This window comes from Phasianus colchicus, chromosome 7 (assembly GCF_987193195.1).
Source record: "Phasianus colchicus chromosome 7, bPhaCol1.hap1.1, whole genome shotgun sequence".
NCBI classification, from domain to species: Eukaryota; Metazoa; Chordata; class Aves; order Galliformes; family Phasianidae; genus Phasianus; species Phasianus colchicus.
In genome coordinates, this window is record NC_143442.1 from 15,116,520 (window position 1) to 15,543,967 (window position 427,448).

Sequence of the window (427,448 nt, forward strand, 5' to 3'; positions counted from 1 at the left end):
GGTGCAGCCCACTGCTGGCTCAAACTTTCCCCTCCAGCGGACACACGGGTGCATGCTGGGAAGAGGAGGGCAGCAGAGGACAGTCCCTGCGGGTCAGTGTAGCTAGAGCATTAGTGTTAAGCAGGGAAAATTAATCTCTGGTCCCAGCATGCTGGATAATGGGTAACACAAATCTCATGTTTGCAGCTGGAGGAAGGAGCTGATGCTCAGACCCGTGAGTGCTGGGCAGCATGGAGCCAGTCCAGGGCAGGCTGTGCTTGCTATGTGCCCCCCAGGCTTGGAGTGAGCAGGGATGCTCTGCGATGGAGCCCCAGTGCTGGCATGAGCACTTCCCTACCTAAAAAACAGCATCAGGCCCTGAGGCCAGGAATAAACCCTCCCCTCCCCAGCAGGGAAGAAGGGAGCCTCCATTGGGATGTGTCCATGGCATCCCTAGAAGCTACCATGGGAAAGGGACAAAATGGTAGCAAAGCCACTGGGGATCATTTGAAGTCCTCTGGCATCAGCTCCAGCATGAGAAAAAACAATGGACAGGCTGTTCATACTTCAATCATTTTTTTCCTTTTGAGTTCAGCCTCTTGGGGTCCCTTCCCAAAATCCCTACTGACACAAAACAAAATCTCACTGAAAAGACTGAAAACTACTGCAGGCTTCCCCAAGGGAAACCATTCCCCTCTTCTGCCAGACCCTTTGGTTTCAGGTCCTGAACCTGGTGCTTCTCCCATCACATCATAAGAATTCCTCCAAATCCCTTTGGCTGGGGATGTAACCAGAGCAAGGTGTGCAACCTGTCCTCAGCCACAAGTGCAGGGCTCTTAGCTGCACGGGCAGCTGGAGCAGGAGCAGAGCACGCAGGGAGGAAGCATAGCAGCAGCAGCACTGAAGCACGCACCACACACCTGACCTGGCAAGAAACCAGTACAGCCGGGGGGTCACTGGGAGGTTCTCAAATGATTTATTGCAAAGGGTTTCTGCAGGTGACACAGAAAAAGCAGCACGGTCCTCCGCCAGGAGGCCGCTCTACTCCTCGCCCTCCTCTTCATCCTCGTAGGAGTCCAGGCCCACCTCCTCGTAATCCTTCTCCAGGGCGGCCATGTCCTCCCGCGCCTCGGAGAACTCCCCCTCCTCCATGCCCTCGCCCACGTACCAGTGCACGAAGGCGCGCTTGGCGTACATCAGGTCGAACTTGTGGTCCAGGCGCGCCCAGGCCTCGGCGATGGCCGTGGTGTTGCTCAGCATGCAGACGGCGCGCTGCACCTTGGCCAGGTCTCCCCCCGGCACCACCGTGGGCGGCTGGTAGTTGATGCCCACCTTGAAACCAGTTGGGCACCAGTCCACAAACTGGATGCTGCGCTTGGTCTTGATGGTGGCGATGGCGGCGTTGACGTCCTTGGGCACCACGTCCCCGCGGTACAGCAGGCAGCACGCCATGTACTTGCCGTGCCGAGGGTCGCACTTCACCATCTGGTTGGCCGGCTCAAAGCACGAGTTGGTGATCTCGGCCACCGACAGCTGCTCATGATAAGCCCTCTCGGCTGAAACAACCGGGGCGTAGGTAGCCAGGGGGAAGTGGATGCGAGGGTAGGGCACCAGGTTGGTCTGGAACTCAGTGAGGTCAACATTGAGTGCCCCATCGAACCTCAGAGAGGCAGTGATGGAGGAGACAACCTGACTGATGAGGCGGTTGAGGTTGGTGTAGGTTGGGCGCTCGATGTCCAGGTTCCTGCGGCAGATGTCGTAGATGGCCTCGTTGTCCACCATGAAGGCACAGTCCGAGTGCTCCAAGGTGCTATGTGTGGTGAGGATGGAGTTGTAGGGCTCCACCACGGCAGTGGAGACCTGTGGGGCTGGGTAGATGGAGAACTCAAGCTTGGACTTCTTGCCATAGTCAACGGAGAGTCGTTCCATCAGCAGGGAGGTAAATCCTGAGCCAGTGCCACCTCCAAAACTGCGGAACACAAGGAAGCCTTGGAGACCCGTGCACTGGTCAGCCTGCAGAGAGAGAGAGATAGGTACTTGAGAGTCCTCTGCACTCTGACAATTGCTGGAGGAAAGTTTTAGAGCTTTTCTGGAGCAGCTGCAAACCGCTCCCTGTGCACAGCAGGCTCGTTTCTTGTTCCCACCTCATGCACCATGCTGCAACTCAGTGCATGGGCACACATCCCCCATTGTGGTTACCCACCAGCTTCCGGATCCTGTCCAGCACTTGGTCGATGATCTCCTTGCCAATAGTGTAGTGCCCACGGGCATAGTTGTTGGCAGCATCTTCCTTGCCAGTGATCATCTGCTCAGGGTGGAAGAGTTGCCTGTAGACCCCTCCTCGAATCTCATCTAGGAGAGGTGAGCACAACATCAGCCATGACTGGCCATGGGGAGAGGTTTTAGAAGGCCCTGGGTTACTCTGTAGTTAGAGTGAGTGTGCAGAATGTGCCTGCAAGCAGCACCCCATGCTGTACCCCGTGCCATGCACCCCGAGCTCAGCACTCACCGATCACAGTGGGCTCCAGGTCCACAAAGATGGCCCGCGGGACGTGCTTCCCGGCACCGGTCTCACAGAAGAAGGTGGTGAAAGAGTCATCCCCTCCACCGATGGTCTTGTCGCTGGGCATCTGCCCGTCAGGCTGGATGCCATGCTCCAGGCAGTACAGCTCCCAGCAGGTGTTGCCCATCTGGACGCCGGCCTGGCCGACGTGGACGGAGATGCACTCACGCTGCGGAGGGGGAGGCAGGATCAGAGCTCAGTGGGGACCACAGGTGTAGCACATTCCCTGCTTTGCCACAGCCAACAACCCTGGGAGCATCTCCTTCATTTCACGAACGCACACAGTTGGAAGGCTGAGCCCCACAGCAGCTGGCATGGCCCCTGTCCATCTGCTACTTTCAGAGCAGGGCTGTGATGGCAGAGCAGTGCCCATGCCCTGGAAACTGTGGATGTGACGGCATTGAGAACAAGAGCCTGCCTAGGGACTAGTTTGCAGCACTGAATGGTTACCATGCTCGGAGGCTCCACTTCCCTAAATTAGCTCTGGAGTGGGAGGCATTCGCTGCACGCTGCAGCTGAACCAAAGGCTGATGATGCAAGAGAGTCCCCCAGCAACGGGCTGAGATCCTTCCTGCAGCCTCCCTCCCTCCAGGTGAGACACCCCACAGGCTGCAGCCCTTCTGACAAGCACCAAAATAACTCTGCCTTGGTCCTGCTGTTGCCAAGACGGGGATGTGTCATCGGGCAGAACATCCAAACCCAACCGGATTTCCAGCGCTCCGTGCCCCGCTGTGAGTCAGCGGGCAGGAAGGCGGTGGGGCCATTTTGTGCACTGGGTGCAGCACCGATAGCCACAAGAGCGGAGAACCCAGAGTGCTCTCAGCGCCACTCACAGGCAGAGGGGACAGGGATAGAGAAACAAGCCCTTGGCAGCTTTAGAGAGATGGACTTCTGGCTCTCACCATCTTTCCCAAAGCTGAGGAGCAAGGAGCAAAGTGACACTCTCTCATCCTCCCCCCCCCGCCCCCAGCAGCTCCATCAGCTTTCGTAACACGAAAGCCAGCGGTGAGCCCTAGGAAACTCCGCAGCAGAAGCACGCAGCCACCACCTCTGCTGCTATCAGAGCCTCGGGACGGCCACGGGAAGTACGGTGCTTCTGCGGGCGTTCTGTGGCCGTTAAAGGGTGCAGAAGGAGGAGCAGGGACGGGTTCAGCCTTAACGCAGTTTTCCCTGCGTCGATGCCCCCCTGCTTAGGGCACAGCAAACACAGCAGCCTGGTAAAGGCTGCAGCCCGGCACGGACAGGGAGCACACCGCGTGCGGGACCCCGGCTGCACGGACACCGCCCCGGTAGTCGCACCCGCCCCGGGGGGCCCCTCCCGTGTTGTCCGGGGGCCCGGAGGGGGGGGTCCGGCCGGGCACTCACCATGCTGCCGCTGTCGCACACCTCCTCTGCCCGAACCTCCGCAGCTCCGCTCGGCCGGCTCGGCCCCGCTGCTGCCTTATACCGGGGGAGGCACCCCCGCTCCGAGGCGGGCGGCCCCGCCCATTCAATTTGCATAAATTTGCATAGATCCGCATATATTTTGCGTGCGTTTGTTCAGATGAAGTTTTGCCTCGAAGGGGGCTCATTGGCTCTTTGCTGTGACTTCACCGATGCTTGGTCCATCCTAAAACACCCTGCGGCACCCACTGTGATGCGGAGCCAGCCCTGCCTCTGCCCCAGCCTCTGACCTAATGAGTTTTCATTGAAAGGTGCTGTCATCCCTCAGCTTGCTCTGAAAGCTGAACATAAATGACCTTCTCACAATGGCCCTTCTTTGTCCCTGAGTCACCTGGCCAGTGTCACCTTCACTAAAGGCAGTGGTACTGCTATGAAGGCTGTGCCAGAGCCTATCAGCATACCCAGAGCCCTCTGAGTTGCCTGGGCTAAATGAGCAAGGTGGGGCTCACTGAGCCAGTGGGAAAAGCTGCTGCTTCTACAGTGCAGCACATCCCCAGGTTGGGTGTGCTGCTGGACCACAGGGTGCCGTGATGGCTGTGTGACTCCAGAAATGCCTACATGACCCATGCTATAAATGTCCTTTGAGTGACCTCAGAGATCTGCAGATAGCACAGCCCATGCTGATGCACGCAGTTTGTGAGTGGGAGGCAGGCTGGGAGCACTGAGGCATCAAAAATTGAGCCTTGTAAGCTAATTTGTGTGAAACAGAGTGGTGGGATCCACTTTCCCCATGAAAATCTTTGCAGAGGTGCTGGCTGAAATACCTCCCAGATGCCAAGGGGTTGGTGCTGGGTGTCTCCTGTCTCCGTGCTGCCTTGTGCCAATCAATTCTGGGGCGTTTATAGCATGAGCAGTCTGCAGTGCAGGTTGGAGCATGAGCAGCAGAGCCAGGCAGCGAGCAGTGCCCCCGACTTTGCAGGATTTGTACGACAAGTTGCTGGCACCTCAAGGTGTGAAAGGATGTACAGCTTCTCCAGGAGGCGCCTGTGTCTGTTTGTACACCATTCTGCTAGAGACCTGTGGTGAAAAACTGAACTGTTGATGGAAGAAAGAGTACAACAGGTTGGAGACAGCACAGATGACAGAGCCCTGTGTACCGTGGGGATGCAGGGAGCAAAATGCTGCTCTGCCTGCTCCCCGCCCTCCTCCTGTAGTAGTGTCCTGGTGCTGGCTGTGCCCCTGCTCTGTGAGTTCTCTGCGCTGGAGCCGAGCTGAAGCCGTGTAATTGCTGGTTCAGATGAAATGAAGAGAATTGTGAAATGCCTGCTGCGTGCGGAACAATGAGGGTAATTCCAGACCTCGCTCCAGCCCTAAGCCCTGACTCACCGGGCAGGGAGGCGCTCCCAGGGATGAAGCTGTGCTCATCTCCAACGTGCCGGGCTACCAGGGGCGAGTCGGGACCGGCCCTCGGTGAGCAGCCGCCCTGGCTCAGGGGCCGGCAGGTGTCACCTCCCTTCTTCATTCACACCCTGAGAAAAGTGGCTGCACACCCACGGCGGTGAACAGACCGCGTCTGGCTGATGGTGATGACTTCATGTCGGGGCTCTGGGGTGAGGCAGCTGCCCCCAGGCAGCCGGCAGATGAACTGTGCCCACACTCCTGGTACTGGTGCCACTGAATTCTGATGGGCAGGTGATGATAGAGCTCATGGGAGGCTCTGGGGACAGGCTTTGGACCCGCAGCTGAATGCCCATTCCCAGGCCTGCAGGCCTTCCTGTGCCACAAGTGGTCGGGGGTTGCAACAGCGCTGCGGCCAGTTCTGATGCAATACTGAGGAGTGTGCCGGCGTGGGACAGCAGCGATGGGGCAAGAGTCAGAGCCGACTTCCCCATCCCCAGCAGCACAGCCCTGCACGTTCATCTGCTCCCCCGGTTTTGGGGAGAACCAGAGCCCTCGATGACTTGGCAGGTGTGTGTGAGGGCGATGTGCACGTGCAAGGGGGTTTGGAGAGACGTCAGGGGGCTGTGCGTAGTGCCAGCGGCTCGTCGGACAGAGGAACCAGCCTGGAGTCACGGGGCATTGCTGCAGCATTGTTAAAAGCGGAAAGGCGGTGCTGGTGGCTGGCCAAGTGCCGGTGGATTTCAGAGGGAAACAGTTACCGGGGAGGGAGATGCGGAGATGCCCGTCACCCGCCGGGGTGCCGGGGGCCCCGGACTCCTAAGGCACCTGGGCTCAGCGCTTTACGGGGCTGCCCCTTCCTCCACATTCCCAAATAAACTTGTAGCAATTTGTTGCTACAAAGCGCCCTTTGCGTCGGGCGGATCTAAAACATCCCCGCTCGTTAACAGTCCCGTCCAGCCTCCGCTGCTGGGTCCGAAGCAGAGCAGGGACCGGCCCCGCGTCGGGCACCGCTCTGCAGCGGCCGCGGTGCGCCGCAGCACCGGTTGCCGCGGACCTCCCGATGCGCGGGGCGGCCGGGTTGAAAACGCCCGTCGCCGTGCGGAGGGCTTCCCCGGCCCGGGGCTCCCCCTGGTGCCCGCGGCGGCGCGGTGCACGGGCCGTCCCCCGGCCGCAGGAAGAGCGACACCCGGCGCCCGCGTCCCGTCCCCCCCTCCCCCCCGCGGGAGCAGCAAAGCGCTGAGTCACCCCAGCTGTCCCCGCTGCCGTCGCCGCTCCGCATCGCGGCCTTTCCAGCAGGGCCGGGCAGCGCAGCTGACCGGGCGCGGAGCCACGGGCCGGCCCTCCGCGCGCCGCGCGCCGCAGCCCGGCCCCGGCCCCGCCGCGCTCTCCGCCACCCGGCCCCGAAACGGCCCGGCTCGTGACGTCACAGCGTAGCGGCGCCGCGATTGGCCGCGGCCGACGCCCGTCACCCCGCGGATCCCGCCTCCAGGCCCCGCGGCGGCCCGGGCTGGGGGACGCGGCTCGCCGGCCCGGTGCGGGCGGGGTGGGCTCGGCTGCGGCTGCGGCTGCCAGGTGGGCGCGGGGCGCGCGGGGCGGACCGGGGCGCGCGGGGCGATCGCGGGGCCGGGCCCCTTCCGCGAAGCGGCGTCCCGCCGCGTCCCCCTCCCGGCGGCCCGGTCCCGGCGGCGGGGGGGAGCTGCGGAAACTTCCAGCAGCCGCGCGGGCGCCGGAGCGCCGTATCGACGTCCCGGCGCGGGTCAGGGCGAGCCGCGGCCTCCGGTGCCGTCATCGGATGCGGCCCGGGCCGCGGGTCGGGGCCGCGGTGCGTGACGGCAGCGCCGGCCCCGAGCCGCTAATCCGCTAAGGCCGAGCGGGCGCTAAGCGCCTTATCGCGGGGCCGCGGCACTCGCGGGGCGGCTGCGGCTCGGGAGGGCTGCGCTGCGGGACCGGCGGCACCCGGCGGGGCACGGCCGAGCGCAGAGGTAACGCGGAGCGCCCGCGGAGCCGGCAGCGGGATGCTGCCCGCCGGTCTGGGTGCCGGGCAGGTCTGAGCGGCCGCGGGGGGAGCGATGGGCTCAGCGCGGCGCTGCTTCGCATCCCGTGCCGCCTGACACCGCCGTTCCTCCTCCAGCGACCCCGCGGGACGGCCGCGCGTCATGGTGGACTACTACGAAGCGCTGGGTGTGAGCCGCAACGCCACCGCAGACGACATCAAAAAGGCGTAAGTCGGTGCCCGCCGGCCGAGCCTCGGAGGGCGCGGGGGTGGCCGAGGATGGCGGGCGGGACCGGCTTCGGGAGCCGCGCCGCGACCCGGAGCGCCGACCCGGGTCGAGCAGGGAGCGGGAGGGAAGCGGTTGTGCGGCCGTGTGGCTGCGCGCCGGGCGGTGGCACGGCTCGCAGAGCCCGGGCGTGACCCCGACACTGCCGTGGCTGGGTGCCAGGTGTCCTGCGGCCAGCACAGCCCGGCACGGCCCCGGGATCTGTTAGTCCCTGGTGGCGGGAGCGCTGCCCAGGCCAGTGTGTGCCACGGATCTACTTGTCCTGCCTCGAGGGGGGAGCAGGGCTGGGGTGCATCTAAGGGAGGATCTGTAAGCAGGAGGACAGGAGTAGAAATGAGCTGCAGAGGCAGGGAAAGGAGTTCTTTTGCCCATTTGGTGGCCAGAGCTGCCAGACTGCATGCGAGGCGCTGCTGTGCGTGTGGGCATTGGTGTGCTGGTGGCAGTGCTGGCTGGCTTGTATTTCGGGGCTGGGAGCTCAGAGCTGCTGCCACCATGGCCAGAGCTGTGAGTGCTCAGTGAGGCTTGGCTGGCTGCGGTGCACCCATCATTGAATGTCCCTCTGTGCAGGTACAGGAAGGCAGCACTGAAATGGCACCCGGACAAAAACCCAGACAACAAGGAATACGCCGAGCAGAAGTTCAAGGAAATCGCTGAGGCCTATGAAGTGCTGTCAGACAGTAAGAGGCCACGGTGCTGTGTCACGGGAACCCCCCACCCTTGGGGCCGCTGACCCTGACACCCTCTCTTCTTCTTCCAGAGCAGAAGCGCGATGTCTATGACCGCTATGGCAAAGAGGGCCTCATGGGGGCAGGTGAGTGGGCGAACTGGGGCTATGGGATGGGGGGTCAGTGTGGCTCTGGGTACAACCTTGTGTGGAGACCCAGCTGTGGGGCTGCACACACTGGAACTCCTGCCCCCTCTCAACCCTGTGTCTCTTTCCTCCAGCAGGGCCGGGGGGCTCCAGAGCCGATGCTGGGGCTCCTGAATTCACCTTCACCTTCCGCAGCGCTCACGATGTTTTCCGGGAGTTCTTTGGTGGGCGAGATCCCTTTGCTGACTTCTTTGGTGCGTGTGGGGTGGGAGGGGGCCAGAGGCCAGTTATGGGGCACCGTTAGCCTGCTCAGGGGTTGATGCTGATGGGGGCTGCCTGCTTTTCCAGATGAGATGCTGCCCTTCTCTGAGTTGCGGGGAGCTGGCCCCCGGCACCACGGAGGGGGACACTTCTTCTCCAGCTTCCCCGGATCCTCAGGTAGGGAATATGGAGTACCTGGGCTTAGCATCCACGGCCCAGCATGGCACAGAGCCCTGGGCTCATCCCTGCCACCCTCCCATCCCACATGCCCGTGCCTCCCAGGTGCTTCTTTATTGTTCCCTCCTCCAGATTTCTTCGCCTCGTCCTTCAGCTCAGGGGCCGACGCAGGGCTGGGATTCCGCTCCGTCTCCACCTCCACCACCTTTGTTAATGGTCGACGTATCACCACAAAGCGGTGAGGACCTCTGCATCGGCTTGGGCTGCTTCTACCACAGTGCCTGGCTGTAGGCTAACATCTGCCTGTCTTTCTGCCCACCCGTTTGCCTACAGGATTATTGAGAACGGGCGGGAGCGGGTGGAAGTGGAGGAGGATGGGGAGCTGAAGTCGATCCACATCGATGGTGAGAAGCGGTGCCACCAAGCCATGCCATCTCCAGCATCCTCCCCTTTGGGGACCTCCTTGGTGGGAGCCGTGGGGGCTACCTCAGGCTTGGTTTTGGGGTTGGACACATGGAACCCTGTGCAACCTTTGTAGAACAGACACATAGACCCAGCTGGGCACCCAGCTCTGCATTATGCTGCACTGAGCAGGAGGGGGCACCAAGGCTGGGGGGGCTAGGATTCCTTGCCATTGACTCTGCTCTCTCTGCAGGTGTCCCCGACGACATGGCACTGGGGCTGGAGCTGAGCCGGCGGGAGCAGCAAGCCTTCCCCAGCCCACGCCCCCCTTCATCCCCACCACCTGCCCCACAGCGGCCTCCGAGCTCCTCGCCCATCTGCCTCTACACGGACAGCGAGGATGAGGACGAGGACTTGCAGCTGGCCATGGCCTACAGCCTCTCTGAGATGGAGGCCGCGGGGCACCACCAAGCAGGTGGGCACGGCCCCAGCGCCCCCCCGGCTCCAGGGGGCAGCCCTGGCCTCCGTGCCACCAGCGCAGCCCACGGGCCTCGGGAGGGGCCAGAGCGGGAGTCCCCCAGGGCTGGCAGCCCCACAACACCAGGGCGTAAACCTGCCTCTAAGGCGAAGCAGTGGCACTGCCGCCTGCTGTGAACATGGGGTTAAGGGGCTGTGCCCCCCAGGGGAAGGGCCCTCTGTAGGGCATTGCGAAGAGAATGATGTGCCAGAGCTGCAGCAAGGACCCATGATGTGGTGGCTGCCTGTGGCTTAGCTGTTTCCCACAGCAATGGAAGGGGGGTCAGTCCTGCCCTGCTTCCCTGCTCCTCCAAAGGTGGAGGGTGGCTGGGGGGAGCCCTGGTGCTGGGGGGGAGGGGGAGGAGGGGCAGCCAAGATTAGCCTGGTTGCTAAAAGAAAGGCCCTTGGTGGGGCTCTATAGGATGGGCAGCTCTGTGCCCAGAATTTGTGGAACGAGGGCAGGGGAGTTCCCCTCTCTCTGTCTTCTCCACATCCATGCAGAGGTTTTGGCCTCTCAGACTTGGAGGGTGTGGGGTGCTCCTCCTTGCAAGGAGAGGCGCGCGGACATTGCTTGGTGCCTTGTGTCTAGTGTCTAGCCTTTGCTCCTGCCTTTACCTCCTCCATCCCTCATGCTGCAGAACCCTGCCTGCTCTCTCCCACTCCTTGCACACCCCACAGGGGCACTTGCCTTGGCTGGGGGCATGATCCCCCTTGTTTCCCTTGGCTGTCACCCCCTTCCCGTGCAGAAGATGGGTGCAGCTCTGCTGTACAGTGCCTTGGCTTTCCTCCCAGGACCTTCCTCTTTCCTACATCCCAGCTGGCTGCCACGCTCTCCCAGCACCAGGTTTCACCAGTCATGTTGTGTCCCCCCCTCCGCTTGTCTCCCCAGGTGTGTTCTGAGGCTGCTGCGCCCAGGGACCGTGCACACCCGCTCGCCCACGGAGGCACAGAGGACTCCGCTTTGTCCCTGCACGGCCACCCCCTGCCACCTCCTTCCCCTAGCACCCTCCAGCTCCATGGGATATAGTGGGGGTGGGGGGAAGGGTGGGGGGGATGGATAGCGCGTGTGGCCAAGCAAGACCCATAGGATTAGAAAGGTGGACCCTGAGCATGCCCCATGCACCACATGCTGGGTGCTGGGGAGGGGGTGATGAGAGGGGGCTGGAGCAGGGATTGCTGTAGCTTAGCCTGAGCTGGCTGCTGGGGGGGGTGCAGGTCTTGCTCCCCTGAGGTGAGGTTCAGGGGCACAGGGGGCTGTGGCAGGCAGTGAGGAGCAGCCAGCCAGGACAAAGGTAATGGTGCCAGCCTCTGCCTCCATCCCCTCACCCACAGCCCCCCCCAAACCCCATCTGCCTACAGCAGTCAATAAACCTGTTTGCAGGAGCTGCCGCATGTAGGGTGTCTTTGGGATGGGGGCAGCCCCAAAAAGAGATGTGGGATCCCCCTGCCTGGGCTCTGCTGTGCTCCTTCTGCTTCCCCCAAGGCTCCACGGGATGCTGCCACCACCACGTCCCCCTTCCCGTGGACACAGAGAGAGGCCAGGCCCAGCTGCAGCTGCACAAACATGACACGAGAACTTTATTCACATCAAGATACAAAATTATATTTCTCTAGAAATTTCTCTTCTGCTTGAGTGACAAGGTGGGGGGGTGACACAGAGGAGACAGGGCAGGGCCAGGACCCCGCCCACTCCTGTCCCCGCTTGGGCACAGGGACAGGGGTGGGAGAGCGGCCGGGGGATCCCCACGGCCACTCTCCCAGCATCACTGCCCTCCCCCTCCGCCGCAGGGGACAAGAGCCCGCGCTCCACTGCAGTAGCGGGAGCAAAGGGGCTGCACGCCACGGGGCACGCAAAGGGCTGAGCCCTGCAGCCCAAGGAGAAGGGTGGGAAAAAAACAGAGCCAGCAGCACAGACAGCATTTACAGGGCCAGGAGCGCGCTCGAAGCCAGAGGGCGGGGGGACGGCAGGGAAACGAGAGGGAAGGGCGGGGGATCCTCGCCATCACTGCGGCAGAGCCTTCAGGATGGCGTTCACCTCCTCAGCCACGGCGGTCAGAGCGAACTCAAACTGGTCCTGGGGGAGCGAAACGGGGTGAGGCTGGAGCAGCTCCTGCTCGGGGAGGGGGCAGCAGGGCCAGCCAGCTGGGGGTACCTTGGTCTGCACCATGCCGGGCCGCTGGTCTCGGATGTGCTCCAGCGTCGCAGCGATGTCGATCTCCTTCACACCTAGGGCGGGGACACGAGGAAGGTGAGGGCCGAGCCCACCGCCGCATTCCCTGCGCGCGTGGTGCACGCCGTACCTTTGGCCATGCGGTTCAGGACCATGTCGACGAGGATGTAGGTCCCGGTCCTGCCTGCGCCGTCACTGGAAGACGCAGAGAAGCGTGACGGGGGTGCCGGCCCGGCCCTCGCCTCACAGCCCCCACCCGCGACCCCCCCGCTGCGGTACCTGCAGTGCACAATGATAGGGCAGGAGCGGCCCCGGTAGCACTTGTTCACCTTCCTGCAAGGACAAGAGGCACCGGGTCAGCGCCTGCTTGGGTCTGGCTGCGCTGGGAGGGGGCACCGGGGTCCGGTGCGGGGCTCCTGCCGCCTGCCAGCGTGGGCCGGGAGCGGGAGCCCCCGGGGGAGCGGCGCTGGCGGGGATGGCTGCGGTCCGGCCCCGGCTGGGCTCCCGGCACGCTCCGTGCGGCAGGCACGGCTGCCAACGATCACTTTTGTGACTATGCAACTGGAGCCAGATTACTAGCTGCAAATCACAAAAATGACGCCGGCAGCTGCGAGACGGGGACAGAGACAGAGCGCAGGAGCGGGGCGGATAGGAGGCCCGCCACCAGGGCCACCGCCGGCTCCCACCCCCCAAGTCGAGCCGTGCCCGGCCCGCTCAGAGCCCGCTGTGCCCCCTCCCGGGCTGGCACCCACCTGCGGAAGTCGAGGAGGGGCCGGGTGGTGGCGGGGATGCCCTCGGCCGGCCAGCTGAGGAAGTGGAACTGCGTCAGGGTGCGGGTCTCCTGAGACTGCACGTTCTTCAGGTAGAAGCTGCGCACCAGGAAGTCCTCGCACCAGATGTGCTCCGACACCAGGTTCACCTGCCCGGAGAAGGGTCGGCCCGCGGTGTCAGCACCGAGCAGCGGACCCTGCGCGGCCCCGCTGGAGCGGGGCGATGCTCGCGGTGCCACCGGCACAGGGGCTGCGGGGTGCTCCCTGTTGCCAGCCCACACTCGCCTCGTAGATGTGGTACAGCGAGGAGCCTTCGTCCGGCCAGTAGCGGTCGCACTGCTTGACGCTGTCCTCAGCCAGCGGGCTCAACATGACGATGACGGTGCAGCCGTGCTCCCACACCATCTGCACGCCAAACACCACCGCTGTCACTGCTGGGTGACAACCCAGGTGCGGTGGCCGAGCTGCCGTGACCCCTCTGGACCACAGCGAGCGTCACCGGGATGCAGGAGCTCCAGAGCTGCACGGGGCACGCCCCCGTCCCCAGATGCTGGCACAGCTGGGTGACGCTCACCTGCCAGAAGTCAGCAATGGTGTGGGACAATGGCCCCTGCGTGGCGATGTAAGCCGGCATCCGCGGGTCGTGCTCGATCTGGAGGGGGGAAGGGAGCGTCACGCTGCGTGTCATTGGGTCAGGGAGTGTGTGACAGCAGAAGGAACAGGGGATGGTCTGGGGGCAGTGGAGCTGAAAGGGAGCTCCTGCTGTCCCTGGAGCCAGGGGGGACCCCAGCGATCACTCACAATCGGGCTTGCATTGATGAAGTCGCTGCGGGACGGGTTGCTCTCAGCTTTCAGCTTGATCCTCACATGGTCATCTGGAGAAGAGGAGCGCAGGGGAGGCAGTGAACACCATACCACACCTCCAACATCCCCGTGCCCTGCACCACAGCCCTGGGATGCTCACAGGGCACGTAGTCTGGGTTGCGATTCTTCTTCAGATTGGCTTCGCTTTGGGCAACAGAGCAGATGCTGGGCTCAGCCTGGTAGGCACAGAGCGCCTGCCACTCCTTGGCCAGCCGATCCCTGTTGCGGAGGTGGTCCTCCATGTACGCCTGGGATGCAGAGAGGGGGGTCAGCCCGGCACTAGGGGGAACCTTGGGGGCCACAGCCTGCTAGGGGGGCTCACCAAGATCATGTGCCCAGTGGAGATGTCCATGTTGGACTGGACAGGCTCCTCGCACCAGGACGGCGTGCTGCTGTGTGAGCTGGGACTGGGCTGTGGGGCATCGCTGAACTGTGACGAGACGCTGCTCACTCGCGACGTATCTGCTGGTGCTGCAGGGGCCTCGGCACGGCCAAAGAGCGACTTGGTGGCCATGTGCTGGCGGCACAGCTCCTGGGGACAGTGACCAGAGCCCCAGTCCTCAGCCACAGGGCCCCCCCTGTACCCACAGCCGTGCGGATGCAGCATCCCGCATCCCTACCTGGTACTCCAAGGTGGTGTCGGCGGCCCCCTCGGGCCCCAGGGCGGCCAGGCGCTCCTTCTCCCTCTGCTTGGCGTGCTGCCGGAGGCAGAAGGCTGCAGCGGCTGCAATGGAGACACCAGCCACGCAGGCCAGAGCGATGAAGGTGAGCAGCACCGAGTGGAAGCCGTCCCCAAAGTGAGAGGGGCGTGGGTACACAGCCGCCTCGTTCCGCTGCAGGCAGAGCCAAGCAAGGGTTAGAGTGGGGCATCTGACGAGGAGGGGTGCAGGGACAGAACCCATCCCACACTGCGTTTGAGGATGTGGGGGCTAAAGCAGACGGAGGATGCTTGGAGCTGTGTCGCTCCTCAGTTCAGTGGGGGCAGAGCTGGTGTCCCTGCAAGGGGCACTTGTGCCTGCACTTAGCACAGCTCACAGCCCTGACCCCCAGGGGTGCGGGAGGTGCACAGCTTGGACAAGCCCAAGCAGCAGCCACCTGCTGCTCCCAGCACCAGGGACTGCCTCCCAGCCCTGCCAGGCTGCAGGGCAGGTGGGGGCCCTCAGAGCCTGGGCTCAGTGAGCTCCTGTCTGACCCAACCCAAGACCTTGAATCCCAGACCTTCCTCAGCCTTTCAGCCCCCATGCTGGGACAGGAGGGTGCTGAGTCCTCGCTGGATGAGACCGAGACCCCCAAGGCCGATCCCTCCAGGGTCCTTTCGCAGAGCCAGGGGTGGGCAGTATGCTAGGGCAGCCCCACCACCAAATACTCTGCATCCAATGAGATGCTAAAGCCCTACATTACCTCACTGCCTCGGCTTCCCATTGGCCATGGGCCTGATGAGGTTACCGAGGGAACGCTGCGTCATCGTTATCATCATCATCATCATCATTGCCTACGCTGCCTGGGGATGTCCCTGCTGTCTGCCCCCATTGCTGGGGCAGTGCCAGGCCCAGCGCTTGCTGTCCCCTGCCCTTGGGGGTGTTCAGCACAAGGAGCTCACCCCTCAGTGCAAACAACTCCCTTTCGGGGGTCCTGCTCATTAGAGAAGCACTCATTAGGGCTGCAGATTCCCTCCCTCCTGGCTCCTGCCACTTGTCACATCAAAAGGCACTGCCATCGTGACACTGTGCATGGGTCTGATGGAGATCAGTTGCCTTGGTGGCCTTCCCCCTTCCGGTGTCCCCAGGGCAGGAGCAGTAGAATATGGACCATAGCCCAGAGGTTTGCTGTGCCCTTCCCCAGCTGCTAACATAGGCTCCATTTCTATCTCTGTCCCCCATGGGATGGCTCCTGTGGCCCACAGGAGCAGGGGAGGGAGGCTATCTCCCAGCAGATGGCTGCTGCTCCATCCTGCCTCCAGCTGCCACGCTGCTCCCTGCAGGGATGATGGCATTTTCCCTGCCTAGTCCCCAGGGTGCTTAGCACAGGGCTGGCGTGCCCAGGCCACGAATAGAGACTGGAGGGAAGTGAGGCTGGGGATGAGCCAAGTCCTGGATGGAGGGGGCATCCTCCCAGAATGCCTTCAGACCCCGTGGGTTTGTGTTTTACTAAGAGATAAGTGCCCCAAACCCACAGGCAGCATCCTGCTGCGGGGTGTGACCAGAATGCTCCAAACGTAAAGCCCCCATCAGAGCCTTATGTGGGGCCATCAGTGGCCCCAGAACCACCTGCAGACCCCGCAGCTCCCAGTTCCCTGCAGCCCCATCCCAGCCTTAAGTCCCCATGCTATGGTCTTACCTCTCCCACTCCCGTCTGCACAATCTTCAGGCCCAGCTCAGCCTCCAGCTCTGCCTTCATTTGCTCTGCAGACAGGGACAGACAGTCAGGGGGTGCTTTCCCTTGGCCAAGAAAACTCCAGGAGTCCAATAACACCCCACCATGCCCCAGGTCCCCAGCTCAGCCAGCAGCACTGGGATGCATGGTGGGAGCCCTCTCCCCTCCTGACGCCCACACCCCCTCTCAGCCCCTGGAGAAGAGGGGAAAACAGATGTGTGTAGAAGGAGGGGTCCCCAGCCTGAGCACTCACCAGCCCGGCTGGCCACATCTGCCAGCGAGAGGTTCTGGGCGTTGTGCCGCACACGGAAGGTGAGCGCGGGCCCCACGACACTGGGGGGGACACAGGGTGAGAGCAGGGCACAGAGCCCATCCTATCCCATCCCCAGGCAGCACCGTGTTGCCCTCACCTGATGTTGATGAAGCTGGTGGTGGAGAGGTGCACACGCTTGGCCAGGAGCTCCAGCAGCCGCACGCCAGCAGCCAGCCCCAGCGGCCTGCGGGAACAAGGTGGGGTGAGGGGGGCACGCGGCTCCAGTGCTGGGGATGGGGTCTGTGCAGTGCCCTGGCCCACTCTCACTTCTGGTCCGTGATGATGTAGCCATACTCATCGGGTGGCCGTGTGCCCCGCTGCGTCCCACCACCGTCCTTCACCTCTGTGTAGCTCTTCTTCTCCACCGCCATCGTCTTGTCCCCTCCATGCCCCATCTGTGGCTGGGCTTGGGGGGCTGGTGAGGTGGCTGCCCGGCCCCCCAGCCCCTGTGCTGGGGCACTGCTGGCTGTGACCCTGGGAGATGGCACCGTGGAGGAGGGTGGCACTGGCTCCTCTCCATGCTGCATGTCCCCCTCTGACACCTATAGATGGGAGACAGGAAGGTGCTGGGACCCCCGAGGAGTCCCCTAGGGAGGCTATACCCTCCTCCCACACACACACACACACACAACCCACCTGTGGCCCAGCAGCTCCCTGCTGAGCACTGAGCTGCTTTGCTGTGGGTGCTTCAGGGCTGGCAGCACCTGGGAAAGAGAAGGATGGGGATCCCAAAGGAAGGCAAGCACCCCACACCCAGCACTGTTGGACCCTGTATTCCACTCACTGGAGCTCTGCAGCAGCTGCAGAAGGGCAGAGAGACTGCTGAGCTGCTGGGGACTGAGCTCAGGCAGCCCCAGCCCGTAGCTAGCCAGCAGGGAGGCCAGTCTCTTCAGGGAGGCATCTGCAAGGGAATGTGGCATTTGGTGAGAGCTCTGCACCCACGTAGGGCTGTGGGATTTCAGGGATGGAGGGCAAATGGGACGGAGAGCCCCAAGCTCAAGGGATGCATACCTGTCTGTGCAGGGGATGGCCGGGCAGCCACAGCTGATGCCTGATCCTGCTGCCCCACATCCCTGTAGTCACCTGGGAGCCGCACACTATGCAGGGGTCTGGTGGCCAGGTCCATGCGAGCAGCTTTCTCCCTGGGCAGTGCAAGCAGGCCCAGATCCTGGAAGAGGTGCCCACCTTCTGCCCCCGGCTGCCCGCTGTAAGAGGGCATGGGGCCAGCCCCATACAGGCCGCGGACCAGCAGTGAGGCAGCATCAGGGCCCTGCCTGGCCGAGCCACCTGGGAGCTGGTGTGTGGTATCCTGGTAGCCAAACTGCAACCAAACCACAGCCTCGGGTCAGCACCCACTGTACATCCCAACACAGGGAGAAGGGGTTGTGACAGGATCCTCGCCCTGCCACATACCTTGTGGTAGGAGTAGGGATGCAGCAGAGCCTCCTCGTAGCCCAGTTGGGGTGGTGGGGGCAGCAGCAGGTGTTCCAGGTAGCGCTGAGCCAGGCCTGAGGGCAGCAGCTGTGGGGGCTGCCCCAAATGCTGGGTTGCAGGCAGGCTGGGGGCCATGGGCAGTGAGGTGCGCCGGGGGGAGCTGCGCACAGGCAGGGACCTTGGGACAAACAGCGAGGGATGGCAGTTGGGTACAGCTCTCCAGCCCTGCTTTGTCCCCCATTCCACCCTGCCCTACCTGTCCCTGGGTGAGGGCTCCAGTGAGGATGGTGGGCGGAGGCGGGGGATGCGCTCCATCTCCTGTGAGATTACGTACTGTGTGATGCCATCCTGCCACGAGAGCCCTGCGGTGGAGGGAGGCCATGAGATGTTGGGGGGGGGGCTACCCTGTGCTCGAGGTCACCCCTGTTCCTCCCAGAGCCAGATGAATCCCTCCTCGCCTCAGTGCAGTTCCCAACCAGTGGGACCTCAAACGTCCCTGCTCCCCATGGTGCCTCTGTGTGATGCTGCCCAACCCATGGTTATGCCTCCCCAGCCCTTACCTTGTGCCATGAGGTGCCGCAGGACATCCTGTAGGCGCTGCAGCACAGGGGAGGTGACCTGAAAGTGGGGCCTGTCCTGCACCGAGCCCACCTGACACTGCCCGAACAGCCCATCTGCAAGAGAGCAGGGTGGTGGGGAGGAGGGATGAACACAGCTGAGGTGGAACAGCCCCACCTGCATTCTTCCCTGCTGCCCCCCACAAAGCACCACCTCAGATAGAGCAGGACCAGGGCTCTTCTGTAGGCACTCACCCTGCACACACACCTCCTGCGGGGAGCACAACCTCCGGTCAAACAGACAGCCTGGGGCAGACAGACAGACAGACAGAGCACAGTCAGCAAGGGAGGCTCAGAGGGGTTTGCTCATCACTAGCAGGGCAGCCACCTGCTTGGGGACCCTACTCTGCAGCGAAGTGCCAGGGGGGTGCAGCGTGGTGGCAGTGCGGAACCCCACAGCAGGGCCTCAGTGCAGCCTTCCTCATCCCCAGACCTGAGCAGCAGGCCCTGAGCACAGCCCGTTCCTGGTTCTGGGAAGGGGGGAGCCTGGAGCTTTGTGGGGTGCTGGCAGTGGGGTAGGGAGAGCTAGGGGAGCAGCGAGCAGCGGGATCGTCTCTCACCCTCCTACATGTGGCACTACCAGACGAGGGCACGGCCCTGCACCTTGCAGCATGGGGGGACCCGCTCTCCCAGCACGGGGGGCCCCAAGGCACACACGCAGCGGTGTGATGAGGTCCCCACTCCTTTTTGGGGGGCAGCATCCCCCTTCCTCCCCCCGCATCTCGGTCCAAGACCGTCAGCAGCGAGACGGCAGCAAGCGATGACTCAGCCCCGGATGGCGAGGAAGGAACGAGAAAACAACCGGGGGGAGGGGAGGGAGGGGCCCGCTGAGCCCGCGCCGGGGCAAGTGGGGAGGGGGTCCCCAAAACGCGGGTACCCGCAGGCTGCTCCCTGCCAGCTCCCCAGGGTGGGAGCGGAAGGAGGCGCGGAGCGCAGGGAAGCGCGGGTGGCGCTGGGGGGCCTCCGGGCCGCGGGCTCCGGGACCGGGCGGCGGGCCGGGCGCTGTCCGTGGTGCTGAACAGACGGAGCCGCGTCCCGCCAGGCAGTCCCGCTCCTCGCCGGGGGAGGAAACCTGGGCCGGGCAGGGCTCGGCCGCAGCCGCTCCCGGGGATGGCAGGACTGCGAGGGGAGCGGGTGACGGTCTTCCCCTCCTCAGCAGGGTGACTGCAGGGGTCCGCTGCCCGGGAACGAATGGACGGAGAGGCACATGCCCACCGGCAGTGAGTCAGCGGCCGCGGGGCCCGTGCGGGGGGCCGCAGCCCTGCTGCCGGTAAGGGCCCCCAGTACCCCCAGGGCTCCGGGAAGGGAGATGTGGGCAGAGCTGGAGCGTTCAGAGAGCATACCGGCTCGCTCCGGGTCCCGGGCCGCACCTGCCGGCGGAGGGCGGCTAAAGGGCAGCGGGGTCCCGCAAGAAGCCACCGCGCGGTGACGCTGCCCCAGTCCCCATTCTCGCGGCTGTACCCCAGAGCCGGGCCCCGCAGCGCCCGCCAGGCTAGGTGTCCGGAAGAGCATTGCCCCGCTCCCGTTCCGTCCTGCCGGGCGCTGCAACTCCGCAGTTAGCGGAACGCCCGGGGGCATCCCCTTCACGAGCTCAGCAGCCCGGGCAGAGGCGCCCCCGGTGCGGGTGACGCACGACGCCGTTCTCCCGTTACCGGTGCCGGGCCCGCCGCGTCGTGACGGCACCACAGCACCCATCCCCCCGCCCTACGGCATCCCGCCGCCCCACCCGATAGCCTCGGGAACGCCGGCCGGGCGGTGCCACCGCCCCTCCCGCAGCCCCACTCTCACCGTGCGCGGCGGTGGCGCCTCCGACCCGCAGCAGCCCGCGGCCGGCCACGAGGAGGAGGCAGAGGAGCGCCCGGAGCAGCCGCCGCCCCATGCTCCGCTCACGGCCGCACCATGGCGCACCCACCGGCCGCGCCCCCGCTGCCGCCAACCCGCGCCCCGCCGCGCCGCGCCGCGCGCCCCGCCCACCGCCGCCGCCCCTCCAATAGCGCCCGCCCCGCCGCCGCCGCGCCACGCCCACTTCGCACAGCAGCCAATTGGAGGCCGCAACTTATTTCCCCCCGTTTTATGCTGACGCCCCCCTCCGGTAGAACGAGGCCAATGACGTCGCGTTCCGGGGAGAGACGGCCGAGCAACGCGCCAATCACGGCCTCCCCCGAGACAAACTCCGCCCTTAGGGGGGTGTGTCGTCGCGCAGGCACGCAGCCGCCAATCAACGGCCGTCCCTTGCCCGCCCTGCGGCCCGACTGGCTCCTGCCTGGGCCTCGCCCCTGCACCCTAGTCAATGTGCAGCGAGCACCAGACACACCCTCACACCCTGCCCCGCCAAAGCCGGCCGTCGGGAAGCTAGGAGAGGCATCCCCAGCTCTGGGTCCAGCACTCCAAAGTGATTCCTCAGGGCCCTTCCTGGGGTAGGGGCACAGAGGGGCTGAGGGTAGCAAAGGTGCAAGGCAGGAACTCAGGGCTGGCCCCAGCCCACCTACAGCCCTGTCGGGGCCTTGGGGACAGCAACAGTTCTGAGGGCCATCCTTCACTCCAACTCCTCTGCTGGACAACATTCTCAGCAGTTTCAGGATCCACAGCTGTCCCTTCCCCTCCCCAGCCAGACACACAGACCACTCCCCGTTGAGACAGAGATGCTTTAATCAGGGATGAATCCCACAGCTGTTCTCCCACCGCACTCAGTCGACCACCAGGCTGCTGCTGACCACTGGCAGGAGCTCAAAGAACGCCTGAAAGGAGAAGGGCCATCAGGACACAGGTCAGGGGCACAGGCAGCAGCTCCCTGCTGGGTTATGTGCAGCCTCAGCGCAGCCAGCTGCTGCACAGAGCAGGACCGCGTCACCATAGTAACCCATCACTGACTCAAGGCTAGCGCTGGTTGCCATAGGAACCATTTGGGGATGGCAGTCACCAGGGAAGGCTGGGACGGATGGCGGAGAGGCAAGGAGCACCTCTGGAAGTTCTTGATATTGCTGCGTTGCCCCCATGCAGTGGGGAGCCCACCCAAAAGGTGGGGCTGAAGGGGATGCGGAGCACAGAGCAGTGGGGATTTGGGCCAGTAGGCAGAGACCCGGCTCACCTTGAAGAGAGTGATGCTCTGCAGCACCCCCGAGGTGCAGCACATCTCTCGGATGGAGTGCATGGCCAGCTGCGGGCAGCCGATGTCCAGCACGCGCAGCCCCAGGCGGGAGGCCAGAATGGGGCCGATGGTGGTGCCACATGGCGTGTCATTGCGTACCATGAACTCCTGCACGGACACATGAGGTTGGCAGCTGCTCCCAGTGCCCCACAGCCTCCCTCATGGCTTCCACCAGGCTTAGTCCTAATGGAAGACGTGCTGGGACAGGGAAGCTGCACAGTCTGTAAGCCAAGATGCCAAAGCCCCCAGAGAGCTTCAGGGAGGTCAGGCTAGACCTGCACTCCCTTCTAGCCCCTGAGCTTGCTTGCCAGGACACCCAGCACAGCAGGGCAGCACAGACACCAGCAGGCATAGGTACAGTAGTGGAGAGGTAAGTTCCTGATACTGGTCCTGCCCTCCAGCACATGGCCTCAGCAAGAACTGGTAATATTCACCAGGGAGCTGTGCTCACCCAGCTGTGCTCACCTGCAGAGGAACACCCACACGGGCCGCAATGTCCCGGATGACTGCCTCAGTGACAGCTGTGGAGGCGTAGCGCTGATTGCTGTTCACTTTGATGACAGGGCCCTATGAAAGAGAAGATGTGGGGTTTGGCACAGGGATATACTGTATTACTTACAGGATTCAAAGTGCCCAGTGCCCAAGACAGACCCACAGTCAGAAATGCTGTCCCACCCCCTGGATCCTAGGAGTGACATGCTTGCCCTGGGAACAGCCCCAGCTCTAAGCCAGGGAAGATCTTCACAGATAGGACTGTGGTTCCATGTAATTAACTCCAGCAATGTAGCACAACTGCACTGTGTGGTAGGACAAAGGTCTCCTGTAAAACTGCTGCCGAGTTGCACTCTGGACAGTGGCTGTGTGTTTCACGCTGCTGCTGAGCAGACAGATGGCACCAGGTCTGGCACAAAGCAGAAGGCTGTGCTCACCTTGTGGAAGGCTGGCCGATGATTCTCCTCATGCTTGTCCCTGCAAAAGAGAAGCAGAAGTTTCATGCTGCAATCCCGCCTCTCCCTTACAAGAACTGTCCTGCCACTACGCCAACAGGAGTGCAAAAGATGTGTCTCCAGATGCAACGTGGTAGGGTTCAGAATACTCACACATAGTTAGGGTGCACTGCATGGGCCATGTCAGCACTGATCATGTAGGACTTGGCCACTGCCTCCTCAAAGGCTGTCAAGTTTTGTGGTGATGCTGAGATTCGACGCAGCACCAGCTCTGTCAGAAGGGACTCAGCACCCTGCGCACTCTCTGACCCTACCTGCAAGGAGGACCCATCAGCACAACCCAGCCAGCACCACCCCAGCCACCTCCAGCACTCCAGGCCAGCTGAGTGACAGCAAGCTCCCCACACCCAGCAGAGAGGCTTCCAACTATATCAGAAGTTCCCACTCCCTGCCAGGCCCAGGCTATGTTTTGTGGTGGGGTGAGCAAACCCTATGGTGCTCCATGGGGGGCTGGGATGTAACTCCTTCTAGTCATTGGTGGAAGGAGCACAGAACACAGAGCCCCTCTGTGTGCCAGCCACCCCACGGCTATGCTCCTCACCTCCTCGTTGTCATAGAGTGCAATGAGGCGCACATTAGGCTCCTGGGAGAGGGAAGGAACTGTGCATGAGTCTATCAACGCCTGGAGAGAAAAAGGAGGAGAAAGGGCACCAGTCTGAGTGCCACCCTATCCAAGGAAGCTCAGCATTGAGCTGGCAGGAACGTCCCCAGGAAAGTCCAAGGCACCAAGGAAAGGAGCTGTGGGTACATTGCCCAATGAGAGCAGAATTCATCACCCTCAGGAGATGCTGGGAATACCACACACTCAGCACAAGGGGGCAGCAACTATCCAACCCCAGGCCCAAGAACCCCTGCCATAGGAACCAGCTAACAGACCAGCAAAGCTAAGTCGAGGCACAAGAGGGCCCTGACAAAGCCCCAAAGCTCCTTCCCTTCTCCTCTCACCTGCAGAGCACAGTAGCAGCTGTGCAAGTTGTCCAGGCGTGGGGAGAAGATGAACTCATCAAAGGCACCACCAAGAGTCTGCAGTCAGAGAACAAGGAGTAAGGCACAGAGTTTGAGACACCAAAGAGCAGGTGAGATGTGTTCCCAGCCCAGTCCACACCTTTGCCCCCTAGGAGCCATTTCCTCTCAGTCTGCACTCAGCTTTGTGTCCCCCAGGCAGAGGAATTGTCCTGCACATGGGACTGGGCAGTGCCAGCCTGCAGGCATGTTGCATACAGGTAAAAGGAGGCTCTGTTGTACTCACCGCTGGCTGCGTATCTGCCAGGCATAGTTCCAGCTCGACAATCTGCTCTGGTTTCACTCCCAGCTGTGAGCAGAGCAGGGAAAGCAGGACAGGGCTGTGCCGCTCTGTCTGGGAAAAAAGCAGAGCTGTGGGTAGTGCAAATGATGGATAGCAGAGAAACTTTCTCATTCCCTTCTCACAATGCAGTCCTAGGCTTCCTGCCTACTCACACACTCTGCATCAGAGCCCTCACTGAGCTGTGCTCACAGGGCATACTGAGGAGCTCCCTGCCCATTGCACAACCTCTCCTCCCTCCTCTGAGAGAAAAGGGAGCCTATATGTGACAGTTTGATGGGGGATTTTCCCTTTCCTTTAGGATGGCTGCAGGCTGAGGTGGGAATAGAGAACAGTGGAGCACATGTGCTGAATAAGTGGTTCTGGATTGGAACTGAGAGTGAGTAGCTGAGAATGGGAAGAAGGAGAACTTGCTGGCAGGGAGCCCTGAGGACTAGAGATCAAAAGATGGCACATGGGAGACTGTAGTGAGCCCCCCACTTGTCCTTGGCAACCTACTCACCTGGGCTGCAGCAACACCAGCTGTGTGCTCTGTGGCTGGCTCTTTTTCCAGCTCCTCCTGCACAGCAGTAGCCAGAATGGGAACCCTGTGGGGAGACAGTGTCAGCAGCTGCCAGGGCATTGCTCACCCTCCGGAGACTAACTGCCATGCTGAATGGAGCAAGGACACACTAAACTTTAAGCACAGACCTATTGTGCCACCTTAGGACACCCCAGTGCTCTTTCCCAAGCCCTTCACTATGAGTGAAGCCATTGTAACCCACCCCACTGCAATCAGCAGCTGCCACAGGGAGAGAACTGGGGCTGGGCACTGCTCCAGTTGGGAGGGCTGAGCCGGGCCTTACAGGTGGTGTTCAGTGTTGGGTCCGAAGTTCTCATTGATGCTGCGCTGCAGATGGATGGCCAGATGGGGGATGCGGAGAATGGGCCGTTCCACGCACACCAGTCGCTGCTCCAGGTGCCCCGTGTTCGGCTCCTGAAACAACAGCAGGACTGCTAAGCTGCCTCGCTGGGCCACGTCTGCAGGACTGGGAGGTCGCAGGAGTAGCAGCATGTCCTACTCCACAGCCAAGCCACTGTCCCTGCCCCGGGCTCACCTTTATGATCACCCTTCCTGCCACGGTGAGGTCACGGTCAAACCAGGTATTCCAGATGCCCCCTCCATAGGTCTCCACACCGACCTGCACCGTGCCCACTTGCCCCCGCTTCGAGCGTCGTTTCACCTGGATGACAGAGATGACACCAGGGTCCGGGACACCGGTGGGGACCGGGTAAAGCATGCCCAGAGCCCACCAGCGTGCCATGATGCGCTCTGTGGGGAGGGGAATGCAAAAGCGGGGCAGTGCGGGGACTCGGCACCCTGCGGGGGGCGGCAGGGAGATATCAGAGGGCACAAGGGCTCAGAGCAATTAGCCGTCGGGAAGCTCTCACCCTGAGGCAGGGGCTGTCGGTGTGTGCCCCGAGCAGGCTGAACCCATTCCCCGGCTGGAAGCGGCCCCCGACGGCGAAGGCGATGAGCGTGGAGTAGTTCCTGGTGACAAAGTACTGCGGGGAGGGGAGGTGCGGGGCAGGCCGTGAGGGCCGCGCTCCCCCCTCGGCCCCCAGCCCTCGGCCCCGGACCCACCTTGCAGGAGGGGCGGACGTCCCAGTGCTCCGTCTCCTTCAGCTCCTGGAAGCCGGCCTGCAGCAGGCGGCTTCGGCACTCGGCCACCACTGCGGGGAAGGCTCGGTCAGCCGGCGGTTGGTGCCGGCGGGGCGGCGGGGCGGCGGGGCGGCTCTTACCATGGTAGGGCGAGGGGCCGCGGTTGACGAACCTCACCAGCTCCTGCGCCGCCGCCTGCACGGCCTGCTTCGGGCCCACCGCCTGCGGGCACCGCCACCGCGGTCACGTCGGGAACCGCCCCGCTCCCCGAACCCCCGGGACCGGGCCGTGGAGTTCCCCCGCCCCTCCCGGTCCCGGGGGCGGCGCACGGCGGCACCGAACCCCCCCCGGCTCCGCCGCCGCCGCTTCCCGCCCGGTACCTGCATGGCCGCCGCCGCCGCCCCTCCTCGCGCCGCCCCGCGCCGCGCCGCGCGCCCCCTGCTGGCGGGGAGGACCGACAGCTCCGCGCCGAGGAAGGTCGTGGCGTAACGCAGCGCGGCGCTCCGTGTCCCCGTCCCCCAGCACCCCCCCGCCCCCCTCCCGCCAACGCTGGCGTGACCCCGGTAGCCCCGGATCTGTGCTCCCAACCCAGCACCTGCCTTACATCCCCCCCCCCAAAAAAAAAAATTGGAACGGGGCCCCCCTGCCTGGCACCCCGCCAGCGGACAGCTGGGGGGTTTCCATGCCAACCGCGGCCGCCGCAGCCAAACACGGGCCGTGCCGGATCCACCGCGCGCAGCCTCCTGCCGGGGGCGCGGGTGCGTGGGTCAGCTGCGGGCCCCCAGGTCAGGGGGTGCTCGCTGCACCGGCGGATGGATATGGGATCGGGGTGCCGGGGGTGCGGGTGAGTGGCGGGGCCGGGTGTGGCACCGCTGCAGTGGGCAAAGGGCAGCGCCTTGGCACGCTGCTGCTGATTCCCAGAGCTGCAGGGTCTTCCCGGAAAAGCTGCCAGTGGCTATTCCTGGGTGCTCCCTGACTCACCCTGCACCTGCTGCCCCGCGCCCCGTCGCTTCCCCACCCCGCAGCGCTCAGTGCGGCTGGGAGCCTCGCTGCAGGGCTCGTGGCCCGCCGCAGGGTTCCTGCGTGCGCCCATGGGTGTGCGGTGCCGAGGGGACCGGGGATTGCGGTGCCGTGCCCTTTCCCGTGGTTATAGGGCCGTGCGGCCGGAGCTGAGCCCCACTGGAAGGGGTTAAGGGCCAGGCAGCCAGGATGGATGTGCAAAGCTCCTGGAAGGGCCGCCCCCTTCTCTTGCAGCCTGCCTGCCCCCCCGGCACCCGCCCTGCCAGGATGAGCACGGGGATGGCAACCGTGCTGCTGCCGAGCCCCCAGCCCAGGCCACGTGTCCCTGCATGGGAAAGTGAAGTCAGCGCCCGGGCATTGCTGGAGGCTGAGCGCACAGCCGCCCTTACGCCAGCCGCCAGCCATGCGGTGGGATGGGGCGAGTGCTGCCTCATCTCACTGGTATGGGTGATGCCATGAAGGCCACAGAGATGGATGACCCAGCGTTCTCCTGGGCTGTGAGGGTGGCAAGTTATCCCACATCTATGTGGGCTGCCAGGTCAGCCGTGGGCATCCCCATGGCTTGTGGGACAGGTGAACATCACCAGCATCCCCATGGGTCACAACTAGATGTGGCTGATCAGTGCAGGCAGCACTGGATGTGGAGATGGAGGTGGTTGTCCCACAGCATCCACACTAGGCCCTAACAAGTGCCCCATAATGTCTCCCTGGACAAAGGTGAAAACATGTCCCACACACTCACATGGATCGAGGGGACCATGCCCTGTCTTCATACGGATTATGGGGTCAGCCAGCCACCCCAAGCATCTCCATGGCAATTGTGCCACACCCAGCATCCCCATGGCAATCAGGGACAAGCAGCCACCCCCAGCATCGCTAAACCTGGGGAGGGAGGAATGTGGACTGGGGCTGCTGTGTGTCCATGCTGGCAGCCTGGAGGGAGCAGCAAACAGTGGTCTGTGGCTTTTGGGGGCACCCAGGGCTCCATGGGACCCCAGCACACTGGCTGGGCTGCACTCCAGGCACAGAGGAAGAGTGATCTCCTATTTAGACAATAACACGCGCCGAAGAGAACAGGCGTCCGCTCCTTCCCTGTTAGGGTAAAGGCGCCTCAGAGGCTCGTGTCTGTAAAAGGAGCGGGACGGAGGGAGACGGCCGGGGGCCAGCGAAGTGGGGGGGACACCCTGGCTGCTCCTTTCTCATCCTCATCAGGAGGAGGCCAGGCAGGGCCCGAACCTGCCCGGCAGCACCGTGGTATGAGACTGAGTGGCAGCTGGTGCCCCATCCCTGCATCCCGCCTGGCTGCAGCCCCCAGTGCCCGCAGCCCCAGGGAGGCTGTGCCTGGATCCCCGCGTGCCTTAAATCCCGGGGGAGCAGCGGGGAGGGAGGGCCAGAGAGGAGGGCCGGCTGCGGGATGCAGCTGGCTTGGCTCACGGTGTTGTTTGACATTCTGGCTCCCGATGCCTTCATCCCGGGGCCCTGCGGGAGCTGGGGCCAAGCCAGCGCTGGGGATTGGGGCCCCGTTCCCAGGCTCCATCTGGGTCAGCATGGCCTGGGCTGGAGCCGAATGATGCTGAGCGTGGTGGGGGGTATTGTCTGGGGCATTGCCTCTGCTCTGGTCCACAACTGGAGGGACCATGCTAAGTTTGTCTCCAGTGCTGTGGAGTGGGACAAACCCAGCACGTGGCTGAGGACCCATCTGCCCACATCTCCACTTCTCGCTCCTCCCGCCTCCTTCCTGCACCATGGGGAAGGGAATTTCCTAAGAGGCGTCTGTCCCTCTGTCGGCCCCATGCCAAATGCAGGGCCTCTGCCCTGTGACGGTGTCCCGGAAGGCTGTAGGGCGGCCAAGGAAAGGCCACTTCAGAAAGTGCATTCCAGAGTGGGGTCAGCACCATACTGGGAGCCACTCCCCATGCACAGTGTCTTGACCCCAACCCTGACCCAGAGCAGTGGGATGGAGTCACAGGAAGGGACGACTGAGCAGTGGGGCTGTGCTGGTGTGGGGACCCATGTGTCCCTTCACATCTCAGCCACGGGCTGATGCATGGGGTCAGAGATGAGCTGGGCATGGTCAGAGCAGGGAAGGGGGGCAGAGGGAGGAAGGATGCTGTATGTTTTTCCATCTTCTCCTTCTCGTCCCTCAAGCCCTCCCTTACACAATGTCCCCCCCGCTGGGATGAAACAGCCCCATCTGGAAATACCTTCCCTTTTAAAGTCAGGCTCCGCCGGGCAGTGAGCACCGTCCAGGAAGCCACGGTGTTATTCTGCGTCTGGGCAGCCTGGAGGGACTCCAAACAGAGGGAGGGTCTGGGGGGCACAGTCCAGATGCGGGACCCTGACCACCTGCCCGCATTCACTGCTCCCAGCCCCTCACTGCCTCCAGGCTGTAGTGCTGAGCCCAGGCACCTCTTGTTGCATGCATGGGGCTGGGAGGTGCAGGGCTGAGCGTTGCTCCTGCTGCTGAGTCACCCTGTGCCCAGTGGCACAACAGTCCCCTGTGCAACAGTGTCCTGGGGACAGTGGTGCAAGGACCATGCCAGCTCCTGAAGCAGCCTGGTTTGGGTATGGCAGGGGGCATTGTGTGGGCAGTGGGGCCTGGGGAGCAGGGGGCCTCCCAGCGTGGCCACCCCAGAAGTGCAAGCAGCAGCAGCTGTCTTTTCCCAGGGCTCAGGCATGCTAACACCTGCATGGGGGGTGACAGTGACAAGGAGGAGGGCAGGGTCCCCATCCATGTACCTGGCACAGAAAGGGTTAAGAGGGTGCCTCCCCAGCTATAAATACCACTGATGTCCCACGCGGATGAGTATGAGGCTATTTTGGTTGGGTGCCTGCTGCTTCGGGAATGTGCCAGAGCCAGAACCCGGGAGTGACGTCACCATCACTGGGCTGCTCTGCACCCCAGCACCTGCTCTGGGTCACTCAGTACCCCCTCGAGGGTGCCCAGCCCCATCTTGGACCCCTGTGTGGGCTCAGGGTGGTGGTAATTCCAAGCACGCTCAAGTCAGGGGCCCCCACACTGCTCCCTTCCTGTGTCCCTTCCCTCTGAGGGCATGTCCCATGGTGGGGATGGCATCTGGCCCCACAGAGATCTGAGCCTGGTACTCTCGCCATGGGGCAAGTTGGGATGCTGCTGGGGTGCATAAGGCCAGTTTAGGGAATGTGCCCCACTAGGCTATGGGGTTTGGGCTCCAGAAGTGGAAATGTACTGAGTCCACTTCTTACTCTCTGGCATCAGCCCAGCTGTCCGTCTGACACTCCAATGGGGGCACTGTGCCCCAGCTGGGGTCAGGGCAGTGCTGGGGGGGATCCCCATCCACCTGCCCCCCATCCCTTCCCTTGATATCCACAGCAATATCGCCCAGGAAGGGGGAATGTGCTGAGAGGACTGTGGCACCCAGGGGGACCCTAGGGGGGCTGTGAGCCATCAGGGGACTATTGGGAGGCCACGGCCCAGCGGTGCCCACAGGTGAGTGCCGAGGGCGGGGGTTGGCAGCCGTCCCCTCCAGCAGCATCCCCCAGCTGTCCCGCAGCAGGAGGGGCCGGTGATGTCAGCAGGATACAAATAGCAGCGGCGCAGATCGACTCCCGACGCCTCGCCGAGCTCCGGCCGCTCGCCAGCCCTGCTGCCTGCTCCCTGCTCCCTGCCGCCGCCTCACCGCCACCATGAGCCAGTCGTACTCCTCCAGCCAGCGGGTCTCTTCCTACCGCCGCACCTTTGGTGGCGGCACCTCGCCGGTCTTCCCCCGTGCCTCGTTTGGGAGCAGGGGCAGCGGCAGCTCTGTCACCTCCCGTGTCTACCAGGTGTCGCGCACCTCGGCCGTGCCCACCCTGTCCACCTTCCGCACCACTCGTGTGACACCGCTGCGCACCTACCAGAGCGCCTACCAGGGGGCCGGCGAGCTGCTGGACTTCAGCCTGGCCGATGCCATGAACCAGGAGTTCCTCCAGACCCGCACCAATGAGAAAGTGGAGCTGCAGGAGCTCAACGACCGCTTCGCCAACTACATTGAGAAGGTGCGCTTCCTGGAGCAGCAGAATGCGCTGATGGTGGCCGAGGTGAACCGCCTGCGGGGCAAGGAGCCCACGCGCGTGGCCGAGATGTATGAAGAGGAGCTGCGGGAGCTGCGGCGCCAGGTGGACGCGCTCACCGGGCAGCGGGCGCGCGTGGAGGTGGAGCGTGACAACCTGCTAGATGACCTGCAGAAGCTCAAGCAGAGGTGAGGGGGCCCTTCCCTCTCCGATCCATCCTGGATGGCTCCAGCCCTGGGTAGACCCTTCTGGCATCCCCCTGGGTGCTCACCACCGTGGCCCTGCCGCTCCATCCCCTCACCCCTTCACTTCTCCCAGGGTGTCTCCAGCTGGGCACCCATCCGCAGGGCACACGGCAGGGCCAAAGCCTTGGCACTATGTCTGCAGGTCTCGGGAGGGCGTGGGGTTACTAAGCCATGACACAGAGAAGCCGCACACCAGCCCTTTGGAGGTGGTCAGGGAGCACCTAGTGGGAGGATGTCCCCAGCAGCAGGAGGTGTCCCTTGCACTCTTGTGCAGTGATGGCACAGGATCTCTGGAGCCGGGGATCAGGGGGCCCTGTTCTTCACAGCAAGAAGAGCTCATGGCTGATCTTAGCCCTGATGGACAGATAGACAGATGTACAGAAGCAGGGAGGGCTGTGGGGTGTGTGTGGGGATTCTGCTGGCTCCGGATGCGAGGGAGGGAGGGGAGGAAACGGCTGCACTTCCACAGGCCAGCAGTGCTCCCGGCCTGCTGTGGGTGCTATGGTGCAGCAGGAGCTGAAGAGGCTTCCAGGCTCTGTAGGGATGCCGTAGGATGGGGATGAGGCTGGGTCCAGGGGGAATGGCCACTGGAATGAGGGACACTGTGGTGCAACCAGCACGGGGCTATCAGGCAGCACCTCTGGTCCTGAGGTCCGGGTGTTGGCTGCTGTGACATCATGGGGATGTGTGCAGGGGAGGTTGGGGTCCTCATCACCAAGGGATGACCCAGCAAGAGCAGCAGCTTGGGCTGGAGCTACTGATGCTGTGAGGCTGATGGCGGTTGGCTGTCCTGCCACCCAGCTGCGCTGCTTCTGTAGGACGACCCTGAATGTCAGGGGAGGAGCAGGGCACAGGACAAACGGGTGTCAGGTTCCTGCACTGCTGTGCCAACACAGACAAGCACCTCTGTCCCCTTGAGGCTGTGAGCTGCAGCCTAGGGCATGCAGCCCCCTCCCTTGTCACAGTTCCTGGGCTGACCTCCATACCCACAGCATTGTGGAGACCCCAAAACCCACTGTCTCACTCTGGCTCCCCACATTCTGAGCCAGGTGCTCAGCCCGTCCTGCTGTCCCCATGAGTGACTCAGCCAGTGGCAGCCTCTCAGGACCCTGTCCCCCAGCTGCTGGCCACTCGTCCCTATAAGGGCTGGGGCAGTGAGCATGACACCGAGCTGACCTCATGCCTTTGTGCTCCCGTTGCCGTTGACTATAATAGGGAATGGGAGGAAGAACCCCTGGCCCCCAGCCAGCCCTCTCTCCGCCCGCTGGGAGTGCAGGACAATCTGCTGTGTTCCCACCAGCCACGCTGTGCTTGGGGACAGCAAGAAGAAACACCAATACTGGGGGACAGGGGTCTGTTCGGGTGTCCCCAAATGCCTCCTTCTCTGCTTCCAGGCTGCAAGAGGAGATCCAGCTGAAGGAGGAGGCTGAGAACAACCTGGCTGCTTTCAGAGCTGTGAGTAGACACATCCCCACGCTGCCTGGCCACCTCTCTCCTCCTTGCCCCCTCCTCAAGCAACCAGTGCCCATCACTAGAGCATGGCTGTGGGCACAGCTTTGCCATTTCCAGCCTTGGCTGGTAGTCCCTGTGCAACCCGAGGGTGCCTATCACCACCCCTAACCCCACTCTCTGTGTTCCAGGATGTGGACGCAGCTACGCTGGCACGCATTGACCTGGAGAGACGCATCGAGTCCCTGCAGGAGGAGATTGCCTTCCTCAAGAAGGTGCACGAAGAGGTAGGTATGGGGCGGTCCCATGGGCATGGCTGGGGCTGGGGAATGGAGCAGGGAATGGGGTCCTGACACGCCCCTTTGTGTCCCCAGGAAATCCGCGAGCTGCAGGCTCAGCTACAGGAGCAGCATATCCAGGTGGAGATGGACATCTCCAAGCCCGACCTGACAGCCGCGCTGCGGGACATCCGCGCACAGTACGAGAGCATCGCCGCCAAGAACATTGCCGAGGCTGAGGAGTGGTACAAATCCAAGGTGTGGGGCTGGGGACGGGCTGGGGATCGGTGGGTCCGTCCCCATGACAACATCTGCTCACCACATCCTCTCCACAGGTGTCTGACCTGACGCAGGCAGCCAACAAGAACAACGATGCCCTGCGGCAGGCCAAGCAGGAGATGCTGGAGTACCGCCACCAGATCCAGTCCTACACCTGTGAGATCGATGCCCTCAAGGGCACGGTGAGCCATAGCAGCACAGAACAAACCCCGGGCTCCCCAGGAAGGACTTTAGGGTGCCCCAGAAGCGCTCCATGTGCCACCCCTCTGCTGACGCACACCACTGTCCCCCCAGAATGACTCGCTGATGCGCCAGATGCGGGAAATGGAGGAGCGCTTTGCGGGGGAGGCCGGCGGGTACCAGGACACTATTGCGCGGCTGGAGGAGGAGATCCGGCACCTGAAGGATGAGATGGCCCGGCACCTGCGCGAATACCAGGACCTGCTCAATGTCAAGATGGCCCTGGATGTGGAGATCGCCACCTACCGCAAGCTGCTGGAGGGCGAGGAGAACCGGTGAGCGGCAGGGGAAGCAGGACAAGGTGGGGACGTGGTTTTGGGGTGATTGGCGCTGAGCTCTCCCCTCTGTGTCCGTTCAGGATCAGCATCCCCATGCACCAGACCTTTGCCTCTGCTCTCAATTTCCGAGGTGAGTTGGGCTGAACCCTCGGGGGTCCCGTTGCTAGGCTGGGGGAGGACGGGGGAGGGGCACACGAGGTGTTTGGGTGAGGTGGGGCCGGGGCTTCTGGAAACCCTCGGCCCCAGCCCCAGTGCCATCTTCCCATGCCACCTGTCTGTGTGGTCGCTGTCATCCTTGTGTCCCCCACCCTACAGAGACCAGCCCAGACCAGCGTGGCTCCGAGGTACACACCAAGAAGACAGTGATGATCAAAACCATCGAAACTCGTGATGGAGAGGTGAGCACCGCAGGGAGACAGATGGGCGGTGGGGATCGGGGACATGGCATCATCTCACGTTCCTTTCCCTCAGGTGGTGAGCGAGGCGACCCAGCAGCAGCACGAGGTGCTGTAGAAGACTCTGACCCGGTGCCCAGCCGCCCTTTTGCCCCCCCCCAAGACCTTACTCCCCCCCGACACGGCCGCCTCCGGGCACGGCCCGGGCTTCCCCCGCACCCCCGGGCTCTCTCCTTCGGCTTCGCAAGGCTTCGCAGCTAGCGCCAGGATCAGGGCCGGGCCGGGGGGCGGCAGAGAGGGACGGAGGGGACAGGCAGGAAGGGGTGGGGGGAGCAGGTGGTGGCCTCGGGTCCCAGCAGCGGGTTCTGCATCCCCCCCGCGCCCCGCAGCCCCCCCCCCCCTTCCGCTCGGGGGCGGTCCCGCAGGAGCAGGAGCCGTCTCCCCGCACGGCACCGCAGCCCGCCTCGGAGCTGGCGTTTCTCCTGGGTGGGGCTGCAGCGATGCCGGGGACGGGGAGAGGCTGGGGTGCTCCGGGGGCCGGGGCTGTCCGCTCCCCCCCACCGCTGCCCTAGAGGCAGCCCCGTCCGGGGGCGGGTGGGGGGAGAGGCTGCGCGGGGACGGGGCTGGCTGAGCCGAGAGGAAACCCGTAGGTGGACACAGGAAAGAGCAGGAGTGAGTGAGTGGGAGAGAGGGGGCAAAGAGAGAGAGGAGCCGGAGAGAGGCCCGGGGGCCAGGGCCGGCGACCCCACCCCTCGCCCCACCGCACCCCCACCCCACCGCGTGTACGTGACTGCCGGCGGCTGAAATAAACAGAGGAGCATCGCCCTGCCTCCAGTGCATCTATGGGGGGGGGGACGCGTGGGAGGGGAGGGGGACGCGTGGGAGGGGCAGGGGGTGGTGCACAGAGGGACATAGAGGGATATTCAGGTACCAGGACTGCAGCAGAGCCCGTCCCCGAGGTGAGCTGAGCCTTGAGCAGGCTCAGAGTGGCTCTGGGATCCCCATATTCTGCTGGGGCCCTCTGCCTGCAGAGAGGTGTCCACCATGCCAAAACCAGCCCCACTGGGCTGGCCCCCAGCACACGGAGGGACGCTCCGTGTTCCCCCATCAGGGTCACAACGTGTTGAGGTGGCTCTCAGCCGGTGCTGCCCCTCTCTGCCCTCACCGAGCCCAGTGGGATGTTTCAGCGACAACAACCAGGTGTTCTCAAGCTGCTGACACCGGCGGGGACAGGGCTGCCTCCAGAGAGGCAGCACAGCTTCCTGTCTTTGTGAGGACTCCCCTCTTTTGGCTGCAGGACCAAAGAGAGGACTGTAGGGCATTCAGACCTCAAGATCTGTGTCCAGCAGGTGGCCCTGTGACATCGAGGACTGCCCTGGGGACAGACGGCGCCACCAGCCACTTCCCTCCCTGCCTAGCTGGTGGAGCCAGGGCTCTGCCTTCTGCTCTGCCCCCACCTTACTCATCGCTGCCACCCTCTTGAAGCCCCCTGCACCGCAGCTGCCCCAACGGCTGCCCTGTAATAGTTGTTCCCTCTGCCACCCCTGAGGCTGGGGACAAAGTGGGGAAGGAGCAGCTCTAGGCACTGAGATGCAGCAGAAGAGGCCCCAGGGCTCTCATGGGCTTTTTTTTCTCTGGTTCTGCTGGGGTCTGCCCAGGTACTTTGCAGCCCCAGGTGTGGGTAGCGGGGTCCCCAACCCTAGCATGTCCCAGGGCATCGCAGCTGCTCCCCTACATGCAGAACGTCGGTGCTGGTGCTGTGCCACTAATGAGCTGCCTTTGTGCTGGTGGCCACTGGCTCTGCCAAAGCCAGCCAGGCTCATTCACAGCAGGCGAGCAGCGTGCCATATCGTTAACGTCCCGCTCACCCAGATTTACAGCCCCTGGAGAGGGCGGCTGGGGCCAGGTGATGAGATGTGTGCCATAAATCCAGAGCCAGGGAAGCCCTGCCTTGCCTGGGGGTGGCGAGGCGCTGTGTGGCACTGGTAGCCCTGTCTGCTGGCTCCGGAGATGCACCCCAAAGCCCATAGCCCTCATTGGGGATGGAGTGCAGAGCCCAGATCCTGTCCCAGTTCACCACAGGGTCTTGTGTTGCAGGAAGCATGACGGTGTCCTTTCCCTCTGCATGCCACCAGGGTCTCTGTGTCCCGATCCGGTGACATGCCTGGGAATGGGGAAGGTGGGGGGGAAGGCTGGTTCCCCTCTGGCCTCACTGCTAATATGGAAAGGTGCTGGCCCCTTTCTATCTTTGCAAGCGGAGCTGGGCTGCAGAGCTGCGTGGCGGGCGCGGAGAGGGGGAGCCTGGCCAAGGAATGTGACATATCAGAGGCAGCTGCCACTTCAGGAGAGGGGGCAGAGGGAACGCAGCTCTGTGGGGGCCGTGCGGGACGGGTGAGGGGGGGGACGTCAGGGCCCAGCGGCAGGGCAGCACCGGCACCGTGGGACCCGCACGGGGCAGCGGCGGAGCAGGTGCCAAGGTGTAGGGTGGGCAGGGGTTGTGGTGGAGCATGGTGCATGGGTGCTGCGCTGGGTGAGAAGCGATGCGGTGAGCGGCAATCTGAGCCCCCAGCCTAAAAATAGTACCCAGCTTGCCCACGGCACCACGACCTTCGGGGCTGTGGCCGGCCTGGGGGAGGCTGTGAACCAGACGGCACCTGGAGCAGGGGACCGCCTCGCTGCCGGCACCCCCTGGTGTGCACCAGGAAGGAAACCGGGGCGTGGGACTGTGGCACTGGGGAGGTGAGGAAAGGAAAGCAAGCAGCATGCACCGGGCACAGACACGTGGCGGCACCAGCGGGGCCAGTGGGGAGCCTGGGCGGGTGATGGGGAGAGCCCCTCCGAGCCCCGGCATCCCCCCAAAGCGCGCCAAGGTCACAGCGGAGCAGGGGACGGCTGAGGAGGGCCCCACTCGCCTGGCAGCACCGGCCTTCGTGCGGAAGCTGAAGAACGCAGCCATCGGCACTGGCTGTGACATCCGACTGCGGGTGGTGGTGGTGGGGAACCCCCGGCCCAACCTGCGCTGGTACCACAATGAGGAGCAGCTGGCCCCACGCGGGGAGGAGTACGGCACGCTGTGGATACGGGACAGCACGAAGGAGGATGCCGGTGTATATACGTGTGTTGCTGAGAATGAGCGAGGAGAGGCCATGACCAGTGCCGTGCTGGCCATCATCGACATGGAAGGTAAGGGCCACAAGGCCATCGGCACCGCTGCTCCACCACCACGGTTCCAGCATCCCCACCAGAACTGCTTCCCCATGATGAAGGCAGTGGCAGTGCTTCACAGGCTTTCCCCACACGGCGTGCCCAGGGCCTGGCTGAGCTTGAGCTGTGCCATGTCTGACTGCCATGGGCTGGGATCACCGGTACTGGCAGCACCAGGGCAGCTCTGCAGCTGGGGAGCGAGCATGTGGCTGCAGAAGCCTCTGCCAGGCAGGGTAGGATGCCAGGGCGTGGAGGTGTTGGAGCATGTGATGGTGAGCTTGCATGGGGCAGCAGGAGAGAGAGATTGGTCATGTTGTTTGGGTGTACGGCACCCCTGGTTTCCCTGCATCAGCCACCCCCGTGCACCAGTCCCCATGAGCACAAGTGGCTGTGATGCCACCGCTGCAGCTGTAGCAGTGGGGCTGCACTGGGGGCACCAGTGCTGCACGGAGGGAACTGAGACCCCCAAGTGTGGGGAAGCAGGGGGAGGAGCCTGAGGGATGAAGGAGGAACTTACGCATGTAAGTAGGCAGGGCCTGGTGGTTAATTAGCAAGAGAGAAGGGCCAGCATCAGCTTGATCTTCAAAGCACCATGGCTGCCTTATGCTCAGCATTATGTGGGGTGTGCATGGGGCATCTGGCTGCAGTGGGGGCCATATCCTGAACAGAAGGGGGTTTGTCACCTCAGGGCAGTGCCACCTCCCTGGAACACTGAGGTGCTACCAGGACTGCCTGGCTGGAGGTGTTGGGCAGCAGTGTCAACGTGTGAGGGTGGCTATGCCAAACACTGGGGTTGTGGGTGAGGAAAGCATCAGGGTTGTGCTGCACGGGGCAGCTGTGAAGAAGAAGCATTGCTCTGTGTGGGGCTGGGTTGCTGGGGAAGCACCACTTCCCCAGCATTCCTATTGGTGGTGAGCCTGGAGGTAGAGCACAAAAGTGTGCAGGAGCTGTCCTGCCCTGCAGTGGGGATGTGTGGTCACTATGCATCACACCTTTGGGGTCAGTGGCGCTGTGGATTGTGATGGGGGCACAGAGTGGTGCTTCATCTCTCTGTCACTCTGACCTGCAGTGTGTCTCTGCTCAGAGCTGCCTGATTTCCCCAGGTGCTCGTTCTCATTGTGCTGACACATGCCTCCCTGCTCCCGATTCCCAGCCCTCGCAGCCACGTTTCTGGAGCAGCCTCAGGAGGCACAGAGCAGCCAGGGCTGTGGGGTGAATGTCACCCTGCCCCAGGTGCTCTCATGTGCTGTGTTCAGCAAACAGCCACCCAAAGCCAGCCCTGGGGCAGGGTTGTGGCTCTGCCCTGCTTCGGGGCACAGCAATCTCTGCATGGTGCCATGTCCCTATCCTCTGCCTTTTCTCCGTAATGTGTGAACTGAGCTGCAGCTCTCCGTGGGGCTGACAGCTCTCTCAAGGTGGCTCAGGTCACTGCTGGGGGGGCTCCGTACTGCCCAGCTCTGTGCTCAGGTCCTCCTGCACTGGCTCTGCATTCCCCCCTGCTCGCATGAGCCCGATTTAGCTCCTCTAATCCCTTGCCCTGAATCTGTCGCTCCACCCCACTAATGATTTTCTGCTGCTCTTCTCCCAGGTCCCTTGAGTGCGTCGGTGCCTGGCACGGGGAGCAGGGAGTGTGCATGAGGCCAGGAAGGGCTCCAGGGGTCCCCACCATCGGCTCCTTGCCCACTAATGCCATATCACTTCCCAGTTGTACCTCCTGCCTTTTTCGCCATGAGCCAGCTTAAATCACCTCTTCCAAACCCCACTGATCTCCTGCTAGAGAGCCCAGCCTCCCTAGCTGTGCCAGCAATGAGCGATGCCGAGACTGCGTCTTATTTCAGGGTTGGATTTGTGCGTCTTCAGTGCCCAGCACAGGGTCCTGCTCCTCACTTCCACCTGCACTCAGCAATCAAAGCGCTGTGTAACCTTGCCTCTGTAGGACGGTCTGGGTGCAGGAACAGGGAGGTGGATGAAGCAGTCCATACGTAATGCTCTCTGCATGGTGCTCCCTGCGTGATAATCCTGCATGGTGATACCTGCCCTGTGCAGCCCCTTCTCCTTGGTGCAGTGGGATGAAGCCTGCTTGCAGCAGAGTGCAAGGCATGGGATGTGTCCTGGGGACTCAGCACATTTTGGCACCGCTGTGCAGCTCCATGGCAGTGGTCCCAACACCTCCGTGCCCTCCCTGATTCCCAGTTTCCCCACAGCTATGGTGTACGAGGCTATGGCTGGTGGTGCTGATGGCACTCTACTTGGGACAGCCATGCTGACAGTGTCTCTGGTGGCCCAGCACCTCACACCGTTTATCTCGGTGCCTAATTTTAGGCCCTTACTCTGCAGAGCTGTGCCTGTGCCCAGTGCCAGCTGCCCCTTTCTCCAGAGCCCCTGCCAGCCCTCCTGAGTGCTCTGCTCGCTCAAAGCCAGACACAGCCTGCAGCCTCCCCTTGCTGTCACCTTCTCTGGGCACTCTCTGGGGCTGCCTCAGTTTCCCCATGCTTTTGTGCCCACTCCAGCCCCTGGCATGCCATGGTGTGGGCAGTGTGCCTGGCTATGTCTCACCAGAGCCTGGCACAGCTGCAGTGTGTCCCCAGGTAGGGCTGTGCATGGGGACAAAGCCCTTTGGGATCTCCTGGCTCTGTCTCATGCCACCAGGGTGCAGGGTTTACTCTGAAGCTGTGCTGCTGGTCCCCTTTGGGGCTCTGGGAACAGGCAGGGGAGCAGCATGCAGCTGTCCAGTCAGTCACCTCCACCCCTGCCATCTCTCCTGCTGTCGGGGGGTTATTTTTGCTGAGGAATGTGCCATCCCCTCGGATTCTCGCAGGCTGTAGGGTTTGTGTTACACATGAGAAGCCGAGACCCGGGCCCGAGTGTGGGTAAATATAGCACAGCTTCTGGGGGCTGTGTGCAGGGCCGCGGCCCCTTCCTCCTCCTGGTGCGGCCCCCCAGTTCCCACTACTGCCTGCTCCCCTCCTGCTGGTGTGTGCCATGCCCTGGTGGCACTGGGAGGGCTTTGCCCCTCTCCCCACACCCTCTGTGCCCAGTGCCTCAGCAGCAGGGCTGGCACAGTGGGTAGGAAATGTCCCCTCCTGTCTCACTCTGTGCTCAAGCAACCCAGCCAAGGTCACACTGTGTCCCTGTGTCCTCAGCCTGCAGTGGGCACCGTGTGCTCAAGCATCTTTCTATCAGCAGCAAGGGGATGCTGGGGAACAAGGGTGGCTGTTCCCGCACACAGGCTGTGCCATGAGCAAGTGTCAGTGTTGCATGTGGCACGTGGCAGGGACAGGATCTGTGCCAGGGTGCATGGAGGACACCCAGCGAAGCACTTTTCTTTAGGGGTGGCACCAGGCTGAAAGGGACATTGGTGTCCCCAGGCTCCAGCAGGAGATCCCTTCTGTGCCAGCTCTGCCACTTGTGTGCTTCGCCTGACGCACGGGGTCTCCACGGAAACCCCACAGCATCCCTTGGATGGTGGGGTTGTCAGCAACGTCGTACGAGCAGCTCCCTTTGTACCCGCTAATTTGCAAGTTATTATGAAGCCATGACAAGCTCCACGCTGGGAGTCGTGGGCTGGGAGGGGGAGTGCAGAAAAGCAGCCGGTGCTGCCAGGCATCGTGGTGTGCATGCGGCAGTGCCACGCAGCGCCGGTGCTAAGCGTTGTGCTGTTGTCATCTGTGTTGGGGTGCGCCGAGGACCCCCGGCACTGAGCGGTGCTGAGCGCAGGAGTGGCGAGCAGCTCCGTGACTCTGGGCAGGGGGCTCGGAGCCCCGCATCCCGCATAGCCAAAGCCTTCAGGAGGGCAGAGGGGTGCGGGTTGTGTGCGTTCCCCATCCCGAGGTGCCTCCGCCACCTGTGCCCTGACCGTCCCCCGCCGCTGTCACTGCGTGCCAGGGCTGGCAGGAGGCGGAGGCGGAGGCAGGCGGGGGAAGGATGGAGGGAGGAGCACTCCAGTGATGCTTCATGCTCACAGCCCCAGCCCTCCCGAGAGCCCAACCTGGCGAGCCCCAGCCTCTCCCTCCGCCCTCCCCGGGAGGATGCTGGGGGCTCCACCGGGGCGCTGACAGCGGGGACACCCCCAGTTGCGGGCTGCCGCGCTGCCGGGCCTGAGCGGCAGTGGCCGCGCCGCCGGGGCTCTGCAGAAGCATGAAGAAGATCTGGGTGAAGAAGCGCTTCCAGGTAAGGGCTGCGCGCTGGTGAGCGCACGGAGGAACGGGGGTGAGGTGAGGGGCGGGGGAAATAGCGGGAAGCGGGTGCGCGTCCATCCTGGGTGGGGAGGGGACGAGTCCGGCCCTGCGCTTCTCCCCCCCCGGGCTTATCCCACCGCCAGCCCCGCCCGCAGAGCCGCCGGTTCCACGCAGCAGTGCCGGGCAGGTGTTCAGCATCGCCTTTGCCAGCACTGCTGCGAGCCCATGGTGGGGGTCCTGTCCCCTCCCTGTCCTCCGGAGCCAGTGGATGCGGCTGCATGGCTCCCCCCGGCCCCGCCGCCGGTGGTCACGGAGCTGGAGATGAGGCTTTGCATGCGTCATCCCCTCCGCGTCAGGAGCATGCCTGGCACAGCAGAGATCCTCCGCGGGCCTCTCCGCACGCTCCGCCGAGCGAGGAGCAAGGACGTCACCAGGCCTCGGTGGTGGGGGGAGGATGGGGGCATCCTGAAAAGAACCCCCTTGTAGGGCTCACAGCAGCACCCCACTGCTACACCCCACATGGGTGCATGGCCACCCTGCTGTCACCTTGCTGGGTGTCCCCACAGTCCCCACCCGGGGGTGCAGGATGGGGACATGGATCCCCCAGAATACTGTGGGGAGGTGACAGCTCTCCTCAGGTGTGGGGCATCATCTTCCCTGGGGACAGCACCTGGCTGCCCCATCTGCCCTTGGGAACAGCTTGTGTGCCAGGGCATGGTCCTGCTATGCTGGCTGAGTTCTGGGCACACCACACGGGCCGCCCACTGCCTCCCTGCTTCCCCTTGGCCCTACTCCCCGTTGGCTTCACAATCGGCAACACCAGTGCCATGTTGCTTGGCTCCATGTGCCAGGAGAGGGCTGTGCTCTATGGCCCCAGGAGCCCCACTTGCCCCATGGCCACAGCTATAGGGGTGGACAGCCTCCTGGCAGGACCCTGCATGAGGAGGGTGGGTCTATGTAGGCACTGGGGCAGTGAGGCAGGGCCAGGTCCTACCGCACCTCACTGTGTGGCAGGGCTGAGGCTGGATGCTCATCTCCACGGGCTTTTCTCCCCTTCTCTGTGGGGGCAGGGTGGGCTCCAGGGGCTCCCCTATACTGTTTCCTAGGCTGAAAATGAACCCCCAAGTAGGGTGCATCACTGCTGGTGGAATTGCCCAGATCTCAGCCCAGTGGGGTTTGTCCCAGGCTGCTCCTGTAACCTCCTGCCCCCTTTCTGTCCCCCTCTTTGAAAGCAGAGTCTGCTGCTTGGAGGTGACCCTGCATCACAGTGTCTGGGGGATGCTGCTTTCTGAGCCGTGGGTGGGTGCCATGCCCCAAGGGGTCCTGTTGTAGAGCAGAGGGCTGGGGCTCACCCCCCTCTGTAGCTGTGGGCCCTACCCTGCTGGGTGCAGTCACCAGATCTGGTGGGAGCTGATGGCGCCAGTCCCCGGGGAAGCCGTGAGCACACCCGATAATGGCACTCAATTGCATTTTCATTTTTTAATGGGGGAATTATCCGCCGATGGTGCAGTTAATCACTCATCTATCTTTCCCTGGCCTGGAAGGCGGGCTGCAAGCCAGAACCAGCACAGGCAGTCGGGGAAAAAAGGTGAAGCCTGGCTCAGCCTGGCTCAGCCTGAATACAAATGTGTCTCGTGCAGCCACTGCCCTCCGGCCAGCACCATATGCTGGGAGGAGGCAGTGGGAGCCCCCTTTGTGCTGCCCACTGGCACCATGGGGGCTGCAAAATGAGCATGTTGCTGTTGTAAAGACATCTGACTGCTGGCTGTGCTTGGCTGTCTGTCTGCCCCTGGGGCTGTCTGTCCCTGGGGACTGTCTGTCGTCCATCCCTGAGGGCTGTCTGTTCATGAGCTTGTCTAGAAGCTGCAGGATGGCTGAGAGGCTCTGGGAGAGTCCCACTAAGGCTCCACAATGGGCAGCAAGGGCACAGGCTGCTGTTGTCCCAGGAAGACTCTGCTACCCAGCTGGGCTGGGAGCAACATGGGGTGCTGGCAGCCCAGCCCTGCTGCCTGCCCACCACATCTCCTGTCCTACCTGCCTGCATCAGCATGGCAGCCAGGTGGCCCTTGGCAAGCAGATGCCCAACCCCGAGCTACAGTGCATAGGGGGACAAGGAGCTGGCAGGGTGCTGCTGGCACCTCTGCCCCACACTGCCATCCTGCCTGCCCAGACGGCGAGGCTCCCACGCCTCCCGCCCTGCAGGCTGGTCATCTCATGGCACTTATGCCAAGAAGCCTCTCTCACAGCTGGCACAGCCACCACCACGCTGGGGGTTGCTGTCCCCGCGCTGGGCCCATGCCCATGGCTGAGTCTGGGCCAGTGCCTGGAAGACGCTTGGCTGGCTCATTCCCTTTGCTGGCGTGGGCAGCATCTTCGAAGGGGCTGTGGAACATTTGGGCACCCGCCCGGGCGAAGCTGCTGGCTGCAGGCAGCGGGACTGGCGTGCACCATGTCACCCCTGGTTGCAGGAGGGGAGCAGCACCAAGAGGTGTGCGTGTGTGTGCGCTGGTGGGCATGCACTGCACGTGTCCACCTACACCCGTGCACGGCTGTGTGCGTGGGGTGTGTGCCTGTAGATACCTTGGGGGCGTGCAGCTGGGGGTGTGCGTGAGGCTGTGCTGTGGATAATGCTTTCTTCTCTTTTTCTTTGCAGAAAACCGGCCACTCGCGGCGCTTTGGTCGCTTCACGCATGGTGCGTTGAGTTACCAGGATTTGCCCTCCCTGCTGGGATGGGGTCTGGCCCCCCCGCAGTATCAGGGAGGGGATAGTGAGCAGGGGCTGCACAGGGCTGGGCACAGGGGTTAAGAGGCTCCTGGTGTGTCCTGTGAGCGTGCCTTTGTCCTTACAGCTCCAGGGGCAGGGGTGCTGCTGGGGAGCTGGGTACATGGTGGCAGGCAGTCTGCTTCAATGGCAGTGATGAGACAGTTGGCAGTCTGCTGGGCTGCACCAGCCCAGCTGGGGAGGGAATAGCACTGTGGGCCCCGACTGGGCTGTGGTGTGTGATGACAGGGCTGGAGGGCAGGGGATGTTTCCTTTGTCAAAGGGTTCTGCAGTAACAGCTTGTGATGGCTTGCATAGTGGTGAGGAGGAAATGGTGACCCTTGGTATCTATGCGGGTTTGCTTTCCTGGGAAGGAACAGTGCAGTGGCTCTGCACTGACTTGGCCACAACTGTGCCTGGGCACACAGTTCCCCACAGATTCCCTGAGAACAGCACTGATGCTCTCCCAGCCAGAACCACATTGTGGGGCACAGCAGCACCTCTGAATACTTGCTGTAGGGGAGACTGGGGATGCAAAGTGCACATCAGGTCTGATGCAGCATGTGTGCCCCCAGGCACACACATCCAAGTGTATCAGCACCTTTAGGAGTGCCCACCTGACACAGGGGACAGCTGGAGCAGCAGCAGGTACAGGAGCTGGCTGCTGTGCAGGCAGAATGTGACCATGGTGTGGGGAGGGGGACGATGCCATGTGCTTTACAGGAGGGATTCAGGGAAGGGGAGGCTGAATGTGGTGCTGATGATGTAGTGACTGTGTGTGTTAGTGAATTTGTGTAGGGAAGGCTGGGGGGTGCCAGACCCTTGGCCCCTGCCATATGGAAGGGTAAGGCACCAGGCCCTGAACCAGGCAATTGGCCAGCCCTAGCCCCATCCTTGGCCTCTAAGGCCAGCACATGGTGCGAGGCTCTCTGAACTGGCATGGCCTGCCCAGCTGCTGCCCTGGCAGGTCAGTGCCTCATGGTAGTGCAGGGACAAGCTGGGGACAAAGTCCTCCCCAGTGCCCCACGCGTCTCCGCAGGCCGGGCCGATAACCGGGTGTTGATGTCTCTCTCTCTCTTGCTGCCCCTATGGAAGCGAAGTTTTCCGCTCCTGCAGGAAGCAAAGCTACGGTAGGAAGATGCCTGCCTCATGCCAGCCCTGCTCCCAGATGGGGCTGTGTGCCCCCAGCGTGCCTCCCTGTTGCAATGCCACCACTGTCCCCCTGTCTCTATCACCTAGTTACATCCTCCTTCCCCTGCATTTCCACCACCACCACCATCCCTTCTCCTGCCTCTATCCTACATAGCATCATGCCACTCCTGTCCCATGGTCTTTCCAGCCTTCATCCTGCCTTTCCTGCCAGCAGCCTGTCTCTTCTGTGTCCCCCATGTTACAGTTATCCCTCTCCTACCCTTGCTCTTCTGCTGTCCAGAACTGCCTGTGCACTGTTCATCTGCCACTGGAGCTGGTGGGTCTGTGAGGAGCAGTGCCAGCCTGGTCCTCGTGTCCCCTCACCCTTTGCTCTTCCCCCACAGACTCGGAGACCGGCGAGGATGAGCCCAGTGACCCCCAGGTGACGCAGCGCAGCGAGCTGCAGGATGAGACAGCCTTCAGCACCCCTACGGGTGAGCTGTGGGGACACAGAGCTTTAGGGGTCCTCTTGGGGTAGCCAACCCAGGGGATGAGCTGGGTGGGATACCACTCGGAGATGCCCACCACTCTCCTTCCAGGTGGCTCCGACACCCTGGTGGACACCTCCATGAACACGACGCCAACCTCAGTGCTGGCCCTGTCTCAGGCAGAGGAGCGCTCCAGCTGGTCAGGCAGCCAGCAGACTGTGGTGGAGAAGGAGCCAGATGCCAACCTCCCCGTGCGGGGACCCTACCTCCGCCCTAGTGCCTGGCAGCCGCAGGGAACTCCAAGGCAAGCAAACGCGCCGTCACCACGTGGCACTGAGGTCCGGCACCTGGGCGTGGAGCCGCTGGTGCGGGCATCACGGGCTAATCTGGTGGGCACAAGCTGGGGGTCGGAGGATAGCCTTTCTGTGGCCAGCGACCCCTACGGCAGCGCCTTCAGCCTGTACCGAGGACGGGCGCTCTCGCTCCATGTGTAAGTAGCAGGGGGAAGTGCACGGAGGGGACATCGCTGGGGCCATCTCCTCCCCACAGCCATCTTCTCTCCTCCTCCTGGGCTTTCTTTGCCTTCTCCATGCCCGGATGAGGAACGGAGGCTCTGAGCAGTAGGCACCAGGCACCGGTGAGGAGGGAACGGCCCTGGGGTGGGGGGCCTGGAGCGGGGTCTCTATCTGCTACGGCCAGTTAAAGTTTGGGGGTAACCCCATCCAAACTGAACCTCTTCCTGGCCAGCTGTGAGGGCTCTGCATGGCCAGGGACATGGGGCGCAGAGGTGTGGCACCCACGGACAAGCTGTCCCCATCACCCAGGGGTGGCAGTGGGGAAGAGGGACATTCTTCCTCCCCAGGGCCTGCTGACATGCTCAGAGCCCCTGTCCCTCCCCAGCCCCGCAGGCCTTCTCTTTCGACCTCCATCCTCCTTTTCTGTTTGAGGCTGCTTGTTCCACCAGAACCTCATCTCCACTTTTTGATTTCTGCACTGCACATGCCAAGCCCTGGGCTGTGGGACCAGGGGGGTGGGCAGGGATTTTGGGAGTGGCAGGGCAGGGGGACATGTTGGCAGCACATGCACTGCGTGATGACTTGTGGCCTTGCAGAAGAGCTCTCTGCACTGCTCTGGCATGCTGAAATACCTCGGGGAGATTGGGGCACCCCTCTGTTCCTGTGCTCTCATCTTGCCTGCATGGCCGCTCTGGGAAGGGCACTTGTTGAGTGTCCCAGCATCACCACATTGCTGTCCTACATCGGTGTCCCTGGGCGATGAGACACCAGCAATAAGGCACCGCTGGGTCCTAAGTGTGGCCTAAGTGTGGCTGGATCCCCTCGCTGTGGCCCATTGAGGGTTCAGGGGCTGTCCCCTGCTGTGCCCTATTGGGTGGTTGGGTTGGGACTCATGATGCGGCCATAGGTGAGTGTGGGCTCTGACTTGCTCTCCCTTGTTCTCCCCTTGCAGCAGCATCCCCCAGGGGGGGTACAGGCGAGATGATCCCCACAGTGGTCCCGTCTCCCCGAAGCCCGGTGCTGAGCCTCCGCACTCACCCGCTGCCCTGCCGCTGACCTCCAAGCCGCCCATCATCCGCTCGCCGTCCCCAAGAGCCGGCCTGTGCCCCCCCACACCCCCCGGAGCCACCCCGCAGCCCTCTGCCCGCCTCCCCTCCTCCTCCTGCACGCCCGTGACTCCTCGCAGGACATCTTCAGTGCCGGCTGACTATCAGGACACGGTCCCTGAGGAGTACGAGGAGAAGATCAAGAAGCCCAAGTCGCAGTCGCAGGGCAGCACGCAGGACTCCCGGCCCGCCACGCCCATGAGCGACGCATCGGGCCGCATCTCGGTGCGGGCATCGCCCAAGCTGGTGCGCGCCGGCTCCAGGATCTTCGAGCGGCTGCAGTACTTCGAGGAGCGCCGCGGGAGCCTGGAGCAGGCGGACAGTCCCTTCCCCGCACGGCCGTGGCTGCCCCTGCGCAAGACGCGCTCCTTCGACCAGCCAGGCTGGGAGCGGCGGGCAGGCACGCCGGGGGGCTGGCGGGACGGGGAGGGCGGTGCGGCCAGCCGCCGCCAGGCCTTCCGCCAGAAGGCCGCCTCCTTCGACGAGCGGGGCAAGTTCGCCGGGCGCGTGCAGGACATCGAGCACAAGTTCTCGGAGGAGCTGAGCCGCATCAAGAGGACCGTGTCCAAGCAGCAGCTGCGGCGCTCGCAGGAGCTGGGCAAGGCTGAGCCACAGCCGCCTGCCGAGCCTCCCGCCGCCCGCACTCCACGCGGCTCAGCCTTGCCACGCAAGGTGCCACCAGCCAAGGCCTCGGCTCCGGCCGAGGGCACGCACGTCATCCAGCACCTGGCTCTCTCCAGCGTGGCGCTGGTGGGGCCCAATGGGGAGCCGGAGCCGGGGGGACAGCGGGCACGGAGAGGCCTGGCGCGGGGCGGCGCGGCGGAGGAGGTGAGGAAAGCTATGCAACAAGATGGTGGCGGGGAAGTGAGGAAGAAGGAGCAGTGGTTGTTGGCGCAGGCCACCCCGCGGGGCCGTGCTGCTGAAGGGACCCCGTGCCCGGATGGAGGTCCCGTGGCTGCAACCAGGGCCCCTGGGGTGGCGAGTGAAGGGCTGGCTGCCAGGCTGGCCGTGCCCCATGGGCTGTATCGGAGGCCAGAGGTGTCTACTGAGGTGCGGTTCCTGCCCTGGGCAAAGCCAGGCATGGAGCAGGAGGCCCGGCTGGAGAGGAGCTGGGCAGGGCAGCACGGCACAGGGAAGGAGGTGGAGAGAAGGCAGGCAAAAGTGGTGGAGAAGAAAGAGAACGTCCGGACGGCTCAGGAAGGCAGAGGCACGCGGAGCAAGGGGAAGGGGCGCCGGGCCCGGCCCACCTCTCCAGAGCTAGGTAGGGCACGGCTCTTGTCCCACGCACAGGGGGTACTGTGGTGCTGCCACACCTCACTGGACCCCCTGCTCGCCCTGCTCACGGCCTTGGGGCCATCTCTCTCTGTGCAGAGTCCTCCGATGACTCCTACGTCTCAGCGGGCGAAGATCCCCTGGAAGCGCCCATCTTTGAGATCCCCATCCAGGACACAGCGGTGGCTGTGGGGACAGAGGTGCTGCTCAAGTGCATTGTCACAGCCAACCCACAGCCAGAAGGTGAGTGGTCGTGGGGCACAAGAGCGCGATGGGCTCTGGCACGATCCCCCTGCCTGTCCCAGGCCCTTGGAGCCATCTGAGCTGTGTGGCAGAGCTGTGGCTCTTTGCTCCTCAGGGAGCAAAGTGCCGGGGTGCAGTGCAAAGGGCAGGGTGCAGGCAGAACCTCTGTGATCCTCCTGCACTGAGATAGCAGGAGGAGGCACCAGGCACAGAGCAGCTGGCAGAGGCTGGCAACGAGCAAAGAAACTCTGGTTCCCTCCTCCATCCTCCACTGGAGGGCAGGAGGATGCCAGTAACTTTAGAGGGGCCTCTCTATCAGAGGCCTTGGGGACCTGGGGCTGCTCCCGATGGCAAAACGGTCCCCAAGCCGAGCAGAGACCTTCGCTGACAACCGGGGGAGTGAGGACCCTCCTACCCCGGCATGGTCCCGTAGTGACCCTGCTTCTGCCCGCAGTGTCCTGGAGGAAGGACGGGGTGCCGCTGAGGAGCAGCACGGCACGGCCCATCAAGGCAGAGGGCGAGCGGCACACCTTGCTGGTCAGGAGCGCCCGGGTGGCCGACGCCGGTCTCTACACGGTGACGGCGGCCAACGAGGTGGGAGCCACCTGCTGCAGCGCCATCCTCAGCGTGCGGCCCGGTGAGTGCCGGCGGCCGGGATGCAGGCAGCGGGGGGTGGCGAGAGGGCCGGCGAGGCGACGGGCTGCCTGCCAGCTCTGCTGTCACTGCTAGGAAAGCGGCTTCCTTACCCTACAAGGCACTGTCTGAACCGAAGCAGCTGACTCGCTGCCGGGTTCTGCCGTGGGGGGAGCAGGGTCAGGCTCCGAGCATCCCCAACGAATTGGCAAGTCCCGTGCCTCGCGGGGTACCCCGGCTGCCCACTGACACGTAGCCTGCGCTGATGCCCAGCATGTCCTCCGCCATCCGGGGATCCCCATCCCACCGCAGCCCCGAGAGGTTCCCATCCCAAGACATCCCCTGGGGAGCGCAGAGCTCCGGGGAGCTGCAGAATCCCCGATCCCCGCTGCCCCGCGGCGACCCGGGGCGCTGAGCGCACTGCCAGGCAGCTGCCGCCCCTCGGGGCTGCTCTCCCCCGCGGCTGGAAGGGAAGGGAAGGGGTCGGCAGCCCCCAGCCCGCCGCTGGGCCCTCCCCCGATTCAGGCCCAGCCCCGGGGGCCGGGCGGCGGCGCGGGGCCGGGGCGGCGCTCGGCCGGGGAGGGCTCAGCGCTCCGGGCTGGATGTGCGCCCAGCGCCGCCGCATCGGCCCCGGCCCCGGCAACGACAGCGGCGCTCTCGCGGTTCGGTCCTGCTCGGGGAGGGGGCCGCGGCCCCTCCGGTGAGTGCGGGGGGCACCGGAGGGCTGCGGGCGGAGGGGCTGCGGGGAGCCCTGGGGAGCCGGCGGGAGTCGGGGGTTCGGACCCCCGCAGCTCTCCGCTCTGCTGCTGCTGCTGCACGGGGGCAACGGTGGGGGGCCGAGCCGTCACCGGGCAGCCCGCCCGCCTCCCCGCTTCGGCAGCTCCGTAAGGGGATCCGCTGGTGGGGAGGGCGGGGGGGGGAACGGCGGCGGCCACGGCCGGGCTGGAGCGAGGCCAGCCCCCCCCACTTCGGGCAGCGCTCTGCCGGCAGCTCGCCCCCGGCCCCGCACAGATCTCACCCCCATCCCGGCCCCACGCTCCCCGCTATGCCGGCTCCTCTGCCTACGCGTGCTCCCCGCTATGCCGAGCTCGGACCCCGGGAGCGGCCGTCCGGGCTGCGAGGGAAGCGCAGCTGCCAATGTCACCTTCAGCCTTCTGCCGGCTCGGGGCAGGGGCAGCCATTCCCGGAATCCGGGCGGCTTAAGGATGGGAGCACGGCCTGCTGCGTAAGAGCCACTTGAGCCCCGCTGTCGCCTTGCGGGATATCGCGTCCACTTATCGGCCCCGGGGAGTGTTTCGCACCCACCCCCTGCGCAGCCCAGCACCCCTTCGCTGCCAGCTACCGTGCTGCTCCTGATGGGATGCAGCATGGGGTGGGCATCCCCGGGCACCTCCAGGCACCGAATGGTGGGGAAGGGTCCCCAAGCCCCCTGCCCGTCTCTGCCTGCTGCCAGCTCCTTACCTACCCTCTCCTGCTAGCCCCCGCCGTGGAGCGGCATGGGAACCAGGCCCCCCCCCTGGGCCAGGTCAGCCCCATCACCTCAGACGAAGAGTACCTGAGCCCACTAGAAGAGTTCCCTGAATCCGGGACCCCGCAGCACCGACCAGCCATGAAGCTGCAGCCCAGAGCGGAGCATGGGGCTGCCCACAGCTCTTCGGAGAGCAGCTTCAAGGCTGCACCCACCTTTGAGGTGAGCTGAGAGCCCCCCTGGGACCTGGCAGAGAAGGAGCTGTGCCCTGTGGTGCTCTAGGGCTGCCCCTATGATGGGGGACAGGTGGTCCCCGGGGTGGTGACAGGGACATGTGGCCCCAGAGTGGTGGGTGCTGGCTGCTTCCTGATCTCCTCTTCCTCAGGTGGCCCTGTCGGACCAGTCGGTGCTGGAGGGGCAGGATGTCAGCATGAATGTCCGCGTCCGCGGAGAGCCCAAGCCCATCATTTACTGGTGAGTCCTGATGCTCACTGGGTCACAGTAGGGCAGGGAAGGGGGCAGGCATGGGGATGTCCCCATTTAGGGCCTGCCAGCTCAGAGCAGCACCAAGGAGAGGAGCTCTGGTCTTGGTCTTTGTTGAGATTGAGGAGAACGGGGCTTTCTATGGGGCCAGCTGAGACAATGCCTCTCTGCCCATGTCCCTGAGCAGGCTGCGGAACCGGCAGCCTGTGAAGTACGGCCGCCGTCACCATGCAGAGGAGGCGGAGGGGGCCCGGGGTCTGTACACACTGCACATCCTGGCAGCTGAGCGCACTGACACCGGCTTCTACACCTGCAAGGCTGTCAACGAATATGGCACCAAGCAGAGCGAGGCCAAGCTGGAGGTCAGAGGTAAAGCTCCGCGAGGGCGTCCCCATTTCCCCATGGGGCTGGCCAGTTCCGGCACCCTGCATGAGCTGTGTGGGAAAGGGGCTGTTGCAGACCCCTTCTCGGTGGTGCTGCTTCTTGCCCTTCCCTGCTGCAGAGCAGGTGGGCATGAGCCCAGTGCGGGAAGGGCAGTGCGTGGTGGGGTGGCAGGAAGGGGGCACAGAGTGGTCATACTGCTGCAGAGGCTGGCTTCACAGGAGGCAGGCTGCCTCGCTTCCCAATCCAAATGTGTGGTCCCACAATAGTGGGTCCCGCTGCCCAGCTGTCTCAATGTCCCCAGCCTGACCCAGAGGCTGCTGCTCCACCAGTATAGCTTTACCTTGAGTCCCCTTGTCCCCATGCTGGGGTTGGGCACTGTGCAGAGAGGGCTCATGCCCTTGGTAGCTCTGCAGGGGACACATCCCTCCACCATGCACACAGCTCCTTCCTTCCCTGCCTGCAAGCTGTGCCCAGGGGACAGCTCAGAGAGAGCTCTCTCACCTGCTTGCTCCCAGCTCAGAGCAAGTCCCACAGCCTGGGTACCTGGGTGCCTGGGGCTGAGCTGCCCCTCCCCAGCTCTGCCGTGGGCTCCAGCATCCTCCTAGGGCCCCTTATATGTGCGCGCAACTGGGGAGTGGCGTGGACCAAGGGACTTGAAGGAAGGGGATGAGTGATGCTGCCTTTCTCTTGCCCTTGGCTTTGTGTGCCCTGCTCCCCCCCAGCCCTCCCTGCTGACGGCTGCCTGAGTCCCTGGGCTTCCCAGTCCCACCCCAGCCTTCGCTGCACTGCTTCTGTCCTGCCAGGCCCCCGCTCCCGGCAAAGCGTGGTGGCACAGGAGTGGCCATAGGAGCCAGGCACACACCCAGCGAATGGATGGGTGATGGCTGAGGCACCAGTCCCCCTGCCGTGCTCCATGTCTGTGGCACACAGCGTTGCGTGTTGGCATGTGTGTGTGTGCCGGCCCCGTCTCCGCTGCACTAACCCTTCTGCTTGCTGACTGCGGTTTTTGTCTGTACGCAGGGGGAGTACGATAAGGGGGTTCATCTCTCAGAGCCACGGGGGCTCTTAGTTGGACACCTCTTAGGCAGTGGACCTCACCTTGCATTATTACCTTCTGCTCCATTCGCCGCCTCGTCCTGGACGCACTGCGGGGACGCGCGGGCCCTCGACGGCGGGTGTGGGGCATGTGGGGTGGCTGGGCACTGTGTCACCGGGGCTGAGCAATGGGTGGGGAGCGGTCGATAGTGCCAGGCACCCCCTGAGCCGGGCTAGGGCGGCTGCCCAATGCTGTCTGGTGTCTTGCTCCATCCGTGTGTCTGTGTCTGTGTGTCCTGCTGCTCCTCTCCTCACCGCTCAGGGGAAGGGAGCAGGGAACTTGGCCCCATGGCTGCTCTGTGCCGCCGGGGCTGTAGGAAAGGGAACATGATGCAATGGCTCACACCTCAGAGTGTGGGGGACAAGGGACTCGGGGACCCCCGTGCTGGGGCTGTAACCCTAGGGTCTGCTCAGTTCCAGCCACAGAAGCAGCGCCGGCTCTGGGTCTCTTCTCCCCAGGGTGGGGGGGCTTGGCGGGATGTGGGCAGCGAGGCCGTGACCCTTTTTGTAGCTCTAATAAAATCTGTTTGGTAAAGCGCTGTGTGGTGTGTTCCTGGCACGGACACTTCCCCTCACCCTCCCCATCGCCTTCCCTCCGCCCCCCACCCCGGCTCAGCTCCGCTTTCCACATCTCGCCCTCACTTCCTCCCCGCTGCACCCCTTTGCCTGCACCCCGCTCCCTGCCCATTGCACCGGGCCCCTTTCCTGCATGCCCCCGCCCTGCACGGCCCCTTCCTTGCCACCCCCCATGGTTGCTTTTCAGTTGCTGAGATGCGTCTCTCTTTCTCTCTCTCTCTCCCCCCTTCCCGGGCAGCTCGGCCCGAGTGCCAGTCCCTGGCCGTGGTGGTTCCCCTGCAGGACGTGGTGGTCGGGGCGGGGGAGCTGGCACTCTTTGAGTGCCTGGTGGCTGGCCCGCCAGACATGGATGTGGACTGGCTGTCACGGGGCCGGCTGCTCCAGCCCGCCCTGCTCAAATGCAAGATGCATTTTGACGGGCGCAAGTGCAAACTGCTGCTCACCTCCGTGCACGAGGACGACAGTGGCATCTACACCTGCAAGCTCAGCACAGCCAAAGGTAAGCTGTGGGCATGCAGCCCCCGGGGGTATCGCTCGGGATCCGGCCTCGGTGTGGTGCTGGGGGGACCGGCACACCTCCATCCCAAAGCATAGCTGAGTGCTGCAGGGGGTGGGGGGATAGAGAGCAATTTGTGCCCCACAACTTCATGGGCTCTAGTGCCCCGTGGAAGGGTACCTGTCAGTGAGCCTGAGCCTGAGCCTGCAGCACACCCTACTCAGCCCCCCTCCAGCAGCCGTGCAGCACCCAGGCATTGGGAGATGCTTGTGTCATGACTGTACCATGCATCAAGAACTGCATGCCTTCCCCTGAGCTGCTTGCAGCACAGCTGCACGCATCCCCAGGCTCCAGAGCCTCTGGGCTCCTGTTACTGACATGCCCCTGCTAGCCCAGCACAGGGATGTGGGCATTTGGCAGAGGGCCTGCCCTCTTCTCCAAAGGTCAGGAACCACTGCACACTGCTAGCTGCCCTATCCTATGCCCTCTGCACTTCCCCCTACACAAAACCCGTCTCTCCTTCACCAGCCAGGGACAAGTGTCTCTATCCCATTCCCCTCCTGGAGTGGACAGAGACCCCATCAGTGAGTCCCTGCTACAACCATCCCCATTGCATTGCACTTGCACCCCCAACTGTGACCCCCTGCCCCAGAAGGACAAGGCACCCTCCCACTACACCCAGCAGATGGCATCTCTATTGTTTGAGGGGTGGGAAGAGGCACTCAGCCAGCAGAGCCCAAGCGCTGTGCCTGGATGCCTTGCACATGCACTCTGAGCCCCACAGCCCCCATGGGGTGACACACTGTGCCCTGCCCCATGTGTTCAAATCTGCCTCTGGCCATGGGGAGTTCACCACCCCATGCCCTCCTTGCAGATGAGTTGACCTGCAGTGCCCGGCTGACGGTGAAGCCCTCCGTGCAGCCACTCTTCACCCGCAAACTGGAGGATGTGGACGTGGTGGAAGGACGGACAGCACGCTTTGACTGCATGGTCAGCGGGACCCCTGCGCCAACGGTCACCTGGAGCCATTTTGGTAACCCCTGTTCCATGGCCTCTATCCTATAGCCCTCATCCCTGGGGTCTGCACTCCTAGAGGAAACCCAGCCTTGGTTTTGAAGCATCAAAGGCACAGGGCCAGAGACACCAAGGGCTGTTCTGGGGCTGCTGATGTCATATGCATGTCTCCACACAGGCCAGATGGTGCAGGAAGGGGAGAACGTGCGTATCCAGCGGGATGGGGGGCTGCACTCATTGATCATTGTGCATGTGAGCAGTGAGGATGAAGGGCACTACACGGTGACTGCCAGGAACATCCATGGCCACGTGGAGTGCTCCGCTGAGCTCTATGTGGAGGAGCCACGGCCGTCTGCTGCCTCCCAGATGTAAGATGGTGTCCCCCTGCATGGTGCCCATGGGATGTGCCCCAGCTTTGCCAGGCAGCTCTGTGCTGCTGCGGCCGGGCTGGGCGCACTGTGCTCATCACAGGTGCCCACAGTTCCAAGCTGGAGAAGATGCCATCCATCCCAGAGGAACCAGAGCAGGCGGAAACTGAGGCAGAGTGCTTCACCATGCCCGACTTCCTGAAGCCACTGCACAATCTGGAGGTGGTGGAGTCCAAGGAGGCGGTGCTGGAATGCCAGGTGGCTGGGATGCCCTACCCATCCATCACCTGGTTTCACAACGGCTCACGCATCGACAGCACTGATGATCGCAAGATGATGCAATGTAGGGTTACCCATTGCTCTCCCCTTGGCTAGAGCCACCTCCTCCCGGGCACAACACTGCCCAGGAAGGAAGCTCTGCACCACGCTGATGGGCTCTTGCATCCATCCCTGCAGATAAGGACGTGCATCGCTTGGTGTTCAGAGCCGTCAGCCACACGCATGCTGGCGTCTATAAAAGCGTCATTGCCAACAAAGTAGGGAAGGCCACATGCTATGCACACCTCTATGTCACAGGTAAGTAGGGTCACCACTGGGGGCCGCTACTCCTGTGCCCCGGATCTGGAACTCAGTGTCCCTGTAGCAAGGTGACAGCCGATGGGACCAAAGGGTAGTGCAGCTTGTGAGGGAGTTGGTGCCGTTTGGGGGCTCCTGGAAGCTCACCCCACTCCCCACCTCTCTTATCCAGATGTGGTGCCAACCCCCCCAGATGGACCTCCCACAGTGGCCTCGGTGACCGGCAGAGCCATCACACTGACATGGAACAAGCCCAAGTGGCTGGACACGGCCATAGGTGAGGGACAGGGGGGTGGGCATTGCTGTGACACAGTAATGGGGGCTCTGCACTGACCCTGTCCCCATACAGACCCCAGCTCAGTGACATATGTGGTGCAAATGCAAGTGCTGGGCATGACACAGTGGATGGTGCTGGTGACTGGCGTGCGGGACACTACCTACACGGTGCACGGGCTCACCAAGGGGGCCCAGTACCTCTTCCGTGTCATTACTGCCACCCCCAAGACCAACAGCAAGCCCTCCCCACTGGTGGGGCCCGTGAAGCTCCTAGATCGGGGTGAGTGCACAGCAGGGTGCTGGGGTGGAAGGGCAGGATGGGCGGCTGCAAGCCCAGGGCTAGGTGTGGGATCTAGAGGAGTGGTGACAAAATATGTGGCAGGTCCCTACCTGGACGAGGCTCCAGTCATCCTGGACAAGCCTGATGTAGTATACGTGGTGGAGGGCCAACCAGCCTCCGTCACCATCACCATCAACCATGTGGAGGCTACTGTCACCTGGAAGAGGTAGGACGCACCTTGGGTTCTTCAGGGGCACGCACCCAAGGGTGACATGCAGAGCTGATGGTGTGTGCCCACAGGGGCGGGCAGGTGCTGGGGGAGCAGGAGGGCACGTGCGAGATGACAATGCCGGATGATGACCAGCACTGCCTGCGGCTGCTGCACGTGGGTCGGGGGGCTGCAGGGCTGCTGGCCTGCGAGGTGAGCAACCGCCATGGCACTGCCCGCTGCACCCTCCGCCTCCACCTCGCAGGTAGGTACCCCTGTGCTGGGGGGCTGTGCCCCTCTGCTGTGGGGTTGGCATCCTCCCATAGGGTAGCACTGCCTTTGTGGTGCACCATGGCTGTGTGCCATAGGGGGCACTGCCCCATTGCATGGCATTGCTCATCCGTGATCCATACTCATTCTCTGTGGGGATACTGTGCTATTGGGTGGTAGTGCCCCATGGGGCTGAAAGCCCATGAGCTATGCATGCATGTCTGGTGTCTTATCTGATTTGAGTAGAAGCGTCCCACATGCCCCATGATCATGTGCACAGGGTGGCACTGTGCCATGGGTGACGCTACTCCCATGGGTGGCACTGTGCCATGACCCATGGTGCCCCTTGGCCATGTGCTATGAATAGCACTGCTGCATGGTGCCCCTTACCCGTGTATGACACGCACTGCTCCATAGCAAAGAGCCATGAGGAAAGCTCCACAATACCCCACATCAGTGTCATGGCTGGTGCTGCCCTATAGTACCTCACACCCATCTATAAGTGGGAGATGCAGCCCCATTCTGCCTCATGTCCACGTCCATTGAGTGGCCACTGCCCTATGGTGCCCCGTTCTCAGTGTGTTGGTGTGGCTCTGCCCTATGGTGTCCCATGCCCCATCTCTTGGCAGAGGCACCGCGCTTTGAGTCCATCATGGAGGACATCGATGCCCAGGAAGGGGAGACGCCCCGCTTTGCCGTGGTGGTAGAGGGCAAGCCGCTGCCGGACATCATGTGGTACAAGGTGGGATGGGACCTCAGAACCTTGTCCTGACCCACAGCCCACCAGACACACAGCTGCTGCTCCCCTCTCTGGTTTGGGCTCCTTGTTCTGGGGCTTTGGGTTTGTGCTCTCCCCAGATGACACAGTGTGCTGCAGGTGCTGGCAGTGGGAGCTGGTGGGGGGTGGCATAGGTCCGTCCCCTGACATCTGCTATACCCCCAGGATGGGGAGCTGCTGGAGGAGAGCAGCCACCTGAGCTTCGTTTACGAGGACAATGAGTGCTCCCTGGTGGTGCTGGGTGCTGCTGAGCCCGACAGTGGGGTATACACTTGCACGGCCAGGAACCTGGCGGGAGAGGTCTCCTGCAAGGCTGAGCTGGTGGTGCGCACAGGTACAGCCAGCCAGGTCCCCACGGCCCTGCATTGTGGGTCTGCCTTCAGCCCCTTGCTCAACGCTGACAGCACTTCTTCCTGCAGCCCAGCCTGCAGCCGATGCCACCATGGAGGAAGATGCGCTGCACAAGGCACGACGTCTGACGGACTACTATGATGTGCATGAGGAGATCGGGAGGTACGGGGCCAGGAGATCCTCTGAGGACAGTCATCATCCTCCAGCAATGGTCCTGGGGCATCTCCCTGCGGGTACAAGTGCCTACCCCAGCTTCTCAGCGATGGGGAGGTCTTCCCTCCCCACCTCCTCATCCCACTGGCATGTTGCAGGGGGGCTTTCTCCTACCTGCGGAGAGTGACAGAGAAGAGCAGCCGTCTGGACTTTGCCGCCAAGTTCGTCCCTGGCAGGACTAAGGCCAAGCAGTCAGCACGCCGAGAGCTGCACATCCTCTCACAGCTCGATCATGAGCGCATTGTCTTCTTTCATGATGCCTTTGAGAAGAAGAATGCAGTCATCATGGTGATGGAACTGTATCCTCCGGGAGCGTGGTGTGGGGGCCAGGGGAGGGCTGAGGGGCAGAGTGAGTGCATGGGAGCAAGGTGGGAGGAGGGCATGGGCACAACATTCTCTGTGCTCCTTGACCATTCCCAGCTGTGCTGAGGATGAGCTGCTGGACAGGATGGCAAGGAAGCCCTCAGTGTGTGAGTCTGAGGTGGGTGAAGTAGGCAGGGAGACAATTGGTGGCTGGGATACCAGTGTCCGCCCCCTCCCACAGATGCATGATGCTCATTGCATCGTGCCAAAAGGAGGTGGCATCTGCCAACCTCATCAGGCCCCATGCTGCCTGGTGCCACCCCACCTCTGCTCCCTCGCAGGTCCGCTCCTACATGCGGCAGATCCTGGAGGGGATCTGCTACCTTCACCAGCACCAAGTCCTGCACCTGGACATCAAAGTGAGTGCACCCTGGGTCCCTGCAGAGGGGGCAGCCCCTGTGCCCCGCTGTGCCTCTCCCCAGTGGGAGCCTCCTGCCAAGCTCCAGCCTGCCCTGCACTCTCCTGTAGCCAGAAAACCTCCTGATGGCAGATTCAAGCAGTGAGCAGGTCCGGATCTGCGACTTTGGCAACGCGCAGGAGCTGACACCTGATGAGCCGCAGTACTGCAAGTATGGCACGCCTGAGTTCGTGGGGCCCGAGATTGTCAACCAGAGCCCTGTCTCCATTGTCACCGATGTCTGGTAAGGGCAGCTGGGTAGACATGGCATCCCACTGTGCTGAGGGACTGGCTGGTAACCCTGCTCTCCTCTCCACAGGCCTGTGGGGGTCATCGCCTACCTGTGGTAAGTGCCTCACTGCATCCCCAAAGAAGGGACCCCCATTCTGTTCCCTTTCTGTGCTCCTCACCTCCTCTCTGGCTGCTCCTGCCCATGGCACTGGGGCAGCCCTCAGTCCGCAGGACATGTCAAATTGTTTCCTGCATCCCAGTGACAGTGTCCCCTCCTCACAGCCTCACTGGGATCTCCCCCTTCGTGGGTGAGAACGACAAGACGACGCTGATGAACATCCGCAACTACAACGTGGCTTTTGAGGAAAGGATGTTCCAGGGGCTCACTCGGGAGGCCAAGGGCTTTGTCATCAAAGTGCTGGTCAATGACAGGCTGTAAGTGCTGCGGAGTCTATCCCCTCCTGGGGCATGGCCACGTGCCCCATTGGGATGGAGGAGCTGGGTGAGGGGTTGGCAGGATGCAGGCCTCACCTGGCTCTGCTGCTTCACAGGAGACCCAATGCGGAGCAGACTCTGGAGCACCCCTGGTTCAAGGTGAGTCCCAGCACGGAGCAGTACCCAGGGGCAGCAGTGTTGCTCAGGGCTTGCTGTAGGGTCTAAATGACTTCACTGTCCCCTCTCCCTGCAGACGCTGGCCAAGGGGAAGGTCATCAGCACTGACCACTTGAAGCTCTTCCTCTCCCGTCGGAAATGGCAGGTGGGGTTAGGAGCTGAGGTGGGAGGAGGGCAATGTGTACCGGCCTGGCTGAATGCCACGCATGGTGCTGTGGTGCCTGCCTGGGCCTGACCCAGCCCTGTCTGTGGGCTGCAGCGCTCACAGATCAGCTACAAGTGCAACATGGTGCTGCGGCCGATCCCGGAGCTGCTGGAGGACACCTCCAACCACCTCTCCATCGCTGTACCTCGCCACCTCAAGGAGTCTCCAGCCCTCTCATCCTCCTCAGATTCGGATGACCTGGATGAGTTGCCCTTCATCCCCATGCCACACCAGGTGGAGTTCTCTGGCTCCCGCATGTCGCTCAATGAGATCCCCACGGATGACGAGATGCCGGGGCCAGCTGAGGGCCTGCGGCAGGAGGTGGCCATGCCAGGGGATGGCTCTGCCATGGAGTGGCAGAGTGAGGCCAAGGGAAAGGCCGTAGTGGCCCTGGGGAAGAGGCCGAGGGCCCCAGGGCCGCGGCGGCAGTGTGCAGAGGTGGAGGCACCCAGCTCCTCTGATGAGGAGGCCCCCGAGGCCCAGAAGCGGCTCGAGTATCCCCGCAAAGCCATGAGGAAGGGCTCCAGCCTGGAGTCCCCGGAGAGCGTCCGCCGGGGCGAGCTGAAGCGGGGCGGCTCGGCCGACAGTGCCCTGCTGAGCCGGCCCCCAGGCCTTGAGGAAGGGGCTGAGGTGGGCCGGGAGCCTCGACGTGCCCTGGCCAAGGCGGCCTCCATGGAGCTGCCGCGGCGGCGGGGGGCCGAGGACGAGCACGCCCAGCGCCTGGAGCTGATGCGGCAGCGGCTGCTGCGGGGCGGCACCGCCGACGGCAAGGTCAGCGGCCTGCGGGGTCCGCTCCTGGAAACTCTTGGGGTTGGCCCCAACAAGAAGGGACAGTGGCCGCCCCGCATGGAGCAGCTGGCACCCTCAGTGCCGCGGTTGGTGCGGGCAGCGTCCAGCGAGGCAGCCACGCCCCACCTGCTGCCCCCGGAGCGCGTCCTGCAGAAGAGCAGCTCCTTCAGCCACGGTGATGCCGAGCCTGTCGTCCGGCACCGCCGCTCCGGCGCACCACTGGAGATCCCGATGGCCCACACTGAGGTCCAGCGGCTCAAGGAGTCCCCGTCACTGTCGGCGCTCTCCGAGGCACGGCCCCAGGTGCCGGAGACCATTGTACCGCAGCCCCCTGCGGCCAAGGCTGCCCAGGAGAGGAGATCCAGCACCGAGGAGCGGGCCCAGCTCCAGGCCAGAGCTGCCACCACCACTGTGGGGAAGAAGCCAACGGAGGAAAAGGTGCCCACCAAGGCTGAAGCCACCAGAGCCACAGGCACCCCTGGGGTGGGGGCTGCCAGGCCCAGAGCAGCCACCCCGCAGCAGTCTTCAGCCCCCGGTGCTCGCACCCCTAAGATGTCCTCCTACGCGGAGGTGATGCAGGCGATGGGAGCCATGTGGGAGGGGGAGCTGGCCACCAAGGAAGCCCCCCAGCCCGCTGCCCCTGCCGAGCCCCCTGCACCGGCACCAGCATCAGAGGAGAAGAAGGAGGCGCAGCCCACCGGCTCCTCCAGCTCCCTGCTCATCCAGGACATTGACTCTGAGGAGGTCTTCGAGGCCAAATTCAAGCGGAGCCGCGAGTCATCCCTCAGCCGTGGGCTGAAGCTCCTCACCCGCTCCCGCTCCGAGGACCGGCACTTGGCCAGCCCCTCAGCCCGCGACGACGGCATTTACCGGCCCACACCAGCCGGCGTGCCCCTGGAGCTGCGCCGGAGCCAGCCCGCCGGCTTGGAGAAGTCCAAGTCGGTGCAGGACCTGCACGAGGTGGAGAAGGACAGCAGCTTCCTCCGCAGGATGTCTGTGCTCCTCAAGCGCACTCCACCCCCCGAGAGGAGGAAGAGCAAAGGGGAGGATGGTGGCGGTGACACTCCGATCCGCGGGCGCCGCTTCTCCTGGAGCCTGGGCTTGGGCAGCTCCAAGGAGCGCAGGGACTCGGAGAGCCTCAAGTCGGAGCCGGGGGCTGGCGGGGAATCGCCGGTGGTAGCAGTGCGGCGGAAGATCAGCGCCACTATGGAGCGGGTGTCCTCGCGGCTGCGCAGCCTGTCAGACGAGCGGCCCGAGGACGAGGGGCCGGGGGAGCTGGGTCAGCGGCGGCCCTCCCTGCTGCGCCGCTCCATCTCGGAGGGGGACAGCCTGCGACGGGTGGGCGTCGTGGCGCAGGACCAGGTGGGACCACCCCCGGCACCCGCACCATCCTCCGAGTCCCTGCGCTCGGAGGGCAGCACCCGCTCCACCGCCTCTGCCAAAGGTGAGCTGGGAGCACCCTGGGGCCGAGCTGCCTCAGCGCGGCCACGCAGGCATCCCGGTTAGTCTCCAGGATTCAGTCTTAGCCACCCTCTCCCCCCGTGTCCCCACAGGCGAGGGGCAGAAGCGGTCACGCTGGGAGCGCTGGGGGCTCTCCCGGACAAAGAAGAAGGTGGCCTCACAGCCCAGCATCCCCTCCAGCCTGCTGCGGGAGGATGGCTCTGCAGCTGGGCGGCAGCATGCACCCAGCGAGTCAGGTAGGTATGACCGGGATATGAAGCACATGGGTCATCCCCTGACACCCCGTCCTCACCATGTCCTCTGCTCTCCAGATTTCCCCCCCATTTTTCACATCAAACTGAAGGACCAGGTGCTCCTGGAGGGCGATGCCCTGACCCTTTGCTGCCTGCCTGCTGGCTGTCCGACCCCCAGAATTATCTGGATGAAAGGTGGGGGCTGCGGCTGCCATGGCTGCCTGAGTGAGTGGGTGCCCAGGGAGCAGCTGTAACACTGCTTTCCTCTGCTTCCCTTTGCAGATAAGCGGTCACTGCAGGCAGACAATGTGCTGAACATCATCTCCTGCAAGGACGGCCGCCAGATGCTCACCATCTCCAAGGTCTCCAGGAAGGATGCGGGGCTATATGAGTGTGCAGCCGCCAACACCCTGGGCACAGCCATCAGCTCCTGCACGCTGGCTGTAGCACGTAAGGACACGGGGGTGGGGGGATCTCAGGGGACAGAGTTGCTGCCCCACAGGGACAGAACACATGCCAGATGCTGGGGATTGTTTGCTCGGGCTGCTTGGGGCTGGCTCTGACAGGAGGGATGCATGCTTAGGCACTGCTGCTAACACGGTGAAACAGCCATGGGGCTGGGGGCTCTCTGGGGCAGAGCACTGAATCCTTGCTCTGCACATCCCTACTTGGGGCTTCTGAGGCTTTTCAGGCTGCTGCTGCTGCACAGGCATCTCCCTGTGTGTCCAAGCCCACACACCCTTCTGCCAGCCAAGCACCCAGCTGCCTACTCTGTGTCCCCTGGCAGGGCTTCCCGGGCGGCCAGGCACCCCGGAGATCGCCCAGAAGTACAAGAACACGGTGCTAGTGCTGTGGAAGCCCGCAGAGAGCAAAGCCCCCTGCACCTACACGCTGGAGCACAGGCTGGAGGGTACGTGGCCAGTGAAACATGGCCGCCCCCACTCTGCTTGGGGGCACCTTTGGCTGGGCTACAATGCTCACCCTTGCATGGATGGGTGCTGGAGGCCTGGCAAAGTGGGACAGGGTGCAGCCGGAACCTCATCATGCCTCCATGCCGGCAGGGGAGCACGAGTGGAAGTTGGTCAGCACTGGCATCACTGACTGCTACTTCAACGTGACAGAGCTGCCCCCTGGCAGCGCTGCCAAGTTCCGGGTGGCCTGCGTCAATAAGGCTGGGCAGGGGCCTTACAGCACCCCATCAGGCAAAGTGCACTTGGAGGCAACAGGTAAGTCAGCTGTTCCCTAGGGCAGTGCCCAGTGTGAGCCCCGTGGCATGGGGCTGCAGCAGCACGGTGCTTTGGGGGCTCTTCCTCCAGGGATTTAGACAGTGGGATGCTGCTTGCACCCTGCTCCTGGATACACACACTACAACTCTGCTCATGGCTCTCCTTCCTCCCTGCAGACTCCCATGCTGTTCCAGCAAAGAACACTGCCATCCCTGTGCCTGACAAGGCAGCTTCCAGCCGGTCGACCCAAACACCCCAGGCACAGTTGGAGCCCCCGGCCCCAGGGCTGCCCCCAACCACGCCACCTCGCAAGCACAAGGCAGTGCTGCAGAAGCCTGAGCAGACACTGCAGCCAGGTGTCCCTGAGGGGGCGCAGCCAGACCCCAAGCTCCCACCCAACATCACTGTCTGTGAGCCTCCAGAGCTGGTGTTCACTGCCCCCCAGACTGCTGCCATGCCCCACACAGGCACCACTGCTGCTCCCACGGACACATCTGCTCCCACCTTGCCCACTCAGGTGTCCCACCAACCCCAGGCACCGTCTCTATCCAAACCCTCCCCTGCTCCCTCGGCGTCCACCACTCCCAACACTGCACCCACCAGGAAGATGCCCCCCTACATGGTCACGTCCTTCGTCTCTATGCCCCCCGCCTCACCCACCACCCAGGAGGCGCCTGCCTCCACCCTGTCTTCCAAGGAACCCTCAGGTGACAGCAGAGCCCCGGATGGCACGGCACTGCGGCAGGGTGTCCCCCAGAAGCCATACACCTTCCTAGATGAGAAAGCAAGGTGAGGAAGCAAGGGGTGGGGTGCTGTGCCAGGGTTCCCCTGGAGCATCCTGCACAGGGGGCTGAACATGATGCTGTGCCTCAGGGGCCGCTTTGGGGTAATTCGGCTGTGCAAGGAGAACGCCACAGGAAAGCTCTTCATGGCCAAGATTGTGCCCTATGAGGCAGAAAGAAAGCAGAGCGTGCTGCAGGAGTACGAAATCCTGAAGGCACTGCACCACGAGCGGATCATGGCCCTACACGAGGCATACATCACCCCTCGCTACCTGGTGCTCATCTGTGAGAACTGTGCTGGCAAGGAGATCCTCTACAGCATCGTGGACAGGTCCAGGGGGTGGGGGTGGCAGGGTTTGGGGGTCCAGTTCGGGAACCCTGCTCATGTCCCCTATCCCCAGGTTTCGCTACTCAGAGGACGACGTGGTGAGCTATGTCCTGCAGCTGCTGCAGGGCCTTGAGTACCTGCATGGCCGCCGCATTGTGCACCTTGACATCAAGCCTGACAACGTTGTGGTCTCGGGCACAAACGCTCTCAAGATCATTGATTTTGGCAGCGCCCAGACCTACAACCCCCTGGTGTTGCGGCAGCTGGGGCGACGTGTGGGCACACTGGAGTACATGTGTGAGTGGGGCACGCTGTGCCCATGCACGGAGCCTGGGGAGCTGAGAGATGCCTGGGGAAGCTAAGTAGTGGTTGGGATGCTGGGGGTATCTAGAGGGGACTGTTAGAGCTGTTTGGCTCAATGGGAGCATTTGGGTGTCTGTGGTGCCGTTGGGGTACCTGATGCTGGGTTGTGTTGGGGTGCCAGCAAGGGGTGCTGGGAGGGAAAAAAGGTGGGCTGTTGGTGGTGCTGTGTTGACTGTGGGTGTTGGGGGTGCTGTACGTACTAGGGGTGCTGGGTTTGGCTGCTGTGCATATGACAGAGCTGCTCACTCTGTCTGCAGCACCAGAAGTGGTGAAAGGCGACCCGGTGGGCTCCGCTGCGGATGTTTGGGGTGTTGGCGTCCTCACCTACATCATGTAAGAGAAGAGGGTATGGGGGTGAGCATCTGAGATGTAGCATTCCCCACGAAGGGCCCCCAGACTAGGGGGGGATGCTGTAGCCCTACAGACTGTTATCAGCTGGATGTTTGTCCCACACGGGGATCGGGTGGGTGCTCAGTGCCCTCTCATCGCTGTGCCCAGCCCGTGCCACTTCTTCCCTCCCAGGCTGAGTGGGCGGTCGCCATTCTTTGAACTGGACCCCATCGAGACAGAGAACCGCATTCTGGCAGGGCGCTTCGATGCCTTCAAGCTGTACCCCAACGTCTCACAGAGCGCTGCCCTCTTCATCCGCAAGGTCCTCACCGTCCACCCCTGGTGAGTGCCTCTTGAGCCCTATCCCTGCTTGGGAAGAACCAGGGGGACATCCAGGGGGTCTTGGAGGGAGGTGCTGGTGTTTAGTTTGGGGATGGTGTGGAGGTGGTGGGCACCTTGTGGTCTCTGACACTGAGCTGCTGCAGGAGCCGCCCCACCGTGAAGGACTGCTTTGCCAACACCTGGCTCCAGGATGCCTACCTGATGAAGCTGCGCCGCCAGACTCTCACCTTCACCACCAATCGCCTCAAGGAGTTCCTGGTGGAGCACCAGCGGCGCCGTGGTGAGGCTGTCACCAAGCACAAGGTCTTACTCCGCTCCTACCAGGGCGGCCAGCCACCAGGGCCGCAGTAGCCGTGAGGGGGTGAGGAGCCAGAGGAACATTCCAGGGGCCGCGGGACAGGGCGGCCAAGGAGCCAGGATGAGCCCACGGACCCCACCTGCCAGGGATGCCGGCAGGGCAGGACAGGGACAGAGACGAATGGCGTCTTTCGGTGGAGTCGAAGAAGAGTTTCCGGAAAATGGTGCCCCAGCTGGGGTCAGATGGCAATGCTGGAACGGATGGAGAATGTGGCAGAGGGTTGGGGGAAGAATGTGATGGGGACAGGATGGAGATGGGGGTCTGGAAGATCTGCCAGCATGCCGGCCAGCCTAGGCCACGTGGTCAGTGGGGGACTGGCCCCAAAATGTGGCTGCCCCTGCAGCGTCCAGCCCAGCCACGTGCCTTACCCGCAGCCCGTGGCTCCCACTGTCATGACACGGGGGGACAAGGGGCGGCCCCATCCCCTAACACAGACCGGGGATGCCCACGGTCAGCGTGCTTTGCACGGGAGTGCCGAAGACAGAGGCTGCTCCGCTGGGCTGCGCAGAGTGGCCAGCCGGCAGCACGGGCCCGCTCCTGCTCCAGAGGGCTGCAGCCCGGGCCCCACACCGGTGCCTTCCCTGGGCTACACATGCTCTGCACCTGCTCAGGCCCACGCTGCTCTTGCTTCAGGGGGCGCTCCGAGCAGGAAGAGACGCTTGCAGCCGCCTGTACCCAAAACGCCCCACGCAGCCCCTCCCGCCCCACGTGCAACCCCACATGTGCCTTGCTGAACCACACGCCCCATGCACACGCACGCCCTCGCACACACACGCTGCCCTGCGGGGCGCCCCATGCTGCGCGGACCCCATCGCCTCCCCTGGGTGCCCCCAGCTGGGGCAGCACGGGGCAGCTGCACTGCAGCGACTGGACTTGATTTATGGTCAGCGGGGAGAAGTTCTGCCCCTGCTCTGTGCCCCCACCTCTCTGCCAGGCCCCGGAGTCGCTGCCGTCCCTGCGGGCTGAAGCGAGCACCGTGCCAGAGCAGCAATAAAGGCCCTGAGCAGCCCGAGTCTGTCTGCGTGCCTCTGTGGGAGGGGGAGCGTGGCTGCGGGATGGGGACAGCCTGACGGAGAGCCTGGGGGGTCCACAGCCCAGGAGTGAACCGAGGCTGGGAGCAGCAGCGGCTCAGGCCGGCCGCGCGCATACGCAGGCCGCTCCCGCACACCCGCAGCGCCGCGCCTCCCTCGCACCCCGCCCCGCAACGGCCCCGCGCACCAGCGCACAGCCACGCTCTAAACTCGCACGCGCGGTCGCTCTAGCAGCGCTACGGCGCCCCCTCGCGGGTGGCGGGCGCGGCGCTGGGGAGCGGGGCGGCGCCGGCGGTGACGCGGCGACGCCGGCGGAGCGCGCTGATGTGTCCCGGAAGTGCCGCGCCGGGCCGGGCCGGGACAGCCGTGCCGTCATGCCGCTGAAGGCCGTGATCCTCATCGGGGGCCCGCAGAAGGGTAAGTGGCCGGGCTCCGCGGGGCGGCCGGTCCGCGCCCGGCCCCGCCGACCCGCTGTGCCCCGCAGGCACCCGCTTCCGGCCGCTCTCCTTCGAGGTGCCCAAGCCGCTGTTCCCCGTGGCCGGCGTGCCCATGGTGCAGCACCACATCGAGGCGTGCGCCAAGGTACGCGGGGGCCGCGCTGAGCCGGGCCGGGCCGGGCGCCGTGCAGGAGCTGCCCTCCCACTGTGCCCCCGCAGGTGCCCGGCCTGAAGGAGATCCTGCTGATGGGCTTCTACCAGCCCCACGAGGCCCTCGGCCGCTTCCTGGCGGCGGCCCAGCAGGAATTCAGAATTCCCATCAGGTGGGTGCTCTGCCGGGTGCCCCCCTTCGCCCTGCCTCCCCCTTCTCACCCGCCCCTGAGTGCCTGCGGCTAAGCACGCCTGTCCCTGAGCCCTCCCTCCCTCGCAGGTACCTCCAGGAGTACGCGGCCCTGGGCACGGCTGGGGGCATCTACCACTTCCGTGACCAGATCCTGGCAGGTGGTGCTGAGGCATTCTTCGTCCTCAACGCGGACGTGTGCTCCGAGTTCCCCTTGCAGGAGATGCTGGACTTTCGGCAGCAGCACGGGGACACGGACAGCTTCGTCATCCTGGGCACCACGGTGCGTGGCAGGGATGGGGAGCGGTGCAGCTGTGGCACGGGCTTGGCTGGAAGCTGTTGGATGAGGCCCAGGCTGTGAGCTCTGCTCTCACCCACCTGCTGCTTCCGTGGCACTGACACACCCCGCTCTGCAGGCCAACAGGACCCAGGCTCTGAATTATGGCTGCATTGTGGCCAACGCGGACACGCAGGAGGTAGAGGAAGACAAAGAATGAACGGTAAATGTGGTGCTGAGGCTCTGCCCTGGCCCTCACATCTCTCCTTCACTCAGGTTCAGCACTACGTTGAGAAGCCCAGCACGTTTGTCAGTGAGATCATCAACTGTGGCATCTATCTGTTCACACCAGCCATCTTCCAGCACATTGGCGAGGTCTTCCAAAGGAACCAGCAGGAGCTAGCGCTGTGAGAGCCCCTTTCTGCCCTGTGTCTCTCCTACCCCACTGCTTCCCAGGCCTGCAGCAGCACACTCATCCTCCATTCTTTCTCTATCTTCTTTCCTCCTCTGCCATCACTCACTTGTTTCCTGGTCCTGCACCAGCTGTCCTTACCTTGGGTAAGTCAGTCCTTCTGTGTCTGTGGTGGCTGCTCTGTGCTGGATTGCGCCTAGTGGTAATGCATGCTTTTCTCCCTGCAACAGCACTACAAGGCTGTCCTGTGCATCTCTTCCTGATGCCCTTTCCCTTCCTCTCCTCCCATTCCATTCTCATACAGCTCTGGACAAGGGGCTGAGCAAGCTTTTCAATTGGGAGTGCTCTGCTTCCCCTTTCAGCTCTCTGCACCAGCAGCCTGTCACCTCTGCCACCACCCAGCATCAATCCAGCTATGCAGGGCTCTGGGCTAGGGGACAGGATCTGCCACACCTACCCCAACCTGGGTTGGGTGGAACTCTTGCACCATCCACTTCTGGCACAGAACTTATTCCAGCTGGCAGAGTAACCGTAGGCTTGGCAGGGATGGCCCTGTCTCTGGGGAGAAGTGCACATCTAAGAAGGAGCCCCCCAGATTTGGAGAGGGTCTGCCAGGGTCCCCTGCTGGGGCAGGGATCTAAGAGACCTCTTGCTTGCAGCGAGGAGAGCTCCAATGGCTGGCAGCGTGCTGAAGTGATCCGGCTGGAGCAGGATGTGTTCACGGCCCTGGCTGGAAGCGGTAAACTCTACGTCTACAAAACTGATGGGTTCTGGAGCCAGATCAAATCAGCTGGGTAAGGGCTTTGGCTGGTGGAGCAGGAGCTCTGACTAAGTTGTGCCAGATGTGGGAGAGGCAGATGCCCAGACAGAGCTTGGTGGATGGGTGGGATAGCAGGTATTGAATTCAGACTCTCCTCTGTCCAGAAGGCACCAGAGAGACAATAACAATCTTCTACTTTTCCTCCACAGCTCTGCTATCTATGCCAGTCGCCTCTATCTGAACCAGTACAGCCAAGGTCACCCAGAGAGGCTGGCCCAAAACAAACCTGGAGGCCCCATCATCCGAGGTACCTCACTGACATCTCCCCAGAGCCTGGGAGCTGCTGCCTCGCGTAACCAGGACTCTCAGACAGCTCTTCCTATGCTCTCAGAGCCAGGTGCTCATCTGGGCTGCTTCCCTTGACATAGCTGCCTTGTGTTGCAGGGAATGTGTACATCCACCCTACAGCTTCTGTTGACAGCACAGCAGTGGTGAGTGCAGGGAGATCGCAGGGCTGAGGATACCACTGTCCGTGACCTTATCACAATCCTCTGTCTTCACAGCTAGGCCCCAACGTCTCCATTGGGGAAGGAGTGACAGTGGGAGCTGGTGTGCGCATACGTGAGTCCATCATCCTGCATGGGGCCTCACTGCACGTAAGTAGGGTTTCCCTTGGGCAGGGGTAGTCTCCTCTTCAGCCCCCTGCTGCACCGCTCATCCACCACTGTACTTCAGGACCACACCTGTGTCCTCAATACCATTGTGGGCTGGGACAGCACCATTGGGCGCTGGGCCCGGGTTGAAGGGACACCCAGCGACCCCAACCCCAACGATCCCTATGCCAAAATTGACAGCGAGACACTCTTCCGTGACGGCCGCCTCACGCCTTCCATCACAATCCTGGGTAAGTACATCCCCAGCCCTACACCAGGTCCTACAGTGTGAGTCCTCTCCCTCTTTTTAAACCCCTCATACTCTCCCTATAGGCTGCAGCGTCACCATCCCTGCTGAGGTTGTTATTCTCAATTCCATCGTCCTTCCTCACAAGGAGCTGAGCCGCAGCTACAAGAACCAGATCATCCTGTGAGTCAGCTGCTTGCTGGGGTGGGGTGGCCTCTGCCAGCCCCCAGATAGGGCTTCACCTCCTGGGGACTCCCAGCACCCCAGAGAGCCAGGCGTGGGAGCCTTGCAAGTGCCTGAAGCCAGCTCCAGATAGACATTAAAAGCTGGTGAGCCATCAGCCTCGCGTGCTGCTTCTCTTGCAGCCCAGGGGTCTGGGTGAGGCTTTGGGCCTACACAGGGCCCTTGGCTCCAGGCCAGCTGCTGGCTGAGCAGAACATCTGCTCCCTGCAGCATCTTAGGTCCTGAACTCTGGGTACTGCCATACCAAAGGGCACTACCAGCATGGCCTTGCCCTGGAAAACTTGGTACTCCAGCCCCAGCTCTTCAGCAGCTGCTCTAACTTCTCATAAGGTGTTGGCTCACCCCAGAGGAGCTCTGAATGTGCCTGTTCTGCCCAGACACCCCTCCCAGCATGAGCCTGGTGGGAGGATTCAGCAGTGTGATTGCAACAGCCTGAGCTGGGCTTCTGCCTACCATGGGGCAACACCAGCAGCATTGGGCTGGTCTGGCAGCTCTGGATGTGACAGCAAGCTCTGTCACATCACTGCTGGCCCTGGAGGTAGCTGTGAAAGTACCCACTCCCATAGAAGCACCTTCATACAAAGGCTCGGTGTGAGGCAGAGCTGGCAGCCTGTGCTCTCATCAGGCTGTAACCTGTACAGATTGCAGCAAGGCAATGGCTCCCTGCCTTCCTGAGGGCCAACATGGGGCCTCATTGCATGCCTGCCCTTGCACCAGTGATGGCCATAGGGCACAGGAGCAATCATCTCAGTTGTGTGTAGGGGGCAGAGATCTACCACCTTGCACCGCCTTGCTGTGGCTTGTAAAACCTGTTCTTATTGAAGGCAGCTCACTGCTGATCCTGGCACACAGTAGAAACCAGTGCTGCCCTTTATCCACTTATCTCCCTGCCTTCCCTCCATGTCATGCAGCTCTGCGCTAAAGCCCTGCGTGCTGCCGAGGGCACATCACGCCTCACTTCCCACCAGGCACTGCATTAGGGATTCTCCATCCATCCCATACCACCCCAGCTGGATGGATTTGCAGCAAATCCTTGCTCCCAGCTTTGTGCATTCCTTTGCCAGTTCTGCTGTGGTCCTGGGTGGGGATTAGCTGTTCCCTGACTTTAAGCACATTAAACTCTTTCAGTTTTGCCTCTGCCTTGGATGTGCTAATTTTCTTGCCCTCTGGTGAACACCCCTGCATTGAGGGGAGCTGAGCCAAAGTATTTGTCTCTTCTGACTTTTTTTCCTGTGTCCCATATCTGCCCTCGGTTTTAGTATGGACAGAGGTTTCTCAGCTGCTGGACATGGCTCTGGCAGTTTTTCCCCCTGTTGTGCAAGGCCCCTTTTTCCTTAAGTAACCCCTTTACTGCCTGTTCCTTGTGCTACATTATAGGTGTCAGCTGGGGGGGAAAAACAAACACTGCCTGGGCCATTGCCCATCCACCCGCTCTGCTGCAAGCAGAGCCTTGCGCACCTCTGCTGCATGTTGCAGCTCTGCTGAAGGGAAGGAAGGAGTTAAAAGGGGCCCTGAGTTAAAAGGAAGGTGGGAAGTCTTGGGGCTGTACTGCCTTTAGCAGCAGCTCTGATTACTGGAGGCCATCAGCATCTGGGCTGACAAGGGGCCCCTCAGTAGAGGAGCTGCAGGGGGCCCTGCCTTTCCTTCCCTGCCCACCCAGCCCAGGAGTGATGGCAGCTGCCTTGCCCCTATAGAAACAGGATGCTGGGGACTGCTGTGCACAGTGCTTTCAGTGCAGCTCTTGCCCACTGAGCCCTCAAGCCCAGCCCAATCCTGTCCACACACCCTGGAGCTCTCCTGCTGCAGATGCCACTCACACCCAGGCCAGTTTTGCTGCAAACATTTAATACAAACCAACCACCAAGCCCAGTGTGTGGCATCATCCCCGTACCACCCAAAGCTACAGGGAAGCTGAGCACCACAGGCCCACGCTGCCCTCCTCTTTCTCTTCCTTCTCGGTACTCTGGCGCCAACTCCATCCCTAGGGAGCTACAGCTACACTGGAGAGGGGAAGAACCGCCCCACTTTCCCAGGGGCTGCCCTCTGCCTGCGGGGGAACACAGATGAGTCAGGATGCGAGGCGGGCACCCCCCAACCCCCCCTCCAGCAGCACTCACGGTGCCTGGGTGGCTGTGCCCACACAGCTCCGCAGGGCACCAGGCAGGCAGCACGTCCTGGTAGGGCTCAGCTGCCCCACGTGTGGCTCTGGGGCGGCGATGGGACAGAACAGCGGCTCTGCAGGACACAGGGTGGGTCAGGGGCAAGGGGTCATGCCCCAGCTCTGCTGTGGCTACGAGTGTCCTACACACTCACCGTGTTTGTTGCTTGGATCTGGCGTTGGCACCGGGTTCTCTTCTGTCCCCACAAAGCCCTTCCAGAAGTCAGATGGCAGTGCCAGGAGTCGAGCCACCACCTGCAAAGAGGGAGGAATGGAGGCTGGAAGAGGGGTCGGCAGCACCTGTGGCAGCACCTGTGGCAGCCTGTGCTCCACTCACCTTGCACTGCCGCGGTGTGTCCTCCATGATGGTGAGTGGTGTGGGGTTGGCAGAGCTGTGCCCCACCAGCGTGGGGCCGAACACACGGGACAGATTGAGGACATCCATCTTGCAGTCAGGGCTGCGTGACACCCTGCAAGGGGGCAAGGTGGGCACAGGGCTTTGCTGTAGGGTGCCCACCTCTACGTGTGGGGTGGGACCTGGAGTCCTGCAGCCCTCACCTGAGCAGGTGCAGCATGAGGAAGGCCAGTGTGTCCCTGTTGGCGGCAGGCAGCTTGCTCACCACGTGCCGCAGGGCCGTGCCGCAGGCAGTCTCGTCGGGGATGTCTGTGGAGGCACTGGGTGTTACCGGAGAGGAGCGGCCCCCGCCCCATCCGAATCCCCACGGCCCCGCTCACCGGCAGCCCGCAGGAAGGCCGGGTGCAGACCGAAAGTGACCAGCGGCTCCTTGAGGCTCCGCAGGAAGTCCTTGAGCACGCCGCACACCACGTGGATGTCGGCCACGCCGCTCGGGGTCTCCCCGCCGTGAAGCAGTCGCCGCTTCCACTCCCGCACCAGCGGCTCAGCGCCCGGCACCCGGTACAGCCCAGCCTGCGGGGGCCGAACGGCTCAGCCTGCGGGGGGCACGGCCTCACCCCACGCCGCCACGTCCCCTACCTCGGCCAAGCCTCGCGTCTCCACCTCGGTCACGCACTGCACCACCAGCGCGGGGACCAGCGGGGCGGTCGGGGGGGCAAAGTCGGCCAGCACACCCTGGAGATTGGGCAACGAGAAGGGAGGGCAGCGCCGAGCCCGCTCAGCACCCAGCCGCGGTGCCCGGGGACGCGGCCACCCGCTCACCTCGCGGGGCCGGGGCTGTGGGCGAGGCCGGGCGGTGCACGGCCCGGGGCAGCGCTCCCGGCACTTGGGATGCAGCAGCAGCTGGCACTGGCGGCACCTGAGCGCAGCCCTCCCGAAGCACAGGCGGGAACTACAGGCACCGCAGGGCTCCGGGCGGATGACCTGGTGTGTGGAGGTGGGGTGAGGGCCCAGCACTGCTCTGGCCGTGCTGGCTCCCCTCACCATAGGGTCCAGTGAAATGAGAGGCGCTTGGCACGCACCATTTTGGAGGAGAAGTGGTGCCGGGGGGATGGGAGGTCGGGTGGAGGGGAGCGAGAGGGGCCCGGCGCCGGCTGCCCCACAGAGCTACCCTCAGCCTGGCTCTCCTGTGCCGACGCACAGCCGCCCCGATCGTCGCTGGTGCCCCACACTGTGGTCAGCTCTGCAGAGAGAAGGAGCAGTGCAGGGATCCCCAAAGCTAAGAGAATCCATCCATTCCTGGGAATCCATCAGCCCTCCAGTGGGGATGGAGGCACACAGCACATCCAGAGAACCTCAGTGCCACACAACCATTCCCCAGCTGATCTCCCCTGCAATGGAAGCACCCTAGTTCCAGTCTCCCTTCCCCCACACAAGCATCCTGTTTGCACCCAAGCCCCCCTCCCTCACCATGACCTGCATGTGTGGAGATGCGGTGTCCCTGGCGTGAGCAGCGGCGTGGCACCAGCACAGGAGGCGGGGGGCTGCGGGCAGACTCCAGGACCTCAGCAGGACGGGGTGCAGGGGGGATGCTCTCCTGTGAAGCGGGGACAGTGAGGAGGTGCCTGGCTGCAGCCACACAGGCTGTGCTCAGCGCGCTGCCCAGCCCAGGGGATCTCCACTCACAGTGCTGGAGGGTGCCACAGAAGAACGGTGCCGCTTCGCCACAACCACAGGGCCAACCTGAGGGGCCAGGGACAGGCGCTGGGGACAGAACAGAAGGATTGATGAAGAGGAGAGGGAACCTCTCCCTGACTGCCCACCAAACACCCAGATACAATGGTTTCGGCCCCCCAGAATGTGGCTGCATCCAGACCCCACAGCAGCCACACAGGAACCCAGACCAGGGCAGCAGGAGCCCAGGCCAGGGCTGCAATGCAGAGCAGCACGCGGGATGCCCACATGTGGGGATGAATTATTAAGAAGCCCAGCTGGGCCACAGCACAGGGTAATGGAGTTTCTATTGATTGCAGAGGTTTGCTGAGAGACGGTGCTCCCAGCCCAGCAGCAATACATTAACCCCCTGCCAGGTTCCTCACAACCCTCTGTGCAGGGATGGGAGATATCATGCCCCAGCATCCCTCCTGCATACCTGTCTCTCCTGGGCCTTCCGCTTCAGAGCCCGCACCACCATCACATCAATATCCTGAAAGACAGCAGAGGTGCTGGCGTTTGCCAGGCCAACAGCACCCCAGCACCTGAGTCCTGCCCATCACCATGGGCAGTTCCTGAAGTTCCCCCAGGTCACTCCTCACCACATCATCCTCAGTGCGGTCATAGCTGATATCTGAGTGGGACAGGAGGGACTGGCACGACTCATCCACCGCAGATGACCTGTAGAAAGAGCTTGGTGTCAGCACGGCTGGGGCACCCCCAACCCTGCCCAGTGCCCCCAGCCCCGCTCACCTCCTGCCTGCTGCCAGGGCCGTCCCCAGACGCCATCCAGCCAGGGTACTGAGAACAGAGCACTGCTCCTCATTGCCCCACGGCTCCTGCATCAGCAACTCAAGGACCAGCTGCAGCCTGCGCTCCTGTAACCCAAACGGTGACATGAGGCAAGCACTCCCAGCACCCCTGATGCGTGCCAGCTGCCAGCCCAGCATACCTGTTTCTCCAGCTCAGCCTCTGCACGGTGCCGCTTCTTCATCTCCACCTCCACCTGGTTACGGGCGTGCTTCAGCTTCACTTCCAGCGCCACCCGCTCAGCCTCAGCACGGGCCAGCTGCTCATGGGCACGCTGCCTGTCCTTCTCCAGCCAGCAGCACCGCTGGCGTGTCGCCTCAAAGCTGCGCACAACGCAGATGAAGTCTGCAGGTAACAGCAGACGGTGGCAGACCAAGCTGGAGGCCGCTCCCAGAGCCCCCACGAGCTCCATACAGAGATGCCCCACACACCGACCTTCCTCCAGGCGGCCGTCCAGCTCCAGCAGCTGCCGTGCCCGCTCCAGTTGGGCCAGCAGCCGACCGCAGCGCCGCCGTAGCATCGTGCCCCGATGGGCGGATAGACGGGACGCACCGCACACCCCCTACTCTCCTCCGCCACTGCAATCGTGCTCCGCCCCACGGCCCCGGGACAGCGCAGGCTCCGGGGGGCAAGGGGCCCTCTCTGCCGGCCTATGTGGGCCGGGGGCCGGGGTGGAGCCCGGCCCGGCTCCGCCTCCCGCAGCCCCGACGGCTCCCGGAGCGGGACCCGCGGCTCCCACGGTTTCGGGGCTCCCGGCGGGGCTGTGTCCTGCAGATGGAGCCACCTCCCTGCCGCAAAGCCCTGCTGCTGCCCGGGCCCGCTGAGATGCTGTTCCCCACAGGACCCCCGCCCTGTGCACCTTCCCTGACGAAGTTCCCAGTCCCTCTGTCCCTGAGCTCCCGCAGGGGCTCTGAGCGGATTGGTGGGGCCCTTGCTGAATGGCAGCCACCCCTCCTTGATGCCTGTCCCGACCTGCTGCAGATGCCGGGAATAGCAGTGGGGCTGGCAGCAGGGCTGGGCGTGCAGAGGGGCCCCGTGCAAACACACACACACATACACATTGGCTGGGTTTCACCTGCCCTCACACATCCTCGGCTGCCTCTTTGCACCCCTAGCACCCCAGTGCCTCCAGGCACTGAAAAGGAAGGGAGGGGGGGGACAGGGCAGGTAGCACCCCACATTGCAGGATGACTTAGGGGCACCAGCATAGGCTCATTTTGTAAAGTTCAAATGTGCAGGGCTTAGAGCAGAGCCCCAGGAGCAGGTGGTGTGGGACAGAGCTCCCCCATGGGCACAGAGCTGTGCCAGGGCAGCTCCAGCACGGCGCAGTGGGTGCTGAGCTGGCAGGTGGGGAGCAGAGAGTGCTTCTCCAAGGATCTCCTTCCTCCCAAGGTTGAATATGAGTCAGGGTTTGCAGCGACTTTAATTACTGCCAGATCAATAGGCTCAGCGTGGCCGAGCAAAATCCAATTGCAGCCCCAGGAGCCTCTCTGCTCAGCCCTAGCAGGGGACAGAGGGGTGTTCATTCCCTTGGGGATGCTTTGCCTCAGCCAACACATCCCCTGGGGCTGGGTGGCAGCCTGGGAAGCCTCCAGTCTGACACACTGGGGAGCTGGGACCTCCACTGCTAAGCCCCTTCCTCACCCACGTGCCACGGCCCAATGCATGGAACAGCAGGAACAGCCCCGAGGACACCCAAGCCCAATTACAAGGGACACAGCAGGGAGACCTTCTGATGCTTATGGCTGGGCAGGGTGCACCCGCCACCCACCCCTGCTGGCTCTGCGGCTTGGCCAGGCGCTGCATAAATAGCTGTTTGTGCCTCCGCTCGGCCCCTGCGTGGAAAATAATATCGGCTGATGGAACATAATGCCCTGCTTCACATGTTCAATTTTATCATTTTCCGAGGCAGGCAATCTTCGTTTAAAGCTGAATGGGCTGGGGAATGTTAATGAAGTGCCGGCGCTGCTCTGCACCGCGCTTTATCTCTTGGAGAATAATTTGGGTGAGCTCGGAAATAGAGTTCCCAGTCCCAATTCAAGCAGCGGCAGCACCGCGTGCCGATAAAAGTGTAATTCCTGGCCAGCGTGTGGCCCTGAATACATGACAGCTTAACCCTTGGGGCCCCACAGGGATGGCACAGCCTGCCTGCAGCCTCCAGCACAGCCACCAGCCCTGGCGCAAGGTGAGTTTGCAGGAGGTATCTGCTGATGCGGGTGTACCTGGGAAGTGCAACACTGCTGGGGTCTCTCTGAAGATAATGAGATCCTTTGGCTTGGCAGCCACCAACACAAGGGGTGAAAGGGCCCCCTTGCTGGGGCAGCAATGGGGTGCGGTGGATGGAGTCTTCCCCCATGGCTGAGTGGGGTGGGCAGGTTTCCAGCACCGTTAATCAGGGCTGTGAGAGCCAGGATTAATGTGCACTCCAAGCCTCTCCAGTCCCAGCTGTGATCCAGCCCTCTGCTCTCAGCCAGAGCCGCCTCCACGTGCTGAATTATCAGCCTGAGTAATTAAGTGGAGAGCTTTGTTTTAACGCAGACATCTGATGCCTTCACACTGAGGAGCACAACAACTGGTGCGGGTGTTTATGCTCCATGCAACACATCTGGCTCATGGGGAGAAAACCCATCACTGCCTCCATGGCACAAAGTTAGATGGACGGGGTGGCAATGAGCAGTGAGCTTCACTCCATGGCGTTGCCACTGCCCCTGACCCCTCCAGTGCGACACTGTGGTCCAGGGCCGCCTGCAAAACAGGAGCTCGCCCCACTGTGCCCTGCGCACAGCACAGCGTGTTGTGAGATGGGCGATAATTGCTGGCTTGGAGATAAAATGGAAATGGGACACAATAAAACATGGGTTTATCGGAGGTAGGTGGTGCCTGGCTCACCCGATACCTGCTGCTGATAAGGGAGCTGGTGTTCAGAAGGGGAGGAATGCAGATCTCAGCTGTCTGGGCCTGTGAGAAGCAGACACCGTGCCATGCAGGAAATTGTTGCTTTGCACAGATTAGGGGATTAGCACCAGTGGGAGGAGGGGGAAGAGCCTGGCGCTGGGAGAAACCAGGCTGCGAGGAGAGAGGAGATAGCAGGATGGGCAGATGCTGCTCCTGGCACTGCTGTGGAAGTGCCTCATTGAACAGCTTCCTCCACTCCCCCAAAACTGAGGGCTGCTCCAGCACAGGGAGAGAAACCTGCCCAGAGCATCCCAGGTGACAGCAGGGGCTGTGGCACATTCAGAAGTCGGTGCCATCACGCTCTCTATGCACCCGCATGGCGGGGCTGCCCCGTCCCCTCCTGCTCCTGTGAAGGAGGGTTGGCTGTCCCCGCCAACTGGAACTGATTCCATGAGATGCTACATCAAACGCTTTAATAAAAACCAGATATATCACACCTCTTGTCTCCTCTCCATCGATTCATTTAGCAATTTTACCCAAAAAAGGCAATCAAGTCAGACCGGGCAGATTTATTCTATGTGAGCTCTGAGAACATCTTTATTGCTCCCCATTCCCCTGCCCTCGAGGTCCTCAGAAGCATTTTTCTCTCAATATTTGTTCTACTCTTTTACTAGGGATGAAGCTCTGTTGATGGGCAGTAATTGCCTTGACTGCCCTGCCTTCCCATGATAAAGATTGGTACCTCCCCGGCTGCCACCTCCCCCTACCCTGCTCTCCCATCCTTCCTCGACAACATTATTGACTTGGAAAGTTCATTAACAACCCCCCTTAATGACTGCAGCCCAGCCCACGAGGCAAACCTCTCCTGTGGTTTCCCTTGGCAGCTGGCTGCAGGATGTGGTGCAAGATGCTTTCTGCATCTCTGGAGCTACCCAGATGCACAGCCTCTTCTAGAACCATTGTTGATATGTGCTGTCCCCATGCGGGCTCTCATTTTTGGGGACTGTTCTGCCTGCAGCATTGACCTCTCTGGCCAGGCTGGCTGGTCCATGCAGATGGGCAGACTTTGGGTTTTGGCACAAAGGATGCCGGAGTATCCTTCAGGCTGCCCGCCCCGGCACAGCTCCCAGGCTGCCGCGTGCCCGTGTCACTGCCATCCCTGCGCCCTCATGAGCTGGGCTGGATCTGAGCCAGGCGTGATGCCGGGATTAGGCACTGCCTCCTCCAAATGAGCTGTTAATTATCATAATCTGGTAATTGAGAAAAATCTAATTATGCAAAGCTAATGGATTTAGAGCTATGCAGGGGAGCACGGGCCATGGGAGCGCAGCCGGGCAGGGCCGGCACCACGGAGCCGTGGCTGAGCCACCACCAAACCCACCACTCACAGGGCTGTTCTGCTGCTGGGTGCCAGGCCAGGGCTGAGCTGCTGCAGGAGAGAGCCCAGCCTTGTGCCTGGGCATCCTGACCCCCATGGCCTCTGCCAGACTGTGGCTGAGCCTGAAGGTGCAGAAGATATGACAAGGGTGTCACTGGGTGATGCAGCCTGATGTCTTGGAGCTCTGCTCTGGTGAGGCTGGGGCAGAGCTGGGGCTCCTGAGGGCCACCTCCGTAGGGGACAGTGCACTCCCATGCATCTCTGCCCATGCCAGAGCTGATGCAGACCTGCCCAGGCACCTCTGTGCCTCCCTGCAGAGCCTGTGCTAAGTACCCGGAGATGGAGGAAGGAAGCAGGGCTAATTGCTGGGCTCTCAGGGGACGGATGAGAGTGCCCATGGTTTCCAGGGCTGCTTTAGTCTCTGGCTCCATCATTAAGTACGTCTGTGGTCTCAGCACTTAGAGAGCTTCCTGCTCTCCCCACTTTGTCAGGGCGCAGCATTACGCTGCCCAGCGCTCCAACTCCTTCATTGCACTCACAGCTCAGCATGTGGCTGGAGGAGACTCAGGGACCTCCTCTGCGCCCCTGGGCACATCCCTGGCCCTCAGCATCCCTTCACCCGGAGGGCTGCCCTGCTGGGCTCCCAGTACATCGTGTCCAGCTGAAGGATGATGCTGTGGTCCCACAGCAGCGCCCGTGGAGCCTGGAGGAGTTTTCCCGGCGCTCCACACTGCATGGCATCCAGCATATCTTCCAGCACCGCCGCTACACCACCCGCAACCTGCTGTGGCTTCTGGCCTTCCTCGGCTCACTCGCCCTCCTCATTCACGTCTACACCAAGTGTGTGGGCTTGTACTTCCAGTACCCACACAGCACCCAGTTGGAGGAGGAGATGGAACGCAACAAGACCTTCCCTGCTGTCACACTCTGCAACCTCAACCCTGCACGCTTCTCGCAGCTCTCCAGCCACGACCTGTACTGGGCAGGGGAGATGTTGGGGTTGCTGGATGGGGCGGGCCGGCCCCTGATGCAGGAGGGCATGGAGCAGGATGTGCTGGCGGCTCTGCGGGGCAAGCTGGACCTGAGCGAGGAGGAGAAGAGCCGCCCCTTCAACTTAGTGGAGTTCGTGGAGCGCGTGAGCCACCGGCTGGAGCTGGGCGAGATGCTGGTGCGCTGCACATTTGGAGGCAGGGACTGCTCCAGCAGTGATTTCCAGACCGTGAGTGCCATCTTGGGGGGCAGACTGGCACAGGCATGGGGCACCTCTGGGAGATGAAAGACCCTTGGTGAGCCAGAGCCAGGGTGGGGAGAGGGGATGGACTGGGGAGCACGGCTTGGGGTCACCCTGTGTGGATCCAAGCCCAGCAGGGATGGGATGAGACTTGCAGCTGTCCTTTGGCCACAGTGGCCACCACAGCCACTACGGCACACTCTCTGCTGTTGGCACAGCAGATGCATCACTGTGTGGCGGGTGGGTCTCTAATTTGCCGTGACGGCTCCGCTCGTCGCACTAATGAGAACAAAGTGGTGCTGCTGTGCAGGGCCAACCACCAGGTGCCAGGCAGCTGGTGAGCACCAGGAAGACTCTGCATGGCCCTGTGCACTTGTGCTGCAGTGGCCCCATCCATTCACACCGCTCCATCTCCAGTGCCCCAGTGGGTGCTGCAGAGCCTGAGGTGAGGCGGAGTGCAGGCAGGGCAGTGGTGATACCATCTCCTCCCCTTCTCCTCCTTGCTCCTGAGTCAACAGAGTAAGGATTACGGGGCTGTAAACAAAAGGATCAATGGTGCTGATGGGAACATTTCCCATTAATAGCTCTAGCCTGTAAAACACAGCAGTGAGGTAGCAGGGGGAGGCTCTGCTTTCAGAGCCATTAACCCTTCCCACTTGTGGTCATGACCTGGCATTTTGGTGGTGAGGCCAGGTTGCTTGGTGGTGCAACACTGAGTGTGGCACTGAGCTTCCAGCATGGGTGGGGGATGCTTTGCCATGGGGGATGCCAGCACAGGGCATCATCTCGCCATGCACGCTACTGCATGCCACACACTGTCCTTCTGCAGGCCATGTCCTATGTCACCTGGTCACCTGACCTTCACTCCAACCTTCCTGCCTCAGCCAGTGGAAGATATTTTAATGTTCTATTAATAGTTTTACTCCCTTAAATTATTGATTCAAATTTACAGCCGGTGCTGCTTGCTTAATAACAGGATCCCTCAGCAATCAATTGTAGGTCCTGCATGGGAGGTGGGGGGAAGGATGCAGGTGATGGTGAGTGCTGGCCGGGCTGGGAGCATGGCACAGGGCTGGGCGTGGGCATCCCTGCACCAAGTCCCACCTCTGCTGGTGCCTCTCCTGCAACCAGAGGTGCCATCAGGCAGCGGGCAGCCCGGGCATGATGCAGGGTGCTGGCAGGAACGAACCACTATCTCTGCCACCCAGGCGCTGCCTGGCTCTGCGCACCCGGTGCCTGCGGCAGCAGCTGTGCCGGAGCTCATGATGGTGAATTATTTAAAGCGTCCCCGGGTGCCATGATAAAGCCAGACGCAGGGATGGATGGGGAACTGGGGCTGATCCCTCTGTCCCTGGTGCCAAGCCCTGCAGAGGAGACAGTGTGGGGCACCTGGAGATGAGGGGATGAGACCAGCACCACAGAGAAGCGTGTTGTCCTCCCATGGGCACTCATGGGTGTCCATCCCCGAGGGTGCTGCCAGGCAAGGAGCAGGCTGGCGGAGGCTGGACAAGGTGCTTGGAGCAGGGCTGATGTGGGCGGTGGGGAGGCAGAGAGGGGGTGCACGTGGGGGAGCCCCGGGCACTCTGGCACTGATTACGGATCCGCCTGGCAGGGGATGCGGAACCTGCCGAAATAGCAGATTTAATTATCTCCGTGGAGCAGCAGGAAACCAGCATGCAGGGAGGGGGTGAAGGGAAAGGGGGGGCAAGGGCTTTATCTAGCAAGGCTGTGACTCCAAAACCTCCACTCTGGGGGTCCTCACAGCAGAAACCAATGCTAAGAATCCCTCTCCCACCTCCCCTCCAGGAGGGGCTCAGACCCATGCTGCAGAGCAGTCCTTCCCCCTTCAGGGTCCTTGTGCAGTGCAGAGGGGACCCTTTCACCGTGCACCCCGCTGTGCCTCCCCCCTCCCCAGCCCCAGCTCCTGCTCAGTATGCTGCTCGCTCCCTCTGGGCACTGGGCAGGAACTCTTCATTTCACACATCATTTCCTGCCGCTGCTGCAGAGGCACCCGCAGTCCCCATCCCCTCCCCAGCCCACAGAGCTGCCCCCATCCCCAGCCCCATAGCACCGGCCTGTCCACTGGCCCAGGGACTCCTCCGTGCTATCCCTATGCCCTTGGCTGCCCAAGGCCATCACACTCCGTCCCCTGATTTCATCCCTTTTTTACCACCTGCCATCCCTGTGTGCTCAGCATTGCTCCCGGTGCTGCACCAAGGAACTGTGTCCCATCCCCTCTGATCTGTCTCCTTATCATTGCCCACCGTTCCCATCCCCTTGGCACCACAGGCCACTCCATGCCCACAGCCCTGCCCCTGTGCCTCACTCCTTGCCAAGCGATGTCCTCACCCCCAGCCCCACCAACCTGCCCCTGCCCAGAGCCCAGGGTGGCCCCAGCCCCCAGGACAGGAAGAGTTAATGGCAGAGCTGAGGCAGGAGGGGGTGCGAGGTGAGGGAGCAGCGGGAGCAACCAGGAGTGATCAATACCGTGTGCTTGAGCCGCGCACAAATCGCAGCTTGGAGCCATAAATCTCCCTCCCGTCACACACAATGAGGATGAGAGGGGAGCTTATCTCCTGACTGCCGCTCTGCCAGCGCTCCTCCTACGCGTGCCTGCTGTGCTGCCAGTGGGGCCGTGCCAAGCTGCTCCCTGCGATGGGCACCCCTTGGTGAGCACCCCACAATGGGCACCCCACGTTGGACACCCTGCAATGAGCACTTCATTATGGATACCCCACGATGAGCACTTTATGATGAACACCCCATGATGGGCACTCTGCAATGGACACTCCATTGAGGGTACCCCATGATGAGCATCCCATGATGGTGTCCATCTGCAGGGCAAGGTGGAAAGCTCCTGGAATATGGGTGCTGCCAGGGTGTAGGGAGCAGGTTTTGGAGAGTAGGACTCAGCACATGTGGCTGGGCTGGGTAAGTGGGTGTCTCCAAGCAAGATGCCTGACTCTCTGCTGCTCTGTTGGCTGCCTGGGATGAAGGCTGAAGGCAGACTCGGACAGCCTAGTGCTGGCTGCTGGCCTGGGTGGGTGTCAGCTCTCCGGTGCTGGGGAGCACTGGTGCGTGGAGTAGCAGCAGGCACGCATGCTGGATCAGCGACCCTGTGCCATGTCCCTGGCCAGCCTCCAGCTCCCCCTGGTAAAGCATGCCTGGTTGCTCTGCTGAGTTGAGGTGAGGCCAGTGCTGTGCTGGGAGCACCCAAGCCCTGCTTGCAAGCTGTTGCCCAGAGCACCCTGGGATGCTGTGGGACAGCACTAAAGCAGTCTAGCACTGACCATATGCAGGAGCAGGGTGCTGTTCCTCCCTCAAATCTCCCAAACAAGCAGCAGGAGCACGGAGCTGTGCAGTCAGCAGCTGGGCAGGTCGATGGATCAATCCCGCATCAATACGGGGCGGGAGCAGGGAGGAGCGCTGCTTTGATCAGGCTGGCATCGATGGGCAGACAGCAGAGGCGGTGCATGGGCAGCGCTGGGACTCCCTGGGATGCAGGGGAACCCCACTGCTGTGCTGCTGGGAGGCAGGGGATGCCCAGGGACAGAGACTAAGCTCCAGGCTGGGTGTCCAGGAGGGTCAGCGACACAGGGCACAACCCTGGGCAGAGGGCTCTGCTCCAGGCAGGGGAGTGGGAGAGGTGCTGGGAGCCAGGCAGGTGTTAGCACAGCTGCTAAGCAGGGGTGACAGGTGGGATAAACGAGCCCGGGATCTCCAGGGGCCAGTAAATTAGAATCAATAGGAAGCAGGAATAATTTATTTGTTTGATACTGCGTGTTAATTAACTGGTCTGATGGGTGTGACAGGAATGGCACTGAGGGGTGCTACCTACCCCCCTCAAAGCTGGTGCCCCCTGTGGAGCTGGGATGGATGCTGGGAGCATCATCCACGCTATGGCCCTGGCTGTGGGCCCACGCTCTGCCTGGAGCTCATTGCTCACACACGTTCTGCCCACTTCTTCTACGTGTGCCCTTGACACAGCTGGCTGCAGATGTGTGCCACTGCCGTGGAGATGGAAGGTACACTGCCACCCCGTAACAATGCTGGGCTGCAGCAGGATCCTACACCCTGGCTTTGCCACCCCAGCTCAGCCCCCTGGCCCCAGGCAGCACCATCACCTCCCTCTGTTTTTTTTTAAAGAATAACATTTCTGCTAAATACTTTAATCAGATTAGTAGCAGTGTGTCTGCAGTGCTGTTAAATCAATGCTCCCCAACACATCTCGGCGGCTAGAAATCAATTACTGTTTAAGCCGTGCCTTGGTCCCTGGCCTGCGATCAATATGGGAGATGTATTACTCTCCCAGAGTCTTTCCCACTAAAAACCTTTCATTTGTATAACAGGAGCTGAGGCAAAGTGCTGCTGCCCTCCCCTCCGGATGCTCTGCGGGGACCACGCGGCCCCAACTTGGACTCCGTGCCTGCCCCATCCCCACTGCCCTGCATCCCAGTCCTGCATCCCCTACCAGAGCTCCACATGCCCAGATACCCCTGGCCACCACCATTGCCCAGGCCTCCATGATGGTATCTCTGCTCCCCATGTGCCCCTACACCACAGCTGTATCCCTCTACATTCCCCACTGTAGCCCCACTACATTCCCCCCCCCCCAACCTCCTCCATCCGTGTCCCATAATTTGGAGTCAGAGCTCCATTATTCACGATAAGGATCTTTAATTAGCTGTGAATATTAATGACTTACTCTGTAATTAATCACGCTTTGCTTGCTGGGGAGGGGGTAGCTCCCACCGATACCGCAGCTGAGCACAATGGGTGGGGGAACTGCTGGGCTGGGGGGGCTCTCCATAACGCAGGTGGAATGTGGGGCTGAATCCAGCGTGGAGCTGAGCCCCTGCCTGTGGGGTACCATATGCATTGGGGTCAGCAGCCACATGTCAGGGTAGGAGGAAGATGAGGGCAGCAGGAAGGAGAGCCCCGAGCCCCCCAGCCACTGGCACATGGCATCAAGCGCTCCCGCGAGGGCACAGTTTGCTTAAACAGAGACAGATTTAACTATTTCCATTACAGCTAAATGATGAGGCCCATAAACTTTATGGCTCCGTGCGCACAGGAGCGGCTCTAATGGCCTTCGCCATCTGGAGGAGACGGCTCCGTGGGGGCCGTGCTTCCCGCCCTCCGCCAGGCCCCGCACTCCCCGCCTGGCAGCCTGGCACCGGGCACGCAGCCCATCACCCCGTGCTTTGGCCAAGCAAGGGGCACGGCACAGCGCCTTGTGGCACCGGGTGTCATCTCGTGTCCTGAGCTGAGCCGTGTGGCCGCCGGCAGCACTCCCAGCCCAGCAAGGGCTGCTGGCAGGGTGCTGTGCGGAGGATTAGGTTTGGTGCAGATGCTTTGAAGTCTCATGAATATGAAGCAGCGGCTCAGGGCGGCTCTAATCTCTCCCTTGTCACGGTGACAGGTGTGACAAACACTGGGACACCAGGGCAGGGGGCAGATGGGGGACAACAGAGCACCTCGGGCTGTGGGCACGTGGCTGTTCCCACCCCAGCACCCGCAGTGCGTTGGAGCCCAGCACAGCTCCCATTGATCTGGCTGGGTGCCATCTGCTCAGTGGCACCATGTCCCTGCCTGCCGTACCCTGGGCTCCATGGAGATGTCATGTTTGGGGCTGCTCCTCCTGTGACAGCCTGAAGTCCCCAGAGCTCTCCTAGGAGACAGTAACTAGAGCGGACGCTTGCTCCTCATAGGACGTGACTGGGGCTTGCGGAAGAGTCTCAGCGATCAATTCAGAGGTTGTTTTGATGCTCTCCTGGATGAAGGTTGGTGGTGGCAGCTGCTCACTCAGCCCAGGGGGCTGCACATGGGCGAACAGTGGCTGGCGATGCATGGAGAGGACTGGAGGAACTGCCTGAGGTGTGAGCCCCAGGGCGAGCCATGGGCTCTGCAGCACGGCAAGGTGGGGCGAAGCTGCTGAGCCCAGGGAGCAAAGCGCAGGATGGCCTGCAGCACCCGTGGCCCTGCGGCTGGTGAGCAGGGGACAGTGAAGGGTGCGATGCTGCACACCCGTAGCTGGGATGGAGCGAGGCAGGCAGACAAATGCAGAACAGATGTTTAATTATCAGCCCAGTGTTCTCATATCCCTGGAAATCTCTGCTTCCAAATGTAGATATTTTACTACAGCATACGCTTCTGATGAAAGCTAGAGCAGTGGCACGGCACCCACCATCCGGTGCCCCCGCCTTCCCAATGTGCCATTTGTCTCCGGAGCTGGCACCACTCCAGGTGGGGGCACATGGCACACTGCAGCCCCAAAGGCACGCCGGGGTGCCAGTGCCTTTCCATCCACCCCTGGTGGCCTAGCACTGCGGTCACCACGTCCCTGAAGGCTGTGCACACAGTGGATTCCCTGCTCTGCCACTTTGCAGATTCAGGGCATGTTGCTGTCTTAAAACCTATCAGGTTTGCTGTCACCTCGCGGGGCCCATGAATCTCAGTGCTGGCTGGCGGAGCTGTTACTGAAATGACCCTGCGGGGAATGGCTGTGCATACCCCGACCAGGGAGCACCTCTATCTCACAGGCTGTCAGTCTATGGATTTCTCACCACCCTGAAACCATGGGGAGCAGCTCCAGCACTATGTAGGGAGGAGCCTCCAGAGAGCCGTGTGCCACCTCCGGGTGGCATTGCATGGACATGGGGAGGTGCAGAGCAAGGGCAGACTGAGCGTCTATCACACAATCTTCCCAAGGAGCCAGGATACAGAAGATGGGGTGCTTTTCTTGCTGCGATCACTCCAACCAGCACTTGGACACAGGGGCTGCTTCCACCCCGTGGAGAGCGATCGGTGCTGGAGCCACAGTTGTTGGTCAGTGGTGAATACCAGCAGCAGCTGACTGCCCAAACTCCTCATCAATCTCCCTCGCACGGCCCACGGATCACCTAAGTACATCTGATTTGTCAAATATTACAATTAATTTAGGATTGAGCGGTAGCCCCGTGTGCGTGCCGCGCTCTCCCGCCTCCCCCTGCTGCCACCTCTGCCCTTGCCCCATGCATCATCCCCGGGCCCCCGCTCTCGCCCGGGATAAATCACCGCACTGCCGCGCTGGGAGCCATGCCGATTGCTTGCTGTGCGTTATGGGATCACAGGGGAAATCACGGCACAGGGGCGGGGGAGACGCCGCGCTCCGGCAGAGATTTATTTATTTGATTTCACCGGGCTCAGGGACTTTTTTATTTTTTTTAATATTTTTTTTTTCATCTCTCAAACGCCCGCTGGGGAATTGCAGCCCATGGAATATTAATGCTGCGCAGGACGCCAGCTCGTTAAAATGTCACCTGGCTGTAATTCCTCCTGTGCTTATTATTCCCCAGGGAGCGCTGGCTCCCATCCCTCTCCACCTATGGGGCAGCCCCACACCCCCATACCGCAGTGCCAGCGCATCGTCACCCTGATGCTCCTCCATCACCATCTTTCATCACCATCTTCCATCACCGCTGCGGTGCGGTGGGACGCTTGGGCTCCAACACAGCCCTGCAGCACTGTGGGACACAAGGTTGGCCATTGGGCAGGGCTGGGGGTAGGGTGGCACCAGGAACAGCTGCCTTAAGGAAACTTTGGCTCAGTTCCTGCAAATTAATGTTTTTTTCCCAAACAGTTTCCCAGCACTAAGCGCGACGCGGGGAGCAATTATCTTTAGTGTCGATGTTATTACCATAAAAATTGCATTGAGGACTTTTCTCCTCCGATTAGAAAGTTAACGATCATCACTGCCTTCATTGTTCCCTGCACCGTGCTCGCTCTAATAAAGAGTCTGTGCACTTTACTTTTCACTTAGCATGAAAATTACCCAGCTGCTGCTGCGAGCGGCTGTGCAGCCCCCGCGCTCGGCTCCCGTCACGGGCCCTTGGCATCCACTGGCAGGGCGCAGCCGCAGGCGCACGGGGCATCCCAGGGCTTCCCCATGACCTGGCACTGGGCTAAGTGTGGGCTGAGTGACAATGATGCTTTTCCAGGGATGTGCCACCAACAGTCCCTGCTCCCCAGCATCCCTGGCTCCCCCTGGCTCTAAATTTGCCAGCATGGCCTCCTGAATGTGCCAGTGGCTCTCAGCTCTCCCCGTGCCCGGTGTGAGCCAGCAGCATGGCTCCCCACCACGCCGCTTCCCCCCCCAGGCACACACTGGGGTTCATGCCCTGCTCTTCACCTGGACACCCAGGCTGCAACTCTCACTGCTGGTACCATCGTGTGCAATTATCACATGGAGTGTTTGTATCATTTTGCTCGATACCAGCATAGCTCTTTAAATTCTCAAAGTGCTGTAAAAATCTTAGCTCATCTTCAGAGAGCGTTTTCTTTTTTTTTCCAAAGCTCTTCATTACTCCCTAATTGTTCAAACTTCTCTTCTTTTCCTTCTGATTAAAAGCAGATTTTAAAAGTGCAGCTCAGTTTCTCAGCTATTTTCAAGTCAAATGGATTCCATCCCCCTCTCCGTGTATTAATAACCTGTTCTCGTGCATCCCCCAGTGAGCCAGTAAAAGCCCTTCTGAGCAGAGACAAGGTGACAGCAGCACTCCGGAGGGAGCGATTGGAAGGGGGTTACAGCTTGGAGGGAGAGCGATCCATCCATCCAGCTATCTATCATCCACCCCGCTATCATCCATCTACCGGAGAAATAACATTTGCAATTCCGCTTTAGCTCTTTGTAATAATCATTAATATATTTTTTTTTACCTTCCCCAACTGGCAGCAGGAGGAGATGCGGCTGTTTGGGGCGCAGGCAGTGCCGCAGGGTGTGTGCAGAGGGGGAACGGGGCTGCATTGGCATTGTGCCTTTGTGCACGATGGCCCTGCTGAAGGGTGGCTGGGCAACATGGGAACAAGGGGACACGTGTTCTGTGGGGAAAGCAGCAGATCCATTTCAGGGAGGGGAATCCCAGACAACCCGGGTGCCTCCTCCGCCTCCTGGATGTGTATTCTCTATTTGGCATGCATGGCACAGCCCCTTGCTGCCCACACCTTCAACATAGGCCATCGGATGCCCCATGGTGGCAGAGCCAGGGCTTACCTATACTGGGCTCCCATGCCAGAAGACCCTTTGGGGATGCCCATGAGCTCATGGCCCGGGTATGGGGGGAGCTGCGAGGCACCATGGAGCCGGTGTCCCACCTCAGCAGATGGCAGCAGGGATGCACCACAGCCTGGCAGCGTGGGGACCTGCCTGGCGCCCTGACCTTGGAATAATCTTCAGTAGGATTAAGAGCTTAAACGTATCCATGTAATTGCCAGGCCCCTGCTGAGCTGGAGAGCGCGTGAGTGCCAGCGCAGCGGGAGGCAGCGCCCAGGCATGCTCCCCCTACTGCCACCACAGGCACTGGGCTTGCTGGGTCCTCGGTGCAAATTTCCAGCAGCCATCGGCACTCAGAAGATGCTTTGGGTGCTCAGCGTGCCCAGGGGTCTCAGGCACCCCAAGGTGAGCCTGGGCGCTGGGTTCAGGGCACCCATCTGCCAGCCATGAAGCCATGAAGTGCCAGGTCCCCAGGTGCTGGTGGCTGTATCCCATCGGAACTGTCCTGCTGGCTGTGCAGGGCTGGGCACTGAGTGGGGAGCTGCCATCCCAGCCCCCTCCCTGTCTGCCTAATGGTCCCTGACATTTAAATGAGATTTAGTGCTCAGCCCGATACTGAATATTCATGAGCCCATGCGGCCCTGACAGCCCGGCTGGGGCTGCTCTCATGATTAATAATTTGTTTTTCCCGTTACTGTAAACCTCACCTGCACTCACTGCTTGATCCAGCTCTGCCAGCACCATGGGGGCACCCATGTCCTCACAGCAGGACCAGCAGCTCAATCCCACCCTGAACACCCCCTGGCAGGGGTCCAGAACAGCAACCTCCAGCTTGGGAACCCCCGCCACCGTACATGGGGGGTGAATGTATGACTAGGCATGAGGAGAAGAAGGATGGGTGGGGAGATGTGAATCATGGATGCTTGCTGCTCACTGGGCACACAGTGGTTTGTTACCAAATGGTGCCTTTGTCCCACCCTGTCAAGCACCAGAAAACCAGTTTATTGCTCCAAATAGGTGCTGGAGGCTCCTGGAATGATTCCATGCATCCCAAAATACCAGTGCCATGGACAGATGCCATCAGGTCCTCCTGCTCCTTGCAGGCTGGGCTCCATCACTGCACCAGGCACGATGGCTCTGCACAAATTACATAAATATTCATGGCAAACACACAGAAATGTGCCTGTCCCAGCTGATTACATGCGCCCATCCTGAAGGCTGTGGCTGCTCCCTGAGTCCTGCTGGCCAAGCGCTTGCTGTAGGGCAAAGCATGGCAGGAACAGCCGCAGCGCCCACCCCAGTGCATCACAGGGGGAATAAGGAGGCCCTTCCACAAGCACAAGGTTGAGGCTTCTCCAGGGGAGGCCCCCAGACACTCAGTGCCACCCTGGGGTGTACTCTGGGGACCAACTTTGGGGTCCATGATGCTGCTCCTGGTGCTTTAGTGGAGGTGTGCATCAAGTCCTCAGGATGCCCATCAGTGTTCCCATTCGGATCCCTGCACGCTGCAGAGATTAATCCCCCGCAGACCTGACCAAGGTGCTGGGCTAATAGCCTGATTTATTCCTTCCCGTCTCTCTGGAGCACGCGAGGTTCCCCACTGTGTCCTGAACGACCTCATGCATAATACCATGCACAATCCTATTAACACCGCCCCGCCACGCGCTCCCTGCTTAGCGCCGCCACTCGCCGATGCAATTTCCCCATGATATATGGGAAAAATAATTGAACTATATTTGAAAATATATTGAGAGTTATGGCTCGCACCCAGTGGGATTTATAGGGGCCATATTTCACAAAACCACAGCCCTGCTCACTGAGGGGTGATCCCGAGGAGGCGAGGAGAGCCCTGTGGCCAGAACAGCAGAGGAATGAGCACCACTTCTTGGTGGACTTGGGGATGAATGGCACAGGGGCGCTGCCCCCGGGCCTGTCCCAATCACATCCTTCTCCCTGTTCCACGTGCTCTGTAATGGCTTCCAGACAAATCACCATGCCAGGCACATCAGGTACCATGGGGCTGTAAATGATGCCATGGCACAGGAGAGCATCCATCTTTCATTGCGTGGCTGTGATTTGGTGCTGCACGGGGAGACCCGACCTCCACTGCACATCACCACCCCTCAAGGGGTACAGGAGATGATGCACCAGATGTGCTCCAGATGTGCTCCCGGGGCTGGGGATGCTCCTCTCCATGCCTCAGCCGGAGCAAAGCATCCATCTGGCTGCAACCCAGAGAGAAGCCCTGAATGGGAACACGTGGGCACAGGGCAGCTGCAAGCACTTCCCGGGCACCCGGGGCAGCACAGCAATGCCAGGGTTGTGTCTGTCTGCAGGAAACTCCCGGCGTGCCCCGGGGAAGGGAGCTATAAATAACTGGCAGGGACTGTTTGGGAGCTGCTTTGTGATCAGGACAAAGAGAGGCGGCTTTGCGCTCGCTCTTCATTAGCTGCCTTCCTCTGGCTGGCCGGGCCGGGATGCGCTCGCATCGAGCGACAGCAGGATGTAGCTGCCGGTGTCAAGGACGTGAACAATAAGGGCTTTAAATAGCAGCGCTGCCTTTGAAACCCGCTTGCCTGCTCCAGAGATGGAGCTGGGGAAAATTCCATGGTGCAAGAAGGCTGGGAATGGCGCACCCCAGAAAGCGTCCCTATGGATGGGACCGTGGTAACATGGGGCAAGCAGGCAGAGCTGTGGATGGGACGCACAGAGCCCACGGGGCCATCCCATTGCCAACCTGGTGTCCTGTGGTGCAGGGCATTGCCCCAGCAGAAGGGGCTATTGGTCAGGGCAGTGGGCACGGGGCTGGGTGCTGGGTGCTGCCCGTCATGCTGATGGAGACAGATCGGTGCTGGAGGGACACGTGCGCCCGCATGCATGTGTGCGGGGGGGCCCGGCTGCGTGTATTAGCAGGCCCTTAAATCAACACAGCACTTCAGACAGGAAGGAAATAGGCTTTGCCGACGGCAGGAGCGGCACTTGCTTTGTGCACATTACAGAACATCAGGAAAATGTCAAATTTACATAAAAATGATACAAACTCATTGGAAGAAACATGCATCCAATTATCGGCCCCGGCGCTGGCACGGCTCCGCAGCCAGAGGCTGGCCGGCCGGCCGCTGAGAGGTGCCCAGCCTCAGGGCACACATTTCATCTCTGAGTGTTTAACATCAAAGCAGCGCACAGCCAGGGCTCTGCGGGATGTGAGCTGGGCATGGCTGGCGCCGATTCTGCTGTTTTGGGGTGCACTGGGGCCATGGCATGTGGATGGGGCTGTCCTCAGCTGCTGCCTGCCAGCTGTGCCCGCTCCCTGCTGCCCAGGACTGATGGCCCATCCTGACTCCCAGGCACAATGGATGCTCCGTTCCCACCCAAGCCGCCTGCTGGGATTGATGTCTCACTGTGTGCAGGCAGCGGCCGTAACTCACGTCCAGGAGCTGGGCTCCCAGCTCGTTACTCACTGGGCACCGACATGCCGTGAGTTACGGTTCTGCCTCACAGGGGCAGCAGCAAGGTGCCAGGCGACATAGTATGGAGACAGGGACATTCCCGTCCTGTGACCCTGCTGTGTCCATGTACCAACCTCCTGGCACTGGGGTGAGCATGGGGGTGACGCTGCCGCCTGGTGACCATCTGGGTGTGACACCTGCTGGGATTCCCTCTATTGCACCCACCGGAGGGTGCCCGGGCTGTGCTGCGTTGTGCCGGGGAGACTGACGAGCTGTTAATTACAGGTGCTGCTTGGCTGCTGCAGCGCGTCTCTGCAGCTCGGCTGGCAGAGCCGTGCGGCGGGTGACACACTCCATGATAAATTGATATCCCGTTTAGCATCAATTTTCCCTTCTCTGGTGGCAGACAGCTGTGCTAATGGGATGGGACAAGTGAAAATGAAATAACAGGCCCTGAGCGCACCAGCACGCGCCGCACCGGCAGCCCTGCTGCATGGCTGTCACTCCCATGGGGACAGGCAGGGACACACACCCAGGGGGCCAGCACCCCAAGCTGGCACACTGGACGATGTTTGCAGCACTCGGTGCCCTGCCCTGGCTGCGTGCAGGTTACCAGGCTCCTCTGCATCAAATTGGTGCCTGCAGCTTGTTTGTGGTCACGGTGTGTGCGATGCACAATGCCCAGGGATGGCTGGTAATTGCAGAGTGCTCAGCACTTACTACCTGTGGCATGTTTATTATTTGCACAGTGCTAACCCTGTGTCTAAAGCGCTGGGTGGCAGCTGCTGAAATGCCTTCAGCGGCAGTGCCAGCTGTGGTTTTCCTGTTTGCCGAGCGCTCAGCCATCTCCGCAGGCAACGCTATGTTCCAGGTGTGCCCAGCTCCTGTTCCATTTGGCATTTCATCATGACCGATCCTCCTGCTGCTGCTGTCTGCAGCGTGCTGGTGCTTCTGTTTGTGCCTCGTGCTCAGGACGCAGTGTAGCATGGCACACAGTGCCTGCAGCACACCCATGCTCAGTGCCCAGATTGCAGCACAGGGGAGCACGTGGGTGCCCATTCCCACAATGAGAGCTGGAGAGGGCTGTGTGCTGTGGGGTGCTGAGCCCACAGCCATCCCTCTGGGCAAGAAGAGATAAGGACACATGACTCCTGATGGCCTGTAGGACATGAGGGTGCCCTCACTGCGTTGGTGGGACCGTGGCACGGAGGTTGAGGCTTTAATCACACAGATGTCAGGGAATCAGGAGCAATGGTTCCCATGGTAACGCTAACTCTGCCCCTTGCCCGTGGCGCGGTGGCTGTGCACGCGCGGGGCCATAATGGGCACCATGTGGCTGAGCTACGGCTGCTCGGGGACCCATAACTTTGAATTCCTGACTTGGGTGCATTTAAAACCTCAGCCGTAATGCCGCGTCAAGGCAGTTTATAGCTCTGTTGTTTTAGGACAGATGAGCAGGAGGCAGGAGCTGCTGGGAGGGCAGTGGGCAGCACTCCAATGCTCCTCCTGCCCTCTGTCCAGGGGCGCTGCCCACTATCTCGATGACAGTGTGACGGTCCTGGTGGCTGTAGGGCACAGGGCAGGGCCCGCCGGCGCAGCCAAGCGCAAAGGAGCAGCTGAGCAATGTCTCACGGAGCATGAAGAGCCGCTCATCACGCTCCGCTGGCTGGGCATGCTCCCCCAGCTCCCCACGGCCCCGAGGTGGGGGTGAGCAGGAGGAGTGTGTCCTGCGGGTACCAGCCCTGCTGGGAGGCATCGCTCCGCAGACATGCCCAGGGAGCAGAGCAATGGTCTCCGCGCGGCTCCAGCCCCGCTGTGCCCACCGTTCTCCTGCTCCACCAGTAGGGACGGTCGTGCTGAACAGGAACGCTCAGGGTGGCACTGGGCTCTCCTTGTGCACAGCTGTGCTGTGCCCCTCTGCTGTCATACGGCTCCGGGGACGGCCCGTGGCTACAAGGTACCTCACAGCTGTGCCAGCTGTGCCTACGCAGCTGTGACGGAGCGGCAGCCGTGCCCAGGGGCTGGAGGACGAGGACGTACGCCCGGCACCGGGGGCTGCCCAGCGGCTCGTCCCAGGACAGCATCCCGGCGCTGAGCGGCACTGCTGTTGCACCTCCCAGCCCCGCTGCTACCCTCCGTGCGCAACTGCCGCAGATCCCGTAATGTATTCATCCCAGGGTGCCCCGGTGCAGCTGCAATATCATTATTGGCGTTTATTACACCATTAGCTTTAAAGTTTTATAAACCACAAGGCAGGTGACAAGTGGCTGGGGGGGACAGAGGGGCTGTGTGGGAACGGCAATGGGGCGGTCCCAGTTCAGTGCTGGCCCCAGCATTCTCACCGCGACGGAGCTTTCTCCAGCAAGCCTGTGGCACCCTGCACCGGGCACGAGCATGGCTGCAGAGCCACTGGCAGACATTTTCCTCCCGGTCCACCCAAATCAGGCCCTCAGTCCCTACAGAAGTCCCTCGGTGCGTCCCCACAGCCAGGACCCAAAAGCTGCAGCATCCCAGTGCTGCTTTGCAGGAGGCAGCAGAAGGTGTCCAGGGCACCTTGCGAGAACTCGTGCGCTCAGCTTACAAAAGAGATGTTGTAATTGAGGTTTTGCGCTTAATGAAGGAATAAATTGAATGGGAGTGTTGTCCTTAATTGGGGTGTTGCATTAATTAAGGTATTGCACTTTGTTGGGGTAAAGCATTTAATAAGGTATTGTGTTTAATAGGGTTTTTTTAATGCGGACGGGGTCAGTGCATTGATGGGGTGGTGCCTTATGGATGCATGTGCTGTCCCTGGCAGATGCCACCCGTGGTGGGAACAGGGGACTGATACCCAACATGTGGGGGGGCTTTGACCATGCCCAGTCCCACTCCTATAATGGGACCAGACACCCTGTCATCCCACATCTCCCCAGAGCTGAGGCACTCACTGCCCACTCTGACCCGCCAAGCAGGCACAGAAGCACAGGAAGGATCCAACTGGCACTGCGACTTCCAATTAGATCAAAATTAATGATTATCCTACAGCCGCTCCCTGTGGGCGCAGGGCCACATCCAGCTCCAGCTCCGGTCCCACTGCCTTCCATGGACAGGACTGGTGCTGGCAGCTGGGGAGGGGACAGGGGGACCCTCACTGGTGCCTTTGCGTCACAGTCTGTCCGGATGGAGGGGGCACAGCCAATAATCAATCTGTCGGCTGGGCAGCAAGGCAGGAAAATCACAAACAAATCTCTCCCAGATTGGCCTGAGAATAGAAAAGGACAACGGCTGTGTCTCAGAGGGGATGAATCATCACCACGGTGCTGGAGGGCAGCGGGCAGGATCGGTCCCACGCACACACTGCTGTGGGTCGGGGCCAGCCGAGGGGCACCCTGCTTAGCTCCAACTGCCCGATACCCTGCAAAGCTCCTCCTGCTGCGCTCACAGCATTCATATGGTCTGAGGCTGCAGTCTCCCTGCCTCCACTCTCGCCCAGACCCCGCTGCCTGCAGCCTCTGTCATTGCTCTACTATTGCCATCCTCTGTGCTCTTTCCAATTAGCGGGGATTTTTCCTGACGACTGATCCCGGACCGGGCATGGGGCAGCTGTGGTCAGCAGAGAGCTTCAGCTGCCTTGCAAGCAGCGCTGCTCCCACTTTCCACATCCAAACCAATGAGGCTTCTCCTCCCCTTCCCTACCTCCTGGCTGCTTTTCCCAACAGCTGCTTGCCTGCTGGGCATTTGGAATCCTGGCTTCTATGTGCACAGCCCCCTGCATGCCCTGTGTAGATTCAGCTATCACACTGTGTGCCCGGCCAGAGCTGCCTGGGCAATGAGCGTGGTGACACTGCCCACTGCCCATCCATTCGCCCTGCCCTCTGGCTGCTCACTGGGCGCTTCTGCTCCCCAAGCCAGCCCAGCTCTTCTTGCTTGTCCTTTTGAATCGGATCGGATTGTTTTCAGGCCATTTCTCCGATTTGTCAACATCATTTCGAATTCCAGTCCTGGCTTCTCCAGCCCTCGCAGCCTCCCCCTGTCATCAGAGCGCAGCGCGTGGGCTCTGTGCCAGGACCCTGCTGCTCACCCAGCCCAGCACAGCATGAGGGTTCAGGGTGAGCCAGGAGGGCTCCAATTTCCTGACCCACCAGTGAGTCCCTGGCTGGCTCCCCTGTCCTGCCTGCTCCTCGCCTCCTCCCACCAGCCCTGTGTGCATGTGCCACACTCAGCAAGTCGCAGGTGAAAGGCTCCTGTGCAGAACAGTGAGAAACCAGACATGCTGCCAAGCCCCAGCCAGGGCTGATCCCAACTGGTGCCTCACTGTGTCCCAGGAGAAAGCAGCCTCCAAGCACTGATCTCCCTGAGCCCTCCCAGCTGCCGGTCCTTGGAGCAATAGCTGCCTCTGCTGCCCCAGGAGCTGAGTTCCCAGCTGGACCCATCCCGTCTGGGCAGTGGGCATCTTTGCCAGCCTCTGCACCTGCCTACCAGCTCCATCCACAGCACATCGCCCATGGCCCTGCTCGCTGCCTTGCCCTGACCTACCCCTGCCACAGCTAGCACGGGGCTTGTGTCCCAGCGCCACCTATTTGGGCACACCTTGACCCAGATCCCAGCCCAACCCTCGCAGCTAGAGAAGGAGCGGAGGGAGGAGAGGGTGCACCTCTTTGGCCATAGAAGGCCATGGGAAAGTTTGGCAGCCACACAGCATGGCTTGCCCGAAGGATACGGGCCACAACCCCCACCCTGCGAGCATTCAGGAGTCCGTGCTCCCTGCTGCAGGCCTGGACAGGCACGTGTGCCCTGCAAACCCCAAGCAGAGTGATGCGGGCAGCTGGGCTGTGCGTGCTGCCTGCCGGAGGCAGCCCATCATGCCGTATTGACCTGCACGGAGGCAGGAACATGTGTGCCATGCACGGATCGATGGGAAGATTGAAGATGCGTGTGTGCTCGCTGGACGACCGGTGAAAGCTTTGCTGTTGGCATCGGCAGCACAGTGAAGGTCACGTTGACCTGCGACGGGCGCCCCGGGGGGATGCGAGGTCTCGCCGCCTGTACCCCTGCCAGGCACGTGCCTCCCGCGTCTCCCGGGGGCTGTCCGGAGCCGGGCTTGTGCCGGTGTTCCCCCTGCGGTGCCACCCGAGGGTTGCGCAGCTCGTAGGTCTGAATGGAGCGAACCCTCCGCCTCCAGCTGGGGAAACTGAGGCGGGGAGCCGGGGCGCATCGCGGCGGAGCCGCGCACGGGGAGCGGCAGGATCCAGGCAGCAGCGGGGGCCGCGAGCAGAGCCCGGAGCAGGGCGCGAGATGGGGCTGGGGCTTCCGAGCTGCCACGGGAGCTGCGTCCCGCGAGGGGTGGGTGCGGAGCGAGCAGAGCCGGGGGCTCGGGAGGAGGCACTGCCCGCAGTGCTGCCCGTCCGCGGTGACGAGCTCCCGGGACCGCACCGGCGGGGGTTTCCCGGCCGGTCTCTGTGCCTCCCGAGTCGGGGCGCGTCGGGCCGCGGCAGGGAGGCGGTTAACGGCCAGGGAGCCGCCGAGGCAGGAGGAGTCCGCGGGCGGGCGAGCAGGAGGGAGCCGCCGGGCGAGCTGCCCGCAGGCTGCCCGCCCCCACGCGCCGCGCCGAGCCGAGCCGCGCCGTGCCGCGCTGCCCCGGGGCGCACGGGCCGGGCCACGGCGGGGCGAGGCGGGGAGAGCGGCGGCGGTGGCGGCGGGGGGCAGGCTGCGTGCCCCGCCCGCCTCGGCACGGCACGGCTCGGCACAGCTCGGCACGGCTCGGCTCGGCGCGGCGCGGCACGGCGTGGTGCGTGCGGCTCAGTTCAGCACGGCGCGGTTCCGCTCGGCTCGGCTCGGCGCGGCTCCGGCGGGTCCCGGCCATTCAAACAAGTGGCTCCGGCGGCACTTCGGAGCCGGGGCTGGAGAGTGGGCGCAGCGCGTTCCCTGCCCCGGAGGCGCAGGGCCCTTCACACTGCCTCTTTCTCCGGCGCTCGCTCTTTATTTGACGATGAAATAATGTTGACATGTCTTGAATTATTAAGTATTCCCTGGATTTTATTAGCACATGATGCCTAAATGCTGCCTGTATCTGCCGGGGTCTTAACCAGAGAGGAGCGAAGGAGAGAGGCAGAGACACCGAGCGAGGGAGAGGAGAGAGAGGGGTTTTTGACAGCTGTATTCGTGCTGATAAGCGAAGGCACAAGGAGACGATCGACGAGTGAGACAAGAGGGGAGCGGCGGCTCGGAGCTGCGGAGCGGGGCCGCGCTCCCTCCCGACACGGCTCGGCCCTCCCGGCGCCGTGCTGGGCCGTGGGGGGGACCCGAGCCCCCTCCCAGCGCCTGGCCGGGCTCTCGGCCGCTGCCCGTGCCGGGGGGCAGCTCGCTGGCGGGGCAGATGCCGATTGAGATCGTGTGTAAAATCAAATTTGCCGAAGAGGATGAGAAGCAGAAGGAGAAAGAAGAAGGGGACAAGGAGAGCCTGATCGAAGAGCCGGCTCGGCCGCGCTCCCGGGACCTGGCCGCGTTCGCCAGCGCCAGCACGCTGCACGGCCTGGGGCACATCTGCGGCACAGGGCGGCCGGGCGTGCGGCAGACCCTTTGGGCACTCGCCTTCCTGGCCTCGCTCGCCTTCTTCCTCTACCAGGCGGCCAAGTCGGCACTGCTCTACCTGGAGCACCCCCACGTCGTGGCCCTGGACGAGGAAGCCATCCGTGAGATGGTCTTCCCCGCCATCACCATCTGCAACATCAACCGCTACCGCCACTCCGCACTCACCGACGCCGACATCTTCCATTTGGCCAACATGACCGGGCTGCCCCCCAAGGACCGCGACGGCCACAAGGCCACCGACCTGCTCTACCCCGACCCCGACATGGCCGACATCGTCAACCGCACCGGCCACCAGCTCGACGACATGCTCAAGAGCTGCAACTTCAGTGGCGAGAACTGCTCCTCCCGGGATTTCACGGTGGTGAGTGCGCAGCTGGGGCCCCCCCTGGGGACCTATCGGTGGAAGGGGTCTGACCCTGTTGTGCCACATCGGAGCACGGCTCCCTGGCTCGCTCCGGCTGCTGAAGTTTGCATCTCTCCGTGTTTGAGTTTCCCTCCAAGTTTCACACGGAGAGAGAGAGAGAGGATGCTTGCTCCTTCTGTGGGAGCACTCTGTGCTGCAGCACGGCACTGCCGCCGGCCTCAGGGCTGTAGGGGGGGATCGGGGGTGGCTGGGGAGCGGTCCCCAAGTGGGTGAGCAGCAGGAAGGGGGAATATGACCATGCGGAGCCTGTCTCCAGCCTCAACTCGCCACAAGTTGAGCTGCTCCATTGCAGGGTGTTCTGCACAGTGAGAGCAGAACAGGGGGGCAGAGACCCCTTGGTACCTAGCAGAGCCCCCCTGCCTGTGGGGCATGCACAGCGATGCGTGCAGATCGGGTAGGTGCATGCACGTGTGTGAGTGCAAACACACGTGCCCAGTACCCTGAGCGGGTTCTGCACTGGGCATGTCCACGTCCATGAACCCCGGGATTGCCCTTTGTATCCACGGGTCCCCAGCCAGCCCAGCACCCTGCTGTCACCTGCGAACACACTGCCAGGCACTGTGAGCTCATGGCTCTGCTAATATTGAGCCTGGAATCGCAAATCCCTGCTGTGGTTTGGGAAAATAAATGTGCTGAACGGGCTGAATACCTGATGGGACCCTTTTCAGACCATAATGACTCTGGAAATGAGCCGGCTCTTTCTCACGGCTGCCAGAGGCTGCTCGGCTCGCTGCGCTCCTGGAGCAGTGCTGCCAGCCGGAGCCGCTCAGTGCCGGGGAGCTGGATGCGATGCCGGGGGCTGTGGGGGGAGAGGAGGCTCCGTGGGGTTGGAAATGGCTGATGCAGCACGTCCTGCTTCACCACAAAGCCTGCTCTGTGATGCTGTCTTAGGCAAAGCAGCATCTCAGGGGGGTGCTTTGTGGGGGGGGGAGGGCTGTGCAGGGTGGAATAGTGCGGGGGAAGGAGGGGGCAGCAAGGATACCCTACAAATGCTGGGGCTCTGCAGGGCTCCCTGCCTGGGTTTGGTTGCTGGAGAGGAGTGAGGTTCAGCGAGGCGAGCACACAGAGCCCTGGTGTGGGATGTTTGGCATTAGGGGTTTGGCTAGTGGGAAAGCAGTGAGGCCACACTGTATTGGGTGGCAGCATGGTGTAGCAGTGGGGTTTGGACTGAGTATAAGTTTGCCAGTGTGCAGAGTGACCATTAGGACAGTCACCAGGACTGCCCCGTGTGCCATCTCTGTGCACCAGAGTAGACTTCAGGCAGGAGGGTGGTGGGTGCTGGCTGAGCACCAGCGCAGGAACCCTGAGCTCAAGGCATCGGGGGCTGCCAGCAGAAAGGGGGCATCCCTATCACCTCTCACTGGCTGCTTTCCTGACACACCTGAAGCAAAGGGAAAATCTTGGGGCAGAAGATGCAGGGCATGGGCTTGGGAGGTCCCTCTGCTGCATGCCACATCCCAAAGCCTTGCCAGGGGGACCTGCCGAGGCAGCACGCCATTTGCAGTGGGAGCTGCTGCTCCAGCTCCCTGAGCCAAACCCATCCCTTGTGCTTCTTCCTGGGGGTGACCGAAGCACAGCACCAGCAGCATACCAGCACCAATGGGTCCTGGCTGCTGCGTGTGAGTTAGGAGCTGCTGTGCCCACCAGCTGTGCCCTGGAACAGAGCACTCTCAGCCCAGCCCTGGGTCATCACATCCCTTTCAGAAGTCACCGATCTCTCTGTCCCCACTGCAGGGCATCCAGTGCCCAAAGCAGCAGCTGCAGCCCCAAGGAATGCAAGGAAGGGAAGTTTTCCTTGCAGCCCCCAGAGCTGCGTTCACAGGGTGTTGGTGGCCACCCTCCCTTCTGCACACAATGGCCACACGCATGACAGCCGTGGTGGCACTGGGCAGCCTACCCGCTGCGGTTGGAGCGTGCCCCCCGGCGCTGCCGCTTGCACGATAAATAACTCGTGCGGATCCTTTAAGTAAGAGCCGTGAGTGGTAAATGATCTTCCCCTATTTAACGTCACAAATCCTCGTTCTTTATGGGATAGCAAATTAAGAAACTATGGGGAGAAAAATCCCCAGCGTAAGCATCTTCCGTGCAATAAAGCCGGGCTGGGCTGTAAATCTCCCCGGGGCGGCGGGGACAGCACTGAGCCGCAGCGAGCTCCCCTGCAGCCTGCTGCCAGCTGGGCCCCATGCACAGGCTGTCAGCAGCCCTGGGAGAAGCCTTTTCCTGCACATCCCTCGCTTGGATGTGCCCCATTCCCCGTGCTGCATAGCGGACAGAGCCAGAACCACACTCCTTAAACATCACATTTTCAGCCAGTTTTTGCACTGGTTTCAGTCCTCTGCCCGATGTGGTGCTGCTCAGCCACCGGGGCACTTGCCCATCCCATTTTGCCCCAGCAGGCCGTGCTGTGCTGTGCTGTGCTGGTGCGTCCCCATTCCCATGTCTCTGTGGCTCCCCGTGCTGCTGTCCAGAGCAGCCCTGCTGCTGTTACACATGAGCCACCCAGGCACAGCTCGAGGCGCTGCTTGTGCCAGAAACCGGGGGACTTGAATGCAATTCGTTGCCATTTAATTTTACACAATTCCTGCTGCTTAATCCACTGAGAAATGCTAATTTATACAATTCACGTCTAAAAATAAATGTCAGTCCGGCAGCTCCCAGCAGTGGGTAGCTGCTCCCCCAAACCCCTGCCATGGCATTGTGTGAGAGACCCTAGCCTAGGGAGAACTCCTGGCCCACACGTACCCAGGCACGAGGCAACCATGTGCCCAGATACCCATGTGCCCGTGTGTCCAGGTCTCAGAGTGCAGCAATGGGGCTGGCAGATGTGGGGTGGTGGGGATGTGGGGTACTGTGGCATGACAGCAAGGAGCTCACAGGACATGGGGGTGTCACTGCAGCCCTCATCACAGCAGCACTTCAGGAACCGTGGGATGTTGGGTGCCCCTGCAGGGAACACGAGCAAGGTGGCTCCAGGCCTGGTGGCAGCGTGGGGATGGGGTGCTGGGGCGGTGGGACGGCAGCGAGGGCGGTGGGTGCCCATGGGACGGGGGGGAGTAGGGCGCGGGGGCAACACAGCGGGGGAGCGGAGATGCTGGAGGAGCCGGCGGCTTTCCCACCGTCTCCCTGATTGAGATCGGATCACCGGGAGCATAAAAAAGCTCTCTTCATAATTATATTTAATGAATTGACTTTAAAAGCTCTTACACTCTTATCTGGCTAATTTAATATCGCACACTTAATAAGCCTGTCTCCGATACGGGGGGAGCCAGCGGCCACGACGCCCGCACCTAGTGTGGCTCCCCGGGGATGTGCCACGTGGCCTGTCCCGTGTGCAGGGTTGGGAACACTGCTGTCCCCTGGGGCTGGGGCACGCGTGGAGTCCCGTGTGGCTGTGCTGGGGCTCCCTCGGAGGAGGGAACAGAAGGTTTACAGAGATGCGCTAAGTGATGCCAATGGTTTGGAGCCCATAAAGAGAGACGGTTTTATGTAAGACGACTATATAAAGCGCCGCTGTTCTGCCATTGATGAGATATAGGCCTTTATTTATAGAAGGCAATGTTTGCGGTGTGAGTGCTGAAAGCCAGCCAGGGACCCGCAGATAGGGCGTCGAGTCATTTCACATGCAGCTGCCGTCGACACTGTTCACACATTAAAGAAAAAAAATTAACAAGTTTGCAGCCAGTCAGGTGGAAAAAACAATAATTGTCGAAAACCGTATTTCCCCCTTTTTCCAATAACAAATAGCTGGAGCGCTGCTGAGGAGGCTTGGGCTTGCTCGGAGCCTGCAAAGAGTGTGCTGAGGCTGCGACACAGTTGGGTGGGAACAGGAGATGGGCACCGCAAGGGACCTGGGAGCAGGAGAAGGTGGAGGTGACAGCATTGTCACCGCTGCATGGAAAGGGGCCGCACAGCAGGAATATGGGGCTCCCCAGGGCACTGCATTTCCTCCCTGTGCACACTGTGGGGCTGAGGATGCTCCGTGCATGGCAGCTGCACAGAAGGGGATGGTGTGGGGTTATCTCTATGCCAGATGTGGCCGGGTTTTTCACCGGCGAGCAAGCAGCACGTCCCCGTGGTCAGAGCGCCCTGCCAAATTTCATTTCATGCACGAAAGGAAGGAAAACTTCTCATGATTAATTGTGCAATAGGGGAGAACATGCAGCTTTCGAACCTGCTCCATGCTGATCACTGCCCTTTTTTCCCTCGGTGGAAGTGCAGCCAGGGAGAAGGGGCAGCTCTCTCCCCAGCATCACCCGGCCATGCTCAGCCAGGACAGGAAGGTGTGAAACCCCACAAGGGCTGGGAAGGAGAGGAAAACCGACCAGGGTTCAAGCTGCTTTCTTGCAGCTCCCTGCACACTGCTGCGGGCTGATGTCCGAGGCCATCCCCTGCTTACACTGCAAAACCTTCCCTGTGTGCGTTGATCCGTGCCCCCAGTGTGCTGCGCCAGCAGTGGCTGCAGGCAGGGCACTGCCCAGCGCCTCCTCGTGCTGCTGCCTCGTGTAGCCGGCAGCAAGGAGAGGAGCAAGAGGCTGAGCGGATGCATCTGGGGTCTGCGTCCTGAGAGACGTTGCTGCCTACCTGGCCAGTCCTCAGGCTCTGGGCATGGGTGGGGAAGGTCCTTGCATGGGCACCTTGAGCTTGCCACTGCCCTGTCTGGGAGCAGATGCGTGCTGGGTGCTGAAGGGCCATTAAGTGCCGGTTCAGCTTAGATAGAGTCAACAGGTTTTACTCCAGCAGAACAAAAGGTTGCCTTCTTGATTGCAAAGCCAGGAGCACAAGCACAGAAGGAAAGGGGAGGGCAGCAAAGCAGAGGCTGTGAGCCCAGGGGATATATGGGGCCAGGGCTGTGGGGTGGGAGGGGAAAGTCAGCACCAAGCTCATCAGCCAGAGCCTCTGATTAATCACATGCTGCTGGCCCTCCAGCCTGCAGCTCATTAGCAGTTTAATTCCTGGTGCCCATCGCACTGGAGGGCTGAATGGCTCTGATTGCTGTCTGCTGCAATCAGACCATGTCCCCCCGCCCCACTTGCAGGCATGTGTGGTGCTGAGGTCTGCCATGCCCCCTAGGATGGGATGATGTGGGTGCTATGGGTGCTGTGGTCAGACATGGGTGCTGCACGTTGGTGACAGCCACTGCAGAGGGCTGGCAGCTGTCCCTGGGGCCAGGACGTGTCCATGTCCCCTCCCATGTCCAGCCAGACCCCACGGCCAAACCAGCCCCACAGTGACACTGAGCCAGGAGCGGCTGTCATGATGTCAGGCTCTGTGCTCTGCTGCACTCATTCCTCCTGACACTCCCACAGCATGGTAGCTTTGCACCCTGCACATCCCCATGCAGTGCCCTCGCCTCCTACATGCTGCCAACCCATCCCTTCCACCTGCTGCAGTTCAGCAGGGTCCTCTGGGACCCTTCCTGAGTTGGGTAATGGGCACGGAGTGGGGGGACATGCAAGAAGCCGTCCTGGGTGCACAGAGGTGGGCACTCCAGGGCTGCAATCTGTGCTATTTCATCACAGCCCGAGGAGGGAGGGGACCACACGGAGCCACAGCCCCAGAGGAGTGGGGAAGCGTCTCCATCTGCCTGCAATGCCTCAGTGCCAGGGGTGACCCCAGGCGTGGGGCTGTCCCCAGGCCACCTCTGTGCAGGAGGCATCTGCTGCAGCCCCCGGCAGGGCAGGGAGCAGCAGCCTCCAGGTCAGCATGGGGAGCGAGGATATATGCAAAGCTGAGATTGATGCAAGTAGTAATTATGTCCTGGCTGCTCAGCCACCACTGTGGCTGCAGAGGAAAGGGGCTGAGCCAGCAGAGTGTCCTCTGTGCCTGTCCCCATGTCCCCAGGCAGCTGTGGCCCTGCTATGCCCCCACTGCCCCGTGCTGCCCAGCTCCCTTTGCCCAGCCCACAGGAGGCGGATGGAGGAGGCAGGAGTGGTGAAGCCAGCATGCCCAGTGCTGAGGTCCTGCTCATCACAGAGCTCTGCAATTACATGTGTTAATTATGGGCAGAAGTTCGCAGGCATTTCCTGACCTGCCAGCACCATACTGCTGTGCAAGGATATGACAGGAAAACCAGGGCTGCTCAGCATCTCTCCCTTCTACACCAGCCTTGGCACAGTGTAGAACAGCCAAGCTCCTTGCAGCCCCACCCCATGCCATATCTTGCGATCCCATCCCACCCCATCCCATGCCATTCCATCCAGCCCCACCCCACTTCATCCTGCCCCATGCAGGTGAGCTTGCCCAAGCTGTCAGTGAATTATGGCATCCTTGGAGCCCCGCTGCTCATGGCAGTGATGGCTGCTCCATCCATGGTGCCTGGCAGATCTCAGTGCAGTTGCTTTTCAGGAGGAGTTTTTCAGGCTCTGACCCCCTGCACTGCTGCCGCTCTGACATCTTGTTTCCTTATCGTCTGACATGACCTTAATTAACTTCCCAGGCTGATAACACTCTGGGCTTCTCCTCCAGCAGGTGGATCTAAGCATCGCTCTGTGCCTCACCCATCAGGGGACAGCTGTGCACACACTGGGGCAGGCAGGAAAGGGACACCGAGTTGGCATGAGTGGGACAGGGCAGCATAGGCAGGGCACACTGGTGCTGCATGGCACTGCGTTCTGCCCAGCTGCCTTGCTGCCACCAGCCTGCATGGATGGAAATGCCAGTGCTACTAACTTCTGTGGCCACGTTATGTCCTCCACTAGCAAATATTAGCAGGGGGCAGATTATTCAATAGCAAAGTTTGTAGATGGGAATCACAGTGTGCCACAGTCCAGCAGAAGCCTGCACTCTGAGCGGTCAGACTCCACTTGCAGCCCCCTCCCCAGTTCCCAAAATCCTGGTCCTGTCCATCTCAGGCACTCCATGGTCCATGTCCATCTCAGCTTCCATCCCGGGGCTCCCAGCAGCTCAGCTTCCCCAGGTGGGCATCACTTGGAACATCCTTTGCAATGCTGGAGCCTGCAGCCAGGTTCCCTCCCTGTGCAGCTTCTCTGGGGGGGGGGGGGGGGCTGGTTGTCACCTGAGCTCCTGGCCCCAAGGAGGGGTGCCCCAACCAACCATCCCCACACCCAGGAGCACACAGGCTGGGGAGAGCCATCCCCTATCATGTTTGTTCCATTGATTTAGCGCCACGGAGAGGGTTTAATCAGCCTTTAGCCTGCACGCTCCAGCATTAAGAACAAATCCATTAGCCACGAGATAACCACAAAGGGTTGCGCTGAGACTGGATGAGGTCCCAGTGCCTTCAAGATGCAAATTGGCAATCAAAGATCAAAGCCGTGCAGCTCCCTAATCTCTACTAAAAGGGCTCAGCTATTAACGAGCCCTTTACTGCTGGGCTGTGATCACCCCACTTCACTCCTGTCCGGATGTGCTGGCAGTTGGCACTGGCCCCTGCTATCCCTTTGACCTCCGTGCTGGCTCTGGGGATGAGGGTGCAGCGGGGGCTCAGTCTGTTTGTTTATGCCTTGCTTCCTCCAACCCTGTCTGACTGTTGGTGCAGTGAGTGAAGCCCCAGGAGCAGGGAGTCAGTGGGGAGACAGGGGCTGGCGTGGAGTGGTGTAATCGGAGCCATACAGGACTCATGCGGTGACTCTGGGGACAGGGGAGATGGTTGCAGTTTGCTTCTCTCCTTCTGTTCATGGATTTATTTCGGTTCAGCCTCAGTACAGCCTCACCAGGTGGCTCAGGTCAATCCCTGCCAGCCCCAGGGAAATCAGTGCTGGGGAGCGTGGTGTGGGGGCAGGCGATGGGACTTGAGGGGGGCACTCTGGGGCTGTGTTCCCTTTTTTTGGATATCCTGCCCATGCATGAGGCATCAGCTCCGACACAGTGCTGAGGGCCAGCTGCAGGATGGGGGCTTCACCCCACTTTCCTCCTGCATATAGTCCCAGCACACCAGAGAGCTGCAAAGCCACCAGGCTGTGACAGGAGCTGAGCTGCCAGCCCCATCAGCACATCTCCAGCAGCACAGATGGGCTGCCAGTGTTGGGGCACGGCTCACCGGGACCCTGCTGGAGCAGCACGCGCCACTGCCCAGGAGCCAGCACAGCACTTCCAGCCGGGCAGGCTGACAGCCTGATGCATCTGGCCCAGTTTGGGGAGCAGCATCCTGCCTCGCCTGCTGGTGTGCTTGCTCTGGGCTGGGCTTGTCCTCAGGCCGGTGGTATAGCCATGCCATCACTCAGCAAGAGGAGCAGGCAGCGAGGCTCTGGCAGCGTCCCAGCTGGGTTGACAATAAATCTTATCAGTGTAAACCCATCCGCAGGCAACAGGATAACCCCCGTGACAGCCAGGCGAGCACGGAGGCTTCATCTGCGTGGCGGCAGTGCCGCGGATTCACAGAAAACTGCCATGGCTGGAGGGACCGTGCTTTTGCCAACACCTGCAGGGAGGCAGTGGGGCAGCAGTGGGGCGGCCCCACGATGCCAGCCACGGTATGCCCAGTGGGATGGGCAGATAGCGTGGAATCAGGGCTGCACGCACGTAGCTGAGGCTGTGCCATGCGCAGTGACAAAGAGCAAGGAATGTGTGGCGGTGTCAGCGCACCCCCTGCCCATGCCCTCCTCCGGCTGGGCAGGGGACAGTGCCAGCTGCGGTGCCATCCGCGGTGCCAGGCGGTGCGGGGACGGCGAGGCGGGCTGGCAGGAGCTGCTGCCCCGGGCTGTGCACGCCGGCTCAGCGCCCGCATTTACTGGCGGTGCGGCCGCGCAGCCGTGGGAACGGTAATGAGATGGAGCAGCAGAAGGACGGCGAGATAAGGCTGCCTGCGCTGCCCCAGCAGATTAAACGCTGGGATTAAGCAGGCGGTGCCAGCTCTGCTGCCTTTTTATCTCGCTGCTTCTCCCCTCTTATTCTCCCGCAGTCGATAGTGAACAGTCTCCGAGCTGTCAGCAAAGGAAATTGCTTGTTAACCCTTTGGGGACGGGCACAGCGCTGCTGCACATCTGCCTCCAAAGGGATGCAGTCCCTGGGGCTGCTGCTGCCAGCACCATGCTGGGCACTGATGTATTGCAGAGTGACAGCACGCAGAGAGCAGAGACCGATCTGTGTCTGGCCCCAGGGACTCTGCGTACCCCACCTCGGGGAATTCCTGATGTCCCTGCTTCTTACAGCATGCGGGATGGATGGGCTCAGCACTGCGTCTGGACACAAGACCACAAGGTGGGGACCATCCTCCGGTCCTTCAGCCAAGTGGCACAGCCGTGCTGCGCCTGCACCGCGCAGCACATGGCACTGTCTCCGCCATTTGGAGCCCAATACCCAAAACCACAGTTATTGCTCTGTGCGTGTGTTTTGTTCAGTCTGCAGCAGAGCGAGGCTGGGCTGCAGCCCATCACAGCGATTTTCTGGAGCATGATGTGCATTGCGTGCCTGGGGGCTGCATGCCCAGTGTGCGGGGGGGTCTGAGGATGCGGAGCTAGCAGGGGAGTTCTGGGGGGGTGTACAGAGGTGGCAGGAGCACTGCTTGGTACGGGCCAAACCCATGCCAAGAAGCACTCCCTCCTGCTGTTCACCTTTCCCAGTCCCTCTGGCTCCGTGGTGCCTCTGGCTCAGTCCACAGCAGCCTCCTGTACAGAGCCATGTGGCAGTGCCATGGGGCAGAACCTACAGCTCAGCACTCAACCATGTGCTCAGTGTCTTAGAGAGATTTACTGGCTGCCACCAGGATGAGCTGAGCCCCCCAGCTCATGTCCTTGCCCCTCTGCATCCCTGTTCTGCACTGGACACCATCCCCCATCATCTGTCAGCAGCCCCAGCTCTTCATCTTCAGCAATTCCCTTTGCATTGGATCCTTCAAACCACCCAGGTGACCCTCTCTGTGTCAGCTTTAAAGTGCTCAGTGCAAGCAAATGGCACGAATGCACAAGCAGCTGCAGAGCAGCTGGGAGATCTGCAGGGAGCAGCTTAGCTCCACCAGCTATTGCCTGCCCTGTGGCCAGGGCAGTGGTCCAGCCCCGGTGGGATGCTGCCCCACAGCTGCTGTGGGATGCAGAGGGCATGTTCAAGGTTCTGCATAGCCTTGCAGGAGAAGTGTGGCTGCTGGGCAGAGAGCTGCGGGAGCTGGAGCAGATGCTGTGCGGGGCAGCGGGCTGTGTAGGCAAGCACAGCCTGAATTAGGAGAGGAAATGGGAGCAATTGGCACGTGTGGGCTGGCAGGAGAAAGGCTGCGAGGGGATGGGATTGCTGTTTATAAATACATCAAGGGAGTAAACACAAGGGAGGGAAGAGAGCTATTTGAGCTGAGGGACAATGCTGGCGTGAGAACAAATGGTACAAACTGGCCATGAATAAATTTAGGTTGGAAATGAGGAGATCAGTGAGGAGCTGGGACTGACCGCTGAACCCCCCTACCCTCCTCCCCCCACACGAGGGGAAGGAGGGAAAGAACAACACTGAGATGGCACTCATTGCACTGATGAAGGCAGCTGTGTGCTGGCACTGAGGACCACAGGTCCCAGCCCCTAGCCTCAGTGTCGCATCCACCCTGGCACCGGTGGTGTGGCCCCTTGGGGCGGTGGTTTGTGGGAAGGGCTCCACACAAGTGCGGGTGCCCCAGCAGCTCTGCCAGCTGACAGCACAGCTGAGCACTTGGTATTCCGGCCACGAGCCCACTTGGCACCAGCGGGGCTGCACCAGCCCCAACTCCCACGTCTTTGCATTGGCTCAGCTGGCCCTGCGCAGAGCAGCACATCTGTGTGAGGAGGTAGCAGGAGGGGTCCCGGCCCCTCCAGGATGTGCCCTTGTTTCAGGGACATCTGATGCAATTTGGAATGCTGTGGAGGATGCTCCAGAGCATCCCTTTGCAGAGCCCAGCTTGGTGCTGGTGTACCCTGCTTGGAGCCAGTGCTACTCTGCTGTCCCAGCACTGTGTCTCAGAGCCCAATGGAGGTGTCAGTCCCTTCCCCAAGTAGGGCTGAATCCAGCAGGAGCCATCCCTGCTGCCAGCATCAGCCCTGCACGGGAAGGGGCACATTGCAGAGGGCTGCAAGTATAGGAGACAATTGCACCGGTGCTGAAGCTGGGATAAAGCCAAGTTGGCACTGGTCCCCATCCCTCCAGAGAGCGGGGAAGGGAAATGGTGCGACCATGCATGAGAGGGGACGTTTGCAAAGGCAAAAACATCCCACTGGCTCAGAAAATTGCTGCAGAATCGGGCTTGAAATGAGTTGAAATTGCTGAATCCAAGCAGATCTCATATCCTGGGCAGTTGCAATGCTGGCGTCAGCGCTACGGTTTCCCTCTCTGGGCACCCAGGCGGGAACTGTCAGCTCTGTGCAAGGGGTGGGATGCTGGGGACACAACTGAGGGCTCTGGGCAGTGGGGGGGGCTGGTGAGGGGCTCCAGTAGGGCTGGTGCTGCAGTGTTTCAGGGGGGCAATAGCAGAGTGGGAGGCAGCATCTAAGGAGATGGCATCACCCCAGCTCTGCCCACATCATCTAGAGGACACCCCTGGATGGCCAACCCCTGATCACCAACCCCTCCATTCCCAGGGCAGCAGCACTCCGGTCTTCTGTCCCCAACCCATGGTGCCCTGGTGATCTCTGGGTCCAGCGGGTGCCCGTGTCCTACAGCTATATGTTCCAGCAGGGACACAAGACAGGGCTGTATGTCCTGGGATGCAGGAGCAGGACCTGCCCGTACCACACATGCTGCAGCTCATTTTCCTCACATGCAAACATTTGGCTGGAAGCTTAGTGCGGCCTCTTGTCTCTGCAGAGCAATCAGGATTTGTCGCTGCTTGCAATGTTTAATGTCGTCTTCCAGAGGCTAAATACCATGGGGAGCCGTGTAAGCTGCAGAAATACCTGTGTGAGCTGGGATCAGCTGGAGGCAGACACAATGGGCTTGTCATGGCGGGGATAGGGGGGTTTGGGGATGTGTGGGGCCAACCCTTGTGCTCCCCTGTCAGAGGAAACTTCAGTGCTAGCAAGTGGGCTGGGGTGAGGATGTTGAGGGCCGGCATCCACAGGCTGCCCAGCACCAGGGGAGCAGGACAGGGAACTCTTTGGGGTGGGATGAGGATGTGGAGGTCCCAGCACTGCCTGGGGTGGGAGAAGGAAGCTTCAGCCCCTGAGTGGCAGCGATCTCTGGCTGGGATCTGCCTGCTGCGGCGCCAGCAGCTATTTCTGTCAAGGTCAAAGTGTCTCCACGGCAGAGAGCAGGGAAATGAGGAATCGTGTTGAGAAATTACCTCCCTAATGGGGTCTCCCCTACGTGGGGATGCCTGTGTGTGGCAGCTGAGCAGGCAGACCATGAGGTGATACGGGAGCCCTGCTCCCAGCCCTGAGGCCTGCAGCACCCATGGGTGCCCTCTGAGAGGAACAGGGTGGCCAGGGGGCCACGTCCCAGCAGAACACATGCGTTCCACCCCGCGAGGCACTTTTCTGGGTCAGCTGCGGGGAGAAAATCATCTTCCCTTCTCCTCTCTCCTTCCTCTCCTCCTCCTCCTTCTCCTCCTCTCGCACTCCCTGTTATCTAATTGGGTTTGTCATGCTGGAAAGCCAAAGCCCTTCAGGACTGTGCTGTGCTCTCGCCAGCGAGATTTCACAGCTGTCCTCAGCACCCCAGCAGCCGACAAGTGAGTAACTCAGCTGTGAGCTGTGGGCACCCCTGCCTGCCCTCCGCACCAGTGGCTGTGCCTGCCTGCCTGTGGCTGCAGTGGACGGGGGATGAAGCCACTGCCACGTCCAGGTCTTTTCTGCTCTGCCCAGCCCCGTCTGTGTCCCTGGGGTCACCTGTCCCCATGTGCCCTGCCTCTGCGTCCTGCCGCATCCCTCACCCTGCTGCAGGGTAATGGTGATGCTGTTCGCAGATGTCTGAGCTGACACGAGATGGAAGCACTCAGAGAAATGACATTTCCTCTAGCTGGGGAAGCTCATCCTCCGTTTAACGAAAACTAATATAAAAGCTGCCCTGGTGTGTGCAGGGCTGATGCTATCGGGCCGGCAGCCTCCAGCACTCAGAGCCGCAATCAATCTCAGCAAGGAGTCGAGCTCTGGCAGCCCCACACGGAGGCACTGGCACGAGTCCCAGGAGCGGGGGCACACGCGGGCAGCTCCCCTGGGCTGGGGTGAGGCTCCAGGCTGTCCCGAAGGTGCCAAGGGCAGGGAGCCTATAGCACAGAGGACCCAAGGCAGCGCTGCGCTTGGCAGAGGCCTCACGTGCCATGGGGCAGGCTGCTCTCCACTGCTGCCTGTGGGGCTGGGACAAGGTCCTTACTCCCGGCCCGGCGCGGCCCGGCCTCGGAGCTCGCCCAAAGCCTGGCCGAGGCCTGCCCCCGCCCTGCTCCGGGCCTGCTCCGGGCCGGGCCGTGCCCAGCCTTGAGCCGGCGGGGCCCGGCCTGGCGCGGCGCCCTGCTGCCCCCTGGCGGATCCCGGCCCCGCGGGCCCCGGTGCGGGCTGCCGGGAGAGCGGAGGCTGCGGGGAGCGCTTTGAAGCGGCCTGACGAGCTGTCGGGGCCCTGCCGACAGCCGGCGTGCCTCCCCCCGCCGCCACCGCGCTCTGATCACCGCCGCAGCCGTCACTTCAAAGCGCCCGCCGGGCTCGGGAGGGCTCCCACGCAGCACCGGGCCCACGACGCAGCCCCACGGGGACGGAGGGCGATGGGGCGCCGGGGGAGCCGGGGACCGCGGTGGGGAGTGGGGCCACACACGGTGATGGTCCCCTCAGGCCTGGCAGCGTGCAGCCAGCTCAGGGCAGGGGCTCCCAGCCCCACAGCCGCTTTGCCCCACATCGGCTGGGCGCCCCTGGCGGTGCGTGCAGGACCCTGGGCCAGAGAGCGGGGAGGGGTGCGCTGGGCTGCAGCTTCTCTGGGCGAGGAGCTGGACGTGGCATCCCCGTGCCCCTGTCCTGGGACACCCAGCCTGGGGTAGCACCGTGTTACCCCAACCCCCAGCCCGACTTGGGGAGGAATTTTCCATTCCCAAATCGAGGTTGGGGAAGGCGTGCGTCGGCACCAGCCCCCTCCTCTCCCTCCCCTCGCCCGTCACAGCTCAGGAAGGCGCCTGCCACATTCGGCTGTGGGAAGGTGCCGAGCAAAAGGCTCCCGAGAGAGAGACGGTGAGCGGGGCTGTAGGGTGGGCACGCAGGATCTGTCCTGACCACAGCCATGCCGCTGCCCCTATCCTGCTGCCCGGATGGAGAAGCCCTGGCACCGGCACAGGATGGCTTCCTGCGTGCCACCCGCATCCCAGGGCTGCACTACATGGGCACACGGCCACAGTCCCGCCTGCGCCGCCTGCTCTGGGGCCTGGCCTTCTTGGCCTCTGCAGGGCTGCTGGCCACTGGGGCCACCGACCGCCTGCACCACTTGCTCTCGCACCCCGTGCACACGCGGGCACGCCTGGCCAGAGTGCCCCAGCTCCGCTTCCCGGCTGTCACTCTCTGCAACCCGAACCGGGCACGCTTCCTGCATCTCACCAAGCCCGACCTGTACTCAGTGGGGCAGTGGTTGGGGCTCTCTCGGGAGGACCGCTCGCTGGTGCCTGAGCTGCTGGCCATGCTGGGGGATGAGCAGCGCCGCTGGCTCACACGCCTTGCCAACTACTCACGCTTCCTGCCACCCCGTCGCTCCGAGCGCACCATGCAGAGCTTTTTCCACCGCTTGAGCCATCAGATAGAAGACATGCTGGTGGAGTGTCGCTTCCAGGGCGAGCGCTGTGGCCCGCAGCACTTCACCCCTGTGAGTCCCTGCCTCACACCAGCCTGCATCCAAGGGACTGATGCATCCTATAAAGAGGGCAATGGATGTTACCCTGCTTGCAGAAGGCTCTTCACCATCCCTCTCCATCTCCATCTTCAGGTCTATACACGTTACGGCAAGTGCTACACCTTCAATGGGGACCGGAGGAACCCTCGAGTGACCCGCCAGGGTGGCATGGGCAACGGGCTGGAGATCATGCTGGACATCCAGCAGGAGGAATACCTGCCCATCTGGAGGGAGACCAGTGAGTGGGGCTGCGGGTGAGCCGGACACTGGGGGTGCTGGGTTGTACAGGGGTGCGGCTGAGGGTTGTGCTGTGGGCAGGCATGCAGCCCTGGGACAGGGCTGGCTGCCCGCTCTCCCTTTCCATCTCCCACAGATGAGACATCTTTCGAAGCTGGCATCCGTGTCCAGATCCACAGCCAGGATGAGCCGCCCTACATCCATCAGCTGGGCTTCGGTGTCTCGCCCGGCTTCCAGACGTTCGTGTCCTGCCAGGAACAGCGGGTAAGTATGGCTCAGAGGGCTGGTATGAGGCTGAGCTGGTGTGGAGCCAAGTGGGAGGGCAGCTGGGCAGTGCCATTCGTGGAGATGCCACTTCTCCCCATGAAACTCCAACTTCTGCTGGGTGGTGCATGATGCCCCACAGCCCCCAGGGAAGCCCCCCCAGCACCCAGCAGCATTTGTCGCTGCAATGGTATCCTTTCATCCTGGCAGCTCACCTACCTGCCGCAGCCATGGGGGAACTGCCGGGCCAGTGTGCAGGGAGAGCAGACACTGCCTGGCTACGATACCTACAGCATTGCTGCCTGCCGCCTGCAGTGTGAGAAGGAGGCTGTGGTGCGGAGCTGCCACTGCCGCATGGTCCACATGCCAGGTGAGGGGTGTGCCTGCTGGTGGGGAGCTCCCCAACACCCTCCTCCTCCTTCCCAGGGCTGCCTCTTCCAGCCTGCACCCAATGGCCACTGCAGCCAAGGGTCACTCCTTTCCCATCCTGCACCCAAGGCTCACCCCATCTCTCTGCAACCCTTAGCCCCTTCCCAGTCTGCCCCACATCTTTAGGGGAGTGAGCATAGAAGAGGGGGATCAGATTCCCAACCCCTGACCCGCTGCTTCTCCACAGGCAATGAGTCCATCTGCTCTCCCAATGTGTACATCGAGTGTGCTGACCACACGCTGGGTAGGTTTGGGGGTGGGCAGGAGATTAGGTGAGCCGGGGGAGATCAGGGGGTGCAGCTGTGCCCAGCATTGCACGCCTCCAGATGCAGCAGTGGAGGACAGCCAGGAGCGCTGCAGCTGCCCCACACCATGCAACCTGACCCGCTACGGCAAGGAGATCTCCATGGTGCGCATCCCCAACAAGGGCTCGGCACGCTACCTAGCCCGAAAGTACAACAAGAATGAGACCTACATTCGGTGAGCTGCTGCGGGCAGGAGGGGGACTGGGGTGACTCTCAGAGGCTTGTGGGGACAAGGGATTCTAGGAATCTGGGATACCCCCACCCTGCTCCTGGCAGTTTGTGTAGGCCAGGTCTTGGTACATGCAGTCCCCCACCTCTCTCCAAGGTGGTTGTGATGTCCTCCCTGGTGTCCTCCCTGCCTGCATGTCCCCACCCCACAGTCCCACCCAGTCCAGGACATGTCCCTTCCCCACCATAACCGGTGTCCTATAAATCCAGCCTAAATAACACACCAGGAAGCTCTAAGGGGTGGGTTGGAGAGGGGCCCAGGGGAGTCTGGGCTCAGTGGTGGTAGGTGGGCTGGTGACAGCCATGGTGTCCCCACAGGGAGAACTTCCTGGTGCTGGACATCTTCTTCGAGGCACTCAACTATGAGGCCATTGAGCAGAAGAAAGCCTACGACCTTGCTGGGCTTCTCGGTGACTCCCCAGCCTTTCCTCAGGACCCACTTCATGGCTGGCCATCCCTCATCCTGCACACACCTGCTCCCTCCATCCTGCAGTCCCTGATCCCATCACCATGCTGTCCCGTGCCATCCTGCAGCCCTGACACCATGCTGTCCCCCTCCATCCTGCTGCCCTGGCACTGCTGTCTGGCCTCAACCCCAATGGCTTTGCTCAGGCTGTGCAGCAGCTGCTGGTGACCAGTTCTCTCTCTTCCTCCCCAGGGGACATCGGGGGGCAGATGGGCCTGTTCATCGGCGCTAGCATCCTTACCATCCTGGAGATCCTGGACTACATTTATGAGGTGCTCTGAGTCCTCAGAGGAGCATGGTGCCAAGCAGGGGCGAGACTCTCTGGGGAGAAGTGCCATGCCACCCCAGAGGGCCGTCTACCTACAGCTCCCAAACTAGGGAACTCCCAGCAGGAGGCGGTGGGAGGAGGATGGGTCTCCTGGCATCCCTCAGATGGATGCAGGCAGAGATGCTGTACCCAGCATCACCTCATGTCCCTGGGCCAGCAGTGACCGTGAGGCAGGCCCATGCAGACTGGGTTGCTCCCATAGGGTCTGTGGGTGCCCCAAGGCTGACCCCCTTCTGCCCCCAGGTGATCCGCGACAGGGTGAGTCGTGTCCTGCGGCGCTCCAAGCCACCTCTGAAGAAGCCCTCGGGGAGCATTGCCACGCTGGGGCTGGAGGAGCTCAAAGACCAGGTACTGGGGACATGAGCAGCTTCATGGGAAAGGGACATCACTCCCAGGAGCCAGGGAGCTTGATGGCCTCAGGCTGCTGAGCCAGGCTGAAATGGGGGAATTAATGGGGACAGGCAGGATCCCCACTGACGCTGCCATCCCTGCAGAGCCCCTGTGAGACACTGGGCCGGCACGTGGAGGGCACCTACAATGCGGGCATCCTGCCCAACCACCACCACCGTCACCACTACCCTCACCAGGGCGTCTTCGAGGACTTCGCCTGCTAGGCCAGCTGGGGTCAGGGGGTTCCAGCTGGGGTTCCCCATCCCTTGCAGCCCCATCCTCATGGAGAGGGATTGTGGCCCTGGGACCGGCACTGTTGCTGCCCCCAGCCCCTTTGTCCAGCCCCTCCGCTTGCCCTGTCTCAAGCACACAGAGTTGGGGGGCTGCCCCACCAGCCAGCAGCAGAAGTGGCCTCACACCCTTGGCTGCCTGCAGAAGCAGACCAGCAAGGGGCAAGGACAGGCACACTAGGAGGGATTGGGGGAGCAGGGGGCCCCCCGCAAGGCAGCACGTGCAAGGGGTGAGCTGGATTTCCTGCAAACCCCTCCAAAACCCTTCCCACTGACCTCTCCTGAGGGGGGTCTCTGCCCTACACTGTCCCCCCAGGACCACTCATCCCCTCCCAGAGAATGTCGCCATCCTGCTGCAGGTTAGGCAGGGCTGGAGGACACCCACCTGCAGTTTCACCTGCATGGCACCACCCTGCCACCCATCTGGCCCCGGCACCACCACCACTGTGACACCCCCCAGACATCTCCCCACCTTGCCCCAGTCCCACATAGCCTGCCAGGGCTGAGGTTCCCTCCCCACTGCTACTCCCAGCTAGACCCCTGCACTGTGACTTCCCACACTCCTGTGTTAGCCCTGCAAAATGACTGTCTGCCCCAAATTCTCTCCTCCCATTCCCCCACATCCCATGTATTGCCCAAAGCAGATTGTCCCAGGTGCAGTTCCCTGGCATGCCCAGGCAGTGTTGAGGCACCTGTCCTTGCTACCCAACTGTTGCAGCTCTTCTGCACCATGCACGTATCCCTGCCACCTTCCTCCCCCCAGGTGCCAAGCACCCACTGTGCCTCCCCCAGACTGTATACAGATAGGAGGGTGCCCTGCACCCAGTCCTCCTGCTGCCAGGGGGTGGCAGGGCCTCAGCAGGACCCCTGGCACCTCAATTCCCATAGGACATTGCCTCCCCCTCCACTGTAGCAGACACCAGCGCAGGGCAAACAGCCCCAAAATATCTCAGGAGGGGGGGGGGCGGGCTAACAAAGCCCCCCTCAAGACGCACATGTGGCAGAGAATCCCCATGGCAGGAATTGGTGATCTCAGGGGGAGGCTGGCTGGGACTGGTCCCTGTCCCCAGTACCCGGAGACCTGAGTGGGCACAGCCATGCCGTGGCCAAAGCCATAGTTGCAGGAGGAGTCCTATGTGTGGGGCATGGGACATAGGGTACAGGGACCAGGGCATCTGCATGGCCCGGTGTCCCTGCAAATACACCCACACTTGGAACTGTTTTTTCCAATGGTGCAAACATTGTGGGTACCCAACATTCCTACACAGGGGCATGCAAAAACAGCCCCTAAGTAGGGCATGCACAGTGTGCACCTGGAGGGTCCTGGTGCCCATGGGGCTGTGGCATGTATGGTGTAGGTCCCCAGCCCCAGGGAGTGCCCCCATCCCCCATGCCCACCACCTCCTCCTGCACCATCATCTGGGCACAAGCAGCAGCATCTCCACGGTGCCACGTGGGCAGGAGGGCACCCAGTGCTGTGTGCAGGCTGTGGCCCCCTCCCTTCCAATAGGAGCAAGCCCTGGAAGGGGTGGGCATGGGCACCACGGTGGGAGGGGACCATTGGAGGTGTGCGTCATTGTTTTATAAATGTACAAAAGCTCCCTAATAAAGAGGCACAAGTAGGTCTAGAGCTGTCTGCATGACTGGGGGGTACAGAGGTGGGGGGAGGTCAATGTCGCTGCCCTGTCATCCCCAAAATGAGGAGTTGTGTGTGCCAGCACCCAAATTGTCTGGGCTGGGCTGGAGCACAGTGGGCAGGGCAGCACTCAGCTGGGCTCTATCGGCCTCATGCAGGCACCGCTGGGGGGAGGGCTGTGCTCTCCCTACCCCAGGAGCTGCCAAGAGCCCATAGGGGAACCAGAAAGGGCAGAACTGAGGGTTGGGGACTACAGCAAGTGCTCCCCATGCTATCACTGCACCCTCTACCCCAACGCATGGCCAGGGCTCCCCAATAGTCACTCGGTGTTGGGGTGCCCCAGCAGCAATGCTGATGACCACTGGATCCCAGGCGTCTTATCAGCACCAGACACAGTTCCTATCAGCGTGTCACTGCTGCCTGCTGTGCCACTGCCCTCACGCCACGCTGCTGGCCGCTGCTTCTCCACCAACCATCCCCCAGCTGGGGCACTGCACGGGTCAGGTTGGTGGGACTCCCGGGCATTGGTGGAACCTGGAGGTGGGAGGTGGAGGGTGAGGGCTGGAAGCTGAGAGCTGGGCTGGAGGGTGAGGGTAAAGGGGGAGTCTCCATGCTCCAGGCCATCTGCAGCACAGGGAGGTGCCCTGCCCCGCTGCCCCGCAGGATGTCCCAGCACAAAGCCACCCTGATCCACACCAAGGTGGTGACGGGCAGCTGGTGCTGTGTGCTGTCCCGCTGTGAGGACGTGTCAGAGGAGCTGAGCGAGGAGGAGTGCAGCATTGCCCGGCGGGCGCAGTGCGTGGCACTGGAGGTGCTGGAGGATGCACTACACAAGGACTGCCTGCTGATGAAGAACCTGAAGGATGTGGTGGTGCTGACGGGGGAGGGAGGAGAAGGCTGGGTGGAGCGTTATGCCATGCTGACCGAGCAGCTGCTGCAGAGACTCATTGCACAGCTCCAGCAGGCAGCCTTCCTCAAGAACCCACGCAAGGCCGGCTCCTATGCCTACGTCAAGAAGAATGCATGGGACCGCACCATCTACCTGTGCCCGCTCTTCTGGCAGGCGCCCAGTGAGCTGCAGAAGGACTCGCAGCCCGGCACGCTGATCCACGAGGCCTCGCACTTCCTGGGCCTGCACGACATCACTTATGCCACGGCCAGCTTCAGGGCGGGTGGCGGCGGCACGGCCATCTGCACAGACGGGCACATGCCCCTCTCCGAGACCCTGCGGAAGGCGCTGCTCAATGCCAACAGCATCGAGTATGAGTTCGAGATTGTGCTGAGGCACCGGCAGCCCTATCAGGGTGGCTGCTATGCCTGCTGCGGGGAGACGGCACGTAACTCAGTCTGCGAGAATGCACTGCCCTGGAATGGGCTGGCCTGCGGGCCCCAGAGGTGAGCGTGGCCCAGGATTGGGGCGGTGGGTGGGAAAGGCTTCACAGCCACATCCCCAGAGCTAACAGCCCCCTGTCCTGCTCAGCACGGCTACCAGCACCATCGGGGACGTGGTGCAGCTGGCCCTGCTGCCCACCCGAGATGCCATGCGGAGATGCCTGTGGGACATGCGAAGAGTGGCAGAGGCCCTGGGCCAGTGCCAGCGGGCCGTGCTGGTGGCCAACATCACCGGTGGGGTGGTGAGTGTGGCAGGGGGGGTGGCAGCCATAGCCGGGCTGCTGCTGGCTCCTGCTGCACTGGGTAATGCACTGCTGTTGGCGGCCGTGGGTTTTGGTGTCACCACAGCTGGGATCATCACCAGTGCTGTTGCCACCATCAGCAGCAGCGTGGGCTGCCTGGTGAGGAAGGGTGAGGCTGAGATGCTGCTGGAGAAGTTTGCGGCACAGGCACAGGTGTTCACGGGCTGCCAGGAGGCTGTGGAGAGGGCGCGGAGGCTGCTGGAGGCCCTGGGGCAGGAGGAGAGCCTGGATGTCATCCTGAGGGTGTTTCAGATGGTGGTGGGGCTTGGGCGCAGCGTCTTCAATGGCAGCAGCGCTCTCAGAGTCAGCACAGTGCTGGCAGGGACCAGCAATGCCACCGGTCTTGCTGGGACGGCCTCCTGTGTCCTGCTTGGCCTCTGCCTGGTCCTGGACATCTTCTTCATTACCAAGGACTCAGCACACCTGCACCGTGGTGCACAATTGGAGCTGGCGGGGAGAATCCATGCAGCCACAGCCATGCTGGAAAGGGAGTTTGGTGCCATTGATGAGTTCTGCGAGAAAATCAGGCTGATCCTGGAGGAGCAGGAGTGAAGGCTGGCACGGGGCTGATTCCCACACTTGGTGCTCCTGCCCAGCTGCTGGCGACAATGGGAGCCCTTCAGCAGCTTTGAGTGTGCACAGATTTCCAGTAAAGCTATTGTACTTGCTGTCATCAGCACTCCTCTCTTTTAAATCTGTTGCACCCTAAAGGGCACAAGGCAGGCCCAGAGCTTACCACCCGGACACCACCCCCTGCCACATTCCCACCACCCACTGCCTCTCCCACAGGCGTTGCTGGCCCCTGTGGCTGCTCCTTGCCTGCACTCTGCCAAGGTTCAAAGTGCTCCCAGTTCTCCACACCCTGTACTAATATAGTGCCCAGCAGCCACGTGCTGGGAGCATGTAGTGCCTTTTTGGAAGGCTGTGGTGAGGCAGCAACACCTTCAGAAAATCCCCTGGAGGAAAGCTGTGAGCAACAGAGAAGTGTGTTCTCCTGCCCTGTGTGTTGCTCTCTCTGCAATTGCATGCAAAAGTACAGTACACAAATGCGCCACTCATACATGAATGGGCAATTGCAAAAGGCTCTGTTTGCTCAATCGTCACAGCTCAGTGACAGCTCAGGGTTTGTTTTTTCAGCCAGCTTCACCTGATGCCAGCTTGCCGCATTTACATAGGATGTTCTGTCGGCTGATCAAACTGGGCTCCTCTCAGAATGAATGTATCTGTAACGCACCTGCACTGGCCTCGCTCCCTTCTGTCCCAGATTCAAATTTAAGGGGAATTAAGGATGTGCTCGGGGAAGATCAAAAATAGCAATATTCAGAGCCTGCTGATTGTTAGCATCCAAACTGTAACAGCCGTGCATTTACACACATGTGTCCCTACAGTGTGAATCCAAGGAGCAGAGCAGGAACACCTGTACGGCTGAGATAGGTTTCTTTGGGAAAGAATTGCTATAGAGCCTTGGGGGCTCCAGGGGTGTGCAGAGCACTCGTTCACTAAAAGTAAGTAGGTTTAGCGGATTTCCTTGGGGATTTCTTCTTTGATGCAGGAATTTCATGACCAATTGCCGAAAGCAGCTGCCCCAGAAAGTGCTACTGCTGCACTAAGTGTGGCCAGGTGCCTCAGGCAGCCCTGCTCTCTGCTCTACAAGCTATTGGAGCGCTTTGGGGAATCAATAAAGGATAGAAGCAACTCAGAGAGAGAAGGCCTGATGCTGACACCACAACTTCATCAGCACCCCAGTTCGGCCCCAGCAGAGCTGACACAGTCAGGAGGAGCAAGAATTTTGAGCACCAGGGACACCAAGGCACTGCTCTGGGAGGAAAGCAAAGCCATGGCTATCACCTTACAGCTCCCAGCCCAGATACAGGGAGCAGCCGGTCACCCAGTGCTGAAGTAAGTCAGCCCTCATCCTACAGTGGAGGGAATACAGTACTCACACACCTCACACAAGCAATATCCCTGGGCAAGAACCAGGCAGAGGCACTCGTTCATCTCTCTTTTATTAGTGTAAACATCCCCCCCCTCCTCTCCCCACTATTAAATACAAACCAGGAGCACGGAGCAGCTCCCTCAGTCGCTTTCTCCTTAGGAGATGCGTAGCCGAACCTCCCCTGGAGCCCAGCAGTCTAGGGAGGGATGGGAATGTTGGATACCACATTTCCCCCCAACCCAGGCAAGCAGAGCCAGGGGGAACTCAGGGGTCAGCATGGCCTATAGGCCACAGCCCCGAGGCAGGGACGGCTCTTGTCGGAGGGCTGTGACCTCCGGCGTCCTATCGATACTGCGAAGGCCAAGGCGGCCCGGGTCAGGGTTCCCATGGGGAGCAGCTCACAGTATGGAAACACAGCAGGAGCCCTCCAGCACTTCCCAAAGCCCCAGGGCTACAGCTTACCTGCTGGCAGCCTGGAAGGCTCAAGCTTCTATTTCCTTGCCACGTGACATATGCTAAATCCAACCTCATTATTGCTTTGTTAGGGGCCCACCCCGCTGCTCCAGGCTGCAGCAACACAAGGACATAACCCTGCCCACAGCACAGGGCTGATGCTCCCTTTTGTCACAGGGTGCCTTGAGGACCTGGCCAAGGGAGTTGAATGAGCACCAGGCACAGCCCTGCATCATGGGGGGCAAACAAGGAAGAGTGGGATCTGCCCCAGCCCCAGCTGGTCCCTCACAGCAGTCACAACTCTGCCACAGGGACTCAGTGTGGAGCGGTTCATGGGACAAAGCGAGGGCCTCCTCCCCACTGGGCCAGCAGTGAGCAAGGTGGCAGCAGGCAGTGCTGGGGTGAGGAGCTGGGATCCCAGCACGCAGCTCGGCAGCTACTGCCCAGCTTCACCCCATACTATGCAGCACTGCAGCTGCCCCGGGACCAGCCCAGGCTGGCAGGCAGCTCTGCTTAGGCAGCATTGGCAGCAGTAGTGACCGCCGTGCTGGAAGGAGGAAGACAGATTCAGGGCAGCAGATCAGGTAGGGTGGATGGTGAGCCAGGCAGGGCCAGCACCTCTGCGCCCCAGGTTCAGGTGCTGTTCCCCTGCTCCTGCTCAAAGAGTACCATGGCCAGCTGGGAGCGGGACCCAACACCCTCCAGACTGCTCTGCACACAGCGGTGGTAGATCTCCTCACTAAGCCGCGGGTTGCAGGCCTGGTGCCGGTAGTGCTGCAGCAGGGCGGGCTCCACAGCCCGGAAGACATGAAGGTTGGAGTACTTGATGAACATATCGTAGATGTCCAGGGTCTCCAGGATGTCCTCATTCTCCTGCACATCACCCGCCATGCGGGTGCGTGCTGCCATGTAGTCAGCATTGTAGAAGCAGGCCTCATGGAAGACATCACGGTCGAAGCGTCCTGCGTCTCGCAGGAGGTCCAGCGTGGCAGGCGGTGCCTGGTTGTGGTAGGCGACGGCAGGGTTGTAGCCCTGGAAGTGGATGGGGAAGAAGACCTGCCAGTTGTTGATGGTGTTCATACGGCAGCGGTTCAGGAAGTCAATGGTGACCTCTGTGCCCACACCGGCCACAAAGAACAACGTGTCCACAGGATGCTTCTTGGAGATGATGTCCATGACCTTGATTTGGGAGGGAGCATCTGTCTTAACGCTGATCCACGGGATCTTCACCTCAGCATACTTGCGTTCATACTCTGTGATCTGGGCCTTCACAGGGGCAAAGATATCATTCTGGGTCACCTGCTGGGCCTCGAATGGATCGTAGATGAATAGGAAGGTGAGCACTGCGTTCTCGCTGCTCTCGAAGGCAGCTGCCGCGTAGGCTTCCAGGAAGTGCGCAGCATGGTCCCGCTCGTGGGCAGTGAGTGGCAAGATGACGTTGATACGGCTGGCCTCCGTCACATAGGGCATGGGGATGATCTCCACCTCGCTGAGGGGCCGCACCAGGTGCACGCGCTTGGTGACAGAGCGGCTGTGACCCTTCTGTGTGACAACCTCCACCTGCAGGTCCAGCGTGTACTCCATGCCACGTGTGGGGTCAAAGCGCCGGTAGCCATTCACTAGCTGCTGCTTGTGGACGTGCAGCACTGGCTGGTACTTTCGATTCAGCTCCTCCATGGCTGTGGCCACCACATCAGCCACGTCAGCTAGGTCTGCACCCTGCAACTCACACTTGGGGGAGCCATCCACGCAGGCATAGACCTGATCCTCTGTGAAGTAGTCCCAGCGCAGCACCTCGAAGCGAGTTTTGGGCTGGAATGGAGGAGGGATGCCGACAGGCCACATGGCAATGTGGTCCCCGTCTGCAGACAGGCTGCTGGCATTCTGGATCTCGAGCTGCAAGGGGAGAAGCAGAGGAGTCAGAGCCCAGACGGGTGCAGGTACACCTGCCAGGTCACACTACAAACAGCTGATCCTACCTCAGAATGACTGCAGGTCTGAAGGCCCCCACATGAGGGCACAAAGGTGACCCTGACTGGAAAGTGACAGCAGAATAGCCCAGATCCCACCCAGCCAAGCCAGCTCTCACCTGGAGCTGCTGAATCTCCTGGTATGTCCTCTCCAGCTCCACTTGTGCAAAGTACTTATGCAATCGGTACATCTGGACAGGATCCAGCACAGGGTGGACAGTGAATGCACTCTGGAAATGGAGGTCAGTCTCCTGCTCAGGATCTACATTCTTCCCCAGCTCAAAATACTGGTAATGTAGGCCCTGTATGAGTAAGAGATGGGTTAGAGCTGACCCAGACCCACAACTCCACCCCACTGCATAAAAGCACAGGAGGCTTCAAGGAAAACAGAGCACAAGAGCCGGTCCTGTGGCCCTGGCAATCCATGGGGAGACACTGCCAGGAGCTCTGCTCTGTGTCAGCTCTGCTGCAGGACCTACCTCATGCTCCTCGGTGCAGCTTACTGCCGTGTGATCAATGATGCAGCGTCCCAGCCACTCGTCAGGCCGGGAGCTGAGGATGTCATTGCGGCAAGACTCCAGGTGCTGCTGCAGGCGCAGGAGGAGGCTGCGGGACAGCAGGTACCCAAAGCCTCCAGAGCAGTAGAGTCCCTCGGTGTCCCCACCAATGAACTCCTCGGGGCGGCCCAAGTAGAGATGGGTGTCAATGCTGAGGTGGGCCACCAGGCGGTTGATGCGGTACGCCTCAGTGTAGGTGTCATCCTGCACCAGGAAGAACCAGTCGAAGTCATTGACGCAGTGCTCCAGCAGGTACCGGATGGTCTGGTACATGTTCCAGATAGGCCGCTCATCACCGTGGGTCACCACCGTCATGCCGTGGGGCACCTTGCGGCCCCGTGTGCCCGTGAAGTACACCAGGCGCTCCAGGCGGTGCGCCAGCGTGCGGTTCACGGCCACCGCCAATGTGCCCAGCGTGCTCTTGGAGGTCAGCACACCCACGAAGAGCCGCTGCCGCATTCCCAGCTCCGTGCTGATGTAGCGAGTCCTGCAGGAGGGACAGAACCTGAGCCCACAGTGCCAGCGCTGGGCCGCGTGTGAGCGCAGCCAGAACCCAGCTGCTGGAACCATGGGGGCAAAATCCCCATCCCACAGCCGCCCCCAGCTGCCGCTCTCACAATGCTTTCCAGGTTGAATCCTTCCAGCCGGCCCCCAGGCAGGAAGCGACCCCCCCGTGGCTCCCACGCTCACACACTGGCCCCATTCAGCCCCACGGCTCCCCCCGCCCGCCCGCCCACCTCCCGTCAGGGGACAAGGAGGGCCTTTCAGAGTTCGAGCTCGCTCCGAGCCATCGGTGGGGCGAGGGCTGGGGACACCAGGGTGTCGGAGGGGGGGGGGGGGGGGGGGTGGAGCGGCAGGGCAGGCAGGGCTGGGACGGAGCAACAGGGACAGGAGGTCAGGAGGAAAAGAAACAGCAGGAAGACGCCCTGCAGCAGCCCACGGGGCAGCGAGCAAAGGGCAGCACAGCCCGGGGAAGGCAGGCGGGAGGCGGCCGCCCCGCCCGGCCCCTCCGCTCGCACCCGCCGAGCCTCGCCCCGCACCCGCCGCCCCCGCCCCGCACCTGACGGCCTTCTTGGCGGCCCTGCCGGGGCTGGGCGGCCGGTAGGGCACGACGCGCGGCTCCCAGCTGTCGGCGCCCAGCCCGCCGGGCACGGCGTTAGGCCTGCGCGCCGCGTTGCCGTTGTGCAGCGCCCCGGCCGGGGGGCCTCCCGGAGAGCCGTCGGAGGGCGGCGGGCGGGCGGCGGGGCGCGGCGGCGACCCGCAAGGCTCCTCCACCCAGGTGACGCTGAGCAGACTGAGCGTGAAGCCCAGAGACACGCCGATGGCCACCGGGCCGGCGGGCCGCAGCACCGACAGCACCAGCGACAGCCGCATGGCCGCGCGGCTCCGGGAGCGGACGGGACGGACGGGAGCGGCGGGGGCGGCTCCCGCTACCCGCTCGCGGCGCCGCCGTCCGACGTGTCACCCCCGGGCTCCGCCCCCGACGTAACGGAGGGGAGCCAATGGGAGGCGTCCGCGTGGTGACGTCACGGCGCGGCGCGGCAGAGAGAGGGAAAGGGGCGGCGTGGGGGCGGGGCGCGGTTGCTAGGACACCGCGCGGCCTAGCGCCAGGCCCGGCCCCGCCGCGCTGCGGGGAGGCCCTGCGGGAGGCGGGCGGGCAGCCAGCGGCTCGGGGCGCCGCGGGACCGTGCTGCGGCATGCTTGGGCCGGAAAAGCGTTCCCAATTAAGGAGCAATTAAGACCTCGAGCCTTTAGGAGCCCCGCGAGGCCGAGCTTCGCGCAGGGCCTGGCCAAGTGCTCCGCAGCCATCAGCCCCGGTGCCCGGGGCCCCACGTGAGCAACGGGGGACTGCTTAGGAACGGGGGAAGGGCCGCTCGGCCGCAGAGCCCGTCCCATCCCCTCCGCGCGCTGGGGCACAGCAAGGGGCCGAGGCTGCAGGGTCCCGCTCAGGCCCCGCTGTGTGAGGGAGCAGCTGGCAGTCACGCAGAATGTGGGACAGTTGTCCAAATGCAGCCCATTCAGAGGCTTTCTTCTCCTGAATAGGCGAGAAAGTGGAATAGGCAGAGGCGGTCACATGGAGAGCAGTTTTATAGAGGTGCCAGAAGGGGAAACATGCAAAAGAAAGAAACGAGCGGAGATTTTCCATGGAAAACGGCCAGAAAGCAAATGGGATCATAAACAGCCAAAGTTGCCTTTGTTTTCTGTATGCACAGAAACGCGACAGAAATAGATACATTTGATTTCCTTCCCAAACGCAAATATTTAACGTTGATCACCTTACACAAACACAAATAATTCTACACTTGCGATAGAAAGAGGCACTTGGCTCTGAAAGTGCTCTCATTGGCCTGGGCTCGAATTCAAACACAGGAAGGGACCGGAAACAGCACCAATTCTTCAGAGCCACGACACAGAGCTCTGAAAGCCGAACTGAGACAAAGCGGTGTCAGAACGAGGCCCTGTAGCAGCACCCCCCACCCCCGCAGCCCATCGAGGTAGCAGCCAAACCGAGGGCCCTGAGCATGGTCCCGACGAGCTCTGAGGCAAAGCAGTCCCCTGGTCGTGGCACTACTGCCCGGGCAGTCCTGGCAGCTGCAGCTCTGGGCTTTGTCTCAGGCTGGCGTGGGGCTGCTGGGGGCTGCCAGGGGAACGGTGCCTCTGCCAAGAGCCTGCTTCCTGCCAGGAGGGGCCGTGCCTGGGGGCTCTGAGAGCTACAGCTGGGAGATGCAAGCCAGGGGAATTCTGCCTCTGCAGAGCTGCTGGTCGTTCCGTTTACCCAGTCTATTGCCTGGGTGAGCAGCAGCTGCAGGTTGCTGATGCGTGCCCCAGGGCTCTCTGTAGCACGCAGTCCGACACCTTGGTGCACAGCCCAACACATGCTGCAATTCACAACCCTAATGCACAGCCCAATATACGTCTGACGTCTGAATGCACACTCCGGCACACGTCCCTATACAGTCCGCAATGCAAGCCCTACTGAACAGCCAAGCGCATGCCCCAAAACAGCCCCACTGCACGTCCTGAGCGCGCCCCAACGCACTGCCCCAACACCACCCCCAGCGCCACCCCAGCCCCGCCCCGTAGCTGAAGCCCCGCCCCCTCCCCGAGCCCCCGCCCCCTTCCGGCGAGGCCCCGCCCCGGCGGCGCGGTGACGTCAGGCGGAGCTGTCCGCTCAGCACCGCGCCGCCACCATGCGCGGGGGCCGGGGCCGGGGCCGGGAGCGCCGGGCACCGCGGGGCCGCCGCCGCTGCGTGGCCGGGAGCGCAGGTATGGGGAGGGTGTCGCGCGGGGAGGACCGGGGCGAAGCAGCGAGGAACGCACGGAGCGCCGGCGGCGGGCGGGGCCTGGGAGTACCGCCGGCGGCGGGCGGGCGGGCGGCGGGCGGGGCCGCGGGCGCGGCCGGGGTTCGGGCGAGAGAGGGCCCCGCTCCCGCTGCGGGCCGGGGGAGCCCCGCCGCCCCCGCCTCGAACAAAGAGCGAGGCGGAGCGGCCCGGCAGCCCTTGCGGCCGTCGCGTAGCAACGCCGCGCCGAGCCCGCCCCGCCGGGGGCCGGGGAGCGGGACGGGGCGGGAGGTGGGGGGGAGGGGGCCGGCGGAGCCGGGCCGGTGGGTGCGGGGCGCGGGCGGCGCCGGGCAGGGTGACCCCTGCTACCGCTAATAGGATCGGCGCGTGAGCGGCTTTGTGCGGAGCGTGGGGTAATCCGGGGCGGGACGCGGCGGCGGGGCCGTGGGGCCGCCCGATTGCGGGGGTACGGCGGCGGGGTTCGGCTGTAGGAGCGGTGCCGGAGTCCCGCGACCGGGCCCGGCGGCGCGGCGGCGGCGGGTGGCGGAGCGCCAATGAGCGGCGCGGCGCTCCCCTAGCAACAGAGCCGCGCCAATGGGCGCCCGCGGCCGCCCGCAGCGCTGCCCGCGCCCCGCAGCCCTTCCCCGGTCCGGCGTGGGCTCGGGGTAGCGCCGCTCCGTGCCCTCCTCGCGCCGTGCCCGCCCGCACCCCACGCGGCATCGCCTCCCGGCGGGTAAAGTCCAATCCCGCTTAGCCTCCTCCCGAGGGCATAGGGGCTTAGCAGGCACCCGCCCCCCGGGATTAGGGGCTGCGCTCAGTCCGCCCCGCAGCCGCCGGCGGGCGGTTTGCAGCCGGCGGGGCGGTGGGGAGCGCTGGGGCGGCCCCCGGGGTGCATTTGTGCCGGGGATGGGGCACGCTGTGGTGGCATAATTACAGACCGGTAACGCTCGGGGGGAGGTTGCTTTGAGGCTGCTGTAACGTGGCACTCAGAAGGATAATCGGTTACATGATACGGGTCCCAAACAAACTGAGCCTGGAAGCATGTCCCAGGAACAAAGAGGTGTGGGACCAGCCCGCAGGTGGGAGCGGGCAGACAGAGGGCTTAATTGGGCTTAAGCCGGAGCTGGATCCGTCTTTGCAAGGGATTATGACCCCTCCGTCTGTGCAGGCACCGCAGGAGCAGGGCACCCCCCAGCCCCGTCCTGACCCCCGGGTCAGTGTGAGCAGGGCACAGGGTAGGGGCAGCAGCTCTCATCAGCCTTATGGGTCGGTGTGGGGGCCGGGTGGGGCACACGGACCTGCTTTCCATAAGGACACTGCAAGCTGGAACTGGGATGAAAAATAGCCAGAAATATGATTAGAGGATTGGCGAAAATGCCTTAGAGTACAAGCGTTAAGAGCTCAATCTGTTTAGCCTATAAAAATAGAAGATTGAGGGGTGACTTAATTACTGAGCATAATTACTTCCCAGGCAGAAAATGCCAGGTAGTGGCAGGCTCTCCCATCCAGCAGGGAAAGGCAGCAGGAGTGTCAGCAGCAGGAGATGAACGCTGCCCCTGCAGCTTTTGTCCCCAGCCCAGCCGTGATGGAGCCATTTTCCCACGGATGGGTGCTGGGATTTGGGGCAATTGTCTGAGCTTGGCACGGAGCCTGGCTGGTATCTGGGCCAGGAGCATCACAGGGATGGGATGTGGGGCTGCAGCCTGCTTTGCAGTGGGATGGAGGATGGAGCGGCCCCAGCCAGGTGGGCACCACCTGCATTCCCTCTCTTCCCCCCTCTCTCTGCAGCCAGAGTCAGTGCCAGGGCACGGATTTGCCCACGAGCGATGGGACAAGAGCGAAGCTTTTGATGCCTCTCCCAGGACTCCCCAGAGCCATGACTGCAACTTTGCAGACGCTGCGCTTCAAGCTGCTGCCGCACGACACAGGCCAGGAGTGGGCGCACAGCTGCCAGCAGGAGATTGAGCGCCGCTACCAGGTGGTGCCCTCTGTGGTGTGTGCCATGTGCTGCCTCTTTGGGATCATCTACTGCTTCTTTGGTGAGCCAGGCTGGGGCATAGTAGCTAGAGAGTGAGCAGGAAGGGGGAAATAGGGGCTCCCGATGGCCATGCCTGCCGCTGACAGTGGTGGTCTCTCTGCAGGTTACCGCTGCTTCAAGGCTGTCATGTTCCTGACGGGACTGATGTTCGGCTCCATCATCATCTTCATGCTGTGCTACAAGGAACGGGTGCTGGACACGCAGCTGAGCGTGGAGGCGTCAGTGGGCATCGGGCTGGGCATCGGGGTGCTGTGCGGGCTGGTCACCATGCTGGTGCGCAGCGTCGGCCTCTTCATGGTAGGGCTGCTGCTAGGGCTGTTGCTGGCGGTGGCCACGCTGGTGGTGATGGAGCAGTTCTATCATCCATCCACAGTGTGGATCCCCATCGCGCTGCTGCTGGGTGTGGGGATGCTCTTTGCCGTGCTCACCCTGCAGTGGCAGCGTTTCTTCACCACCCTCTCCACCGCCGTCTTCGGCAGTGCCATTATGACCGTCACTGTCGATTACTTCATTGAGCTCTTCCTGCTGGTGCAGTACATCTACGAGCGCATCAAGGTGGCCCCTGCTCGCCCTGTGTGCTGGTACAGCTGGGTCATCCTGGGCGTCTGGCCGCTGCTCACTGTGCTGGGTGTCCTGGTCCAGTGGAAGGTCACAGCCGAGGGCTACTCTCACACTGAAGGTGAGCAGAGGTTGGGGAAAAAGGGAGAAGGTGAGGCTGGGCACAATATTGAGGTGTCACCAGCGGGTGGTTGGGGTGCAACAATGTTTTGAGGTGCTGACCGCCCCCCTGCCCCACAGTGATCATCAGCCGGCAGCAGCGTCGTGTGCAGCTAATGCGCATCAAGCAGCGGGAGGACCGCAAAGAGAAGAAGAAGAAGCGGAGGCCTCATCACCCACCACCCCACCAGCACAAGGCCCACCCTCCCGAGCCTGCCTACCGCCGCAAGCCCAACCCCGTGCGCCGCTTTGATGGGGACGTGCTCTCCCCAGTGAGTCCCACACCCAGGGTAGAGATCTCCCCAGGCCTTGGCCGGCTATTCCTTCTGCAGGGATGGGACGGGATGGGTTGGGATAGGATGGGATGGGACAGGATGGGATGGGATGGGACAGAGCAGGCCGGGAGCAGAGCCTGCTCATCCTCTACCCCTTTCTCATGCAGAGCTACATCCAGAGTTTCCGAGAGCGGCAGACGGGGCCATCCCTCAACAGCCTCATCGCCAGCTCCCACGCTGTGGTGGACCTGGACTATGACTGCAGCTCCACCGTGCCCCTCACCACAGGCTCCGGCCCCGCCATGCGGGTATAAGCCAACCCAGTGACCTCGAGTGACACCAGCACCCCAGCCTGCTCCCACAGACCTCTTTGGACACATGGGGCTGTTCCTTCAGCCTCGGGGCTGTGGAGGCTATGGATGGAGAACCTTCCTGGGGCAGCATGGGAGCCCAGGATGCCCGTGGGACTCAGCCATGCTGGGGACACCCCCAGGCAGAAACTCAGCCCACGGATTGGGGCTACGAGCACCCATGGACTCAGAGTGTGGTGTGAGCAGCTCTGCTGCACGTTTCCCCATGGCCTGGGCACACTCCTTCTGCACCCTGACACCCTCCTTTCCATGTTCAAGCCCTCCCAGAGCAGCTTCCCATGCCTGCTCCCTCCCCATCATGCCCCACAGCGACTCCCCAAGTGCCTGTCCCCATCTCCCTTCTTCAGAGAGCAGCTCCCCAAGCCCCTGCTCCCAGCGTGACTACCCTGAGCATGTGTGCCCCATCCCACCCCAGGCAGCAGTCCCAAAAGTCTACCGTTAGGGGTTCGTGCCCTACACGCCTTCCTTGCCCCCAGAGCAGCTTTCCTGCCCCCTTCCCCTATTTTCCTGGGCTGAAGTGGGGCAGACTTGGGCAGAGGCTGCCAGGGCATGTGGCTGCTGCTGTGGGGTAACAGCACTGGGGCTCTGCCCCACCTGGGCACTGTGCGCACTCCCCTGAATGTTTTGACGGGAGCCAGGATGCAGCCTTCAGGCAGAGGTTGGGCTGCTTCAGGGACCCCCCGGCATCAGAGGCCATCGCTGTTTTGCTGGCGACTGGATTTTATAGTGGCTGGGGGGCCCTGGGGGCAGTGCCTCTGCAGGGCAGGGCAGGAGCCCCTGCTCAGAGCATCACTGCGGACAGAGGCTCCCGCCTTGTATATACTTCTCTTGCTGTGATTTGTATTAATTTATTACGGAGTGAGCCAGGACCTCCCCGCAGGCGGGATGTGGGGGGACCAGAGTGGGGTGCCCCTGGGTGCTGTCCCGTCCCCGGCTGCCACCCCAGGAACTGCATGTTTCTGCCACGCCGTCTCTGCAGCGCCGCGCCGCCGCCGTCCCCCTTTTCAGCCTCTTTTGTAAATGTGCCAAACGCTGCTGAGGCCATGGCCACACAGTAAAGAGCCTTTCAGAACTGCCGTGCCGAGGTGGGGGCTGCGCCGGGGAGCTGGGGGACCTGAGGTCCGTGCACTCCGTGGGCACCCCAGCTTCTAACTCCCTGCAGGAACAAAGTGTGTTGGGGAGCAGGGGGAGCACAGACTCCCACCCAGGGATCAGATCCCCAAAGCAGGAGTGGGTGGGACAGATGGACATGGGTGCTGGTGCCACTGCATCCCTCTACGTGCTCACCTTCCACCAGGAGCCGTGCGGTGGAGCGGTCATCGAAGGCATCACAGGTGTACGAGTCCTCGTCCTCAGGTCCTACACAGTGGATGATGAGTGTGCGGTAGCAGTCCAGGTTGCAGATCTCATACTTATCACCAGCAAAGATCTCGGTGTTCCCACGCAGCCAGCGCACACGGCCCCGGGCGTGTGACACCATGCACTCCAGCGTTGCCTTGTGCCGTGCCAGCACTGTCTTGTCCCGCAGTGGCTTCACAATGCGGATGGGCAGCACTAGGGCACAGGGGGGGGACATCAGCATCTGCCCCCCATGGCCCCATAGTGCCACCCTGCACGCCTGCTACCTTCCACCTTCAGGGTGGCCTCTGAGCTGGCCGTCCTGGCTGCAAAACGGATGGCACCCGCATCCTCAGGGCGCACAGTGCAGAGCAGCAGGAAGTGCCGTGTGCCTGGAGAGGGGGGTGAAGATGGTTGGGTACATTGAATTCCCACATCCCCCAAAATGGAGTATGGGGCATGCTGCCCAGTGTGGGAGGCACAGCACCTTCTTGCCGTATCTTCACTGTGCTGGACATCTTGATCTTTTCCCCATCACGGAACCACTCGCCCACCACGTCACCATGGGACACCTCACACGTGAACACAGCATTATCACCTTCCCGCACACAGGCATCTTGCAGCTCCTGCACTATGTGGACCTGGTGCTCTGCAGGACAGGGACACAGTGCTGGAGCCAGCTGGGTGCCAGTCCCTTCTGTGGCAAGAAGCTCGGCGGCCAGCAACCATACCATGGACACGCAGCGTGGCGGAGGCTCGGCAGTCACCTGCCTCACAGGTGTAGATGCCGGCATCAGGCAATGCACAGTGGTTGAGCTGCAGGAGGCGGCGTCGACCCGCAGAGTACATGCGGCAGTGGGGGCTCGGCCGCAGCTCCATCCCGTCCTGTGTAGACAGTGTGGTCAAGGTTGGCTGGGTTGGTTCCCCTCACCCTGTGCACAGCCTTGCAGAGAAGGTGGCACCTGGGGGATGAGGCCATCAGCCTGGATGGGGAGCACATGAGCTCTCACCTTGAGCCACTTCACCTCAGCGCTGGGACGGGACAGCTCGCATTCGAAGGTGGCAGCCCCTGCCTCTGGAACCTCCAGGTCCTGCAGGAGCTTCACCATGCTGATGGGAGGCTCTGAGGGGAGACAGTGTGGTGGGAAGGGTCAGTGAGGGAAAGGCATTGGCACCAGGGCACAGGGACAGAGAGCAGTGCGTGGGGTATCTCAGCACTGGGTAGGGACGACCTTTCCCTGGGCACTTCTATAGGCAAGCTCCCCACTGCTAAGCACCCATCTCCTAATGGAAAGGTTGTGCGCCCTGCTCAGCCTTGGCATCACACCCCCAGTGGCATACCCCATTACCCCCGTGCCGTACCCCACACGAGCAGGCGGGCGCTGCAGCGCAGAGTGTCAGCAGTGAAGGTGATGGTGCCTGAGTCCTCCAGTGCCAGCCCCTCCAGCGTCAGGCTGTGCGTACAGCCCATGGCGCTGACCCGGCACGTGGCACTGGGCTTCACCCGCACACCACCATGTGTCCAGACCCCAGGCACACCAGCGTGGGACAGCTCCAGCAGGAAGGTGGCTGTCTGCTTCTCAAAGGTCTCCACGTCAGCCAGCGGCCTCCGGATTGACACTTTCTGGGCTGCGAGGGATAGGGACAGTGCTGACGAGTGGTGCCCTAGCACATAGCCTTGTTATCCCCAGTCCTTGCTGGAGCAATCCCCCAATACAGTCCTTGTTCCTGGGTGCCCCATAGCATCCTGTCAGCAAGATGACCCTGCAAGGTACTCACGCTCCACGCTGAGCTTGCCCTGTGTGCGGTCGTGCAGGCTCTCGCAGCGGTAGGTGCCACGGTCAGAGGGGCTGACACTGCAGATGGTGAGGGTGCGCCGGCACCCAGACTCACACATCAGGTACTTGTCGCTGGGCTGGAGGAGCACGCCTTGCTTCAGCCACTGCACCTCGGCTGCCTCATGGCTCACCTCCACCTCCAGGCACACGTCCTGCTGCTCCTCTGCCACCACATCCCGCAGCTTCTGCACAAACAGCACCTGTGCCTCTGCAGCGATGAGGAGATCAGTGTGCAGCCCTTCAGATGACCCATTGCCCTGTTCCTAACCTACTCACCCTGCACACTGAGCCGGGCTGTGCTCAGCAACCCCTCGGCATTGGCTGTCACAGTGGCCGCGTCGCCTGGCTGGCAGCCCCGCATGGTGAGGCTATGGCACAGCCCATTCCTGGCCACCTGCAGCCGCTCGCTGGGCACGACTGGCTGCCCATCCAGCTGCCATGTCACTGCCACGTCCTCAGGGGACACCATGCACTTGAAGGTGGCATCGTCCCCCTCCAGCACCGTCAGGCTCTGCAGCTCCACAATGATCTCCACCACTCTGCGCACTGAGTGTGGCCATCAGGTCATATGCCCATGGCACAGGGTGGGCACTGAGGTTTTGGGGTACCCAGTCCATGGGGTAATGCTTACCCTGCACCGTCAGCGTGGCCAGCGTGCGGTCATCATTGGACTCGCAGCAGTACTCCCCAGCATCCTCAGGTCCCACACAGCTCAGCACCAGCGAGCGCTCCCGGCCCTGCACCCGGACCTCGCGGCGCGCATCAGGCTCCAGCACCCGCCCATCCTTCAGCCACACCACGTCGCCACGGGCCTTGCACAACTCGCACCACAACACCACTGTCTCGCCCTGCCGTGCCCGCACATCCGAGAGCCCACGCAGAAACTTCACCTGCAGCTCTGCACAGACAGCCATGAGTGTGCACATACCCCCAGCACCGTGCTGTGCATCCCCCTGCCACCAGCGCTCACCCCGCACGCTGATGTCAAACTGCATCTGGTCATCAGGGGACAGGCAGGTGTAGACTCCAGCATCCTCCTTGGCCACATTGCTGAGGATCAGGCTGTGCACACGGCCATCACACCGCAACTGGCAGCGCTCGCTGGGCACCATGAGCTGCCGGGGGCACAGCCAGGTGATGTCAGCTCGCTCCTTGGACACGACAGCTGAGAGCACGGCACTACCACCCTCAAGCACCAGCAGCTTCTCCCGCTCCTCCTGCTTGTTCATAAACAGCACCGGTGCCTCTGCACCAGGAGCAAAGCTCAGTCCGGGGTTGGGGACATGAGTCCTGCTCTGTAGGGGACATCTCCATAGGCTCACCTTTCACATGCAGTGTGAAGTACACCTCGTCGTCCCCAGCATCGCAAAGAAAGGTGCCAGCATCCCCCAGTTCCACTTGCTTGATGGTGAGGCTGCGTGCTGGACCCTCGCTGCACACCAGCAGCCGCCCACCTGAGAGCAGCATCTGCCCATCCTTCTGCCACTGTGCTGCTGCTGTCTCTGGGGACAGCTGGGCCACCAGCGTCACACTGTCTCCCTCCTGCACCTCCAGCGGGCTCTGCGCTTCCTCCTTGTTCACAATGCGCACAGCCTGGGCTGGGAGACATGGGCAGGAATGGCACTGCTGATGGCAGGGATGGCTGCGGTGCCCACTGGTGTGACTTAGGGGCTTGAGTTGCCGTGAGGCTAATGGTGATCATGGTGGAACTATCTGGGGGTCTCTGCAGGACAGGCTGACTGAGGCTGGCAGCTAAGGTCCCTCTGGGGAACAGATCCCAGCAGGGATGCTAGCAGAGCCCACTCCTGCACCCTTCCCAGCTGCTGAATGAAGGACATTGATTTTTGCCCCTTACTGGGAGCTGGGATACCCGCACAGCCTGCTGATACAGGCCGTGCTGATAAAGGCCTTGCTGAGCTCAGCCCTTGGCAGCCAAAGCAGGAGGAGAGGCGCCTGGGAGCCTGCCAAGGATAAATTTAACCAGCCCCTGCCTGGGGGAGGTGGGAGGCATGGGTCTGATGGCCCTGACCTGCCCCTTCCAGGCTGACAGCTCTTTAGGGACAGGGCTCTTGCCCTCACCTGGTTCTGCCACCCTGCTCCTGCTACCCCTCTCACCTGTCACCTCTACGCACGTCACCATGCGGTCGCTGGCAGCATCACAGACGTAGCACCCTGAGTCCCCGGGCTGTGCCCCGCGCACAGTGAGCTCCCGCAGTGCCCCACGGGCCACAATGCACACCCGCTCCCCTGGCTGCAGCTCCCGGCCATCCCGCAGCCAGCGCACGGCAGCATCAGGCTGGGACAGCTCACAGGCCAGCACCAGGTCCTGTCCAGCCACCAGGCAGCAATGCTTTGTGGTGCCCATGTTCCCCACGATGCTCACTGGTGGTTCTGGGGCTGGAGAGACACACTGTGATACTGGGTGCTTGCCTACCCATTCAGTCCATCTCCACTTTATATGTCCCCTGTTACCTTCCACGGTGACGCAGAAGATGACACTGTCGTCTTGGGTGTCACAGAGATACTCCCCCGCATCCCTGTCTGTAGCACCCAGGATGACAAGTGCCCGGCGCTGCCCATCCTCCTCCAGCCGCACATGCCCCGTGTCCTGCAGCTTCTCCCCATCCTTGTACCACTTCACCTCCCCATGGGCGTGTGACAGCTGCACCTCCAGCACCAGATCCTCCATGGCCCGGCAGCGTCGGCAGATTGGCAGTGCATCCCTCTCCAGGATCCTGACTGGAGGGTCTGTGGTTCCGCTCACCAACAGAGCCCACCGTTAGCATTGGCCAGGAGCCCCCACATGAGAGCAGACCCAGAGTGGGATCCTAAGGGGAGGGGGCTGCTGCCACCCTGCCCTGTCTATGCACCCAGTGCCCCAGGTTCTCGCTCACCTGACACCTGGACAGTGAACGTCACCGCATCATCAACTGCATCGCAGAAGTATTTTCCAGCATGCTCAGCTCGGGCAGCAGGGATGAGCAAGCGACGGTGGGCACCATCTTCTTCCAGCACCCAGCTGCCCCCCGCCTCCAGCCGGACACCCTCCCTGGCCCAGCACACGGGTGCATCAGCACGGGACAACTCACAGGACAGCATCACCGTCTCCCCTGGAGACACCTTCACAACAGGTGGAGGTCTCTGTGGCTGCAGGATCTTCACTGGGGGCTCTACAAGGACAGCATGGCACTGGCGCAACATGGCACAGGAGATAAGTGGGAGAGGGGCACCCAGGGTGGTACCGGGGCTTCCTCGCTAACCTGTCACCTTGACATCGAATGAGACAGCTTCATCCTTGCTCTCACAGATGTACTCCCCTGTGTCCTCAGCACTGCTCCTGGGGATGAGCAGGCAGCGCCAGGCACCATCCGCCAGCAGCTGCAAGTTGTCAGTCTCATCCACCTCCAGCCCATCCTTGAACCAGCGCACGGTAGCATCGGGCATGGACAGCTCACAGCGCAGCTCCACGTGCCCCGGCGTCAGCACTGGCAGCTCCAGCGAGCGCTGCGCAGGGTACAGAATCCTCACTCGTGGCTCTGCCAGGGCACAAAGGAAGGAGGTAAGGATGAACATATCCCTGCTTTCCCCCACTGCAACCCTAACTGCAGGGCTGTGCAGGTGCCGGGGCACTGCCTCTTGCCCCAGCACAGTGACGCAACAGCTGGAGGGCAGGAGCGGAGGGAAAATGTCCCATGCCAGCAGAAGTGCGCATGTGCTTATTGTGCACACGTGTCACAGCCAAGAGCCCCTTCCAAGAGCCCATAGATCAGCAGCAGCACACTTCCCCACATGCTATCCCAGCTATGTCACCCACCAGCCACCATGACGTGAAAGGAGGCAGCAGTGTCTCCGGTGTCACAGACGAACTCCCCTGCATCCTGCGGGCGGGCGCAGGGCAGCACCAGGCAGCACCGCGGCCCCTCGCGCTCCAGCACCAGGTTCTCGCTCTCCTCCACCTCCTCCCCATCCTTGTACCAGTGCACAGGGGTCTTGGCATGGGACAGCTGGCACCACAGCTCCACACGCTGCCCGGCCACATAGGTATGCGGGGTCTCCTCATTGGAGCTGACAATCCTTACTGGTGCCTCTGCACAGGACAAAAGGCTCAGTGTGGTGACATGGAGCGAGTGAGCCTCATGCAAGGATGGGCAACCCCAGCAGCTCACCGCTCACGGTCACCACAAAGCTCACGCTGTCATCCCCAGCATCGCATGTGTATGTCCCCGAGTCCGATGGCACAGCCGTGGGGATGTGCAGCCTCCGCCAGCATCCCTCTGACTGGATGCCCAGGGTCTCACTGGGCACCACGGCTTTGCCATCCTTCAGCCAGCGCACAGGGGCACCCGCTGGGCTCACCTCACACTCCAGCAGCAGCGGCAGCCCTGCCAGCAGCTCCTGGAGCTGCTGAGCTTCAGGCACTGGGGCGATGCAGGCCTGCGGGGCTGGGAGAACCAAGAGAACAGGGTACAACTCACTGCAAGACCCACACACAGAGAAGCTGCAGAGGCATAGCTGTGCCCCAGGAAGGATGGAGCAGACCACCCAGCTGAGAAAGCTGCATTCTGTGATGAGGCAGCCAGGCATGCAGTCAGGGCAAAGGGGAGAAGGGGAAGAAATGGGCACCCACCTGCCACCATGATGGTGTAGAAGACGGAGTCACCACCCACGTCGCAGACAAACTCCCCTGCATCCTGCGGGCGGGCGCAGGGCAGCACCAGGCAGCACCGCAGCCCCTTGCGCTCCAGCACCAGACTCTCGCCCTCCTCCACCTCCTCCCCATCCTTGTACCAGTGCACCGGGGTTTTGGCATGGGACAGCTGGCACCACAGCTCCACACGCTCCCCGGCTACATATGTGTGTGGGGCTGCCTCATTGGAGCCCACGATCCTCACTGGTGGCTCTGCACAGGGATGTGGGGCTCAGCATGTTGCATGGAGGAGTACTGACCATGAGCATGCAAAGCCCCGCATTGCACAATGGCTTCACTTGCTCCTTCTTTTCAGTCTGCAAGCCACCACCTTTCCAACATTCTGCATGGCACAGGTGCTGGGGCTGCCCTGCTGGCTCATGCTGTGCTGCTTGGCAAGGGACACCATAGTGTCCCCATTTCTGCTGCCAGCACTGTGCCGTGGGTGCTCAGCCTGATTCAATGACCTGCCCTTGTCCCTGCCCTGTGCCGGGCATCCACATTGTGACCACGCTGAGATGTTTTGGTCGCCTCCAGTGCTCGGTGCCAGCACATAGCAGTGCATTGTGGCATACAGCCAGCCTGCAGGGCCTGACCTGCCCCACGCTGAGCCTACATCCGCCCCGCTCCCTGATCAAATGCTGTGCCCACAGGGGCTGCTAGAAGCAATCACATCACTCCAGACACTGAACCTGAAACCCACTACCTCCTGTTGGGGTCTGCCATTTCCCCATGACCTGGAAGCCCCTCAGAGCAGCAAGCGGCTTTAATCCATTGGGAAGTGGGCAGTGAGCCTGCAGTATGGTCAGCCAGAGTGAGATGGGCTGGGAGCTCTAGCACGTTGATCCCTGCCCTTAACTTCTGTGCTGGGCACCATCAGCTGTCGGGTAGATGCTGTAGGCCTGCAGCCCCGCTGCCTTTCACTAAGCTCAGCCCCCACGGCCTTCTTGTTTGCGGGGCTGTGGATTTGGGGCCAGCAGCGGGAAATCTTTCTCTCCTTTTCAGGTCTCATTTTCTTTTCCCACCTGAGTCACCAACAGCCAGGGCAGCTGCCACATGGTGCTGCTGCCAACAGCCAGTCACCGGTAGCCAGGCAACTGCTAATTTTTAGGGCAGCAATTACCACTGTCCATCAGAGTGGCGTCTGGCTGCGAGTTGCCCTGTGCCAGGTGCTGGGTGCCCCACCTCTATTTTTAGGCACTGGGGTCATGTTTACAAGGTAGCAGATACCATTTTTGCAGGGATTCACAGTGCCCGGTGCCACGCACCCCTCCCACCATGCACTCACCTGCCACCGTAATGGTATAGAAGACAGAGTCACCACCCACATCACAGACAAACTCCCCTGCATCCTGCGGGCGGGCGCAGGGCAGCACCAGGCAGCACCGCGGCCCCTCGCGCTCCAGCACCAGGTTCTCGCTCTCCTCCACCTCCTCCCCATCCTTGTACCAGTGCACAGGGGTCTTGGCATGGGACAGCTGGCACCACAGCTCCACACGCTGCCCGGCCACATAGGTGTGCGGGGTCTCCTCGTTGGAGCTGACAATCCTTACTGGTGCCTCTGCACAGGACAAAAGGCTCAGTGTGGTGACATGGAGCGAGTGAGCCTCATGCAAGGATGGGCAACCCCAGCAGCTCACCGCTCACGGTCACCACAAAGCTCACGCTGTCATCCCCAGCATCGCATGTGTACGTCCCCGAGTCCGATGGCACAGCCGTGGGGATGTGCAGCCTCCGCCAGCATCCCTCTGACCGGATGCCCAGGGTCTCGCTGGGCACCACGGCTTTGCCATCCTTCAGCCAACGCACGGGAGCACCTGCTGGGCTCACCTCACACTCCAGCAGCAGCGGCAGCCCTGCCAGCAGCTCTCGGAGCCGCCGTGCCTCAGGCACTGGGGCGATGTGGGCCTGAGGGGCTAGGAACCCATGTGGAGGGATAAGAAATGTGGGAGTTGCTTCCCACCTGCTGTTCTTTGACTTGTGGGATGCTGGGTGAGCTCACCTTGCACATGCAGCGTGGCCGAGTCCCGCACACTGCTAGCCACAAAGGTGACATGTGCACCACTCTCTCTCAGCCTCGCTGAGCGGATGAGCAGCGAGTGTTCTGTCCCACAGTGCTGCACACTGAAGCGCCCGCTCTCCTCACTTTGCAGCCTTGTGCCATTCAGGAACCACTCGCCCTGAATTGAGGCCGACAGCTCCACAGAGAAGCGCGCATCCTCACCATCCCGCACCCGTGCATCCTGCAGGCCCCTCTCCAGGCGCACAGCTGGCACTGCAGCACAGCATGAGCTCAGCCCCACAGCATGTGAGCACCTGGCACCACGCAGCTCCCACACTCCCACCCGCATGGAGATTCTGTGTCCACTCACCGAGATGCACGCAGCCAGGGAATTCCACAGGGTCACTGCGGCCGTACTTGTTGACAGCACAGACTCGGAAGCAGTAGTCAGCCTCACGGGGCACGCTGTCACCCAGCACCTGCACACGGCCGGGCAGCTCAGTGCTCAGGCACTGCACCCAGCTGCCACCTGCCGCCTCACGCCGCTCCAGAATGTAGGTGCTGGGTGGGCGATGGTGCACATCGGGTGCAGGGCACCATGTCAGCAGGGCTGCGTTGCTCTGCTCCGTGCTCAGCTGGGCTGCCATCGGTGCACTGGGAGGGTCACGCTTCACACCTGGAACACATGGCGCAGTGGGGATTGGAAGGTTCCATCCCATCTCTCTGCCATTTCAGACCTTGGTGAATGGGGAGAACGGAGGGTGCGGGGAGGCCCCATGCAAACCAGCCCAGGGCTTACACTTGACGCGGAGCTGGGAGGATGTCAGTGACTCCCCAACAGAGAAGCAGATGATGCCCGCATCCTCACGGGTGACATGCACCAGCACCAGGAGGTGCGTCCTGCCGAAGCTCTTCAGCACGGCGCGTGGTGACTCATGCAGCTGCAGCCCATTGCGGCTCCAGCAGATCCCCTCCATGGCCTCCCGTGTCTCCACGCAGAAAGCCGCATTCTCTCCTTCCATCACATCCAGCTTCCGCGGCAGCCTCTTCACGATCAGCCCTAGGAGAGGAGACATGTGAGGGCAGGGGGACGCTGGGGCTGCATTATGGGAAGGCAGAGCTGGGCCCGCCCCCACCTCGGACGGAGACCTCAGCAACACTGCGGCCCCGGTCCTTCATCTGGCAGAGGTAGACGCCATCGTCGTCAGTGCGGGCATCGCGGATGGTCAGACGCCGCACCACACCACACTCCTCCATCACGTACTTGTGGCTGGGCTGCAGCTCCCTGTCCTCCAGGAACCAGGAGGTGGGGATGCTCCCGAGTGGCACCTGGCACTCCAGGACTGCATCCTCCCTCTCTGCCACCTCCACATCCTCCAGTGGCACCTGGAACCGCAGCCGGTGCTCTGTTGCCAGGAGAGATGGGTGCTGAGGGTGCTCAGCATCCTCCTGCTTGCCACCCTCCCGTCCCCCTGAACAGTACCCCTGGGAGCACCCATGCATGCGGTACCCCCGCATTCCTCCCATGTCGGCAGCCCAGCCGTGAGGAAGGGAGATGGCAGCCCCCTGTTCCCAGCAGCTATTTTGGGATGTGGCAGCTGGGTGGGAGGCATTCAGTATGGGGCCTCAGGGAGACAACCCCATGCAGGGTATCCAGCACAGCCCCAGGGTGCACACCTACCCTTCACCTGCAGCTGCACGGCACTCAGTGTCTGCCCGGCCGTGTTGGAGGCGGTGCAAACATACAGCCCCTGGTCCCGGGGCCGGCAGTACAGCACCTTCAAGATGAAGTAGCCCTCACGGTCCTCATAGACCAGGTGCCGGCGCCCAGGGGCCACAACCTTACCATCCTTTTGCCAAATGATCTCTGGCTTGGGCTTGCCGGTGACACAGCAGCGGAACTTGGCGTGCTTCCCTGCACTGACAGCGAACGTCTTGGCTCTTGGTGTGCCGTTGGGTGCTGGTGCCCAGGTGTCAGTGCCCACATGCCGCGATCGCCGTGGCTGGGTGCTGTCAGAAGGGGAGCACCAGGGCTCCACCAGGAGCACAGCTGCAGCCAGGGCCTCCTTGGAGCCGCTGCGTGCCCGGCACACATAGACCCCTGCATCTGGGGGTCGGACTCCAAACAGCTTGAGGTAGTACCAGTCCTCAGGCTGCCGGCCCACTGCAAAGTGGCTGCTCTCAAAGAGGTCACACAGCTTGCAGCCATCCTTCTCCCATTCCAGCAGCGGGGAGGGTTGCCCCAACACTCGGCATGAGAAGGTCACATCTTCCCCACGGCACACCCGCACAGATGAAGGCCCCACCAGGAAGGTGGGAGCTCGGCCGCCAGCATGGCCTTCCTCCTCCTCCTCCTCTTGCTGATGCTCCCCAGCCTCCACTCGTAGCGTGGCGGCAGCATAGGTCTCACCAATGCAGTTCTTGGCCTTGCAAACATAGAGGCCGCCATCCTGCGGGGTGACGCAGGACACCCGTAGGCTGTACACATCCCCCTTGGCCTCCACACAGAAGCGGCCCGAAGGCTGGATCGGGGCTGTGTCCTTCTCCCAGAGGACACTGGGCCGGGGGTCACCTGCGATCTGGCACCTCAGCATGGCGTCGGTGCCGCTTTGTGCCGTGAAGGCTCGTGGGTAGGCCAGGAACCGGGGGGCTGCCCCGTGGCTCTCCATCACCTTGGGACTGGGGCAGGAGGAGAGCCAGGAGCTTCAGCCTGAGGACAGAGAGTGGGATCAGGCTGTGGTGCAAGACATCCCAACCAGAGCAACGCTGCATTAAGCTTGGGCTGGGAGGTGGGACCTTCCCATGGGGGCACGGGGCTCGCTGGGTCCCTGCAGTGCTGGGGATGGGGCTGGCTGAGGAAGAACGGGTCCCAGCGTGGCCCTTCCCCACCCGCTGGGGCATTCCTGCAGTATCGGGTGGTGGCAGAGCCGCATTCCTGCCGCATCTGGACTGGCTTAGTGCACAGGTGCTGATAAGGGGCTGTCATGGGGCTGGAGGCATCCGGACGCATCCGGGTGCTTCCTGCCTGGCTCAGTGGGGGGCATGGCAAGAGGGGCCCTGTCTGAGCATGGTCCCAACTCCAGCCCCTGCACGTCCAAGGCCAGGACTGGACATCACTGCAGGGTGCAGAGGGACAAAGGGAGAACAAGTCCTGCTTTCGGAGAGTACCACTTCCATGTCCAGTGCTGCAGGTACTCATGCCCATGCACCATGTCCAGCAGTAGGGCTCTGTGCTTGGAGCCTTTCTTGGGCAAGCGTAAACCTCAGCCCCTGCCTGTGCTGCGGCCAGCGCTGCACAGAGGTTTCTCTGTCCCCCTCAGGGAGAGCAGGGACAAAGAGAAACCCAGCCATTCCCTGGTTGGGCTGAAGGGGAATGTGGGACAGAACTCATCCCCGGGGGCCAGGGTCAGGTTCCCCCCCAAGCCGCGCCAGTACACACAGCCTCCCCCTCCTCCAATCACCCTGCCCAGCACCATCTCCTGCCTCGGGCACCCACCTCACACCAACACCTCTGTCCTGCAGCTCTCGGTGCCAGCACCCCACTCTGCTGCTCGCCCAGCTCTGCTCCCCAGCGTCAGCATGCAGGGACTGACCGTTAGGAATGCCTGCAGCTGCCGTCCCCAAAAATACCCTCCGATGACACGGCAGGGTGATAAGACTGAGCCTGCTCCATGCAGTGCCTCGACGGGGCAGGGCTGCCCTATGTATAGCACCAGCAAGCAGGCAGCACAGCAGCAGTGGGGTGCAGTAGACCCGTTCCTGATGGGTGTGGGTTCAGCCCATGGCAACGTGCTGTGCACAGCACACAGCATAGAGATGGGATATGCTGCAGCCAGACAGCCCAAGTGACACTGTGAGACCCTTCTCCCATAACTGCCATAGTGTCCCAACCTCTGTCTGATGCTGTCCCCAGCCATGGCCTGTCCCCAGGCAGAGGCTCCCTATTCCCACCCTTCCTAGTGTTCCCAGGAGCCCAGTTGCTGTGGCAATGCCACTGCTCTGAACCTTGCATTCTTGGGGTGTCCCATCCTTACCCACTATGAGGGCACCCAGCCTGCCACTGCCATGTGCTGCCCACACTGTTTCTCCACCCAAAGTGCACCCTCAGCCTCCTGCTGGCCCCCAGACTCCAGCACGGAGGCACCCAGCCGCAGGCCCCCACACCCCTTCCATCCCTCCCTGCCCCCAGCCCCACGCACTCACCACTCCAGCAGCATGCACCCCACCCACCCCCCTGCCTGGGCGCCGTCCCCCCCCAGACCACACTGTCCTTGCAGTCCTCACATTCCAGACGTCTCAGTGCTTTCACTGCCCAGAGATAATATTCACGGCGAGCAGACATTTGCGTCAGTGTCAGATACGTCTCAATGCCACCCTACCCCAGGGGCAGCGCAGTGGGCAGAAAGGCTGGGCTGGCAAGTAGGAGCCCACGGCAGAGCCTCTCAAGCTGCCCCACGGCCATGCTGCTCCTCCTGCACCTGCTGCCTGCCGTGCTGCCTGCCAGTGCCCTGGGCAGCTGCACCGGGGCTGGTGCCGACCGGCAGCTTGTCCTGGCCAAGGTGCGGGCACGGGTGCTGGAGCATCTGAGCCCCCCCCCAGCCATGCAGGAGCCCCAAAAGGACGCGAAGAGGGTGCATCGTAGAGATGTCCTCGAAGAGGTGGAGGTGCTACCCGAGGAGCAGGAGGACACATCCCAGGTGATTCTCTTCCCTTCCACAGGTGAGAGCCCTGGTGGGATGGAGAGCATGCAGGGGGTGTGGTGGGTGCTGCTTTGGGGCAATCGGGATGTGGCAGGGCCAGGTGACAGGGAGGTGACATAGGAGAGTGCCCAGAGGTGGAACAGGGGGCTACAGAGAGATGGGGATGGCTTAGGAGCGGGCAGGGCTGGACACTGGAATGGGATGGTAGAGAATGGGGCAGGGTGCTGGGAATGGGGTGCTAAGTGATGGGGTATGATGTTGAAGGATGGAGTGGGATGCCTAGGGATGGGGCCACAGTCAGATGCTCAAGGTTGCAACAGGATACACGGGGTTGCAGCAGAGTGCAGGAGGACAGAGCAGGGCACAGTGGAATGGATACACCATCACCAGACCATCCCAGGGTATGGAGGGGCTTGGTGACCTCACTAGGCAGCTCAGCCAACCCTGGCCATATGAAGCAAGTGGCTGAATCCCCCCTTCCCAAGGCCACGGGGTGTCAGGTGCCGCAGCTGTGCCTGGCTGGCAGCACAAGCCAGGCAGAACCTTGCACAGGGCTGGATCTGCTGCAAGGTTTGGCTGCAGGACACAGAGCAGCAGGTTCCATGTGGCACTGGATGTTATCAGCTCCCCTGTGCCTGCAGCAGGGCAACCTGCCTGTGCCCACGGATGCCCCCCTCGGCACCTGCAGGTGCCCCCACGCTGGGGCATGGCACCCTGAGCCACTCTTTCCCCACAGATGTGCCGTGCGAGCCCACACAGCCAGATAAGTTGCTGGAGGAAGAAGGCATCTTCACTTACCTCTTCCAGCCCTCGGAGCACGTCCTGAGCCGCACGCTGACATCCGCCCAGCTCTGGTTCTACAGCGGCACCTCAGCTGCTCCCAACCACTCGGCCCCCGCTGTGCTGACCCTCTCACCGCAGGGCAGGGTGCCAGTGGTGGCCACAGCATTGCAGACATCGGAGCACTGGACGGTGTTTGACTTTGGCCCCGATGCGCTGCCCCAGCTGGCACAGCCGCTCTTCGTGCTCCTGGTGCGCTGCCCCAGCTGCCCTTGCCTGGCTGACGGGGACAAGATGCCCTTCCTAGTGGCCACCACCCGTGCCAAGGCAGCTGGGCGGACTCGCCGCTCCGCTGTGCCCTGGTCACCGGCTGCACTCAGCCTGCTGCAGCGCCCATCGGAGGATGTGGCTGCCCACACCAACTGCCGCCGGGCGTCCCTCAACATCTCCTTCGAGGAGCTGGGCTGGGACAATTGGATCGTGCACCCCAGCAGCTTCGTTTTCCACTACTGCCACGGGAGCTGCGCCGAAGGCCATGGGCTGAGCCACCGGCTGGGTGTGCAGCTGTGCTGCGCCGCTCTGCCTGGCACCATGCGCTCGCTGCGCGTCCGCACCACCTCCGATGGTGGCTACTCCTTCAAGTATGAGACGGTGCCCAACATCCTGGCACAGGACTGCACCTGTGTCTAGTGGCTGGCACAGCATGGCTGAACCCGCGTGGGTCTCCCTGCTGCCTCTGGACTGCCCCAATGCCAGATGATGAGCCCATCCCATGGATGGAGGAGTCACTCACATGGGCACTGCACAGCCCAGGGCAGGGAGAGGGACCCAGGTGGAAGTTTTGGTGGTGCCACCCTCCCTGTGACAGCCAGGGTTTCATGGTTCCAGGCTGTGTGGGTGCTGCAGCCCTGCCCCAGGGCTGTGCCAAGCCCACAGCACGCCAGCTGTGCCCTGCAATGGCAGCCCAGTGCCTGAAGCCAGCTCACCCATCTCTCTCCTCCCACAAGAAAGACAAGCTGCAGAGCACCGGCACCTCCCCCTGCTCCCAGAGACAGGACAGGGACAGATGGATGTGCCAGGGCATGTCCATGCTGGGGCTCACACAGGTGGCGAGGCTGGTGGCACGCAAGCAACAGCAGAACCTGTTTGCAAGATCAGTGAGGCAAGAGAAATAAACTTGTTTTCTTTACAAAAGCAAACTTTGAACATCAGCTTCCATCAGGAACAGCCTCAGAGGCAGTGCGGTTATGGAGCGGGGTGCAAACCCAGAGGGCTGGAGGAGGGAGGGGAAGGGCGAGCTGTGGGCACTCAGCAGCATAGCATGGTGCTCTGCAAGCGGCCCCGCTCTGCTCCAACATCCCAGGGAGGGCACTGGTGGAAGCGCCAGGGGTGATCTATCCTGAGCAAGGGGAGAGCCAAAGAGCAGCATCTGTCCCTCCAGCTGCATTGGGATGGGGAGCACAGGGAAGCCCTGCTGAATCCACAGCTGCGCAGGAATGTGGCAATCGGAGCAATCCTTCTCCTGCCACGCCAGCAGAGGCTGCCTTTGGCCGAAGCCGCCTCCGCACAGTTGGAACAACTGAGTCACCCCGGGCCAAGCAGGGCGTCCCCATCCCACCACTGCCAGCCCCACGCAAGCAGCTGGCCCGCCCCAGCCCATCTGCGCAGGATCCCCTTCCCCACCCCTTCCTCCCAGAGGACCGGATGCAGAAGTTCAGTACAAAACGTCTCCAGGCTTTACTGAATATAGATATAAAAAAAAAAATTAAAAAAGGAAAAAAAAAGTCACGATTATCCAAGTACGAAACAATGCTACAAAATTCACCGCGTGACCCATGAGATGATCAGAATGCCCAAGTGCCTCCCCACCGACCCGCTCTGGGCACTGCACAGACCCACGCAGGGCTCCCAGCCCCACACCAGGCTGGAGAGGATCGGCTTTGGTCCAAAGCCCAAGCAGAGCTGCTTCCAGGGAAGTGGAGGAGATGGGAAGGACAAACACAGACCCCTGTGCTCCCTAAAAAGAGCAGCCTGGAGAGGGGAGCTGAAAGGGGCCCTGTGCAACCTACGTGTGCTCGCTATATGGGCACACCCCAGCAGTGGTGCCAGCGGGATACGTCTCTCACGGATCCCTGCTGTCACCTCTACTTCAGGCTCAGTGCCAACCTGTGTTGCAGCCTCACCAGCCAGACCTGGGTGCAGTGTGAGTGAGCATCCTTACTGCTGTCATAACCCACACGTGCACAGAGAGTGGAGGGGAGGCACGAGTCAGAGGTGCTGCAGGCACAGGGCGTGGGGAGGGACGTGAGGATACAACAGGAGACAGGGAGGGAAGGTGTGGGCTCAGAGTGGGAATCGGGAGGGGTGTATAAAAATGCCAGGGTGCACGCTGCTGAGTTTATAAAAATGTACAAAAATAAGATATTCCTTTTTTTAAAAAAAAAAATTAAGAACAGTGAAGGAAGGTTCCCCAAGCCCCTGTCCCCATTGCTGCCCACCAGGATGGAGACGCCCCGAGTAGCCCCACTGGGCAGATACATGTCACCGTCCCACGCTGTGTCACACCACTGTCCTGCACCGTCCGTCCTCATCACTCACAGCCCTGTGGGAACAAGATGCAGATCAACAGTCATCCTGGGGTGCCCCACCGCCCCACCAGAACCTGGTCCCCTAGGCTCACCTGTGCTGCGCTCGCAGCCGCCACCCTTCTCGTGTGCCAGGTTGAGGCGGTTCTGCTCGGCAGCCATGCCGTTGGCCTCGGGGCTGCTGCTGCGTGAGGGGCTGGGAGGCCGGGGGGGCGGCTGCAGGTGGAAGGCCATCTCCAGGTGCTCCTGAGCCAAGCGCAGGTGCTCACGCAGCCGCTCCAGCTCGTGCTCACGGGGAGCGCCAGCCAGGGCGAAGCGCTCGGCGGCCGAGTTGGCCAGGTTCTCCCGGTAGTCTAGCTTGCCATCAGGCAGCGGGGCTTTCAGCGGCTCCTTCTTCAGGGAGTGGTAGGTGGGCGGTGCACTAGGAGGCTTCTTGGCGTAGTGCGGTGCGGGGCTGCTGGCAGGTGGGCTGTTGGGCTGGCTCAGCGCATCGCGGATGCGCCCCACGCCCAGGTGCAGGAGCTCGCAGATGTTGAGGAAGAGGCAGAGCCCGCTGACGGCGTACATGATGAGCAGGAAGATGGTCTTCTCCGTGGGGCGCGAGACGAAGCAGTCGACCATGTGCGGGCAAGGGCTGTGGCTGCACACGTAGGAGGGGCTGACCTTAAAGCGGAACAGCAGGTACTGCCCGAAGAGGAAGGCCGACTCCAGCAGCATGCGGCACAGCAGCTGCAGCACATAGGCACGCATCAGCCCATCCTGCTTGATGCGGCGCCGACCGTCGTGCTTCTCGCCGCCCTCGGTGCCCTTCTCCTTCTCCACCTCGATCTCCTCGAAGATCATGGGGTCCTCTTCATTATCGTCCTCCGCCTCCTCATAGTCCCGCCCGGCTCCGCGCCGCACCACTGGCATGCGGCTGCGCTGAGTTGCCGGCGCCCGGCGCCGTGAGGACTCGGGCATACGGGCAATGCGGTGCATGGCAAAGCCCAGGTAGAGCACCGAGGGGGTGGCCACCATGATGATGTGGAAGATCCAGAAGCGGACGTGGGAGAGTGGGGCGAAGGCATTGTAGCAGACGTTCTCGCAGCCTGGCTGCTGCGTGTTGCAGACAAACTTGCTCTGCTCATCGTAGTAGATGGACTCACCCCCCACGGCCGTCAGCACAATCCTGAAGATGATGAGGACGCTGAGCCAGATCTTGCCCACGAAGGTTGAGTGGTTGTTGATCTCCTCCAGGAGCCGCGTCAGGAAGCTCCAGCTCATCCTGGCCAGGCAGTCGGCTCAGCCCTGTCGGAAGGCAGACGATGAGCCACAGAGCAGGCAGCAGCGCATCTCACCCGGCCCCCCAAAAGCAGCAGAAGCCCCCACGCAGTGCCTACATCCCATCCCTTACCCACCGGTGACTCCCAGATTCCGTACAGCATAAAGGTGAGGGCACCAGCAGCCCCCAGCACCTCCTGCCCTACTGCTACCAGCCAGGATGCGGGGAGTAGGCGAAAAGCCGGGACACTCACCCGTTCCGGACAGGATGTATCTGGGGGAAGAGTCACCACGGCAAGGGTAAACACGGGAGCAGGGCAGTGCCGGCTCTGGCGGGCGAGGGGACAGCCCAGTGGAGCCAGAGGCTCGTCTGCCACCTGGTCCCAGGGCCGTGCCGCACCCCGTGGCTCGGGCACGGCGAGGGAAGTGGAGCACGAGGGACCAGGGTGACGGCAAGGGGCAGCACGAGGCAGGCAGGGAATTGCACAAAGTTGCAGCTGACGCCAGATGTCGGGGAGGAAATTGCGGGGAAAGCACAGCAGCCTCTGGCCAGATCCGCGGGGAGACGGCGCACAGTCCAGCCGCCGGCGTGAGGCCGACGCGAGGGCGGCAGGTGGCGGCTTCGCGGACCGCCCCGAGAGACCTCTCCCGCCGCTATTGTTCTGCTCCGAGCCTCGCGCCAGCGACTGGCACGCGCCGGCACCGGGACTCCGCCAGCCCCGAGCAACGGGCGCCCGAACCCGCTCCTCGGCCACCCCGCTCCCCCGGCCGAGCGCCCCGCGGGGCCCCGCCGCAGGGGCGACGCTTTGTGTCAGCGGCCGCTCCTCGCCCGGCGGCGCGGCGCCCCGGGGTCGGTGCAGGGGGCGGGCCGGGGTACCCAGGCGGCCCGGGGAGGGACGCGGGGCACGCAGGTGACGCAGGCTGCCGCCCGGGGCAGGTGGCCGAGCCGCCACGCGCGGAGCAGCACCGCGCGCCGCAGCCCGACCCACCCGCGCCCCGAGCCCGACCCACCCGCGAGCCCGAGCCCGGGGCCCGCAGCCCCACCGCACCCGGCGGCTCCCAGCCCCAGCGCTCCCCCCGCCCCACTCACCCCACGCCGGGACGAGCGGCTCCCGCCGGCGGCGCGGCGGACAAAGCGGTGGGGCGTTACGCCGCCGCCTCCCGCCGAACAAAGGGGCCCGGGGCCGCCCCGCCCCGCGCCGCCCGCCCGCCGGTACGCACCTACGGGCCCGCCGCGAGCCGCGCCGCTTCCCGCCGCTCTCGCCCGCCCCCGGTGACTCACGGCCGGGGCGGGGAGCGCGGCCCCGGGAGCCTCTCCGCTCGGGGCGAGGTGCCGCCGGGCTGGGAAGCGGGCGCGGTGTCCGCGCGCTCCGGCCCCGCCGGCTCTCGTGGCCGTGGCTTTGGGGTGCCGGGCTGGCTTTCCGCGCTGCTAAAATTGGCTCCGGACGGCTGCCCGGTCAGGGGATCCCCGGGGACCGAGGGTCCGTCCTCCCTGGGGATCCCCGTGGCACCCGGGCAGAGCACCGCGTCCTCCCGCCCCCGGCACTGACGGGAGAGCCGCCTTGTGCAACCCGGGGAAGCTGCTGCTGCGTAAGGAGCGGCCGAGGGGAAGCGGGAGCGCCGTCACCGACCGCAGGACCGGGACTAGGCCGTGGGGCAAAGCCTGGCGCTGGAGCGGGCGCACAGCACGCAGTTACGGGGAGACAGCGGCGAGAGTGCGGATAAGCAGAGCTGCCGGGCCTGGGGGAAGCCCACCTTCTGCCCCCAGCAGGCCTCGGGCATCCAGTGGCGGCAGCGGGCTCCTTCCTGACCTGGGTGGGCTCTGCTGGGACAGTCGCTGCTCCCAGGGCAGCTGCCGAGCTGTGTTTGCTCAGCTGGGAGAGGAGCCTGACTGCCTGGCCTGGGCACAGCCTGAGCCATCGCCTCACCTGGCCCAGGGCCGTGCCACACACAGCCTGTCCCCACTCTTCCCCTACTAATCAGCGTTTCTGGCACTGGGACAGGGAGCAGACGGCTCCATGAGGGACTGTTTGTCCTGATACAGGACAGCTCCACAGCCACTTTAGTGACCTGATAACAGCCAGAGGCACGCTCCAGCAGAGGAGTGCAAAGGGCAGCAAGCGGCCGCTGCAGGAAGGCTCTGCTGGAGGTAAACACCCATTAGAAATAGGGCTCTCCCAGTTAGAGAGCTGACAGCCAGCCCCCAGGCTCTGTCTGCTCACAGCCTAGCTGCTGGAGAGGAGAGACAGAGGAAAATGGTGATAGTCAGACAGATGACTGAGGTGTGCTTCTGCACACACTGCGTTGGCACAATGAGACCAGTTACCCCATCACTAGTTCCAGCATGAGCGGCTCCACAGAAGCACTCGAGGTCAGAGAGAAACTACAGAGGGAGTGAGGATATGCCCTGGTTGTTATCAGATTAAGGGAAAACAAAGCGAGTGCTTGATGAAGAGGCAGCAGAAGGGTTACAGCAGCACCTGTGAGCTTCCTCTGGCAATAGCCAGGGAGTGGGTGAGAACCAATGTGCTGGTGCTGAGCCAAGGAGATGGACCTGCAGAGAAAAAGGGCCAGGAGCAGGAGCAAGGATGATGGTAAAAAGCAAGTAAAATAGCCTGAGAACAGGCATGGGCAGGCAAGCAGCTGAAACCTTTAGTTCTGGCAATCCAGACTTTGTCAGGTACCTCAGCACATACCCAGGTGCAGCAGAGCAAAGGTGCAGCTTGATTACGGTGGAAAACACCAGCTGGATGGAGCTATGTCAGGGGATCAGTGTGCACAGAGGAGACAAAGACTGGTCTGGAAACTCGTTTTGACTCTTGTACTTTACGTAAAACACAGTTATGGTAGGGAAAGATAATACTTAACACAGGCACCTTAAATGGCAAGACGAAGACAGAAAAACCTTACTGGTCATTACTTGGTGCTGCTCTCTGAGACTCCTTCCCCCAGACAAAGTGCTGTGTACTGGCACTGCTTCCACTGAGCTCATTGCCATTCGCAGTCTGAGATCACTGCAAAGGAACGGAGAGCAGCAGCCATATGCCCATTTAGGAAGAGGGGACAAAGTGGAATGCATTGTGACATCTGCCTCAAGACACTATAGATCTTGTCAATCCAGTCTATAGAAGGCTAGATAAAAATATTGGCCACTGTGAGCCTTCAGCAACTGAAACTGCTTCTCAAAGTGACAAGTCTAAAAATAAACAGATTCCAAGAAGGCACCCAGCGGCGTGCTGTGGGGTGGCCTTTACACTACTACGAAATTGAACTTCCTATTCTCCTAAGGCTCTGATGATGGTATATCTGGGTTGGTTGTGGCCTTGCTGCCTTGCCAGCCCCAGAACTGGCTCCTGGAAACCGATGAAGCTAGTATGCAAGACCTTACTAGGACATCACAGCAATGCAAGAGGATGAGGTGAGGAAAATATGGCAATTCAATAAATATAAGCTTTTTATTACAATAGAAAATAGTAAAACTCATGTTAAAATAGACTCTTGCTTTTGGACTGCTCAGAAAAGCCTAAGCCTCACTTCTACCTGCCAGTGTCCATGAGGGTCCTGACCCCCTAAACAATGAGCAACACACTTCTGTGGTCAGAGCCTCCCAGCTCTCCTCCCTCCCCAGTGACAGTGAAGGACTACAGCAGCAGACTGAGCCATGCCCTGCCAGGCAGGCAGGCAAGAGCTCTCTGTGGGGTTAAGAGTACAACATATGCCTTATTCCTTTGTGCAGTCAGGCTCCTGTTTGAAGCAGGTGCTTTTGGGAAGCTGTGGATAAAAGAGGGAGAAAGAAAAAGAAAAGAATCATCAGCAGACACTGGCAGCTGTTCTGGGACAGCTAGGAAGGCAGCAAATACATCTGCTAGGAAGACTACATCCAACTGCCTCTGGCCTGCTGATTTGCCTGAGTTACGCCACAGCCCGCTGAACACACTCTGGCTCAGCTTCTCTCTTCAATAATACTTCATACTATCCTGAAGGAGACTAGCAAATACCACCAAGTTAAAACTCTGTAGCTTACACAGTATTACAAGGGACATCTCCAACCACCTCCTTCCATGGCCAGCCCAGTGCAGGTGAGTGACTGTGCAAAGTCTGGATCGTTGCGTGCTCCCCTCCTCCTCAACAGAAAGGGTCAGGGGCAAGACTAGAGTAGAAAGCAAAGGCCATAGGACAGCAAGATCAGATGGAAGGGGACACATTTGTGCACTGCTGCCAGCACAGCAGCACTCATGACTCCAGGTCTTGCCTGCCTACAGCTGGCAAGCTCACTCCAGTCCCTCGTACACAGCTCTCCGTAGCTCGATAGAGAACATCTCTTCCCAGGGCCTGCGGATCCACTCCACCAGCTTTAGCAGGAGCTCAGGGCACTCTGTGCGGATGTGCCAAGTGCTCTCCACCTTCAGCACCTGTAAGGGAGGAAAGAGACAGAGGTGGATGAGCAGGGCCCCACCTCAAAGGCACTTATCAGCCCTGAGCTGCTACTCTACAGCACAGCTGCCAGCTCCTCCCAGTTTCTAAGTGATATCCTTCTCCTGCCATGCTACCAGCCATGAAAGTGTCCCTGCATGACTTTTGTATAGCAGCTTATTGCTGCACTCCCTCTCCTCTGTGGTTCAGGGCCCTGGGTTAGGATGGGAGATGACAGCCCCAAAATGCTCTTGGCAGTAACAGGATTTGAGCACAATCCAGCCCCTAGCATCTTGTGTGCCCCATGATCCCCCCTTGGTTACCTCATCATAAAGCATCAGCTTGATGTCACAAGGACAGAGACGATAGGTTATGACATTGCTAATACTGCTGATTGGCTGCTTCTCCTTCAACTGGATGTTGCTCCTAGAAGGCATTTCTGCCTCATGATCTGCATCCAAGGGGGGCTGCACCTGCCACTGGTGATTTTCTTCCAGCAGAAACAGCATGCTTTGTGTGCTCAGCAGGGTCACAGGGGAAGCAGATGCCCCTAAAAGGATATGAGAGAATGAGAGGCTTTGCTCAGAGCCTGAGTCACTACAGAACCGTAAAAGCTTTGCTTTCCACTCGTTCCCAAGGAAAATCCTTTCCAGCAACAGTAACTGGGTGAACAGCAGTATGCAGCTTCCAGACTAAAGAAGGGTATATAAATGTACCTGGGTTCAACCAAGCTCACTGCTAGAGCATGCACACAAAAGGCTGCCACCCAGCTAGCCTTGTCCAGCCAATATTCTCATGTGAGGCAGGAAAAGGAACTTCAGTACTTGGACCTCTTCAACAACCTACTATTCCTTATTTAAAAGTCAGCAGCTCTAGCTCTAGCTAAAAGGCCACCTTTTTTGGACTGAATTTGCCTGCCAGTAGATCTAATGGATGGAACACGGTGTAAATAAAATTAAATACCAAGATGGGACATGTCATAAATACAGCAGAAAGCAGGATAGTTTTGGAGGGAGTATAAGTATCACCCATTTGCTTCCAGTGGATGCAAATGAAAATCACTAGAATCTGGGAGTAAGTCAGATGCACAGAACTGGCTGAGGTAGCAGGGAATCACAAACTGCTACAGCAACATGTTGCTTTTCTTGTCATAGTTCACTCTTGGGAATTAGTAGGAATATCAGAGATGGGATGTTCAGTTAGTCCTCTCTACTTGGCACAAGGCCTCGGCTTGAACTGTGTCCAGTTTGGGGCACTGTACTCTAAAAAAGGAAAAAAAAACCTGTTGAGTAACAAAAGCATACTTTTAAATTCTTCTTCTTCCCATCGGCTATTTATTCAGCTTAGATTGAGACTAAGAAACATACTTCTCACTGATTCCTTCTATTTCTCTTTCTCTTATATCTTCCTGGTGGCCAATGGCAAAAGAAGCTGCAAGAGCAGTGACAAAAACAGGGTTTCAAGTTAAGAGGACACTGGAATTGTTCAAGGAATTCTCAAATGCCAAGTATAGCTCACGTGGATGGACATCAGCAAGATCTGGCAAAGAACTGGTGGACTCCAGCAAGCTTCTCTTATTCCATTGTGTAAGAGATTAGACATCTGCTTTTTCCTCACAAACTGAAGAGCCTTTCAGCTCCTGACACCTTGCCAGCTGTGTGTGACCCCTGAGCTCATGGCAGTAATACAATCCTTGGATCACCACCAGCTTCCAAGAAGCCATTCTAGGTTTTCACCAAATCTGCAGGACAAAATGCTCCCTAGAGTCTGGACTTCTGTGTAGAAAAGGGCTAGGAGATACAGTGGATATATAGGAAGAAGCATACTACTGTCCTATATCTCAGCACTAAAAGGCTTCCATCCATGCCCCTGCCACATCTTGCTGGTGAAGCCATGGCCCAGCTGCATTCCCACATGCTGAATACCAGAAACATAAGCACCTAAGAAGAAAACAGAAGGTGTGGTAGATCTAGACACTGAGATCTCCTGTACCTTGAATCAGATAGGCCAGCAGGTAGAAGAAACAAGTGCCATCTGCAGCTGCAGAATGCGTGTTCCTGGAGTCCAGCAGAGGCCTGGAGGAGATACAACAGTAGAACTCTCAAATAGGCACTGCCTTGCTCAGCAACTCCAGTGAAACCCCTTTGCCTGCTCACCCCTGTGCAGCAGACACCTGAGCCAGCTGCCATAAGCCTATTGCACATATCTGGCAGCCACTCCTGCTGCGCCTCTGCTGCCATGTTTTGAGTGCTCTGCTTCCCAGGCACTGCTGGACAATCAGATGTCCTTTTCTACCCAAACCCCCAACCTTTCAGAGACTGCTCTTACCAGAGCCAATGCTGAGGATTCATTTCCACAGTGGGGATTTCCTTCACCTTACTCCTGTTCTTGGCAGGCACCTCTTGCATAAGATCTAAAGATGGGTAGAAGGGAGAGATCTTTTATTGCAAGCCCAGGGGCAGTATGTAACAGCTCAGGAGAATTCTCTAGTTTATAGAGAGACACTGGAATTCATGATACCAGTGGGGTTCTCCCCCAGACTTTTTTCTGAGCTGCCAAGATGTGAATTTCCAACATACATCCAACTTCAGATTTCCTCATAGCTCTCCTGGAGAAAATCCTCCAAATCCTCTCCCACCCCCCTGCTTCCGATCCACTCTTACATGTCAGGGTCTGCAGGAACTGGTCACAGCAACTTTGGCTCCGGATCAGCAGATTGTAGGAGGCTTTTGGGTTCTCAAACTCCATTCGCAAGCTCTGGTGGCAAAGTCCCACTTCCAGATGGGAAATATCAGACAGGCAGTGAGAGTCATCCTTCTTCAGCCAGTCTGCAGGTTGTCCCCTAATCACAGAGCACAGCCCTCAGCAGGCTGCCCCATCTCTCCCACAACAGACTGCAGCAGGGGGCTTTACCAGAATAGTCTTTGCATATCACCTCTCGGGTAAGGCTGGCAGAGGCAGGCACTACCCAGCACTCACAGCCTTGCTGCAAGGTCCTACTTGCCACCATTCTCCTCACCTGATAATCCCAGTAACTTCCAGCACATAGATTCTGAGGTTAGAGGCAACCAGAATTGAGAGGAACTCTCCTTGTCGACCAAACTTCACCATGGTCACCTAGAGCACAGAGAGGACAAGTGATAGTACTGGCTTGCCTCTTGCCAGTCCACCCATAGAAAGAGCTGACCCAGACATGCTTCAGCTTCCTTTGCAGCCCTCAGTCTCCAGACCACCTCAGAGCAGAACTTGCAGCACAACTAGGATAGCCTCGGAGCAGGGCTGCTCACAGGCTGTAGGAGAGGAGCTGTCAGAGCTCACCTTGAGGAAGCACTGGAACTCCTCATCATTCTCCTCAAAAACCTCCATATCCAGGTACAGCTTCAGGCGATGATCCACAGAACGGAAGTCCCTTGTGTTCAGCATGCTGTTTGCAGCTGAGGAGAGCAAAGGGTGAGATCAAAACACTTCCCACTGACCAGAAGCTGAAAAGCATGCAGACCTGGCACTAGCAGAGCAGAATTATCCTCTCAAGATACTCCCTCAAGTATCTCTTCTCAAAACAAGGTCAGAGCTAAGGCTTTCCGGGCTGTGGCCTGGAACATCAAATATGAGGGGATTCCATCACTCTGACACTCACCCCTTCAGATGTTCTTTGGTCTAGTTCATCTTCAACCTACGCTCAGTTGTTTAATCAGAGGGGAACGCTGCTTTGCTGACTGATTTGGCAGGAGAGCAATTCCACAGCTTGCCCACAAAGCCAAAAAGACATTTCTCATTTCAGATGGTCAGCTTCTTTAATTCTGACTCAGACTACAATAAGGCTGAAAGGGACTGCAGAAGACATGAAGAAAGTTGCTCAAAAACCTAACTTGGGTCTGCTATGCAATTGTATGACTAAGTCATATATACAATAGCCATGATACTGTCCAAGAGAACAAACCTCTGACTAGGGCCTGTTCTCTACCAGAAATACTACACTAATCAACTTTTCAAAATATATGTTTTCATGGCTTCAGTTTTGAATCTTGTGATTTGATCTAAAATGAGACTGCTTGCTTATTCTGAGTGCACAAGACTGAACATAGTGGTCCTAAAGATTAGTTCTATACTGAGTCCTCTTCAGAAGCAGAGCAGACTTGAAAAGCCAGTAAAGATCTCTAAATGGAGAAGCTGATGGGTTTTCTAGGTCTTACTAGAGTGCACTTTCAATAGAGTCACTTGTGGAATGGACCAGTTGACTACCCACTGGTCCTCTCCAACTTCAGTTATTTTGTAAGCTACGTATTGATACCCAAGCAAAAACAGTCTCTGTCGCAACAGAAATCCAAGGCCCTTCAAATAAAGCACATGTGGACATCCCAGTAATTGCTGCTTTGTATGATATCCCTCACTCAGTCTCTTTTTGTTTTTTTCTTTTGGACACACTTTGTCATCTGAACTCACCAAAACCACTGAGGAAAACACAAGTGGCTGTAAAACCTCTAAAGAGAGCCTCCTGTAAACACAGTAGCCTTACTCTATGCTTAGGCCAGAAACTAGAAGCAGAGGAATTTTGTGCGTATACTTCTCCAAAAAAAACATTCCAGCTGGTAGCTCACTAGTGCTAAAAGAACCATGTGTATTGGTAACTGAGCAGTGCAGCTCCCAGAAAAAGATCCCATTAGTCAAAGTCTGAGCAATATTCGGGACCTGATTCAGTTTTCCCTTCCTGCAGGCATGAGGACTGAACAGAGAGGGATGTGAAGCACTCTGCCCACAAGAACCAGCCACTGAAGCTTGTGGTTGATAATCTCTTCCCACATTAACCTGGAAGCAGGACAGCCTGCAAGCACTAGAAACAGTTCACAACACCCCTAAACCCTGTGCAGCTCTGACATACTCACAAGGACTGAGGTTCCATGTTTCCTCTGAGTCAGAGTTCATAGAGATCTGTGAAGAAGGTCCACGAGAAGCACTGTAATGGTAACTCCCCATCAAGCTGCCCGCACTGATGTCTGTGTGGCTGAGGGACAAGTACTGGCTCTTCATGCCCAGCTCCTTCTTCCCACAGCCTCCATCTGTACTGCGGGAGCTGGAATGGATAGTGCTGTCATGCTCGCCACTCAGCTCTGGGATCCTGGTGCTGTTACTGGTATCCATCTCTGAGCTGTCCTCCCCACCGATGTAGAACTTCCTACTCTCCCTGGCCAGAGCAGGCACATCCTCCAGGCCCTCCTGCTGGCTGCCTCCCTCCAGGACAGAGTCTGACAGATCCTCACTTGTGCCATCATGGCTGGGTGGCACAGGTGTGCTGGAGCTTACTTCTGAAGGCAGGATTACCACATGGTCACTGGAACAACTGGGACAGGCTATGGGTTCACCAGCTGCTGAAGCATCTATGGAAGATTTCATTAGGGATAAAGAAAAAAAAAAAAAAAAGGAACAACTCTGCTATAACAAGGTTTTACTTTTTTTCCCTCCCTCTGCAAACCTCAAACCATCCCTTTCAAAGCAGACGATAGATAAACTCTGACTTGAGCAGTTTGTTGAGCAGTTCTGAATCATATCCTACACAACTCCCCACTGCAAATCAACAAGAAATTCCGGATGATTGTCAACTGCCACCTGAAATAGCCGTGCTCAGAACCAGGGTGACCAGTGTACCCTGTAGTTGCACCAGAAGCCATATCAGGATTTTGGCTGATTTTGCCTTTCCTCCACTTAACATCCACAAGTGCTTACAGTGCCTTTGAACCTCAAGCTTACCTTCAGTCAATTCAACTTTCCTTAGTCACCTCCTTATCTTCAGCTAGCCAACCTACAAGCCTGCTGTGTCCATTCTCCAGCTGTCATCCCTTCTGACCTTACTTCCTGATGCTAACCTTCACCCACACCACACCCCCAGCTATATCCTGGAACTCCTTATAGTGAAAGACTAGCCTAGGGTAAAGAGGAAAGTTTCCTGGAATGGAAGAAAGCACTGCAGCCATGACAGCACTTCTGCCCCCAGTGCAGAGTTCTCTGATCCCAGAGTACTTCCTCATACCAGCAGCATCTTCTGAGCTAAGGCTAGACACAACTCTGACATTTCAAATACAAGCTGAGCTTTGAAAACTCAGCAATTAGAAGACGCTTATTCAGCACTAGTAATGCCTCAGCTAAAATACCACATCTAGCTTCAGACATCCAGAGAAAAATGTGGATGAGTCAAGAAGAGCACAGAGGAGATCAGCAAGAATAACTGGATTGTACAAGATATGACTGACAAGTAAATTATCTAGGGATTTGAGCTTATTTAGTCTAGTGGACAGAAGACAGAACTAGCTGTCTAGGGGAGTAACAGCTCTCTAGCACAAAGAAAGAAATAAATCACTCTCCATAGAAGAAGCAAAAATGGGCTTAAGATCACAGCCTGGAAGACTTAGGTTAGGGTTGCAGTTGTTTTTCTGATGTTCAACAGCCAAATTTATCAAAAATACTAAAGCAGACTCCCTGAAAGGCCGTTTAGAACAGCCAACACATCACCCCCTGCTACACATTCTATGCTCTGCACCATGGCTGCCATTTTGGTAGTCTGCCTATGTACTAGAAAGCATCCTTCTTTTTTTCCTGGAGATTACATCCTACCTTGATTTAAGGCAACTAGTGTTTCCAAATTTTTGGTGTCTCCAGTCTCTGCAGGATAAGGACTTTGCTGCCTGGAAGCCAGGGACTGCAAAAACTCATGTTTGCATTTCAGACACTGGAGCCTCAGGGATTCCTTCTCCTGGTCCTGATTTCGCCGATTCTCTTCCACAGCTGGGGACAACACTTCAAGCACACACTACAAGTAGCAGCAAATGGAAAGAAAGTGTTAGCAGGCAGCTATAATTCACCTAATAAAAACAGGCCTCATCACATCACTTCAGAGCATGAGGGGAGCAGAACCACATCCCAGCTACATAGGGCACAACAGCCAGTCAGTGTAAGCTTTGCTAAGGACATGGAACTCCACTGCTGAATACTAAGAGAACCGTTTGCAGGTCTTTGCCTCATATCTACGTATTTACAGGCTCCTCTTGGAACTCTAGTCTTAAAGGTCCTACTTATTTGTGTCTTCTCTGTGGCAGCTTGCATAACTGTACTTAAACAACAATACTTGGAGAAAAATACTTGGATTTGAGTTCAGGGTCACTACAGCTATGGTACAGACCAGAGTTGCCGTAACACCGATACTCTCACCGTACAGAGCTGAGCACAGGCTAGCCCATCATGCAGCATCCAGAAAACATTATGTTGCATGTTCACAACAAGTAGGGATCACTAACTTGACTACTAGAAACCAGCACACATATTCCCAATGTGAAAAAACTGCAAGGCTTTTTCCTTGAGAGCACACATTTATGCTCCTAAAGCTCTGCTGTTCTTCATGGTCATGCTTAAAGGGCCCTCCACAGGTCATCTGTGCAACAGCATCAATCCTGAGCTTACAAGTGAGACATTGTCTACCTGGATAGTCACAGGAATGCAGATGTGTGTCTGCCCAGAGAACACAGGCTCTGTTCCCGTAGAATCCAGCATCTTCCAGAAAAACTGCCCCCTTCCCCATTCTTCCCCCCAACTTCCCCACCTGCAGACACTGCTCCGGACAGTCATCCAGCACCACATATTTGCGCTTCTGCCGGTCCTTGCGAATGTAGGTAAAGTGCAGTGTAAGGACAGGGAAAACTCGCTCCAGATCCTGCAGGAGACAGAAAACCCAAATTCCAGGAAAATGACACAGCATCCAGCATTCAGACTACATTTGTTTGTAACAAATGTCACAAACAATGCCACGCACAGACTTGATTCTCCCAGAAAGATCCTGATAGCACCTGGGGACTGGGCCAATTTCAGCTTCAGAATAGAGCTGGTGCTGGCTTCTGCTGCCTTATCGCAGGTACTCAAGCAATTTCAATGCTGTTAGATACATATGCATAGAGTAGAAGTGACTCTCAGTCAGGCTTTACAGGCATTAGGAAAACACCTGCAGGGCGCTCTGACAGAAGTAAAAATCCAGAATGCTGACCCATCCAAGGAGTAAGATGCCAAAGGCTCAGAGAGAGAAAAAGCTCACCATTCTCTTCCAGGTCATCTCAGAGGTTTCTATCTTCTGCAGGCATTTCAGCTCCAGCTTGTGGAGGACTCTGGCAGCTTTCAGTTCCACCTCAATCACATGCCTAGCTGTGACCCGCAGGAAGATCCAGTCTGATTCTGGGTCCCCTTCACCTTCTATTTGGCTCACGAGCACTGGCTGGCAAAGGTCCACTGCCAAATAAGACAACAGCACAAGTCAGTGCACACAGCAGGCCTTTAGGCCTGCTTGTCCAAAGTCCCTAGAAGTCCCACAATACTTAGTAGTATGATGAAGGATTACCAATACCACATTTGATCCAACTATTCTACCATCATCCAAGCCCTCAAATACAGCAGTGAAAAAAAAAAACATTTACCTTCTGGCTTCTCATCTTCTTCCTCTCCCAGCATTAGCTCGTCTACCTCCTCTTCTCTTTGTTCTCCTCCCAGAAGCTCACCTGGCTGTACCGCAGGTTCTTCTTCCCCAGCATTGTGGAAAACAGGGGAGGATTCTTTTGGAGATACTTGAGGTTTTACTTGTTTTGGGTCAAAGCTCTCACTCTGCAAATCCAATGCTGCAGGCCTGCCTGTGATCTCATCAGCAGAACGGCTACGGCAGATGACAGGTACTCGGTCATGCTCCTCCAGTCTTTTGTACTGCAGCCAGTCAACACCAAAGCGATCTCTGAAGCTGTCCATGCGCTCCATCTCCTTCTGATGCTGTAGAACCAGACCTGTAGAGAGAAAACTTGGGAAGCATGACAGTAGTCACCATACCAAAGCATTCATCTGACTGCAGGCAGCTCATCTGCCGTATTACTAAGAAAGAAGAACAAGCCTTACCAGCAGAGAACGGTAAAGCCTGGGACTCATGTTCTGTGTCACTGGGCTCTGAAATGCTTGCTCTGCGCACTTTGACTTTTCCCTGGAACAAACAGGATAAGAATAGTTGGGAGGCACCAGAAAAGCGTCTGCCAAGCTCTGCCAAGCTGAAAGGCTCACTGCTGTTACAGCACAGAGGCACACTGTGAAACATTAGTTACAGTATATCAAGACTGAATTTAAGACAAGTCCCTTCTTAATGTAGAGCAGTGCAGAGACTCAGTCACACTCAGCCAGTACAAGACCACATCCCACAGCATCAGGCTTTCATGGAGCAGCAGCCCCCTCACCCAACACACCAGCTACATGGTTAAGAAGCTGTCTCTGTTCCAGACCTTGCCTTTCTTTCGAGGAAGTCTGACAGCCACATTCTCAGCTGGGGACTGACTGTCACTGAAGTCCGCAGCACAGGAACTGTCCAACGCATTGCGGTCCAACATGGTCTTCTCTGAGGTAGAAGTGTGGATGGACTGTGACACACTTGTCACTAATTTTGGAAGGTGCTGCATCCAGAAGAAGAGAAAGCTGTCTGCTGAGTGTGAAGGGGGGACAGGGGAACCAGGCCACAACTGAAGTTAGTAACTTCCCTGCCCCTCACCCCGGACCTCTACCATCTCAGTAGAAATGGTGACAATAGCTTCTGCTCAACTGACTGGATTGTTTATCAATTTAACTCAGTCTCTGTGTCTCTTAAAAAGCAGCAGATAAGATGCTGGGAAACATTTGTTTTGCTGAAATGTAATTCGAGTGTCAAGTGTCAGACAGCACCCGAAAGGGAAACAGGCAAGGCTCCAAGGTCTTCAAGGGCACGTAGGACAGAATAAGTTGTGCTGGCCACTCCCAACAATTACTTAAAATCATCATGGACTGAGCCAAAATGAACGTGCTTAAAACAATCAAGACAATTAACAGAAATTTTACAGGATGCATGAGGATGCAAAAACCTGTCATACTTCCCACTCCCAAAGCCAGCAAGATTAGTTTACAATTGTACTTACCATTAGGTCCGAGGAAGAGAGTGTCTCTCCATCCAAGAGGAACTGTAATTAGAGACCCATGTGCAGTCAGGTTCCACTTGGCTGGTATATACTCAGGACAACATTTACTGACTCCTATTTCCCTTCAGGCCATCCAGAGTTGGGATCCTTGGCACAACACTGCAAAGACTACCAGAAACAGCCCCGTTCCTGCCTATCCATTATGCCTTTAGTTGCAGCTACTTGACTCAACAGTATGTATGGCCAGAAGGGACCTGACACTCCCCTGATGCAGCTGCATGCTGTTCCTTTGGGTCCTGTTGCTGCCACAAGAGAGCAGTCTCATTTTCTCTGGGCTGAACAAACCAAGTGACCTCAACCCTCCTCATATATCTTGCTCCCTAGATGCTTCACCACCCTCCTCCGAATGCTGATACTTTTGTCTTTCTTACATTGTGGTGCCCAAACCTATTGAGGTGAGGCCGCACCAGCACAGAGCAGAGCTGAACAACCCCTTCCCTTAATTGGCTGGCAGTTCTTCAGATTAAGGATTAGAGTAAGAAAACTGCCCTCATGGACAGGAACATGGGTACAGAGACAGCACATGGGTTTTCTCATGTAGCAGCAGGGAGCATGGCTGCATGAAGCAGGATCCTACCAGGAGTGGCAGCACATGGAGTCCTTAGCCTCAGCCTCTACTTTCTGCAGTAGTAGCCAAGAGCCAAGTGCACATCCAGCAGGATAAGATTTCAGTTTGCACTGTTACTGGAAAATGTATTAGACTGATGCAAATGCATTGCAGTATTTTCACTGAGGTAGAAACTGACACTGAATGCCTGTTTATACAACTGAGTTTCACATGAACAAGTTGTGTTTGGGAGATTCTTGGTTAGGGCACTGCTTTTTTGTCATTCTAGAAGCCATTGAGCATCATCAGTGCTTGCTGTTACTCACTAGTTTGAGAAGAGGGCTCAAACAAATGGCTGGAGTTTTAGAAGACAGCAGATAATTCTGGAATTTATAGCATGATATTATATAAAGTGATATCATAGGATACACTGGGTTGAAAGGGACCTTAAAGATCATCCAGTTCTAACCTCTCTGCCTTGGGCAGGGCTGCCTCTCACCAGCTCAGGCTGCCCAGGTCTCCATCTAACCTGGCCTTGAGCACCTCCAGAGGTGGGGCACCCACAGCTTCCTTATGCAGCCTGTTCAGTGCCGTACCATCCTCTGAGTAACATCTAACCTAAATTTCCCCTCCTTTAGTTTAAAACCGTTTATCCTTGTCCTATCACTATTGAGACTGTGTAAAAAGTTGGTCTACATCTTTTTTTTTGCCTGCTGCAGGGAGCCTGCTTTGCAGGGGGGTGGACTTAGTGACCTCTAGAGGTCCCTTCCAGCCCCTACAATTCTGTAATTCTGTGATTTTATTTTAAGCTCCCTTCAATTAGTGATATGGTACACAGGGAAGTTACTGAAGAGGAGATTCCCTCAAGCACACTCAACTTGTCTCAAAACTGAAGAGGCAGAAGGGGAAGAAGTGTTAAGATCTGAGGTCTTACAAACCTGAGATCAGCCAGCAAACTTCATGAAATATTAAAAATATGTTACTCTGCCTGAACCTACCAACCCCAGAAGTGCTGGATTCAATTTTCAGGTTTACAAGATTTCTCCTCATTTGCTCCTGAGCACCAGATTACCCAGGATACCTTCAGCACTGGGGCAGGAGGCACACAGCAATACTCACATTGGAGAAGGCTGCCCTGGGAGATACATGTACCAGGGTTGCAGATCGGTGGTTTTCACGGAACCATAATGGGTTTCCCTGTAGATGCAGCTAGGGGAAGGAATTAGGGAAAAAGTTACTAGAAACAACATTCTGTGCCTCAATTTAATCTACCTAGAGACTCCAAGATTTCTTTCTGCCTCAGGAAGCATCTTTGCAGAGGAATGGGGATCAATTTAGGAGACATCTAAGCTTTTACAATGCTTCCTAAAAGCTGTTCAGCAAATAGAAAATTAAATTCAAATATTTCCTATCGAGCCCCTAAATCATCAGGGGCCTTTTCAGTACTGACTCTGAGAAATGCTGAGAGAAGTTCTCTGTAGGCAAATTTTCCTACACAGATGCTATAGTGCCTGCAGTTATCTACCTTCAGACTTCTTCAAACACTACAAATCTGCAAAAGCACTACAGGAGAACTACTGAACTTGATGGTGTTAAAAATGGAAAGAGAGAAGAAAAAAAAGATGGGGATGAAATACAGGAAAAGGCTAGCTTGAGCAGGGTCACAGAAAACAGAAAACAAACAAGCACAGGTTTGTTTTCTCTCTAAGGCTCCCTCATCACCTTCCCTCATTGAAGTAAAATGCTCAGGAGTTGAATTTACTTTCCTCAATTTTCTTTTTAACTTTGCACCCTCTTGACACTACATCTCCAATCTACCAACCAACCAGGCTTCACACTTACTTTTTTTAAATAGTGTAGAGTGGACAGTGGTGCCAACTGGTCATGTTCCAGCAGCAGGTTATAGGCTACATCCAGGTGCTGAAGATTCATCAGCTGTTCAACCCCTACAACAAAGTGAGAAGCCATCGGCATACTAGAACATATAACTTTAAAAACTTGTCCCTGCCCCCTTCCCCAGAATTGAATACATATAACAGTATCTGTGCCCAAGATTCTGTTCCTTCTTGAGAAAAAGAGAAAATCTCAGACCCAAACATTCCCCTCAGCTGCAGGCTCACCATTAATACTGTCAAGTTCATTGTTGCGCAAGATCAGAGTCACCAGCTTGGATCGGCTGAAGATGCCAAGGTTTGGCACTTTGGACAGGAAGTTATAAGCCAGATTGAGGTACTCAAGTTCTGAAAGGGTCTGTTAGGAGAGAAAAGCAGCACTGAGATCTTAGCTCAAAGTCCAGTCCTGAATGCAGGACAGGGTACTAGTCCCTGTTATTCTCTCCATCCCACCAAAACCACTTAAAAAGCAAGTTTCTCAAACTACAGCAAGACTTCAGTGTTTATATTTGAAGTAGCTTGTCTAGAGGTGCTGAGCACAATCTAACTGGTTTACAAAATTTTCTAGGAGGATCCTTCCTCTTATTCACCAACTTCAGTGGAGCACAGGAAGGAGATCTGGACACCTTGCCCCAGCCAAAGAACTGAACTTGCTACCAAAAGAAGCCCTTTCCCACCTGTGGAAAGACAGTGGTAAATGACATACTGTGAGCCTTAGCAACTCAGAAAAAAGATGTTTCACAGCTTCTATGAAAAGCAGCACATCCAGCTCAGCAGAGCCTGAATTTCAGTGCCTTCTCCCAGGGACACACGTGCTGCTGTGACAAACTTCCATCCTTCTAAAGTAACCGACAGGAGATTTTGTACGGGAAGAAAGAAATGCTTCTGGCTGCCCGGACAAACCAAACAGCAAATCTCGATAGCCCCACGCCTCACTGCACAGACAACAGCAAAGCTTCAGCCACACTGACTTGTGGCCAAGTGATAAACACGCATACAGCAAAGGCTTCTATCAGAGCACATGAGGAATGCTGCCTTCTCTGCCTCAGCGATGCATGGGCTGTATATACAGGGAACAGTTTAAAGGCTGCAAGCACTGCCCCTACATCACATGCCTGTTGGACCACGTCTCCACCTCCTGTCTTACACCTCACTTGGCAAGTGGCAGTGTCCTCTTTGTACAAGGGAATTCTGGTACTCAGCCCCAGATACTCACCGTTAAATAGTGCTCACAATCTTGGACCTTGTTGTGACTCAAATCCAAGACTCTAAGTGCATTCAGTAATTGCTGAAGGATGAAAAGATACTATATCAGATCTTATAAATGTCTCCAGTGTGGCATGGAAAGGCTGTCCTGCTGGGAGAGGCCAGCAAAATTAACACCACTCACTCCCTCCCACCCAGAGAAAGCACCAGCAATGAGTGGTCAATTTCTGGCCATAATCATCTGCACACTTACACTCACGCATGCAGGAAAGATGCTCAACTCACCAGTGAGTCATCCAAGGCAGTGATGGAGTTATAGCTGAAGTTGACCGTCTGCAATTCCAACCAGGGGAGAGCACAGCTCAGATCTCCACCACATGCTGAAATGATTTCCTAGGAGGAAGAGAGGAACCATTCCTTGGTTAGCACTAGCTGTTACTGTAACAGCAGATGAACATACAAGAACAACAAGTCTAGAACAAGGGTGACAAATAGTGCCTTACAGATTGTGCCTTGCCCAGAATGGATTAGTGACTTATAAGTCATTGCCAAGTATTTGGTGGTAATTGCATAGTCAGATATTCAGAAAGAAGGGGAGATGCCTTTGCTTCTTACACACAAGCAGCAATAGTTAACCTATTACAATTCAGAGACTCTGAAAACTTAAGCACAGGCTCATCCTAACAAAAACAGACCTCCATCAAGGACAGACCCAGCAATCAGACACACATGCTCTGGTCAAACAACACGTGCTCTGACAGGCAAAAGAATCTCTCAAAGTGCTCTCTGCCAATAACCACTGCTCCCCAGCAGGCAGCTGCTTCCAAGCCACGCAGAAGCCCACAGCCCCACTGTTAACATGACCCACACTACTCAGTTCTCCATGGTTGGAGCTTGCCTTCATGTCTCAGAAACCTGCAGTGCAAGACTGCAGACAAGGGCACAGCACTTCCTTCTGACAATCAGCTCTAACTTAAGATTGCTGAGGTACAACCAAATAAACCCTGACCAGCTACAGAACTGTGAATGGAGAAATGGGCAGAGACACTTAGCCAGTACAAATATTGGCCAGAACCCAAAATTCTCAAGCAGCCATAAAGGAGACTGCAGAGCACAGGTGTAATTAATCAAGGAATACTTCATCATTATTTGTGGGGTAAGACACCAGAATGGGTAAGGGAGAAAAATCTGTATTTGAGATGGATTGATATGGTGCTTAAGATTGCCCCCACATTTCTCTATTTGATCTCCTGCATAGCTCCCCGTGAGCTGCACAGAGACACTCACCTCCAGTGTACTGATACATTTGGAGCAGGTTAAAGATTCCAGCTGAGAATAGACAAATCGCAGACCCCGGAGGCAATGTGGAGGGACAGATCTCAACTGCAGCAGTTATGAGAAAGTAAGGACAACACACATCAAAATATTACAGTGCAAGAGCAGCTGCTATTCCAGGCCCATCTGCACAAGGAGTCTCCCATTTTCCTGCTGGAGCCTCCCTTCCCAGTACTCTACTATTGTTCACACCCAAGCTGCACCCTAAGCAAGTGTTGCAGTTTAGCTGTAGCCCTGTAGGCAGGCCACAAAAGCCAACCCAGTTTTTAGGAGTAGAGGCATCCTCCAACCACAAAACTAAGTAAAGAGCAGCCACACCGCAAGACTGAAAGCCAGTTCTGCCTCCTGTACTTACTTCCAAATGCCGGAGGGACTTGAAAGGGAATATCTTCACAGTAGATTGTAAAGCACAGTTTGGAACATGAATGAGCTAGAAAAAAAAAAAAAAAAAATCAGGAAAGAAGCCTTATATAAACCTCAGTTTATTAAGCAATACTCATGAAGCAATACTGTTGACGTACCATGAATGGGCACCTTCTCCAGCTCAGGTGTTAAATAACATGCTCTGTTATTTAGCATTATTTAGTGCCCTCCATGCTGGCATCTACACTGCCTCATGGTCCCACAGTTCAATAAAGACCCAACAGAAATGCAGGCAGGACAAGGCTGCCTGACCATACAGCTCTGTTTCTTCTCCCTTGCCCACATGGCTTCACCACTTTCAGAGGTGCAGGAAGGTCTGAGAGATGGGATCCTCATCAACCAGCATTAACTAAATAAAAACAAATCTAGCTGCTGGTTATCAATCAGCTGAGTGGAACTAGAGCACTGGTGGGAGGTATGCATGTACATTTCACAAGAATGGGCCAATTAAGGCGAATCACTAGTAGATATGTGGAAAATAATGTTGTTCTCCAAAACACTGTTAACATCAGACTGAGGAGGCTGCAAATGTCTCCTTTGCATTCTGTAGTGCAGCCATAGGCTTTCACCAAAAAATAGTTAAGACCATGTTCATATATAAGCTTCACAAAGGAGCTTATTAGACTCAGCTCCTTTCCTTTTCTTTCAGTGACAGCACAGTCTTTCAGACAAAGGAAGCAACAAGGCAGTTAACGCTCCCACTGCAGGCACCAGGGCACAAATGGAGAGACCATCTCTGCCAGCTACATGCACACAGAAGTGACTCATCAGGTGCAGAACAGACTCTCAGGGCCTCCTCAGCACTATGGCTTTCACAGCTACAGCCAGGCAGCAATGAATCACCACCCGCTTCTGCCAGCACTCATGCAGCATGTTGAGCAGGATCGTTTGCAGGGGACGCTCATTCTGGGAAGCAACCACGGTCAATTTCAACAAAGTTCACGTAAGATGCCATCTCTGTTTTGTGTCCAGAGAACTTAACCATATCCTTCTGTCTTTCCACGGACTTAAGAATCTGAACGAGCTGACGCTACAGTGAGCAGCTTGCCCTCTGCCCGGGGCCTGTTATTTGGTTAATACAAGTACTGACCACAACACCCTCCTGACTCAGCGTCCTTCCCTTCCTCGCCCTGTCAGAGGAGCTGCATTTCTGCACGGGCTCTGGGCCCCCACTCTGATCTCCAGCTCAGCGCGTCACTGTAAAACTCCCAGCAACATTCAGTCCGTTGTCTCCCATCTCCCTCACAGGGAAACACACAGACCCGCAGGCTCAGCCACAGCACCTCTTAGCACAGCTGTGGGACCCAGGAGCAGCCTATACACGCAATCCCCTTCTCCTTCCGAGCCCATTTCACCCCTGCTGCCACTCCCAGCCCGGGCAGCACGGACCTTGAGGGAGTGCGTTTTCTGCAGCATGTCGAAAAGGAACTGCGCCTGGAGGATGGCGGCGGTCTCGGCCGGGTGGGAGGGCAGCGCCACGAAGCCGCGGTGCTGGTTGCGAGAGCCCAAGTGCTGCTCGAAGACCCGCGTCAGATGCTGCAGCGTGGGGGTGAGCAGCGTCAGCGTGCTGGAGCCGTCCAGGACCAGGTCTCCTGCGGGGAACGGAGAGCAGGGCGGGCCCGTGAGCGCCGTCGCCGGCCGGGCCTCCCCACCCTCCGAGCGGCCGCCGCTCACCTGTGTCCTGCAGCAGCCGCGCCAGGCCGCTCACCAGCGGCTCCGCTGCCGCCGCCGCCATCCGCTCGCGGGACGCCGAGTGGAGCGGAGCGGAGCGCAGCCCTGCCCGGCTCGCCTCCTCTCGGCTCGCCGTCGCTCTACGGCCCGGCGCACTTCCGCGTTACCACAGAGACGCGCCGCGCCACCGCGGCTAGAGCGCCGCCGCTTACATCCGGTTGCCATGGAGCCCGCCCCAGCGTCCCCCTCCCGCCCGGCGGGGCCCGCGCCCCCCGCCCCGCCGCCGTCCCCGCCGCCCGGGGGGGGCCCGGCCGCACCGCCGCTGGGAGGGGGGGGCCGCGACGCCGCCCCGCGGCCCTACCTGCAAGCGGGGGCGGCACAAAGGGGCGGCGGGCCGCGGCGCGCCGTGCGCAGGGCCCGCGGGAGGCCGGGGCCGCAGCGCCGCCCGCCCGCCACCGGCACGGCACGGAGCGGTGCGGTGCGGCGCGGCACGGGTCGGGCGGAGCGCGGCGGCGGGCGGCTCTCCTAACCCGGCGGTGCGAGGTAGGGGCCGGGCCGGGGGGACCGCGGACACGCGTGGGGGGCGCCGGTGCCTCGCGGAGGGCGTGAGCAGGGGCACGGCGCGCCGTGCGGGGCGGCACCTGCCGCCTCCATCCCGTCCTGCTGGCTGTTCGTGTGTCCGTCAGAGCTGTTCGTGTGTCCGTCGGAGCTGTCCAGGCGCAGGGCTGGCTGCTTATCCGGCGCGGCTGCGTCCTTTCGGAGGGGCTCTGCCTGTGTCCGTGTCCGTGTCCGCGTCCGCGTCCGCGCCAGCCCCGTCCTGCCCGGTGCCTTTGGGAGCAGAGAGCCAGGGGAACGTGCTGTACCGCACACGTTATAGTCCTGTGTCCGTTTGTCTGTCTGTTCGGCAGGATATGGAAGTCACTGAAATACTCGAACCTTATAAAATACTTGATTTTAGTTACAGTGTATCCATACAGAAGAGAAAGCTGCTGGTTAAACCACTGATGCTTAAAAACTTCGTGAGCTCACTGCTTTAAGTGCTGCAGCTTTTCCTTGTGCCGTGCCTGGTCCTGTCCCTCCCCCGGCGTGCAGGAGAGCTGGGCTCAGTGCTTGCATCGGGTTCGGCTCTCAGGCTGTGGCAGCACCTCCTGCTCAGCCCTGTCGGAGCTTAGCCTGCACGGGGAAACCTTTCCAGCCCCACCATTCTGCCCCTTCTGAGCATCTCCTGCCCTTCCACGTCCCAGTGCTTGCTGTGCCTATGGGGCTTTATTCCTCTCCCCACAGCAGCCCGTTGTCTAGACACCCCATGGCTCCCAGCCAGATTGCCGGTGGATTAGGGAAGAGCTGAGGGGACCTGGGGACTGCTTCTCCTCTTGCCTGTGAAGCTGCGATCCAGCAGCAGCCAAACCTTCTGTCAAGGGGCAGCGAAAGCAGCAAGCCCCTGTGTGCTTCCTTGGCAAAGCAAGGCAGTCCCTGCCTGGCACAGTGAATTGGCCTTTGGGGACCAGGGAGCCGCTCTGGAAGCTATCAGCAGCATGTGGCCCCTGGGAGCTGTCAGTGTTGTGGGGACGCTCCTGCCTGGTTGCCTCCAGCCGAGATCGCTGGTGCGCAGCACAGCAGTGTGGGTGAGCCCGTGCTGTTGCTGATGCTGACGGCTGCGTTCTGAGAGGAGAGTCCCTGCAGGAACTGCCGTGAGCAGGGTTAATGCACTGGTGGAGAGAGAGGGAAGGTGTGAGAGCGTGCCAGCCAGCAGCCCCTGCATTTTGCTTTCTTCCCTTCCAATCTGGCCTGCTGGCATCACGCTTCTATTACTGAAAATCACTTGTAGCGGGAATGCTGAATCACGTCCTCCCCACAAGCAGGAGATAGAGCAGGATGGAGGTATCTTCCTTTAGCTTTCTTTGCTGTTAGTACCCCTTTGTCTTGTATTCCTCTGACAGCAGCCTGGGCTAGGCTCGCAGCAGGTTGGGCATCAGCATGATGCTCATTAGCAGAACCCTCCTTGATATTCATTTCAAACTTCTCTTTTACATTTTAATTCATTTCAGAGTCTCTTTGTGTGGGATCATCTGAAACAAAACAACAACAAAAAAAAAACACCAAAAACCTTTATTCATGTTTCACACCCTTGAGATGTTTCCAGAGAGCTGGCACGTCCCCTCCCCATCTTAGTCATCCCATACTGAGCCAGACAAATTTAGCTCCTAACCTTTCCTTATAACCAATCCCTCTGGCCTGCTGGCAGATTTTGTTGCTCTTCTATGAACTCCTTTGGTTGCAGGTGATAGAAATGCCAGGCGGGATGCGAGGAGCATCTCTGACAGGTTGCAGCAGGCTGCAGAACAAGGGGCAGGTGGCCTCTAGCGGCCAGCAATGAATGCATGCAATGGGAGTGATGTGCCTGGAGCGCTTCCCGCAGCCTTCAGTTTCAAATTTGCTGCTGTTGGATTTCATGCAATGATACCCTCTTCTTGAGTTAAAAGCAAAAGGAAATAAAAGACATGTATTACCCTTTTCTCCATCAGGTCTCCTGTGGAAAAAAAATAGTCTCCTCTTACAGCTCATTTCCAGATCTTTCTCCTTTTTCTGCTTTCTCTTCAAACCCTTTTTCTTCCATCGCTCTTGGAAAACAGGGTGCAAACCTGAAGATTACAGCTTAAGGAGGAGCCCTCGCAGACCTACAGAATGAATTGGATATTTTCATCCTGTTCCTTTTGGTTTGGATTCTGTATTTGCTTTTCAGACTTCTGTCTTAGCACAATATTTTTCTCAAGCTGTTCAGATCTCATAGAGGGGTTTGGTCACTGTGGAGTCCTATGAGATGTGCTTGAGGAATTTCTTCCATTAAGTTTTGCCTTGCTCATGATAATGAGGAGGGTAAAATTCAAAGGGAGAAAAAAAACAGCAAAAATCTCAGGTTATTTAGCCAGCAGGCTTTACCTTACATTTTGATTCTCTTTCTGTCCACGTAGCTGTGTTAGTTCCTCTGGTTTTCCTCATAGAATCATTAAGGTTGGAAAAGACCTCTTAAGATCATCTAGTCCAGTTGTCAGCCCATCACCACCATGCCTTCTAAACCATGTCCATAGCGCTCTATCCTTTCACATTCACTCCCTGTCATTAACAAATACTCATCATTTGAGTCTTTCCACCACTGCTCTGCCCAGCACTGAGCAAATGCTGCATGTGGAGTGCTCCTGGAACCGTAGAAGGAACAACCAGCATCCATGCCTGCAAGGCCTGGGCGTGCAGCCTCACTATTGCGCTCTGCTGCTTGCAGCCATATCGCATTGCAGCATGCTTAGCTTCTAGCTGTAGTGCTTCTGTCACTTTTCAATAGTTTGTTCATTTGCACGACTGTATCCTGAGACAGCTGCTAAATCTATACAAGTGGTCTGAGAGCTAAATCTGTACAAATGGCTTGAGAGAAGGTGGCTTGGATCAGGAGAATGTACTTCATTGGTCATTACATTCGTCCTTCAAAGTTGGTGGTGATGGCCCCACAATTACAGGTGATGGCCCCACAATTCTTGGCTTCATAAACATATGCCTTCAGGTGGGGAGAATAAACAGAGACTGTGTAGTAGCATCATCTGGAGATCTTCAAAGGCAGAAGGAGGGATGATGGAGTGGTCTTACTGGTGTCACCTTTAGACTGTCTGTTTTAGTGTCACGTCTCAAACAGTGGCCCATACCAGGTACTTCAGATGGGATGGTAAGAAGTGCCTGAGCAGATCTCTGGGATGTAGCCTGTCCTGTAGTCCTATCATACTTCTTCCAAAGCTTCCAAAGCTTTTACAGCTATATGACAGCTTATTATGGAAGATGGGTTTTCTCATAAATACGACAGCTTGTTACCCAGAGAGATAAGCTATCCTCTAGTTTTGCACTTTTTTTCCCCCCAATGACATCACTGAAAAAAAATGTTCCCTTTTGCCAATTTTGTAGTCATTTGTATTCTTCCCTTGTAGTGTTAACAAATGTCTCTTCTCTTGCTCAGCGAGATGAGAACACTTTGCTTTTCCATCCCTCTGTGCAAAGTGCTGTGGATGTGCTTACAGCGTCTGTCCTTCTCTGCGTGAGTTCAGATGGTTTTCAGAGACCTGAATCTTCCCAGTGCTGATCTGTGAGCCATCTCCAGCTCCTCCTGGTGGGACAGGAGGTGATGCAACTATGCCAGGCTCAGCCTGCATAGAGGCCTACTGCAGCTTCCCCGAGGCGGCCTCTCTGGGTTAAGACCACAGGGACTGAGGGCAGTGGGTGGCAGTGTCCACGACATTCCCTTGTCCTGCCCTCTCTCCACAGGTTATGCCACTCTCCAGGTTTGCTGGGTGCCTGCCGGTGAAAGAGAAGGGTTGATATTTTGCCCAGGCCCTTAGGTCCTGAACCAAAATGGCAGCTGGCGAGTCCCCTCCCATAGGAGATGCCTTCATCGACCTGCAGCAGGTGAGGTGGGAATCTGGCAGCAGCAGTGCCATGTCTATCCTGGGAACTGGCCTTAAGGCTGGATGCATTCCCCATGCACACAGCAAGCTGAGGTCCAGAGAAGGCCAAAGGCTGCTTCCATGTGCCATTAGGTGATGTTGGCAAACAGCAGGAACCTCTGAGAGCATGCGGTGTCTGTAGTCCTGGTGGGATGGGAGCTGTAGGGGCTTTGTGGTGCCAAGGGGCAGCTGGGGGTGTTGTGGGGAGTCACAGCTCGGCTAAAGCCACCCTGTTCCCTCTTTGTGCCCAGCATAGACAGATTTGTCACAGTTGGGCCTCCTCCTGTTTCCATGGAAACTTGAGAGTCCACAACAGCTCAGCACTGGCATTTTGGCTGTGTTGACAGACAGTTGTATCAGCTGCAGCTGCTCAGGAGGCAGAAAGGGCAGGTGTCACCTGGTGATTACCCACCAGCAAAAGACAGAGGAACACCCGTAGCCTGAAATGTGAGGAAATTGGGCAGAAAGGCCTGAGGAAGGCATGCCAAGGGAAACGGGAACCCCAGGATTGCAGAGGAACTGTGCCCAGAAATGAGTAACTGTTCCCCTGCCCCGTGGGATGCTGCCTGCTGCTCCTCAGAAACCCAGCTCCATCTGCAGGGCACGAGAACCTGGAGGATGGTAGGAGCCTGCAGTGTTTGACTGTTATCTGGCGATTTCTGTGCAGGGCAGAGATCGTGCAGAAAAAGCCTCTCCTGGTGCCGAGGATGATGAGGACTTGGATAAGACCTTATCAATCGAGAGATTTGGGGACCTGATAAGCAAGTCAGCATCAAGCGATCTGGAGAAGCAGAAACGCAGCTACAGTGAGAGAGATTTTGAATGTATGTAGGTTTGAACCATTGTACCCACATCCATTCCTAACCCTCGCTCAGCCCCATGTATTCTGCAGCCCTTTGCCAGGGACCCGCAAACCTTACTTCAGAGTGTTCCCAAATTGCTGCTTATACCCAGTGCCTGCTGCTTTCTGTCAGTCTGTGTCAGTGTCCCAGTTTCCTGGAGGTGTAACTCCTGCTCAGCCCAGGTGACGTGGAGCTCAGGTCACCTCCTCACTCGGTGTCAGGGACCTCTGCAGCCACCTCTGCAAGCTAAAGTTTCCACTTTGAAATTATTTTTCTTCCATATGGCTGCAAAGAAACATCCAAATATGGCTGGAAGCCAGGCTGTCCTCCCCAGTCTGAAAGCAGATGGTTCCAGTCAGACGTGCCCATGTATTTCTAAATAGCAGCCATGAAACCATCTTATCTGCTCAAAAAAGGATTGAAAATTAGAAATGGAGCTTGAGTTTAAAATGTTGCAGCTATTTCACCTGGAATGCTCTGATCAGCATGCTCATTCCTCTAATTGCCCTTCCATGAAGAAGGCAACAGTCAGAGTCACTTTGGCTGTAGAATGAGAGTGTGCCCACAAGAGCAGTCATAAGCTATTGCCTGCTGTAGATGGTCACAGTAGGTTGTAATAGTGGCGGTAACCGGCAGGAAGAGCCCCCCAGCCAGCAGGCCAGCGTGTGGCAGACAAGTAGCAATGGTTGGGTGAGTTTCCCAGTCTCTGGCTCTCTGCAGTTAGATACTGCTTTTTCCCAGCTTAGCTTTGATAGGATACAACCTTAGGAACATTTTGTTCTAAGTACATCACCAGGCTGTTTTCTGCTTGGCCACTCATTTCCAATTGGTGTTGCAAAAGTTTGCTAGCAACATTCAATTACTATAATGCACTCCAGCTGCTACTTTCTGCTTGTGCCATCTCTCTACAGAGGCTACATTCAAACAGCACTTTCCACCTGAGCACACACTCACACTCGTGGCTGCAGGGTGCTCATTGCTTTGCTGCAGGTTGGATACCTGTACTGTGCTGGCAGTACTTACCTGCTCAGAGCTCTGTGTGTGCACAGGTGTGTGAGTTGGCGCAGAGCATGCAGATGATCTGCTTCAGCATGCATGGCAGAAGCTTCTTGGAAAATTTGCCTAGAGATTTGTGCTGTTTTGTTAGTTTTGGGTGTTTTGTTTTTTTTTTCTGAAATAGAAGAAAATTTCTCTCTTTGCTAGAATCTGGCTTGTTTTCCTTTGTGTTCCTGATGTAACCCTGTTATCTAGGGCTAGGAATGTGTCAAACCGTGGCTCTCAGAAATTGTATATAGCATGTATTCCTGAAGCTGAAAGATCTGGTAGCTTATTAGAAAGAGACTCTAGAGGCTCATGGAACTGAATGCTCTCTGGATTTAAAAATGTTTCCTGCCCCATTCACAACCAGGAACTACTAATATGTGGGTTCTTTCTTCTCTTTTATTCACTGGAAAGTGTAATCAGACACTGGTTTGGCCATAGCTTTCCACTCAGACAGGCAATGTGAGGAAGGGCATGGGGAAGGAGAGTAGAGGCTGGGTGCACAGAAGCTGCTGAAGGATGGGGAGAAAGAAGAGGGAAGAAAAATGCATTCTGTGCTTGGGAAAGGTGTATTTTTACTCCCCTCCAGCCTTCCTTTGTGGGAGAAGTGATCAGCTGGTAGAAATGCTGAGGTAAAGGGTGGTGCTGCTCTGTTCTGTGCCAAACCAGCCACTTGCCATTGCTGCACTTTCCTGCAGCCTGAGGCTTGGGCTCTCTGCTGGTCCAAAATACAGACATTTCTGTCTTGGCCTGATGCAAACAGCCCAGAAGTGAGAGCTGGGCTATGACTTCAGCACCAGTTTTGTGCACTGTTGGGGCCTTACTTGCTTTTCGTTGCATGAGGAATTGATCCCTGACCTATCTGTGGCAGGAGGAGGTTGAGGGGTGCAGAACAGGAGTGCCTTTCTGTCCAAAGCTATCTATTCAAAGGAAAGAACCAAATAGCACTTTGGATGAAAAAGTGTTCATTAAGAACCTCATCTTCCCATTTTGCATTTGTCTGACCATTCCCAACCTCTTCTAATTCTTGCCACGAGGCTGAACCTAGGGGTGTGTGAAATATTCCTGCTGTTCCCAAGGGGGGAAACAAGGGAGAAAAGACTTGAGAAACCAAAGGAAAGGAAACATGACACCAGAACAATGAACCTGCCCGGCTCTCCCAGGGAGAAGGTTACAGCTTCCATTGAAAATGTCCTTTGAAGGTAGTTTTCACTATAAACAGATTTTGCTGCCATGTCACAGGAAAGCTGGGAAGGAACCAAATCAAAACAGGCTGGAAACAATTCCTCAGGAAGAGCTTCTGAGCAAAGCCGCCTTGCAAAGCGGCTGCTGCCCCCGGCATTTCAGCTGCTCCGGGTGCAGCTCCAGGGGCCATGCATCCTGCAGGCTGCATCTGGGAGGCTTTGTGCCTGCAGATAGACCAAGCAGAAGTGGCTTTCCCATCTCTTGGTGGGAGATGCTGAGCTTACCCTGCTCCCTGCATGGTACATTGACATTGGTTTTGAGTGATGGCTCAGAAATGCCATTAATTTCATCTCATTGTGTAATTCCCACGACACCCAGGGCAACTGCATATGAATTTCTCTTTGTGAATTAGTTTGAAGAAAAGTCCTTCTGCCCTGTTTTTTACCCTGGTTTTTAAAGAGAACCTCCTAACTGAGCCTGCATTTCAGAGGCTGGTACCTCACAGAACCTGAGATATGAATTTACGTTGCATCTACACTAAAAGTCTCAGTCTGTGATTCCTGTCCAAACCCATGAGTGAAATAAAGGCACATCTACTTAAGTACAACTAAAGAACACTATGCAGGAAAGAAATGTTTGTAAATGACCCAATCTCTGCTTGTTTGAGAATGTGAGAAGTATTTCCCTGTGTTTAGGAAGGGGGTGTTGTCTCTGGCAGATCCCTGCAGCTCTGCACAGCTGTGTGAATGGCTTTCAGCAGCCTCAGGAGAGCCCTGTCTTGCCCAGGGTAGCAAAGCAATGTTGGGGTGGTTTGGCACTGTGCAAGGGCTGCCTCCTCAGCCACTTCAAATTGACCACAGCCTGCCACATCATTGGAAGAGCTTTGCTGTGTCCCTGTGGGCTGGTGGCTCTCCTTGCCCTTCCTGGCCCTTGATCTCCAGACCATGCTGTTTCCTGGAGGGGCGCCTGGCAGGTTCCTCCCAGCCTCTTCCTGCCCCTCTGACTCTCTTTTTCTCTCTCAGTCCACCGCCAAACCTCGCACCACATCCATCATCCCCTTTCCACTCACCTCCCTTCTGCCCTCAAGTTCCAAAAGAGGCCTCCCCGTGCCAGCAGGAGGAAAAAAAGAAGAAGGAAAAAGAAGAAAACCTCAGTACCCCCCTCAGAGGTCACCCCTACCATCCAAGAAGTGGACGAGGAAGGAGGAGAAGAGGAGGAAGAAGAGGAAGAAGAAGAGGAGGAGGAAGAAGGAGAGTCTGAGGCAGAGGAAGCCCAGGAGAAGGAGGTCTTTGCAGAGTCTGAGGGCGAAGCTCGTGGGAAGGACACATCCCCTAAGCTGGAGCCCCCAAGCAAACCAAAGGCAAGACTGGGGCATCCCTGCCTGAGTGAGGCATGGAGTCTGGTGCAAGTGGGGGGGAAGGTTGATGGGACAGTAACAGAGAAGTCATTGTCTTGAATGGATGCTGAGGAAAATGTATGCATGACCATATTTGGGGTGTAGGACATGAGGGAAGATCAATGTGACTGTTCTTAGAAGATATCAGATATGAGGGGGAGAAGTTTGTGTGACCTTTTCTAGGCTGTGGAGATGGTGGGAGGGGACGTGTGCCTGGCCTGGCTCTTGCTTTCAAGGCTATTGTCTCTGCAGTTCACCATTGGCAGCGATGAGGATGAGTCTGGCAGCACTCTGGCCCCAGCGCAGTTCCACGTAGAAGAGGAGGTGTCCTCCACACCACACCTCACTGACCTGCTGCAGGACAAGGGCCCTGCCTCCCTCTGCAGGTAGGATGGCAGGTGCTGAGCTGCTGCCACTCTCCCTGGCTTGGGTTGCTGCACAGACCCTGCACTTGGGGTGGCATGGGGAGGTGTGTGGCTCTGCCCAGTCTCAACTCTCCTGCTGAACCAGAGAGACTGTGGAGCCCAGCGACCGCAGCAACACTGTTGCTCTCCAGCAGAATGGTCACACCTTTCTGGGACTCCTGGGATCTCTTTGTATTTGTGGGTTCCTCAGGATGTGGGCTTGGGTGCACTGGGTGCACATGTGCGCTAGTCTTTCTCTCAGTTAGCTTCTGTTGTGGTGCTGACCAAAAGGCTGGGAAGCACAGTTGAAGGGCGTGAGGTCCTCATCTCAGAGATGTGTCCCTAACACATACCTCAGGCTGATCCTGCTCTGCGCTGTGGGGCAAGGAGGAGCAGAAGGGTTGGTAGGACAGCCTCTAGCACTGGAATAGGTGACTTCTGACTCTGCTCCTTCTCAGGGAATTGTTTTTCTGGACTGGGTCAAGGAATCTCATCCCCTGAGAAGAACCAGTGTCTGCCCCTCATTATCTTGTTTTCTACCATCAGCCTCCCTGGACCTCGGGAACGTGTTTCTCAGGTCTGGGAGAAGCGCAAGCCCTGGGGCCAGGGGGCAAGTGGACAACGAGTTACCTATGACTTAAAGGAGAGGATGTGCATCGGCAGTATGACCACGCTGGAGAGTGCAGCATATCAGCGTGTCCCCACGGATGAGGCTGAGGCCCAGATGCTGGCATCTGCTGATTTGGATGGAATGAAAAGTGAGATTTTACCACTCTATAATGTGTGTCCTTTGCATCTCCCTGCTTTGCTCTCATTCCTGACAGCTCCACACACAATCTTCAGCCTCCCCCGACAGATCTGGTCCTTATCTCCCTGTCCCTCAGCCCCTGCTTTTCTAGCTTTGGCTCCTTTCTGTCAGCTTGTTTGTATCCAGAGCTCTGGTTCCACATTTCCACATGAGCCCAGCACCTCTCCTCCCACCCACCCCACAGGTGCCAGCCCTCCTCCACCCACTCCACTGCCCTCTCCTTTTCAGGGCTCCTTGCCTTTCCCTGAGACCTAGCTCTCTCCTTTCCTGACACACTTTCCCAGTTAGCAGCCCTTTGTGTGACACAAGCTCTGGGATTGCAGCCACCTATGTGAGAAGCCTTCCCCCTCCTGCATGCTGCTCACAGGGAGGCAGCTGCCCCTTCCAAAACACATCTGAGGGGACTGCCCCTGCGTACGCTGAGGGCAGACAGGAGAGACGTCATGGAAATGCACGCTCCGGGCCTGAGGACATGGAGAATTCAATAGGTTGCTTTGCATGCTGGAGAGGGAGGGAGACACCAGAGGGGAGTGAGGGAGGGAAGCGGTGCTGCACACGGAGCCTGCCTGTCCCTGGGCGTCCAGCAAAGAGCCTGCGGCACAGCAAGAATCCTGCTCCGCGGAGCCAGAGGAATATTTCTCCCCAGGAACATTCTCGGGTGCAGCTATCCTTTCTAGGACATCACCAGGCCCCAGCAGCTCCATGCCCTGTGCCCAGGAGAGGGAGGCACTGGGGCCAACTCCAGGGCTGCGCTGAAGCCCCCCTGGGGCAGCGCGCTTTCTGCACTTCAGCCTGGCAGCCCCAGCCCCTCCTTGGAAGGTGAGTGGCTCATGGCACCTGACCCCTGACCTTCGCAAGGACAACATGAGCACCCTGCGGGAGGGCGAGGAGGCGGCAAGGGAATTGGAAGAGGGCAGCAGCCCTGAAGCAGCAGTAAGTGCCCGCGTTCGCAACTCGCTCGGCTATGAAGACTTTGATGAATTTGCCTTCAATTTTGAAGACTATGATTTATGGGAGGCCATCAGAAACCACCTGGGTTATCCAGGCGGGGAGCCCACCTGTAAGTACCACAGCAGTGACCCCTGGGTGCAGCTGTAGAGCAGAGCCCCCAGCTGTAGTGCTTAGCCCTGACTCTGTGTTTGCTGCCTGCTGCTCTCCCTGTGTCAGGTTGGTCAGGTTTAGAGAAGGCACTGTCTGCCACACTGCATGCAACCCGGTGGCTGGGGGTGTTGGAGGAGCCGTCTGGTGTCTGCATGTGTTAGTATGAGGTCTTTGTACAGATCCATTTTGTAGTATTGAGGTGCTTCCCTGTGTGCTTCTTTCTCAAGCAGTCCTGGAGGCAGCTGCCCCTTGCTGTTTGTGCCTGTTGGGATGTAACCCACGTTGTGACCAGAGGAAAAGCCTCTGCTCCCAGTTACACATAAGAATAGAGCCATGTCTCCTTCCATCTGTGGCACAAGGTGACAGTGTGCTGTTGCTCTCTGTTTGCTGGAATCCGAGCAGGGTTGCGGATCTGACAGCAGTGCTGGATATCAGATTCTCAGCTCTGCACTGTAGACTAATGCCCAGAGGAGAAAATAAACTAGTCCCAGTGTCTGCAGGCTTAAGTGTTGTTTGTGAAAGTAGCTAACAGCAAGCTGACTGGAGGGCTTGGAAAGGAGAAAGAGGCAGGAAGGAAGAGTGGGAATCGCAGGGAAGGAGAAAGTAGGAATTCCAAGAGCAAAAAGCATCTTTCTATTCTCTACATGTTTCCTTACCCGTGCACCCCTTGTGGAGAAGTGGCTCTCTGAGCCACCCCAGAGGCTGCACAGAAAGCAGCACCCCACTGCCACTTCATACAGCCAGCCTTTTCTCAGCAGCTGAAGGTAGCTGTGTGTGTCACCTTGGGAGGGACACTGCTCCTATAGTCATTGCTCCATGGCAGCTGCCCAAATATCCTCATCTGCATCATATTCTGCATGTTTCAAGGCATTGTACAAGTGCACAAAGGCAGGTGGCATGGCCCCAGAGCTATCCCCAGGCTTTGCAAGCAGGTGTGGGGAGGCAGAGTGCAACATGGGCTCGAGAGGCTTGGTGCAGTTTCTGGCTCTACCACAGCCTTTTGGTATGATCTTAGGTAAAACATTTAACTGCTGATTCCTCTCAGACCCAGCATCATTATTTCTGTCTCAACTAGCCCATCTTCATAAGCCTTGCAGCCTCTGGGGAAAGAACGTCTGCCTATGTGCTTATACAGGGACCAACAAGTGAGGATTTGTTTCTGGCTGGTTTTGATACTTGTTACTGTAAATTCTTAGACAACTTAATAGGAGCAAAGTTGAAACCACGAACCTGGAGCTAATTGGCCCCATCAGCTGTCCCAGGCTGAGCAACTTGTGCATTGAGAGTGAGAGCAATAGCTGCAGGCTCACCTAGGGAAGGATGGCTGCTCTTGGGAAGGTGGAAGGTTGCTTCTTAAAAGTGTGATACACATCACTTACGCAGTGGGGACATTTGGCTTGCTAGCAGTTAACTGATTCATTGATCGCTACAGCTAATACTGCAGGTGCTTGAAATAGGATGTACTGTACAGTCAACACTTAATTATTTCTGCACAATAAATCCACACTGTGGATTAATCCTGCAGCGATGCAGCAGACAGAGATGGCAGAGACAACAGCATCAGGTCTGTGCAGAGCCAGCGCACGTCCAGCCAGGGCCACTTACTCAGCTACTTGCTGCATGTTCCTCTTCCAGGATCAGCTCAGATCCAGGAGGAACGTAATAGCTTTTCTGCAGACCAGAGTCCTTGTTGGACCTGAGTGTGTCTCTTTGCATTCCTTATAATGACTGGAGTATGGGGAACACTGTGCAAGGACAGCTGGGTGGTAGCAGGGATAAGCACAGAGCGCTTGCATTTCTTCAGCTCCTCTCATATTTTCCCTCCTCTTCACAGATGCACTGTAGAAACAACAGGCATGACCCAATCTCACCCTCAAATACTTTGTGTGTCTGCATGGGCATAATCCTGTCTTTGCCTTCACCTTCCCAATTACACATGCTATGCTGCATGTCTGCACACACTTAAGTGCATGGTTCCCAAATGTATGCTTATATATACACTCATATTTACTCACAGATGTACTGTCCCACTCCAGCTAGAGCTGGGAAAGCAATTGCTAGGCAATAGCTTTTCCTAGAAGCCAGCATAGGGCCCTGACTTTTTAATATGTTGCCTAGCATTTTGTTCAGTTTAAGTATTCCAAGAGATAGGGTTTCAGTCTTTTTCCTAGAGGTAACGCTATAGCTATTGGGGCAAAGAGGAAGAGTGCACCATCTCTGTGATGCTGGGCTAAGAAATTGCTTTCTAGTACCAATACAACTATTCTGATGCCTCTATCTGAACTTTCTGCTTGTGGATGAAGGGTAATAAATGAAGGAAAGCAGGAGCTAATGCACCAGTTGAAGGCATTTTCCTGCTGAGTTGGACTGACTAGAACAGGTACTCTGGAGGAAGACCTTAATCAATGTAAAGTAATGTTTGTCATCTTCAGACTTAAGGTAGATGAAGAATGAGTTATGGAAACCAACAGTGGCAAGAACATCTTTTGGAAAAGACTGTAGGAGGTGCTCTGTGGGAGAGTAACGTACCAATTTGTTGTCTTGGAGTCACCATAGGAATCATGCTGAACCCTCAGATGCTGTCACCATCTCATGCTGTGCTGGCAAGCTTGGCTTCAGGCAAGGAGGGAAGATCTGCTCTCTGGGCTCATTACCCTTGGATCTTGATCTGAGATCCTGTGTGAGTAAGGACACAAGGCTTCAGGTGCTTGCTTGAGCTTGATGTTCATTTGGGGGAAGCAGCTGTGGGGCATATGCAAGAAATGAGAAATCCATGCAAAAGTCTGAGGAAGCTGGAAACATATGTATCAGTGGGCAGTTATTGGCTCCTATTGACAATTACAGCACAGTAAGTAGAGCAGGGAGGAGTCCAGCTGACAGCAGGACTTGCATCAGCATGGCAGCCAGTGGGTGAAAATCCCCTGAGGCTCAGTATTGATTCGTGTTATATTTAATTCAACAACCCAGATTTCCAAGAAGCAAGGCCATGGCACGCCTGGCCTGATGTTGGGCAGTTACTTTCCTTGCCAGAGATGTGCAGATATTTTCCTGCAGTGAGCATCGAGAAGAGCACAAGGCCTTCAAGCCCAATGCTTTTCACTACCTTTCACGCCCAGAGAGCTGCAAGTCTTGAAGCCAACTGCAGAAAGATAAACGGAGTCTTGAGTTTCACCCCAGAAGGGTGGCTTTGCCTTGCAAGGAGGCCAGCGAGCCTGCATGGACCAAAGCTGAGTAAGATCACTGACTCTGTGATCTGAGACAGTCCACTCATTCTGGAGCAAGGCTCTGAGGTTTTCCCTGTCCCTGTGGTCTGAGGAAGATGCACTTCTATGCTGTACTGATAGGGCTTCAGGTTGCTTTTTGTTGTGGCAGTATGGAAAGGGTTTGTGAACTACTTACTCAGGTACAGTGAATAAAACCTAAAAACTTTTGCAGTGATGCTCCAGCATGTGCACAGCCTGGGAGGAAATCTTGATCCTTAAAAGGAATTAACTCTCAGACATCAGGAACAGCTGGAAGTAGGTAGGTGAGGCAGGAAGGATCTCCAGAGGCCCAGAGGATGGTGGTGAGTTCTCCAACTGCCAGAGCTTTGCTAGTATAATCTAGAGAAAAAGGTGGGTTTGAACGCGTTCTTATGCTAAACAGTGCATTTCCTCTAGACACACTAGTGGTCTTTTCTCCCTTCCCACATGTTCAGGCCACCGCTTTGAAGACAATCCTGGTGTGAGGAGGCATCTGATGAAGAAACCATCTAGGAGCCAGATCACCAGGACGAGCAAAAAAATAGCATCAACCCCATCAGTTAAAAAAAAGAAGAAAAAGAAGAAGTTGGATAGAAAACCCCATGAGGTATCTGTGTGCAGTTCTCCCACACTTGTTCAGAAATGATAAATCAGGTTGAGAAACAGACATTTTATAAAGTGATAAAAGTAGTTTCAATATTATTCTTTACATGGCCTCAGTAGGGACATCTCTTATCCATTGTCAATGAAAGCTGAAAACTCATTTTTCCAATAAAGCTACAGTTTCTCTGAAATCACAGTGTTTCAACTTTAGGAAAGACATAAATAAAGTTACAGAAATTGTAATGCTGTTTGGGAAGTTGGTAATTGTATAATCAATGAATATGTAGATGTTACAATTATGAAATAAATAAGAGAATTTTGGCTAAGCAGGTTAATATACCAAAAAGAGAATAGATAGAGTGCTTACCTTTGTCCTGGGCTTGCTATAAAACTCCAGAGGAAGGAGCTCCAAAAAAGAGATCCTTCCCTACTGGTAGTCATCTCTTAAATGGGTCTAGGAGAGGTGGAGCCAGGCTCCATCCCTTCCAGCAGCATAGGTGAATTGCCTTCACCTGTGCTCCCAGGACTGACTCATTGCTTGCCTCAGGCTGTGATTCAGCAGTTCCCATACAGTAATAAAGTAATATCACCATCTTCTGGTAAGAAGGTGTGAAGGCCAAACTATGACAGAATGTTAGCATAAGAAACTTGGGTGCAAACTTCTTATTCTAGCTGAGAAGCAGGCAGAGGACAAAGTTGTTAGTTTGATAGGGAAGTACCCAGGTTTGGTTCATTCTGTTTCCTCTGCCTGCATTGTCTTACTTGTAGCTTTCTGCTGCTCTACGTGCTGGTGAAGGCTCCTGCCATGCTGCCAGCCCTAGCTGTTTCTTTTCACCAAAACTCTGTTAACTAAGGCAAGTTTGTGCAAGCATTGCTTTAGAACAAGCAGCACGTTAAGAACAGACGTGAGGCTTTCCACATATTACTTATAGAACCATACCCATCAGGGGAATTCTCACATTCTCACTGCTGTTCACACAGGTGTTTGTGGAGCTGAATGAACTGGTGGTGGATAAGAACCAGGAGATGCACTGGAGGGAAACAGCCCGCTGGATCAAGTTTGAGGAGGATGTGGAGGAGGACACAGCCAGGTGGGGGAAACCTCATGTGGCTTCACTGTCCTTCCGCAGCCTGCTGGAGCTCAGGAAGACAATTGCCCATGGTGAGTCAGAAATTGCTTTGTGCTGCTGGCACGGGATTTGTATATTGCCCTGGAACAAGTTTTGCTGGACAGCTCCTGTTGCTGTTTGGTTGCTCACTGAAGACATAGTGTCTGTTCAGGCTCCTTGTTGGACGCGGGGAGATGGATCGTCCTACAGTCTGTTTTCCAGGACATTGCAACAGCCCAAGGATGTCTGAGGTGGCTCCTTGCTCTGCTTTGCTGTCCTCAGGCACAAGGCACTGCAACACCCAGCTGTGCCACCAGGTCTTGGACCCATGAGGGGAAGGTACTAGAGCTACTAATGCATCTAGAGTTGGGTGTCTTCAGTGAAGAGAGATGCTTTCTCACTGGGCCCCCTCAGGGTGAGAGCCTGGAGTGCTCACATCCCACAGGTGATGGGATACCAAGTGTTTCTTCAGATCTCAGACTGCCTACACAGCATCTTATGGTTTCTCTGGGACAAAAGTTTATGTAGAGGACATGGGATACCTGGACTTGTGGCATTTCTCAGCTGAGAGTGTTTAAAATAAGAAGGCCCAAGAGGTGCCTCCAGTGGGAAGAGGGCCTGGCGCTTGTGGGGCTGTTTCAGGGCACCTGTGTTCCCAGAGCACATGTGCAGCAGGGAGTGCTGCACACTAGGAGCAGGGCTCTTCCTTTCCTCCTGGCAGGTGCTGTTCTTCTTGACCTGGAGCAGACCACACTGCCTGGCATCGCTCACCTCATGGTGGAGACCATGATAATCTCTGACCAGATCAGAGCAGAGGACCGAGCCAACGTGATGCGTGCCCTGCTGCTGAAGCACAGGTGAGTGGGACACAGCTGAGGCCTGCAGGAAGATCAGAACTTCTCTGCAAGCCCCGGGCAACAAGGGAGACTAGCAAAGACTTGGCTATACCTCAGGTGACCGATCACTGCCTTGTTGGGGAAAAGGTCTCTGATGGTGGGAGAGGGCAATGAGACTGTCTAGAGCAGTATAATGAGGCTACTTCTCCCTCCCTTAGCCACCCAAATGATGAGAAGGAGGGCTTCTTTCCAAGGAATCACTCCAGCTCTAGCATGAACTCTATTGTGGGGAACCACCACCACAATCACACCACAGACACCTGTGTGCCCCTCATGGGAGAGGAGCGAATTGAGATGGCTGACCCCAAGGCCCATGAAACTGAATGCAAAGAGGTGAGGATGATGTGGGGGGTTTACCTCTCCTTTTTCCACTCCCCAGGACCACCCTTTGGCCTGGGACAGCACACAACAATGCTTGATGCCCACACCCAGGCACCTAGGAGGGCTCATCCTCACAAAGGCTGTGCTTGCCTGAATCACCTGGAGCACTAGAAATCAGGTCACTGAATTATGGTTTTGAGACCTAATTTTAGCTTCATGTTTTATGTGAGTGTCTGCTGGAGCGTGTGATGGCTGCGCTGGCTCTGGTATTTGCAGGATGACCTTTTAATGTAAGGCTTGGAGCCAGGCATCTGGTGTGGTCCAAGACAAGTCCAGGTGCCAATGTGCAATGGAGAGCAAGGCTGTGTATGGAAACAAAGGGATAGGGACATGCTTCTTACTCATTTTTATGCTTCCTTGTCAGAAAAATGTGCATGTCCATAACTCTGAGGGGCATCGTAAGTACCTGAAGTTGATGGAGAAGATTCCTGAAGATGCAGAGGCCACTGTAGTCCTTGTGGGTAAGAGGCTGCAAACCCCAACACCAAAACGACCAGTTTAGATCCTGGTCTGGGCCTAGCTTGGGTGTTCTCTCTCCTGAGAGATATTTGGGCATCTAGTGCACATTTCCAAAGTTTAAGTTGAGAAGGAACTTTGTACACTCTCTCTTGTGGTGACAACACACATCTTGTTTGCCTGTAATAAATATGAAGTGTGACTGGATAGAATTGGTGGATTTATTTTTTTTTGACATTCAGAACTACTGAATGTGGGTAACGGTTGGGAACTGGTGTCTAGCTTAGAGGCAAACATTTAACTAGTCACCAAAGCATCCTGTTTTGAAGCTCAGAAGTAGTTAAGTGCCCAAGGCATTGATTACCAGCACTGCTCTAAGGCCCCGTGTTGTCTTCTTCCCAGACTGGGAGCACACATTGCCAGCAACTGGGCTGGTTTTGGTTCTTGGTTGCATGTGCCAAAGAGCTTTGAGTTTTAATAATCAGAACCCAGCAACTGGCAAACCCTCTGGGATCAGTATATGAGTACCAGGATGTATTTCTCTTTACAAATGAGAGCCATGGGCAGGCCGGCTGAGCATCAGCGGGTTTAGTACCTGCTGACCACAAGAACAGTCCTCTTCAGTGCTTTGCTGGCATTGAGTACTGAGCAAACAACTGTGCTACAAGCAAAGTAAATGTCACTGCCTGTCTAGCAGATAGAAAACTTGGGCAAAGAGTTCTGGCAGTTCAGCCAAGCTTAACCGTGATGAAGCCAGATTAGTTTCATAAATGCAGTTTGGGTATTCAGATGACTAAACACTGACCATTTCTGTAGCTTGGGATCCTCCTGGCCATTCAGATCACGCGGATTTGCCAGTCTAACACAGACTATAGCTCATTGCTGGACACAGATGGCAGAAAGTTCAGTAATAATGTTAGAGAAATAGAAGTACTCAAACATTTGTGTTCAGCATGGGAAGGAAGCAGCTGGTATGCTGGAGGATGTGGGAATGTTTCCCAGTCTGTTAGGAGCTGTGAAGGCTGCCAAACATTCATGAGATATGGACATCATAAAACAAACTGTGTAATTTGTACCTGTGAGTCTTTAGAGAACTAGCTTATTTTCATCTGAAAAAGGTCTAAGAATGCAGGGAACATACAAGAAAACTGGAAGAAAGCTAATAGTGTCAATGCTCAAGAAAGAACATACAGCAATCCAGCACCTGTAGGCTGTTTAACCTGACATCCTTTCCAGTCATAATAATGGCAGAGCTAATATGGCATTCAATTAATAAAGAGCTAATGGATAAGAATGTAATTATTGCTAAGCAGTGAGTTTTATGGGAAATAGGTCATGTTCAGTAAACCTGATTTCATTTTTTTTTTTTTGAGGAGTTTCTTTGATAACAGTAAATGCCAAGATGTAGGCACTGGCTTAGTAGTAAACAACCTTCTGATTTAAAATCAGCTCCTTATAATGTAAGTAGAGCTCATGTGTAGGAGATTAAGAAAGTAAGCTAGGGAATGATCAGTGACCAGGGAGACCTTGAGCAGTCCTCTTTGTCAACGGTCTAGAGACCAAGTTGGGAGTTCAGAGCTAAAAGAACCTCCTGAATTGTCATTTCCACTAAGGCAGCCCAGTACAGCTCACCTCAGTGATTAACTCCGCTCAAAACATTGCCTCCTGGTAGGCTGTGTGCAGTTCCTGGAGCAGCCAACTATGGCCTTTGTCCGACTAAATGAGGCCGTCTTCCTGGAATCTGTCTTGGAGGTCCCAATTCCTGTCAGATTCATCTTCGTGCTGCTGGGGCCAAGCCAGGCCAACATGGACTACCATGAAATTGGTCGATCAATCTCCACCCTCATGTCTGACAAGGTGAGGAGCTGACTAGCAGTAACGTGGGATAGTTCCTTAGAAATCAGTCCTGGGATAAGAGTTCTGAGGCAGTGCTGTGCAAAGGCCCAGGTGAGAAAGAAAAGCCTAAGCAGCTAGAATTTTTAAGAGCAGCTTAGCTAGACCAAGGTAGGGTGCTCTGTTGCAGAGGGAAGAACAGGGTAGACTTTCCTCTGGAATGGAGTTAGAGGTAAGGGGAAGGGTTTGTACATAAAAGCAGGGGTAAAGTACCTCCCAGGATTAGAAGAGTTGTGTTCAGTTCATATTTCACAAACAGAGGCGAGGAGGCTGATTGATGCCTGTGACCACGATGCCTGCTGAGGACACACTGACACCACCACCTAGAAATGCCCGGGACTCGTCATCAAGAGTTTTGCCTTCTAGCTAGGACCTATGGCTGCAACACTCTTGATGAAGCACATCAGTGCAGGAGGAGAGATGAAGAATAGAATAGTTTTTCTTCCAGGCACATGAAATGCTAGAAGTTCCCATCTGGCTAGATGGCAGGAAAGTGAAATTCATTATTCTGGTAAGGAATTAAAGGCAAAGAAGAGATAATCTGAACATCTGTTGAATACATCCAAGACAGGAGAACAAAAGTTCACGGTGTCTTCTGGCTAGTGCCTTGGAACTATAACTGAATAACAAGCCTAGCTCTCTCTTCAGGAGTGGTAAAAAGTCCACTCAGAGCAGGTGGGTTGTAAGCAACAAGAGCTGAACAATCCCTTCCCAGGAGTTGCATAGAGCTCAGCTGAGACTGTTCTGAGTTAGAAGAGATGCCATATTCCAGCTTCAGTACTGCATTTATGGACTGATCATCTGAGCCTCTGCTACTCTTACTGGATCAGGGGAGTCAGCAGCAGCAGCTGAAGCTGTCCATTGCAAGGTTACGCAGTGACTGGCGCCAGGAAGAGAGGAAGGTATCGTTTACAGCTTGAAGTTGTGGCTCCAGGGAGTCTGTGTACTGCAGAGATTTTAGTTATCCCTACCTGCTTCGCAGGCCGTTCACTTGTTCGTCGTCTTCTAGTCCTTTCAGGAAGTAATACAACACTTCCACCTGCTTGCCAGCCACCTCCCCTACTATTTGTAGTAGTACTGTCCCCTCATGATCTCCATGGAGCCCTTCTTTGTCAACTGGTCCTTGTTGTCAGTAGCATCTTCAAACCTTTCTGCCTGGTTTCACCTGCATGGTTTCTCTCCTGTTGTAGACACCTGTTTTCTCTTCCTCTACCATTGTAATAGTAGTAGAATCAGCACAATAAGGTGTTACAAAAAGAAGGATGCTCACTTATCTCTGAAGATCTAGGATTGCAGAAAGGGATCTCTAGCAAGAGATCCTTCCTTGGTAGCTGTCAGCCCTTAAATGAGGCCTAAGCCAGGCTGCACCCCTTCCAGTCACAAGGGTGAATCATCTTCACCTGTACTTCCAGGGCTGACTCGGGCTTTTCTCCAGGTGCTAAATTGGTGGTTCAGTCTGTAATTCGGCAGTTCTCATACAACCATATTTGCTATATAGGCACCAGGATAGCTAGGAAGCACAGGGCTGAATTTGTTTGTAGGAGAGGTCTTGCCAGGGGAGTTGTGTGGTCTGGTGGAATGAGTAGCTAGCAGAGATGTTGCAGAAGCACAGTTCAGGGCTAGAGCAGTAGGGCTGAGGGAGAAAAGCAAGGAGGTAATTGGGAAGGATAGCCCAGGAAGGGAGGAGAGGCATTAAGTAGAAGAATAGGGAGGGAAGGTTCAGAAGAGTGGGTCATGGAGTGGCAGTGTTGATACAAGCAGCAAGGGGAGGGAGTGGGCTGTTACTGAAGGCTCACGGTAAGCGATGATTCTAGGCTGTAGGTGGCTGAGCACAGGCTTGGTCTGAACCTTCTCTCGTCTTCTTTTTCTCTGCTCCTCCCAGCATTTCCATGAGGCTGCATACATGGCTGATGACCGTCAAGATCTCCTCAATGCAATCAATGAGTTCTTGGACTGCAGTATTGTCATTCCTCCATCTGAGGTGGAGGGGAAAGACTTGCTTAAATCCATTGCCACCTTCCAGAAGTTGCTGCTGAGGAAGAGGAAGGAGAGGGAGCAGAAATCCATGAAGGAAGGAGATGTCCAGGAAGCCAAAGGTCTCTCCACTCACATTTGGGCAAAAGAGCTTGTGCCTAGTGCCCTGCGTGCCCCAGTGGGCCTTCCCCTCGCAGAGCCTGGCAGAGGGGTGAGCAGGGCCTGGCTCCAGCAGTGGGCAGTGGAGGTGGGGGGCAGAAGGCAGGGGTATGTGTAATGGAGGCAGGACAGGCTGTAAGCAGCTGGGGACACCTGGAGGCTGTGGGATGTGTGGTTATGGGAGGCCAGATTAGCATGGCAAGAGGAAGATCTCCATGGGGTATGGAGAAGGGCAATCCAAGGGTGGCCCTGAATTCCCTCGCTCAAGCCCTGCCCTCCATGCACCTCCAGAGCTGTGTGAAGTGAAGGCTGAGGAAGAAGAGGAGGAAGCTGAGGATGACCCTTTGAAGCGGACTGGAATATTTTTTGGAGGTCTGGTTCGGGACATAAAGCGCAGGTACCCCAAATACCTCAGTGACATCAGAGACGCCTTGCACAGCCAGTGTCTCGCAGCCGTTCTCTTCATCTACTTTGCTGCTCTCTCTCCTGCCATCACCTTCGGGGGACTCCTAGGTAATGGGCCTGCTTTCTGGTCTGCTCTTTGCACGCTGGAACACTGGCTGTGTCTGTGGGATGCTATGCAGGGGTGGGCTTTAGTGTCGCTTACTTAAGGAGAATGGAGGTGCTGCACCGTAGTCACTGCCTTGTCCTCTCCCTGCTGCTTGGCCTCTCCAGCCTCAGCCCACTGCTTCTTTCCAGGCAGAGCCCAGGGCTGGGGACAGGCATTGGGAGCCATCTCCCAAGAGCTCCCTGGACTCCATCTGCACTCCCTGCCCAGTGCAAGGGATGTCTGACTGGTGGGACTTACCTGCCTCTGTGTGGAGCTGTGTCTAGAGACTGCAGTGATAGTGCCTGTGTCTGGGCTGTAACACTCACATGTTGTTCTCTTTCCCAGGAGAGAAAACTGAGGGTCTCATGGGGGTCTCCGAGCTGATAATCTCCACCTCGGTTTTAGGGATCCTCTTCTCCTTGCTTGGAGCCCAGCCGCTCCTGGTCATTGGCTTCTCAGGGCCTCTGCTGGTGTTTGAAGAAGCTTTTTACAAGGTACTTGTGAGGCATTATCCATTCGTGGCACCCACTCACTCTGCTGATGCACTGGAGAGGGCAGTCAGCATTTCCCAGGTCTCCACAGGGACTGTGTCATCTAGATGCTGTGGGTCAAACCGCTGGGACTTCTGTCTCCCATTGCCATTTCCCATGAGCTGATCCTGTTGAAATGTGACAGTGGTTACAGCACTCCTTATCTGCTGAGTGCAGTTGAAGCTTTGTCCCCCAGCCCTACATGTCATTCTTCCTGATGTAATGAGCGCCTGTAGCAGCATCCTAAAATATTGCTCTGGAATATTTTACTTACGATTCCAGCCCTGAAATTGCTGTTTCTGTGCTGGATGCCTGTGGAGAGGAAAATGCCTTTTTTCAGGAGAGTCTATAGTCTTGATGGGGAGAAGATGGGGAGGCATGAGTAATTTATCACCCTTTCCATTTCAGTTCTGCCAGACACAAGGCATTGAGTACCTGACAGGCAGAGTGTGGATTGGTTTGTGGCTCATCGTTTTCATCTTCATTATTGTGGCAGCTGAAGGAAGCTTTTTGGTGCGCTACATCTCGCCCTTCACCCAGGAGATCTTTGCTTTCCTTATCTCCCTCATCTTCATCTACGAGACCTTCTACAAACTGTACAAGGTGAACCTTCCCCTGGGAGATGGGTTGCCACGTCTCTTGGGACCCCCAGGAACCTGCCCCTTCGGCATACAAGAGGCAATAGAACAGGGCCATCACAGCCATAGCTTCCCTAGGTGTTGTGCAGAGTAGCTCTCTGCTGGCCTCCTACAGCCCAGCACAACCAGCCCCTGTGCCACCAGAAGCTGGCAAGGTGATCCCTAACATCTGCCTCCCACTCTCTTCCTGCAGGAGGCATTAAAGAGAGGCCACTTCTCTGTCCTCAGCCCTCTCCAGCTGGATAGGTTGTGAGGCGAGGTGACAGATGCTGAGACTGCCTGTGTCCACTATCTAACTACAACCCCCCATCCCCTTTCTGCAGAGCAGATGCCTTCCACATCCCCTCATCCCCAGTAGTGACAGTGTCCTCTGTCCCTCCCTGCAATGACTGTGCCTGCTACTTCTCTCACCTGCCCAGGTGTTTGCAGAACATCCTCTGCTGAAGTTTTACCCACCAAATGTGCAAAACAGCCTGAACGCCAGCATGCTCTCTGCAGATGCCATGTCACTGGGAATCAGGATGCAGCCCAACACTGCTCTCCTCTCCCTCATCCTCATGCTAGGCACCTTCTTCATTGCCTTCTTTATGCGCAAGTTCAAGAACAGCCGCTTCTTAGGAGGAAAGGTGAGAAGTTCGTGGGACCAGATGATGAGGATGGAGGGATGTGCCAAACAAATAATGCTTCTTGCTGCAGCCCTTTGTTCCTTGTTGAAAGTCTGAATGAACTTGACTAGAGCACTGTGTCCCCTTTATGTCTTATCCAGCCTGTATAATCAATGAAAACTATATAAAGGAATATTATATAATCAAATAATATTAAGATGTTATAATAATGAAATAAGCAAGAGTTAGGCACAGCGAGACAAAGAGAATAAATAGGAGGCTTACCCGTGTCGTGGGCTCGCTCAGGAAACTCCAGTGGAATGGATCTTCCGAAGAGAGAGAGAGAGAGAGAGAGAGAGAGAGAGAGAGAGAGAGAGAGAGAGAGAGAGAGAGAGAGAGAGAGAGAGAGAGAGAGAGAGAGAGAGAGAGAGAGAGAGAGAGAGAGAGAGAGAGAGAGAGAGAGAGAGAGAGAGAGAGAGAGAGAGAGAGAGAGAGAGAGAGAGAGAGAGAGAGAGAGAGAGAGAGAGAGAGAGAGAGAGAGAGAGAGAGAGAGAGAGAGAGAGAGAGAGAGAGAGAGAGAGAGAGAGAGAGAGAGAGAGAGAGAGAGAGAGAGAGAGAGAGAGAGAGAGAGAGAGAGAGAGAGAGAGAGAGAGAGAGAGAGAGAGAGAGAGAGAGAGAGAGAGAGAGAGAGAGAGAGAGAGAGAGAGAGAGAGAGAGAGAGAGAGAGAGAGAGAGAGAGAGAGAGAGAGAGAGAGAGATCCTTCCCCACTGGTAGTCAGCTCTTAAATGGGTCTAGGAGAGGTGGAGCCAGGCTCCACCCCTTCCTGCAGCACAGGTGAAATGCTTTCACCTGTGCTCCCAGGACTGACTCATTGCTCGCCTCAGGTGATTAATCAGAGGTTCAGGCCGTGATTCAGCAGTTCCCATACACTCCAGCCCTTCATAGTGTGAACCAATGATCAGGTTGACTAATGGGTAAGCTTTTCCTAATACAGAGACCCACTATATCACAACGTTTATACAATTTCCATTGCGACGCATACTGGTACAATTCAAGTGATGATTGGTGAACATTGATATTCTTGTATGGGCCAGTGCTCGATGAAGTTACTAGAGGCACGCAGTCATCAGGTGCAGGTCCGTCTTATGTTCCATCAGTCCCATATAGGCCATCACCGGGTGTCGCACGTGATCTGACTGTAACACTGGAACACTTTGATGGCATTTCATTCCTTCCTGTGATCCTGAAGGCTCAAAGACTCACGGGGAGTAATACAGATGTTTCAAGGGTACCAGGAGGGGAAGGTCTGCTCTCCAGGGCAAGATACAGGCTGTATTTCTATCCTGGATCAGCACTTCCACTTGTACTGGGGCATGTCCCAGCCACCTGTACCACACCTTCTGGCCAGTTATCTGTGGCTGCATAACTATGTCAGGCACCAAAGGAGGTGTCCTGATCTGCCATAGAGACATGATGGGGGTCCCTTTAGCAATGAAGATCAGAGTGTTGACCACAATATCAGTAGGCCATGTACCTATTACTGGAGGAACTACTGAGCCTCCCACCTCCAACAATCTCCCCCAAGGTGCAAGTAGGCCACACCACTTGGGTCCTACCTGCACCTTCCAAGGCCATTTTATTCTATGGGTGCCTGGTTCTAAATTCTCAGGGGTAGGGAGCAGAATATTATTTTCATTACCAATCTGGAGTCTTACCTGATAATCAGTGCCCATAATTTGGATCCTAAGCGGGGTGGCCCATGTTGTCTGCAGCATTCTCAGGGCACTGGGTCTGCTGCTCGAGGTCTTTCATTCAGGTCCCACAAGGTTTCATACAGTCTTTTCATCCACCCCTGCAGGGACTGGGAGTCTGTCTTCAGGGCAGCCTTAAGAATACCATTATAACATTCAATGAGGCCTGCCCCTGTTGGATTATATGGCAGGTGGAATCGCCATCGATGTTGTTCTCTTCTGCCCAGCGCTGTATTGTTGCACCAGTAAAATGAGTCCCTTGGTCGCTCTTGATGACTTGAGGTGTCCCATAGGCAGACATCAGTTTAGTCAGTGCCTTGATGGTATATGTCTGGTTTGCTTTCGGTACTGGATAGGCCTGCAGTAGCCCACTTGCAGTGTCGATGCAGGTCAGAGCATACCTCGCCCCCTCAGACCGAGGAAGGGTGCCAATGTAATCGACCTGCCATCACTGGAGAGGATTGTGTCCTCTAGCAAGATGGGCTGTTGTTTGGGGCAATGATCTCTGTCTCATCTTAGAGCAAGCGTCACAATCCTGGCATGCCTGGATGATGTCAAGTAGTTGTATGGGCAGCCCCCATGCTTTAGCAGCTGCCCACATTGTGTTTTGTCCCACATGCCGTAGCTTCTGATGTAACCAACAGGCAATGTTCTCAGATGGTGAATTCTCAATCCATCGAACTCGGGCCAGCGTGTCAGCTTCATCATTTCCCAGTGACTGTAGGGGCTGATGACCACAAACATGGTAGACACACATAGTCCTGTGTTTGACTGTATTCCATATGTCTAACCACATGTCTTTGCCCCAGATTGGTTGGGCATGGATAGTCCATTTCTGGGTGGCCCACTGTGCAATCCAAAGAGTGAGCCCCTGGTACACAGCCCAACTATCTGTACAGATATTCAGAATACCACCACCGGGTTCCTTGGTTATAACCATCCACACAGCTCACAGTTCTGCCCATTGCCTGCTCTGACCATCCCCCTCGTCAAACCAGACTGTCTCAGTGGAGGGATGGTATGCTATTGCTCTCCACTTGCTCGGGTTGCCCTTGCTGGACCCATCTGTGTACCAGGCATCTTCAGGGATAGGATATTCTCCCTCCTGAACGGGACTCTTCCCTGGTGGAGCGACCAGTGTTTCTTTTGGTGCATCACAATGATAGGTCACTGGCCCTAGGATCTTCTGAAGCTCTTCTTTTAAGGGTGATGAAGACAGACTGCTCCTTTGGCTGAGGTAGGCGACCCTTTGTGCCACTGTTTGTGCTTGGGCCACCCCTGTCTTAGGAAGGTGGGTCAGATCTTTCACCCACCCCTGAATCAGCAGAGTGGTCTTAACTATAACTTCAGCCATCTGGGTTATTGGCTCTACTGCCTGTAATGCTGAATAGGCAGCCAATAACCAGAACACTTTCTGCCCCAGAATCCCACGATCTTAATAACCAAGCTGGCACACTTTCTCTAGGTTTCTGCCTAAATCACTGTACTAAGTCCATTAGTTCTGTTGCCATGCAAGTGGGTCTGAGCGGGGGGCCACTGATCAGGCAGCACCCCTACCGGTCTGTGCTGTACCTTTTTTGTTTTTTGAGTTATAACAGGACAGACTTCTAGTGCATCTGTCAAAATTGGAGATTCAAGATCTGATTTAGATTGTTTATTTTCCTGATCAACACAGTCTGTTGATTCAGGAGCCTGGTCATTGTTTATTGAAATGTTACAAACTTGACCTATTGGAAGATGTAAAATTGTTTTTTTTCCTGTTAATATGCCAAGTTCCTGTACTAATTTTTCAATATGATCTTTCAAAAGTTCATTTTCATTCACTAACGTATTATTCCTCATTTCAGCATTATTTAAAGCATTTAATAGAGGCCATGCCACTGTAGAAGCAGCTAATTGCCTTTCTTTTGTGACTAATATATCTTCGCCTAGTCCCTGAAAGTAATCTGCTAGGCAATATGGGGAGATGTTTCCCACAACACATAGGGGACCCCATTTTTCAATGATAACTGCCAGTTCATAATAAGGGGATCCCACAAATCCTGGGATCTGCCCTGGAATCATTTTATCTAGGGGGGTAGCATTCTCCCCCTTGAGCCATTTACAGAAATTCCAAAGAAAAGACATAGTGTAAAAAGGACATAGTGTAAGTTTTAGTATATTCGGCTTGCCTGCCTGGCTCCCCAAGTGTATAATCAATGAAAATTATATAAAGGAATATTATATAATCAAATAATATTAAGATGTTATAATAATGAAATAAGCAAGAGAGTTAGGCATGGCAAGACAAAGAGAATAAATAGGAGGCTTACCTGTATCATGAGCTCGCTCAGGAAACTCCAGTGGAGTGGATCTTCCAAAGAGAGAAAGAACCTTCCCTGCTGGTAGTCAGCTCTTAAATGGGTCTAGGAGAGGTGGAGCCAGGCTCCACCCCTTCCTGCAGCACAGGTGAATGCTTTCACCTGTGCTCCCAGGGCTGACTCATTGCTTGCCTCAGGTGATTAATCAGACATTCAGGCCGTGACTCAGCAGTTCCCATACACAGCCTTATGTGATCATAACTGCACCCTGGAGTGCTGCTTTGCTCCATGTGATGGTGGTACCATCACCCAAAGAAACACAAATGATTGATTAAAAGCCATGCAGACAGAATGGTAACTTGGCCGTAGGCTGTGGGTGAGAGCTGGCTGTTAATCATAGTATCTTCCTTGTCCTGCTCCAGTGAGCCTTTCTGAAAGGTCCCCTGGGCCCTGGGAAAATTCCTTTGGCTGGATACATGTCTGTTTAACTAGAATAAAAGGGGACAAGCTTACAGCTTGTTCCCTTTTGACGTTTCTGTACATGCAAGGCATCTGTGTTATACCTTGAGCACCAACAAAGTAGGCCAATTGGAACAACTGGCTGATCACAGAGAAGTGGCTGGCGAACTGTGCCTTATGGGGCAGCGGGATGCTCAGCCCCATGGACCAGCACTGCACTTCTTGTCCTGCTCAATGACAGTGCTCAGGTTCACAGCAGTGCTTACCCCATCTGGCCCTTGGTATGGTGGGTCTGAGGAGCCAGCATGTGCTCTTTGCCAGCAAGGGTGTTTGTTCCATAGGCTCGGCGGATCATCGGAGACTTCGGGATCCCCATCTCCATCCTAGTCATGGTGCTGGTGGATTACACCATCACAGACACGTACACGCAGGTGGGTGCCAGCGCTGCCTCAGAGCCCCTTCTCCAGCACAGGCAGTGATCCATGCCATACCATGGCCTGCTCTTGTGCAACTGGGGATTTACATTTCCTGCCTCATTAGTCATAACAGTGCAAAACAAAAAAAAATGCTTCCCTCAACCTTATCCCACACTGAAAGGAGGCTCTGAGGGTCTATCTGAGATAGAAACCAGAGCTATAAGTGCTTCAGTACCCCTCTGATGTTCCTGCTGTTAGTAGAGGAGATTTTAGAGAACCGGAGAGAACCAGTGCAGTTAATTCCCTCTTAGTAACTCTAAAACCTCATATTTGATTAACAAGACATAACCAGTTTATTCACGCTTAAAATGATGCCATAGAATAGTTTCAGTGGTGTATTCAGTCATATTTTTAGTACTTACATGTATATGCTCTCCTTGTCTGTAGGCTACTAAATATTTTCATCATTTCATCTCAAACACAGTGATCTCTTTCCCAGCTTTTGCACAAATTTAAATGTTATGAAACATACCCATCTCACAGATTTCCTTACCTCCCACCCCCCTTTTTTAATAGATGCACTGTTAAATCTTTTTGCTTTGGTATTTATTTCAACTAACATTACGGAGAGGGTGAAAGGCAGTTCCTGTTTGGCATGCAAGCTTTTTATAAAGGCAGCCCAAGGCTTAATGGATTGCAAGTGTATTCTTAGTAATTTAAATCTCAATGTAAAATCTGGCTTTATCAGACAATAGTAAAATCATACGCTTTGTTACATCCTTTTCGTACTCCTCTATGCTTCTACAGTTAATATCAAAAGCATTATCATTTCAGTATTAACTCAGCATATGTACAAAGCTTCCTGAGAAAACAGTACTTAGTTACACAGCTTAGCTCAAGTACAAGCATTCCAGAAATATTATTCATACTTATGCTGATTAACATAAATGCAAATCATAAACTCTCACTGCAGTGTTCATGCAGACAGATAGCAAGAGCTGCTGTAGAGCACTGCAGAGCCAAGAGTTTAAATGCTGGTGAATGCATGGTTGGGCCCATGGATAGTTAGGAGTCTGTGTGGTCTCTGATGGGAGCGCAAACTTGATATGCCCTCTGAACATGCTAAGAGTGAGGTCATTTCCAGAGAATGTGGCCAGTTCCATGGCCCACACTGCGAAATTAATACTGAAAAATGTCTCAGAAAAGTCTTAGTGTTTGGAAAACCATCTCAGAGAAGAGTTACCAGTCCAAGATGCTTGGTTTATCCAAGCAGAGGTCAAGGAGCATTTTAAACATGATCTGCAAGCCCCGACATGCGGGTGAGGTTCCTGAGAGAAGATAGATGCTGGTCTCTTGGACAAAACCCAAGTGAATTCCAGAAGCTAAAAGAGGAAATGAGACAGGCTGTTGTTAGAAATAGGGGACATGGGATTTTTTACACTGAAATGGATAACCCATGAAAAACTCAAGTCAGGGTGGTGTCCCATCACTAGAGGTGTTCAGACCAGGGTGGCCAGGAGGATCAAAGCTAGTGGGCATGTATGCATTGATGAATAACTGCTTGGTTTTGCGGCTACACCATCAGAAGCTGAATGTCCCATCTGGCTTGTCGGTCACATCTCCTCACAAGCGTGGCTGGTTCATTCACCCCATGGGCAGCAATGGGACCTTTCCATTGTGGATGATGTTTGCCTCTGCCATCCCTGCTCTCCTGGTCTTCATTCTTATCTTCATGGAGACACAGATCACTACGTGAGTACTTCCCCTGCTAACACCCACCATCACTAACCTTCGGGCAGGCAAGGCTGGGATGGCCACTGGTGCACTGGCATGGAAATGCACCCAGCATCCCAGTGGGATAGCCGGTGCAGGGTCCTGCCTATTTTAGGCTGTACCTTCTTGGGTTCTCCCATCATCTCTCAGCTCCCCCTGGGATACAGTGTGATGGAGATCTGCCTCAACCAAGCACAGGAGGAAACCTCTAACTTGAGGTTGGCTTCTGCCATTCCTATGGCTGTCCATCTCCTTGTTGTCCCCATGTATGCCCTGTTCAGGGAGTGAATGTTTCCCCAGCTGCATTGCTGTCCCTGGGCACTGACGCTTCCTGTGATCCAGTTGTGCCTGACTGACACAGGCTCTTTTTTCTCAGGCTGATTGTGAGCAAGAAGGAGAGGAAGCTGTTGAAAGGCTCTGGCTTCCACCTGGACCTGCTGCTCATTGGCACTATGGGGGGGCTCTGTGCACTCTTTGGACTGCCATGGCTGACAGCAGCAACAGTGCGCTCCGTCACCCATGTCAATGCCCTGACAGTCATGAGCAAGGCCATTGCACCAGGAGAGAAGCCCAAGATCGAGGAGGTGAAGGAGCAGCGTGTGACAGGAGTGCTTATTGCTGCCCTTGTCGGTGAGCCTTTGCTTGGATGAAGTGGGAAGGTCAGGGCTGCCCAGTCAGACCTCATCATGCCTGTGACCCTACCCTACTTGCAGGGACTGCCCCCACCTACCCTCACAGCAGCTCCCCCAACATTGGCCCTTCTCCAGCCAGACCCCTCTTGAACTCTTGGGGGGCTGGGGGCAGAGAGGCTGGCATAGGATGAGCTGTGCTCTAAGTTCTGTCTCTGCAGGCCTGTCTATTGTGATGGGGAACATGCTACGGCAGATCCCGCTGGCTGTGCTCTTTGGCATCTTCCTCTACATGGGGGTTACATCTCTCACGGGCATCCAGCTCTACGAGCGACTGCTCCTGATCTTCATGCCATCCAAGCACCACCCCGACCACATCTATGTTGTTAAGGTGAGTGAAGCAAGCTGCAGGAGAGTGGAGGCAAGGGAGGATGGTGCCTTCTTGGTGATACTAGCTTTGATGACCCCTTGGTGATCCTTGTGGGAGGATGTGTTCTTAGAGTGGATTTACTTTCCTAGGTAAAGACGTGGAGAATGAATCTCTTCACTTGCATTCAACTGGCCTGCATTGTGCTGCTCTGGGTGGTGAAATCTACGGTGGCATCTCTAGCCTTTCCCTTCGTTCTGATCATGACAGTGCCATTGCGACGCTTTGTACTGCCCCGCTTCTTCCACGACAGGGAGCTCAAAGCCGTAAGCAGACAGCTGTCCTTACAGTCTAGCTCAAAATACTGTTGTGAGGTTGAGGAGATTGGGCAGACCAAAAGGTTTGGAGATCGGTGATCACCAAAGCTTTGCCTTTCCCTTCTGTATCTGGTGGTCTGGGATGGGTGGTGGCTTCCTCTGAGTTTGTAGCCCTGAAAATATAATGTGGGATGGGTGGGCAGCCAGAAGGAAACAGAGAATCCTGCTACACAGAGACATGAGAAAAAGCTTGCTTTTCCATCCTTCCCCTCACTTGTGGCTATTTCATCAAGGAGACACCCTGTTTCTGGAGGCAGCAGCAAGGGCAGCACACCAGCTATTTGGCAGAGGAGCATTTAATCAGTTTCAGGGTGCTGGCAGCTCCTCAGGTGTTGCCTCCTGAGCTCCTGTTGGAGAGCACTCTGGAGCTGCAGCCAGAAGCACGGTGTCCCTGGGTGCTGCTGGCAGGGGAGGAGCTGCTGTGCTGAACCAATGCCCCAGGGCTCATACGCTGTCAGAATAAGAATGTTTTGGGTCAGGGAAGCATCAGTGGGCATGAGGGGCAGAAAAGGGGCCTGTTGGGAGGGAGGGAACAAGAGCTTAGCTGGTGCTCCTGGAGCTGGTGCAGCTACACTGCGTAGCTCACTGCACACTGTTGGCACGTTGGGCTGCTGTGGCCTTCAAAACCTGCTCTCTGTCTCTCCCCAGTTGGATTCGGAGGATGCAGAGCCGAACTTTGATGAGGATGGCCGGGATGAGTACAATGAGCTGCACATGCCTGTGTGAACTGCAGCCTGTCCTCCCTGCACTTGGGACAGGCTGCTCACACCTGCTTGTCCCCTCGAGGACTAGTGGGAGACTTGCCACAAGTCAAGCAATCTTGCCTGGACCAATGAATGGCTGTTCCATAGCTCTGCAGGAGGCAGCCCCTGCTCCTGCTGCCCCATCACTCACTCAGCAGAGGCTGCTCATCTCTCTCCTCTCAGGCCTGAGGGGCTGAGAGGTGCCTCTCACATCCCAAAGCTGTGTGGGTCTAGAGTGCCCGTGGATCAGGGGTCTGCCCTGTCCCTGCTGGAGGCAGCCTGTGTTTAGTCTCTGGGTGGTGAAGGGGAGCCATGCCAGCTGGTACCACTGTGTCCCACTCCATTTCCCATTGTGGCTTGGGTGTCGCGCCACGATACACTATTGGGCAGTCACAGGAACAGGCCTGATGCTGTCTGTGCATGGACAGTGGACTCCGCACAGGCTGGGTGAGGACACCAGCCTCTATGCTCAGCTAACAGATGCCTTGCTTCTGCTCTCTCTGTTCTTGCAGCCAAATTGCTGTCCCCTGCACCCTGGGAGACATTGCCAACCAATCCCTTAGGGTGTACTCCAGCACAGGGGCAAGGAGAGACCAGTGCTCTTCCCTGCTTGTCACAGCTTCCCCTGCACCACTGGGACAGGCACTGCTGTATCCTGGCATCTTGCAGATGAGGGGTGCTCTGCAGGTCCTGTCCTTCAGGCTTTCATTTGGAGGCCACTCTCTCACAGGACTGGTTTCCACCCTTGCCCAGCATTCAGGAGGTATTTGTTTCCTCATAATTTTCCCAACACTCTTCCCAAAAGGAAAACAGCACTCGGAGGAGATGAACAGGTACCTTGAAGCCTTAGGTGCATGCCCAACAAACAACAAAGGTTACAAGAGGTCCTGATCCCCATCTCCCTGTCCTTGAGCACAAACCACATTTAAGAGCTATACAAGAGATGTAGTGCTGGAGCATGAAATAGTCCTGTGGGTCCTCTCTCTTTCCCTGTGCGGTGATCACTGGTTCTGGCTCCTCACAGCCCAGCATTGAAGTCACAGAACCTCCTGGCCCCATTTCAACTCCCATGCTGGAGTGACCATTCATGTCCATTCCAGCTGGGAAGAAGCAGTATTCAGCGTGTCCAGCACTTAGCCCTGGCCTCCTCGGGCCTGGCAGGGATGTGTCCTAGGATCTCCTGAACCAGCAGCCTCCATTCAGAGCAGGCAGCCTCAGCTAGCAGCTCTGGCACATGGGCAGCTCTGATGTAATGCCCTGATGATAGGAGCCAGAGTGGCCTTGTGGAGGAAGATGGGATGCGTGTTCCAACATTGATCAGCCATCAGATTTGGGACAAGCCGCTGCCCTGGTTCCCATTTATCAGCCCGGCTCCTGTGGGAGAAGGTGGGTCCCACACCTCCCCGGGAGGCTGCACAAACACCCACAGAGAGCAAAGCCCCTCCAGCAGCAGGCTCCAGCCCCACCGCCGCGCCCATGCAGGGTGTCTGTGTGTCTGTGGCCGTGTGCGTCCTGTCCTCCCTGTGTAGTGTAGGAGGCTGTTGTCGCTGTGCATTGTGACTCCTCTGACTGTAGTGGAAACAGCTGCACCAATAAACTTCACAGGAACCATGTCTGGCTCCCTGCCTCCCGGATGAATGGGGGAGATACAGTGGGCAGAGCTGGTGGGATGGGTGCGTACTCAGTGAAGGAGTAGTGGGGCTGGAGAGCAAGAAGCAGGGAAGTCTTTTCCTCATTTACCACCTGAATCAGTAACTAAAAGTTTGTTAACTGGGGGTATGTTAAATTGATTAAAATTCCCTGAGCCAAAACTGCTGCTTGCCCACAGTAGCAGCAGCTGGTGAGGGAACAAACCCGGTGGGAGCGAGGACTGTCCCATCATCAGATATGGGCTTCGCCACCATCATTAGTGGCTGCAGGAGGCTGAGCTGGCTGTGCTGGGGACCCCACGCTGCCTGCTGGGCTAGCAGTTGGGAGCCCCATATTTAACCAGGAACAAGCACTTGCACCTGCATGCAGCCATACACACACAAGCCTGTGCATGCACATTCAACAGCACGCAAACTCATCTCTTTACCCAGCCTGCAGAAACGCGCCAAGAATCTAAGTACAGAGGAAACATCATTAAATACACTTTCCCTCCACACTTTCTTCCCAGATGTGAGCCAATCTGGGCAGACAGCCTGCAGCCCTGCCCCAGCACTCTTCCAGGTCCCTGTGAGCTGGCTCCAGCTGGGGGTAGGTGCTGGTGCTGCTGTGGGGCACAGGATATCACCCTGCTTCATGCGATTAGTGTTGTTGGCTGCTCCTGGGGCTGGGTTTGCTTGCTGGCATGGGGTAGGTGGCAGAGGGCTGAGCAGGGGTGGTGGTCATCCTGCTCCGGGGCTGCTCCCTCTGTGGGACAACCAACTCCTGGCCCAACAGCATCTTCTCCAGGTGCTGGCAGCGCTGCTGAACCTGCAAAAGGAGGCAGAAGGAGTGCTCAGCTCCTGCATGTGCAGCACAGTTGACAGTCTGGACAGGAGCATTCACACAGAGCCAGACTGCACCACTTACCACATTGATCCTGTGGATAAGGATGGGCCTGACCTCCAGCTCCAGCAGCCAGTCAGCCTCCAGGATGCTGCAGTGGTGCCTGACTTCCAGCTCCAGGTGCTTCTGCAGCTCCTCCATTGGGGCAGCTGGAGGTGCATGCTCCCCACATCCCGCATCCCCGGGCTCCATCCCCTGGCACTGCAGCTGCAGGCACATGACGCAGATGCACCGGATGATGCTGTGGATCTGTGTGTGCAGGGTGGCTGCTTGCTCAGCACGGGGCAGCAGGACCAGCAGCTCCTCCCGGCTCTCCCACAGTCAGGCCCGCAATGCCCCAGCACTGCTCCCTGCTCCCCAAAGTTGCACTGGGATGAGAGAGTCTAGGGGCTGGGGGACCTTACTGCTTGGCTGCACGGAGCCTGGAGGTGGGCAGAGGCTGTACCTGCTCCGGTGCAGATGGACCCATTGCTGGGCAAGCTCAGCCATGGCCAGGCCCTGGTAGAAGATGTCAGGAATCAGCCACAAGACCTTCGCCACAGGCCCTGCATTGGCAAAGCCACTCAGATCATGCAGACTGTGGGGGCTGAACACCCGCTCGCAGAGCATCCCTCCCTGCAGCAGCAGTGCCCAGTTGCGGCGGCGGGCAAAGAGGAGTGAGGCCAGGTGTGGGATGGAGGCCAGAGGGAGCAGCTCCTCATGCACATAGAGATGATCACAGAGCAGGAACACTACCTTTGTGTCAAACCTCTCCTTCATGGCCTGCAGATGCTGCAGGTAGGAACCCAGCCAGCCCACATAGCCACACACATTGGGCAGGTGCTTGGAGAGCCACTCCAGGTCCTCCCAGCTGTCCAGCCACCCCGAGGGGCTGTGCAGCAGCACCAGCAGCAGCACTTTGTACAGGGCGTGCAGGTCAAAGCTGTGCTGGCCTGCTGCACTGCTGCACATGCTCCACAAAGACATCGATCTCACGAAGCACAGTAGAAAGCCTCTGTAGGGGTGGAGGGCTGGCAGCTGGGATCAGAGCTCATCTTGAGGGCCGGAGCCACAGTAATACACCATGCAAGTGGAGCAGCTGGATGCCTGTGCCCAGCTCTTTGGGATGCTCTGGAATGGGCAGATGTCCTCCTGCTTCTTGCAAGTTGCTCACTTATGTTTACAGTCTGACTTGCAACTTCTCCTACCTTGGCTGCATATACAAAAGCAAGCTGTCAGCCTTGCTTGTCTGAAGAAATCCTAAAAATAGGAAGTCTGTTCCCCAAATTATCAGCTGTATTATTTTAAACCATTGTGTGATTATAGAAACTATTTGGTTTTCTGTCTCTGCCACCTGTGTCCAAGCATGCTCAAGCTATCTTCTTAGTTAGCTATTTTTGCTCTCTGCAGCCAGGAGGGGCTGGCACATCTCTGCTGGGATATAGTGCTGGCACTGCTCGCATGGCTGCGCTGCTGGGAAGTTAAGAACATCAATGGCCAAGATCAGCTCCATGGCAAACCTGGGGGCCAATGCCACTGACAAGTTGCCCCTTTCCCCATATCTCTGTATGTCCTTGCCAAGCCCGGCTGTCTGCTTTCCAGTCCCTCAAACTTTAGAAAAGTAAATTAAAAAATCACAACAAGCGAATCACACTTTGCTTGAACTCCACACATTCCTGTTGCAGCCCCAGCCCCCCACTCTGCCCCTTTCTGCCCTCCGTGCACTGAAATAAGGCATCACCAGCCCAGGGAAAGGCTCTGAGGAGAGGAGATAGGGCTGAGCTGCAGGCACCTGGACACGGACACAAACATCCCTCCCCATGGGAAAAGCAGGCTCAAACCTGCCCCGGCCTTACAGAGCTGGCTGCCATCCCCCCAGACCTCAGCCATGACCTTGGGCGCTGGCAGGGCGATATCTCTTCTTTTGTGCCTTCCTGCAGCTGGAGACAAAGGCAGAGCTGCGGGTGCCTGTTGGAACAGCCTGGCCAGAGTAATGCCCGCAGCTGGCTGAAACCTTTCTGAAGCATGAGCTGCACAGCAACGCTGTGTGTGAGCACAGCCCTGCTCACACGCGTGCTCTAGCAGGATCCGCGAGACTGTTTGTAATGGAGCCATCTGTGAGCTCACGGCACACGCGCCGTTAATAGCGAGGTCTGGGTCAAACAAAAGCAGGGCGGGCATAATGGGAGAGGAAATTAGCTGGATGTGCTTGGCTGGCCTGATCCCTGCGTGTTCCTACTGTAATTACAGCCCTGTGCAGCTCAGCTCCTCCATTCAGTGATCTCACCACCAGGGCTGCATTTCTCCTAGCCCAGCTGTGCAAACCACATGTTGGCCCCTCAAAAATGCGCACCAGTGTGATGGGAGCAGGGCCAGGGACCTCAGCCGGGCATGCAAGGGAATAGCAGGATGGGGGAATATGACCAGGGGCCCTATCTGCAGGAAGACAGCCGCTTAGGGACTTGGTCTGGCCAGCACTACCATGGCAGCAGGAGAGGCATAGCTCACGTGCCTGGGGTGCAGCCAGGGGAGGTGCTCCTGACACCACTCTTGTGCTCTCCAGGGGAGCAGGTGCTGCACTGCTCTATGTTGCCCTGTGAGAGCCTCTCTAGGCAGCCTTAATCACATTCCTCCGGAGCAGGGACACATCTGGCATGAACATGATCCTGTCCCCAGGGACCCTGGGCTGATTCCTGCCACACAGCTTCCTGGCAGCTCTTTTGTGTGGCTTTGGTCATCGCCATCCTCACCTTGCTGGGGACAGGGATGGTTAATGGGAAGGAGGAACTGCCCATTGCAGGATGGTGCTCACACGGCTCTGAGGAGCCACCGGGGTGATGCTGCCAGCTGTGTGCCAGGTCCGTGGCAGAGGGAAGCAGGATGTGCCTGGTGTCCAGGAGGAATTCCTGCCGCTGTGTCCCTGCCAGCTGCCCAGCCAACAGGAAGCTGACTCACGGCCTGCTGTGCATCCAGCCCTCCTGGTGAGCAGCACCTAGCAGAGACAGGGGTCTGCAGGGGGGCTGTGTGGATGAGGGGAGATGGCTGGGGAGGAATAGTCGATGACAAACTCACGGCTGCAGAGGGGACAGTCAAGGACAGCGCTGCGTTGATGTAATCCCCTCAGCCAGCAGGGTAATTGGCCTTGCGGATAGGAGTATTAGATGGGAGATAAGGGCCGGAGCTGAGCGGCTGGCACAGCCTTGTGCCATGTTTTCCCAAGACAGGGAAAGAGGTGCTGATTAAGCTAATCCAGCACGGGTACGGAACTCAATTTTATGATTCTACGGTCATGCCCAAGGGGGCTCTACAGTGATCTGCTATCGAAGTGAAAGGTGCGCTGACAGCCACTGACATGTTGGGAAACCAGAACGTTCGGATAGCAAAGGTGGACCAGAGTGATGGAGGTGGTTGGAACGGGGCAGGTGAGCATCTGCCTGAGAGGGACTGTCCTATGGCAGAGGCTGCACGGCGCCATTCCCATCAGCCGCACCACGTTCCCCGTTCCAGACGACATCTGTCTGCCCGCAGCGGTGTCCCCACCCGCTGTCCCCTCCGGCCCCACGCCCTTCGTCGAGTCCCGCAGCGCTCCGCTCCCCGCCGCCGTGCCCGCTGCCCGGAGGGGGGGTGGGGGGCGGAGGGGTGGCCGGGCCGCTCCCAGCCGCTTGCGGGGCGGAGCCAGCAGCACGGCGCGGTGCCGGCGAGCGGTGCCGGCGGGACGCGGCCAGCCCAGCTCGGCGATGCGGCGCTGAGAGCCGCTCCGTGCCGCCGATGGACGCCTCGCTCCGCCAGGTGGGGGCTCCGGGCGGGCAGGGGCAGGGCAATGGCGGGGCCAGGCTCGGCGGGGAGAAGGATGCTGCGCTGACCGTATCAAGGGAGCCCAACTTTCACTTTTTCTCTGGCTCTCCGATCTGGTCGCCGAGCGCCACCCGGGCCCGGTGTGCCAAGGGCCGGCTGCGCGGAGAGAGCCGGAGCTCACGCGATGCGCGGTTCCGGCCGTTCGTGCCGAGGGCTCCTTGCAGGAGCGGGGAGAGGATTTGTCGCATGATAGTCATGGCTGCCCAGATAGGCTCGCGTGCTGCTTTAATCCCCTGGAGCGACCGAAGGGTCCGGAGCCTGCCGCTGCCTGCGTGTGCGTGTCACGGCTCGGCTGCCGCACGTGGCACGGGGCCAGAGCCCGCTGAGGGATCGGGAAGGCGTGAGGTGATGGGAGGGGAGGGAGCGTCCGCCTCCATCCTCGGCCTCGCCGTGCCGCTGCCCGGTCACCGTCTTACGGCTGCTCTGCGGCCGCGCCGGTACCCGGCAGCGCCGGGCTGCGCTCCTGTGCGTGGGGCATCGCGCCTTCTGTCCTAATGCACGTGTCCGGCGCCGTGTGTGCCCCAGGCCTGCCCGAATCCTCCCTACCTCTCTCCTCACCATGTTTCCAGTCCAGCCTGGTGCTGCTTTTGGTCACGGCAGCGCGCAGCCCGTGCTGGTCCCCTGGTTCATGGCTCTGTGAGGTGATGGAACCATCCTGGGCTCTGCGGCTGAACCTCGTGTTTGAGTCCGGAGCCGTCAGACACCCCCCCCTCCCCCCTCCGACCCCCGTTGGTTTGCAAGCCGTTAAACCAAGCGTCTGCCCCCCGCAACCTCCCGCCTTCCTCTGGGTGCACGGGGAATGGGGCAGCCCCTGGGGAGCAGCTAATGGACTGGGGCCGCCCCATCCCCCAGGAAGCAGCGCCCTTATCGGAGCAGATGTTTTCCCAGGTCTGGGAGGGAAGGAGTGGCTGCTCCGGGCTGCGCGGTGGGGACTGCCCCCGGGCCGGCACAGCAGCGCCCAGTTCATTGCAGCCATTAACTGATTAACCTGCTGCTCTGGCAGCCCGAGCAGCCTGCATCTATTCAGATGGAGGCCAGGTTTCCCAAAGGGCCATTTCACCAGAGTCTTTATGCCCACCCCTCGGTCATGGCCTTTTGCAGCAGGAATAGCCACTGAGGTGCCTGAATGCGACTGATGGAAATGGAAGACAGCAGGGGTCCCGGGTGGCCGGGGCTAGAGAGCCACGACGGGCATGTGTGGGAGAGCCTCGAGCTTTGCTTTGCAGGAGGGGTGGTGGAAGCGGGGAACGTGCAGCCAGAATGCTCGGCATGCACTGCATCCCGGCTGCTCTTCCTCCTTCTCCTTGGGGGTTCTTGGTGGGAGGGCAATGCCTGAGCAGAAGGGAGTTGCTCCACCTCTTGCCGCTGCAGCAGGAGCCAAGATCGTCCCAAGGGGTGGATGTCATCCTTCACAATGAGCAGCTTAAAGCCAGCATGCTGCTGGCCTTGCTTTAGCAGGCTCCCATCCTGTACTCACAGTGTTCAGATAGCAGCTGAGACACATGGTCGGGGTCTGGGTTAGATGGGGATGCTCTGGGTCTTCCAACTTCCCTATCTCCTTCCTCCCTTGGCAGTAGAGACCAAGGGAATTCTTTTTCTTTGAAGTTTATCTATGATAATCGCCTTGATGATGGGCTCAGCCTGCTTCTCCTGGCTGTGTCCATGCAGGGGCCCGTGCCCATGCCCCACTGCCTGAGTCCTGCTTGCTGCAGCCCATCCTGTGCCAGACAGGGAGGAGCAGCCCCGGAGGCAAGGGCTGCGGTTGGCGGGTGGTGGTTTCCCTGCGTGTCTGGCAGGATGTGGGTGACACAGAGGATGTGACTCGCTCTCCGATATTCCCCGAGGAGCAGGAATGCCATGACCGGGGTTAGAGGGGACGCCGCTCCCATCCCATCCTTGCCTGTGCCTTGGCTGGAGGGACAGCAGCATGGCCCCACATCCATCTGCACCTCACTAGGTGGGGTTCCTGTGGGGGGAGTGGGCACAGGCATCCTGCAGGGTCCTTCCATAGACTCATATGCAGTGAGGAAAATGGTTTGGCTGCCTTTGGTGACACTGAGCATGAGCGATGTGCTGTCTTTCCAGATAACAGTGAGCTGAGTGCCTGTGTGTTAACTACTGTTGGCTTCAGAAAATGCCTTGTTGGAAAGGAGATGTGCATAGGGCGTCATCTTCAGCAGGGGGCTGCTGTGTTGGGGGGATTCCCAGCATCCTCCCTCCTCCCCTGAGGACTGCAGGCTGCACCACTTTTCCCAACAGCCTCTGTTTAGCTCAGCGAGAATGTGGTGATCTTCTAGAAAGGAGGATCTCAAGAGACTGGAAAGAGAAGGAGAAATGCTGACCATTACATAGGTAATGCTCAAGGTCAATGAGAATGTGACACAGAGCAACCCCTCTCTGTTCAGTTGCTCTGAGTGGTTCAGCAAAGAGAAGTATCAGTGCCCAAGGGCAGTGACCTGTGAGCATTCCTGGCTCTTGAGATCCACTTTTCTAGGAGGTCACCGTATTCCTGCTGAGCTATACAGAGAACCCATCAGGGAAAGCAGTGCTGTATGGATGACCCTACATGCAGAATCCCCCCATCCCAGATGCATTTTCCCATCACATCCCAGAGCTACAGAAGTAGGTGAAAGACTCCCTGGCTGAGGTCTTTGGTGAGGAGGTGGAAATTAGGGCTCTGGGGCTAGGACTGGGCTGTATGTTAGTCCTGTTACCTTCGTACTGAGTCCGTGATTGGGATTTGGCTGAATCATGCTCTCTGGAAAGTCTTCTTTCTAGAGGATCCCCCGCTTTTTGCAGTTTCTCCAAGTGGTTACACAACCCTGCTTTAAAATAAATCCTGTTACATTTCTGCAGTGTCTGGCAGCCACATCCGCCTTTGGGTCCTGCTTTCCTTTGCTGGGTGAGAGTTGTTCCATTCCAAGCAGCAGCCTGCAGGAGCTCCTTCCCTGCCCACCCAGGTGAGCAGCAGGCTGAGTGCAGAGGGCTGCCCCCATCCTGGGCCCATGCTGCTCTCACCCCTGTGTCTGGGGCAGATAGGGCAGCCCTGATTCTGACTAATCTACCTAACGAAGTTAGCATTTTCACCAGTTCTTTTGCATTACAAGGGATCTTTCTGAATAGCAGAAATGACCAAGCTTTTTACATTTGCTCTGTAAGCCTTCTTTTTCACACCTCAAAGCATAAGTAAACAGGAAACTTCCTTGCTCCTGTTTATCCATCCGAGACACGAATCAGCTCTGGTTGCAACCAAATGTCCTGGGAGCTTCAGCAATTCGCAGTCCTGTTGGGTCTGTGATTTCCAGAAGAAATTCCTCTCTTTGAAGTGTTCCTTGCATTCCTTCTGAATCTGACCTTTTAGTTTGGCTGTATGTTAATCCCATTTTGTCCAAACAAGCCTGGAATTCACAGCCTCATCCTCATGTTCACTCACTGCTCTACCAGATGTTGGCATTATCAGCACTGCTTTTGGTTTTATGTCCTTGCTGAGAACACAGAGTAGTACTGACCCTGTCACTGCAGAGAACTGTTAGAAACTCCTTCACTTAGTATTGCCCCATCTGCCCCTTATGCTTGTACACTAATTGAAGAATGCAGCAATCTGGTTGACTGGATGTCTTTCTACACATTGACCAGTGCTGCACAACGATTGAAGCTGGAGTACCTTGAAGTTCAAATGAATGGAGGCAAAAAAGTTCTTTATTTCCCCACAGGCTGTCACACTGAGCAGCACGTGGTTGCTTGGGATAACCCTGCAGAGCCCTCAGTGAGGCTCTGACCCTTCGGTCTCTTGGAATTTCCTCCGCGTTTCCAGGCTTATCAAAAATGAGTATCAGCTGGTGAGGGACTTTATAGGACAGATCTCTGGGAACGCTCAGACCTGTTGATTTTTAAAATGCTTCACATCCTTTCCATTCACCAGTATGGGAAAGTTCAGCAGCATCTCAGTATGATGCAAAGGGGATACTTTCCAGGAATGTTTATTAAAAACTTGTGCGTGCCTCCATTGTTATTCACAATGCTGCCATCCCCAGCTAGTAATAGGATGCTGCTACCAGCATATGTCTTTTTCCCCAGAGATTTTGAAAGAGAAAATAGTGAAGCACGAACTCTACTGGCTTTACTGTTTCCCAGCCTATTAACTTTTGAGGACTGTTTTCCTTTTTTCTTCTTTCACTATTACTTCAGAAGGGCTGAAAATGCATCCCAGTGCAGAGATGTTCCACTTGTGTTCTTAGTGGTGTTTGAGGCAAGCACACTCAGGATGAGCAAAAACCAGGAACGTGTCTCATGTGAAGAGTTCGAAACATTCAAAAACTCTTTATTAATGATATGACAAATAGGGGGAGACATGGCAAAAGAGCAGAAAGTAATGGATGAGACAGAGAAGGTGGATTGGAATTCTCTGTTCCTCCACCTCTGACCGAGAGGAGGGATTTTTTGCTTCATCTGAATAAGGGTGATTAAAAAGTGTGCTTCCCCATCTAATGTGGGACTAGAAGGTACAGCTCCGCATGGCAGGGAATTACTGAAGTCAAGGATGTTGTGAGATGGAAAAAGGTGTAGGATATATGGGGCCTGCCTCACTGTGTATTAGTTGGCAGAAGGGAGAGGGCACCCAGAGCAATGTCCAACTAGAGGGAAGGGCGGAAACAGCCCTTGCTCAGCTAGGAGCACTTAGCTGGTCAGTGAGAACTTGGTGGGGACTGGAGAGCACCTGCCGTGAAGCTGGGAAGGTTGTACACTGTCTCCCTCCTCCTCTGTGCATCTCATGCCCATGGCAAAGGGTCTTGCTCTCCCCAGTTGCGCTGTGCCGGCTGCTGCCATCTCTCTGTTCCCATCTCACATTGCCCATGGTCTCCTGAGCCACCAAGCCCTGCTCCTTCTGGTCAGCCCTAACCTAGGGGCTGGCCCTGTGACTTCATCTCAAGCTGACACCAGAAACACCCCAGGGTTCCTTTGCTCCCTCCCATATGGATCTAGGGTGTCACAAACTCCCCTTCCCCATTAATCTTTCATCCATTAGCTAAGTCTTTCCATATCTATCCTATCACTTATTCATGATCATCCAGATCAATCTGTTTAGAAGTGCATTTATTGAAACTCGAGCCTGGCTTTCTCTGGATTGCACAGGCCCTTAAGCCCCATTGCTGCTGCCTGGCGTACCACCACGAAGCCCACTGAGGCCAGGAAGAGAGCTGGCTTAGCACAGTGCAGCTTCCAAGCCTGGGTGCTTATGGGTTCACCATCCTCAGGAGAGAGGTATGTATATACACTGCAGTATGTATGGCTGAAAATCTTATAGCACCCACGCTGATTCTTGAGTCTTAGAGTGGTGATTGGAGGTGGTTGCCCAAAGCAGTGTGCTGCCAGGGCCTCTAGTAGCATTGTATTTGCAGGTAGGTCTGATGTCCAGGTGACTTGCTTGTGGCACAGGAACTCTAGCACATCAGTACTTTGTTCTTTCAGTGGCTACTGTTGCTTCATTTTTATTAAAAAGTAAAAAAAAATTATAAAGGAATTGGGAAGGAAAGAGCTATTCTCATTATAGAAGGAAATTGAGGGCTTCTCCCATTGAAGCTCAGCCTTGCTGCCTAGCAGTTCTTAAGTTTTCTGCTCAATTTAATCCTTTCAGTGGATCAATGCAAAGCATGGTTGGTGTTGGTGTGAGGGCAGCCTCTCCAGTGTCACCATCTGCTTCTGTATTTAGTCAGGGTGCCTAGGGGAATGTTTAGAAAAAAGGGCTGATTGCAGGAAATGGGGGCAGTGCCGGTCAGAAGTTTGGATAATTTGCTCTGTGGTTCCTATTCTGAACGTCTCAGCTCTGTCTGGAAACAGCGTAAATGAGTGCAAGTCTACTGGGCAGAGGTAATTGCTGTTGTGAAAACAAATGCAACCTTGAAGTAAACTGTGGCAAGTTCTAGGCTGCTGAAATGCTGCAGTGCTGGGGAGTTCCATCACATGGCCTCCTGCTCTTGGGAGCACACGGGAGAAGGGTCTCCAAAAGCACATGCTAAATGGTGCAGTACTGTAGTGCCGTACGGTGCATTAAAAGGCCTTCTTTCATCTTGCCTTCTGCTGGGAACCCCGGGAACAACTTCACAGTTTTCTGATGTCGACTTTTTGCTCTTGACACTGTGATGATAGCTGAGAACTTCTGGTGCAAAAGGTCTCACTAACACTTGTTGCTGTTAACGTGTTGGTGCAGAATCTGTGTACAGTTTGGGAAATGGATGATACTCAACCGTGCCTTGCCCATGTGCCTTAGGTCACTGCCTCAAGCATTCCAGTTCAGTGGGAGATCTGCAGAATGCTGCAGCAAAGTTAGAATTAAGTCAGTTTTCTTCATGCCATTAAAACCAGCTCCCTTACTGGGAGGGGCTGGAGGTTGTTAGCCAGTAGGCATGTCGTCTACAGAAAGGAAAAAAGGTACCAAAATAAAGGACAATGAACTATTGTTCCACATTCTTCTAATGCAATATAGAAATACCGTATCAAATCTCTTCAAACATAATAAGCCTGTAAAATCTAATGGTGCTGACGTGTTTAAGAAGAATGTAAGGGCTTCTACAATCGATACCTTAGGGATAGAAAACAAATTAGAAAGAACATAGGTTTGTGAATCGATGAAAAAGTCCTTAATATTAGTGAACAGTTGAGCACAATGGCTTTTTCAGAATACCTAGCAAAGCAAAATTTGTGATTTCGATGGGAAGACGCAGGACAGATTGGTTTGCAATAAGCAAAGAACAGGTTGTTATGCTTAATTCTGCATGACACAGGCCACGGCTGTGGCTGGGAGGGCAGGGCAAGCTGACCCAGCAGGCTGGTCACCCCAATGCTTCTGTAGGAGAGCTGAGATCTGCTTGCTCCATTCCTCCCCGTTGTGATTCAACTGGTTTTTATTTTGGGAGAAGCATGATGTGGGCAAGTCACGTTGCATCTGAAGATCAGTGAAGATCTGCACCACTCTGCATGTGACAGACCTTTAAGTAAACCCATTTATTGCCTTTTTTAGGTACTGACTGGCTGCATCCTTGCACCACACTGTTGTGGTGTGATTCTGGTGAAAGCTCTATCAAAAGATAAACTAATTTTGGTCTGCGTAACCTTTTTGTTACCTAGCCCAAGAAAACATCTAAAATTTAAGACCTTTTGCAGGTTGATAGAGCATCTTGTGGCCACAGGGCGCTGATGTTTAGCAGAAGGCCATGGATAGCTGTCTTGGCCGTACTTCTGTGTGACTGGAAAGTCTAATCCCTGTTCACATCTTAACCCCTTTGCTCATCCCAGATAAGTCCACTTTCACATCGTTCTCTGTGACACAGCTTGTATATTGAGGTCTGGGGTCTTGGAGATTCATGATCTTTGAGCTCCCTTCCAACCTGGGTCATTCTGTGATTCTGTCTGGAAACACCTGGCTGAGAATCACCCTCAGCCAGGCACAGGTATGTTTTGCCAGAAGCCTGCTGCTGGGAGATGCCGAGCCACTTAAGGAGAAACACATCGTGTCCCTTACCCAAGGAAAGGAAACTCTTGCAAGAGAGAAAAGCAGACAGCTCTGCAAAGTCTGCTTACTGTTGGCTGATTTCTGAAAGCACTTTGACCTAAGTGATGTGTGGGTGTTATGAAACTGTAAACATGCTTTATTTACATTTTCTATTATTATTATTATTATAGCATGACTTTTGATGACTGGCTGTTCTAAGTTTGAAAATGTTTAGACAGTTTAACCCACTATTCCATTTCTATTTTTCCTAAAGATTGATGTTTCCTCTGGCTGGCCTTGTCTGTTGGCACCCTGTGTGCAAATCCTGCCGGCTCCAGCTCTTTCTAATGGGAGGTTTTCTGTTTTTCTGCAGGGTGCCAGGGTATGGCTGCGGGAGCAGGACCAGCTGCAGCCATGCACTGTTGGCCTGTGTGCCGATGGAAACGTGCGCTTCACCTCCGATTACGGCACCGTAAGTGGAAATTTGCACAAGGCTGTACTCTATGCCTATGCAGGAATAGCACCTGGTGGCCATACATGCTGGCTTTCTCTATTCAGTGCCCTTCGTGAGAGCTGTCCTGTGTGCTTCCTTTGCCTGCCCTCTTGGGTCAGTTTGGGTCAGCTTGGTAACTGATTGGGCTATCTTGCCTGTAGTGAAAGCTCAAATGAAAACATCTTCATTTTGGTTTGGATTGGATGGGCTAATTGATCCCTCACTCTCTGGCCCTGCTTCCCTGCAGCTCTGAGGTAGGATTTCCAGTATTACACTACAGGGCTTTTGCCATTTGTTGTTATTTCCTCAAAAACATCTCAATCACCAAATCCATCAGAAATGTGACTTCCTGGAAGGAAAGGAGGAGCCGATGTTTATGAAACACAAGAGATTGGAAAACACATTTGAAACAGAGCCGCCCTATGCTTTATGGATAAATGTAACTGTGATATTGAGCGGGATATTTGTTCCTTGTATTTAATGGACAGATTTGGGGTTGAGGAGGAAACCTTCCTCACCTGCTCAGCCTGGCCTGGTTGGCACTCCCCACCTTGGGTTGTCTGCTGGCCAGGTTTTGCTTTATTCCTGATCACTGTGGGGACTTGGAGCAAGTCCTGGTCATTTTGTTTTGACTGTGGGCTTGATCTGAGACAAAATCAATTCATCACTGGAGAGAAAGTGGAAATCTTTGGCTGTGTTGTGAAGTGCTTGTGTAGTAATTTGATGGCTTGCTTGTAGTTAGAAGACAAAAAGCTGATATTTTCTTCCCAAATTAATAAAGATCTTGTTAATGCATGTAATGTTCCCTTTTAAACATTAACTGTTGTGGGGAAAGGGGGATTCCAGAGGCATCTCTGCTGAGAGATCAATTTGTCTGTGCTTTCTCTCTTGCTTTAGGCAAATTCAGCCAGAGGAGTCAGCTCAGCCATGCAGACCACAAGCCAGCCCAGCCCCAACATATGCAAAGCTGGGGAGGGGGGGGGATGTCTGGGCTGATAGAAGGGTCTGGAACTGAGCAGTGGGAGAATTAAGGTCTTCTCAGTGGCATAGCTGGAGGTGGGAAGGGTCTTGGACCAGATTCTTCTTTAGATGGGCATGATGTATAAAGCCAGCTACGAATCTCAGGACAGGGTTAATAGATGATGATCTAGTCCTGCTAATCATTTAGCCTTGCATTCAGGGCCAGTTTCTCTTCAGGGTCCCATTTTCTCACGTGTTGTCTACAGGAGGAAATAAACAAGCTCTGACCCATCACACAATTATTTTTCATGCATAGCAACCTCTTGGCACAGGTACTCTAAACACCCAGGGTCTTTTGGGACACTTGTGTACTCAGCTTTTTCCCCAGACATCTTTTTTATTGTTTCTTGTCTGGCCCAATGGCCACAATTGCTGACAGTGCGGTGGTAAGTGGGTAATTGCCAGGGAGATGCAAGGACAAGTCATGTCATGCAGTTTTGGACTTGCCCCCTTCCGAGATTTGTCTGAGTCAGCAGAGAGAAGAGAGGCAGGGGTTTGCTGACTCATGGGTTGAGAGTGCTATGGTGGCTTTCCTCCTGATGGTCCAGTTCACATCGTACCTCTGCAGCTCATATTCTGAATTTAGGTGTCCCATTCTCCCATCCTGCTTCCCGGTGAGCTCCCTGCCCCTTGGGTACAGCCCCAGCTCCATGAGGATGATGCTGCGAGGGGGCAGGGTGACCTCATTCTGTCTGCAGCTTCCAGCTGCCTGGCTGCCCTTCTGCAGCAGCTGCAGCAGCCTGCAAGGAGAGGGCGGGAGAAAGCAGTTAGATCAATGCTATGGATGATGTGCTTATTCTGTAGGGGATCTGTAGGGTTCTTTGGCGGCACCTGGAGAAGCTGACAAGCAGGGGTGAAGATGAAACGGTGCCCCAGAAGGGAGGGAGAGGCCCAGTTTCTTTGCAAGGATTACTGTGGGCTGCCTGTATGAAGTATCTCATTTTTCTATCTTGGGTTTTGCCATCTAATGCAGCCTGAGGTGCTGGGTGGGAGATGGCACACGCTGAAGCTGAGAGTGGGAAGCAACTGAAATAGCATTTGTGAAATGCCAGCATCATGCCTGAGGAGGAGGAAAAGAGGACTAGGATATGGCTATGGTGGAGAGGAAAGACAGTTTCATCTCAGTTGTGTGCAGGGAGGTGAGGAGGATGACCCAGTAGCTGAAGTATGGGCTATTGAGGAGGAGGAAACTATAGCAGGAAGAAGGTTGCAGCAAATGAGGCAGAAAAAGTGTATAGATAGAGGACAGGATACTTCCAGAGTGGTGATAGAGGTTAATAGTGTCACTTTGAAGGTCACATCAAATGCATACATGCCAGCATATGCACAGGAGATCTCTACTTTGGCTTCTCAACTGCTTTGCCTTCCTTTGCCCTTGACACAGCCACCGGACTCTAGGTCTGTCCCAGGACGAATCCTGGGATCTGAACAAGCTTAGCCCGCACCATGCTGCAGTCAGAGACATGATCCCACCTGTGCTTCTGTGCATGACTGCTCCTGATCTGCTGGGAATAGCTGCCACCATTGCTCACACTGAGCACAGTGTGCAATACCTGTCTACGTGGTGCCCTGCTCTGGCCAAGTGGACTTCATTAACAGCCAGGTAGCCCTGCTTTGACCTGTCCTGGCAGTGCCAGGTGAGGGGACAATTCTGTAGCAAAGGCAGGGAGTGTGCTGTGTGGATTCTGGCCAAGGAACTCCAATAGGTAGGAACAAGAATGGAGGATCTGCTATAAAAATAGGGAACGGATCTGTGCCTTATTCATTTCCTTTTCCAGTTCTGAAATACAAAGAAAACCACTTGTTTCTGTAGGAAATCAGACTTGTATGCCTAGGTGACATGCTCTTATTTGTTCTTGTCCCTGTTCCTCCAGGTGTTCCAGTACCCCAAGGCCTCCCTTTCCATAGAAAAAGTCTTGCCCATGCACCAGAGCAGCGTCAGTGGGGTAGAAGACATGTCCATGCTGGGAGACCTGCACGAAGCTGCCATCCTGCTCAACTTGCACCAGCGCTATCAGCAGGGTAACATCTATGTAAGTGCTGAGCTGAGCCTTGGCTCTGCTGGCTGACAAGTGTTGTTTCTCTTTGAGGTTGCCAGTTTGCATGGGAAACACTGATTTAAGTTGTTTCCTGAGCATTGTTTCATGTGGATAAAAAGGGGTGGTTTTTTTCTGCTTTGTGCCTTGCTAGCTCCATCAGCCCTATGAGATCCTTTTCTTACTATAGGGGCCTCTTTGCCTATGTGGAACTTCCAAAATGTGACCTTCACCTGTAGGATTTGTGTATTCACCATGAACATCTGTCACTTACTAGCTGGCACACATGTTGCCCAGATTCCATGTTGTTGCTGTTCAGAGGTTATAGATGGCCAAGTAGACAGGAAAGTACAACAGGCTGTTGTTGGGTATCGTTCCTGAACTCAGCTAGGAAAGCAAACCTGTTGCCTACTTTCCTGCTTTTACAAGTGGCTGTGTTTTTTTTGAGTTGCTCTGCTCTCCTTGCACAGCAGAATACCAGCACATCTCATGATTTCTCTCCAGGCCCTGAGGAAGGAGGCAGGCATCAGAGGAGAGATGAGGGAGGGAGAGCGCTCAAGGATGAGGCTGCTGGGTAGCAGCGTGCTCTGCTTAGGCTGAATGTTGTGAAGACTGCCTTGGGCTGCTTTGTCCCTACCTTGGCTGTCCATCCTCTGTGTGTACTCAGAATTTTTCAGATTATGACAGGAAAAATGTGAATCTGTGTTGCATAGCAACTGTTCCTAAGGCAACCGAACTGTATGCACCTGTATTCCAGGAAATGGTCAATAAAGTGACCTGGTTTCTGAAGCACCTCCCACACTGGGACAAGGAGGATGAAGTACCCTTCTCACTGTGCCTGGCACCAGAAATGGCACACTGCTGCCTCTGACCATGTCACCACAGCCCTGCCCCTCTGTTCCTCATCAGCACTAGCTCTGTGCCTCCTCCAGCCGTGTGGAAAGGTGTTAGTGTTCAAATGTGGTGTCACTTTTTGCCTGCACGCAGTGTGTATTTAGTATGTTCCTTCACAGCTAGAATGTAGCAGGCCAAGATTGCAGGTGAAGCTCTACCAAGGGGAGTTATGCCTGTCGGTCAGGGCAAAAAATGTCTGTAAGGAAATCAAGGAGATCAGAAACAGGCGAGAAATATCATTGTTCTCTGGAGAACAAAATCACCTGAAGGAAAGGTAACTCAGAAGAACCAGTATTTAAAATAATAACGATAAATAAAAAGGAGGAGGGAGAGAATGGCAATTGGAGAACATTTCCAAAGAAATTTTATTCCAACTCTATTAAGCTTCTTCAGAAAATGTGAGCACAGCAATAGCCTGCACCAAAGGTAATCTGCTCTCTTACTGTTTCTGTCACCAGTGAACTGTATTTCTGCCTACAAGGCTCTGTGTCAGAGGGTCTTCAGGTCTTATTCCCTTCTTGCCCACTTATGTGGGTACTGCTGGTAATGCAGTGAGGCTCAGGTGATGGTTTGTCCCTGGTGATCTGTATTGCTGCTGTACTAAATAACTATTAAATAGTTTGGTGACTATTGCATCTTATTAGTCTGGTTTCTGGCTTCAGAGTTTGTTATTACAGTATAACAGTGAGAAAGCTTGTGTCTTTCTCATCACCAAATGTTCCACTTACAGCTTCTTCAATGGATGCATGCAAATTCTTTTATCTGTATGTGATGACTGTAGTTCATGGGTTGGCAGTAATACTATGCAGTGCACCAAGGGTTTCATCTGACACCCTGCTGAGAATGGCTGCTCTTGGAGTGGAGCAGCAGCCCTGTGTAGGAGGTCCCCACCTCAGCAGCAGGATTTGAACTGGACATTGACCACATTGTGGATTCATTGCTAGGAGATAGCACCATTGCTCTGTACTGCAGCTCTGAGAATAAATGGATTTGAGCTGGCTGGCTGAACCAAAAACCAGAATGAATTTCCTTCTGACTTCACAAAAGAAAATGTTTGAAATTGGATTAATTGGTTTCAGGTATTTTATTTTAAACTTTACAAACTCTTTTCTTAAATTGAAGTATTTTCAAATGAAATATTTTCAAAATAAAGTATTGAGAAAATGTCACAATATTTTGACTTGAAATCCTTACCCTTCAGCTGTCAATCTTGATTTGGTTATACCATGTGATTTAAGCTACTCCAAACAGCATTTTTTCAGCAGCAGCAGAATGACACACTTTAATGTCTCTTGTCTTCATGTCCCCTCTTTGTTCAGGAGCTGCTTGAACCCATCCAGGCCCCCTGCAGTGGGTGGAGCCATGAAGGTGTCCCCTGACCCTCCTTTAGTCTTATTTTTTTTTTTTTCTGGAGCCTTTTTTCCTAGCTGTGTTTTGTTTTCTCCCCTCAGACCAACATTGGCTCCATCCTGGCATCAGTGAACCCCTACAGGCCCATCCCTGGTCTGTACAGTGCGGATGCCATAGAGCTGTACAGGCAGCACCGCCTGGGTGAGCTGCCTCCTCATATCTTCGCCACCGCTAACGAGTGCTACTGCTGTTTGTGGAAGCGTCACGACAGCCAGTGTGTCCTGATAAGGTCAGAAAGGGGGGAATTAGCTGCTCTCTGGCTGCATTACTGCCATGGGTGGGAGGGCTGTTACTTCAATTTGTCCTGGAGCTGTGAGTGCAATGCATCTCTTCCTCCGCAGCGGAGAAAGTGGAGCTGGAAAGACTGAGAGCACCAAGCTGCTGCTGAAGTTCCTATCAGCCATGAGCCAGACCTCCCTTGGGGCGCCGGCCTCTGAGAAGAGCACACATGTGGAGGAAGCCATCCTGGAGAGCAGGTGCATTTTGCCTCCATACCTGCAGCCATCACTTTGCAGGCACTACCTTCTGGGCAGTGCTTGTGTTTGGGCTGATGGCCCTGAGCAGGGTCAATACTCCAGCAAGGCTGGTATTTCTTCAACTTTCAGCTCCCCTGCCATGCCCAACCGAGAGCTGGCCCACAAGTCACAGCACAGCCCTGGTCTCACATCTTCCTGTGGCACTGTGCCCTATGGCCATGGATGGAGGGGATATGGATAACATCCCTCCCTGCAGCAGGGCAATGTGGGCAGCTGGAAACCTTTGGGAAAAAAATAAAAGCTCTTAAGTATGGCGCAGTCACGACTCAGGACTTGTTGTGATTAGTTGTTGCTCTATAATATAACGATTAACTTCTGAATAATCCCCTATCTGCATCCGTCTCAAGAAGAACCACGCAGCAGACAAATGGAGACATTTAAAAAGCCCGTATTTCTCAGGGTAACAACTGCAGTCATTTTTTTGTTCAAAGCTGTGTACATCTTAAAATCGAGCATGACGACATCCAGGCCGTGCTTGTAGGATCTCCAGGCTCCGTGCTTGTCAGGCTTTCAGGTTATTTTAAAATTGGCTGCATTGCAAAATGGAATATTTTAATCCTGGGTTCTGTGTGTCACCTTGAATGGTATTAAGTTTTTCCCTGGTGCAAGAACCAAACTGCATGGTAACTCATCCCTTCCCATCTGTATGATCTTCCTGGAGACTGAAAGGTGACCAAGAGACACCCATCCGAAGTTTGATAGATTCTTTTTTTCTGAAGTGGATAATGTAACTCTCTTAGATTGAAGTTCCCAAATATATAATTTGTATGTACTGCTTCAGCTTGGAAATCGCGTGACTTGTGTCAACCTAAATCATGTTTTTAAGTAACAGGACCAGGACCCGACCAATCAGTGTAGTGCTGTTTGTTTGAAGATATTTGCCTGTAATTTTAAGAGATTACTGAAATTGGCTTCTCTTTCAAAAGAGGAAGTAGAAACAAGAAAAAAAGAGATGGTTTGAAGCTACAGTGTTTGCCCTAGATGGCGTTCCTGACCATCGTTAACAAACTACAAGCCCATTCTGTGGGGTGCTGCTGTACGAAGCACACAACCTGCCAGGATATTGCCATTTCTGAAGCCATACTGGTGGGGAAGCCCTCAATGGAACGAACACCATCTGCTCACACTGATCAGGGTCTGATTTAATTAAGTCAATCCCAAAGGTTTAAAATTGTGTAGCACGTGATGACAAATTTCTTTTGCCATCCTCCCTTGCCCTTGAGCTCTTCCTGCTTGTCCAGACTGGTGCTTTAACAAATAAATCTCACACAGCAGTTTGTGCTGTACGAATGGCAGAAGGCTGGACACAGGCTTTGTTGTAATGGTATCACATCACCACTGCCGTCTTCATTGCATTGTTTCTTACAGCCCAATTCTGGAGGCCTTTGGAAATGCCAAGACGGTTTATAATAACAACTCTAGTCGCTTTGGCAAGTTCATCCAGCTGCACTTCTCTCAGCATGGGCACATCCAGGGCGGACGAGTCACTGACTGTATCCTTTTCTTTGGTGGACCAGGAATGGTTGGAGGGAGTGGAGAGGAGGAGGATCTTGGGGTGGGTCCAGAAATGGCTCATCACCATTTAGTGATTATTTAGAAGGGTAAAACCAATGCAAGTCAGTAGCTCTTGCACAATATTTGGATGCAGAGAACAACAGGAATTCAGAGCACCAAATACATCTCCTCCTTTTGGGGTGCCCATCTCCAGTGGACCTTGAAACCTTAATCAAGGACAGGAAAGGGTGGATGTAGTCCAGTTATGTTGTGCCATGACCACTTTCTTCCTTGTTTGCCCACGTAGCCCTATCCCAAAAGCTGTGACACATCTTTTGTCTACATAGGGCAGCTAAAGCTGCATTTATTGATGTTGGTGTTCAAAGCTGCCGATCACTGCAAACCACACCAATTTCCACTGGAGCAGCAGCCAGATGAATTTACTACTGCTGTAAATAACAGGCTGGGATTGTTTAGTCTCTGCTCTTTGTGCTGTCGGTAGATGAAAGATAGCTGTCTCTTGCAGATACCCAGCAATCTGATGCAAGACTTATGTGAAATGCAGTCTCTTGGATTGGAGTGGCCCCTCTGATCTCCCTAGGTAGCCATGGTATGGCTCATCTTTTGTTAGATTACCCCACCATTATGCAGATCCTGTATTCTATCGGACCCTGCCCTTTTATATTTCTCTTTGGCACATTATACCTCTGTGGAAAGGGAAAAGTGAGGAATAGCCATATATCATTTGAATGCTTTCTCCTTGATGTGTGGTTCAGATTTACTGGAAAAGGTAGGTGTCACCTCTACCATAGCCATGTTGAAGCAGTGTCAATGCTGTTGCCTCCACCTCTGGGAGCAGCATGCAGACAGCAGCTCTTCAGATGTTACTACCACAACTGCACCAAGTGAGGAAGAGGGTGGTTGGAGGAATAGGAGGTTCTGTATCTATTGAAGCCTGTTCTCATGCCTTTTATAAAAACCAGAAAGTCCAGAGAGGCTCTAAGAAAACAGGTTTAATGAGGGGAAAAGGAGAGAGCAAGTAATTTGGTTCCATAGAGGGGCTTTTGGTGGTACAACTCCAAATATCATCAGCTGTGCTCTGATTCAGTTTACTTTACTTTTACTTCAGATTCTGCAGGCTCACTGAAAAGCAGGGCCAGAACCCGCAAGGTTCCATTTCCCCATGGGCACAATCTCAGTGAGTTACATGCTTAGCAGCACAGCTGCACAAGAGAAGATCTTGATGTACAGCTCGTTCACGCAACATCACTGTTGAGCTGGAGGCAGCCTCTCTTGTGCATTGGCCCTAGAGATTTACCTGTATCCCATCTTCCCTCCGCCTTTGCAACCACAAGTGCAGCCTCTTCCTTCTGACTATGCTTGCATTCTTTGTTTCAGAACAGAGTGGTACACCAGAACCCTGGAGAGAGGAATTACCACATCTTCTATGCTCTGCTGGCTGGTGTGAGTGGGGAGCTGAAAGGTAACTCTATTTTCTGGGGTATTGCTTAGTCCCTTCTCAAGTCCAGCCTGTAAAGCCTTGGCAACAAAGGGAAACAGTGGGGATCGTGTAGGTACTTTAAGAAAGCACAGAAAATATATTCTGTTCTTAAGCAAATTGTTCTTCTCTGTCTCCCTTTCATCAGCTGGCATCCCAGGCTGCTTCCCTTCCCCTGTCTGTAGTGCATTCCTATCTCTTGATCATCCTTTTCTCTCTTCTCTGTAGATCTTTCAGTTCTCCTCTATTCTTTTTGAAAAGGGGGATCAGATCTGCAGATAGTATTCAAGATGTGGTTATGCCAAATATATGCGCAGAGACCTAATTCAGTTTTTTATGTTTTGCACTGTGTTCTTTCTGTGCAATTTTCAGTAATCAGTTTTTGATTGCTGCTCAGCACTGAGACATGTTCAGAAATATTACTGTGGCTCTCTGAACCAAGTGGAAATACTTAATTTAGAGGTCATTGCTCATTGTGTATATAGTTAAGACTATTTTTCTGTATGCTTAACAAGATTGAATTTCATCTTTTTTTTTCTCTTTTTTCCAAGTCAGTTCAGTATGGTAAGGTGCTTCTGTGACTGCAGGCAGCCTGGGGTCTGACCGTTTTAAATCATTTTGCATATCACTGCAAGCTTTGTCCCTGCACACCCCCTCGCCCAGTGCGGTCACTGTCTTGGTGCACCCTTTGAGGCATGTGGAATCTGCTTAGATGAACATACCCGTTGTGGTGACCATACCCATTGTTTTAGGGGGCCAAGACAGTAGAAGGAAAAGGCTGTTTGCTAAATAAACTTTTTTCTCTCTCTTCCCCTGCTTCCTTTGCTGTTGCAGAGAGCCTCTCCCTCGCTGAGCCAGAGACTTATCGGTACTTGAGCCAGTCTGGCTGTGTGAATGATGAGAACTTGAATGATGGAGAAATGTTCACTAAGGTCATGGTGAGTTCTGTTCTAATACTCCTGAGATTCCCAGGCACAATCTCATGGGCTAAGTGTGCTGCAGGACCTGGACATCACAGGCAGAATTGATTTGTCCTACACTAAAATATGGTGTTCAGCAACCTCTGAACTCTTTTACCTGCTCTTTTACCTGCTCATGGTAAAAACAAGACTCAAAGAATGTTTTTAATGTACAGGAACGGGAGAGTCTGGGAAGCAGTCAAGGATGAATAATAATTTAGAATGATGGAGACTCTGGGGAATATGATCCTCACCCCTCTGCCCCATAGTGATTCCTGAGAGCTCTCTCTAGATGTCCTGATCCTGGAAACCTCACATTGACCATTTGAAAGGGAACACTTAGTCATTCTCCAGAGATGTTCTAGTTTTATCACCCCTGCAAATGGCATATTCTGAAATGCCACACAGATTTCTGTCAACATCTGTAACTTTACCAGAGGTCATGAGTTTATCAGGATGAATATGCAAATCACGTTTTGTTTGACAAGTGGCATGTTATCAGCCCAAAGGCTCTAGTAATGTAGGTGGAATCAGATAGGCAAGGTGAGAGTAGGCAGCTCAGGGTTTCAATAGCTCCTGCTTAGATGTGATTTAAGGGAAAGAAGTGTCTCCAATACAGCAGAGGTTTTCAATGACAACATGGCATTTATAGGTCAGCTGAGAAGAGAGTTCAGGGTGTAAGTGTGGTGGTTCCACTTTGGCTGTATCTACAGCCAACACTGGCTGTGTGGTTTTGTGTAGACTGCCATGAAGGTGGTGGACTTCAGCTCTGAAGAGATCCGAGACATCTTCAAACTTCTTTCTGGCACTCTTCACCTGGGAAATGTTGAGTTTATGACAGCTGGTGGGGCCCAGGTTACAACCAAAGCAGGTAAGTGAGACCCTTGTGACTTGGTTAGTTGTGCAAAACCCATAAGACCCCCAACAAAGTTCACTCTGCAGTTCTTTCTCCTTATCCTGGCCAACAGTGCCTTTGCCAGAGGATTCCCTGCAGTTTAGCCTTGCCTCCATTCCCACAGGAGGCATGGCTTCAAGCACAGTATGTTTTGGTTGGGCTTGGATACTCTCAAACCAAGTTCACAATCTCACAGTTTGTCTTTTGCTTTGAAAGAGCAAGAAGAAATAGGAGCAAGGAGGGGTTTTAGATTGTAGCAGAAATGCTAAATCACAGCCTGAACCAGTGATTCTCACCAGCACCTAATGGGAAGGCAAGGGCCAACCCAGGGGAGCTCAGGTGTATGCAGTGCATTGAGTGACCAGAAGGGATGGAGCCAGGATCCATCTCTTCCCAAACCTCACTTAAGGGTTGGCAGTGGAGGCAAGGGTATCTCATTGGAAATCCCTGTCTATCTGAGGCCTTTCTAAAGGTAAGCAGATTTTCTCCTTTGTTTCTGTGTCTGTGGTTGCTGTGTTTGGGCTCATTCTTGTTTGCTGCAGCCAAAAACTTTGCCACCCTGCTATTTCTGTGGTACTTTCCATCATATTACAGTTTTACGTAGATAAATCTATTTCAGATTTTCCTCTGAAGCACCTGCTAGTTTGCACTCTGTTACAGATAGCTGGCTTGAGCTGGGCTGATAAAGTGAGTCCCTAGACAAATGGAGGTAATGAATATATATCATGAATGCTTTATGTCTGAAATTAATTTAATTTCTTCTGGACACGCAAGTTCAGCAATCTCATGCTGCGCTATTGTGTCTTTAGGAAAATGTACTTTCCCATTCAGTGAATATTTTGCTGGTGCTGAGTTTTACCCCGTGTTCTGCTCTTCCTGTTGTTAGCAGAAGGGCTGACTTTAACCCGTGTCTCTCTGCAGCCCCTAATGGGAATTGACCCTGCCTTATAGTAGGTATGTGAGCGCACAGCTTCAGGTATGCCAAGGAGAATTAAGTAAAGGGGCTCCTCTTGCTGGGGCTTAGTTGCTTGCCTTAGAGGAATCCCTGTAAATTCCATGCTGAGCTGCAGAATGTGGATTCCTTGCCCTGGTGTGGATCCATGCAGGGGAAAAAAAAGTGTGTCTATCTTTCTTGTTAGTGCTGAACATTGCCAGTGACCTCCTGGGCTTAGATGCCTTCCAGCTTTCTGAAGTCCTAACTCAGAGATCCATGATTCTGCGTGGGGAAGAGATCAGCTCCCCCCTCACTGTGGAGCAGGTATGTATCCTAATGTATTCTGCTGCTTCCATGTTTCCAGGCCTTCTATCACCCACTCAGGTTCAGAGTTCCCTGTTAAACCCATTGAGCTCTCAGCTGTGTCCTTCAGTCTTTTGCCCTTAGCAGTAGATCATGTCCCATTGTTGCCTCTTCTGCTCTTTAGGTTTTGGGGGCAGGCAAAGCATAATACCAGTTTTAGATCACCTTCAGCCACCAGGAATTGGTTGTGCTCCTGTTGTGCAGAGGGTGCATCAGATGCTTTGTGGTCATTGCACGTATGCATGCTTTTGCCTTGCGGAACTCCCAGGTTATCTTGCATTTATTGGAAGGTAACAACTGACACATAGTTACCATAAACCATCTGGTGGCTGTTAGGCTGTTACCCCACAGTAGCTTGTTTGTGTATCCTCATGGGCAGAAGAGCTCACCAAATTTCTGTGTTCTTGTCTCCAAACCTGTACTGCCTGCTGGAGCTCATCTCTTGTATTTCTCTGTGGCTTATTGCAGCGTTGTTCCTACCAGCTGTAAGTTGTGGTGCCACTAGTCACTTGAGGGCACTCTTGGTGTTTTAGGTCCTTACATAGATAACTGGAAAATCATCTTTTGTCATTAATAAGAGGCATGGCGCTGGGAAATGAGGGCTACTGCTACTAGGACACAATAAGCATTGTGTTATAGCAAAATAAACATCTGTAATGGAAATCTTGGGCTAGCACAGACAGCAAAGAGTTATTGATCTGCCCCGTGCACTGGCAGAGAAGCCAGTGTTTCTGGGTTCCCTCTGACAGATGTCAGTCCAACCTTGCTTCTGATTTCCTGCCAAAGGTGTTTTCACAGCCTCTTTAAGTACACTTGCTCCAGCTGCACTGGAGACTGGAGCTGAAAAACAGCCCCCAGACAAGCTCTTCACTTTACAAGCTTCAATTTATTATAAGTTTTTCACTTTGTATTCATTTTTTCTCTAAAGTAAACAATTTGATTCCTTCAATACTCACACATAAGTAATTTTTTAAGTCTCCTCTTTTCCTGCTACAAGTGGATGCTATGGCTTAGGTGCCTTTGTTAGGTGAGCCTGTTGCACCAACCAGGAGGCCTATGGGGTTGTACCAGCTCTTAGCCTCCACTTCCCCACAGTTCGCCTCTTCCCACTTGCTACTGTGGGAATGTGATGATGCTGCTGCCAAGGATTTCTTCTTCTGTAGCAGGCTTGCTGCCCATTTGAGCTTTGACATTTCAGTGGGTTGAATGGATGAACCCGCTTGAAGGCGGGCAGGGCTGGGAGGGTGAAAGGAGCCTTTGAGAATCTCATGCCATGTTGTGGGGGATGTGGTTTTGCTGTACAGCTGGATCGGGAGGTCTGGCCCCACTTGGATTCTGCAGGCAAAGGTGCTAGAGGGCTTGGGGTCCTTCCCTGTCTTGAAGCATGAGAGAGATCACCTGGTGGAGAGCAGAGATACCTGGAGAAGGCTTACATGCCTGCGCTTTGAAATATGGAGAAGGGGAGGTTGCTGTGTGCCTTAGACCTTGGGTTGCTGGAGAGCAGATGCTACCCCAGAAGAAGAGAGGAGGGAGAGTACCAGTGAGACTGGGAGGAAAGGAGGATCCAGCTGGTGGGCCTTGGGAGTAAGCTGAGGGATGGGGTGGATTCAGGTTCATCCAGTCAGGATCTTTACCTTGGGTCTTTCCTGGCTCCCTTCTTCTCTCTGTGATCGCTTCCTTTTGATAACCCTTCTTTTTGACCTCCGCTTCTTCCCAGAACCATAAGTCCCGGTTTCTTGATCTGAATAGCCTGTGTGTGGAAGCCCAGCATATGATCAGCCTCTTATGTTGTGGTTCTGTCTCATGTCTCTCTGTTAATTGAAGGATTTGGGGCATGCCACTTCTGTTTAGTCCAAGAGCTATCAAAAAGCACAACCAGCCCATTCCAGTTCCTTCTGTGTGAGAGTTCAGAAGTTCAGTTTTGGACATTCACCCCTACACTTAGGCACAATTATCCGTTCCCTGTTAGCATTCTCAGTTTAAGCTCTTTTTTTTTCTCTCTTGGTTATGATCACTGCATGGGATGTAGGATTGGCTCCAGGAAGGTCTCTCCACTCACCTCCTTGTGGGACATGTGTCCTGGCTAATGGTTGGCTTCCAGTGAGATGATGATGTTTTGGAGAGGCACCTGATAACTTGGTGACAGAATACTCTATTAGATTCTGCCCTGCCAGGTTTGAAAAAATGAGCTGACACCATCTGACTGTTCTACAATGGTACTGAACCGAAGAATCAGGATTTCTATGATATTTTTATTTATTTTTTAATGCTGTTTTGTATGTCAGTGCAAATACTGACTCAAGTGGTGCAAATGACTGCTGTGGGCTCTTAGTTGTGAGTTATGTGAGTTGTGAGCCACCTACCCTACGCCAGCACCTGTTCCAAAATATAGTAGTGATTTCATTTATTTATTTATTTATTTATTTATTTGCTACTTCCTTCAGCCTTTCAAGCTCAGTTACCTAAAGGTAAAACATGGTACATTTGTGCATGTCTGGCCTATTTGCAATCTTGAATGTTGATTGTACATATACAGAGGCTGAGGCATCGAAAGAGGAACCTGAATACCTGTAGAGATTCCTGGTGCCCCTCATGCCTTCTGTTCTCTCTGTGATTCATTTTTTCCTCTCTGTGTTTACAGGCAGCAGACTCCCGGGACTCCCTCTCCATGGCACTGTATTCCCAGTGCTTCTCATGGCTCATTAGCAAGATTAATACGAAGATCAAAGGCAGGGAAAACTTTAAGTCAGTGGGCATCCTGGATATCTTTGGCTTCGAGAACTTCCAGGTCAGGATTTTGTCTTTCACAGGGTGTGTTGGCTTTGGAGAGGTCAGTTGATGCAGGGAGGATGTTTTGTAGGTTTGTATCCTGTGTAAGATAGCATAGGGCATTTGGGGACTTGTCTGCTGTCTCCTCCCTCTGGGAGTGGCAAAATCTGTTTAGCTGCCCATTTTTTGTACCTGTGTTTGTGCAGGCTGATGTTCAAGGTATGGTTTGTGACACAAACTTTAAGCAAATACAATTAATACTACTTCAGTGCTACTTTAGTATTACCTATACCTGCTTGCTTTGCACTTGCATGCAAAGTAGATGTCCAAGTCTTACACATACGTTGTCTGGTTACATCCATTTTGCCTTTTGCTGAGAATCTGGTGTGTAATGCTCCTGTTTGCAATTATGAGGAATGTATGGTGAGCAACTATTTAGTGACTAGCCCAGTGGCCTAACCTTTACAGAACAGTGTTTCTTTTGTCTTGAGAAGAAATGTGATTGCCTCTAGCATCCTTTACTATCATTTAGGTTTATTGCATTAACCAAGCATGAGCTACAAAAACTGTTCTCTTGGGCCTCTCCATACTGTCTTTCTCATGTCCATCCTGACACCCTTGTCCCTGTGCTCTCTGGCTTTGTTCCAGGCCTGGCACCTTCCCTGTAGCTGTTGCAGGAGATAGAGCAAGGACAAGACTATCAAGTTTTAAAATCTTTGTTTCTTTCCACAGGTGAATCGTTTTGAGCAGTTTAACATTAACTATGCAAATGAGAAGCTCCAGGAATATTTCAACAAGCATATCTTCTCCTTGGAGCAGCTGGAGTACAACAGGTGACAAATAAAGGAGCAGGGCCTTTATTGCTTTCATGGGTGGTAGAAAGGAGGACTATATTCCTCCTTTGTGCTGTCCAAGCAGGAAAGGCAGCTGAGCCTTGGTGCAGCCCTGACATTGGTGTATCTCTAAGCACCATCTGTGTGCTTTTTGCCAGCACAAGTCACTTGTCTCCAAGCAAAAGCTGTCTGTACTGTAGGATTTTGAGCCCTCCCGTTATCAAACGGTGACTCTCATGAATCTGAGTCTAGCCCAGAAAGAACTTGGCTTGAGCAGTGACTTTTTGCCAGGCTCTCAGTCTAGCCAGCAAACCCTCCCCAGCACCTGAAACACAGTCCAAATCGATTACAGCATGATATGGGTTTCCTGAAAGTTGTAGCCCTTTATATACTAGACTCTTCTGTTAGACCTGTGAAAACTTTACCTTGATAGTATGTCTGAACACATATGTCTCCCTGTTCTGTGCCTCTCCATTTGAGCTCATTGCTTACAGTCAGGTTGGTTGTTTCTGTCACTTGCTGAAGATAGGATCAGAAGAGTAGCTGCACAAAGTTAGTCAAAAAACCTGTCCTCTCTCCAACATCAGCTGAAAATGGATGTTTAAAGGAGAGTGGAAGAACAAAGAAATGCATCAGATACTTTTTCCTAGTGTTTTCCCATTTCTCCTTTCAACTTTTCTGTAAGATGTACCATAGTTGGCTGTGGTTTCATGTACCTTGTGTCTGGCACACAGTGCTGCCCTCTTCCATGAAATTCCACAGTCTTTCTAGAAACCCATGTCAACTTCCAGTATCATGTATGGTGTAACAGCAACTCCCAGACTCACCCACTCATTGCTACCTATTGGTAGATAGGTAGCTATCTGACAGCTCTTTCTGATCTAGAGTTTCCAATCCTGTGAAAATATCTTTTTTCCTCAGCAAGGAGATTTTAATCAGACTGTTTCCTGAGGTTAAAGAGCATGGGGCCTTCTGCACAGTTGTTTTTCTTCTGTGAGCTTCATGCTGGATTGTACTTTGTAAAGTACCTGGGATGCTCTAGATTATTGCAGCTTCTAGAGGAGCCTGCTAGAGAACTGCTTCAATTCTTGCTCTGAAACAGAAGCCTTTATGTTTGTGAATGAAGCAATTGAGTAGGGTCAGTGAGGGCAAATGAGAGCAGCCATGTAAAAGGAGAAGCTGAATAGGCAATTCATGAAATTCTAAAGATTACAAAACTGCAAGGCTATTTATGTACTCACTTCTCAGGCCAACTCCACTCTTTCAGGAAGCTTGTGTTGGGAATGGTAGCATTGTGACAAAAGATTTTTTTTTCTGATGATTACATAGGAGTTTAAATTCCATGACTGAACTTTGGGAAGAATGAGAACATTTTATTATTGACTACTCTTCAAGTTGTTGTAGGGTGATGTGATTAAAGCTCATCATCCACAGTACCTGCTCAGCTTCTTTGGGTTTAGTAAGTAGCCCTATGTGTTTTGTCATTCAGTCAGACAAGTGATCTGTGATACCTGAGACAACTTGACTCAATGGTGACTGCGCTGATTTCAGAAATCTCTACTTCCTTCAACTCTGGAAGTACTTAATGCTCTCAGAATAAACCCAAGAGGCCTTTTGGTAAAAAATATATAGCCTTTCTGACGCCCATTATTGCAAGCATTTAAAGCTGTGAGCTGGAATTTTTGTCATTAAAGCAATAAGATTATCTCTTGTATTTAGGAGGTAGATAGTTTTTTCCATTCTTAAGAACTGATTCCACTCGGCTGCTCCCAGCTGTTGGCCACGGGTTTCTGAATGTTGTGGACCAGAAAGTATGACACCTGGGCTGAAGGCTTGTAGGGAGCACCTTCACTGTCTTCTTAACATTATCCTTTACCTGGAGGACCTCTGTATCAGAAAATCACCTGTTGCCTGTTGTCTTCCTCCCAAGTGTCTTTCTTAGGCACAGGACAGCCCAGCTCCTGCAAGTCCTCCTCAGTCCTGAGAAAGCCATTCTCAGCCACTTCTCTCCTGCAGCTCAGGGCTCTGGTTCTTCCTTTTCACTTATTTTTCTGCTTGTTCTTGACTGTCAGGGAAGGGATAAACTGGGAAGCTATTGACTGGATGGATAATGCGGAGTGCCTGGACCTTATTGAGAAGGTGAGCAACTGTCTGGGACAGATTCCAGGGATCATGGTTGTGTTTGTGGATTATCTTGGGGCCATCCATAGGGTTTCTTGATTTTAAAAACAAGTAGCTGCTTAAATCCTCTTTCCTTTATGACTTGCCAGGAGCATGAGCTGTTTTAGCCCTTGTCCCAGCTCAAGAAAGCGTATCCATGCTTTCAGTTTGAGCTTTGCTGGGTATAACTTGTGGGTTATTGCTCACCACATTGTTCAAATCTCTGTTTCTTGGCTTGGTGCTATGTAGTTCAAGCTTTTGCTGTCTGTGAAAGCCTGTCTCTTGTTTGGCTGCAGAAACTGGGTCTGCTGGCTTTGGTGAATGAAGAGAGTCGATTCCCCAAAGGCACAGACAACACCCTTCTGGAAAAACTTCACAGCCAGCATATGGTAAGTAAGAAAATAACCCGACAGGCAAATGATCAGTATGTTAGCCCCATCAGCATTTCAAAGCTGAAAGTGAAGGTTTTGTTGATGTAAAATATGTGCTTTGTGCAAGAAATTTGAAATGCCCTAGGCTCGAGTCTGCAAGTGCTTAATAAGGCTGTGCTGAACAACAGTAATAAGTGAAGGAACCTGCAGATGGTTTCTTGCGCACAGAGAGGGAGCGTGCATGCTGCAGGCTGCGGGTGGAGGTCTGACTTTGTGGCATGGGATGGAGGTTGGGTTCTGCTGATCTGTGATGGAACGTGGAGCAGCACTGTGGGCACAGGATGCGGCCGCATGGCGTGGGTGGTTTTCTTCTGCAAACTGACTCACAGCAGCCTGCTCCAGAGCACGTCAAATCTATCTCCTGGGGCTGGGGATGGTTTTTGCTCATGACTTTTAATGGAAACTCTTATTGTTCTTAATTAGTTACATTCTTTCCTCCTCTTTCTTGTGTTCTGGAAACAGGAGTAGGATGGCTCTTTCCTGCAGGTCGAAAAATTATCCTGTGGACACAGCATCCACAGTGAGATCACTGTAGCAATCCTGTACCCTGTCTCCAGTACAGCCAGCACTCTGTTCATCATAGCAGACGAACAGAGTCCTAATAGACTGAAAACAAAGCAAATAAAATGCTGTAGCAGACACTTACAGAATAATTCACTACTTTAGCAATAGCTGTGTTGACCAGTAGGCTACCCACTCCCCTAATTAAGGGTTCATCCTAGCCTGAAAACATACTACTTTATATCCTTTATCAGACTTTTTTTTGCTGGCATAGATGCAGATATTCTCATTTTTCTCATGAAATATTTTGTTGGAAATATTTCCTTCCTTTAGACTTAAATGGATGCCTTCAATTCAGTCCACTGCAGCTCTCCCTTATGCACCTCAACCTTTAGCATAAGAATTCCTGATTTAGCTTCTCATTGGTATTTTGTGTATTTTAATATATCAATAATTTTAATATATCGCTTATTTTGTATTTTCTTTGTGAACTGTCCCAACCTCTTCAGTTTGTCTCCAGATGGAGAAATTTCAAAGCTCCTCTTTCTTTCTGCTGTTTGTCTCTGAACTCCTCTAGGTGTTTTCCCTAATCTTTTCTGAGATAAATAATCAAACCAGAAAGCTGTTCCCTTGGTAAGAAGGTGCCTGTTTACTGTACAGCAGCATGAGACTGTCAGTATTATTTTGCATTCTTTTATGCCCCATGACATTTTGGTTGCTATTTTTGGTGATTTCTGTACATTAAGTGGCCTTCTCATTAAGCTGTTCATAGTATCACCTCTATCTGCTTTGAGGAGATAGCAGTTAACGTGGAACCCCAGAGCCCACAGGAGAGAGAGAAGAATTCTGTGAGGAGCTGGAGCACAGGGAGGAAAGAAGAGTGAAGTAGACAGTGGTCTGGAGTTTGTATTTTCAGAAGACTAAGTGTTCTTTGTACTGGTCAAGTGTCTGTGGTAGGCTGGAAGAGCGTTAGAAGGCATCCGCTCGCTTGCTGGAAAGCCTGATGGACCTTGCAGGAGAAAAAGCCATCTTCTGTGTTTTCTATAGATTGCAAAAGGGTTAATGGGGAAGGGCATAAAAGCTGAGATTTAAGAGAATATGACCTTGTACAATCAATAGGTGAGCAAAGGCTAGGCTTAATAAGATTATTGTGATGGAAAGACAATCAAAATAAATGGAAATACTCACCGGTGTCATAGGCTCGCAGTAAAACTCCACAAGGAGCAATCTCCAGAAAGAGATCCTTCCTCAGTGGCAGTCAGGACTTAAATGGGATCTAGGAGAGGTGCAGCCAGGCTCCACCCCTTCTGGTAGCACAGGTGAATTGCCTTCACTTGTGCTCCTGCAGCTTGCCTCATGTGGTCAATCAGAGGTTCAGGCCGTGATCAATAGTTCCCATACAGACCTCTGACTCCGGGTTGAATAGCAGTAGCTGGGAGAAGGAAATTGGAGAACTGTAGGCATGGATGAAACATACGAACCTAATAGCTGGGAGCTGGGCAAACATTTGGCAGTGAAATCTACTCGGGGTTACTAATCAGACAGACCTTGTGGAAATAATCGGAGTTGTAGAGAGAAGGAGTATAGAAGTACCATGCACTTGCCTTTTTCTTTACATAGCCAATGCTGGAGACAGAATGCTCAGCTGAATGGATCACTGATCTCAAGTAATGTGGCTGTTCTTGCGTATCTAGGGGTTATCATGTAAAACAGAGGAGGGGGGAAAATGGAGATTAGAAGAGCTAAGAAGAGAAAGGAAAATTAATGTGGAAAAAGAGGAAGAGAGGTGCAAAGAAAGATTAAATATAGAGGAAAACAGGAGATTGATATGTACCTCCTTTGACAAAGAAAAATACATAGGAGTTCTGCAAAGCTGCCATCTTCCCTGCATCCTGATCCCATGTACTGCACCACGTGGTTTGTGTGGAGCCAAGATTTCATGGGTGTCAGACATGCAAGAATTAACATTTCATCCATGGCATGCCTGCCCAACCTTGATTCTGCAAGCCCTTGCTCACATGAGGAATGCCTTGAAGGGCTGGATTTTTCCATCTTATGGGAATAACATATTTGCAATGTAGATGCAGATAACTGCTGCACATGTGATCAGGCTCTGCAACAACTAAGGTCCTTACCCATCTCAGCATTGCCATAGTCACGGCCAAGCTCCTGACTGATCCTATTTATTCCTACAATGACATTAAGACACATTTTCCTTTTCATTTCAGAGCAATCCTTACTATGTGAAACCTCGAGTGACAGATCATCAGTTTGGCATAAGGCATTATGCTGGTGAGGTAGGTGTTCACAGTGTATCTGTGAGATGCTTGCACCTGGGTGTGAGGTCATGGAATATTTAGATTTCCAAAATGAAGAATTTCTCTGAGCTGTGGGTATGCCTCATACCAGAGCATAGGAGGTGCAACGGGCTTGAAATAGCATGTCATTTTCAATCGCTATATCCTCTAAGTCTGAGAGGAAGGAAGGGCTAAGATTCTCATAGACTCTCAGCTGCTGAGCAGTGGTAGCTGGGAGCACAGGGCACTACATGGCACTGGTGATAATTCCTGACACAAACGGAGTAGCTCGCACCTTGCAGAGGATTTCCCCACTTGTTGACTGCAGGGCATATCTCTGCAGCTGCTACACTCAGCTCCTGGCTCTGAGGTTGGTTTTTCTTGTTTGTTTAAATCGATGGCTAAAAGCCACCTTTCTGCTTGTAACTGCTGAGCTCTGGAACTCCTTCTTTGATCCTAAGAATTGAGCTTCTGACATGTGCCTGCAGCATTACTTTGTAGCTCTGCTGGAGGTCTTATATATTGGCATGCTAATGCAGAAGCGCTTAATGACTTGTACTGCCCTGTTCCAGCAGCTCTATCTTTGTTGCAGGTGCTTTATGATGTAAGAGGTTTTCTGGAGAAGAACAGAGACACCTTTCGAGATGACATCTTAAACATGCTGAAAGACAGCAGGTATGTATGCCCCCCTTATGCTTGAGAGGAGCCCACATCTGTTGGACTGGACTAAGCCATGTTCACCTAATAACCAGAACAAGGAAAAGAGTTTCTTGCCTTTGCATATAGGCCACTCTGCTTGTTAGTCACGGGCTCTCATAAAATCATAGAATCACTCAGATTGGAAAAGACCTTAAATATCATTGAGTCCAACATGACCTAACCATACTACCCTCCAACCTGAGCTGTTGCTGTGAGACCAGGCACTGTCCCCAGTATTATACCCCAGTGCTGCAATGTGACCTTAGAGAAATGGGCTGTTTTAAAACTGTGAACAAGTCCTGCAAGGCAGAGATGGGACCTTGAAGATGGAGAGAGGTGTTAAGTAAGGTGGTACAGCCCAGAAATGTTTCTGCTGCGACTTGACCACATGCCTCGTCCATATAATTATTGCTTTTGGTCTCCAAACTGATGAGGCTGTTTCAGGATTGTGTCTGCCCTGCTGCAGAGTTTGTGCTGTGAGCAGCCTTGACACAAACTGAGGGAGCTGAGAGAATGAGCTGCTCTTGATTGCCTTACTCAGACAGCAGCATCTGGGTAACATTTTATATAGGGCTTTAAGCCAGAATTGCGGTCACTACTGTCCAGCTCTGCAAAAGGACTTGATATTTCAGCAAGCCAGGAAGGGAAATTGTGCTAGAAATAGTCATAAGAATCACAGTGCTTGTGCCATTTTGTAAGGAGAGGTAAAACGGTGTAGAAGAACCCACAGAGATGACTTGCACTGTGAGTAGCCCTAGGATCTCTCTGGTTCCAGAAGAGCTGTACTTGCAACAACATAAACATGTCTTGAGCACCACCGGTACAGCCACAAGAGCTGATCTGAAGGGGGAACAGCACAGTGTAGCTGGAATACCTTGCAGGATGCTTCCCAATGGGATGGGGCAGTACCCAAGAATGAGAGCCATACACTCACGGATGGCAGATGCCTTGTGTCGTCTTTAATTCTTTTCTTCACCCTTAGGCTGGACTTCATCTATGACCTTTTTGAAAGAGTCTGCAGCCGTTGCAATGAAGAGACACTGAAGATGGGCACCCAGAGGCGCAGACCGACTGTCAGCTCCCAGTTCAGGGTAGGATGTTTTCCAAGAGAGCAGAAGGCTGCTGGGGAGGAGCAGATGGGTAAAGCGAGGCCTGCAGCCAAGAAGAGTCATTCATCCTCCTTTTGTGTCCAGCTCTGGAAATGTGCAGGAATGTGGTAGAGCTAAAAAAAGACAGTGCCACTGCCCCAAGGATTTCTCTGCATAGTGTAAAATGTGAGATGTTAAGACTGAGTGGAGTGGCAGAGAAAAAGAATATCAATTTTTTTATTTATCTGAAGCTCTTAAGGTTCTTCAGTCTATCATGTTGGTTTGGTGCTTCAGCTTCAGTGTCCTGTTCAGGCTCCATCTTTCACAGGCATAATGTCAATCCCAATAAGGCCTTTTTGGGCAGACCTTGCGGATATGAATCTCCCACTAAGACTGTCTGCACACTCTTGTTAATTTCACAATTTCAATTTCCTTTATTTGAAGTTTGAAAGATGTGTACAAATAATTTGAGTTGGCTATAAAGCTCAGAGAGCAAGGATGGCCATGTACGCAGTGTTATGGCAAGCTGTGGGTATGTTTTGGGTGGGAAGGGACAGCCTGGGTTACTGAGGGCAGGCTCAGTAACATTACTGATGGCATGGTAGAACAGCTTTACTCTTTTATTTGATGAACATGATGTAAGAAAAGGTTCTGGTAGGCAGAGTCAGAGGAAAATATCAGGAGTGGGGGGCTGCATGAAAAGTGTATCCAATGTACCCCTTTCCTTTAGTCACCCATCCCCTGTGTTTTGTTTTGCTGCTTTTTAGGATTCTCTCCATTCCCTGATGGCAACACTTAGCACTTCCAACCCGTTCTTCATCCGCTGCATCAAACCAAACACAGAAAAGGCAAGTCTTTCATCCAGCAGAATGCATGTGTGTGGTGAAGGCACCCATGAGCACTTGCAGCAACGCTTGCCCAGACCAAACAGGGAATAAAAGCAGTCCCCCCTTCTAGTTGTTCTATGGTTGAGGAAAAATATACCTATCAGATTAAAAATCCTGCATGCTGAATAAGGTGCAGCTTTTCGCCACCTCCTCCTGTGCTTACAAATCCTGGAAGATGAACTGGGCTTGTGCAGAACCCACTGCTGTGGTAGAAGAAGCAGTGACTCCTGTTTGTGGTGCCTACAGAATGTTTGTTCTGGAATGCACAGCTTATGTGGTGGGAAGCATCTCCTGCAGCTCCCTGGCTCCGAGGCAGAGGAGGTGGATGCTTTGTGAGCAAGTCACTGTGCTTAGAGACAGGCTGGCTCCCGTTGTGCTGCGAACCGTGGCAGGAGGTTCTGCAGCTAAATAGGTTGGGTGGGGAGCCCCAAGCTGATAATTTTCTTTGTGTGTTTTGAAACTGTGTGTGATACGGCAGAGAAAAGCCTGCTGGGAGCTGCGTGCCAGGAAGAAATCTGCAGTTTGTCTTTGGTTTTGGCATTAAAAGGCTGATGGGATCTTCTGCATGGCTGCAAAGACATCTGAGTCAGAGTTACTGACAGTGACTGCACTCTGCAGACCTTTTTTGCAGGATATGCCCAATTCCTTTTTGTCATCCCTTTTCCTGCACCATGCAGTGCTGAGAGGTTGCTTTCCAAATAAGCCAAAGCTCACCCTTTTCCCTTGGTGTGCCCAAATAAGCAGAGTTAACCATCTAGAAATGGATATACAGGCTGTGGCTACCTGTGCTCGGAGGAACTATGCAGGTCAGCAAAGAAGTAATACATGGTAACACTTTGTCTCTCTTCTGTTGTGTTTTTCAATCTGGATCACAATGCAGGCACCAAACCTCTTCAATCCGGATGTGGTTCTCAATCAGCTCAGGTACTCAGGGATGCTGGAGACAGTGAAAGTCCGGCGAGCAGGTTTCCCTATCCGGTGCCTTTTCCAGGACTTTCTCAGCAGGTAATTGCTGGCACTGTATCACAAGCTGTAACAGCGCCAAGATATATGACTTCAGAAGTTTGTTCCCCTTGCCATTACTGATATGGATAATTTGTGTGATGTTTTTCTAACCAGGCCCTTACTGACCATATCCTAGATCCATTTGAGTGTACTTATGGAGACTGTTAGCCTTTAGGGTAAAAGTAAGAATGTTCAGGTTGTGTGTAACTTTGCCACAGGTTTGGTGCTGTGATTCTGTGAGAACCAGCTGTTCACAGTATGTAAAGAGACTGTATCAAGCTTAAGACCTTTAATATGGCAGGCTGAAGCAAATGTGAATGGCAGTATCATTGATGGTTAATATTGAAGAGAGTAATTTTTACTTTTGGTTGTCTGCACTTAGGATTTCCTGAAATTTATATCTGGGAGAGACTATTGAGCACGGCTTCCTTCGTGTTTTGGAACATTATAGGTGACCCTTATACTGAACAAAATAACTTCTGCATGATGAAGGCATATGCTTCAGACATACAGTTGTTCTTTATTGAAAAATGCACTTGAGTTGGTCTTTTATTACTGGGATTGCAGCAGTAACTGCCAGCGTGGTAGGAACAGAAAAATGGAAGGAGGAATGGAGGTTTCCAGATTGGAAGGGAGATTTCCAAATGAAGAAAGGAGGTTCTAGCTGGGATCTGTCTCTCAGAGGGAGAAGGACTGATGGGAAAAGGATCATAGGAATCATGTTAATAGATGGGGTGGAGGTGTGAGGGCTAGTGTCATGCATAGTCTCATGAGATTTTGTTTCCTTCCTAGGTACAAGATGCTTGTGAAGGTACCAAGTTTCTCAGACAACAACAAGGCTATATGTGCACGCTTTCTTCAGGCCTATGACAGCAGCAAGAAAGAATGGCAGTTGGGTAAAACCAAGGTACTTCAGTGTGGGGCAGGGCGTGGCTTTGTTCAAGCTACAAGGGGATGTGATTGCATCCACTGAGACTTTTATTTTCTGGGAAAAGGCATTCAAACGCTTGTTCTCACTTGCTTAACTCAGGTTTTCCTCTCTTCTGGTGAATGCTTAACACTTCTGCCATAGCCTTCATGGTGATGGTGGCTTTTTTTCTCCAGACAACCACCTGGAAACGTGCCATTATCTTTCATGTAACGGAAAGGGACCTGTGGGATTCATTCTGAGTTTTTTTTCCAAGTTTTGAGACAGCTTCATAAAAAGGTGTGAGCCTTGTGAGGTACATTGCTGGAAGCAGGGAACTGCCTCTGACACAACTTTACACATACTCCAATAAATTATTTGAAGAATATGCCAAGATAGATGGTATCCAGTGCAGACAGCATTATAAGCAGTGGTGTACAGTCCACATCCAGAGCAGATGATGGTCCACTTTCCAAGGCCTTCCTTTGTATGACTGCAGTAATGTTCTAGAAAGAAGCTTTTTTCATTTGTGTATTCCTTGCCTGTGATTCAAGTGATTTCTGTGTTTGATTTGGGAATCTGTTCTCTCCTCGCTGGTCTCTGCAAACCAGGAACCATTTCAGTCATTCTTGTCCCTAGATAACCCATGCTGCTTGGGTAGCTGCCATTCTCCCAGGACTTGAGTGTTAAAGCCTGTGTGGCATGCGTGTGTGCTGCAGAGCTGCTTTGCTCAGGGAAAGGAGTTGCAAGAGCTGGTAAACAGGGAGCTTGAACTTTCTTCCTATTATAACAAGGGATAGAATATGTCTTGATGAAGAAAAGAGCCGTGATTTTTTTTTTTTTTCAGAGGCTTTTAAGTAAGGGTGAAGTGAAGCTACCAGCTAAGGGTGTGTGGTGGAGGTTATCATCCTGGAGAAAAAGTCCCCTGTGTGCCCTTGGTGCCTCTTTGGCTGCTTCAAGTGCAGCTTTTGTAGCCAGGTGAGATCCACTCTTGGGGTACAGAGTCAGGAACAGTGCTGCAAAAAAGTGTGATAGGCCAGTGGGAGCATAACCTAGGAAGGAGTAGGACGGGTGGGTGAAGAGCAAGGCTTGTAGAAGGGAGAATACTTCCTGCAGAATGAATGGAAGGATAATTATATCCCTTGCAATTGTTTGGAGGAGGAAGGAAAGGACTCTGTGAATTAGTGCAGGGGATTGTGAAGCTTGGGAAAGGAAGTGGGGGAGGAAGGGCAGGATGATCTTTGTGTTTTTTCATTAAGAATAGACCAGCTGCTGTGCTGGCAATTGTCAAATTGATGTTTATGAAAGCTATTAGTGCAGGTTCAATCCGGTGGCATGGCAGAGGTAAGGGCTTGGATGCAGACATGATGATGGAGCATCAGCCTTGTGCTGATGTGCCCTCATCTCCACTGGGGATGTGTTGGGCTCCCATGTCCCTTTCCTCTGTGCTCAGGAGCACTGTGCTGGTAAACCTGGCCAGTGTGCAACGTGAGCAAATAAAAGTAGCCTGTAGCTTTTTCTAACTGTTCGTTCCTCAGATGAAAGCGATCTCATGTTTTCAGAAAGCGACTGTGAATTATGACAAAGAAACAGCCACCTTACAGCTATTCCCACAAAGCATTCAAAACATTTCTGGATTCAAATTCACTCCCATTATCTGCAGGAGGCTGAGAAAACACTCTCAACATGCCATTAGCTTATAGACAGACACTATTTATGCCACATGTTGTTTGAGATGAACCTTTCCATCTATGAGTATATACAGAAAACTCTGCAGGGTTAGGGTAGGGTTTTGAACTCTGCGTGCTTCAAAGTTGTTTTTTCCCCCTCCTTACTGGCTTGAAGTCTGTTTGCTAGCAAATTGCTGCCAGACTTGAGTATTTTTGCAATTTGATAATGAACTGAGACAATGTTTTGCTGGCTGCCTTCTTGAAATGGGTGACTGCTGCTCTGTTCTGGAATGTAATTGAAAGAGCAATCTCTGCCTCAAAGAAGTCTTTAAAAGATCATTGAGTTGACAGAAGGAGTGGATGTACAACTTGCGGGGAAGGGTGCCAGCTTCATGGTTGGCAGTACCCTGATAATGAACCTTCTTTTAAGGCTACCCACAGTTACTCAGTCATTACCAAACAGCTCATTTCTTTGGGCCATCTTAACAGGAGTGGTTTCCTGGGTAAGAGCTAAGAGCAGGGTGATAACTCAGAGAGATTTCAGTACGTGGTGAGCGTAGTTGAGGGGGAGAAAGAGCCTAAATAGGTGATGAGGCTAAAAGCAAGGATGGAGAAGACATTTTAGTTCATGAGGTAGTGTAGTTGTGCAGTGGTGAGTTCCAGCTCCCAGCCCATGCTCGTGGCTGTGCTATGCTAAGTGGGGCAGCACTGCCCTCCTGCAGCCTGTCCTGCTGCTGGCCCTGGCAGAATCTGAGCCCGTGTCACTGCAGCCATATGGCGGTGATGCTGTACCTGCAGCCTGTGAGGACCAGCCGTAGCCAACTTTATTCTAGGCTAACCCTGCTGACAGCTCCGTGCGGGCTGCAGACCTTCTCAACAGGCAAAGCATGAATTTCGGCAACTTGCGCTGACCTCCCTGCAAGTCAACTGATTTAAAGTAGCTCAGATACGTCAGGCCGTTTCCTGCAAGCAAGCCCTTATCTTGCTTTGTCTCTAAGATAGCACTCCATCCCTCGTGCAAGCATTAAGCGCTGTGCAGAGGTTCAAAACTGGCAGAGAGAAACCAGTGGGAAACCAAGTGCAGCCGCTGACACTCAGGGAGCTCTCCAGCGGGGCTCAGTTCAATGCACGATGTTGCGCAGGACTTCAGCCAGGAGCCTCTCCCGGCTGCTGCTGGGGCTGAGCGGGGGGAATGGGGTACGCTCTGCTTCACCCCTCTAAGGGCCCTTCGGCTCTCCTGATGCTGCTAGGACCGCAGAATTCCCGGAGCCTGGAAATCGCAGCCTTTCTCGAAACGCGGCGGAGTTCCTTCGCAAAGCGCTCCCCCGTGGCAGCGGGTTGCTGCGAGGCGGCGCGCGGGGACGGCTGTCAGCCGGGAAAGGGTTAAGGCCGGGCGCAGGCACGGGCTCTCCTCCTCCCTCCTCTCCCTCCTTCCTCCGCTCCCTTTCAAGTCTTGACCGCAGAGGGAGGGAGGCGGGGGCTGGCCGCGGGGCCGAGCTCCGACACCGCCAAACTTTGCGCGGTGCCGTGAGCGAGGGCGGCCGGGTCGGGGCGGCGGCGGCTGCGGGCAGCCCCAGGCGCTGCGCTCTCGCAGCCGGGACCTCCCGGCTCCCCCGGGACTGACTTCTTTCCTCTCTTTGTGTTTCTCGAAACTCCTCCCCGCGGCGTCAGGTTTTCCTGAAGGAAGCTCTCGAGCAGAAGCTGGAGAAGGATCGGGAAGAGGAGTTAAGGAAAGCTGCTGTAGTCATCCGGGCCCACGTCTTGGGCTACATGGCAAGGTCAGTGCCGTGGGCTGCACCGCAGTCCATCTGCTTGTGAGCCCGAAGCCCCGCAGCCCTTCTCCCCTCACCGGCCCGGGGACATCTCCTGCTTCCTATTCTTGAATCCTCGCGCTCTCCCTCCACGCCGCTCCTGCAGGATCGCGGTGCCCGCCGCTTGTCCCAGTGCCACCTTTCCCAGCCTTCGGGCTCTGCTGCCCCACCTGCACGTGGGTCCCCTCCTTTTCCTTTATGCTGTCAGCGCTGGTTTCTGCTCTGCCTGCAAACTGCTTCATCCCCACTCGCAGCTCTCCCTTCGCTCACAGTCTTTCCCTGCCTGCTCGCCTCGTGATCTCCCTCTCCTTTTAGTGAACTCTTCAGCGTTGGGCTTTGGCCAGCTTTGCACCAGCGATCTCCTCTTGCCGCTCCCTTCTGCACCTGACCGGGGAGGGCTTGGTGAACCAACTGTGGTGGACGGCCCCTCCTCTGCCCCCGAAGCTGGCCAGCAGCTGACTCCCCAGTGGCTGTGGCATGCACACTTAATCCCAGCAAGATGCACTTTCCAAGCGAGTCTCTGCTCCTACACCTGTCAGTCAGGGCTGAGGGGAGGTGGGATCCTGGGCTGCACAGCTCTTCCAGAAGCTCTTCCATAGAGCCCCAGGTAGCTCATTCTGCACTGGTAAATGCGTGTGAAGAGTTGTGCCCTGCCTTGCCAACATGGGGGCTTCCGTTCATTTATTATTTCCCCTTAGAACTAGCTCATTTGTCTTCCTGTTGTTTGTATATGAGATTGTAAGTTTTCTGTGTCAGGGCCTCTGTTCTGTTTTACTTTGTGCCCAGCATTTGGACAGAGCGAGTGGGATTAGCACAGAAATTGATTTTTCTGGGATGCATCGCTGCAGGCACACAGGATTATTGCTTTGCTGAGTTCTTTGGCAGGTGGCTGCTGCCCAGCAGGGTGTGACAGGCAGCAGTGCTCCTCTTGGCTGCAGATTCTGTGGTCTCGTAGCCCGCACAGAGCTGGATTCATGTCCCACGTGTTGCTCCTTCACATCTCTAGAGCAAGCTGTGTTCCCCAGCGTGGGCTGCAGGTTGAATTTCTGTGGGTTGGCAAGGGGATGAGGGAAAGGCAGGACAAGGGAAATGAAATTGGTGGTTTGAGTGTGGCAGCAGGAGGGGTGTCTGCTGTGGTCATGAGGGATGAGAGGGCACTTCACTTGGCAGATAAGCAGGCAGAGCTGCCTGGAGCTGGGCAGGGTTTGGCACGCTGGGGAGAACTTCTGGCAGATGCGTTTTGTAGAAGTCGGAGTGCCCTTTCTGATGCTGCCTTGGCAAAGGGTGCTGGTGCAGCTGTTTGTGCCCCATGTGTGGGGCACAGGGAGGACAGAGGGACTGGAGCTGAAGGGCTGCAGCCCAGGAGCAACCTATCTGCAACTTCCCAACTCCCATTCTCTCTTCCCTTTCCTCTGCTTTTCTCTGTGCTTCCTCCCTTTGACTTGATACTTGTGGAAAACGTGTGACCTCTGGGCACTGCTTCCATTAGCATCCCTCCCTTGATTTTCTTGATGTATCTGATGTGCAGGGAGGTGGCAAGCTGACAACACTGGGTCCCTGTTGCCGTTTGAAGAAGGTTTGATTGCCAGGAAGGGGATTCTGAGGTGTGCCTTCCCCTCAGGGGATTGCAGAAGGTCTGTGAGAAGGATATATAAGAATACTGTGCTATTTCTAGCATGCTTTCGAGGACTATTAAGACTATACAGGATTACTGTATCATGCTGACCAGAGCTTCCATGCAACATGTTTTCCCTCTGCGAGTTCCAGTTTGGAGTTAAGGGGATTATGATTTAAACATTACCAATGATCATTTCCCTCAGCAAGGTATGAAAGTGTCTGAATATTTTCAGTTGCTTTAAAAAAAAACATGGTGGCTTTTTTCTAGCCTGAATAGACTTTGGTTTCAGGTCAGTTAAATCTTGTTACGTCCCTTGTCAAATAAATAGAAATACTGCCCAAATGTGGTTCTCCTCTGGGTGCTTTGCTGGGATTAAGCCATTCTGTAGCCTTCTGTTTCCTAATGTAACAGAGCAGGCTCCTGAAATCTCTCAGTAAGCCAGGATTTCTGGGTTTGGTCCTGCTTTGTCAGAAATCACTGCAGGGTCTTACACTGTTCTTGAAACAGAGCTGCTAACACTGAATACAGGATAAAAACAGCAGCACTGTTCCCTTCCATTCTGCCTGCAAGGATACAAATCCCAGTCTAATTTTTCTAGAGCATTGTGTTGGGAGTTAGCATCCAGCTGACAATCCGTGTGACTCCCCAAATTTTTGACTTGCTGCTTCCTAACATAGTCACACATCAGGTGTGTTTGGCCTTTGATTCCTCTATTCTTGACCTTATGGTTGGGTCTTTTGGACTTTTGAATGTTTGCTTGGATCTAGCTATAAATGGGTCTGGATTCTGTGTATTGGTAACCCTTTTGTTATTTGCCTGGGTTGCGCATTGTGTACAAACTTCCACCAGGAGCTGTCTTCTTCAGGTCTTTGATAAAAGCAGTCAGTAATGCAGAGGCATCACTCAAGTACAAAAACAGAGTAATGATTCTTTTATTTGGGTCCTACCATGGACCTAGCTCCTTGGAAGGCACAAGCAGGTGCACAGAAGCCCACCACTGGTGGGTGCAGGACTAGAACAGTAAGGAAAACACAAGTTTCGGGCAAAAGCAGTTGAGGAACAACTTGTTTCGCTCCTGAGCAATGCTGTTCCAAATTCATTTTTCCACAGATATGATAAGATGATACTCTAGGGCATAAAAAGCATGGAGCGTTGCTTCATATCGCATTAAGTGTCTGGTTCTGTTTTAGGAAGAAGTACCGGAAGGTGCTAGCCAGTGTTGTTACAATCCAAAAGAACTACCGAGCGTACTTCTGGAAGAAGAGCCTGCTGCGCCTCAAGGCCTCTGCCATCATCCTGCAGAAGCACTGGCGTGGCCACCTGGCTCGCAGCCTCTACCAACACCTGCGGCAGCAGGAGCTCCGGCGGCAGCAGGAAGCAGAGGAGAGGAAGAGGCGAGAGAAGGAAGAACAGATCAGAAGAGAGGAAGAGGAAAGACAATGGCAAGAAGAGGAGGAGCGTAGGAGGAAGCAGAAGGAGGAAGAGGTGAAGGAAAGGTACAAATGGTCTTTCGTGCTCATCGTTCCCTAGTACTGGAGCTGCTGAGGTGCAGCAGTGGGTCTGGGGCAATAGGTTTTACTGATCAGATGGAGGTGCCTAATTTTCTCTTTACCTTCACAGAAGTAAAGGAAACTTTATGCATTCTTCGAAAGCCTGAAGGAAATAGCCATGTGAGAGTACCAGAGTCTGTGGGTCTTGGTGCGTCCAACAAGTTTGGTCAGGGTATGAGATGGGCAGCACACCTTTACTGCTACTGCAGCTCTTACACTTAGAATCATAGAATCATATCATTGTTTGGGTTGGAAGGAACCCTTGAAAGCCATCTGGTCCAACTCCCTGCAATGAACAAGGACACTTTCAGCTCCATCAGGTGCTCAGGGCCTCTTCAGACTGACCTGGAGTATCTCCAGGGATGGGGCACCACCGCCTCTCTGAGCAACCTGTGCCGGTGCCTCACAACCCTTACTGTAAAGAGGGTGAGAACAGATATGCTCACCCTGTTCCTGCTGCTGTGCACCTCTTTACAGGGACACAGATGTGTCAGGAAGAGGAAGGAAAAGCTGATATGACAAAAAGAGGCAGTCTGAGCAGGGGCAGTGTAGTATACCTGTTGAGAATCTTGCACCTCATGCAATGTTTCCTGTTCACTCCTTGGTTACATACATCTATCCAAACAGGGTGCCTCCTGACGATCTCACATTTTAAGAAGTGTAACGCTTCCATTACACAATGATTAGATACATTTGAAAAGTAAATCCTGTATAATTTTGAGCATTTTATGAATAGTTGATAATGTTTCTTACTATGGAGTTTTGTTATATGCTTGGTTTGGGGTTGGATCATGGCAGTATGTGACAAGCATCATGAAACTCCAAGGTTAGAAGCATGGCAGAAGGAGAAGGTATTACTTAGGATTTCATAGGTGGCAGCAGAGTGATGTATTTGCTGGGACAAAGCATGAAGTCAGTGATGCCAACAATGAACTGCTTGGTCAAGGAATTTGTTGAACATCACTCACAGCTCCATTTTATCGTTGTGTCAGTTTTCAACAGCAGCCTCATCACAACACAAAACTGTACAAGTTCAGAATGGCAGTACCTGGTTTACAGGGATCAAATACCACAGATGAGCTCTCAGGTTTGAAGTCCTGCTGCGCAGAGCTGCTCCCTACCTGGTTTTAGATGAAAGGATTTCATAGGCTTATTATTTCCTCTGTATTTCTGCTCTTGCCTTCTAGTTTTCAGCCCATGAAAGATGTGTTGAGTCAGCATCATTACAAAGAAATGGCAGTGTTCCTAGGAATCAGGAAAGCTTCTTGCTTTGTTTTCACTTCCTACTTGGTCTCAAATGGCTGCATTCAATGAGTAGCTGAGAAAGGTAGTAGGGGACAAAGTGGGGAAATCCTGAACTTCCATGAGGTGGGAGTCTACAAATTGCAAATTGGCTTATCTGGCCAAACTGGCAAATATGGCTAAGCACAAAAAACAAACAAAAAAACTCCAACAAACCACCAACCGAAAAAGCACAAATCAAGAAGAATATGCATGCAGAGAATCAGAAAGATCAGGATGCAAATTGAGAGATAACCAACTGAAGGGTGATACGCATGGTTATTGTGCATGCACTGTTAGTAAAAGGAAGACAAGAAACAATTTGGCCTAATGTTCAACAGGAAGAACAAATTAGGATGTTTAGAAGGGGAAGCACTTGATGCTATTTTTATTTGTCTTCCCAAAGGGCTCAGCTGCTGTACAATTAGCACAGATGTACAATTAACAGGGAAAGAAGAGTTTAGAGGATGCTCATATAAATCAGATCACCAAGTCTAGGTAACTTCTTTGTAGAAATAATACTTGGAAACTTTGAGAAATACTGGCTGAGGCAGTTTGAATCAGTAGCTCCTCTTTTTCTCCTGCTTTGGAGTTTCCTTAAAACTGGAAAATTCTAAACGTAATGACATCTTCTTAGCATGGAGTAGAGGAAGAACCAGGAGAATCAGAGGGTTGTGGAGCAGTCAACTTAACCTCAATTTCAGGGGTATACTGAAATGAATAATGAAAGAAATAGTTCTAAGAAGTGCTTGATACAGGAGGTGAGAGCCAATGTAGGCACATGAAGAGCAAATAGTGTTACAGTTATCTTTTTTGTTCTGTAATAGTTTGTCATATCTTACAGATTGGGAAAAGCCCCAGAGAGTAGTAGGTATCTTGACTTCAGTAACAGCTTTGGTACCGTGACAGCACTCATAAGACACCTTAAGGAAGGTGGTTTAAGTAGGTGAAGAAAAGAGTAGGGTTTGTATTTTACCTGCGTTGTATTATTGCATTTTAATTAGTAAACAATAGTAGTTATTTGTTAAGCGACACCTAATGAATGGGATTCTTCCAGGGCAAGTGCTGAATATGGTCTTACTACAATGTTTGCAAAATAAGTTGGAAGAGGAAATAGGAGTAGCTTTGTTACATTTGTAGATAGAATTGTCAACATGCAGGATTATTTCTGTAAGATGTGGGGTGATTGCTCTGTTCTGTAAGGCCCTGCTAAGGATTCAGTGCGAGTGCTGTCCCTAAGTTCAGCTGTCACAGTTCAGGAAGAGTAAGGATCACCTGGAGATGGATGGAAAGTAGCAAGAAATAGCAGAGCTCCAAAACACGCAAGGGGCAGTTGAAGGAATTGCTGTGTAGACTGTAGGTGGTATTTCCCACTAGTTTTGTAATGGTGCTGCTTCTTGCACCCTCACATCATTTCAGGCAATTGTTTAATTCCTGACTACTCCTAGAGATTTTTAGTAAAGTTGGAGCCATCTGGATCCCACTTATGTCAGCTTTTGTCTGTAAACATTTCCTAGCTTATTTGTGTGTGAGAGAGAGTGCAAGGGTGGGAGCCCTTGTGACTTGCAGCTGCAATGTAGAATTTGGCTGGGAAAAACCGTAGGGCCTGGGAAATAAATATTGTTGCCCTCCTGTTCTGCATGTGCCTGGATTACAGATTTGCAGGTGACCACTGCCAGTGTGAATGTAGCTGCATGGAGTTGCTGGCAGGCAGTCTGCCTCCAGCCACATCCCATCCCTACTCCATTCACATGACCCCAGCATTGGTTGTGCTGCTAGTTCAGCTGCCTGTGGTGTGATTGCTCTGGAAAATCTGATTGTGGGGAGAGCTCTTGCTTTTTGATCTGGATGGAGGCACAGCAGCGTGGGATAGTTTTTTCCTCTGCCCCATGTTTACTAACAAACTGTCTTACAGCCTTTACTAGTGAGCTGGGTTTTACTTGCTGCTGAGAACTTCCAGGAGCTGGAGCACAGATCTTCAGAACAGCAGCTCCCCAGCTTAGCTGCTTAACCAAGTGCAAATGTTTAGTAGTTTTCTTCTGGATTTACTATAGTAAACGCAGAACAAAACACAAGTTCAGTGATGGGGTTGCAGTGATTCTGTTTTGTTTGAAAGCAGAGTTTCCTGAAATCTATCAATTATGCTTGCAAAACATCGTTTAATATCCATGGCCATGTAGTATGTCCCGTGATGTTCAGAGGATTCAGCTGACATCTATCATGAATCTAACTGATATGTCACTGTTTCCCATGTCCTTCTTCCCGTGTTTCAACTAATCCAATTTCCTGATTGATCTGCACGTTAACTGTGTGGCGACAATCTGTTGTATCCATGAAGGTCACACCAACCACAGACAACTCTATTTATACTAAATTGTAAAAGCTGTTAAATGGGTCTTACAGTGGGTACTTTACTTCTAACCCTTATCCATGGAGGGATGATGTGTCCATGTAATTCTAAAAGCCTTCCCCAGGAGAAATGAAGCTGTCTGACTGTCATGTCTTGTGTTTATCTTTCTTTTCTTCATCAGAGAAAAGGAACAGCTGAATGCTCTGCTCCAGGTGGTTCCGGTAAGTTTAGCAGTTATTCTTTAGATACGATTTCTCTGAGTGTCTGTGAAGGGTCCTTCATTGCCAGTGCTTTGCCTAGAGCTCATGTCTTTATTGTGGCAGCACTGCTTATAGAATGGGCTTTGTTCACTCAAAACCTGCAGGTGCTTGGCTTTGGCAGAGGTGCACAGAGGTTACAAGGTGTGTTGGTTCTTTTTTTCTAGGCTTGTGTACCTGCTTGCATAGTTCCTATTTGAAAATTTCAGTGTTGAACATGCAGCATCCCTTTTTATCTCTACTGCTTGAGCTTGTTACATGACCTTGTGCTGTGTTCTGCTGTGACACAATCTGCTTTTCTGGACTGTTGCCTGTAACAGCCAAAATAAGAGTGCAGACGGCTGCTACTGTGGCTAAAATAAACCCCTGGTAACTGATCTAATTGTTGGTACTTGATACATCAAAGAGCAGACCACCTACCCTGAGGTGTGTGAAAACAGCTGTGTATCTTCTTACTCCTCTTCCCAAAGCATTTGTTCCTGAGATTCAGGCCAGCTCTGCTCAGGAGAGATAATGGATTAGAGTATAAAAGTTAATTTGTCCACGTAAGAGTCGAGTAGAGAACAAGCAACAGAGCAATCATAAAGAAAATATGGATTGTGGCTTAATGGGGCAGTGCGTGGTCTGCGTTGCTGTCTTCCTATTTGGAAGTATATTAAAACCTATTATTATTATACTTTTTTTTTTTTCTGTGTGTCTGTTTTCAATATCCTCAGTTGAAGAGAGTGGCTTCACTTTATTGCTAAACCTGGTGAAAGCTACCAGTATTTTCTGCCTTCCAGTTATTGTGTACTTGCTAGAAATTTCCTCAGTTATTTCAGTGTGAAGAATAAAAGATGACTAAGTCCTCATCAGGCACCCAGGGATGCCAAAGAGTCCCAAGAAATTGAGGGTAGAGTTAGAGAGGGGTTGGAGAGGGCACAATCCTCCTTCATTGCAAATATCCCTTCCAGCCCCAAATCCTGATGGTGAGATCCCAAACCAAGTAAACAACAAAATCTCTAAATGTTTTCATGATGTATTTGGGAAATGTTCAATTCTTCGACCTATTATGCTTATGTATATTTGTATATAGTTACTTTCTCCTATTTACATGTGTGTATGAGACAGAGATAGCTCAAAAAGGGAGGACGCTTCAACTGAAACTTTAGAGGGCAGTAACTTTAGCAGCTGACAGAATGGCTCTTCTAAAAATTCACTGATCCCAGTGAGCTACAGAAAGGAGGTAGGCTGCTGGTAGAAAGGAAGTACCTGAAGATCAATAGTTCTGCCTTTTAGCTTTTACACCATGGATGATTTCAGGTGCCAGACAGAAAAGGAGAGGATACCTCGTGTCATCCTTTTACATATGGGAAGTATGAGGCAAGCAGAGGAGATGGGAGAAATGAAAGATCCTGGCAAGGAACGCATGTAGGTTAAAGAAGCTGCTTTAACACTATCATAAATTCTTTAAGGTGGAAACAGTAAAGACTGAGGAAGTAGAAATTCCACTGCAGGAGGAAGAGAGACGTCAGATGGAGGAGATCTTAAGGCTGGAGAAGGAGATTGAGAAGTTGCAGCAACAGAAAGAGGATCACATGTCTATCATCTGTGAAAACACCAGGAATGAAATCAATCGGCAGCGGGAGGAGGAGATCCAGAGGCTGGAAAAGGAGGCATCTAGGGTTGCCCAGGAGTTCTTGGAGCTGCTAGATTTTGGCAATCTGGATGAAAGCGTGCAGAACTTGGAGCGCTCTCTGTCTAGTGAGGGGACACTCAACATTGACTGCAGCCTTGTCGCGCCACTGGCTGAAGAAGAGGTGGATGAGGGTTTTCATGCTGATGATGAAGTACGGCCAACTTCCAGTTTGGTGGTTGTCACTCAGCAGGACATGAAGAACAGTGATAACTGCCTGGGGGGAGATGTGGGTGCAAGACTTTTGCATCTCCAAAGGGAAGTGGGAGAGGCTGCCCCTACTACAGCACAACCCATGGAAAGAACCAGTAGCCCCAGGGAGCAGAGTGCCCTCTCTGACCCAGCAGAAAGCAGTTACAGCACTGTCTCAGATACGCTGAGGAGTAACAGTGGAGAGGTGGGAGAGCCAATTTACAATTCCCCTCAAGATGTGGAGTCTGACTATGACCATGATGAGTTGGATGGCTGTGGGGATGCAGGCAGCGCCTCAGCTGAGGCTCTGAATGGTGAGGAAAGTCTGAGGCACTCCCACGGCACCAGCCTGGACTCCAACCGGGGCAGCCTGGATTCGGTAAGGATCTCCTTCTGTTCATTTTTCTGGACATTAGCGTGTGACTTTGTTGATATTTATAACATCCTTGCTTGCTTACTGATGCCTGCTTGCTGTAGACATACTTGCTAATATGTAACTCTCTTACATCAGCAATCAGTTTGGGGAAAGAAGTGGGGGAGAGAGAAAGGGAGAGGCTGAAGGCCAGCAGGCTTGAGTCTGTCCAGCGCCAATGGTACGCAAGCTAGGACATGCATACCTAGGCTAGTTTAGATTGCTTCCATCACCAGATATCAGCATAAGGTTAAAAGCAGGCAATTGATATCTTGGAGGTATCTGTCCTGCCACAGAGATGTCACAGAATTAGTCTGAGCTGCTGGTGGGCAGTCACAAGAGGAAATGCGGAAGGCTGGGGTTTGGTTTGTTCCCATCACTTAAAGAAGTTCTGTTAGTGTTCAGAGTCAAGGGGTTATTTTCAGCTGGTGTGCACAAACTGAGCTATTGTAAGGACAGAAGGAATTACTGTGCAGATCGGCATGGGTCTCAATGCACACACAGCCCATGGAAGCTTTCTGTTCCTAAAGCTGGGCTGTTCGCCTTGTACTCAAAGCATCTCAGCTTAGGTCTCACACTGGGTGCTGGGCTTTCTGAGTGCCCCCAGCTGCTTAAGGGTGTCACAGCAAACCCACAGTAAACCAGGATGTCAGATGAGCCCACAAATGATTGTAAAGACTTCAGGAGTGAAGCCAATATCAGCCATAAAAATCCTTCAGATGTAATGTCTCTGAAAGCAGGGACTTGAATGACAAAATGTCTTTTAGAAAATTACTTAAGACATTCAGTTTACTTCCTTTGTTTTTCTTTTGCAGTGGCAGATTTTGACTTCTTGTGAAAAAATTACATGTTTTTTTCCTGCTTGCATTTCTCTAATGTCAGCTGCCAGACATCTGAATTTGTTATGATGTGATCTGCTTGAATAAAGGTACCTTCTCCGTGGGCAGGTACTCACAGATCACTGTCAAGTAATCTTTCAAGCCATGAATCATCCTGTCACAGTGCTTATCACAGCCTCGCCTGGTTTCTACCATTCTTGTTAAAATTTAAATAGGATTGGAGGATTTTGTTGTTTTCCTCAATGAGGAAGACCCGTGAAAAATCCAGTTGCACTGTGTCATGGCACGAGCCACAGGGAGAGGTAACTGCAGCTGGCTCAGGGTCCCATCAGCAGCTGCTGATCCAGCAGTACCTGCTTTCTGAAGCTTAATGGGAACAGAGGAAAAAATGAGTACGTGGAAAATGAATGAGACAAAGAAGAGGGCAAAGGGATTGCAGAGAGGGATCAGAAATGGAAAATAAAAAGAAGCAATGCACGTTTGGTGAACAAAAAAGAACTAAAGAGCTGTTTTCATTCCTATCAAATTAATGCAGCTCATCGTAGGAAGTTGTACTTAAGGCAAGGAAAAGCACAATTTGGGATTCCACATGTGAGGTACTTTCTTATGGCTGAGGGCAATAAGTTGGAGAACAAGGACAAGTAAACACGGTATTATTATTTCAGTAATTTCAATCTTTGTTCTTCAGGATTCAGTTATTCTGGAATGTGGTTTTTTTGTTGTTGGTGTTTTTTTTTAAATAAATTCATAGCAAGGCATTTCCTTGCCAGGAATAGAGCAGTGCTCTGTCTTGTTCAGCATGCTGACCTGTCTGCCAGAAAAATCTTCCAAAATGAAAAATTCTCTCTTAATCCCGTTAAATTAGATTTTGGACTGTGGACTATGCTGTGAAATAGGAAGGTTTGCTCCTTCAGGTAACTGGAGTTTTCTAACTGTGTCCACTGCTGAATGACTCTCCCTTTCTGGTATGAAAATTCCATGTTCTCTGGAGACTCTTGCTTAAGGCATTAATGGGTAAGCTGTCAAGCTTTAGTTTTACTATGTTCTTTTTTATAAAGAGAGTATGTGTTTTGCATCTTCTGATCATGTGATTCTGCAGTCTTGTTGCTTTGCTCCAGACCTCCTGTGACTGAGAGGACCCAAGTAGAATGGATTCTTCTTTTCCTTTTAGTTTTTGGACAGTGAAGAGGAAGTGGATGTTTACATAGATACAGATGAAGAGTTTTGTAACGGACGTGTCACCATCTTCAATGGCTCAGGACCACCCTATTTTCACAGCTATCTCTACATGAAGGGTAAGCTGCTTCTGCCAAAACCATAAAGGACTGGATTAAGAAACCTGCTTTCCTATTTTTTTATTTTTTTTTATTCACAGTCATTATCTTCCTTTGCAAGTAATACAGAGAGCTAGAAGGTGTGTGTCAAGGATTAGGCTGAATATCTTTGGCTCTGAAGTGTGCACACTCAGTGTGACTCGTTCTGAACTACAGGACTGAAGACCATATGAAAATATTTGGGTAGTGCATATATTTCATGTATATTTCACAAGTTCTATATTCCCTCTGTCCAAATTTCAGCATACTCTTCATTCTCTCCCTCAGCTCCTTTGTTGCAATTGGAACTGCAGTGGCACTTAAGTGCTCATGATGCAGGAACCGAGCAGAGAAATGGCCGTTGCTGCACATCTGATGAGATCTTGCTCCCTTGCTTTGCAGGAGGTCTCATGAACCCATGGAGACGACGCTGGTGTGTTCTGAAGAATGAGGCCTTTATGTGGTTCCGCACCAAGCAGGAGGCACTGAAGTCAGGATGGCTCTATAAAAAAGGGGGAGGCATGTCAACACTTTCACGACGCAACTGGAAACGTCGCTGGTTTGTGCTTCGGGAATCCAAGCTGATGTACTTTGAGAACGATAGTGAGGAAAAGCTGAAGGGGACAATTGATATCAGAAGGGCAAAGTGAGTGAGGAATTAATCCTTTTGATCCCTAGTATTTACTGTCTAAATTGATAGTTAATGAAGTGTCCAGCGCTGCCATTTCATCACTCTAAAAAAACTCACATAGGAACTGAAGAATCAGAAATATAAGGGAAGGAAAAGACAATTAGGTCTTCTAGTTTTACTCTGTGGGGAGTCTGGAATTATTTGTTAGTCTCTTTCCCAGTCTTGTGTTTCATAATCTGACAGAAGCTCTTTAAAAACCATGGATGAAGCCAGACCAGGGGGAGCTAATTAAGTACATACCCCATGCAACCTACCCTACCCTGTCTCCATCTGCTTCTTGGCTTCTCAGGCATTTCACAGAAATGGTATGAGGCTCACAGCAGGATTTGTATTTGGCAACATATACTATGCCTTTTCCTGAGCCTTCAATGCTCTTTTTGTCACAGTAGCCAGTTCCTCAGCTCCTGTTCTCAGAAAGGAGAAGCTAGTCATCTTTTAGCTTTATGTGGCCCTATAAAGTACCAAGAAGAGCGACACATCCTACTTTGTAAACAGCAATCTATACTGACTTCCCTGTTATTTATTCTGTCCAGTCTGTTGGCGGCTAGAAGAAAATCCATTTAACTCCTTAAGTTTTACTTTTATAGAAGATTAGTGTACAAATCTATTTAAGAGGATCCCAAAAGTCATAACATGAACATAACTGAAACAGTGTATTCCTGTAAAAGTTTTTCAGCATGTGACTCTTGTAATTTGCCGTGTTCCAGGGAGATTGTGGACATTCATGAAAAAGAGAATGCTTTGGACATTGTGACGGAAGACAGGGTTTATCACATCGTGGCAGAGTCACCTGAGGATGCCAGGTATAAGAGGGTCATTTTGTTGGGCTTGTTCGTTTGGTTCAGATCTGGCCTAGCTGCTCATGGGGCAGCCTGGGAAATGCAATCCCAGGAGAAAAAAAGAGGTTAAGTCCTAAGAATCATCTACTGGGAAGTGCCACCTCTACTCTGGGGGCTCCCTGTTGCAGCTATTGAGGTGGTGGTTTAGCCTATCAGTCACTCACAGGACTGCCACCTTCTGCATGTGGCTGTGAGCATGCTGTTTTCGAGGGTTACTTCAGGGGACACACAAAACCTTAACATAAACTGGAACCCCTAATGGCTGATTTATTTATTAAATGGAATCTTGAATCAAACAAAAAGTCTATTCATGTTGCCTGTAAATGATTGCGAGAGCAGCTGGGTTTTATCCAGGAGACAGAGAAAATGCTGCGGCTTATCAGAGTCTGTAGTGTCATCTGATAAAATCTTCCCAGTGCAAAGCAAACAAATGACTCATATCCTTCCTTCTTGGCGGCCAGACCAGGCAGTGGGAAACAGTTGTTTGAGGGCAGGTTGGACAACCTGTTTGGGTTATAGAAAGCCAAGTTAAGAGGTTACTAAGCCTGGCTCCTTATGCCATCCACACCCTTCTTCCACTCTTAACAAGGCTTTTGCACTGTCAGCCTGGCTAGTGTAACTGTTTCCTTATCTACTTTCATCTGACTCTGTGACTTATTTGGGTTTGCTGTTATTTTGTTTGGGTGTAGGGGGAGGAAGGGTTAAAGTGTTTGGACACAAATAAATGAACAGAAGTACACTGAAGAGCAGCCATACAAATGGGAAACAAGCAAACTCAAGGGGTAATAGCTGGAGAGATGATGATTTCTTAACTCAGAACCTCCACTACCGCAGTAACCATGCCCTGATATTACAGAATGTCATTACAGAATTGCCAGAACAAGTGACACTCAAATGTGGTCTCTGTGTTGCCGCAGTCTCTGTTCTGAGGGAGAGGACACCAACGCTTGCGAAGAGCAGATCAGCAGATGTCATAGAGTATCCAGTTTGAGAACCCTCCACGAAGTGTAGATATTTGCCAATCTCACTGAAAGCTGCAGATAAGAATCTGATTGTTCTGCAGCAGAGATTCAGACTCCAGATATGTCTGTAATAAGAAGCCCTTTCACAGACAAATAGCTTCACTCCAAACAAGCTTATAAAAACCTCGTGATTAATAGAGAGCCATATGACTTGCAAGTTTATGAGCAGATCAGAGAGTAGTTAAGAAGGCTCCAGAAGTCTGTAGGACTTGAGTCCCTGAAGATCCCAAGTGACCCTATCTTTACACTGGCTGTACACTCTTCTCATTCTGCTGCCATGTGCTCCCTGGCGAGGCTGCTGCCTGCTTGAATAGCAGTTCCTTGAATAGCAAGTAGAAAACTACATTTTGTGGGAGCAGCTGTCAGTGGGCTGGAGAACAAGCACAGAATTTTCATGGATAAATAGGAAGGAAGGAAGACATTAGGGTACGGTATGATCAGCCCAAGAGATGTTGTGCAGCATAGTCTGTAGGAAATTGTGAATGAAGCAATGTTCCTGCTGGCAGCTTTCCAGGTTCTTTGATGATATTCTAGACCTAGTTTCGCTACCCCAATCCTAACTTTGCCTCTGTTTTGATTGCCAGCGGTTGGTTTAATGTCCTGAGCCGAGTACATAGTGCTACGGCGCAGCAGCTGAGGGAAATGCAAGATGAACAGGCCAACCCAAAGAATGCTGTGGTGAGTTACTGTGCAACCAGTCCGTGGGCACATCCAGAGCTATCTGCATTTAACTATTTTGTGTGTGTTTTTCCAGCACGTGGCAGTGCTGTAGTTCATGAGCAGTATAAGAAAACTGCACAAAGCTGGTAGAACAGAGGGTAAGCAGTGAGGAGCAGGGTGGTTGTAGTGAGTATCAACTTGATCACTGGTGCCTCACCTCTTTGGTTCACCTCTTGGAAATGAAATGTTTTTGGGTGAGACTGTGGGAATATGCTTTTTGTCATAGTTTTCAAGACAGAAGATAAAGAGTCGAAAAGAGCAATGTGTCTTACTGGCATTGAGATGTGGAGGCAGAGCTTATTTCAGACCTTCATAGTGCTGTCTGGAAATGTCCAGCTCTTTCCTCCTGTCCTCTGGAGTCCTTGCCCACCTTCTCATGCTGTTAGGGGGCAAAGATGACTCACTCATGCCTTTCTCATATATTCATTTCTACTGAAGCTATTGGAATTCATAAGAATGTTTTCAGGTCCAATGTTATTCACCAAGAATGATGCCTGTAATTTAAGATGTGAGCAGTTCCTGTTGCCTGTCTCTTTCGCTGTACAGGGAACCCTGGATGTTGGGCTTATTGATTCTGTCTGTGCCTCAGACAACCCTGACAGGTAGGTACCACAACCTGACCACCTCTTAGATTAGAAACTCCCTCACATATTTTTGTAGGTAGGCCCGGATTTTGTTTGCAATTTGCATTTGTTTAAACTTGTATGTTAAACTTGTATGTCTCACAAACAAGCTCAGCTGAAACCCTTGGAGTTTTTCTATGCTATCTTACTTTTCAGGCATGAAGGTCACAAGTGTGTTATTGTCTTGTGAGTGAAAGTTTCAGTACTCTCCCATCCAGAAAGTGGGAATAGCATAATCTTAATGTCATTTTGTATCCCTTTGCATTAGCTTTTAATTATTTCCTCTAGTGTTAACAGTTCAGCCAGAGCCCAGCTTCTCTCTGCAGCACTGAAGTAAAATGTTAGCTATTAAGCCATTTACCTCTCTGCTCTGGTTTTGGTGTTACTGTTTGCTTTCTCACACAGATTGCAGGAACTTTGTGGCAACTAGTTTAGACAATGTATATCTTGGTAGGAAACTAAGATTTCTTTTAATCAAAAGCTTTTTGCTAATATTTAGCCCACACTCCTTATAGTTAATCTGCATTCTACTGAAAGGAAAAAATGAGAGTGCAAATAGTAAGGTGAGCAGTTAGTGGATCTGCTGAGGTATGCTCTTCTGGAGCATCAGTGTTTGAATATGTGAAACACATTCTGAGGAGAATGCTTATTTTCTGTAGTTTTATGCAGCTTATTTTTGTTTGCCTCTGCTGGGACTTGCTTTTGCTATTGCATCACTACTTTTAATAAGAGCAAGCAGATCAGCTGCACTAGCTCAGCCCAGTGGTACCAGCGTGAATTCAGCCCAAAGTCCTATGCTTATGAAACCAGGACATTTTACAGCTGGTTCTTAGCAAATGAATGTATTATAGTTTTAGAAAGATGTTCAATTCTACCTGACGGGTCTCTGCATTCATCAGTTTGCAGACCAGCTGCGTAGGAGATGCTTTTGATTGTTGTTTTTTTTCTTCACTTCCCTGTAGTTTGTATCCAAAGACTTTCTGCATTACTTGCAGAACACTGGAGGACGTGGCTTTGAGTGTGCCATGACTAGAGATATTTGTATGGGCATGGCTGATACTTATTGCTTATCTTCTCTCACAGACCAAACTCTTTTGTGATCATCACAGCAAATCGAGTGATTCATTGCAACAGTGACACCCCTGAGGAGATGCATCACTGGATCTCCCTGCTGCAGAAACCGAAAGGCGAATCTAAGGTCGATGGCCAGGAATTCCTTGTGAGAGGTAAAAGGAAATGTGTGCAATTATGATATGTGAAACTCATCTGTTTGTGATCTGAGCAGGAGGTTTGATTGTAGCTAATCCAAGTGCTTAGCAGTGTTTAGCAGCAGCGTTTTGCTGCCCCCCTTGCCTTTCTGCTTGTTGCTGGTTGCTTTCCATGCTCTGCTGGCAGTGGCTCTTCTCTGAATCCACTTCAGTGAGTTCAGAAAGCTAAAAGTGGAAGAATAAGTATTTATTTGTACGTTTATTTTTCTGGTATTAGTTCCATAGCCTATTTCAACACATTGTCCAACAAATGACAACAGGGAATAGGAGGGATATGGCTGCTTTGGAGCAGCTGGTTTAGACTGACTATGATATGACAGTGCAGCTTTTGTTCTCAGAAAGCTCTGTTCCTTCTGACACCTGTTATGTTGAGACGGAGGGAGGGAGAGAGAGCTTTGCGAGCTGCTGTACTCAGCTAAACAAACCAACCTGATTGTGATGGACACAGAGTAATGCTGTAAGGCTGAGCAAAAGATAAACTCTGTCTCTAGTTAGAGCTTGGCTGGAGGTGGAGGCAGTCATCTCATGATGACTTGTAAATGATTTATTTCCATGGTCATGACTTGTGAGAGAAGTATCCCAGACAGAAGATGTCCTGATGGTGGGGGCAAACTGTCATAGATTGCTGAAAAGAAAATACATTGGGCTGAAGGGTAGATCAGATCAATGAAAATCTGTCTGTTTTTTTTTTTTAGAGTTACTGTGCAGGATGCTACTATAGCCAGTAAAGCAAGGCTGGTAGTAGGAGCTTTTTGCGGGGAGTTTGCATTCTGATCCCAGAGTGAAGACAGCCACTGGGCAAGAGTCAGGCTTGCTGTTGAGATGAAAAGCAACCACTGACATGTCTGTGTTCCTGTCCTAGGCTGGCTTCATAAAGAGGTTCAGAGCAGCAACAAGGTGTCCTCTCTGAAGATGAAGAAACGCTGGTTTGTGCTGACAAACACTGCCCTTGATTACTACAAGTCATCTGAGCGCACAGCTGCCAAGCTTGGCACACTTGTGCTCAACAGCCTCTGCTCTGTAGTGCAGCCCGATGAGAGGGTCTTTAAAGACACAGGTAAGTAGAGGGAAGCAGTGCTCAGCAGGTGGTCCAGGTCTTGAGTTGCCTGAAGAGGAGAGGATGCAAGAATGTAATGTGTGTTGTGATGTGATGCAGTCTTGACTCTATCTGAGGCTCTGTGATTGCAGACATCATCCACACAAACCATAGGAGAGATGCAAAGGGCCAGAGAACAGAGTGCAAGCGACTGTAATTCCCTCACACCTGATGGAGATGCATAGCACAGATGTTTTATCACTAAATAGTGTCATTATTTATCTAATTTTTTTCTACATAAACCTTTGTTCTTAGAGCTCAAAGATGAATACCATGAACATTGTAAATAACTGGGATCAATGTGATTCTCTTAAATAACAGAAATGGCATGCACCCGAGGTGTTTTTTGCTGCATCACTCAGCTTGCTAGAAGCAAAAGATGACAGGGGTTTGTCTACATTTGAGTGATATGTGTTACTGGTTGTTTTTGTTTTTTTTGTTTTTTTTTGTTTTTTTTTGAGTGATTTTGAGTGTAGCCCAAATCCAAACTGTGAATATGAGCTGCCTGGTTGGTGGGGAATGTATGTTACACTGTGATACTGCTATCTTGGAAAGCTTTGTTGGACCATCCTGCTGCTAAGCCTATTTCAGGAACTGGGAATGATATTGTCTGCCCAGCCCATTTTAACCAGACACACTGTACTTTACTATCAAAGCAGCAAAGGTTTTCCTCAAACACCTGTTATAGACAAAAAGGGAAGACAAAATAGAAACAAGTTTCAGCTTCTAGCTTCTTTGTATCTCTACAGGCTATTGGAACATCATTGTTCATGGGCGAAAGCACTCGTACAGACTGTACACAAAGCTGCTGAATGAAGCTATGCGCTGGGCCTCTGCCATTCAAGGCGTCATTGACAGCAAAGTTCCCATCGAAACACCTACACAGCAACTCATTCGTGACATTAGGGTAGGTAGCATCATGCCGATTCCTGTGTGGCTAGGATTGGGATTGCAGTCTTAGCATAACAAAACATAAAAGAAAACAAAATGATTGTCTGCCTAAATAATCAAATCTAATATATATATATATATATTTAACTGGCACACTATCTGTATTGTGAAACCCTACGCTGTGTGATCCTAGGATTGAAGAAATGGAAGTCAGCTAATATAACCAAATTTAAAAAAAGTCCCTCTGTGAAACTTCTAAAGGTGAATAAAGGAGGTTAATTTGACCCTAAATGTACAAGGATGTCTTGGGAATGACTACGGCTACTTGAGGACTTGCTTTTTCTTCCAGGAAAACAGCACTAACCTTGAAGTAGTGGAGCAGACATACAGGAGGAACCCAATCTTGCGGTACACCCAGCACCCTTTGCACTCCCCTTTGCTCCCACTACCATATGGAGACGTTAGCGTCAACTGTAAGTATTTTAACTGTGGGACAATCTCCTCTTATTTTGAGGATCATTGAGGAGCCTGAGCACAACAAAAATGGTCTATTAGCTCCCTCTGTGCAGGTGAAGTTCATTTGGAGCAATGCATCTTGCAGGGTTCGGAGGGAGGGAGTAGTGCCTTTCTCTTCCCATAATGTGTTCTACATGTTCTACATCTGCAGTGTTGTGACTGAGGAACAATTCTTACAGTAAATGGGGGAAGGTAGCTGATCTAGATGTACAGCCTGCCTTCTTGAGTTGCACATGGTTCCAGTGTAAGTCCTAGAACAGGATTACAACATGCATCTGGCAACGGGATAGTATTTGTAGAGAAATTGATGCAGACTGCAAATGAATCTTCAAATGCTTTAGGAACAGAAAATAGCTAGATTGATGAGCCTTCAGGTAGCCAAAGCGTGACAGTGGCACTGAGTCATAGCACGAGTATGATGACTTTTTGCATGTGTTTATCAGCGTAGAGAGGCCTTCTGTGGGGGAGGAGGGTGGGAATTTTATTTCTGTTAGGAAACTCTTCCTCTGAGGGATGTGTCAAAGATGCAATTGAAGTGTCATTAGTAGAGGTTATGGAGCAAGTCAATAGAAAGAGTAGAACAAGCTGCTGAGACCAACTGGTCACTTATGTAAGGGAACCTGGGAGGGCAGTAGGTAAATTATTAATAGCAACAAGCAATATCTTGCTTAAAATTGCCCTGACACCAGAGGAATGACATCAAAGGAATGACACATAGATAATTAATGCCTCTCTTATAAAAGGTCTTCAGGAGAGATCTGGAGAATATCAAATCAGTAAGTCTGACTTCAAGAATCAACAGAGAGTCTGTAATAAAGAGCAGCAGTAGGGAACAAGGTGATAAGGGCTTTGTAGAAGCAAGTTATACCTCAAAAAATGTCTGAGAGCTCTTTGAAAGAGTTGCCAAGGCTTACTGGTACAGGTTATCCTCTGTTGTGGTGTATCCTCGTGGGCAGATTCCCAGGGCATATTTCAGCAAGCCTTTTAAACAAGTGTAATTGCTTCAAGATTATAAGAAATCTTCAATCAGTTAATTCCATATTTAAATGACCAAAAAATAGGAATAAATGCAGTTCTCTAAAAGAGAGTTGTCGTCAGAGGATTTCAGTGCTAGCACTGGTAGTGTTTGACATCCATAATTGAAGTAGAAAAGGGGACGAGCACTGAGGTGACAATGTTTGATGATGATCTCAGTCTGGCACGCTACAACTGAAATTTGCTGATGTATAGGTGTCATATAGAAGAATTTTTAATGCAGAATGACTGAATTTCCAGAAATTAATTTCAATCTAGGTACGTAAAGCAATGCTTTTGGGGAAGAACAGTCTGACTCAAAGCAGTTTTGGGTCTGTGAGATCTTGTTCTGCTTAGGGAAGCGAGCACCAATTCACATTGCTTTATGAAAATGTCAGCTCTTACACTGAGCAGGGAAACAAAACAGCTAATGCTAAGGTTTGAATGCTTAGAAAAAGAAAAAAGAGAAAAGCTTTATGCTGCTATATTGATGTGTCATGCACTTGCATGTTGAATACAGAATGCATTTTGGCCTTCAGTTACAAAGATACAGAAGTAAAAAAAAAAAAAAAGTTCAAAGATTATTGAAGGCACAGAAAGATTTGCTTCCAACAAAGAGATTAAATGGAGAAGAACTCTTCAGCATCAGAAAAAAAAAAAAAAAAGGCTGGAGGAATGTCATAGAGAAAGTGAAAGAGGAGAACTACTCACTGCCGTTTGGGATATAGGAATCAAATTAAATGACATATTAAAAGCACAGAAACAAACAAAGAAGTGTAATGTCTAAGAATAGATCGGCACTTGTGATCAGTTTATCACTTGTTTTGTATTGTTTGTTTTTTTTTTCCTTGAAATGAGTTAGATTTCAACATTAATTTCCTTGAAAAGAATTATTCTTTTCTGTATGGGATATTCAGAAATGAATTTGCAGTTGTGACAAGTTAAATATTGGCAAATAGTACTTACAACTGCATTTGTACACATAAAGTAGATGCGTTAATGAATTGTAAGTTCAATAGATGAGCCAATGCTGCTCCTCAGGTTGCTCTTCCATCACAGACCACACTGTTGTTGCCCATCCTGTTGCTGTGCCAGCAGGAAGAGGGAGATGCTCACCTCTTGTCGCCTTTGTGATTGTTCCCCAGTGCAACAAGAAAAGGGTTACAGCAGCTTGCAGGATGAAGCAGTGAAGATCTTTAACTCCCTTCAGGAGATTGAGACGGTGTCTGACCCCATACCAATTATCCAAGGCATTCTTCAGACCTGCCATGATCTGAAGCCTCTTCGTGATGAAGTGTATTGTCAGCTCATCAAACAAACGAATCACATGCCACATCCCAACAGCACTGGGAACCTGCACCATTGGCAGCTGATGGCATGTATGAGCTGCACTTTTCTGCCCAGCAGAGGGATCCTTCGCTACCTCAAGTTCCACCTGAGGAGGTGAAAGTCCTTTTCATTTGCATTGTTCCCTTTCTCTCTACTTATCTTGCGCTGTCTGTTGTAGCTATGTGTCCCACTCTCTTCCCGTGGTGAAGTGAACCTGCAGAAAGGTGAGGAACATACTCATATTCATTGAGTGAGGTATTCTGCAGTACCCACAAGCAAAATGAGCATTCTGGAGTAGCAGATACAATCAACTGGATTTGCAGTGTTTTTCATTTTTTGCCTACCTAAGCACATCATGCTTACAATATTTATTTTTAATCTGCTTAATCCTCCAATTTTTGTGAAATAAATTGTTTACATTTCTTCCCAATTTATGTTCAGCATCCAGTGCAGCTTTTCAAAACAGTTCATACTGGGATAAATGATGAGAAAGGCCCGTAAAGTCTATTCGATTGCTTCCAAGCTAGGAAAGAGTGAGTTGAAATTTGTGCAAATACACAAATAGTTGAACCTCTTGGACGTTCAAGGCCTTATTCTAAGAGAGGCTGAGCAATACTCGATATTGCCACTGTGTGTTTTTATCACTGGATTTGTGCATAATGTTAAGCCTAAAAAAAGTAAAAAAACAATTAAGCATGAAAAAATTTGTATGCCGTTCTGTATTTCTTTATTTCAGTTGTGTAAATTTAGCTACTCGATTCTCCTGTCTTCAGCTGTACTGTATGCTTTGAAGTTTGATCTGCTTTTTCCGTATGCTCCTGGGAAATCCCACTGAAGTGACTGCAGTAACCAGTGGGAGCAGGTTTCATAATTCCAGGAATTATCTGGGCTCCTCTTCCTGCAGTTGTGTTTAACACTGATGTCTCTACCTGCAGTAGTACAAATTATTTGGTAATGTTCTTGCTTTCTGTTTTGCTGTGTAATGGCTTATTTTACTTCTCTTTCCAATTAGGGTAAAAGACCTTTTTCCAGACTCAGAAATAGACAGATATGCACAATTCATCAGTGATTCCCTAAAGAGAACAAAGACAAGGGAGTTTGTGCCCTCGCAGGAGGAAATACAGGCTCTTCTCACCCGTGAAGAAATGACCACAACAGTGTACTGCCATGGTGGGGGCTCCTGTAAAATCACCATCAATTCTCATACAAGTGCTGGGGAGGTAATGCATTTGTAGCATCAACCACATCTAAGAACTCCTCTGTGTCTAGGTACTGAGCCTGCTGATGGGACTCCTTTTCTATATCCATCTCCAGTTTTTCAGGGTTTAGGAAAAGTATTTTATATTTTCTTTCCCGAATACCTGAGTATACCACTGTCAGAGGTGGGCTGAGTAGAGCTGTGTGTACTGGTAGTTCCAATGACCGAAGTCCAGCTACGCCAGCTTCCATCACCCCATCCTGCTCTCGCCATTCTATCTCTATTCTGTTCATGGCTGCTTGTGGTCCATCCATGCAGTCATTACCCCAGGAACACAACATATGTCTTTTTCCCCCTGAGAAGCTCACTTCTGAAAGTATGTGCAATACCTACACTATAACCTGTCTCTCTCTTGATTTTTGCAGGTGGTTGAAAAGCTGATCCGAGGTTTAGCAATGGAGGACAGCCGTAATATGTTCGCTCTCTTTGAACATAATCAGCAGGTGGACCGTGCTGTTGAGAGTCGAGTGATTGTAGCTGATATCTTGGCCAAGTTTGAGAGGTAGAAAAATGTTCTGCAGAATCTTTGCTTTACCTCCCAGTTGGTCATAACCCTGGGTTAAATGAGAGTACAGTCAGGTAGTTTTATCCAAAGGAGATGCAGTGTTTCAGGAATTCATTTTGGTGTGAACTCCCTTTTGGTAAGGTTCAAGTGCTCTTTCTCGCTGTGGTGAAAACCATGTTCACATCTGTTTCAGTGATTAAAAAGCATTACCTTGGCAGGACAGAATTAGTGATGCCTTTATCAAAGAGTAATACTTTTCTAGAAGAGCTCGGAGAAGGGCTGATTAAGTCACTGTGCTGTCTTGATCATTCCCTGTCTGTAAGAGGGGAATACTGCCTCCTGGCAGTCAATTCTTACATAATACCTATGCATTTAGAAGTATCAAGGGCTATCAACAGTTCAAAACAACTTATAAAATCAAGCACCATCAAAGTGAGATTTTCTTGCACAGTAATCTTTGTGATTAATACGGGCCACACAAACGAATACATCTGTGAGCTCCTTGTCCAAGGAAATGATATAGCATGAAAGTGTTAAGCAGTGGAGATGGAGATGCTGCTTGTCAGATGTTTGGAAATGTCTGGTCATAGCCGTCAGTGGCTGCTTTGATGTCTATGTAGACATTTCTGAACTGCAAGGAGTAACTGTGTTTGCCCTACTTACGAATGTATGCTGTTCTTAGGGACCATCTCAACAATGTAGCTCTTAGTGCCACTTCCTTTGAAGTTATTGGCTTCATCTCCTCTAGTTAGAAGACACATGAAAATTAATCTGTTTGATGTGATGTGTTGGTCAAGCATATGTGAATAAAACCTTTGGGTTCTTTTGAATCAAAATTTCATTTAACTAAGAGGAGCAAAATGGAAGCCATCAGAGGAGTCTGCTGTGTTGCCCTGAGATTGTTCTGGCACATTAGGTAGTTCTGTGTGCTTTCTTCAGAAATCCAGGGATACTTCTGTAGCATGAGTTGTACTGTGGATGTCCTAGTACTTCAGGTGCTTCAGGTTACAGTTTTTTGTTGTTTTTTTTTTTTTTTTTCTTTCCTATCTTACAGACTTGCTGGCTCTGAGGAGGAAGAGGAGGAAGGGCAATGGCAGCTATATTTTAAACTGTATTGCTTCTTGGATATAGAGAATGTTCCCAAAGACGGAGTGGAATTTGCTTTCATGTTTGAGCAGGTAAGCAAGCAGACTTGGTTTCCAAGGGTGGCAGAAGCACATTGGAGTATACAGAAAAGTGGATTATTTTTGCTTTAGAAATGGGAATACTAATCTGAACTGAAGAATTTATTATCTCGAGTTTTTGTCTGGAGTTTACCAAGCAAATAGACAGGGAAGTTTTCCAGGGAATAGAAGTATTAAAAACAAGTCTTTCCTTCTTGGATTGGCTTTGTATTAGGACAAATGCTACAGGAATCTGTACATGGACCCAGCTGTGAATAATGTTTCTGCTTCCTAATGAGTCTGGGGTACTTTTTGCTTGGTTTTAGGCTCATGAAAGCCTCATAGATGGTCATTTTCCTGCACCAGAGGACACACTGCAGCGCCTGGCAGCACTCCGGCTGCAGTACCTTCATGGAGATTATTCTAAAATAAGCTGGAGTCTGGATGGAATCTACCCAGTTAACAGACTGAAATCCAAAATACTGCACTCCACAAAGAGCAGTGGCACCAGCAGTCACACTCTGGAGAGGAGACGGACCAGCTTCCTTGAAGGGACCTTGAAACGTGGCTTCAAAACAGGCTCTGTAAAGAAGCAGAAGGTAGAAGAAGAGCAGATGATGGAGATGTGGGTGAAGGAAGAGCTGTCAGCCGCTCGTGCAAGCATAGCACAAAAATGGACCAAGCTGCAGGGACTCTCTCAGCATCAGGCCATGGTGAAATACATGTCCATTGTAAAGGAGTGGCCAGGTTATGGATCAACCCTCTTTGATGTTGAGGTGAGAGATGTATTTAACTACTGCCGAGGAGAGGGGTCAGTCTAGAGAAGAGATACAGCTCCATGTATGATATTGCTTAGCAGCAGAAGGGAACTTCAAGAAGTTGTTATTCTGTCTTAGTAAGCTGAGAGTAAGCTTGTAGTACCACATACCCAACAAGGTGTGATGCAGAGCTCAAGAAAACCATTGCATCCTGCTTAACTGAGAGAGACAATAAATTCCAGTTTCATTTTTGAGAATTTTTTCTAGGCTTAAGAAGGTGATAGCTAGTGGAGTGAAAGTAAAATGAAGCCATATTGTATTTGACAGCGAAAAATGCAAGCTTCCTCTGCACCAGTGCTACAGAAACCTCTCAAACTGGGTCAGTTTGGCTGCTGGGATTAGCCTGCTAGAGCTGGAATCTGCAGCTCCATTTTTCAGTTGTATTTAGATTGCCTAGAAGGATTGTGTGCCCTTACTGTTTTTGCTGTAAAATAATATAAGTATCTGTAAAATAATGGGTTTTAAATATGATGAGTAGTGTTAGGTACTAAGTCATTTATTACTCCACTAGTATTTACTCACAGCCATGTCACTCACTTCTAAATCTTTGCGGCAGGAATATCTAGATGCTTCTTTCTGTAGGCTTTTTCTTTTGGGATAGAGAAATGAAATATCCTGCAGTGACTGGAAATAGATTCCTTGTATTAAAGGTGATTTAATCCTCCATTTGTACTGATGCAAGATTTCTGTTTCTGCAGTGTAAGGAGGGAGGCTTTCCAAATGATCTTTGGCTTGGAGTCAGCACAGAGAATGTGTCTGTCTACAAACGTGGAGATCCTAAGCCACTGGAGACTTTCCAGTACGAGCACATTGTTTTCTTTGGAGCACCGCAGCCCAACACCTTCAAAATTACAGTGGATGAGAGAGAAATGTTCTTTGAAACATCCCAGGTGTGTGAAAGCATTTGTTGCAGGTGCACTTTTACTAGCATTCCAGTAAAGCCCTAATTTCTGAGGACTAGACAAGATTATATGTGAGAGCTCTTGCTGAATGGTCAGGACAGCCAAGGAAAAGGATGAAGGAAGCTTAAACCTAACGTATTGTAGTACCTGGTCTTGAATACAGAGATATACAAAGGAATGATGCTGGTTAGAAACTGAAAGAGATGGAGTGGCCTTCTAGGGCACATGGAATTTCAAATTTTGGGTGCTCAATTACGTCATTCCCTTTCGGTTTATAAGTTGGGACTTCACAAAATTACAAAAAAAAAAAAAATGTTTGGAAGCGTTACACATGCTTTTATTTGAGTTGAGGCTTATAGAGGTCAGTAAAACAGAGCACAAACTTGTCAAGCATTAAAAGGTGCTGATGTATGGTCACAGCAGAATCACAGCTCTAACTGTTGTATTAACTCTCTATCCTAAATGAATCTCAGAGGTGACATGGGTCTGTTCATTTATAGCTTGTGCATTAAGCAACATGCTAGAGTAATCTAGGGAGGCTTTTCCAAATAGAAAATAACAATATTTTTAAAACTTATTTGTAAAGAAACAATTACATGCCTGTCATTATCCCTGCTTTCATTGTCCAGGTCTTTTTGGTATATAACTATCACGATCTCAATAAGAACTTTCTGCAAAACATCTGATCTTATCAATGGGAATACCTCATAAATGTGCTTATCTCATTGTGTTTCTTCTCTAGGTGGGTGAGATAATAAAGATCATGAAAGCATACATCAACATGATAGTGAAGAAACGCTGCAGTGTCAAATCAGCTACCAGTGTGGACAGTCGTGCCAGCGTCTGGACTAGGTGATATGAATGGACTGCCATCAAAGAGAGGCAGATGTTTGATAATTGGTATTGGCAACTTGCCAGCATAAGTGTAGCAAAGATGTTTTTAAGAACTCCACTTGAGTGACTACTGTATTTACAAACTGAAGTGGCATCTGCAGTACCTAGGATTTGCACCTCTGTCCAAAGACATTAAACAGTAACAACTTGTTAAATATTAACAGCCCAAACCTTGTTTTCCCTGGCTTGTCTGATGAACAGTGTACCTTTTAAAGAAGCAAAGACAGAAGCATCTTCCTTCTGCCTGTCCTCTCTGCTGCTTCCACAACTACCTGTCATGTGGGTGGAAACAAAACCACAGGAATCTGGACTACAGGAGGCAGGCTTCAGCTTCCTTGGAAATATTCAATATGCAAACATCTGGGATCAGGGGACCATAGTATGGGCTGCAAAGAGAATATTTTGTTTTTATTTATTTTGTAGGCAACTCTAAAATAAGTCACTAGGGTTTTCTCTTCAGGATATATTAATGATCTGATCTGTTTGTTTTTTTTTTTTTAAAAAAAGCCTTTTTGCAATTGAAGCCAGACCGTCCAGCTAAGAGGTCAAACACTATGTGAGAGACCACTAAACAAACAATTAAAAACATGTAAGGTGAGTTGTTACCTCCCAGGGTATGGTCACAGGTACATATATGTAAGAAATGGCACTTTAAGTAAAAATTCTGAATACTCCATTGTAGAAGAAAATACTGGGGCCTAGCATTGCTGAAATACCTTGTCAGCTGCCATTCTGAGTCCATTCCACGTGGCATCTGTTGTCTAAAAATTAATGACAGCCTTCTCCCTGGTACAGCTGAAAAGGTGAGATTGATTTAATTGCATTTCCAAAAAAATCTGTTCTTCACAAACTTGGGGTTCTGGACAGAAGTCAGAGATTTCAGTGCCTGCATTAAGTTCCTTATTTCTCTAGATGGGATTTTATGCTGACTGGGATCCCAAAATTTAGTTTTAGACAAACTGTTTCCTACTGATGAATAGGTGCCTAGATAACCTCTTATAGGCAAGGATGTAATTCCTCTGTACTAGTGTAAACAAATGCCAACTCCTTCATTCTCTGTTGAGTTCTAATTTGAACTGCTTCCATCCCTAAATCCCCTTCCAGTCCCCTCAAGGTCCCTACTCAGCAGCAAAACTTGAAAATCATGTTGTTTTGCTGAAACAACCACTTAGAGGGTTTAATAACTACTTGCAATTTGAAGAAGCAAAAATTTTTCCTCCTCAGTGAAAGATGAAAGCAGGAGACTGAAGACAACTGTCATCGGTTTAAATAGTACTGGGTATAATTAGTTACATTGTAAATTGGCTGCATTAGCGATCAAGGAGCCTTCAGGTTAGGCAGTTTGTTTTGGACTTGGGGTCCTGGACTGTCAAGGCCCTTTCAGTTTCCTAATGGAGCTGGAAGGCAGTATGTGATGTGGGCCATAGGATCACAGAATCATTAAGATTGCAGGTTTGTTTTAAAATCAGATGTTCCCATTTCTGGGAGGAAGAAAAATGGGGGCATTTTAAGGCCTGTTAGCTGTGAAAGAGAAATTTCACAGAACAGAAAACGAGGAGTCACCATGCACCAGGTTTGGTTCAAATTCACCTTGGGCTTTTGCCATTTCACTAAAACTCTCACGGAGTAGTGTAGTTTTGAGCCCCATGCTGCACGAAGATAAACCACAGTGCAGAATCTTGCTTCTCTCTCCTCCCACGCCCACTGCAGCACGTACAAACCCTGCCCACTTGCCACACAAGCCAGCCTACAAGGACAGCCACCACTGTGTATTGCACTTCCAACTGGAGTTTTGCCTTAAACAGCTTTACAGAAGGACCTTATGGACATCCCCTTTGTACCACGAGGAACAGACGGCTGGGTCACAGTGAGTGCATGGGCAGCCTGAGCCGTGATGCTGTATGGGTCTGCACGTTACTACGTGGCTGTATCAGAACAGCCTCGGTTATCCCTGTCCTAGCTCTGCACTGTTCCCGTGTTCTGGCTCTGGGGTTGCTGCAGGCAGCTTGAACCCACTTGGGAATGTAACTCCCGTTAGTATTTGTTGTAATTTTGCTCATTTCTATTACAGAATTCCTTCTGCTGTCTTTTTTCTTTTTTTCTTTTTTTTTTTTTCATTTGTAACTGGCTTTACAAGATGAAAGTTGAATAAATTATTGGATTGCACAGGCTCTATTCGCTCAGGCACTGCGTGTCCGTGTTGCGGCGTTTACTGAGAGATCTGAGGCTCGGAAAGCGTGAGCACAAAGCAGGAGCAGCAGCACAAAGCAGGAGCAGCAGCGTGACCAGACGGCACCCGCACCGCCCACACTGCGCATGCGCGCTGCCTGATGTCTCTGCCGATGGCAGCGCTGCCTCCATTTTGAGCGTTACCCCCGGCTGCGCGGCTGGCGCTGCGTGTGGTTACGACTGGGGCCAAACTGGTGTTCCCCCGCCCCACCACTGCTCTAGGGAAGGTCCACTTAATAATTTGGTCAATAAGAACTTTTTGTTGCCTTGATAAAAGGTCACTTTCATTCTGTTTATGAGCACCGGCTCTACATATCCCACTGAGCTTCACAGACAGCAACAACAGTGTCATAACGGGACATCATTTAAAGCCTTACAGCAGTTGTGTAGGCACTTGTGGTTGACAGCTGTATCAATTAAGTTAATTAAGAGCCAGGTGTACCTCAGCCTTTCTATGACTGGCAGGACTGTGCAAGCAGCTTGGTAAAAATTAGGCATAATTAATGTTTTAAGCTGGAAAGTTACTGATATTCCTTTTCAATATATGAAAAAGATTTTGATGAACTCTCCTTTTTCCTGACAGGGGCAGCATTCATCTGGTTTAATTGCAGTCACAGCCCCTTTACTACGTGATTTTTTATGCAGTGGTTAACAAGCCGTACCTTACCTCCGATCACTGCTTCCCTGGAAATAAAAGCAGTGTAAGCAGTTTAGTGTTTCATTTAGCTTTATTCTTTCAGTAATAATCTCGCTGTGTATTTCAAGTGAGGTGGGTTATTCACCTGCACTAAGGCAGCTGCGCTTGTTCAAATGAGAATTACCAGTGATGAGACAACTTGGGTATGATGAAACAAACATAGAAAAGGGGCCTTACAAAATTATTTACATCATTGATAAGAATAAAATATACATTTATGTTAATTATAAAAAGTATATATTTATATTTTGGGTAACTACGATTTTTTTTTCACTAATTTTCACTTTCAACTTCACAACTAAAAACGTTCAAAGTATAAACACCTGTAAAACTAGTAAATTTCAAAACAGGAATTTCGAAATATTTTCCCACTTCTTATTGCTGTGAGAAAAGGACAATGGAACACTTTTTTTTAGTTCATTAATTTAGAAATCATTTAGCAAAGCAACTACCATCAAGATAGAAGAAAGGAGTCACAGTTGTGCTCAAGTACCAAATAAACAACAAAGTGCTTACTTCTTTATCAGCAAACTAACATGACGTTTCTTTGGCTATGCTCCTTCACTCTGCTATTTCAACAGGTACTGAAGTAATATCTACAAGAGGTTCTCTATTATCAGTACAGATGATAAACACCTGCTTATCAAAATAGTGCAAACAGGTACAAAGGAAAGTGCTGTCAATTTCAGTAAACTGCAGGGAAATAAGGCAGCTGAACATTATGACCTTGCAATGTTGCTCCAGAGAAATCAGTAGTACACTTTTCAGCATGTCAGACCAAATGTATTCCTATTTATGATATCACACCATTATTACTACACAGGGGATGGATTTGGTCTTTTGCATATACACCTTCATAAAAGTAAACATCTCTTCTTTGTACTGTGTTCTGAAGAAGTCTAACAGCTTCTTCAAAACATTGATCAAATTATTAGAATATGTACAAAGCTGTCTTCCCCTTTTCCCTTTATAACTTTCTTTGGAGTGCATAGATCACATCACATACAAAAATCAAGTTTAAGTTTTATGTAAAATACTCAAGTATTTTTAGCATTTACATACACAACTTAATTTACCATCCATTCTTCCTCATTCCTTCCTTAGATATATCTCTGTTATTTCTTCAACAGATAACACATATTCCGCTTTATATAGTTAAGCATTTACCCATAATAAAAACCAACAGTATTACTGGAGGTAAAATGTCAGAAGGATCTCATTAAAGAACATAAAACAGTCTCTGTAACACTCCCATCCTCAGATGTCACACTGCAACAGATTATAAAATGGAGAAGGTCTTTTCTGTTTTATCCAGAAGAAAGTCACACAGGTCTAATTTCAGAGAATTGTGAAGCCATGGGATAGAATGGAATAATTCTTCCTCTAAATGCTACTCTAAAAGTGCATCTTAAAAATGTTTTAATTTTGTATGCTTATGTCTAGATACTGATTTTCACTGTAAACATTTCTGCTATTTGTGCTTCTAAACCTTTGTTAAAGGTGCTGTGGTGCTGTGAAAAGAAACTGAATGATTTATTTAACAATTATATCACAGGACAAAACACAACATTCATGCCTTTGCTTTCACAAGGCTGAGGCTCTTTCTGTCTTGAGTTCTGCTTGTACTTACAGTCAGCCCTTACTGGGCAGTTCTGATAGCTGTGCCATGATCTGCCAGCTTGTCACAGTCTCAAATATAAAATACTCTACATTTATTAATAAACTTACTCATAAATGGCACATCTTTAGTGCAGGATATCTTCCGTAACTCTGTGCATTCCAATATTCTTATCTCACCAGTATAGCTTTTTAATTATTATTATTAATTTGGGAGAGAAAGTAACAACATTATCTTCCTTCTAGAAATTTAAATTTAAATTTGTTGTCTGATAACTCCTTTTTCTCCTACTATATAAAAAATTTATAACAGCTTGCCACAAAAGTTGCTACACCAAGCATTTATCCTCTCTGTTCTAGCTAGATAATCCAAAACTAGCAGCAGAATCCTTAACACACCAAAATGGCACATAATTGGCCTGGAGTTACTGAGTGAAAATTGTACAAAGTTAGAGAATTCATGAGGCTACTTTACATGCATTCAATAAGGTGACGTTGCATGAAGTAAGTCGTCATTAATTATTTAATTAAAAACATTTTCCAGTAAAGAGATGGAAAATAATACTCTAAAATACATTACACAACTCCAAAAACCTTGTACCTTAAACAACTGAGGCCAAATGTAAATCATTACCGTGGGTTCGAATAAAAATTGCACACTTGTATAAAGGAACAAAACTCAGCCCCCGTTAATAACCTTATTACTTTTTCAAAAAGAAGTAACAAAACATCAAGTAATTCAGTCCTTACGGCTTCACACAGTGAAGTTCATGCTAAATTGCCTAGAAGGAACAGTTCTTCTCAATAGCCATCTTTTGTGAACACATCATCAGCTTCATCATCATTTATCCCTCTTTGATAATGTACTGAAGAGAAGGCACTCCAGTGAAGACGCTTCTTTTTACAGATAAACCACACTAATCCAACAACAAGGACTAAGATAATTAGCAGGGCAAAAGCTACAGCCACCCCAGTGTGATTAGAACCTGTAAAAAAAAAAAGAAAAACAATTATTCTCTGAGAGCCTTGGTAAAAATATTATTTTTACAGGGTTAATGTTTAGCTAGCTATACACTAATGCTGTAGATTTATGCAGATATCATTTGGCTTAAGTCAAGGCCAATTGGTTCCCCAGGTTAGGAGCTTTCATTAACTGGAAGTTTGTTTCCAGTATAAATTATTATCTCTTTATTTTTAATAATTCAGTTGTTAGTTTTCTAATTGTGATGTGTTGGAAGGGACCTGTGGAGGTCAAAAACACCCTACTAGTTTGCTGCACCAGAAATTCTGCACTCATGTCAAGCAAGCAATATGATACATCCTATCCTGTAAGTGGTGTGGTGAAAAAGAGCGTGAACAGGTGTTTCGTTTTTATGAAGTCTGTGTATTTCAAGAACGTGCTCCTGGGTCCTCTTCAGTTGGAGGGAAATTATATTCCCATTGGACTGAAAAAATCCTGTTGAGGTCTTCCTTAGCACAGCTAAATTGAATCTATTCCTGCACTTATGTGAAAATGCATACAAAATCATAAAGATTTCACTGCTTCTCAGGAATTTGCTTAATGCTCAGGTAATTGTTTCCTTTCCCAGGCAGAGCAAAATGTGAGTCATTAAAATACTCCCCAAGTCTTTTTGGATCTGTGGGACCACTTTCAGAAGACTCCTCAAGACTGAAAACAAATATTCAGTACCTGTTTACTCAACATTTCTTATATACAGAAGTCTTTCTGCTCCTACCCACACAGATTCACCCATGAAGGATACCCTGTGGTAAAAAGAAAAGCCACAGCAACTACTCTATGCTGCCTTTTAAGAGGAAATTTAAATCCTCTCCTTTAAATGGACAGCGGAAGCATGGAGAAGCAAATTTCTAGAAAATTTGTCCCCTGGTTTCTCAGTATATGATCTTAGGCGAATGCAATTTCAGGCAGAACAGTCACAGAAGGCTCTTGCTTAAGGCAGTTATTGAAAGGTTCTTTCATGAATTGCATTCTAGTTACTTAAAAAAGGCATCCCCCAGCAAAAAAAAAGAAAATCCTGAATATAGTCACTGAAACGTTTAGCATCTGCTAAAATCCCATACCTAAAGGAGCTTTACAAACCACTCTGCTTTGACTACGACTGCAGTCAACTTTGGACCACTTGCCAGATGTGGACACGATAACACTGCATTTTTCACTGAGTTCTGCGGTTCTGTTATCCCAGTTGGCGTAATTGACTGATGAGCCATCAAGCCAGTGCAGGGACTGATCTATTGAGAAAAATTTGCTTAGTTAGGTCACCAGAACGTTCTCTAATTTTACACTAAGGTAGCTCACAAACTGCTGATTTCTTTACACTGCTAAAAGAAACAGAGCTGACAATATATATCCCCATATATTGAAAGCAATAAATACAAACGTCACTTTTAGCCACACCTCTCCTTCAGATCCTTAGGATCTGATGTATTTGGATAGAAATGACATCACCATTAGGTATCAATGACAGTGTCGGAGAAAATCAATGTCACTTATTCCTGATTATCTCAAATGTGCAGTAGGAAGAGATTTAATATATGGAGAAATCCAGAGTGCTCTGCACTGCTCAATGAGGGATACCAACCTCAGGCAGGAGTTAGTGTGGGCTACCAATACTATACAACTATTTGAGGATTTACGCATTTTTTTTTTTTTACTACATGAAACACTCATAATGATTGCTGCTCCTTACCCTTAGAGCTCTGAGTCAGTCCAAGCCATACTTTCCTAGTAATTAGATCATTTTTCTTTATGTGTGTGCTCACAAATGCATTTTCCTCAGCATCCCCTATGGTCAGAAGGGCTGCTGAAGGACCTAAGGGGAAAAGAAAAATGGTTAGAATTGTAACATCAGCGGTTTTCATTGTGCTCATACATGAAGTGTTCTGCAGGAACAAATATAATAGGAAAAGATTTGCTGATTTGCGCTTACAACATTAATTTGAAGTAACCAGCAGAAGGAAGACAGACATTCTCCTTCCCTCAAATACAGTGTAAAGTTATGCAAGACAATTTCAGGTGACTGGTTATTCTGGCAGGTCACATAAAATAAAATGGTGTAAACTTACTGCAGCTGTACAATACTTACGTGGAAGATACCAAAAGATATGTCCCTGATTCAGAATTACTAGTCTCGTCCAAGTGATAAGCACTTTTTAAGAATTTACTTGAACAAAAGCTCAGCATTTGCAAGAACTATTCAGCATTTTGCTGAGGAAAGTTAATTTCTAAATCAATCCCCCACTGTACCTCAGATTTTCATATGCAGTGTTACAGCAGTTAAGGAGTGAGGAGAGGGAAAAGCTACAACGGGGACAGGCTCAGAGCATACCCATTCTTTACCAGTATATGCAAATAGAAGCCAGAATCTTAATTTAGAGAAAGATTACTTTCTTTTTCAATCAGTAGGCCAGGCAGGACTGAATAGAACGCTGCATTCAGAACTGGGTCTGTTAGCACTTGTTCTTCTTCCTCTACTTAGTGAGTTTAACTTCACATCATACAATGACAAAACATTATGACAGTCACTAGCTTCTGAAGTAAGAAGTTCAAAGATTCTGCACACGAGGCTGCTTAAAATTATCATTTGCAATACAGTCCCCACATAGGAGAGAAAATCCTTTCATTTGACAGAGAATTAATACTTTCAGTGACATCATGTGCCCTAATAATACCTACAAGGTATGTGTTCTGGACTATTTGATAGGGATATCTTTGAACGCAGCTAATGAAAGCCTCCAACAAAAAGCACTGCTAACAGCACAAATTTTATTTCAAATAAACCTATTTGTATAGAAATACAGTGTTTTCCTCCAAACCTTTAGCCTCAAATTTCTAAATCTTCTGTCAATGGGCATCCACTTGCCAAGAAGCTTATTGAGATGTTCAAAGCTAAAACTAGCTATTGTTTTTCCTAAATTAAGTAGAGCTGAAAAGCTGAAGTCTAACTAGTATAGGTTCTTTAGTTTTGCTTTTTAATTCTTTTGGTACAGAGGACTAGTTATAGATTGTAATGTGGTAAGAGTCTAAACATACTCAGTTTCTTGCAGACTTTCTTAGCATCTTCAATGTTATATACTGAAAAATTGTAGAAAGCCATGTCAAACGCATAACAGTGATCCTTATACTGTATCCATGGTAGTTCTCCACTGAGTTGCGAGCATCCTGAAGCTTGGCTCACTTGGTTTTGCTCTGATTGCCTCTCTGGAAAGATAAAGATATTGGAATTACTTCTCCTAAAGGAGTTTGTGCAGTTTCTTTGCTTCAGTAGCAGGAAAGTAAATATCATTAAGAACTACTTGTCTTACCAGCATCACGATTCAATTAGAATACCTTCCTTCTTCACTGCGCAGTAAATGAATTTACTTGAAAAAGAACACAAAACAAGTCCCAAAGACTTGGGAACTATCTTTCCTCTTGCCTTATAGGGCGTTTCAAAGTTTGAAGTGTGTATTATACAGATTTTGATTCAGAAAAAGATACATAAGAGTTGATACACCACAGGTGACCAAGAGATGACCAGGATTTTCTTCAGTAGAATGGAGAGAATAAATCTCCATCATATATTTAAAAGCATTCCATCATTCCTGATAGAAAATTCTTAAAGAAGTAACCCAACACGGTCTTGCAGCTCTAACTAAAGCATGTAAAGAAACAATACACAAGACAGCCGCAGAAAATATTTTAAAACATTGCACTTACCATTTGAAAAGCTATAGCAAATGGCTCCTTCAGCAACACTTGTACATTTTGCACGGTTCCAAGATCCTTTAGTATCCAACAGAACACAGTTCTCAGTCATATTTGAGTTTTCTAGTTCCCACGGATAATAGTCAAAACTGCTTCCATCTGACCATTCAAAATTAGCTTTACTTCCCTAAGTAAAGAAAAGAAAAAACTTAAATTTTCAAGCCGCTGCATACAGTTGTGGTTTTATGCTTGTCAGTCATTAGTAAGTCATGTAGCAATAGTTATCCATCAGCGAGTAATCAGTAAAAATACAAGTGTCTCACCCTCTCTATCCTAACTGAATAAATGTGTAAAACAGCATTTTCCAACCAATTCTTAACACTGAAATCCTAGCTACTTCCACTAACTGAAAAAATATGGTATCTTTTTAAGTTTAAACTTCCGGTGTGCCTGATTATTCTGTGGGGAACATCTTAATTTAATCTTGCTGTTTCATTTAAGCAGCCTATCTTCCTTGATATGAGCATTACTAGACTTGCTAACTGCTGGGCTGCAGTGAGTAGAGTTGGTTGGCTCAGGATCTGTTTGCAACATCAGCTCACACTTCAGATACACTGCTGAAAACCCTAGATAATGAAGACAGTTGTGAGAAGTGGAGGGACTCATTCAAGACCAAAAGAGTGGCACAGACAGCAAGGGTACATGTAGAAGTCATGCTTCTGCTCTCTCTGCCAACTACCTCCCACTACCAGTTCTGGAGGCAGCCCTGGGGAGCAGTACAGGAAGCAGGGCTGGGAACACACATTCCTGCTTCAAGGATAAACCAGAGATGGAATAAGATCTGTAGCTGTCTCATGGGAGAAGAGATGCACAACTTCCTATAGAGCCTTGAAGAGCCAGACATGACCTGCACTAAACAGGCTCCATAAATCCTTGCCCAACTGATTGTATTGCTTTCAATTCTCAAAGATTCAGAACTAGCAATAGTGTGTCTACATATATGGCAACTTAATATACTTTAACATATTTGACATAAAAATAGAGCTTCCACAAATCCAGAAGAAAATATTTCATGTTTTGTGCAGAGAATTATTTACAAACTCTTTTACTGAGGTTACCAAAAGTACATACTTACATCATGAATGGACAACCCAAGCCACAGTGGATAGCCATCCTGCTTGACAATATCCTCCAGAAATAACTGCTGTGATTCACTGTGTACACTTGCTAAATCACTCATATTTTGTTTGCATTCTCTCACTGCATCATACCACGTTAACTTTTTCTGAAGGATTCTGTATGTTGTGTCTCCGTGTGGAATAAACTCAGGCAGCGGAGGCTTGTGCTGCTGGGGTCCTATTTCAAAGAAAAAGAAGATAAGAAATTCTGTGCATTTCAGTCACATGACTAGGTACACATGGAAGTATTAAAAACCAGCTGTAACAATGCTGGATTTTAACAATTCAAGAGTCAGATTGTTTAATTCAAGCCGCTTATATCGTGTAAGTTATCTTCTGGTATTCTGAACACCATAAGCAGTTGATGGTAGAATACAGCAAACACATTCATTCTGATCAGAATATCACAGCAGTTAGGCACAGACTGGCTGTATGCCCACAAGAGCCCATGACAGCTGTGCCACGTGTTTCAGTGGGAAGAAAACCAAAGCCTTGTGTTTGTATACGCAGGAGGTGCTGCAGGACCAGGACTTAAATTATGACCCTCATCCAACACTCCACCACTTACCCCTTTCAATTTTGCAGGCGAGAATACTGTACACATTATAGTGATGAGCTTGCCAACTTTGAGAATAATTATAAATATCCCAGAAACCATCAAGATTTACACCAGCAAAAAAGCTGTTCTTCTTTATGATCGGTCTTCCCAGCCTCCAGTTATTGTAAGTCAGATGAGTTTCATCATACCACTTCAGAACTTTATCTGTGGAAAATATTGTGTACTTATCAAAACATTGGCACTATGTGTACAAATATCATTTAGCTTTTAAGGACATTAGCAGATATTCACTTTGGAAAAAAAATCAGCCGGGCTCTAAATTACTGTAAATTGCTTCTGTATACAATGCTAAATATGTTAGCATTACTCATCCAGGCCAACATCCTGCTTTCCAGGGAAATCAAATCTAGACAAAACAGCACATACTGGATCTAATTATGACTCAGACAGAAAGCCTGTCCAGTTATTTTCTTCTAGAAGATAAATACAAAAATAAATGATTATTGTATGTTTGCATTCAGTGTGACTTTGGTTGTATACTGAAGCACGCAAGAAGCACTTAATGCTGCAAACTGTTTTCAATCCAGTTATTACAAAAAAAAAGAAAAAAACAGAAAAAAAAAAAAAACGTAGAACTCACCACTATCATCGTAAATGACACCCAGCCAGACCCACACTGCCAGACCACTGAATGAATGAAGCTGCTCAGTAACAAAATTGTTTTCTTCTTCATCTCGAACACTCAGAACAAATGCTTCTGGGTCTGTTGAAATTTTTTTTCACATTACTTTCTTACAGATTCATCTTTCACTTACAACATAAATTACCTTTTCACAACTGTTAATAATTACTAAGATAGATCAAAAAAAAAGTAAAAGCAAGACAAAAGAACCAAATGTTCTTTGTGAAGTGAGGGAAAAAGAATTATCAAAGGTGTTATCAGCAGTGCTTCCCTCAGTTCAGGCTGGTTTAGATAAGTGAATGACTCAGCACCGGAGATTTTTATGGGTTCTACCATCACATAGAGTTTCTTGTAGTAAGAACTGTCTGTGTAGAACATAAAAATATCATCAGTCTTTCACAATGTTTTTCATACTGTTTATCTTAATACTGTACAAGAAAAAAGACTGAAATGAAATCAACTCATGAAAAATCAGTATATGGCAAGAAGCGTGCACATGTGTGCCAGGAGCAATTATTTAACATAAGAGGGAAACTTTGTAAGTATCTGCTTCATTCAGGGCAGACAAGAAAAAACCATGTGCTTTCCTGAATTGGACTGTTCTGAGCCTGTTTACTTTGTTCACTCCAGTGTTCCACAGAAAGAAGATGAAAAACAAAGGAAATGTGATTGAAAATCCAGAGTGCTGCAAAGGGCAAAACAATTACTCAAACTGTTTAAAATCAGCTGATTTTATATAAAAAAAAGAACAGGCATTTTCCATTTATTAAAACTCTCAGAATTCAGTAATTCCTAATCAATTCCCTCTCAAACATTTCTAATCAGAGCAGTGCAAGCACAAACAGCATCAGGCAGTGCAGCACTGGTACACGTTCCCAAGTGCTGCGGCCTCCCTAACTGCTGATTTTGCTGTCCTTTGAAAACAGCAACTCAGATCTGTAACTCATCTCCCTTAAGCTGGTATGTTTTTAATACCCACAGTATGAATAAATACTTACTCATTTTCTTGCATAAATGATGAGCTTCTTGAGACTTCATTTCTCGCCATCTATTTTTTGTTATCATAAAAGTGTAACAGTTGTTTCTAAATGATATCCAGGGTGTATTTTTAATCTTATGCGGGCACTTAACTTGTGTTACTTGTTCTTTTTCATTCTTCTCTAAGGAAGGGAAGGCAAACAATCAGAACATGATGTTATTTTAACAATTAATCTCACAAACAACAGTTTTCAGGCAGCATTCACAAACATGCATGAAAAATAGAAATGCCATCCTTAAATGTGTAATACATTACTGTTCTCAGTTTCTTCGTGGCAGTGAAGTATTTGTTTGTGGTTTGATTTATTTCTTTACATAACAAAAATGGCAGTAAGTGTTATAGATGCCATAGCTGGCAACACATCCCAGTTCTGTGGCTTTATTTAATACTGGGTAGGTGAGAATAATTCTTCTTGCAGCTGCTGAGTGAGTGCACCAATTAATTAGGGATGCCATATCACCAAGTATATTGCTGTAACTCAGGATGTACAGCAATGGCTTCTCCCTAAATAAAAGAAGTACATAATGGTTCACTGGGAATAAATCTGTGACAATCTCTCTGAGATCTTTTCATTTTTGAGAAAGTGGTCATGCTACATACATATCCCACCCAAAAGCTGTCCTGCTATAATATGTACATATTTAGAACGGCTTATGTGAACAGAAGATGACTTTGATGTACGCCTTTTAATTTGGCATCTACCTGTTGCCTTTCTCCTCAGTACAGCCATGTGTGTCTCCTCTGTATAGACTTCAGTCACATAAGAGATTTCTGGAGGTCTCAATATTAAGATGTTGGAGATCTCAGTGTCAAGATGTTGATAATACAATAGTACCAAGCTAGCGGACTCTTCTTCTATATGCAAGTGGGAGAGGTGAATATGCCACAGTCTTATGGAAACAGTGCAGCCAGTACAACCAGCTGATGATATAAAAGCTACACTGTGGCCCAAAGCATTCACGCTGAATTCGCTTGTAAGTAACTTGTGGATTATGATCAACAGGTGCATTTAATCCTATTTTAAAGAAGTCTGCCTCAGGGAGCGCAATAAAAAAAAAATTTTAATTTTGAAATTACAGTCTGCAATTTCCAAATATATTTAACTGTAAATGCAGCTTTTGGAAGTATTGTGCTCAGATACCTACTTTCTGATGAGTAGCAAATAGCACCTCGATTTTCAGAGTAGCAGTCAGAAGTTTTCCAGAAGCCATCAGTATCCAAATACACACACTCTTCGCTTGTCTCTTCATCATCTTCAGACCAGCGACTGAAGCTTACATGTTTCCCATCCAACCAGCCGTAATGCTTTCCACCCTACCGTTGTTAAGTGAAAGGGGTGAGCTTATTTAGTAAAAAAATATACATATAAGGTACAGAAAGTCCAGAAAGTGCTGAACGGGTGGCACTCACAGTGTCTGTCTTTGCTGTGAATTCCTCATGGTTAGACTAATTTCACAACTTGGTTGTTACTTCAATCATTATTTTAATTGCAATCGCAAGAAAATAGATTAGTTGAATTAAAACAGCAATTTTTTTGTTTAACTATGCTGTGGAGAAAGGCCTGGCTAAGAGATGTCCAAATTATATCATATGCACCTGTAAATCAATGACAGATGAAATTATCTTATTTTGGAAAACTGATAACATCTGAAAACAAGGCCCAGTCTCAGTTTTCTTCACACTGAGTCGAAAGTAAACTATTAGATATTTCACTAATTTAATAAACTAGATGTGTTTTTACCCTGGAGGATACAGGAGGAATAAGAAGATATACAACAATCATGCTATCCTTTAAGAACCCTACATTTAAGGTGTTCTGGAAATCCCCCTCACGCTTTGTAATTTAATATCCTTTGTATTTTTTTGTGTGTAAGATTCCAGCACTGGAATAACAAGCTCTGTTGACCAGTTTCATTAGAATTTCTTTTCATGTGACTTTTTAATTGTGCCCAAACAACAGAGTGTTGCAATATTGAAAAGCTACTGCACGTCTGAGCTGTACACAGCAAAATGAATCATTTGATCTTCGCTTGCAGATAAAGATGCAAAAGAGGAGGGAAAGTAAGTTGTTCTGGTCTCTTCATCAAGATCAAATGCCTGTTTCCTTTTAAAAAGTATTCTCCGTGAAGCATACACCCTAAGTTCTATTTTTCCCCTGCTTTGCCTAGAATATTCAGTAGCCCTTTACTGACACAGGAAGATCATAACAGCATAGATGCCAAATGAGCATGATGAGTCTTTCTTGTGAGGCACTTTTCAAACCACTTTTAACATTTTTCTTGGAGTTATCTCAAGACAAAACTGTTGGACACACAAAAAAATAAAAAAAACCCAACTCTGTAATCAAGTCCAACCCATTTCATAGCATTAATAGCTAAGAAAGCTCTACATGTACACCAGAGGTTCTCTGGATAATAAACATAAAGCAATAAAGCAGAACCTAACAAAAATAACATGAAGTAATGGACCAAGTTTAAGTAAATATCTCCAAAAGAGTCCAATGATTCATTTTGGATTTTGTCACTTCTAGATTCTCCCTTTTAAACTGATTTTGAGTCTTTTTACAGTGGTACTGTAAACAATGGTGATGATATCAAACGGCAGTATCAATTTCATTTCTTTAACAAAAGAGACAAAGGTAATTCCACAACCTGTGTTGCTGCTACCTACAACATATCCTTTTATGGTATGATCTTTTAAAAGAAAGTCTCTTCTTCATCAATCCATTCAGCAAATACCAACAACTCACTACATAACTTGGAGAACTGAAGATTCAGAACATTAACCTTGAGACCCTCCAGGTCATTATCACTAAAAGAAAAGCTATCCTTAAAACTCATTTATCTCTGCATTTCTTTATCCCAGTTGCTATTTCATACAACTTTAAAAAGTACCGTAAGCCACAATACAAAGGGATAATAAAACTTACATCTCTGCTGAAGAGTCCAATCCACAGTGGGAAATCATGAAGGGCAGCCTGAACAGCGAGGGAAGCCTGCTGGAACTGATCTGTGATGCTAACCAGCTGCATCTTGTGATTGATGCATGCAGCCATTGCATCATTCCACGTCAAATTCTTCAGAATTATTTTATATTGAACATTTTGATAGCTAAATGTGTCATTGAGGACTTGCTCTGTCTGGTTATCAGTAGCTCCTATACCTAAAACAAGAAATCCAGTTAGCAGGGAGCTAAGCAATAAAACACATTCCAATTTCTCTGCAACAAACAGAAAAACCTTTCTGTATTCCCCCTGGAAAAAAAAATAATCAAAAAGTATTTTCCAAGGCAGCAGATCATACTCATGATTTTAGTTAGGAGCAAATGCCTTTGACACTTTAGATAGAGAATACATGCAAATCCAGGAAGGGTCACTTTCAGCCCATCTATTTTAAAATCCCCTTCAATCTGGCTTCACATGTTTTTCTATCTGTTTTTACGTACCTGCTAAATAATGTTAGAAATTTTATTTACTGAAGGGAAAAAAGCCCACATCTTTTGTAACTTTAGTTCAATACAGCAATGGAAAAATGACTGCTCTCTGCTGCAACTGTTATACCTGATCTATTCACCTCTGTGGAGCCCATAGATTTGTGTGTATGTGAATCCAATGGGCCATAAAACTCATCTGTGCAGATCTTACAGCATACCTCACAGTCCCAGAGTTCTTTATTGCCATTCATGGATACAGGGAGAATTTATTTTATCTCCACATGCACTGAACTAATTACAGAAAACCTACCTTGCACAGGGAGGACTCACTGTTTGTGTTTTAAGTTCTGAGTCTTATTACAATTATCAGCATCGTATTGAAGGCAGACAGCTCAGTGATGCGTTGCAATTGGAGGTAATAAAAGGTGCAAACATTCCTATGGGTGGTAAATTTAAGCATGCAAAGCTGGTAGCCCCTCAGAATTGGTGCACAACCAAAAATAAGCTGACTCTTCAAAAGGCAGAAAAAGACTGACACTAAAAGGTATGTCAAACAGAAAATGGCTCACTGAGACAAAAACAACAACAACAAAAACCAATCATAATAGCATAAAAATGGCTAATTGATAGGCTGACAGGGCCATTTTTCAAAACATAAGAACTGAGAAACATCATAGAAATCTGATATTTATGCACTATTTACAGCTTTCAATAAACCATAGAAGTGACAAGGCTGAAACAGACTGTTCGCATGTTGTTTGTGTCTGCTGCCAAATGCTTTCACTTAATATACAGCTTCCAAATAAGAACCATGGAACCAAAACTGTCATCACATATCAAGGGCTATCCAAAGTGGAAACAAGTTAGTAGGGAAAATTTTGATTTCTGAACGAGAAAATAAGTAATTGCTGATAATGAACATCTGTATGGGAATCTGTATCACAGCCTGAACCTCTGACTGATCACCTGAGGCAAGCAATGAATCAGCCCTGGGAGCACAGGTGAAGGCAGTTCACCTGTGCTACCGCAAGGGGTGAAGCCTGGCTGCACCTCTCTTAGACCCTATTTAAGAGCTGACTACCAATGGGGAAGGATCTTTTTTGGAGATTGCTCCTGTTGGAGCCTTCTCAGAAAGCCCAGGACAGGGGTAAGCTTTCCATCTGTTCTTCTTTATCATGAAAACCTGTTTAGCCTAACTTCCTTGTATATTTCTTAATTACAACATCCGTATATTCACTGATTATACAGCATCTTAAGAAATTGTGCAAATCACAATCACGCCAACACTTCCATGGAACTGGAAGTTATCTTTCTTCCTATAGGATAAAGCTCGAGGCAACAGGGATTGGTCTCATAGCTGTCCCTGCAACATTCCAACCTGAATCTTCTTAAGATCTGTATCATTAATGACCAGGACAGATATATACACTGGCAGTCCCTAATCTTCTCTCATTACAACTTCTACAGCTCTGGCTAGGAGGAAGCGCATGATGTTTTGGTTAGCCCAGGCAGACAACACATTGATCTACATAGATATATAGCCAACTTCCTTTTAAATAAAAATTCATTTTCTATGACTACAACTCACCTAGCAAAGCTTTAAATTTGGACACTTGGTATTTCTAAAGTGTTTGGCAGTGGAATAAAAAATATTTTTGTGGGGATATAAATCACTTTGCCTGTTTGAGAAATAAGAAGGTAGTTATTTTCCTGGGTGTTCATTTTGCACAATTTTTTTTTTCCCCTTTTTTAAAGGAAGGTAGCATGTTAGTTATTTAAGAGGATTATTTGCATAGAGGAACATACTCAAAAGTGAGTATGCTGAATATTAGCCCATAGCAGTAATTAATGCGAGAGTAGGTATATTTGTTTGATCCAGTTCCAGTACACGGTGCCGACCAACCTACATGGCTGCATTAGATTATTATTCTAAGTTCGAATTTGCAAGGTTTGCTCTGGGATACTGATCTTAGCTTCATGAGTACATGATACTTCTTATTCTGATAATGCTAAGAAGCAGAGATGTTTAAGTTGGATGGAGGTGTTGTGAGATTTTTTCCAGAATTTCAATTCTGCCACAGTTTTACTGAGGAAGAAGGAATCGCTTGTTCCAGCTCTTGATGTACGTGGCATCAATACCCACAGAATGTTAAAGCTATGATAGGCTTAAGTATGATTTCAGTGAAACCACACAGTCAGACTCTCAAGAAAACAGATACCTTCGGAACTGGAACTGGGCGATGAAAAAGAAAAGGGAAAATTCTAAACAGTTGAAAAAAATTTCCCCAGAGCGCCCCTCACACTATGCTTTTCCAGAGTGTACCTGCTCACAGACTATAAGCATCTTGCTCTTCAAGTGCAATGATTTACACATACTAAAACGTCTTCTGGCACACGTATCTTAGCAGCAAGCTCTAACTCTAATTTATTTTGACTCTCCAGACTTACCTATAGGACGCTGGCATATACCCAAGAAGTGCCTGTCAGCGCAAGCAGTGAAATTCCATGTTCCAACATACTGAGACTTGGGATCATTGAGGATTACACCACACTGATTGTTAAATTCTTCATCAAAAAGCTGAAAACCAGAGATACACTTATCAGACTATAATAAGGTATAAACATACTTGCGTAGAGAACATAAGGCTAGGAGAACATGATCTGTCTGAACTTGTTTAAGAACATTCAAAGGAGTGGTGTAGTACAGTCTGCCTACTTTACAAACACTACCAGGTGCTTGGACTCAAAAAGAATTTGTAAGCTAGATATGGGGGAAGAACATTAAATTAATGCTTAAAAGAAGAATGCTTAAAATAAATCTTGTTTGCGGGTGTGAATCCATTACATTTATTATGCTTCACCATGGTAGAACAGCAAGCCAAATACCAATGTATGATGGTTTACAGATACATTCTGAAGTGAACCAATAATTATTGATGGCATCTTTTTGATGACTATATTTACATAGTCTATAAATTACAGATAGCAATTACAGACGAGTCATTAAATAGTTGTTTAGGTTTTCTTCCTTTACCTTTCAGTGTTCTGTATTTCAACTGAGAAGACATCATTCAAATAAAGGTCCATATAAACAGAATTCCATTGCTGTTAGTCACTCTGTTTGCCAATTAAAGTCACCATCTGGGGGAATCGATCTGTTTTTTTATTTATGTTTCTTTTGGCTTTTTTTTTTTTTTCCTTTCTCTTTTGATACAACCAATATTCAAAATTTCATTACTCAATAGTCCAGAGAAATCTAATAGTCCAAAATCAGAACTTACATCCAGTGGAATTTTCCTCAGTCTTCCTGTTAGGAGTGGGTGAAAGTTACTATACAACAGTCTGCTCTCATCTATCCACTTGTTTTCTCTTGTGCTGAACAAAAACTGCAAACCAATCCAAATATCTCTCGGCATTTGAGGAAGCAAGGATGTTATAAAATCTGTTGGACAAAATCGTAAATGTACATACTGTGGTTCAGACAGCAGCAGCAAACACTTGAAAAACATTTGCATTAATAAGGAAATGCGACTCCATTTTTTATTAGCTTCATTTTCCTAGACCCTCAAGGTTTTCAAATGCTCTTCATCCCTTCCTTTTGTAATCAACCCCAGGGGTGTTATCTTCTATCTGAACAGAGCAGACTATTTGTATTTGTCCTCCAAATCTTCAGATGAGGAGCAAGCAGTGTATTTAACTTGGCTTTGCATCCAGTACTTTCTATCCTTGCACTTAAAAAAAATTTCAGAAGCTGTTTTTCCACAAGTCTGCAATATTTTCTGTTGCTTCTCTGTGGAAGAACTTCCCCCCGCCCTCTCCAAACTGATGGAGGAAGTCATGTCTCCCATCTAGAAAGACGGAGATGTACCCTGTAAAGCAGAACCATTTCTTGGATTCTAGCAGTTTGCTGACCCTACCATCAAAGTAAGTAGGATTGGAAAAGGAAGTCAGGATTAAATGGAAAAAAAATTCAGCCAAGGAAACCTTAAAACTCAGACCTTTCTTACTGAGCATTTTGGAATGAAACAATGGCCTTCAGTGAACCCCCAGGCACCAAAGGCATTCGCTGAGCTTGTCTAGATTAGGGAGACAAATTGAAGCTATGTAATTAGCTACTGCTGACATGTCTTACCTCCTGGCCAAATGCCAGGCTGGCCTCAGCCTATTTTCTGAGCAAGACAAACCCATGGAAGATTTACATGTCAGAACTAGCTACCTCCTAAGGCCACTGAAGGAGCCCACAGAAAGAGGCACGCTTCTGTAAGATAGCACCTTCATTTATTCCACGTATGTGGCTTTTGCAATTGAGGAGTTGGTGATGGGACACAGCAACAACTACAGCTTTTAAAGTACAAAGACTACAGTGCCAGTTACGTTTTTAAGTTGCAAACCATAACATGAGAGTTTTTCATCTTTTACCCTTATTTTTTACAACAGGTTAAGTTAAAATGCTTGCTGACCGTATTTCCATCTTAGGTTTCTAGCACAGCAAACACCAGATAGTGCATTTTTAATCTCTTAATCTTGGATTTTTACAATGCTCCTGGTGCACCTTAAAAGAAGCGAGATTTTATGCTCTAGCTCTTAAGCAGAACTGTACTGAGTTTGGAAGAGAAGCTGCATATTCACAAGTGCCCCCAGCTCACCATACCTTGCTCAGCTTGACTTGAGATGCATGGAAGAGAGCCTCCAAAAGTTACACACTTTTCATTAGCTGCATTAAATGTTAAGAACTCGGATTTCATCTTTAGGAAGCACTGCAAAAGAAACGTACAATTTTCTTTGTGCTATTGCTTCCTAGGAAGTAACTGATAAGAAAACCAACCTTAAAATTTTACTTCATGTCCTGTAATTAAACATAATTACTTTTTCTCAGAAACGGGATATCAGCTGCATGCCCTCCTGGTTATATTAACAGAATAACTAAATATAAAAATGACCAATGAATAGTCCCTCATTCACTGAGGATCAGAATTCAGTAATTTTTAATTAGCTATATCATGATTTTAAGAAAGAGAATTCATACATGAAAGTCAATTGGGTTGGGCCACGTTTCCTTTATTGTAATGTTCTATATTGTGAGAGAAACAACTTGGGAACTCAAAAGCTATATTGTGCAATGATTTGATATAAAGCAGCAAACCTTGGCACAGTGTAATGTGCCAGATTTGATGCGCGCTCCTTTTTGTGTTCAGAGAACAGCAGCAGGCCACAAAAGAGGAATCACAATCTCACTAAGATTTCAAATGACTGCCTTGAAACATAGAATTGAAATTTACTACAGTACGGCTTCTGACTTCTGGTTGGTCCCTTATTAAAAAGCTTCTTCTAATTCCTAATCAAGTGAAATCCCTAAATTGGTTTGCGAAGCAGAACGCCTGCCAGCTTGCTGGCTGCATATGATTTACTCATCAAGAGAACCAAGATATTTCAGCCACAGAAATCTCATCCTCTTCTTCTCTAATCCTTTTCTTTCTTAAGAGCAGAGCCCAAGATTAGACAATAAAACCAAAATTCTTGAACTTCACCATGTGGTGAGGGAAAAATGAAAATCCTGAAATTACTGCTTTGAAAAGAAGCAGCAGCAATTCTGCATACGCAACAGAGAACTAGAGGGGATGATTTTAAATCACTGCACATAGTTTCCAAAAGCAATCCCACAGTTCATTCCTAAACATACTACATTTTCTCTCTTAGCAGGGCACTCCAACTTACTGATCTCCAAAAGATAGGTACTGATCACTGAACTGTATTATTTCTATACCTTATTCTGAAATCGAAGCCAACCCTTAGGACAACCTCCTGTGACTGGGCGGTAGCTGGGATCGTGTTTCTCCAGCAAGGAGGCATTATTCTTCTCACAAATGAAGGGCAGCTTCATGTTACAGTTAACTGGGTAGTCTGCAAAAAAGTAAGTTTTGAAAAACAGTTATGACAATTTCTACCATGCTCTAATTTGTATACATACATGGACATGAAAAAGACCGTTCTGAAGCAAAGTCCTTTTCAGTACAACCACACTGAAGTACAAAACAACATAAAGCTTGAAAAGTAACAGCAGAGCAAAAGACAAATGTAAATGCTTTATGTATCAGACAATACTGTACTTTTCTTACAGATCCAGATTCCAATCTCTTACTCTGAGTTCAACAGAAAAAAGTTGGATTTTAAAAAAGATTTTGAATGAGGACTAATGGCACTTTATAGCATAGAAGGTGCGTGCTCTAAAACCCATTGAAGCCAAAAGAAACACTGAGAGTCTGCCCTGTACTATTGCTTTCCATTATTTCAAAATTAACTAGACTGGCCTCCTAGTTAAAAAGATTTTTTGGTTAGCAGAGATGAAAACAGGTCAGCAGTATATAACAGAAAAATATGCTTTGAAGTGGAAATGATAATAGATGGGATAACTATTTAGTATCCAGAGATCACAGATTTTTCCCTAGTATGAAGCATTGCTGATAGCAAACAGCTTCAAGTACCACAAGGTTGGCTTTTCCACTGCTTTGTTTACCTCTTCCGGTAGGACTCCACTACTTAATGAAATTTACATCTCCAGCTGCACATGCAGTTGCAGGTATTCAGTCAATCTACTCTAACACTTAATTTTCAGAACTTAGAATATATTGCATATGTACAAAAAGGAGAACAGCCAAAAAAAAAAAGAAAAAAGATTTCACCCAATTAATTCATTTAGGCTACAAAAGGAGCTAATGATCAATCATTGTTACCAATCAAAAAAGAGTTCACATTTCCCTCTGGTCATCAAAAAATATTATCAGGGCTTCTCCCAAGAGCAAGAAATAAATGATTCAAAATTGAATCTGATTATTGCCAAGAAGATATTTGCTCCTAATTCAGTATCAATTTGCAATCTGTATCAGAGTTTCAGCAGAATAGTAATTACTTCATAACAATGACTAGAAAGGGCAGAAGAATAAAAATAACCATACCTCTATACCAGCTCTTCTTAGAAACATACCAGCAGTCCCTCAGGGATCGATCGTGGAAACGTGGAAATAACTGTAAACTGGATACAAACATTTCAGAGTCAATCTCCAATCCATTGGGATCTTCAGATGGTAACTCTGATAGAAACAGAGCCAGTGCATACAAAAATCTGGGCTCAGAACTGTTTCTAGGAGATGCCCTACGCCACTGGAAAGGACATGGGAAGAAACTAGACCAGGAACAAATATTTGGTAGGTTCAGCAGTTATGTAGTAGTACCATGCCCAAATTAAGGAGATGTGCAGAACAAGGGTAGATTATTCACTGCATGCTGCAATTGCTTGCATGCTGTCAAGTCAAGAGAGCATAGTGGACAAGAGCCTTTCTAAAGTATTTTTGAAGCAGTGTATTGCTACAGTATTTTGGAAAGCTAAGATTTTGCTCATAAGAAGCCCGTGATCCTTTGCAGCAGCCTTGCACAATGCAGCCTTTGCTGTGAGGCATCCCAGCTCTACAGGACTACAGCATAAGTTCTCCACAACATTACCTAACTGGGTCAAGCTTAGAATAAAGTAGTATGCTACATACGGTGAATGATAGCTGTAACCATAATCAATAAACTTCAGCCACCACTTCTGTTCACTGTTTGATAACTGTGGAGAAAAAAAAAGGTAATTTTACAGATTACAGAAACAGCTCTCCAGACTCCCATCATCAGTAAATCAACGACAACATTCACTTTGATTTAAAATATTTCTTTTGAAATGTATAAGAATTATAGTTCTTCAAGAATAGAGAAGGATACAGATAGATATGAATGTGCCACAATAATGGACACCTGCACCTACTATTAAAAAAAAGCCCATATTTTCCACTGTGAGAACAAAGCTAAGAGAGTGTTGCAAGGTTTCTCATGAGTACATGCCAGAAACATCACTCCTACAAAATTCATAGCAGCAGTGCTACCAAACAACCAGGACACAGCTGCAAGCAACTCAAAGCAGATGTGGTTTCACAGGACCTTACACAGAGTAATTCTGTGCTTCCAGCAGACAGTCCACCAATGAATAGATCATGAATAGGGTAGAGGTTTAAAAGGTCAAATCTTCAGTCTCTCCTGCCTTGTGATCTCTATTTCCAGGTAGAATTGTCAGAAGAAATTTCACCGAGAGTGCTTACAAAATGCTGATTTTGGAAAGTGCCTCACAAGCCTGAAGACAGGCACTAACAGAGGTGCTGAAACATGAAATGCTTCTCTAAGATTCCCTAGAAGAATGCATTTATGTGCAGTGAACACCACAAACCCTTTCTGTAAAGGCTATCAAACCATCACTGCATTTTTAATTAAATCCTCTCCTCAGGTAAGAAATTATATGCTATCCATGAGTAAAACTAATAGCTGGGGCAATTGTTAGTCAAGTATTTGCAGAAAATGTGGTGCATACAAATGAAGAGAGATTTTCTCTTCATTTGGAGATTTTTTTTTTTTTCCAGTGGTTGAGGCTACTTTCAAATTTAAGAATTCTTTTACAATACTGACATTGTATTTTTTCAACTCATCTTTTTCTTTTAAATACAATTAAAAACAATTAAGGCCAATACAATAAGAAAGGAAATTATGGACTAACATTGTTGTAATATTGGAAAAGCTGGCAACAAAACTTCCCTGTAGTAAAAAGTATCTGTTAGATTAAACTTCCTTACCTTTTCTATCTGAGATAGTATTGTCCTGAGTTTTGGGTAAGACTCCACAGAGGCCAATTCACTATCATTTTTCTGACAGTAGGAAATAGCTTCTTGAAAGCTCAGGTTTTTATCTGGTACAAACCACAGCTCTGCTCCATCAACAACAAGTGGGACTCCATGAATTCCAATTTCATCTATGCAGAAGAAGTACTGCATTAGAAATCAACTCTGAGAAACTTGTTCTTTTTCTTAATATAATAAATTTAAGTTTGACACCAGGAAAAGTCAACACTTATTCTTGCACTTAAATGCTATCAGTCATGACATCCTGCTATTATCCAAAAGGCATATACAACAAAACTAGTAAAATATATAACAGCAGTAACTATATACGCAAAGTCAAAGGGTATCCAGAAGTCCATTTACCTGGTATATACCACTCAGGTGTCTTTGGAGTGCTACCTGGCAGAGAAAAAAGGAACAGTCACTTCCAGTTCACCTTCTAGTGAAACTGTGCTCATACATAACAGGAGTGATGTGTTACACTTGTGCTTCTCAGTATGCACGATGAAGGGAAAAACAAGGAGGATGAAGTCTTGCATAGGTTTAATAGTTAAAAACATGCTGATTAAAAATGAGTGAAGTCTTTCCATACCTCAGCCTTAAATACGTCTGTGAGCTTTTTTTTTTTTTTCTCCCAAGAAAGATATATAAGCATCAAAGTAATATTTTACCTATGTCCCCCTAGGACAAGGAAAGTTTCATGTCCTAAAACGCCTTTTAATGACCTAGTAAAGCACAAAAGCCTACTGGATTACAGCACCTCTCATACTGCATGAAAAATGTGGATCTGTGCAGAGATGCCATGCCATTCCTCTGCACTCCGACTCCTCTGTCCCACTACAATGAGGAGCTACTTCAGCAACTTTACCAGAATTAAAGAGGTTCATTCACCTGAGGAAGAAGCAAACTGTATACCCAAGATGTCTGGTTTTTTAGTTACAAGTATCACTTGACTTCTATCATCTCACCTACTGAGTAGTCACTTCATGCTTCACGGGAAAAGAAGGAATACAAGAACAGTGATACTACATCCTTCTCCTCATGGTCATTTTCTGATGTCTTTGAGCATTCTAAGTACACCGCCTATGGCACAGACAAGGCATCTCATGTACTGACCTCTAACGGTTCACAGAAGAAGTACAATAAAACATTGGAAAGTTTCTGCTAGAGGGCAATAACGATGGCTCAATAGCAGATATCTTTTTTTTTTTTTTTTTTTTTTTTAAGAATACCAAGAAAAATGATGTCTTTCTGAAGCTTATTACCCTAGTTCCTGCTTGCATTTCTCTGCTGCCTATTTTATATCTTCCAATTTGATCATGAGCAATATTTCAGATGTGCTGACCTACTCTTGGCTAGTTAGACCTAAACTACTTAAGGCTCAACTTCAAATTCCACCAACTTTAATTCATAAAAACTGTTAACACAAAGGAACTAAAAACCTGTAAACAAACTCTTTTATACAAAAAGCATGTAAAAATGCATGTAAATGCAGTTTACCTTTAGTTATCTGGCAGACCCATTCAAGTTTAGCATCACAGTCAAAAGGCTTGAAATAAAACTCCAGGTCTCTGCCTTCATGGAAATAAAATCTCCAAAATGATCTCCTCGAAAACTGAAAGGTCTGTATAAAATAGGAACAGAGAATTGAATTAGTATGGTATGGATTGGCAAAACATGAAATGAAATTGTATTACAAAAGTACTTTGGTGAAGTCATCATGTCCATTCCAGGCAACTTACTTTATAAAACTGAGCAGATACAACTTTTAAACTGTAACTCTCGATGCTAGCCAAGTTTATGAAGCAATTGGATAAAACGTTTAACGTTTTTAAGGTTTAGCCTATGTACAGAAGCACTTCCTTGCAACATTGTTCCTTCTTTTTTTTTTTTTTTTTTTTTTTTTGTAGCACAGGGGTCTTGTCTCTGCCTATTATTGAATTCTCTGTTACAACTGCTTGCCCTGAAAAAAACCTCATTTCTCCTCAGAAGAAGCACCCATCTGAATTAGCATAGAAATAATATTTTAATATAAGATTGTTTCTTAGAATGAAGTCTTGCTGGTCTCCTCAATAAGGAGAATTTTGTTTCATTTAGTGAAAAGAGCACATGTCTAGATTTAGCAAGAAAAGAAGGGAGGTTACTATATTTACAATGCCTCCTTCAAAGTGCTCTTCTTGTCTCATGCTTACATCAGCTTCTTACCTTAGAGTCACAAACACAGGGGAAGAAAATGAGGGGAAATGGCTGAGAACAGAAACAAAGGAATACAAGTATTGTTTCCTGCAATAAGTCAGAAAAGCTGAAGTGGTTCTAAGTAGGTTAATATAATGGGCAATGTTGGAATGATCTACAAAGTCAGGTGATGCTTCAGGAAACTTAAGGGACATAATACAACTCATGCCACTGAGACTGAAATAAAAAATAAGCTATGAAGTACATCTTGAATGAAAAACTGAAACAACAAGTACAGTCTACTTCACAAGTAAGCAAAGAAATACAGCAAACACAAGCATACACGCTCTACTCTGGCTACTGCATCCCATCACCCTGTTTCAATCATATTCTTTATTGGTAATTCAGAAAAAAAACTAATCAAGGTGTTAAAAGTTATTTCAGAGTTCTAGTTGGTTTTTCTTTCTTTTTTTTTTTTTTCTTTTTTTTTTTAAAGATTCCATGTTATGTTCTTAGGTGTTATGAACAATATTCCATGGATTTATAGCATGGCATTATGAAACAGAAAATAGTGTTAACATATTTTGTAGTTCAGAAGAAGTCTTATGACAGATCAGCATTAGCAAAGCACTCAGTTCATTAAAACTGCTTGAGGAAGGGAAATGCAATACTAGGTACAGATTAATGAAGGGAACATCAGCAACCTTTTACTCTACAAAGAAAACTTCTTCAGCAGTCAACCTAAATTCAATATACAGCAGGAGTATTTCTTCCAAGTACTTTTATGTATAAACATGCTGTCGTTATTAAAAACCTTCAAACTAACCTTTAAAGCAACACAGTCCCTTGTGTCATACTCATCTTCCAGATAATCATGTGGCAAGACAAGACTAGTTACCTGCAAGAGGGACAAGATGAAAGAATGATTACTTCAGGACTATTTTTGCTATGGCAGCCTCTTTAAACTTGCAGTCCCGTGAGGTTTTGCACCATTAGAATGCACATTAAAAGGCAATAATTGCATCAGAAAGTTTAAAAAATACCTGTTATTGTAGCGGAAAAATAAATTTAAAAACTCTCACAATTTCAGGCAAATAAAATCAACTCCAGTTAAGAAGGTATTTTTGGAGAAATCTGTTCTATCAAGATAAACTGATAAACTCTTCCCTCTGCTGTTGCATTAAGACATCTTTTTTCCTCCACCAACTCTTAGATATTTACTACTATATTTCCATTAAAATATTTTAATGTGATTGAGACAGATATCAGGTTAACTTAATTAATAATATGTTTTTAAATTGGAAAAAGATATGGCTTTAATTGGAAAACTGCCTGGATAATGGCACTTAAGTGCACAATCCTCTGAATTATTCATCTGTTGAAAAATGTGCCATAATTTTACTGAAGTATTTGTAAATTTATTTTTCAATCTAGTCCAAGAAATCAGGACACGACATTTCCTGGTTAAAAGTTAACTTACGGGTTTATCATCACTCCATTGCCAGGTTCCCAAAGAATCTGGACTCCTCTTATTCATTCCAATCCATACCCATCTGTCATTACTGTAAAGAAACAAAATAATTTTTAAGCCAACTATATGTATCAACACAGCTAACAGAAAAACTAAGGAATTGCATTACTTAGTATCAAGTAAATACTTAGTATCAAGGGCCAGAAGTTCACTGTACATTGTAGCAGGTAAAGCAGAAAATGGGCCTAGAGGGTAGGTCTTCTTTCCATTTCCATTTAAGAGGATGTGTTGGTTAGTTTTCTCTGTGGTCTAGGCAAGAGAAGTAAATCAGGTAATTCCTTCATTCAGTGAATTACCACTTCAACAGTTGTCACTTGAAATGGAGGTCTCTTTTCCATACTTTTCTCCCAGACTATCACAGGGGGTTATTTGGCTTGCTTCTCCTCATCCACCTCCAGGTCACCTCTCTCAAACACACTCTTCCTCAAACCACATGAAAACTTATATTCTCACAAAACAGTGGACTTCTTTTTTTCCCTCAGGTTTGTCAGCGATACAAACAAACCCAGCACAGGTACATTCTTGAACTTTGCAACTTCAGAGAAGGGGCACAGTCAGTTAAACTGCAAGTTTAGTTTTGTGCTGCAGCCTATACTTTTTTAAATACCATTTTTGTTCTAGATACTGAAGCTTAAGACCATTCACTCCAATCTGCTAGCATGCCCAAGAACAGTAAGAGTTGGTAACTGCTGAAAGCAGCAGAGAGAAAAACCACAGTTTTCTAATGAAATTACAGCCAACATGAAACCCAACTGCAGCGAAGTATCAGAGAGACACACTCATTAATGTGTTCTGACAGACATAAAAAAGCTCCAGTGCCACAGTAGAGGGTTTCTGTAAACACTTATCTGGCCTGCTGTTACATGAACTGATGTTGTACCAAGTGTAGAGAAGGATATTTGAAGCAATGCAGAATATTTAAGATACTAGCTTATTAAAAAGAACTAGAGGCTTTCTTTTCTAGCATTTAAAAATAAAGGGGAAGGCATATAATTACTCTTGTCAACAAACTAGGACACTGAGCCCCCAAGAGGAATAACTTTATGAGGAAAAAGTACATTGTGACTGAAGGAACCACAGCTCAGAAACAAATCTGGACTCAAAATGCAAAAGAGATTTCCGGCCAGCAGAGGTCAGAGTTTGGAGACGGCTTCTAAATAGTGGTGACAAACTATCAGACTGATTTTAAGATAGAACTTGGCAAGTTTGTGAATGTAAGTAATGTAAGTGTATTATGTAGAGGGATGAACCCTAAACCCAGCTTAACGGCACAAGAAAAGTTAAGAAACCCCAGGGCAACACGAAGAAACTCTTTGTTAAGACTGTGCCACTACCTTCTCACACATATCACCATAAAGATACTAAACTGCGCCTGAAACAGCTGACAGAACAGCACCAAAAAAAAAAAAAAAAAAAAAAAAAAAAAAAATTAAAAAAAAACGCAAAAAACGCACAAACCACTGGAACAGCCTGCAAGAAGCTGAGGATGTATTCCCAAGACCTTAATACTGAAGTGTGAAAAAAATTAAAATTTCAAGAGTGGCTTCACAAAAACAGGTCTTAAAGCTTGCCCTTGGGACTTGGATCTATGACAAATAACAGCAAAGCCCAGAGTATGTAGGTGAGGCATGTGAAATCCAGGAAATCCAGAAAGGGCAATGGTGCTTTACTTGGTAGGGCTCCTATTAGGAAGATAAAGCATCAAACCACCAACAAATCAATTTTTTCTGTTTTTCTTTTCCCCCCTTCTAAACTCCAGTTTTAAATTCAAACATTAGTGCAACAGTGTGATCACACTGGTGTGATCTTATCATACTGAACAGTCTTAAGACTTTTAATATCACCAAAGAATCCTCAGTGACATCAGCCTAAATGCCCCTCATCACTCCAGCCGGAAACTGAGACATCCACCAACTGTCAACCAGCTAAGTGGCCTTTGGCAATTTGCCTTTAGGACTTATTTTGCCATTCTTTCCATTTATGAAGCATTATTGTTCTTTCCAATTATGAAGCAGACACTGCTTAGCCCTCCCCTCCTAGTCGTCACTACAGGCCGAGTACAATTCAAGGCAATCATCACAGAGGAACATATGCCATAAAAAAGAAGTCGAGACACTCATTTCACAAGTATCTGCAGTAATTACCTAAGGAACTAGAGTGATTTTTCAGTCTTTCAACTCAAAGGGCTTCTATGTTACAAAGTAAATAAATAAAAATAAATAAAAACTGTGTCAGGTCAAGAATTTCTCCAGCCTATCCCCTAGTTCACAGCTATTAGTCTTATTATAATAAGGGTTTCCAGCTGACAGGGCACTTGCAGGTTAACCTACATTTTGGAATTCTTTAGAAATGAATGTAGTTCAGTGACTGTTCCACTGCTCTTGACAACACATCTAAGCTTATCTAAAGACATCTAATAAGCCCTCAAAATTATACTGTCACCTCATCATGGAAAAATGCCATTAAGCATGTAAGACAAGTATGACAAGGCTCTTCTGCAACTAGGCTCGCAGCAAGGGACCTGCTTGTACTTCACTTATCTGTTCTCACTGCAAAACATTTCAAACCCATCCAGAAGACTGTTATCAAAATAGATTTATGTTTGCCAGAGCATTCTTTGAGCTGCATTCCCAGAATGACCTCTAAAATCTAGGCTATCCTGAGTTTTAACCTAGAAAATAGATGCAAAGTGTGCTCTATATGGACTTCACGCTGGTTCACAATGAAAGACCCTAAATCTCCTGTAATCCCTGCAGAATACCACTGACTTATCTCTCATACAGAACTAGAACTTCATAAAAGCCAATCTTGTGCAGGAGTCAATAAATATTGTTTAGATCAGTGTGACTGTGATGCAAAACTGTATTTTTTCTACTATCCTATTCTAACTGCTGAAACAAAAGAACACAAGATGAAGAACCTAAGCAAACTACCATGGTGTGCAGCTCTTCACAACTCTGGATAAAAGGTAAACGTAACAAACACACACACACGACCTACAAGTACTTATGCTTCTGAGAGCAATATGCATGAAGCCACTTGATCCCTGCTCCTCTCTCTCTAGCAGGCTGCTGCCACCGACTGAACCTCCATCCAGCTCATTACCTACTCTGGCAGAAGAGCAGAGGAGCAGTGCTAACACAGTTACAACAACTTCACTTCAGTGACACTTCACTGCTGTTTTGGCAAGCACGCTGAGAATAAAGATCAGTTTTCTTGCAAACTCCCATGTTGGCTTTCTAGATTCTGCGTAGTTACAGAAGCAGAGCTGTGCATACAAAAGGCAACTGGTTTCGTTCCAGTAAGGTGTCCTCACAGCAGTAATATTTCTAAGCAATCCAAGCTGTTCCTCTCCTTGTGCCCTGCGCTGCTGCCAGCTATAAGCTACAAAACGCCCAGAAAAACAACTCTAGTAGAATGAAAGTAAGATAACAGGATCTGTTCTGCCTGTATTGTGTCCCTTGAAGTAAAAAGAGGTTATCTCATATTTCTCTCAGACAGGAAGGCTGGCAGGCAAAATTTATTTTCCTTCACAATGGCAATTGCCTGACTTGGCTGAAGCTGTCCTAGTTCTTGTTTGCCTCTAAGGTGGAATCCGAGTAAAGAACAAAATGGACTAGGCAAGCTGCCCTTTTCCTGGTGAACCAAACTGACTCTTGCTAACATTTGAAAACAAACAGTTCTCAATGACTCACTGGAGAACTGTGCAAAGTGGGGAAAAAACGAAACCAAAAAAGCCGAGGTGTGGCTCCTTCCCTCAGCCGAAATAACCGCGCTGAGTGAATACCTCAGGTCAGAGTTTGCACTGAGTAAACACGGGACAAACTGCGTGCCAGCAAACCCTGCTAGCTGATCACTCCTAACTTTACCCTACAATGATTTCTTCCAGGTACCTAAACTGACTGCTTTTGGTGAAATAATCCACTTGTTTTTTCCTCTCTCCTTTTTCAAATGAGCTTATTTTTAGACAAGCTACCCACTGCTCCTGATCTCTAAAATACTTCTTTTAATCACCATCTCTGTGTAATTTAAAAGCGTAAATAATGTCATGAAGTGCTTGTAAGTTGCTTGTAAGTTGTCTAAATGCTTAAAATGTTTTTATACAACATCATATTTGCTACATTTGTGTTCAGAAAGCTCTGCAATGTTTCAGAAGAGGTTAATCCAGACAAAAATACTGTGTCTGGGGTTGCACTTGACAGGTGTCAATCTGACTGCAAGCCAGTTTACTCTGAGCTCAAAATATTGCCCCTTATTTATATGCAGAGTGCAGTGTATTACCCCTTAGAATATCAGAATTCTGGTAGAATAATGCTGAAATACCAGGACCTTCTTTCTTTCAGGCTGTTGTGTTTTCTGATACATGGGAACTCTATCGGTATCATGAGTCAGGTGATTTTCTGGAGTGACAGAAGACTCCTCCATTAAGCCTCTAACAAAGAAAGGCCATTAACTATAACCCTCCGGAGATGGTCTGCAAACTGCAGAGTACTTCCAAACATTTGTACTCAGTACAAAAATATTCCTTAATCATATCCCTTACTAGATTAGGTACAACATTACAACAAAATTTGTAAATGGTTTAAAGATGCATTGCTAAAAATAATCAGTGCATCAACATTTATTCCAGGGACTTCAGTCACTTCAGTAAAGGAGTCATGGTGGCTTTAAGCAAGCTAAGCCATCTATTTATAGAGTGTATGAGTTTGGTTTTGTCTTTTACCATAAACAATGAGTAATTTTCATGACTTATGTACTTCTAAAAAAAGTACACTGTTTTTTTAAGAAGACATCTCTTCAGTCGTCAAGTTTTAAAATTTAATCACAGCATTGTATGTTGGCAGCTTCTAAAATAATTATGATTTTGTTTGTTGATGAAATCAATTTAGATCACATAACTGGCAGCACACAAGTTTAAGCTGGCAAAAGTTCTGAAAAAGCAGGCTGCCAATCAAAAAAACATATTACACAATGATCTGACATCACACCAATGCCTAATAAAGCTTTGCAGTAACAGTTCCTTTGATTAAATAAAAAGCCTAAGACTCATAAATTATGTAGCATTTAATTTGTTGATAGCAGAAAACTCAGCACACCCATCTCATGCTCATACAGTGTTAGTGCAGTTATGCCAAACGGGATCTGTGCCAACCAGATTGCTGGACACCACATTATTCGCGTTTTCAAAAGATAGCACTCAACTTAGTCAGGAAGCATTTCATGAATAAAGATGAGACCTATCTGAAAGGCTCAAATAACTCATCTCTGAAGAACGTATCAATTAAGAACAGAAGCAACTCATTCAGCACGAAGAAGGAAATGCTTAAAACAACACAGATTTAGAAGAAGATGCTCCAAGTACATCTCTCTTCTCTCGCGTTCCCTTGAGCACTGTGAAACATTTGCCCAAGCTGTACTCCCTTGACATTTTCCAGGAAGGCAGCGACATGACCAGCAGTTCAAATGCCACATCTAGCCGTTTTTACTGTGGGAAACACAGTCAGTGTACACCATCTCACACTTGCCATTTGGGGTTAGCAGCAGCATTTACAACTTACTGCAGTGTGTGACTGAAATCAAAATTGTATCCCATGGCTGCTTTGTTACCTGATAATTTTTCTCAGGATGGAATGAAGTGTCTTGATTTCTTCTGTATGAGTGAAGCTGGGAAGATGGCCTCCAAGTGCTTCACAGAACCTTTCCGCCTCCTCCCAGGTTCTGGTTCGCAGCACTCTTTCACTGTGGAAGAACTTCACAACAACCAACCATCAGAGTAGAACAGTGACAGCACTTTTCCAGTGATAGTATTTTTAAACCTCTGCTGTACTACTCAAATACGGACACCCCAAGTTGGAACCAATAATCAGTATCTCCAAAGGGAGAGAGCTTGATTTTAGATCCAACTTCTTAATTATTTTCTCAGTTTGTTTGACAACAGTCAGACTTGAAGTTTAGCTGACAAAATTTGTTTCAAATGCAACCTATTCCATATGGCAGAATTTCTCTGTTTTTCTTTACCAGAAAGATTTTAGAAAACAACACCCAATTCATTCCAAAATTGCAAGCCAAACTGTGTGTTTTAAGTGATGTGGTTCTTCAAAACGCAGGGTGAACAACAAAGCCCAATTTTTAGTGACACAGGACCATTTGGGTGCCGCAAATGCAGACAGTTCTTTGCCTCCTTCTTTGCTTCCTATACATATCAGAATTTTACATTTGGCTCATACACCTCAGCCACTTGATCCCCTTGACTTCAGTCCAAGCCAGTTCCCGTCAGCAGGATCTCTCTGCACAGACATACTGCACTTGGTCAACAAGAGATTTGGAGAAACTGCCAGAGCCAGCTGTCACACCCCATCGGCCGAGCAGGGACAGCTATGCTGCACAACACGAGAGCCATCCATTCAGGATCCGTGCTCACAGCTCTGTTATTTAAGCTATGTTTCCCACACCTCACTATGTGAGCTGTGTGCAGAATGCAGTTCATTGCAGACACAAAATGGTTGCAAAACAATAATGAAAAATTAACATCCAAGAGGAATAATGCTTTACCTTGTAGCAGGCAAGGCCAGATCCATTATGCCAGCCAGGGGGACAGGGATCAGATGGCTTTGGGAGCACTTCTGGTTCCTTGGGCAGCCCGATGTATTTTTTGCAAACAGGGAATGCTTTTGTGGTTTTACAGTCCTTAGTTTCCCACTTTCCAAGAGACCTCCCACTGGACATGACCACACATCCTCCTGAGAACTCTAAGATTTAAGCCACCAGAGAAATTTTTAAAACTATTGTCTAGTTTTCAAAAAAATCCAAGAATTTCTGAATGACTATTTTGTTTCATCCCAGGAATCCCACAACACACTGCTCCAATGCTTGCTGAATATAAAACTATAGTATTTTTTACTTATTTTGAACTGTTTCATTTACCTGGTTGCAAGGAGTTCCAGTTAGTATATGTCACAGTTTCACTTTTTTCCCCATCCACTGCAGCCCAGGAATACATTCCAGACTGGCTAATGTCTTGCAAACCAGTCCAGAAGTATTTTTCTTCAACTTTGGTGTGTTTTCTAATCAGACTATTTATAAATTCTTGCTCAAACCTGAAAATTCACATATTAATCTGAGTCAGTATTTGAAAGACACCTGAAACTACTGAGTCAGTCTGAAAACCAGGCACTGTATTACTTTAGTTATTTGAAATAGTTGCTCAGACAGTCCTGTATTCAACACACAGCAGGCTCTGTGAATTCACACAATTCTAAGAAGGCTTCACACTGTAGCTTTGCCATTGTCACATCTTGGAGAACAGTTTGCCAGTTCTCTGTGGTAGCAACTTGTCTATTTTTTTTGTTTGTTTGTTTGTAACTACTTCTTAGCAGATAGAAGTTTCATGACTGTATCTCCAGGATCCTACCATAAAACACACACATAAATTACAGAGATTTGCTTTACCTATTTGTAACTGTAAGATTGCACAGTGCTCCAAATGAAACTTCTGTTTGCAAAATCTTGTAGCAGTAGTTTCCATGTATCTCCCAACCCTGGTTACAGAACAAAACACATGTTTACACATAACAGCTTCATTTAGTCATGATCTGCAGGAGAACAGAAATCACTAACACTGGTTGGTGCCTACAAGCTGGCACACCATATAAAAAAAGAAACACAGTGCATGACACACAGAGTCCAGTATTATCAACTCTCAGATTTACAGTCCTAAGAAATAATGTAACCACAGAAACAGAATACAGCACTGTTCTAGCTCGACTTTGCAGTGTCTTCTGACTGCTACGTGTATTTAGAGAGAGGAACACAAGGGAGACAGCCTCGTCCTGTTCAAAACAATAGGAGTTTTGATGCTGCTCCACCAACGCCAGGATTCAAACAGAGCAAAGATACAAGGGTGTTATTAGCGTTTCTTTATTTAAAAAATCTTTTCTACTGAAAACATTTGAATTTATAAAAATTATCTCTTATTCAAATATTTTCCCCATAATTACACTGAAATTTCAAGGAATATTAAAGTGCTCTTTGCTACCCTACCAACGCACTGCCATCTGAACAGCACAGAAAGCTGTAACTGGCAGCCTCTGAAGAGACAGAGTATGAATACCCCCAGGATGTATAGAAAGATAAGGGGAAAACATATTTTCTGTTTCAGGCAATACACCCTACAAAACAAAAGAACTCTAAGGTTGCTAGTAATGCCATCCCAATATTGTTTAAAACAGAGAAGACTTCAGGACTTTTTTACACTGTAGTATGTTAAGCTTAAGAAAATAAAGAACCAACATTACTGGAGCCAAAGAACTAAGATGAGTCAAGTGAAACATAGATAAATGAGAAAGATTACATTTCTGCTTTCTCTGCATACCCTTATGCTGCAAATTGCTTATCCTAAATTTTAGAAAGGGTATTTAAAGCAGAAACTACAAAACAGAGGGCATAGTGATAACATACCTAGTAAAACAGCTAGATTTTTTTTTCCCAACAAATAAAAGATACCTTCTGTACCCAGCCTCAATACTTTTGCCCATAAACAGATTGGCAATTACCCTTTTACAGTCAAGATGTACCAAAGGTTTTATTTTACAAACGTTAGAAAAACACTAAGAAGAGAAAATAAGTAATTTAATGCAAGCTTCTGAAATGAAAGTAAAATATGTACAGACTCCCCATTACCTCATCCAGTGAGCAATTTTTGTCTGATTTGGTTTCATTTAAAATCTCTCCTTTTTTCTTACACACATATTTCAAGTTTTCTTCACAGGATTTGACTCTCCACTGCCCCAACTGTTCAAAGGAAAGGAAAAAGAGCATTTTAAATCCTCCAATCTTTCCACAGTGAAGGGGCAGAGTTTTCAGTTGTGGGAAAGCCAGAATGCCTTGGTTACTTGCAGTATCAAGAACAGTGTGAGTGAGATGCCCTGGATTATACATGTAGGTGCAAGTTTTGAAGAGAAGAGAAAAAGCTGAAATGTGGAGATAGGAGAATACTGGATCACATCTGAAAAGGGAACAGCTCAGGGTGGTGTCAAGTATAAAAATTCTTATTTATCTCCCTTGTACTTCACATGCATCAATGTTTACTGTTATGGTGGGGATAAAGGGGAGGGAAGGGGAAGATAAAAAAAAAAAGATCATCATATTCTTACCTTGCCTGAATAGGACACACAGTTAGGAGTGACATTAAAAGGAACATTTGGTTCATTCTGATCCCAATATGTAAAAACCACATCTGTGTGATCTGACCATTTGAATGAGGTTGGTACATCTTCGTTCCTGAGCCCCATCCACACTTCTTCTTTAGCATCTGTCATTTAAAACAGGGACAGCACGGAGGATTCAGAATAGCATTCAAACTAATTTGAAAGGACTGATAAAAACCTCGTTTTACTAAATTCATATTCTACTTAAAATACTGAAGCATTTATGCTTTTATTACAATAAAAAATGGAATTTGAAACAAGCCCAAATTATTTTTTAACTTTTAAGCTGTATTCATGAATGTGAAGTACATTTTACAGAAAAGGCAACAAACAGAAAAAAAAAATAAAAACAAAAAAACAATGAACATGCAAGAAAAGAAGCTCAACCAAAATCTATTTTAGAATGCAGACAAAAACATAAGACCACAAAGTACAGATTATGTTTATCAGTTCAGTGACCCAGCAGTCAAAAATCCAGTCCAATTATCTATGATTCTGCCTGAATGAGAAAAGTGTACAGGTGTTAGACATTATAAATGAGACAAGTAGAAGCAGGCTAGCCCACTGGCACAGGTAGCCCAGAGAGGTGGTGGATGCTCCAGCCACGGAGACTTTGAAGGTGAGGCTGGTTCAGGCCCTCGGCAACCTGACGTAGCTGTAGGTGTCCCTGTTCACTGCAAGGGAGTTGGGATAGGCGGTCTTTAAAGATCCCTTACAACTCTAAGGATTCTTTGATTAATTAAGTCAATACATGAATAAAATAGAACTAAAACAAGAACAAATAGAGAGGGAGCAGGGCTGAGCGGTGACACTCAGCACCTGTCTGGGTACAAACACAGCATTAACACTTTCATTTAGAGCTAGAGATTCTCACAATCGTATGCTGGATCACAGAAAGCAGTTTGTAATTTAGGGTGCACAGCACTTGGTACTTGACTTTCCCAGCTCACCATTATGAAGCTTTGTAACAATGAGTTCCACATCTGCCAGTGAGTGTATGCTGATGAGGTTACTTTTATTTGTTTTGCACAAAGTATCTGCTGTACTCCAAGATGCCTGGTTGTGTATCAGCATGTAGCAAAAACCATTGTGGGGAAGCCAACCCACATCACAGCGAGTATCCAAGTGTCTCCAAAACTCTAAAAGCAAAGTGAAACTGAATTAGAGGCTTTTATTTAACACTGACCACTGTACTGTGTTGGTATTTTCTTTACGTTTAAAATTTAGCAGTACCTTGAAAGCAGACACAAGGCAGCTAATGGAATACATTCCCAGATAAACAACACATCTCCTCCTGGCTAAGATTTTAAGAAAGGGTCACAATTTAGTTAAGCAAATAAGCTTGACTGAGCAGCACTATGGGGATTAGTAGCATGCTGGGGCCATGAGGTGGGCAAAAGGAGGAAGTAGTTAGTGGGAGTAAAAGTAAAAAAGATAGCTCACACTAAGCTGGTCTTGCTGTAAGCAAAAGGTTTAGAAGTAAATGTAAGCAAGATTTCAAAAGCAATTAAAGGCAAAACAAGTTACTTCACTGCAGGACAGCAGACGTTTGCACTTTTCTACGGCATTATTATATATATGCACAGTGGTACCATGCAGAAGACCAATTCTGAGTAACTCACATAGAAACGGATGCTTAGTTTCAAGTATTTTTTCTTCTGCAAATTAAGATATTCGAGAATTCAAACTGTTTTTATGCATGCTGAAAAAAGTTATATGCTAAAAGCTCTTCTGTTCCAAAACAAAACTGTGGGTGTGTATGTGCAGGGGAGAGAACTTTTAAACTGTTCTGTTTTTCCCATTGTGTTACCACGTGCTCTTACAAGATAAAAGTAACAGATCCAATAAAGATTACACACTGGGCAAGTTACCAGCTCTTGCACTCTCGATTTCCACTGCTGGGCTTTTTTTCAAAATACAGTAAGGCCATTTAATGACTTCTACTTGAATTAAACAGTTTGATCCAAGCCCCAGGTAAGTCTCATTTTATGTTCATAAGCACCAACAGCGAGAGAAATGGGTTTAAAGCAGCAACTGAAAGGTTTGTCCATTCCAGACTTTCAGCTGCATGAGAGAGAAGGCACAAGCCATGGAGGTCTGAAAAAAGCCATGGTGCAAAGGGCAGGACTATGCTGGGAAATGCTCTGTGTATGAATGAGAAAGCTGCGAAGAATGAAAGCTGTTTGTGGTGTGTCATCTGGACACTGAAAACAGAGTCTAATTTTGGTCTGCTAAAAGACCCAAAGCTGCTGTGAAACGTTTTGGCAGAGATGCTTCAGAAGGCTCAGGGAGGAAGAAAACGATTGCGTAAGTGAGCACTGCTCTCACATCAGCCTACAAAAACAAACACAAAAGCTGTCCTACCTGTGAGGTTTGAAACCTCTTTGAATGACTTCTTGCAAACATATGGAAGTGGATTCCCACAGTGGTAACTCTGCCACTGACCCGAAGCAGCATTCATTGCCACACAGCTAGTCCCATCTAGAGGGGACAAATCCTGCATATCTATAGACAGGAAGAAAGAAAAACAGAAGAGCACAAGTTATCAAACAGCCAAGCAGTGACTGCATCTTTTTTTCTTTTGCTTTTCAATACAGTAATATTCTTTGCATATTGAAGCATCTCATTTTTTGCTTTGAATGAAGGCACCTCTTCTCCACAGGTCCAGATAATTTTTTTTTTAAGAAAGTTACAGAATGAAGGTATTGGGACTTCTATGCCAGTGTTCAATCATACAACCAGGAAAAATGTCCTATTTACAATACAACAAACCCTTGGCCGAGAACTTTCCCAGACTAGAAATATCTCAAGGGAGAATTCTTTCTGCAGCCCTCAGTTTCCTTTGGCAGCCCCTTTCCAGACCAACTCCAAACATAGCTCTGCAGTTTCTCAACATAACCCTTACCTTAACAGACAAGGCCCCAGATTAAACGTTCTGCAGTCCTCAGCTTCCCTTCAAGATCTCTTCCAACAGGACCTTTGACTTTCTATGAAGCATAATGCAAATCTGACCCGTGCCCCATTTCCCTGCATTGATTTTGTTCAGTCTCACGCAGGAAAGACCTTAATTCTTCATGGGGGGGTACAGAGACCGGGCCAGGGTCTCAACTTTCGTGTTTCTGACCGTTACACCTCAAGGAGCCTCACGTATCAATATCCACATCATACTCGTGAGAATATTACTAGGACATGCTGAAAATTCCAACAAGTCTCTCATCGATTCTCTTAGGAACTTGGGAGTAATTAGAAAAGGTTTTCAAAGATTTTGCACTTCTTTCATCTTCACCTTACAACAAATTTAAGCAATTTTTAAGTCTAAAAACATGTTAGACTTCTGAGTGACATTGGTTCTTACACAAACACCAATAATGTTATTTCTTGAGGGAAGCCAATGTCATACTGTCAATGAGAGGAGAAATTTTAGTAGCAAAGGAGTCTACAGCTGCCCTAACAAAAACAGATCTCAAAGATACTACACGAGTTTTATCTTTTTAGAGGTTTACCCTAATTTTTCATAAATATAGCAGGAGTGCAGAAAGATTTGTGCTCTCCAGGAAGAAAGGATGTTCTGAACTTTTAAGAGAAATGGAGCATTGACAGTTTTGATTAAGTCCACTGAAGAAGATAAGAGTGAAAAATAGAAAACAGAAGAGAAAAATAAAATGCTGGTTTCTGTTCTAAATATTTTCAGTACCACCAGAAACATCATTACCTTGATGCCAGTTGACAAAATTCAAAGGTTTGTGATCTGACCACTGCCAGCCTCTAGAAACATCCAGCTGATTTAAGCCAATCCAGAAGATCTCAGCGATGTCATCCTTTGCTGGATATATATATTTTATATGGTTATTATTTTTTTTTTTAAAAGAAAACAATTTGAGTAAAATATTCATCTTTCATTGTTCTCCTTTAAAATAAAAACGTCATCTGAAAGTGCATCTAAGTATTTGACATTTGATTTTATATCACAAGCACACTGATAGCCCCTCCAGGCCAACCCTGAACATCAGTGAAGATGTCTCCTACACACCAGTGCAATGAATGTGCACACACTCCAGTAACTGCCACTCTGGCTCATATCTGAGATTTTGGGGACCTTACTCAGCATATGAAGAACAGCTGACCAATGAAACCACACAGATAAACTAAAAACAAACAACACTTGCAAAGTGAGTTGCTAATCTCACTTTAGTACACAGATTATACAGCAAGGCATTCAATGGTGAATAAGTTGTAACCAAGAATTTTAAGGCAGAAATTAAAATGCTGTCTTCACTGATTTGTCAATATTACCTGATAAAAATATGCAAATAAGTACATTTACCTTGTATGTAATTTAACTCCGATGCATCTTGGATGCTAAGTAAGTCTCCACCTTGCCTCTGACATGAAATATAAGCTTCCTTCCAAGAAAGAGCAGACTGGGTATTGAACTGGTAGCAATGTTGAGAGCCTGCATCGTGTTCCCAGATATCACGACAACCATCCTCTGTGCAAAGGAAGCAGAATGTACTTCTAACTACAGGTATGCTGAAACACCGTAAATATTTCAAATCAAAAAAACACTCTATGGATTTTTACACTGAAATCACATATACTGCAGAGTAAATGCGTGCTGGTTGTTCTCTCAGTGCTGCAATAGAAAATTGACCCGTTTTTATTCAGCTTAACACCGAGTTGTTGCACTGAGGCGGAACTGTACGTACATGAAGTCGCAGAATGTTTTTAGGATAGCTATTTCAAAACCCAGCATACCTGGCTGTAAGCAGATTCCCCATTTTCCATCACGAGGATAATCTTCAGACGTGGCACACCATTTCCCACCTGTGTGCGTCCCATCCTGAATGCAGTCATGATGCCAGGACATGTTGTACAGAAAGGGGAACTCACAAGGCCTTCCATAGGAGTTCCCATCTTTGGTATAAACCTCTAAAGGGTAAAAAGGTAGAGAATTAGATACAAAAGACACCAAGTAAAAGTCATGGCCTGTACTGACATAGTTAATTCAAAAGCATGCAAATCACACTTGTGGTCTTAAAACACAGTAACTTGTTGTTATAGATAATAGACAGCAATACCAGAACTGAAAGAAACAAGAGAAAATATTTTTCTGTACTTTTTCTTGTGCGCTGCATAACACATCAGAAACGTGCTTCCCTCTTTCTGCTAAGTTAGGGACAAATACATTCAAACCTTGTTGAAATCCAGGTCATTTGCACAAAGCACTAAGGAATAAGGCTCTCAGAATCTATGAGTAAGGGGAAATTTAACTCAAACTAGGAGCCCCAACCTAAACCTCTGCATGAACTCACCGCGGTACGGATACTGGCATATATCACCAGAGGAGTTGTTGCTTCTCCATTGGTCGGACGCGTTAATGCTGGCGGTTACATAGGCACTCTTGATGGTCACCTTGTACTGAGATGCACCAACCACAGAGCCGTCAGCACACCGCCACCACAGCCGGAGGTCTGAGTTGCAATCCACCATTCTCAGGCGGGACGGTAATTTGGTGAATATATCGAGTCCCAGACACTGCTTGGAGCCCAGATGGAAAAGGCGATTCTGGGACACCCATTTCCACAGAGCTTCACTCGTCTCTCTACAGTCATCTATCACAATCCGTGAGTTTTTAACTTGTATGCACTTGTTGAGCGTGTCGTGCCTAATGGTAAACGCATCGCTGCCTGTGTAAGAACAAGTGAATGGCCACGGATGGTTATGACTCAGTATCACTTTCAGAGGAGGTTCTTTGAAAAAAACTGGATCACATTCTGAGGCACGCTACTAGAAAACACAACTGCTGTCTTTACATTGCACCATTTCTTGTATAAGCTGCAGCTTCCCAGTAAGAAATTTTCCTGTCCTTAGCGAGCATTCTTTATCTCAGGAACAAAAAATAAACAAATCTCTTCAGAAGTCTATATAAAATGAAGGGATAAAGCGAGGCTGTTTTCCAAGCCTGATTCTGTCAATGAAAATGACTCTAATTTTAACACGTACCGATTGGATCAATCCCTGTTTCGACAGACAGCCCAGAGCACATCTAACAACAACGTGCACTTAGCAAGCAACTGTTACAGAGAGACTGGTCTCCAAACATTCCCCAGCCGCCACAGGACGGCCCCGCAGCACAGAGCCGGCAGCCGGAGCTGTGCCGTCCCGAACCCGCATGGCTGTTACTCGGGCGTTTAAGGGAGGAATCTGCTGAGTAGCGCTTCGTCCCTCATAGTCATTCACCGACAATCGCATTCCTGCTGCGTTTTTTTTAAATATGACTTAATAGTAGGCTTGGCTGAACGGCAAGGAAAATACTCAGCGCTGTTATTCAGTGAATTTTACCACTACTTCCCAGTACACCGGGAATTTTCCACCGCAGCAGTGCCAAGCAGCCTGCGGAACCGGGCCGGCCGAGAGCACAGCAGAGCCCCGAGGCCGCCTGGGCCGGAGCCGCACGCTTTTTTAAACCCCCCTTCCCATTAACTCCCGGCTCCAGCCAAGCAGCGCTAGCCTTTGCGGGCCCTTTCTACCCTGTGCTTCCCCAACACGCTCCCTTCTCTTTCGCTTTTCGTTTTCCGCTCCACTTGTACCGTGCCCCACGCCTCCCCTCTGATTTTCCTTCTTCTCGCTTTTCTTTCACTTCTTCCCATCAAACTTTCATTCTTACATCCAGAAGAAAACCACTTCGCTTTAAGATTTCCCCACAGAAGCTTCTGTTCCCTCACCAGACCTCCCTGCACAGCAGCTCGCTGAGCGTAGCGCTCCGACGCGGACCGTCCCGGAGCGCGGTGCCCCCGCTCAGCGCCAGCGCTGCCCACCAACCGCCTGCCGCAGGTCAACACTCCGACCCGCTTTCGGAGGGCTGGGTATCCCTTCCTCCCGCCTATACGCGCAAAACTCAAAGCTAAAAACGCGCTGACACTCTGCCACGACGTTCCTAGACGGCGCAGGGCAGCGAACCGCCGTCTCCCGGTGCATCCCTCCGCTCCCAGCCTTCCAAACTCTTGCTGGACGCCCTCCGACCCGCCCTGAGCCCGGCGGCGGCCGCTGTCATCGTCCCGCCCGGCACCGGGAAAACGGCACCGCGGCACCCCCTCCTCCCCCGGTGGGTCCCCGCCTTACCCGCGTCGTCCCGGCGGGCCGCGCAGCAGGCGAACAGCCACGCGAAGCAGCAAGCGGCCACGCAGCGTCCCGCCAGCCGCCCCATGGTCCCGCGGAGGGACGCGCACAGCGGGCTTGGTAGTGGCGGAGCGTCGCCCCGCCGCCGGCCGCCCTCCGATTGGTCCGCCCCGCCGCGCGTCAGCTGTTGTCAGGAGAACTGCCTGCCCGAGTTTGGGGCGGGGCGGGGCGCGGCTGTGCGGGACGGAGCGGGGCTGGCGCTGCGGGAACTGGGCAGAGGGCAAGGGAAGTGGCATGGGGAGATGAGAGAAAAAATAAGGAGAGGGGAGAAAGTGAAGGGAATGAGGAAAAAAGAAAAGAGGGAAAATGAAAGGAGAAGTGGAGTGAGGAAAAAAAGTCTTGCAAAATTGAGGAAAATAAATAATAAAAAAGGAAAAGCTGACTTAATTACTCCAACAGAATCCAAGGAAAGTAACAAAAAGAAGTAACTAAAATCAAAAGGAAATTAAGTGAAAATTCCAAGAGGACAAAGAGTGAAAAATTGACAAACCTAAGCTAATTAATATATGGCAATTAGAGTTAAAAGTTTTTTAAAAGTGATAGAAGAAAAGGAGCACCAACAATAGCAGACATCAAAGTAAAAGAACAGAAAGTGGGTTACACCACAGTTTGCATATGCCACCCTTCAGCCCTCCCAGCAGCACGGCCGTGGGCTGCGTTGTATTGTGAGGGCTGCAGGGCTCTGCTGACAGCACCCACTGTGCCCACAGTGTCCCCACAGCATGTGCCAACACCCACCGTGCCCACAGGCCGTCCCCATAGGGTGTACCAACAGGCCATGCCCACAAGCCCTGCCAAAACTCCATCCCCACAAGTCCTAGTTGCTTCAGTGCTTTCTAAGAGTTGGCATTTTCAAGTCACTAGAAGCTAAAATTGCAGTGAGCTGATCCAGTTGTGCCAGGGAAGGGGGAGGAAATGGAGCTGGGAGTAGCTGAAATAGCTGCTGCTGAGAAAACGATGATGCTGAAGACAGGAAGTTGCAGAAACCAAAAATAAAAGCACAAAGAGACGGGCAACCAGTTGGCCCGAAGGAGGGGAAGAGAAAGAAGGAGAGCCAACAGAAAGTATGTGAAATAAAATTGTGCCTGGTTGTAGCCTGAGATTCAGTGATTCATTGCTGACCTGGAAAGGCTGCAACCCCAGCTGTGCAAGAAAGCACTTGCAAAGTTGCAAGGAAAAAGCACTTTGGCTATGAAACATCTATTTTGATTAGACTTAGAGGAGAAGTCATTCAGGGAGAGAAGCATTAGATCTTCACTGAGCTGGGAAGGGCAGCACAGAGCCTGCTCTTTATGTGTTTCAGATGTGCCCCTCATGAAGAAATCTGTCCACCCAGGGAAGGAAAGAGTGAGGGTGTTGCCTGACCAGGAACTGAGCTGAAAAAAGTGAATGAAACCAGGCATCTGTAAGTAAGCAAGTGCTCTGTGCTGCTCAGAGCTGCAGAGCCAGACCTGACTGCAGAGGCAGGAGCTATTCTAAAAATTGGTTTCAGGCAGAAAGAGGTTCCACAGCTGCAGCAAAACTGAGGCTCTGCTATGCAAAAGTGTTTTCTGGAAGGGCAGAGCGCTCGTGTCTCCACACAGAGAGTAGGAGGCAGAAATTCCCCGCTGTTATAAAAGCAAGCTATTGAAACTAAAACGTGTTGGTGAGGTGGTGTGCCACTTCTTAAATAAAACATCACAACAAGAAACACTGGGTGTGAACCCTGCATCCCCATGAACCCACCCACCTGCATGCTATTTTTAATGTAATAATTGACTATCCCAGTTTTAGTATGGAGAGGAGTTTAGCTTCAAAACTAACAGCGTGCAGTGCATACTTACTGAACACATAGCAAAATGCATAGTTCCCTTCTTCCCCAGCCAAGCAGCAGACAGGCGAGGATATACAGACTCAGATCTGTACACCTGCTTTACTGAACCAGCACAATTAAGGCGGCTCTGCTTTGATGACAGAAGTTCAAATACAGGAAGTTGCTGAAAACCATATACCGTATATACAGTAGTTTTACTATTTTTTATATCAAGGACTTTAAAAAAAACACACTTTTTGTTTCTTTTCTATCCTTCCACTATGATAAAAAAAATTTGCAGAACAATGTTCTGTGGAAATGATCAGCTAAAAGCTAAGTAAATTGTGGTTGTTAACCCACTGGTGGGCTTGCACTCTGTGCAATTTGTCTAATCAAATGCTGTGCAATCTGATGCCACGCTGTCCCCCACTACTGACAGTTCCTGGTTCCTGCACATCTCTTCCTCAGGAAGCCAGCTTTCAAAGGCAGTATTTCAAACAGCCTTCTCTCTGCTGAACTTGCTTGCCCTCCCACCTCAATAACATGCCTCCCACCTATAGAAGAGATGTCTTTCCTGTTTTGATTACACCAGATTTTGCAGGGAGAATGAGAAAGTAATTCCTGAAGGTAGATGGTTGTACCTGGAATGGTTACTCTGCAAATGAAAACAAAACCAATGAAGCAAACAAGGCCAGTAAACCAACCAACAAACCAGTATAGAGGAGGAAATAGCATAGGAAATAGTATCTGTGTTTGTGTCATATGATAATCTTTGAAAATCTTCTACAGCATTCTGTACAAAGCTTATCAAAATTAAAGAAGTGTCAAAGACTATTTCTAAAAGGATTCATGCTGGAATTATGGATGAGGCTTCTGCATTTGATGTGAAATGCTATGTGAATGTTACTCAAGCATAACAGGTGAACAGTTTCTGTATTGCAAACCACAAATGTTTCTTGTCCCCGTCCATAACTACAGCTCATTGCAAAGCAGCACACACAGCAGAGCAGACTTCAAGCATTCCTAGAGAGTAACAAATAGAGAACTTCAGGTACAGGGAGACTCTACAACAGCTGACACCAATGCACAGCAGCCTTTCCTCCTGCTTCCAAGCAAATGACTTTGCTTTTACAATCAAAAAGCCTTTGGAGGTGCCAACATCATGACTAAGAGCCTTTTATTTCTAGCAGCCTTTCTTGTTCATCAGCAGATATCTTCTTTGCTTTCATGCCCATATGTTTATAGCACCCATATGTTTTTAACAATAGCATTACCTGCAGAAAGCGTCAACACCTGTCTATCCATAAATCTCCACCTCAATCTCACTTCTGCTCGCCACACTTAATAGGTAATTTGCCTGAGCAGACTTCCTCCCTCTTTTACAATCAACACTTTGTAATCTGGTTTTTCTGGCTGGGTTGAGAGCATCCACGTGGCAGTGAGCACAAAAGGAATGCTGGAAAAGGATTTGCTACCTCCAGCATCTCCCAAGAGTGGGAAGAGGCATTGGAGATGGTAATTTCTTGCCCTCTCTGGTCCTCTCAGAAGTGACTTTGAAACTGGTACATCTAAACAGGGAACAAGAGTTGTTTGTTACTTTTTCCACCTTGCAACATCAGTGCTTGCAATACCCAGGCCTTCACAGGAAACACAACAAAACAAAACAGATGAGGGCTTGAGAGATTTGCTGGAGGAGAAAATATTTTATTCCTACCTAGATTCTGCTTATAAGTTTGGTATTAAAACATGTCTCTGGTTTTAGTAGAGAGACTGTTAGCCCTTTAGAATACCAGCCCTGGGCACGTGTAAAGGTACTTTAATGAAACAGAAACACAGAGAACTTCAACTAATACCGTAAGTATGGCCAAGAGCCAAATGATTCCTTTTTGACACATAAAAAAAGAACGTCTTCGTTAATTCCATATGTGGCCATGGAAAAACAAACAGTAAAATTGAAAGGGGAGGTATGAAGCATCCAGCAACTGATCTGGGTGCAGAGAGATCAGAGAAAATCCTTAAGCAATACTCTGGTTATTTTTTTGTTGCATTAACACCACCTGGATGGTCTTTTCTGTGTGGACACTTACCCTATTTGCTAGCTTGCTGTTTTATCTGGCTTTTACAGGCTTCATTATTTTAAAATATTAATTTTAGAATATTAATAAATATTTAGCTTTTAACAAAACGGGAACAGAAAGAAAAACAGCATTTCTTTACTGTTTCTTTAGATTTCTTGTTGCAGCAGCCTACCCTTCTAACATGTTGTGAAATGGTCGTTGTTACAATCAGGTTATGATGAAACCACACAATCTGAATTTTTATATATTCTTTACCTTTTTTTTTTTTTTTTAACAATCTACACAAACCTCTAGCATGTGTTCCAAGGTTCTGAGTTCTTAGTTGAAGGGTCTGTTATTGTTAGGAATCCCTACTCTCTTCAAGTTTCAGCATTTAAAGAAAAATACGCTTGATGTTATTACAGCATTTTAGACTGTTCTTTCTCCCAGTACACAGAAACACAGTAGGTAATTTCCAGAACTACAAACCTTCATTGTAATACGAGCCTTCTTTTTACTCAAAAGTGACTGCCAAGTTCTGTCCTGCTGCATATTCAAACTCAGATTAGACAAGGCCTCCTGAAATACTAGAAACAGGATTGAGAAAAAGGACAAAGAAGGGCAAGTGGACACATCCACTCTCCTGCATCTTCTCTCTTTATGGTGGGGAACATCTTCTGCGTATGTTGGTTTGGCTCTGATTCCTGCTGGGATTTATATGTGCACTTGGAACAATAAAGTAATAAAAGCTGTGCTTTAACGTTTGGAGGACTGGTAAAGACCCTAAAGCGAGTGTCAAATGATACATTTTTGCAGCACTTTAAGTAAAGGTTTCTGACATTGCAATGTAGATTTTTAATGGAAACTGTGCTTCGGTATTGTAGCTCTGACAGTTAATACATTCAGTATCTCCTCTAAAGCTATTTTCTGTTGTAATGTAAGATCATTTTTCATAATATGTTTGTGGGATCTAGCTACTAAAATAATATTTTGTAACAATAATTAATGCAAAAAAAAAAAAGTTTGGTGGGATGGTTTAAAAGTTCATCAATTACAATTTGGGCAATGTTCTTAAGAAAATAAAAACTCATTTGGGTAGAAGGGCTTTTAAAATTAAATCAAAGACTGATGGGGCTCTTTTTGTCCTTACCCATGGAAAGTGAGTTAGTTCTCTAAAAGAAGAAGGGACTCAATTCCCTGAAAGGGGAAGGAAGTAGTGGTTTATCTTTTCTCATGCCTTTCTGGAGGCAAATTCACCTTGTTGGAGGACAACATGGATGAGACCTTCCCCAACAGAGCTATCCCCACTGCCCTGTGTGTATGACCAGCAAGAAGCAAATTTTCAAAGTGTCACTGAGAGGATGGTAAAAAGCAACATTTCAGATTGATGTGGAGCACATCGAGATTAAAAGAACTTGCGTGGAAAGGATGGACTTACTGGGGGCTACACCGCTGGCACTTAAAATCATGAAGAGTATGACTGAGCTATAAATTGAAGAAAAGCCATTGTGGCAAAGCAGCAGTTTGCCGTGAGCAAAGGCATAGAAATTCTGCTTTTGTTGACTACAGAAGAGGCTAGAGTACAGAAATAGTGAGTAGAAAATGGACAGAGTGCCTTTTAAATAGGAAATGAGGAAAGAACAAACACCAACAACAATAAAAATGATAAAAATACAGAGAAAAAAAATGAGGGAAATTTTAGATGAAGACAGTGGCATACCAGGCAAATTGGACATCACAGTACCAGGACATAAAATAAATGGAAAGCACGAGAGCTTGTATAAGTTAGGGAAATTTGGTAGTGATCGCTGAAACCAAAGGAATGTAGCAAAAGCCCACCAGGTGACACGGGCTCTGCATGGACTGAAACGCTAGCTTTAAGTGTACATAGTGCTGAATCCGCAGAAACTATACTTTGGGTAACAATTACTGACTCCATTAAATGTAATTTCACAGAGCAGTTGGACAAGGAAGTTATGGAAGAGTCTTTCATTTGGTCCTCATTAGTGTGCAAGATCTTACACTAGATCTTCCACTTATGATTGGGGTTGCTGTTCTGGTGCTTACATTCAGAATTCCCCAGGTTTATCAAAGTCCAAGCATTACAGCAGCTACACAGCTTCAGAAAGAACAGAGACACAGTCATGACAAAACTTGCGAAAAGGAAACAGAAAGGAGCAGCTTGAAACGTTAAGGATATGCAGCACAGCTGCTAACGTCTTGAGAAGCACTAAAAGGAAGCAGACACAGGATAGTGGGATCACAAGACACGCTATCAGAAGCAAGAAGTTGAACTCATCTCCAACTGAAAAACCAAAGGCCAGAGTCACAAACTGATACATTAAAAGGAAAAGACAGTGACAGAGCAATAAAAAGTGTGAACAGCAGCAAGAGAAATCAGAACTAATATTAAATCCTTTCTAGATACATCAAGACCAAGACCACTGGAGTCTGGTGGACCAAAGACATCTGTAGAGTAAAAGAGAAGAGAGGCCAAAACATTTATAGAGGAGACCAGGTGATATGCATATGCATGCACACACTGCAATAAGCAGGTGATTCCTGTACTTGAACCCTTATTTCTGAGGAAGTCAGCAGAGCCTCTGCCTGAACCTGAGCTGATTGGGAACAGCTGGAACTTAAAACATGAGGAGCAGAAATCCCCAGGAACTGTACTAGGCACCTGAGCTTCCTAGGGGAGTGCAGGTAAATAGCTGTTAGTAGCAGCATGTAAACTTTCTCTTCAAGCTTTCTCTGGGCAGAGAGCAGCAGCGTGACACCAATTTCTAAAATTGTTCTGGGGGTAAAAAGGAGGGAGACAAGGTGGGTGATACTGAAGGCCACCAGGACTTTGAACCACGCAAAGTTGCAGAAACAGCAATAAGGGCTAGAATTAGTGTGCAGCTGGATAAATAGGACCTGTTTGGGCAGCATCAACACAATCTCTAAACTTAGTACTTACCTTCCAGGCCTCTCGAGTTTTTGTCGAGGTCAGCAAGCATGTGGATGAAAGTGATCTGATTGATACGGTCCACCAGAGATTTCTTGAACAGGATGACAGCTCCTGCTGGGAGAACAAATCAGCAGGCACTCCAAAATGGAACTTGTTTGCTTCTTTTTGTTGATCTGAGGGTGTTCTGCTGTAAAGAAATTATTTGTACCTTAGCTTTATCATTACTGAAAGTGAGATTGAAATATCTTTTGTTATTACCTACAGCTTACATGAGGCTGCGACTTGAACAAGAACTACCTGTCTGTGACTCAACACTTGCAACAAGATAAAGTTTGTGGGTGGACAGTGCATACAAATGAGTGTAGAGAACTTCTACTTGTGCTTGACACTATGGGTAAATCAGGGAGAGACTATGAGAGTACAGCTATCAGCTTTTCATCACTACACAGTAGTTCGGGTGAGCTGGTTTCATGTACCTGATGCAGAATATGAGAGGGAGAATTCAGAAGCTGAAGATAATGCACAACAACACAGATCCCTTATGACTCAGATCTGCAGCGCTCTGCCCATGTACTAACCACTAATGAGCTTCTAGACTCTATAACTTAACATATGCTGTAAAGTCAAAAGTCTAATTATACAACATTTGGTAACTCCAGACCTCTGGAGATTATCTAGTGCAACCCCTTGCTTAGAGAAAAGGATCAGCCAGAGCAGGATGCCCGTGGCTTTGTCCAGTCACAGCAACTCCAAGGATGGAGACTCCACTACCTCTCCAGGCAGCCTGCTCCTGTGTCTGACCAGAGCAAGAAATTTTTGATTTTTAAAAAGAACTTCATGTAATCAGCACAGGCTAATATACATCTTGTACCTTCACTGGGGGCCACTGAGAAGAGTTTAGCTGTCTCTTCTGTCACTCACCCCAACTCTAGGTATTTAGATGAATTAATAGGATCTCCCTGAGCTTTCTCTTCTCTCGGATGAACAGTCCCAGCTCTCTCAGCCACTCATATAGCAAATGTTCCATTCCCTTAATCATCTTTGTGTTTTTTTGCTGGACTTGCTCCACTGAGTCCCTATCTTTCTTGTACTGTGGAGTGCAGAGCTGGATCCAGCACTCCAAATGCATCTTTCCAATGCTGAATAGGGTGCATGATTACCCCCCTCAGCGAGCTGACAACACTACATTACAGCAGTCCAGGATACTGTTGGGTCGTCTTTGTTACAGGGTCACATTGCTAGTTCATGTTCAAGCCGGTGTTCTCCAGGACTCCCAGGTTCTTTTCTGTAATGTTACTTCCCAACTATTTGGTCCCCAGCTTAGGCAGAACTTACTTGCATTTGTCAGTGCGACTCCAAGTGGAGGATCTAGCATTTCCCTTTGTTAAACTCTAGGAGATTCATCTTGGCTGATTTGTCCAGTCTGTTGAGATTCCTTTGAATGTTAGCACAGCCATTTCCACGTACCAGCCTTCTTAGTTTGCAATTGTCTGCAGTCTTGCTGAGAATGCACTCTGGCCCATCATCAAGGACTATTAACGAAGATGTTAAATGGCATTGGCCTCACTATTGACCTTGTGCCACTGATTATCATCTTTTGTGCCTGGCATTTCAATCAGTTTTCAGTTCACCTCACTGTCCACTTGTCCTGTCATCATCTTGTTAATGAAGATACTATGACAGCACTGAAAGCCTTCTAAAGCAAGATGATTAACATCCACGTCTCCCTCCTCCTCAACGATCAATCTAATTGCTTCATCACAGAAGGCTATCAGGTCTGTCAGGCATGATTTTCCCTTCATACATCCACACTGACAACTCCCATTCCTCTTTGGATCCTTAATATATTTTGAAATTAATTCCAGAATTCCTTTCATTATTAAAAGGGGGGCCTTTCAGTATCTGAGGAGGTGGGGAGGGCATAAGAAAGAAGGAGACAGACTCCAAAGATAGGACAAGGAGAAATGATTTCAAACTAATAGAGGGGAAGTTTCAATTGGATATAAGGAAGAAGGTTTTTTACAATAAGGGTGGTGAGGCACTGGCACAGGTTGCCCAGAGAGCCATCCCCAGAGACACTCAAGGTCAGGTTGAAGGGGCTCTGAGCACCTGATGGAGCTGTAGGTGTCCCTCATCACTGCAGGGGAGTTGGACCTTTTAAGTGTCCTTTCCAACTCAAACGGTTCTAGGATTATTTGCTCCACCACCTTCCCAGGTGTTGAGGTGATGCTGACTGGCCTTGTAGTTGCTCACATTTTCATTTTCTTGATGTTAAGTCTGACATTTACTTTCTTCCTGTCCTCAGGATCCTCCTCTGATCACTGTGACCTTTCAAAGATACTTGACAGTACCCTTGCAATGTTGTCTGTCCTCAGCACACATAGATGTCCATAGGAACCAATAGGCTACTTGTTCACATCCAAAGTTATATAAATGCTCTGATATTCTCTACTGAGAAGGTCTTCATTGCTCCAGATGCTCCCACTGGTCTCAGGGGTGTGGAATTCCTGAAATCAAGTCTTAGCAGTAAAGATAAAGAGGAAGAATACACTGAGTTCCTCTGCCTTTTCTGTGTCCTTTGCTACCAGCACCCCATTCAGCAGCAGTCTTACACTTTCCCTAGCCTTCCTTTTGCTGCTCATACACTTGGGCAAGTCCTGACAGTGCAGTGTTACTCAGTTCCTCACTTTTTGCTGAACTTTCTCAACAGACTGGTCCCAGAAAGAGAGAGAAGATGCTGTTGTCTCCTTTTTAACAAATAGATTGCCAATTCAGATATATTTGCTGTGACATACCCAAATGAAATCCCTTTTCCTAAGAGGAATCTAAACCTCTTACCAATCCAGGTAAATTCAGTAACCATAAATCTAAAGCAAGTTCTCACAGGAGTTGATCCTTATTATTCAAAATACGAAAATATTTATTAGAGCACAAAGAGGAGTCTAGGTCTTCTTCATTCCGTTCCCCACAAATGAGTACTGTTACTAATGGAGCAGCTTCTCTCTTAAATTCTTATTGTGACCTGTTGAATATTTACTCATTTGTATAAAGTCCAACAGTTAGACTACGTTCCCCTTGCACTTAGCACTTGATCTGACAATCTGAAGTCTTCAAAAAGACAAAGTGCTAGAAGTATAATGATTTTGATTTTTTCTCAGGCATGGATATTGAACATAATTTTCATCCTACCTCCAAAACAGAATGATCCAGCCACTGCTTTCATAAGTCAGTCCTTAAGGCAACAGTAGCTGTATTGGTTAAACTCAAGCACTTATCTTTAACCTTTAGTTCTACATTCTGCTTTTATGGCCATGAGAACTACAAGAGAGGACATGACAGACACTGTAAAGTTGGAATGAGCAAAAGGCAAGCCAAGAATCTTGACTTTAAAAGCAAAAGTTAGTGGAGACTCCAAGTCAGAGTGTATTTTATTCCTCTAGGAAAACATGTTTAAACATAATAACTGGACACAAAATAAAGCATGAACAGTGCTAGAGATCATTTCAAATTGAAGTTGACTTCATCTCATTTTTTAATAAACAATACCACAGATTTTGAAAGGTTGTTTAATGCCTTAATATAACACCATAACAATGCTGTAATGCAATGAGTCTTGGATAGTAATCTCATGTTTTAACCCAATACCAAACTGAAAATACAGCTTCTTCATTCATTTCATTACACCATGTTTTAGCTCCTTCCTTTCATTGCTATTATCCTAAATTGAGAACAAAATTTCTTTGAATTTAGTTTGAAAAAATATCTCTGGAAATTAAACCGACAGACAAGTTTTTGGCAAAACATGCATCTCTTTGTCCTTAGAAGCACCTAAACAGTGATGGAATGAAATACTTCAAACTGTCACTGGTTTTTTTCCACTAATAATAAAACACTGATTTTGCAATTTGATTCTTAGAGTTGAGGACTGTTGCTCTGCTGTCATTTGGCCACATGTTTGTTACTGCTATTTTAGCTGCCTAAGCAATGCATGCCCACACACGTCCAAAATTCCACCTGATTTGGTGGTTTGTTTGTTTGTTTTTACAGTAGAACCCACAACCTAAGGCATCTCACACAACCGGCACTTTACCAGCAGGAGTTGGGGTTGGGTCCCTGTGCATTAATTCCTGACAAAATGCATGCATTTCCCCTTTGATCTTGAAGTGTACTGTAATATGTTAAGAATCTCATTCTGGATCACTCTGAAAAGGTTGAGCTTAATGCTTTCCAGTAACAATACTTTAAGTATCCATTTTACATATTTAAATCAGTCCTAGTAGGGACAGGAGTCTGTAGCAGCATTCTGGAAAGGGCATGCTTTATAATGACTTCATTTCATCATTTGTAATAGCTGTCAATACACAAGCAGACAAGTTGCAGCAAAGCAACTAGAGTTCCAAATAATGGACAAGCTCAGGAGGCAAGCTGCTGATCGCTGTATTGCCTGCTGGCGACTTTCGCTAAGCCAGTAATACCACCACAGCATTAGCAAGTCAAAAATACACACATCTCTGATATTAAAATAATTGTTAAGCAATTCAGCTTTAAACAGCTCGACTAGCAATAACAAGACTTTCCCCTATCAGTCTGATACCTAAAACGACAACATGCTGAATTAGGGGGGAACAAAAAAAATCAGCTCAGTATCACATATGAGCAGTTAGTTTTAAACAATTACACATTCTGTTACATCTGTTTTGCACTTGCTTGCTAAGAGCTGACATCCTATGCTGCAACCAATGCATCAAGAAGGGAAAGAACTGCAACAGGTCAAGCAAATGGTGGAAGTTGATTCTAAATTTCTTTTCTGACCCCACCTTTGTTTTTTGAGGCAGGATTTTTATTTTCATAATCATTTTTAATGAATCCTTTTCATGTTATAATTATAGCTAAGACTGGCCACAAGTTAAGCACAAAACTGCACTGTACTTTGTTCTACTGCCTGTGTTTAACTGTTCCTTTACTCTGTTTGCACAACACCTGCACGTGCTATGTAGTCACTTCCCCAGTGAGGTGGCCTTTTGTTGTTCGCTTGGTGGGTTTTTTTAAAAAACTTTTCTTTAACTTTTTTTTTTTTTTTACATTAGATATCTGAATATTTATCACAATACTTTTAGAAAAACATTTTCTAAAGCAGAGTATAGAGTTCAGTGTTCCTCTCCCAGTTTACACCTGTGAAATCCTACTTCGCATTATTACAGCATGTCCAGCAGGGCTCACAACAGTCTTTTTTTCACCTCTACAATTTATATCACACTAATTGCCTAACTTCTACTAATTCCCTAAAGAAATTCCTGAACATGAGGCTTATTTCAGCCATGGGACTGCTGAAGTATGCTCAGGGAGAAAATGAGTTCTGGACAGTTACCCAGCTTGAGGAATTCAGTCACGTATACAACAAATTGTCTCTACCTTTTCTGATATAAATACAAGCCACAGTACTTCTTTCTTGGAAGAAATCTACACTACTTTTCATGTTTTCTCAGAATGTTTCTTGTGCACAGTTCAATCTACTCCTCAGAGGGTTAATACTTAACTAACTGACTTCCCCAGCTGGCTTCGTTCGAAGTGCCCTCATCATCCGGAATCTAGTCAACATCTACCAGAAACAAAGACCTTAAACAAAACATATTAGGCCTCAGCCTTCTCTTGTGAAGTTTTGGCCTCCAGCCAGAAAATTTTGTTATTTTCTATGCAAGCTTTATTTTTCTTTCCCCAAGCAGCAGCTAATGGATCAAAAGAGCAGTTGCTTTAGGATGCAATCATAAAAATAATAAACATGAGAACTAACACAGCAATATGCACCTTAAATTAAGCCTTGTGCCTGCTGTGGGTGTCCTTGTCTTTTAGAACACCTGAGCTGAAGCTCCAGCCTTTTTCAGATTTCTATTGATTTTCTTTGTCTCTAGATTGAGAAAGAAAACCTTGGGCTCTGAAGGGTTTCTCTTACCTCTCTGGTTTTGGGAGATGACACATGAGCCATCTTCTTTCTTTTGGTACTGTTATATTGACCATGAGGCCATCTCTTGGGTCTGTGACTAAACTGGAAACACAAAACAAATCTAAACAAAGTAAAAGAAACAAAAGCAAAAAAAAGTTTATTATTTGCACGTATCTCTTTATTTACATTTATTGGTTATGGGCTTTTGCTTTATTAAGCCATTCACTCCTAGTGAGCAAAATGCTACTCACTTCCCCCATCCTACATGTGGATTTTGGGTTCCCAGGGCAGGCTGGGTGCTTAGCCCAAACCAGCTGCTGTAGTAGGTCAATGGGATGATTCAGCTGTGCTCATTTCAGAACTGGCCCTTTCTGTCCTGTAGTAAACCACAGATTTAAACAGAGGTGTTCCCCATGCCCCAGCTGTATGAAATTTGCATCCTAAACTCCAGCTAGAAGAAAGTGGGATGAGGACTCTGCAGTTGCACACACCAGTATTTTCAGATCAGGATTACTCATGTTTACCCTGACTGAGCTGAAAGGGACATCCAGCAGCGTTCTGAATCTATTCCCCAGCAGTGGTCATGCACTTATTTCCAAACAACAGTTATCAAATTTAGCAGTGCACAGTGCTTTGGCAAGTGCCCCTACCACTCTGGTGAGTGCCTGTTGTACAGCCCAGCTCTCCCCATAGTTCTCTTGTATTTCCTGCCATACCTCTAACTGTTTGCTCCTTGCTCTAACTGTCCCAACTAGCAGCAATAACTGATCCCTGTTCCCCTAATGCTTCTGCTTTCATCAGCAGTCAGTTCTTTCTCTCCTATCTCCCCACACCAGGTTTGGACTCACATTAGACCAAGTGGAAGAGCAATCCATAAGTGCAGCTGAGACTGAACAGCTGCCCTAAGCTTTTCCCAAAGAAGATTTAGATGCAAATACCAGTAAAGTCCAAATCATCAATCAGACATGCTCTCGAGGGCCATGGATGGTATAGGAAGGGGAACAGAGCCCACACCATATCCTCCTCTTGCCATACCCAATGGCCTGCATTCTTGAGGGCTGTGCCTCTGGACAAGCACCCCAGCAGCGTGTGGTGACAGAGCCAATGTCTGAGCAAAAATTTTGGGTAGAAGAGTGTGGGAAAAGAGCCTCTCTGCTATTTATCCCACACATATTTTAAAAGAAAGGCAGCTAGTAATTTGTTCTCTCCAGATGGAAAGCCTGCAGGATTCTTCAGTGCATTTTCACCTTTAACTGCAAGGCACGATTTTATAGTTGCAGTGTCCCACACATTGAGCTCCACCTTCAGTATTCGCTTTTAAAATAATTTTAAAAGGTAATTCAGTTTGCCTCTTAATGACCCCCAGGACAAAATATGCATCATCAGCAGCAACTTCATCTTTTCTCAGGCCTTTCCAGAAAGAATCTTTCTGATGCTGGGGAATTTTACATACTAGAAAGCACAGCGTTAGGTCACGTAAATTGGTAGATGTCAGATTTAAGGTAGGTAACAGGTAAACATGCAAGCATCAGCAAAAACTTCCCAAGAGAAACAAATGCAGCTAAAGCAGAATTATTTACGGACTATGACAGGACTGTAACAAATTAACCCATATGTAACTGGGAACATTATTTTACTTTATGTTAGCTTTTACATCTCCCTGCTCACGGACAGCATGCAGTGTCAGGGATTTGCTTACACACCTGAATGAAGCATCAAGCTCTAGGATGCAGTCCCACATCAAGCGTCAGTGAAGTTGTGCAGCACAAAGCTGCTGATGAGGTAAGAATCAGTTCTTCCCTCAGCTGTGTGCATGCCTGCTCTCAGCTCCCAGCAAGGACTTTCCTGATGCTTCTCAGCTGCAATACACACAGAGTTTATGGCAGGAGGAAGTAGCAAAGCAGATTTAATCAGGTTATTACTGGGTTCAAAGGTTTATGATCACACTTCAGGAAAAAAAAAATGTCCTGAATATGTAGCTTGGTGAGATAATTTTCAGTATACACTGAAGAAAAAAACTACAGAATAAACAGAGACTTTTTTTCGTGTAGCATGATTAGAACCTTCTAGTTTTTCAAAATGAAGATCCACGTAAGAAAAATGCAAAAATACACCTGGTCATCTGAAAAACCAATTCGGAGAAAGTTTTCCCCATTTTCCTCTGCTGGCATGCAGAGGAACATAAATTTTAGCCAGCTATGCATTAACTCTACTTATCTTGTACCTACAGGTTAGCTGCCTTTCTACTAAAACTATGGTCTGAAGCATTTATTTCCAAGAATCAGAATGGAAAGCTGCCTTATTGGTTAAGTTTGAGAAAAGAGCAACAACCCAACAAACAAAAGTAACCATTGGAAATAAAGGAAACAGCAGCAGAATTCTCACTATTATCCAGCCTCGTGCTTTCAGAAGTCTCTGCAGTTCAAAATCAGGTTATAAATTACCATGGTGCTACCTTCAAGCACTCCAGGTTCTAAGATCAGAATCCAAATCACAGTCACTCTGCAAAGAGATAATGGATATAGAAAGAGATTGGCAGCTCTTAAGGTGTGAACAACATACAGAATTTTGATGTATTCAGAGAATGAGCTTTGAGAAGACATCATAAGACAGCTTTGTATTGTAGGAGGCAGGTTTAAAGGATGCTGACATCTGCAGAGGGTTGAAATTCGGAAGTTTTGCTGCTCGTTTAACTAAATTTCAAGGAAGATCCCTAGCAAATCCCTGTGACTTGCAAAGGGCTCACTTCGCCATTTTGTCAGCTCTGTGTGCACCATCTACCGGCCAGACTGGGATCGTGCTTCTGATCACAAAGCTCTATGTTAACTCAAACCATGTCAGCAGAGCAAGCTGCTCCTGCCAGCGACTTCCTCAAGGACTGCAACAGATTGTGAGGTCAGCACTGATCCTTAGAGTTTTAAAATCAACATTCCACTGATTACCCAAAGGAAATATTATTATAGCTCAAGAAGAGTGGGGTTTTTTTTTTGTTTGTTTGTTTTAAAGCTAAGAATTTTGAAAATAGTTGCCAAATGCCAAATTTAGCTTTTCATCAAAAAAACCTGCTAATATAAACCTGGTCTGTAGGAAAAGTATGTCACAATTTCATTACAGTGGGTTTATTATTACAAGAGACTGAGGATGCCTGTTGCTGTACTAAAGGAGGGGCAGTGCGATGGAAGAAAAATGTAGGGGGGGTCTAAATTAAGTTTGTGCAGCAGCACCCAGGGAAGCAGAGTGAGTTAAGTTGCACACAGTACAAAAAAGTATTTCTTTCCTACACTCCCTCTGGACTGAGGTGCACAGACCTAAGAAGCCTCACGGCCTCTCATCCGGAGCCAGACACAGGAAAGTGTGCACACATGCAAAGGCTAGGGAAGGAGGAGGGAGGAATGGAGGAGAGCAGCCAGAAAGCAGCAGCCTGGTGCCAGCTGCCCCTCTCCTAACACTGTGACCTGGAGCAAAGCCTGGGAACTGCTGCTGGGAGACACTAAAGCTGGCAAAAGAAAATCTGCAGCCCAAAAAGTTATTATGCTTTAATTTCCTAGTTGAAGTAACACAGTGAACCTCACTGCTGTTACTATCATAGTCACCCATGAAAAATGTAGCCAACAAGTACTCCGAGCAGGAATGGGATAGAGGATCTTGAGTTAAGGAAAAACAAATGGAAGCTAAGGTAAAATCCATAGAATCATAGAACAGACCAGGTGGAAGGGACCTTAAAGGTCATCAGGTTCAACTTTTCACAGGAAAAGGAAGTCTGGATGGGATTGCCTAGTACCATGTCCAACTGCATCTTGAAACCCTACAGCGATGTGAATTATCACATCCCCAAGGACATTATTCCAGAAAGTAATGGTTCTCACTGTAAGATTTTTCTTATATTTAGAAAAACGAATAGGAAGTAATCAGCAATAACATCCTTAAGTGAGTAGCACCTGCAATTAGAAAAGTTAAATGACAAAAGATTTTAAAATAAACACTTTATGACACTGTTTCTACTTATGACACTTATGACTTTGTCAACTGCAGATTATTTTCAACGTATGAAGAAAACACTTCTTGAAGTACTATTGCCTTGATCCAAGATCACCTACATCACAGTCAGTGTTAACATTCTCTATTCTGATGTTAGGGTTATTTATTATACAACTGCCCTTTAGATATATTAAAATGACTACAACATACTTCAAGGAAAATTGATGAAGTATCCATGTCAGGTTTTTTGAAAAAATATACACCTTCATTAACAATGTCAAAATGTGACAGCATATGCGTAACTAGGTAACAGCATAGTAGTCTGATAAATGCACGTCCTGAGACAAAATATTTTACAATTTTGCAAGCAAAAAGCATCCTTCAAGTCACTCTGCTGCAAAAAGGCAACATATACACTTGTCAGTGAATGTGATGAATGGAAGATGGCTGTTTAGGCTCCTCCAGCTGAAATTTAAACAGGCAAAATTCTCATGGGGAAAGGAGAGTTGGTCACTTTTTTTGTTATATACTGATAAGATGCATCGATGCATCTGCAGTCTCTTCAACCACATTTCTGTATCCTGTAAACCAGTATAGAAGTATTCTATGTACTAAATAATTAAGAAAAATATAACCTTATACATAATTATAACATGAAAATACATTATTTATTTGGTCACGTCTAAAGAATTGCTACATGAAATCTAACAGGAAAGAAGTCATACATTCCCCTGTATGTGCACAAATAAGAACATGGCATTTGGCCTTGTCTGGTTACTGAATTTTCACAAACATATCTCCATTTTAGGGTTCCTGCAAAGTTTTTAGAATGAGTCATCCCATAACAAACCAACACAACAACATGCACAGCCCTTCATAGCAGCTTTTAGAGATGACAAATGTGATTCAATACTCCAGTAACTCTTTGTGATCAACAATTTGTTTTGTTTTTCTCCACTTTACAATAGAAATAATTTAGAAGTCCTCCATAAAAGGTTTTGATATTTTCACAGAAGTAACTGGAGGACTGGGTAGAGTGGTGGGAGTCCATAGAACTCATTCACCATCGAGAACCGTGACCTGAATCTGTGGGTCTTGCACAGCCATTAGCCAGGAGAACAACTGACCAGTGAAAGATGGTATTAACACCATTAGCACCTTGGTAACAACCAGTGAAAGTGAAATACCAGTGAAAGTGAAATGTGGCCCTTGAGGGTGTGTGATATGGGATCACAGGACTTGGACAAGGGAGTACAGCACCGTTTGTCAACTGCAGGTGTGGCTCTCCCTTGTATCACCCTTACGTGTGGAGAGCAGGGTTTCAGAAGAACATACATAAACACTGCTTGAAGTTGCACTGTAAGTGAACAGTAAAGCAATTTATTACCATAACTTTAACAAGATTTATAGTAATGTTTTCCTTCAAACAGATACTGCTCCAAAGCATCTTTGAAAGAGTCTGATGAGATTCAGTTTCTGAAGTGACCGAGGTGAGAGAGAACATTGTTTCTCTAGAAGTGCAGCACCAGAAGTATCTCTACTGAATGTATTAACTTCAGGACAACAATATCCATACACTTCTGTATCTCAAGCCTAAGGTATTTCATAATGTAAACAAGCCATCATGGCAACACTGACACTCCCAAACAAAAGTAACTTCATCTCAGCAAACTTGGAAGTCCACCTGCTAAGAATCCACCATATGAAAAAGTACATTCTATGGATGGAATAGGTATCAGGAAGAACTACTCCATAAGCTTTGGAGTAGGTTTCAGAGTTCCTAAATTCAAGGACAAGTTTTAACACTGGCTCACGAGCAGCTTTTTTGATATGAAAACAAAAGCAAAGGGGCCCAAATATTCCCAAGGGAAGAAGCTGCATGGAAACGTCCTCTGCCTGGAGGCACAGATATGACTTCTCCACGTGAGCGGTTTGAGATTTGTGGTATTGGAACATTTTTAGTTCACAGCTTTTCCCAAAGAAGCCAATTTTCCCATGGCTCTGTGCATTCTCACCACATTCTACTACAAAGCAGAAGAGGTCGAAGTGCAGCAGCCCCTGCGCACTCTCCAACCAGAGTGCAAGGGTTCCTCCAGAAGCACATACCCTGAGTCTCCTGAGAAGGGAGCACAGACCTTCTGCCACCAAGGAAGCCTGGGTCTGGTGCCTGTGGGAGTAGGTGTGTCTGGTGCTCAGCTCCTCACTGCTCACTATGGAAACCTTTCAGAAACTTTGCTGCAACAAATTCACAAGGAGGGAAAGAGCAGCAGCTGCTGCTTTGCTGCTCTCTGTTCTTCCAGCACCACGTAGGTGTTCTCACCACCAGCTAACAAGTGGAGCTGCTCTTGGACAGCAACTGGCTCATAAGAACAAAAACACTGTAGGACATGGAAATTAACATGGAATACATGACCACTCGGTTCTCCCCATTGATTAATTGTCATCTTTCTCAAAATCAGAAATAAGAATACTTTCTTCCAGAGCAGGAACATCAGAATTAATCTGTGGAAAATAAGCATTTCTAACCCACAGTATTCTATGGAAGAATCTGTTGTTCTGTTTGTAGAGGCACCACAGAAAAATGGAAACGGCAGCCAGCATCACCAACGTTACCAGAACAGCCAGAGCAGCAAGTCCAGAGTATGATGCTGAAAGGAAAAAGCAGAGATTGTTATTACACAAATGCAGTTATAACTGCATATAATTTTAAGTACAAAAACACGGATGTTCCACATAAAACACCATTACTCTTTTTATGTTGTGCATTTTAAATTAAACTTTTTTCCATTATTAAATGTGATCTCACAAAGTATCACCTCAAAACATGTTATTGCTCCTTATTAAAAAAATTTTTGAAAGTAAAAAAGAAAACTTACATTTTTCAGAGGGTTCTGCTGCATTAAGATCTGAAATAGAACCCAGAAACCCAGAACTGTCAGAAGAATATCCAGAGTACTAGCAAAATTTAGTACATACACTCAGTGCATCACTGATACTCCAAAGACAATCTGCTCAAAAACATGCAAGATCTAGCTGTTCTTTGTTGAACTTTAGCCACGTTACTAGAATTACAACAGGCCAAGTAAAATATGACCTAGCCTGCTGCCTGTATAAAATCCTTTAAATTTAGTGGAATATATTAACCTACATTGTGGCATAGATGTACAGCAGCATTTACCCACTGCAGAAAGCACACATGCATAAGCAGAAGCGTGCAATGTTGTATGAAACAAGCTATTGGGTCCAGCAGTGATTCTGGCACTTTGAGTGGACTCTCAGAACACTTCAGCTCCCTCATGTACATGTTCTCTTACCACTCACTGGAGCTGCCTGTACCAAGAGAAATTTTGTCACAGCATGCAGTAACAAAAGATGCCCAGGCTCCTCAGAAGGCTACCCTGACTGGTTTGTTTTTCACAGCTATTTTCTCTAATGGGAAAAGAATATTTAAATGAAGACTAAGAGAAAGTAAGCAAGCAATAGAGAAAATATAAGACAGCGGTTATGAGAACACGATCAGTTCCTTCAATAGAAGCACATACCTGCATTCTTTTTACAAACAAATCCCTTTATTTCTCTGCATGGAGATATTTGCCATACACCATCTGCAGTCCTCAGGCTGATACAGAAATTCCCCTTAAGATGATCAAATTCAGGCTCCCTGATGCCCCAGTTAGAATAATTTAAGGGAGAGCCATCAAACCAGGAAACTGTTTCATCTAAGGGCAGAAATAATAAGTAATTGTAAAATGTCATCATGTTTTGATAAACATGTTTCAGTTGAACTCACCTTAACGTGCATGCTCACAATACAGTACAAAAGCACTGCCAGGCTACTATCCTGTTTGTCTACTATATTCCTTTCTTTGTTGAATACTTTAAAAACATACCACATGGTTGATACAGCCCATAGAGTTTGTTTAACAAGCCAATAAAGGCACTCATGTACATGCATACACACTTACTATTCAGAATCCTAGTAAGTAACGATCACAGCTTTTTACTACATTGCAAACAAATAATAAACAGTGAAAACAAAACTCAAAAAGTAGCAGTATTTTGTAAGATGGTTATATCAGCCTTAAGAAAAATCCTAGATTCTTACATTCAGTTCTCTTCCATGCAAAACTTACTGTCTGTAACATGCAGGACATTCAGCCAAACCACTTTCACAGAATAACTAAAACTGTGCAACTCCTCCAGAATGAAGGCATTTTCATCTTCATCTTCAATAGTTAGAAGATTAGATCCTGCAGATTAAACAACAGATTTTTTCAAACAATTCACACCATTAAAATGTAGAACTGCATTTCATAAGTTGGTATGCAGAATCTTGTTTGAAAATGTTGAAAAGCCTGCTTATGCTTTATAAGTTCTGAAGCTTACAACTAATAAAACTATTCTCACTTGATTTTAAAACAAGTTTGAAAGGGGATAAATCCAATTTATATCTTACTCCAGAAAAGAGTATTTTCAAAACAAAAGACCATTTTTTGATACACATTGTCTTCAATTTCATTGTTGGCTTAATGAGCTCCAGTAGCGTTCTCCTGAACCAGAGAAAACGCTCGCTGTGACTTCAGTCATTTCAGAAAATCTGTGTGGGTTTTTTTTTCTTAACTTTATCACAATTACATTTTGTAGCTATAAAATAGTCACTTACCTTGATTTCTGCAGACTTCATATGCAGCATCAAAGCTTGTGCCCTGCAGAACGGTGTTAAAGCTGTAGCAACTCTTTTTGAATTTGATCCAGGGAACATGTTTTTCTGAACATAAGCCTTTATACTCAGTGAGTTTCTTCTCTGTGATAGAAACAACAGCAAAGCTTTATTGGCACAACAACATACACATTAATATAACATTCCACATGTTGTTTTAGAATAATGCTAATAAGCATACTATTTAATTTATGTCTCTATTTTTCAAAGAGAAAAATCTAATGGCTGCATATACTTGTACTAGAACTGCAAAGCTGGTTTCATTGCAGATGAAAAACCTTGCAGGCTTGCAACAGTGCTATAAAGATATTTATCTAGCAGTGATGTGCACAGGGAGAGAAGCATCATATGGGCACTAAGGCCTACCCAACATTTCCCAGACGCTGGGAATTTCCAGGGGCAGCAGAGCTTCTCTCCACAAAGCTGCAAGGATAACTGAATGCCAAATACCAGGGCACAGAGGTAGAGGAGAGCTTCCCATCAGAATGCAACACTCAGCCTCTCCACTGTGCAACGTACTGTGCCAAGAGCCCCTCTGACTCAGGTGACTGCCATTGTGAGAGCAGGATGCTGACAAGGACTCGGCAGTCCTGGACTGAGTAGAGCTCCACACCTGAATTCTGCATTCAAACGAAAGCTCAGGTAATTAAGAGCTTCGCAGGAAACAAAATGTATTTTAGGATGCAGAAAAATATTCTCATCTTTAGAAAAAAAGTTGCAGAGTCTTCCATATGCAGTCAACGAAGATGTGACTAACTTCTCACTTCACTTTTAATGCTCCTCTTTTCCTGTTTTACAGTTAACTACAATAAACTGAATTTACTTCCCTTCATGCTAGTTTGTTAACAATTAGCATTTTTTACAGATAGTATAGTGCTCACCGAAGAGAGAGCTTCCTTACACCTGTTTCTTTCCCACTATAGAAGTTCTTTCCATTTTCACATAGCCTAGACCCAATGGCCAATGCTTAATGGGGGAAAAAAAAGGCTTCGCAAATAGGAGATACAAAAAGGAAATAAATCAGTTTTGAAGGATCCATCACTATTGCTTAACCTCAAATATTAAATTTTCCTTTCATATATTGCCACTATTACTATACACATTTGCAGCTGCACAGACGTAAAACAAAACCTGACTTACTTGGTGGCACATGGCAGACTGCTCCTGGCAGAAGTTGTTCACAGCTTGTACTCTTCCAGTGCCCTGAGGTATCCATATAAACACAGCTGCCCAAGGCCTGAGACTCATCATCTTCCCAGAAGGTAAACAAGGATCTAGTCCCATCTGACCACTCAAAATTAAGCCCATTCTGCCAAAACAAGTTTTAAATTATTTCTGTTCAGTGCCATACTTTCTTTTCCAGGGGCATCTTGATCAGAATGCCTTTTACCTCTCCCCTAGTGCTGGGGCAGTTTCAAAGATTCTCTCAACTTATTTCTAGGAGAACACAAACTACATCTAAACTGCTGTTCTGCATGGTAGCAAATTGTCTGGCTCATTGAGTGTAAGTGATTATTTGGGCCATAAAGCAGCTCAAAATAAAATTTAAATTCAATGCTGACATTAGAAGAGATTTTTCTTAGTTTTTTTTTAAATATTTTCTATGGCTTCATTTTTCAGTATTCACTGCACCAAACTAGTTCTCATTAAATTTATGTATCATGCTGCACAATATGGCAAGGAGGCTGATAAAAGTTCAAGTGGGGGTTTAATTTCCTAATATGAACTTCCTGGGGCTTCTAACGAATGACAGAGCTCATAGTTTGCTACTGTAAAAACCTAATTTACAATAAAGGATGCACAGACAGCGAACCCATTACGCACATCTGCAGTGAACAGCCCGATCCAGTGGTTGTATCCCAGCCGATTCACAATGATTGTGAGAAAAGCCTGGTGGTACTGATCTGCAATGCTGACCAGCTCAGCTCCATTTGCCATGCAAGTTTTTAAAGCTGCAGACCATGTCAAATTCCCACGTATTAGGGTATATGTTCTGTTTGCATACTGTAAAGTATCTGGCACAGGGTACATTTCAGATGCATTGACGATATGCCTGGATGTGTCTGTTGGAAACAAAGAGGGGATTTTTTATTTTTTCTTATTTTTTAAAACAGACAATTCAAAGGTAGTTGAAAAACAGCTTCATTTATTCTACACAGTAAGTTCACTCCCATTTTCCCTGTGGCAATTGTGCCTCATGATAAGTGATGTCAAACATGGCTGTGGTTTGCAAGAGCCATGCTAGCACAGACCAAAGCTTTCTGGTTCATCTTTCTTACTCTGTTGAGTCTCTTGGGGAGAGCAGCAGGAACTACTACTCCTTGGACAGAGACCTTAACTACAAGATAGCAGATAAAGCTGCACCACAAAGCCACCGTGTCCATACAGTCCATTTTGATGTGTGCTACTGAGCACGTTGCTATGTCCAATACTGGAAAAATGCACGGGAAGAAAAGCCAGCCTACACCTGATTGGCCAATTGGCTGTTCACAGAAATGCATCTCCCAAAGTCTTGTCTGATCTGAGACTGCAAATCCAAGAACAATATTTTCAACAGAACTCTCTCCAGTTTTACCTTTTGTAATTTCATGCTATTACTCTGCTCGCGAGGACAGACAATGAAATGTAATCTCTAGATCTGATATATGCAACTGAAAGTCCAAAGTTAAGAATCAAATCTAACAGCAAAATATTTGAGAAATTACTTCTACATCACAGCTATTGATTTATTAAATTGTGTAAAGTGTCTGCTGAAATAGTAAGTAAAATTGCCTATAAAGACCTTTTAACTCCTGGTTTTATAGACATCTATAATAAGCTACTTATGGATAAAAATAAACTGAACTCAACAAGAGAATGAATGAGAACAGAAGGAAACCAGACCAAATGCTTACCCTGCCTTTTTTGGCAGACAAACCCGTAATTTTTCTCACAGTTTTCTAAGTACCATTTTCCCGTAAAATAAAAATTAGGGTTATTTGATACCAGTGTACAAAGTGGAACTTGTTCTTCAACGTAGACACTGTTATAACGCGGTCTCTGCAATCAACATAGAACCTCACATTAATTGTAAAAGACAACATGTAAAGCAAGGCATAATTATTACATTAAACATAGAATAATAATTAGCTAAAAGGCACTGTTATAAATTGTTAGGTAGAACAATGAAAAATTCCCATAAATACCACTTGGAATAATAGCCTCATAGAAAAAATGTCACAAACGTGCACTGAAGAAATTAAAATGTTAACTAATACTGACAAACATACCAAGTTAAATATAGTACACTAAAATATGAAATTTGTAATATTACTTTGCTCAAATCTAGTATAGGATGTCAACCATATAGCTTAAACTGTGGTGCTTGAATAGAATTTCAGATAGTGTGACTATGGCCATGTATTGCATAAATAACTGTCTGGATAGTGCCTTTTTGGCAACTGCTAGCTATACCCATAAGGTTGTGTCCACAATCGTTTGAAGTTGCAAAAATTAAGAGAAGACTAAGTTGCTATAACATGTTAGGCCTTGTCTTTATGGCAATCATGAATATTATGGATCAAACAATTTCTCAGTGTCTTTAAAGCCCCTGGAAATACTTACATGCACTGCTTCAATTGGAGACCAGTTGGAATACCTTGGAGGATTTTCATTCATCCATTTTTCATAATCATCACCCTGGAAAGCTATCCAAACACTAGTTTTGCGACCAAATAGATTCATTGTTATGAAAGCTGGAAAATGAAACAAAAGTAAATACTTAAATACTTAACTAGTAGCAAGTTAGGGATAGCTGAAGTCTCTTCCAACACATTAAAGCACTGGAAAATTGTCAACCAATGTCTTTATCTACTCACAAGAAATAAGAACACGAAAAGCATTTCATAGTCAACCAGCTATGAATTCAGTAAATACGATAACTTCAGTTGGGTCAGTATCAAGCCCAGTAGAGAAGTCTTTAAGAAATTGCAACAGTAGCTTAAACAACTTAAGCTGGGGTACTACTTCATTCAGGGTACTGACTCACTGAAAAAAGTTTCAGCTTTAGTTGAAAATAAAATTTCTCAAATAAAATAGCCAATGAGATTCCTCCCACCTCCAAATAGGTTTTATAAACATATGAAATTCAAACTCAGATTTTTATGAGTAAAAGTTATGACCATTCCTGAATGTGCTCATACTCACACTTCTGACATACCTAGCCTACTATTCACGTGCTACACTATAGATCACATCTTAATAAAATTGAGATTGTTTTGGCTGGTGTTCTATTCTTTATGTTTCAGGAATATAGGAGAGAAAAGCATTTACCGATTTGTTTATAGCATTGCATCCCTGAGTGGAATTTGCATGTTTTTTTTCCCCTAAAATCTGTATCTATTATTATTTAAACATTTCTTCAAAGATGAAATTTTATTTAAAAATATTTTCAGCATTCTACCTTGTTCCAGTTCATCTTCAAGGGAAGCGAGGGACCCATCGTACCTACTGCAGAATGTCTGTGCAGAGTACCAGCTCCTCAGGTGCTCTGGATCCTTTGGGATTTGTATCAAAAAGCACTGTTTCAAAAGAAAAAAAAAAAAAGGCTTGTTTTGTTTCTCCTTCCACTTAAAAGCTTTACCAGTCAATAAGAGTGTTGGATCCACAGCCTTAGGCAACGCCCCTTGGTTTAAGTTTATCCTTGTAGTGACTGCATTTTAATGCTGGGATAAACCTGCTCACTTCAGGGAACATTTCCATTAAGGAATGTGCATATTTAAGAGAAGTCTGATGAAATAGTTGCCTTTCAACCTTCAATCACAAATAGATTTCAGTGTGTAATTATCTTTGATTAACAACATTTGAAACCATATCTTCAGGCAGCAATTAGGGAACTACTGAGTACACCAAAGGATTATAGTTCTGTTTTTAGGCCAAACAAGCCTTAAAACTGTAAAAGTGTCAAAGGAGAGAGACAGCACAGAATAAGCACGTTTGTGCGTTTGCTATCAAAAAGTCTAGGTAGCTTTTGCATAAATGAACATGCATTTCCTGGAACTAAAGTAAAACATTAACAGCTTAAGGCAACTTCTCTGCGCAAAGCTAATGAAATTCTCTATCACCATATCACTATTCATAAACATGAGTTCCCTACTTTCAGAAAGGAAGAAAATCTTCAAATACCAAATAGTCTTAATAAAGTCCAAATTTTCTGTAATAATAGAATTCATTTTGAATAATTAAGCAGCAGGAAAAAGTGTTTTACTTTAAATCCAAAGTGCAGCCAGCCCTTGGGACACATTCCTTGTGGATTCTGGTCTTTTGGAATCTCTTTCTCTATTTTCCAAGCATTTTTACGTTTACAAATACAGGGAAGAGAAACAGTACAGTTTTCATCATCCCAGCGTCCTACGTAAAAAGAAAAAAATACCACATTTCAATACTTTCTTTAGAGAAAAGGACTTTTTCTTAGCTAGCTCAGTTATTGGGAAGAAAATTATCCCCTTTATTGGTTAAGTCATGATTCCACAGCAAATATATTTGGACATAACACATTTCTGTACATTTGATGGTCCACAAATCTTATATATTTACAGTTTGATTTCATTAATCTAAAAATATTCCTCCACATTGAGTCACATAATACATTGCCTATTATCACATATTAAAAATTAGTTGAGAAGAAAATGTACAGCAATGATACATTCCAGATAAAGTAGTTTTACCCTTTTTCATTAAAAATCATTGGCAAGGCCACCAGGTACTGACATCAAATGCTGTCCTGCTTAGAAGGAAAATACATATTTCAGCAGAACACAAAGCACTCAATCTACTGATCAGATCCCCTCTGTTTGCCGGTGATGGGGTAGGGGGAAGTATCATGTAAAACAGAGACTAAAATATCTGTAAGCCTCAAGCTTTTGAAAGTTATGAACCAAAACCCTCAAGGTGATGTGTGGGTTAACAAAAAATGGTTTTTAGCTTTTGACGCTGGCATTACAAGAGTGCAACTTCGTATTTGTGAGGAGAGATTTTTTTAAAAGTTGCATATTTTTAAGAAACCTGACACATTTACCTTATACAAACCACAGATCTTCAGAAAACAGAGACTGAGAAATGACAAAAAAAAAAAATCACTGAAACTGGCAGCACTATATACATAGTATTTTTAATTACAGTAGCAAAAGAAATATTTGTGATGACGTAGAGGCTAGCACCATCAGATAACAAAACATGGCACCCAAAAATCCCTCAGCAGATTGGCTGCTGGGTTAAAAACAAGATAGAAACCCAAGTATTTAAAGTTTTTAATGACATAAAAACATTTCTTGAATGGAGGAAGATCTGCTGCTCAGTCCATATGGCTTGTTTGGTTACAAAAAAAGAGTGATTGTGAAAACCAGGAATACGTTAACGTTTTTGCTGTGCCACATAATAAATTCTTAAGAGAGACTAAAGATTTGGTATCACTGGGATATTTATAATTTGACATTAAAATGCTAAACTATTAATATACTTTTAAGTACTATGGTCTACTCCTCGAGCAAATCCATATCTTAATGTTCTTTTCTTAACCATAACAGTAGTTAAGCAATCTATAACCACGTGACAGGACAGTATACTTTTTCAAAGCAACTGAAAACAATCTCCTTTGGACAATAACAACCAATTCGCAATTCCTGCGACAAAAAGAAATATAAAATAAACCTGTTTGTGATGAAATGAAGCCACATCTTTTCCCCGGTTTATGCAGATATCGATCTCTGCCTTCATTCCAATTCTGGTATGTTATTAGTGATTCATCCTTCCAGCTGCACAGAAATGTTGAGAGGGTAGTTATTTTTCCCGGTCATAATCTAACAATACAGACCCTACTAAAAGTATTTTTAACTGGATACAGGGTAGGAAGTGCCCATTTTTCAACTTATTGTTACAATAAACAACGAAAGAATCAGCATGTTGATAGTCACATCTTTGGCTTAAATCTTTTGTACCCCTTTCACAGAAAAAAAATGAAAGGTAACATATTCTGAATGATATTTATATGAGAGCCAAAGTTGTCTTTTGAATATCCAGCTCAAACAGTTTTAGTCCATCAAACTGAACGGCAGCTTGTAAACAAAACATGCCAAGTACAAATCAGAGCAGCTGAAGCACACTCTTACCGAAATTCACTGCTGATGTTTTCTGCATGCAGTCCAATCCACCAGTGAACATCACTATCCGACAGCTACAAAAAAATGTTTTGCCATATGTTTTGACAAGAGGGCAACAATAGTTAAACATAATCAACTTCTAAAAATCAGCCGTGCTCATTTTCAGATGAATAGCATCTCCTTTGGTTTCTGGTGGAAAACATGTGCCAAATACTGCCTGTCTTAGTCTATGTGACTACTCCCTCCTGACTTCAGCAAGCACGTAAGCAAAACACAATGTAGCCTCCATTTTCCACATTCTTTAAAATTAGGCTGTAAACATTGACAGCAGACCTGGCCTGGCAATGACTGTAGTCTTAGGCCAGAACTAAGAAAAATAGACATCATTAAAATTATGAAGTACAAATATTTCCTTTTCGTATTGAAATGCTACTGGTTTTAGCGTTTCCAGAACATTTTCTTTGCAATTTATATTACATCTTATAGCTCATGTAACAGAGATGCTTTTGAGAGTGAATGTTATGATTGTGAAAGTTCTAGATTTCCAGTCCTAAAAGGCAAAGTATTATGGATAATTCACAGAGATATTGTCATTTAAATAGTCACTTATTGCTGTTGCACTGATATGACACTGATTTAAACCATGAACAAACTTTGCTTTCAGGAGTAGTCACTCAACAGCCACAGTTTGGGGGTCTTCTGGAAAGTCAAAGGGGAAAAAAATTTCAAATGCACAGGACATCATAAGTGCTACCCCACCATTTAAAAGCATTCATTTTTCCTTCAGAAAAAGTGGAATTGCAGCGTATGTTGAAGCAGCTATGCAGTCCTTAGAGCCAGGATTTTATCAGCTAGCAATACTAAATTTAGAATACATATTTCTGATAAAGAATAGCCTAAGAAATGTTGCCTGGTATGGTATTGACTGGTCCCTGAATTCGGCTTTCTATTCATAGCATCAGCCTATAGATTACAATTCTTAAAGAAATAGTGAAAATTATGATTTTAAATTCTACACGAAGAAATCTCTATGAAGTTTTCTAAGGGAATATATACAAATTCCATCCAGACTGCTGACAATTATCCTTAGACCTTCTTCCACAGGAAATCAGTTAGAAACATTTACAGACACACCTGGCTATACTGGGGAAGGCAGCAGGCTATAAAATAGCTGTCATACTCTGAGATGAAACTCAAAGGAAGTTAACTTAATATAAAATGCAAATGGAGTAATCTTGGCTTTCTCATCATAAAATGCTACAATATCCACTACTTCAGTTACAAAGCTGCTTTTGAGAAATCCCCTGTTAGTAAATATGACTTTAAAGAAGCATTCTAATTTGTTACCTTCTTAATTTTATTTTCAATAAATGCTTGCTCATCAGCAGAATTTATTGTTGCCATTTCACTACGAAGCCAGACACAAATGAACTCATAGGTGTCCCAGTCTGTAGGATTCACGTGAAAAAGATACTCCGCTCCTTGGTAGTACGACCACGGCAGTTCTAGTAGACAAGAAGAATCAAATCCATGTGGGTGTAAAACCTCACTGCAGTTCACATTCCGCACAACACACACGGCCCACTTCCAGCTACTTGACACAGGTCAACATTCCATAACTAGTAGCAGAACTATATTTGGGATATCAAATTATGACAACAAATGGAGAACTGAGTGAATCTCAGCTTTATATTATACCCCATGTTACTGTATTGACAGGGTTGCCTGGACTTTGTAAATACAAAGGCAGTTTCAATGCAACTGAGGACATCAAATTCCTGTGCCTACTACTGACAACATTCCTTTACTTAACATAAGCAGCATTGTACATTTCAGTGTTTCTAAACAAGAGTGGCAGATTTTGTTTACCGACAAGTTTCCGCAGTGTTACATAATGTAAATTTTTATACCTTAAAATATTTAACTATTTTATTTTTACCAATACATCAATTACACTTCCCAGTGATAATATTTCAAGATGCAAGAAATAAAGTTTCCATACCAGCTATGTACCAATCTGGATTCTTTGGTTTAACACCTGCAAAAAAAAAAAAAAAAAGATATTACATTAAGAACTGAGAAGAGATACTGCTCTGAAATTGATTAAATTCTCACTGTGTCAGGAAAGCAAAGTCTTGAATGTTGCTATTTTCATCCAGAGACAAAAGCAAATTAAACACAGAATAAAATAAAAATGGCCATGCTTAATAAATAACATTTTTAATAAACAACATTTTCAGCAACTTTTATAAATCAGAACTTAGGTTAAACTTCTGACTTGTTGCTAATCATTGTTGCCCCATGCTATAGCTACCTGTCTGCACAGAGCAGTCCTGATATCTGGCCAAAAAAACCCAACAGAAGCATGTAGCTTTGCCATGATTTCACACAGAAGACCATCAGCAGTCTTTTAGACATTTTTTCTTGTCTCTTCTGAATTACAAGATAGAGCAATGTAAGTTAATTAAGATTTCACCTTTTGGTATTTTGCATATCCATTCACGCTTTTCATTGCAGTGTGCTGGAAAAACTGTTCTATTTACTCTGAATACACCACAGTTTCTTGAGTCATCTTCAACATACTTGCTCTCCAGAAATGAAGCTACAACCTGAAAACAACATACTTGTGATCTTTCACCAACAATTCAAGATTAAGCATGTCAAAGTCCTATTACGGAGAAAAAGGAAGTGGATGAAGATGCACGTATGATAAGAACATGAAATGTGATTTCCAGACCAGAAAACTAGTGAAACACCTAAATTATGGCACTAAAATCCTAAAAATGAGTCCTGTAATCACGTTTTTGTAATGTCATGTTCAATTTCTCATCTTATATTAGACTCCATCTTCATAAAAAATAAAATTTATAACAATTAAATCTAACAGGTTTTTTTTTTTTTTTTTTTTTTTTTTTTACATGATTAGCAGTGGTTGTCCAAGCCTAACAGCCTTTGTTTTGGTTCAGATCTTCGCATGACTGAACTTCGCACTCGTATTCTGCAATTACTTAAATAATGATGGCAGAGCTGACATTGTTCCTAAAGACTGAAAACCAATTACAGTTTAAAAACTGATCTTCTTGCATAATCCAAAATCCACATGCTTGTTCAAAAAACTTTTAAAATGCACTGTGACACATCTTGGACTAATCACAACATGCTCTGCAGGAAAGCACCAATTCACAAAACTTTATAATCCTACCAAATGCCTTCTGCTGTTTTGCAACTTTTCTGTACAGGTGGCTGTAAAAATGATGCAACAATACTACTACTGTAACAATCACTTCATTTAACTGAAATAGGTGAACATGGAGAAAATAAAAAAAACACAAACCAGAGCTTTGCTGGTCACCATTTATCTATCTGTTCACATGACTTATTTTTGGGAACATAAACTTGAGAGGTTTCTGAAATACACAGTATACAGGCACTTACAGGTGTTCTGTCAGACCACTGCCATGTCCCTCCAGAAAATGGGTTTCTTTTATTAAACCCAATCCAGAACTGCCTTTCTTCTGTCCTGGGATGGAAGCAGAGAAATACTTTAAACAAACTTTCCTTAGCTATTTCATAAACTATTTCTAAGTAGTGCAAAAACACCCATATTCATTTTTTAATTCATTATATCATACTGCAATGCATTTACTAACATTTTAGTCTCCTTGCAGTAAACTCCTTTTGTTACTAAAATGTTAAGTTATATTTTTAAGAGGAATTTGTTTAAAATAGGATTCAAATTGCAGAATTTCCAGTTCAATAGGGAACGTTAACTCATAAGAACATCACTGACATTAAGAGTCATTTGACGCCTACTGCAAAGATCATCTTCAAAAAGAGTCACATTACAGTGTTGCTATTACACTTCTTTTCACCCATTTCTAAGTTTGTGTTAGTCAGTAGTAGTCCTCTTCAGACACTATTAAAGAACATTCCTTAGATTGTGAGTTATTTTAACAAGGTTTATCTTAAGCATATTAATCTGTAAATGTTACCAAAGCCTATTTACCTATCAAAAATTGTATATAATAAATTGTTTAAAAAAGTCTCTTCATAGACATGGGAAAAACTGGCAAGATGTGCTCCAAAATCTTGACATAATGCTTCTGCTTCACTCCATGTTCTTTTCATCAGAACTTTCTCTCTGTGAAATATCTGCAATAAAATAAATACTGCCATAAATGTGGTTGATTTCAGAGAGCAATTGTTTCAAAAGCCCATAAAAACTAAATATCACAGCTCTTCCTACTATGAAGTTTATATTTCAAGTACAATTCTGATTCAAGACTTAAGAATTTCATTCACTTTAAAATGCCATTAAAGGATGGTAACAATTTTTATTTGCTAAGTAGAAAACAGTACTTTAGCTAAATACTTCAGAAACAGTGTATTCCTGAAACAACATAGAACCTGAAAAATTTAAAGCACATTTGCCAATTACCTTGTAGCAGTTGAGTAGATTGCCTTCTGACTCCCATCCAAAGTAGCAGGAACTCAAATGTCTTTGAAAAGTAAGTTCAGGTTCTTCATAAGAATTGACTTTTTGCTTGCACAATGACATTGCTTTGAAGTTCTTACAGCTTTTTACCTCCCAATAACCAACAGGGTCCTGCCCTCGCATTGCCACACATCCTCCAGAATGACCTAAAGCATGGAAGCAAACAGCAAATAAAGCATTTGAATTTTGTGAATTTTTGGTGAAGTGACTGTTTCACAGGCAGAGTGCAAGGTAAAATCTTGATGAGGTTACAAAGGTAGTAAATTCTGTGGTCAGCGATCAGGTTGTAAACATGTTTTGGCTGACACGAGCATGTAAAATGAAACGACAGAAGATTCCTTTCAGAAAATCAGAAAGGAAAATGTGATTTAAAACAGTAATTCAGTGAACTGCAGCAGTAAAGCAACAAATTTAGAAAGAATCTTAGAAGCCATTAGCAAAACAGCATCTTATATTTACGCCTAGATCTTCAGGTATCTTTAAGTGGTTCACGTTTCAAAGGATGAAGAACTTAAATTCTAATCATCTTAAGACTCAAATGTTTGGCCATAACATCACTGGCCACATTTGAATCAATTATCAAACATCCTACTTATCAACCTATTTCATTTTTTCAATTCTTAGAAAGTTTTCTTTGGATTATCATAAAACAAAATCTAACAGCACACCAAGTACCAGCAAAGAGGAAGAATTAAAACACTACACAGTGTTCTTATTGCCAGAAATGTATTCAAGACAATTTCTGCCCTCTTCTTCATAAAAACAGAACTGCAAACCACTCATAGTGGGAGCATGTTGCTCCCCACAGGCTTTTTTTTTTTTTTTTTTTAAATTCAGCACATGACTCACGTGGCTGATGCTTGTTCCAGTTTGTGTAGCTTACAGAGTGGTTTTTCCCATCTGTTGTTAGCCAAAAGTATTCTCCTGTGTTGTTAAGGTCTTGCAGTCCTATCCAAAAATAAGTTCTCTCCGATTTTACCACACTACGGATCATGCTGGTAATAAAAGCTTGCTCAAACCTAATAAAACAATCAAGACAAAATGCTTATTAGTACAGAAAAGATCAGCTAGCATTTTGGTGAGTAGATCTCATGAAACATCTTAAAATATCCAAGAAAATTATCTAGAAGTTACTTAATTTTCTTTACAGAACTCTGTGGAAAAATTCACAGATCAGTTTATGATATAGCATAATTTTTCCTTCCTTCCTTTTCTTCCTCCTCTACCCCCCTGAATTTGGGCACATTCAAAGAACAGTAGATAGAGATCTCCTAACTTCAATGTTAATGCTGTAAGATGTTCAAATACAATATATTCATGATGAACAGATATAAATTAGAAATTCTTTGTATGAAGAAGAAGAGGTGGTAGGGTCACAATAAGGAACAGAATACAGAAAAGCAAAAGCTTTGCACAGAAGTATCTTATTAGAGCTAGACACAAAAAACAGCACTAAGGAATCAGAGCTGAAAAACTCCAACTACCAGCAAAAAGGAACTTTTACACACTCAAATTTCTTCATTAATGCTGTGTGAGACATTTAGAGTTTTTCAAGTAATATATGTCTCACGCAGTAACCCCTTTTTCTCTTTAATGTAAAGCATTCAGATGTAATTGGTATAACACAATAAAAAACTAACAACAAGCTTCCCTTGTTGCTCCAACAATAGAAGTGGAAACTAACGTAATAAACAGTAATGGCTACATCCACCAAAAATACAATGAAGTCAAATAAACAGAAAAATAGAGAACACATGCTTCCAGTGATATGCAGTATGCCCTTAGCTCACTGTGAATTTTGAATCGTAGATGCTTAGCTGCCCAGAATTTGTTCTTTATCCTTCTTGTAACAACTATTGCTGCAGCACAGTATAATACTGCATTTATTGGGCACAATTGTGAAATCACCTAGCAGGCCAAATTCCCACCACTTTAAATCTTCATGCTGGGTAACTTGTCATTCCCTAAATTTTTCAGCTATCTGTATCTGATTGATGGTGGTTACAGTACCTCACTCTTAAATGGATGGGTGTAATACATTGGAAAGCACAACAATGACAGCAGAACAGCGAAGTCCCAGGCTGCAGCACGTGAGGATTTGCTCAAACACAACAGACACATAGGAAAGAAATTGCTTACCTTCAGCCTTAGCTACACAGGGATCTCCAGTGAGATCCCTTCACCTCCACTACCAACCCTTAAATGAGGTCTGGGGAGGGGTGGATCCTGGCCCCACCCCTTGTTGTCATTCAGTGCATTGCATGCACCTGAGCTCCCCTGCCTTTCCACCAGGTGCTCAATCACTGCTTCAAGCCATGACTTAGCATTACCATTAAAATGTTTTTTTGCTTGTTTGTTTGTTTTTTGCTGTTGTTTTGTATTTTTTTTTTTTTTTTTAATAATAAATACACGTAGGTTTAAGTATGTATGTAGTCTACCTGCAATGGAAATCCAACATATAGGGTAAATCATAAACAGATTAGAGAAAATTCAAGCAGCTGGACATAAGCAGAGAAGAAAAGCTTTGCTGAAGCTGGAATACGGGTAGACAGAAAAAAAAAGCAAGTGTAGACAGAGGTCAGATGCTTTTCAAACACTTATTCTCTCCCCCTATTTGCTGAATATTCACGTAAATGCAAAACTAAATAGAAAGATTCATAAAACATTACAACATTACCTGATCTGAATTAAAATTTTATGCATTTTGATTATAAAAGTTAAAAATACTGTAATTTTTCAATATAGTTTTTCAAGTAAACTAATAGAATTTCTTGAGGATGTTACATACCTCTGTATAATAAAGTGTTTTGTTTAGATTCCTGCATGCTCATGTGTGGGCATTGTTATAAATCTAAATTAGACTTAAAATTGCTTTTTATTAAAATCATTGTCAATTAAAAATAAAGTAAAACACACCTTTTTTTCTAGCTAATGTTAGTAATTATAAAATTCTCACACAAATATTATTTCATAACGGTAATATCTTTTGCCATGCAACACTCTCTGAAGTTAGATCAGCTCTTGTTAGAAGCATCTTCACGCTGTCTGATATGATTAACTACCTGTTTGTTACTGATACAAGTGCAGATGGGCAGAAATAACCACTGGAAGCATGTTCAAAACTTCGAGGGGTACTGTCGATTTTGTAACAATATCCACCATGTCTTTCCCATCCCTTAAAAGAAATGAACATTTTTTTTATAGATTATTATATAGTATATAGATGTTAAAAATTTGATCCCCATTTGTCATTTCTCTCTGTTCATCACTCACAACCCTACAGCCTTCTTCCATGTCTCCAGAGCAGCTCCCCTCAAGGTCCTAAGAGGTAGCTGAACTTAACAAAATTAAGTTTAAATCCTTAAAATATGGAAAAACAACAACAACAAAACCCAAAACAGTTTAAGATATACATGACAGTGTCTTTAATGGGTATATGGGTATAGCAACTTTATATAGATGTGAGCAACTTTAAGGCACTTCCTCTACACTTTTTTTTTTTTTTTTTTTTTTTTTTTTTGCATGTTATACTTTGAACGTTGCTTTACTAACTTAGGGGTGTATGCCAAACCTCTTGGCCATCTCTTTGGCACAAAGTATGTAGTAGCACTCAATGATTTATAGCTGTGTTAACTCACTACTGATATTGAACACCTGAAGTGCAAGGCAAACACTGCCCTGTCACATTCAGTTAAGTTGCAAAAAAAAAAAAAAGTTACAGCTGCTCTTTCTCTTCACATGAAAATGGAAATATTTACTCCAGAAATATGCTGCCATTTCATGCAGCAGTCCCTCACAGTTATTCACTTTTCCTCAGCAATCTTCTTCCTTTTCAAAATTTTAAAAGAACAGCAACCATTGTGTTCTGATACTACAGAATTAAAATCAGGCATGCTCATGGTTTATCCAATAAGCCAGAACGCAGCGTCAGAGTGCAGTTTGTCTCACTTCTCATTATTAATCTCTAATCATCCACCTCTGGTTGTCCAGAAGACCACACCAGACCCAGTGGGAGCTCTGCCTGCACCAGCACCCATGACATATCTGCCTGGTGCTCCTGCCTGCACATTTTAAATAACCAGCAGACTACAGAAATAAGAAACCACCTCTGTGCAGCTTGTCTCGAAGCCACTCAGAAAAGACAACCAGCCAGCCTTGCTTTGCCTCTCCCATGAGGGAGCTTGCAAAGAGGAGCAACAGGGAACCAGCACCAGAAGACAACAACTTTTGCTTAGGAATGTGTTTAATTGCTGTCAAGAGCATGCTGAGGAGCCTGAACACAGCTCTGCTACCCTTTACTGTCATCCTCCTTCAGTGCCTGGCAGATGACCAGACACTGTACTACCAGCTCCTGTGTATTCATCTGAGAATACCACACATGCATGCTCAGATGCTCACTTTGCCAACAGAAATAAGCAAACCTGTATTGGAAATCTTCCCTGTCTGTACACCAACAAGCTGGGGTTTCCCTGACAGAGAGAGGCACCTGTGGGTGAGAAGGGCTCTTCCATGTGGTAGATTCTACAAGGGTGACAAGACAGAGCATAGCAGCTCGTGTTTTGATGAGGATGTAAAGGTAGTGAGTACTGGAGAAGGAGAGGTTCAAGTATTGACAAAAAAAGCCCCTCCTGCACACAGCCTACTCATGGCCTGAGTGTGCTTTCTCCTCATTCAACTCTCGACATTCTTAGCCTTTGAACAAGTTTCCCCTTCTCATTAACCTGTGCCCTGCTCTTTTGGCAGGGTAGAGAGGTCAGAAATTGAATTAGCTGTGGGAAAGATTGTGGTACAAACAGTCAGAACGACAAATCACCTCATCTGGTCTGCAACCACCCAAGTTCTCTGCAGGAGAGTAGGTGAGAAACGGCCAAGCTTTTGTTCCCTCTGACTGAAGTTCTCCAGTGAACAAGTGTGTTGCATCAAATGAAGCAAACACAGTCATCCTAACCTCCTGGAAATTTAAATTAGAAAAAAATGGCAGTGCATAACCTTCCTCAAAAAGCTTTTTTGGTGCCTCAACTCTGGAGAAAAGAAATTTGACACTAATCTTTATTAAAAATAATAACCATAATTGTGGTGTGACTGGAAGATGGGAAGCTTGCATTCAGGGCAAGCACAAGTTGAGAAATTCCAAACTTTAAAGGCTGAGTAATCTGTCACTAAAATTGCATTCAGTGCAAATAAACAGGAAGCGATGCTTATGGAGACCTCTTCTACCTCCACTGAATTGTTTCACATGTGTCTTGAGGAACAAACTAACTTGCTCCTACATTGCAGGAATGAGATCTGGGGGTAATGTTCCATGAAAGCACCAGATTAGACAATAAGTAAAATCAAACATGAAGAATTATAAGGGCAGAGAGAATAGAAAAAGTAATCATGTCCTTTTTGCTGTTTTTTGGAGTTACAGCCCCCAGTTGCTAAAAAGGCATACTAGAAAAGAAGGTCAACAAGGATGATGAAATGTAAGGACTTGTTTCCACATAATAACTGAGCAGGCTTTGGCCCTTCAGCCTGCAGAAAAGAGATGCCTTAGGGACATGTAAAAAATCCTGAGTGCTGTGAAGGTGGAATACTACTCTAGTGGGAGTTTCTGGGGACAATAAGGGAAGCTAAGCAAGCAGGAGATGGATAGAACATGGAAGATAGCAACTTTCCACACAAAGGGTAGCAAATTTACAGACCTCTTCACAAATGTGGTGAATGTAATGAACTCCCATGAGTTCAAGGAAAAATTGGACAAGCATTTGCAGAGGGAAAATCCAGTGTATGCTGTAAGATACACAAATCATGAAAGGCTCAGGAAATCCCCAAAAGGCTGCAGGTCAAGGGAACTTGAGAGAAACATTATTCACATTCACCCTGTTCTGCTCTTCCCCAGACATCATTCATGGCCACTGGTGAAAAGCAGAACATGAGGCTGATGGACCCTTAGTCTAAGCAACAGTTCTGCTCTGTACAAGGCTTTATAGCATTATTAGCAATTCTCTTAAAAATTCAGTTCCATTTGTCTACTACAACCAATACGATTTAGTTCTAAAGTTATTTTTTGATGCACCAGTTAAAGTATGGAAGATCAGAGAAAGTCACCAGCACCAATACGTTCAGCTCTATACATAGAAGCTCCCAACTTGATTGTCAAGCAGCTGACAATTCCACAGTCTGTTTCAAAAGCTGGTTTAAACAAAATGCCTAAAAGAGCCTAGATAATCTGACCTTTGCAGTGAAATATTTATTGGCACTAATAGCCTGCCAGCTAAGAAAAAAGAATAGTTGACTTGCTAAGGGTAGAAAGTGCTTAGTACTCTTTTGTCTTTGAAAGACAGAAGTGTAGGTTTCTGCTGTAACTTGATATGAATATACTGTAAAAACTCCACTCAGCAGAACCACAGAAAATTTTAAGAGTTAGTTCATGTGATGCACAAGTTATAAAATCAACATGAGATAAAAGCTCAGTAATAAAAGATAAGATTATAAAGCTTTATAAAAATAAACAACTCCCTGAGGCCTGAGTCTACCAGTCCTTAAATATGAATGACAGTAAGAGGCTAACAAAGCAAAGGATCAAATGTGAGAAACAAGAAAAAAAAAAAAAAGAGAGAAAATGGATAACTGCATGAAGTAAAAAGCTGAAGCTGATCTGGAAAATTAGGCAAATAACTTACAACAGCATACAAATGGAATGTTAAAAGAGAGTTGTCAAGACAAAACATTTGAAATAAAACAGAACTGTCAGTAAGGCTAGAACTGACCTCTTTTGATTAAATGAACATGACTCTTTTCACATTAGAAAGAAATTTATAGAAATCAAGGGACTATCAAGAGGGTTCAGCACATGTTTTTAGTGGGTGTGGAACATCAACAAGCAGAAATTTATCCTGAATAGGAAGCTTGCCAGAGCACACCAAGCTACTTAAGACCAATGGCTTTCAAGTCTCACTCCTGTGAAGTACTAAAAGTTCAAGTGCTGTCAGCTCCTAACTACAGCTGGAAATCCTGATGCTCGGCACATTTTTCACAGAGTCAGGACTACAAATTGTTCTTCACACTTGTAACACGTAGAATTCTCAAGCAATAAAATATATTGGTCCAAATGAACCAATCATCCTAAATTCTTGGAAATTTTAACCTGAATAAAAGCAGTAATGTTGGACCTGATCACTGTATTTCTGGGGAAAGACTGCATCCAGCTTCGAACAGGTCAGTTTCCAAATTCTTACAATTCAACTGAACTGAGAAAAAAGATCTAAAGGTAAAGAAAGATAAACAAGCCAAATAGGATGTATTTCTGTTGATAGAAAAAATGAAACTTCTCCAGAGTTTTAAATAAAGTCTAAGAACACAAAATTGTTGTTTATACACAGTGGAAAGGAATCGGGATAAATAAAATCATACTTTAGTATCTTACCTAGTACCAGCAAAATGCAAAGCCTAGAAGCCTGAAAACTTATTGTAATGCCCTAATTTAGTTGGCTGTAATCCTTCTCATTTCTGTTTGAAAGTAAAAGGAATGCTAATGTACGAGTGGAAGAGTTCATTCTCCATGTCAATGAAACTGATTGTCTTTCACCCTGACATTCCTTTTAAATGTATGAAAACCATGTGTGGGTTGAGGCATCATATAACAGCCATTATTTGCACAGATGGCGTACAAAAGCATTTTCACTTTTGATCTAGAAAAAAATAGGAACATGGGTCACAACTGCTGACAACACAACGAGCCATGAGAGGCATCTTAGGAAAGCTTTTAATCTTACCTTAAATTTTTGTTTACATATTTTCAAGGCAATTAGATTTTTCTAGGAAAATAGGCACATCTTCAAGACAAAAAAAAAAATTAAATTATCTACCTACTTACATTCATACATTATCCATCTACTTTTAAAGAATTCCCATATGATATTATTTTATCAGTAAGGTTCCAAAACAAACAAAAAAACCCCACAAAATCTCTTACCTCTGGACAACTCGATTCTGCATCAGAAGAAACAGTGTTAATTTCTCCTGCTTTTTTACAAACGTAGAAAGATTTGTCTTCACATTTTTTAACTTTCCAGTATCCTTCCTAAAGGACGGGGAGAGGGAGGCAGAGAAAAGAAAAAAAGTATTATATTCTATACATACTCATATTCTCCTGCATATACATATGTTTGTGTGCGTATATATGTATATATATATATACACACACACACACACACACACACACACACACACATATATACACACAAATAAATTAGATCGCACAACTTCTCTTCCTTTTTAACTTTTCAATAAAAGCAAGTAGCAGACTAGTTTTTCTTGCTCTATTCCTTTATTTGCCCTTATATGGATCACTTCTTTTTAACAACACTGATTTGAAAAGTCCTGCTGACAATCATACAAAAGAGGTTGTCTTCTTAAATCACTCCATTGGATGTAATGCATTTTAATTAACTAAAACCATGCCAGATGCTTACCTTTCAGAATCACATAATGAACCTTCTTCCTATCTACTGCAGTATTTTATAAAATTAATCTTTATGTCTGAACAGACCTTACTCAAAGAACTACAAAGTTTGTACAATATTCTTAGGCTTCTATCAGTATTGGACTTGTACTGAAAACAATGCTTGAAGCTTTTTATCTTGAATCTCCTTTTTCACTACTTCCTATTAAATGATTTTGTTTGCTTACATTTGCAAAATTAGTCAAATATGGTTTAGTACATCTGAAACCAGAATTTTACTATAGTCTTATTTTGCGCTTCCAATGGGAGCTGACTTTTCCAGGTCACTGTAGTCGTCTTATCTTTCCCATGAATTACACACTGTAACTCACTGCTGAAGAGACAACAAAAACTTTCTGATACAGCTTCTACACTTGGGTGAAATTTACTTCATTGAAAAACTGGATTATATTGCCCCTTAATCTAAGAAAGGTCTTAGCAAATATAAGTACTGAAAATTTTAAAAGTAAAGTAATATTATGACTAAATTAAGAAAATAAAATTGTCAGTGCCATGAGTTATGTACTGACAGGACGTAATCTAAGCTTACCCGAAAATTACTCCCAGTCTTACATCACCTAACTGATTTGGAGTTAGTCTTACTACTGTTAACATTCATAGTTTTATGCAGGTCTAGACTACTGCCTGGGTTGGAAGGGTACCTCACAGAAGTTATAAATACTAACAGCAACATGAAATTGACACGGTTGACCATTTTTTGGAATATGAATTTGAAGTCTTAAAGACTTGAACTGATGAGTCATAAACTGTAATACACACTGCTTCTTGGATTTTACATTTCTTTGTCTTTATCAAAATACCTGCTAATACTGGCTAGCTTCCATTTGGCAAGCTTTATGTATGTAATGCTTTTATTGAATATAAGCTCAAAATTGATGATTAATTTTTCTGTGTATCAGCACTGCTAAGTGTACTAGTTCCTAAAAGCCATGTTACATTTATCACAACTTGAATATATTAGGAATAAAAAGACAAAGTCATACAATAGGTTGTGATTTACAGAAATATGCATAGTGAGAAAATAATTTATTATCAACTGAAATAAAAGTGACTGTCGTGTTCTTTCAACAAGAAAAGGAAACTTACAGGTCCTTGTGCTGAAACACACAGTTGTCCTATTCTTTGAAAGGTATTAGGTTCTTGGCTGTGCCAGTAGGAAAATTTCACTGGGATGCCATCTGACCACTCAAAAACATCTGAGATGTTACTACTATATAATCCAATCCATGTTTCAGTTACGTTTTCTGTAAAATAATAAAATACATTTTAATGAGGAAGAAAATATGCCCATTATTCCTGTAATATCAATGCTACTATTAAAATTACTAATCAGATTTCAGTAAGAATTACTCTAATTATGCATTCTTTAGACAACAGGGACCAACAACTGCTTTTGTACATCTGGCACCCTTCAAAGAGGAATCTACCAACAATTAGCCACAACACAAACTTTGCAGCACAGACAAGGTCAATATGCAAAGCAAAAGATGTTCTGAATTGTTGTTACTTCTAATCACAATTCTTGCATAAGGGAAATCATTGAGTACTTTGCAGCAGTTCACACAGAAGCAGTCAACAACAGAAAAAGACAAAAGCCAGACTGCTGAAGGTTCATGATTAGGGTGGTAACATCAATTCCATGAGGGAAATTTGCTTTTGCTATAATTGCTGCCTGCCATTTGCCCAGCATGGTCCAATGCAAATGCCATACTCTCAAATAAAGTACAAGCAGCAATCTTACAGATGCCTGGGTGTGATGTACTCCTGAAACACCAAGGACAGCACACAGTTTCTTGCTGTGTTCCAGTATGTCTATTCATTACTTTATTGTCTTTATTGGAGAAGGTGAAGCTTTACATTTTTAAGACTCCTAGAAGGAGCACATATCACACTTCCCCCTTCTGTAAACAACATTTGGGTGTGTCACATAACGTAGGCTAACGATGTTCTATGGCTGCAAAGAAGAGCATAGCAAAACACTTGAAGAAACTGCGCAATTTAACTCCTAAAACTCACCGCGTTGAAGCAAGTTATGGAGCAGCTCTGCATCTGCCATGGAGGATATACTAATGAGCCCACTGCTGTCACTTTGGCATGAGATCAAAGCATCATTCCAGCTCTTCCCCTCTTTATGAAGTCTGTAGCAGTTGCGATTGTATGGGTACCAGCCAGCATCACAACGAGTGGCATAATACTTCCATGTATCTTTTAATTAATCATACAAAGTTAGAGTATATTAGAATATTAGATAGAATTAGCAAGGTTGTATTGTGTTTATAATGCATGCAGAATTATTTTCTTAACTTCAAATGCTGAAAACAGAGCCATCAACAGAAGGGCAAAACACATGCTCCATGGAATATCACCTGCAGAATTTTTTCCCACCTTATTTTATGACTCAACCATTTAGTTTGCTAGACTAGTACAAACACACTAATAGAACTGTTATTCAGTTTAAAACTTGTTGCATTTCCTTATTACCTTTGGGCCTGATCCAAAACCAGCTGAAATTTTTCAGATAGAATACCTGTGAAGAGTGTGGGTAAGTCCCATTTCATTGTCTGAAACAGGCTGGGAAACTTCTGATTTATCAGGAAAAAGTTGAACCTATCTGGTTTTATAAAAACAGTGTTTAATATCCTAATAAACACAATTCTTTGTTTAAGTTTCCCACAGAATGGGAATCTGAGGCATTCTATACACTAATATTAACAATTTTAAAAATACATGCACAATTCTTTTTCAGTATAAGAATGGCATGTCATAAAAATAACTGCAAATTTAGAGCTGCATTTATGCAATTTTATCCTCTGCAGACAATTGGTTAAGTCCATTCTAAGCTTAACTTTCAGCTTCCATTTTTATTTTCCATTCTAAGGCTACTTTTAAATTCAAAATTGTGGCTGTATTGAAATATAAAGAGACTGAGCATTTTGTAAGCATCTGATAATGTAAGAAATCTATTAAATGCTATGTATATTGAAATGATGTGTCAGTTTCCAAACTCTCAAGGTGTTGTCCAGGACTGTGTTTGAGCAGAAGAAACTGTCATCACTTCAGTTAAATTAAATGGCATTCAACTTAAACTAGCAAACCCACACATTTACTGCAACTAACATTCTCTTCTGATGACTTTATATTCAGGTGACTTCCTCTTGCTCTCTTTCCATATTCACAGAACGGATGCATTAAACTGAAAGACTTACCCAGTGTTTCATGCTCTGTCTTATTTAAATATTTCTTGCATACAAAAGGAAATCCAGATTCACATAAGTAACTTTTCCAGCCATATTTCAATTTTGAACTCATCACTGCACAATGATTTTCACTAGAATGGTCCTCAGAAACATCTGCAAACACATTTTTTGAGAAGCATGCAATTACAAAAAGTCCATTACTGAAAAACAGTGCAGTACTCTTACTGAATGAATGTGTAAGCAGCCCTGCACACTCAAACTTCCAGCAGTGTTAAACTAATGCTACAGACAACTTAACTTAACATTAACCACCACTTACACATGTGGCAATCTTTCCACAAGTGTTGGCTGCTGCTGTCACATGTGAGGCTGAAACAAGTTTTAGTGTCAGTGTTACACATGCTCGAGGACAGACCTCAAAATGCAGCAAACCAAGTCTCAAAGCTCGCCTTAATTGCATGTTACTGTAAGCAAACTAAAACTCCTCATAACAAGGTAGAACATCTTTATTAAATATGCAACTCGAATCTCAAAACACCCTTAAAGCAGGTGACAGAATGCCTAGATCATTAACACTGAACAGATGCATCCCAGTGGATGCCCCATCCCTAGAAGAAGCTTTAGTTTATGAGCTGAACAAATATTTCAACAGAAAGTTATACACTTTTCAAATGTAGCTGTAGGAACAGCACTCCCAAGCTGCAGTTACAGACAGCACACAATGACACAGCTAAGACAAATCCATACCTGCTCTCCAGTTGACAAACACCAGTGGTGCTCCATCTGACCACTGCCAGCCAGCACCTTCCTCCAGCTGATTCAGGCCTGTCCACAGCACAGTATCTGTGATGTTTAACTGTCCTAGGACAGACAAAGTAGGCAAAATTATTCTCCATACATTCCCCATCTTTAAATATCTACAGGTATAGATATGCTTCTTGCTATAGTAGAAATAGAACAAAATTTCACATTGGTTTCCAGAAAGCTCATGCTGTTCTTTCTGTCTTATCACTTTGTTAATCAACACAGACCTGAGGAGGAATAAACTCAAAGGTCTGCATCCCTTCAAAAGCCGCCCATTCTGTGTAAGCTGTTACTGACCTTAGAAGTTAAATCTGCCTCAAACAGCTGCAGAAATGCTAACTTGACTCAACTTGCCATCAGACACAGACCAAACAATTTTCACTCTCTCTGCAGCCTATATATATATCAAAAAGCTAACAAAATGATTTTAAAAACATCCTGTCAGCTTATATCCTGCCATTGAAAACCAGCAATAATGGGAAGTAACCTGAAGCCACCTTTCGCAACACAGTTCAAGTGTTCTTTCACTTTGTCCTCTTTGCCAGCACTGAAGCAGCATTTGAAGACTGCCCAGAACCAGCCTGAGATTCATTCTGCACAGAGACCTTATCCAAGATGGAACTCCAATTGATTATAAAAACAGCTTTGTCTTTTTTTCCCCCCATAAAGGTTGATTTACTTCCAGACTACCACCAAACAGAACAGCCAGCCAGTCCCACCTGTGCACACCAAGCACGCACTTACACCTTGTGCTAGCAGCACCTGGGGCCTACTCACGGCTCAAGTCACTGATGTAGCTCTGCTCCTCTGGGCTGGTGATGCTGAGCAGGTCTCCTCCCTGTGCCTGGCAGGCTGCCCGCGCCTCGTGCCATGACAGCACGGCTGATGGGTTGAACTGGTAGCACACGTGCGTGGCTGGGTTCTCCTTCCAAAATGTGCCACAGCCACGTTCTGCTAAGAAACAGGCTCATCACCAATAACAACAAGACTATAAGAAGTATAGCACTGTCAGCAATTTATTTAATTAATGACAGTAGCATCACAACAGAAGCATGATACTCAACCCCTCCAGTATCCCTTTGTAAAAGTACGTACAGAAATAGGGCATTAACTGAATAAAATACCACTCCATTGCCCAGGTGGTTGACAATTCCTTGGGAGCTGCTCTGTAGCTGGTGGTGATTTTCACAGCTCCCATGATGCCAGCAGAGCCACATTTTAATTCACACCAGCTGATCCTTGCTTCCTTGAGCTGACATGCAATAAGCAATGAGTGCCTCACCCTATTTGTGATGAAGCAGTCTCCTTCTATCTGGTACTCAAGAGATTAAATCTACTATAATTACAAAACGTAAGCAGGGCTCAAAATGCCCTCTGATACAAGTTCCCTGGAAATTCCCATTATGAAATCACATTTCCAGATGTTTACAGCATGCTTTGGAACAGAGATCTGAGACACAGGCTGAGCTGGGAGGGCTTTTCCAAACCACTCTATTGACAGAAGATAATATTTTGCTTATTTATGAAAGAATCTACAAGCTGCTATGTGTAATATTTAACATTCATGAGCACTATACATCCAAAATTTTTCATAGAGCAAATATCTTCAAAAATCTGCTTCCAAGTGTTTTAGACCCAAAACATAAGTATGCAAAGAGTACATGGATTAATAGGAAGGTAAAAGATGTGATGAAGTCCAGAGCAGAATGTCCTTTTGCAGGAGCAATCCTTCCTCTGCATAGTGATGTTAGAGAGAGATGCAGCTCAGCTGCAGGGCACAGTCAGTGGACAAAGCAGTGAGCACCTGGCATCTTTTTGCTTCCCCCTGGAATTGTGCTTTTGGGACAAGGACTTGGGTCTCCAAAGGCCAAACAAGGCAAATAATGATAGTCTGCTACAGTCTCCTCCTACTTTTTTAAAAGGGACATTCATTCCCCCCTCACAGAAAGGAAGTAACCTTGTAATCCACAAAAAAGCATGTCCTACATTTATTAAAACAGATACAAATACTCCAGGAGTTTGAAAAAAAAAAAAAAGATAAAAGTGAAAACAAGCAATGCCTTACCAGCACCAGGACAAAACCCCCATTTTTCATCTTGTTCATAGTGACTTGTTGTGGCACACCACTCAAATTCCTTTCCATCTCTGGTACATTCATAATACCACTTGTTGTTATACTTAAATGGAAAAACGCATGGGAAACCAAAGGAATTTCCCAGCAAGGTATACGTTTCTGTAACAAATGAAACATAGAGATTAAAAGAACACATCCACAGAAATTTCTTTTTTCCCATATTTCATTATTTCTGTTTATAACAGCAATAATTAAATGTAAATATCTTAGGTTATTTTCTAATTTGAATTTATAAATGATACCACATTATTACAAGTATAATAATAAGCAGCATAACTTCGGTAAGCAGAATTTGGAAATGTTATGTTGATTAAATTTATTACCATGAAACAGGGCACATTCTCCTAACTTACTACAATCAAAGAAAACAACAGAGCAATTATCATATAAAATCTGCATTTAAATCTGTAGGTACCATAATCTGGACGTGCTTGGATGCAGGCTCTGTTTATTTTTTATTTCCTAGTATATGACAGATAAACAATCTAGTATAATTTCCCCTGCTCCCTCTTATTTAAATAGATTTCTAACATTTTTTCCATTCTTACTGTCATCCTATGGGAAAGAAAATCTGAAAGACAAAGTAATATTAAATAAACCGTTTAAAATAAATCTTTATACCAGCGAGAAAAATAATCTAACTAAAGCACTAATCTTACATGCTTTTGTTGTCACTTCAGTTAATGCCTTATTAACTATTTTAAACATCGCCCTACTGCATTTTGAGTATTGAGAGAATCAAGTGCAACTGCAAGCTGTAACAGCATTACCTCCGTATCTCCTTAACCCCAGAGCACGTGCTTCTAGGAAAGGTCAGAGGACCACAGCCACACTTGGAACGAAATTGTTTGCCAAAGATTCCATGTTGATACACTAAAGATCGAAGTCCTCTGACTACAGAGGATGGACACGCTCCCAGCTTCCCAGAGGTTTCCAGAGTTAATGCCTGGCTGCACACACACGAAAAATGCAGTTCATGGATTGTAAATCTCCTTCAAAGCCTTCTGATATAACAGATCATAGAAAGAAAATGGATTACAAGAAACGAGGCTTGCACCTATGTCTGCTATCACTCTGCTAGCTGCAAGAAATTATCTCCTTCCTGGCAAGAAAATAAAATTTGTCAGCCCCAGTCCTCTCACCATAGTTAATGCATCGTGTTTTGAAGGCATGGAATCTCCTCAGCCTGGTGGACTAACAGGCTGCCTTGTACTTATCTGTAAGTGCTGAAGTGGAAGGAAGAAAACAGGAAATGGAAGCGAGAGAGGCTTTGCCAAGACTCTCCTTTATTTTGATCCTAAACTCCTGGATGTTGCAGACCTAGGATTAGATCAGATCTACTTCCATCTTGCTGAGCGTACATAGCAAATGTGTAGGGCTCGTCATGGTTTCAAATGTTTTCTATCTGGTCTTAAGCACAGACTCTGCTAGGTTTTAGAGAAGAAGTTAGATGCTACCATGCTTCCTCAGGCATCACAGCTCCCAAAGGAGCTGCCTGGCAGGGAGCACCAGCCAAGCCCAGCTGCACCTGAAGGGGAAACCACTGAGACCCAGAACTCCACAATCCCAAAGCCATGTTCAAGTGGTAAGAATCAACAGCTCCAGTCAGAGACATGCTGTGCAAACATTAGATCATTCTTCTGAAGAAATGCTGTAGGAGAAGTTGAGGAAGGGGTCAGGGTCTGCCTGTCTGAGGCAGTTCATGGAAAATGAGCTTATCTTAGTCCTTGTTCCTGGAACACTGCTAAGGTCTGCAGGTCTGGATCCTGACTTACACTTCTGTGCCTTCACTAGCTGTACAAGATGATTCATCACAAGCCTGATTTCTGTTGCAGAGTTTGACATGTTCAGAGTCCAGGTGCTGAATGTCGCAAACCTTTGATTAATGCACACTGCAACCGCAGGTGACCATCAGAGATCTGAATTCCAAACCCTGTATCTCTCTTTGGGTTTAATTGATAATGAGAGCAAACGAACAGAAAATCCTTAGTTCAGCTTGAGCATTTGAAATAGGTGTTTCCTGGTTTGCAAAGGCATGAGTGCTTTGGGGAGGGTCAGGAGGAACCATGTCATAGAAGAGGGGAAAAATTAACTCCAATTCAATTCAATTCAATTCATTTCAATATTGCATATTAACCTGGTGTTCCTTCAGAATTACTTCTGAAAATTTTCCCATACACATTTATGATTTTTTTTTTTTATATATATAATTTATGATAATATTTTATTTTTACCTTGGAAAGGATGTTCACAAAGGTCTTCATCATAGGACATGTACTGGATCCACTGATAATTAGATTGTTTTTTTGCTACAATACGTTTGCTGTTCTCAACAGCTAATTTGTACTCTGATACACCAACCAGCGCTCTGCCATCACAATTCCACCATAATGAGTACTGATTTGAATCACATTCAAGCATAGTCAATGGCTGTTCTGGTCTACTGATGTTCAGTCCTAGACAGGTACTTCTGCCTATGTTGAAAAGACGACGATTGGATACCCATTTCCACAGCATGTTTTTGGAGAGCTGACTGCAGTCTTCCAGAACCAGGCCAGCTGTGTCCACTTTGATGCACAAGTTGGTGTCTGAACTTTGGATAATAAATATCCCTTTATCTGTACAGGGGAAAAAAAAAAATAGCAACAACATCTCAGTCTGTAGAATGCTGCAGATGATCAAATAGTACTGGAAGATCCTTTTGTTATTTATGAAGAAAGCAGAAAATATCTGCCAGAATAACTGACACTTCAAAACATAACAATACTGATCTAAATTTACTGCCATTTACAAACATGTGGACCATTTGCCAGATCACATGTGTGAGGTTTGGACAATATATCTCAAGTTGTTCATCCAAAAATACATGGTTTGAGGAATTAAAATGCAATTTGCCAAGAAATAGTCAGTAATGCAGAACAGGTTTAAGTATCATGGCAAGTTATGCTGTGAGCTGCAAAATAGTTCTCTGTGGTGGACTTGAGATTCCAATTAAGGTAAAGGTTAAAAAATTTAAGGGGAAATTGCTGTACTAATTCCTCACTGTTTGCAACAACAGGGGCATAAAACATACACTGCGTTGTAAATGTGATATAGAAAAGGCAGGATTTATCTCAATCACAACAGCCCGTGCATGCTGTTCATCTGCACATGACCGCTTGGGACCACAGCACACATGCAGGGTTAGCCTGACATCTCAGCTTTCTTGGAATCAAATAGAAACTCACTGAACTCTGTGACATCATGTTGTAAGCATGTGAAGAGTCAGCTATTTAAGGTCTTCTGAAGAAATGCCTAGCTGAGCATATAGACTGAAAAGGAGAAGAACTGAGGAACTGGAAATCAGCAAAATACAACTCTGTAACAGCTCAGCGATTTGGTTTGTACTGAAATCCAATGACAGTTAACCCATGGAGTTCCTCTCCCATTACAGGAGAGATTTTATGCTTCAGGAGATTATGCCTTGAAAATCTGAGTAGCATTTCCATTTTGCCATGAAATTTTGCAGTAATTATTTCTACCATGTGTGCTTTCAATCTGCTGTAATTTACTACTCCTCATGTCCTGAAGCAGTAATAACAACAAAAGATATTCCACATCTGGAGCCTGAGAAGAAGAAGCCCAGCCAGATGCTCTGCCTGTTTTCAGCCCCTATAGTTTGGGTGCAGCTCACCAAAAGAAAGGCCTCAGCCAGCAGCAGGACAGTGCTGTATGACAGACAGAAGAGAGCTCACCAGCATACAGTGCATGCAACAAGCAGGATATAGGTTACAGCACGGTGTTTGGTTGCAGATTCTGCACAGAGCCCGTGAGCACTCAGATATACAGAGAGGAGAGGTCATTCTGCCAGCTGTCACTGGTATCTGTGACACTGTGGCAGATACCCAAGGTGGGCCTTTGCTTTTGCGTTTTCGGTGGCATTGTACAGCTTGTGCTTCATACTTCTTGTCCAACCCAATCTTCCACAGGTCACACAGGTGACACAACCTCTATCCACAAACAGAAAATAATATCAGAGAGGGCTACTGTTTTTTGTGATAGGTTCCTACAGCAGCCTCATTTTCACCAACCAAGAAAATTACAGTTAATTTGCTAGAAAAGTGGAAGTCGTTAACACCAGTAAACACTGATTAATGAGGTTAACTCATCATGATACTGGAATTCACATACAAAAAAAGCTCTTATACAAATTCCCATGTAACAGCATCCTGAGTGTGTGAGGAAAAACAGCAACAAACAATCCAGAGGTGAAGAGCCTACAACACAAGTGATCCAAGACAACTAGCGTGGCTTCAACAAGATTGTACCTAACCAATCTGCTGGCCTCCTATAATGGAGCGACAGCATCAGATGACAAAAGAAAATCAGCTGATGTCATTTATTCATATTTCTGTAAGGCCTTTGACATGGTTCCACACCACATCCTAATCTCTAAATTGGAGAGGGGTAGATTTGAAGGTTAGCCTACTTAGTGCGTAAGGAACTGTCTGGACAGCTGCAGCCAGAGAGCTGTGGTCAACAACTCTATGTACAGGTGGAGGCCACTGACAAGTGGTGCCCACTAGGGGTCTATTTTGGGACCAGTGCTCTTAACTTCTTTACCAATTGTATGGACATTGAGATCAGCTACATCCTGAGTAAGTTTGCTGATGACACCAAGCTGAGTGGTGCAGTTGATACAACAGAAGGAAGGGATGTCATCCAGAAGGACTTGGACAAGCTTGAAAAGTGTACTTATGTGAACCTAATGAGGTTCAGCAAGGCTAAGTACAGGGTGTTGCACTGGAGTCTGGGCAATCCCAGATATGTGCACAGACTGGCAGAACAACTCATTGAGAGCAGACCTGCAGAGAAGGACTTGGGGGTCCTGGTGGACAAAAAGCTGTACAAGAGCCAACAATGTGCTCTCACAGCTCTGAAGGCCAAGAGAAGCCTGGGCTGCCTCAACAGAGGGGTGGCAGCAGGGCAAGGGAGGTAATTGTCCCTCTCTGCTCTGCTCTCTGTGATACTGCAGCCAGGCCTGGGGCCCCCAGGTTAAGAAACACAGATCTGCTCAGGGATGGTCCAGAGGAGGGCCATGAAGATGATCAGAAGGCTGGAGTGCCTCCTCCTATGAAGAAAGGCTGAGGGAGTTGGGCTTGTTCAGTCTGGAGAAGTGAAGACTCTGGGGAAAACTCACTGCAGTCTTCCAGTACTGAGGGGAGCTTTTGAACAGAGGGAGACCAACTTTTTCAATGATCATATGGTGATAGAACAAAGGGGGAGGGGGACAAAAAGAATGATGATTTAGGTTAGATGTTAGGAGGGAATTCTTTACGCAGAGGGTGGCGAGGCACTGGTGCAGGCGGCACCAGGAAGCTGCAGATGCCCCATCCCTGGAAGCACTCAAGGCCAGGCTGGATGTGGCCCTGGGCAGCCTGATCTGGTGGGTGGCAACCAGCCCATGGCAGGGGTAGTTGGAAGTGAATGTTCATTGAGGTGCCTTACAACTGAAAGCATTCTATGACTCTATGACAATTAGAGAACCCTCAAGAAAACATCTGCATGCCCTTATCGGCAAGATTCTCAAGAGCTGCAGCGGCTGCTGGCAGAAGATAAGTTTTATAAAGACCTCACAAAAAAACCAACTGAAATACGGCAAGGAGACAACTGGAGCAACCCTGTGGCCAGGGATCAGGAGGTGAGGTTGCAACCCCCAGATGTCCCAAGGAGAGAATCCTGCACTTCAGCACATGACATATGCCTTTGAAAACGCCTTCCTCCTACAATCCATACGAAGACCAGGTGACAGCAAACAAGTGCTGAGTGCCAGAATCTGTGAGCACTGAGCTGGGAGCTGAGCACGCACCTCTAAGTTCTGGGTACTTGTGTTTACTATCACGAATACATAATACAGCTAGGAGAACAAGTTATCTCCGCTTCCTTCCTCCTCACCTCCCACATCCTTCCACCCCAAAAAGCAGAGAAAATTGTTGGTGTGGCAATAAGGAAAACAACGGAAATTTATTGGGAGGCGGAAAACGTAACCGCGTGAGCTTCTGGACCAGCTGCCGGGAAAACAACGAGCAGCGGCACCGCCGCCGAGCACCGGGCGGCGCGGCACGGCACGGCGCGGCACGGCTCCGGGGCTCCCTCGGCCCCTCTCCCTGCCGAACCCCCGCGGCTAGACCCGTAGGACCCCACGCGGAAAGCCCGGCCGCCCCCACCCCGCAGCAGGGACGAGCACCCCACGCACGGCCGCGGGCCGGAGAAGCGGCCGCCCCTCCCGAAGCGTCGCCCCTTGGCCGTCACTCACTCCGAAGGGAGGGCAGCTCGTCTCGGCCGAGGGCGGCGTCGCCCCGCGGCAGGCTGCGGCCGCCCAGCAGCAGGCAGCACGCCAGGAGCAGCGCGCCCAGCATCGCCGCAGCTTGGCACGGCACGGCACGGCACGACTCGGCTCGGCCCGGTGCGGCGCGGCGCCCAGCCGCTCCACTCCACGCCGGGCGACCGGCCCCGCAGAGCCCTGCCCCGGGGAGGGCAGAGCAGCGATCCCACCCCGCGGAAGGCGGGAGAGGTGCGGGGCGGGGGTGCGCGGAGGGGCCGCGGGGCACTGCCGCCTCGGGTCGCTCGGGGGGGGGGAGGGACGGCCGGGAGAACCGGGTCGCACACGAGCAGAGCCGCGCGTGTCCCTCTTGTAGGCTGTCAAAGCTTTCGCTCCCCGCGCTCCGGTTCACTTATCCTAGAGGGAGCCATGTGGCACCAGGACACTGGGGAGGGAAACCGCTGAGAGCGCAGTTCGCCTTCATCAACGTGCCGCTCTGCTGCAGCACATCTCCACGGATGCAAACTTTACTCAGGCTTGGTTTCAGCTTGGCCAGCTTGTCAACTCAAGGCATTTTTGACGTGGGGAAAAGTAATTTCCTAGTTCCATTTTCTACCTAGCTGTCCTTGAGTGGAACACTCTCGGGAATCCCCTATTTGAGGAGAGGTTCAGTCTTATAGAAGCTATGAGCAGTGGGGGAAAGGCGAAAGCAGAAGCTCGGGGCTGAAGATGGCTTTACTGGAACCTGCTCACAACTCAGCTGTCATCAGCATAGGCTGGTTTCTGCGTGGTTCTGCATTCACAGCAGGCAAATTGGTATAGAAACATATACATCGATGTGTAAACACAAACACTCCCTGCTGGGACACCCGCACCTGACATAGCCTGGGTCCCTCCATGCCCACCTCAGTCTTGGTGCGGGGCTGGAAACCAACCACTGGGCTTGAGTGGTGTGTGAGAAGGAGCTGAGCAACTCAAAGCAGCTCGAGGGCAGAAGGGCTTGCTCCCCGTGTAAAAGGCATCCTGCCTTCAGAAGGTGGGAGGCTGCCAGCCCTCAGCTGCTGCAATTGGCCTCTGAGAGCAGCAGCTTTCAGAGGAGCTCAGATTTTAGGAGAGAAGCTCATTAGCAAGCAGGTTTTGAGAATTTGGCCCCTCTGGCCTGTCTCAGTTTCTTCAGGAGTATTTGGTGACCACTTTGAATCCAGAGCTTCAAACAGGCTCATGGACTCCAGAACACACAGCAGATTTACTTTCCTGCCTATGAAGGCAGAGGTGCCACTGGGCAAAACCAGGGCTGCTATGGGAGCATCAGCACAGAGGGATTTTTCAACCTAGACCAAATATATTTGCATAAATGATAAATTAGCAACTTGCTTATTCTGAGCAGCTTTACTTCCTCTTTTCTTTTTCTTCATTCTTCAGGTTTTCCTTCTTGACAAAATATAAAATAAAATAGTAAATAAATAAAATAAAAAATCTGTATCATCCAGGAACTGTTCTGTTCTTACTAAACTAGTAAATTCCTACTAGTGCAGCTGCAGTTGCACTGCTCTGGGTATTTCCAGCTGAGCTATTCTGTGTAGCAGTAATAAAAGATCACGGTGGGCATAGGGCTTGGTAAAACCAACACGATGATCTATTTTTTGAGGATCCTTAATTTGAACAGTTATTTTTCCTCATTTGATATATTCTCAGTATTCATTTCTCTTGCACTTGTAACAGTGTGGGGATTTTATTTATTTATTTTCTTCTGTTTGGCTTGAGTTGCTTTTGTTTGTTTTTTACATCTATCTTTTTTCAAATCAACCATAACCTAAAATAGAAGCCATTGAGAGTTACATGGTAATTATATTATAGGTTTGATTTTTAATTTACTTTTGGAGGAAGTAAGTCTTAACCTCTCACCTAAGAGGACCAACAGCAACTAGAATTTTGAAGCCTGAAGTTTTCCAAACACAGTTAACATCCAACTGCTGAACACTGAATAGAAATTTCCTGTTTCTTCATACATAAGGAACTTGCTTTTATTTATACTCCTACCTCATCTAAATGTGGAAGCAGTAATGAAAAAGCCACTGTTGAGTATAGTTGGCCTATGGAAAAACAGCATTTTAAAAAATATAGAATAACTTGAGAACTTTATCTATCTAAATACAAGAATGTCTTGAAACAATTTTATATTACAATTAAAAAAGAAGGCTACGCTGCAGTGTGAGTAATAGGAGCAGGAAGAAGTTACAGTGAAAATCAGCTTTTGGTCCTCTCTGCTGTTTACATAGTGATAGGCAGAACAAAGTGCCTGAATTAGAAACAAAGAAACAAAGTTCTACCAGCATCTTCTAAAAGCCAAAGCTTTGTCATTTAGCTTTCCAGTGTGTAATTATTGTGCTTTTGTGGCTGTCAGTGTTAGCTGATAAGTACCTCAGTGAAAACAGAAGAAAAGTTTCAAAGCATGAACCATTCTTAGGAACCAAACAAAATAAAAATGTATACAAGCCTTCAGGGTATGATGCCTTCTAAATTACATCCCACAAGTATACATTATGCAATTGTATCGATATCAATAGATACAATGTACTCTGAAATTCAAAAGAACATGATCTTAATGTGTGTCTGTAGAATACAATAGGCTTTAAAATACAGCTCTATCAAGGATACAGAGGAATGCCCTTCACCCAGAGCAGGAAACCAGCAGACATCAAAATAAATCACTCTTCATTAGAGATTTAAAAAAAAAAAAAAAAAAAAAAAAGGGAAGAAAAGGAGAGGTAATATTCATACAGAACAGAAATTATTCACTTTGCTATGTGGTTCCAAAGATACTACTGTTATTACACTTAAAAAATTAATGTATCTTCAGCTTTAAACAAGTTGTGTGCTTTAGGCGTCACTGTATGTAAAGAATGCCATATGTTATCAATTGGACTTTCAGAAATGCGTTGCTTACATGATTCACCCATTAACTGGCTTCCTGAAAGTGAAAGAATCACAAGTAAAAGAATATCCAGACATCTTCTTTCTCACATAGCATCTCAAGAAAGGTGGAGGAGGATTTATAAAATTAGCTACTACATGCCAAAACATGAGAAATCTGCTGAGTTTAATCAAATCATGTGAAGAAAAAACAGACAAACAAACACGTGCTGAAATGGAAAATGAAAAAAGAATAAAAAAGCATATTAAAATATGCATTCAATTTTGTAATCTTTATTGAAGGTTCAATAATCCTTCTTTTACAGAAAATTGAGGTATTTACCTGTTTCTTGCAAACAGAACAAGATAAGAATTATCTCCTTTTTACTTTCAGATTGTGTGTGTTACATTTTGTCAGACAGTAACTTCCTTATGGCCACTGCAAAAGAAACCTGGACTTCTGCATAACGGTGAGCAACACAAAGTGTACCACATGCTAACACCTCACTCTTGTATCCCAGGCTCATTACCCACTGGCTGTAATTATAGACCCAGGTTAAATGCAGTCTGGGCACATACAATACAGGTTAACATACAAATCAAATAAAAAATCATCAATTCAATGCACATTACTGAAAATATCATTCTACATGATGTAAAAGACACACAAATACCATAAAATTGCTAATGATTATTATTATTATTATTATTGTTGTTATTATTTAGTTTAACTCTTCAGTTAATAAAATTCCTATTAAAAATGTTTTGGCCACTCTCAAGGTCCAGCCCCAGGTCAAAACAGTATTTGTAAAAACAGCAGAAAGACATTTTCATCCCATTCACCACACACCAACCCACTCATAATTTATTTGGTGGAGTTAAAAAGGAAAAAAAGAAAAGTGAACTTTTATACAAGATGAAAGTAATATAATTAATAAAAAGACATGAACACCACTATATTTCTACAGTGAATGCCAATTATGGTCTTGAGATCTAGTTTTTTTGTTTGTTTGTTTGTTTGTTTGTTTTTTTGTAAAAATTTATGATCTAAATTAATGCTGTTAAAAGCTTGGTTCATCCCTCAATAGCAGAGGGGTTTCTCACCAAACTATTCTATTCACTCTCTTCTAATTGTAGTTATTTTCTTCCTGACAGCTTTGAAGGTGGCACAGCACATTTGTAGTACTCTTGGTCACAGCAGGAAAACTGCAGAAGATGCTGCCCGATTTCTGTACATCTCTGATAATTTGCAGAGAGATTGCTAGGAGGTTTAACTGGAGTGTAAATATTGTCTCCCTCCCAAATTGGATTTTTACTGACAATCAGAAGACGTAAGTGATGGGAACAGACTGCAGAGTTTAGAGAAATGAAATCTCCTATAGAAACACAGAATGCAGACCAACAAACATTTCATGTGAAATGTGAACACTACTTCGATAACAATGTTTGAATATGGAAAAGTAGTTCAGTGTTGAAATGGGTGACCTACAGAAGAAGAGCTTTCAACACTCACACTGAGCTGCAAAATGAGCTTTATCAGAAACAGAATTTAAAAGATATTCAATAAACTGTGAAGATTTTGTTAAACTTTAAAAAGTAAAAAACCGAAAACAACAACAACAACAAAACTAGGTCAGTTTCTTTCAGAAAAATATTGACATTCAATGTCTTTACTTGAAAAACAGAAGAGTAACAGATTATTCACGTGGGCTAAATCTGGATTTCCCTACTCCTCTGGGCAATCCTTGCCCAAGTGGAACCTGAGACAGCCCAGTGGCCAGCTTTGCCTCGAGGGGTTTATCTGTGTACCAGGGAAGCAGGATTTAGCAACTTGCACTGACATCTTTGGCAGTTTAGTGGTTGGAAACAGGAGAAAGCAAGGGGAAACAGAGGTAATAAGGAGAAAACAAGGAAAATTTGTCTATGTACATTTTCATTTTGCGCTACACAAGAGTACTGATGAATAAAGATATAATCTGTAATTAATCTGTTCCAGGTTAATGACAGCCATCATTCCCTTCACACTGCAATCATTTTGTATTTCTTACGTGCTCATCAGAGCACCTTCTTCCCAAAGGCATCAGATACTGTTTATTTCTCTTCGCACAGAAATATATACCATAGGTTCTAATCCACTAATAGACAGTATTAACTGGTTTGTTTAAACAAAACAATCATTGTAAACCAAAACTAATAGTTTCACTGAAACTAGATTCTCATCTGTAGCCACTGACTCCAATAGGCTTTGGATCAGGCCCTAAAACAGGCATGATAGCATCAGTCTCACATCCAGTGGTTGTAGATGATACAGAGACTGAAGTTGCACAGACTTTGTAAATATTCATTACAAAATGGACAACAAGTTTTTAGATCAAATGCATAATTTACCACAGGGAATGTACCTTACCGTCTGTGACTGTGCCAGTGTATCTTTGTTTTCTAAGTCTTCTCTTCTAAGTACATGCATTTTGACCATCTATTCCAGAGCATAAAAAGAAAGTGATATTGAAAAGTAAACTACACTATTGTTAGTCTAAAATAGCCCAGAACTATAGCTTTTTAATCCATTGGGTTAGCTGACGTTGTTGAGGCTTCTTTTCTTAATGTCAAGACACCAGCATTACAATTTAAGAAGTTATGGTGAGTCATTAATACTAAGTTAAAAGTGAGATTTAAAAATCCTCAGTAGTGGCATGAAAATTAATAGCAGGTGGAATTCACTGATCTATTTATTGCTTAGTTTGAAAAAAAAAATGCCCCAAAGAGTTGAATGTATATTATTTCACACATCAGTACATGGTTTGGCTGGTGGGCATTGAAACCTCTCAGTTTAGGGTTTCTCAACAAAAAAACTACTATCTTTGTGATACTAAGCCTTTGTGCATCAGCTTTCCATGCATGTAAAGAGCTCATGCAGGAGTTCATGTAATGGTCTGGCATGAGAAGTTTATTCTGAATACCTAAACAGGATGTGAATGGTCAAAATCCTCTGATCTAAAATTTCTCTATTGCGGTCTCTTATTTGTAAATATTTCTCTTTTGCTCTTGATCCTCTCTACTGAAATTTAAAGGAAAGAGGGGAATAGTCTTTCATACCTGGACAGAAAGCAATTATGTGAGTGAACTAGGGCTTGATTTAGCTTTCCCTGAGATAATCTTAGGGGTTTGATTCTTAAACCACATCAAACAGCAACCAATTCAAGGTCAAGGAAAGAGGGAAGTGGGAGAAGAAGGAAGAGCTGGAGAGAAGTATTTCCATATACCTTAGGTACATGGAAGTTATGCCATAACACACATCACTCGTTTCCGATGAAAACCTGTTAAGTTACAGAGTCAATATGAGAAACCATTGACCTCCTTAGTTTAAGCAGCATTTATGAAAAATTTACCTTGTTAAATGTAAGCCAGCCCACCAAACAGACTGGTATAAATACATTCCTAAACACAAACATATAAGATTCAGTGGATGAACAAAGTCATATACAGCTCAGTATTAATGAGCTAATTAAAAATATTAGGTGATACCATTTTTCTGAAATGAAGGTGGTTTAATATAAAGTTTTTAAAAAATATGTTTCTATTAACTTTTGCTACTATTATTATCTATAGTTCTCTCACCACAAGATATATTTTATCTAACAGAATGATTATACTACTGCAGTGTGCAAACAAAGAGCACATAATCAACGGAGAAGAGTCAAAAATTAGTGTTTTTAGATTTTCTGACAGTAAAACTAAGTTTGTAGGGTTCAAAGTGCTAAGAGAAATCTGCAGCCATGGTCCCTTTTTGCTTTTCTTGGTTCTTGTAAGTTACATTTTTGAAAGTGCTTGTTGAACCTCTGTACAGTGGGTTTGTTTCCTAAAAAAAAAAAAAAAAAAAAAGGAAAAAAAAGAAAAGCAAATCATTCAGAGTTTAACTGTCTTTGGCTGCAAGCTTGTGTTGCTGCAAACCATGACCTTTAATTTTGCTAGAGCAGAGAGGGTGCCTTTCTTCTACAGGTTTCTCTGTTTTGTATCTATCCTAAGTTTTATCATATGAAATACTTTGGAAATAAATTGTGTGACCTCAAGAAGGCACTGTACAACAATGTCCTTTGTTTCCTGTCTTACCATTTTGGTGCAGTGGAAAAACATCCTATATTCAATACCCCAGTCATAATTTTATAGTATCACATCCTCCTCCCACTGTTACTTCCGCATTGCAAAGTGTTCTGGTCTTTCTTTGTACAGAAGTTATTTTGTACTTTTCATCATTTCTGTATAGACTTTATTGGCGTTCTGATATTCCAAGCCACTAAAAATGAGCCCAGCCTGAGGCAGTGCAAGTCAGCATATGGGCAGGAAGGCCCTAGACTGCTTCCCAGATTAAAGTAATGCACACACACAACGCCTTACCAATTAGATCTGATTTTTGCGTATTAAACGTAACCGAACCTTTCTAAAAACACAAAGAATACACAAACACTGAGAAAACAGCTGTGAGATGGGAGGCACAACTTGTCACGACCTTCTTGTGTGAGCCATGCCAACTACTGGGAGAAGGACAAGTCCTACCTGGGCTCCTTGTACTGGCTTCTCACCATTCCCTTTGTATCATTTCCTTTTGTGTCAGAAAATAAAATATTTCTATCTACTGTAGCCTTCCCTTTCCTCTTACCATGTGTGACCCTCCTGAAGGATTAGGAAAACATTCTCAAGAGGCCTTGCCTGTAACAAACTAATTTTTCTTGTCACAGAAACTGAAAGGCAGGCAGTGTCCCTTCTTGCAGAAATGTTGCAATCCTTGGGTTTTGTAGAGGAGTGCAACTAAGTAAACTGTAGCATATTGCATATCCTCCTGGTACCCATCAGAAATGCTTACTCAACACCATTTTTTTTTCTTCAGAAAGGCTGAAAAGCTGTAGAAGTATTACAGAAGAACAAGAAAGCAAAGGACAAAGGGGAAATAGGAAAAAGGAACGTGGTATCAGCTTGCATTAGACCTATGCAAGCTATAGATAGAAGCTAAGGGTAGAACATTCTGTCCTTTTATATACATTTTGGACAGAGTATACTGCTGTGTAAGCTGCTACAGAGGGCACTGGTAACCTCTCTTTTGTACAGCAGGCTTTGCATCTGAGGAGTATGCTTCTGACAGTTGCATAGACAGTGAGCAACTATGCTCAGATTAATCAGAAGTGAGGTACTAATTAAAAAAAAACAAAAACAAAAACAAAAAAAAAAAACAAAAAAAAACCTAATAAAATGTTATCTACTCAAGTTACATGTGGAAGAAATTAAACCAGGAGATTGAAATCTGGATATTTTTCATCCCTGAATTAAAAGTAATGAAAATCTACCAGTAAAATCTATCTGTTTAAAAGAACACAACCAAGACTCAGACTTTTTAAGGGCATTTGTGCCTCATGAAACAAGAATAAGGAACCTTGTGTAAAATTAGTGCATTTAACATTACCGTTTGCCATTTAACTTTTGATTTTTCTGCTTCAAACTTGGCCACTTCTTTTCGGTCTTGAACTGACACCATCAATTTCCATATACAAAGTAACACAATGCCAATCAGAAGGATAGCAAGGGTGACACCCAGCATTATCATTGGAATATTTGGAAGCTCTGGGCAATCTGTGGAAAGACAAACAATTATGAGTATGGATATCCAATCAATAAGTTTCAGGCAATTAAAGACAGCCAAGAAGTATTCTGTTCTCATTTGCTGGAAGCTGAGCATGCCTTTTCCTTCAAGTCCATATTATTTTACTCTTATCAGCTTGATAAGCTGAAAAATATTGCCTTGAAATGTAAAAAAAATTTCTCGCTGACTACTTGCACTGCTATTTTGGCAGCTGTCATGTCTGAACACAGACTCAGATTTTGAGGAGGGAAGTTAGAACATTATTTTCAAATGTATGTCATCATAATTCTAAAAAATAGGACTATTTTGACAAAATCATGAATTTTAAAACATACAACTGAAGTTTTACTTCAACTGACTCATATTCAGACTGATGTAGAGGAAACAGTCCTAGGTATATACATATCAGTGTAAAGGTACCAGTGATACTGCAAAAAAGGAGGAAACCGCATTTCTGTTAAGAAAACAAGGAGGAAAAACATTAGATTTGCTGAAAAGCAAAAAGTACTGAACTTCACCAAATTCTGTTGAATCTCACAGCAGCTGAGCAGAAGCCTTGAACTCCCATGTTCAGGAGCACATGGTTCTACTGCATCTGAAATGCTTAGTTCATCTGTGACAATCTTCTAGAAATTCAGTGTCAAAGTAACAGTAGGGAAAAAGAAGTTTGTCCTGTAACACTGCCAGAGTGACAAGTTCAGTTCTTCAATTTGATGGAATTTCACATTTCAAGTTTTCCATTTTTTTTTATTATACATCATTGCAAAGATTAAAAAAAAAAAAAAAAAAAAAAAAAAAAAAAAAAAAGCTTTTGCTTCAACAGAAGATGATGTTTGATTCAATTAAAATAGCATATAGGAAGACCGTCCATTTCTTCAGTGATGCAGAGGGAGGCTGGAGGGAGTTGTGTTCACACAGCTGAAGGGGTAAAGTACTTCACTATGGGCGACGTGAATTTGATAAGCTGTGTTAGAATGGGAGCCAAATGAAGTACTAAATAGGTAAATATTTTAAACAGAAAGCATGATTTCAAACAAAGACACCTGAGTTAGGCTTCTAAGAAGTACCACAGATGACAAGGGGCAAAGAGAGAGCTAAACTAAAAGTAAAAAGAAAGTAGTGAATGGATTTAATAAAGAGAAAATCTTTCAGTAGCTTACCCTTACGCATTAGAAGTATAGTTTACAAACAAATGTGTTTCTTTAATTTAAATGTTTGTTATAAATTTTTTTTCTTCAATCATAAGCAATATAAAACCAGATTATAGAAGCAGTATTTTGTGCAATGAAATCACCATCATTATCACATGTATGCTAGAGAAAAGCTACACACAGGGTTAACAAATTATATGCCATTTGTACTAAACTAAGTTACAAATCTGCATGGCTTTCCATAAAATATAATCAATATTTGGCACTGAGACACTGGGTGTGTCAGAAAAAAAATGCATTTTATTGCCTGGAAACCAAATTGTTTGGCAGCTGAAAAGCGATGCCTGTGTTCTCTCCTGTCCCACAAGATCAGGAGCTTTACTGAAATAGTAAAAGTAGTGAAATAATAGTAAAAAAAATAAAGAAAGAAAAGAAAAAAAATAGGATGTATTATCTATTGAATATCTGTCATATAGGTATCACATTCAAAATTGAATAATACAGCATTAAAGATAATTACAAAGATAAATTACAAAGATAAAATACAAAGGTTGGTGATGCAGTCAGATACTGTCTTCTGAGTGTTTGCCAGTCTGTAAAATGTATATTATTTCAAAATGTGTTATCATTTTCTCATATAATCAAGGGACATTTGTTATCATCATCTGCACAGGACTTTAGAAAAGTTAACAAACTCTTGCAGATCTGAGGGTGATAAAGGGTTTATTGGTAGGAAACTTGAGGAGAGGTGAAGTGGCTTGTTTCGTGCCATTGAGAGAGCCTGGGTGCAGAGTTCAGCAAAGTCTGATTAATCCAGTGGAACATTCTGCCCATTTTCCAAGGCAGACCAAGCATTTATTTTACTGTAGTAGCATTAAAGGAGGTATTTTTGCCTGAGCAGAGCAGAGCTGCAAACACAAGGAGGTGCAGTGCTGTTTAAAAAAGCTCAGCTTCTTGTGTTGCTGGAACTGGTTGTCTCTCCCATCTGTGTTTTCAAATTAGATGTCATGTAGAAAAGGTAACACAACTGCTTACCTTTTTGCTTTATGCTGTGAATGACTGTCTTGCCCTGTTCATCCACAGCCAGAAGAAAAGTGGTAATACATTCGTTTTCCCCCTGCAAAGAGCAAGGAATGGATTTATCCTCTGAAAAATCTGCAAAGGAGGAAAAAAATCATCCATTAGATCAAACGAAGTTCAGCATGCAATAACAAGAGAGGTTGCTGGCATAAAGTTTATCATAACCTCTGTATAAAGCAAAGAGTAAAAGAAGAAAACAGAAGTACCCTCAGTATTTCAGTGGAAGTGCTTCCAAGATGCTTAACAGTCAGCTGCTTGGGAAATGTCCCCAGTTATAGGACAAAGTAAGCAGTATGTTCTCCTTGGTTTAGAACTACTTCTCACATGCCTAGGTTATATATCAGAAGTAGATGTGCACATGTTGAACAGAAATGGATGTGGATACAAGGGCTGCCATTTATTTCTTCCATCACTCAAAGGCAAGAGGGAGGCAGGAGAAACTGGCTGTGACAGGCAGTATAAAACAAAGGGCAGTATAAAGCAAAGAAAAGGATTGAAAATTCAGACTACAGGTCCACAAGTGCTGTGGCTGAATGCTTATTATGTTTCCATAAAACCCATTATTTAAGGACCATTGGAAAGCTAGGTATGCTTTCAATACATTTTTAGAAAAAAACTTCTTAAATTTCTATTTGTAGAGGCAAGGAAAAACAGTAAAGTTCTCAAACATTTGTTTAAAAAGAAATATATTACCTCTATATAATTCCCACACTGTTTCTTACCCAGTCAAAACCCCTACTGAAATTTCATAAGCAACTATGTCAAAAGTGTTCAGTTCTCAGACTTTAATATCAAGGAAGAGTAATGAAATATAAAGAAGGAACCTGACAAGAATAATAGATTTCAAAGAATCTATCATGCATAAAGAAATAAATGCTCACATTTTATCATAAATAAAGTGTAGAAAGAGTTCTATAGCAAAGAATAGAAGGAGTATGAAAGTGCAATCAGTTGACAGCCTTTTTATAAAGTGAGAACCATTATCTGGCTGGATGTTAATGGAAACTTGGTCTTGATCTGTGATAATTTTGTACTTAATCTGTTGCTTGTCCTTGATGTCAGAGCAATGTGTTAAGGTGACAGTTGGACAAGACATGCTGATTTGTTCAAGATTTGTTTTTGTTGACTGAACTCAATTAATGACACTCTCTGCCAGGTCACAGTTCCAGTAATACTATCAAAGGTTTTGCAATATTCATTGTTTCCCAACTCTTTTAAGCAAACAGATCCAAAGAATCCAATGAGGGAAGATTTAGTCTGGATATAAGGAAGGTGTTTTTTATTATAAGTTTGGTTTAATGTCATAATTGGAGACCATGGGATGTAGAAATCTGAGTATGTTCACGGACATAGAATTGAATGCAAAGATGACAATTTAGGCTATTCAGAATCCAACTTATGCTTAGTATTTTTACTTCTCTGATGTTATTTCTAGCATTTTAGATACTGAACGAAGACTAAAGAATAGACAATTCCTAGGTGCAAAAGTTCATTCAGATAGGTAAACTTTTTTTTGTGGCTCCCCAGCTCTTGACACTGTGTTGCAACATATGTGTGCAAAAGAAAGAGTAAACCTTTTTATCTAGTTTAGGGGTATTTATGGTTTTCAAAAAGAAAACCATAAAGAAAAGAAGCTGAAATGCAAAGCAGAAAGAAGCATTATGCTACCATATAAAATCATGATAAAAATCTGTCTTAAATACTGTGACGATCTAGATATACTACTTTCAAAAAAAATATGTTTAGGGAATATGGTTTTGATTTCAGGATTTTTAATTGTAGAATTATTTTTTTTTTTTATTTTTTCCCCCTTCAGGACATCTTAATGAGGCTACCTCATTACCAAAACTAATCCTCAGAAGTATTTTACATGTATTTAAGATGAAACATCTTCCTTACAAGGGAAATACTTGCCACTTTCAAACTCTGTATTACAGAGGAATATCATAAAAAAAAAAATAAAGCTGGAGATTTGTTGGAAAGATGTTTGCACATATGCAGATGGGTTTCCAACAGTTTATAAGATTTGTTCTTTATTTATGCATTCAGTACTCTGTGTTACCATCGTAAGTATTATGCTTGCCTAATTTAATGCTAACACTAAACCTATGTTGTATATAATACATGTATGTCCTACCTCAGCCACCAATTACTTTTTGCCGTAGGACTGTGTTTGCTTTATTCAGAAAAAATAGAGCCTACCTACTGTACAGGCAAGCACCCTCATCTGTAGAACTGAAAAATGCCTTGATGCATTCTTCTATGTAAAGTTATATTTCTTACCAAGGATAATACTTCATTCCAGGTCAGTTCCTGCTGCAGGAATTCCTATTGATGGAGGGCAACTCTGAATTACTGTGAGTAACTGAAAGATATGCTTAGCCCTTAGGACACCAGAAATGTCTCAATAAAGCCTGACAAGAAGAAGAAGAACATCTTTGCCACAGGTTAAAGGACTGTGTCTGATTGCAGATGGTAATCAACCATCTGCATAAGGGCTGAAGTCAGGTTTTGAATTTGTTTGGCAAAAGAAGCCCCACTGGAACCTACAGTACAGGTGTGACAACCACATGGTCTTTCATCAGCTACTGATTTGCAGGACCTGGTACTTACATTCTGTTCTTTCTTACATAAGCTGCTTAGCAAGTAGGCGCAATCCAATGAGTTAATTAACCTGGAGGGGTAATGCCAGTCCTGATCTGCATTTCCTACTTACAGCAGAATGACCGCAGACAGATTGCTTTATGCACCCTAATATAATTCCACAGCAGAAAAACAAAGCTACTTTCAAAGGTAAAATTACCAAAAGTGGAAGCTATCACTAATCACCCACACACAAAAAAGAGATTGAGTATACAGACCCTCTGCAGTGCTGACAGTTGCATCAACTGATTTGCATTTTTCACTGCATTCACCCTGCAGCTTGTCATCAGAAGCCAAATGACATTCCACACAGCTCCTGTAGAAAATAATTCAGCAGCTCATCCATCTCTGTCTGTCACAAAGTACTGATATAAAAGCCACTATGTACGCATCTGCATTTTAAAAAGAAGCTAAACAAAAGGTCTTGTGCTATGGATACAGTGGTTCTCAGAAATATGATAGGTATTGCCACTTAAAAAAAAAAAAAAAAAGCCACCCAACAAAAACAACACTACCTGAATAAAGGTATTGTGAATAAGCTCTCTTGTCCTCTTTCTCTCTTTCTCTCCCAGCTTATTAGCTACCAGACAGAACCCCAGGCAACATTATTCACGTGGGACTATCAAAGACATGAGGTTACTCAGACATAACATTCATTTTCAAGTATAAATATTCTGAAGTAAGCTTACACTAAATACCAGCCCAAGGTATTTAGTATATCAGACGAATAATATTTGAAATTGACTTCAGTGAGATCAAGCTGGGGCACCTACTATAAGTCTTCCTTTGTTGAAAGTCTACTGAATAATGTATTAAAACACAGTTCAGGTGTCTCGACAGATGTCTCTCGAACATGATTGCTCGTCTCAGAAATTACTTAGACGCTAATTATACTAATGTATTTATTGGAGAAGAATTTTCAAATCATTTACTTCATTTAACATGAAGTGATGGCTAAAATACTTTAAACTACGGAGTCCAAACCAATTCCATTAGAAGTCTGTAAAAATCTTCCCAGAAATGCAATGTGAACTTTCATAAATCCAGAGTTCATTCATGGGGAAAGAAAGGGGAAAATGTTACAGAATTCATAAATGAAAAATTTTGATGAAGAATATATCTTGCTGATTCTGCACAATTAGCTTCAGTCACGTTCAGGATTTGAAACCCTAAGAACAGCCCCAGAGTACTGACAGCTTAGAGAAAGAAAAAGAGAATAACAGCAAAAAAACATCCCAGGAAAACCTGGCCATCTCCTGTTGCACTGAGTTACATATATCCATGAGAATATGCTGAGGCTGCTGAGATTATCTTCTCGTGATGGAGATGACCTTAACACTCGCTCTGGAGATGCTGAATAGTAAAAGCGAGTAGGTAATGGGATAGCCTCTATCTCATGGAGGCAAATTGAGTGTTGTTGGTGTTTTTGCCATGTTTTCCATGTTCCCTCATACTACCACTCTCCCTTTCACAGCAATTAATCTCAGTCCCCTCTGACCTGTCCTCCTGGCACTCTCGGTTACCCTACCCCAGTCTGCCAAGTGTTACACTGGCTGCTCCTGCCCCACATCTCAGCAAAGGAAGTGACTGCCATGGAGACAAAAGATTTGACACTGCATAGCATATACATGTTTAAATAGGCTAATGCAATGCTCACCATGTAATTCAATACTTTCTACTCCCTGCCGAACTGGGCAGAGCAAGGCAGCAGCATTGTACTCTGTGTTTCAAGCACCTGTGCAGAAATTTCTTTACTTAAACTGTGCTCACCACTGCCAATGTGCATGAGCTTTGAACAAACTGGTTGGCTTGCTTCTGTGGGTCAAATGTAGTACTAACATAAATGGTGATTATGTTGCGTGCCACAGAAGGGTTTCTTAGCTCAACTGGAAAGACAGGCATGAAAATGCATTGGTGTAGAGCTGGTGTGGAGGAGGAATGGGCCTCCACTCTAAGCAAGTAGACATGACATAGTCACAGAACAAGACAGTTGGGCCTCCTTAATTCAATCAAGATTAACTCAATTCGTAAATATGCATGTGCAAAGCTTGAGCAGACAGTGTAACCTTATTAGTTCATGTGTTTGTGAACAGTAATGTAAATTCCAAACTTTATGAGTTTCTTCCCTGCGAGTCCTCATTAATTTGCCCTAGCGACTCTGTTGGGATGGTTTCATTCTGCATTGTGGACTGGAAGGAAACTGATCTGCATTTGTCTGATGTTATCAGATAATGGTGTGATTCTGATTCTCAGTACAGCCAGGGACAGTACTGGAAGTGTGTTTCACTTGTGCTGCTCGAAGGTGACTAAATTGTTTTCCTCCACCTTTTTGTTTTGTTTTCACAAGAATCATACTCTTGTTGATATATGAGTTATGATTACTCCTCTCAGCAGACAAGAAGCTCTTGTGTTCTGGTCTGTAAATCCAACCTGTTGTTGTGGCAATAAACACATTGCTGAGACAGTTTGGGAAATAGCTCAATGACATCAAAATCAGAGACATAAAACCAGCACCTTACCTTCTGGAAGTGCAAGGGTCACCACACAGAGGGCATTTTTCACACGTTTGGCCTGAAGCCCCTGGATGTACGCACACACACGACCCACAGATGCATTCGCCTCTCCCACTGCACAGCGTTCCATCCTCAGAAATGCAGGAGCTGGTGTCAGTTGTGCAATTACAGTATTCACCAGTCCAACCACTGTGGCACACGCATTCGCCACAGTCACAGTCTCCATTGCCTGGAAAACCATTTATTACACTGCAGCTCAGTCTTTCAATATGAATTGGAATGACAGCCTTTAAAATCATTGTTAATAACAGATATTTTCTCTATTCCAACACTTCTCACTCTTAAACCTTTTTCTTCCTCCCCTCCGTGTTTCAGTTTTAAGCTAGTGGATCAAATTTTCACTTAGATTGGCTGCAAGCCAGCACAACTCTGTTCTCTTCTCTGGAGTCTTCCACAAAGATTGTTATCTCCCAGCAATGCACAACTTAATGGATAAATCCTGTTTCATTTCCAGCAGCATGAACCCAGCCTATCTGTTCAGCACAATCTCATTGCTGGTTCCTGCCAGTTCAATACTATTCCCATTGTTTCAGTAGAATCACTTCTGATGGATGATTGTAGAGCCCAGGAAAAAATGACAAACAAAACTCCTCACATTCTGATTGTATCATACTCACAAAAGCCCAGAACAGTTGGAATCATCTAGGTTACTGGGTTCAATTTATATAATATATATAAATCAGAATGTGTCCCAAAATGGCTAAGAATGTCAGAGTGAAGTTGTACACTGCTTCACATCAATGTATGTCAATAAACTTAATTAAACTTCTTTAAAGCTACAGCCATTACAACCACCAAAAGTCTAATCCATTGTGATGGAGGTGGGTACAGTCCAATGAAGCAATACCAGCTTCTATGAGCTGTGGTGTGGCTAAAGACGTTGCATTAAAAAATTTCAAAATAGGGTAAAAAATATATTTTAAATCTAAGGATCATGCTACTTTTACACACACTGATTATAATCAAACATATAACAAAAAGAGAACTTCACAGGCTCTTAAGTAAGAGGGATACAACAGTGCTCTAAATCACAGACACTAGACACAACCCACAGGGAGCTTACCTCCACACTGAAGCCCTCTGTGTCTCACACACGAGAAGTCATCACACTCACAGTGTGCCCCATAAACTCTTCCATACACGGATGGGTGGCAAACGCACTGCCCGCAATAGCAGCTGCCTCTCCCGCTGCAGGAACTCTGCTCCACAGAGCCCTTGCAGGATCCAGTGCTGAGGGCATTCTCATCACACTCGCAGTGTGGACCCATGTACCCAGAGTGGCAGACGCACACCCCGCACTCAAAAGTGCCTTTCCCCTTGTTGCATTTCGAGCTGTTCCTCTCGGCCTTGGCCTGGCAGCTGCAGCTGCACTGGGGAAGGATTTCCATTTCCAGCATATCACTGAGACCCACTGATTTTATCACAACGTGCCTGGTGGTTTTATCACAAGTGGGCAGACTTATGGTGACATTGAAAGAGACCTGGAAGAGAAAATGGTGTCTGCATACATAGACTGCAGGATATTCTGGAAATATATGCATAACATGGAACAAGAGTTTCTCTGCTTGAAGGAAGATCATTAAAAAAAAAAAAAAAACACAAAAAACCAAAACACCCCAAACTTTCTATATAGCTGCTTTAAATTCCTATGAATTAATGTTTTTGGGAATCTGTTCCTTACTTACTGTGTCTCCCACTTTCACGTGAGAGCATTTTCTCTGATGTGGAAAAAAGGTCCCATTGTTACAGATGGCAGTAAAAGAGAGATCGAGTCCTTCTGTGTCCCCAAAGATCTCCAGCTCTACTTCGGACCTCAGCTCCTTCAAGGAAAAGGAGTGTGATGAATGAAGAGATAACACTGCAACATGCAGCTAATGTTCTACATCTGTGTGATGTGGACTGTAACTTATCCCAGCTACACAGGAGTAAATGTGTTTGGTTTGGGCATTTTATTTACATACTCTATTGCAAGAAAAATGGAGAATGAGTGAGACAAAGAAAGTGCCGACAGAGGCGGCTTTCAGTTCAAAGCTACAGAGTGCTATCAGTTTAATATCCGGTATCATGGTGCTTATTTCCTGCTCTTGTAGAAGAACAAATCAACATTTTATTAAATCATCTTTCATTACTAAGAATTCCATTGACTAAAACAGGCTTTCTTTAACTCTGGTGTTACTGAGGAATGGATGTGTGTCTCTGTTTGCTTTGCTAACACCAGGCTTTTCTTGATTAGCCAGCAATCAATATTTCTACCTTGTTATCTCTGCTCTTAGAATCAAACCTCACAATCTCCCTTCCAGCCGGCAAGCACCAAGCTCAGTTTTGCCTCAGTGTGGGCCTCTGTACCTTTACCTGATGTTTGCAGGACAAGAGCCAGAGCCCATCCCCACATTTAGCTCCCATAGCCTAGTGGCTCACTATGTTCTCCTTTCTCTCCCAATAGAAATTTTGGTTTCCTGAGTTGTCAGCGATGTTTCAAGCTGTGTTCAATAGTTTTGTTATTTCTTAAATAAATTTGTTAAGTCAAACTTTCATTTCTTAAATGAAAAAGGCTCTTCAGCTCACCTCCTGAATGTTCTCATATCTTCTATCTTAATATATATTTAACTTCAAAATATTTTTATAGTAACTTTGGTTACACAACTTAGCCTTAATCCAAAGCCTGTAGCAGGCCATGGGGAAATTCCCTATGACTTCATCAGACCATCAATCCAGTAAATGGAAATTTTTCAAAAGCACCTTAGCAATTACAGAGCAGAAGTCTCACTGACTTAGCTTTGTGCTCTTGCAAGCTTAATTGCTTTACAGAACACCCACTGTACTTCAATCAGGGTATGAGGATCTTGCTGATCTTCCTTCAGTGAGTCATTTTAGTAAAGGCATCAGGATGATTCACTGGAGTAAAGGTCTGGGAAGATTAAAAAAGTGATGTTGACTGAAACTAAAGAAGAATAGTTACAGACCTACACAGACAGCATCTCCCTGTCCTTGTACACATCCTAGATTCTCTGGAATTTTTTCTTGGGGGTGAGGCTGGGTTCTTTTTTAAATGTATTTTGGAAAACCTGGTCAGTAAACCAAAGCACATTAAAAAAGGATAGCAATACATCATGCAAGATGTATTCACATAGCATCCAGTGCTCTTTCCGCCATGCAACCAGTGCACTGGCCATCAGGCTGTTCATTTTGGTAGCTCTGGATGAGTTCAGTTTTTCCCCTGCATTTGTCCTGGAGTTGCTTATACTGCCATTGAGACAATGTAGAGATTCTTACATAATGGTTTGTTTGGACTCCCACCAAAGGACCAAATATAGCAAACCTTAAGGTAAAACTGTGAGATTTTGCATCTATTAATGTTACATCACTGAATGTTCTCTCAGCTGCAAAATTACTACACCCAGACAGAGTACATCCATGAGAGAAAGTTAAATGCTGCTGAACAGAAACATGTAATACATTGAGTTGTGGTGTGTCTGTACCAGACCATTTGTGATACCCTTCCTGTTTAAACATATTATTTCTTTGTGTTATTGTTGTGTAAGTTAAAAGGGAGCAATGCACTGAAGAAAAAAGTTAAAAATTTCTAAACTGTTAACATCTTGAAATAACCTCAATCAAAAGGCCTGATACCTGTCCCAGTACAAGTTAGAGTGCAACTCTGCAATACAAAGCCAAACAGAATAAAGCAGGCAGAAATATACTTTCAGGAGAAAATGAATCATACTTAACATGAGAACTCCTTGTAACAAATATTTTGACAGCTCAGACTTTCTTGACTTGTTTACTTCTTCTCTGAAGCTTTTTAATAACGGCACATGGTAAATGTTATTAACGAACCTTGTGTTTGTACAGCAAAGGCTCTAGAGCACTTTAAAAGTGTTAAAAGATAGAGCCTAACACTACTCATCTGGGAAAATAGTTATTTACTCTGTTTTTGTAGGTGAAAAAAACATAAACTCTGAGTGTTGAACTGCACTGCTAGGAGTACTGTAAAAGGTCTACAACAAAACTGGAATATGTCAAATAGGTGTTTTTCAGCGTTTCCTGCTTGGAAAGGTTTCAATCATGAAGCAATAAGGTTGTTAACCTTTAAGGTTAAGCATAATAAAATGGGCTCTGGGAAATTCTGAAATTGTGACATGTTGCTACTCGTACAGTTTGTACGCTGTGAAACATGTATGAGCTCTTAAGAACCTATGAGCAACTCAGGTGGATGGCCCAGACATGCTGTACCTGTACTAGGACAGGATGAGCTGTGGCCCAGAGGCAGGAGCCCAGCTCCAGTAGCCTCCTTCCAGCTGCTCCAGGACAGAACAAGCACCGAGTCTTTGCTTCCTCCAGATCCTGCCCACAGCTGATTGAACCTGATGGAGCAAAATGAACTTTGTGCTGCAGGAGACAGAAAGTATCAGCATGTTCAAAAAGAGGAGTAGAAAAAAAAAGAGGAAAGAAAAGGAAGAAGCCAGGCTAGCATGCTGTCCCTCAACACCATTTCCTATTGCCATTGCAGCAAACACAGCACTGGGCTGGATAGATCATGCAGGTGATGTCTTCTGCTCATATTTCTTAGGAAAGATAGGCTAATTGTTGTTCTGAGATAGAAAGGAGAAATGCCCTTCATTCTAACTGGCAAATATGAACAGTGAGAATGTCAAAAAATAAAAATCTTCCCAGCATCTAACAAGACCGAAGTTGCCATAACAATGCAATTAGAGGAAATACTGTTAAGCACATCATAAAATGTTACAGTAAAATCACCAGGACATGTCAAGGGACAATTATTTTACATTTTCCCCATACTTGTTGGACAAAAACTGGTGTTTCAACTGTTAAAGGCAATAACATTTGTCTTTCTGTCAGTCCCATCCTCAAGAAATCCAGATGTGACAACTCCAGAGGTGAAATCCTGATACCACTGCCCATTTAGGGCTAACTGTACTTCAGAAAATTGTTTCTCCTTAATCATTACAATTATACCAAAAAATCCTTACAGTTCTTTGCTCATCTAAATTTTCCATAGGAAAGAAAATCTTCTGATATTTTGTATTTCATTTTAAAATCACAATCAATTATGCTGCACTTAGAAGACTTAAAAAATTTGTTTTGCTTTTCTATTATTATGTCCAAAATAATTTGGGGGCATAATAATAACTATATTATGCTGCAGGTAAGAGGAAGATCAGAAAAACAAATCAATTGGCCAACCCAGATAGAAATAGAAAATGCCCTTCGCAAAGCATTATTTTTCATTGTAGCCAAAAGTTAGAGCAAGTTTTTAATAAAAAGGAGGGTAGGAGCAAAGAGAAAACTCTGTGACATATCAGCATGTAAGATGTCTGTCTGTGTGTGTGTGTATATATATATATATATGTATATGTATCTGTGTCAAACTGTCTAAAAACATTCCCCTGAAGGAAAAAAGACAGGCAACTAAAATGCATTTTACAAATGAAGTTCTGAAGAGCAGCTCTGTATTTATGTTCTTGTCATATTCACAGTCTTTCTCAGTATTAACAAAACCAACCCATTTGAGACTTCTCTTGCCTCTTGTGTTTTGCTTTTCAAAAACCTCAAAACAGCCTCACAGGGGCAGCATCAAATTGCTAAGTCAGAGAACAGCACTGATCACAGAGTAGTGCTTTTTCCCCAGACATTCCTGTGGAAATGTTGGAGCATTCTCCAGGGACAGTTACTGATAGGAAGGGAGTTATTTCCCTGCAGAAGTTTTGAACAGGAAGACATATTAAAGAAAGCTTTGAAGCAAATGTGAAATAGAGGACTACAAGATAGAAGACATGCCGATGTGAATTCTGCATTGCAGCACAAGAGAGACAGAAGCACACAGGAATTTTGTTTGGAAAACCATGAAACATATAGCTTTAAATAACAGAGCAATCAACCTTAAGCATTTACTGCAACCCCCAATGAATGGTGATGTATCATACTTTGGAAATACATGCATAATGCATGCAGAATATAGGATGGATGCACAAAAAATGCTTTTCAGCAAAGTGCTGCAACAAAGCTGCCTGTGCCATGGTACCTGCCACCAGCTCTGTCACTCTCTGTACTGCATTGCAGAGCAAAGCCAAGTGCTATTTACACAGTGCTCTATTCCATTTGCTCAGCAGTAGTATGATCGCTAACGTTTAGCATAAGTTAACTGTGAATTGTATGACTAATAGGGGTGTCTCACTGTTTTGAGTCTAAATCTTGATTGTTAACAATTTTCAAATGGCAATTTTTACTTCCTAATCTACAGAGTGATTCTTGCCAGAGCATTCTGCTAACTTAGCATTTCAGTAGAGAGTAATAAGTTATCAGTAAAACTACTGGTTCTGGGCTCACTCCATCCTTGGAGCAAACAAAACTTCCCCTGTAGAGGTCAGCAACTAAACATACAAAATTGTTCTTGTCATCAGTGTTGAAAAGGAATCAAAGGTGCTTGGATTTAGCAAATTGCACTCTAACTTTGAAAATAGAGGCATGTAGAAAGCAAACAAATTATAATAACCTTACCTGATACGCAGCAATGATCAGCTGGAGAATATTTCCTGAATCCTTCTGCAGTCGACCAACAGTAGCTCCAGGAATAAGCTTTGCATAGTTCTGGAAACAGTGAAAAAAAAAAAAAGTAAAAAAAAAAAGTCTAGTTGACAGAGTAGGTGACAAGGACCTGCCATCTGGAAATGAATGAATTACAGTGAAGCCAACTGAAATAAATAATAGTGACATTTTCAAGGACTCTGGCTGATCCAACGGCACACTTGTCATATTGGAAGAGGTCTTACAGAGAAGCGTTAGTTTCACTGACAATTAGGGGAAAACAAGTTGCTAAGTGTGCTTATGAGTTTGACACTGGAGTATTTTCTAGCTTTTTTTTCTTTAACTTAGAATGAATATATACACAACAGTTGGTTTTTTCTTTAAAAACAAAAGAAAACTAAAAAATAGATTCAGCTACTCAACTGTTGTAATAATATTCAAGTGCCTTGGACACTACATTCAATAACAACAGCCACCTTTTTTTTTTTTTTTTTTTTTTGCCTTTCCATGCAACCGAACATCTTGAATTTTTATATAGGAGGACACAGAATTCTCTTAACAGAAACCTCTTAGTTAAGAGATTTCTGCTAAGGACTACAAGAACTTTGAACAAAGATGCTTAAAAATCTACTGCTGGTTTCCAATTGCTGTAACACTCCACGCATCTCCCGGATCTCCCAGTGACCAGGGGCTGTAGCTGACTGTATGTTGACTTTATGTTAATAATATAGTACCAACTTAATAATTGATTTCAGTGGAAAGTTTCTTCTTTCCTTTCTGCTCTCCTTTCCTTTTTCATTAAATTCGCTCTGATGCTAAAATAACATCCAGCAGACAGCTTTTAAATATACTTGCTTAAAATTTATCTTGGCTGATTGTTAACTAAATGAAATTCAGCTGCTTGTACCTATGCCTTTTGAAAATAGCAAAAAATCACAGCTAAAAATACACCTTGTAGCATTCATCTTTCTTCTGCAATTTATCATATCGGTGCTGTTATTTTAATTGAAAAAAAAAAATCCAGAGAACTATTAATAAATATGGATAATCTGATAGCCTTATATCCCTCCTATGCTTTACATCTCCCAAAGCACTGTGATTACTTCATATATTATGTATGGAATACTTGTCATTCGTTGCAATTCTGAAGTGCTATTGTAAATCAGTGGGATTAACTGCATTTTATGTTACAGCTGGTGACTTTGCATTCCTGACTCCTCTTGTGCTTAGTGCTCTCTCAAGGATTCTCAGAATATTGAAACACTGCATTTTGTAGATGTGGACCTCCCATGAGCTGATTATATATAGGGAGGGAGAAGATAAACCTGGAATTTAAAGTCTAGCACCCTTTTAATCTGCGGCATGCAAAACAAACAGCAGAGGTATTCTGAAGACTTTCTCCTCGTAGAAGAAAACTTCGCTGCATACTGATGCAAGGATGATGGTGCACGCCCAGTGCAAGTGTGACCCTCCAGTCCCCTGGTTAAACCCCACCTCTCAGCACGTATTTCTGTTTAACCATTAACGGAGGCAGAGTGATGCTATTATATGTTACCACCATAAAATTATCCAGAGAACGCCACTGAGTTCAGTCTTTTAGCAAATAGTCATTAAAAGATGAACTGCATTTTTCTAGCAATTCTCTCACTCACATTAGTGAAATTTGAGAATTATATCTTTGAGCGCAGCGGGGTTAAGTTTAACTTTCAGCAGTGCAAATGACAGAAGAATTTTCAGCATAAATAATGAGTTGTGCCAAATTTAATAAATAATCATTTGAAATTCTGAACAAGTTTGAAGACTGGAGTATTTTTAGTCCAATTTTCAGCAATGAAATACAGTTTGAAAAAAACTCAATTTTCAAGCTGTAATTTCTTGTGATATATTTATATATATGTATTCAAAAAAGAACAATTTCTGCCATTATTACACTCAGGAAAGGCTAAAGAGGGATTTTTTCCCCCTCATCGAGTTTGAATAAACTTTAAAAGAATTCTGTTTGAAATCAAATGATATCAGCACTAATAATAATTACTTGATGGAACCTTGGAGTATTTTCTTTTATACCAAAATGGGATTTAAAGTTCATAAAAATGTCACAGAAATATCCACAGATATTTTCTAATTGAATAGATTTAGAGAATAAATACATTCCCTGCTGCTTTGGTAAGGATCAGTGGAGACCAATAATGCAAAACATTAGACAAGTGAATATATTTTAAAAATAACTTTTTTAAAAAAATTAATTATTTTTAAAAATCAAATCTCAAATGATCAGGGCTCAGTGTAAGAACTTCTGCTCTCTTGCATTTAATTTTGAGTGGGCTTACATGCGTTTCCACGTGACTGCATTAAAACATGTCCAACCTGACAAGGAGAGCATCAGACCTCAACCTTCATCCTCTTTGTTTATTTCTATGCAGTGGATGCATGCTTGCATGGAGGATCAAAACTAGAACCTGCTATGTTACAGGTTCATACATCCTGTGTGTGTACAATCTATGTTCAAGGGTATGCATACAATTCAGTGGAAATTAACTGAAAATTCAGTTCAAGAGGATCAAAACAGCTGAATTATTTTGGGCTAAATTGTTGGGGATTATATAGGGCTAGAAATATTAAATGTGTGTTTCCCAGTCTGAACACTGAACTTAAGACTACTGGAATCCATCAAGTTTATTTAAAGAGATGCTGACTGAGTCCTCATAGTCATTTTAATGCATGCTTGTCCCTAAGAACTGAATTACAAATAATAATAGCCCATTTTGGGATCTGATATAATTAGTTGCTGCGTACAAGAAGATTTTAGATGAGGCATGTGGACATATATTAAAGGATAATCAAGTTTGGAAGGTTCTCTAATGAGAAGACTCCATCACTGAGGCTTGTAGAAAATGCCAGAAAAAGTGTGGTTTAATGGCGATAACCAAGTGTCGATTCAGCCTCCTCACCAAGCTCTTCCAAGCTCCGTCAGCACTGCCCTTAACTCAAGAATAGACATCACTGCCTTGCTTTGTTCTTTTTGAACTCTTAAGTTAAGTGGATAACCGCATGTCTACATTTGTATTATAAACTAGAATCCTATTTGTATGTTCTACATCAATCCATGAAAGGAAAAAACCTGTACTCTGAGAACTACATATAATTTTTATGTTTGCTTTGTCTGATTTTCTGTGTCACCTACAGAATAGAAAGCAGAGCAGAACAACTATAGAAATCCAAATAAATGACTGAAAGCAGTACTGAAAAGATGAAAGAAACAGATAGAATATATTCAATGGGAATTCTCTATACCCTACAAGATAGAAGATAGCAGCTTTTTTTTTCTTTTCTAACTAGGAAAGTAACAAGAACAAAAATTCTACAGTTGGTTTAACAATGGCCTGCATTTTTCTTTAGCTATAAATCTCCGTTTAGTGTTCCCAGTGAACAAAGGGTGCCACTTGATAACTTTGATATTGGTATAACACTGATACAGGAAACTGAAATAGAAAACTGCTGATAAGAACACTGTTGGCCAACTCTGAGGGTGACCACCTGCAATTTCTAAAGGAAAATATAATGCCATCAGTAAGGGAAAAGGTTTTCTGGGACAAAATATAGCTCTGTAAATGAAAGGTACTTCCAAACAACCTCCTAGAACAGCCCCTATTTCTGCAGCTCCTATTGACATTGGTGAAAATATTTCATTGTTATTAATTGGGCCTCTATTAATGGTTGAGCAGTAATGAGATTTAGCTAAAGTTACTTAATGCAAAAAAAATTAACTCATCTATGCAGGTTCCCACTGCATTCATAAGAAAGTGATTGCTTTCTACTACTCTGGATTTTAATTTTCACTCTTCAGCTCAGAATTGAATATACATTTTAAAAGTGCTTGAAGGTGAAGAGTGCTTCCTTTCATTGCTGATGTTGTAATCTGAGAATCAGTTTCTGAAAGATCTCACTCGTGCAATTTTTGTCCAACACTTGGAGTATTATCTTTACCCAGACAGTTCTACAACTGGATCCAGTCACAGAAGCACTGGAAAGTATTCTTTGGGCCACAGAGAGAACAGAAAATTGGAAAAATAGAAACAGAAAACAGTACTGATGAGTACTGAAAGAAAAGTAAATAAAATTCCCAGATCACTTAAAAAAAAAAGAACAACCCACATTATTTCAGAGTTGAGCATAAAGACATATGTATTTGTCAGATTGCATTCTTGTTTTATTAAAGGAATAAAAAGCTCAGCCGTCTTTACCTACCCTTACAAATACAAAAGGCTAATCACAGAGATGGTTCCAAATAGTGTAGAAATGCCTCATTTGTCAGTCCTTGTCTATTGACTTGAAAATTACAGTATGATTCACCTTGAAATCCAATTTAAAAGTAATGTAAGGACATCAAAATCAATACATGAAGCAGCATTCTCTAAGTAAAAGAGTCTTTCTATGACTCTGATATATAATTTCCTAGATATTTTTATTACATAAATATACTCCAGAATTTAGGAGCCAATTCTGCAAGATATCAGCTATGAAAAATAGTGAACCTATTAGCAAATACTGGAGAACGGAATATTTTAGTTTACTCACCTCGTATGTGTGAACTTGTTCATTCGTGACAGCAAAAATTACCAAAACATTGTTTTGCACAAGTTTGTCAATTAATTGTCCAATTGTGGGATACTCCTGAAGGCAAACAGAGGAGAGCCACATTAGTTTCTTCAGGTATGTCCAGTTGCTAATTATCACCCATAAAACATAGTTAAGTGACTATAATTGATACTCTATTTGCCACATAAAATGAACTATCATTGGTCATTAGGTGTAAATATTAAAACAAAACAAAACAAAAAAAGTGTGTGTAATTTCCTTGCCTTGTTTTATGGACGTCCCTTAGAGGGAAGTATGGTGTTACTTTCCACACTGGGACTCTTGGTTCAGCTGCATACTGTGCCCGAGTAGCATTGTGCCAACAGAACAGGGTATGTGCACTAGTTTTGATCACTGAATCTTAAGCTGGAAACTTTTATTCTTTGAGCAGTGTCCTTAACATTTCTGAATTCCTGTTGAATTCACATCCTTCCTTCCAGGGAAGTAGGTTAATGCAAATTTTGTTACCCTTGCATAAGGTAATACTAGTCAGTCTGGTTCCACATGTTTTCTAGGTTAGCAGGAATAAAAGATACAATTTTTCTTTTTTACTTCTAGTTACAATTTGTCACAATTCCACATAAACAAACTGTTCTCTTGTAACTAACATTTGCAATTAAAAGTAAAGTAGATAATAGTAAATGTTTATCTTCTGCAGCTTCTGTGTATTTCAGTGATTAAGGAATACTTCCACTAAGTTTCTTATTTGCTTCTTTGAGTTGAACAAAATTCAGAGTGAATTACCAGAATAGTTGACATGGAATATTCATTATTGTGGTCCAAATGACAGTTCCCATCATTAGGAATAACGATTCCTGCTAGCTTGCTGTCCATCCCAAAGTGGGAATCGGCATCACTCACAAATACCAGCAAATGTAGAGAGTCATTCCTCCATCCAATTTTTTCCTGTCATTTAAAATACATTAGTTCAGTAGGCTGTATTACACTCAAAAACAGAAAAGCATCAAAATATTTGGAGAATGGCGTCTCACAACAAATGAAGGAGAACATCTTAAAGAGTGTATCAGAAACATCACATCACCTATTCTAAGAATGAGCATCATCATTTTGAAAGAGACTATGGTCTTCATTCTAATGTCTTTGGCTAACATTTTCTATTCTCATTTTGGGTTTATGAAAATGTGTTGGCTCTGTTCAATTTCGTCTGCTTAATACTCTAAGCACAGTTAATCCAATATGTTTAAATAAAAAAATTATTAAGAGAACAGACTCAGTAATTATGCATTTCATATTTTATTTTATTCCTAGCAATTAAATAGAAACACTAAAGTATGGCAATATTCATGTATTCATTCATGTATTCAATATTCATGTATGTTTAACATGTTACAGCCAAAAGTACTTTCACATAAACCTAGTGAGGCTCTTGGATTGCATTAAAAAAAAAAACAAAAAAAAAAACCAACAACAAAAAAGACCACAAATAAATGAAAATAATGATCTACTCCTTTAAATTACACCCATACAATACTGGAAGTGGATATATATAGAATAACTAGTATCATACCTAGAATTTTCGATTACCTTGCAAACAGCTGCCTGCATAATTGCATCAAATCCTCCCTCTGGAGTATCTATGTTAGCAGAGATTCGTTGTCCTTTTACAATTTCATTGAATCTTTCAGCATCATTTGTCAGTGACAAAACATGCTTGTATCCAAAGGTGGGCAAGCATTCGTATGGCACACTTCTGCAAAAGGAGTGAGACAGCTCATGGATAGTGCAGAGAGAGAATCCCTGCAGTGGCTACATGGCAGGCCTTGCTGGATTAGTTTTTGGTTTTGCATCTTTCTTCTGTGCCCGAGAGTAAATGAAATTGCTGTTCTGTGTTGGGTTTTAGTTGAATCCCTTTAGCATCACAACGTCATAAAATTTCTCTATGTAAGTGTATATACATACATGTATATTCTAACAAATAAAAATAAATATATAGTTATTCTAAATATCTCTTTGCCTCTCCATTAAGCACATTCGTAATTAGAAGCAAAACTATAGAGCAGAATCACTACCAAATTCCTCTCTTCAAATAACATAACAGAGATTGGAACTTGATGATCCTTGGGATCCCATCCAATCGAAGCCATTCTATGCAACAGATTAATGAGCAGTGTGAAGCTCAAATATATCTTATTTCCCAAACTGACTCGGTTACTACTGGAGTAGGGAAGGGAATCCAATGGGGCTGTAAAATTGGATCTTACCATTAGGATTATGACTAAACATTGGCATGCAAACAGATACAGGTACTTTCCCTGCCTACCTGCAAGGGTTGTTTATTTCTTCAGCTGTAGTTTTGATAAATGGTGAAACTGGTTTTTCAACAAAAGATCCAAAACCCAGTCTGAAGTTGCTTGTCAGTTTCGACATTTCTTTGGAAAGAGTTGAGCCTAATTCTTTTATTGTATTCAGGTCATCATCCATGGAAGCTGAAAGATCCATGAGGTAATAGAGATCAATTGGATAATCTTCACTCTGCCGAACCTTGATCTGGATTGTTTCTTCATGTCCTGTGAAAGTCACAGAAAGATGGAATACATCTTAGTACTTATAAGTAGTAATGAGCAATGCCACTTAGTTCATAAACTTACATACGGCGAGAATTATTTAGCACTTTAAGTCACCTGTGCAATTAACAAATAACTGGTCGGGAACTGGAGCAGCTCCCCAGGGCAGCAGTCACAGCCCCAATTTGCTGGAGTTTAAGAAGCATTTGAACAGCATTCTCAGCCATATGGTCTAACTTTTGGGTGGTCCTGTACAGAGCCAGGACTTGGACTCAGCAATCCTTGTGGGTCCCTTTCAACTTGGGTTACTCCATGATAACTTTACAAACTCTCGGGCAACAAAAATCTCAAGCTGATTGTCTAGAAAATTAAAAGCAATCCTGGTATATTTTCTAAACTACTCCTCAGTAAGGCCCTAGCTGTAGACTTGCAACTGATGGTTGTGATTTGAAGATATGAGAACATCCCTTCAGTTGTATACATCTTTAGAAAATTTAGATATGAAGATCATTAAAAATAAAGGAGGAAATTACGTGATATGCCACACACATTAAAAACTGGAGTGTGTACCAAGTTTTACTCTCAGTTGTAGTACTGCAGTATGACCTAACTGGGTGTTCCTTATGTTTCCTTAGTCCAAGTTTTCTATGGGAAAAGAATCATGTCTCTAAGACCCCAGAGTAGGCATGGAATGCTTCCATAAATGTCACTGCTACCTTGTAAATCATCAAAGCAAGATTTTTATACTGCCTCTGAGATATGCTGTCTGCCAGACCTGCAGAGGGAGAGGCACAGAGACAGGGCTGGAGAGATATGGGGGCTTTCCATTCTTTCACAGCCAGCTTATTTCCCAGAGAATAGAAAAACTGAATATAAAAATCTCCTTAGTTTTATGATGGATCCAGCACTTCTGAAAGTATTCCTTCTAAACTTAACAATTATCCAATGAGTCAAACAACAGATCAGATTGAACATCGATATTTTATCTTTATTTTGTCTTTTTTTTTTTTTCACCACTCTGAGTGTACACTGAGTGTAACAGTATCATGAACAGGAAAAAATAAAAATAAAAATCTGCATTTATGACCTGAGTGACTTACCTGGTCGCAATCTGAGTGTTAATTTCTGAGGAGAAATCTGTGTGACATCAGAATTGTCTTTTTGGGTTGCTATAGTTAGAGGCTTATTTCTGTGAATTTCCACTTCTGAAATGGGAAATTCAATCAAATTCAACTGGCATCCTTTTGACAAAAGATTTTCTGGGGTATCACACCTCCCATGAATTCCAGCTGAGTCTGTGTAATTCTAAAGCAAACAGGAAAAGGGGTGGATGAGTTAAATATATTTACTGATCAGCCACCAGCAGCAGCTGACAAAAGGTCAATCCAATGCTGAAGAACTAGAAACAAAGGTGCAGGTTATACAATGAGTGCAAACTAGTGTAGAAGGAGATCTAGAGGGCACCGAAATCTAAATTTGCCCTTCATGGGTCATGTCCCACAGGTGTATAATTAATGTAACTTACACCAGGGAAGAACTGCTCTGTTGTTGGGGAATGGGAATTATGCCACTTTCACTTGGCTTCTTGCAGCTCTGGGAATGGGAATACAAAGCCCTTCTGAGCCTGTTGTTGTAAGCAAAACACTTACAGGTCTATCTCACAAATTCACCAGCCTTTCCTAAGCAGTTTTGAATTGCTGGTGGAACATCATTTAATAACAGGAGAGCAAATAATAAATTCCTACAGATTTTGTGAGAAAATGGAGGTGGGATGCACAGAATTCTCTGGACTCTTTGTTTTCCTTTGACCTACTCTTTCTCCTCAGCTCTCATTTTACTCATTCATTGAGCCAACAAACACCACAGCTCCCCTCTCTCTCCAGGACTGATGGGGCCCCCACAACTCTGATATGACCACTCACATCTGGCTCAGCATCCTCCTCCATCTCCCTCTCCCATAGAGGGAACTGCAAGCCTATCGATATCACCTGGATATCTTGCAGTTGGTTCTGGTTACTCATTTCAAAGCACTTGACATACAATTCTTCCTTGCAACGCAAACTCATATTTCAAATACAACATGGGCATTATCCCACATAGCAGTGAAGTGAGTGGTTTGTTTCGCAAAGACGCTTCAATGCCTTATTACCATTTCCTAGAGCTATGTCTAGAATTTAGACCTGCAGGTGTCAGTCAGCTGCCTCCTGAATTGAAAACTGCTATGGCCAACCAGGCTTTTTGGTGAAAGCTGGGAAATGCCTGGCAGAACTAACACCAGAACACTCGCTGCCTTATTGATGGCCATGGCCCGTGACATGGGACAGCTCTTTTCTCCTAGGTTTGGCTGAACTGATATTGCTTGCCCATTACACCACAAATAATATCTGAATTCAGTCACTAAGGAACTTTCTGCCCAAAGCGAAATATATTCTTTACACTAAACATAACTTTAAACTTATTAAGAACAGAATTCAGCCTCTCTTTGCAGCCAAAACTTCATCACTCATGGCTGATACTTGTCAGAGTTCACATATTTTTGTGGAAGAAACACAGGTGAGAACATTTATTGTGAAGCACAATTTATTGTGCTTCAGACCAAATCTGATGACCTTGCTCAGAGAAGACTCTCACCAACCCCTTCTTCACTACAGTACACACAGAGATCAGCGTTACAGAGTTTTCACAGGGAGAACTATACCACCTCCTGTAGTTACACACTTTCAATTGTTGGCTTTTTGAAACGCGCATGCAGAGGCAAACTCATGTTTCAAATATACCTAGAAGGCACATTTTTATCCTATAGAGGATTTTTTTTAAGTCAACACATTGTTTTTCATTTTCTCAATGTATGTGGCAGTATTTCAAATCCTGATCGAATTTCAAGAAAATCCTGTTTTTGTGGTTGAGTGCAAATAGAAACTCCTGAAAACACACTAATGTTTTGTTGTTGGTGTTGTAAATTGGGTGGGTTTCTTTTTTTATTTTTGGAGTGTGTTGTTTTGTGTATTTTCCCCCCACAGTAACATTATATAGAAATTGCTGAATTACACTTAGCAATCTTTTTCAAAAAAAAAGTATTCTTTGATCTTTGTGAGTTCCTTCATACAGCAATATGGTATTCCTATCCTATGCATTATTCTGCTATTTTTAAAAGGTGAGAATATTTTCTGATTTACAGTCCTGCTGCTATCATGAAAAATATTCAATTTCTCACTATTTCTGGCAATTTTAAAATTACAATAGCTAACTTTCTTTCCAGAATTAACTAAGTCCTAGAAGACTTGCTAGGAATTATGGAGATATTTATCATCTTTCACAGGGGAAAATTTTAAAATCAGAGATGGTAATTGGCTTGCTCGGAATTACACAGAAAGCCTGTAAGAGATCTGTAGGAAACAAATCAAAATATTTATGTTAAAGCCCTATGTTTTAGCCAAAATACTCGCACCTACGTCATAATTAATTAGAAAACTGACACTATTGTCATATTTGAAATCAGCCAGAGCTGATGCGACACAGATAATAACACAGCTTAAAGTCTGTACTTGAATTCCCTTTTTGATTCCCAGGAAGGCTTCACTAAGCACTGCATGCATTACAAATCCACAGGCTAACCCAGTTAAGTCAATACTTTGTCACTCAGAGCCACTACAAACATTTCAAGTTTTACTTAGAAATTTTTGGTATCATCTACCTCTTGGAAACACCAAGCACAGTGCGGTCCGGAAAGCAAACAATCTTCACAAGTCACTCCACTTTCCTGAGAACAGGTCCCTAAGTTTAAATCCAAGAAGACAAAAGGCTATTAATAATGTGTTTGATCATTCAGTCTGTGATGAATCTGCTCACATTGAGAACAGAGGAAGCAAAAACTACAAACATTTAGCCATACGTAGTGTTACTGATTAAGTCCTTCCCTAAAGATATTTCTATTGGTAGAACATTAACTCTCTGGGAAAAACAAAACAAAACAAAGAAAACAACAGCAACGCAATTGCTGATAATTAACATACTTTTGCACGCTTTATAGCTGAGAATATAAGAATGTGCTTCTGGTTTGCTCCAGTGCACTTGACAAAGCTTTGTGTTTGTTTCCGGTATGGGGCAAAATACTGTCAGCATAACCAAAACACCAAGAGACACCAAACCACAGATTTATGTATGCTCATTCTCTATACCTAAAATTGCTTCCCCCAGCTCTGTAGATTCTTGATATTATTTTAATTTATTGTGAAAGTACTGGTGAAACGTTGAGCCACTTGTATGGTATTAAGTTTCTCAGTGGATCAAACAGTGATTAGTATAACCATAACTACTCAGATGCCTACCTCTTTCATACAAATTGTGCTATGTAATGTCCACGTAAATCATAGACAAATTCACAGGGCTGCCGTTCAGCAGCATGTCAAGAAAACAGTCATCAAACAGAAAGTAGCAATAAAATACAGGAGACAAAAACTATTTAGTATCAACTTAAAGCAAGAAACCAAGCAAAAATGGTTTTGAAATGCATCTCACTGCCCCTGAGTCTTACCTTGCACATCATTATTTCTTTGCAGAAATAGGAAAAAGAGGCAAAGCAATTCAATCCCCATTCGTTTTCAGTGCTGGCTGTGTGACAAAAAGTGTTAGCGTGTTAATTATCGTCCACAGAAAGGCAGAATGTCGTAAAAATCATCATACATTCCCAAAGTGTATGTTTTCAGACGTCACCTACAACGGACTGCGAGGAAACTTCAAACCTATCAGCACAGAGCATGAATGAAAATGAAAACAACAGCTACCTGGGCAGGTAAAGACGGCAGGCTGTACATAGAGGTAACCTGAACATGGTTATCACTTCCTTGTTTTCCTGTACTCCTTATAAGGTATACAATCAGAAGGAAAATTCATTCAGGTGAAGACTTCTGTCAATTCCAGTTACTCTGGGTCCTAAAGCAACCCATCCGAGAGCGTTTTTTTTGTGTGTGTCTGTGTGTGTGCATTGAGCCACTCTAAAACAATTCCTTTAATTGTTCCCTGAGAGAATATGTTAGGTAAGAGGTCATAAGGTTGCTAAGTGAATATACCTGGAGAGATGTAAAAATCCCATTTTTTCAGATTCCCTGGTGTGGAGGGAAGCTTGTAAAGGCAGCTGTGAAAAAAAAACAAAAAACAAAAAATAAAAAAGAACAGAAATTATTCAGTTGTTGCAGCTGAGGACCTGGCTTTGGTTATTCAAGATACAGAACACATTGATTTTATTAACATTGCAAACTGGAAAGGAAACGCTGCAATTGTGGCTTTTTCTTAATATGCAGAGGAAAGAATAACTGCATTCTCAGTTCTGAAATTGACTTGAAAAAAATCACTTCAGCTTCAGCCCCACAGAAGTGCCCAAACATTCAGCAGCACTGCAGCCCAGATAAAAACATATAAAGATATTATCATCTCTTCCCCCACCAACCCAACTAGAAATGGAGGCAAAATATGCATTTCTTACAACATTATTAAAGGAAATTAAATGTATTGTTCCTAGATTTCATCTAGCTTTTATGTTATGCTACTTTCAGTTTTGAAAACGATTTGCTCAGGACAACTCCTTTCTCACTGTGAGGGTCTGCAACTGGCTCTACGCACTGCAGTATAAAATTGCAATTTCATTATTGTATCACTGATCTGTCCTAAAAACATATAACCCATTTTTCCACCATCAGAAATCCCACCAAAGCAACACAGCTAGCTTGTGAAACTGAGCTGCACTCATTGTGAGAACTGACAGGATCAGACCTCCCTTTTCAAACCTGGTGGTAGCTGCAATTTTGGGGCAGGATGTGACAGTAGGGATAGGTCTATACTAGTAAACCCAACATGCCTGGAAGCATTCCTGGGTATGGAGGCCAGCTGGCACAGAAAGAACTACGTTTATGCTTGCAAATTGCCTATTGGGACCATTCTAGCAACCAAATAGTGCCTAGAAATTGTTTGCAGAGAGTGTTAATTGGAAGAGGTCAAATTCCTGCCAGGGAAGCATTTTAACAGTTTCATAGCATAGAGAATCTCATTCTAGTGCCTGGAAACATTCCCAGGCACATCCAATTTTACTAATATTTACACAGTCCACAGGTAGTTTCATAGCAGCTCCAACTGGATTACGTCAAGCCTACCTTTGCCCTGCCCTCATGCTCACACCCCTTGGCTCTTACTGGTGTCCAAACAAACAGTGAGCTGATTCAACCTCATCCAATAACAATCCACACACCTTCTGTAGGCAGGCTGATCTTCACCTGGCTGAGCTCCCTGCCCTCAGTCATTGCCCACCCCAGTGCAAGCACCAGTTTGAGGGGAGAGGAAGGCAGACAGAGCTGGCAGAGGGATGGGAATATGGCAGTTTGGTTACAACCCATCTTATGCTGTTGTGGAACCACACCTTAACATTTCTATTTACAACAACATTCCAAAGTCTCCTTCAATTTCTTTCTATACCTAGGAGTGTCTTCCTCACCTACTACAATTTCTTGTGGCATGAAAAAAGCATCAATTAAATTATGTTCTCTTAGCTGGTGAGGATGCAAGTCTATGGAGGACAATATCTGTAGTAACATGAGGTCAAAAAAAAATGGAGTGGACTGAAAATGTTTGCTCATACAAAATCCTACTGTAAGTGCCATCCAACACATTTTATTTCCCTGTCTTTAATTTATATTTGTGTGCATGTCCTATAATATTGTTGCTATGCCTACAGCCTCTCACAGCTCCAAAAAACTAGTGCTTGCCCTTTCAATGTAGGAGTTCACTTTGCAGCTCTTACCAGCCTCCGGCAATATGACAACACCTCAAAGAGTGTGCTCTAAGGACTACGTGGCAGTCCTTCAACTACCAGATACCAGACACCAGCAGTCTACAAGGGTAAGGACCAGCCAGCTGAATAGCTGGCAGTTAGGAAAAGCTTGTTTTCAGTTTCAAAATACCAAAATTTTAAAGAAAGAATTATACAACCTACATCAAACTTCCAAATACTGTTTGACATTATTGATTCTCTGTTTGCGTAGTAACATTTCATATAGGTCTTGGCAAGGAAAGCACAGCTGGGGGCTAAGTGCCTGCCTCTGAGTGGGATGGCTGCCAAATCTGAATTAGTCTTGTCTTCAGTAAAACAAATAAGTTTCTCCAGTTCATTGAAGACAGACATCTCCAGATTATCTGTGGAGCAGAGAAATAAAAAGACATGGCAAAACAGGTAACAACAAAAACAAATACACAGAAAAAAAGAGAGAAGAACCAAGTTTCATTTTGGCTTTTAAAAACTCACACAGTGAGAAGATCATTGGACTGGGCAGAGTGGGAAAGACAACTTCACTGACAGAAGCACAAGATGATAAGAGAAGTCTTGGGCAAAGCAAAAAAAAAAAAATGAACGTGAAGGAGATGAAACTTGTTTTGCAGTGTCACTACATATCTGATGTGATATCTAAAGATAATTTGACTGGGAAGTTCCACTACTAATGTATTGTTTTATTGGCTTGAGCTGCTACACATGCCAGAAAAATGCAATCTGGAGTAGTCATGCTGATCTGGGTAGGATGTGTAAAATCTCTGGGGTTCTGGTATTGCTTGATTTGACAGCAAGGTTTCCCTTCTTTAAGAAGGTATGTAATACAGACTTGTTCTGTTAACCCAAATTAGAAGCATCAGCCCAATGAGGCATAACAAATGGGAGATTACAGTACAGACGGTGCAACTATCACTGTTTTATCCTCCACTACATGCTCATTTTGGAGCAAGTTCTGATCTTGCTTAAATCAGAGTTACGGTTTTATGACACATTGCAACAGAATATAGCTGTTGTCTTGTATCTTCAGAATGAGCAACACTGAACAACGCAGGTCAGTGCTTCTTTAAAAGGTAATAAAATTTCTATAGGATAAAATCTTTACTGCATATTTTCCCCCATACCTGGCATTTATAATACATGAAGATAGCACAAAAATATTCTGGTCATCCAGTCAACCTTTAATACATTCACCAAGAAGTAATTAACATTGAAGAGAGAGAGGGGGGGGGGAGGGGGGGTAGTGGGGGAAGGGAGGAAAAAAGAAAATGTTGTGGATAGGGGATGAGAAATTAAAACAATAAATAAAATTCAGTTGTGAGCCTGGTGATGGGTCTCTAAATGTTTCACAATGGGAGGTGTTTACTTTCATTCAGATCTAAAAGTTACTTCATTTTAGAAAAAATACCTCCTGCAAATAGAGTATAAACTGAAGTAGTGTGATTGCACAGACAGGGAGACCAGACCAAGAGGCAACAATAATTTTCTCCTGCTGCATTAGACAAAACCTGCAAGAGGAAGCATATTAGGTTCAAAGGAAGTTTAACAGACAACGTAATGTCCCAAGCTCATTGGACCAAGGAAAATCTCTTGAATTAGAAGAGATGCATACAGAGGAGAAATTCCTGTAGACGATCTCTCAGATTTACAGCTCTTAATTTGCAATGTTCTTCTCATATACACTCTCACTCTGAGAGCCTAGAATAATACTGAGTAATCTGAAATCTGGATGGCTCACAGTGAAACAGCTGTGTGGATATTTACAAAGGTGAGGGAAGTGCTTCCTGCCCTTCAGAAAACTTATGTGTTTTCCTGCCCAGCCCTGTAGAAATGGAAGCAGTGAGATGGAGATCAGAGTTCAGGTCAAACTTTTTGACCTGAGAGATAGTAACTGAAGGATGTGCAAAAGTCTACCAAAGAAGTGATACAAAGAAGATACAGGTTCCATAGCTACACCCAGTTTTGTGAATCTGCACCAGGATAGGTGGGCATAGCTGCAACAGAAAACAATCCCAGTCCAAAGGAACTGCTGTCAGTATTTGAGCCCTGCAGAAACGACACAGGGTGCGGTAAGTGGAGATACGAGTGCCCAGTGACTGAGTTCCTATGATTTGACTTCTCAGTGGGCTGCATGAGCTGAATGGCTGCAGGTTGGGCAGGAAGGTTTCCCTGCAGCCCTGTGACTCAGGCCATGACTCATGCTTTGGTCTCCTTTCCGGCACAGTGCGCTGCTGCTACACAAGGGCAGAGTGAAGTCAGCAAGCCACCTCTTAGCAAACAGGGAGGAAGTAGGAGGGATTGTTCACCAACTGTGCAGCAAACAGCAGGCAGACAACCCAGGGTGTTTTCAATCTGTGTTTACCTTACCCACAGCTCTGACCCAGCTTGTTACAGCCTAGGCTGTGAGCAAACCTTTGTCCTCAGTTTTCTTTGCGTGATTTAACAGTCTGAAAGATTTGTTTGATTTTCAGATTTGAATAAATTCTCACTCAAACCCAAATAGTCAAACCTCCAAATTGCACCAGGGCTCAGATGGAACTGGTAGAAAACCATGTGGTTTCCAGATGGGACCTTCACCCAGTCCACAGCATTCAGAACACACCAGGAACTTCCACATGGCCCACTGAATCTGGTCTGAGCTTCTGCTTGATTTTCACAGTTGCATTGCACATCTATTTCTCTCTGTGTTTTAAAAAGCAATGCTGGTGGGACCCCAGAGCAACACTCAGTGCTGTGCTGGTGGCTGGGATGACCCTGAGCATCAGCTCCACAACATTTACCTTGACAGTAAGGGTGACAGAGCACTGGAACGGGCTGCCCAGAGAGATTGTGGAGTCTCCTTCTATGGAGATATTCAAGACCTGTCTGGACACCTACCTGTGCGACCTCCTGTAGAGTACCTGGGTTAGAGGGGGGTTGGACTCAATGATCTCTCAAGGTCCCTGCCAACCCCTGCAATTCTGTCAATCTGTGACTGTTAACTGTGCATGATGTCAAACCTCTGCACTTGAACTAGAGAGCTGTCTGCAGATTCCCTCTTTCAGATGTACACTGAAAGCAAACTGCCTCCTGTCCCTGTTACAAAGGCAGTCCTGAGACACGCAACTTCAACTGCATAGCAAGAAGTGTTAAGGGTGAGCGAGACAAGCTTGGTGACAATGCCCTGCTTTGGAAAAAGCCAGTAGGAATTAGTAACTATGATGTATTCAGATCTGACTCATCTAGATGTAAATTCAAGTTGGGATTCAATCACTGTTTAAATATACTTTTTTCCCCACTAGGATCTTACACAGAGAAAATGTATTTATATTATAACTTGTATACTTAGGGGTACAGAACGCCAGTGTTTTGCTGAAACACAGGGACTGAAAAACATTAATCCAGAGCAGCCAAAATAGATAAGCACGTTCAACTCAGCATTCAGACAGCTGCTACAAATGGAGAAAATGGATTGACTGAAATGAGCTGGATTTATGAAGCTTTCAAGGAGTTATTCTGAACTTTGGAAGCATGGTTTCTATTCACAGGCATTCAGAATTCAGCACTCTCCTCCTGCCTGAGGGCCCGGGCTCTTGGTGGTAAGAGATGGATTTGGGCTTTCGGGAGCTCTTTGTGCAGAGTGCTGCCATCTGATGGCTGCTCTGCTGCTCTGGAGCAGAGAAGGATTATCTGACAACCTGTGGGCATAAAGGTGGTCAGTACTAACTCCACTACTGCCCACGGGCAATATTTTGTCTCACTCTGTGTTTAAGAACTTTTGAAACAGTTATACCCTTTTTTAAACAATTTGGTCACTTATGTTATTATCTTAAGGTTATAAATTTTTTGCTAACATAATACTAAACACTTGAACAAAAACCACACCAGACCAAGAACATGTAAATAAAACAATCACTAGATAAAAATAAAATCAATTAACTCAATTTAAATTGCCCTGAGTAATACAAAAAGGGTAAGGCACAGCATGTTTCCCTAACAATGCTTTCCAGGAATTTCAAATGAATCAAAGAGAGGCTTGGGTTGGAAGGGAATGCAAGGATCATCAGATTCCAAAGCCCATGCCACAGACAGTGTTACCAACCACTAGATCAAGTACTGGATCAGATACAAATCCTATCAATAATATTTGATTGATACCTTCTTCTTACCTCAGGTATATATGACAACACTGCCTTTCTTTGGCCGAAAGTTTTACAAGATTGGAATGACTGTAATTTAAAACAATTACAAATTTTTCATTCTTAATATTTTTGCAGCATGCCAACACATCACAGGAGGCCATAGAGTCGCATTTAATTTATGAACCAATAGATTAACAGAAATCTCATAAAATACTGCTCTTATAGTAACATCATAAGACTGTTCAGACTGTCTGTCTCCCTGGCAGAGAGGCAAAGAGAAAGTGGCTCCACTCACCTTTATGCTATATGCAAGAAATCAGCGAATTCTGTATTATCCAGATTACAGGCAAGTGAGTTCTGCAATACCCTCACTCACATTGGTTTGTTCCTGTTACTCTCACTAGAAGACAGTTTCAGACTTCACTCTTCTCATGGATGGAGACCCTCTATACTCCAGCCAAGATTCACTAACTTCCAATTTATATCCATTTGTTTTAGTGACAACATTGTCTGGTAACTCAAATAACTTCTTGCCCTTCCTAGCATTTGCCCTGCCCTTCGTTCCCCTCCCCTGGATGTATTTATAGACAGCAATTGTATAGCTCTCATTCTTTGTTTTGTCCAGTGGTACTTCTGTGTTTCTTCTGATGTTCCTTCCGAATTATGGGGGCAGACTCTTCCAGGACTCCAGAAGGGCTCTGACCACTGCCTCCTACACTGGTGTCTGTACTTGCGTACTCCTTGCTAAGCCACCTACAACATATCTAAGGAGGATCATTTTTGCCACTTCCCTGGCTCCGTTGCAGCTCTCTGAACATCCTTCCATGACTGACCAAGACTTTATGCTCCTTCTCCCACCCCCTTGCTGAGCCACAGTTTGTAACAGAAACCATTTCCTTTTTATGTTAAATCCAATCCCACACCTCCAGCTCTCCAGTTCTCCCATTCCACCTGTGTAAAGGTATGGATGCTTTTGTTGTCTGAGCATGCCACTTTTAGCAGCAATGAAAGCATTAATAATTTCAGAGGTTAGCTGAAATCAGGATGCTTGAAATTCTGACTGTAACGTCTAGGTACCCCAACAACTCCCTTTTCAGAACAGATGGTATCCTACATACATATTCTCAGCCCTTATACATTTTATCAATCCTTGTTTCCATCCTATTCTACTCTGTTTTATCTAAATGTCTTTATTTATTCTTTTTTGCAGAATGTATATAAAATTTGCACATGGTTAATTAATGAATTTGTAGGTATGAGGTTGCCCCTTCTCTACTCTTCTCTCTCCTGTTTTAGCAGGTCTTTTAAGTAGAACTTGCTTCTATACTTGCAGTTTAATCTTCTGCTTCTTGCAGCATTTCAGGATGGGTTACGGACTTCATCCCACTCTGAGCCTATTCTGCTCTTTGGATTTAATTTTCAAGTTTGGAAATGTTAGCTATTACTTCTACAGATGCTTCCCATCTTGTTTCCATTTTTCTACATGATCTATGCCATTCTCTTCACAGAAAAGAAAAAAAGGAAAATAAAATAATTATTCATTTTTGGCAGTACCTACATTATTTTTGATCCCTACTCTATCCTTACCACATACCAGACCTCTTATTATCTTTTTGGTACATGAAAATTTTAATCTTCAAGTTCGGTTTACAGAAGGTAAGTTGTAGCATATACAATTGCACTTGTTTCCTGAGACAGTTGCTTCCCCTATAGCTTTCACTCTCTTTGCTGATTCCTACTACCTTTTACTGGGGATTTATTCATCCAGCAAAGTGTTAATATCTTTTGTTCTTTACTTACGGTAGGAAGTACAGATTTGTTACAATTCATATTTAATTTAAAGAAATCCTAATGCTCAGATTTGGAACTTCCATCCACGTGACATCACTAGCAGTTTCTCTAGTATCTCAAAATTTGTCCTTCTGAAGTACTGTATTTAACATGCCTATTTTTGTTTATTCTTTCAAATATTTTCAATTGAGTTGAGATAACTTTAGTGAGGCTATTTTCTACAACCAGCTGCTCTATGTCATCAGTACCTAACAAAGACCACCTAGAATAGCACCATACCCGTCCAGTGACTGCTCAGTGATGAAATCTGCCAGATATCACACCCTGGAATAACTGACTCTGCTGTTATCGGTAACATTTTCTTTATTTCTGTGCCGTTAAAGTTTTCCATAATGACACAATGCTTGGAAGCTGAAGTTTAGTCATCTCTGTTACAGATATGTGTAATCATTCTTCAGCAGTCCTTCAGAAGACCCTTATTGGCCATATTTCGCCTCAAAAGTTCAACAGCTTGCATCCTGCCCTCATAGTCTCTGCATTGTGTCCGAGTGATGCCTTTGTACCTCTGCTTTTGTTTTTATCTTACCTAATAGCCTACACGTCAGTTTAAGAGCATACCAGTCATGGATTATTTATCTGCCATGTTTTGCTGTCCTTGAGAGATTCAGGATCATCCTGGGCCCTGCACTCCTAGCCTTCGTCTCCTTGCACACAGTTTCTGTATACAAATATCTCAGCTTGGCTTTTATAACATTGTGCTTTTTTTTATTTTAAATGTCATTGCTCACATTCCTTTTATTCCTGACATCCAGGACATTTGCCTCACGTTCTCACCCATGTTAATGCTTATTTTTCCTGCCCACGTTGCTCCCATCTGACATTTCTTTCTTCCCACACCATTTCCTGCTTTTCAGAGCCAGCCATGGAAATTACTTACAAGCGGCCCCCAAGCTTCTCTCCTATTTGCTTTGCTTCCAATCCTTTTATTATTATACACATATATAAAGGTATATTGTTTCCATGTATTATTTTGTAGTACTATTATATGATTCAATTATGTTACAGAATCACAGAATCATTTGAACTGGAAAGAACCTTAAAGGTCACCCAGCCCAATTCCTCGCAATAGGGATGTATTGCTATCAATTACAGCAATCCTAATTGCAGAAAAAGAATACCACATGCACAGATGGAGTTCAACTGCTTTCTGTGTAAAATCCTCCTTCCTCTCAAAAGAGAAATGCTTTACAATGCCCCCCATAACATCAATTCTTAAGACATCTGCTACTCTTTATTATCTCACATGCTTTAACACACCCTCTCTAGGAATGGAACTCTGTGGTGGATTTTCCTTCAGGACAAACCTACTCACATATCCCATTTTGTGTTCTTCTCAGTTCTCTCTCCTTTCCCCTTCATACTACAGCGTGAGGTGATGTAAAGGTTGTTTCATTCCAGAAATGACGGTGTTGCCACAGAGGCCAACATGGCTGTTGTTTTATAAGTGAAAACAAACAAAACAGCCTGCATGCACGCACACACTGATTGGAATAACGTTATTTTAGTTCAAAATTACATCATAGTAGCTCTAATGACTTCATGTTTATGGGGCAGTTTTAAAACAGCTTCAGATAAGAGAAAAATATTTTTGAATGAAAGAGACAGAGTGAAAACTTTAACACACTTCTGAACTTGAGTAATGTCAAGGGTTTAACTGTTGGTAAGAAGTCTCATCAATTCTCCTGGAGGGCTTTTAGTCATTTGAAGTTATCCATTACCTGAAACTATGCGAACAAAAACATTCAAAGCCAGCCTACAAGACATTGTTGTGTTAGGGAAGGAATGCAGACACTGAGTCATGGCTGCAAGTAATTCATTATACAGCAGTCAGTTATGATGCGATTTTTTCCAGCTTTACTCTTTCTTTTGATTTCCCATATGTCACTGACCTGGTGAAGGACCAGGACCTCTTTAAGTCAGCACCGTGCCCACTCCCAACCACGTGAGGCACTGGGGAGTCTACCTCAGGGTCATTTTGTGAAGCATGTTAATCAACCTGACAATTACCATGTGAGATATGAGAGAAAGAAATGAAAATCTGCATGGATTGCAAAATGTTTCAGAAACATTACTGACAAAACCTGACAGTCGATTATGCAATTTCTTCCAGAGGAGAAATCTTCCAGCATTTATTCATGAAGAGTGAAAGCTTTAGAAATGACTACACTGGTAGCGTTAGCATCTGAAGAACTGGTTCAGAACGAATTCAAGAGCAGTTTGCACTCCTGACTAACAAGACTGATGCCTGTACAAAGGGTGCTGAATGCAATTTGGAAAAGGCATCTGAATGCCTTTTTAAATTGCGGATCAGTCACTGTGCTCAGTAACATTCAAGAAGAACTGGAGAGACCAAGGAAGAACTCCAGCAGCTTAAACTCTGACTGAGCCCAGAGAATGTGCTGAGCCATCTGTGTGCTACTGGCAAAACTGCAGGGAGCAGGGAATGCAGCTCTTGGGCTCATGCTCAGGGGGAACCCCTTTTTCTGTGCTTTCTATAGACACAGTCAATAGGAAAGAGACTTCAAAAGTCAGACACAGCTGTTTCCTGTTACACAGGACAAACCTGGGCAAGAAAATTAATTATACAACTTAGCCACTGTTAATTTTATGTCTCAATTAATTTGGTGAAATTCAAAGTTATAGCTATTCCAATCTTGTTCTCTAGCGCGTCACCTTTCTTGCACACAAGAAAACCACAAATCCCACTTCTGTCTGTTTCATGTTAAGCTGAAGAAAAAAAAAAATGGGACAGAAGATGACCTACAAGCCAAAAACCTGTTAATAATTTCAAGCAAGATTATACAATGAATAGCCAGCAGCAGAGCAAGTGTGCTAGGAACAGCTTGCGGAAAGTACGGGTTTCTTGTCCCTGTGATGCCATCATTTTCTCTCTCATTTTTAAAAAGTTAATCAATATTTATGATTAAAAACCTACAGAAAAGCAAGGTCACTGCAGTTTTTTATTCAAACTACAACAATTGAGTTTGTAGAACCTGTTGCTCACTCTTCTTGATACCCATGTAACACCACATCGTTGGTAAAGCACTTATGTTCACAAGGTCTTCTTCAACTTCAGTTTGCCCACATGAAGTAACAAAAACTATTTTTTCCTTCATTCTCAACTCACTATGTAAATTCTCTTGTGTTACTGATCTATTCTTACCATTCTTGCTGTGGTATTTTTCTCTTCTTTGCTTCTTTCAGTTTTATTTGTTATGCTTAAATGTTAAGAAACAACAGTCTGATTTAGCTAGTGCTTCTGAATTTACATATTAATTAATCTTTCAAGACCTGACCTTTGGCTTACATTCTTCATAGCAGATTATTTTATTCATGATCCTGGTACTGTGCTCATTCTACCACTGTAGAGATGAGGATTGCTCAGGGCAAACTGCCCCCATCTTGCATCCCAAATCAGCCCAGGCCCAGATGAAGTACCACGAGCTCCCATCTAAGTAGCCTGTGGCTAAGAACCTTTCAGCTTGTGGTTTCTATTAATACCCTGAATAACAGTACAGGCATCAGAGAGCCCTCATTTCTACAAGAGCAACAGGTAAATGCTGCCAGAACACAACAGTTCAGCATTTGGAACAGGGGATTTCCAAGTCCAAGCCTGAGTGTCTGAGCAGAGAACAGCCAAGCACAAGGGAAGCACATGCAGAAGCCAGGAAGTGGTCAGAGGGGAAGCAAAGCTTGCTGGAGCTGATTATAAACAGCCAGCCGAGGTGTTGGCAGTAGTTTTATCATCCATTGCTACTGAATCAGAGGAATTGATGCAATTATGACATTGCGGGACTGAAGAGGGCAGGAAACACCCCCGGTGCTGCTAAGGATTGCTGCTACAAGTAGCTTTCTTGCCCTAGGGGAGAGGGTGGACAGCAGCAGCTGCACTCACTCCTACACTTTAGATGGTTCTGCTAAGGTAAAAGCTTTTCCTTAGGAAAAATCAGGGAAAAAAACCCATTGTTTTATTAAGAAAAAGCAATGCCTGTATGGCCTTAATAAGACACCTCTGCAGAGGTAGCCAGGAGGCTCTATCACAGCAATACTGTTCCTGGACGCTCTGGCAGGGGCTCATGCAGGAGCAGCTTGTGCTAAAGGAAACCCCACTATGTTCAAGCTCTACCTCCCAGCTGACAAGCTTGCAGATGGCTGAGCACTGCCTTGTCACAGCCTTCAGGCAGTTGGTGTCAACAAGGGAAACAAGCCCTAAAGGAAAACTCTGTCCTCAGGTTTACCCCTCAGTATTTCTGAGAAAGGGATGAGAACCACTGTGAGAGAAATGCTGCTCTGTTTCCACAGGTCTGCTGAACTCCCTGCAGCTGCTCTGCTTGGTGCTGGAAGAAAGTGCTTAAAAACACATCAGGAATAATCTGATGCACTAATTTGCAGGATTTTTTAATATACACGATACCAGAGAGCAACTCAGACAGGAATTCTGGATGCTGTTGAGATGCTGACCATGTCTGATTTATGAGACATCCTATCCTCCTTATCTTTCAAAACAAAATGCTGTAAACAACAGTACAGGCATCTTTTGAGATTCCCCAAAGCCCTTAGCAGACAGTGAGAATTCTTTAATTAAAGCTTTGACAGAGAAGTAGACCCGGACTACTGTGTCATTTTCCTCCCATGGCATGTTTCTACAAGCTGATGCAGAGTGCTGGGTCGATTAGATATATCAATATTATAAGGCACACCATGTGTCAGGCCAAACACATTAAAGGCTGATATTAAATTTTAACATAGGTCATGAATCACTCAAACTTATTCAGCCATCCAGAATTAATATGAAATGAGAAGTATGACTAACAAGTTTGGTGAGCTTCTGTTAATGTTGTTTTGGTTTTATATAAGCAGGAGGATGAGGAGCATGAATAAAGGTTCAGATTAGACCAAACTGACTCTGCTCATGTAGGAACAGTGCAGACATTTAGATCACAGTGAAAAGAAACTGACGGTTGCATTTTATTGGAGACCTCATCATAGCTCTATGAGAACTAAGTCTGACAATTTGATATAGGAAGAGTCTGTTAAGAACATGAAGTTTGTATTAAAAGAAAAATTGAATGTAAAAATGCTGTTTAAACAAAGAATAGGTAATGTTCTAATAGTGTGCTACTTTACCAAGTCCCTCTCTTTTTGACCACTTACTGGCTTCCTTAGCTAGATTTTCTTATGGAGTGTCCAACTGTAAAATCATTTTGATTAAGATCTCAACTACACCATTCAGTCATGAAAACTGAAAGCAGTGACACTCTGCTTGCCTTCACTGACACTAATCAAAGACCCTACAAAATGTAATATGTATCAACAAGGCCTTATATTTCTGTACTTTGGACAATATCTTATCATGAATCATGGTTATTTCTCTCCTTTGTCTTTATATCTACTGGTTATATTTCCTTCATAGCTCACCTCTGTCTAGACCAATACAATTCCTTACAAAAACAAACTTAATCATTACCAGACATGCAAGTTCAGCTGGGCAAATATGTGACGTTCTCTAACATTTCTCATCAGATCAAGAGTTTCCCTTTCTATTTCCGTAGGATGGAAATATTCTGTTCTTATAAACAAAAAGCTTGATTTCCTCCTTATTGTAGGATATATAAGGAAGCAGCATCTCATGGTGACGGTCCCTCTCCCTGCACATTTTTGCTAAGTTTGTGGCACTTCAAAACTTACAGCTGGCACTGAGGACAGCATAGAAGCATTCATAGAGCTCTACAGCTGTGCCAGAATCAAGAACTTTCAGGGCATCCTGTACTGCCAAAGCTCTACAGTGACAGGCCATTGTTTAGAAATGGCACAATTGTTAGAGATGGTGGCACAGCAAAAGGAGCACTGGGAGCATCTCGACCAGAGACAAGTAACAGGTCTATTCATAGAAGTGCTTTTCCCCAGGGAATGGAGGCTCACGAGTGACTTCATTAACTGCTGACAGCAGACAGACTGCACTGTGCTGGGAATGAAAGGGAAATAGTCATCAGATGGCCCCAGCCACAGCTGAGGAAAGGCACAGAAGAGATAACTGGCAAGTGTGGTGCTTTCCCCCCTATCCGGAAAAAGTTAGTCACATCCCTAAATTTACTGCTCTATTTCTTTCCTTTTGCCAGAGCAATCTTTTTGTGTACACACTCACTGTTTGCACAAAGGGTGCTTCTGCTGACTAAATGCGCTCTTGGAAACTTCCCAGGTTGCGGAAGGTGGGGTGTGAATTCCAGATGGGTTGTTAATAGTAAGGAAACCCTCCAAATATCTAGGCATTTATTACCTTTAATAGCCAAAGACACCCAGCAAGCCCTGTTATCCATCATTCAGTGCTGTGCTACATCTGACCTCTTCTGTGCTGTAAATCTTCCCTGTCTGCATGGCCGACAGGGAACCTGTGCTTTCTGCATCTCCAGTACATTTCTTCACAGAAGTAAGGTTGTACAGACCGGACCACCTCTATCCTTAGAGCCCCCCACTCTTTGAAAACTTAAAAGTATTCATCCCTTCCAAACCTACCCCGAGGGCACTGAGTATTTACCCGAAGGTTGTCATCATGTTGTACAGATCACACTGATGGCTAACAGCTGGAAGCCAAAACAAACCATTTTCTATACACAATCACCTCCTACTTTGTCCAAAACCAAAGATACAGAAAACAGTGTCAGCTTACCTCCCATCCCCTGGTACATTCGAGCATTTTTGGGTGCAGAACAGACCTGTCCAACACTGCAGTAGTTCTGCACAGCAGCTCAGATTCCAGCTGGATCACAGGGAGCTTCTCTTTCTGTGCATAGCAGTTCGTTACTCCTTGCCAGCCCTGCAGCTGAGGCTTCTTCTGGAAAGCATGCACTGTCCTATTACTCCTAACTTCGGTTTTCCCCGTGTGCTCTTCACACTCACTGGGTGCCTGAATTTCAGAGATCAATACTTGGATTACTGACCATCTTCTAGGATCCACATAGTGGAAAACATGTTATCTCGTCTAGAAAGTTTGAAGAAAAGTGGCCTAAAATGCCACCGGTCAAAAGACCTATTCTTTCAGAAGAGGCTCTGATAGTCCTTCATAACCAATGCAGCTATTTATAGGGATGGTGACAGTGCGTCTAACCCCACAGCACAATGAGCATGAGACAGTCCGCACAAGATGTGATGATAGAAGCCATTCATAAAATCAAAACTGGAATTCACATGCTGAATGTCAATAGTGATTTAAGCAGCCACTTTCTTGCCTCACTCCCGAGGGAAAAAATAAAAGTCTCATTGTCCCATTCACAATCTCTGTGTAATAATGAACCCATTAGCATAGTGAGCAATGTTAAAGCTATTCTGATTTTTAGAAGTTTTTTTTTTGTTCATGTAATCCTATTTTACTCTTGTCCTGAAAGTCAGTGCTTCTGTCTCCCAAACATTCTGTCTCCAGCCAGGTCACATGTGTTTTCTTAAAGTATTTATTTCCTATAAACCAGGCAGTAGGAGCAGGAACACCCCGGTGTGCATCTCATTTCCCTGGGCAGGGACAAAGAGACAGAGGAAACAGTGTAAAGAAAGGAAAAGCAAACAGAGGACAGGCAGGCTGAGGTCAGGATCTAGTCCAGACCCCAGTGCAAGCTCCAGAGCTCCACTACAAGCCTCAGCACGAGTTAGAGACCCCTCACCATCAGTGCTGTTGCATCTCTCCCCCTACTGCAATACATAAAGCTAAACCTGACCTCTGCCAGCCCCAAGCAGGACTTCAACAGCCACCCCACATACCTGGGGCACAGCTGTTCTGGATTACACCCAAAGGTGGAAAGAAAAGAAGCCCTTTGCTGCAAGCTGTGGGGGCTCCTGGGGTTATTCTAGTAGTAGTGTGACCTATGCTTGCATCTACTCTTTAACTAGACATTTCTTTGGACCCGAGATGGCTTTTTGTTAAGTGCAGCCTGTGGTGTGGTGTGAGGGGTGTAGAAGGCCATCTCTAACAGCACCTGCTAAGGTGGTTCAGAGAGAAGGGAAAAGGCAAGTGAACAAGAGGCAGGAAAGCGTTAGGGAACTGGGCATAGACCCAAAGCAGTATCAAGTAACGTCAAAACAGAGTGCTAAGTTGCATTGTAAGAGAAAAGTCCATTATGACAGGCCGGAAAAAAGCAGTGGAGAGCAAATTTTACTAAGGAGAAGCAGTAACACTTGCCACCTGCAATGCTATAATGTGATGGAAAGTACAGAAGTAACAGTAGGATAGCAAAGACTTTTGCTGCAGCAAATGAAAAACAAAAGAAGAAAAAAAGAAAATCTACTTACCTTTGGAAGGCCTCATGTAAATAGGAACCTCCAGCAAAATACCCTCCTGTCTACTGCCAAGCCTTAAATGAGGTCTGGGAAGGGGTGGTTCCTAGCTGCATCCCTCCTGGTCACTCAACACATTGCATGCACCTGAGCTTCCCTGGGCTGGCCCTGCCTTCCCACCAGGTGCTCAATCACTGGTTCAGACCACGACTTAGCATTTCTGCTACACTACCTATGAACTTGCTTTCTATTAAGCTTGTTCTATTAAGGCTTTCTATTGATACATCCCTGGGGAGATAACAGGTGCCTGAATTTGTACATCAACAGTTGACTTGAAGGCCAGAAGCATCCAAAGACCATGGATGTGGAGGGACACAGCAAGAAACCCCACTGTGCTGTGGTGGGCACTTCCTGCCCACCCCTGACTGTCAGCAGCCTTCAGTCAGACACCATCAGTCGTGGCGTTGGCAAGGTA

General features: G+C 49.8%; 21 protein-coding genes, 3 long non-coding RNA genes and 1 pseudogene across 59 annotated transcripts; 11 read left to right on the forward strand and 14 right to left on the reverse strand.

Annotated features, from left to right (window-relative positions):
• Positions 1–920: 920 nt before the first annotated feature.
• Positions 921–4,229, reverse strand: LOC116232958 (tubulin alpha-4A chain). Its single transcript, XM_031599607.2, has 4 exons — positions 3,908–4,229; positions 2,489–2,711; positions 2,183–2,331; positions 921–1,992 (listed from the first exon to the last, which is right to left on the reverse strand). The coding sequence occupies exons 1-4, from the start codon at positions 4,040–4,042 to the stop codon at positions 1,021–1,023; spliced, it is 1,479 nt and encodes a 492-aa protein (XP_031455467.1). The 5' UTR covers positions 4,043–4,229; the 3' UTR covers positions 921–1,020.
• Positions 4,230–6,755: 2,526 nt separating this feature from the next.
• Positions 6,756–11,155, forward strand: DNAJB2 (DnaJ heat shock protein family (Hsp40) member B2). Of its 2 annotated transcripts, XM_031599596.2 has the most exons (10): positions 6,781–6,898; positions 7,458–7,547; positions 8,173–8,282; positions 8,363–8,416; positions 8,551–8,670; positions 8,765–8,854; positions 8,987–9,092; positions 9,188–9,258; positions 9,510–9,731; positions 10,662–11,155. In XM_031599596.2, the coding sequence occupies exons 2-10, from the start codon at positions 7,483–7,485 to the stop codon at positions 10,670–10,672; spliced, it is 849 nt and encodes a 282-aa protein (XP_031455456.1). In that variant the 5' UTR covers positions 6,781–6,898; positions 7,458–7,482; the 3' UTR covers positions 10,673–11,155. The 2 variants fall into 2 exon arrangements, with proteins under 2 accessions (XP_089999946.1, XP_031455456.1); XM_090143820.1 differs by having other exon boundaries at positions 6,756–6,898; positions 8,554–8,670; positions 9,510–11,155.
• Positions 11,156–11,287: 132 nt separating this feature from the next.
• On the reverse strand, positions 11,288–20,259 carry PTPRN (protein tyrosine phosphatase receptor type N). The gene is made up of 23 exons (XM_031599598.2): positions 20,102–20,259; positions 18,509–18,559; positions 18,257–18,370; positions 17,953–18,058; positions 17,676–17,874; positions 17,274–17,583; positions 17,047–17,163; positions 16,899–16,966; positions 16,530–16,804; positions 16,360–16,446; positions 16,203–16,282; positions 15,914–15,978; positions 14,197–14,409; positions 13,899–14,108; positions 13,677–13,824; positions 13,514–13,587; positions 13,287–13,364; positions 12,998–13,117; positions 12,695–12,861; positions 12,222–12,275; positions 12,073–12,137; positions 11,925–11,998; positions 11,288–11,846 (listed from the first exon to the last, which is right to left on the reverse strand). The coding sequence occupies exons 1-23, from the start codon at positions 20,190–20,192 to the stop codon at positions 11,775–11,777; spliced, it is 2,838 nt and encodes a 945-aa protein (XP_031455458.1). The 5' UTR covers positions 20,193–20,259; the 3' UTR covers positions 11,288–11,774.
• Positions 20,260–20,944: 685 nt separating this feature from the next.
• Positions 20,945–31,764, reverse strand: DNPEP (aspartyl aminopeptidase). 3 transcript variants are annotated; one of them, XM_090143817.1, is made up of 15 exons: positions 31,735–31,764; positions 25,554–25,635; positions 25,396–25,484; positions 25,203–25,316; positions 24,869–24,994; positions 24,617–24,747; positions 24,274–24,358; positions 23,718–23,825; positions 23,414–23,491; positions 23,010–23,090; positions 22,562–22,722; positions 22,391–22,430; positions 21,927–22,028; positions 21,402–21,569; positions 20,945–21,051 (listed from the first exon to the last, which is right to left on the reverse strand). In XM_090143817.1, the coding sequence occupies exons 1-15, from the start codon at positions 31,747–31,749 to the stop codon at positions 21,001–21,003; spliced, it is 1,431 nt and encodes a 476-aa protein (XP_089999943.1). In that variant the 5' UTR covers positions 31,750–31,764; the 3' UTR covers positions 20,945–21,000. The 3 variants fall into 3 exon arrangements, with proteins under 3 accessions (XP_089999943.1, XP_031455453.1, XP_031455454.1); XM_031599593.2 differs by lacking the exon at positions 31,735–31,764 and adding an exon at positions 27,176–27,276; XM_031599594.2 differs by lacking the exon at positions 31,735–31,764 and adding an exon at positions 25,794–25,929.
• DES (desmin) lies at positions 29,998–34,451 on the forward strand. 2 transcript variants are annotated; one of them, XM_090143818.1, is made up of 10 exons: positions 29,998–30,129; positions 30,238–30,653; positions 32,105–32,165; positions 32,351–32,446; positions 32,534–32,695; positions 32,773–32,898; positions 33,011–33,231; positions 33,315–33,364; positions 33,550–33,632; positions 33,706–34,451. In XM_090143818.1, exons 1-10 carry the CDS (start codon positions 30,100–30,102, stop codon positions 33,745–33,747), a joined length of 1,287 nt encoding a protein of 428 aa, XP_089999944.1. In that variant the 5' UTR covers positions 29,998–30,099; the 3' UTR covers positions 33,748–34,451. The 2 variants fall into 2 exon arrangements, with proteins under 2 accessions (XP_089999944.1, XP_031455455.1); XM_031599595.2 differs by having other exon boundaries at positions 30,008–30,653.
• A 1,531-nt stretch (positions 34,452–35,982) lies between these two features.
• Positions 35,983–67,025, forward strand: SPEG (striated muscle enriched protein kinase). Of its 5 annotated transcripts, none has more exons than XM_090143824.1 (43): positions 35,983–36,812; positions 43,665–43,704; positions 44,868–44,902; positions 45,308–45,397; positions 45,503–45,881; positions 46,859–48,273; positions 48,384–48,527; positions 48,982–49,164; positions 50,639–50,850; positions 51,014–51,102; positions 51,299–51,480; positions 53,405–53,665; positions 54,537–54,695; positions 54,855–55,044; positions 55,158–55,387; positions 55,501–55,620; positions 55,793–55,897; positions 55,970–56,176; positions 56,279–56,402; positions 56,477–56,649; positions 57,284–57,396; positions 57,598–57,766; positions 57,852–57,945; positions 58,095–58,295; positions 58,417–58,477; positions 58,641–58,718; positions 58,828–59,000; positions 59,076–59,102; positions 59,270–59,422; positions 59,539–59,581; positions 59,676–59,744; positions 59,859–62,037; positions 62,147–62,290; positions 62,366–62,482; positions 62,570–62,737; positions 63,075–63,197; positions 63,349–63,513; positions 63,690–64,302; positions 64,387–64,626; positions 64,697–64,920; positions 65,244–65,319; positions 65,509–65,658; positions 65,802–67,025. In XM_090143824.1, the coding sequence occupies exons 1-43, from the start codon at positions 36,392–36,394 to the stop codon at positions 66,007–66,009; spliced, it is 10,347 nt and encodes a 3,448-aa protein (XP_089999950.1). In that variant the 5' UTR covers positions 35,983–36,391; the 3' UTR covers positions 66,010–67,025. The 5 variants fall into 5 exon arrangements, with proteins under 5 accessions (XP_089999950.1, XP_031455452.2, XP_089999947.1 ...); XM_090143823.1 differs by lacking the exon at positions 35,983–36,812 and adding an exon at positions 40,519–41,003 and having other exon boundaries at positions 44,873–44,902; XM_031599592.2 differs by lacking the exons at positions 43,665–43,704; positions 44,868–44,902 and having other exon boundaries at positions 35,984–36,812.
• A 284-nt stretch (positions 67,026–67,309) lies between these two features.
• Positions 67,310–71,544, forward strand: GMPPA (GDP-mannose pyrophosphorylase A). The gene is made up of 12 exons (XM_031599591.2): positions 67,310–67,464; positions 67,532–67,629; positions 67,704–67,807; positions 67,915–68,107; positions 68,241–68,300; positions 68,378–68,508; positions 69,173–69,307; positions 69,483–69,580; positions 69,718–69,764; positions 69,837–69,929; positions 70,009–70,177; positions 70,260–71,544. The coding sequence occupies exons 1-12, from the start codon at positions 67,422–67,424 to the stop codon at positions 70,358–70,360; spliced, it is 1,272 nt and encodes a 423-aa protein (XP_031455451.2). The 5' UTR covers positions 67,310–67,421; the 3' UTR covers positions 70,361–71,544.
• Positions 71,545–71,697: 153 nt separating this feature from the next.
• LOC116232946 (rac GTPase-activating protein 1-like) lies at positions 71,698–76,090 on the reverse strand. Of its 4 annotated transcripts, none has more exons than XM_031599589.2 (16): positions 75,888–76,089; positions 75,595–75,797; positions 75,396–75,520; positions 75,245–75,323; positions 75,082–75,135; positions 74,616–74,693; positions 74,406–74,526; positions 74,012–74,172; positions 73,752–73,913; positions 73,569–73,664; positions 73,310–73,502; positions 73,133–73,238; positions 72,912–73,044; positions 72,730–72,829; positions 72,534–72,651; positions 72,319–72,463 (listed from the first exon to the last, which is right to left on the reverse strand). In XM_031599589.2, the coding sequence occupies exons 1-16, from the start codon at positions 75,970–75,972 to the stop codon at positions 72,412–72,414; spliced, it is 1,866 nt and encodes a 621-aa protein (XP_031455449.2). In that variant the 5' UTR covers positions 75,973–76,089; the 3' UTR covers positions 72,319–72,411. The 4 variants fall into 4 exon arrangements, with proteins under 4 accessions (XP_031455447.2, XP_031455446.2, XP_031455449.2 ...); XM_031599588.2 differs by having other exon boundaries at positions 74,400–74,526; XM_031599587.2 differs by lacking the exon at positions 72,534–72,651 and having other exon boundaries at positions 71,698–72,463; positions 75,888–76,090.
• A 4,182-nt stretch (positions 76,091–80,272) lies between these two features.
• ASIC4 (acid sensing ion channel subunit family member 4) lies at positions 80,273–119,701 on the forward strand. 3 transcript variants are annotated; one of them, XM_090143826.1, is made up of 10 exons: positions 80,273–80,944; positions 115,230–115,374; positions 115,510–115,637; positions 115,848–116,007; positions 116,254–116,310; positions 116,393–116,546; positions 116,918–117,009; positions 117,258–117,337; positions 117,637–117,741; positions 117,888–119,701. In XM_090143826.1, the coding sequence occupies exons 1-10, from the start codon at positions 80,273–80,275 to the stop codon at positions 118,005–118,007; spliced, it is 1,713 nt and encodes a 570-aa protein (XP_089999952.1). In that variant the 3' UTR covers positions 118,008–119,701. The 3 variants fall into 3 exon arrangements, with proteins under 3 accessions (XP_089999952.1, XP_031455445.1, XP_031455444.1); XM_031599585.2 differs by lacking the exon at positions 80,273–80,944 and adding an exon at positions 99,164–100,367; XM_031599584.2 differs by lacking the exon at positions 80,273–80,944 and adding an exon at positions 113,868–115,109.
• Positions 119,702–119,738: 37 nt separating this feature from the next.
• On the forward strand, positions 119,739–122,780 carry LOC116232943 (uncharacterized). The gene is made up of 3 exons (XM_090143825.1): positions 119,739–120,213; positions 120,329–121,104; positions 121,190–122,780. The coding sequence occupies exons 1-3, from the start codon at positions 120,058–120,060 to the stop codon at positions 121,953–121,955; spliced, it is 1,698 nt and encodes a 565-aa protein (XP_089999951.1). The 5' UTR covers positions 119,739–120,057; the 3' UTR covers positions 121,956–122,780.
• Positions 122,781–123,385: 605 nt separating this feature from the next.
• CHPF (chondroitin polymerizing factor) lies at positions 123,386–127,787 on the reverse strand. Its single transcript, XM_031599582.2, has 4 exons — positions 127,380–127,787; positions 126,242–126,806; positions 125,882–126,064; positions 123,386–125,688 (listed from the first exon to the last, which is right to left on the reverse strand). The coding sequence occupies exons 1-4, from the start codon at positions 127,691–127,693 to the stop codon at positions 124,426–124,428; spliced, it is 2,325 nt and encodes a 774-aa protein (XP_031455442.2). The 5' UTR covers positions 127,694–127,787; the 3' UTR covers positions 123,386–124,425.
• Positions 127,788–129,455: 1,668 nt separating this feature from the next.
• On the forward strand, positions 129,456–134,073 carry TMEM198 (transmembrane protein 198). 5 transcript variants are annotated; one of them, XM_090143835.1, is made up of 5 exons: positions 129,456–129,586; positions 131,389–131,639; positions 131,742–132,317; positions 132,437–132,645; positions 132,798–134,073. In XM_090143835.1, the coding sequence occupies exons 2-5, from the start codon at positions 131,450–131,452 to the stop codon at positions 132,942–132,944; spliced, it is 1,122 nt and encodes a 373-aa protein (XP_089999961.1). In that variant the 5' UTR covers positions 129,456–129,586; positions 131,389–131,449; the 3' UTR covers positions 132,945–134,073. The 5 variants fall into 5 exon arrangements, with proteins under 5 accessions (XP_089999961.1, XP_089999963.1, XP_089999964.1 ...); XM_090143837.1 differs by lacking the exon at positions 129,456–129,586 and adding an exon at positions 129,909–130,013; XM_090143838.1 differs by lacking the exon at positions 129,456–129,586 and adding an exon at positions 130,277–130,333.
• OBSL1 (obscurin like cytoskeletal adaptor 1) lies at positions 134,021–146,513 on the reverse strand. Of its 3 annotated transcripts, XM_090143827.1 has the most exons (27): positions 146,363–146,513; positions 144,548–145,576; positions 144,003–144,272; positions 143,666–143,926; positions 143,237–143,542; positions 142,867–143,139; positions 142,505–142,780; positions 142,153–142,425; positions 140,805–141,077; positions 140,344–140,619; positions 139,992–140,264; positions 139,438–139,713; positions 139,072–139,347; positions 138,650–138,925; positions 138,293–138,574; positions 137,500–137,775; positions 137,148–137,423; positions 136,809–137,075; positions 136,454–136,723; positions 136,119–136,385; positions 135,702–135,968; positions 135,350–135,462; positions 135,071–135,224; positions 134,827–134,988; positions 134,627–134,731; positions 134,289–134,555; positions 134,021–134,157 (listed from the first exon to the last, which is right to left on the reverse strand). In XM_090143827.1, exons 2-27 carry the CDS (start codon positions 145,533–145,535, stop codon positions 134,150–134,152), a joined length of 7,011 nt encoding a protein of 2,336 aa, XP_089999953.1. In that variant the 5' UTR covers positions 145,536–145,576; positions 146,363–146,513; the 3' UTR covers positions 134,021–134,149. The 3 variants fall into 3 exon arrangements, 2 of the variants coding, with proteins under 2 accessions (XP_089999953.1, XP_089999954.1); XM_090143828.1 differs by lacking the exon at positions 134,021–134,157 and having other exon boundaries at positions 134,398–134,555; positions 134,634–134,731; XR_016468205.1 differs by lacking the exons at positions 134,021–134,157; positions 134,289–134,555; positions 134,627–134,731; ... (1 more) ...; positions 135,071–135,224; positions 135,350–135,462 and having other exon boundaries at positions 135,828–135,968; positions 136,119–136,195; positions 136,309–136,385.
• A 607-nt stretch (positions 146,514–147,120) lies between these two features.
• On the forward strand, positions 147,121–149,674 carry INHA (inhibin subunit alpha). The gene is made up of 2 exons (XM_031599581.2): positions 147,121–147,585; positions 148,303–149,674. The coding sequence occupies exons 1-2, from the start codon at positions 147,234–147,236 to the stop codon at positions 149,034–149,036; spliced, it is 1,086 nt and encodes a 361-aa protein (XP_031455441.2). The 5' UTR covers positions 147,121–147,233; the 3' UTR covers positions 149,037–149,674.
• A 365-nt stretch (positions 149,675–150,039) lies between these two features.
• On the reverse strand, positions 150,040–156,303 carry LOC116232938 (gap junction gamma-1 protein-like). Of its 5 annotated transcripts, none has more exons than XM_090143832.1 (3): positions 156,216–156,303; positions 151,027–152,218; positions 150,040–150,948 (listed from the first exon to the last, which is right to left on the reverse strand). In XM_090143832.1, the coding sequence occupies exons 2-3, from the start codon at positions 152,192–152,194 to the stop codon at positions 150,941–150,943; spliced, it is 1,176 nt and encodes a 391-aa protein (XP_089999958.1). In that variant the 5' UTR covers positions 152,195–152,218; positions 156,216–156,303; the 3' UTR covers positions 150,040–150,940. The 5 variants fall into 5 exon arrangements, with proteins under 5 accessions (XP_089999958.1, XP_089999957.1, XP_089999959.1 ...); XM_090143831.1 differs by lacking the exon at positions 156,216–156,303 and adding an exon at positions 155,102–155,195; XM_090143833.1 differs by lacking the exon at positions 156,216–156,303 and adding an exon at positions 153,413–153,929.
• STK11IP (serine/threonine kinase 11 interacting protein) lies at positions 154,492–173,869 on the reverse strand. Of its 5 annotated transcripts, none has more exons than XR_016468206.1 (25): positions 173,695–173,868; positions 173,410–173,612; positions 171,953–172,027; positions 171,550–171,645; positions 170,548–170,655; positions 170,273–170,344; positions 169,285–169,414; positions 169,007–169,110; positions 168,284–168,373; positions 166,558–166,599; positions 165,895–166,062; positions 165,521–165,602; positions 165,055–165,411; positions 164,679–164,869; positions 164,193–164,303; positions 163,211–163,406; positions 161,488–161,979; positions 159,923–160,038; positions 159,624–159,721; positions 159,268–159,446; positions 158,933–159,017; positions 158,597–158,679; positions 156,928–157,154; positions 156,216–156,603; positions 154,492–155,205 (listed from the first exon to the last, which is right to left on the reverse strand). XR_016468206.1 is itself a non-coding variant. In XM_090143829.1 (25 exons), exons 1-24 carry the CDS (start codon positions 173,753–173,755, stop codon positions 156,463–156,465), a joined length of 3,507 nt encoding a protein of 1,168 aa, XP_089999955.1. In that variant the 5' UTR covers positions 173,756–173,869; the 3' UTR covers positions 154,492–156,341; positions 156,444–156,462. The 5 variants fall into 5 exon arrangements, 3 of the variants coding, with proteins under 3 accessions (XP_089999955.1, XP_031455436.2, XP_089999956.1); XR_004167841.2 differs by having other exon boundaries at positions 154,492–155,962; XM_090143829.1 differs by having other exon boundaries at positions 154,492–156,341; positions 156,444–156,603; positions 173,695–173,869.
• Positions 173,870–174,127: 258 nt separating this feature from the next.
• SLC4A3 (solute carrier family 4 member 3) lies at positions 174,128–208,417 on the forward strand. The gene is made up of 23 exons (XM_031599573.2): positions 174,128–174,234; positions 177,997–178,137; positions 178,843–178,999; positions 182,266–182,603; positions 182,892–183,025; positions 183,590–183,801; positions 188,650–188,801; positions 189,779–189,959; positions 190,628–190,763; positions 190,961–191,135; positions 191,548–191,644; positions 193,312–193,496; positions 195,415–195,628; positions 195,957–196,178; positions 196,561–196,709; positions 197,154–197,348; positions 197,803–198,009; positions 202,841–202,930; positions 204,501–204,667; positions 205,065–205,318; positions 205,539–205,708; positions 205,837–206,010; positions 206,710–208,417. Exons 2-23 carry the CDS (start codon positions 178,084–178,086, stop codon positions 206,785–206,787), a joined length of 3,741 nt encoding a protein of 1,246 aa, XP_031455433.2. The 5' UTR covers positions 174,128–174,234; positions 177,997–178,083; the 3' UTR covers positions 206,788–208,417.
• Positions 186,705–188,437, reverse strand: LOC116232936 (uncharacterized). Its single transcript, XR_004167839.2, has 3 exons — positions 188,352–188,437; positions 187,482–187,628; positions 186,705–186,791 (listed from the first exon to the last, which is right to left on the reverse strand). It is a non-coding gene; the product is annotated as an uncharacterized LOC116232936 (long non-coding RNA).
• Positions 208,418–209,093: 676 nt separating the features above from the next.
• LOC149917235 (uncharacterized) lies at positions 209,094–212,669 on the reverse strand (annotated as a pseudogene).
• Positions 212,670–212,979: 310 nt separating this feature from the next.
• Positions 212,980–280,048, forward strand: LOC116232930 (unconventional myosin-X-like). Of its 7 annotated transcripts, XR_016468208.1 has the most exons (42): positions 212,980–213,104; positions 221,033–221,131; positions 224,047–224,205; positions 226,554–226,741; positions 226,854–226,988; positions 228,417–228,541; positions 229,319–229,332; positions 229,941–230,025; positions 230,875–230,978; positions 231,741–231,870; positions 233,034–233,152; positions 235,833–235,979; positions 236,693–236,793; positions 238,866–238,932; positions 239,250–239,342; positions 242,114–242,182; positions 242,775–242,857; positions 243,864–243,972; positions 244,737–244,817; positions 245,737–245,861; positions 246,654–246,768; positions 250,110–250,216; positions 253,058–253,363; positions 257,230–257,269; positions 258,760–259,551; positions 261,595–261,718; positions 262,139–262,382; positions 263,135–263,230; positions 264,873–264,966; positions 265,555–265,610; positions 266,715–266,857; positions 267,762–267,956; positions 268,745–268,902; positions 269,236–269,359; positions 271,562–271,859; positions 272,758–272,965; positions 273,369–273,505; positions 274,563–274,686; positions 274,998–275,447; positions 276,188–276,379; positions 277,134–277,879; positions 277,968–280,047. XR_016468208.1 is itself a non-coding variant. In XM_031599570.2 (41 exons), exons 1-41 carry the CDS (start codon positions 213,084–213,086, stop codon positions 277,245–277,247), a joined length of 6,171 nt encoding a protein of 2,056 aa, XP_031455430.2. In that variant the 5' UTR covers positions 212,980–213,083; the 3' UTR covers positions 277,248–280,047. The 7 variants fall into 7 exon arrangements, 6 of the variants coding, with proteins under 6 accessions (XP_031455430.2, XP_089999966.1, XP_089999967.1 ...); XM_031599570.2 differs by having other exon boundaries at positions 277,134–280,047; XM_090143840.1 differs by lacking the exons at positions 212,980–213,104; positions 221,033–221,131; positions 224,047–224,205 and adding an exon at positions 224,919–225,152 and having other exon boundaries at positions 277,134–280,048.
• LOC116232932 (uncharacterized) lies at positions 222,474–224,913 on the reverse strand. The gene is made up of 3 exons (XR_004167835.2): positions 224,846–224,913; positions 224,483–224,715; positions 222,474–222,912 (listed from the first exon to the last, which is right to left on the reverse strand). It is a non-coding gene; the product is annotated as an uncharacterized LOC116232932 (long non-coding RNA).
• A 175-nt stretch (positions 280,049–280,223) lies between the features above and the next one.
• On the reverse strand, positions 280,224–329,160 carry LY75 (lymphocyte antigen 75). Of its 2 annotated transcripts, none has more exons than XM_031599568.2 (35): positions 329,025–329,160; positions 320,347–320,721; positions 319,790–319,963; positions 319,359–319,523; positions 318,747–318,857; positions 317,399–317,539; positions 315,985–316,173; positions 314,981–315,138; positions 314,508–314,618; positions 313,278–313,366; positions 312,753–312,925; positions 312,381–312,577; positions 311,436–311,578; positions 305,778–305,859; positions 305,124–305,195; positions 303,623–303,746; positions 302,486–302,521; positions 302,078–302,253; positions 300,962–301,026; positions 300,377–300,453; positions 299,188–299,324; positions 298,075–298,180; positions 296,705–296,865; positions 295,872–296,001; positions 292,921–293,153; positions 291,137–291,305; positions 289,951–290,112; positions 288,911–289,033; positions 288,280–288,474; positions 287,669–287,889; positions 286,546–286,720; positions 285,880–286,047; positions 284,537–284,659; positions 283,911–284,078; positions 280,224–282,814 (listed from the first exon to the last, which is right to left on the reverse strand). In XM_031599568.2, the coding sequence occupies exons 1-35, from the start codon at positions 329,062–329,064 to the stop codon at positions 282,630–282,632; spliced, it is 5,154 nt and encodes a 1,717-aa protein (XP_031455428.2). In that variant the 5' UTR covers positions 329,065–329,160; the 3' UTR covers positions 280,224–282,629. The 2 variants fall into 2 exon arrangements, with proteins under 2 accessions (XP_031455428.2, XP_031455427.2); XM_031599567.2 differs by lacking the exon at positions 329,025–329,160 and adding an exon at positions 322,157–322,537.
• PLA2R1 (phospholipase A2 receptor 1) lies at positions 329,108–376,423 on the reverse strand. Of its 2 annotated transcripts, none has more exons than XM_031599569.2 (32): positions 376,222–376,423; positions 372,161–372,544; positions 369,858–370,025; positions 368,570–368,743; positions 367,736–367,849; positions 366,998–367,141; positions 365,808–365,996; positions 364,878–365,035; positions 363,243–363,350; positions 358,348–358,460; positions 356,135–356,304; positions 355,229–355,431; positions 354,797–354,942; positions 354,226–354,310; positions 353,267–353,399; positions 352,793–352,828; positions 352,138–352,295; positions 350,800–350,864; positions 350,342–350,445; positions 348,900–349,042; positions 348,096–348,213; positions 347,258–347,388; positions 346,549–346,693; positions 345,479–345,717; positions 344,795–344,963; positions 343,598–343,738; positions 343,068–343,184; positions 342,477–342,653; positions 341,811–341,840; positions 336,660–341,582; positions 334,966–335,077; positions 329,108–329,202 (listed from the first exon to the last, which is right to left on the reverse strand). In XM_031599569.2, the coding sequence occupies exons 1-30, from the start codon at positions 376,322–376,324 to the stop codon at positions 341,368–341,370; spliced, it is 4,380 nt and encodes a 1,459-aa protein (XP_031455429.2). In that variant the 5' UTR covers positions 376,325–376,423; the 3' UTR covers positions 329,108–329,202; positions 334,966–335,077; positions 336,660–341,367. The 2 variants fall into 2 exon arrangements, with proteins under 2 accessions (XP_031455429.2, XP_089999971.1); XM_090143845.1 differs by having other exon boundaries at positions 368,570–368,746.
• LOC116232934 (uncharacterized) lies at positions 376,353–380,945 on the forward strand. Its single transcript, XR_004167836.2, has 3 exons — positions 376,353–376,479; positions 379,535–379,610; positions 380,296–380,945. It is a non-coding gene; the product is annotated as an uncharacterized LOC116232934 (long non-coding RNA).
• Positions 380,946–381,174: 229 nt separating this feature from the next.
• On the reverse strand, positions 381,175–427,020 carry ITGB6 (integrin subunit beta 6). The gene is made up of 18 exons (XM_031599571.2): positions 426,989–427,020; positions 425,379–425,615; positions 410,998–411,062; positions 410,463–410,539; positions 409,623–409,702; positions 407,029–407,233; positions 405,685–405,931; positions 404,949–405,114; positions 404,148–404,309; positions 403,344–403,439; positions 398,739–398,828; positions 393,905–394,039; positions 393,283–393,700; positions 392,166–392,388; positions 389,865–389,962; positions 386,959–387,078; positions 384,596–384,762; positions 381,175–382,999 (listed from the first exon to the last, which is right to left on the reverse strand). The coding sequence occupies exons 4-18, from the start codon at positions 410,521–410,523 to the stop codon at positions 382,898–382,900; spliced, it is 2,370 nt and encodes a 789-aa protein (XP_031455431.2). The 5' UTR covers positions 410,524–410,539; positions 410,998–411,062; positions 425,379–425,615; positions 426,989–427,020; the 3' UTR covers positions 381,175–382,897.
• Between the last annotated feature and the right edge of the window lie 428 nt (positions 427,021–427,448).

Bases quoted from the DNA above. Each gene is read 5' to 3' on its own strand.
- LOC116232958 (XM_031599607.2), bottom strand. From the start codon at position 4,042: ATGCAAATTGAATGGGCGGGGCCGCCCGCCTCGGAGCGGGGGTGCCTC. The intron at 2,712-3,907 runs GTGAGTGCCCGG...CCCCCTCCGCAG, and splicing joins TGTGCGACAGCGGCAGCATG to CGTGAGTGCATCTCCGTCCA. The intron at 2,332-2,488 runs GTGAGTGCTGAG...CACCTCTCCTAG, and splicing joins CCTGGAGCCCACTGTGATCG to ATGAGATTCGAGGAGGGGTC.
- DNAJB2 (XM_090143820.1), top strand. From the start codon at position 7,483: ATGGTGGACTACTACGAAGCGCTGGGTGTGAGCCGCAACGCCACCGCA. The intron at 8,417-8,553 runs GTGAGTGGGCGA...TTCCTCCAGCAG, and splicing joins AGAGGGCCTCATGGGGGCAG to GGCCGGGGGGCTCCAGAGCC. The intron at 9,093-9,187 runs GTGAGGACCTCT...GTTTGCCTACAG, and splicing joins CGACGTATCACCACAAAGCG to GATTATTGAGAACGGGCGGG.
- PTPRN (XM_031599598.2), bottom strand. From the start codon at position 20,192: ATGGGGCGGCGGCTGCTCCGGGCGCTCCTCTGCCTCCTCCTCGTGGCC. The intron at 18,371-18,508 runs GTGAGTGCCTAC...GCTCTCTTGCAG, and splicing joins GCAGGAGGTGTGTGTGCAGG to ATGGGCTGTTCGGGCAGTGT. The intron at 13,588-13,676 runs GTGAGCATCCCA...CCTCTTCTCCAG, and splicing joins CAACCCAGACTACGTGCCCT to ATGACCATGTGAGGATCAAG.
- DNPEP (XM_031599593.2), bottom strand. The intron at 23,826-24,273 runs GTGAGTAGGTTG...CTTTTTTCCCAG, and splicing joins CTGGTGTTGCTGCAGCCCAG to ACAGAGCGGCACAGCCCTGT. The intron at 22,431-22,561 runs GTGAGTATTCTG...TCTCTTTTGCAG, and splicing joins GCAGTGCACCCTAACTATGT to GGACAAGCATGAGGAGAATC.
- DES (XM_031599595.2), top strand. From the start codon at position 30,100: ATGAGCCAGTCGTACTCCTCCAGCCAGCGGGTCTCTTCCTACCGCCGC. The intron at 30,654-32,104 runs GTGAGGGGGCCC...CTCTGCTTCCAG, and splicing joins CTGCAGAAGCTCAAGCAGAG to GCTGCAAGAGGAGATCCAGC. The intron at 32,899-33,010 runs GTGAGCCATAGC...CTGTCCCCCCAG, and splicing joins TCGATGCCCTCAAGGGCACG to AATGACTCGCTGATGCGCCA.
- SPEG (XM_090143824.1), top strand. From the start codon at position 36,392: ATGCACCGGGCACAGACACGTGGCGGCACCAGCGGGGCCAGTGGGGAG. The intron at 45,398-45,502 runs GTGAGCTGTGGG...CTCTCCTTCCAG, and splicing joins AGCCTTCAGCACCCCTACGG to GTGGCTCCGACACCCTGGTG. The intron at 55,898-55,969 runs GTGAGGGACAGG...GTCCCCATACAG, and splicing joins GTGGCTGGACACGGCCATAG to ACCCCAGCTCAGTGACATAT.
- GMPPA (XM_031599591.2), top strand. From the start codon at position 67,422: ATGCCGCTGAAGGCCGTGATCCTCATCGGGGGCCCGCAGAAGG. The intron at 68,108-68,240 runs GTGCGTGGCAGG...CCCGCTCTGCAG, and splicing joins TCGTCATCCTGGGCACCACG to GCCAACAGGACCCAGGCTCT. The intron at 69,581-69,717 runs GTACCTCACTGA...CTTGTGTTGCAG, and splicing joins TGGAGGCCCCATCATCCGAG to GGAATGTGTACATCCACCCT.
- LOC116232946 (XM_031599586.2), bottom strand. From the start codon at position 75,972: ATGCTACGGCGGCGCTGCGGTCGGCTGCTGGCCCAACTGGAGCGGGCA. The intron at 73,914-74,011 runs GTGCGTGCCAAG...TCCACACACCAG, and splicing joins ACCACTTCTCCTCCAAAATG to GTCATCCGCCCGGAGCCCTG. The intron at 73,045-73,132 runs GTGAGGGCTGCA...GCCCCCTTGCAG, and splicing joins CTCATGCTGCACCTGCTCAG to GGTGTCACGCAGCCCTGACT.
- ASIC4 (XM_090143826.1), top strand. From the start codon at position 80,273: ATGTGGCTGGAGGAGACTCAGGGACCTCCTCTGCGCCCCTGGGCACAT. The intron at 115,638-115,847 runs GTAAGTATGGCT...TCATCCTGGCAG, and splicing joins TGTCCTGCCAGGAACAGCGG to CTCACCTACCTGCCGCAGCC. The intron at 117,742-117,887 runs GTACTGGGGACA...CCATCCCTGCAG, and splicing joins TGGAGGAGCTCAAAGACCAG to AGCCCCTGTGAGACACTGGG.
- LOC116232943 (XM_090143825.1), top strand. From the start codon at position 120,058: ATGCTGATGACCACTGGATCCCAGGCGTCTTATCAGCACCAGACACAG. The intron at 120,214-120,328 runs GTTGGTGGGACT...TCCATGCTCCAG, and splicing joins TGGGGCACTGCACGGGTCAG to GCCATCTGCAGCACAGGGAG. The intron at 121,105-121,189 runs GTGAGCGTGGCC...TGTCCTGCTCAG, and splicing joins CTGGCCTGCGGGCCCCAGAG to CACGGCTACCAGCACCATCG.
- CHPF (XM_031599582.2), bottom strand. From the start codon at position 127,693: ATGCGGCTGTCGCTGGTGCTGTCGGTGCTGCGGCCCGCCGGCCCGGTG. The intron at 126,065-126,241 runs GTAGGTCCTGCA...TTACTCATACAG, and splicing joins GCTGCACCGAGGAGCATGAG to GGCCTACATTACCAGTATTT. The intron at 125,689-125,881 runs GTGAGAGCTGGC...CTCCCCTTGCAG, and splicing joins AGGAGATTCAGCAGCTCCAG to CTCGAGATCCAGAATGCCAG.
- TMEM198 (XM_090143835.1), top strand. From the start codon at position 131,450: ATGCCTCTCCCAGGACTCCCCAGAGCCATGACTGCAACTTTGCAGACG. The intron at 131,640-131,741 runs GTGAGCCAGGCT...GTCTCTCTGCAG, and splicing joins GATCATCTACTGCTTCTTTG to GTTACCGCTGCTTCAAGGCT. The intron at 132,646-132,797 runs GTAGAGATCTCC...TTTCTCATGCAG, and splicing joins CAGTGAGTCCCACACCCAGG to AGCTACATCCAGAGTTTCCG.
- OBSL1 (XM_090143827.1), bottom strand. From the start codon at position 145,535: ATGGAGAGCCACGGGGCAGCCCCCCGGTTCCTGGCCTACCCACGAGCC. The intron at 137,076-137,147 runs GTGAGCGCTGGT...CTGTCTGTGCAG, and splicing joins GTTTGACATCAGCGTGCGGG to AGCTGCAGGTGAAGTTTCTG. The intron at 136,724-136,808 runs GTAAGCATTACC...GGCCACACTCAG, and splicing joins GGCCACGCTGACGGTGCAGG to TGCGCAGAGTGGTGGAGATC.
- INHA (XM_031599581.2), top strand. From the start codon at position 147,234: ATGCCACCCTACCCCAGGGGCAGCGCAGTGGGCAGAAAGGCTGGGCTG. The intron at 147,586-148,302 runs GTGAGAGCCCTG...CTTTCCCCACAG, and splicing joins GATTCTCTTCCCTTCCACAG to ATGTGCCGTGCGAGCCCACA.
- LOC116232938 (XM_090143832.1), bottom strand. From the start codon at position 152,194: ATGAGCTGGAGCTTCCTGACGCGGCTCCTGGAGGAGATCAACAACCAC.
- STK11IP (XM_090143829.1), bottom strand. From the start codon at position 173,755: ATGGCGGCGGCGGCAGCGGAGCCGCTGGTGAGCGGCCTGGCGCGGCTG. The intron at 166,600-168,283 runs GTGAGTATTGCT...CTCTAATTACAG, and splicing joins CCAGGGCAGCCTTCTCCAAT to TTCCTCTTGGATGGAGAGAC. The intron at 159,447-159,623 runs GTGAGGAGAATG...CTCTGTGATTAG, and splicing joins GAAGTTACTGGGATTATCAG to GGGACAACCTGCAGACTGGC.
- SLC4A3 (XM_031599573.2), top strand. From the start codon at position 178,084: ATGGCAGCTGGCGAGTCCCCTCCCATAGGAGATGCCTTCATCGACCTG. The intron at 179,000-182,265 runs GTATGTAGGTTT...TTTCTCTCTCAG, and splicing joins CAGTGAGAGAGATTTTGAAT to TCCACCGCCAAACCTCGCAC. The intron at 196,179-196,560 runs GTAATGGGCCTG...TCTCTTTCCCAG, and splicing joins CACCTTCGGGGGACTCCTAG to GAGAGAAAACTGAGGGTCTC.
- LOC116232930 (XM_031599570.2), top strand. From the start codon at position 213,084: ATGGACGCCTCGCTCCGCCAG. The intron at 226,989-228,416 runs GTGCATTTTGCC...TGTTTCTTACAG, and splicing joins GAAGCCATCCTGGAGAGCAG to CCCAATTCTGGAGGCCTTTG. The intron at 230,026-230,874 runs GTAACTCTATTT...TTGCTGTTGCAG, and splicing joins TGTGAGTGGGGAGCTGAAAG to AGAGCCTCTCCCTCGCTGAG.
- LY75 (XM_031599567.2), bottom strand. From the start codon at position 322,241: ATGGGGCGGCTGGCGGGACGCTGCGTGGCCGCTTGCTGCTTCGCGTGG. The intron at 302,254-302,485 runs GTAAATGGACTT...TCTTCTGCATAG, and splicing joins ACCTGAGTGGTATATACCAG to ATGAAATTGGAATTCATGGA. The intron at 284,079-284,536 runs GTAAGGAGCAGC...TTTTCTCAATAG, and splicing joins ACTGACTCAGAGCTCTAAGG to ATCAGTCCCTGCACTGGCTT.
- PLA2R1 (XM_090143845.1), bottom strand. From the start codon at position 376,324: ATGCTGGGCGCGCTGCTCCTGGCGTGCTGCCTGCTGCTGGGCGGCCGC. The intron at 370,026-372,160 runs GTAAAAATAAAA...CATTTGTTACAG, and splicing joins TTGTGAACATCCTTTCCAAG to AAACGTATACCTTGCTGGGA. The intron at 363,351-364,877 runs GTAAGTTTCCTT...CCCGTCCTTTAG, and splicing joins GTGTTTCAGCACAAGGACCT to GAAGGATACTGGAAAGTTAA.
- ITGB6 (XM_031599571.2), bottom strand. From the start codon at position 410,523: ATGGGGATTGAATTGCTTTGCCTCTTTTTCCTATTTCTGCAAAGAAAT. The intron at 394,040-398,738 runs GTAAGGTTATTA...TTTTCCTTGAAG, and splicing joins TGATCATTGCTGCGTATCAG to GAGCTGAGGTCCGAAGTAGA. The intron at 389,963-392,165 runs GTAAGGTGCTGG...TATTTTCTACAG, and splicing joins GACCCTTGCACTTCCAGAAG to GAGCTGTGTGGAATGTCATT.